Consider the following 459349-nt stretch of genomic DNA (forward strand, 5'->3'; position numbering starts at 1 on the left):
GATGTTCTTCCACTTCCCCTGAGCCTGTTGTGAGACGACTGCTTTTTTGTAGACCACCTCTATCTCCAGGCAGAGTGTCGGCCTCCTGGAATTTCTAGAAGAGCACAGGATCCACGAACCCTTGCAAAGGCACGTGCTCTGTGAGGCGATTATTGCATTTGAATAAAGAAAGCCCCCAGGGATAGATCAGTGATTTAAAAAGAAATGATTTTCTCCCGCGCAAGTTTCTTGCATGGGATGGGAGGGTCGACAAAAAAGCAAAGCTGCACGACAAAGTCCACAGCTCAGCCCTCTTCTGGTCTTCCAGGGCACTAGGCGGTCATAGATGTTAATTAGGAGAATGACAGCTTCACATTTCCTAAAATGAGGAAGTGTTAGAAGGCAGGGTGACTGAGGGATTCAACGGCTTATGTTGTGTCGTCTTACTACAGAGGTGCGATACCCTGGTGCCATTTAATGCCCTTGGGGGCATGTCACAGACAGAAAACCTTGCTGCATGAGCCCAGGGATGCCAATTCTTGTGTTCTTGTGCTATAAAATATTAATGATCAAGAGATTATGAGGCATTCATTAGACGCTAAATGTCATTACTGCATGATTTAATGGGACTTATTAATTAGTGCCCTACATCAATTGGTATTAATGGGATTTATATACTTCCTCTGGAATGATGTCTGTGAAGGTGGCATGAGAATCTTGCTGGGATTTATTTCCATAGCTGTTTGTGCTGGGCAGCTTCAGAGCATATGTTTCCGATGAAGACGGTGTACCTCTTCTGAGCTGTGTAGTTCACAGATAGGTCGCTTAAGCAAACCTTTCCGCACATCGGACCCCCGTGCCCATATCTGCTGACCTGACAATGTGAATTATGGCCTGGGTTTTCTCACAGCTTCAGCACAATCTATGGGGAGCTCTGGTCTAATTAAGGAAGACAAAGAATTATAATTTTAGTGTTTCTCTCACCTATAAGCTTTTCCTTAACAGGAAACGCTAAGCTCATCAAAGGAGTCTTATCTGGATTTACACAAAAATGATGAGCCTTAGAAGCTTTCTTTTATTTATACTCTATAATGTGTGTAAAATCCTCGATCTTTATGGATACACAAGAGAGAAATACCTCTAACTGTGAGCCTACAGTTGACATCTGAAATTCACTCAAATTGTCACGTGTCCTTTTATTTAAAAAAAAAAAAAATGCCTCTTGAGAGAAACCTTGCAAGCCCCAAGGGTGATCAGACCTTAGCAAGCCCTCACCCCTTTTTCATGCACAGACATCCTGCAAGAAATAAATATTATGCCACGTTTCAGGGTCACCTGATTATCTTCACACAAGAACCCTGTCCCCAACTGAAGTGGACAGAAGGAAACCTCTTTTTCAGGCACTTTTGTTTAACTTAAAAGAACCTAATGTTCTGCTTTATTTTCCTAGCCGGAACTCTTTGATCATACCCTCCTTAGAAAATAGCATTATTTCTGAAGTTCATTTATGCCTATGGTCAAAACCAGTCTCAGCATATAATCCAAAGGTTACTCTATGATGGATTACCCTTGATAGTATTTCGTAAAAAAATGTCACACATTACAAATATGGGCCAGCAGCATGTAATGAGAGCCCTGCCTCTGCCGATGCAGCATTAACAGCATCAGCAGGGATGTGACATATGATGTATACACAGTCTTTGCTACGGCAACTGCACATCGCACCGTCCATGTTCTTAAAAATTCTCCTTTGGATATTTCTGACAATGAAGTATCACCCATTAACCCCCACTCTGTTAGGGGCATGGAGGTACAAAGATGAGTGAACAGTTCCCCTCTTCAAGATGCTCCCAGGCCAGTGGTAAGAGAATCACATAATCAGTCCCATGTGCTCTAGCAGAAATAAGAACAAAGTGTTGCGGGAACACGGACAATGAAAAAATGCCTGGGGAGTCAGGCAGGCTACTTAGAGAGAGAGTAACTTCTGAGTTAGTTCCAAAGGATGCGTTAAACTTTACCAAGAGGATTAGATCAGAGATATTGGCATTAGAGTCAGAATATACCTCTTTGATTTACAGATCTACTTCACAAGCTTGGAGGCTTTGATATTTGGGGCCACCGTAAAATAAGAAGTGTTTTCCACATTTTTAAATCTTGAAGCCAACATGTTCTAATGCCGGACGCCAAGCTAAATGCTTGCAGATGACTAGAAGCAGAAGTGTAAGCCAGAATACGGTCAGTGTGTGAGGGCATTTAGCCTGGCAGAGAGTCAAGGAGATAGGAGATCAGATATCCAACCAGAACATGGTGGCACGTCTCAGCTTTGGCCATGTTATGACCTCAACATTTTCAAACTTAACTGGTTTCTCATCTGCTTTAAATTTCGTCTTTGCCATCGCAAGGTCTGATATCCCCTCTGCATCCCTCAGGGAGCCACAACGTCCTAAAATGACGGGGGTAGAGCCAGGGAACTGCCATGTGGGTGTCTCACTGCATTATTGAATTCTACATGTGCAAAAGCAAATTCCTATTTTCCTGTGGTCTGGCTGCCCCTCCCCACTTCTCCTTCTTTGGCGTTGACAGGTCATTCAAGTCCTCAAACTCAGTATTGGAGAATTATCTATCACGTTCACAAAAATCACAGGGATTTTTCCTTTGAAACATCTTTTATAGCCAGTCCTTCCTCTACATTTCTGCCACTTGCCATCACTACGTCTTTATCCCCTCACATCTGGATTATTGTCACAGCCTCCCTTTGGGCCCCAATGGTTTCACGAGCAGCACTGCCTGAAGTTATCCTGGATACTGTTGCCAAATGCCTCTTTCTCAAATAAGACTTTGATTATGTCATCCTTCGGCTTCCAACTCTCCTTTCCAGGTTCGAGAGCATTATCCACTATATTAGGGTCCTTCTTTATTCCCATAACATTTACACATCCCGACTGGTGTGTTGGCCATGTTTAAATATTTAGAAAACAAAATGCTTTTGTCTTCTGCAAACACACTTATCATAATATCTAGGTGCTTTGTGACATTCATCGTATTTCTCTTCACAACCAGGAAGTTCTTAAATAAATACTTCCCTACAAAATGTCCGTGTGTGTGTGCACAAACACAGATCTCCACTTATCACAGAGCCATGGCAATGATTTTTTGACATACCTATGCTAAGCTACCCATGCTAACCACGAACATTCTAAAAGGCTTTCACCCTTTTACCCCAATGTTGAGACCAAAAGCAACATCGTTCTTCATTTCAAACATTTGGATTCCACAGAATTTAGACTGTGAAGTTTAACCAAACCACCCCCTGGCTTAATAAAGAATGGGATTTTTTTGCTTTTTTTTTTTTTTTTTTTTTTTTGGTAATATCAGACTTTTTTTTTAGCATTTCACATAAGGATCTAGTCAATGATGTTATTGATATGCAATATGTCGTTTCTGCAAATAACTGAGGTATCTTGTGTTAAAGTCATTATCCCGAACTGTTTCCCTAAAACAATTTTAATTTCATTCAATAGCATATATTGAGGACGTCTAGGTCCGACTGGATTATGCAGAGATGAAAAAACCGGGGCCTGTGCCCTCAAGGGAGTTTAAGTCCGTGGAGGAGGAAGATTAAAATGCAGGAGGCTACAAGGAAGGATCGTCTGGGATGAGCGCCATCACAGAGGTTCACAGAGGAAAATCTAGTACCGAGAGATTAATTTCCGTTGGGAAGAATATAGGTAAAGCCAAGTGGAATAGACGCGATCTCAGTTAGGCCTCGGAGGGAAAGGCATATTTTCTGTATGTGTGTCATCTCAGCCCAGGGCAAAGCCAAAAGGAAATTTTAAAAGTGGTGCCTACCACAGTGCTCTTCTGCACCCCACGCAGGTGGTAAGTCACGCTGGGAGTGCCATTTTGTCACTAACTCAAACCCTGGAACCATAAAATACCACAAAACCCCCGAAATAGACGGTGCCTGATAAGTTTCTCATTTCAGTGACACACCACAGAATGTCACCAATTTTTTTCACATTCCTGGATTAAGCTGTTTCCTTTTTGGAGCCTTTAAACACATATGGTGGGAAAAACACACACACACACACATTCAAAGAAATCCAGAGCCATGTTAAATCCCACTCAGAGTGTGATGTTTCAGCAGATGGTAGCTTATTAATTGCCATACGTAACTGTATTTCCTGCCTTGTCTGTGTATGTGGATACTGGGTTTTGAAGCTGGGGTCTAATGCAGCTCACTGAGGCCACGTTTGACCACCAGTGTAGAATTGGATATAGTTGAGGTACTCAGCCTCTCCAGTTCACGGCAGCCGGGGACGCTGTCCACGTGAACAAAAGAGCTAGTGTTTCCAGGTGACTCCCTTTCTCTTACCTTTGAACCTCCTCCCTCCACTGTGTCTGCTCTGAGGCACCCGGATCTGGGAACCGCACAGAGGCAGTGGAGTCAGACCACCTGTAAATTCCAGACCTGCCGCTTCCTGCCTGCTAACCCTTAACCAGTTAGCTGACGTCTCCAAATCACCTAAGTTTCAACAAAAAGGGCTATCAACACCTACCCCACGGGATTCACAATTCATGATTACCGCATGTTAAATATGTTACCCCCCCACCCTCGCCCCCACTACCTTCTCCTCTCTACTCCATATAAACAGGCTTCAGAAAATCCATAACCTAATTGTCTTAAACTCACCTCATTTATATATCATAAACACAAATGGCTAAATAAGTTATTAATGATGTGCTGTCTTTCACATTATTTATATTATTTTTGTAGGAGAGGCAATCTTCTATTCTCATTTTTTCATGTAACGTTTCTTGAGCACCTGTGGGCCAGGGAGAGAACATTCCAGGTAGCGGGAACAGCCCGTGCAAAGGTCCTGAGGCACGAAAGAGCTTTGTACCACTGAGGAACTGAAAAGAGACCACTATAGCCAGAGAGCAAGAAGTAAGGCTGTGAGTGGGTATGAGATTCAGTTGCAGGCCTAGCCAAGGGCCAGATCAGATGTGGTCTTGAAGGCCATGCTATGGAGTTTGGAGTTTAGTCAAATGAAAGCCTTTGAAGAGTTTTAAGCAGGGGTGGAGCATGAGTTGATTTGTGTTTTAAATGTCACTCAGAAGACTATGGGAAAAGTGAACTGGGGCTGAGGATGGCAGGTACGAAAGCAGGGGAAACCAGTCTGGAGTCTGTTGCGATAGTCCAGACAAGGGTTAGTAGTGGTTTAGACTAAAGAGACAACAACAGACACAGAGAAGTGGGTAGAGGTTGAAGTCACAGAATTACTGGGAGTCCAGATGAGGGAAAGGAGAAATCAAGGCCCAGTCACCCATTTCTGGTCTGTTCGAACTGTGGTATCATGTGTGGGATGTCAGGATACTTGGGGGGAGAAGTAAAAATTCTGTTTTGGATTTGTTAGGCTGACGATGCCATTTAGAAATCTCAGTTGGATATATGAGCCTGAGAGGCAGGCAAGCAGTCTGGAATGAAGATTTAGATTTGTAGAGATGTCAGCATATAGGTGTGGTATGAATGTTGATATTTAAATTCTCGGGATGAGATAAGATTGCTTAGGGGGAAATGTAGCTAGAAGAATTGAGAGGTTCACATCAAGGCCTCCTCGTAAACACTCAAGCACACCAAGATAATGCATGCCCCCCCCGCTCCCAGCCAAGGCAGGGGGGTCCAGTGATATGTCCTGATGATACATAGAGAGACAATACAGAGTCTGGGATGTGGAGTCCAAGACTTGGGTTCAAATTCTAGCGTGATTTTGTTGTGGGGAAGAGGGACTTACATAGCCTCTCCACCCCTCTGTTCCCTCATGTGAGCAATGGGGATCCAAGTAGTAATATTCTTCTTAGGGTTGCTATAAGAATCAAATCCAAATCAAAGCAAATCCAGGTAAGTGATCATAAAGCACTTAGCAACATAGTGAATGTAAAGGCTGACCTATAATAAGTGGTCCGGATATAAACGGCAGCTGTTGTCACTGTTATTTATCGTCTGCAACAATAACATTTAGTGGCTGTTCACATTTGCAAGCCATGATCCTAGGTACAGTGCAGAACGTCACTCTCCTAGGGACTGTGCCCTAATGAAAAGCATGGAGGCCTACCATAAGGCCCCCAAAATATGAATCGTCTATAGTATTGGTGGAATGAAAGGCACTCAAAAGTATGAGAAACCATTATGCTCTTCCAATAGGTTCTTCTGTTATGAGCCCATAAAAGAGGTTTAATGCTATTTTGTGAATAGCCAAAATAAGCTGCCAGACGACGATAAGGTATCTCCATTCCTCAAGGTCTTTAAATGGACTAGAGAGAAAGGCCTCTATGACACTGCCCATAGCTACTGCATTTTATGGGTACAAATCATGTTCGGAGAAGACAGAGAATGCCTACATCTTGCCCTCCCCATGGGGAATCCACGAGAAGGCAAGGAGACGCTAAACCAGCTGTGGGTAGCATCTGGATGAGAGAAGTAAAACAGACAGACTCCTTGTAAGGACGGGGAGAAGAGAGTAAAGACTCAAAGAGGACCCAAGACTCAGCCAAGATCAGCTGCTACAAGTTAGAAGAAAGCTCTCCACAGATGATGAGAAAATCCACACTTTGCCCACATGAGCCAGGTCAACCTTCCCGATTCACACTCTCAAGACCAGGAGACTAAGATTGAGTCCTACGTCCCTGGAAAGGGTGAATTCAACCGAGGTCTGCAGGCATGTGTCTCCACCTCAGAGAGATCACCGTCCTGAACAACTTGGTTTTTTTACCTTCAGTTCTTGATTTGGATAAACCTCTTGAAACATTGAGTCCAGGGAATCATTAACCAGTACGTGAACAGCCATCATGAATGAGAGACTCCAAAGAGTACACAACAATGTATTGTATTCTCTGCAGCTGTCACCATGCCAGGATTTTATCAGGCACCGTGGAGTGTAATCATCTGATGTGCACAGTGCTTGGAGAACCATCCTGTTCTTTTGGAAGGAGTAACCAGTTTGGCAGGACTTGGCACACACCTCCCCACAGCCGCACCTGAGCCCCTGTAATGAATGGGTGCCACGTGGCATTGAGGGTCACTCAAGTGGAGCCGCAAATGGAAGCTGGAGGACAAATTACCATCTCACCTCCGGCTATTGGTATGGAGAGGTAGGACCTTGTCAGGGTCAGATTTATGAGGCCGATTAAAAAAGAGAGAGAAGAAATGCACCAATGGCCAAAAAGGAATCCAAGTAGGTGGCTTTGATGTATGAGTTCCATCTGCCTAATTTATTTGGTGTCTGCAATCTGTATGTGATCAAGAGCCTTGGACTATGTGAGTGGCAAGTCAGGGAGGGGGCTGGCGGTAGGGGGGATGTCTCTTAGTGTTTTCCAGCCAGGTGACCATGTGCCCTTATGAATCCCGTGCCGAAACAAAAGCACAACAGAAAGGGATTCTCTCCTAAGAATTCAAGTATTTAGCTAAAAGAAATCCCTGAAGTTTTAAACATTGAAGCTTAATCTCAATGTCAAGGGGTTGTTTTCTGGATATTTAGGGAAATTCTTTAATTTCTCAATTTCCTTTACTACCTGGCCTTTGTGGTTCTGAATTTTGTGGGGATAGTTTGTATTAGTTACTTTTTCCACTCTCACTCAGCACTTTCCCCTTTTTCCATTCCACATCAGCCTCTGTTGCCAAGAAGCTTTGGTTCTTTGTGTCAATAAAATGAAAACTTAAAATGGCTCTCACAGCCGTATTGTTAACTGGATTTATAGAGCACCTTTTAAATGTTATATTTGGTAACAATGACAGCAAATTAGATATGGAATCCTGAAAGGGGGAGATCAACCCAGAATATAGCCAGCATCGAAACTAAGGCTGTCTAAGTTTCCTGGATATTAAAAGGAAGTTTGGAGAAGAGGAACTACAGAAATTGTTCTCAAGACAAAGGAAAAAGAGGGGACAATAGCAAATAGTACACAATCAAAAAATATTACCTATGTACTACTGTTCTCTAAATCTATAGGTAAAAACTGTATAAAATAAGCAATATACTAAGCAGTAGGCACAGCTCAGTGGGTTGGAACAATGATTCCCAAGCCTCGGTCAGTGTGGGTTTGGGTATTTAAAGACCTGCACTTGATCTTAGCCAAAAGGCTGAGAAGCGATTGGGTGTTTAAAGATCTGAATGGCTCGTGCTTAGGAGAATGGCCATTTCCACAGTTCCCTGATCTTGCCTACTACTTTTTATCTATTATCACGGAGTTCCATAAAGACCTGTAGAATAACAGTAGGTAGCTAACATTTGTTGATCACATACTATTTGCTAAATACTTTCTAAGCACTTCATATGTTTTTCTTTATTATTTAATCCTTGTAGCAATTAGTAGTAGTCATATTGTTAAAATTATTATCCCTATTTTACAAATGAGGAAACGGAAGCACAGAGAGAGTACATAATTTCTCCGAGGTCATTCTCTTAGTAAGTCGCAGAGCCAGGATTAAAGCCTGCATGCTGTGACTCCAAGGCCTGCACTCTTAACCGCTATCTGTATGGTTAATAGAGAGATGACAGTGTTTTAGAACAGGTGGTAACTGTAGAGGGGCAAGAAGTGGGGTGATTCTAGAAAGATACTAAAAGTCGAGCTAACGAGATTTGCTGATACGTGTAATGTGTGGTGAGAGAAAGAAAGGGACCAGGTGGAGCTATCATCAACAGACATGGGAAAGACTATGGCAAGTGCAGGCTGGAGCAGGGACAATATCAGGAGCCCAGCTTGGAGTGCACTAAGTTTGAGATGCCTATTAGATATCTAAGTGGAGATGCCCAGTGAGAAATTAAAAATACACATCTAGGGTTCAGGGGAGGAGTTCAGGCTAAAGCTATAAGTTTGGGAGCCGACAGGATCTATATACTGATGGAACTTTAAACCATGAGACTGGATGATGTCGCCCAGGGAGGGAGTGTTGATAGAAAAGAGAAGGAGGGGCACCCGGGTGGCTAAGTCAATTAAGTTTTCGACTGTCGATTTCTACTCAGGTCACAATCTCACAGTTGGTGAGGTTGAGCCCCACATGGGGCTCTGCACTGACAGTGTTAAGCCTGCTTGGGATTCTCTCTCTCCCTCTCTCTCTCTCTGCCCCTCCCATGTCCTCTCTCTCTCTCTCTCAAAATAAATTTTAAAAAGAGAGAGAGAGAGAAGAGGGCCAAGGCTTGAGACAGGGTAAACTGCTACAGGTTGAGTTCTAGGAGAAGAGTAGGGGCCAGCAAAGGAGATTGAGGGGAGTAGCCAGAGAGCCAGGAGAGTGTGGAGTCCTGGAAGCCATGTGAAGAAAGTTTCAAATAGGGGATCAAGGACTCAAAGTCATCAAGGACTCAAAGCTTCTGATTGGTCAAGCAAAATGAGAAAAAGAGAATTGAGCATTGGATTTAGTGGAGGCCTTTGGTGACCTCAATAGGAACATTTTCGGCAGTTGGGGCACCTGGGTGGCTCAGTGGATTGAGCATCCAACTTTTGATTTCGGCTCAGGTCACGATCTTGAGGTTCATGAAATCGAGCTCCACATCGAGCTCTGTGCTGAGCATGGAGCCTGCTTAAGATTCTCTCTCTCACTCACTCTCTCTCTCTCAAGATAAATAAACATTTGCTTTAAAAAAGAGCATTTTTAGCAGAGTGTTGGGGATATAAGCTTGACTGGAATGCATTCAAGAGAGAATGGAGAGGGAGAGGTTGGGGCAGTGGATATAGATCACTTTTCCAAGGAATTTTGCCATGAAGTGAAGGAGCAAAAGTGGATACTAGGAGAGGCAGAAGTGGGTTTAGGAGAGGGTTTGTTTGTTGTACTGAAGATGAGAAGATAACAAGATGTTTGCATGCTAATGGGAATGACCCAGGAGGGATGGAGAAACTGATACAGAAAAGAGAAGCAGAATGGCTGGATCAAAGTCAGTGGATGGGCAAGGGGAGATGAGTGGAGAGGTTGTGTTAGGTAGATGCATGCAGAGTTCATCCCTAGGAGCAGTGGAAGGAATTGAGGACATGATGGCAGTTGCAGGAAGATAGGGGGGTGGAGATTGGTCCTTATGGAAGTTCTCTGCTGATCTATAATATGCTCGGAAAATGTTAATGTGTTCAGAGGAAGGAGAAATCTTATAAATAGAGATGGCCAAAGAAGTACTGATGAGGAAATTGGGACTTGAGCTTTGAAAGATCTATGGGAGTAAATTGGTGGAGAGGAGGAGAATACTTCAGGGATGGAAAACCACATGCACCCAGATATAGTAACAAACAAGCTATGTTTCTGGGACAGCGAGCATCCTGATCCTGTGAGAATGGAAGGTTTGTGATGAAGAATTCAGGATAAATTTGGAAATACTGATTAGATTCAGACTGTAGAGGGTTTAAACAACGCTAAGATCTTAGGCAATGAAGAAAAGAAGAATTGATGAAAGAAGGGAGATTAGGAATTAACTCTAGCAGTGGTGGTGAAGTACGTGGTGGGAAGGACTTCAGATCACCGAGGTCTGTGTGATGGGAGTCATGATGGCGGCATTAGCCTCAAAGGAAGAGATGCCAGAAACATTAGGAGTGAAGATGGCGAATATGTCAAACAAAGGGGGAAAAAAAAGAGACACAAATGCTAGAGATTCAAGCCAAAATCACTAGGACAATGATGGATCTGTTGACTAAAACAAATAAAGAATATTTACATAAGCAAGTAGGTAAATAAATCAGGAGGGAGAATAGATTTGGAGGCTTAAGCTCTGGCCATTTGCATTTGAGAGGACAGAAGGATATCTGTATGGAAATGTCCACCAGCTATCTAGACAGTACATTGAGCAGATATCCAACTTAGAGGCGACGATGTTGCAGCAGGGGTCGTGTCTGGAGGCCAGGGAGAGATGGGGGGCAGGGAACCAGGGTCTGGCAGCTGTGGGTGAATCAGGCGAGCTACACAAGCCAGTGGTAGGGAGTTTCAAGAAGGGCCTGATCAGTGGGATCGAGAATTGCAGGAACATCCAGTAGTCAGTAGAAGGGAGAGAAAAGGCCTCAGTGACATGATTCCCAGGGCCTTCGGCAGGTTGGTGTCAATGGAGAGGATAAAGCAGGAAAAAAACTTCCGGGTTCTGAGGGGTGAATAGAAGTTAGAGGGGGAAAAAGTAACAAATGTTGAGTAATTTCTGGAGAACTTAGGCAGTCAAAGGAGGGAGAGGAATCATTCTGTAACTAGAGGTCAGAAAGATTCAAGTTTTTGAAGGCAGAGAAAGCTCTTGTACGTTTAAAGAAAAGACATGGAGAGGAGAGAACAAATTTATCCCTAAAATGGCAATTAAAGTAATAAAAATGAATAAAGAAAAAGTATGATATCATTGGGGTGCCTGGTGGCTCAGTCCATTAAGCGTCCAACTTCGGCTCAGGTCATGATCTCATGGCTCACGAGTTCGAGCCCCACATTGGACTCTGCTGACAGCTCAGAGCCTGGAGCCTGATTCGGATTCTGTGTCTCCGTCCTTCTCTGTCCCTCCCTCACTTGTGTTCTATCTCTCTCTCAAAAATAAACATTAAAAAAAGTATATCATTAGTATTATTATTGCTTGCCTATAATTTCATTTGTCACAAACTGAATTGATGTCAAATAGGGATTTTTTATTTATTTTAAAAATTTTTTTAAATATTTATTTTTGAGAGAGAGACAGAGTAGGAGTGGGGGAGAGGCTGAGAGAGAGGGAGACAGAATCTGGAGCAGGCTTCAGGCTCTGAGTTGTCCGCACAGGGCCAACGCAGGGCTTGAACCCAAGGACAGCAAGATCATGATCTGAGCTGAAGTCAGACACTTAACTGACTAAGCCACACAGGCACCCTGGGATTTTGTTTTTGTTTTTTTTTTTTTAATCTATGGATATCCCATTAGACCTGAGGATGACAAAAAAAAGTAGGTCTAAAGGTCTTCCTTTCTCTATCTCAGTGAGGATATAAACTTCGTGGTTGTGTTAGGATAGGATAACTCTTCTCCCCACTCTTGAACCTATGAATATGTTACCTCACATGGCAAATGGGACTTTGCAGATGTGATTAAAGATCTTGGAATGGGGAGATTATCCTGGATTATCTAAGGGAGTCCAATCTAATCACATGCATTCTTTTTTATTTTTTTAATGTTTGTTTATTTTTGAAAGAGACAGAGACAGAATGCGAGTGGGTTAGGGGCAGAGAGAGAGGAAGACACAGAATCCGAAGCAGGCTCCAGGCTCTGAGCCGTCAGCACAGAGCCCAACGCAGGGCTCGAACTCACAAGCTGTGAGATTGTGACCTGAGCTGAAGTCAGACACTCAACTGACTAAGCTACCCAGGAGCCCCTAATCACATGCATTCTTAAAACCAAAGAACCTTTCTTGGCTATAGTCAGAGAGAGATGTACAATGGGAGTAGGGTGAGAGAAATGTATTGTTGCTGGCTTTGAAGACAGAGGAAGTCGGCCACAAGCCAAAGAATGCAGGAAGCCTCTGGATGCTAAAAAAGGCAAGGAAATAGATTCTCCCCTAGAGCTCTTCGAAATACGCCCCTGCCAATGCCTTGGCTTTAGCCTGGCAAGACTAATTCTGAATATCTGCACTACAGAACTGTAAGATAACAAATTGTCTTGTTTTAAGTCCTTAAGGTGGTGACAATCTTTTATACCAACAACTGGAAACAGACAGGTAGCCTACAATTCCCCACTACTTCCCATCCTCCTTTACCCTTCTCCCTCTTTGATCATGCTTCCAAGGGTCTACTGAATTCCAAAAGAGATGACAATTAAAATTCCTAACAGCTGGAGATTGAATGTCTGAGCCAATCCTCTTGAGCCCAGGCGGCCATGTTTCTCAGGCATTTATTTTGGCTGAGCACTCCTTCCCTCGCCCAAAGTGCTGCTCCAGCCGCCATCCAGGAATAGGAGAGGCTGACAGTAATGGTAGGCAACAGAGAAACCCAAGTGCAAACATGTGTTTGTTACAGTCACAGGAAAGATGCATCCAGTGAGTTCTTCAGATTTATGTAGAACCATGAACTGTTTTCTGTCTCAAACAGCCAGGAAGATTTTTTTTTCCTTTCAGCTTCCCGTTGAACTCCATCATAATGAATTTCCACCTGGTGTTTAACAGAATGAAGAATGTATAACTATTGCCCCCATTACTGAAACCCAAGTTATCAAGGCCATAGCAGTTGCCTTTGGACTCTAAATATTAAGTCTGAAAAAAGACCCAAGGTTTTTGAGAGTTACTTACAAGGCAGGTATAAACTGAGTGAGCAGTATTGATCCAGAGGAAAAATTTACTGTACAGCAAGAAGGAAAGACATCAAGGTTAACCAGTAGAAATAAAAGGTGCTAAGTTAATAAACCCAGGGGAGTGTGGATAGATGGTGAATATTTTATGGAAAAACAGCCAAAAAAAAAAAAAAAATAGGAAGGAGTTTCATATGGTGACAGATATTAACTACATTTATTGTGGTGAACATTTCCTAATGTTTGTAATTGTCGAATTGCTATGTCGTACACGTGAAATAAAATTTTGTATGTCAACTATACTTCAATAAAAAAATAAAATTTTTTTTTAAAAGCTATCATAAAAAAAGAAAATAGGAAGGAGAAACGGAAGAATGTTTATATTCTTAACACTATAGAAGTTGAAAGGTGTTGGGGCGCCTGGGTGGCTCAGTCAGTTAAGCGTCCGACTTTGGTTCAGGTCACGATCTCACAGTCTGTGAGTTCGAACCCCGCGTCGGGCTCTGGGCTGATGCCTCAGAGCCTGGAGGCTGCTTCCGATTCTGTGTCTCCCTCTCTCTCTGCCCCTCCCCCATTCATGCTCTGTCTCTCTCTGTCTCAAAAATAAATAAAAACGTTAAAAAAAAATTTTTTTTAAATAAAAAAAAGAAGTTGAAAGGTGTCAAGAAAACAATTGGGGTTTAGTTATAGAGCACAGAGGGTTCCACTGAGCTGAATTACACCTGCTCCTGTCTCTGTTGTCCTAGCACTGGGTTTTTTGGGGGGTTTTTTTTGCCTTGTCAATGATGTTGCAATAAGAAAAAATTACATTAGTTAGTTATTAGAAGTTGGACTACCTGTCTAATTAGCATCATTTGGGAAGGAGATCTGAGTAGGGGCTTGGAGGAACGGTGGTGGTGTAGCCATAAATGAGGTCATGAAAGAAAGAAACTGGTTATGTCTACAGGAGGCAGTCATACCTTTCCAACAGAGAGAGCTCCTGGCCCTTGTTGCTTCTCTGGCTGAACCAACAAGTGGATGTAGGTATTTAAAAAAAAAAAAAAGGTGTTTGTATATAAACATTGTCTTGCCAGCCCCACATGGAAGAAAATCTCCAACACATAGGCCGAAAGCCAATTTGACCCCCTCGTGCTGTGACTTACCCCATCTCACTAGCATTCAAGAGGGTGTGCCGGCCCAAGAGGGTAGGTGTCGAAGAGAATAGAGTCGGTGGCACTAATCATTCAGTGTAAAAACAAAACCAAAGTTCTATAATGTATGTGAGCTAGTTTTTGATGTAGACTTGCTTAAGGGCACCACAAGTTACAGCAAACAAATCCCTTGATCCTGATAATGTCTTTACATAAGTCATTCCTACAAAAAAACAAAACAAAACAAAACAAAACAAAAATGAAAGATGTGTGCTTTTGGTACATTTTTCAGGGATCTTTTCTCTAACTAGTCAAGGGAAGTGGCAGGTGTTCGGGCTAAAGGGGCAATACTGTGATAAATATTTTGCAATTTTAAGATCCATTTTTGTTAAAATTCCACAGTACTTCTATTAAGGGTTATATTTTATCTTCCTGCACCTTGATAAAAGGTAGATAGTGAAAGGCGTGTGTATATATCAACTTGCATGCACCCTCACACTTTTATAAATATATACTACCTCTCAACTTGACAAGTGAGTTAATATACGTGTGTGTGTGTGTATAAGGGAGTAGGGGGGTGGGATGGGAGTGGCTAGAAAATTCCACCACTAAGAACCCACTGCCACCTGGTGATTGTATAGTGCAATTGCAGGAAAAGTGAGAAAAAAAAAAAAAAAAAAAAGCTATCTCCCGTGATAAAGTAATCTAGTGGTCTTGGAAAAAAAAAAACAAACACATACGAATAAACCTCTCCCTCCAAATAACTAAATAAATAAACAAATTCCTAACGCAAAACTCCGTGATCCTCAATAAAAGAGTAATACGTTAGCACACATTAGACAGAGTTACAGGTTACAGATCCAATTTTTTTTTTTTAATTTTTTTTTTAACGTTTATTTATTTTTGAGAGAGAGAGAGACAGAGCATGAACGGGGGAGGGTCAGAGAGAGAGGGAGACACAGAACCTGAAACAGGCTCCAGGCTCTGCGCGGTCAGCACAGAGCCCGACGCGGGGCTCGAACTCACGGACAGCGAGATCATGGCCTGAGCTGAAGTCGGCCGCCCAACCGACTGAGCCATCCAGGTGCCCCTTACAGATCCAATTTTACCAGCACTCCTGTTTGCCAATTCTTTGCTTCCTTTTGAGGCCAACTTAATTCATATCAGTCTATATTAAACATGTCTTTTTATTCCGATGCTTTGACATCTGGGGCTTTGTTGAGCATGAAGAGACTGCTCCTCCCAAGGCTAAGCAGTTCCTAGAGAAACTGAAAACTTCACCCACCTTCCTTCCATAGGCAGACCAACCAATCCAGAGCCAGACCTAAGCCACCTCTTTCACTGTGCTTTACTGGGCACATAGGGGGCTGAGCCCCTGGTTGCCTGCCCTAATCACCACAGAGCCAGGTGCCAGACAACTAGAGACAGCCCCTCCACCCCAGAACTCACCGGAATTCATTCCAACTAGCCAATCCTAAGTCTCTTTCTCCTGCTCACCTGTTTCTTCAGGTGGAAACTATAATAAAAGCTCTGTTTCCCCCTCATTCCCTCTGCCTCCTGACTGATGCTGGTGCTTCCCCGCATACCCCCACCCCCCCCATGGCATGGCCTAGCCCTTCCCCTTGGGAACCGTCAATAACAAATTATCTTTTTAACGGTGGTCATGTCTTGATCTACTGGCCTCACCATACCAATAAAAACAAAATCTACATCTTAAAATACAGCCCTATGAAAAACACAAACAAGCAAGCAAAAAAACCAAGAAACCAAAAACAAACAAACCCCAAGCCTTAATGTGTGTAGGCTCATGAAAACTGTGTTAATTAGCAACACATTACGATTCACGTGCTTGAGAGACAGAACGGATAAGACCAAGGTGATAGTTCAGCCATAAGAAAAGTCAGTTCTTTTGCTCTGACCTAAATTTGCCAAATATCCACGCTGCAAATTCAGTTACTTAACAAATATTTATTTAGACCTGCCATGTATCAACTAGATCTGTATGAAACCATCCCTCTATTCTAATTCAAGGGGAATCCTTACATAAGCAGCTGAAATGGCCAAGACCGGGATAGAAGAACAGGTCTATCAGGTGGGCCATGACCACCTGAGTCAGTACAGATGTACAGTGTTTAGGAGCATCTTTATGTCCCATCTGGGAAGGAGGGGCACAGCAGGGATGATGAGACCGTATTGCCTTGGGTTCCTTCCAACTAATTTGCAATAATTAGCCCTTTAAATCTCTTCATAAATATACAGCTTTTTACTTCCACTTAAATATGTTAATAGAAAGTATGTCTGTCATGTCTTCACGACATAAGTATTTTTGAACATATGCATGGAGTTGTCCTAAAGTTCATTGGGGGGTGGGGGGTAAAAGCATTTACTTGGTTTCACTTAAGTCATCGTGTACGTTTATACTTAGAAAGCTTTCCCAACCTGGCTTAGTAGTCGAGGAACCTGAGACCTAGAAAAATAGTGATTTATCTGGAACTAATGGCTAACTAGGGATAAGGATCCCTGTCGGATACCTACTGCAATTCTGCTCAAACTAGTTGGGTGATTTAGAGCACATCAACTCACTTTCCTATTCCTCAATTACTCCTTCTGAAAATATGGATAATAGTATCCCTTCACAGCTTTGTTGTATTATTCAAGATGTGCAAAGTGCTTTGTAAACTGTAAAATAGGAAATGAAAGACGTATATTATTAATAGGATTATTAAACTGACAGAATAAAAGGACCAGATCAATAGACGGCTTAGACTTCTACTTCTACCTTCTCTCAGAAGACAGAACCCATATTCTAGAAAGACACTGGGATGAAATGCGTCGACCAGTAGCCTGGAGCTACTGTAGAACCTCTGTTCGTAATTATGGATTTATTCTTTTTGGGCTACTGTGTAATCCCAGGATTACTTTGGGAGTCTTGACTGAAAAGCTTTTAAATTATTTAATCTCCTTTTGCAAATATGTATTTAGTTACAGAAGTAATACATGTTAATTGCCAACTTTCCAGTAACGCAGAAATGCAGAAAGCTAAAGTGATCACCGCCCCCCCTTACCTTCCCCAGCTCCAATCCCCAAAGACAGCACTGTTATACACGTACAGTTGTTAAAACACAGAAATGGGATCAAATCATATAGATAGGTTATATATATGTATATATGCCATTTGGTATGTTTTCATCAGCAATCTATGGATTATGGACATACAGAATGACTAAAATCAAAAACACAAGAAAAAACAAGTGTCAGGAGAGATGTGAAGAAAAAGGAATCCTCATGCGCTGTTGCTGGGAATGCAAACTGGTGCAGCCAGCATGGAAGACAGGATGGAGGTTCCTCAAAAAATTAAAAATAGAACTATCATATGATCCAGTAATCGTATTACTGGGTATTTACCCAAAGAAAACAAAAACACTAATTCAGGGGATATATGCACCCCTATGGTTACTGTAGCAATATTTACAGTAGCCAAATTATGGAAACAGCCCAAGTGTCCATTTGATAGATGAATGGATAAAAAATAGGTGATACACACACACACACGCACACGCACGTGCACACACACATAGGAATATTACTCAGCTATAAAAAAGAATAAAATCTTGCCATTTGCGACAACATGGATGGATATAGAGGATATAATGCTAAGTGAAATAAGTCAGAAAAAGACAAATACCATATGATGTCACTCCTGGATGGAGTTTAAGAAACAAAACAAATGAACAAAGGGAAAAAAAGTCGACAAACTAAGAAACAGACTCTAAACTACAGAGAACAAACAGATGGTTACCAGAGGGGAGCGGGGTGGGGGGATGGGTAAAATAGGGGATGGGGATTAAAAATACGTATCTTGATGAGCACTGAATAATTCGTGGAAATGTTGAATCACTTTATTGTTCACCTGAAACTAACGTAACGCTGAATGTTAACTACACTGGAATTAAAATAAAATAAAATAAAATTTTAAAAATACATGATGGACATCTATTTCCGTACAAGGCTGCCTGGCTGCTTTCACAGCTGCATAATACTCCACTGCATGACTGTATCATAATTTAAGGCTCCCTCCCGTTTACGTTGTTTCCAATTTGTCAGGCCTATACATGATTCCATGATTAGCTTCACGGTGTAGGTATTTGTGGACATTTGTTTGAGTAGTCCTGTAGAATTGATCCTGCAAGTCAAAGGGTAGACCCTTTGGGAAGGCTCAGAGGACCCAGACTTCTATGTTTTCACTGTAAGTAACTGTCCTGACTTTCATCATTTTTTCCCACCAACTCCTCCTCCAGGCTGACTATTGTGCACAAGCCCAAGGCTGAGGCAGTCTAGATGATGCAGCACTAGAATAGAGTCCGTTGCATAAGAGAGGTTATCTGGCGCGCTCTGCAGAGTGACTCAGCCCTCACATCATGTGCCTCTCTCCCTGTCAAACTCGCGTTCCTGCCGACTCAAGGCATCTGTGTGTATAATGAAACTTTTGACAACACCAGCCTAGGGTTGCTTTAAATATACCAAGGAGGTCATGTCACAGTGAGTGAGCATTCATAAATAACTTCCTAATGAATAAAAACCAGAGGACGCCGAAACTCCCATTCTGCAAGAAGGTCAGACTCGCTCTCCATTTGGAGACGGAATATGGATCTCTCATCAGCCAGGAGAGGCCCTGGCACGCCCAAGGCAGGCCTACAACCCAGAGGCTGCTTACAACCCAGCCTCTCTCAGCTCCCACAGTCCCAGCCTGTGCATCTGAACTCCATCTTCTGGGAAAATGCTGGAACAAACCCCAACTTTCGGAGTTATCTTCAGCTTCGAGACAATATTTTCAGGAGTCCAATTGTATTTACTGAACATTCGTGGACGAATTCCTAATGCATCCAATTTTCTAGACCAACTGTAATTCACCTGTTACATTTGGACTTGTGGCTATGCTACAGTTTTCCTAAATTGAAACGTTTCTTATGTTCAAAGTTCTCCCTGGTGTTCAAAAGCAAAATTGGTTTCCTATAAAAGCTTGGCATCACTATCATTAATTAACAGAAAGCAGAATGCCTCTGTGTGTTTACCTCCACAAAGTGTATCCATGCAATGCATTTCTTTCCCAGAGGCATAGTTTATTCCTATAGACCCCAAATTAAGAATGTATTAAAAAAAATAAATGCATGTCTTTCACCAGCAGGGAAGTTTTAAGAAGTAGACTAATATATTTCATGAAAGGACATCAGACACAGGGGTGCGAAAATTAAATAGAACCTCTCACTATGAGAAAGCATATTATGTTAAATCGCCCACTTTATCCAAGGCTACTTTTCTGTGGCTTGATCCAATTTGCCCAACAATATACAGGCTCATCATCCAGCCAATCAGTAGTTGTTCATTGGCCAACTTTCTGTCTGATCCAACTCGTTAGTGATGCGGGGCAGAGGGGTGTGTGTGTCTGTGTGTGTGTGTGTGTGTGTGTGTGTGTGTGCATACCCACTCATGCGTGCGTGATTTTATTACTAGTTACAGCAACAGACTCTCAAGAACTTTAGAGCTTAAAGTTAGAATTCTTTGAAAGACTGGTGCTGGAAAGTAGGACCACAACAAAGGTTCTCTGGGTGGTTTCTCTTCAGTTGGCATAAGTTGAGTCATCAAGCATCTAAATCCATGAGCCATATTGAAGTATTAGTCACATTTCTATATGCATGAGATGATTTAACGTCATAATGACTTCTGGGTACAGCCCTGAAGTCTGGAGCCACGCTTTATATTTTTGCCCCCATGATTTTATAACTAGGTTAGGGATGTTGGGTAAGAGTGATCAACACTAGACTTTTGATAAACACTTGCTGACGTTAATTAGAGATGATCTCTTCCCTCTACTATTTATGTTCTGTGATTGAGAACATAAAATATTTGAATTCAAAAATCCCACTCAGAGTCTTTCAGGCTTGTCACTCAGAGAAGCAGGAGGCACGGTGGGACTCATAGTCGAAGGAAATGGCCTTGTTGGCAGCTCTCTTTTCTTTTCCCCTTCTGCTGAAACCAGAGCCTCAGCCAAACAACAATGCCATGTGTCCTGGGAGCGCTGAGTAACATCAATTCTATTAAACCGAAAATGGGACAGAGCCCAGACTTAGGCAGGCAGGAGGCTTGCTGGGGCCTTGGCAGCAAAGGGCAGGAAGGAATGGGCATCGTGAAGCAAAGTAGAAGCCAGGCCAGCTGCAAACTTGATGCTTCTGAGTCCAGTCTGACAGGTGCACGCTGCGTGGCAGGTAGAGGGGCCACAGGGCCTGCGAGATCCACTCTTCCTCCCACCCACCCACCCCTTGCTGGGGCCCGGCCTGCCCTCGGTGCTCACCAGCCATGCATTTCAGCTCCATTTCTACCTGGGCACTCTGTCCATCTGGTTTTTTGTACAGTAACCCGCCCCTTCACCTCCGGGCTTATGACATTTCTTCTTCCTCCTCATGTGAACGTGTTTAACTGCTTTTCTAGAACCATGAGCATCATGGCCCCCCAAGCCTATCTTTAGGACTTAACTCCTGTAAGTGCCCCCACAGGCAACAGAGCATTTAGCCCAGCATTCCCAGATTACACTTTGCCCTTGGCTCTGGGCTTAGAAAGAATCAGACTCAGGCCTGAGGCACAACGGTCAAAGGAGACTGTGAAGTCAGCCCTGGTTCAGAGTTTGGGGATACACGGAGCTTCGGCCCAAAGGGAAGAACCCACCAGCGAGAGATTCTCAGGGCAGAATGAGCTGTGATCGCAGGCTGGAGGTGGCTGGCGGGTACTGTGTGATAAGGAAGAACTCTGGGCCAACCGCGAGTCCAGTATTTGTGGCCATATGACTGGACACCAAGGCCTGAGAATGTGAAACAATTCCATGAACTAATTCCAAAGGTGAGGCCCCCTGCCAGAGTTGATTGTGGAACTGAGGTGGACATGAGATTAGAATTAGGAGCTTTTTTTTTTTTAATGTGTATTTATTTTTGAGAGAGAGAGACAGAGCACGAGCAAGAGAGGGGAAGACAGAGAGGGAGACATAGAACCTGAAGCAGGTTCCAGGCTCTGAGCTGTCAATACAGAGCCCGGCGCAGGGCTCGAACTCGTAAACCATGAGATCGTGACCTGAGCTGAAGTTGGACTCTTAACCAACTGAGCCACCCAGGCGCCCTGGAATGGGGGCCATTTTAAAGCCAGCTTTAAGGAGTTAGGGAAGATGAAGCCAGAAGAAAAAAGACGGCCACAAGAAGTAAGTGATACGGCTACTTCTTGGAGGAGACAGACTTTTAAAAAATGACCATTTCTAGTATCAGAAACACACAGAGAAAGATCTCTTATTTCCACTAACAAGAATTATGTTTGAGAGAACTTTTAGGAAAGAAAAAAAAAAAGAAAGGTGGTATAGGTAGCATTTTAAGTTTTCCAAACTAAACAGAAAATAGTTACGACGAGCGGCTATAAATGTACTCACAATCCAAGAGCACCTACTTCCAGTGGGCCTGCACCTTGCGGAAGGAAAAAGAATAAACTTCCACTTTACAACTCACCAGTTCCAAGTTGGATGACAACTTTCTCAAAAGAGGAGGTAACTCAATGGCAAGATTCAGGCTAGGAGAGGCCTGCTGGTTGCAAGGTAACATCTGAACTCACACACCCAGCTCAAAAGGTATCCTCCCAAAAGCGTACGTCTGTGATTTAATTCTCCTCGCTGGGTAATCTGATTTGCCGCTATAAGTCAATGCAATAATCACGGTAGCGGATACTTAAATCTTTGCTTCAAACCTGGATAATTGCCCAGAAGTGAAATGCATCCAAGGATCCGATATTCTGACATTTAATAAAAGTTTGAATTATATTTTGCAGTCTGCTGTGATTTAATTTTCTTGAGTTCAATATTTAATAAAACAATAGAAAATTATTACAAATATCTTGTGCTATTCCAAACCTACTGGATATGAACCCGGTTCTGGATTGAGACTGAAAGAGATGAAATCCCGACTTTGCCACGCACTGGTTGTTTGACCAGCAAATTACTCACCCTAGCGGTCCTTCGGTTTTTCTCACCAGCAAAGCAGGAATTATCATAAAATCTACTTACCGTGTCTGTTGTGAGGGTTAATGAATTATTACACACAAAGAGCTTCCAGCGCTGCGGGGCACATAGTGAGCACTCCGTGTAAGTTAACCAAGTTTAGTACGTTTTAAAGTGGAACAAGTCTCCTCACCCTTCTGATTTGTTTGCTTGCTCCTTTGTTTCAAATAACTATACAAACATCTGCACGTTCTCCCAGTTTATTTCAAATATTCTTCCAAATAAACTGTTTTTAGGAAGAGAAGAGTTGGAGGCGCCTGGGTGGCTCAGCCGCTTAAGTGTCCGACTTCGACTTCGGTTCAGGTCAAGATCTCGCGGGTTGGTGGGTTCAAGGAGCCCCTGGTCCGTCTCTCCCCGCTGTCAGCACAGAGCCCCCGCTTCAGATCCTCTGTCCTCCTCACTCTCTGCCCCTCCCCCGCTTGCGCTGTCTCTCTGTGTCTCCCCAAAATAAACATTTAAAAAATAATTAAAAAAAAAAAAAAAAAGAGTCGGACTGATTGCAGACTTCAGCCTGGGGAATCTGAGATTGATTGTGTGGCCTGGGGATGTAAGTAGCAACTGCCTTTGAACCGAACAAGATCACAGAGGAATCTGACTTTAGGGCAACCTTAAACAGTGGTGCAGGGCTCCTGGGGGGCTCAGTGGGTTGAGCATCCAACTTCGGCTCAGGTCATGATCTCACAGTTCTTGAGTTCGAGTCCCACGTCTGACTCTGTGCTGACAGCTCAGAGCCTGGAGCCTGCTTCGGATTCTGTGTTTCCCTCGCTCTCTGCCCCTCCCCCACTTACGCTCTGTCTCCGTCTCTCTCAAAAATAAATAAACATTAAAAAAATATTTTTTTTAAAAAGTGGCGTGGCCTCCGAATTCCAAATCCAAGAGAATTTTCACAAAGCTCAAGGAAAGAAACACACAGTGAACAAGGTAACACGCCTTGAATTTCTGGTGGGTTGCTTAAATGAATGAGATTACAAATGAACCATAGACTTGACCCTGAGCAAATAATGCATCCTTTCTTCATGCACGTTGGCCCTGTATTAGAGCAAAGTACTTGTGAAAATAGTGCTAGCTAGGGCAAGCATTTTGCTTCATTTTTCTATAAAATCTTGTTGAGGGCTTTTGTTTTTCCTTCAGCATCTCTGATTGTTTAGGTAGAATAAGGTATAAAGGGTAATAAGAACACACAATAATCATATATTCCATTTATGGAGAGTCTAAATGTGCCAATCTCTATGCTAAGAACAGTATATTTAATCTTATAAGAAGTCTGGGCTATTGCTATTACTATCGTACTAGTTTTACAGATGGCGAAATGGAGAACAGATAAGTTAAGTAGGTTTTTCAAGATCACACAGCTAAAAAAAAAAAACAGCTGGCACAGCCCTAAAATCCAGCTTTATCTGATTCCTTTTAACCAGTGCCCTGCCTTAAACTCTCTTAAAACTACAAGATATCTTAAGACTACAAAAAATACAAAAAAAAAAAAAAAAAAGACTACAAAATATTTATACAAAAATAAACTCTCTTAAAACTACAAAAGGATCTTGCATATTTTACAGCAAGGAAACTGAGACCAGAGGTGTGAAGTGCCTGGCCAAATACCACCTGGTTCCTCAAAGGCAGAGCCTGGGACTTGAACTTAGGATTCCTGACAATTCAAAATGCTTTCTCCTGTACCTAATCACTTCCTTTTTAACAAAAGCGGTCCTATTCCAACTTCGGTAAACCTCTGTCGATCCCTTCACCGAATGCGAAAAAGAATTTCCCTTCCAGAAATGACTTAACGCTTGATCAGTTCTTTTATAATCCAAAAAAAAACGTACCACAAAATAAATCCCACAGGTTAGTAGTCTAAGCACTCATTTTGTTGTTGTTTCTCCTGCCTTGAGAATTGCCACTCAGGGCGTGCAGCCTGTCACTGGCTCCATTCCAGGGACCCAGGCCGATGACGGAAATAAAAGGGAAGAAAAGACAAAGTCCAAACCTATTTGCACAATCGGATCTAGCATTCACCGGATGATTGCAAAGTAATAGATGTGAGTGGCAACAGTTACCTGATGAGGTCTAGCATCTTAACTCAGATGCCCATTGTGTCCAATCCATTTGTTAAAGTGCCCATACTATTCTGACCACGTGATGATTAAGGCATTGTTCACCAAACCAGGCATTAGGACTGATGTTGAAAAAAAAAAAAAAAGCCATATATGCAGAATGCAAATGTGATCACAGCAAGAAAAATACTCTTTTTAGTTTACAAGGAGATGCTACTCCAGCATATGTGCAGGCCGATTTGCTCTATTAATGCTATAGCGGGGACAGGCCACATGCTCACTCCCCTGTTAGAATCTAGGGGTGTCTTCCCAAGAGAGGGAGGGAAGAGGATCCAGTTTAGGGAGACAGGGGAAAGGGCAATGGACACAGGATCTGTGTAGTCTCTGGAATCACCAATGGAGTCTGCAACAGAAGCATCCCTGTTAAAATTGTCCTTTTCACTTAGTCTATGTGGCAAAATGTGGGTAACTGTTGAATCTGGGAGACTGTTAAAGGGGTCTCTTATTCTATTCGGTTTTTGTGAATTTGAAAACTTCACAACAAAACATCTTTTTTTTTTTTTTAATCTTTATTTTTGAGAGAGAGAGAGAGAGAGAGGGAGGGAGGGGCAGAGAGAGAGACACAGAATCCAAAGCAGACTCCAGGCTCCAAGCTGTCAACACAGAGCCTGACACGGGACTCGAACCAACAGACCACAAGATCATGACCTGAGCCAAAGTCGGACGCTCAACCGACTGAGCCACCAAGGCGCCCCAGAACATCTTTTTTTTTTTTTCTTAACGTGATCCTTTCCTGGGGAAGAAGCCTCGCAGAGCCTTGTCTCAGTGAAGATGCCCCTCCAAGAAGTAGGGAATAACAGAGGGCACTGACTTGAACTCAGAAGCCCACTTGGGTTCAAGCCCACTTGAACCTCTAGCAGTCCAGCTACCTCTCTGGCCACACAGCCTTCCCAGACTCACAGTCTACTTTATATTCTCCTCTCCCTTTGCTCCCGACATACGCCTGATAGCCCTTGTCATCTTGTATTTCCTTTGTTTTCTTCCCCACTCCCCCGAGAAAATGAAAACTCCTTGAGAGAAGCGGTCACAAGCTTTCTGACATTGGAGCACCAACACCTAGCACGTCTGCTTGTAACCAGCGCTCAATAAATACTTGTTCGGTCGAGGAAGAAAGCAACTGACATTGATTAAGTATATATTTATTAGCACCACCCACCTCATCCTGTTGTAAAGATTACGTGAGTTCACTTAGCACAGTGGCTGGTGTGTAGTAAGCCTTGTATTTAATGGTAGCTGCTTTAATAATTATCCTTATCACTACCATCACCTTTATTTCCCATCTATCATCTGCTGTCTAATAGTCACCTGAAAGGTAATGCTCAGAGAGTTCCCAATCACACCGTTACTAAGTAGCAGAATTCGAACCTAAGACCATTTGTCTCCAAAATGCTCGCTCTTAGCAGGCTCTGCATTATTCCGATTTATTTCTCAGGTCACTGACAACTCTAACATAAATCAGTCTGTAGATGGGCCTAGTAGGAGCCAAAGGATCTCTGTTGTGGATTGTTATCCTCGCCGATAGGATGTCAGATTCGAGAGGCAGGACACCTGGCACCTTCCATGGCTGAAAGGAAGAGCCATCAAACTGTTCCAGGCTGCTTAAACTCAATTTAATCCCTGACTGAACAGAAAGAAACAAATCGCAGTCACTACAGTTCATGGGGTGTATTTCGCCTAAGTCAGCAGTTTTCTCCCCAAATATGCATTAGTGTTAGTTTACTGTGCATATACCCTTTTTCTTTACACTTAGTTTACTCATGACTATATTAAATCACGTGGGTGCGGTTAGCCCAGCAGCCTCAGTTTGGATTAAATGTTAAGAGAACACCGGACGAAAACAATTTCCTTGTCCTTCATGTGCATTTGGATCTTCCTTTTCCTAAGGAGCTGTGAAAGGCAGCTGTCACGTTGAGACGTTGAGACAAAGTGTGAGGGCAGCCGGGCTGGGCAAGGCGTGCACTAAAGGATGATCAAGCCATCAGCTCTGCCTCTTGCTCTAAATTGGTAACCTCAGACAAGCCATTGTCTGTCTTTGTGCTTCTGGTTGCCCAGCCATAAATGAGAGATAACGCGCAAATGCAGGGAGATTGCGAACCCGTATTTATTTGCAAAGCACCCTGAAAACCAACATAAGAATTCATAAACGGGAATTTATGACACATGCAAATCACGCATCATGTTAACCCCACGTGAAGAAGGTATCGAGAAACCGTAGCTTATCTGAGTTTCACTCTGGTGTGCCTTCCCAGCCCTCAGCTGAAGAGCCAGTGCCAGGGGGCCATCAGAATGCACCCTCAGGGTCTTTTTGGTTCCTAGAGATCCGCTGTGTCCTCCTCGCCGTGTGTTTTTCCTGTGAACTCCGCCAGGGATCTAGGCTTGGACTTCCAGGACCAGCCCTCGGAAACTCCTTTTCTAAATCTATTTCCCAGATCATCAGATAAAATTGCAACTGCATCAGACAACCCAGACTAAGCCCACACTTGCAGCTTCTCAGGACCTTAGAGTAAAATTCCAAATAACCTCCCTGGCAAAGGAAAAGAAGCCCTTAAAAAAACCAAAATGAATCACTGATGCGGCAATAGAAGGTTAAAGGTAGGAGTGCATCAGATCCTAAGAGGTTTGCCAACACCTCCAACTTTCAGCGTCTTCCCCTCCTTCCAGGTGTTTGCGGATTCCTTCAAAGAAGGGCAGCACGGGGGCGCCTGGGTGGCTCGGTTGGTTAAGCATCTGACTTCAGCTCAGGCTATGATCTCATGGTTCATGGATTCGTGGGTTCGAGCCCCGCAGCGCTCTGCGCTGACCGTGTGGAGCCTGCCAGAGATTCTCTTCCTCTCCCTGCCCTTCCCTTGCTTGCTCTCTCTCTCTCTCAAAATAAATAAATAAACTTAAAAAAAAAAAGAAGAAGAAGAATAGCATGAAGGGTCTTAAAGAGATCCTGAGAAATCAGATATTTCCCTCTACAACAGCAAGTCCTCCAGGGAGAATATAAAGAGCTCCCCTCCCACAAGCTCCACACACAAAATAATAAATAGGAAAATAGCGAGGGAAACAGGAAATAGCAAAATCAAATAAGACTAAATGTTCAGAAAGCAAAAGAGAATTTTCAGTTGGTTTAACAACTCGCTGACTCCCTAGGTGAGTCTAGAAATTGTAATCATAATGGAACACTGAGACAACTTCCCAAAGGCGTCCCTAAGCCATTTCATCATGAACAAAAGGGAAGGATAGGTCAAGATGCCCAGGAGAGATATGCACCCAGCCCTAAGAGTTAGGGAACCACTGCCAGATCCCTGCTGAGGAAAAATTTGTCTTACCCTTGTGTCCCGGGCAAGGGCTAGACATAACTAGTTGTGCCAGAAGTTGACTAGTTGAATGAACACCCAATTAACTCTATGGAGCACATGGAGTTATCTTCAAATGACCCCTTCATGTTTCTAAGCTTCAGTTCAAGAATCCTAACCAGATATTGTTTACAGCAATGAAAATCTGAATGTGACAGATCGTAAATGCCCCCTGACATTCACGCTGGTGGACAGATCAGCCTGAATTGGAAATACAGGCACATTCACCATCACGAGGAGAAAAGGTCAAACACCAGATACAAATGACCATATCCAGTCCTCATATTCCCTTGTTGGTCTCTATAACTGGTAGCCAGTCTGCCCCTCCTCACCTCCCCTGCATTGCCATTCCCCACCCTTTTCCCTAAAAATAACACTCCTATTCCCTTGTTTTGCAATCATCTGGTTAAAGTAATTTGTATTAAATTGTGAGCCTTAATCCTTCCAGAAGAATTTGCATTTTTAAAGTAGAAGACCCAGGGGCGCCTGGGTGGCTCAGTCCGTTGAGTGTCCGACTTTGGCTCAGGTCATGATCTCGAGGTCCGTGGGTTCGAGCCCCGCGTCGGGCTCTGTGCTGACCGCTCAGAGCCTGGAGCCTGTTTCAGATTCTGTGTCTCCCTCTCTCTGCCCCTCCCCTGTTCATGCTCTGTCTCTCTCTGTCTCAAAAATAAATAAACATTAAAATTTAAAAATAAATAAATAAAAAATAAAGTAGAAGACCCATTAACGCCAACTGATCCTCAATGTAAAAGCTTTAGTTAAGTGTAGGTGATTTTAAAATATATATATTAGAACATCTTGGTCCTCGGGTACAAGTTATTGAAGGCAAATCAAGCTTCTTCAAGCCAAAAGGGACTCTGTGTTTCATTCTCCTCTCTCCTATAGACCACTTCAACTGCTTCTTTATCCACATGGCAGAATAAAGTTGTCCCATGTTCTTGAGATTCTATGTTACACTTCTAGAGAGATACTGCCCATCCCTAAAAACCATTTGTAATGTGTGGAGAGAAAATCTGACTGGCACTGCCTGGCTCCCTTCATGGCCAGGGATGTGGGGATGACATAGGTCAAACATGAATACTCAGGTCCTACGTGTGGGTAGTGAGACGTGTTAGTTAATACCTTACTGTCCGGACGGGCATCCTAAAAACTGTCTCCTACAAGAGGTTTGCCTTCAGGCCCTTTAAATCAGTTTCCCAAACTTCCCTGATGGTGGAATCATCGGATCCTCACCTGAAGAGTCTGAATCAATGGGTCTCAGATGGGGCCAGCCGTTGGCTATTTTTAGCAAACGCATCAGGTTATTTTTGTCATGAGGGAAGCTCGGGAAACTCTTGCTGACTCAAACCACAGAGGCTACTGCCTATGCAGAGGGACATCCCTGAGCTGTGCACCCAGCTCCACCATCCCACAAAGTCATTGTCAAAATGTCTTGGCCTATGATTCTCAGTGAGCTTACTCTCCCCTTAATCTGGTGTCTTGGGAATCTTCTATCCTGAATCATTTCACAGTCTCTGGCAGTAATTGCTAAGAAAACTCGAAATTACCCGGACTTCAACTTTAATAAGAGATAGGGGTCCATTTTTCAATGCTGGCTGTAAAGCAAGGATTTAGGAAATAGAAACAGTCGGCTTCCCATACAGATTCCTCAACCCTTCTTTAGAGATCAGGGTGGTAAGAAAAACTTTCTTCCTTCGCTAACTTCAACTGCCGTGAGAGTGGATGAACTTGACATGTCTGACATTCTCCCTTCGCTTCAATGCCACCCGTACAACTCACCTGGGTAGTCTGGTCTCAGCCACTTCATCACATAGCTTGGACGATCAATTTTCCTCTCCTAGAACATCCCCATAAAGGGTTTATGGGACAGTGATGTATAGCAAACTACAGGCTTGGCTTTACATATTGTTTTAAGATTCAAATAATATTATCCTAAGGGAGAAAATGTGATGCTGGTTTATCTTTAGGTAGGGGTAATCAAATAAAAAAAAGTCCCTAGTTGCAGCTAGAGTAAGGATCGAGCAGACAGCTAATGACAAGCGCTGACATCTCTTTCCTGTGTACAGTACAGGAAATTTTAAAAAGAAGTGTGTTGCAAAATAAATACAAAAGGCCAATGAATATATGAAAAACTACTCTTCCTCAGGAAGGACACAAATTAAAAGAGCAACGACCTTAGTCTTTGCCTATCAAATTGGCAAAGATAAAAAAGAATAATCCCAGGGTTTATTGGCCTGGGTGGTTAAGTTGGTTGAACATCCCTGACTCTTGATTTTGGCTCAGGCCATGATCTCATCGTTCATGGGATCGAGCCCCATATGGAGCTCTGCACTGACAGTGTGGAGCAGACTTGAGATTCTCTCTCTCTCTCTCTCTCTCTCTCTCTCTCTCTCTCTCTATCTCAGAATAAATAAATAAACTTAAAAAAAAAGAAAACAAGGATAATCCTCAGTTCTGGTGAGGGTGTGGGTAGGTGTACTACCTTGCTGGTGGCAGGATGAACTTGTGCAGTTTTCCCAGAAGGTAATTTGCGTATGTACTTTTAAAGCCTTTAAAAAGCGTATGTTAACCTAGCAATTTCGTTTTTAAAGAATTTATCCTAGGGGCGCCTGGGTAGCTCAGTCGGTGAAGCATCCGACTTCAGCCCAGGTCATGATCTCACGGTTCGTGAGTTCGAGCCCCGAATTCTCTTACTGGGAACCTAGAAAGAAGAGACACGAAGACCTTGCTGCCATGACTGCTGACTTGTGAACTGAAGGGTACTATCAAATCAGGGCTCCAGTGGCCATCTTCATTCACCTGTAAATGGGGGAGGAAGCAGAGAAGACTTGTCTGCAGAGAGGAAAGGAATAAAACAGGGAAACAAGGATTATGGGTTGGAGCCCCACTTTGGCTCTTTGCTGACAGTGCAGAGCCTGTTTGCTTGGGATTTTCTCTCTCTGCCCCTCCCCCACTCTCAAAATAAGCAAATAAACTTTTAAAAAGTTTTTAAAGAAGAATAAACCTCTAAATTTAACATATTATTTCTGAAAGATGGAATTTCAGATCAGTTTTTTTGGTCTCAGTTTTGTTTTTTTGTTTTTTGTTTTTTGTTTTTGTTTTTATTGTAGCCTATGAAAGCAAGCCCTCCAGCCAGGGTTACCTTATTAACTGAGCGACTATTGAAAGTCATTCTATTGTCTAGATTCTGGGGGTATTTCAAGCAGGAAATTCCAGGCTTTCTGAAAAGGATAAAGAAAACTCATGGGGGCAAGATCAACAGAACTCCATATCTGCCCAGCTTGTAGATAGATGGCTCGAAACCTAAGTAAGAAAGACAAGGGGGTGACTGAGTGTCTAAGTCAGTTGAGTGTCCAACTCTTGATTTTGGCTTAGGTCATGATCCCAGGGTCGTGGGATCAAGCCCTGAGTCGGGCTCTGCACTGATCGTGGAGACTACTTACGATTCTCTCTCTTCCTCTGCCGCCCCCCCCACTCATGCTCTCTCTCTCTCTCATTCTCTCTCAAAATTTAAATAAGTAAATAAATAAATAAATAAATAAAAAGACAAAACAATAACCTGCACTTATAAAGCCAACAAGTAGCAGCCTAGATGTGGATTCAGGTTGCACTATATAGTGTGAGGGGGGGGTTAGGCAAATTGCTTCCTGGTTCTGTATCTCAGTTTCTCTATCTGTAAAATGGGATTAATTCCTATTCTACTGTCCATCAGGCTGTTGAAAGATTAAAATAAGTGAGCCATGTAAAGTTCTCCATATGGTGCCTAGAACATAGAATGAGCACTTGTAGCTCCCAGAGGCCTCTTGAAGGCAAGAGGATTTCTCCCCTGCCAAGAGCTAGAATCTGCCCCTGGGCCGGTGCTTCTCAGACTTCAGTGTGCCTTTGAATCCCGCCCCCACCCCCACCAGATGTTGCCAAAAGGTCACTTCCATTCAGTAGGTCTGGGGTGAGACCCGAGAATTTCCATTTCTAGCTAGTCCCACTAAACCAGTGCAACTGGTCTGCCAGGCTGCCTCGAAGAAAACCTAACACATAAAAGCTCTTCATACCTGTTACCAATATGCAAAAGAATCATCAAGTAACTGGGAAGCTTTAAGAGTGGAGCCTTTTGGTTACTTAGATGTTCTAGTTGAATTGGGGTTAATCAGTACCACGTTTTCAGTTTCAGCTCCTGGAGCAGCCGTTTCTAAAATATATTATTAGTTCACTTTTTGGCTTTGGTAAGTACAGGACATAATTTCATCTTCCTTTGATGATTTGTGAGGCACTCAGGCTTTTGCAGCGCCTCGGGTCATTATTCAGAGCATTCATTTTCATTGCCTGGCTCCAAAGCCACAGGACGGAATTACAGGATAAGAAATTGGACTGAATTTGTTCAGACTCAGAGCATCGGCTGAACTCTGTCGAAGGGTTTTACATGTTTCTCCTAACTCTGGAACAAGTATCTTGCCGTAAACTGAGATGCCATAAACTTCTCTTGCATAAATCAGGACGCTATTCTGGGGAAGTGAAGGGCCCAATTGTGCTCTGCATAGTTGAGTTATACACAATGCTACATGATAATCCCATGCCAGGGATGTAGCCAGGGCCTCCGTCATATATAGGCTGCCCTGACCTTCTGTGGAGAGTGCTAAAGGGAACTTCCACTGCCATATTGCCTCACCACTAAGCCAAATGCTTCCTTCCTCCCCAGTCTTATCTTAACAAAGAATTAGGGCAGCTCCCAAGCCACTTCTCAAATAAACTCAGGGCTGCTGCTCCTAAACATTTAGAAAACTTGTGTTTTTCTTTTCCCTTGTGGTGGTTTTACAGGGGGTTTCTGCTCCTTGGGTGGTATTTCTCAAGCTGTTTCAAACACAGCATTGGTTAGAGACCACACGAACCACGTCTCGTCTCGCCCAGCTACTTTTCTCTATTCAGTTCTGTCTATTCCCTTCCTTCTCCTTATTCCCCTCCTTCCTTTCTTCTTGGACTGTTTCTCCTCCCTCCCAGCTGTTCTTACTGAGGCAGGACCCGTGGTGGTCACACTCACCAAGAAGGCCACGTCTTATTTCCAGGGCCACTCTGGCATCCCCTTTGTTTCCAACTCTTGTCCTCTGAGCTTTCTCTGTTAACACCAGTTCCATTCTTGTAGGAACGCTTCTGACATATTTAAGTCAGGCACCATTTCTTCTGAATGTTTCTCTGATTTGGAACCTTTCTGAATGTCTCCCTAGTCTCAGCACACATGACAAATGCTCCTCTTGGAGCCGGAGACATCATGTCTGATCCTTCCATTCTGGCCATCAGTAGACATGAACGTGAAGGTTTGCTTGGACAGCTGTGCAGCACGGCCCAGGCCAATCCAAAATAAACCCAAATCTAACCCCAGAAGCTTTGAAGAATGATGTAGATTACTTGTATCCAATAGAAATATAATGTGAGCCACTTATGTAACTTTAAGTTTTCAAGTAGCTACGTGTTTTTTAAAAAAATAAATAAAAAGAAACAGGTAAAATTGATTTTGATAATTCACTTTAATCCAATATGTTAAGAATACTATCATTTCAACAATTTTCGTTGTAAAAAGTTATCAATGACACAGATATTTTACATTCTCTTTTTCATATAATTTTTCAAAATCCCAGGCACATTTCAATTTGGACCAGCCACGCTTGAATGGCTCCGTATCCGCACCTGGCTCGTGGCTCCCTGGAGCCTCTACGCTGGAAAGAACAGACTGTAGATATTTAGTGATTTCATAAGGGAGCAAGGGGAGAGGTTTTTCCCCAGCGTATCACAAAGGCTACGTCCTTAAAACCTTTTCTAGACCATTCTCTCCACCAAAGGCAACTGCTGACAATCTCTCTCCCCATGTACCCCCATCCCCTCTTTTCTTCTTTTTCCCTCCTCCTTCATAACTTGCCATCCCGGCCCTAGGGCCCTGACACTGAAAACTCTCCTGTGACCACTTTTTAGTATCACTAATTTAGTAGTGAATAAAACCGACTATTTTGTTCGCTTATTCTTCAGGGTTCACAGTTGAGCCGGCGCCAGCTCGCCAGTGGCCCAGGTTTCTCGTGGGGGCCACGCCTGGGTGAGCACTGGAGCACCCCAAAGGGGAGCAAATGAGCCACTCTTCCATGCGTGGGGACTTTACCAAGGCAGCCGGGTCTGCCTGCGGTGAAAATGCTCTGGCCACCCCGCCCACTTTTCAGAGCCTTCCTCAGGACGGAGGCCAGCCCTGCGGCCCTGACAGAGGGTGAACGCGAGAGAAAGGATTCTGCTCCTTGGCAAACACCGGTCCCTCCCTACAACGCCCGAGAGCCTCGGGAGAGGGTAGGGGAACACGGATGCAAAGCAACCCTCCCTGGACCCCACTTTTATTATATTCAGCTGCAAGGGCTACGGAATTCATCGTGATCTGTTTATACAGCTTTTCTGTCGACACCAATTAGATCTACTCTCTGCTTCTCTAAGACTCACATGGGCCATCCCCCAAAGACACGCGGGTTGAGTTACAGCTTCCGGTGGTGAGAATGGAATTGTTCGTGTTCAGTTCTCTCCCTCCACTAAGATTCCTTGTGAAACTCAGAGTTTTAAATCATGACGTTTGCTCCTATGATTAGATGCTCTTATCTGTGGAAAATAGACACACACAATAACATCTAGGTAAGCAGTCTTGACCTTCTTAAGACATGTTGGATCCCACTGAATGACCCCTCAGTATCACTACATCCACACGAAAGATAGGATTGGACCCTGCGAGACCTATCCCCCAAATGACCCAAATTTTCACAGGAATCAGAATTCACTCAGACTCCTCAAGGTCATTCAGATCAAGAGAGGCCTAAAGCTAGTCTATTGGAACCCAATAGTTCTTTTAAACCAATGCAGTTCTGGCAGAAATGGGTCATCCAGGGAGAGAGTGGATTTGAACTACATTCACATCACCATCTTTCACCTCATGTCCATCACTCATAGAAACCTTGGGCATCAGAGAAACCTGACTACTCTTGATACACCCTTTGTATCTAAACATTAAAAATACCTAAGAAATATCGATTGTTCTTTTCATTTTTCCCCAGCTGAATCAAGTCATTCTAACATTGAATGGTTTTTTAATATCTTTGACACAGTCCTCCTCCTATGCTTGCCAATAATATAATGCATTAGTTGGCTGGTGAATTTTCTCATTTCTTTTCTCAACTCAGCAGCCAGAACTGCTTCTCCCTAGTTGGCAGAAGTTGAGGATGCCCACTTTTGCTGACTTTTGTGCCTGTTCATTGCCGGAAATCCATAATATTTAAGATTTTTAAAAATTTCTCATCTTTTGCAGGGAGGCTATCAGCTGTGGCCAGAAAGCCAACATTTCCTGAATTTACTCTATGCTTAAAAGGTACCCTAACACAGGTCTCTACTTGCCTGCAATCCTCAAGAAACATTTGCCAGGTTAGACAAGTTATGCAAGAATTCTGTATACAATCCAATCACCTGGAAGATGTTTTGTTGCTGTTGATAAGTATAGGAGCATGTCCTTCTGTGTGTGGTGTAGAGCTAATTCATTTATGATACTTCTCTCTGTTGATCTGGATGAATGACAATTTCTGAAAAGCTTAAGACCGTTGCGGGACAGCAGAAAAGGTGTCAATGAACTGGACTCTGCCACTAGCTAATTGTGCTCTTGGAAAGTCACTTAATCTCCATGAACCACATTTATCTTTGTCTATTAAAATAGGCGATTAGATTAGATCAGTGGCATATGTAAGTGATGAATCACTGGATTGTACTCCTGAAGCCAAGACCACACTCTATGTCAACTAACTTGCGAATGAATAAATAAATAAATACGATTAGATCAGTGGTTCCCAAAGGGCAAGTCTCACTTTGGAAGCCTCCGCATCCCTGGGCTCTCCAAATCCTTGTGTGCACCTAGAATGCTATAGCTGAAACAAATGACACGTTACGCTCATATAGATATAGTTAGTTGTTTCAAATATATGTAATTACTGTCCTGATTAATAAAGGTTAAATTCATGCAAATGACTGTTGAATTCATAGGGGCATATTGTCATTGTGCACCTTCTGACCCATGCATGATACAATACCTATTGTATCCTGGCTGCTAGATGCATGGATGCTACGTAACATGTAAGTCCTACTGAATGAGAAACCAAGATACGTTGAGGTCAAAAAGGGATGCTCGCACTTGAAAAGGCTTGAGAAATCTGTAAGGTTTCTTGCAGCAATAGAATTCTATGGCTTAACATTTCCATTTTGACAGGGGGTTATTCCATGCTGTAACTCAAAGACCAGTAAGGGAAATAACTGAGCACGGGGCAGACTTCAAGGAACCGTCAACTCTCACCATGCAGGCCAGACCTCCCCTGGTCACACTGCACTCTAATTAACTGCAAAAGCTCTTGCAGAAGAGAGGAAAATTCCAGATGGGGGCTATTACTGTCTTGGAAGATTTCTTAAGACTTTTTTTTTTCCTCCTCTTTTCCATTTAACTATCAACTCACTTCTGGCTCTATGTATCTGGAAGAGTCCATCTATATTAACTGTAGCAGCCAAACATAAAGCAAGTATGTTTAATTATAGCCAAAGTATTTTAACTTGAAACCAAGAAGTCTTTTCAAAATAGGCATATGCAAATATTAAGCAAATTATACCCAAACCACAAACCGCTTCTTCTGGGAACCATCTAATTATTTTTTTTTCACCTTAATATAAGCCTTAGGATAATCCTGATAGTGAGAATTATTCCAAGGATGTAGGACCACATAGTCACTTATGTAAGAAGCCAAGTTGAATGATTATAAAAATAAAAGGATATAAAACCTTTTTAAAATGTTAATTCCAATATAGTTAACATACAGTGTTATAGTAGTTTCAGGTACACAATAGAGTAATTCAGCAATTCTGTACATTATTCAGTGCTCATCACAAGTGTACTTTTAATCCCCTTCTCCTGTTTCACCCATCCCCATGCACCACCCCTCTGGTAACCATTAGTTTATGCTCTATGGTTAGGAGTCCGGTTTTTGGTTTGTCTCTTTTTTTCTTCATTTGTTTTGTTTCTTAAATTCTACATGTGAGTGAAATCATATGGTATTTGTGTTTCTCTGACTGACTTATTTCACTTAGCATTAAATTCTCTAGATCCATCGATGTTGCATATGGAAAGATTACATTCTTTTTATGGCTGAGTAATATTATATATAATATATAGTAGTAGGAACATTTTAACAATGTTGGTTCTTCCAATCCATGAGCATGGATTATCTTTCCTTTTGTTTTGTCTTCAATTTCTTTCATCAGAGTTTTACAGTTTTCAGAGTATAGGTCTTCACCTCCTTGGTGAATTTTATTCCTAGGTATTTCTTCTTTTTGATACAATTATAAATGGGATTGTTTTCTTAATTTCTCCTTTCTGCTCCTTCGTTATTAGCATATAGAAATGCAACAGATTTCTGTATATGGATTTTATATCGTATGACCTTACTGAATTCATTTATCACTTCTAGTAGTTTTTTTTTTTTTTTTTGGTGGAGTCTTTAGGGTTTTTTCTGTATATTGTGTCATGTCATCTGCAGATGGTGAAAGTTTTACCTCTTCCTTACCCATCTGGATGCCTTTTATTTCTTTTTCTTGTCTGATTGCTGTGGCTAGGACTTCCAGTACGTTAAATAAAAGTGATAAGAATGGACATGCTTGCCTTGTTCCTGATTTTAGGGGAAAGCTCTCAGGTTTTCACTATTGAGTATGATGTTAGCTGTGGGTTTTTCATCTACAGACTTTATTATGTTAAAGTATATTCCCTTTAAACCTACCTCACGGAGGATTTTTATCACGGATGGGTGTTGAATTTTGTCAATGCTTTTTCTGCGTCTATTGAAATGATCATATGGTTTTTATCCTTTCTCTTGTTGATGTGATGTATCACACTGATTAATTTGAACATGGAACCACCCCTAGAAAAACTCCCACTTGATCAATGGTGAATGATTTTCTGATGTATTGTTGGATTTGGTTTGCTAATATTTTGTTGAGGATTTTTGCATCTGTGCTCATCAGAGATGTTGGCCTGTAGTTCCTTTTTTTTTTTTTTTTTTTTTTTTTTGGCATGTCTTTATCTGGTTTTGGTATCAGGGTAATGCTAGCCCCATAAATTGAATTTGGAAGTTTTCCTTCATCTTCTATTTTTTTTTTAGTATAGTTTGAGAAAAATAGGCATTAACTCTTCTTTAAATGTTTGGTAGAATTCACCTGTGAAGTCATCTGGTCCTGGACTTTTGGTTTTGGGAATTTTTGATTACTGATTCAATTTCATTGCTCATAATTGGTCTATTTAAATTTTCTATTTCTTCCTGTTTCAGTTTTGGGAGGATATGAATATCTCTTAAAGAGATAAGAAAGGGACAACTTACTTATTATGAGTTCCTTGAAGGGTGGACTATCTTATTTATCTTTGCATCTCTGAATACTAGCATTTGTTTATGGTCATTGTTATAGATAAATATAAATGAGGAATTTCCTGAATATAAAAAAGAAAGCAATAGAATTGAAAGAGGATCTTGATGGCCCCGTGACTAAAGAGGATAGAATTCGAAATTATCAATCACAGTCTGTGAAGTTAATATGAATGATACAGAATTGAAGTTTATTTATGTGAATATGTTTTTGAAGAGCTTAGGAAAAAAAACAGGAAATAAGCCAGAACTACCAGAACATATCAGTGTAAGTGATAGGTAATAATTTTTCCGCTATCTTAACAAAAGGACTTCCTGGGGATTGGCGTATCAGATTAAATGTGGAGTTTGCAAACTATCATGACAATATGATGTGACTAAAAATGTCAGAGGAATGACTTACAGGGACTATTTCTCCAATCCAAAGATGCCAGAGAGTAGTAGGAAGTAAAACTCTTAGCAAAAGAAGGAAGCAAAATGATTAAAAAGAGAGGTGCTTTCCTGAGATCAAGATGCTCAGAAAATACATGAGGTGCCTGGGTGGCTCAGTGGGTTGAGTGTCTGACTCTTGATTTCAGCTTAGGTCATGTTCCCAGGGTTGTGGGATTAAGCCCTGCAACGGTCTCTGAGCTGAGCAAGGAACCCGCTTAAGATTTTCTCTCTCTCTCCCTCTGCCCCTCTCCCCCACTCATACTCTTTCACTCTCTCTAAAAAATAAAAATTAAAAAGTTTTTTAAAACCATCTTAAAAAATGATGCTCAGGAAATACAGAGTTTAGGCAAAAACAAAACAGCTGACTTAGCATGTTTCAAAAGAGAGACAGCCTTGGTGAGCTTGTGACATGTGACTAAGCAGTTAGCATGACCACAAAGAGAAACTTCAACCAAAGAAAGAATTATCTACAGGAATAATAAAAGTGGGCATCAACATTTTGTTTTTTTAAGTAAACCCAGTCCTAGGCACTTTACTTTCTCATCTAATTCCATTTTCTCAATTCTGCCAGGTACGTATGTGCAACATGATACCACTCCAAAGATGAGGTTGGAGAAGTTTGCCCCAACTGGCCCAACCAGAAAATGGCAGGGCCAGGATTCAAAGACAGGACTCTTTGACCTGATCAATGTTCAACATTACATGGCTTCCATTAGGGATCCTAATGGAAACCAAAGGAGCGAGGGATTTAAGGAACAAGAGGAGAAGTGCCCTTGACTGTCAAAAGTTTGGTGTTGACTTCTACTAAATCCATGAGAAAAGCCTAGCCGCATGTAGAAGGAAGGTGAAATGGTCCACCCCATGAAACAGAGTCTGAGCATCATTTTAAAAAGGAAGAGAAAGAAGGAATTAGTAGCAGAGGCCATGACATTGCAAGACACTGTTGACAAGATTTTTGCACAAAATCTGCTGCAATGGCTGACAGAAACAGCCAAAAGCGTGATATATACAACCTGGCGATCTGCCCTGGAGAGGCAGGAAAGAGCTGACAGTTTGGGTGAACTTAAGAGAAGTCACAAAGAGGGAGTGCAAAAGAAAGTTAATAGATTTTGAGCAGGGAAAAGGCTTTGTGCTCAGACAACACAAATCATATACACACAAACTAGACAATAACACAAAGCAGTGTGGAGCATGGGAAATATTACTTGTGATATAGACTATAAGAAATATAGGAAATCAGATCTTGGTGCTAGAGACCGTGTGTGTATTTTACCATAATTTTTTAAAAGATAGTTCTAAACCCAAATTTGAAAAGTATTTTTAATTAGAATTCAGTTGAGCGAACAAAAACCAGTGAGGTTTCATTGAGTAATAATAGAGGAAGGACTGGACCAAAAGTCTAGAGATTTAATATAATATTTTTAAACAAATACATTGACATTTCTAAAACGTAATTTCCTCGCTGGTAAACAGGCTATAATAATAATAGGAGGCTCAGAGGATCTTTGTGAACATTAAACGCAATGATGTTTGTGAAAATTGCCAGTACTATTCGGTCTTCTTCCTCCTCATTATTATTATTCCTGCCCCAGTCCTACTTAGCACTGTGACCTTAAACAACAGTAAAATGAGAGTGGAGGTGGTGAGTTAGGCTAGATTATCCCTTTAAACTCTCCCATTCTCTGCTTATATGAATCATTACTTTCTCTTCAAAATCATGTAAGTGTATTTTGTAATAGATAAGCAATTACAATGTGTAAGAACACAGCATCCCCATACCCAGTGGATAGGAAGAGAAATTAACAAGAGAGGCAAAACTGCTCATCTAATCTCATACATTTTTTTCATAATATATTTTATTTAACCAGTATATCCAAAATGTTACCATTCTACCATGTAATGAATATAAAAATGAGTAAGGATATGCTTGCATTTCTTTTTTTATTGAAGTACCCTTGACACACGATGTTACATTGGTTTCGGGTGTACAATATAGTTGTGCATAGCTACCGTCTGTTACCATACAAGCTATTACAATATGGTTGCCCATATTCCCTGTGCCTTTACCCTCATGACGTATTCACTCCCTAACTGGAAGCCTGTACCCCCCAATCCCCTTCACCCATTTTGCCCATTCCTCTACCTCCCTCCCCTCTAACATTCTCTGTATTTTCAGGTCTGTTTCTGCATTTTATTTGTTTGCTTCTTTATTCATTTGTTTTCTGCCCATATAATTTCAAAAGTGCCTCCACCTAGCGGTTTTCCAACTAATATATAACTGAAATCGCACTCACTGCCAAGAGAGACAACCCAGTGTCACATTTCATGTCCTGGATCTCTGGGTGATGCACACATCTCTGACATCCAGCTATGGGTCCTCTTGATCCAACAACCCACAGTTTAAATGATCACTTTAGGGGTGCCTGGGGGGCTCAGTCGGTTAAGCATCCGACTTCGGCTCAGGTCATGATCTCACGGTTCGTGGGTTCAAGCCCCGCATCTGGCTCTGTGCTGACAGCTCAGAGCCTGGAGCCTGCTTCGGATTCTGTGTCTCCCTCTCTCTCTGCCCCTCCCCCGCTTGTGCTCTGTCTCCCTCTGTCTCAAAAATAGACATTAAAAAAAAATTTAAATGACCACTGTAATGATCCCCTATACCTCCTTGACATAGTAGAGGAAAGAAAACAGCATATCTTCAATTAAAGGTCCTTTCGGAAAGACCAGCATGGCATGTGCCATACCCTGTAGAATAACTTACATCTTGACGGTGGAACCAATCTGACCACGCAGGCTTTGCCCTGTAGACAGATCACCCAAGTTCATTCTTCTCCAAGGTATGCCTGCAATGAATGCAGAACAAAAATTCTTCTGGACGTCCTGCCCCTTAGCATCTCTTTTTTGTGGGGTGTTCTCACAAGGACCTGGGGATTGCCTTAGAAACCTAACCATCTCAAGCACATTGGAGTTGTCATTCCTCTGGCAATTCAATACATTTTTGTTAACTTTGTTTTTATGTTTATTTATTTTCGAGAGGGGGGAGCGGCAGAGAGAGAGGGAGACAGAGAATATGAAGTAGGCGGTGCAGAACCCAATAGGGGGCTCGAACTCACGAACCCATGAGACCCTAGCTGAAGTGACACTTAACTGACTAAACCACTCAGATGCCCCAATTCAATTCTTTTTAAACCCCGGTCTTCTACTGATTTGAGCCCACTTCTGTAAGTGAAAACCAGAAATCTTGTCTTATCCTGTCCTTGATTACAGACCAGACTCTTTTGCATATCTGTCCCTTAGCAGCAGGTCTTAGCTCCCAGCTAAATGACTCCTCAGCTAAATGATGGCTCATCAGTGCTGTGCCCAAGCTGAGGCCATTGGTCGACTGTTTACCAGAGAGTGAATTATTACTTCACCACCAGCAAATGCTCAGCAGGATAGTTTGGAAGAAAGCCTTAAAGGATCAGGCTTCCAGATTTCTCAAATTCCTCCTGAGTCCCCTCCCACCTCCCCACTTCAGCCAACACTAACTTCCGCTTGGGGCAGGGTTATTGGCTTCTGTAGTTCCACGAGGCACGTGATTATCTGACCCACAGCAGTCTTAGATTACCACTCACAGCCAAACAGGGGAAGGGCATCTCTTAACAAAGTTACAAAGTATTTCCTTCCTGCTTTCAAAGGGATCAATTTACGTTGAAACTTTTTCTTTTCATGAAAGATGTGCAAGAAGCAGGCAGCCTTCTAAAATTTTGACAGCCCTTGGGGCGCCTGGGTGGCTCAATCGGTTGAGCGTCCAACTTCGGCTCAGGTCATGGTCTCTCGGTCTGTGAGTTCGAGCCCCACGTCGGGTGGAGCCTGGAGCCTGCTTCGGATTCTGTGTCTCCCTCTCTCTCTGTCCCTCCCCTGCTCATGCTCTGTCTCTCTCTGTCAAAAATAAACATTAAAAAATTTTTTTAATAAAAGTAAAATTTTGATCACTCTTCTAAAGTTCCAGTGTCAGCAGTTATGTGGTCTGAGTCCTAAGAAACAACAGGTGACCCTTCAGCCATATATTTCAGAAGAGCATAACAAAGATTGTCAAGTTTCCTGCTCTTGATAGGAGGGGCAGGCGGGGGTCCTCTGTGTCCTGTGCCACACTTAGACTCATCCAAATCCTCATAATAGAGTCTGTCCCTACCAATGGCTTATTCCTAATATCAATTCTATACCTTTTTTTTTTTTTTTTTTTTTTTTTTGGTTATATAGGACAGAAAACCAATTCAAACCATCTTAAGAAAAACAAAGGAAATTTATTGGTTTGTGTGGCTGGAAAGCCCAAGAGTAAAACTTCAAGCACAACTAGATCAAAGATTTCAAACAATTCACCTGGACCCTTCTCCGTTTCTCCTTCTCTTCCCACCAGCTCAGTCTGTCTCTCTCTGTCTCTCAGACCTGCTTGTTTGTGTTTTGTTTGCTTGTTTCATTTTATTCATGGTGGCTTCAGTCTGTCTTACTATAGATGGACTGTTCACATGACAGGAAAGATGGCCACTGGCATCCCAACCCTACATCCATATAGGTCATAGTCCATACATGTAATTTAATTCAAGCGTCCTGATTGGACGCCTATTTGGATTATATATCCACCCAGTCCAATCATTGTGGACAGGTTATCACAACCAACCACGTCTAGGGATGTACTCACTCTGAAGCGATAATTGCACCAAAAATACATGGGTTGGGGGTATAAACGTTCCTCAATCAAAAAACAAAAACAAAAACATGACACTGAGCAGAAAAGCAAAATAGATGTTCCATCATTCTGACATACTTGTCTTCTATGCTTGAGGGCATTCCCAATATTCATGGGATGATAAAATACACTACCCAGCTATCTTTTTTGAAAAATGTACTTGAAGAATTCTAGCTGACCAAAATTAAGATATAAGAAAGATGTCCAAATACTAAAAAAAATACTGGCATAGTTCTTTTCCTCAGTTTTGAAGGAAACGGTTTTGACCCTAGGCTTGGGAGTCAAGTTTTGTTTGTGTTTTCAGATAGATCTTGCCATCATCCATCATCCTAGGGTGATTCTTCGTCCCATTTTTTTTTTTCAACTATGCTTTTCCTAGGTGCCTTTCCCAATTCCTAGAAATCTGATTCTCAAGTCACATCCTTCATCATGCATTTCAGGGGGCATTTCTTAATTGGATTTGACCAGCTGATACGTAGCTAGTGGGGTGGCTAAAATCCAAAAATACCAACAACACCAAATGCTGACAAGTATGTGAAGCAACAGAAACCCTCCATTCGTTGCTGGTGAGAACGCAAAATGGTAGGGCCACATTCAGAGACAGTTTGGCCGTTACTTCCTAGGTTAAACAGAGTGTCACCATACAATCCAGCATTCATACTTCTAGGTGTTTACCCAAATGAGTGAAAACTTCTGTTTATAGCAGTTTTACTCACAATTGCCCAAACTTGGAAGTACTCAAGATGTTCTTCAACAGGTGAACGGATAAACAAATTGTGGTACACCCTTTCAATGGAATATTATATGGCAATAGAAAGAAATGAGCTATATTTCTGATTCTCTAACACAACCTTCTGAAACAGCCACACACAGAGAAGTACAAGTCATTGACACCTTGACCAGGATAACCCAGTGAGCTCCCTATTTCCTGCTATAACATGAAATTCAGGACAACTCTAGCATCCCAAGGACTACCCAGATTCAGGCCTGACCAGAACAAGCGTGGAGGACCCAACACTTAGAGCTACTTTCAGGAAGATAAAATGGATTTTAGGATAATTTTTTTAAAAAAAGAAAACCCTGGGGGCGCCTGGGTGGCTCAGTCGGTTGAGCGTCCGACTTCGGCTCAGGTCATGATCTCACGGTTTGTGGGTTCGAGCCCCATGTCGGGCTCTGTGCTGTCGGCTCGGAGCCTGGAGCCTGTTTTAATTCTGTGTCTCCCTCTCTCTCTGCCCCTTCCCCGCTCATGATCTGTCTCTCTCTGTCTCTCAAAAATGAATAAGTGTTTAAAAAAATTTTAAAAAAAGAAAGAAAACCCTGAAATTTAGAGATTCTGAGAAAAGAGTCACCTTTAGGTAATATGCCCAAGTTACAGGGAATCCTGGGAGAGGGCCAAAATTAGCCTTGTTCAAGGGAACTCCTGATCAAGAATCAGGCAAGATGTATAGAGTATCCTGGGGTGCCTGGGTGGCTTAGTTGGCTAAGCCTCTGACATCGGCTCAGGTCACAATCTCGCAGTTTGTGAGTTTGAGCCCCATGTCGGGCTCTGTGCTGACAGCTCAGACCCTGGAGCCTGCTTTAGATTCTGTGTGTCCCTTTCTCTCCGCCCCTCCCCTGCTCATGCTCTCTCTCTCTCTCTCTCTCAAAAATAAATAAATGTAAAAAACTTTTTTTAAAAAGATGTATAGACTATCCCACAAGCACCACCAAAAATACTGGGCTTGTCTCAATATAGCTACAGCTTCTCAGAAATACTGTTAGTTAAATATTTCATTTCTCTCCAGCCTGGTATCTTTCTTTTAGTTATCCTTTAGCTACCCTTTGTTATTGATTTATTCCTTGATTGGGCTGTGCTTAAAGTTTGCGGTCTGTAGATTACCAATTCTTGAAATTTACTGAGACTTGTTCTATAGTCCAGTACATGGACAGTTTTTGTAAATGTTGTGTGACATGCAGGAATCTATATGTTTCATGAAATAAAACTTCTTAATGGTCTATGAAGCTATGAAAAGACACAGAAGAACCATAAATGCCTACTGCTCAGTAAAAGAAACCTGCCTGAAAAGGCTACGTATTGTATGATTCCAACTATATGACATTCTGGAAAATGCGAATCTATAGAGACAGTAAAAAGATCAGTGGTTGCCAGCAGTTTGGGGTAGGGAGAGGGAGGACGAATGGATTGAGCACAGGGACTTTTGGGACAATGAAACTCCTCTGTATGCTACTGTAAATGTGGATACATGACCTTGTGCATTTGTCAAAACCCCTAGAATGTACAAACACAAAGAGTGAATCCTAATTTAAACTCTGGGCTTCAGGTAATAGTAATGTAACAACGTTGATTCATCAATTATAACAAATATAGCATATCAGTGTAAGGTGTTAATAGGGGAAACTGAGGCAGGTGTATGGGAATTCTCTGCACTTTTTATTCACTATTTTTGTAAACCTAAAACTATTCTAAAAAATAAAGTCTAGTAATTAAAAAAAAAAAACATATTTGGCTGAAGCATCTCGTGGTGTCAGAAATAAGGAAGTGCTCAAAAACAAAATGTGGTTACATCAAAGGACACAGGAGGGATGCCCGGGTGGCTCAGTCAGTTAAGAGTCCCACTGTGGATTTCGGCTCAGGTAATGATCTCATGGTTTGTGAGTTTGGCCGGATGTCAGGCTCCACGCTGACAGCATGGAACCTGCTTGGGATTCTCTCTCTTCCTCTCTCTCTGCCCTTCTGACCCCTCTCAAAATACATAAATAAACTAAAATAAAATAAAGGACACAGGAGCCAATCTAAAGGAGCTCCCAGTAGCCAAAGCTAGATCAACTTACAACACAAAATAAATGATGATAGTGTAAAGTTATAATCTAAAAAATAAAATAAATATTCACAAGTCCATATTGATGTGTATAAGTAAGTAAAGAGAAAGGATAACTTTTCCTTATACAAGAATTCCAATTTAGAAATATATAAGGAATCAGGGTCATAGAAAATCACCATTAGAACACTATAGTAATGGGGCACTTGGGTGGCTCAGTCAGTTAAGCATCCAACCTCGGTTTAGGTGAGTTCTCATGGATTGTGAGTTCGAACCTCGCGTCGGGCTCTGTGCTGACAGCTCAGAGCCTGGAACCTGCTTCAGACTCTGTGTCTCCTTCTCTCTCTGCTCCTCTCCTGTTAGCACTCTGTCTCTCTCTGTCTCTCTCTCTCTCAATAAATAAACATTAAAAAAAAAAGAACAATACAGTAATAACTGCTACCAGCTAGATCTTCCAATGAATACTCAAATTAGTGGGTGAAAGTTTGAAGAGATACAGGATATTTATATAATCTCAAAATATTGTCCACAAACTATTTACTAACTATGATGGGAAAATAGTAACTGTACAGTAGAGAAACCTGGAAGATACACCGTAACCCAGTGATCAAGGTTAACATCACTAGTAATGAAATATATTGACTCATTTACCCACCAATGTGGTATACTGAGAAGGGTATATAATCCCGATAAGATCCTTTCCAAATTGCATAGTCACAATCTAATCATGAGAAAACGTGAGGAAATCCCAAACAGAGGGGCATTCTATAACTGTCTGATCAGACTCTTCAAAAGTATCAAAGTCCGGGAAAGGCTGAGGCACTGTCCCACATTAAAGAAGAATAATGCAACGAGATTGTGGCCGGTTCCTGGGACAGGAAAGAGACGTAGCGGGAAAACCGATGAAATCTGTATACAGTCTGCAGTTTAGTTAATAGCACAGTATTAACGTCAGTTTCTTCATTTTGATCATCGTATCGTGGTGATGTAAGATGTGAGCATTAGGAAAAGTTGGGCAAAAGGTATACGGAAAGTCTCTGTACTATTTTCGTAATTCTTCTGTAAGCCTAGGCTTCTCTCAAAACAAAAAGTTAGGGGCACCTGCCTGGCTGGGTCGGTGAACCCTGCAACTCTTGATCTTGGGGTTGTGAGTTCAAGCCCCACGTTGGGTGTAGAGATTCCTTAAGAATAAACTCTTTGTCGGCACTGGGTGGCTCAGTCGGTTAAGCATCTGACTCTTGGTTTTGGCTCAGGTAGTGATCTCACAGTTTGTGGGTTTGAGCCCCGCATCTTCTGTGCTGACAGCGCAGAGCCTGCTTGGGATTCTCTCTCCCCCTCTCTCTCTCTGCCCCTCCCCTGCTCATGCTCTCTCTCTCTCTCTCTCTCTCAATATAAATAAATAAACTTAAAAAAATTAATTCAAAAATAAAATCGTTGTTAAAAACAAAAAAACTATACAGAATACAAAGTTAGAAACAATAGCTGTTGTTTCTTCTGTGCTGGTTTTAGTTCCCAGTGTCTAACTTGTTCATGGGGCTGGGAAGACCTACTAACTAAAACTTTCCTCCAACACAGAGTCATGTGGAGCACCAGTTAGGTTCATTGGCGAGAAATCTGAAGAATTTCTATATTTTAAACATTTATACTAAATGGCCCTAATGTTTTGCACGTCACCTTCCATCTGGCCCATATGTTTGTCATGAGGACGAAATGTGTCATTAAGTATAAAGTACCTATAAAGTGCCTGGCCCTTAAGTAGGCACCAAAACAAAGATAGCTCTTGTGATGGTTGCTATTTACATAATCTCATATTATATCACTTGGTTTTAGAACTTCAGGTGACATATATTTGTCTTTATACTTTTCTGTACTTTTCAGATTGGCTGTGATACTGCTATTATAGAAACAATGGGCTTCTAGAAAAGAGTCATACCCTGTGTTTGTAATTTTTGTAAAAAAAAAAAAACAAAACATTGCGCGTACAGTCATATCACTTCCTTCCCTTACTACCTCTTCATTGCCCTCAGGAAAAGGTCCTGAGTCCTTAACACACACACACAACAAAAAGACTTCCAGAACCTGTCCCTTCTTCCCTCTTCAGTCTCATTTCTCATTCACAACCTCACAATCCAGCCATAATTGATTTCTCTCAGTTACTGAAAAATGCCACTTTCTGTCTCCGCCAAGCCTTTCTATTATGTCTCTTTCTTGGAACACTTTTCTCCACCTTACAGCACAGGTTTACACCTCCTTATCCCTCAGCTGTCACTTGTTTGTGCATTCATTCATTGATTCCATTCATTCCACAGAATTTTATTAAGCTTCTACTTTATGCCAGGACTCTGGGGAAGAACAGTGAACAAACTAGTTCCCTCTATCATCAAGATCCTGGTGGAAAGCAGACAACACGCTCACACTGGGTAATCTGAGAGGAGTTTAATAATAGGGACGAATCAAGGAGGTGTGGGCAGGGTGTAGAGGAACTACAGGGATGGTCACAGGGGACACCACTGAGCCCACTGGGCAAAGGGAAGAAGTGGTTTGGAGCCTGGAGAGAGAGCTTGTGGAGAGGCCACCTGGCAGGACTTGTGACTTTCAGTCAAGGCCAACAGCTATCCTGATGTGACCCAGAGGAATAAAATTTCCCAGCTCATTCCCCCCTTGTCCCAATCTCCTGTCGGGGCTCCACATTAGCAAAACCCACCCTGAAGCCAGAAGCAAGCACTATTGATGCAGACTGTAAAAGCCAGTCTGCTGGGTCAGTGGGTAGGACAGAGAAGGCCGAGCATGGGTCTAAAGGAGCTAATGGAAAACATTCAGCACAAACCTTGCTCTTTATTCTAGTGGAGGGAGACAAACAGTATAATAATGGCTAACATTCAGCAAAACCAGAATAAGTGCCAGGCACATCCTAAGCACACATAACTCACTTTCTCCTCACAACAACTAATGGATTCAAATTAACAGGTGAGGAAACTGAGGCACAAAGAGGAACTGAAGGCATCAAAGCTCTGTCTTCTTGGTCAGTTACTTTTTTTTTTTTTTTCCTTTTCTGCTGGAGACCACCCCGGGAGCTAGAGCCATCAACCATCATAATTTCCCAGGACTGTCGGTTTTCCCAGGATGTGGCATATTCAGTACTAAAACCAGGACAGTCCCAGGCAACCGAGATAGTTGGTCACCCTAACCGTGGCTTTTTTCAAGCCTGTAAGAAATCCATGTTCACTTCCAGGCTCCTACCTGCTTCCTTCATGTACACAGCAATCAAACATTCTTGACAGATGGACAGATCAATCCTTATACAATTCAAGAGGAGAAAAGAAATGTACCTAAGAGAACTTACTTGAAAAAAAAAGACAAAGTCACATCTAAACTCTAAATAAACCATGCAATGTTTTTGGAAACTACAAAGCAATATTTGGGGAAGATGGAAAAAAGAGGGAAAAATGAATATTATGGATAAAAGACAGAAGGTTTTTTTTTTTTTGAGTAGTAAAATAAAGCACCAAGACTAATGGTCGTAGGGATAAACTGAAATACAGTTGCCAACACATGTGTAAAAAAAAAATAATAATAAAATGTCAAAAGCACTGGATCAAAAAAGAAAACACATTATAGAAAGAGAAAAGGAAGAAATAGAGGAGGGGAAAATAATATTAGCATATTCTGTTACACAAAATTAATATGCAATTATAAGCATTTAAGTATTCATGCTATGTAAATGCCTTTTGCAAATGAGATTATAGATTTGCTTGCAAACAGTAAGCATGCTAAATAAACGTAAGGTGCTATTATTTAAACAACAACAAAAACAACGAATGGATGATATTGGCAGCCGTCCCTACAGAAGCCTCAAGCCTCCAGGAAGATACTGTCTATAAAGAAATTTACACTGCTCACAGCATCCCCACAGCTAGACAGGGGTTAGCAAATGAGAAATAAATATTCCTCTCTGAGTTCTCCCATGAATTGAAGTTGACTGGCTGGCTGGACAGTAGCATGGTGGGTTTCAGGATGGATGTTAAGGGGACAGAATCCTTGGGCTTACGACTGCTGGACAAAAATCTCTCTGTGGGACCAGGACAAATTCAACCGGGCCTTAGCCCAAGTAAATGGCCCTCCAGCTGCGGTACTTGTAACTGTGAACACATCTGCTGTCCACTCAAGTGCCCTCCTCCCCTTCATCCACAGAGCTGATGAAGCAGAGGGACCGCAGGGGAAACTGAAGTCACTGTGTGTTTAGATCCGTTCTGTAGGACACGGCAAAATCCGAACTGGATTGTGACCTGCTGATAATATTTCACAACGAACTAAGTGATCATTGATTAAAAATAGCTTTGAACGTGTATCGCACATCTATTTCAGGCCTCGTTTTATTTGGAATGCGGATAGCGCTGGAAGCCAGAGCGACATGAGCAGCAGCTGGAAATCTACTCAGACATTCTAGCCAATTCACGTCAAGCCCAGTTGGCAAAATTAATGCCATTCTGCGTTCTCAGGGAAGGAGAGATGGTTAATTATGCCCCACTGCCCAGTGGTTCCTATTATGGACACATCTGGACTGAAAGGCTCATTTGAAATCCCCAATTTCACTGCTTCCCGGAGTCTAAACCGAGTTTAAAAATTGATTTGTGAGGATGAGAGTGTAGCGCATACAAACTGCCTTGCCCACAGACTCCAGGTAGGCTCTAATGAAAGTCTGTCCTGGTTTCAAAGGCTCTTTTATGCCTTGGGTACTCATATTTCCATCGGTGTTTCCTACCAGTTCCTAAAATGCAGTATTTGGACAGGTTTCTCAGTGAATAATAAATAAAACACACACGCCCATCTCCGCACCTCCGGGCTAAGGAGTCTAGTTTCCACGGCGCCCTCAACCGCTGCAGGCTGTGATGTTTTCATCTCTCTGATAGGAAGGCGGGCTGGGACCTTGTCTGTTTCGAACAGAAAGCCTTCTAAGGAATGTCTCTGCCCTGCATCCAGGGACACAGCGGTTTGTTCCAAGGAAAACTTCCCTCTAAATGATTGCCGGCTCCTGTGTTTGTAGCAGGAATGGTTGAATGGAAATGGCACTGTTGGAGGTGCCATCTTTGAGAAGAGAATCAAAACAGATCCTCGGTCAAACCCAGGGTGGCTATTCAAATCCTACAGGGCTTCAAGTTTAGCAAACCGGTCACTTCCTGTTGCACTTAGATCTCAAATAACACAGGTCCCTTTGCTCCGTTCCAACCTCCCGTGAGACCAGCGGTGTTCACAGAGCAGAGAGCAGCATCAGGCCAGGCAGCAGCCCCAAGGGGGAGACGTACCTTGGTGAGTCGGGTGTCCCTACAGGAGGTGGTATCAGAAACTCTGGGAAGCTGTGTTCCCTTCCCCCCACCCTCCCTCGAGCTGCCTGATGACTACAGTTCATTTTGAATCTGTTCCTTTACAACAAACCTTTCAAGGCTTCACCCTCAGTAAACGGTAAAAGCTCTTAGGAGGGGGCAGCCACAGGCCTTCTCAGTCACTTACACCTGATGGTGGCTGAGTTTCCAGACTCCTCCTGACAGCAGGGATTCTGACAGAGGAAGAAAAGTTAGACTGGAGAGGGTGAGCACGACTGCCCCCCTAAAGGAAAGCAGCATGAGTACGGATATTGGGAGGAGGCTCCTCTGGAGACCCTACTGATATGTTTGCCAGGAACTAACGGTGCTCAGTCTGTCCTAATTCGCATAAACAACTTGGTTGATGGATCAGCTTAATAGAAATCAGCCTTTCATAAGAATGAGGAAAATCCATCAGCTGAAGGACTTGAAAATTATACAGAGCAATATATAAGCTTAATTTCAAAACCATTTCCGAGCTGCCCGGCTGCCTAACAACGTGCCAGTGAATGCAGGGGACGGAGCTGTTCCACTCCTGGGAAGCATTTAAACAGCATCTGCATTTGTTCCTGACAACGGAGCCACAGAGGCCACGTTTGCCTTAGGCGGGTGTTGGAAACGGATCAAGTGGGAGGTCCGCTGCATTCTAAGGTTCTGACGGTGTACTCAATTATCTCATGGAGACGCAGGATTCCGACCAAGGACGCTGAGGTCAGTGTGACATCACAACAGCCAAAACAGAAACACGGGTGCCGGAGACTCGTAGGTGTAGGAGATCAGGCTACAGCTCCTCTGTGCCTCTTTGAACTGCGTGGGGACGAAAGAGGGGACTGCAAACTTATCAGGCTGGCCTAGACACGGAAGTATTTCAGAGGCAGGGTCGCTGTGAAGGACCCCTGACTCACAGCCTCACCCTGAGCTTCTCAAAGGCCATAGGATAGGAGGTGGTAACTAGAGGGCGGGCCTCTTGTGTTTCTCTACCATGAAACCAGTAGTGCTGAGACTATGAATGGTTCTTCCAGCCGGAACTAAAGAACCAAGTCAGGGAAGGGGATGATAGCATGGAGTCGAATTTGGAAGCTAGGTGGCATCCAGATTTGCTCAACACTAAGGTTAAGGGTGGAGCCTGGATTCGGAATCTAATGCAACAGCAAGTGCTTGGGAGGCAAACAGATTTGCATTTAAATTCCACTTCTCCCAGGAGATTTTTGGCAATTGCCTTACACTTTCCAAGCCTCAGTTTTCTCATGGGTAAAATGGAGCTGATGATGCTTCCTTTAAGGAACTGTATGAGAGTTAAATTAGATAGAGTACGGGGGAAAAAAGACAAAAGGAAAAGCTGGGCTCAGAGCGGGCATCCTGATTTCTAATTGTCCTGCTTCCTACTCCCTTTGCACCGCAGTCCTCCCCCCTGGCTGCAGAATTGAATCACCGGGGGAATTTTTTAAACCATTCCTATGCCTGAGCCTCCCCTGCCCCAGAGATTCTGATGTAACCAATTCAGGATGAGACATAGTCATCGAAATTTTCAAATATTTAAAAAATCTCCCCAGGAGACTCTAATAAGTTCCCAAGATTGGAACCCCTGCCCAAGTATATCAGAATAAGTATCATCTTTGGATTCAAAATTTTCTATTATGGTTTGGGCAAATATTTTACTTCTCTGAGGCTTAATTTATTTAGTATTTTAAGAAGGGGAGTAATATTCCAATTTTATAGAATTCCTTTGAATATATAGTGAGATATATTTCATAAAGCTCCCAAAAGAAGTAACTGACAATTAATAGATGCTCAATAAATACTCATTTCTCTCCCTTTCATTTCTTTTTTTCCCCAAAGTTTGTTTATTTATTTTGAGAGGGGAGAGGGGCAGAGAGAGGGAGAGAGAGAGTCCTAAGCAGTCTCCACGCTATCAGCACAGAGCCTGATGTAGGGCTCTATCCCACGACTGTGAGATCATGACCTGAGCCAAAACCAAGAGTTGGACGCTTAACCGACTCAGCCACCCAGGCGCCCCTCTCCCTTTCTTTTCTTGTCATTAATCAAGGAACACATGTGTTAAAATATAAAATATGAATAAATAAATAAGGCCAATAGACATGACATAGTACCAGTCAGACAGTTTTGAAATTAATTACTAACTCCGTTAGGCAAGAGTATCTTACGTATCTTCTGCTACGTAAGGTTAAATCCTAAGATAGGGCTGGCAAAAATGGCATTCATTAATCCCGTTCCTCCCTTCCATGTTCATGGCAGACATCACTAATCAATCATAGCACTCTTTCCCACTGACCCCTAAAGAGGCATCAAATTCCTTTACCATACAGCCTATACTAACAATTAATCAGAGCTGCCATTTGTATTGAAAGACATTTGCCTTCCCTGTCTTAGGTCATGAGCTGCCTCAAGCCTGCAAATGAAGCATACTGCAGAGAAAATTAAGTGGGCTTCCGGGTAAGTGGAGAGAGTGTGGAGTGGAGAGAAATAAAGGCAGACCCTGAGAGTGCCCAGCTCTGTGCCCCCCGATCTGTACTAAGCTAAAACTCTATGCTTTCTGGCGAGTGCAAGGAATGCAGTGGGGAAACAAGTAAACGCCAAGCTAGAAATGAAAGAACCAGCGTCTGCACGGTGCCTAGTGCACTCAAGGTGCACTTCCCTCCCACGATTTCCCGAAAGGGCTAGCAGAGTGTTTTCCAAAGCCAGCTTATTTCTCTGACTCGGAAATTGTGAAACTAACTATTGCAGTGTTTCTCCCCTAAGGTGATAGGCAAGGGCTCTGACGAGAAGGCGCCCATGAAGCTCAAGTCAGCGGGGGAAAGCCCGACATCGCTGCCTGAAAGCTTGTCACAGCTGAGACCTCGCACACGCCAAGGACACGTGCGGACGGCTGGGATCCTCCTCTGCTGTGCCCACCCAAGGACAGCCAGCTCTTCTGCAGAGGCTTCTGCTGCTATTCCCTGTGGCTGATTAACCCCTTCCTAGGCCACAAGCACGTTCACTCATCACGGCACGGCCTCAGCCCCTGCTGGGCAACACTGTGTGACCACTTGGACCTGATTCCACAGCAGGCACGGGGGGTAATTCTGATAGCCTGGTATAAAATCTCTCCTTTGGGACCTTAAATAAGACAGTAACTTACTACACTCAATCTCTCCCTTCTATCACAAGTGCTTCCCTTTGTGAAAATTCAGGACCAGGCGCTGGGAAATAGAACCACAGCACACGGCACAGAAGGTGGATTTTGTTCGTTTTCTTTTTTTTTTTTTTTTTTTCTTTTGCCTCCAAAACGTTCACCAGGCTCCTTTCCCTTCCACCCCCAGCATGGAGAAGTCAGCATAACGACTGAAGTCACAGGGCAGTGACAGCATTTGGGAAGCCACACAGAGGCGTGGACAGGGAGCCCCAAGCCCAAGGATCCAGGGCAGGGAGGGGTGAGGCGCCAGGCAGGAAGGGTGTGGGATGTGGAGCTGAGCAGGAGAAAGACAGCTGGTGTGGTTGGGAGATTGAGCAAATAGGTAAATACACTGAGGATTATACGAGCCAAAATTCTCATTGCCAGAGAAGATATTTATAAACTGAAACAGGAAGTTTAGAAAGAACCCTGAGGTGTTGGACTGGAGCTGAGGTATCAGTATGAACTTATGTTTTTATTAGTGGGTGTCTGTGTGTGTGTGTGTGTGTGTGTGTGTGTGTGTGTGTGTAAATATACACAGACAGACAGATAAATACAGAAATAGTCACAGATGAAAATGTGTACACACGTGTATACCCATATACACATATAATGTACAGTATACATTTCCCATCTCTGTCCACTGAGTGAGTGAGCCTAAAAGCAATGTACCCCACTACCAATTAACACACTGAGTGCCTACATGTCGGTTCCTAAATGTCTTTTATTTTTTAAGCCAGTTTTAGTAATTTGTTTACTTATTGATATTTTTGTGGGGGATTTTTTCAGGTTTATTTATTTTTGTCTAGAGAGAGCAGGGGGAGGGGCAGAGAGAGAGGAAGACAGAGGATCCAAAGCAGGCTCTGTGCTGTCTCGTGAATCGAGAGACCATGACCTGAGCTGAAGTCAGATGCTTAACTGACTGAGCCACCCAGGCGCCCCTTTATTTTATTTTTAAGTCAGCTCTGCACCCAATGTGAGGCTTGAACTCACACCCCTGAGATCAGAGTTGCATACTCCACCAACTGAGCCAGTCAGGTGCCCCTAAATGTCCTTTATTAAAAGAAACTAGAGGACAGACTGGGTAGCTCAGTCGGTTGAGTGTCCAACTCTTGATTTGGGCTCAGGTCATGATCCCAGAGTCATGGGATCGAGTCCCTCTTTGAACTCCAGAGTGAGCATGATGTCTATTTGAGATTCTCTCTCTCCTCTCTCCCTCTGCCCCTCCCCACCCTCTCTCTCTCTCCAAAATTTTAAAAGAAGAAGAAACTAGATGTCCTTGGGAAAATGGTGGATTCCAGGGCTGCAACAGAAAAAGTACAAGTTGAACCTGAAACATCATTTATGCCAGAAAATAAGGAAATGCTCATGAACGATGGGGAGATGTCAAAAGGATACAGGAGCCAGCGTGATAGGGTCAAATCTGGGGCAAATAAATGCTCAAACAAGAATAGTAATAATGGATTACAACCCACTGAATAAAATTGGAATCCATGTGTGCATATTCATATACACAATGAATGAATGAGGGAAAAGGAAAGCGTTCTAGTAGAATGCCAACGAATAAACATGGAAGAAATGATGGAACTAGACATTTCACCATCTGGCAACCTTCATAAATGTGGTCGATTCAGTCAATGGATGCTAAGGCCAGTAGTTAGAAGTTTAATAAGGAATAGAAGATCGATTAATCTCGGAATATGTTCCCATAAGACACTAATCAATTATAAAAGCCAAAATGTTGAATTTAGGGGGAAGAGACTCAACAGACAATATGACCAAGTAATCAAGGTGAGTGGTGGGAAGAGGTGACAACATGTGCCTCCTGGTGAACCAGGAAGAACAAGCATTATTTCTGTAGAATTACTTCCCAGATAGATATAGATATAGATATAGATATAGATATAGATATAGATAGATCTCCTCTGACCAAGTAATTACATTCCTAGGTATTTTCCCAAGAGAAATGAAAGTATGTCCACACAAATACTTGTACAAGAATGTTTAGAGAAGCTTTCATCATAATAGCAATAAATCAGAAAGATCCCAGGTGTCAATTAGTAGGAAAATAGACTGTCCTGTACTTATACAATGTAATACTACTGAATAGTAAGAAGGAACAAACTATTAACACAAGGAGTAGCATAGATGAATCTCAAAAACACTATGCTGAGTGAAAGAAGCATGACACAACAGACATAGTGTATCATTCCATTTATATGAAGTCCTAGAACAGGTATCAACGGTGGAAAAAAAAAAAATCAGAGCAGTCGTTGGGTAGGGGGGATTGATACAGAGGTGGAGAAGTGCCCCAGGCAAGAGGCATGAGGGAACTCTCAGGTATGATAAAGTGTTCTCTGGATAGAGGTTTGAATTAAGCAAATGTTGGTATTCACTAAAACGTATCCAACGGTACACTTAAGATTTGTGCATTTTTGTGTACCAATTTTACCTCAAAAGGAAAGAAAAAGCACTATAAACAAATATTTAACTATAGCTATTGATATGCATACTGAAGTATTTAGGGGAACATAAGTTGACTGATGTCAGTGACTTACTTTGAAATGCGTCCCCCAGATGAGGTGGATCACTGGATGCATAGAAAGACAAACAGACACACGATAAAGCAAAGGTAGTAAAATGTTAACTATGCAATCTGGCTCAATGCTCCCTATAAATTTATGTTATCTTTTCTGTATATTTTAAAATTCCCACAGTAAAATGCTGAAAATACATATTTTTTAATTTTTTAATGTTTATTTATTTATTTTGAGAGACAGAGAGGGAGATAGAGAGAGAGAGAGACAGCGCAAGTAGGGGAGGGGCAGAGAGTTTAACGGACTGAGCCACCCAGGTGCCCATGAAAAAGTATTTTTTTAAAAACTTGCTGTGTGGGGCGCCTGGGTGACTCAGTTGGTTAAGCATCTGGCATAGGCTCAGGTTATGAATGATCTCGTGGTTTCTGAGTTCGAGCCTTGCATCGGACTCACAGCTGTCAATGCAGAGCCCACTTCGGATCCTCTGTCCCCCCCACCCCACCCCCCGTCCCTCCCTCTCTCATGCTCTCTCTCTCTCTCTCTCGCTCTCAAAAATAAACATTTTTTAAAAAAACTTGCTGTGGACTAAAAGAAGAGGAATGGTGTCACGATGGTGAAACAGCATGATGCAAAGATTTGGATGAGCTGAAAAGCCTGGGCAAGTTGCGTCGGCGCAGGTCTCCCTAGCGTGTGTGCTAAAAGAAACGAGATACAGGAACACCTGTGGGTCAGTTCTTCCCATCATCCCTTGCGTCGCCATCACTCAGAATGCCTACCTATTTGACCACTGACTGATAGCATACTCTAAAACACCAAATCGACCTGATCATTTTTATTTTGTCTCTCTCTGAACGTGTTACCAGTTAACTACATCGCATGAAAACAGCTTGTTTGATGTAAGTGAATGTCCTTTCGTTTCTGTTCTGGATCAGTAGTTATCTCCCAGGGAGTGTGCATCCCAATGGAATGTATTTCTTTTCGTTGCTAGTGTATTATACTGGCAATGCATAATATATCACACTTAATATTCTGCTACATGTTTTGTGCCTATTATATCCCTGGACAGCTTTCCATGTCAATGCATATAAATCACATCATCTGCAAAATGGAAACATGATAGTTGTGAAGAGTAATTTAGTTAATACTTATAAATATTCTAGAACAATGTCTGGCACAGAGTAATTGTTTAGTGAATGTTAACTATTGTTACTCCATTGTACAGGCGTTCCATAATTTGTATAACTTATTGATGGGCATGTAGGTTGCTGCCGATTTTTCCCTATTACAGATAATATGGAATTGAACAATCTTGCACATGTATCTTGATACATATAAATATCACTAGGATAAATTCCTAGAATTGGAACTACTACATCACAGAAAATGTATTGTGTGCCAGTCGTATATCTAGTGCTCTCAGCCAAAGCCCATCCTCCCATCCTCTGCTTTATGACCCTGGTGTGGGACTCTTTCCCAGACTGCCTTGCCGGCTGACCTCGTTTTGGTCTCTTCCAGGAAGATATTGCCTAATCAGGGGCGCCTGGGTGTCTCAGTTGGTTAGCCATCTGACTTTGGCTCAGGTCACGATCTCACGGTTCGTGGGTTCAAGCCCCGCGTCAGACTCTGTGCTGACAGCTCAGAGCCCGGGGCCTGTTTCAGATTCTGTCTCTGTCTCCCCTGCTCATTCTCTCTCTCTCTCTCTCTCGAAAATAAACGTTAAAAAAATTTTTTTTTAAACGTTGCCTAATCAACCTCCAAAATGGTTGCATCAATTTAAGTTCCCACCAATGGCATATAAAAGGGCATCTTTCTGTACTTGTAAAGTGGTGGTGGTGGTGGTGTTTAATACAACTGTAATGCCCTAATCCAGACCTTCTGAGGGAGAATCTAGAGGGGTGGGGCCCGGGTATCTATGTTTTCTAAGAGCATCGCAAGTGATCTGCACAGCCAGCTATGAACATTGTTCTAGATCTTTGATTCCCAAAGTGTGCTCCCTAGATCACACCTGGGAGCTTGTTAGAAATGCAGAATTTCAGAAGCTGCATTTTAACAAGCTCCCCGCGGAATCCGCATGCACATTAAAGTTTAAGAAGCGCTGCTCTATAAAGGATGCTGTCAGATGAACAGCAACACATCCAGGTTTTGTGGGACCTAAAGCTCATATAATTTGGGAAACCTTTTTTACCAAAAGTGAATGCAAAATTACAAATGAAAATTGAGTCCAAACTGAATATTCATTTACAATGAAGGACTAAGTCACAATAAAATACTATAAGCTGAAAATATCACCAACATCACAGAATCCAGGGGGAAAAATGACAAAACATGTATACTATTGAACTGATAACACCCATCTATAATATTTTTCTAAATTTTTAGCCATCTTATTATATGATTAACAATTTGTTCTATAATTTTTCTATCTATAGAGAGACGGAAAAGGTAATCCGGTCTCCGAGAAATGTTTTTCTTAATATTGATAATTTAGAAAAAGTTTTTTTTTTTCAACTTCCAACTTGTTACATACAATGTCATGTCAAATCTTTAGAGTTTTGTCAAATCTGGGATAAGCTGTCTCCAGTGTCTTTCAGCTGTGAGCTAAAAGAGTCATGGTATTTCATGTTTCTTGTGCAGTCACTAATTTTAAATACCCTTTGTAGCAATGACACTCTATTAACCTTTCTGTAGCCCACGTCTTTGTGTGAGCCATTACTTCCATCCTTCTGCTTATTTCTTTTTTTTTTTAATTTTTTAAATGTTTGTTTATTTTTGAGACAGAGAGAGAGAGAGACAGAGTGAGAGAGGGGAGGGGCAGAGAAAGAGGGAGACACAGAATCGGAAGCAGGCTCCAGGCTCCGAGCTGTCAGCACAGAGCCCAACGCGGGGCTCGAACTCACAGACTGTGAGATCATGACCTGAGCTGAGGTTGGACGCTTAACCGACTGAGCCACCCAGGTGCTCTTTTCTTCTGCTTTTCTATGTCTTGCCCTAGAATGTGCCAATTCACATAAATTTCCTTCTTCTGTTATCATTTTGTGTATATTTTCTTTGCCATCATGCTCCTGAGTGTCTTTATGCTTTCGACCACCAAAATTTTTAGCTCCTGTTGTGACCAAATAAGAGAGTTTTCCATATTTTGAAGTTTCTGCTGGTCTTCTTCCTTTTCCGGGAGGATACATCCCTCCTTTCGTGTTTGGATTTTAGCATAACCAACCATTCCAAAAACTGATACAAAATGAATGTGAAACTAAGGCATCCGCCGGAGTGCATCAAATACATTTTTAGATTGTGTCTACAATATATTGAGCCACGTAATAGGATAACCAAATTACTCTTCTAACTACATCAGTTGCCCTGCTGATGAATATAGGAGTTCTGTCACCAGGCCCTCTGGTTCTTTGGGGCTTTTTTGATGCACTGTATCAATATTACATGCTATTTCTGAAACCCGCAGAATTCATCTAGACAAGATGAGTCAGTTATGCTAAGACTTATTTTGAGATGCGTAAAACCTGCAACATCACAGACTTACTATTTGCAGTACTAGTATTATGGTTTTTGTTCCTACAAACACAGGCTTTCTGGTAAATTCTATTTTCAGCACTTGTAATTTAAAAGAAAAGAGAAAACAGTATGTTTATAATGGCATATACTGTACTACTGAGTATATTCTTGATGAAAGAATATTTCCTTTTTTTTTTTTTTTAAGGCATCATTGAGAACGGACTCCTCTATTTACTTTTACACGTGTGATGATTGAAAGAATTTTCAACAGACCAGCTTCTGCCTCTGCATATTTCAAGCCTCATTTCACCCCCACTCCCCACAGGCTTCCAGTGCTAAGGGTCGTAGGATCAAGTTCATTTTATGACACCAGGTATGGCTTTGCCTCTTCATGCCACAGTGGTGACTAAACCAGCACAGTAGGTGGTAGAAATGTTCCTGGAGGCCACACCGACAGAACAGCAAGCTACAGTGTAACTATCTCCAGAAGTAACTATAGCCTGCATAAAGACATATCATTAAACTCAAAATCAACATATGCCCGACTCAGCTTCCCTTTATCTGGATGCCAGAAATGCCTGGCCAACACCTGGGGAATTGTAATGAAGGTGGGGAGTAGTAAGAGGCAGCTGTCTTAACCAATTTCTGTCAAAATATCTTACTTTTGAAACTTTATAAAAATATATAGCCATGTCAAGGACTCTGATGGGGCCCCTCCCAGGGCTTTGGAAGGAGCTCCGCAAGCAAAGAGCCCTGAAGCTGAAGCTCCATTAAGTTCATGGTCAATCTGTCCCTGCAGAGGAGCACATAAGATCAAAATGACAGAACACAGAAATATCTTCACAGATCACGAGTAAGAGCCCCCTTGTCATGAAGACTGAGAAGCCGAGGGCCTCCGAGGTTGCGTCACCTCCCCAAGACCACACATCTGGTTAGTAACAGGGCTGAGACAAGAACCTGGACTCCAAGTCCAGTGCTCTTTCTCCAGAGTGCATCTAGCTTTGTGGGGTTGCCCCTGAAGATCTTCAGACTTTGAGAGCTAAATTTATGCTCCATGTGTATTGAAGGAAGTCAGGTGTTAGAAGAGGTGTCGCACCAGATTTCGTATAGGCAAAGTACCAAATAAATGCCCCTGACCCTGTGATCAGTCTTAGAGCCTCTCACAAAGTTGCCAGTAGAGATGTTTTGCGCGTCTATTGGATCTCACGGGACAAAGGAAAAAAAAATCCCTTTGATAAGTCATAGTCACAATACACATGTCGATGAGATGTGATTTGATAACCAAAATAGGCATTCTCTACCCCAAAGAAAGAAGGATTACTGAATGCTGACCCTAATGCTGGTGTTAGTCTATTACAAGTGTTTCATGCTGTGGCTCCATTCTGATTTGTGCCTTGAGATAAAGATTTAATATCCCTCATTTAAATTACAGTATCTATTGGGTTTTTATGGGCTGCGGTATGTTCCTATACTAACATTTCAATGCAGTCATTTCCACCCTGAAGATTTATTTGGTCTGACTCTTCACACACATCACACAATGAAAACAACTTAAACATCAGCTCGGTGGGCCATATTCTTTTGTCCTTATGCATGCAACAATTATTTATTGAATGTCCCCCCCTCGGCGACAGGCACTGTAATAGAGGAAATAGGAGAGGCATGTGACATTGAAGAAGGGATACAAAGATGAATGGTACAAGATGTTTGTCCTATACCTGACGAGCGTCTCCCACCTGGCAGCCCAATGGTTACAAGGCAATATGGCAGGGTCTGAGAACACAGAGGAAGGGAACAGATATTCGGCCAGGGAGAGGGAGATTCAAGAAGGCTTTGGAGAGCTGACACTTGAGTTCATTCTCAAGAGACAATGTTTTCCAAAGAGAGAAGAGGCAGGGTTTTCGAAGTAGACAGGCCAACAATGTGCAAAGGTTTGGAGATGTGGGGGAGAATGTTCAGGAGACCACCAGCAGTGTATCTGGGTGCCTGGGAGCAGGGAGGGGACAGCTGGAGAAAAGCTGAAATCCGAAGAGTGTCATGTCAGTCCGGGAAGGCTTTGTGTACCATGCTAAGGAGTTTGGATTCGCTTCTGGAGAAAAGAGTAAGACTCAGGCCGCGTAGTGACATAATCAGATCTGTGTTTAGGAAAACCAAGTATAGGAGGCCTGCAGTCACAATGCTGTGCGGCAAAGATCCAGGCAGGATGTGAGAGCCTGAGTTATAAAAACGCCAATGATCGAAGAACAACCTCCACTGGGAAAGGATCTCAAGAAGTACCTTCTGATAGGGGCGCCTGGGTGGCTCATTTGGTTAAGCATCCAACTTTGGCTCAGGTCATGATATCACAGTTTGTAGGTTCGAGCCCCGTGTTGGGCTCTATGCTGACAGCTCAGAGCCTGGAGCCTCCTTCAGATTCTGTGCCTCCCTCTCTCTCTGTCCCTCCCCCACTCGTGCTGTCTCTGTCTCTCAAAAATAAATAAACGTTAAAGAGTACCTTCTGATAACTGTCTCAGGTAAATGTCTGGAACTAGAAACATCAGGGCTGAGTAACCCTCCCCACCTTCTTTCATGCCGCAAGCCATTATTCACAACATGAAGCTCTCGGATCATTTCCATAAATAAATAAGACATGTACCAGGATGACCTATATCTGATCCCTTCCTCCTACCCCCGCCTAGTGATGTCACATGCCATCCACTTCGCTTTTTCTTTTTTATCATCAATGAGGCTGAGTCTAAGGGGGCCAAGAAGTCTGAATCTTACAGACAACAACGATGTAAGAGGCTTGGGACCCAAAGCCCTTCCCTTAGGCCAAAGAGGAAAATACAGACACACACTGGCCCAGTTAGAAGGAAAGTGTCAGCTTAGGCCACCATGCACCCAATAATAGCCCAAAGGCAGAGTTCACTGGTAAAAGCTAGATGGGAGGACAACAGGTTAAACTTTAGGACAAATGGGGCCACTGCTTCCTTCCCAAATCTATACCTTGGGGCCTGAGCCCTTGGCATGCCTGTGATGAATACACCCTCAGAACTGACTGTAAGTTCGCTCTCTCAGCCTTCGGAAGGGATGAGGTCTGCGATGCGTAGCAGGAAAGAGTTTCCTGCTCCTTCCCTTGTGCAAGAGAGGAGGGAAAGAGAGCCCTCAGCTCTGGAGTCCAGTGAAAGCCTGAGTGGAAGCCAAAGATCTTGCCTATGTCACTTAGTCCTCGTCAGTCAGTGGCCAGAGAGGTCCCAGCAAGAGGATGGAGAAAGGCAGAAACAAGCCCCTTCATGGTGAGAGGGTCAGACCTGTTTGGTGGAAGGCAGTTTGCCAAAACACAGAATTCCCAGTTAAATTCGGATTGCAGGTAAACAACGAATCAGCTCGTAGTATAAGAACATCCCAAATATTGCGTGGGGACACGGACTAGAAAGATGTGCTAGGGGAAGCTGGGCATCCTATACCTTTATGTGATAAATCTGACAACCCCAGTGGGAGGCTCTTCCTTTCTGGCCTGGGCGTTCATATCCTCCCCCTCCCCCACCCCGTCTGAATTCGAAGCTCAGAGTTCTAGACACGGAGAACTTTACCATCACGCAGTCCGGCAGCTTAAGTTTCTTCAGGATGAGGGCAAGGAGGCGCAGAGAACCGCGGTAACTGGCCAGAGTCATGCTGCTGATTAATGGCAGACCGGGGAGTAAAATACATCTGTAGATCCTACCGCCATGTTCTTTCTCTTTGGCCACCCTAAGTCCCCTTTGCCCCTTTGTCCTTTGGCTCACCAGCTCCTGAATGAGATGAAAATTCTCTCAGGGCAGAGGGAATTATTTTTTAATACCTTCTCCCAACGCCTCACACAAAGCTTTATGAGCCCATCACACAATGCTTTATGAGCTGGGAGCGCCATCGATATTGTGGAGTGGCAGGCCATGTGGCTAAATTACCTGGATCACCGCCACTCTCCCCACTCCACTCACACCTTCTGCTTTCTGCGCCTATGAAGCCGTCTCGAGGGTTGCTGGGACGTTGGCCCAGCCTCGAGGCAGGTGTGAAAACGGTCCTAGCCCTCTGGAGAGGCAGTGAAGTATTACTTTCTGGATAAGACACAGCCTTTGGGAAAAATCTTCTCTACTGAGGTGAGGGGTTCGGGGAAAACACAGCTGAGACCTGCTGGCTTTTGTGAAAGGCAGTCTTATTTTAATCGGGAACTTCCTCTTCCTCCGCAGCAAACCTTTGACCAGAGCTGCCGGCAAAGAACCAGCTGGACTTTTAGGGTTTCTTTCTCTCCTTTCCCTCGCCTCCCTCTTGTGGACAAGCAGGCACGCAGTTGGTACAATGGACGTGAGGAGGTGAGGAGTCTGGAAACAGCCGCACAGACCGGTGGATGTCTCTTGTTGGACCAGCCCTTGACAGCCTTGCCGAGTGGGGTGATCTTCGCTGCCCTCCGTTGCTTCTCACAAATCACACCATGTTGCCGGCCTCCCTCCCCGCCCCACCCCCCAACCTCCCTCTCTCCCGGCCTCCATCTCCATGTTCCTGACTTCCTTCCCCCACAACCCAATGAAGACGTAGGCTTGTTGGAAACCCATGCCCAGAGCGAGCAAGTCCTTATTATTCCAGGAAACAAGTTGCCTCTCCACACAATCTTTCTTTCTCTTAAGGCTTTATTTTTAAGTAATCTCTGGGGCGCCTGGGTGGCTCAGTCGGTTAAGCGTCCGACTTCGGCTCAGGTCATGATCTCGCGGTCCGTGAGTTTGAGCCCTGCGTCGGGCTCTGTGCTGACAGCTCAGAGCCTGGAGCCCGTTTCAGATTCTGTGTCTCCCTCTCTCTCTGCCTCTCCCCCGTTCATGCTCTGTCTCTCTCTGTCTCAAAAATAAATAAACATTAAAAAAAATTTTTTTTTTAAATTTAAGTTATCTCTGCACCCAACATGGTGTTTGAACTCACAACCCTGAGATCAAGAGTCACATGTGCTACCAACTGAGCCAGCCAGGCTCCCCAATCACAGTCTTCAGCAGGATGCTGAGATGCTTCACGAGGATAATAATAACATTTATTTAGTGCTTCACGAGTACGAGCTTCTTTTACTAAACACTTGGCACACATTGTCTCATTTACATTCATAATCTTCGCAGCAAACCAGTGAGGCACATATTGTGTTTGTATCCATTTTACAGATGAGGAAACTGAGGTTAGGAAACGCTAACTAATGCACGGAAGCTGGCAGAACTGGGACTCAGACGCAGAAAATCTGACACCAGGCTCCAGAAAGCCCTGCCCGGTCGGATTTGCCGCAGTAATGGAAATGTTCTACATCGTCCGGTATATGGGAGGCACCAGCCACAAGTAGCTACTGAGCACTCGAAATACGATTACGGCAACTAAATTTTAAATTTTATTTAATTTCAACTTAAACAGTCGCAGATGACTAGCACCTGGCTCCTTCATTGAACAGCACAGCTTAGAATATAACCCCTCAGCCATTCCGGTTACTCATTTTCCCCTTCCCTACTACGCACATACTGACATGGTACCCCGGGTGGGTGAGGGAGATCTTTGGTTCACAGCATTGCCTTGGCCCTCACTCCACAGAGTAGACTCCGAACAGAATGCTGATAATCGCCTTATGTCCTCTTTGACACAATAAGGCAAGGAGAAGCGAATTGATGATGTAAGAGACGGGGGCTTTTCTCCCTGTGCTACCGGTGACAAGTGGCTGAATTTCTCTAGGCCTTGGCTTCTGCCTCTTTACGAGGACAGAGCTGTACTCCATGATCTCCAAGATGGCTTCCAGTTTGGACATTCTGCAGTTGGAAAGCACTTCACGGAACCCCTCTCTGGCTCTCAGGGTGGCACATTTTAAAACAAGAGCCCCAGGTGATGAGTCTGGCACCAACAGTGATTACCTAGAGGAACAGTCAGCAAGCATGCTTGATTGTGCACATCCAACACCCCGTAATATATGGGGTTCTTTTTTTAGAACCCTAATCAGAGATTCCATTTGCATAATTAACATCTTTAGGAATAATTACAAATGACACATCTGTTCACTATCACTCCCTCCTCGGCAAACTATGTGTTCTAAACACAGTTTCTTTAGCTCTGTAAACACTTGGTGCCTGTTTTTTGCTTTTTGCATTAGTCGCTTTCCACCTTGGTGAGAACCCTGCATGCCTTATCCCTGCGTGGTTCCATCCCTTCTGCCAGCGCTGCTCAAACCAGAGCGGGACCTGCTGGCAATACCTACCCATTTTGACTGGCCGCAGAGCATGAGTTGCTCATCTCGGCTCCCTGGACAAAGGCTTCAGAGGAGTCATGAAACTTTAGGAAATTCTGGGGGGGTAGGGGGGGTAATACAGTTATGTGTGTACATTCTGGGGAGAGGGCTCATGGCTTCCAGCAGAATTTCAATGGGTGTCCATGATCCAAACAGTAGTTAAGAATCACATACTATTTGATTCCATACGTATGAAAGCCCAGAAGCAGGAAAGTAGATTAGCTGTTTCTTAAGGTAGAGATAGAAGAGGGGGACAGAAGAATGGTGGGGGTGGGGGGAGGTAATAACTGAAGGATATGAGGTTTCATCCTGAGGTGATAAAAGCATTTGAAAATTGACTATGGTGGTTACACTTATCTCTGAATATGCTAAAAACCACTGGATTGCATACTTTAAGTGGGTATGCATTATACCATAATGTACGGCATGTGAATTTCGTCTCACTAAAGCCGTTTCTGAAAAAATAGCTAAGAATTCCTGCCTAGAGAAAGGGGCCATAGACTACGTGTGCCCCTAGTGAGACTGGGCCCTCTCTGTTCCCAGAAAGCCTTGGGTGGTACCAAGCACAGTTCTTTTTTGGAAGTAAGGCCAGTTTTACGTGGGGCCTCCCATGGGATATGATTTAATGGTTTCAGAAAGGCCCTCTAGGCCAACGCTTCTCAAACCTTAATGAGCATACGTGTTAATTGATGATCTTGTTAAAATGCAGATTCTGATTCAGTGGTTTTGGGGTGAGCCCAGGATTCTCCCGGCGTCCCAGTGAACACACTACAAGTAATGAGGCGCTAGACCAAAACCACGTGAGCATCTGTTCACCTCTCCCTATCATCATGCCATCTAACTACTTACGACAATACTTAATTTCCTGAGAGATATATAGCCCTGGGTACGTTTTATGCCCGACGAGGACTAGCTCCCCAACTAATTTATCTGTTGCCTTGCTCCAGTGAACTAAGCTGAACAACTTCGAATCCTCAAGGGACCGCTTTATCCTTCTCCTTTCAAGACAAAGCCAGGTACAGGCCCCGTCAGCTCATTAGTTTTATTTCCCCTCAGCCCCATACTGGCCCAATTTAGCCCTTCAGAATGAGGTTGTCGCCCCCAAAAGGCATACCTAGCTCAAATAGAACTTGGACAAAAGAAGTTATTCCATCTTTGTGTCCTAAATGTGCACTTCCTTTCACTCATCCCACTAAATGTTTTGTTTCCCCAGGACTGGATAAAGAAGCATGGGACCCCGAAGCTTATTTTGAACCAAAGGGGTATTCGTAGGAAGGGAGAAGGCTGTGGGCGGTCAATCTGAAGCAGGTTTCCTCAGGGAAAAACAAGGACCCCTTCACTAATCTTATTCAAGTAGACCAATATCAGACATGCTATCGCAAGGACTGAGCGATGTAGTAAATGGAAAACTATGGCCACACTATTGTGCAACAACTCTCCTCAAGGGGTGGGGTCTGTTTCTCTGCCTTGAATCTGGCCTGGCGGTGTGACCTGTTTTCACCAATCGAATGTTGAGCCCAGCCCTCAAGAAGCCTTGCAGCCTCCTCCCTCTTGAAACGCTGCCGTGAGAACACCATGTAAGGAACCCAGTCCAGCCACTAGGAGGAGAGGCCACGTGGAGAAGAATGAGGCACTGCAGCCAACAACCAGGACCATTTGCCAGAACGCAAAGGAGGCCATCTTGGACCCCGCCCTCCCCGTTCAGTACAGCCACGTAAGTGAGTCCCACATAAGGGAGGTGAAAACAGCAGAGGAACCACTCAGCCACCCTAGAATTGTGGGAAATAAGAAATCATTGTTGTTTTCAGTCGCTACATTTTCAGATGGTTTGGTATGCAACAGTAGATAACTAAAATAGGTGGGATGCTGGAACAGATCATCTAGAGACCCTTCAAACGCGATTCCGTGTTTTAAGTAATGGTGGGGGAAGGGGAGGGAGTTGATTAAGCTCCCATCAAGCTTTTCCTTCTGTGTAGTTACAGCTCTGTTCTCCATTCACAAGTCTGGTTACTGCACGTGCTTGTGTTGCTGATCTGCCACATGAGAAAAACAATGAATGCTCCCCACCCCAAAAGGCCTCTTCACATGTTTAGTGACACTAAACCTACATAACTAATACAAAACTGATACCACGGCATGTCTTGCTCGAACTGCAGGAAGGATGTATGAACTATGCTCAAAGGTACTATAGTCCTGTCCTATGTCCCCACTGCCATGAAGGGCTATGCCTGCGGGCTTTGGGGTTTAAACTGGGCAAACACGGGATTTAGGGTGCCGACCTGGGGTGCCTCGGAGAAGAGATGGGAAAGCAAGGTGACAATGGCAAGGATGGGGTAGTCTTCTCTGCACCCTGACTTCAAACCCGTTGCAAAGGACTAATTTTGAATTTCAAAAAAAAAAAAAGGGAATGATGCCAGAGCTGAAGGAAGAACTTGAGGAAATCTAGGCACACACGTGCTGCTTTAGAGCCCAGGAGACAGAGCTGGGGACGGGGTCTCTCTGCCCTTCTTCACCCGCCTCAACTCCAACATGCATACAAAGCAGCTTTGGCCTTCCTCAGAGGGAAGACTACGGATGTGCTTACTAGGGCCCCATTCTTACCGAGAGCCCAGTCACCCACTACAAAAGATAAGGGCCCCTGAAAAGGAGTTGACACACAAACTGAGCTGCCAAGATATGCCAACACTTTGGGGACCTCCTTGAGATATGTAGGGGAGCCTCTGGGGAGAAGGAGAGGAGGTTCAGCGGGTGAGGCTCCACCTGCAGCATCAAAGGGAATGTGTCCAAACATGCACACACAGGCTGGTTTACCCAGTGAAATTAAGATCTTTTTCAGTTTCTCTTCCTGATCTGTCAGAGATTCCCATGACCTGCACCAGATGTTCTGATATCATCCAGGTGCTTTGTACATCCTTCCTTTTTCAGGAGCTGCTTTCCTACAGGTGTTTTAGGTCAGGTGCAAAACGAACGTAACTTCCCAAGCTGGGTATACATTTCCACTAAGTTTGAAGGTAAAGTTATGGAACGCGAGTTTGGAGCTCAGAGGGGTCACTTAGGACTTCTCTTCCAGCTACTTGCCTATTATCTATTTATGGCAGAAATATATACAGATGGCATGTATAGCTATAGAGAGAATATAGGAAAATGCTAATTCAGGCACTATTTTACCTCAAGTAGGAAACAGATGGCAGTATATTCTTATTTCAAGAAGGGAAATACAACCATATATATCATGGACCAGGTTATGGAGAGTAAACCCAACTGGCCTGATTCACCTAGTTTTTTGTTACATCTTGTCATATTGGTTTCCTACGGCTTATTCCTTTTTAGTCTAACCATTAGGAGAAAGCCATATAAACGATTTTCAAGGGCCCAGTTCACGAATTTGATAATAGTCAATGATACTGAAGGAAGGCTTACCTTATAACCCCACAGTTCCATTCTTGGTTATATATTCAGAAGAGAAAATCTCACACCTGGGTCTGAGAAGACCTCAACAGGAATATGTATCCTAGCACGGTTTGTAGTAGGGAAAAGCCTGTTCATCAATAGGGGAGAGTGAAATAATTTGGAAAGCGATACAATGCCGTGGCTAAGATAATTGAACTAAATGTATTGGTATCAGTATGCATAAATTGCAATATAATGTCAAATGTAAAAAAGTGTTAAAAGGATACTTATAGAAAAACCACAAGAGTTAATATTAAAAGCCCAACCCCAAAGAGGATGACATATTCTTCTGTATATATATCTACATAGTTTTAATGAATAATTTTTAATTATTTAATTTTAATGAACAAGAAAGACAAATTCATTTATTGTGATACAAGTTCTCTCTGGAAAGAAAGAGAAAGGAATGACACAGCAGAGTGAAAATATGGAGATGTGGCTATGCTGCAACCTTTTATTTCTAAGAAAGGAAGAAGGAAGAAGGGAAGGAGGGTAACCAACACTAGGACGGCAAAATGGCAAATCTCAGTAGTTAGTACATGAATATCGGTTATAGTTTTTTTCACAGTTTCCTTGTATATTTAAACTATTTCCTTTTTTAAAATTTAAAGATGACCAACAGCTTACCAGCAAAGGGACTTCACCCCTTCCACTGTGGTGCCTATTCTAAAGGAACTTCCTGGGTTTGCTAACGACCGAGGTACAAGAAAGTACATCCTTGGATTAAACACCGCTGCTCATCTCTTCTCTCCTCATACAAACTGTTTATCCTCACTGTTATATACATGCATCACCTTTGGTTTCTGCCCAATGACACTAGCCCCAGGAGACAGGATAAGAGGGTGGAAACACACAACCAAACCCTTGTAAGACACGAAGAAACACTCTGTTAGAGCCCACTTTGGAATGCCCTGTGTTTCTGTCACCTCGGGCATTCTGATTCATTCTGAGCATCTCCTCCAGATACAAGTCATTTAGCCGGGCGACAGGAGGAACAATTACTGCTGGCTTAAAAGATTGGTTGATTTCTCCGGCGTCTATTTGCCTGCAGTTCTGGCTCTCTGACAAATCAAGTCAGATCAATTTGTACCCTAAAGAGTAAATGGGAGGATGTGATTATTTTCTGGTTCAATAGAAAAGCATTTCATTTCAAAGGGCTGCTGCATAGCATTTCTTTTGAGATCCAGTAGGAAGAGGTCAAGTCCGTAGAGAGTAAATGACAGATTCTCAGGAGGGCAGCTGGGCTCTGCTTCTCGCCTAAGCTTTGGGAACAGAGGCAGGACGTGGAGGTGAACAGAAAGTGTTCTCCTCTGAGAGGCAAGACTCTGGATATCCCACTGCCCTAGTCAGTTTGGGCTACCGTAACAAAACACTGTAGACGGAGTGGCTTATCAACAGCAGAAACTTATTTTCTCACAGTTCTGGAGGCTGGGAGTCAAAGATCAGGGTGCCCACATGGCCAGGTCCTGAGAAGGACACTCTTCTGGGTTTCAGATGGCTAACTTCTTATTGTATGGCAGAAAAGAGAGCTAGCTAGCATTCTGGGCTCTTCTTATAAGGCCACTAATCCCATTCCTGAGGGCTCCACCCTTGTGACCTAATCACCCCCAAAGACACTCCCCCCTTCAGATACCATCACACTGGGATTAGGGTTTCAACACAAAAATTTTGGAGGAACACAGATCATCACACTCATGTTTAAGGAATGTGTACTTTGCCTCCTCAAAAGGAGTGGGTTTTTAAGAGTTTAAAAAAAAAAAAAAAAACAGCCTAAGGTTCAAGAGGATGAAATCTAATTCTACTGTAGCCAAACCAAGACCTAGAAAATTACCCCTCAAACAGAACCAAAAAAGCAGAAATAAACTTCTGAAGAATAAGAGGTAAACACAGGTGAGAAAATACTCGAACCAGTTTGGTCCTGGGCACTTTGATGCCCTTTACTTGCCTGCTCAGAGATTTGTTCACTGGGACGCAGTGTTGGGGGGAGAAGCCAAGTGAGAAAAGCCTTGGTTGGTTCTGTTTTCCTGTGGCCGTGGGCTTCCCCATGCCCTCTGCCTTCTCAGATGTTGTCTGACACTTGAACTCAGTCTTCAGGGTCAGATTCAACCCCCTCCACTCCTGCACATTTTCCACTGCCTCACCCCACAGACGGCATAGCTGACATGTAAGCGTTGGAATAATGTCTCGGAAACATGTGGGCTTTGGGGGCAGGCCACTTGGGTTCAGTTCTCAGCTCTGTGGTTTAGGAGTCGTGAAACCTTGACGAACGACGTCAGCTTCGATTCCCTCATCTGTAACACATGAGCAGTAACAGCACCGTCCTCACAGGGTTGTTATTAAAGGACACAGTGGGTATAAAGCTCTTAACACAGTCCCTGCTATAGATGAAACACTCTACAGATGTTCATTATGATTACTGCTGTTATTATCTACTGCCCTGGATGTGTGATGCTGTTTGGTTTCCTGTGAAAGGCTTAGAGATTTTTAAATCCAAATTCTAGTGAGAATAGATCTATTACATGAGCATCAGGTCTATCAATGCTAGTGGGCCTCTGTCCTTAAGGGTGAGCTATAGGCTTCCTCTGAGTCACTCCCATCTGTCATGTAATTGTCAACTTTCTTATGCTGATCTCCATGGCAGTCAGATATTTACCCTGGCTCCCCATCTCCACAACCCTCTACATGACGTCAATTTATTCATGAGCACCTGTAGTGTAGCAATGTACACGAAGTCAGAAGGCAAGAGTTCTGGCTCTTTCCATGGCAATAACCAGTTGTGTGCGGGAGAGACTGATTTATCCCTTCTGCTTTTTGGTTTCCTCATCTATAAAGTGTGGGCCGTCTTTCACGTTCTAGTCACCCCACCAGGTTATGGAAAACTGAAAAAACTAACGTGAAAGGTATGTTGACTTCTGAAGAGCGAGGGTGAAATGTAAGAGACCGTTGCTGGCTGGTTGTCTTTATTCTGCCATCTCCAAGTCCTTGCATGCAGGAACCCAACAGAGTCTAACATGGGAACACCTCTACAGAATGCAGGAAAGCCCATCTACGTAAATTCTGCTTCAACAGGCCTCATGTCGTACAAAGCATATTGTAACAACTAGGGGCTTCGTACGTATTGTTGATAATGGCGGGTGCCTGAATAAAATGTAAAACTTTTCAATGTAAACTATAATGTCTGTCTGTAAACTGGTCATCGCTGCCACATACTACATAAACTTAGCAACTTAAAAGCCTCCCATCCTAAAACTAGAAACTGACCAAGCACAGTTTCTGCTAGGTGTATAGTATTTGAATCTGATCTAAAATTTTTTTCATAATGGAATGCTAAGGAACAAATACATTTTTGATCTGCTTCTTTTCATTTTAAAAATACGGTTGTAGGGGCACCTGGGTGGCCCAGTCGGTTAAGGGTCCGGTCGTTTAAGTCGATTTCAGCTCAGGTCACGATTTCAAGGTCCACGAGTTTGAGCCCCATGTTGGGCTCTGTGCTGACAGCATGGAGTCTGCTTGGGATTCTTTCTCTCCCCCTCTCCTGCCCCTCCCCTGTACATGCTCGCTCACTCACTCTCTCAAAATAAATAAATACACTTAAAAAACACAATTGTGAAGTATTAACCGACTTCGTGTTTTCTGACTACATGTTGAAAGTCACTAGAACTGTAGCCAAACCCATTAAAACTGTTGTTTGCAACAGAAAATGGCTATGAACATTTTCTCTGGGTTTCTGTTAGGACTGAGCTAACACCCATTGCTATTGTTATCTGCTGCATGGTCCCAACAGAAATGATGCTCACAAGGTAAATTGCAAACAGTTTATTTGCAACAAGCGTTCCCTGTTGCTAAAGACTTTTGAGCACCCTGCTTCATATCCTTGAGCAATTTGGAAATGATTAATCGCCACTCCTGCTCAAAGAATGCAAATATAGGCAACTAGGGAAAACACATTTATTGATATTAATGGGATTTATTTCAGATTTTTTTAAGTGTGCGGTCCCCATAGTTATGGCAAGACCAGAACTCTCGGGCCCTTTGTTCCGAGGAAATTACTATGCCCTTATCTTCATGCCTTTGCTCATACTGTTCCCTCAGCCTGGATGCCCCCGTTCCTCCACTATTTCTGTATCTGTCAACATCCTTTCACACACCACTTAGTTGGTGGTGCCTCCTTCACACCGCAGCCCCAGGCCAACTCCTATTCCTCTAAGCTGCCGGAACCGGGCACCTCTATCTCCTCACTGATTATTTTGCTTTGCTTTTTAACCCCTTGTCTCACGCAGAATATTATGTTTCTCGAAGGACTGGGAACCACATCATTCAGATTTTTACTCTCTCTCTCTCAATACACATGCATATACGGCACCTGCGTGACGCTTTACACATAGTAAACACACAATAAATATCAACTGACAGCCTCATAACAACCATAATGTACTCATCCAAGAAGCATCTATTACACACCTCCCATGTGCAACGTTATGCCACACTCTGCAATTGGAAGGGGATAGCACGGATAAACAAGACACAGCCTGATGGAGGAGACACCCATGCCAAAAAAAATTACAGCACACTGTGATAAACGCTCAGATCAAAATGTACAAAGTCATATGGGTGCACAAGGAAGGGAGAGACGAACTCTATCTGGGGAGGTCCAGACAGGCTTCACGGAAGAGGCAGGCTTTGGTCTTCAACTAAAAGCATGAGAAGAATTCACCTGGTAGGAGGGGTGTGTGGTAGGTTTGGAAGGCATTAAAGGAAAAGGGAATCATTTGTGAAAAAATCACAGCAGTGTGGAAAGAATGACAGGGGACTAGGATTGGAGCCTGGGCACACAGGAGTAGGGGCAGAGGGAGGGGCCGGAGAGAGGTGGAGCCAGATTGCAGAATGTCTTCTGCGCCTGCCTAGGGAGTTCACCTTGTCGCAGCAGGCCAGCAGGAGGGAGACCTGTCCCGGGTTTTGCAGCAGGAGAGGAAATGGGCCAGAGCTGGGTTTTCGAATAATCCTGCCCGTGGCTGGCAGTGCAATTGGCCATAGCTTTTGGCCCTTGCTGTCCTTTCCTGCCCCCAGCCCTGGTGCTTCACGACTCACTGGGGGAATTTAGAACAGATGACGGTGAGTTCCCAGGAACTGTTAATTCCCTTTAATGGAATTTTTTCAGTCCAAAGCAGTCACATTCTCAGAATATAAATTTACTTCTGCATACCTTCACGTAGACAATCACAGTAAAATAAATGTTGTTAATTCGTGTTGGTCTTAAGACTAACAGCGTTTAATCCCCACCCCACCCCCTCCAACGATATTTCCTTTATGAGGAGTCAGAAAGGAAGGGAATGGGGCGAGTGAAATGTATGAAGAAAGCAATCACAGTAGTTTAATTAAGTGAAAGTCTACCAGCTGCTGTGAATGTGACCCCACAGACTTACTTTGTTTGTATTTCAAATCATCCCTTCCAAAGAAAGGGAAGAAGCTTGTCGGGTAAGAATCTTCCTCCACTCCTCCGCCACCCCACCCCCCAATATGCACATTTTTAGGCAAGCCTGCTCTAAATGGAATCATTTTTCACACCCACAGTAGGAGACAGTGGGAGCAGTTGACAGTGACCCTCTGAGCCTGCAACTACCCTAAAGCCTCCAAAAATAGGGAAGGAGGAGAGGGACATGGGGGATGCTCTAATTCTCAGTTGGTACCACCACACCTTTTTGAGTCTTAAAGAGCAGGGAGCGGCCCTCCTATGAGCTAACAACACTAAATTTCTCAAATACCACGCTCTGTCTTGGGGAGCCATAACCTTTAGCAGCCCAGAATGCAAAGATCTCGTTCCAAATGGCCACTGTTTTGTTTTCCCAGTCCTTTGAGGAGAAACAATTAGCCTGTTCATTTCAACTGTTGACTCATCCCTAGCCAGTGAGAGCAACAGTTCAAGTTTGGGCTGGGAACCGGGTACTTCTCAGGTTCTGACCTTTGATCCACAACTTTCTGGGTGATTTGGGGTATTTACTTACCCTCTCTAGGCCTTGAGCCCCTCCTCTGTAAAGGACAGTAAAGAAAGCATCTAACTTAACAAGTTGTGAGGATGAAATAAAATAATGGATGTGTCTGGCACAGAATAAGGACCTTGTAAATGTTAGCATCATCAGCAAGTGTCAACAAAACCTTATTATCTATTGCCTCGTATCTAAGAATACGAATCAGTGTGAACTCCTTTAGAAATAGAATTATAGAATCTGGGTTGTCAAAAAGTCAAAGAACACCAAATCAAACATTTCTTTTTTTTTTTTAAGTTTACTTACTTATTTTGAGAGAGACAGAGCTAGTGGGGCAAGGGTGGAGGGAAAGACAGAGAATCCCAAGCAGGCTCTGCACGGCCAGCACAGAGCCTGATGTGGGGCTCGAACCCACGAAACTGTGAGATCATGACCTGAGCCAAAACCAAGAGTCAGATGTTTAACCGACTGAGCCACCCAGGTGCCTCACCAAATCCAACATTTCTACTCTTCAAAGTGAAGTTCAGCGATCTACCCTTGAGCCCTGCCTCTTTTACAGTCAAACTGGGACCAGTGCTCCTCCTCAGTTCTAGTGAACTGCCTTCCCCCCATGTCGTGCTTTCCTGTGTAAGAATCTGAAACCTCTCAGCTTCACTGAGTGCCTGAGGAGCTGATGGTCAGGTATATACCCAGTTCCTAGGCAGTGTTCTGCTTACAGTTAGGGTCACCATCTGGCCGAGTTTTCCCAAAACTGAGGGGCCTTACGTTCTAAAACCTGGACAGTCCCAGGTAAACTAGGCAGTTGGTCAACTTTCTTAATACAGACCCTCAGTATTTATTGATGAGTGAAAGAATGTCTTCTGAGAACCAGTCAGGCTGTCCATGTGAAGGTGGCTGGCTTAGGATAAGTGAGACACAGGTTCGCTCAGGTGGCTCACTCAGTTGAGTGTCTAACACTTGATTTCAGCTCAGGTCATGATCCCATGGTCGTGAGACTGATACCCATGTCAGACTCCATGTTCAACATGGAGCCTGCTTAAGGTTCTCTCTCTCTCTGTCTCTCTCTCTCTCTCTTCCTCTCTTTCTCTCTCCCTCTGCCCCTCTCCCCACTCATGCTCTCATAAAATAAAATAAAATAAAATAAAATAAAATAAAATAAAATAAAATAAAAAGGAAAGGAGACACATGAAGAAGGGAGAAAGGAAGGGTCCGCCCCCTTTGGTCAACAATGGAAGTCTGTTTTTCTAGAGAACTGTATCTTCTTGGTTCAAAGGACAGTGTCTCAAAATGGATCCTTAGTAAGAAAAGAAAAACCGAAAAGTAAAGATGAACCATGATGAATTGTATTTCAAGGAAAAAAAGCAAAAGGTTAGCCAATAAAAGCCACAATCAGGGTGCAGGCTGGCCGGGTTCATTTTCCCTCAGGGCCCCATTCTAGCCGAGAACCGAGAACGAGGCTAGAGCCCCCTCAGACGCGCAGAGGCACAACTGTCCTGTTCTGGGGCAAAGAGACAGATGTGCCCTGTGTCTACACCTCTGAGGGCTGCATGGAATCAGAGACCCTTCCTCCAACCACGAAGAAGTAACACCAGATGAGAGAGAGAGATGGAAGGGCGGAAGAGAAAATACAGCCACTGGCCAGCTACTTTCAGAATAATATAAGGATTTTTCTGTGAGCCACGGGCAGACCAGAAAGACAGTCAGGAAGTACAAAGCAATATTTCAGGGCCCAAGAATTTGCTGTGCATAAATAGCCACCACGGTCTCTCTGAAACAAAATGGTATTTCCCCGAAATCTAGGGCTGCACTAAACTGGTAAAATAAGTGCCTTCCTGCCATAACTTCTGTTACAATTGCCTTTTGGCAACATGGTCTTTGCTCAGTCAGTGGGTTAAACCTTGAAACATGCAGAAGATATGTCTTCCCTTTTTAATACTACTAGGCCAATGGACACACTCAACCTGATGGTGCAAGGTAACAAACATGCCTGCTGGTCATTTTTAATTCGTTTTTGGAAAGTTCCCGCTTCAGCCAGATGCTCTTTCAGGTGATCTTGGGTAAATCACAGCCCTTCTCTGGACCTGATCCTTCTCCTGGACTTGGCAAAATAAAGAGCTCACTTCTGTTCTTCCGTTCTCTGCTATGACAACCTAATAACGCAAATATCTTGCCTATCCTCCCAACACAGCATTAAGGCTCTGGCCAGTCTTAGACTGTACTTGGAACTGGTCATCGGAAACGGATCCAGAGCAAGATGAATGGGCCAGGTGTCTTAAGCCCCTAGAAACTGGGTTTAGGAGCCCAGCAGACAGATTCGCCCAAATTAACGAGACCAACCCTACAGACACCAGACATGTATCAAGGGGCAGAGAGGTTGCGACCCACCTGGTTCTCATCCAATAGCTCTGCTTGTTTCTGTTGCCAATTCATGCATAAGTTATTCTTGCAGCTGGACCGAGATCACTGAACCTGAAAGCATAAGGTCCACATGTCCCATGATGAAACCTGACAGCAAGTCTGGGATCTCCTTCCTCCACAGGGCTGTGGATATAGATATCTTCAGCATAAAATCAACTGGCTATGAATATACCATTGTTCGTTCTCACCGCCATCAATCGCATACTTTCTCATATCTTCCCATGGTGCTTCTCCTGCTACCTACGTATGGTAAGCAGGGTAAAGTGTAGAAGGCAGAATTTAACAGTAGATGGAATTTTCCTGAGAGACCCCTCCATGCCATGATTTGGGCCATGCCAATTACCTCCCACTGCTCCATAGTCAACAGGATACCACAACCCGAGCTTTCCAGCTACAATTGCCAGTTCGGTGCTATTATGCTCCAGATCTTTATGGAACCATGTTCTTTCTTTGGAGTTACCTCCCTCTCTCCTCTTTTTTCAGGGCCTTTATTGCCAACAAGCTAATGAATCTTAGTTAATTTAGGCGCTAGAAAGGGATTCTGGCAACTTTTCACTTTATGTCCTTCACTTTTGTAAGACAAACCAGTTATATAATAGTGGAACCAATGTCTCATCCAAAATGGTCTCATAAAAATGGCAGAGGTTAACCGTGGGGCACCTTGTGGCCCACAACTGAGCGCTAAGCGTCCAACTCTTGATTCCAGCTCAGGTCATGATCTCAGGGTTCATGAGATCGAGCCCCGCATCGGGCTCTGAGCTAACAGGGTGGAGCCTGCTTGGGATTCTCTCTCTCTCTCCCTCTCTGTCTGCCCCTCCCCTGCTCTTGCACACTCTCTCTCAAAATAAATAAATAAACGAAATAAAATAAACGTAGCAGGGCTGAGATTCCAAGTGGTCTGACTCTAGGTCCAGTTCTCCCACTATTGTGAATGGATGTGGCTGCACTCAGAGATCATTTTAATAGCGCATTGCTTCACCTGCCTTTATCCTGAGGGTCTCTCTACTGCAACAATTCTGAACAAGGATCATCATTCATATCTGCTTGTGTATACTTCTCTAGATCATATCCCAGGATTCAATAGGCCTGAGGACTTCTGAGGACAGGACATTTCCAGCCAATTGAGCAGAACATTTCCCAGACTGTCAAATGAAGTAAGATATCAGGACAATTTGAATAAATAATCATGGACAAATAATTGCTGGCTCCCTGAGCCAGGATGGCAGAACAGGATCCCGCTGCTTTCTCCCCAGCTCCTCAAGGCATTCTGTTAGCCCACAGAGTCCCAACAGCCAGATGCCAGGCTGATAATGTTGAGAATGCCGCCCTTTGTTTTAGTTGGAAAGAAGTTTGGCAGCTTGGCAAGAGCAGTGGCATGAAGGAGAAAGCAGAATCTGGCTTAAGAGGGTTTGGGGAAATTTATCAGTAAGAAAGACACCAGCTTATGTCTTGGAACAAGTTGTTTTGATTTTCATTTCCCTTCAGTATACAAAGTACTAATGAATTACTTCTTAGGAGAAGTAAAAGACCACTGGAGAGAGTGACAAGGAAACCATTCTGTAACTGTTTCTTTTGTCCTTTTCCATCCCCACTTCTGACTTTCTTCGTCTTCTCTCCTCCAATCCTGGATTGAAATAAATAGCAGCAGATAACGAAGTAGCTAGCCCAAGCTAAGCTTGCACACTGCATGAACTCATGCCCAGAGAACCAGAAAGAGAGGGAGGAAGAGAGAGTTTTCATTCAGAGTCCCGCCATGTATACTAAAAAATGAACACTGGGCTTGTTGATAGAGATGTAACAAATTACCAATCATCTCTTAGGCACCTGAAAATTCCAATATCCCTTAAGGGGAAAAGAGGAAAAGGGAAAAAGGTGTCAGGCAAGTGCTAGGAGTTACAGCAGGTTCCCACCGAAATGTGGAGAAGCAGAAATCTGTCTTAGAGCCGCAAACTCCCATTCTGTCCTTCTTTATCCCTAGGGTGCTCTCAACTGCACCTGCTTCTCAAACACCTGGATTAAGTTCTCTCTCTCTCTCTCCAAACTCCATTCAACAACCCACTCATTCTTCAAACCAAGATCCGAACGACTAACAGCAACTTAAAGAACTGTTCCTTTCACACGCATTTATACTTAACCTCCACCAAAATCTTAAGCAAAAGGATTGCATTCTGTCGTGCATATCAGCCATTTGTACCTGACTGTGTCATTTGCTATATTACATAAAAAGTAGGTAGCATATATTGTGACAGTCAGTTTTATGTGTCATTTTGCCTGGGTCACCGGGTGCCCAGCTATTCAGTTGAACATTATTTCTTGGTGTGTACGTGAAGGTGCTTCTGGGTGAGATTAGTGTTTGAATAGGGAGACTGAGGAAAGCAGACTGCCCTCCCCATTGTGGGTGGGCCACTTGAAGTTCTGAGTAGAATAAAAGGCTAAGAAAGAATTCTTTCTCTCTGCCTGCTTTTCTTTGAGCTGGGACGTTGGTCTTCTGCCTTTAAGCTCAGATTGGAAATATCTCACTGGCTCTCCTGGGCCTCTAGCTTGCCAACCACAGACTTGGGACCTCTCAGCCTCCACAGTCACATGAGCCAATTCTTTAGAGTAAATTTTTCTGGAGAACCCAAACTACCACACGTATGTATTCACTATAAAGTACTAGAAAACAACGTGAGCTTGTGGACCTACGACCCAACCCAAAAAGTGCATTGTTGTTGCTCTCCCCTTTCTCTATCCCACCCCCACTCCTTACCAGATGGCCAAAAATATTTAGAACACTTTTTTTTTGACATTTCGATAGATCCCTACTCTATAGATCTTGCCTTCTCAACAATAAATTAAAAATTACTAAATAAAAGACTGTATTTCCCAGTGCTCCTTGTGCTGGGGTGCCTAGGGTGATTGAGATTCCACCAATCAGATGCACTCATATTAGACTGATTCAGAACTAAAGTTTATACGGAAGGAGGCAGGGCATATTCATATTTTTAGCATGAACTAGAACCAGCACTGTGGCGGCTTCCTGAGCATAGCATATGCTCCAGCTCCCTTGGAAGGTTATTTTGGAATGTGGAAGTGCACACTGGGGTTATTCCTGGAAGATTACCTAGACTCTGTTTCTTTAACCTTTCTAATGATTCTTTAAGCTCTTCATCCCTTAACAAATTCCTTTCTGCTTAAAGTAACCAGAGTAAATTCATTGACTGCACCCAAGGAACTCTGACCAATACAAAAGTTGAACTGTAAGTGATTGCAAACAGTAGACTTCAAGGACAGGAAGCTTAGCCAACCTGACCTAGTTGGGTTTGAAGGATTTGGGGACTATTAAATGACAGGACACTAGTAATCCATGATATGGGAGATAGTAAGACAGCAACTTAAATGATTCCCTTTTAGGGGCGCCTGGGTAGCTCAGTCGATTAAGCATCTGACTTCTGGTCAGAGCATGATCTCACAGTTTATGGGGTTTGCGCCCCACGTTGGGCTCTGTGTGGACAGCTCAGAGCCTGGAGCCTGGTTCAGATTCTGTGTCTCCCTCTCTCTCTCTCAAAAATAAACATCTTTTTAATGATTACCTTTTGTCATTTGGCATAAAGTGTCTACTGAAGCCAATTTTGATTGCTTCCCCACAAACACCATTACGTGGTGCTAAGGAATAAAGGAAGCATGGGTTGGGATGGCTGCCTCCATTAGCATCAGTGAGCTTCTAAAAAGAATGACAGACTTTAAAGAATTTAAATTTTCAGACCAAGGTATTGTTAGAGAAACGGGGAGCTTCTAGTACTCCTCTAAAACAATTTTTTTTATCTCATAGTCCCAGGGCTGGCATGGCCAAAAAGCAAACTGCAGAGTCAGATCTGGCCAGCTAGTTAATTTCAGTGTAGGTCGAACCATATCCTCATTATCTTATATGAAAGTCAGGGCATTATTTGGGAAAGAGGGAGCCACAAAAATTGGAATGAGGGCATTTGGGAGGATCTAGATGATTCTGAGTACTCTCAAACCTCATTGCATCTCTCTTACTAAAAAGAAGCAGTCCCTCCCCCCTCTAGCTGAAGATGCCAGTGTGGTCCTGCCTGAAGACCTTATAATAGCCTCATCTGGGGAAGTTATCTTATACAGGAATTCTGGCTCTCCTCATGCCCTCTACCTGTGCCCTTTCATTCCCACCAGACTTATAACTAGCTCCAGATCAAGCATGCCCATAGGGGCCAATTTAAAAAGTCAAACATGGATGGAAAGGTTCACATGCCAAAAGAATTGCAAGATTTTCTAAAACTAATACTGACAAAAATCTGGAGAATATATTGGGTATTCCACCAGAAACACAATTTTATGGGCCAAATTATTGGCATGAATACACTAAACCAGAAATTCTGGATTCATTCTTCTTAGCTTGAGACAATTGTTAACTTGGTGAGTTGATTGAAACCTGGATTCTACTATGGCCTATTGCCGAAGGAAGTTGAAATATAAGAGTCCAGAGATTCGGAGAGATAAGAATGTTAGAAAGGATTTATAGCATACAACATCTAACATACACCCAAACTAAGCCTAGAGAACACTCCCTTTTCTAGGGCATTGAGGAAAACATTAATGAAGAGAGAATCAGAACCTTCAAGAGTGCTTTGTTGAATTTCTTCTGTACTCTGGGGTCGACGGTAGGAGATGTTGCTGTTGAAAATAGTTCCCTGATTTCAGCAGGGTTGATGGATGCCCAGAAGGGCAGACACTACACAGTAGGATTGAACTACCAGGCACAGAGTGGATGTGGTTATTATAACAGCAGAATGAGGGGCGCCTGGCTGGCTCAGTTGGTGGAGCATGGAACTTTTGATCTTGGGATCATGAGTTTGAGCCCCATATTAGACATAGAGCTTACTTTTAAAAAATAGAATGATTTGACTTGCAGGGATATTTTGATGATGGTGTTTCTAAAACTGAACTAGATGGTCAACCTCTGAAGGATATACTTGAGCTGTATACCTGAAAAACAATTCTAAGCTTGGTGAACCAGACTTAGGTAATCGTAGTATCTGACTTAAATCATCACTAGAGAATCATGAGCTATCTTCCAATATCCAGACTCTCAATTCAGTAAATGAAAAGGAAAAACTTTGAGTGAGGATATCGTAAGAACCTACAAAAATCTTCCTCTACCCCTTCAAATTACCTGCATACATTTACCAAGGTAATTGTGTACTAGAGAAAGGGAAATACCTATACCTTTCCCAAATTACTGGACATGGCTTTGAATGTGTGCAAAATCCCAGTGACTCAGAATATCACCGTTTCTCTACACACACACACACACACACACACACACACTCAGAGAACAGTCTTATCTATGGGGATCCAGTGATAAATGGAGTTTGAGTCCAAGTCCACTGCATGGTGGGCACAAAGTTTCTGTCAATCCAACCCCTGATTATTTGCCCCAGTTCTTGAATTACAGTATGAATGGATAATTTCAGTAAATAGTAGAATCCTCAAATTGGCTTCCTGACCTAAAGTAAGCAGTAGTGGGACTGCCGCTCCTAACAAAATAGTAAACCAAAGGCATGGCTCTATTTTTAAGAGAATTCTGGAAATGAGTATCGTCATCAGAGAAAATTGAAGGAGTGGTGATTTCTATTATGTCCCCAGATTGAACTCACCTGCTTAACATGTGCACCAAACAAATGGATCTTAGAGCATGTTAGTGAGTTATCAAAATCTTAGTAACTTTTGTTGCTGTCCCTCTTCCTATGTCTGTTCTGGAGCAAATAAAATGGACACCATTCTGACCATCTAATATGCACTTATTATGTCTACAAATGCTTTTTTCCCTCTATCCTAATAAGCCAAAGATACCAGAAGCAGTTTGCTTTCACCGGGCAGGGACAGCACATCACATCCGGCCTCTGAGTTACATCAATTCTCTACATATCTTTTACATGTGAAAAAAAGAAACTTCTATCTTATGTAAGTATTACTATTTCAGGTGTCCTGCATTAACGGCTAAACAAAATTCCCAACAGAAATATGGATCATGTCAAAATATATACCGCTGTCAGTGGGTGTGGAAAGAAGGATTGGGGGATATTTTGGGCCTTTCCTATTTAATAAATCAGAATTTAGACTCAAATTATTTATCTCAAAGGCTATTAAAAAGACTCTCTTAATTGTAACAATCCATCTGCTCTGGTTCACATGCTGTCAAGTTAATAGATAAATCAAACATGTAAGCTGTTTTGAAAAAATCCATCAAAGTGGTGGTTGGGCTGAATTGACCAGTTGTTCCAAGGGAATTACAAGTCAATTCTAATCAACAGCCCCAAATGGATTCAGTCTGTGAGACTCAAGTGCCTTTGATTAACAAAATAGCCTACTTCCCATCACGCAATAGCAGTTTTTTCAGTTTGTTTTTGTTGTTATTGTTTTTATGTAGACCTAGCCGCAGATCTATCCCTTTTCTTTTGGTTCTGGAACCAATACAGAATTTGCTAGTTTGACTGAAAGCTTAAGTTCTCTAGACCTTAGTAGTGAGAGAATAATAACACTACATTCCCCATAAATTTCATCAATAGAGGAGTTATGAAGATGGATGAGGCCATATTGGGCCAATTTCCTGTTTTATGTAAATCTAAGACATAGTCAGAGTCACACAGGATTAGAACCATAGGCACTGTGTTTTAGATTCCCAGAAGAAAGTCACTTTATCAACATAAACTTGGCACAATTTCGAAACACAACAACATCCATCTTATCAGCCCATTGGCTGGCTGTAGTAAGTTGTGGTGTTCTCCTTATTATTTTATGACCAGAGCCACAGAAAGATTAATGTTACAAGTTAAAGCAAACAGTGTGGTATTTATAGCTTACTCTGGTGGTGAATATTAAAGTTCCTTCCTAGGTCCATCTTCCTGAGGACCACAGGAGAAGGTCACACATGTGCTGTGGAGACAGTCCGTGCACTTTCCCTAATGTTTAGTCCACCAAATTAATGTCCATGTTCAAAGGCAGGAAAGAAAAGGAAAAACTGCCATCTGTCATTAGGAGCCAGGGTGTAGAGTGATGAATCAATTTAGAGAAAATACTGTTTATGAATAAGAAAGAAGATCTGTACTCAGCTCTGGGTCAGAAACAAGCATTGATTTTACAGATGAGAAAGTGGCAATGAAATATCCCTTCCAAAGGGATCTGCTTGTTTCTAGTTTTTCAAAATATCACCTTCATCAAGGAGTCTTATTGAGAATGTCAGGTACACACCAGAGGCTACAAGAGGAACCAAAGCCCTTGAGAAGCTCTATTTCTGTGGCATCAGGGAAAAAGGGAGTGAATCCTAGGTGATGCTATAACCTGAGTATCATGGGACTCTTTTTTCAGTGCTGGCAGCATAATGAACACCTGGACCCCAGATTTTCCATAAAGAGTAGAATATGGCATCCCAAAATATGCCACTTGACATATTGATTATTTTGAGCTAAAGGCAATTGAGAAGAAGTAGATACAAGAAAAGTTCTCTATCCTTCCCCTGTTTGCCTAAAAGTAGGACATAAATTTATAAAGATGTCCCCCCCTTTCCTCTCTTCCAGAAAAGATAGAATTCAATCATTGGAGCCACCTCTAGACTCTTCTCAGCCTGGAGAAGAATCCACATAAACTTTACCAACTAGCCTTTGTCTTCCATTAGTTCCCCTATATATTCACCTTTCCACAATTTGCCCCCCTAGAAACTCAAAGTCCCTTCCCTTTGTCTTGTCACTTCTCTAAAAATGTATTGTTCTTTTGTTAAGATACTATAAAAGCCCAAGTTCTAACCACCTCTTTGAGTTATTCATCTCTGAGTGCTCCCATGTATATGCACAATGCACATGTTAGCAAACTTCTATTTGTTTTTCTCTTGTTAATCTGTCTTTTGTCAGTCTAATTTGCAGAGCTCCAATTAGTGAATATAGGAGAGTAGAGGGAAAGAGTTTTGTTCCTCTCCTATGCCTGGATTAGGTCACCAAGAAGTCGGCTGTGATGCATATCTGAACACTCACCATGAATCAAAAACTTGACTATAATGGAAGATACACATGGGGTAAAACAAGAAGTCCTCAATGAATTCACAATCCACTAGAATAGACAAACATGCAAGCTAGCCATTAACATATGAGAGTTTCCAGTCTTCACCTATCCACCCTCCTACATAGAAAACTCTTTCTCCGCCCACTGGCTTCTTCCTGGCCCTTGGAGAAGTAGGCAACTTTCCCAGATAGTTCCAGGATCTGGGGGATGCTGTCTTGGAAAATGAAAAGATAAAGGCCTAAGTAGGAGGTCTGCTTATAAAAGAGACTAGGCAGATGTACCAATAAGTACAGTAAAAAACCTTGGTTTGTGAGCATAATTGTTTCCAGAAACATACTTGTAATCCAAAGCACTTGTATATCGAAGTGAATTTCCCCATAAGAAATAATGAAAACTCAGATGATTTGCTCCACAACCCAAAAATATTCATATAAAAATGATTATAATACTGTAATATAATACAAAATAAAAAGGAAAATACAAAATATAAAGAAAAATAAATTAACCTACACTTACCTTTGAAAACCTTCATGGCTGGTGTGAGGGAGACAAGAAAGAGGAGGGTTATTGTGTAGGACGACTTCCACTATCACTGACAGAATCATTGCTATCCATTGGTTCAATGGAATCTTTTTCTTTCCATGCAACTTTAACAAGGAACCTATATAATGACATTTGCTTTTGCCTCCTTTTGAAGATTTCACAGAAATATAATATTGCATCATCATTAAACAGATTCATTGCTCACACTGCTACAGTCTTATTCAGGTGGTGCTTTTCTACAAATTTTGCAGTGTTTCCCACATTTTACACATCTCCCTAATCTCATTTGACGTGAGGGATTCCTCTGCTTTTTTCTCCTCCTCCTCTACAGACGAGATGCAGACATAGACTTCTTATAAAATCTTGCAGTTTCGGCCACTCGCATACCTCATTTGTACTTCTCGATTTTCTTAACTCCCACCATAATCATCTCCTTCTTACCGCCTTTCTTTTCAACCTTTTTCTGCCTGGGGGCCATTGTATATGCTCACACGGATGTTGACTATAGTACAGTATTAATAAACTCTTGTCATATACAGAATTTAATGTATCTGGGAATAAGGTAGCAGAGGAAAGGGTCTATATCTACAGGCAGCCTGACCTAGAATGAAGCAAAGCATTCCCAAGCTTACTCTTGGATGGAACAGCAAAGGACTGTCCATAGATGCTTTGAAGTGACAAAAAATACACTAGTGCCAGGTGTTGTCATCTTCCAACATTGATTTTACAGATGCCAAACATCACGGCCTGAGACTGAGTATCTGAGTATGGGAGGTGATCACCCACAGATCCACAGTGAGGGAGAGAGACAGAGAGAGGGAGATGGAGAAGATAACCATTGGCTCAGTTGTGATCATGTGACATTTGGCGTCACATACTACTCGTATTGCAAGACATCGCTCATTTATCAAGGTAAAATTTAGTAGAAATGCTTGCTCGTCTTGCAGAACACTTGCAGAACAAGTTACCTACAATCCAAGGTTTTACTTTGGAGGGACAGAGAAGAGTGGGAGAGAGGAAAGAGAATGAGATGGAAGAGAAAGGAGTATGAGAGATCCCAGAGCACTTTGAAACTGTAGTGAACTGGAGAGGAAAGATAAAAGGTTTCAATAAATGCTGTTGGGTGTTCTGGTCTTGATTCTTTTTTAGTATTGTTTGGTGACTATAAGGTAAGATTAGGCTTCCTTTTCATTACTTTGGGCCACTTGGGCTGTTTCTTCATATTCTGTGTTCTTGTAGAGATCAGACCACATGGGACCTCAGGAGCAGGACTCAACTTCCCTCTGAATTTAAACCCCCTATATCTGAGCCCAGAGGACACTTTTCACCAAAGTTGCCAACGAACAATAGTGTAAAGAACAGACGTTAAACAGGTTCAAGCCATAATGGCTATTTGTAGAAAACTGGAAAGCCAAATAAACATTGAGAACACAAGACCATAGGTAAGGCTACAAAATATAGGCAAATGCATAGTGAGGGAGGCCAGCCAGGGAACCACCCTGGGGAGCAGAGCACCTTCTCAAACCATAACCAAACAAGAGTACATTAAAATGCAGTGGGTGATGGGCATTGAGGAGGGCACCTGTTGGGATGAACACTGGGTGTTGTATGGAAACCAATTTGATAATAAATTTCATATTAATAAAATAATAAAATAAAATAAAATTAATTAAATTAAATTAAATTAAATTAAATTAAATTAAAATGCAGATTCTAAACCAAAGCAGGAGGCATCACAATCCCAGACTTCAAGCTATACTACAAAGCTGTAATCATCAAGACAGTATGGTACTGGCACAAGAACAGACACTCAGATCAATGGAACAGAATAGAGAACCCAGAAATGGACCCACAAACATATGGCCACCTAATCTTTAACAAAGCAGGAAAGAATATCCAATGGAATAAAGACAGTCTCTTCAGCAAGTGGTGCTGGGAAAACTGGACAGAGACATGCAGAAGAATGACCCTGGACCACTTTCTTACACCAGACACAAAAATAAACTCAAAATGGATGAAAGACCTCAATGTAAGACAGGAAGCCATCAAAATCCTTGAGGAGAAAGCAGGCAAAAAACTCTTTGATCTTGGCCGCAGCAACTTCTTACTCAACATGTCTCCAGAGGCAAGGGAAACAAAAGCAAAAATGAACTACTGGGACCCCATTAAAATAAAAAGCTTCTGCACAGCGAAGGAAACAATCAGCAAAACTGAAAGGCAACTGACAGAATGGGGAAGATATTTGCAAATGACATATCAGATAACGGGTTAGTATCCAAAATCTATAAAGAACTTATCAAACTCAACACCCAAAGAACAACCCAGTGAAGAAATGGGCAAAAGACATGAATAGACACTTCTCCAAAGAAGACGTCCAGATGGCCAACTCACACATGAAAAAATGCTCAACATCACTCATCATCAGGGAAATACAAAGCAAAACCACAATGAGATACCACCTTACACCTGTCAGAATGGCTAACATTAACAACTCAGGCAACAACAGATGTTGGCGAGGATGTGGAGAAAGAGGATCTCTTTTGCATTGTTGGTGGGAATGCAAGCTGGTGCAGCCACTCTGGAAAACAGTATAGAGGTTCCTCAAAAAACTAAAAATAGAACTACCCTATGACCCAGCAATTGCACTACTAGGAATTTATCCACGGGATACAGGTATGCTGTTTCAAAGGGACACATGCACCCCCATGTTTATAGCAGCACTATCAACAATAGCCAAAGTATGGAAAGAGCCCAAATGTCCATCGATGGATGAATGGATGAAGATGTGGTGTATATATATATATATATATATATATATATATATATATATATACACACACAATAGAGTATTCCTCGGCAATCAAAAAGAAGGAAATCTTGCCATTTGCAACTACGTGGATGGAACTAGAGGGTATTATGCTAAGTGAAATTAGTCAGAGAAAGACAAAAATCATATGACTTCACTCATATGAGGACTTTAAGAGACAAAACAGATGAACCTAAGGGAAGGGAAACAAAAATAATATAAAAACAGGGAGTGGGACAAAACAAATAGACTCATAAATATGGAGAACAAACTGAGGATTACTGGAGGGGTTGTGGGAGGGAGGATGGGCTAAATGGGTAAGGGGCACTAAGGAATCTACTCCTGAAATCACTGTTGCACTATATGCTAACTAATTTGGATGTAAATTAAAAAAAATAAAACAAGTTAATAAATAAAATAAAATGCAGATTCTGCACTTCACACCATTTAGGGTGGCTACAAAGAAATAATGAAAGAAAAAGGGATAAGAGAGGGAAGGAAAGAAGGAAGGAAGGAAGGAAGGAAGGAAGGAAGGAAGGAAGGAAGGAAGGGAGGGAGGGTTGGCAAAGATAGAGGTTGGGACCCTTGTGCACTATTGGTAGGACTATAAAATGGTGCAAACTCCATGGAAAATAGTATGGCAGGTCATTCCACTTCTGGATATACTGAAAAGAAATGAAAGCAGTCTCAATGAGGTATTTGTACACCCATGTTCATAGCAGCACTATTCCCAATAGCCAAGAGGGGGTAGCAACCCAAGTGATGCCCACCAACAGATGAGTGGATAAACAAGCTGTGGTATAGACATACAATGGAATGTTATTCAGCCTTAAATTTAATTTCTTTTCAGGGTGCCTGGGTGGCTCTGTTGGTTAAGCGTCTGACTTGAGCTCAGGTCGTGATCTCACAGTTCGTAGATTCGAGCCCCATGTCGGGATCTGTGCTGATGGCTCAGAGCCTGGAGCCTGTTTCAGATTGTCCCTCTCTCTCTGCCCCTCTGCCTCTTACTCTCTCTCTCTCTCTCTCTCTCTCTCTCAAAAAATGAATAACATTAAGAAAAAATTTTTTAATTTAATTTCTTCTCTTTCTCTCTCTCTTGTTTTTGTTTTAGAGAGAGCACATGTGAGCTGGGGAGAGGGCCAGAGGGATAAAGACAGAGAGAGAGAGACAGAGAGAGAGAATCTCAAACAGGCTCCCCACTCAGTGCAGAGCCCAACACGGGGCTCAATCCCTGGGATCATGATCTGAACTGAAATCAAGAGTCAGATGTTTAATAAATTGAGCCACACAGGCACCCCTATTCAGCCTTAAAAAGGAAGGAATTTCTGACACATGCTACAACATGAATGAACCTTGAGGACATTAGGCTAAGTAAAATAAGCCAGTTACAAAAATACAAATACTGTATGATTCCACTTATATAAGGTACCTGGAATTCATGGAGAGGAAAAGTCGACTAGTGGTTACCAGGACCTGGGTGGCGAAGGGAAGCTGCCATTTAATGGGGGTAGAGTTCAGCTTTGCAAAATGAAAAGAGTTCTGTAAATAAGTTCCACAACAATCTGAATGTACTTAACACTACTGAGCTGTACACATAAAAATGGTTAAGATGGTAAGTTTTATGTTAAGTCTATTTTATAATAAAGAAAAATTTTTTAATACAAACTCTGCTTCGGTCGATCTGGAGTGGGGCTAGAGATTATCCATTTCTGGGGGATCTTTTTTAAAATCCCAAAGCCTAGGTTGTACCCCGGACCTATTCAAACACAACCTCAGGCGGTGTAACCCAGGCCCAAGTGGGTTTAAATCTCCCCAGTTGATTCCAGTGTGCCATCATGTTTGAGAAGCCCTGTTCTTGGGATTCTCCCAAGTTGAATCCAACTGGCTCTATTCTAATAAAGAACAGACTGGACAGCCCAGAACAGAGGTTCTCAATCCAGACTGCACTTTAGAATCATGTGAGGAACATTTAAACACACTTGCACTTTGGCTCCAATGTTTTCCACCTTCCAAGAAATTCTAACTTAATTGGTCAGGAGAAAGGCTCAGGCCTGGGCTGTTTTTGAAGCTTCTCGGGTGATTCTAATTGAAAGCTCTTAGCGGAGATGTTACCCACTGACCCTGGCCTTCTGTTCACCCTGCCTCTCTGCTCTCCTTCAGAGCCTGCCTGCTCGGATACCACCCCTTGCCTGCCCTGTGTGAGTCCCAGCGTCCCACGCTCTGATGTCGGGTTGATTATCCATGTATTAAAGGGTGGCTGATGATGAAGGAAGCACAGTAGCAATTGATCAAGTGTATCTGGCAGGCACTGAATGCTGTCAGAAATCGCGGAACCACTCCTTCTGTGCCAATTAGCTTCACGCCCAGAAAACTCTGATCTGTGGCCACAAGCCATACAGTTGACTTTAAGCCTCACAGATGCATATCATTCGTTACAAAAGAAGTCAGGAAAAGGGTGGTTGATTCATACAACCTTTCCCACTATGGGGGTGGGGCGGGCAGGGTATTTGGGGAATATGGGTGTGATGGTTAATTTCATGTGTCAGCTTAACTGGTCCACAGGGCGTCCAGATATGTGTTTAATTATTTTTGAGTGTGTATGAGAATGTTTCCAGATGAGATTAACATTTGAATAGGTAGACTGAGTAAAGCAGATTGCCTTCCTCAGAGTGGGTGGGCCTCATCCAATCCACTGAAGGCCTGAATAAATTAAAATGCAAAATAAGAACAAATTTTCTCTCCCTGCCTGGCCATCTTTGAGCGGAAACACTGATCTTCATCTGCCTTCAGACTCGAACTTGGACTGGAAATTGTACCTCACCTTTCCTGCTTCTCAAGGCCTTCAGGCTTGACTTGGAACTCTAACTCAGCCCTCCTGGTCTGGATTTCTCTCTCAGCCCCCGTAATTGTGTAAGCCAACTTACATATGAATGTATATATGCATATATGTATGTATATGTGTATATTATATATGTACATATACATATTTGTGTATGTACACTTATGTATATGTGTATATATGCTATATATAAATATATTTAAATAGGGGAGCCTGGGTGGCTCAGTCAGTTGAACGTCTGACTTCGGTTCAGGTCATGATCTCACGGTTTGTGAGTTCAAGCCCCGCGTCGGACTCTGTGCTGACAGCTCAGAGCCTGGAGCCTGCTTCGGATTCTGTGTCTCCCTCTCTCTCTGCCCCTCCCCTGCTTGTGCCATGTCTCTCAAAAATAAATAAATGTAAAAAAAAAAAAAAAAGATTCTCTCTCTCTCTCTCTGTCCCCCCGCTCCCTGCCCTGCTCACACACACTCTCTCTCTCTAAAATAAAAAAAAAATTTAATTTAATTTTTTTAAATTTTTAAATATATTTAAATTCTCCTCCACATACACATTCTATTGGTTCTCTGGAGAATCCTGACCAATACAAGGTACCCTAGTAGTATTTCATGCATTCATTTTATCATTTAAAAATACATATTTATTGAGAACCTACTATATGCTGGGCACAGTTCAAGGTACTTGAAAAAAAACAGCATGAACTCTCCTAGCTGTGGATGACACCCTTTCCCAGATTAGTATCAAAATCCAAAGACTTGTATTTTATACACAGTATAAGATACAGATTCTGTGCAGACAAGTATCAGTGCTTATTAGCAGAGCTTTGGCAGTCAGGCGACATGTTAAGTCCCTGCCTGTCATCTCTAATGTTAGACCCAGAGTTTTAGGCAACCTCAGGGACACAGTGTCAGGCAGGGCTAAGGAGAAAACATACTTTATAAACACTGATTGCTTCTTGCTACACCTCGCTAATGTAATCTGCGTTGCAGATTAGAATTAGCATAATATTACAGGTAATGCCAGTAAAAATGGTCTGAGCTGCAGTGCTGTTTGTGGCTTTGGTTTTGTTCTTCAGGAAATTGCTGTAGGAAGGGCAGAGCGAGACCTTGTATTTTCTTGCCAGAGTTATAAGGGAGAACAATTTCTTTGCCCTTTCCTTTTTCAAATAATAAATCATGAGTAATAGGCTACATCACCACATCGTGTCTGACTGCTCCCGGCCAAAGAACATTTAACAAAATTCTGTTGAGTCACAGGGTTTGTGGGTTTGGTTTTTTTTTTTTTTTTTTTTTTTTTTTTCAGTTCCCTTTGACCTTTCAGATCAAAGCTGTGACTAACAGCGATGTCTGGGCCAATTACTTTTATGGTGTGCTATTTGTAAAGACCCTAAGCCATGGACTTTCTAGAAATAGGTGCTCATGCACACCTACACATAAGTACAGCTCTTCTGAGTGCTAGTTTTCTGCTGATTACATGTCGGCCTCCCTCATCTCCCATATTGTACTATAAATCTCCTGTGGGCAGAGGCCTTGCCGGTTCGATAGGATACATTTCATGCCTGCTGAGTTGGTGGAGTTCTTGTGGCTTTTTTGATTATTGTTCACTCACTTCCTTTAATACTGAGAAGGACAGACTATAGGAGAGACACTAGCCACTGATGCTCCAGGCAGCCTCGGACGCACAGGGGTCAATGGCGTTTTCTGGGTCCGGGCAGGATTTCAAGGGTAGGAGAGATGCTTCACATCTCCAGCCTTCAGCTTGGTCTCAATCTCTGGGCTCTGGATATGACTCATTCTCTCAGACTCCCACCTGCTGGGAGACATCCCACACTTTGTTGTCAGCTTGAACATTCTAGACTAAGTCTCCATTTCAGTTCTCTGGAAACCCCTTACCACCAGACGTCAGACCTGAAAAAAAATTGTTTCCTGACTAGGATATTCATTTTCATGTCCACTCAAGAGTAAAATGGGACCCTCGGCCAAAAGACTTAATTAAACTTTTCATTTTTTCCGATGGTAGAATCAAAAGATAAAGCTGTGGTTTTGATTTTCCACCAGGGAGAAGCAAGAATAGGGAGATCACTATGCCACAGGCCCACTCTGACCCTTGGAAAACCATTTCTCCCGATGAGGCAGATTGGTGTTGGCCACAAATAACCCCTATTAGCCCAATTTTCACTTTTTCCTGATTTTAGACATTTCCATCATTGCCATTGCACCTCTCCAGGTTAATTATAGAGAAAGGTGATGAATTTGTTTTAAGTGCTTAACTCAAGGATGGTGAAAATTTTAAACTTGCGAGTACTCGAGATTAGGATGCATGAATTGTATGCAAGAGAGCTTTATTTTGTTCAACTGATATTTTTATGTTCTCCCCAATTGGCATATCTTCATTCTTTTTCTCTGACTATAAAAATAATATTTTCTCACTATAAAAAAGTTCGGGCAGTAGAGGAATGAATACGTGAAGAAGTAAAAATTATCTACAATCTCATTATCCAATAACTTCTGTGAATCTTCTTAAATTGAGATATAATTCACACAACATAATATTCATTCTTTAAAGTGAACAATTAAGAGTTTTTTAGTATATTCACAGGTATATTCACAGGCGCAGCCATCACCATTACCTAGTTCCAGAACTTTCTCCTCATGTCAGAGAAACCCCCATACCTATTAGCAGTCACTTCCCTCCTCTGTCCCCTCATCCTCTGCAACCATTAAACTACTTTCTATCACTATAGATTTCTCAACTCTAGACATTTCATTTTAATGGAATCATACAACATGTAGTCTGTGGTAACCAGAGCCTTTCGCCTTAGCGTGATGCTTTCAAGATTCATCCACAATGTAGCATGTATCAGAACTTCATTCTTTTTTATGCCTGAATAGCATTCTACTGTATGGATATACTACTACTTTTTTTTCCCAACCCATTTGTCATTTGTTGATGAATATTTCGATTATTTCCACTTTGGGGCTATTATGAATAATGCTGCTATGGACATTCATGTACAAGATTTTGTATAAACGTTATGTTTTCAACTCTTCTGGCCTAAGAGTATTTCAGTGAATAACATTTCAGACCTTTTTCTATGTGTATCTACATGTACAGATAAATATATGGTGAAACATTGTATTACTGTTCCCAACTGTTTTTTCCCCTTTCCTGGAGGAGAAACAGTTCCTGTAGGCAATCAATCAGTTGCCAAATGGCTTGCGGTACCTTCTGTGGTAAGAATATATCTATCCCCACCTCATCACCGTGCCCAATATGTTGCTTGCCTTGGCCAATGCCTATGAGTGGTTGTAACGTACACCATCACCAGGCAGAAGTTTTAGAGCCATTGTGTGCCCGTGAGCTATCTTCTCTTCTTCTTTCCCTCCACCATGAGCAGGAGATTCAAAATAAACCACACCCAGTCTTATTCTGGATCCCAGAATAAGAAGAGACAGGAGCTGAAATGCAGCTTACTGTAGCCATTAACATATATATGGAAGAGGAATAAATTATTGTTGTAAGCCACTGAGATTTGGTGGGGACGGGGGGGGGGGCATCGTTTCTGTAACAAAGCTGACAAATGCATAAGTAAATCATTTGCCATCTACTTTTCCCACCTAACGAAATAGCGTGGACGTCTTTTACAGATGTAAACGTCTAACAATGATGTTACCAAAACCGAGGTCCAAACAGATTAAGTGACTGGTTTCAGGTGACAAAATGAGGAAGAGAGACAAAAGCCAATTTTATATCCGGTTCTGATTGGCAACCCAGTTTTCTAATGAAAGTGAGGGAGAGGGTAATCTTGGACACTTTGGGGAGGTTACAGGAGGTTTATAAAGATCCTCATGAAACTGCCTTTTTGTTGGGCTGAAAATTCCAAACTCGCTCATGCTGTACTAATGAGTTCATACCAATTAGAAAATTGTAAGAAGCTGACATGTGTGTGTTGTGCTTCTTGCAAAAAGTTTTTTGAAGTAGGAGAGTATATTATAAGAGTTAATCCTTCTTTTTTATCATTGCAGCCTTCGGGTCTGGGCTAGATTGCTACTGACAAGTAGTTCTCTGCTTTCAATTCATTCCACTGCCTCACCAAACAGCCACTCCATTTTGCAAGATTTAACACAACTGCCTGCCTTTGCCCCAGAGACTGGATGCTTAGCCTGCAAGGGGCCATGGATGGAAGGAAATCTTGGCCAGCATCTGCCCACACTCCGTCTGGTTTGAAGCAGTATTTTCATCTTTTTTTTTTTTTCTGTCTTAAACTCATAAATAAACAACAGTTTTGCATAACTTATTTTCAGAAAGAAAGGGTTTTGGTAAATCATCACTAATGTTTAATAATAGCTGACCCCTTACAAATCACGAGGGTTGGGGCACTCGGTTTTCACTATTGATTTCGCTTGGAAATGCTAAAAAGCCACTGGCGGGCTTGAGAAACCTAAACCCGGCAGGCCAATATGGGTAGAGTGTTCCTTCCTTACATTATACCAAGTAGGCGAAACCCCAATCAACAGTAACTGATTTCCATGCTGTAATATAAGAGTTAAGAACAGCAGAAGAAAAAGTAAGAAGTTTCTTCTGTCAATTTCTTGTTTCTCAGTAAATTTTACACAGATACATGTCAATTGTGAACCTTTTTTTACCAAATCGATTTTCTACTTGTTATGGCACAGGCCTTTAGAGATCATCTTACAAGCAAGAAAATAATAATATCCTCAGAAAGAAAAATAATATCCTCAGAATGTAAAGGCTATTTCCCAAGTCATTAAGCAGGTGGTAATGCTGGGGTAGAACCCTCATGTCCTGACTCCCTATCCAGTAGACTTCTTACTCCATGACACTACCTTAGCAAGAGGAAATGTCTAAGACCTGTCCAAGATGGGAATAAGATGCCCCACAGAATCTTCTAGAAAGCTGAGCTACCCATGCAAAGTGCCCTCTCAGTAGCCAGAGCCCCTGCCAAAGACTAGGAACAAAGATATAACTAAAGTGATAGCTGGAGGCAGACACAGGCCTTTATCCGGTGGCAGAATTATAACCAAGAATGTTTCTATAATCCTCACATTGCCCACACCACCTCCAGGGGGACAAGGCAGGACTAGTCAGGGACAGCAACCTCAAGAGCAATAGAACAAGGAACACTGTGAGGGGACAGTTGTTAAGACACTATGGATGTATTAACCCCTGAGCCCAGCAAGATCTGGGCTTAGTCTATGAAAGGGACGAGCAGTTGTGGTCCCTCTGGCTCCCATTAGGTTAACATTCTTCTCATCCAGCCAGTAGCCTTCAGTACCTGGATCTGAAGGGAGAGAAACATTCTCTGGCCAGAATCACCAGGGTGTCCACATTTTGCCATGACCCAGGTGTCCTCTGGAACTGGGAGAAAGGTCAGAGGAAGCAAGATTCTGACAAAAGGGGGCAGAAGGGAAACTAAACTCAGCGGGTGACCCTGAAATACAACTACTGACTCTGATCCAAGATCAAGCTTCCAAGAGGGAATTAGAAATGCCCTTCGTGGGAAGCTTACACAGGACTTAGTCTATTTGTTTTTAAGCCACCAGGTTATTCTTAGGCACAGTGTTTCATAAGGTCCCCAAGATAAGCCAGTGTTGGAAGGCTAAAAAGCTGAGACACCCAGGCTCGGTAATTGGACTTGTGGAAAAAATTAGGTCATCCATTGTTCTAAGGCCTCAGAGAGCCAACAATCTAAATGGTTTTGCTTTCTGAGCTTTAGACAATTGCTGGGGGAATGTGGTGGGAGAAGGAAGCTCAAACTATAAAACAATGTGGAAAACAGACATGGTGTGAATAATCATGACAGAAAGACCTTTTTTTCTATAAGTAGAAAGACTTGTGCATCAGTAGAATTTTTGGTAGAGACCTCTACATAGATTATTCTTGGCATTTTAAATTTCTTTCCCTTTCCTCCTTTCTCTCAACTCCCCCAAATAGCCTCTGCTCACTGAGAAAACAAATTCAAAATGCCAAATAAATCTTCACTCTGACTATAAAACTCCAATGTGCAGGCATTCTGTCACTGCTTGTTATTAAGTAATTTCTGCTTCCAAAATGTAATTTTTTTCCCCTTTTCCTTTCAAACTTCCCCCACCTTCCGTGCTCCCCATCAGCTGTTTTTGAGAACTTACCTGTTAGGCAGGTCAAGGAGAGTTTTATCTGCATATTCCACTGGAATGCAGAAAGTGAGGTTAAGTGGCAACATCAAGGACACAGAACCAGCTAGGAGCAGAGCAAGAGCCCGGAGGCCCTACCACCCAGGGTTCTGCATGCCTCATTATTACACTGCCTCTCCAAAATCCTTGCTGAGACTGGAGTCCCTCCAGCTTTTATTGTCACCATTAAAAATATTAATGGCCCAAGAATCCAGAAGCCCAACTAGAATTTTCTTGAAATACCTTACCATGGTTGAGGCACACTCAGTGTGAAGCATCATTAAACCACGCTGCCCACGGACCAAGCGAGACAAAAACGCAACAGAAACCTACTTGTGAAACTACAGGTATACTCAAGGGCACCCTCATTACAGTCACTCCTCTATTAACAAGGGGAACGAATTCCCATAGCGCTTTGGTGTCAGCATCGCCATTACCAGAGGCAGAAATTATCCCTGAGATGTTAAGATATATTTAAGTGCTCGCTTTTCTTCCCAGGAGGGCACTGGTGAATGAATCACTCCTCTACCTCACCGCCCCCTTGCCTCCTATGCTTTGCAACTGTTTCTTCCATATTTGTGATGGGACCCCACTGGGGACCACCAAGGACTGGATTCAGAAGAATCCTTCTGCTCCCAGGAAGCCAAGCTCCTTGGGCTCCAAGTGTGACCTTGCCCTGGGGAAGCTCAGAACCTAGAGGCACCTCCCATAGCCACTGTCAGCGATTGGTCTTCCTGACCGTGACCCTGCCCTGAATGGATCAGAGCTGCTGCCTGAACTTTACTAGCCAAGGCAAAGTGGGATGCGTTCCTCTGGCCACTGAGGCTTACGAGTAAGATATCTGTCAATATAGCAACACTACACCCAATTTAGAGCACAAATCTGGTGCTCCAAATCAACATTAGGGCTGTTCACGATGAGAAACTGGGGGCTGTCATTTTAAATTCTAATTTTAACTATTCATACTGAAAAATATTTGATACATAAGCAAAAAGTCCTTAAAGGTCAATCCTGGATGGCATTAACCTGAATCTGTCTGATAACAGCCCGCAAAAGAAGGACACCTGCTTTCTAATCTCATTTCCATCCATAACTAGTCTTGTGACCAAGTCACAGGGCCTCTCTCAGCTGTGTGAGTTCCTTATCTGGGGAAAGGCAATGCTTCCCACTTGACCTGAAAGTACTTCACCAGTGACATTAAGCAACACGAGAAAAGACACATGGTGAAATGGAAAGTTCTGTGTTCGGGAGGGAGACCACTGTTACTTCTTTGTTCACTTGTGCTAACGTCACGCCGTATGAAAACTGGAGGCCTCTGTCAGCTGCAGCCAATGTCGTTGGCCAGATTTTAATCACCCCAGTGTAGTCCAGTGGCTGTCCATTATAAGCATTGTCTGAAGCTTTGGTGTATCTCTTCTGTTTTTAATAACAACGATATATTTGTATACCTCTTCATGGCGCGCGCCCGCACGCGTGTGCCTGCGCACTCACATTCTCATCTAAATCTTTCAATGACACAGGAACCAGTTTTCAAGGAATTTCTAAAAACGTATTTCCCGCTAAGGGCATCTCTTTTCTCAGACCTTCTCTCCAGCATCTACCTAAAATCAAAGGCTGTCAGGCAGCCTGCAGAGTCACCTAGACTTTTATTTAACCCTGTCTCGTGATGGTATGGGGTGGAAACAAACAGGAATTGCCAAGATGGCAGCTGGTTGGTTGGAAAGCAGCCTGGGCTCGGAGCAGAGGCCTCCATCACTCCGCCTAAAAAGTGGCCATGGCCTCTGTATATAAACCAAACAACAACAGCAACTACAAAGCGAAAAGCATACAGACTCTCGGCGAGTCATTTGCAGTGGAAAAAGAGAGAAAGGGACAGACGGATGAAAGAGATTTAAAAAGAGACCTGAAGTCCTATCGACACATAATGCCCATGAGAAGGACACTTTACCTCTGTGGTATTCTTTCCCCAAACCCATAACTTCAGTCTGACAATGAGAAAACACCAAATACATCCCAACTGAGAGACTGTCTACAAAATACCTGATCAATATGAAGGTCATGAGAAACAAGACTGAGAAGCTGTCACAAATTGAAGGAGTCTGAGGAAACGTGATGAGAAGTATTGTAGTGTCCTGGATTGGATCCTGCAACAGGAAAGGGGCATTAGGAGGAAAATTGGTGAAACCGGAATAAAGCCCATGGGTTACTTACTGGTAACAGATCATATTAATCTCTTTGCTTTGACAAATACACTGTAATTATGTCAGATGCGAACACTAGTGGAAACTGGGTGAAGGGCGCACAAGAACTCTGTCTACTGTGTTTGCAACTTTTCAGTAAATCTGCAATTATTCCAAAATAAACCATTTATCTTCAAAAAGAGAGAAAGAGAAACTTAACCAACATTCTCAAACGAGACTTACTTGAATCTTGACCAAACTATTTAAAAAATTCGTGTATGAGGCAACTAGAAATTTAAGCACAGGCTATTTGATTATACGAAGAAATTGTTAATTACTTTGAGGAATGCTAATGGCACCGTGGTTATGTATTTTTTAAAGGAGTCTTCGTTTTTTTGGAGAGACAAACTAAAATATTTATAGATGAAGTATATGATGATATAATGTCCTGCTTCAAAAATAATACAGGAAGGGGAAGCTGAAGTGTTGAAAATGGGTGATGGGTCTATTTTACCTTCCTTGGATGTGTTTAAAATTCTCTAGAATTTAAAAAATTCATTTTAAAAAATCCAAAGAGATTGGAGCTGGAATTACCGTGGCTGCTGGCACCAGACTTGCCCTCCAATGGATCCTCGTTAAAGGATTTAAAGTGGACTCATTCCAATTACAGGGCCTCGAAAGAAAAAAAAAAATAAAAATAAAAATAAATTTAAAAATCCAAAGAGGAAAAGCCATAATCCCTCACATTTTGATCACATAGCATTATCTCTGCTGCTGTATTGGCCACAATATTTCCGTTCAACATCCTATTGTCCCCAAACCCACAGGCCCAGCTTCTGGGTCAAAGTCCCCTCTGGATCTGTCCATTCACACGGGCTTCTGGAACTTGCTCAAGGATGCTGGAACATCATCATCCAGCTGGGAAACCAACCCCAGGAACCTGAATAGGTTTTCCATACTCTGGGGGCGACGCAAACCACCGAGCCCAGGAGTGAGGAGGAAACAGGGTGTTTATCATGAGTCTCCTTCAGCCAGCTATAGGAGCAGGGAGGTCCCTCCTCTCTCTTAGTGATGATTTTGACATTTTAGTTCTTTTCAACCTCAAAGCAAATTGGATCTGAACGCAGATGAGCAGGAAGAGAAGTGACGACAAGTCAACGCATAATTTTAAAGCAGAGCTTTTTTTCTTCCCCAGTGCAGAAGTCTTATTAAAGAAACAGCAGGATGCTGACAGGAAAACTGTTTGTAAGTAGAAATAACACTTATTATAACAAGTCAGAACAGCAGGCAGATAGGTTTGTTTGTTTGTTAATTATATCTGGTTTTATTTTCTAATAAGTGCCTTAAGAAAAGGGGGAATCATTTTGACAGCTGTTTGAAATCAACTTTTAAATCCTCTTGGAAGGATGATGCAGAACAGGGGCAATTGGATTCTATGAAGCAAGAGGAGGTCTCCTCCACCCCCTTTTGTGGATCAGATCTGTGAAGCTTAATGATTTATAATCCTGAGAACAAGTATCTAAATTCCTGCTTTCACTGACAGGTGTATCAATAGATACAGAAAGGTTTTTGCTCACCTATAAGGAAGGTACTGATCAAGATAGACATGGAATGTATATGTAATTTGCCCACTTATCAAAAGTAATCTATAGGTCTTCTCCATGGATGACATTCCCAGAGAAAATGCCTTTAGAGGAAAGTGTTAACTTTATCCAGATTAAACTTTAACTAAATGCCTACACACCGCAAATCAGAAAAGAGTGATAATTTTTAAAATGAGGCTTCAAATGAGAAAGGGAAACAAAACTATTTGGGGAGCAGAGTTGGGAGTGAATTAACCGGCAATAGTGTTTTTAAGTTGCCCTTGGGGTAAATTAAGCCATCTGCTTTTTTGCTAGAAATGAGTGATTACTAAAGGAGGCAGCAGAGGTCACATCTTGGCATTTTTATCCAGAGTTAAGGTTTCACATTATACATTCACACTCTATTTTTTTAAGACCCTTTATCGTGTAGCTGTAAATACTTGCAAAATCAATCGAGGGTACCCCAGAGATCAGATGTATGCAGACAGAGAGGTCTGAATCATTTAAACTACAGCAAAAACTACATGTGATCGACAAAATACAATAATTAAGGGGAAAAGCAGATTTGACTAGATAATCCAAAGCATCATCTCACTTCCAGAGGGATTCTCCTCCCTCCTTTTCCCTTGGCACTTCTCTTCCCCCAGACCACCTTCAAAACTCTGCTTCAAGAGATGCCTCCTACAGGAAGCCCTCCCTGGTTAACTGACCTGATCCTTTCATTCGGTCCATCGCTACAAGAAACATGTCTGTATTTTGCAGTTAGTCCTTATTAGCTTGTTTTATATCATTATTAAAGTGCTCCTCTGCCTTTGTGTCTTTATTTTATCTACCTGCTTCTGGAGAAGTTCTGTAAGTACCCCACTGTGTCTTCCATTTTCTCGGTATTTCCCCAGGGTGCTTACTGTTTGCAAAGAGGACTCAGGAACATTGCCTCTGGACTATGTAGAGCCAGCACCAACTTTACAACTTTGGCTTGGGCTTTGAATCCCTTCCAAAAGTTTTTGGGGCCAAGGGGGAGGGAACGTGAGATTATATAAATAACTTTAATTAGATTCTTTTAAAACCTCTATAAACATGTTTTTTCTTTATCTGTCGTGTAGGGATACTGTGAAGTTCCCTTCCCTTCCCTTCCTCCCGCCCTTTAAAAAAACAACTGGCTATTCATGGGGCACGTGGGTGGCTCAGTCAGTTAAACGTCTGACTTTGGCCCAGGTCATGATCTCATGATTCATGAGCTCCAACCCCACATTAGACTCTCTGCTGTCAGCGCAAAGCCCACTCCAGATCCTCTGTTCCCCGCGCTCTCTGCCCCTCCCCCACTCCCATGCACACTTTCTCTCTCTCTCTCTCTCTCTCTCTTTCTCTCTCTCTCAAAAATAAACACTAAAATGGGGCGCCTGGGTGGCTCAGTCGGTTGAGCGACCGACTTCGGCTCAGGTCATGATCTCACGGTTTGTGAGTTCGAGCCCCGCGTCCGGCTCTGTGCTGACAGCTCAAAGCCTAGAGCCTACTTCCGATTCTGTGTCTCCCTCTGTCTCTGCCCCTCCCCTGCTCATGCTCTGTCTCTCTCTGTCTCAGAATTAAATAAACATTAAAAAAAATAAAATAAAATAATAAACATTAAAAAATAAAATAAAAATAAACTTAAAAAAATAGCTGGCTATTCTTGTTTTCATTGGATCAAGGGTTTCTTCAGGCTTGCCTAAATTTTGCTAATAAACTTAAAGGCTGGTCAGTGGCCTGGATGCAAGCTGGGTCAGCACAGATTTGGAGGTCAGGGTTAGCGGGGCCTCCTCAGAAGGACTGGCTTGGCCATATCTTGAATTTAATGCAATGACTATGGCTCAGCGGAATTTGACACAAGAAAGGGGTCCGAATTCCTTTGGCCACTGACTGTAGAGTCCCTCTGGAGAGAAAGAAGGAAATAGAATTCTTTATCAAATTCTCAAGGCCACGGAATTCTGGCAAACATTCCCATGTTTAATTCAAGATGGGAATGAAATAAAGTAGGGCAGGAGATTGGGAATTGGTTTCCTAGGGATTGAAGTAACGATATTTTCTATTTGAAAAATTCTCAAAATTGAATTTTTTGGTTTTTTTGCCCTCTCTTTATTAGCATCCAGCATACTCAGGAGCCCCTCCTGAGGTTGCTTTAGCAAAGACATCTAGGCTTGCCCTTAGAATTGAGGCTATGTTGGGATTTGGGAAGGGAGGAGAATTCAGTGTGAAGAAACACATCCTTCCAGGCACTGAGCCAAGGAGAGCAATCCAGTTTGCAAAGTGTCCCTTCTTTGCTCTCACTTCACCGACATCTCACACATCTTCTCAGAGTTTTCAAGAAAACCGGTGGAAGAGGTCATGCCGACAACGAGGAGAAGCTATATGAAAATAAGCTTGGGTGTGGAGGTAGGAAAGAAATCAGGCTAAGAGCTGAACCGCTAAAGAAAAGTGGCAAAAGCTGGGGTGCCTGGGTGGCTCAGTCAGTTGAGCTTTGGACTCTAGCTTTCAGCTCAGGTCATGATCCCAGGGTCGTGGGATTGAGCCCCAAGCGGGGTTTTGCGACGAGCGTGAGGCCTGCTTAAGGTCCTCTGTCTCTCCCTCTGCCCCTCTCCCCACCCCTTCTCTAAAATAAAAAAAAAAAAGTGGCAAAAGCAGACCTACCTGTTCACAGCACCGGTGATGTCCCCCAGCTGCCGCTTCGCAGTGACATCGGGTAGCAGGGGAAGTGGGGAACAGGAAGCCGAGCAGAGAGAGAAGTTACCAAACATCCAGTGACAGGGTTCCAGCCACTTTGCCAGCACTGAGAAGCTGGGACCTGGCGGCTGCTGAGCCTTTCTAGACCTCGGTTCCCTCATCTGGAAAGAAGTGAGGGCTGCTTCATAGGCACAGGCGTGCACTCGGTCTAATGCTCTGCTGTGACCTTCTTGAGATTCCTGAAATTCGCCACATTTTTATTCTGCACGAGGCCCCACAAAAAATATCACTGGTCCTGAAGGTACAGGTGGGGTATTAGTGGTTCTGGTTAAATTAATTGATTCATTTATTTTATTTTGCTTTATGTTGTCTGTAAATTATCCTATGAAATCAGTGATAAGAGAAGGAAACTAAAAAAAGCATACACTTTAATTTTTTTTTTAATGTTTACTTATTTCTGAGAGACAGAAAGATACAGAGCGTGAGCAGGGGAGGGGCAGAGAGAGAGAGAAAGACACAGAATCTGAAGAGGCTCCAGGCTCTGAGCTGTCAGCACAGAGCCCGTCGCGGGGCTCGAACTCACAAGCGGTGAGATCATGACCTGAGCCAAAGTCGACACTTAACCGACTGAGCCAGCCAGGCGCCCCAAAAAAGCACACACTTTAAAGTAAATAAGCTGTATTGGGGCGCCTGGGTGGCTCAGTAGGTTAGGCATCCAACTTTGGCTCAGGTCATGATGTCATGGTTGGTGACTTCAGGCCCCACGTCGGGCTCTCTGCTGTCAGCACAGAGTCTGGAGCCTGCTTCTGATCCTGTCTCCCTCTCTCTCTGCTCCCCCCACTCTCAAAAATGGGTGCATCTGGGTGGCTCAGTTGCATCCAACTTTGGCTCAGGTCATGATCGCATGGTTCATGGGTTCAAGCCCTGCATCAGGCTCTGTGCGGACAGCTCAGAGCCTGGAGCCTGCTTCAGATTCTATGTCTCTCTCTCTGCCCCACCATCAAAAAATAAATAAATAAACATTTAAAAAACAATAAATAAAAATATGTAAGTAAATATGCTGTATTGGCAAATGATGTGGTCTTAATCAATTGGCTGCTCCAATTAACTGATAAGATTAGCTTAACTCCTCCATATAGATTAATTGTCATAGCAATAAGATACTGAGTTACAAAGTAAACACTAGAGTTTATACCAAAAGTATTTGAATCTTCTCTTTCATGGCCAGGGGATGCTCATTCTAAACCATAATCGTCATTGAACAATACAGTATAGAAAATTTGTGGTCGTTTTAGTTTCTGGTTATAAAGTTAAGGGTTAGAATTAAGGTTAAGCATTGGGATTAGGGTTAAAACATGATACCTGACCTGGAGACATTAATTTTTTTTACATTTATTTATTTTTTAAGAGATAGAGTACAAGTTGGGGAGGGGCAGAGAGAGAGGGAGACACAGAATCCGAAGCAGGCTCCAGGCTCTGAGCTGTCAGCACAGAGCCCAATGCAGGGCTCAAACTCACAAACCGTGAGATGGTGACCTGAGCCGAAGTCTGATGCTTAACCGACTGAGCCACCCAGGTGCCCCTGACCTGGAGAAATATTAAACACAGAATCTAGACAGACTATTCATGTATGCAAATAATACACACACACACACACACACACACACACACACACATACACACAAGAACAAAAGAAGGAATCTTGGTTAAGAGCCAATGAGCCTCAAATTACAGAATATTGCAGGAGTTCAGGGGATGGGAATCACAGGAAGCAGGAAGCCAGTCCAAACCATCATGGTCCCCTTGGTGGCAATGGGGTGGACCCCATTGTATCACTTGGTGTGGGGTTCTATAAGTCTGGGAGTCACCATGATTCAGTGAATACACATTTGCTGGGAGGCTCTGGCTAGTTTTATGGAGATACAGAAGCGACCAAGTTAAGGTTCTGGCCTCCACATAGCTCCAACCCAAGCGAGTAATGAACACAGAAATATGACCAAGGCCTCACCAGTGAGTCATCAACCCCGCCCCCCTACCAGCTGAGTGACAAGAGGATTCGCAGAGAAGATGAGTCAATAGAATTCTCTTTGAATTATTGATTGAGACACTGAGGTGAAAAATGAGAAAAATATCAATCAGGGAAATCAAAAGAAGCAGTCTTCCATCAGTAAGCATGCCTCAGAGAAGGTAGTTAAGGGTGGAGACTCTAGTTTTATGCATTAGCTGACTGACTGTCCCAAGATTTTCCAAATCCTATTTGCTCAGGGCAACAGTCCCAAAAATAATGTTAGGCTTCTTTTCTAAAAATAAATAAATATGCAGTGTAGCTTTGCCTTGCTTTAAGCAACCCTGGTTTTTTAAATCCAAACAGATAAATCACTGAAGAATTCTTGACTTTATAAAATGTCTCACCACAAGATGGCCTTAAAAAGTAAACTCCCATAGCAGCACAATTTAGGTGGAATTTGACTTGCAAAAAAAGAATTTATATGCAACATTGAAGAAGCGCATCTGCTACATAAAATCAGGTAGCCTTACAGTTGATCCAAAGTCATAAATAACATAAGAAGTAGTCATTCTTCACCAACATTATTCAATTGAGAAATCTGGAAGAGCAATCTAAACAATCTTCCTGTCAGTGGCTATATTATTAGACCGCAGCTTTCCAGTTTCCTGTATGTTGACAGGAGGCCGATCTGCTGAAGTAGAAAGGATAAGACGATGCATACCCACAGGATCATTTCTTCAGCCCCATTGAATATTACTCAGGGCCAGTTTGTCTACTCAGAGCTACTTCATCTGCAGTGAAAAGTCTCAACAATGACTCTCCAGGCAAGTTCTAGAATGGAGTATTTAGATGATGATTTGTGAGCGTTTAGAAATTAAGAAGTGATCACTCAGAGTCAGCCTGGATTCACTAAAGAAAACATGATAAATGACATCTTTTTCTTTTAGAGCTACGTACCATACCAGGAAAGTTGAGAAATGCCGTAGATGAAACTCACCTGAATTTTAGCAATGTGTTCCATTAAGCTGTGAAATTGTCATAGACACGGTGGGGAAAAAAAAGTGCATTCAATTATAATGCAATTTATAGGGATTTGCATTTTCTTGACCAAGGATACTAAATGGTTGATGAATAGACTCATGTGAACCTGGTGGGGGAAGACCCTAAAATGTATCACAGGGCTGTCTCCTGCTCAGCATTTTATAAATATCTGGAATAAAAATTTAGAAAGCCCTGTCATCAAGCTCACATACTATACCAAACTGGAAGGCTAACATATTAGATAGCAGAATCTGGATTCGAAAAGTTTTAGTAAGGCAGAAGAAAAATCAAAACAAGCAATATAGTTTATAAGGGATAAATGTAAAATTCTACTTCTAGGATATAAGACAAAAGACAAAATCTGGCTTAAAGGAAGGACATACGATGGATGAACCAGGCATTTCAATTGGACACAGGTTTCATACAGGCTCTTAATGAATCATGGATGTTAAAAATAACAACAAAAAGTTAATAGATTCTTAGTAGTTAACATTTATTTTTCTCCCTGGTTATCAAGGGTTCTTTTTTTAATGTTTGTTTATTTTTGAGAGAGAGCACATGTGCATGCACACGCCGTGTGCACGCACACACACACACACACACACACACACACGCTCAAGAGAGGGGGAGGGGCAGAGAGAGAGGGAAACAGAGGATCCGAAGTGGGCTCTGAGGTGACAGCAGAGACCCCTATGTGGGGCTCAAACTCATGAGCCATGAGATCATGACCTGAGCCAAAGTCAGACCCTTAACTGAGTGAGCCACTCAGGCACCCCAGTTATCAAGGATTCTTTTTTTCTTTATGCTATTTGAATTTTCCAAATTTTCTACAATGAGCATATGTTATTTTTATGAACAGAAAAAACTACTCCTGGTATTTGAAAATATTGAAATGACTGTCTATGGAAGTTGGAGCAGACTATTCTGTACAGTTTTAGAGGCTGAACTTAGGAAAAAAATGTGAAGTTGCAGAAGACAACTTTAGGCCAAGTATTCAGCTCACAGGGGAGTGAGTGCTTATCCCTGAAAATGTCCGTGTAAATGTTGGATCAACTACAGAGGTAACATAGCATAGCACAATGGTTAAAAGTTCTGGCTCTGAAAAACCGCATGGGCTAGAATCTTGACTGTAACGTTTGCCACTCATGACTCTGACTAAGCCTTCTACTGCTTCTCTATCTACATAAGATGCGTGACAGTAACTGTACTTAAAGTGTACTTACCTATATGGTTGTTAGGAACTAACTGCATTCATCCATATAAATGTTCTTAAGGCAGTAACTGACCTATGTTCCATAAACATTAGCTATTATTATCTGTCATGAGTCATATGGAAGGGATTTCTGCTTTGCTTAAGAAATGAGATTACGTGATTACTAAGGGTTCCCTCCAAGTTCGCGATCTGATTGTTCTAGGTGGAATATCACCTTTCCTCAGATGGTACTCTCATTATCGAAGCCTGAAATGAACAGGATCCTAATAACAACAAAAGTATTTCAGGAGAGCTAAATATACCAAAAAGGAGGAAGTGTTCAAAGGTTATACAGAACCTCATAGATTTCATTACCAGCAACAGAAAGTAAGTTCAGCAGCCCTGGATGTATAAACCAAATCCATGAATTGAAGCCCCAATGCCTAGACAAGGGATAGGGCATGGATGAAACAGCCAGAAGAGGGAGCCAAAGAAATTAAAGAAAACTGTCTGGGTTCATTCATTCATTCATTCATTCACTCATACATTCATTTGTTCACTCATTTAACAAATGCATCTGCCAAGAACCTACTATGTATCACTGGGCACCCTGCTGGGTCTGTGCACAGAAAACCAGGCACATTCGTTACCTTAATGGAACCTACAGTCAGCGAGAAGTATATTTTAACTAAACAGTCATATCTATAAATATAAAATTATCGCTGTGATCAGCGTATGAGGGGGAAATACCCAGGGCCAAATGGTAGAAATCTGCCCTGGTCATAGAAGTCAGGGAAGACAGCCCTGAGGAAGCCATGACTGAGCTGAGATTTGAAGAAAGGATGGAAGTTACAAGGTAAGGAGGGGGAAGAGCACCGTGGGCAAAGAGCAATTGGTGACAGGCAGCAAACCAAGTAAAAGGAACTGAGGTGAGGCCAGAGTGGCCAGAATGCAAAAACCATGGCAGAGCATGGTTTGAGATAAAGCTGGATAGGTGCCTGGCCTTGTGGTCATGTTAAGGAATACTGTACCCTCAAATAATGGGAAGGTATTCAAGTAAACATTTTTAGGTGAGCTGGTGGTAAGATGTGAAGATCAGATGAAGAAATCACTCTGGATATACTGTAGGAGGTGGAGATCAAAATGCCTGCAGGTATGCCAACAAGGAGGCATTTACAGTAATCCGGGTAAGGGATGATGGTAGCTGAGACTAGGACAGTGGGAATGGAAGTAGGGAGAAGAACATGGATTCACGACAGGTTTAGGAAGCAAAACTGAATGTGAAGGGTAGGGCAGAGGGAAGGGGCATGGTGACTCCAAGTTCTGGCCTGCTTCACCCTTCAGGGAAACAGGGGGCACTGATGAGATTGGAAAGAAAGATCAAGAATTTGGTTTTGGATGAGTTACATTTTGGATGCCTGGTAGATTTCCAAGTGGAGATGTTGAGTAGGATGTTGGACATGTAAGTCTAGAGCGCAGAGGAGCGATCTAGGCTGGGGAAACATTTGTGCCATGAATAAAATATAGACTAAGAAAAGAAACATGTCTAGGATTGAATCTTGGGTATTTTAATATTTATTGACCTGGGAAGAATAGATAAGGCTGCAAAAGAGAGAGTAAATGAGCTGTCAGAGAAGATAGAGAAAACAAGAAGAATCTTCTGTCAGTGAAGCCAAGAAAAGACCGTTTCAAGGAGCAGGGCTGGTCAACAGTGTAGACTACTTCTGAGACATCAAGGAAGATGAATGACCTTAGCACAAGATGTTGGGTTGGGTTGATGGAGCAGGAGCCAACCTGAGAGTGACCTGAGGATTGAATGGGAAGTGAGCAGACTCAGCAAGTAGAGTATTCTTTCCAGAAGTCTCTGGGAAGGAGAAAAGAAAATGTGAGAGTCTGAAGAGAGTGTAGGGTTGAAATAAGGTTGTCTCCACTCATCCCACTCCACTCCCAAAGGGCGTCTTAAGCATGCTTCCAAGCTGACGAGAAGAATCCAGGGAAGAAGAAGACACTGAAAATGAAAACATAATGAGAAAGCATGCAGCAGAGTAGAAGGGATAAAGGCCTGAAAAGGATAGATGGCCAGGGACTTGCCTGTGGGCCAGGGAGATGAGTCAAGGAGAAGTGCCTGGTGGTGAAGGGGTCACAAATGTCAAGAATTCTATCACTGGTATGACAATGCTGGTAGGAAGGGAAGCACTTGGGGTCAAAGCTGCATGTTGCTCCCTGGTTTAGGGAGCAAAAGAGTTATGAGAAATCGGTGAGATGCTATCAACGAAATCCTATCTCATCTATCTCAGAGATCGGGTCCTCACCCAAAATTGAAATAGAGCAGCCCCTGTGGGCAGGAGTCCTCAGGAATCTCTTCTGAGTTGAAATCCAGACCAATCATTTTTTTTTTTTTTTTTTTTTAAATTTTTTTTTTCAACGTTTTTTATTTATTTTTGGGACAGAGAGAGACAGAGCATGAACGGGGGAGGGGCAGAGAGAGAGGGAGACACAGAATCTGAAACAGGCTCCAGGCTCCGAGCCATTAGCCCAGAGCCTGACGCGGGGCTCGAACTCACGGACCGCGAGATCGTGACCTGGCTGAAGTCGGACGCTTAACCGACTGCGCCACCCAGGCGCCCCAGACCAATCATTTTTTGAGGAAATGATGATCAGGTACGTGCCCTCCTTCAAGTCACAGAATTATTTCCCAGAACCACAATGTGTTGCAAATAAGGACACCGAGCTGCGTCCCTAGCTATGGCTCATCACATCCGGGATGGAAGAATTTAGAGTTTGCCTGGGTTTGACTTTCCAGTGTTTTCTATAGTACAGAATACCTGCATGGCATGATGCCATCGTCTGAGACACAGTGTCTTCTGACACCCACCGCCAGGCCTCACAAAGTCACAGCAGGGAAGGAAACGCACTTAGTCTGCAACACCTGCTGGGTGCCAGGCTCTGTGTCCTTTGCCTTCGCAGACCACTATCTCATTTAATCCTCATAACACTCTCTGACGTCTGGACCTGAGCTCCTACCTAAGATAAGAGAAATCTGCTTTGCTCTTTGCGGACAGCTCCAGGCCAGTTCTCTGACCTCCCTCTTGGCCTTCACGTTTGACCCCAGGCTAACTGGGCCTGCCAGGCCCTCAATGAGGTAGGTGTTTGGGTTTATGATATCACATTTCCCTGAGCATTTCCATACCTCTCCCAGCCAACCCAACTGCTGGGAAAGGTTTGTATTTTTATCTTCTCAACTTTCCTTTTTTCCAAGTTGCGTTCCAGACAAATATTTGTGGTCATTGCCCATTAAAACCAAAGTACACAAATGTCATGTGCTGGAAGAAGGAAAAAAAAAAAAAAAAAAAAAAGCAGGATTTTCTGAGTACTTACCAGGGATCTAATACGTTATTCTTTCTTAAGACAGCAACCTCAAGCCCAACGTCCACTGCCAAAACCCTTCTCATCTATCAGTTGACAGAACTAGAGAAGACCACTGAGCGGGGCTCTCCAAGAAATAGGAGGTAAGTCCCTTCCCGTCTCCATTTCTCAGCTGTATATTCAGTGTGTCTCTGCCACTAGGCACCCTGAGGATTAAGTTTCCTTGTCATTTGTCACCCTCCCGTAATGCAATACCTCCTATGAGAACATCTCATTATTCAGCTTTTATGTTCTGGATTTCTACTGTATCTTGTTTGGTTTTTTTTTTTTTCTTTTTCGTATCTTATTTTTCCCGGCTTTATAACCAGGTGATATCAAACGCCTAAGTAGAATGCTGAAAATCGATCACCAGACTCATAAAAGCAGTCCCTAAACAATTTGTTCCTGAGAAACAGCAGCTCCAAACCCAAAGGATCTACTCCTTCACGGGGCAAGTAAACACGACGTGTCTATAACCCCAGAGTGCCCTGAGGATTGCCGAAGTCGGTCAGAGATTCAGAAGCCTGCTCCTCTCCCTGCTGAGAATTCCTACTCCCTCGCTTCTCCAACCTTTGTCCTCCGGCCCCACGTCCCCTCCGCCACTCCTCCACGTAAAAGTGGGGGAGGCTTTCTTTCCACAAGTTAGCACAGGCCGGTCTCCAACTGAGTTCAGTGATGAATCAGCAAACAGGAATTTATTGTCTATCAGCTACACGAGAGACTAGATTAACCGTCCTTTCATTACGTATATTCTGCATAGCTTGTTAAGAATGAGGAGCATAACACTTTGAAAAACCATACTGTAGAAATGCTGAGTAATAATGGTAACTAATAATAACCCACCAGCCTAGGTGGAAAGCGGGTTTTACTAAAGTGGATAAAATTACCTGAGGCGGACAATGCATCTACTGAATAAAGTGAGTCAGCATCCACACGCTTGTGCTATTTGTAAAAGTGATATTCTTTATTCAGCTTTTAAGTGACACCTGGCACTCAAAGCCACTCTGTTTCTCAAACACAAGGCCCTTGAAAGCTTTTCCTTTTTAATAGACTGAGGCATTGTCTTATTCGCTGGACTAATTTCAAGTTATGGGCTCTTTTCCCAAACGAGATGAGGTAGGAAGAAAAATGTTGATGTGAATGTATTGTGTCTTCATGCCCTCATTCATTCATTCCTCCGGTGAGTACGTATGGCATGCCTGCTATGCTTAAGGCGTTATGCCAGGTACTGAGACGCCAGGGTGAATAAGATGCAGCCATGATCATGAGGCGCTCACAGTTCAGCAGGCACCTACACAAATTACAGCAATAGAGTGTTACAGGTGCCATGACAGAAATCTGTAACGTCATTACAGTAGCGACCCCAAAGCCATTACAATGGCTCTACCCATGGAAGATCATAGAAGACTTCACAGAGGAGACGAAGAGGGGTGGCTGAGCCAAAAAATGCATAGCCCTGCAAATACTCATCCACGCTCCATGCCTTCTGTCATCTCCATTCTATACATTCTGTCATTAAGTGACTAATCATTCCAGACACAAAAGAATTTATTTCTGGCAATAATGCTAGACACATTTAGGAGCTGTGGCGTTGGCTCAGTCAATATGCGTGAGATGTTTTCAATTATAGTCTGCGGTCTCTATATTCTTCTACAGAACAATCCACAATTACTGTTTAACTTCTAGTTCTCAGCTGGCTCATCTACAAACACAAGAAAGCAATGATCTCAACCCATTCTGGAAATATTTTTCTAGCTCAGTAGCTGCTAAAGTTGCATACCCTAGAGTTGTGACTTCACCATTTAAAATACAATGTGGTGAAATTTGAATAAGCTCTGTAGTTTAGTTAATAGCTTGGTACCAACATTAGTATCTTCATTTTGATGAAGACTGTACTATGTTTTCATAGATGTTACAATTGGGGAACTTGGGTGAGAGAATATACGGGAAATCTCTGTATCAGTTTTGCAAATTTCCAGTAAACTTAAAATTAGTTCAAAATAAAAAATAAACAAATATATGTGTATAAATATGTATGCATGTATGTATATATTTACATTTTTATGTGATCAGTGCTAGTCTAAGTGTGTTTTACAAACACTTTATTATCAATCAGATAAACTAAATATGGAAACTAAAAGCAGGTATTTAGAAACTTGTATAGCAATTTAACATTTCCACAGTATTTAAACATATGATCATTTTCCTAGATATTTATTTTTATTGCATTTTTAAGTATCAATCTGTATTAGTCAGCATTCTCCGTTCTCCAGAGAAATAGAACCAAAAGGATGTGTGTGTGTGTGTGTTTGTGTGTGTGTGTGTGTTTTGTGTGTATGTCTAGAGAGAGAGAGAGCACGAGTGAGGGAGGAGCCAAGAAAGAGGGAGAGAGAGAGAATCCCCCACTAAGAGCACAGACCCCAATGCGGGGCTCAATGTGGGGCTCAAGATGGGTGGGGCCCAAAGCGGGCCGTGGGGCTCAATGCCAGGCTCAAACACTCGAGCCAAGAGCTCATGACCTGAGCTGAAACCAAGAGTTGAATTCTGGGTAGCTGACTGAGCCACCTAGATGCCCCGTGCAACAATTTCTTCCTGCTCAGGGAAATTCTGTCTTTGCTCTAGTAAGACCTTCAATTCATGGGGTAAGGCCCACCCATGTTATAGAGGTATTCTGCTTTACTCAAAGTCCACTGATTTGAATGCTCATGTCGTCGGGAAAAAAACACCTTCACAGAAACATCCAGAATAATGTTTGTCCAAATATCTGGGCACTGTGGCCCAGCCAAGTGAACACAAAAATTAACCATCACATAATCCATGACAGATTGGAAATTTAAAAAAAAAAAAAAAAAGCCTTCCACTGAAGACAGCTTGAGAAGCATGGTATACAATAACTTTAATAGTCTACCAAATAGCTGCATTAATAAAAAACATTCTGACTAAAAATACTTCATTTTATGTAGGAACAGGGGGAAATACTGGGAGTAGTGTCCTGGCTGAGATGGGAAGAGGAGAATAGAATGACTTCTTTATTCTCACCTGTGAACCTAAACCGTTACAATTCACCTTACCCCTTGATACACTTTGTATTGCTGTCATCCAGAGGTTCCCAAACTGTCTCCATTCATAACATCTTACAGTCTCAATAATTTTTTTACAGTGTCCCTAGCCCAAAAGAAGTACAATACAGAATTATTATTTATTCAGGGGTTCCTGGGTGGCTCAGTCAGTTAAGCATCAGGCTCAGGTCATGATCTCAAGGTTCATAGGTCCTAGCTCCACATCAGGGTAGGTGCTGACAGTGCGGAGCCTGCTTGGGATTCTCTCTCCCTCTCTCTCTCTGCCTCCCCTGCCCCCAAATAAATAAATATAAAAAATCATATATATATTTATGTATATCATTATTATTTAAACAACAAAGTTGTTGTTACCTAACTAATGGATAAATTATATATATATGTATATATATACATATATATGTATATTATGTATACATTGCATATGTATATATACATATATAATATAATTTTATATAATATTATATAATATAATATATAACATATATAATATATAATATAATATATATTGTATATGTATATATGTATATTATGTATATATTATACATAATATACATATATTATATACATATATACATAATATATACATGTGCTCTCTTGCTCTCTCTCTCTCAAAAATAAACATTTTTTTTTAAGTTGTGTGTTCCTTTTTCTGTTTTTTGTCATTGATGAAGGCTGGACATGACTGGAAGGCCCCCAACGGCTAGGCATCCCAAATATGTGCCTCAGAGAGCACAGCAAAATCTTTGCCCTGCTTATGCATTAATACAAGAGTAGTTTTTAACTATGTTACTTTTTTTTTGATGTTTATCTACTTTTCAGAGAGACAGAGTGCGAGTGGGGGAGGAGCAGTGACAGAAGGAGACGCAGAATCCGAACATGTACATAAATTATATATATATATACACACATATACATATATTATATATACATATATAATACATAATATACATATATTATATACATATATACATAATATACATATATTATATATATAATTTATCCATTAGTTAGGTCCCAACAATTTTGTTGTTTAAATAATGATATACATAAATTTTATATATATATATATATATACACATATATTTTATGCTACTCCTAACCACGGTTACTTATAAAAAGAAGTATATGTCAACTGGACCCTGAAAGGCTTCTTAAACCTCAGAACCTAAACAGGCACCAGCACCTTCACCTGCTTTTCCACACTGATTTTCACTCGGTACTTGCATTTTATAACAACTGCTGAAAACCCAATTCTCAGACACAAGATGTCTTTGAAAGGAATAGAGCACAATCTGCTGTTGAAACTGTGAACTGTCTTGGCCTCTTAGTTCATGTGGTGTCCTACGTATCACCATGTCCCCTGGACATCTAACATATGCCACCATGCCCCTGTGAGTTTGCTGTGGTGTCCTGGGCACCTGGCACGTAGTTTGGGACTTGTGGCTCTGTTCTTTCTCCATTTTTTTTTTAATTTTTTTAATGTCTATTTATTTTTGAGACAGAGAGAGACAGAGCATGAATGGGGGAGGGTCAGAGAGAGGGAGACACAGAATCCGAAACAGGCTCCAGGCTCCAAGCTGTCAGCACAGAGCCCGACGCGGGGCTCGAACTCACGGACTGCGAGATCGTGACCTGAGCCGAAGTCGGCCGCTCAACTGACTGAGCCACCCAGGCGCCCCTCTTTCTCCATTTTTGAATCTGTCCTCTCATTTGCAAAATAAAAGCATCTACCTTAAGTGTCTAGCGACTACCTCTGTTAAACCTGGGATGAAGCACACGCTACCATTTACTGCCACATTATGACTCTGACCTTCCACTGCTGCCCTCAAGAAGTTGTATATTCATGGGGCCCCTGGGTGGCTCAGTCGGTTAGGCATCCGTCTTTGATTCAGATCATGATCTCATGGTTCGTGACAGCGCAGAGCCTGCTTCAGATCCTCTGTCTCCCTCTCTCTCTGCCCCTTCCCAGCTCTCATGTGCTCTCTCTCTCTCTCTCTCAAAAATAAATAAACTTTTTTTTTTTTTAAGTTGTGAGTTCCTTTCTCTGTTTTTTGTCATTGATGAAGGCTGGACATGACTGGAAGGCCCCCAAAGGCTAGGCATCCCAAATATGTGCCTCAGAGAGCACAGCAAAATCTTTGCCTTGCTTATGCATTAATACAAAAGTAGTTTTTAACTATGTTACTTTTTTTTGATGTTTATCTACTCTTCAGAGAGACAGAGTGCGAGTGGGGGAGGAGCAGTGACAGAAGGAGACGCAGAATCCAAAGCAGGCTCCAAGCTCTGAGCTGTCGGCACAGAGCCAGATACAGGGTTCAAGCAAGATCATGACCTGAGCCGAAGTCAGACGTTTAACCGACTGAGCCACCCAGGCGTCCCGATAACTATGTTACTTTTTAACAGATGATTCTATCAAGACTGAAAGCAGTACAAAAAGTTACAGATTTGATACCTTTCTCACTAATTTTTAACCATTCTCAATCACATCTTAATCTAATCCTGATTTTTCTATTCAGTTATATATATTTCACTGACCCCAAATTCCTCTAATTATACTGAAAAGCCCCTTGGATCATATAAGTAGCTCTGGCAGCAGTACTTTGGGGCTTAAGTGTGGCTCGAAATCAAACACCTTTTTTCCCCCTCTGGGTCAACACCATCTCTTCATCATTAGGGTCATTGTCATCATCATAATATAAACTATTTAACCCGTTTGGCTGCAGTTGGAAAGATCACCTCCCTCTGTCTCCCATCTCTAGTGTTTCCCTGCCTCCCTGCTCATAAGGCAGAGTCAAGGGGAGAGAGAGAGACCCATACATCTCTTACCTTCCCTTGTTGTTGGTTGTCGGGATGATTGTCTCTTCTCTCTCTCTCTCTCTCTCTGTCTCTCTCTCTCTCAAGATCTCCTAGGTTCTTTTATCTACTGTTTACTACCAGCTACATACAGTTGGTACAGCCAGCCTCTGATTTTAAGCTACTGTCTTGTAATGGAGACTATATTCCCTCACTAGGGCTAAATCCAAGCTTATCTGAACATACTTTTTAAAAGCTCTTTCATTATAAATGGCACACAATTTTGAATAGTGGCACAGGGTGGTTTCACACCCCAGGACAGGTCTGCGATGCCAGAACACAGGAGAGCAGTATCCAGCTAGATGTTCAACGTCCCCCTTCCTTCTTGCTGGAGCTTTTTTTATAAACCAGGTGTCAACAAATATATTGGATTCTTTACACTTTAATCTGTGTCCCATTTTGAAAGGGTTGAGAGAGTTGGGCACACGACTCCTTCAACCACGGCTACTTTCTGATTACCCTGGGGGGGGGGGGGAGGGGGCGGGTGTTAGCAGGATACCTGTTTGGTGGCATCCCAGAAGCCACCGTGCTGTGTTTGGCCTCCACCTGGCCTGCAGTGGGCAGGCTGATGAATGGTGCTCAGTAAAAATTAAAAGCCTTGGAAAAGTACAGGCCCCCGGGCCAGAACAAAGCAGCTGAATGATGGTTCCTACTGGGAGCAGAGGTGGGAGCTTTTTCTTGCCCTGCTCCTGGGGAAAAAAGTGAAGTCAAAACTTCTTTGCAACAGTGACTCATCATCATCAGAGGGCCTTCCTGCTTTTGCAAAGCCGACTTCATGAGTGGTCAATGAAGGAGCTCTCAGAGTGAGAGCCGATAGAGGAAGAAACAGAGAAAAACTACTACCGAATCCCTCCACCTTACCCACATTGTGAAACAGGAGGGAATTTTCAAGAAGCAATGAGAGAGACCAGCCCACCCGCCAGTTCTCCCTCAGACACGTTTTCTTCCTTCCTGACTCATCAGATTTCTTCGGGAAAGCCTGGCGAGAAGGGATTAGGAAGCAAGCAAGGGAGCCAGCCTTTTCTGGCAGCATGGGACATCTCGATTTCAGATTGTGCAGGCCTTCAAGAACAGATTCGGTGAGCTCGCGTTCCAGGCTGGAGGCCAGCAGCACGAAGCACGTCAGATGGTCGGCGCCTCCAGCAAGAGACCCAAGGACTTTCCCGAAGCTGCACCTCTTGGGAAGTTTGGAGATGTCAGAACAGGTTTGCCTCCTCGAAACGTGCAAATGTCACCAGCCGGGAGTGGCAGATGCCAAGAGGCGCCTGAAAACAGATCTCCATCTGGTATTGGGTTAGGCTTCCTGGTACACAGATTAGAATAGTTTGAAACAAAGTGACGGAAGCACGGGTTTGGCTTTTCACATATTGTCATGGGCTCTGGGTCATTTCCTGCCCTGGGAATTTATTTCCTTTGCAGGTTCAACAAAACCTACTGAATGGCACGAAAGAGGTTGGGATTTTTCTTTGCCTCAGGCCCCGTGAAGGAGCAGCTCCGCATCTGTGAACTTGCATCTATCTCTGCAGGGGCTTCAACTTCCCAGGCTCCCCTCTACGCTCACGCGGAGCCCGGGAGGAGCGAGGCTTTGGGAATAGAACAATAAATTAGGAAAGGGAGCCATCTCCAGTTGAGTCAGATGAATCCTCTAGTTCCTAGAAAACCAGAAGGACTGGGAAGGATGAAATGATGCTTCCTGGAGGGGACCGCTTTACCACCAGGACTCCGTGCAGGGATGCCGGCCCCCCCTGGAAGGAAGGAGGCTGAAATCACATCCACATGGCCCCACCCCAACCTCCTGGAGGCAGCCAGCGGGCCAGATAGGTACTGTCTACAGTGACATTTGCTACACAACTGACGACCTGCCTTTTGTTTTAGTTTACTAAAGTTCGTTTTCCACCTTGCGCCCAAAAAAGACTGAAGATTGCAACAACTGCCTTCCCCGCAGCATTTTTATGCGCGTTTGGGGACTTTTGAAGCTGATAGGAATACTTCTTGCAAAATCTCTCTGCAGCCCCCAGGATGCCCTGACGACCCACTGCCATTCTGCAGTGCAGAGACACCCTCCCCACACACACACACACCCGCCAAGGCCAAGGTGAACCCTCTAACTCCAAGGGCTACAAACTTAAAGCAGGGGCCGCTGCCACTGCTGTTCCTCTGAGGCTGAAAAGGTCTGTCTCTTTGGGAGAGTGATCCATGGTCACGAGTTCCTACTGCAGGGCCCGCTCATGCTGTCCTCGTTGTTGGGAGGAAGACTGTGAAGTGTGGTTCGCATGCCCAGAGCCCATCTCCCTCTAGACTGAGAGATCAGAGTTCACAGCCTTAGAGAAATGGGTAATTTTTGCTGCAACCCTCAACCTAGACAAAGCCAATCTGGCAATGCCAAGGAGTGGCAGCTGGTGATCCCTCTATCCTGGTGCCCCCAATCCCCAGAAACAAAAACCAAAAACTCCCTGCCCTCCCCAGTGCCTTGCACAGAAATGATTCCAACAGCATTTAGGAAGTTCCAGGGGAAGAAAGGAAGCGCCTAGGGACACAGTGGGCTCTGAAGATAAGCAGAGTCAGAAACACCTGTAGGGTATGATTTTTGAAGCAACAATATGTCCGCCCAAGGGCCCCAACTTTCCCTACAAAAGAGCCCTCTGGAAGATTCAAGCATTCTATTTCCCCCTTAGAAGTGTCACCCGGGACTGGTAACTTTGTAAGCCATTGCCTTTCAACTTTAGAGAATCTGGGTACGCAGGTCTGGCAGGAGTCCAGGAATCTGTTTTTTTTATCAAGCCCGCCTTCTGATGCTGGTACGGGTGATCTGTGGCCCACACTTTGGAACACTATGCTGGAAAGAATTGGGAGTCATTGTCACATTAGCATGGGCGAACCGGTAATATGGGAGAGCATAGCACTGGGATTCCAGGCTGGGCTTTGGCATTCTGTGTGGCCATGGGCAGGAGCATTTAATACTCCAAGACTGAAGGCCTCTGGACCAGTTGGTGACCTCTAAAAATTCAGTTGGGGACTGGTTTCTTCATCATGGCCCACAAGTCTGCAACGTGTAAGGACTGGTCCAAAGGCTCACAGAGTCTAGGCCTTCTCGCCAGCATGGCCTAAATACTCAGCGAAGTTCTGTGGTGCAGAAAGCCCCGGGGGCCAAGGAAGACCCTCTTGCCCTGAGGCTACTGTCCTCATATCTGAAGTCTATGGGGCGGCAGAGGGGTAGCACACAAATACTTCCTTCTTTGCTCTCAGCTATTTCCAAATAGAGAACAATGAAAGGGGGAAGGTTAAATTAATTTCATGCTTTGTATGTGTAGGAGCACTGACGACACTGACTGGTCTTTAGCCCTCTGTCTTCTTCTGCCCACACAATGACCGCCCTCCAGGCTACGTGTTCCAGGCCCTGTGGAAGTTGATGTATTAATGTATGCCCTGACCGGAGTGTGGGAAGGCTTGTTCTTATCTTTCTTGAAGTTGTGCACAGAAGGCCCCACTTTCGGTAACTGGTGGAGATGCCTGGCGCACGGAAGGTCTCACTTTAGATAACTACCCTGTGATCTCACCACCATGCCCCTCACTCCATAAGGGCCAGACTGAGCGGAGAATGGCTAGCTGTGCAGTGCCCTGGATGGTCTGTCCGTCCTCCCACCTACCCGCCTGATCTCCCCTGTCAGTAAATCACCCTAGCTAACACTCTGTGTAAACGGTATGAAGTGGCTTGCTTCATCTTTTGGGTCTTAAAGTGACTTCTCGGACTGGAGAATAGATTACTGACTCGCCTTCACCTTCTAACAATATCCATTATCTTTTAAATTTTCAAATAACCCTAGGGACTCCTGGGTGACTCAGTTGGTTAAGCATCCGACTTCGGCTCAAGTCATGATCTCACAGGTTCGTGAGTTCGAGCCCTGCGATGGGTTCTGTGCTGACAGCTCGGAGCCTGGAGCCTGCTTCCGATTCTGCGTCTCCCTCTCTCTCATACTCTGTCTCTCCTCAAAAATAAACAAAACATTAAAAAAATTTTAAAAATTCTCTCATCTTCAGAATGGAACTAATAATACTAGGGTTATTTGAGAATTTTTTTGTATTTTTTTAAATGTTTATTTATTTTTGAGAGAGAGAGAGAGAGAGAGAGAGTGCAAGTGGGGGGAGGGGCAGAGAGAGAGGGAGACACAGAATCCCAAGCAGGCTCCAGGCTCTGAGCTGTCAGCACAGAGCCCAACGCAGGGCTCAAACGCATGAACCGTGAGATCATGACCTGAGCTGAAGTCAGTCGTTTAACCGACTGAGCGAACCAGGCACCCTGAAGATGAGAAAATTAAAGATTAAAGAGGTTGAATAACTTTCCTAAATTCCCAAGATCACATGGCTATTGAATGCTTGGGGTGACGTTTGAATTCATGTCTGTCAACGTGTGGTTCCATGTTCTTTCCACAAAACCACCCACAGCTAAAAGTTATGCCGTGGCCATTCTGAAGGCATAGATGCTTTAAGACCCTCAAAATACCCTTCCCTCTCCCTGACCTTTATTCATCCCTGTTATCTACTCTATTTCAGAATCTCACTTTATCTTTGATCTTTATTCCATCCCTATTGGACCTCCAAACAATCCCTCAGCCTTGCTCATTTGTTAGCCCCACAACTCCTTTACCCTCAAGGGTGAAATATCACACCACCACCTTTCCTGGGCCCAGGAGTACTTTCAGGTCCACACATACTCCAGTCACTGACTTTAAGACCAGTGGGTCCTCGAGAACGCATGATATCCCCAGAGGTTTCCATGGATTTAGGATCCTCACATGCTTGAAAGGCATTTGTGTACTTACCGACTCAAGACCCCTCTTTTCGCCCCGCCCCGCCCCATCTCGTCTTGACTCAGGGCAGAGATGCAGGAAACCTGGGTCAGCCAGCGCCCTTCTATGAAATAAATGGTGCCCCCTGAAACTTCAGCTTCCTAGTAATAGCGATTATTCTGGGATGCTGGGCACCCCCTAGTGGGAGGAATGGAGAGAAGCCAGACTGTTTGGATGCTGTTCTCAGTCATCCATCCACCCCCAGCTTCCTGCCCCTCAGTCACCTTCTCCTTCCAGCCCTTCTGGCAGTTCTCAGAATGATTCATTCTTCCCACAGTGATTGGGCCTTTTGCCCCATAAAGCCCTCTCTGTCTTTACAGACATACTGAACTAAAAATTAAGCAGAAGGCAACTCGGGCAGCAGAGCAGGGAAAACTTCCTACTGCGAGAGCTCCTGAAACCCTGAAATTCCTTATAAGGCAAACTGATCAAGACCCAACTGCACTGGGCAGAACAATAGAGAATATCTTGGAAAGATATTTTTGGAAGTGAGGAGGATAGGCTGCTTTCCAGATTTCAAGGTCTATGTTAATGCCCACATATGACCCCCTCAGATTTCAGACTGGTATCAATTCCCTGTGCTATATCTTACCCCTTCTAAGGTCGAGAGAACACCCAGCATTTACCTATTTTGGAATAAACCAATGAATCCCTGTCCCAGCAGAGGGCTAGACTATCCGAGGACGGGGCACTGCATACCACTGTGGGACTTTCCAAACATTCGTCACTATCACTTACTGTTTAAAGACTGGGGCCATACCCCCCCATGACAGGGGATGAGCCCTATTACATTGGAATTAACAAGCCATTTCTGGATACCTACGATATACAAGGCTCAGGCAGGCTGACCATAAGTTCAGCCTATGCATTTTTTTAGATCTGCCACGGCTAGTTTAGCCCCTTATCTAAGAAAGGGCCTTAATAAAAGACAGAGAGAGCTAACATATTTGAGTTCATGTCCTAAGAATTCCTCTGGTCAGATACACAGTCCATATTAGTTAGATTCCTGATCATTTGCTCAGTGGGAAGAGGTTAGGCAATTTCGTCTTGTGGCCCAGTGCCTGTCCCTAAGGGACATTACAATTATATAGCAACCCACCTCCATATGTGCTTGGTTGCTATAGTCTGATTTGTTCCTGGATCTGAGCCATCAACTCATTAGTACCCATTCAAATTGACCTTCTCTGATAAGTTCCCTGAAAATTTGTTCATAATGCTAGCAATTCCAGGGCAGGATTTTCACGACTATGGCTCCTGCCTTCTCTGGAGCCTCATCCATTGGACAGTCTTAGTCTTACAACTGCTTTCATTGTCAATCCCTTTCATCTTTTCGGAGACATCTGATGATGTTCATCTCTCTGACAACCAAGAACTTTGGAAGACTCTTGCCCTCAGGCACTTCGACATTTTTGTGTCGAGATTGGCAGCCTTTCAAACTCACCAGAGGCCTCGCAGAATGAAACTCTGTGGAGGTTCAGAGAACAAATTAAACACAAGTTCGTTGGCCTTCTGAGAGAAAGAAGAGAGGTCAAGGATGCTCCAGCATGGTCAGCTTCACAGGCCAACAGCAGAAGCTGTTATGATGCTTTCCTGCATAACTGGGGCTTGATTAAAGGCATTCTTTAGTCTGGAGACCTTTGGCCTCATTCTGAATGGAACACTCAAAGGGCCGAGTAGCATTCTCAGCTGGCAGGAAGGACACACTGACCACTGGGCCCCTGCCTTTCCCAACCTGGGGTACACAAAAGCTGTGGTGAGTTAGCTGAGCCACCTGGAATGCTTCTGTCCGTGTAAGTTGTTCTACAGAATGTAAGCTGGCCTTGACTTTGTAAGAAAGGGTAGCGATATGTTTATGTGCTCAGAAGAGAAAACATAAAGAGAGAATGAGGATCAAAAGGAATAAACCTAAAGGGTGGCTGCTTTGCAGGGCTAGAAAAAAAATCCCAAGAAGGGGCCCCAGCCCTGACAGAGATAAAGGGGACTTCCACTGCCTCTGTCTCTATTTTTAGAAGAAATAAAAGCCAAATCCTAAATCTAAAGATCAAGGTGCATTTACGTGGGGAGAGGACTAAACAAACTATAGCATCCCAAACAGATAGAAGACTGCAAAAATGAACTCTTGTAATCTACTCGTAGCCATGTTTCTTTCCTAAAGTCACCATTGATTAAATACCAAAGAGAGGGTTATAAAAAATTCCATTTCATGCAGATTAAGAGGCATCGATCGGGGCTGTCTCTAGCAAGCTGGATTCCTAGCACTGGATGCTTTCCAAGAAAAAGCGAAAGGCGAGCAACCAGAGCAGATATGGGAAATTTAGGTGTGTGTTTGTCAGGAAAGTTGGGTTCAGCTGGCCCAGAGATGCAAAGCAGAGATCGATGGCTCTACAGCTTGAGAGATGCCAGAGGGGATGGGGGCCCTGGATCAGGCCTTCGGAGAACCAACGCCGAGCCCCCAAAGCAGGGTTTGTGGGAGGACAGGTTAAAGCTGCCTGCCAGTACCTCCATCAAGGTAGCTATGCATTATCTGCTAATGTCCCTGAGGGAAGGGAGTTAGGTGCCAGCTGGAGATCTTGCAGGAAAGACAGGGATACAGCTCTTGGGTGATGTCCAAGGAAGCCAGGTGAAGGCTTGAACTGTAGCCAGGGAGTCAGGGTGTGTAACACCTGAGGAGGCTGGGTAGGAGTCACCAAGACTCAGGCAGGGGAGACTGGGGTGTGGTGTGTCCATGAAGGGTAGGCGTGAGCATTCCAGAGCCTAGATAATGTTCATGGAAGAAGCTTCAGTAAACATAGAATACACGTCACTCTGGCCTTCTGTCCTAAAACTGTTTCTGCAGCTGAGCTCAACATAAGGAAGTTCTCAATAAAGTCAAAGCTAAGAGATAGCCATAGATTGGATGAGATGGCCAAATCCATAGCCTAGAGCCGAGGACACAATACAAGCCCTTTTGACTTGAATTAGACGTTTCTGAATCATAGTAACTGAAGTTAAAGACAGCACAACAGGCTATCAACTTAGTTTTCCTTCTGTCACTTCTGGGAAGGCTTTAAAACCACTCTACGGTGTCCTTTCCACCCTTTATTTCCTTCTTACCCTTTCTCCCAGTTATTTCCAGCGGCATGCTGGACCCAGTTTCTACCATCTTCTGACTCCAGTTTCCGTTAACGTCATGGCAGCTTACAGTCAGCCATGATGGAACCATTTGTACTATGGAAATTGGCAAACTCTATAAATTAGAGCTTTCTATTTACTTCTGGAGAGCAAGTCGTTAAACATTTACGAGTGCACTATGCCTGTAACTGAGAGTTTTTACACAGGAGACGGGGCAGTGAACTGAGCGTAGGAAGTTTGGACAGGGGAGCGCCAGGATTGGCGAAGCCCAGAGTGTCTAGGAGGAAGTGGTACATGGTCAAGACTGGCTTTGCCTCCCGCACAGATACACTCACCCAACCCTAACACAAGCCATCAATTCAATAGTTAAGAGTTGTTCAGTAACAACCTGCTCTTGTGTTTACAATGACGTGTAGACTTTGTTTTCTATTGATTTGGGGGGTGGTTTTTATCTTCCCACTTGAACATTTTTTGAGGTGTGTGGTGCAAAATATAATAACACAGGTATAGAATGTTTTTCCTAGTATGAATTTAAAGTGTTTCACATAGATTCAATCCACTTTTCCTCTTCCAACTCCCGCTCCACAGACACATACTAGCACGGGCTCCCCTTCCCCTACATGTGCTTATCATTGACCTTCAGATTCAACATCTTAACTCTTAGAAAGATATCTCTGAGATGGATAATTATTACTCCCTCTAGAGGAGAATTCGCTAACTTTAATGGACATGCAGATCACCTGGGGAATCTTGTTAAATGCAGATTTGCATTCGGTAGGGCTGGCTGGGGCCTGAGAGTTGCCATTTCTAACAGGTTCCAGGTGATACTGATGCTGCTGGCCAGCGGATCACTCTCAAGGCAGGGCTCTACACTGACATGTTATTCCATTCCGCCTCCCACAACTACCTCTCCCTTCTATCTCTTCTGCTTTAAAAAGTCCCGTGTATATCTCTTGAAGGAACAGATTGGACCAGCACTGGAAGCATAACCAAACAACCAAATCGATATGCCAGGTACGGTTAAATTCTTTCCAGAATTTGAACTACAATGCTATCCCGGCCTGGGTTTCCCGTTAGAGCACAGCCAGAGATAGAAGTTTGCATGTAGCAATTTATTTGGGAATCCCAGAGAACGAGAATGCAGGATATGGGAAGTAAAAGAGGGGAGGAAGAAAAACCGATATGAGGATGTGCTATTGAATGAACCATGGCAAAGGGCCACAGGTGTTCCATCCGGTGGGACCTGTTAATGGGCCTTCTGATATGCCTCTCGGTACTGTCTCCATTTATCCAGACTGTCCTTATGAAAGTACTGATTAAATGCTTTATTTTCCAGTTTCCAAATGATGGTTCCCCAGCACCCACTAAAAGTCACCAATAAATTTTATTTTAGTTATGCGTATGAGCTCATATATATTTAAATATATTTAATATACTTCAACCCATTGCATTTATTATTCCAAGTGGTGCTCAAAATTATCCCACCGTTCTTTAATGGAAGTTTATTTGTGTTGACTCCTGAGTCTTTTTGGTACAACCCCAGTGGTCTTGGATAGCTTCCTTCTTTTCTGGTATAAAGCTGTTCCAGAGTGGCTCTATCCAATGAAACTTTCTGTAATGATGGAAATGTTCTATATCTGCACTAAAGGACAATGTAGCTATTAGCCACATGTAGCTATTAACTACTTTAAATGTAGCTAATACAACCAAGAAACTGAATTTTAAATTTTATTAATTTCATTTTAAATAGCCACATGTGGCTGATTGCCATTGGACAACACCATTCTAGAGTTTAACCATCTGAGTAACAATTGAAGGAAGTTACGTACCGAGAAGCAGAAGGATTTGTCTGTGATGGAATTCTATCTTTATCATTGGAATATTGCAGGGACTCAATGCATCTGAATAATCTAGGGAACCTTTGCAAAATACTGATTTCTGAGCCCCACCCCCACATATTCTGATTCATTATACATGGGGTGGAGCTCAGGGAATCTGTTGTTTTATTATTGTTACTTTAATATTACCATGTGATTCTGATGAGAAGCTAGGTTCAGAAACCACTATACTAAATTGCCAGGATGTGATATTTATATTATGGCTATGGTTCATTGCAAATCATTCCCATGAGTCAACTATACATCTTTAACTCCTTCTGGTCAGTTTTAGAACTTCTCAGAGCAGGGGTGCCTGGCTGGCCTGGTCAGTTGAGCATCCGACTTTGGCTCAGGTCATGATCTCATAATTTGTGAGTTTGGGCCCCTCATTGGGTTCTCTGCTGTCAGCCCAGAACCTGTTTCGGATTCTCTGTCTTCTCTTTCTCTGCTCCTCCCCCCCTGGCACACACGTGTGTGCTCGTTCTCTCTCTCTCTCTCTCAAAAATAAATAAATAAATAAATAAACTTAAAAAAAAAAAAAAAAAGAAGAAGAGAAGAGAAAAAAGAACTCCTCGGAGGACCATACCGCTCAGCTAGTTACGTAATCAAGAGCTACGGTTTCTCACAACGACTTGCCTCTCTCTGACTTCAACATAGTCTTCTGGCCTTAGTCTTCCAGCCATAACATAAATACCATAGACTTAGTGACTTATAAACAAAGGAAATCTATGTCTCACAGTTCTAGAGGCTGGGAAGTCCAAGATCAAGGCACCAGCACTCAGTGTCAGGTAAGAGTCTGCTTCATATAATGGCTTTCTTTTCACTAAGGTTTTTTGTTTATTTGTTTGTTTTTTCGTTTTTGAAAATGTTTTTTTCAATTGAGGTAAAATTCACATAACATAAAACTAAACCTTTTTACAACAAACACTTCAGTGGCATTTTGAGACCCCATTTTATAAGAGCACTGAAGAACCCCCACTCTTTGACAATGGGCCACAAGCCAACCTGCCCAACTTTGCCCCAGAGAGAGGCATGGTCTTTATGATAATGGAAAGCAAACATACCTTCCTTCTGCTCCACACGGAGACACTATCTCTATCTGCCAAGGCTGTTTAATATGAAAACATAGTCCCCAACAAAAGGCTGCCAATGTCTTTGCTTAAAAACATGCAGAAACATGAGAGGCCCATGGAGATTCGTCTTCCCATAGTGTGCACCCCAGGACACTATTCTTGGTCCATCCACGATAAACCCCCAGAACATAAACCAAGACTATAGTACTGATACAGAAACTTTTCTCTCCTAATTATGATGACTTTGGACTTGGCTGTGTCCCCCAGCAGGAGGTAATAATGCATAGTTGTTAGAGGAGAGGTCTCTAAAGTCAGACTATCTGGGTTCACATCTCAGCTGTGCCAGTTACTAATGTGAATGAGAAATTTAATTAGCCTCTCTGAGCCTCAATTTCCTCATCTATAAAACAGGAATACAATAATATCTACTCCAAGGTTATTATAAAGATTACATGGAAAGTGTTTAACACAAGTTACATAGCAAGTCCTCGGTAAACACTGGCCATTGCTATTACCACGCTTTTATTATTAATATATTCTCATGACTTTGCCTACCATAGTGGACCTACTTGCTCATACAGAACCCCAACACACACTGGCTTCTTTGGGTTTAGTTGAAATTCCCAAACCTGGCCTACAACCTCCCACTGCAACCTAAGAGCCAGTTTGACACCCTACTGGGTTTGCTCTCTTCCTCCAGTGTAAGCCTGTAAGCCGAATCTAGCCGACGACCTATTTTTTTAAATAAAGTTTTTTTTTGTAACACCACCACATTCACTCATTTACATATTTTCTATTTTTTTTTTGTTTTTTTTAATGTTTATTTATTTTTGAGACAGAGAGAGAGAGAGAGAGAGAGACAGCATGAGTGGGGGAGGGGCAGAGAGAGAGAGGGAGACACAGAATCTGCAGCAGGCTCCAGGCTCTGAGCTGTCAGCACAGAGCCCGATGCAGGGCTCGAATTCAGAACTCACAAATGGTGAGATCATGATCTGAGCCGAAGTCAGACTGAGCCACCCAGGCACTCCTCATTTACGTATTGTTTATGGCCGCTTTGGTGCTACAACACCAGAGAGTAAGCCTAAAATCTTTACTGTTTGGGCCTTTGAAGAAAAAGTTTGCAATCCCTCCTCCATTCTAGTCAGACTGTATCCCAATCCCATGCAACGATCTTGTGATGGGTTATTGATTACCAAGGGGACCAGGTAAGAGTGGAAATGAATCACTGTCATTTCTTTTCACTAGAAAAACAATTCCAAAGTGCTGTTAGCAGAGCAGGCATCAATGTACCCTTTTAAGAGCAGTGCTTTATGTTGTCCTCTGAATTGGACTATTTACACAGCCCATCACTTGGCTAACGTCATTCGACAAGCAAAACATTAATAAACTTTCTTTGTGTAAGACTATTGGCCTGAAAACAGAAGACTATTTCTAAAGGAAACTTCCCTTTATTAAAAGCCTTTTGTCAAAGAGTACTCTAAAAATAAATTAGCCTTTCAAATAAGAGTAAATATAGATAGAATTTATCACTTTCATTTTCTCCACAAATATCTTTGACATGTTAATAACCACCAAATGAAGATAGACATTAGATGAATATTTATGATGGCCGTGGCTGATGAATATGATTCATGAACTGTGCATTTAGTACTGGATTTCAGAACAGAGTCATGAGATATGTTTAGTCATTATAACTGAATACACATTGAATGACCACTTTATATTAGGCCCTCAACAGTGAGAATGCCCATACCCACACAGTAGTTTCAACTTCTTTCATGAAATCACATTTCAGGGCAGAGAGACAGCAAGTTATTGGAGAAACCCAGCTCTGACCAAATAACACAGATGCTTTTATTATGATCACAGGTCAGGCTTCAACATCCTTTTGAAAACAACCCAGACCCAAAATTGCAAAGGGAATGAGAGGGGAGAGAGTATTTGGCAATTAGAGGTATTTCTGTCATCGTTGTAAAGACAGTACAGGTGTTTTTTTGTCATTTTAAAGAAAAACTCCCTGTATCCTTCCACCTGATACAGCTGTTTTTGTTGTTACGTATTCGCGTGTAGACTTCATCCAAATTCATACACCTGTTCACCTACAGCTGACAGTCCATGAGAGTCCATTTGTAATGGGAACAATTTTTTCAATGTGCACAAAAGATCACCCATGGAGGAGGAATCAATGGAATTGTATGGTAGGGCCACGAGTACCGCCCAAACCTGACTGTGTTGGCCTCATTGAGAAGGTTTGTTCAAATACTAACCTTCTGGGCCCACCAGGCCGAACATGATTTAATTAGCCTGAGGTAGGGGGCAGGGTTGGGTATTATTTGAAAGTTCTTCAGATTCTGCAAATTCTAAAACGCAGCCAGGTTGGGAGCCATTGCTCTAGCTGGATGCCTTAATTTTACAGGTCGAATAATGAGGCAGAGAAATGCACTTGAAGCCTGCAGCTCTTGCCTCAGCCACAGGTTTCCCCGGGGCCCCTGAAATCACAGCCAATAAACAGCAGGTCTGAAACCCTTCTGTGGGATGGAAAGTTCTCGGAGCTTTTCTTGGTTGGGCTGGTGCGGGTATATTCCAGGGTTCTGAGAATGAGGATTTAGCCCTATCAAGGCACAGAATGCAACTTTCTTGAAATATTCAAGATCTACCTCTCTGTAAATAGGGGATGTGCCATCATCCCTCAGTTGGAGCTATACCTTTGGCCTAGTCAGTATTTATTGTCCCGATGTCTGGGATTGTGTCACCTCAGCCATCCAGTCCCCACTCTCATAGTCAACAAGATGGCCACCGTTAGTTAGAATTCCCCTGAGAGTGGGCTCCAAAGCTGAAGACTTGACATGCTCCCTCTTCTCTCTTTTCCACGGGGTTGCAGTTCAAAATGTTGTTGTGCTGTCTCTCCCTTTGGGAATTTCCTCTGGAGCTGGAGATTAATTATTATGCAAATATTAAATACGTTGAAAGTTGGAGAAGGGAAGGGAATTTTTTAAAGCAATTTTGTTTTTGGGCACCTGGGTGGCTCAGGCAGGTAAGTGTCCCGACCTCGGCTCAGGTCATGATCTCACGGTTTGTGGGTTCGAGCCCTGCGTCGGGCTCTTTGCTGACAGCTCAGAGCATGGAGCCTGCTTCGGATTCTGCCTCTCTCTCTCTCAGCCCCTCCCCTGCTCACACTCTGTCTCTCTCTCTCTCTCTCTCAAAAATAGATGAACGTTCAAAGAAATTTTTTTAAAGGCAGTTTTTTTATTATAGTTTAAATGAGAGATAACGAATAGCTGTTGCGTTTGACCTGCATTCGAATTCTACAGTGCGGTGTGTGTGATATATATATATAATAGTTAAATCTTCTTTAAGATGTATATGTACCTTTGCCAAAACCTCTGGGTTCCCATAAATATCCAAATATATCGACCATCACCCAGCCCGTTTGCCCTCCCTCCCAGACATAAAGGCAGTTCTGGGAAAAGACAGATTAAAACATTTCTCCCTCGGAATGTTAGTTTGAGACGTTATTTAGATTTTTTAAATAGCCTACATGCCTAGGGTGATCTGAAAGGAAATGCTGCAGAGTGTAATGTTGCTTAATAAATAGGAGAAGTCATGCTCACTCAGGCACAGCCCGAAGGGAAAAACAAAGTCCTCACTCTTGTCCTGAAGGTCAAAATGTCTTTGACTCCTCTTGTCATAGTCTCTTCCTTGTGTCCTCGTGGGTTTCCAAACAATAAACTGCTAGTTAATAATATTTTATATTAAACTTTCCATGCTCAAATCATGGTGGGGTTTCTGCCTACTGTTCTGACCCATACGGATACCAGGCCCTTTCTACACATGGAGCTCCCCAAGAGCAAAGGACAGTCAGTGCTCCAGGGCTGAGATGGGGTGACACAAGCAAGGCAGGCAGGTGCATGGAATGGCAGGGTTATTCAAGTGCAGGGTGGGCCCCTGAGGGTGGTACCTCCTTGAATGTCGTGCCCTAGGTCCTTGGTGTGCCTCACCCTAGTCCAGACCTTGCTGCGCTATTTTCTTTCTTAGCGTTCCATCTAGCACATTCCAGAGAATTTCTATATTAAAGCCCTAACCCCCAATGTAGTGGTAATTGGAGGTGGGGACTTTGGGAGATATATAATTAGGCTTAGATAATTAGGTTTAGAGGGTAGTGCTCTTATGATATAATTAGTGCCCTTATTAAGAAGAGGAAGGCAGAGTGAGAGCTCTCGCTCCCCCTTACATTCACCCAGGAAACACCATGTGAGCACGCAGGAAGGCCAGGAAGGGGACCGCACCAGGAACTGAATCTGCTGGCACCTTGATCTCGGACTTGCCAGCCTCCGGAACTGAGAAATAAATGTCCGTTGTTTAAGCTACCTGATGATGCTATTTTGCTATGAAAGTCAGAGCTAAGACAGTGTCCAATTAGCATTTAATGAATGGCTGAATTACCTTCCTTGCCTCAGAACCGTTTCTCTGACGCAGGTTCAGCAAACAGTTGAGTCTATAAGCAGTATGGCGTGGTCTTCGAAAGCCACACTTTAAAGGTTCAGCCTTAGCCCTACGATGACCCTGGTCTAGTTACTCCCAATGCCTCAGTTTCTGTAGCTGTAAAATAGGTGAAATGGTAATACCTACTCCATAGGAGTGTGGAAAGGATTAAATACGACTATGCATGCAAAGGACTTAGCTCAGTGCCCTCAAACATTAGTTGTACTGTTAATAGTAAGCTCCATTCACTTCCCATTACATTAACCTCCAAATTCCCCCTAGTCTGAGTCACAAAATGATGAACTAAAGCCAAAAACCATATGTGAGTAATTAGTCCTTCAGAGGGGGTCCAAAGTCTCAAAGTTGAACTCGCTTCTCTCTGTCCCAAGAGCCAAACAAAAGCCAAAGTAAACAAGGTTTAGGAAGGAATGTAAAAAGACAGCAATGGCATCGATCTCCTTTCCCATCAGAGAAGATTAGATTAGAATAAATATCCAATCCATTCTTTTTTGTTCCCATTTCAAAAAGTTAGACCTTTATTCAAAATCAGTTCATTGGGAATGTGTAGCACCCCCCCCCTTCCATGTTCCAGGAATTATGCCAGTTAGTAAAGATTTAAAAATCAGATATCCTCTTTGCTCTCAAGCAGCTGAAGGTCTTGAGGTACAGAGATAAGCATGTAAACAAAGCAAAGGTTATTTCGAGTGATGGTTAGTTCAGCCGAGGTGGAGTCCACAGGCTCTGCAGGAGGGGATGGGCAGGGACCCGGCAAGGTCAGAGAATCCCTCCCACAGGAGAAAAAGGTACACTCCGTAATCCATATTGCCACCGCACTGAGGAAGTTGAACGGGAAGCATGGAAGCTAATTCCCAGGTGGAAATCCTCTCACCGTGGCCCAACTGCGAAGGTTTAACATCAGGTTTGCACCATTCCTTGGCATTTAACAGTCGGCTCTCCCAAGCTGGTGTGAACCAACTTCAGAGCATCCCCGTGGAGGTGCTCTAAACCACGAGCAAAATTACTCTCAAACTGTATTGAGCACAATTGAATTTCACCTTGATAATCCTGGAGTGTACTTCATGGTGGTGTAGTTCCTGAGAGCCAACACGGGGAACATTAATTGCTCTTGTGCTGTGTATGTGCAGAGAGTTCATCAACAGCATAGCGGTAGATAGCTTACAAGACTAAAGGGCTGAGAAGGAAAAGGCAGAACAAAACATCTTCTTGCTGGTTGGCGGTTGTATGGTTTTATTCCTTAAGGAGCTCTGGAAGGAACCCGGTAGAGACCATCACCTTCCCTAGGTGAATTGATTATGGTATAAATAGTAACAACAGCGACAGAAGTCATCATCATTTTCTTCCAAAGGAATAAGGCTTTACAATTCTCAAGGTGAATTGGGCTTTTGCCTCGAGGAAAACAGAATAGAGGCTTCATCTCCAGAAACAAATGTACAAAATTCAGTCTTTCTCTTCGGCCCCACGCTACCGTCTTCTGAATAGCATTCCAGTTGTATGTATCTGGGGCTTGGGAAATGTTCCTAGTTCTTGGGAAGGAAGTGAACTAAAACATCTGACATCTCTGGCAAGAGTCACAGTTTCACACAAAAACTTTCTTGCAATAACTTCACATATTGCTTCCCCTGGTAGCATCGCTGTCTCTAGGGGAAGCTTGGGTCTAAAATGACAACTCTGTTTAATGAAAGTGAGAGCTGAATGCTAACTCCAACAGGCTTTATTTCTCAAGAAGTCTTCATCTTAAAATCACTCGTTAGGGATGACGTTATGACAGAGATAAGTTGCTCCAGATTTTTTTCTTTTTGTTGTTAGAGCATAGAAGCAGGTTTAAATGTCTTGCATGAAAAAAAATAAGCAAATACGGCCACTGCTCTTCAAGTCAACAGTGTTTCCTGTAGATAAAATATGACAGGGTATTTGCTGTTTACATGGAATTGGAAGCGGGGGGCGGGGGGTGGTCACTGTAAAGAATGTTGGCAGGGGCGCCCGGTCGGCTCAGGCAGTTAAGCGTCCGACTTTGGCTCAGGTCATGATCTCAGGGTTCATGTGTTCAAGCCCCTCATCGGGCTCCGTGCTGACAGCTCAGAGCCTGGAGCCTGCTTTGGATTCTGCGTCTCTCTCTCTCGCCCTCTCTCTGCCCCTCCGCCACTTGTGCTCTGTCTCTCTGTGTCTCAAAAACAAATAAACATTAGAAATTTTTTTAAAGAGAGTGTTGGCAGAGATGGGTGGCTGTAAGATTTCTTCCTGAATGAGGCTGGTGATGGAAATCGATGCTTTCAAATTTTATAATGTGCTATATATGGTAAATATACATATGCCCTAAGTAAATACACACAAGACAGTATTTGCTACCCTTCCAGTAGAGAAAAGCAAAACCACTGCAACATTCAGGGATGAGGTTGCTACCTGTGGGTATGGGACCTGCCATTTATGGACCCACGTGTACAAGGGCCAGGATCTGCCCCACAGGCTAATGCTGGACCTCAAGGTGTGCCCTACATATAAAAGATTTTCAGGACATATCCGTTGACCGTCACACTGATGAGCTGGTGTTAAAAGGTTTGACAAACACCTACCGCAGGCAACATGGTCATTACCTGTAGGAAGGGGAGGATCAGAGCTAGGAGAGTGAAATTCTAAGTTTCCGAAGCTTCAGTCACATCAGTGGCACTGAAGAGTGACAGAGGTGGCTGTTCAAATCCTCTAACCATCCCCTAGACTTTGTGATAGAAGAATGAATAATTTGCTATGAGCTTGAAATAGCAAAACCAATACTCATTCCTAATTTTGCTACCGTATTGACTAATTACTTGCCTATTTATGATTGGCTACTTACCTACACCTTGTGGAGAATTTTAAGAAAACGTTTGTGGTGTACATCTTCACGAACCCAAAAGTTACTTTCTTCCCTCTATTGAAAGGCTCTGAGAGGGATGCCTGGGTGGCTCCGTCGGTTAAGCATCCAACTTCAGCTCATGTCATGATCTCACGGCTCGTGAGCCTGGAGCCTGCTTTGGATTCTGGCATCTCTCACTCTCTCTGTCCCTCCCCCGCTCACAATGTGTGTGTGTGTGTGTGTGTGTGTGTGTGTGTGTGTGTGTGTGTGTCTCAATAAATATATGGGGCATCTGGGCAGCTCAGTTGGTTAAGCATCCGACTTCAGCTCCGGTCTTGATCTTGCAGTCGGTGAGTTCAAGCCCCGTGTCGGGCTCAGTGCTGACAGGAGCGTGCTTCGGATTCTGTGTCTCCCTCTCCCTCTGCCCCTCCCCTGCTCATGCTCTGTCTCTCTTGCTCTCAAACATAAATAAAACGTTAAAAAAATTCTTTTAGAATACATAAACATTAGACTATTTTTTTAAAAAGTCTATGAGAACACAAATGTCTGCCTGTAACAATTTTAACTGACACTTTCCCACAAATGAGTGTGTTTAAGAACCTCTAAAAAGATTCTAATAATCAGATGTCAGATATATGAGGTAGGAGGAGGAAGAAAGAGACAGAATGGAGAAGTAACAATCCACAAACAATCTCTAATGCAATCTCTTAAATTAGAACATTTAATTTCAGCTGCTGCTCCAAGAATTCCACAGCATGTTCTTGCTCGTGGATACAATCAGGGACAAAAAATGAGATGGTCAAGAGATAGCCACAAAAAGAGACTAGGAGAAACAATGATTTGATAAGATCCCCAAGCCAAAGGAGCAATCCCTGACTAGCGAGAGGGACGTGGTATGGGCTTTGGATTAAAATATAGACCGATGTTGGAATCCCGGTTGTCCGTGTATAAGCTGTGTAATAACGTTGGGCAATTCACCTAATTCCTCTGAGCCTTTATTTCTTCATTTCTTAAGTGAGATAATTACACCTAATTCATAAGATTTTTGAAAAGATTTACAATAGAAGCTCAATTTTAATTATCATCCACAGGCAGTAAAGTCTGCTGTGTGATTCTCTTTGAGGTTGTGAGTGAGCGGATGTAGCTTTCTCTAGCCGATCTGTGCCAGGAGACAGGAAGGGTCGGAGGTGTGCGAAGCCTCGTGCCTCCTGTGCTTCCTTGCACACTTTTGTCACCCCTGGTGGAGTCTCCTGGGTGTGGTTAAGCCTTCACGGAGGTGGTTTGCACGGTTGGCGTTCCCATCTGGATGGAGGAAGCCCCGCAATGCTTGCCCCACCTGTCCGCAGGTCACCCAGAAGGCATTCATCACACGGCAGCCAGAGGCTCTGAGGCTGACACCATAGGATGTTTTGCGTCCTCTCTCTACCTTGTACTGACAGGCAGAACAGCGCCTTGGTAAGCAGCACGGGTTGTGACAGCAAACTGACCTGTTTTCAAAAGCTGCCTCTGCCACGGGCCACCTCCAAGCCTCAATTTCCTAAACGGTAAATGATGATCAGAATAGCCTTTCTTTCTTTCTTTCTTTCTTTCTTTCTTTCTTTCTTTCTTTCTTTCTTTGTATTTTGAGAGAGAGAGAGAGAGAGAGAGAGAGAGAGAGAGAGAGCAAGCAGGGGAGGGACAGAGAGAGAGAGGGAGAGAGAGAGAGAGAGAGAGAGAGAGAGAGAGAGAGAATCCCAAGCAGGCTCTGCACTGTCAGCACAGAGCCCCACGCGGGGCTCGAACCCACGAACTGTGACATCATGACCTGAGCCGAAGTCGGACGCTTGACCGACTGAGCCACACAGGCGCCCCGATCAGGGCCATTATGAGAATGAATGGCCAACACATATTGAGTCTATTGAGTGCTGCCTCCATACCACTCTAAAGGCTTTGTGTAATTTAAGTCATTTCTCCCTTCATCTCTGTAAAGTATTGTTACAGTCGTAGAAACTGAAGCACAGTTTCCATTGCTTGCCCCGGGACCCGCAGCCATATTAGTCTGGCTCTGTGTCCATGTGGCTAGCTACTATGCAACCTGGCCTAAGAAGAGGAAGTGAAATCAGGCACAAACATTTCCTGGCACAGTGTCTGACTCTTAGAAAATGGTCCATACATGATAGTTAGTGTTAGTTCGATAGTTACTGTTCATCGGAGACTTTGTGAACTCCTGTTTGGGTCCCACCTGAACCTCTGCTGTGTCTGCTTCCAGCATTTGTACTCTGACTTCTCAACAGATAAAGTCACAGGGCAGATGTGGGAGCCATCCCGGCTGAATTCTCCCAAGACATTGGAGATTTCAGTGGACAGTCGGGCAGATGGGCCAACAGGACTGGCAGTGATCGTCATTCATCCCCTGGGTAATTTGGCACCTAATCTCACCAAACTATTGAGAAATCTGTTTTATTGGCAAATTACTTCAGAACTCGTGAATCTTGGCAAAAATGTGGCCATCATTTAGGTTAATAAATTTTTCCGTGTGATAATTTCCTATGTGAGTTATAAATTTGGTTATACAATTTGCAAGGAAATTCTTTTATGTTAATGGTGTGTGGGAGCCGGAGGGGAATGAGGACAAAGGTAAAGTTAGTGGGGTGGTTAACAGTATAATTCTGCAGGGGAACCTGGGTGGCTCAGTCAGTTAAGCCTCCCACTTCAGCTCAGGGCATGATCTCGTGGTTCGTGGGTTCAAGCCCCACATGAGGCTCTGTGCTGACAGCTCAGATTCTGATTCTGTGTCTCCCTCTGTCTCTTCCCCTCCCCCACTCGCACTCTGTCTCTGTCTCTCTCAAAAATAAAATAAACTTTAAAATGGGGCGCCTGGGTGACTCAGTCAGTTAAGCATCTGACTTCGGCTCAGTTCATGATCTCCTGGTCCATGAGTTCTACCCTCCCACGTCGGGCTCTGTGCTGACAGCTCAGAGCCTGGAGCCTGCTTCCGATTCTGTGTCTCCCTCTCTCTCTTCCCCTCCCCCGCTCAAGCTCTGTCTCTCTCTCAAAATGAATAAACGTTTAAAAAAATTTTTAATTTTTTTATTAAAAACAAACAAATCAGTGTAATTCTGCAAATATCTCAAGTAGGTTAAAAGAGAAAACCAGATGACAAATAAAGGAGCTATTAAGGAAAATGCAATTGTATTCCTACTGGACACATATTTATCACCACTGAACTCATGTCTTACAGCTTTTCTGAAAAAGAAACTATCAAAGTGACCATAAAGTGATTCTACTTTGCATCAACTGTTTTACAGAGGAAAGAACAAATGTTCTTGGGCACTACCACCAGATGGGCTGGGATTTTAATATCAGTCTTCATGCTTACCAACTGTGCAAACTTGGGCAAGTGACTTAACCAATCTGAGCAGAAATTTCTTCTTATCTAAAATTTATCCAACAAATTTGCTGTAAGGTCGAAAGCATGTAAAATTTTTGTCACCTAGGAGATGCTCAATAAATGGTAATTAATGTTCAGTTTTTCTCTTTTTTTTTTTTTAATGTTTATTTATTTTTGAGGGGAGGGGGAAGGACAGAGAGAGAGGGGGACAGAGGATCCAGAGAGGGCTCTGCACTGACGACTCCCAGGCGAGGCTCGAACTCACAAACCGTGAGGTCATGACCTGAGTTGAAGTTGGCCGCTCAACCAACGGAGCTACGTAGGTGCCCCTGTTTGGTTTTTCTTTGAATAAATTCCTATGACCTAAGTGAGGGAGTTTATTCAAGGCATTTATCTAGATGTTTATTAGAGGGATTTTTAATCCAAATTATACGCATCAAATTGTTTACTTGAGTGGAAAAATTCTGGAATGAAGAATTGACTTTCTAACGACTAGACAAAGCTGAGTAAATTATCTAATCAGTTCAAGAACAAAAGCAATGCCGGGGGCTCAGAGGCTGGCCTTCCCTTCTGCCCATTGGTTCAGTTTATTGCTGCAAGCTTCTAATTTGTTTCAGCGATGGAGACATGGCCATTCCATCTCCCCTTTTGCCCTGGAACTAGGACTATATATTTTTTAATACATTATTTTTACTTTTTTAAAAATGTTTTTTTTTAATTTTTTTAACGTTTTATTTATTTTTGAGACAGAGAGAGACAGAGCATGAACAGGGGAGGGGCAGAGAGAGAGGGAGACACAGAATCGTAAGCAGGCTCCAGGCTCCGAGCCATCAGCCCAGAGCCCGACGCAGGGCTCGAACTCACGGACCGCGAGATCGTGACCTGAGCTGAAGTCAGACACTTAACCGACTGAGCCACCCAGGCGCCCCTAAAAAATGTTTTGAAGTAAACTGTACCTCCAACATGGGCCTCAAACTCACGACCCCAAGATCGAGAGTCACATCCTCCACCACCTGTGCCAGCCAGGCACCCCAGAACTGTATTCTGAAATAGGGACAACGGGATTTAGAAAATTCCTTTTGCACAAATATAACTCGTTTACAGCTAGTTATTGAAATATCCAGTGACAGCATAATAAAAATATGAGACCTTCGGTTAATGGAATGTTCTGGTTTACTATTCCCTGTGAATGTGGTTGCACACATTTGGAAACTGCTCTCTTTCATGTATTTAAAATAGCATCTAATAGTAAGGCAGTAATTTATTAAGAAGTAACTTGCTGATCCGAAAGTGCTGACGTGATTTCAAAATGTATTTAAGATGAATCCAGCTCAATGAGGCTTATACATATAGTTTGGGGAAATAAGGAGCTTATTATGGGATTGTCATAGCCACCTCAAAATGGCAAATGAAGATAAATTCCAGAAATCAGGACTGCATGTTGTAATCAAGGAGGAACCTTCCCACAGACTGAAGCAAACTTGGGAAGCAAGTGAATGGGAGATTAAACAGTGAAGTCTCAGTAAGATTACTTGTTCCCCTGTGATTAAAGCCTGACAGTCTCCATGAGTCAAAATGTAAACACATCCTAGTTCTGGTGGCCCTCGCTGGTTGAGCGTTTGGCAAAGCACAGCTGCCTCAAATTTACCATTGAAAAGGTGTTTTGGGGGAATGAAACTAACTACCGTCTTCTTTCGTGCATGTGATTTATTATCCATCATAAGCGTTTTCTATGATGGGAGTAAGCATTTGTCTCATATTCTGGTGACTTTTCTACAATTTGAAAAATTGAAAAATATATTTGAGAAATATATTTATAATTTATAAGCCCCTTATTGTTTTCATACCTAATTCACAAAATATTCAAGAATTTCCCATTATGTGCTTAATTGTAAGGTCTGAATTTTTAGATGCCTTCCTTTTTCTGAGCTGGAAGCTTTACTGTGCACTACTCCAAACATATAGACGGACAAACAAATACATACCAAGAAGCACACGGTATAAATGAGAGGAATCTAAGTATGAAATCAGCTAATAATAGTAAAGCTAATGTTTATTCTGTTACCTACTGTTTGACAAACACTGTGCTAAGCATTTTAGAAGAACTATTTCTGTTGTTTTTTTTTTTAAGTTATCTATTTTGAGAGAGAAAGAGAGGGTACAAGTGCGGGAGGGCCAGAGAGAGAGAGGGAGAGAGAGAATCCCAAGCAGACTCCCCAGTGACGGCACAAAGCCTGATGCAGGGCTCAAACTCACGAACTGTGAGATCACGACCTGAGGCAAAACCCAGAGTCAGACCTTAACCAACTGACCACCCAGGTGTCCGAGAAGAGCTGTTTCTTTTCATGTTTTTTTCTTTTTTTTTTTTTTGTTAATGTTTATTTATTTTTGAGAGAGAGAGACAGAGCACGAGCTGGGTAGGAGCAGAGGGAGAGGGAGACACAGAATTGGAAGCAGGCTCCAGGCTCTGAGCTGTCAGCACAGAGCCCGACGCGGGGCTTGAACTCACAAACCGTAAGATCATGACCTGAGCCGAAGCCGGACACTCAACCGACTGAGCCACCCAGGCGCACCTCTTTTCATTTTTTTAAAAATTTTTATTTATCTTGAGGGAGAGAAAGAGAGGCAGAGTGTGAGCAGGGGAGGGGCAGAGAGAGAGGGAGACAGAATCCAAAGCGGGCTCCAGGCTCTGAGCTGTCAGCACAGAGCCCGACACGGGACTCGAACTCACGAACCGCGAGATCATGACCTGAACCGAAGTCAGACGCTCAACCAACTGAGCCACCCAGGCTCCCCAAGAACTGTTTCTTTTGATCAGCAATCCTTACAAGATAAAAATCCCAGTGTTCCAGATTATAAGAATAAAGGGTTTTGAAAATCTTAATTGTCGATAAGGAATTAAATCCCTAAATGAAACTAGGGAACTATTATACAGGTGATTTCTTGGCAATTTGAAAAATTAAAGTTTTCCTAAAATTAGCTGTATACTGAAACCTACTCATCATACACTGCAAGTGTCTCCAGTCGAATTTTAAGTGATTTCTCTGCTTTGTTAGCCATTTTTATCAGAATTTATATGAAACTTCCAGTTGAATCTCCAACTGAAACCAAAAAGATAAAACCTTTTCCATATTGTAAGTCAACAAGATCTTGGAACTTTTGTTCATTCCTGGGACTGTGTTAACTACCTACTGTGCACCACACCTTGAGGACACAAATAAAGTCATGAATTCCGCCCTCAAACAACACCCAGCCTAGTAAGACAGATATGTAAACAAACCACAGCAAACGTAACGTGCAGCACATTGTACAATAGAGGCAGGTAGAATGGAGACCCAAAGAGGAAGTAGTCAATTTTCACAGAAAAGAAAGAACCAAAAAAGGAAAATTCTAAGAAAGTTCATGAAAGCAGTGACACAAAAGGTAGTGTCTTAGGGGCGTCTGGCAGCCTCAGTGGATGGAGCACGCAACTCTTGATCTCCAGGTTGTGAGTTCGAGCCCCACATTGGGTGTAGAGGTTACTTAAAAAAAGAAAAGAAAAAAGGCAGCGTCTTAAATGTAGATGAAAATCTGTGGTTTTTGGTGGTTGTTCCATTTACTCATATACTCAGTCTACTTTTTTTGTCAAAAGATGAATTACTTTTAAAAAAAAAAAGCATAGGATTCCGTATCTCAGTCACCTACCATTCCATACTGCTTTCTTTCCCATTCCCTACATTCTGTTTCCCGCAGCACTTATCTTAACTTCATTTTGTTCTTTTAAGTAACTAATCAGATTGTTTTCCTATCAAATGAAAATTCATCTCTATACTTATGACCCAACTACGACTCCATACAATTCTCACAAGGAGACAGGTACAAGTATGTTTATTCCTGCATTGTTCATCAGAGAAAAATAATGGAAACAATCTAAAGATGTGTCAGTAACAGAGTGGATAAAATGTGCCCCTTTTATACAATGGAATACCATATAACAGTGAACTACAACATGTGTATTAATACGTGTCAAGTGAAAACTTGAGAAGTATAAAATATGTCATTTAATAAATATGGAAAAGAGGCCAAAAACCATTATTGTTTATGGATACATATAGAGTGTAAGTATTAAAAAAAAAAAAAAGCACACAAAAATTAAAACTCAAAATTCAGGGATGCCTGGCTGGCTCAGTCAGTAGAGCATGAGACTTAGATTTCAGGGTCATGAGTTCAGGTCCCATGTTGGACATGGAATCTACTTAAAAACAAAACAAAACCAAAAACACCACCTCACACTTCGGGATACGTGTTAACTCTGGATGGCAGGAGAAGAATGGGACAGTTTGGTTACAAGGACTTTAACTACATGTGTAAGATTTTACTTTGGAGGGGTGAAAGAGAGGAAGAGAAGAATAAAGGAGGGAGAGAGAGAATGAGGAAGAGAGCGAGATCCAGAGCAAATATGGCAAAATTTTGTTACATGATTGAACTGGGTAGTAGATACATGATTTGTTGTTATATTATTCTCCATACTTTTTTGCATGTTTGAAATATTCTATAATAAAATAAACAATTGCTGGGGCGCCTGGGTGGCTCAGTTGGTTGAGCATCCAACTCTTGATTTCTCCTCAGTTTTGATCACAGGATTGTGGAATCGAACCCGCATCAGCATCCACACTGAGCGTGCAGGCTACTCAAGATATTCTCTCTCTCTCTCTCTCTCTCTCTCTCTGTCCCCCTCCCCCTCCCCCCAAAAATATTGCTAATCTTTATAATATTAGTCCACAGTGTTACTAACCAAATCTAATAAATAGTGAAACAAAAATTTTAAAGTAAAAAATTAGCAAACATGCACATATAATTTTTTAATTTTAATAAATTTATTTGCTTCTATGGGCGATAATATTTACTTGTAACTTTCCCACATCCCTTCCAGAGCATTCTTTACTTTTTTAATGTTTTTATTTATTTTTGAGAGAAAGAGCACAACCAGGAGAGAGGCAGAGAGAGAGGGAGAAACAGAATCCTGAGCTGTCAGCACCGAGCCTGATGTGGGGCTCGACCCCACGAACCAGTGAGATCATGACCTGAGCCAAAATCAAGAGTCAGACGCTTAACCGACTGAGCCACCCAGGCACCCCTCTTCCTTTTCTTTCTTAAGTCGTCTCGGGACTTTTAAGGAAGAGGTTCAGAGTTTAGCAGGCCTCCAAATGAAATAGCATAATATTGGGGCGCCTGGGTGGCTCAGTCAGTTAAGCGTCTGACTTCAGCTCAGGTCATGATCTCGCGGTTTGTGAGTTCGAGCCCCGCGTCGGGCTCTGTGCTGACAGCTCTGAGCGTGGAGCCTGCTTCGGATTCTGTGTCTCCGTCTCTCAATGCCCGTCCCCCACATGTGCTCTGTCTCTCTCTATCAAAAATAAATAAAATGTAAAAAAATATATATATTTTTTAAAAGAAAAAGCATACTATTAATTCACTTGTTAATAACCAAATTATTAGTTCCGAGGCAAAATTAAAACCTCAGTTTGAATAGACCAAATTCGTAGCTGGGTCTCTGCCATCAAAGTAGGATAAAGATTTGGGGCGCCTAGGTGGCTTAGTCAGTTAAGCGACTGACTTCAGCTCAGGTCATGATCTCACAGTTTGTGAGTTCAAGCCCCGTGTTGGGCTCTGTGCTGACAGCTCAGAGCCTGGGCTTGCTTCGGATTCTGTGTCTCTCTCTCTCTCTCTCTCTCTCTCTCTCTCTCTCTCTCTCTCTCTCTTTCTCTCTCTCAAAAATAAATAAACATTAAAAAAAAATAGGATAAAGATTTGAAGAGAGGCCATATTCAGGGAAAAAACCCAGAGCTGGGGGGAGGGAGACCTAACTCCTAGGGCTAATTCTGCTACCAACTACATACAACTAGTAGGGTGATTTTAGAGTGTTCACCTAACCTCTCCCTAAACCTTCGTGTCATTGTTTGTAAAGTGAAATATTCAATCTGATGACTCTACCGTCCTTTTCAGATCTAAAAGTCTGTAATTTGGTATCCTAAATCATAGCAAGACATGAGCCCTTAGAGTTAACCACAGGCAATAAAAAATTCTCATTAGCGATTTCCACAAGGCTGATAAGTAAGGTAGAAGTATGTCTCTAGACCTGAGCTTAAACAGATCATTCCTTCCTCCCCAAAAGAGAGATGGAAGGTATATGCGCTGTGGAAATTAACACGAGCTCTTTGGCATCTGCAAGAGATCATGGAAAACTACCATAAAGCCAGAGAGTGGAAAGCTCAGATGCAGCCACTCCATAAATCTTTCGGGAGCTGTTGTGTTTCGGGCATGTTTACACACTAAAGGATACAGTCCCAGCCCTCAAGAAGCTCAAAGTTTTTGTAGGGAAGACAGAAAAAGAATTAGACGCTAAATATTGTAACACAGGCACGTACAATGTGTTACAAACTCAGATAAAGCACTTAATCCTGACTAGGGAAATCAAGGAAGACTTCCTAAAGGAGACCAGGTTTAAACTCAATTCTAAAGGATAAATAGGAATTAGTTGAAGGAAGAAGCAAGTAGGAACCCCATATGAGAAGGCAGAGCAGCGATATGAGAACATGGTTATTTCAGTAAAGAGCACGTACCATGGTACGGCTATAACTTAGAGAAGAGAGATATGGCAGGAGATGACAGTGGCCATTTAGGCAAAGGTTAGATCATGAAAGGCATTGAATGTCAACCAAAGGAGTTTAGATTTTTAACAGTAATGAGGAACCACATTAAGCCAAGGACAGAGATAAGATACAATGCGAATTTCAGCTAAATCTTCCTGAAAGCTCTGTGGATGATAGACTGTAGGTGTGAGAGACAAGTCAGGGGGGACCAGTTGTAAGACACCAGTATAGTAATCCAGGTGACAACTGAGGAGGGCCTGGGGGGTGACAAATGTTCTTGTTCTCGAAAAGGTAGAAAAGGACAGATTCTGGAAACTGTAGATCGGTCAACCGTATTTTCGTCTCTAGAAAACTCCAAAAGTCACCTACAAGGTCACTGGGGAGCCCTGGAAGATATGTTGATCACTAGGAGCCACTGTCGGTTCACCCAAAGAGGCATCCAGGCCAGCCCTCTCCTTTGTGATGGGTCTGCCAGATTAAGAGATCAGAGGATGGTTCGGTAGCCAGTGTGCCTTGACTTCTCCATACCAATACTACCCTACACTTTGTTTCTGGCCTTGCCCCTTACCACAATAACCTGGATAAAGGTTTCTCTGGAAGACCTGTTGAGACTTCAGTGAGACTTACGCAACTCAGAGATGGGTCTTTATATCCAAAAAAAAGGCCAAACAGAAAGTACTGGGCCTTGCCTAAAACTACTTCCCAATTTCAGAGGCTGTGGCAGCCAATCCCCTGTGAGCCTTGATGTGTCAAGGATTCAACACAATACTCCAGATGAGAACTGACCAGGCTGTCAAAGCCAATTAATTTTGTTTCATATCGGTTATTCTCAGTGTTAATCCTTATGTCAATTTGACTCGTTCCCAATGGATGGTTATGGGTCTCCAAGATCTTGCCAGCCTCTCTTCCATCCCCACCTTTGGGCTCTTTGCACGGCTGGTTCTTGCCTAATGCCCTCTCCCCATGCCTCCCTTCTCTGATTTTAGGCCTCAGCTGGAAGACCTTCTCTGGCTTCCCTACCTAAGGGTCGGGTACTCCTCAGTTTCATCATCTCTGGCCCTTGTTTTCCTTCAGGACATTCATTACAGCCTGCACTGATTTGTTTGTCCACCTTCTTGTCTGGTTTCGTTTGGTTTTGTCTTGTCAGTCTCCCCATAGGAATTAGAATTCCCTGAGGGCAGCGACCAGGTCTGTCTTATTCATCGTTGTATGTACCATGGTGTCTGGAACATAGTAGGCTGTCGATTAATAATGAATGAATGAATGAATGAATGAATGAATCTCTGTTTTCCTTGATCCAGACTTGGCTCATTTATAAGACTCCAGTTGGCTTCAGCCTCTCCACTTTGCTTTCTGCCCTGACCAGCCACCAACCTTCTCATCCACACAGTATCTTCTGTCACCCTTCACCCCTCCCCAGCTCAGCCCTTCCAGCCTGAGCTCTCCCCTCAGGCTACGCAATGAACAATGTGTCTTGAAGCTGTTTCTTTGCTGCCTCAGTGGTCAGCTGGAGCTGTTAACCTCAGCTGATCCTTGCAAAAACACAAAAAACAAAGAACAGCCAAAACCACAGCTGCCTTGGGATGCTACAGCCAACCCTTGAGTACTGACTCTAATTATCAAATTTACATCATGCACATAGTTGGCAGTGTGGCTAATTAAATGGTGAATCAGTATCATGATGATCTGGAACAATCACATCTTTGGTCAGTCACATCACTGGCACACTATTTTCAAGGTGGGCTCCACATTTTAAGGGGGGGGGGGGGGAAATGTTGAAAACTTAAAGCATGTCCAGAAGAAGGCAATGAGTTTGTAAACTGTTGGAACAGGAATGGGGCTTACCACGGCCAGGACTCGGCAGCCAGACTGGGTTTGAATCCAGGCTCTACTACTTACTATGTGATATTTATAAATTAATTAACTTGGTGCCTTTGGTTTTCCCAACTGTGAAATGGGGCTAATGACAGTGCCCATCTCATAGGGCGTAGTGAGGGTTCGGTGAGTGGACACACACAGAGCACGTAAAATACTGTCAGGCACATATTAAGTGCTCTATCAGTGTCTGATGTTATATGAAGAATGGTTAAGAAACCTGTTTCTGGTTGAATGCTGTGAAAAGGCAAGACCATTAAAAAGGACTTTTGATTTGGGCCCAGGTCATGATCTCACAGTTCGTGAGTTTGAACCCCCTGCCTGGGCTTCTGCACTAACAGGACAGAGCCTGCTCAGGATTCTCTTCCTCCCTCTCTTCTCTCTCTCTCTCTCTCTCTCTGCCCCTTCCCCATTCGTGCTCTTGCTCTCTCTCAAAACAAACAAACGTTAAAAAAAAAAGGAAAACAGTTTCTTCTTACTGATGAGATGAAAAAAATATGCTGTCATATACATTTTTTTTTTAATATCATTTTCTGTGCATTTGGTTTCCTAACCAGAGTATAAGATACTATATGTCAGGGGCCATATCTTTTTCTTTTAGATTCCCAAACAGAACCTAATATACTGCACTGCACACAGCAGGTGCTCGATAAATGCACTGAATTTCAGGAGTTGCTGATCTCACCAGACGTAAATCGATTTGACAATAATCAGATGATTAATACCATTAATATGAAGTAAATCTATGGCATTAGAAGACCGGAATCTGCCACAATCTTCCGCTTCCTGGGTTAACCAGGTATTTACACAGAAGGCAGCAATGGGAATTGTTAGGAAAACATGTAAACAGATAAGGATTAAAATCCCGGTTGTGTCTCTAATTTGCTCTGTGAGTCCTGCCCTTAAGTTGCTTAGCATTTATTCGGGCTTCAATTCCCTCATCTGAAATGAAGGTGGAACACAGTAGTTATGAAAGCAAATAAGAATTATGAGGAAAGGCATCAAAGACATGACTGGGCAGAGATCCATTTCTGTCAAATCTCCCGGCGGAGAGATCCCTGGTTCCACCTTGGCAGGGTCACCACTTCCCATGTTGTCCCATGTCCCTGCTTCAGTGAGGTGGTCAGTGAGGCCTGACTGAATACTAGGAAAGGATTCTAAATCCATCAAGGTTCACAAATTACCCTCCATTAGGACTCCTAACCAGCATTGTAATATAGACAGAATCACACAGAACTTTTGGGGAGTGGGCAAATACCAGCTTTAGGATGTGAAGGGATTGGGGTGAGGGAGCAAGATTTGGCATTAGGTGGTGTAGGTACCCATCCGTGTAGGGTATCCAAGCTGCAAAGATCCCTCTCTGCCAGGTGAGGGAATGGGGGTGGGTAGTAGGGAAAAGAAGGGAATCAATATTGCCTTGCTTCACTACACCCTACAGACACCCAGACAAGACGGCCCTGTGTCTCAGTCCATTCGAACTGCTGTAACAGGGTACCATAGACTGGGTGATTATAAACAACAGGAATTTCTTTCTCACAGCTCTGGAAGTTGGGACATCCAAGATCAAGGCACTAGTAGATTTGGTGTCTCGTGAGAGCCCACTTCTGGTTCACAGATGGCAGTTTTCTGGCTGTGTTCTCACATGGGGGAAGGGACAAGAGAACTCTCTGGGGTCCCTTTTATGAGAGCACTAATTCCAGTCAGGATGGCTCCACTTTCATGACCTAATTACCTCCCAAAGGCCCTACTTCCAAATACTATCACATTGGGAGTTACGTTTCAACGGATGAATTTGGGGGACACAAACATTCCGTCTATTGTACCATTCTTAAAAGAGTAAAAGAGGTTCATTTTCTTCGAAGACTCCTCATCACTAAACCAAGGGTCGAGAACAATAATAAATACACTACTTGCTGTTCTAAGACTGCATTGTGAGTTAATCTTGGTTCAAAGAAAATGAGACAGGCTGATGTTTCAATGCCAGAATGATAGCAAAAAAAAAAAAAAAAAAAAAAAATCTGATGCCAAATATGGAAGTTTATTATATCCACAGTGGGGTAGAAAGCAAAGAATTAACAGGAACAAAAGTAACACATATGCCCCCAAATCTTCAGTTATCTCATGATGAGTCACTTGCTGAGAACAGTGGCTCTAGAGGGCTACACCATATTTTGAAACTGTGCTAAGTAACAGAGTAAAGAGGAAGAAAAAGGATATAGAATCTTATCAAGAAGGAAATGAGCCAAGCAAAAGCAAAAGCATCTCTAGAATACCTGTGAACTAAATCTATTTAGAAACCTCAGAGCCCCTTAACCCTTTGGGGAGGAGAACCATTATTAATGTAGGCCCTTCATGGTTTATCTTTCATAGTTGTGAAAATTGGCCAAGTTCAGTCAGAACTACAAGACTGTGCTGTTGGTTTGTTGTTTTTTTTTTTTAATTATATTATTGGAACATCAGCTTGTTGAAAAAAACAACACATTTCAATAGAACAATACAGATCACATGAAATCAAATACAACATTTATAAGTGGATTGATTACTGGGGCAACTGAGTGGCTTAGTTGGTTAAGCAGCGGACTTTGGCTCAGGGCATGATCTCGCGGTTCATGAGTTCAACCCTGTATCAGGTTCTGCACTGACAGCTCAGAGCCTGGAGCCTGCTTCGGATTCTGTGTCTCCTTCTCTCTCTGCCCTTCCCCCACTCACACTCTGTCTCTCTCTCTCAAAAATAAATTAAAAAAAAAAAAAACATTAAAAAAATTTTTAGAAGTGGATTGATTTCTGATGCAAGCATTGCCTGCCCCGAGTGGACATGATTACCTGCCCCAGGAATAATATTCAGATAATGAAAGTTGAGCCCAAAGATATAACTTTCTTTATTGGTAGGTGGTTCTTGAGGTGGCTTAGGGAAATAAAATTGAACAAATTTTCTACCTACAGCATATTGGATTCTCGTTACCATGTAATTCTTAGTTTCCTAATTTACTGCTTGATTGTTAAGCAGTAACAAACTTCATTTTGTTTTGAAACTTTTGAAACTTCATTTCAAAAACAATACCAGCTTCTGTAACAAAATTCTATGCATTCTCTCATGTTACAATTGTAGAAATTTCTTCACTCTTGAATTCCACTAATTTCCATTAATAATCATTAGATTAGTAGATTAAACTTTGTTAAGACCTTCTTTCACTGAAATGTTTATTAACCTAATTCTGCCATTCTCACTAGGGGGCTGTTAACTCAAAAATATTTGTTCTTTTGTGTTTGTATTTCTGTTTATTCTTTTCCCCTCTAAAGTTAATCACTGGGGACTTTATTTTTCCTGCTGTAAAATGAGTGCCTGCATCACATAAGCCTAATATTAAGAAAACACATCTCAGCACCTATAATAAAAGTGACCTAATTGCAGAAAGAGACAATGAACTAGTTAAAAAGGGTTTCTTTCTTTCTTTTGACGTATAAGCTATACAATAGTTACTAAAAAGTACAATTCAGTCACATTTCTTCACTGAAGATCAAGTCTATTGGAGTGTTGGTATTACTGAAACCAAAGCACTTACTATTTAGTAACATCAAATTCTCTGATGAGTAAGCTTCTGTTGAATGTTTACATTTTTTAAACAAGAACAGTGTTTCAGATTTCTTATGTACCTATTTATATTCATCATGTGAAACTGGAAACCATATGTATTACATTACATTATAATGAATCATTGCCACTAGGCCAACAGGAAGGAACAAAAAAAAAAAAAAGCCAAGGAACAATGCAATTTTTTCAGAGTTAACTGAATGCTAGACATTTTTCAATATAGCACCACTTTCTTTCTATGGAATAGACAAGAATGCCAACATGTATAGGTATGTGTATACTATATACGTATAATAGAATGCCAACATTTATAGGTATATGTATACTATATATGTATAATATATAGCATATAATTATATACACACAGGCATTCATATGTAGATGTACACATAGGAATAAACACATATGATCAAATCCCGAAGCAAATACATTGTTCTCATTTCTCTCAGTAAAAAAACAAAAACAAAAACAAAAAACAAAAAACAAACAAAAAAATATGTATCTTAAAGTTGAATTTAAAAACCATTATAGGGGCGCCTGGGTGGCTCAGTCGGTTAAGCGTCCGGCTTCGGCTCAGGTCACGATCTCACAGTCCGTGAGTTCGAACCCCGTGTTGGGCTCTGTGCTGACAGCTCAAAGCCTGGGACCTGCTTCAGATTCTGTGTCTCCCTCTCTCTCTGCCCCTCCCCTGCTCATGTTCTGCCTCTCTCTGTCCCAAAAATAAATAAAAACATTTTAAAAAATTTAAAAAAAAACCATTATAAAAATCATCTTTACACACTATATCTAATCTACATCTAATATGTGGTTCTTTGAATGTCTATTTCCGCATGTAGTGTGATTTTTCTTACAAAAGTTAAATTTTCTTCCAAGTTTAACACCTCACAAAGGTGATCACATATATTTCCTACGTAAAATTTCTTTTCCTGAGAGAAAGCTTCTCAGAACGAACGACAAACTAAGAAGCAATAAACAAATTGATTTAAAAATCAACAACCCTTAAAATGAGCTCTTAAAAATGAGACTCTTTTTAATCTTGGTAAATTACCGCGTTGTAACTGATCCTTTTGCATAGTGCTTATTAATGCAGAAGTGTGTGACAGAGTAATCATTTTCAGTCCTGCAAGTTATTTGCAATAAGATTAGATTCTGTTTTCATTTCTATGTTGATTTTTTTTTCCAGTTAAACATTTTCCTTATCCTTATCTCCACATCTCCTCTAATTCTGGTAGCATCTGTAGATTCCTAACACTTGGCATGTGCTACTTCAGGCAAACATAGCCCATGTACAATCTATATAAAGGAAGGGACCTCTCAACCTCCCTCCCTGTCTTACGTGATTTCAAAAACAAACTCAGGGTTCAGTGGTATGCATTTATGGCCACTAACATTTTTTTTTAATTTTCAGAGAAATCAAGTTTTGAGTTGATTATACTTAAGCTACAGAATTACGGAGTTTTAGTCAACAGCCCTTCGTTTTACCTCAGAGATTAAGTGACTTGCTCAACATCACATAGCTTAGCAAACAGAAGGCTTGCACCAGATTTCAAGTCCCTTTCCCAGGTGGGTAATCCCCAGTGTGTGTGCTGTAAGATAAATACAAATAACGTGTTGGGATCTTTATTGAAGAGAAAATGAGAATCAGCACTCTAAAATACCATTCAGTTCCATAGGATCCCAGGCTATTCTAGCCCTGTTCTAAACAAATAGAAATTCATAGATTTTATAAGTAAAGCCAAATTTTCAAATAAGGGGATAAAGCAAATGCAGCAGCATAGGAAATATGTGTGCTAAAAAAAGAATGTGCCTCTTCTTATCTCAGCAATACTTCATATACATTTTCTTAACTTGAGAAGTCAAGCTAAATTTGATTAAGCACATTTTTACATATCACATGAGCCCACCACTAGTAGAGAAGAGAGTGGAAACCGAAAGAAATGCCACAGATTTCATGGTGTGATTCAGTTTCTTTCCAAATGACACTTCCTTTGAAAAGGCATATATTTGGAATTTGCCTTTTGGAAAATGCTTCTTTTCAATTTTCAAATATAATTCTGGTGTAATTAATCTAATCTGCATTTCAAAGCTTCTTGAGCTGAACTTTCTCCCAAGCACGTGATCTCTGTTTATGGACCAGAATAAAGAACAGTGTATTGAACACAGTCCAGAACGGTCAACATGGTGATAGCCATGACAGAGCTTCCGTACGTCATCAAAGGCATAGTCTTTCCAAGACGCCTTATCAGACACCTGTTTATCCTTGTTCTGTCCACGTTCAAGTGCCCAACAGACATTTTGCTGCTGCTACAACTCCTGCAAGGTAAACAGAACAGGTGCCCAGAGAAAGCATCAGATGAGAAAACAGATGAGATAGAAAATAAAGTCATACCCCTTTACGGAAGGTGGGCCTGAGGATGAGGTCTACTTAAAACACTTATATCCGAGGCAGCTATACGAGGAACAAACAGCTAATTGCTAACTTAAGAAATATTAAATTCTGGACTTTATGAATCAAAAGCGAAGTGTTTATCTTGACTTGACACTGGACAAGGGGAAGAAGAAAAATGTGGAGCCATTGGCCAGTGGTCTTGGTTCTCCACATACTCATTTGTTTCAGAAATCAATAAAGTTGCCGTGTTTACAGGAAATGCATCAGAGATTAAAATAGCAGAAGAAAATGGAGCTGCTGTTTGAGGAGGAACCAATCTGATGCAGAAGATTTTGCGTGATGAAATTCAATCAGGCTTTTATGTAGCTGTGCTGGAAATAATGCCCAAGCTCAATCCATTAAAGAAGAAACTGGGGGGCGGAGGGGAGGAGAAAAGACTTACAAAGCTTACTTGGAATTCCATTGCCTGTGACGTCCCAAAAGTTCTTGAATTATTTAAATCTGGACACGAAATTAAGGTAGATGAAGAAAGGGAGAAGTTTTTGAGACCAAAATAGCTACACTAGATGTCAAGTGACCAGATAGCTGCTGATCTACAAGTAGTTGTTCTGTTACCAGTGTAGGCACTGGACCGCTGAATCAGGGACCCTTTGTGGCATGTGCTTTCCCTGAAGTTTGTTACTAAGGAATGAGCCATTGTTGCCAAAAGTAGCAGGAGCCCAAAAAAGCAACAATGAAACTGCCTAGAAGTGTTGCACTGTGAAATTTTCAGTCAGTGGATTAAGAAGCAACAGAAAAACTTATAAAACTATTAATTTAGTGTCTTGTTATTTCTTTTCTTTCTTCCTTTCTTTTTTTCTTTTCTTTACTTTTCTTTTTCTTTTCTTTTTTCTTTCTTTTTTTTTTTTTTTTTTTTTTTTTTTTTTTGAGAGAGAGACAGAGAGAATGCACCCAAGCAGGGGAGGGTCAGAGGGAGAGGAAGAGAGAAAATCTTAAGCAGGCTCCATGCCCAGCACAGAGTCCAATGAGGGACTTGATCTCACGATGGTGAGATCATGACCTGAGCCAAAATCAAGAGTCAGACCCTTTACTGACTGAGCCACCCAGGTGCCCTGTTGTCTTGTTATTTCTTGATCAGCATGTTTAAAAAATGAATTTTAAGGCTGGAAAATCTTGTAACACTTTCAAAAGTAAGAAAATAAAATGTTTTCTGTGTCTGAAAAAAAAAAAAAAGAAACAGTGTCTTAAATTGCTAGGTAAGTTTTTGTTCTTTTCTTCAAATATTTACATGAATTATTTGAGCTTTGTATGGATGGAATTTTGAAATATTCAAATTCCTTGAAATATTTTATTATTTAAGGTTCATATTTATTAAATCCTGTAGCATGTACTTTTCTGTGGAAGTGAGGGTTCAGTTCAGTTATCATTTCTTCAGTACAGACAGTATACAGAGCAGAGTCTGGGTGATGGAGGAAGTGTAAAGTAAGCCAGTCTTCAGAGATATTACCCATCAAGGGGAATACAAAGCGATAAAATGCTTGTAAACCACAAGTTATAGAGGTCCTAAAAAGAGATACCTGCCAGCAGTGGCTAGACAAAAAGCTTCAGAGAGAAGCTGGCACTCCAGATGGGCCCTGAAGAGCCAACAAGGGTATCACGCGTGGGGTGGGGGGCAGTGAAATGAGGGGCTGAGGGGTCAACTTGACTCTTGCTCTCTTGTTTATTCATGAAGCCCCTTTTTTAAGATAGGATAGGATAGGATAGGATAACCCATGCAGTCATCTTCCCAGCATGGTGCCAGCTCCTTTGGCATCAACCTTGATTCACCCTCCCCACTGGGAAAACACATCTTGACTATCCCAGGCACCTGTTTCCAAGGGCTTACCTGCACCCCTTCGCCCACAGTGACTCCCCTGTTCAGCAATTCTGCAGGTCCCAAGCAGCCCTAAAGAAGCAGAGGAGAGCAGGCATCACAACTCCATCAGAACTCCCAACAGATACCCATCCCCCCGCCCCCCTAATCTCTTGAGTCCTGCTTGATGAGAAGACACCATTCAAACTAGAAATCTGGCTATACATGTGGCCCTGTGGCCCCATCCTCACTTCCAATGCTTCCTGACACCCCAAATGATAGTCCTTAACTCGGGGTAAAAAGCTTTTCTGTCCAGCTCTAGATCTCCCCTGTCCCTGGCTCACAGTGACTCTTTGTAGACCCTGCCGCACACACACATACACACACTCACAGGCACCTGTTGCTTCACTTGTATTTTGCTTGCGTTTCCCCCTCTATGTGAAACACAAGCCTCTCTTCCCTGGGTTGCCACAGTAATTCCTAGCCATACGTGAGTCTCAGCTTGAATGAATTCTTTTCTTTTGATAGCTTCTTGCTCTCTCTAATATAACATTTTAGCTTTTCTAAACTGAAGCCATTACTCAGATCAGCACAATACATCCATCTTGAATTTTTGTCCATTCAATAGAGGATTGTTCCTCCTTTGGGGTAGGAGAGGGAATGAAGCTACGAATATTTATGTTAAGTCTTTTTTTGGTGGGGGCATCTAAAATGACAAATTTTGACACAAACTCATCAAAACATTGCCACATTTAACTCTCCTACTTCATTAGGAAACCACTGAAATTACCTAAAAGAGGAATGATAAGGGATCACAGCAGATGCATGAACAGGGCAATGGCAAAAAAGAGAAAATTCAAGGAAAGAGGATCAATAGAATGTGTAATTACCTGTCTCTGGAGAAAATAGGAGGAATCAAGGGAATGAATTTGAGCCTTAGAAACTAAGAGAAAGATAGTATCTATGATGGAATTTGGAAGGTTCAAAGGGGAAGAAATTTCTTTTTAATTTTAGAATTTTTTTATTGAAGTGTAATAACATACAATGTTATATTAGTTTCAGGTATACAACATACTGATTCAATAATTATATATATTACTCAGTGCTCATCATGATAAGTGCAGTCACCATCTATCATATTGTTGCCGATATTCCCTATGCTATACCTTTCATCTCCATGACTTATTTATCCCATAACTGGAAGCTTGTACCTCTTAATCCAAAAAAGGGAAGGAAATCTGATGGGACAGCAGGACATTAAGTGAACGTACAACCTGCAAATTTATAGCTATAGAACCTAGGGGGAAAGGAGTGCCTGGGTGGCTCAGAGAGTGAAGCATCTGACTCTTGACTTCGGCTCAGGTCATGATCTCCTGGTTCATGAGCTCGAGCCCCACATCAGGCTCTGTGCTGACAGTGAGGAGCCTGCTTGGGATCCTGTCTCCTCTCTCTTGTGCTACCTTTCTCTCTCAAAAATAAATAAACTTAAAAAAAAAAAAAAAGGACCTGGGTTGGGGGGGACATCCTAGTGTGAAGAAGGTAGGGAATCATTTTAGAGATTACTGAAGACACAAGAATGTATAAAAAAAAGAGAGAGGGTAAAACCAGTGCAAAGGCTGTAGCCTAGTGGGACATCTACAGTCACAAAATGAGAGGAGGAAGTGAAAGTAGTTTAAAAATTAAAAAAAAAAAAAGAAAGGAAGCGTCAGAAGAGGTAGTGAACCAGGACAGTGGAGTATGGAATTAGCCAAAAGGAGAAAGGGATAAAGGACAAGCTGTCAACATTGTTGGATGCTGCTGAGGAGTGAAGGAAAATGAGGACTGAAGAAAAAAAAAAAAAGCTGTTCCATTTGGTGATCGGGAAATGACATTGGCGACTTCAGAGAGCACAGTTTCCGAAAGCAAAGCAGGAGGGGAAGCTAGATCACGGACAGTCGAGAACAAAATGGGAGTGGACTTAAAGCCATGACGGTGCTTGGAGGGACCACTCCAGTCCAGAATGATAGTGATAACAGATGGAATATCAAATGGGAGAGATGTTGGGCATGTTCACACTTCAAAACACCTCTGCAGCCCAGAAACGGAACAGAAACGATATGGTGAGTGGCCTAAAGCTATAACCTGCTGGATTCTGCCAAAAGCCAACAGAGGCATTCAGGGCCTGGTCTCATATGGTGCATTAGGGGCTAAACATCTCCATGTGAGGCAGAAGATTCACCTGAAATCAAGGGCTGGGATCAAGAGTCAGGAGCTGCCTAGGGCTACGGGCTTGTACAAACCTACATACCTAGGGAGGGTGGAAAAAGCAGACACAGTCTCATAGCCAGAATCTGATCCCGGGGAAGAGATTGGATGTACAATACTTTATAATAAAAAGACAAGATCTGGCCTGGGAGTCCCAGAAACCACAAAGCTACCAAGTAGGGAAGGTTGAGTTCTGAGGGACAGAGAAAGGAAGGAAAGGGAGCAGGGAAGGAAGGATGATGGAAGGAAGTGCTGAGAAAGAGAGCCCAAAATAGAAGCAACAGCGCTGAGAAGAGTTCACTCCAGACCAAAAAAAAAAAAAAAAAAAAGGATGGGAAGGTTATAAGACAAAGAAAAGAAATTGGAAGTTTATATAGTCAAATACTGAAAATATTGAAAGAGGTTTAAATACGCCTGTGTGTTTTGTCTGCCCAGCATCGATTTCCTTTTTTCCTAGTCACAGCATTCCAATTTTCCTTGGATAACCTGACTCACTCCCTGTCTACATGCATATTCTAACCCCCTAACTAAAATGATTGGTTCAGAGATGAGCAGGTGAGCAAGCCAATGAATTAGAATCAGTCCTAAAAATGTTTGTGGATAGCAACACTAGAATAGAAGTCCCCTGCCTCTGGGTATTGCTGAGAGAATAGGAGTCTGGCACTGCCGGCAGACTTTTTGTCATCGCACAGGGAGCTCCTGCCTAGAAATGGAGCCAAGACGGAGAGAAATACGTTAGAGAGACGGAAAAGGCAAGACCAAGACCTAATGGCAGCATCTGATGCCCTGGATCCAGCCATAGGGGCTTCTTATCAGTTTAGTGAGCCCACACGTTTCCTTTTTTGATTAAGTTGGTTTGAATTTGTTTCTGTTATTCTTACCTAAAAGACAGCTGACAAAACAAAAATGAAGAGGCACAGGTGTTTCTCTTTGAAGATAACATGAGCAGCTACCTAGAAAATCTAAGAAAATCAACCGAAAAGCTATCAAAAACTAATGATGCAAGGTCAAATGCAAAAAAAAAAAAAAATAGTTAACAAACTGATCGTTTTAAAAATAAGAAGTGTGATAAGAAAAAAAACAGATTCCATTTACAATAGCAACAAAATTAGGAAATAGTCACCAATAGCACCGTACCTTGTAGATATGTTCAAGAACTACAAGAAAAAGATTAAAACTAGACAAAGACCTGAATAGGAGGATTTAATGTTGTCAAGATAACACTTGTCTCCAAATTACTCATAAATTCCATGCATTTCTAGTCGAACAAGAACTGATCAGTAGCTCAATGGAAAAGAATAGACAGCCCCGAGACAAGCTCAGGTACATGAGAAGTTAGTATTGTGATAAGGAAAAGAACGGACTCCTCAATAAAGGATATTGAAACAATTGCCTATTTAGAAAAAACTTACTTTTTTTTTTTTTTGAGAGAGAGAGAGAGAGAGAGAAAGAGAGTGTGTACACACAGGCCCACACGAAAGCAGGGGTGGAGCAGAGGGAAAGGGAGAGAGAGAATTTCAAGCTCTGTGTCCAGTGTGGAGCCCAATGGGAAGCTCGATCTCACCACCATGACATGAGCTGAAATCAAGAATCGGAAGCTTAACCAACTGAGTCACTCAGGCACCCCTTAAGTTACTTTTTTACCTCATGTGATTTTTTAAAAAATAAATTCTAGGTGGATTTAGGTAGGGAAACAAAAACATTATCAAACTATTAAAGGAAAATATATAGAAGACCGTGTTTAGGACCTTTGGGGGTAGGAAAGGTCTCCTGAAACAATATGCAAAATGCAAAAGCTGTAAAAAGAGAAGGATTGAAAAGATAAATAAAATTTATTTTATTAACCCTTTAAATTTGTTGAACAAAAACTGTAAATGATATTAAAATTCCAGTTGTAGACAGGTGAGCACACTGTAACATATATAGCAAAGGACTTAAAAGTTCTTTGTTATATGTCCTCAAGAAAAAGATAAAACAAAATAGGAAAATGGACAAAATATATGAAAGGCAATTTACAAAAGAGGAAACATAAATGGCAAACATTTGAAAAGTTGCTCAGTCTCATCAGTTTGGGGGGGGGGAATGCTAATAAAAACACGGGGATATCATTTTTCACACATTTGACCGACAATACATAACAAAGATTGGGTTAGCAAGCCTTCTGGAAAAGAGGTGCTCTCTTCTGTCATTGCTGGGAATGTAAACTGGTCAAGCCTTTTTGGAGAACAGATTGGGCCATGGTCCGTCCAACTTTAGATGCACCTATCTTTTGACTCAGCAATCTCACACTTTGGTATCCACCCTACAGAAATACTCGTGTATGTGCAAAAGGAAAGCATGTTGTTCACTGAAGTATTAAAAACTTAGAGCAGAAAAAAAAAAAAAAAAAAAAACTTAGAGCAGGTTGAGCACTGGGTGTTGTATGGAAACGAATTTGACAGATTTCATATTTTTAAAAATACAATAAATAAAAAATAAAAATAAAAACTTAGGGCAGGGGCGCCTGAGTGGCTCAGTTGGTTAAGCATCCAACTTTGGCTCAGACCATGATCTCCCAGGTTCGAGCCTCCCATCAGGCTCCAAGAGCCTGCTTGGGATTCTTTCTCTCCCCTTCTCTCTCCCCCTCCCCTGCTCGAACTCTCACTCTCTCTCTCAAAATAAATAAATGAACTCAAAAGAGAAAAAAAAATTAAAGCAACCTAAATGATCATCAAGAGAGAGACTGTTAAATAAATAGTGAAGCATCTGAGTCGTGTAAGAATATGCAGTGCTTAAAAAAGAATTAGAACACCTAGACACAGAAAAATCTCCAAGAGACAAGGCTCAATTAAAAAAAAAAAAAAAAAAAAGCAAATTGAGGAACAATCCATACTATGTCCACACTTCATGATATGCAAAACTTCCTCTCCCTCTCTCTCTAAATCTCTCTAAATACACACCTATGTACATAAATAAATATACAGGTAAATCCTGTGGTTATGTAAATCTCTGAAAAGATACATTCCAAACTGAGATCGGTGTTTGCCCCATGCAGGAACCTGAAATGGAGGTGGGGAGGAAGGGTAGGAAGAAAAATGTTTTATTTATCCGTGGTGTGCTTTTCTTTTTTTAAGATTCCTTATAACTTTATGAATGCGGGTCTTCACTCTGTTTAGGAAAAGACCTTCCTCCTTTCGAAAGTCCTGCTCCTTGTGGGCATCTGGGCCCCTGCGCTGCATTCCAGACTAGCTGCATTCCTGGTGAGGCAGTGAGTCAGCCCAGTGTGCCCCAGGCTAGGCCGGGGAACAGCAGTTCTGTGCTTCAGTCCTGGGTCAACAGTCACAAAGACGGACCATGGGTAAATCAGTTTCAGTTCCTTTCTGGTTTTTGGAGCAGACATCACAGAATGGAGCGAGAATGAGGGTCAAACGAATTGCCACTCCATAGGCCACTTCCCCCACCCCCACCCCCACCCCCACCCCCTGCCCTGCCCTGCCCTGCCCTGCCCTCGGTGCCTCTGGTAACCAGCCAAACCCATCCGGCAGCGGGGAGCTGGAGATTTTAGGGGAATTGCTTGTGGAATTTGGGCACCGCTCACAGCAAAAGGGCAGGCTGGGGATACCATTGCTGGAAATTTTTTAGTGCAGTCAAGTGTTCCTTGTCCATCTGGCATCCTACATGGCTTTTCCTGCACTCTTTGTGGATAATTGTAGGGTAGACAAAATGGCCCTTCACCCCAGCGATGAAACTCTGGAGAGATGATCCATAGACCACAGAGATACACTGAAGTAGGCGGGGGAGCCAGAGTCCCATGAACAACCTCTAAAGGGAATGCTGTGAATAAAATCCTGACTTACCAGTCAGTGGCGTCCTAAAAGGAGAGGAAGTCGGCACGTATAAAACAGCTGTGTAAATTATAAAGCTTCCAGGGTACAACTAACCTCATCATGTTACTTCCTAAACACTGGATTCCCTCCTCCTTTCTCCTCTTATACCCCAAAATAATCTAAAACAATCATCAAACTGGGGGAAAGGCAAACCATTTTGGGAAGGAAAAAATAGCAGCTGCTCTAGATATCTTTTTCAGAGTCTGGCTAAGATCGTTTAAGTTATTTCTCATTCTCTTTTCTCCTTGGCTGCCTTGACAGCCCTTCAGGATTTCAGCTGGCTCCAAGCACAGCTCAATAAAGATTATTCCGGAGAAGTTTCATATTCCTAAGATTCCTTACATTTCTTTCTTTAATTTAGGAAATGAGGTTGAAAAGGCTGAAAAACAGCCCAGATTGCCCCATTTCCTATGCAAGTTTCTTGCAAAGCAAGCTGTGCCTCCCTTTCCAAGAAGAACAGAGAGAGGCAGTTCTGATTGGAAGGTGGGCGGTGGGTCCTCTGGAGCAGCGGTAGGACTATTTGTCTTTTGAAAAGGCCCCAGCGGGCCCAAAAGCTGTCTGAAAACTTTTTGTAAAGGAAGGGAAGGGGGGGCGGGGGTGGGAGGAAACTTTTGTGTGCTCAGCCACTGGAAAAGCCAGTAACTGCTCTGTGGATTTCATTCATTCACCAAACGAATGTCTACTTTGCACCTGTGTGGTGCCAGGCTCTGTTCTAGATGCTGAGGGTAGATGGGTGAAGACGACCGACCAAGTGTCTGATCCCTGCAGGGAGTTTCTGTGCAGGAGGCGGGGGCTCCACTGAGAGGGCTGGAGGAAGCCCCGGCCCTGGCTGTTTCCTCTCAGTTGGGTGCTTTCCTTCCCTCCTTCGGGCTCTTGAGTCCCTTCCTCCTCCTGCGTCCTTGGTTTATTATACCCTTCACCTTTCCCCTTTATAATCACATGTGCCGTTTGTAAACATCAAAGGAAAATAAGCAGGACTGGGGAGCTGATGAAAATGAGGCCTATGACTCAGAGGAGGATGTTGTTCTATTTTTCGTTTATACAACTCTCTTCTCAGAAGAAAGCAGGAGACTTTTCGTTATGAGAATAGTCTGTCTCTCTGTTTTAGAGATTCCTCACCTCTGCTCTCATTGTCAAAGTCTCCTTTCAACCATCCACAGCGGTGTTGACCTCCAACTCACCTGGGCCCTCAGAGGAGCCTGGCAATCACTTCTTGTTTTCTCATGCAGCTTTGTTGTTTTTCGTCCTTCATTTAGTCTATTTCAAAAAAAGAAAAAAGTCTCCATACACCTCGGCTTTCCCTGACCACATCCCATCCCAACTTCCATGCCCACCCAGTTAGCCTCAACCAATGACAGTGCTCATACTTTAGAGAGAAAATACAAACCATCAGCAAATCATCTCACCTACATAGACTGATTGTTTCACCCACTAGATTCATATGCTGAAACCTAATCCCTAATGGGATGCTATTCAGAGGTGGGGCCTTTGGGAGGTGAATGGGTCATGACTCCAGCCATCATGACTGGGATCAGCACCCTTATAACAGAACCCCCCCTCCCAACAGTTCTCTTGTCCTTCCCCCAACATGAGGACACAGTGGGAAAATGACCAGGAAGCAGGCCCTCAGGAGACACTGAATGTGCCATGCCTTGATCTTAGATTTCCCAGCTTCCAGAACTATGAGAAATAAATTTCTGAGGGTGCCTGGGTGGCTCAGTCGGTTAAGCGTCTGACTCTTGATTTAAGCTCAGGTCATGATCTCATGGTTTGTGAGACAGAGCCCCATGTCGGGCTGTGTGCTGACAGTGCAGAGTCTGCTTGGGATTCTCTCTCACTCTGCCCCTCTCTGGCTCTCACGCGCTCAAGTCTCTCTCTCTCTCTCTCTCTCTCTCTCTCTCTCTCTCTCTCAAAATAAATAAATAAACTTTAAAAAGAAAAAAAGAAAAAAAGAGGAGCGCCTGGTTGCCTCAGTTAGTTAAGCATCAGGCTTTGGCTCATGATCTCAACATTTGGTTATGATCTCAACGTTCATGAGTTTGAACCCTACATTGGGCTCTGTAGTAATAGTTCAAAGCCTGGAACCTGCTTCAGATTCTGTGTCTCCTCCTCTCTCTGCTCCTCCCCCACTCACACTCTTTCTCTCTCTCTCTCAAAAATAAATAAAACATTTAAAACATTTTTAATAAAAATTAAAAAAGAAAGTTCTTTATTTATAATCCAGCCGGTCTATCCTGTTATAGCAATTTGCCCCTGCACACTCTGTGCCCCTTGCACAGAGAAAGGGTGCCCTCTTAATTAAGGTGAGCCCCTGCACCACAGCTTTGTATCTACCCCATTTCGTCTTCTCAGGGAGAGCACTCCATCAGTTACCTACTTCTTTACCCACCCCCCTCCATTTCTTCCCCTCTGCTGGATCTTTCCTTCTGTATAACACAAAACCCTGGCCTTTTCTCATAAGAACTTCCGGCTAAAAGCTGGTCCAGAAACATCCAAGGACAGATAATAAAAAAATGGGGGGAACCAAGATGAAGGCTCTCATAAATACCATTAACTGACTATTAGACTGTTTGGAATTACCCTTTATGTCTCTCACCTTCTACTCATACTCTACTTTCTGAGATGTTTTATCAGCTATCTAATCTTTCCAGTGGACTTTCACTTTTGCCAAACATACTTTTCATTCCCAGGATTTCCACGTATTTCTGAACCTTCTTGTTATAGCATCCTTGCTCCTATCTTAGGTAGGTGATATCTTCTCAAATCTCTGAAAATACTAATTAGAGGTTGTTGGCTTTTTTTAAAAAAATAAATATCTTTCAGGGCGCCTGGGTGGCTAAGTTGGTTAAGCATCCGACTTCAGCACAGCTCATGATCTCATGGTTCATGGGTTCGAGCCCCGTGTCGGGCTCTGCGCTGACAGCTCAGAGCCTGGAGCCTGCTTCAGATTCTGTGTCTCCCTCTCTCTCTGCCCCTCCCCACTTGTGCTCTGTCTGTCTCTCAAAGGCGAATAAATGTTAAAAAAAAAAAAATTAAAGAAATATATTTCTGTTCCCTAAATTATTTCTCTGTGGGATCCTTGTCATTAGGCATAAGCTGCTGAGTACACCCATTTATATTGCTACTTCCAGTCGCATTCCTGAACTCCAGATTTATATCTTTAATTGCCTACTGAACAACTCTACTCGGACATCCTAAAGACACCTCAAAGTGAGCTCATACTTTCCTCCAAACTTGTCGTTGTCTTTCGTCTAGGAGTAATTCTTGACTGATCCTATTTTTACTCACCTGTTTCTCCTACATTAATTCCGAAAGGTTCTGTCTCCTTCATGTCACTCAGCATTGTCCTGATGTTTCCTACTTTGCTGAAGAAACAGAGGTGGTACAACAGTTGGCACATCTCCATGCATTTAACTGCTCCATCTCAGGGAAGGTGGAGTGACGCGTGATTTGTACATCGGGAAGGACAACCTGGGCGTGTTAGTTCTGAGCCACCCTTTATTCTCTGGGCTGTTAACCCCAAGGACACACATTCTTTTCTTTTTTTTTTTTTTTTTTAAGTTTCTTTTTTCTTCTTTTTAGTAATCTCTACACCCAACATGGGCCTTGAACTCACGACCCTGAGATTAAGAGTCCCATGCTCTTCTGACTGAGCCAGCCAGACATCCCTATGTCTAATAGTCATCTAATAGTCATTATTATTATCTATAATGTCTAATAGACATTCTAATAGTCATCCAGGTGCAGCATTCCCCAGAGGATGTCACAGTTTGGGTTCCTTGGAAAGCAGATGCTGAGATAGATATTCATGTATAGGAGGTTTATTAGCAGTGTTCTCAGGATCAATACTTGTGGAGGGAAGTGAAGAGAAAGGAAGGGAAGGGAAGGGAAGGGAAGGGAAGGGAAGGGAAGGGAAGGGAAAGGAAGGGGAAGGGGAAGGGGAAGGGGAAGGGGAAGGGGAAGGGGAAGGGGAAGGGGAAGGGGAAGGGGAAGAGGAAGGGAGGGGAGGGAAGAGGAGGGGAGGGAGGGAAGATTGGACAAAGGGAGAAGTTGAGCTGAGATTCAGTCTCTATAAAGGCTTTAGATGACCTTGGGGTGGGAGGGTTCCAAAGCTGAGATGACCTTTCAAAGTTGTCTCAAATTGGGGCTGGAGAGCCAAGACTTTATATTCCACTCTGATCTGTCATTGGATGCCAGCTACCCCAAGAAGGAACATGATTTGGGGCTAGTGGTTCTCTTTGGCCAAAGCCATCCCTAAAGAGGGCTGCTAGATGAGGGTTCTAGCAGCCCTCCCAGCAGCCAGGGGAATAAATCCTTTATTTCCGAAGAGGCGTCCAGGTGGCCTTATCTCAGAGAAGCCTGCCCTATTCCAAGGGTTTATTAGCATCTCATTTGGCTCTCACATTCAGCTAAAACTTCCACCATAGTTGTTTTTTTTTTTTCAGCCAAAAATAGCATGTTTTGGAGTCTATCCACCCATGTTTGTTTTATTACTTAATTTTCTCAGAAACCTAGACTGGGACAAGGGATGCTAATTAAATCTCAGATATTTCTCAGTATCCTTCCCACTGCTCCCCAGGATCAAGCCATCTTCACCTTTGTCCTGGACTACAGCCGTTTCCCATCTGGCCATCGATTCTACCTCCATTATCCGTATCCATCCATTCTACCTCCCCAAAGGGACATTCCAAAAACACAAATGTGATTATCTCACTCCCATGTGTAAAACCCTTTCCTCGGGTGCCTGGCTGACTCAGTCAGTAGAGCATACAACACTTGATGAAGCCGTGAGTTCCAACTCGTCATGAGTTCGAGCCCCATGTTGGGCGTAGAGATTATTTTAAACAACAAACAAAAAACAACCCTTTCCTGCTTTCCCCTTAGCCTCGGGGATAGGGTCTAACCTTAAGAGGGCTGAGAAGGCCAACAAGATTTTATTTGAGCTCCCTGGTCTGGTCTGATTCTGTTAACACTCCCTTATCCTTCAGCTCTGTCCTTGATGCCCCAACAAGAGAAAAGTACTTGCAGTCTCCATCAGCACCCCAATGGTTTTCTTGGCTGTGCTTTTTAAATATTTCCTTCCTTCCTTCCTTCTCCAATCTCACTCACATGAATGTGAGCATCTTGGGGGCTGGGGCACTTCTATGTTCTTACACTAGGCACTCAATAAATATCAAGTGAATGCATGAATGTTTCTAGAAAGGATTTATATGCTTACTTATTAGCAGCGGCCACTAAACCTGGGAAAATGTTTAACCTTACTGTGAAAAAGGCACTCTGAAACAAGGAGATACAACTTTTCACACAGAAATTGGCAGAGTTGCTAACAATAATACTTAAGGCCACGAAGGGTATGGCAAAATGGGCACTCTGATACAACGCAAGCATCAGACCAACATTTTGGCAATATGCAACAAGTCTTAAGGTACTTAAATCACGTGCTGTAATAATTGCACACCTATGGATCTATCCTATCTGATCAGAGATAGAAGTAAAATTTATATACAAAGGTATTCACCATAACATGTTTTCTCTTGTACTCTCACACTGTTCATACGTTCCATAATGGGCGTGTTTTAGTTTAAAAACCAGCAAAATGTTAGTAAAATGCTGATAGGGTTAGAGTTCGCATCACAGCTAACGGGAGCCAGCCTCTGGGACAGCCCCATGCTTGTTGCTTCCTGGAAATGGCAGCAGATTGTTCCCTCGCACATTGTCCCAGAGTTGATCTGGGCGGCCAATAAAATATGACAGAAAAAATGACACACGCATTTAAGATTAGGTTATAAAAGACTCTACAACGACCATGTTAGTCTCTTTTTCTTACTCTCAGATCAGACGCTTTTGGGGAAAGCCGACTGTCCTGTCATGAGGGCACTCTATGGAGAGACCTACAAGGCAAGACATTGAGGCCTCTTGGTAAAACCACACAAGTAAGCTTGGAAGCAAATCCTCTGGCCTAAGTCAAGCCTTCAGATGACTGAAGCCCTAATGACATCTTTTTGTTTTAAGTTGCTTTTCATTTCTTTATTTAGAGAGAGAGAGAAATAGAGAGCAAGCGGAGGAGGGGCAGAGAGCAAGGGAGACAGAAAACCAGGCAGGCTCTGAGCTGTCAGCGCAGAAACCCTCGAGAACCATGAGATTATGACCTGAGCCAAAATCAAGAGTCAGACGCTTGACCAACGGAGCCACCCAGACACTCCATCCCCACTGACATTTTGACTGCAACCCTGAGTCTCCCAGTTAAGCTCCTCCTAGATTCTTGATCTAGAAACACTATGAGCTAACAAACATTTATTGTCTTAAGCTGCTACATTTTGTATAGGATGATCAGCTGTCCAAGATTTACTAGGACTGAGTTTCCTGGGATAAGGGATTGTCAGTGCTAAAACCAGGGAAGCCCGGGGAAAATTGAGATAGGTGGTTAAACTAGTGGTTTTCCCACATAGCTTTAGTGAGATATAATTCACATACCTTAACATGTGCCCACTGAGATTTCAGTGGTTTAGTATATTCAGAGTTGTGCAACCATTTCCACAATCTAATTTTAGAACACGACTAAAAAAAAAAGGGAAATCCTGTTCTCTTTAGCTATCATCCCCAGTCCTCCCAGCCCTAGGCAACCATTAATCTTTTGAGGGCAATTTGATACACAATAGATAATAAACACAAGGTTATGGGTAGCGGGATAAAGGATGCTTGCTTTTCCATTACTCTTTTACTGTATACGCTTTTAAATTGCGCGAATTTTTCCAATAGGCATATTTTCATTTACTCTAAGAAGGTAGTAATATTCTGATTTATTGAAAAGGTGATGAAGATTTCACGGAACTGTTGTTTTCTCCACCCAGCATCTGTCAGCTCCCTGTTCTTCTGGTAACAACACTACCCTTCTTCCTTAGGAAAGTGCCTTTCCCCAACCCCAGGTTGTCCTGATGCGATTGCCACAAGACAAGGTGGATACTTGACTCAGGCTAGGACGATCAGATTTTTCTCTCCCAATAATTTGAACCTCGAGTAGAGGCACACAGGGACAGAAGGCATTTAAAACAAGTCATGGTGGGGGCGCCTGGGTGGCTCCGTCGGTTAAGCGGCCGACTTCGGCTCAGGTCATGATCTCGTGGTCCGTGAGTTCGAGCCCAGCGTCGGGCTCTGTGCTGACAGCTCAGAGCCTGGAGCCTGCTTCAGATTCTGTGTCTCCCTCTCTCTGACCCTCCCCTGTTCATGCTCTGTCTCTCCCTGTCTCAAAAATAAATAAACGTTAAAAAAAAAAAAATTAAAAAAAAAAAGAAAAACAAGTCATGGTGGGGAGTGGGGGCAGAATACCAGAGAGCTGGTTAGGGAATGTTGTTTCTAAGATCTCTGTAAACTTCCTGGCTCTTCTTTCCTCTAGGACATTCAGTTATTCCTTTGATTCTTTAAGTTACTCCTCTACGGCTTCATAAATCTCTTCTTTTATTTAAGTTCATTTCTATTGCTCGCCACAAAAGAACTCTAACTGATCCAAATAATAATAAAGAATATTCATGGAGGGGAACCCCCTTCTACCTGCTAGGTGGGGTGCTGTCTCATTTGTGAATCTTTTAATAAAGCCAATTAGATCTTCAAAAAAAGAGAGAGAGAGAGAGAGGGACAGAGACAGAGACAGAATAGTTATAGGGAATGGAGGGAAGTTTACCCCCTCAAACCCTCAAAAAAAATCCATAAATCTATCACTCCAACACAAGTCTTACTTTTTTCATCTTACCTATTGGTTCACTTCTACATAGTTAGAATCACGGTATACATATCACCTCACATTTCAATTTTTCTACCTAACATTATACTTGCAAATTTTTTTAGCGTTTCTATAAGGAACTCTATACATCATTTTTAATGTGTGTTATTTTCTTGTACTGGTATATCATAATTTATTAAATCTTGATCCAGGGGTTGGATTTGGGGTTGATTTTAGTGTTTTGTCAGCAGACATCATGTTCAAAATGAACATTTTCACGGCAAGATTTGTGCTTCTGTTGAGTCATTTCTTTTCTTCGGATAAATTTCCAAAATTGAAAAATAGATCTGCTATGGGTCTCATCCTTGTTCCTTTCATGCATCTGATGTGTTGCTTTGTAAAGTGAAAGGTGCTTTTGTACCACAAGTAATTTTCTGTTTTGTGTGTTTGGATTTCCATTTATAGGATATTCTTAGATTGGGCAAATTCAAACAAATAGAATTTACTTGGTTATAAATCGTGTTCTGTGTTCTGACTGTTCTACAAGTATTCATGTGAGTATGACTTTTTACATAAACCTTTTATTGAATATATCATAAATAAATAAAATGGCACAAATCAGAAGGGTAAGATCTCAATGACTTTTTACAAAGTAAACACTCCCTTGTGACCAGTATGAAGATCAAGGAGACCTCTAGCACTCTAGAAATCCCTTTATGCGCCCACTCAACTACAACTTCCTGTCAGATATCCACAATCCTCAGGGCACCTGGGCGGCTCAGTCAGTTAAGCATCTGATTTTGGCTCAGGTCATGATCTCACGGTTCCTGGGTTTGAGCCCTGCAGCAGGATCTGTGTTGACAGCTCAGAGCCTGGAGACTGCTTCGGATTCTGTGTCCCTGCCCCGCTCACTTGCTTGCTCTCTCTCTCTCTCTCTCTCTCTCTCTCCCCCCCTCTCTCAAAAATAAACAAACATTACGGGGCGCCTGGGTGGCTCAGTCGGTTAAGCGGCCGACTTCGGCTCAGGTCATGATCTCGCGGTCCGTGAGTTCAAGCCCCGCATCAGGCTCTGTGCTGACCGCTCAGAGCCTGGAGCCCGTTTCAGATTCTGTGTCTCCCTCTCTCTGACCCTCCCCCATTCATGCTCTGTCTCTCTCTGTCTCAAAAATAAATAAACGTTAAAAAAAAAATTTAAAAAAAAAAGAAAAAAAATAAACATTAAACAAAAATTAAAAAAAGAAAAAAAGATAGTCCTGACTTCTATCACAGTAACCTAATCTCTTCTGTTTTGGAACCTTAAATAAATGCACACTTTTGTGTGCTGTTTCTTTCACTTGACATGTTTAAAAACTTCATCCATGTGTAGCAGCAGTCTGTCCATTCTCATTCTGCATAGCATTACATTGCACAGAGATACATAATCTATGTAGCTATTCTACTATTGATGGGCATTTTGTTTTTTCCAAATTTTGGCCACTACTGGTTTGTAGGTTACTCCCATATTCAGTTTTCTTAGAAATTGCCAAACAGTTTCCCAAAGTGATATACCAATTTACATCCTCACCAGCAGCATAGAAGGGAGTTCCAGTGGCTCCCATCTTCTGATTTTAACCTGTGCTTTTGCTGTGTTTATTGGGCACTTGGGGATTCTCTTTTTGGAAGTACCTGTTCAAGTCTTTGACCCAGTTTTGAAATTCTAACTAATAAATATATAAGGAATGATTAGGTTGGAAAATCATCATTTTGTAAGCAGAGTAATGATTAATTCAGGAAAGAATCATCAAAAGATGTTAAAAGTTAGTGGGTGAGGGATGCCTGGGTGGCTCAGTCGGTTAAGCATCTGGGTCTTGGTTTTGGTTCACGTCATGATCTCAGGTTTTATGAATTTGAGCCTTGCGTTGGGCTCTGTGCTGGCAATGTGGAGCCTGCTTGGAATTCTCTCTCTCTCTCCCTCTCTGCCTCTTTCCCCCCACCAAAAAAATAAACTTTAAAAAAAAGTTAGTGGGTGAAATTTAATGAAAAACAAGATATTTACATAGTCTCAAAATATCTCCACATAAAATACCTTTAGTTACATAGAGGAAACTCTAATTTTATAAGAGAGGAATGTGACATACATCACCTTAACTCGGCAATAAAGTTAACACTACCAGTAATGGGACAAACCAAAGCCATGGGCATCCTGATGTAATACGCTGTCGCAGGTATAATATTATGTCTTTGGTATTCCTGCCAAAAATGCATTATCTGAACCAATTCATGAGGAAACATTAATTGAATCCAGTAGAGGTACATTCTGCATAATAACAAGCTTGTACACTTCAAAACATCAGGATCATAAAATAAAAAGTAAAGATAATGAATATTTTGGATTTTTTTTTTTAATTTTTTTTTTCAACGTTTTTTATTTTTGGGACAGAGAGAGACAGAGCATGAACGGGGGAGGGGCAGAGAGAGAGGGAGACACAGAATCGGAAACAGGCTCCAGGCTCCGAGCCATCAGCCCAGAGCCTGACGCGGGGCTCAAACTCACGGACCGCGAGATCGTGACCTGGCTGAAGTCGGACGCTCAACTGACTGCGCCACCCAGGCGCCCCTGAATATTTTGGATTTTAAAAGATTAAAGTGATATGACAACTCGTGTAATGTGTGATCCTGGATCGGACCCTGGACCAGAAAAAAATACTTTTTTTTTTTAATTACAAAAAGTTGTATTAGGAAAACTGGTGAGATTTAGTAAGTTCTATAGGTTACATTAAACTATATATCCTTGTTTTAGTAATTTTACTGTGATTATATGCATAGAATGTCCTTAAAATTATATACTGAAGCATTTTAGTGATAAAGAGATATCATGTCTTACTCGTAAATGGTTCAGAAAAGTAAATAGATTTTAAATAGACAAAGTGACATTAAAAAGACAAATGTGTGGGGCGCTTAGGTGGCTCAGTCGGTTAAGCGCCCGACTTCGGCTCAGATCATGATCTCATGGTCCGTGAATTCGAGCCCCGCCTAAGGCTCTGTGCTGACAGCTCAGAGCCTGGAGCCTGCTTCGGATTCTGTATCTCCCTCTCTCTCTGACACTCCCCTGCTCATGCTCTGTCACTATCTGTCTCAAAAATAAATAAACATTAAAAAATTAAAAAAAAAAAAAAGACAAATGTGATAAAATGGAAATAATTACAGAATCTTGCTGAGGGTGATACAGGAGTTTTTCCTCTTTCTTTACAACTTTTCTAGAAGTCTGAAACTCTTTCAAAATAAAAGACTACCAAAAAAAGAGGAAATCCCTAGTTTGCTAAGAGTTTTAAATCATGAATAGATGTTGAATTTTATCAAAACTTTTTCTGTATCTACAAGGATGAATATATAAATTTTCTTTTATATTATTAATTGGGTACATAATAAGATGTTAATGTTAAACCAACTTTGAATGCTTGAAAAAAACACATTTTATGTATAATATATTATTGGGTTTGTTTTGCTGATATTTAATTTAGAAGTTTTTCATCTTTGATAAGAGAGAGAATGGTCTATAATTTTCCTTTCCTGTAATGACCTTCTCAGGTTTGGGGATCAACACTTTATTGGCCTCATAAAATAAGTTATCATTTCTTTTTTTCTGTTCTCTAAAAAAGTTTACATATGATTGATGTTACTTCTTCCTTAAATATTGGGAAAATATAGTGGTGAAGACGTCAAATTCTGGAGATTTATCGTGTGAAGATTAAAAAAGAATGTTTGTTTATTTTTGAGAGAGACAGAGCATGAGAGGGAGAGGTGCAGGAAGAGAGGGAGACACAGAACCTGGAGCAGGCTCCAGGCTCCCAGCTGTCAGCACAGAGCCCAGGCAGGGCCTGAAATCATGGACCACGAGATCATGATCAAGTGCTCAAGTCAGAGCTTAATGGACTGAGCCACCGAGGTGCCCCTATTGTGTGAAGATTTTTAGTCACTATTTAGTTTCTTTGGTCGATAGGACTATTCATGTTTTCTACTTCTTTGGTGTCACTTATTGTATTGGGTTGTCCTAGAAATTTCCCATTTCATCTAATTTTTCAAATTTATTGACATTAGGTTTTCTAAAATATTTTTAATTCAACTTGTAATGTCTGTATGATTTATGGTGATGTCCCCATTTCCAAGCCTGATAAAGGTAATATGTACCCTTTTTGTTCTTGTTTCTGTTTTCTATGTGTGATCTGTCTTGCTAGATTTACCAGTTCTATTATTTTTTTCAGTGACTCTTCTCTACATTTTTCATTAATTTTTTTCTCTTCACTTTACCGTTACTTTTTTTTGTTTTATTAATTAAAAAAATCTTTTTTAATGTTTATTTATTTTTGAGAGAGACATAGAGCACGAGCAGGGGAGGGGCAGAGAGAGAGGGAGACACAGAATCCAAAGCAGATTCCAGGTGCTGAGCTGTCAGCACCAGAGCCTGACGTGGGGCTCAAACGCACGAACCGCGAGATCATGACCTGAGCTGAAGTTGGACGCTTACCGACTGAGCCACCCAGGTGCCCCTATTTTATTAATTTTTTAAGTTTATTTGTTTATTTTGAGAGAGATAGAGAGAGTGTGAGTGGGGGAGCAGCAGAGAGACAGGGGGGATCTCAAGCAGACTCTGCACTGTCAGTGCCGAGCCTGACAGGGCTCAGACTCACAAAACTGTGAGATCATGACCTGAGCTGAAACTAAGAGATGGATGCTCAACTGACTGAGCCACCGAGGTGCCCCTATCATTACCTTTTTCATACTTTCTTCAGGTTTCATTGTTTTTTTTTTCCTAAGTTCTTGAGATGGATACTTAGGTAATTCTTGTTTAAAGTCATACATTTCAGCCTTTAAGATTATAAATTTCCCCCTGAACACAGTTTTAGCTGCATCTTAAAATTTGTATGTGTCATGTTTTTATTGAGTTCAAAATATTTTTTCATTTCCACTGTTATTTTTTCTTTTACTAATGGATTATTTAGAAGTAGTATATTGCCTAATTTCTATGTGTTTGGGAATTTTGTCATTTTTATTTTTTTATTTTTTTTTAATTTTTTTTTTAATGTTTATTTATTTTTGAGACAGAGAGAGACAGAGCATGAACAGGGGAGGGGCAGAGAGAGAGGGAGACACAGAATCTGAAGCAGGCTCCAGGCTCTGAGCTGTCAGCACAGAGCCCGTCGCGGGGCTCGAACTCACGGACCGTGAGATCATGACCTGAGCCGAAGTCGGACACTTAACCCACCGAGCCTCCCAGGCGCCCCAATTTTGTCGTTTTTAAAAAATTGTTGACTGCTAACTTAATCCCCCTCTGCTCAGAGAACATACTCTGCATGATTTCTTTTGAAATATGGTGAGGGGCTTGCTTCATGGCCCAAGAATTGTCACTTTTAGTAACTATTCAATGCTCACGTGAAACAAAAGTAAATTCTGCAGTTGTTGCCTAAAATATTCCATATGCGTCAACTGGGTCAATTTTGTTAGTCATATTTAAATGTTGTGTACCCTCACTAATTTTTTCTCATTCTTTCCAACACTGAGAGATGTATTAAAGGCTCCTATCATGATTATAGATTCGTCTATTATTCCATGCAGTTTCAGCAATTCTTTTGCTGTATATATTTTGTAGTGTGTTGTCGGTTGTGTACAAAATTAGAATTGTTATATCTTCCTGATAGGTTAATATTATTATCGTGAAATATCACACTTTATTTCTAATAATGCTTCTTTCCCTAGAGTCTACTGTAGATATTATTGTATAGCTGTACCAGCTTACTTTGGGTTAGTGTTTGCATAAAATGTCTTTGTTTCACCTTTAATTTTTTTGTGGTAATTATTTTACTTATTTGTTTATTTTTCTCTGTCTGGGATTTTACTAGATTACTTTTTCCCCCCAACATACCTGTTTTGGAAGATGGAGACAAAAAGGTACAAACTCACACGAAGTAAACAAGATAATATAATCAGTTCTACAAAGTGTATTTTAGAAAAGAAGTAGCACTAGGAACCAACCGAAATAAGTCAGGGAGCCCCAGCAGGGACTGTAAGAGAACTTGGGAAGATATACTTATGCCCACCATACTGACCCTGTCCCTGACCTCTCCCTGTGAGCAGACCAGAGCCCAGCACCCTCCATCCCCCTTACAGATGGACGCTGCTCCAAACTGGGACTATGACCTTGGAAATCTAATGGCAGCAGCTGGTCTGAAGGGGCATAGCACACCCTCTGGTACTTCTGTGGTATAATTTTAGATTGTAACTTTTATATCTTTTGTAAACAGCATATATATACTTATCATAATATTATATTATTAAATATTTATATTTAAAACCAGTTTGGAAATCTCTGCTTTTTAATGGAATATTATACCATTTATATTTAGGGTAATTAAGGATATATTTGGATTCATAGCTAACACCTTACTATTTTGTTTTCTATTTATCCTATTTGTTACTTGGTCCTTCTTCTTTCTTGCCTTCCTTTGATTTAATTGACTACTTATAAAAATTATTATGCCGTCTTTCTTCTATTTATACATTATGTTGTTTATACATAATTTTACTATTCTGTTAACAGTAACCCTAGAGTTTATAATATGTACCCTTGTTGTTTCAGTTTAGCATAAATTAATACTTTTACTGCATTTGGGGCAATATATCCTTGCTGGCATCCTCGTCAGAGGTGTCTACTATCCTGATATGCTATCTAGGAGTAGACGTAGGTCCTTACCATTTATGGAAACCGACCCCTGTCTGATTCTCTATCCTTTGGGATTCAACAGATCCAAATTCTCCTGAAGTGAAGCCACTCCCCTTTTCTTAGAACCCCCTTCCCCTGCCAGAGAGTTATGTTTTCTGCCTCCCTGAGGCTTTAGAAAATCACCATCTTAACCCTCCCTCTAGAGAAGAGAAGGGAAAAATACTTCTCTTTTTACTATGATAAACTTATAGATAAGAAAACAAGATACAATTTATTAATCTACTATCCTCTCATACCTACTAATACGTTGGGTTGTAAATCTAACCATAATCACAATATTTTCATGGGGAAATTAATTCTAAGTTACAAACACTTATCCTTTAGGGAAATTTTAGGACCCAATCTACTCTCTCTCTCTCTCTCTCTCTCTCTCTCTCTCTCTCTCTGTGTGTATATATATATATATGTATATATAGGAAAAATTGCAGAGACCAATGATAAAGCTCCTCATTACTATAGGAAAATTCTGGTCACTTTACTTCAGGGTTTTGCTTCAACACTAACATTTTAAAAATGAGTGAAAATGAGGGAATATATGATCTTTTACCAAATTGCATGATATTTTCGTGCCCTTAGTTATGTTCATTAGGACACAAATGACATAGAGATAGAGGAGGGTAATAAGAGATATAAGTCCCTGAGGCACACTGTAGAGTTAAATAATGCAGTCATAAATACAGATGGAGGTAAGTTTTAATTTAGAGAACTGTGTTTTGAGTGTTATAGTACTTAGGCCAAAGAACCACGAGATAGTGGCCTGGTTTCATACAATATTACAAAAGTTTCCTTGGGAAACTGTTCAGGCACAAAAGTGGCAGTAGTTTTGACCTAGCAGCTACTGCAAAGCTAAAAGTAACCATACTGATTCTTAAATTGATCTCATTCTTCAATACCCAACTTTCGGTTCTGAGGAGAAATAAATACCAGAATGAAGGCAGATTGATAACAATGTATATCTGTGTGTGGCTATGTAGCATATTATAAGAGGAAATGTTTTTCCAAAATAATTTGTAAGTTTGGCCTAGGATCAGCTGAAAACTGGAAATGATATATGAAACAAGTCCATAGTCATAAAATAAAATTTTAAAATCTGCTTTTACTCATAAGAGATTTTCCACACTTAATCATTCAAGAACTGATTATCCAGAATGTGTAATATACAAACCCGCTATTTCTTTTTTTCCCTTCTGCTGCCTGAGTTTTGGTCATTTCACAGCTCATTACTACTCTCTCTCTGGGAAAATAAAAGCAAATGTAGCTCCAACTAGTATTTTCAACTTTCTAGATAAAGGCTTTGTAGCAAGAGTAATAATTATTGGTTTATACACCACTTTTCTTTTAATAAATGTCTGGTTAGACTCTGCTGGGCACTGGGGAAGGATTTTAAAAGTTCAAGACATTATCTCTGCTCTTAAGGTTCTTACAATATAATTGGAGAAACAAGGTTTGTGTACAATAAAGCCAAATATTACTGCAATGCAATATATATTTAAACAACATGAAAGAATTCTGGTCATACAAACATAGTATACAAGAGAACTTTATTTTTTTTTCCTACCCCTTCTCAGTACCTAAAATGTGGCTTCAACATACTGAGAACAAAAGTCATTTTGATAAAATCATCATAGAATACAAGAGAACTTTATAGACTTATTGTGGTTTAGAAAAGGGAGAGCATAGTATGGACTGACAAGATTGTCATAGAAATTCTCAATAAGGTAGTGAGACTTGAATTAAATATCAAAGTATGGATGGAATTTTAACATGGAAAAAGGAAAAAAAAAAGAAATTTCTGCACAAAGAAAAAAATCCTGTAATTCCACCATTAAAAGAACATTTATATTTTTAAATGAAATATTTCAAGTATATATGATATAGAAAATAATATTACAAACTCATCTTTCCCACCAGTTTTTGTCAAACATTTACTTTTTGCCATATTTTTTTCCAATCCACTTTGGGGGAAATACAGATTTGGCTAAAGGCTTCTGTGTACTCTATCATTATCCTTCTTTTTCAGCAGAGGTAACAACTATCCTAAATTTGGAGTTACTATCACTAAGAGTATTTTAAAATGTTTATCACTGGGGCTCCTGGGTGGCTCGGTCAGTTAAGCGTCCGACTTCGGCTCAGGTAATGATCTCACAGTCCGTGAGTTCGAGCCCCGCGTCGGGCTCTGTGCTGACAGCTCAGAGCCTGGAACCTGTTTCGGATTCTGTGTCTCCCTCTCTCTCTGCTCCTCCCCTGTTCATGCTCTGTCTCTCTCTGTCTCAAAAAAATAAATAAACGTTAAAAAAATTAAAAAAAAAAAAGTCTCTAAAATGTTTATCACACATGGAAATATGTACTATTGTTCCATGGGTCTAAAGTTAATGTAAATGGTAGCAAGCCTTATGGGTCTCCTGCCACTTTTTTGTTTTCACTAGATATTCTATTTTTTGAGATTGATGGATATTATAGCTCCAGTTCTAGTTCATTTATTTTAACTATGATATGGTATTTCACTGTGTGGTCATACAACAATTTACTTAACCATTCTCAGGATGATGAACATTTAGATTGTCTCCAATTATTTTCCTGTTATACATGATGCTTCAATGAATATTCATTTACATGACTCCTTATGCGTTGATGGGAGTGTTTCTTGCAAATATACAGAGAGAAATGGAATTGCTGGATTGTAAGATAAGGGCATCTTTCGTTTTAATAGATGTTGCTAGATTGCCTTCTAATGTAATTGTACCAATTTATTTTCCACTCAGTAGTATGTAAGAGTTCCCATATATTCCTTATTTTTGCAATTTTGATGATTACATCACAGGCATGGAACTGCCAGAGTACCCTAGAGTCAATTCTTCCTGTAAATGGGCTGTCTGTGTCGATGATGCTCAGAGTTGGATCTCCTTATGAACCAGCCTGGCCCAGGCTTACAGGAGATATGAGTCTTCTTAGAACTGGGGAAGAGTCAAGAAAGAATGGTATGGTGGCTGAGGATTGCATGCACATTTTAATCATTGTTGTGCCCCCACGATGTAGCACAACCTGAATCTCAGTAAGCAAGGCTCAGTAGGTATTCAATTGAGTGGAACTAATCATTAAGCCTGATCTCTTTCTGGTTTTCACTTCTCGAAGCTTCAATTTCCCCATCTGTAAATTACAGATGATGATAATTTAAGGGATCACCCAAAGATAAAAGAAGATATAAAAGTGAAAACATTTTTAAACTCTAAAAAGCAATGCAAATTAAGTTAGAAAAGGTTTGAAAGCTGTTTCTGTGTCATGACTTCTTAGTATGATCAGTTAACATTTTAGCAGTTCAAAACCATTGCCAAATTTCTCATTGGCATTCTTCTTGGAACTCTAGTAAGTCCTGGGGTCCCATATGCCTAGACTTTGCTCAGTATCACATATAAAGATACACGGCAATTTTTAAAAGGTATTCCAACTTTATTTACAGATCTCAAAGAACATCAGAGAACCCATTTATGGTTACAGAGACACACGTGGGTTCCATTCTATTCTCTCTCTATATAAATCCCCAAACTCTTTCTCTAGGACCTAGTTGATTGGGCTTTTGGCTACCTCCCTTCTCCCTTTCTTCCAACACTTTTGAAGGTTGACTTAACTCCTTTCTAGCTAAATTATTCCCCTTCTCTTCTCATTTCCCCACTCAGGTCTACATTCTTTTTACCTTAGATTACACATCACAAATATAGCAAGCTAGGGCAAGCTAGAAAACACTGCCTGGGAGAAGAATAGATATTCATATCTCAATAAATCATCCCAGAGCATAAGGTCTTGTTATGGAAGCCAGTAACATTATTTTCACTTTGAATGTTTCAAAAACAAGATTTGTAAACACTTTCTGCTTCTTTTAAGTGGTCCTTTCTTGAATGAAAGAAAGAAAGAAAGATTGCTCACCACTGCTCTATACTCTCAAACTTTCAGAGATCTTTCAGAGATCAAACTTTCAGAGATCTCATGATTGATTCTACCGTCTTTACTTATAAGACTCACATTTACACATCACGATCTAATTCCCTCTTGCACTTCCTAAATCTGTCACTGTCCTTGTAATGTCTCCTCCTTAATGCCCTTTCATCCCCTCAAACTCAACATACTTAAAAGTGAACTCACATTCGTTCCAAATTTAGCTTCCCCTCAGGACCTCCATATTTCCATTGTTGGCATTTTAAGAAATTATGTTTATTGCCCAGGTGTAGTATTATCAGAAGAAGAACAAAATGGGGCCAGAGAGACTAATTAAGAGACTTGCACCACATAACAGAAACAGACTGCATTCAGATTTGCAGACGTGGTGTTTTGGGTTTATTTGGAATGACCTGAGACTTAGGTGAGAGGTAAACCCTAAATACCAGGATCAGCAACTTAAGAGTATTATACTTTTCAGCATTAAAATTCATGTAAACATTTTCAGATATTGATGCCCAGTTAACAGTTTCGAGGTTGAGATAGAGAAAGACTGCCTATACGTGGTGCCACATTTATGCTTGTAAAAGGCTATTCACAAATTTCACAGAGGGGTCAGCTATTTGTAAATAAAATACAGAGCATCAGGGAAATTTTCATGAGTTTCCTTCCTTTTGTTATTCCGTCAACACAGGTTTAAACCATTCTGATGGTATCAGATGCTTAGCTGGGGAAGTTCATAACTGAGTCTTGATTTAAACATATATACATATTTTATTTTTTTATTTTAGAGACAGAGAGAGTGGGGAAGATGGGCAGAACGAAAGAGAGAGAGAATCTCAGGCAGACTCCATGCTCAGTGCAGAGCCTGACACGGGGCTTGAACTCGTGAACCATGAGATCACTGTGACCTGAGCCAAAGTCAAGAGTCAGATGCTTAACCGACTGAGCCACCCATGCACTCCTAAACATATATATTTTTAAAAGTATCTTTAAGTAACCAAGATGATCAGATTCCAGGCAGGAAGTTTAGCTCCCATACCAAGAAGAAATATGCCTTGATCCATCCAGATGGGCTTTGCTATGAGCTCAGACCCAGCAAATGGATCCATGTCCTAGGCAGAGATCTGGGTCAGTTTGAGAAATGGGTTATCTTCACATCACCTTGAACTGTGAGCAGGGGTAGGAATAATGGAAAACTCCTGGCACTTTATTCGAATTATTTAACTTAGCTTTTATTGCTATTTTTTTGGTGTGTTTTGATCAAGAAAACCTCCATACCAGGTTTAAACCAAATTAGTGAATTTTTTTTTCCCAAAGAGATGAACTTTCTAGATTTATAAGCAGATAGCTTTACCACAGGTTTTGTTGGGAGTGGGGGTTGGAGTCCTCCTAAGAGTAAGAATTACTAGAATAAAGTTTCCTTCTTCTTCTTCTTCTTCTTCTTCTTCTTCTTCTTCTTCTTCTTCTTCTTCAGCTTATTTCTTTTTAGAAAGAGAGAGAGCGTAAGGGAGGGGCAGAGAAAGAGAGAGAGAGAGAGAATCCCAAGCAGGCTCCTCACTTCAGCACAGAGAGCCCTACACGAGGCTTGAACTCACGAACCGTGAGATCATGACTTGAGCCAAAACCAAGAGTCAAGAGTCAGACGCTTAGCCAACTGAGCCACCCAGGTGCCCCTAGAATAAAGCTTGTTTAAAAAAATGCCAGCATGATAATGCTCTGGGCAATAACCTACTCTGGAAAAAGTGTATATCACCACATTTGTTCTGGACCAACTCGATCTGGCCCCATAGTGGCCTCACTCTATATTTGGGAACTAAGGGTCAGGGCAATGCCCTTTAACTGGGAGTATCTAAGGGGAACTGTAGGCTAGATATTATGTAAAAAGGAACCAGGAAACACTATGCTGTAATCTACCATGGGATAAAAGGTTAATATAATCAGGAGTTTCATCAATAAGATTATCTTAGCATCTCTTAGTCTCTTACCCAGCCTGTATCCCACCTGTACTTTCTTGCAGTCCCTTGATACTTTGTTATCTATTTTTCACACAGCCTGTACCCCTCAAGGATTGGTTGAGTTAAAAAGATATTAACTACAGTGCTGGCCAAACAGCACCCCCTCAAACTCCTGGCTTCTCAAGAAGATAGGAAGTTCTTTTCTATCCAAACAAGGCTCTAGGATCTTGTCTAATTTGTTTGTCTTTTCAAGACCTCACCTGGTGGCAATATTGGGTAGAGGTATTCTGTGCCTTGTTTTGTTGTTGGTGTTGTTATATGTGCTTGGTGATGAGAAAATGGTATCTGGTCTGATGAACTCTTGGCAAGACAGGAAATTTATAGTAGGATGCACAAGACCAGGTTTCCTGTCCCCAGAATTTTATGGCAATGAGGTTTCAAGAACTCTTCTGATGATATGATTAAGAGGGGAGCAAATGTGGATTTTGGAGATTTTTAAAATCAGGACCCAAGGGCCAGGTTGGACTTGAGGATTATATAATCTGAATGGCATCCCTTGGTGTGGAGCAGTACAGCGGCCCTGAGTTTGTCGTGGCTATAAAAAAACAAACAAACAAACAAAAAAAAACTGAATCAAAGTATAGGCTAAAATATAGTGTTCAGATAACAGGTAGTTATAATCTTCCTATCGTCAACATTGATCAGACTGCCTGTGGAATACTGAACTCACCTCCTGGTGCCAGAATTTACAAAGATATTCACAGGGCACCTGAGGGGCTCAGTCAGTTGAGCGTCTGACTCTTGGTTTTAGCTCAGGTCATGATCCCAGGGTTATGGGATCAGGCTCCCTGTGGGACTCTGTACTGAGCATGGAGCCTGCTTGGGATTCTCTCTCTCCCTCCCTCTCTCTCTCTCTCTGCCCCTCCCCAGATGGTGCTCATGTGCACGTGCGCTCTCTGAAAATAAATACACATTTAAAAAACACTTACTTAAAAAATAAAGTGAAAAAAAAAGATATTAACACATTAAATGTGTCCATAATGAGGGTGTCTGGATGCGATGTATGAAGACTATAATGTATGACCAAATTGAAGGGGATCTGGGAGAATAACACTAAGAGGAGACACAATAGCAGAACAGGGACTATGAACTTCAATAGTTAGACTGACACTGACCTCCATAGTGACAGATCTGATGACACTTTTCTGTCTCCCTCCTTGTCAGTCTCTTTCTGGCATTTATCACAAGCTTGATCACTCTCTTAAAATTCCCTCCTTCGCTTCATTGATATCAATTGTACTAGTTCAGCAGATGGTAAAATTGAATTAGAAGTGTAAGATGCACCTGTGAAGGATAAAGAGGGAAGGGAGCAGGAGTAGGAGGGAAGACTCTCAGACTGCAATGCATGGCTTCATACCTGTGAAAGGAGAGAAAGAAGGAAGAAGGACTAGGTAGGAAGAGCCTCAGTCTGCAGGGACGCTCTGTAACTGGCTCAGTAGGCTCACGGGGGCCCCGGAGCAAAGCTGCCCACTAGAGGAAATTCCATGGGCGTGAATGGCCGGCTGTGCTCAGTCATTTGTTGGGAGCCTCTGGGGAGACTGAGACCTCTGCATGAGTTCTGTGATGGATCCCAAAGGCATGGTAGCTGGAGGCTGTCAGCGATTCACACTCCTACAGCAGGTGCTTCCTTGAAGGGCTCCTAAGTGGTACACACCTATGGCTACCATACCATTCCATTTCCACATAATGGATTCGACCTTCCTAGCCTCCTTTGCTAGATCCTCTGCCTTTGCTCACAGTCTAAATGTTGGGGTTTTCTAGGAACCTGTTTTCTGCCTACCTATTCTACTTATTTTCCCTATGAGAATTCATCTCAACCCACAATTTCAAAGACATCACCCAATGTTGATGCTGAGTCCATATGTTCATTCAGACCATCATTCTCTCCCACCTGGACTGCTATAATGGTCTCCTATTCTCCCAGCTCATCCCCAGTCTTGCCACCTGCCTTCAATTCATTCGCCACCTGCAGCTGGTGGACTATTTCTAAGGAGCAAATTAGACCATGTTACTCCAGTGCTGAAAACCCACCAACAGCTCCCTTTTGTTCTCAGGAAGAAATGTGAATTATTCAACACAACTTACATGCTCCTTAATGGACTGGTCCCTGCTTACCTTCTAGCCTCGTTTGTCATTCTCCTTAAAGGGAACTACTTTAGTTTCTTCAAATGTAATCTCTCTACCCTTGGTATGGAGTATACCTTCTTGCCTGGCTAATTCTCTACTTGTCTTTTAAGTCTCAGTCTGAGGGTCCTTCCTCTGTGAAGACTTCCATAACCTGCAAAGACTAGATTCGGTGCCCTCCTATGTGATCCCAGAAACTGTGTGATAAAGGGCAGGTGAAATCTTGGTTGTGAATCTACAGAGGGCAGTGAAACACCACTTGGGTGCTAAGTATTGGAAATCGGAGGGACAATATTTTACATACCAGAACTTCTCTCAGGAAATATACTATATGAGATAGAAAGGAATACTACAGTAACAGTTTGATGTGGGTGACAGTTCTCCCAAGGACATGATAGGCAAACATTCTCAATCCAGTCACCACCACCCCTGCCCCATCCTCCATCCCAGCCCAACCCTAGACATTCAGAAATATGTGTGGCTATTTTTGTTGTTGATGCCAGTGTGGCTGGGAGCAGTATTAAAATAGAGGACAGTCCCACACAAGGAAGAATTGTCCTACCCAAAATGCTAATAAAACCTCCATTGAGAAACACTGTACTGAGACATATGCAAATCTGGGAGCAGAACTGAATTGCTCAGAACATCAGAGTGGGAGTTGAAAGTTGACACCTAAGGACTTCCATCTCCACCTACTCCCCATGCAGAGCTCTACCTTACCTGTAAATAAATGTAGAGTATACCATTTAAAAATACACTTGTTTTTGAGAGAGAGTGAGAGACAGCATGCACACGAGAGAGCAGGGGAGGGGCAGAGGGAGACAGAGAATCCCAAGAAGGCTCTGTGCTGACAGCAGAAAGCCTGATGTGGGGCTCAACTCTTGAACTACAAGATCATGACCTGAGCCAGAGTCAGAGGCTTAACTGACTGAGCCACCCAGGTGTCCCTGTTCAAAGAAAATTTTTTAAACATATATTGGCTTGAAAAAGAGCCAAATTATTAGCCCAAGGAGCACCTAATAAATATCTCCTTCTAACTCTGCTTCCCTGCACCCTAGTACTTATCGCATTGTAAAGGAATTATCTGAGAATTTGTAGCCTCAACTTGAATTCAGGCCTTATTTCACATTCAGAATCTAACGTAGTGTTTGGCGTGTAATAGATAATATATATTTCTAAACTATGACTCTTAAAATTTAAAAATTAGCCCTGACACCTTTTCTAAGTTTCAACTCTATGTTTTTTTTTTATGTTTATATATTTTGAGAGAGAGAGAGAGTGAGAGCGAGCAGGGGAGGGGCAGAGAGAGGGGGAGAGAGAGAATCCCAAGTAGGCTCCATGCTGTCAGAGCAGAGCCCGATGCAGGAGCCCCACCTCACAAACTGTGAGATCATGACCTGAGGTGAAATCAACAGTTAGAACCTTAACCAACTGAGCCACCTAGGCACCCCTCAACTCTATTTTTTGTCACTAATTTTACATTTACAGTTGAGCATCTCAATCTTACCAGGTAAGAGACAGAATCATTTACTTCGACCTAACGTTAAAACCCTCCCCCAAGTAACCCTCATACCTCTGTTATGGCAAATGCTATCACCCTCTTGGGACATTCTTAGTTGTTTAAGCCTATTTGTCACCCATTGTCTACCTGTTTCCTCACCCCACGGACCTTTAAGTCCACAGTCCAATGATCTTTATGTTCTTTGTCTTCTGTCTTCAGCATCCCTGGCCTCAATTCAGGTTCTCTTGTATATGTTATTGCATTTGTTTTCCTAAATAATATCTCCATTCCTATCCCCGTGACTTGTCACCCTTTAAAGCATTCTAAAATGGGGTGAGGGGAGTGGGAGGTTGGGTTAAATAGGTGATGGGTCTGAGTGCACTTGTAATGAGCATCAAGTAATGTATGGAATCGTTGAATCACTATATTGTACACCTGAAACTAATATAACATTGTAAACAATAACAAAGTTACACTTATACCAAAAAAAATTTTAATTCTAAAATATATTCAAAATAGTAGCAATTAATACTCTGTGGGCTCACTGTGGTAAGGCACTGCTGACTTTTATTTCTTTTTGACTCCATAACAGCCCCATTTTGAAATAACCTCCTCAAGGTCATTCAGTGAAGGGACAAAGCTAGGAATCCAGGTAGCCTGACTCAGAGCTCTGCTAGGCTAGGCTGCATGACATCCTGGAATTCTCTGTCATTGTGTTACATATGTCTCCATCTGATTCTCCTCCTCTGGTGGATGGCCTGGTTGTCGTCTTTTTGAGCCAAGGCCTGCTTTGTGTTCCTTTCCCAGAGCTGTTGGTCTACTGAAATGTGAGTGGTGATTATGAGGTCAGTAAGCCAAGGAAGTGGATCTGATGGATAGTTCAGACAAGAAGTCTTCAGGGTAAAACTGAGAGCTGGTACAGAGACCAAAGAATCCCTAAGCCACACACCCATGAAGGATGGGCTAAGAGAAGGGTGGTCTGAATACACTGTCCATTTTAGCCTTTACCTGCTCCCTACTGTGCGATGCTCACATGGGTGAGTGCTTTAAGGGGCTTAGGGCTAAGTGGCCAGCCTGGAGTGTACGACCTCCCCTTTATTTCTTTGGCTAACTCCAACACATTTTTCAGGATTTACCTTTAGCATCCTTCCTGTATCTTCCTGCCTGCATTCCTGCCCCTCTTCTGTGCTTCTCAGTTATGTGAGACTGCCTGAGGGCAGGCACTGTGGCTTTTCTTCTCTGTATTCTGTACCACTAGAATTTAATAATCATTGATGCTAAATGCATGACAGGGAGGCAGATTTGGGCTTAGCATAAGATAATTTTTTAAAATTTGTTTTTGGGAGACAGAGAGAGTGGGAGTGGGGGAGGGGCAGAGAGAGGGAGACAGGATCTGAAGCAGGCTCTGCGCTGACAGTGGAGAGCTGAACGCGGGACTCAAATTTACAAACCAAACCGTGAGATCATGACCCGAGCCAAAGTCAGACACTTAACCGACTGAGCCCCCCCAGGTGCCCCAAGAGAAGTTTTAAAAGGTATACTGTAAAGCAGAGTACAGATTAGTGACTGAGAGCCTTCATGTCTTACCCTGTTCAAATTTCAGCTTTCTATTACCTTGAGCCAGCTTAATCTGTCTGTACCTCAAAAAATGATATTATGTCATTAAGTTGTTGTTGAGAATTAAATGAGATAATACATGGAAAATACTTGGCTCAGTTCCTGGCACCTCATAGGCACTAGGTAATGCTAGATATTACTATTGTTTTTATTATTGTTACTTTGCTCATGCACTGTCTCATAACAAGGCAGGTTGCTTTTGGAAGCAGCGAGTTTCCTTTTGTTGAAGGTATTCAGGTAGCAGTAAAGACAGGATAGATGCTGTAGAAGCAGTTCTTAAATTGAAAAGATTAGATGACTTCTAAGGATGCTTTTAATCACAGAAAAGGGAAGCTATTTCTCAGATTCAAAGAAAGTGTGATCATTAGTGTTACTTCTAGCAAAGTTGAGGAGCATTGGAATAGGAAAAACAAAGACATCGGATTTGGCATCTGCATGTATCTATATTACAAAGAACAAAATATTTTATTCATTGTGAGCCGTTAATTGCAAAAGCCCTTTTATTTATGCTGTAACCCATATGGCAAATCAGGCCCTTACACGAAAATCAATCCCTTTTCAAAAGGACTAGCTAGCTCGGCCCTGCCAAAATGGAACAAACAAAACCTTAAAGACTGTTTCAGTCCTACTGAAATGTCTTTTCCCTTTGAAAGAAGTCTATTAGTGATGCAAATGCAAAGTTATCTGCACAGATGATAATCCTAGCGAACAAAACAGTGAAACCATTATGAGGTTCTCTTGCTGAGAATTTGGCTCCCCCGCCCCTGTTAAAAAGGCAGAGAAAGCGAGTAGAGCTGATTCCTATTTGGGATAGTTTATTAGGTCTGCTTATCTGAATCCTGGACTAATTATTCTTATGTTTGGCTTAAAGGGGCCAAACAATTCTCCAAATGTGGACAAGCTGAAGAAAGGCCTGCAGTCTGGGTCCCTAGCAAGTGCCTTAAACAGGCAAAAGCAGGAATGGAGTAACATTTATATTCGGGAGTTCAATTTTCAAGATACCAGAGCCTTAAGGTAAGATCTAGCTAGAAGAAATCCAATGATAAGCACTCATGTGGGAGTAATTTAAGTGATGTGCACATGTCACTCATGCTTTAATTAAAACAAAACTATTTGTACGGGTGAAGAGACGGTCATTTTCCAACACCTTCTCTTCAATAGTTACTCAGAGTAAACAACTTCTTTGAGAACTTAATATGCAATCTTCCTGTGGGCAAAAGGATTGAAATGAGAAAAATGAGGCAGTTAACTGTAACTGGCTTGACTATTATTTGATTACACTTATTTTATCCTTAAGAGGTTTGAGAAGACCTAGTTTTTCAGGAGTCATCAGGCATTAGGGAGCACTAGTGGTTAGAAGGTGTGGTGCCTATGGATATTAGGAAGGCATTTCTGAAGCAAAGTAGTATTGTCAAAGTGGCCCTCACCTACTTGGTTAAAGCTTTTGGACATGCCTAGTGGACGGTTTATTGAGAACAGAAAATTAACTCTCCATGTCCACACGCTTTCTTGAACAGGTATTAACAGGTGGAGCCGGTGTCCACAAGACTGGATGCGATGCTCACCATCTGGGTCTCACTCTGGGTGGGGCTTTGGGTAGGTACACTAAAGAGCTTCCGGATCAATCATGTGTTTACATTTCAGGCGCAGGATGGGTCTTGTTCACACCCCACCCTCCACCACCTTTCCTTCGCAAGGTTGCTCACAGCTTGCACTGTCCCCGCCCCGGGTCTTTGATAATCCAGGCGTCTCTGGTGAAGAAGGTCAACCACTGTTTTAATTCTGGGCTCTGCCAGCTTCCCACGCTCTCCACTCGGGCTGGTGAGCAGCCGCTCAGCGTGTTTTTCCCCCAGAGCTTCCCACGCCCTACCCACTCCACACGCCTCCTGGCTGCCTTCCAGGCCTGCCCTCTTTTGCAGCCAGGCAGGCCAGCTCCAGTGTCGGATATCTAATCTAGCAAGGTTCACTTTTCTCAGGGGCTTTCCTCAGGGCCACCCTTTCCCCGCAATCTCAGAAGGTCTCTGGTACTCGGCTGTGTCTTCTGCGTGCAAGTGCTTCTACAAATAAACTGGGGCTCCTGGCTGTCTTGCAAATTAAAACTTTACTACCTGCTTAAGGTTGGGACGTGATACAGCGACATCAAACTTTGCTGTTCAGGGAATCAGAAGCGAAAAGGAGCTACTTTTTTTCCGTCCCACTCCCCGCGGCCCCTGGGACAGGCACACCTTCCCCGCAAGGCTCGGCCGCAGTTGGGCGCAGGTCGGCAGCGCAAGAGTCCTGCTCCGGACGAGGGTCCGGTGCGGCCGGGCCGCCCGCCCACGCCCGGCAGGCGCGCGGAGCAGGAGCGCGCACGGGGCCGCACGCGCGCGGGGCCGACGAGCGCTCCCTCCGGGATCGCGGCTGCGCAGTCGGGCCGGAGCCGGGAAAAGGGGGAGGAGGGTGGAGGAGCCGGAGTAAGGGGAGGGGGAGGAGCGGCGAAGGCGGAAGCCATGTTGGAGTTGCACCCCGAGCGAGGGGCTGCGAGCGTTCTCCTCTCCTTGTGGGTGTGACCCGGGTTCGGCTGGCGGCGGACTGCGGGGGCGGGGACGGTTAGCTGGGTCGTCGTCCGCGGCGGCGGCGGCGTGAGAGGAGCGGCGGCGGCCGCAGCGTGGAGCCGGGCGATTGTGACCGCCGGGGGAGCAGGGGGCCGGCCGCGGCTCCCACTCTCCGTGTGGCCCCCTGAGCGCCCCCCCTCCCCTGCCCGGGAGGGAGGCGGGGGGCACCCGGGGCCCGCCATGAACCCCGGGTTCGATTTGTCCCGCCGGAACCCGCAGGAGGACTTCGAGCTGATTCAGCGCATCGGCAGCGGCACCTACGGCGACGTCTACAAGGTAAAGGCGAGGGGCCGCGCGCCGCCGAGGCCGCGGGGTCGGGACCCGTCGCGGGGAGGGCGGGGGGCGCCGCCGCTGCCCCCTGGGCACCCGCGTCCGCGCTGTCCCTCCGCGGGAGGCGCGGGCGCCCCGGGAGCAGTGGGGGAGGCGGAGGAGGAGCGGGCGCCCGGGGGGCTCTGCTGCCTTGGAGCGAACAAAGGGCCAAACGAGTCACCCCGAGACCTCCGAGCCCTTACCTGAACCCTCCCCTGGACGCGCAGTGCCCGGCTAAGGCTGGACGCGAGCGGGCCGCTCTGCTCGTTACAGCGCGGAGAGGGTCTGGCTGTTTGCTGCATTGGCAGGGTCAGAGCGACGAACCAGACGGCGGGGGTTTGGCGTATGTCAAACCGGTGTCCATCAGACGGACCCGGGACTGCCCGCCGTGGGTCGGGCACTGCTGCCCACCGGGCGGGCGGTAGTTTGGAGCCTGGGCAGCCTCCGCCCACAGCCCCCCAACCTCTGGCCTCTTAGCATCCGCATACCAGTTTTCTTTTAATCTTCCAAGTATTGACTTGGGTCAGTAAAACAGATCTAGTTAGTATAATTTTTTTTCCTGTTTTGGAGAAAAAAAGCAACTTTGTTTTCTCCAAATTGAATTGGACTGTGGTGCCTTATTAAACTTGTTTTTGTCAGTGACATAGAAGATTCAGATTCTTTTTTTTTTTTTTTTTTTTAACGAATACTCAGCAAGGGTATTGGTTTGACTGGGTTAGAATTCAAAGTCCATTAGTCGTCCAGCTTTCCTGTTGTAAAGGTACCCCTTGTAATGTGGGAGATAAATCACCCTTCCGTGGCCAGCTCAACTCTTGGCCTCATAGAGACTGCCAAGATGGGGATAGCGCCAAATGTGGCAGCAGTCTTGATTTATTTGTGTATCTTCTTACTGGTGACTGACTGAAGTACAACTCCTGTTTCACATAACATCAGAGGATGCACAGAGAAACTTAATTTAACTTTGGAAAGTTTTGTCTTAACTTTATTTTGCCCACGGATGGCAACTCACAGGACAGCCAGGATTCTGCATTCGTCTCCTTTTGTGGATGATTTGCTTTCCGTCATCACCAGTCTCATCAGTTTTTCTCATGAGATAATACAGGCGTTTTGTGCACACCTGTTATCTATACGGTACTGGGCATCTAAGCACTTGGGTTGTAGCAGAAAAAGATAGACATGTTCCTAAATCTTACTGGGAGTTTATCTATTTTGGGGAGGGGGCAAGAAGACCATTAAACAACCACTTAGATAATTATTTTATTGCAGTTTTATTTTGTGCTGCCCAGGAGAAAAGAAGATTAGGATTAGGGTGATGAGAGCACAGTAACAGGAGGACCTGATCTCTGGGGAGTCAGAGGCAATGGGGAGAGAAGATTATGCCAGATAGAGGCACATAATCTGCAAAGGCTCTGAGGCCCCAAGGAACAGGGGGAAGATTTGAAAGGCCTGAATGGCCTGAGAAGCCAGAGAAGGAGGGTGGCCCTAGATCATACAGGCCCCTTAGGTCTTATGAAGCGGTCAGATTTTTCTGTAGGACAATGGGGAGCCATGGTAGGGTTTTCCGTGGAAGAGTAAAATTAGATTTGTACTTTTAAAAGATCTGCCTTACTGCAGCGGAGATCGGAGGGGAAAGAACAGTTAGGCAGCCATTGCCACAGTCCAGGTAAGAATGACCATTGGCTGTGTTTTGGAATTGGTGTGATTATGAAAGTTGAAGTGAATGGATCCAAGTAGATTAGAGCTATTTAGGGGAATCTAGTTATATTCAATTGAAAAGGTGACTAAAACTTTACTAGTGTGTAAGTCTTAGGTGGCAGTGTGTACAGTAAGTTCTTTTCAAGAATAATTGGCCATGTATTTACTATATTTAGAAAAAACAGCTGGTAGTTAAGCCACATGATTAAAAAGAAAAAAAAATTAAGGCCTATAATTTCCTAAGGACTTCTAAGTGCAATACAGGTATAAGATGATTACTCGTCATCTGTTTAAAGTAATGATAATGAGAACTAACATTTGTGGAGTGCTTATTCTTTGCTAGGTACCGCTGTAAGGTTTTTCCGTGTATTAATTTACTTACTGCTTACAGCAACCCTATGAAATCGGTGCTGTTATTAACTCCATTTTGCATTTGAGGAAACTGAGGCACAGGGAAGTTGCGGTAACTTGCCAGGGTGGGTAAGTGGCAAAGCACAATTCGAACCTTATCCTTTAGAGACTGCATTCTTAACAATAGCAGTACTGCCTCTATAAAGATAGGATATGAGCAGGTAATGTCTTACTGAATTTTCCAGTGGAGAAATCAGGGCACACCTTTTAGTTCAGCATACGTGTTGTAGCCATACTGTGTTAGAGTGGATCTTGAAGCAGTAGTCGGAATCCCTAACTCCTACTGTGCAGCCAGGCCTCTTTGTTTTTGTAGAGTCTGCCAAGTGGACACCAGATAATAGATGCTTGATCCCTGCGCCAGACTTTTCCAATACCAGGGGCCCAAAGCAGAAAACTCCATGTGGTTTTTGGCATCGTACGCCCTGCTTGCTAAATCACCCAAAGCTTAAGCTGTTTGTATTTTTGTCTGTAATCACGTCCACATATAAAGATAAAAGATTTTTTTTTGTATTTGTTTGGCTGTTTTAGATTTTTCTTAATTGTACAAACTGTGTTGATTAGAGAGGAGTACATAAGAGGGTTTGTTTTCAAAAGCCAGTGTGTATAATGTGCTCCTTAATTTGTCAGTTTAGGTGCTAAAAATGGAATAATCAGATTAAATAAGTTAGAGACTTAATTGTTTATAGTCATTCTTGGAAGGTGGGTGCTTCAAGGGATTTTTATTTTCAAACTGTATCCTAATGTGATAACATGCTTGTTTAAGGTGGCATGGTTTAGTTAAAAAGCACTGAAGTAGAATGTGGAAGACCTGGAATTTATTAGTTGTGCAGCCTTGTAAAATCATTTAGCCTCTCAGCTGTTTTGTTGTGAAGGTGTTATTACCATCATATGCCTGTTTATGGTGTTAGATAAATGACTTGAGTTTTACCCAACAAGTTTTCATTTTTTCTAGGCCAAAAAATACAAGTATACATTCTCTCTGCACTACCTTAAAGTACGTGAAAATAGAGTTTAAAAAAAAAAAGTCATACTTTTAAATGTCCTGTAACTGTATGGACTTTATCTGTGAGATGAAGTATTTGTAGCATCAGTTACCTAGGGACCTAGGAGTTGACAACTAGAGAGCTCAATGACTGGGCCTCAGGAGGTCCTCTGACATTAATAGGTTTAATGTATGTATATGTATATATATATATGTGTGTATATATATATGTACATATATATATGGGTGTTCTTTTGGAGAGATGGCTTATAGTGTTCATTACATTTAGAAAAAAGAAAAGAATGAACAATCTATAGGTTTGTCATTTCAGAGAGTTCCCTTGGAGAAATTAGGTAGTTTACCAGATCACATTATCAGTGTTTATCAACATTAATAGGATTTTCACATGCGTTGTACTATTTTTTCTCAGGTAGCTTTTTCAGTTCGTCATATTCCTACACCATGTCTTGTTGTTTTTCTACATTTATTGCTAGAGAGAAGCAGAAGATACTAAAGCTGGAGATAGGGTAAGGCAAGGATGTTTGAAGGACCAGTCTTACTGTGTCTGTAAGGAAGTGTCTCATCTAGTCTCATGGCTTAAGCTTGATCCTGTGAATGACTCCCAAATGTGTTTCCGGTTCGTGCTTTCTCCTGAGCTCTAGCCCACTGTCTCCACCTGACCTCTTTCTTTACAGAGCACATCTGCCTCCAGATGGGCCTTTCCTTATATTCCACTTCTGTCAAAAGCAGCCCCAGTGTTGGCAGTTTGCTAAGGCTTGGGGCCTTGGAATCATCTTTTATTCCGGACAGGACTTTGTAGGCATTTCCCAAAATGTGTCTGGGATGCTCCAGAGAAAGCACTACTATCAGTATACCGAAGACTGAGACATCATGTGGTAAAGAAACCTGTTAAATGTTGCTTAACCCAGCAAACTCCAAACTTGCTTGACTGTGGGATTCTTTTTCTCTGTAATCCATATTGCTTGTCCTTAGAATCAGTGTCCTGTAGAGAACATGCTTTGGAAATGTTGATATTGATTTTATCTGTGTGTGTTTGGAAGCCATTCCCTGTGAAGCAGAGGCTGCACTGTTGCTAAGCATCGAAGTAGCACTCACATGGTAGTCTGGGTAAACAGACGGAGTCTCTATGAAAGCTGATAGGAGCAAAACGGAAGATTGGGCAGTGAAATCAGAAAATTCATTTGTTCAAGCATTTAGTGAATTGTGTTGGCTTATTTGTAGCTCTGTATCTTTCAAGGTGTTCTGATTAATATCCTCAAACACTATTTCTTTCATTATACTCCATGTTTATAAGATTGGAAAACTCAGTTCTGAAACCTAATTTCTTTTGAGGAACATGAATACCTTAAGCGTGGAGAAAAGAATAGCTGAAGGAAAATAAAGCCTGATTGTCTAAGGCTATGCTTATTTTTTACTTAAATGGAGGACAAAGTCTAGGGGGACCTGAGGTCCTAAACTTCAGAAAGGTCGTTTGAGTATTTAAGGTAAAATTAAGGTAGAATTTTCCAGCATCAGTAGTTACTTGAGATGGCAAGTGACAGTGGGACAGATTGTGGGATCATTTTTCTTGAGAGCTTTAAAAACAACAACAACAAAACCCAGGTTATCTGACTTTGATATGGATCTGACTCCCTAAAGGAGGTGCTTACCTCCAAGGTTTAATATGTATACATATTTACTTGTGACAGAACATTTAATACATTATTTTGTATTGAGAGTGAATAGTTGGTAGTTCTCTTTTGAGAGTACACTGAACAACCATCCTACATTGAATAGCAATACTGTGAAAGGAAATGTGTTAGGGACTGTGAGCGGAGTAGCAAAAATGACAAGATTTGGCCCTTGGTATTTATAGGGACGTAGAATGTGGACCTACTTTTAGCTATCATAGTTTTGAGTTCAAAACCTTTTTGATTTCTTCTTTTCTATTATATTAAATCTCTTACTGGCTGAGAGATTGTCTAGACACCATAATCTGGACAGATGACTTCTCTGTAGCTTAGTAAAGTGGTTTAAGAGCTGGGTTCTGTCTGGAGTCAGAATGCCTGGTTTCACCACCCTTAGCCAATTACTTAATCCTTTTTTCTCTGCCTCAGTTTACTCAGCTGTAAAGTAGTGATGCTTAGAAAAGGGCCTTGTACTCTGTGCCTCTAATCATTAATTGCTTCCAGTATTATTTATTACATATTTCTTTTGCTACTGGCCTAACCTACCCTGCTTCTCCTGCTCCTGCCTCAGGGTTTTTGCACTTGCTGTTCTGGGCCTGAATTCTGCCCTCCCCCGATAGCTATATGGTTTGCTTCTTTGTTTCCCTTGGGTTTCAGCTCACATGTCACCTTTTAATGTGTCTGTTCCTTACCACCTTATAGGAAACAACACCCCATTCTGTTTTTTTTAATGTTTTATTTATTTTTGATAGAGTGTGAGCAGGGGAGGGGCAGAGATAGAGGGACAGAGGATCTGAAGCGAGGTCCGTCCCAGTAGCAGCAAGCCCGGTGCAAGGCTCAAACTCATGGACAGCGCCATCATGACCTGAGCCTAAGTCCCACGCTCAACTGACTGAGCCACCCAGGCACCCCACCCTACTCTTAATTTTCTGTCTTTAATAGAGATGCATCCAGATTTTGTAGGGCCTGAAGTTTATATAGTTTGGGGGGGGCCCTCATTAAGTAAATAAATAAAAATAAAAAATTTGGTATAAAAGTGAATATTTAGAATGAGAAAAGATGTCCCAACAAAATGTTGTAACCTTAGAGTCAGGTCCTTTTTTGAGATCTCTGTAGGCATTTACTCAGAAGTGGTCTCATAAAATGCTCCCTGTTAGCATCCTGTTACTGGTCACCGTCTATGTTCTGCATGTCCCAGTAATTCTCAGCCCTCACAGAGGCGAGTGAGGAAGCCTGAACTTGAAGTTCTGTTAGCTTTATAGAAAATTCGCCCTCTGCTCTCTTCCTAATTTTCGTTTTTATTATGACGTTTGTCACCTTCTATTTAGTTGTGTATTTCCTTTCTCTTCCTACTATAGTGTAAATCCAGGAAGCTGGTGGTTTTGTTTTGTTCACTACTGTGCCCTAGTGTGTGACACATATTAGACTCTCAGTACATATTTGTGGAATGAATGAATGAACTGACAAAGGGAACAAACTATATGCTATGTGAGTTTAGAGAAAGGAGATCATTGTTTCTGGTTGGGAGAAATCACAGCAGGTTTTACAGAGAAGGTAGCATTGGGCTGGATTTAAAGTTCTGGCAGTAGTGGGTACAGAATGAATTACGCATTGTGGATTATTATTAGGCCTAAACTAAATCAGTAGGCTTAATGTGAGTATCTTTTGCATGTTAAGTGGTGGTCATACCTATTATGTGCATATGAAGATACTCTGTCATTTTAAACTAAAGTCTTTTAGTGACTAGTGAGTATATGGAGCTGTTATGTATTGGTTTTATTTTGTTTTTTAATAGAATTAAACTGGGCTTTTAGGAAAGGATTTTGTTTACCAGTACCAAAAGGCCTTAGATTCAAGAGATGAAAACATGCTATTTTCTGCTTTAGCTTTGTCAGTCTTTTTTTTTTCCTGGAGGATGGATGCCACGTTTCAGAGTTCCAGGCTGCCTTGACCTGAGATTGTGGGTTTGGATTTCTAGTGTGACAATGCATTGCTTATCTTAGTCCTTAAACTCTGTAGGAGAATTTTAGATTTGACTGTGAATTTTAGTTATGTTTAAATAAGACTTTTATTTTGTTTGAAGTTTTGTTAGAAGTTTGAGATGGTCATCTACCTTCTGCTCAAAAAATCTTCTCTACATTGCCTGTGGACGAAAGCACATCTTTTTAAGCCTAACATTAAAGGCACTGTCCTTTTTGCCCTCTGGCCCCTAAGAATGAGTTAAGTTTAGGTAGCTGGGAGGGGGCAGGGAGAGAGAAGAGGCTGGCAGAGAAGGGAATGGGGCGTTGGTATTCCCAGGTGTATGTAAACTATAGGGGTAAAGGCTTGGGGACTAGAAGAGAGGATTAACTAACTTGGAAGGCTTGTGTTGGGAGCATGGAGAAATAAGATTTGCTAGATAAGGGAGGGCCAATTTTAAACTTCTTGGAAGCTAGATAAGGTTATTTAGGTATGAAGTGGTAGCTGTAAAGGTTTCTGTACAAGGAGTAATGTTGAAAGTGCTCAAGATTATTCTGGCAATCATGAAGAAAATGGATCAGAGAGGAAAGATGGAAATATCTGCTAAATAGAATCTGTGATTCTTGAACTTTTTAGTTTCAGAACCCCTTTATGCTTTTAAAAGTTATTGAGAACCCCAAGCTTGTTTGTTGTATCTATTGCTATTGACTATCTTAGCAGTTAGACATAACCGAGTTTTAAAAAATGCCAATTTATTAAAAAGAATAAACTTATTACATGTCACATAAGTGATATTTTTATGAAAAATAACCATATTTCCAAACAAAAATTTAGTGAGGAGAGTGACATTGTTGTACATTTTCCAAGTCTCTTTAATATTTGTTAAATAGAAGACAGATTCTCAATTCTTCGTTTATTCTATTGGGATATTTTGTTTTGTTGACATATATAAAAAAATCTGATCTCTCATGTATTTGGAAAAGGAGAATATTTTAATAGCCTTTTCAGATAATTGTGGGTATTTTCCTCTGATTCTTTTCCACAACTTGACAGTTCGTACCTTCTTAAAAGTTAGTTATCATGTGGAATCCAAGACCATATCAATGAAGCTTTCTTACTCTTATGTTAAAAGTCTCTTCTTGGACTTAAGTGGATCTTTTTTTTTTTTTTTTTTTTTTAACATCGTGCATTGGTCATTTAGAAAATAGAGATTATTAACTGAGTTATCCTGATCTTACCAAAGTTTCCATATTTCATTACACAAGGTCAAAAATCATCATTCCTCTTGATGGAAAAGCTTTTTTTTTTTTTTTGAAGTTTATTTATTGAGAAAAGGGAGAGAGGGGCAGAGAGAGAGAATCTCAAGCAGGCTCCGCATCAGCACAGAGCCCGATGTGGGGCTTGAACCCACAAACCGTGAGATCGTGACTTGAGCCAAAGTGAAGAGTCGGAGACTCACCTGGCTGAGCCACCCAGGCGCCCCATTGGCAGAAAAGTTTTGAGGTACTGATGGTAGATAGAAGTTTTCCAAGATTCATATTTCTCTCTGAAAGTACTAAATGTATCACTTGCAATAAATACTGTTGGTTTTTTTCACTGAAGTGACATTCATTAGTTCATTTTCAATAAAATTTCAAATACTTAAGCATGAATGACCAGTTAGTCAGTTCTTTTAAATAAAAAATGGTGTTCTGTAGAAAAAGTGGCTAGTTCAGTTTGCAACTCAAAATCACACATGCTGTTCTTTGAGACAACCATTGTACTTTGGTATGCAGTGGAAGTGTTTTGTGGATATCATCAAATAGAATATTAAAATGTCTTGTATTAAGGGCTAAGAATTAATAAAATCAATAATTATGCTTCAATAAAGGCATTCTTAAGTGAAACTGGTATTTTGTTGTTGTTGTTTTGTTTTGTTTTGCTTTTCCTTTTGAGTGCGTGGCAGTGAAAAATACGGTGACTGGTAGTACATTGTGGGACCACTGCTTTGATTTGTGCCAAGGCACCAGCAGTTTTATCACCATTGCTTTTGCTTTTTTAGTGCAAATGTCAACATGGTAAAAGGAGGCAAATAACATTTTCATATTATGAAAATCATTTTGTCCCTTCAAACCCTCAAGATAGGGACTCTCAGGGATCCACAGAATTGTGCTAGAATATTATATGGAATAAGCTAGGGGTGAGGTACGTAGTGATGGAACAGACAAGGTGAGAAGAATGGCAAGGAAGGAACTGATGAGAAGCATCATGAAGAAACATTTGATGGGGCTTTGTGAAGAAATATGAAGATGGAGAAAGACGATTTAAAGAGGACATCAAAAACTTTTTTTTTTTTTAATTTTAAGGAGGCTCCATGCCATGGTGGGGCTCGGACTCATGACCCTGAGATCTGGAGTTGCATGCTCTACTGATTGCACCCCAGGACTTCAAAATTTTAAGCTTGAGGAGCACATAAAATAGTTGTTCGAGCCAATGAGTAGTGGGAGAATGATGTCCGTTACAAAGACAGTAAAGGTGAGAGGGAGGAGCTCGGATGGAAGTAGGGATCTTTTACTAGAAAATAGGTATCTGTGAGATTCGTCATCATCGTCGTCGTCGTCGTTGTTGTTTGCTGTAGTTTCTCTGAAGAAACACTAATAGTGACTTTTCCTTTTTCTGTGGAGTGTAACAGTTCTTTGGCAGTGTCTTTAAGACTAATGAAAATTGGCCAGGGTCAGTACCTTTCTCCCAGCACTTAACTGAGGGATTACTGGAGGACCTGCAAAGATATGTCTTCCTGTTGAACTGTGCTACACATTTGAATGGTAACTAAGGTAGGAATTAGTGGAACAGTAGAATATGGACTAGATATTTTTATTGTGCCATACATTTTAAAAATTTTGTTTTATTCTTACAGCATATACATTATGTATACATCCACATCGTTAATAATTTTAAAATGATCTAACTCCCAAGAGATAAGAGATACTCTTAGTATTTTGATATATTTTCTTCTGTTTTTTTAATAAGCAAATATTTTACAAAGCTTTTATGCTGTTATGTATTTCTAAGGTAGAATTAGTCTACTTACAGGGAAATGATTCGATCTTAGTGTTCAGTTAGGAGAGTCTTAACAGGGGCGCCTGGGTGGCTCAGTCGGTTAAGTGTCCAACTTCAGCTCAAGTCATGATCTCACAGTCCGTGAGCTCGAGCCCTGCGTCGGGCTCTGTGCTGACAGCTCAGAGCCTGGAGCCTGCTTCAGATTCTGTGTCTCCCTCTCTCTCTGCCCCTTCCCTGCTCATGCTTTGTCTCTCTCTGTCTCAAAAAAATAAAAAACATTAAAAAAAATTTTTTTAGAAGAGTTTTAACATACAGAAAACTACATAACCCACACCCTTATTAAGAAAGAACATTTCCTTAACCTCAGAAAATTCCCTCATGCCCCTTCCCAGTCTCACATCCCCCTCTCCCATGGCAATCACTATTCTGATTTCTGTCAGTGTAAAAGCTTTTTTAGAACTTCATGGAAATGAATCACAAGTGAGTTACCTTAGCACCTTTGACGATAAATATATGGGGATATTCTGGCTTCTGTTGTGTTCTGTTGAGCTGTATGGCTGTACTTGTACCAGTGCATCACAGTCTTGCTTACTATTGTTTTATGGATAGTCTTGGATTCAGGTAGTGAGTCCTCCAACTTTGTTCTGTTGCTGTTTTTTTTCCAAAACTGTTGGCATCTATTTTAAGTCCTTTGTTTTTTCCATGTGAATTTTAGAATTGCTTTTCAAATGATATAAAAGAGCCTGCTGAGATTTTGTTTGGGAATAATTATAAACTCACAGGAAGTTACAAAAAGAGTACAAAGGGGTCTTGTGTACCCAACACCTAGCCTCTCCCAGTAGTGACATCTTTATATGACTACAGTGCATTATCAAAACCTGGAGCTCGATTGGCACAGTGTGATTTAACTAGACCTTGGATTTCACTGCTTTTTGCATGCTCTCATTTTTACGTGTCTTTGTGCATAATTTTGTGACATTTGATCATGTAGATGGTCCGCTGGGATTTTACTGGGATTTTACTGGGATTTGGTAGGATCTGCAGCTCAGTTTGTGGACATTTGAGATCTTAATAGCATTGAGTCTTCTCATCTATGAATATGTCATTTCCCTCTATTTATTAGATCTTTGTCTTGTCAGTGTTTTACCTTTCTTTTCTTTTTTAACTTCTAAATTTTATCCCTAGTCTTTTCTCCTAACATTGTAGTAAAAGATAACTATTAACGTAATATTTCTTCAAGGTGGTGCAGTAATCGAATGTTCAGTTTTTATTAAAATCTTCACTGTATTAGTAATGTCTGACTTCCTTTCACTTGACCTTGTACATTTTAGCTCTGAGCATGTGGACTCCTTTTAAAATTGGCAAAAGTGAAAAGAAAATGGGAAATGACTATTTAAAATCTGTTCACTTGAGCTTTCTTATCTGAAGATTAAAACAAAGTCTTTAAAAATCTGAGATATTTTTATATATGAGATATGGGTTTATGTGTGCATATTTTGTAGATTTCATATTTTTTGAATTTATTAAAGAAAAATAACTTAAAGTTTGCTTCATCCTTAAGTGAATAATCAACAACAATGTGCCAGATTGTTTAGGAGATCCTAAAAAATTTCTTTCAGATTTTGAGGAGCTTATGCTCAGATTGAGGAAACAAAATATGCCTAAGTGGAACATCTAAGGAACATTCCTAAGGCAGCAATTTAACAATTAAAAAAGCAACGATGTGTCATAAATTCTACAGAAATTCAATTTAAGGGTAAGATGACCTGGGGTTAATCGGTAAAGACTTCCTGGAAGAGCGTATCTTGACTTGGGACTGGAAGAAATACTGGGTTTGCATTTGTAGAGAACATTGGGGAAGCCGTATGAGTAAATATGGATAAAAATACTGCTGTGCAGTCAAAGTGGGCAGAGAGCCATTTTGACTAAAGTAAGGGTCCATATTGGGAAATGTGATAGATAATGTTTCAGATACCCAAGATACAGACAAATGAATGCCAACTTAAGGATATGAACTCATTTGATTTATAGTATAAAACTTTCCAAATTCATTAGAGCCAGTCTTGTCTTTCTAGCCTGTTTAGTTCACTATTTCGATGGTATTAATTGAATTTTCCTTTATTCCTCCCCCCCTCCCAATTGAGCTCAAAGTTATACATTTCATTTTTATACTTTTGGTGATTACCTTAAAATTTCAACAGGCATAATCAGGTTAATGAATATCTCTGTTCTCTTTCTGGTCCGTACATGGACTTTAGAATGCTTAATTCAATTACTGCCTTTTTGTATTGTTTCTTGTTTGGGTTCTGCATTGTTTTACATCTTCCTGATTAGTATTTATTAACATTATTTTATACAGACAGTTCTCTTTTACATTTACCTATACGTGTTCAGTTTCATTGTTCACCATTGTTTCTTGGCATTGTACTCGTGTTCTGGGTTCAGTGTTCTTCCTGGTGACCACTCTTTGGTAGGGTTCTTTCTCTTTCTCTCTCTCTCTCTCTCTCTCTCTCTCTCTGTCTGTCTGTCTCTTTATTTCTCTCTTTGTCTCTTTCTCTTTCAAGTGAGGGACTGTGTAAGGTGAACTCAGAGTTTTTTTTCCCTCCTTCAAAAATGTCATTATTGTATCCTTACTTTTAAATCTTAAGTTAGCATGGCATAGAACTTTGTCTCAGAACTTTGAAGATATTCTGTTGTCTTCTGGTTACCTGTTGCTGTTAAGTCTGTTGTCAAAAAATAAAATGATAAAAAAAAGTTTATTGTCAATTTAATTCTTGTTTCTTGTAGCTAATCTATTCTTTCTGATTGACTTTTAAGATTTTTCTTTTTTTTTTTTTCTTTTTACTCTGGTCCTGTAGTTTTCACATTGATGTTTTTTAGATGTAGATTTGAATACAAATATTTGTTGTTTTTCTATAAGGAGTAGCATATTTCTTCAGTCCTGGAAAATTCTGAGCTGGTATATCTTTGACTGTTATTTCTTCCCCATCTCTCTGTTGTTTCCCTTTAGAGCTCCTATCGTATGTTGTATCCTTTTATTTCACTGTGTCCCATAAAGTCATGATTTTTCCAGCTCTTTATTCTGTGTCTTCTGTTATGGTTCATGTGTGTAGTATCTTTGTGTCTGTGTATAATCTGTTGCTTTTTAAAAATCCTTTTTTTGGGTACCTGGATAGCTCAGTTGGTTAAGCAGCTGACTCTTGATTTGGGCTCAGGTCATAATCTCATGGTTTGTGAGTTGGAGCTCTGAGTTGGGCTCCATACTGTCACCACCTAGCCTGCTTGGGATTCCCTCCCTCCCTCTCTCTCCCTTTCCTTCCCTCTCCCCCCTCTTCCCCCACATGTGCTCGCTCTCAAATAAAGAAAAATCCTTCTTTTGGGTGGAAATAATTTGAACTCATAGGAAAATAGCAAGAATAATATGAAGAACTCTTTTATACTCTTACCCCATATTCAACAGTGATTAACACTGCCACATTTGCTTTTTCACATTTTCTCTTACTATCTATACATATTATTTAAAAAAATTTTTTTTAATCCTTATTTATTTTTGAGAGAGAGAGACAGAGTGGAAGTGGGGAAGGGGCAGACAGAGAGGGAGACACAGAATCTGAAGCAGGCTCCAGCCTCTGAGCTGTCAGCTTGGGGCTCGAACTCACGGACTGCGAAATCATGACTTGAGCCGAAGTAGGACACTTAACCGACTGAGCCACCCAGGTGCCACTATACCTGTTTTTTTTTTTTATCTGAACCATTTGAGGGTAGGTTGCAGACATCATGTTCCTTTACTTGTAAACATTTAATAGATATTTCTCAAAGTAAATATATTCACTTAAAACAGTTATCAAAATCAGAAAATTTTAATATTAGTACAATACAGTTGTTATCTGATTTCCAGACCTTGTATTCAGGTTTCTACTGATGGCCCTAATGGTATCCATAATATCATTTTCTTCCTAGTCCAGAAACCAGTCCAGGATCATATTTCGCTTTTCGTTTCCAAGACACTTCATTCTTTTTTAACCTAGAATAGTTTTTTAGTCTTTCTTTGCCTTTCTAGACACTGACATTTTTTAGGAGTATACATCATTTATTTTGCCAGATTTCCATTTTGGGCAGAAATGTATATAAATGATGTGTCCTCTGTGAATAATATCAGGAGGCATGTGATGCTGACTTGTTTCATTATTAATATTTTGATCACATGGTTAACATGGAGCTGCCAGATTTCTTCAGTATGAAGTTATTTTTTTCTTTTGTAATTAATAAATTGTGGGGAGATATTTTAAGACTGTATAGTATCTCTTTCCTTACCTAACTTGCAGCCATCAGTTTTAACATCCATTGGTGAATCTTACTTGAGTTATTACTATGTGGCTGCAGAAGAATGCTTTTCTAACTCCATTAACTTCTTCTGCATTTGTTAGTTGACATTCTGTTGTGATGAAGAGCTTTTACTTCTCTATTCATTTTTGGACTTAATGGATTTTTTTACTTTATTCATTGGGTTCTAATTGATCATAATCATTTATTTTGATGTTCAAACTACTTCAGATTTGGTCAGTTGGATTCTTAGTTCAGGCTGCCAAAACAAAATATCATAGACTGGGTGGCTTAAACAACAAAAAATTTATTTTCTCACCATTCTGGAGACTTGAAGTCTAAGATCATGATGTGCCAGCACAGTTGGTTTCTGGTGAGCGCTCTGTTCCTAGCTTCTAGATGGCCACCTTCTCACTGTGCTCACAAGGCAGAGACGGAGGGGGTATCTCTGGACACTAATCTCATCATGAGGGGCCCAAACCTCATGACTCATCTAAACCTAATTATTTCCCAACACCATCGCTTTGGGGGTTAGGACTTCAACATACAGTTTGGTATGTGTGGTGTGGGCACAGTTCAGTCCAGAGCAGATTCCATTGCTTTTTAAATTATAATAGTTATATTTCTAGAAGCTCTGTTTTATTACTTTTCAAGTCTGTGTATTCTTTGTACATAGTTTTTGTTCTTAGATTTTTGATTCCTTTTTCTAACTGATTATTTTTACATATGTAACATTCTCTTTCAAGTTACCATTCTGTCTTTTCAAATTTTGAGAATTTGTAGTCTTGCTGTTTGTTGTTGTATTTGCTGACTCACTCATGGTAGATTTTTATTTTAATTCTGAATTCATCAAGTTTTTTCTGTAAGAATATTTTTGTGGCTCAAATTGTGGGGGTGTCTTTCCAAAACAGTTCTGCTTTTGCTTCTTCCAGGAACCTCAGGAGTCTCTTTGGTCTGGGACTGATATTTATGTTAATTTCCCTGTTTGAAATTCCTCACACCTTATGGATAATGCAAATTTGAACCCCAAACCCAAATGAGCAGCTGGGCTCTTGGTTTTGAATTCTTAAGGGACTTTTTTCTTTCTCCCTGTTCAAAGCCCAAGCAGAGACAGGCTGTTGTTATCCTCCTCCTATGCTTGTGGGTTCCTTTTTTTTGTTTTTTGTTTGTTTTGTTTTGTTTTGTTTTGTTTTGTTTTTCTTTTCACTTTACTGAGGTTGCAGTCCTTGCCAGGTCCTAGTTTTATCCAGAGGTCTCTGTCCCAATGTATTGTTTTGAGTTAATCCCAAGATCTGTTCACCTGTCCTCAAGTAATTTTATTTTATTTATTTATTTAAAAATTTTTATTTATTTTTGAGAGAGCACAGACAGGGGAGGGTCAGAGAGAGAGGGAAACAGAATTCGAAGCAGGCTCTGTGCTGTCCCGTCAGTGCAGAGCCTGACTCAGAACTCGAACTCCAGAAACTCCTAGATCAGGACCTGAGCCATAGTCGGACACTTAAATGACTGAGCCACCCAGGCCCTCCTGTCCTCAAATAATTTAAAAACCCAAACATCTAGTTTGTAGAGGCCAATTTCTCCCCTTCTGCATCCCTTCTATTTTTTATCCTTATCCCACTGTTGTTGGAAGCCTCAACTCTGGTTTTCTATTTCCCTTCATTTATGGTACCCAGGATTTTACTTGTATTTTTTGTGGACCCCATTAGTTTTAGGTTTACAGAAAAATTGAGCAAAGAGTACAGAGTTCCTATACACCCCTATTAATGTCTTGTATTAGTGTGATACATTTGTTAAAATTAACAAAACAGTATTGATCCATTATTATTATTTTTTTTGCTGCTTTTTTTTGTTTGAGCATGAGCTGGGGAGGGGCAAAGAGAGAGAGGGAGACAGGAACTGAAGCCAGCTCCATCCTGACAGCAGAGAGCCAGATGTGGGGCTTGGACTCAAAAGCTGTGAGATCATGACCTGACTTCTCACAAGCTGCGAGATCATGACCTGAGCTGAAGTCGTATGCTTAGCCAACTGAACCACCCAGGAGCCCCTGATCCATTATTATTAGCTAAAGGCCATTACATTAATGAACTTCAGTTAAGTTTACATTAGGGCTCACTCTTGGTGTTGTACATTCTATGGGTTTGGACAAATGTATTAGGACAAATGTGTTAGATCTGTATCCATCAAGGTATCATACAGAGTATTTTCACTGCTCAGAAAATAATCTGAGTCTGCTTCTCTGTTCTCCCTAACCCCCTCTCCTACCTCTGGCAACCACTGATCTTTTTACTGTCTCCATAGTTTTGCCTTTTCCAGAATGTCATATAATTGGAATCATAGGTATGCTGATTTTTCACACTGCCTTCTTTCACTTAGCAATATGCATTGTTTCCTTCGTGTCTTTTTGTGGCTTGATATATCTCATTTGTTTTTTTATCACTGAATAATATCCCAATGTATGATCGTACCACAGTTTATATATCCTTTCACCTATTGATTGACATCTTGGTTCCTTTAAAGTTTTGGCAGTTATGAATAAAGCTGCTATAAACACATGTGCAGGTTTATGTGTGGACGTAAGTTTTCAACTCATTTGGGTAAATACCAAGGTGTGCAATTGCTGGGTTGTGTGGTAAGACTGTTTAGCTTTGTAAGAAACTGTCTATCGTCCAGAGTGTCTGCACCATTTTGCATTCCCAGAAACAGCAAATCATGATCCTGTTGTCGTACATCTTTGCTAGCATTTGATGTTGTAAGCATTTTGAATTTTGGCTATTCTAATAGGCGTGTAGTAGTATCATTGTTGTTTTATTTTTTATTTTATTTTATTTTTAAAAAATGTTTTTATTTATTTTTGAGAGAGGGAGACAGAGTACAAGCAGGGGAAGGGGAGAGAGAGAGAGAGAGAGAGAGAGAGAGAGAGAGAGAGAGAGAGAGAAACACAGAATCTGAAGCAGGCTCCAGGCTCTGAGCAGTCAGCACAGAGCCTGACATGGGGCTCAAACTCACGGACCGTGAAATCATGACCTGAGCCGAAGTCAGACACTTAACTGACTGCGCCACGCAGGCACCCATCATTGTTTTAATTTTCAGTTCGCTAGTGACCTTTGATGTTGAGCATCTTTTCATATGCTTATTTTCAATCTGTATACCTTATTTGATGAGATGTCTGTTCGGATCTTTTGTCCTTTTAAAAATTGGATTGGTTGTTTTATTGTTGAGTTTTAAGAGTTCTTTGTGTATTTTGGATACAGGTCCTTTATGAGCTATGTGTTTTGCCAATATTTTCTCCCAGTGTGTGGCTTGTCTTTTCATTTTCTTTACAGTGTCTTGAGCAGAGCAGAAGTTTTTATTGTAGCAAAATCCAGCCTATAAAAAAAAATTTTTTTTTGGCTGATCATGCCTTTGGTGTTGTATCAAAAATCTCATTTCCAAATCCAAACCAAGGTCACTTAGATTTTCAGTTATCTTCTAGAACTTTTATAGTTTTGCATTTTATGTATAGGTCTTGATCCATTTGAGTTAAATTTGGGACAAGTGTTAAGCTCTGTGTCTAGATTCTCTTTCTGTCTGTCTTTTTTTTGCATGTGGCTGTCCAGTTGATTCATTACCATTAGTTGAAAAGACCATCCTTTTTCCATTGAATTGCCTTTGCTCCTTAGTCAAAGATCACCTGACTATATTTGTATGAATTTGTTTTTGGATTCTTGTTTTAGAGCTTTCTAACAAAGTAGCACTGACTGGGTAGCCTAACTGACAGAAATTTATTTTCTCATAGTTCTGGAGGCTAGCAGTCTGAGATTAAGGTGTTGGCAGGATTAGTTTCTTAAGACGACTGTCTCCTTGGCTTATAAATGGCTGTCTTCTCCTAGTGTCTTTACATGGTCTTCCCTCTAACTGTCAGTATTCAAACACAGGTAGTTTGAGATTATTAAAAAGTGGTAATTTTTTGGTAATTTACCAAAGGAGTCATATATAGCAGAGAACTAGGGGAGGTAAGTACTGGTAGACCAGTGAATCTAGTTAGGAGGATATACTTGATGTCCATAGAGTCATTTTCTTGAGTGGTTGGAATGCAAAGAATCTAATTGCAAGTGATTCAGAAGGTAAGAGGGGATGGTGACATCTTCTGTAGTTTGTTGTTGAGAAGTTTCATTCCGTTAGCTTACTTCTGGTACCATATTATTCTTAGCCTTTTAGTGTGTTCATCAGGAGTGTTTGTTGAGCATCTGTGCTGGGTTTTGGCTGATGTGGAGGATGTGATCCCTCTTCTCAGAGAGGTGGCAGACTAGATATAGGGATAGGACCAGGTAATTTAATTACAGCATTAAATAGTATGTATTATTTTGTGGTTACGTATTGAATTATGTGATTCTTGGTAAAAACTGAGAAATGAGACAGTGCTTCAGTCTACTGCCAAATAGGAAAGACTTTTTGGAAGAGATAATAGAGTGAAAGGTGGGCCATGAAGTGTGGTTTAGATTTAGGTGGATGAGGTGGAATGGTATTATAGTGGAGATGGATATTGCAGAATAAAAACCTGATGGGGGAGGAATAAGCAAGAAGGGGTCATGCAGGAAACTGGTCAAACATGCCTCAATCTGTATTGGAGAATACTAGGAAGTACTGGATATTGATAACAATAATTATAATAGCAAATAGCATTCATGGAGTACTTGCTATGTACCAGGTGTGGTTTTATGTAAGCACTTTACAGGTATTCTCATTTTAATCCTCATGGCATTATGAGGTAGGCATTGTTGTTATTTCCATTTTATAGATGTGGAGACTGAGGCACAAAAAGAAAGGTCAAGAACAGACCCAGAGTCATACATCCAGTACGTGGTAAAACAAGGATTTGAATTCAGGCAGTCTTTACTCCAGAACCTATGCTTTGTAGTCAGTTACTATGTTCTGCTATAGAGAGTAGTTGAGACCAAAATATGTCTTGAGAAACTATCTCACAAATGAAATATGATAGAAATAAGGGAACCACTGAAGATGTTTGAGACAAAGTGTAGATAATGAGCTACTTGATTGCAGGGACCACTTAGTCCCATGGAGGATTGGTGGGTGTGATGTAGGGTGGACATGAATCCTCAATCTGATATTTCAGATTATCTAGAATATCTTGTTCCAATCCAAGAGTGAATGGTAATGATGTGACTCAGATTAACAATAGGGGAAGTTTTGGACATAGATGGCCTAGAAGAAGTTGAGCGAAGAGAGATGTGGAATTAGGTTTTGGGCAAATTGAGATAATATATTTAACTAGAAAGGTGTTGTCCCATTCCCCTCCCCTCTCCCCCTGAAGTGGTAGACTAGCAGATTTAAAGGGACCCTAGGGAGGTACAGTTAAGGAAAGAGCACACATGAGAACAAGAATTCTTCAATAATCAGAGGCTAGATAAGGGACATCTTTTGTGCTTAGTTTTCAAAGGAAGAAAAGCTCTCATCTAACTTCCTCTTCACTTTTAATATCCAAGGAATTCAAGATTCATGGTTTCAAGCTTTCCTTTGAGGCATAACATTTAAGTGAATGAATGAAATATATGACATACAAGACCTGTAAGTAGACGTTTGTGGAAGTTATAGTCTTTAGGAAAAGGTTTGCTATTATAAGTTACTGAATATTTTTTTAGTTGAAACAGGTAAGAATAATGCAGTAAATAGAGATAAAGATCACCTACTATTTTTGTTATCAGAGTATTCTTTCAACACGTTGCTCATCCTTAAAATCCATTTTTGGATTTCTATTATCCTTCCAGTGCCTCAGGAATAGATAACTTATCTCTCACTGTCCCCATGTACTCCTCTCTCTCCATGTCCTTCTTAGTAGGTGACAAAGTTGACGGAAATGAGAAGGCATTGAAGGTACTGAGAGATAAACCAGATGGACAGTATCATTATTAAAACTTGTTCATCTTTTTCTTTCTGTTCCTTGCTCACCCCATGCTCCACTACCCTTTCTCCCTTCAATAAAAACTCAAACCCCAAACCTTCAAAGAGCATCAAGTAGAGACTATAAAGCCTTTTGCAGAAACAGACCAACAGACACAGTTAGGTTGTTTTTTTGAATGTCATTCAGTTTGAACAGTAATGTCAGTCATTGTCATTTTTATTTCAGTCATTGTGTTGACATTTTTCTTATGGGGGGGGGGGGTCTCCTGTTTCTGGTTAGTGCTGTGAGGTTGATTTGCCAACACAACTGGAGCAAGTTGATTTGCTAACACACTGGAGTAAGATGTTTTGATTTGGAATGTTGAGATTTTTTTTTTTTTTCCTTCAGTAAACTGTGGTTATGTGAGGTTTGACAAACTTTTTTTTCCCCAGAAACCAAAATTGAAGGTTTCCGTTAATTACTGGGCAAAGTTGCTATTTTTACTGTAGGTTTAAATTGTTTGTGCTGAGATGTCTTTAGCTGTTTCTATCATGTTATATAATGCAATATTTGAATTAAAATTTAAAGAATATTTCTGTAACAACTTTCATAGGAAGTGATCATATAAAAAGTGTGAAATTTAATTAGGCTATGTTTTATAAGAGTTTAAGACAAAGTATTTTAAAAATATGACTTAACTTATCTTGGTGGTCCGGAAAAGTCTGGAAACTAACCTTATGGGATCTAATTTTTTTAGCAACATTGTTAGAAACTATTTACCAGATATGATCAGCTCTTTTGGGAGACAAATACTTTTTTGTTTATCAGCCAAGATTTAAACTCACCTTTTTAAACTTGTAACATTAAAAAAAATTGAATTGTTTAATTCTTTAGTTGAGATTTTAAAAAACAAACTTTATTTTAGAATAATTTTAGATTTATAAAAAAAAAAATCACAAAGATAGTGATAGAGAGTTTTTGTGTCCCCTAGAGAGTTTCTGTGTACCCCTTCCCCAGTTTTTCCCCTTTTGTTAATGTCTTATTTCACCATGGTATATTTGTCACAACTAAGGAACCAACACTGGTACATCACTATTAACCAAACTCCACAGTTCATTTGGATTTGACTAGTCCCTAATGTTCCTTTTCTGTCCCAGGATCCCTGCAGGATAGCACATTACATTAACTCATCATGTCTCTTTAAGCAGAATTTTCTGGTCTCTGACAGTTTCAGACTCATTTTTGTTTTGATGACCTTAACAGTTTTGGGGAGTGCTGATCAGGTATTTTGCAGTGTGTTTCTCAGTTTAGATTTGTCTGGTGTTTTTCTCCTGGTTAGACTGGATTACGAATTTTAGAGAGGATAAAATATCCATGCTATTAACATGACTTATCACTAGTGATGTTAACCTTTATCACCTGGTGGTGGTAATGTTTTCTAGGTTTCTGCATTATCAAGTTATTTTTTCCTACCTTTCCATGTTGTGCTCTCTGAAATCACCAAACTCAGCCTCACACTTACAGGGTTAAGCTTCATCTTTTTTTTTTTTTTTTTTTTCCAATGTTTTATTTTTGAGAGAGCAAGAGCAAGAGTGAGAGTGGAGGAGGGGCAGAGTGAACCGGGCAGAGAGAGACGGAGACACAGAATCCAAAGCAGGCTCCAGGCTCTAGGCTCTGAGCTGTCAACACAGAGCTCGATGTGGGGCTCGAACTCATGAACCATGAGATCATGAGCCGCAGTTGGATGCTTAACTGACTGAGCCACCCAGGTGCCCCTCATCTTTTTGAGGGAGGGAGTAGTTATATAAATTAACTGGAATTCCTCTGTATGGAGATCTGTGTTTTTGCCCTTCAGTTATTTTATATCTGATAGATTTATTTTATACTTTGGGATATAATCCAGTAGTCAGATTGTTCAGATTGTTTCAGTTTAGCCATTGCGAGCTCTTTCAGGTTGCTTCTTGTGTCCCTTTGACAGTATCTATTGCTTTGTTTTTGATACTTGTTTACTTTCTGGTAATATAAGATGTTTCAGGCTCCTCATGTATATTCCGTTTCTCTAAGGATCCCTGGTTCCTTTTTTTTGGAAATAGTATAAGAAAGCAAGATATAGGCTCTGGGTATATTTATTGTTACTGCTATGTTATTACTTCTAGGCCCTCTTTAGTGGATAGAGCAAGGAAATCACTACTAACTAAATTACTGTGTTACTGGACCAAATATATATTTAAATACAACTAACCCATATAAATATGTATGTATTTATTATTATATATATATTATATATATATAATTATTTCTGTATCTAACCGTATCTATTTTAGGCTGAACATGCGTTCATACTGCTGTCTCAAAATCTAATCCACTACCCCATGGTTCATTCTAGTCTTGCCCTACTGCTGATCTGTAGCCTTCTTCTCCAGTAGTGAGATACCTGGCTCCCACCATCCACTGTCCATTCATGTATTTGTTCAGTGTCAGTATATCTGTATAGCTTTTTAGGAATTGTCACAACTCTGTAGGTTTTCAAACCAGACTGTTCTCATACATTTTTTTTAAGTTGCTTGTTTACTGTTTGAAATAATAATAATACACCATGTGCTAACTGTTGTTTTATGAACTTTTATATGTAATAACCAAATTTAGTCTTACTCCATTGGTATAATGTAGGAACTATAATCGTCCCTCTTTTACATATGAGAATAGAGGGGCACAAAGAGCTGTAGTCCAAGAGTTTCCAGCTTATGAATGGCAGAGCAACAGTTGAACCCAGGCAGTGTGCCGGTGAAGTCCATGCATTTGGCTACACTGCCAGGAGTAGGTGTGTGGACATGGAGCTATACATCTGTCACGTTGGCTTCTAGTTTTTAAAGAAGTATTATCTTTTGCCAAGGAAGGAGGGTCAGAAGTGATTTAGTGATACCAGAAAAATCCCCAAGGTGTCCCCCTGTACACGGGAGGGGACAGATGTTAGAAAAGAGTACATTTCCTTAAAAAGCAACCATGGCGAAAAGGATCTTAGGAGATAAGTTTGTTTTCTTCTGGTCAGCTGGGGAGATTGTACTTGCGAAGAAAGTAGCTGATGCTTTTAAAAATGTTCTGGAATTAACAGCTTTTCCCCCCTCTAAACCACCCCACCACAATTGCCAAAAGATTATTTTTTCCTTCTGGTAGAAGCATGTGGTTCTCACCCTCTTCACATATGTCTCTTGCACAGAGGGGAGAGGAGTGGGTCAGAATTGCAGTTAGCAAAGGCGTTCAGCTGGCTGCTAATCAAGAACGAAATCAGTTGAAGGGATTTCTTTATTAACATGCCAGAAACATCTAATCTCTTCTGTTTCAGCAGAGCCTGTTTAGCATTTGGTTTCATTGGTCAGTTTATATAGAAAAGCTTAGTTATTCTGGAGCATTGCTTTCAAACACTGCTGTCCCCTACTCCTCAACATCTGACTTAAATTTTAACAGCTTTGAGATATAATTCACATACAATGCACCCATTTAAAGTACAATTCAATAAGTTGTATAACCAGTCTGATTTATATGTGAGTCTTAAACTCAGAGACAAGATAGTGATAGATGGAATTTATTCTTCCAAATGTTGACTTATAGTTCTGTTTTTATATTAACTGCTGTTAATGGAAACCAAAGGTGACTGTTACTGCCTAACATTATTACCTTGTAAAGAGTGGGGAGACATTAAAACCATTAGAAACTCTCAGAATGTGGTTTAGTTCTCATGGAAATAATGCACACAATTGCCTTGTTTTCACCGTAATTCTATTTTCCCTTCTCCTTCTGTCTCTTTTTCTCCCACTCAGTTTTAAGGGCATTTAGTCCTATAAACCTGTTTCAATGGAGTCATAATTGACTGGATCGTATTATTACTCGTCTACCAATAAGTGCAACGGGAAAAGGTCTTTTTTATGTGTGCTGAGAAGTTCCATTTCTTTAGTGTGGAGCATGTTAAATTTCTCCTGTTGCTTAAGCAAATCAGATCAGTTAGTGTGGAAAATCTAACGTTAATCATTAATTCTGATGCTTGTTCAGTTGGGCCACATGATTCTTAAATGACAGCCACACTTTTGGAACTGTTTGAGAACCATAACTTTTAAAAAGCACCACACTTCCTAGGAGGGGTTTGGACTTCACAAGTGCAGACTGTCATTTGACAGAAAAGAAAATGTGGTCGTGAACATAACCAATCAGGGGCCATTGTACTTGGCTTATGGGATTGCGTATAGCCTCTTGAACTTCTTAGTTCTTCCAAAAATTGTTGGTGATGGTAGTTATGATTCTCTGTGAATTTGGGCCTTAATTTCGGGTAAATGAATTACCATTATTTTTTAATGAATTACCACTTACATAACATTTGGCTTCAGATATGTTGTGATTGTGTTGCTATTCTCACAAGTACCAGTATAATACAATCATACCACTGATTCTGTACCCAGTCCAGTCCATCCTCTGTGTTCATTTGGTCCCCATCTTCAGGATGTGAGAATAATGGTGGACATCAAAGGTTGGTTCTGCTCCTGTTTCTGGCTCCCTTGTTACTTAGGTAATTGACTCTGGTTCAGTTACTTAAGCACTCAGGGCTATAGTTTTCTCATCTCTTGCTAAGTCCGCTTTAATTTCTGTTGAACTTGGTAACTCCTGTTGTTTTCTTCGTGTTGTCCAAGGAATTTAGCCTGCTGCTGTATGCGCTTTTTACTGCCACTGTGTGGTCTTTGATGACTTTCTTTATAGCCTAGGTAAAACTGTATGTCGAGATGCAGTTTCTACTTCTCCTAAGGGGAAAAAACCCACATATAATCGTTTGTTGGGTCTCTTTGCTGGTGACTTCAGGGAGGTGGACAGAAATTACTTATATGTAATAGACAATGAGAAGGTGGAAAAAAATCTTTAAAATTATTGAAATGGCATTTTGGTATCTGCCAAGTAGATACGACTTGGTCAGATGGCCAAATAGGAATTTATCGTCTTGACCTAGATTGCCACATTTGAGTTTAAGCTCTGCTGGTTTGTGACCTTTGAGCACCTAATTTAACTTCTCTCTACCTCAGTTTCATTTGTAAGGGGGAAATGTTAATAGTACTTACTTTAGAAGGTTATTGTGAGGTTTAAATAATAAAGCATTTAAATCTTTGTACAGTACCCTGTACATACTAAGTACTTCGTAACTGTTAATGTATTTGTTCCTGTTCCCTCCCCCCCAAGCTCTCCACCCAATGTGGGGCTTGAACTTTGACCCTGAGATCAAGAGTTGCATGCTCTACCGACTAAGCCAGTCAGGTGCCCCTATTTGTTTCTGTTCTTTATTACCTAAGTTTGAGCTTATATTCATTCATTTATTTTTATTTGATATCAGCCCATCTCAATCATATTCTCTCTACCATATCATCCAGATTTTTGTTTTCACTCCTGTATAGCACTAGTCAGTCTGATATTTTCTTGTTTTTGTGTCCACCAACTGGAATGTAAGCTCTGTGGGATCATGGACTTGTCTGTACCATTCAGTGTTATAACTCCAGCATCTAGCATAGTGCCTGCAATGCAATAGGAGCTCAGTATATATTTTGGAGGAACATTAATTGCTGCATTTAGTTGTTCAGTGTATATATCCAAGAAAAGATGGCATTGACTTTGCAGCTAGGCATGGTGGACATTTTGGTTTTCTCAAGAGCTATTTTGTGGTCTTTTTTCCAGGTCTCTGACCTTCTGGCTATCAGTGGATTTTGCCTCTGGAAGTATGTTCTCTGACTTGATTCTTCTTATTTTATTTGGTACATGAGTGCAATTTTCCGGAGTTTGTTTTCTGGAACATTAGATGCTTAAAATGATCCTTAATTAAAAGATTAAAGGATTCTGTGATCAAATGAGTTTGGGAAATGGTACTGTTCCCTTCTTCCACTTGAGATTCACATTATATATTGGTATAGTGAAGAGTCTCAGAAGTCCTGCAGTAGATACACTTTTTAACCTTGATCAGTTATTTTTCTAAATTAGTTGATCATGAACCTAAACAAATTTATTTATTTATTTGTTCTTTTACCTAATGACTATAATATCCCAGTTCCACAGAACACACTTTGGGAAATGCAAGGCTAGCCTACTGCCAAAAACCTGGTTTACCTTCACTCAGTTCCTTTCCATGTAAAATTATGTCAGGAAAATTAAAATTAAACTTAAATATAGTGATAGTACTTTGAGAACTCTCTAGAGTGCCATAAGGCACTACTTGTCAAGAATTTCAACCTATTCCTATTAGCCACCATGTAACTGTAGCAGCAGGTATCTTTGGAATCTGAAGGCACCACATTTCCCTTTCTGCAGACCTCACATTTTTCAGTGCTAATAATCCCAGTTGTTCTTACCCTTAGAATTGTTTTTTTCAACTCTGGAAGACTTCTGTGCTCATATATAGAACTGAGGTACTTGGCGTACCCCAAACTGGATGAATGATGAAGCTCTTGCTACATCAAAGTTCACTAGTTGTACTTTCTCCCAAGTTTCACCTGGCCTTCCAGGGGAATGGACTTGCGGAATTCTAACATTGTAGTTTTACCACATAGCAAAGACATAAACCATAAGCTAACAGTAGCATTGTGTTCATATACCTCGTACCATACCTGGCATGTGATTGACTACTAGTAAGTATTTAATAACCAAGCAAGACACTGAAATCATGCACCATTCTCCTTGTTTTCACATAGTGAACTGGAGTCACTGTCTAGAGAGGGAATGCAATTTGGTATATTCAGTTTGGATTATGCACTACGACTTTGTGGTATGATTTTTAAGTAGGAAAAATGTAGGCAAAACATCTGCATTTATGCCAGAAGTAAGGGAGTCAACTGGCTGTTTCTTTGTACTCTGCTTTTAAATTAGATCCTAAATAACAGCTTTAACTAAACATAGAGGTCAAGAAGACTTGCTTGTTGCATGTAGATGTCCATTTTCTAGTACTTTCAGGAAATCCACTCTCAATTTAAGGCATAAAATTATAGAGTATATCTTGCTTTAAAAAATTACTGTTTAATTATTGTCTTGTATTTAAGAGGACATTGTATTGGGTTCTGTCCATTTATTTACAACTTTAAGTAAAACAGTATAATGACATCAAGTTTTTTATTCTTTTAAATACATTTAATTATTTCTAAAATGTTTACTTAATGCCTGTGTAGATTATATGATATGGATATATTTCATTTGAATGAATAAATAGAAAAACAGTGCTAGACTATTAGTATCAATAGCTACGATATATATGTTCCTTTAACATCATTATACCACATAGCCTTTATGTATTTCAAATGGCTGTTTCCTATGTTTTGGTTTAATTGCTACAGTAAGAAAGTTTCACTTTTGAGAAGCTAGAAAGCTTTTCCGATGTTAGAAAACTTTTTATATTTTGTATTATTAACAGTACTGATTATGATCTTCAACCAGAGACCTTTTAGAAAATAATCCTTTAAATACCATTTTCATTATAATTAAATTAATGTTTGTCTCTTGAAGGCAAATTCTGTTTTTATTCATATACTTGTGTGTTTGTTCCCAAATCATGTAATAAGATTCTTGACTGTTATAGTTTAATGACTATAATGTTAATAGAATTTGTTATTGTAATGTATGGACACAGAACCAAAATTTAATGTATTTAATTTAGATATAAAGCTTTAAATAAATTCTAATTTTTTTCAGTATTACCAATTGCTTTGTTGTGGTTATATTACTCCAAGTTATTAAAATGGGTCCAAGCTGTTGCATGAATATAGGGAACTCAGAATTCTTGATTCTGGGTATTTGTGGTAGATCCTGCCAATCCGTCTAGGATTCTTCTGCCTCTTCTACTTAAATAATGCAGTGCCCTGTTCCTGAACTAGAAATCAGCCTTCTTGTTAAAAGACAGATTCCTAGGCCCTCTTCCACTCTTCTAAATTACTGTTCTGCCATCCAGACTGACATGTAATTGGAACCAAAGAGAGATTAGCCAGAGTTACTTCTCTAGCTGGAGAGAATCAGAAAAACCTAAAGAATGTTAGACATAAACCTATGCAGCATTTTGTGTCTCAGGCGCACGGAGAGAAGATTTTCAAAGTACTTTTATCAGTAGAAGTGTTTTTCTGCCATTTTTAGTGCATTGTTGGAATTAGCACTGGAAACTATCTGCTTACACGCTATTGAGCCTCTTAATGCTATTCCTTCCCTGAACCACACTGTCTGTATCTTAGTGCCTGTGAATTAGAGGCTTGTCTTTACATTTGTTATAGTAGTAGGTAAATAGGCATTTACGTAGACTCTAACATAACTACCAATTCCATTTAGACTCTGGATAATTAGTCTGTGTCCATAGTGTTAAATTACTGTCGTCTTTAGTTTTTATCTCTGAGTTTATCTCAATATCTACTTTTTCTTCTGATTTCTGCTCTTCACACTAAATTTTTCTGGGTAAGTTCAGAAAAGTGTTTATACTGGCTAAGTGTTCATACTGAAACATTGAATCCAGTTTCAAGCGGATCTTTATTGAGTCTTAGCAGTATTACGCATCTTTGACTCCTTTTCATATTTACATCCAGCACCTATTTTCAGACCAAATTCATTTACCTAAGACTCTGCATTGGTTTTTAAAGATTAAACAGAAATTCAATAAATTGTTCATGTATGGAGGGAGCACTTACTATGCATAAGCACTACTCTACTATGTCTTGGGCATAAAAATATGAACAAGACATTCTGGGAGCTCACAGTCTTAACAGGGAAGACAGACATACAAATAAGCATAATAACAGTGTGATTTTATTTTAGAAGTATATTTTAAGTTCTGTGATGTGGTACGAATACAGATTCTGCCAGAGAATGCCAAGAAAAGTTACAGTGTGGGGAAAAAATGACCTTGAAGTTTTCTTTTTCTTTTTAAAAAATGCTTTATGGATGGGGCGCCTGGGTGGCTTAGTTGATTAAGCCTTCGACTTCAGCTCAGGTCATGATCTCACAGTTCGTGAGTTCGAGCCCCGCGTCGGGCTCTGTGCTGACAGCTCAGAGCCTGGAGCCTGCTTCCACTTCTGTGTCTCTCTCTCTCTCTCTCTCTCTCTCTGCCCCTCCCCCGCTCACGCTCTGTCTCTCTTTCAAAAATAAATAAACATTAAACAAATTTTAAAAATGCTTTATGGAGGTGTAATTGATATACAGTAAACTGTACATATTTAAATTGTATGATTAAAATTTTTACATATGTATATACCTGTGAAGCCATCACCTTTATCAAAATAATAAATATGCATAATCCTCAAAAGCTTCTTTGTGCCCCGCATATAATTGCCTTTTTTGTCCTTAACTAGTCCCCAGACAACCACTGGTTTGCTTTCTGTCTGTTTAGGTTAGTTTGCATTTTCTAGAATTTTATATACATGGAATCATACAGTAGGTACTCTTTTGTCTGGCTTCTTTTATTAAATTATTGTGAGATTCATCCTTGTATCAGTAGTTTATTATTTTTTATTGTTGAGTATTGTTCCATTGTAGGGGTATAACATAGTTTGTTTATTCATTCATGACTCTTATTCGTGCTATTTTTGTTGTATTAAGAAATAATTTACCAAACTCAAGGTCACTATGGTTTTCCCCAAATACACTTTTAAATAGTTTTTCCAGCATTGTTGATGTATAGTTTATAAACCATGAAAATTATCCAGGACTGTATTATTACAGTCTGATGTATATAATTGTGTTTCTTAAAAAACAAGAAAGAACCAAAAAATTAAAAGATTAAGCATTCACCTGGAAGAATCAGAAAAAGGACAGAGCAAACTCCTAGGCACTAGAAAAAATGTAAATAAAAAGGAGGGCAGGAATTAAATAGGAAGGAAAAAATTTTTTAAGTTTTTTAAAAAAATGCTTATTTTTGAGAGAGAGAGAGAGAGAGAGAGAGCGAGCGAGCATGAGCAGGGGAGGGGCAGAGAGAAAGGGAGACAAGAATCTGAAGCAGGCTTCAGGCTCTGAGCTGTCAGCATGGAGCCCAGTGCAAGGCTTGAATTCATGAACTGTGACATCATGCTCTGAGCCGAAGTCACATGCTCAACTGACTGAGCCACCCAGCCGCCCCCGGAAGAAAAAGTTTTTTAAAAGTTGATCAAGGAAACCTAAAGCTGTATATTAAAAAAAAAAAAAAAAAAAAAAAAAAAAATATATATATATATATATATATATATGTGTGTGTGTGTGTGTGTGTGTGTGTGTATAAGAAAGATAAGTTTCTAACAAGATCACATAAGAAAAGAGAAGGCGTAGTTTTTATTTATTATTAGGAATAAAGAGAGGGCATACCTACCAATATAGCAAATATTTAAATATTCATAAGGGAATATTATGAGCAGTATATGTCAATAAAACTGAAAGCTTAGATGCAGGGATTGTAAAGTCAAGACAGGGTCTAGGCTGGAGACTGTTGTCAGCATTGCAGAGAAGAGAGGATAGTGGCCAGAACTCCAGGGCACTAGGAGTGGAAACGGAAATAAAGGATGTTCACAGAATTTATACTACTGTGAATGGAGAGGTGGGGAGTGGCAGGGAAGGTTTAAAGCATTCAGTTATAGGATTTGGGCTTGGATGGTGTTGTGTGGTGGCATTACACCTGAGGAATAGCAGGGTTTGGGGGAAAGAAGGTTGAATTTGAGGTATATTGGGGGACAAGTGGAATTATCTCGTTGGTTATGTGGATCTTGAACTTAGAGAAGACTGGCTAAAGTGTCTGCTCATTTTGCCACAGGATTGGGTTCTTGTTTTTAAATTCACCTGCTTGTTTTTCTTTTTGTGAGCATGCCTTTAAACGTTCCCAGAAATATAAAATACCTTTTTTAAAAAAATCAGATTAAACCTTCCCCCATATAAATATTATTTACCCAGCTAGATCTCAGATATGAGAACAAAGAGCCTACTTAGAGAGCAGTCTGTTATAATAAACACTAAAACGTATGCTTGTAACAGGAGCCCTTAACTTTTTGGCACAGTTTTTATATAAGTATTCAGATTTCTCTGAGTGATGTGGCTACGACTTAGACTGTGATTCTCCAGAAGGCACGGTCAGGCATATCTGACCCTGCTCCTAGGCAGCTGGGGCAGCCTTTACTAGAATATAGCTCTTTTGTCTTAGCATTCATTTAACTAGTGAAGTTCCTAAAATAGTTTTTAAATTAGTCACTTTCACTTATGTTAGTGAGATGCTAAATGTAGACTTTATTTTCTCCTTATGGTCCTAGCAAAACTTTCCGTCACCCAAAGAGGGAAGCAAGATGGTTCTTGTGTCCTTTTTTGTTCTATTAGAAGAGAATGTGACAGGTACTGGAAGTGGCCTTTCCTTTTATGCTTTCATTTCTTGACTGGATCTAAGGCTGCTGTTTACCAGTTTTAGCATAATCCCAGCCTGACCTGCACTGAGCTGGCTGTTACTAAAACCTTTACATTGCTAGAAGTATTTACTGCCTGTTGCCAAGTCCTGCTGACTTCTATTGACATATAAAGTGCAACTATAAATTTGAACCATGTGAATTGCATGCTTTTTTGCTACACAGTACAACATGTTTTCAAAGTGTAATACATTCTCTAGTTTTAATAGATTTGTTTGAAATTTGGTATGAACATAGACAAGTATGATTACATTTGTGATGTTGATGTTTCACACAGTGATCAATGTTGTAATTTTAATTATTCTTTTAAGTATCACTTGGGAGAGGCTTATAGCATGGTCAGATAAATTTTTTTGACCAAATATCAACCAAGTCAACAATTCCTTTTCATCTTTTTATTTCAAATTTAATTGTTTTAAATTTAACTTATTTTTTGAATAGGGAATGTATTTATTTACATGGTTCAAAAATCAAAATGCTGTTTTTAAAAAGTATACCCTGAGGAGTCTTGGACCTGCCCATCCTCATCCACTCCTTCTCCCCAGCCCATTACATGTCATTATTTAAAAAAACCCTTTTTTTAAATGTTTATTTATTTTTGAAAGAGAGAATGCGAGTGGGGTGAGGGGCAGAGAGAGGAGAGGCAGAATCCGAAGCAGGTTCCAGGCTCTGAGCTGTCAGCACAGAGTCTGGTGTGGGGCTCGAACTCATGAGCTGTGAGATCATGACCTGAGCTGAAGTCGGATGCTTAACTGACTGAGCTACCCAAGTGCCCTACATGTCATTATTTTTACTAATTTCTGGTTATTCCTCCAGATTTTATTTATGCAAATGGTTCAAATATGTATTTTTATTTCCTCCTCCTTTTACTCAAAAGGTAACATGCTATTATTCTTCACCTTGTATTCTTTTTCAGTTTTATACCTTGGAGCTCAGTACATAAAGATCTTCCTTTTTTTTTTTTTTTTTTTTAAATGTGTAATATTCAGTTGTGTATGTATGTCATAGTTTATTCAAACCATTACCTGTTGCCAGTTACTTGAATGTGTTCAATCTTAGGCTATTACATTTTCATGGTCAATAATCTTGTTTATGTGTTTTTTTAAGTTTGTGGTGTCTTGTTTATTGGGTCCTAGAAATGTTTGCTAGGTAAAAGAGTAAATACATTTGTAATTTTGAAAGATATTTTTGTATTCCCTTCATATAAAGGTTGTACATTTTCCACTAGCAGTGTACAAGGGTCCCTGGAGCATCCGGTTCCCTAAAGAGTGGTTGGACTTACATCAGATTTTGCCAATCTGATAAGAAACACTGTCTCAGTGTGGTTTCTGGTTTGCATTTGTTTTCATGAGTTAGGTAAAGCATCTTATCTGTATATTTAAGGGCTGTTTGTATTTCTTTTTCTCAGGTACTTTGTCTACTTTTCTAGGACTTCTCTGTTTATAGAAATTCTTTATATGGGTCTTTCTAGACTTTCTATTTTGTTCTTTTGGTCTCTGTATTCTTTTGCCACTTGTACTGTTTCAACTTTTGAGGCTTTATAGTAAGTTTTAATATCTGTTAGAGCTGTTTTCTCACTGCTTCCCCCCCCCCCCCACCAGAGTTTTCATGGTAATTATTGCTTATTTTTCATTAAGATCTTTAAAGTTAGCCTGTTCTGGAGGAAAAACAAGTTGGCCTTTTTTGGGATTTGTGTAAATTATAAATTAATTACCTGAAGAGTTGACACATTTGTTATGTTTACTCCATGTCTCCAAGAATATGATTCTTCCTTTTTCTTCATTCACTTCTACTTTCTTTTTAAGGTTTTGTGTTTTTTAAGTTTATTTATTTATTTTGAGAGAGAGAGAACAGGGGAGGGGCAGAGAGAGGGAGAGACAGAATCCTAAACAGGCTCTATGCTGTCAGTGCAGAGTCCAGTGTGGGGCTTGAACTCGCAAGTGAGATCACTACCTGAGTTGAGATCAAGAGTAGTGTGCTCAGGGCCGCCTGGGTGGCTCAGTCAGTTAAGCGTCTGACTTCGGTTCAGGTCATGAGCTCGCGGTTTGAGAGTTTGAGCCCCGCATCAGGCTCCGTGCGGACAGCTCAGAGCCTGCAGCAGTGTTTCAGCTTCTGTCTGTCTGTCTCTCTCTCTCTCTCTCTGCCCCTCTCCCACTCATACCCTGTCTCTCTCTCTCTCAAAAATAAATAAACATTAAAATAAATTAAAAAAAAAAAAAGTAGTGTGCTCAACCGACTGAGCCACCCAGTCGCCCCCTAAAGGTTTCTTCATAAGCTTGCACATTTCTGGCCAAGCGCAAATATGTAAATATTTTAATGTTTTGTTGCTGGTGGAAATGAGGCCTTTCTGCTGCACGTCAAGAATGCTGTGTAGTTGTTGTATATTATATGAACAATCAGAGTAATTGACCTTTAAGTTTCCTTTCAGCTGTTTGGATATTAAGTGTAATGCATAGTTACTACTCTCAAGGAGCTTGCAGTGTGCCTCAGTATTTGCAAAGACAAGGTAGAATGTGGGGGAAAAGATTCTTCCATCTTTTGCCAAATAATCAATAATGAATATGCAGATAAAATAATATCTAATTTGTAGAATATATGTAGATCTCCATGACTGTTAAAGTTCTGTGCATGTCAATATTTCATCAGTGACTCAATTTGGCCCAAACAGTACAAAATAAAAAGTAATACCTTTTTTATATAACTTGGAAGGAAAAAAAAAAAAAAAGGAAATGAGGCCTTTTCTCCCTTTAAATCTTCTATTGTTTTTTGCATTTATACATATTGGCTATTGATTTTCATACATTCATTTTATAGCCTACCATTTTATTAGATTCTCTTAGATTTGTGCTCAGAATTTTTAATGCTGTTTTCAAGTACATTGGAAAGAGGTGCCAGGTATTATATAGCTTTTTTGGAAGGGTTGCTAAATTCTTGGTTGAGAGACCTTATTTATTACCGATACATTTTTCCTGGTGTAGATATGTAGGATGATGAACCCTAGCAAGTTGAAAAAGAATCAATTCTTTGATTTAAAATTTCAGGGTTTTTACTTGGTGGGTGTGTTAAGGGTGATATGAAATCCATTTATTGGTATGTGATGCAATTTAGTTAAGTCAAATAACCCAGTTAGTACATGTGTTTTTGAATAATTTAGTAACATGTTTTTATCTTGTAGAAGTTTCATTGAGTGTAATCAAGTTTTTATTTTTCTCCTATTTTTTAACATTTTTAAATTTATTTTTGAGAGAGAGAGAGAGAAAGGTGGGGGGAAGGGGCAGGGAGAGTGAGAGCTGGAGACACAGAATCGGAAGCAGGTTCCAGTCTCCATGCTGTCAGCACAGAGCCTGACATGGGGCTTGAACTCATTAACCATGAGATCATGACCTGAGCTGAAATCGGACACTTAACCAACTGAGCCACTCAAGCGCCCCTTATTCTTTTCTTTATACAAATAGTAAGTATAGGAAATCTACAAGAAATCACCAATTTGTATATTGTAGCTGACCAAGACTTTGCATCAGTATAGGCTCTACTTGAAGAGTTTTCTAATCTTTCATATTTTAGAAATAAAGATCTGCTTCCCTCAGAAAGTGAGAGGGTTTGAGCCTTGAGTGGCTCAGTTGGTTAAGCATCTGACTCTTGATTTTGGCTCAGGTCATGGTTTGTGGGTTTGAGACCCACATCGGGCTCTGTGCAGGGAGCCTGCTTGGGATTCTCTCTCCCTCCCTCTCTCCTGCTTGCACACACACTCTCTCTCTCAAAATGAATAAATAAACATTAAAAAAAAAAAAAGAGTGGTTTCTCATAAGCTGTGAAGAGAGGGAACTGTTTTGGGATAGTTATTTTTGTTGAAATTGTTTTATGAAAAGTGCTTTACTGTGATCTTTTAAAAATTTTGGGACTTGAAGCTAAAGCATGTTTTCTTGAGCAGAAAAATATTCCCACAGTTCAGAAGCATAAACTGAATTGTCTTATTTTACCCAGATGGACTCTGGAGTATTAGGCTGTTAGCATAAAATTACTTGCATTTCCCTTCCTTGCTTTTCTGAGATATATATATATATAGATAGATAGATAGATAGATATATATATATATCTATCTATATATATATATTCTACACAGGAAACACAGTATCTGTCATCTGAACTTTTTAAATGGGCTCTAGTCTTACAGATACTAAACTTTTTAGGTTTTAAATAAAGCATATATATCAGAAATACTTTGAAGAGTAATTGAGATCTCAGTTGTTTTTTTCCTTGGTCTCTCCCTTTTTCAAGATAAATGAGAAGGAATTATTTGATAAAGTGTTTTACTTTGTTCTGTAGCGTGCTTGGGTTTCTGATTCTTTGTATGATGAATGTGAGAAAAGTAAGAGAATTGAAAATTGGAGTAAGTGTAGAATGCCACAATAGATTTTAGTAATAAGAGTCTTAAGTCACAGTAGTAAATAATAATAGACAAATGGGATAAGGATAATATGAATGTCCTTAGCGGTAATTAGGAAATTATGTTCATCCTAAAAAAACAAAACCAGTAAACTGTTAAAGTCAAATTTGATGGCATTTAATAGTGAGAAAGGACACTGATAGCGTAGTCTTGCAAAATTGAATTATGTAATGTCTCTTTTGTATAAAAGAATAGTTTCAGAGGTATTACGTTTTCCTTTTTAGATATAGTTAATGAAAATCTGATGATTGTATGTATTGATTGACAAAGTGAGCAGAAGCCAGTATTGTCAGGTAATAGAAAAAATTACTTGCCTTATTAAATCCACTATGAGTTAAAAGTGCGTGTGTGTGTGTGTGTGTGTGTGTGTGTGTGTGTGTCGGTTGTTTGGTTAAATCTGCTTTTTATATACTTGTTTTAGATTTGTCAACAGCAGGCCATCAGGTTTCTACTCTTAATCTCCGTGGTATTTTCCACACATCGAAAGCCCCTTACAGATGAGTTTATTGCACATTATGATATTAGTGCTTCATTATGAGTTGATGTTATTTCTTGAATGGAAACAATGGCATCTATCCTTTTTTTTTTTAACTAAATATTAGAGTCGTAGAAAGTTGTTTAATTTCATGAGTGTCTGAACTACTAGTATTTGCTCTTAATGCTAACTAAGGTGATAGTTTCTAATTGCTATCACAGGTGGAATCATACCTTGGTTATTTTTGCTTCAGATTTTTAAGAATTAGGAAATAAAAATCTTTCATATTTCTATGTGTTTATGCTTCAAAGGCACAAAATCTTCTTGGTCAAAAAGCCTGTATCATACATGTAATGTCAGATCACAATTGATTATCAGAAAATCCTTCCCTGACTTCCTCTTACCTAAAGATCTCCTAATTATTCTTACAAGCACAGTATTAAGTTTCCAACCCCATTGTAAATGTTTTTCTTCTACATCAGACCATCTTCCCTCAAGAGCTCATTATGAAGAACATCTTGCACAGCGCCTGGCACTCAGTGTTTGTTAAATGAAGCAATTGGTGACTTTGCAAGTATTCTCTAATGTTTTCCTCAAAAATGAAATCTAGGCACAAGTGAAGTTCACAATTAAATCTTTAATTTTGTATTTGTAGCAATTGAAAGTGTATATGGTGTTTGCATAATGAATATTCATTGTCAAAGAATTGTCTTTGAATAACATTCCTGATTATGAGTAACTTGGTTATTAAGAGCATAGCTTTTTGGAATCAAGACAGTCTGGATTTAAATTTGTTAATTTCTCAGAGAGCCAGTTATGTGTTCTATAAAATAGATTTAATAATAATGCCTGCCTCATAGGATCATTGTGGAGTAAATGAGCTTTACACATAAAGCTTCTGGCACAATGCCTGGCACATAGTAAGTGCTTGGTAAGAGGCAGTTCTTTTCTGTTCATTGCTAGTGTGGTAGCATCATCAGCATTATCAGTTTCTGAGCAAGTACCATGGTTCATATGTTGAACCAAGGACAAAACATTTCTAGTTAGGAAAGCTGTACAATTATGTCAAGTTAATATTCTGCTGTGTTAGAGTGCTAAAAACATATTGTTGGCTATGAGTTAATATTTTATTAAAGATAACTAGAACACATTTTAGGAACAAAAAAATCACCTTGTTCAAGCACTATTAACTTGTTCTGGGTAATTAACAACTATAATTTTTTTGAAGGTTATAGGATATTTGTAATTGGCAAAGATTGATTCTACTTTTTGAGGCTTTAGGATATTAACATACATAAAAGAGATTGCTATCCCAACAAATAAGAGTCCAGGATCAGATGGCTTCCCAGGGGAATTGTACCAGACATTTAAAGTAGAGATAATACCTATCCTTCTCAGGCTATTACAAAAAAATAGAGAAGGAAAACTTCCAGACTCGTTCTATGAAGCCAGCATTACTTTGATTCCCAAACCAGACAGAGACCCAGTAAAAAAAAAGAGAACTACAGGCTAATATCCCTGATGAATATGGATGCAAAAATTCTCAATAAGATACTAGCAAATTGAATTCAACAGCATATAAAAAGAATTACACACCATGGTCAAGTGGGATTCATTCCTGGGCTGCAGGGCTGGTTCAATATTCGCAAATCAATCAATGTGATACATCACATTAATAAAAGAAAAGATAAGAACCATGTGATCCTGTCAATCGATGCAGAAAAAGCATTTGACAAAATTCAGCATCCTTTCTTAATAAAAGCCTTCAAGAAAGTTGGGATAGAAGGAACATACTTAAACATCATAAAAGCCATTTATGAAAAGCCCACAGCTAATATCATACTCAGTGGGGAAAAACTGAGAGCTTTCTCCCTGAGATCAGGAACATGACAGGGATGTCCACTCTCACTGCTGTGTTTAACACAGTGTTGGAAGTTCTAGCATCAGCAGTCAGACAACAAAAGGAAATCAAAGGCATCAAAATTGGCAAAGATGAAGTCACGCTTTCACTCTTTGCAGATGACATGGTATTATACATGGAAAATCCGATAGACTCCACCAAAAGTCTGCTAGAACTGATACATGAATTCGGCAAAGTCGCAAGATACAAATCAATGTACAGAAATCAGTTGCATTCTTATATGCTAATAATGAAGCAACAGAAAGACAAATAAAGAAACCGATCCCATTCACAGTTGCACGAAGAAGCATAAAATACCTAGGAATAAACCTAACCAAAGATGTAAAAGATCTGTATGCTGAAAACTATAGAAAGCTCATGAAGGAAATTGAAGAAGATACAAAGAAATGGAAAAACATTCCGTGCTCATGGATTGGAAGAATAAATATTGTCAAAATGTCAATACTACCCAAAACTACCTACACATTCAATGCAATCCCAATCAAAATTGCACCAGCATTCTTCTTGAAGCTAGAACAAGCAATCCTAAAATTCATATGGAACCACAAAAGTTCCCGAATAGCCAAAGTAATTTTGAAGAAGACCAAAGCAGAAGGCATCACAATCCCAGACTTTAGCCTCTACTACAAAGCTGTAGTCATCAAGACAGCATGGTATTGGCACAAAAACAGACACATAGACCAATGGTAGAATAGAAACCCCAGAACCAGACCCACAAAAGTATGGCCAACTAATCTTTGACAAAGCAGGAAAGAATATCCAGAGACAGTCTCTTTAACAAATGGTGCTGGGAGAACTGGACAGCAACATGCAGAAGGATGAAACTAGACCACTTTCTTACACCATTCACAAAAACAAACTCAAAATGGATAAAGGACCTGAATGTGAGACAGGAAACCATCAAAACCCTGGAGGAGAAAGCAGGAGGAAACATCTCTGACCTCAGCCGCAGCAATTTCTTACTTGACACATCCCCAAAGGCAAGGGAATTAAAAGCAAAAATGAACTATTGGGACCTCATGAAGATAAAAAGCTTCTGCACAGCAAAGGAAACAACCAACAAAACTAAAAGGCAACCAACGGAATGGAAAAAGATATTTGCAAATAACATATCGCACAAAGGGCTAGTATCCAAAATCTATAAAGAGCTCACCAAACTCCACACCCGAAAAACAAATAATCCCGTGAAGAAATGGGCAGAAAACATGAATAGACACTTCTCTAAAGAAGACATCCAGATGGCCAACAGGCACATGAAAAGATGCTCAACGTCGCTCCTCATCAGGGAAATACAAATCAAAACCACACTCAGATATCACCTCACGCCAGTCAGAGTGGCCAAAATGAACAAATCAGGAGACTATAGATGCTGGAGAGGATGTGGAGAAATGGGAACCCTCTTGCACTGTTGGTGGGAATGCAAACTGGTACAGCCGCTCTGGAAAACAGTGTGGAGGTTCCTCCAAAAATTAAAAGTTGACCTACCCTATGACCCAGGAATAGCACTGCTAGGAATTTACTCAAGGGATACAGGAGTACTGATGCATAGGGGCACTTGTACCCCAATGTTTATAGCAGCACTGTCAACAATAGCCAAATTATGGAAAGAGCCTAAATGTCCATCAACAGATGAATGGATAAAGAAATTGTGGTTTATATACACAATGGAGTGCTATGTGGCAATGAGAAAGAATGAAATATGGCCTTTTGTAGCAACGTGGATGGAACTGGAGAGAGTTATGCTAAGTGAAATAAGTCATACAGAGAAAAAAGATACCATATGTTTTCACTCTTACGTGGATCCTGAGAAACTTTACAGAAGACCATGGGGGAGGGGAAGGGAAAAAATGGTAGAGAGGGAGAGAACCAAACCATAAAAGATTCTTAAAAACTGAGAACAAACTGAGGGTTGATGGGGGGTGGGAGGGAGGGGAGGGTGGGTGATGGGTATTGAGGAGGGCACCTTTTGGGATGAGCACTGGGTGTTGTATGGAAACCAGTTTGACAATAAATTTCATATTAAAAAAAAGAATGTATGTAGATGAAAAATTGCCTTTATATTCTACCTTACTCTAATAAACTTAGTTTATTGAAAAAAAAGAGAGAGAGATTGCTAGTTTTCATCTGCTCCACACTAGGAATTGCTGCTGGAGTGGAAATTGGCAAGAATGACTGAAAGAAACTGGTATCGGTGTTGCAAAACTGTTGAAGAGGTAGATCATGACCTGAAATGAGGGCTCTGAGAAAGTAACATAATCCTCTGTCAATGTCATGAACTGTTTGCCTTACAATATTTAAACTTTAAATATGCTTACTTTGAAATGCCAGGATTCCTAACTGGGAAATACATATGGTTTAGTAAAGTTGCATTCCTCGTATAAATCTATGCCTTTCAATAAGAAATCTTAGGGACATTCTCTTTTTTTCATGGAAAACCATAAAACTGAAATCTTTGTGCTTTTCTTTGGCTCTGTGCATGGTATAGTGATACTGCTTAAAGCCTTCAGAGATTGAGAATCTGCCAACACTGAATAATTTAGCCTAAATCGTAGATGAATCACATCCTCAGTTTCTTGTGTGCAGTTTTTATCTTGTATGTGGATTGTTGTGGTGCTTTTAAAAGTTATTAGCACAACTTTTTAACACTTCACCTTTTCGGTTTCTAATGCATGACTTTTTAAAAAATCAAAACACTAAAATAGGGGTGTGTGGGTAGCTCATTTGGTTAAGTGGCGGGCTCTTCGTTTCAGCTCAGGTCATGATCTCTGAGAGAGAGAGAGATCCCCACGTTGGGCTCCATCTCACGGTCCTGAGATAGAGCCCCTCATAGGGCTCCACTCCCTCCCCCCACCCCGTGGAGCCTGCTGAAGATTCTTTCTCTCCCTCTCCCCTCTTTGCACCATGTGCTTGTGTTGTCTCCATCGCTCTCCCTCACTCTCAGAACAAAACAAAAAACAAAAAACACCAAAATAAGTGAGAGTCCCTTCCTTCTACCTCTCCCTTTGTTACCTACATCTAGCCACTGGTTCCTTGTATATATATGTTTCTAGAGCTTTTCTATACATGTGTGAATTCTGTGTGCAGAATTCTGTGTGTGCACTATATACTCATACATGTAGTTTATATCATTATGCGCCTTGCTCTTCTAATTCAGTACCGTGTTATGGAAATCATGTCCATACATAAGGCTCTACTTCCTATGGCATTTCATAGTATGAATTTACCATAATTTTATTTGATCATTTCCTAGTAATCAGCATTTAGGTTGTTTTTACATTTTATAAATATTGCTGCAGCGAATACATACACATATTTGTACATTTTTAGAATATTTTTGGAATAGATCGTTAGGGGTGAAATTACTAGATCAAAGGATATGTGTTTTAAAATGGTGACAGTAAAAAATTATTTCTTTAAAAATTATTCTCCCAATACCCTCCTCTAAATATGTGGGGATGTCCATTTTACTCCTGTTTTTTCCTTTCATTCATGTCATTTATTCAAGTCATTAATTTATTTGAATTTTGCCAAACTGATATGCCAAAATATGCATTTTATTATTTTAACTTACATTCTTTGATTTTAACTGGGCTTAATAATTTAAAAATATTTATTATTTATATTTCTTCTACAGATTGCTATTTTGTATCATCTTTCATCCATTTTCTACCTACTTATTTTGCCATGTAGAATCCTTAATTGTATCTGGTGAGATATGTTGCTTCTTTTTCTGTGATTTCCTTCATGTTAGTTTTGAGAGGACCTCTCTCCATGATTATCAAAATGCACTATCTTTTTTCTAGTATTTCAGTAATTGTGCTTTTTATATTTAAGTCTTACAACACCTGAATTTATTTTTGTGTATAGCATGAGATAAAGGAGTCTGATTCCCCCCCCACCTGAATAAACAGTTGTTCTAAAAGGGTCTTTTCACCGCTGATTTGAATTGCTATCTTTATCATATTCTAAATTTGGACTCTTTTGTTCCATTGATTTATTGGTCTATTCATGTGCCAGAAACACACTTCTCTAATTATTGTGTCTTTTTCATATGTGTTTTGGTACTTGATAACAGCAATATCCTCTTCATTAATCTTTGAAAAATTTTCCTTGGTTAATCACACGTTTTCACTTCCAGATGTATTTTTAAATGTTCTTTGTAGGGGCGCCTGGGTGGCTCAGTCGGTTAAGCGTCCGACTTCGGCTCAGGTCACGATCTCACGGTCGGTGAGTTCGAGCCCCGCGTCGGGCTCTGGGCTGACAGCTCAGAGCCTGGAGCCTGTTTCAGATTCTGTGTCTCCCTCTCTCTCTGACCCTCCCCCATTCATGCTCTGTCTCTCTCTGTCTCAAAAATAAATGAACGTTAAAAAAATAATAAAAAATAAATAAATAAATGTTCTTTGCATGTTTTCTAGAGAAAATTTGCTAATGTGCAGTGGGATGGCATGCCCTTTGCTCTTTTAGGCTGTGAACAGATGACTTAGTAGTCTCAGATACTCCGTGCTCTTATAGCAACGCCTTGACCGTATACTGCCCTTTGACTTCCTGTGATTGTCATCCCTGGCTGTCACTGCCTCTTACCTTTTCTCTTTGCTACTCTGTTCTCTTTTAGCATCTTACCAACACAAGAAGCCTCTGATTTCTTTGCCTCTGTTCTTCGGCACTTGTGTAGAGCTTCTAACCTTTTGTTGCTCACACTGGCCAATCAGAATGTAAGCGATAGTAGTACATCAGGTTATGACCTTAGGGTTTCCTCACTCTTAGCCCTTTCATTGTTGGGGGCTGCTTAGAGTGTGCTTTACAAATGCCAAATAAACTTTTTTTTTTTTTTTGAGTCATGCTTTTGGAGCTGTTTCATTGCTCAGATTTACAAGAGGTCTGTTCTCATAACTGAGATATTATTGGATAATTATTATGATAGTGTGTTTGTGTCATGCACAGTTTGAGGTGACATACTTACTTGCTTTACTACCTTTGCTCTAACCTTTCAGCTAAGTCCTTAAATGTTGTAGCAGGATATATACCATGTCAACATGATCAGACCGAGTTTGGAGTTAAACGGTATGATTAACTGTACCAGTCTCTACTGTTGGATAACAGCTTCATGAAAATTTGTATTTGTAAAACAGATAATTTTAAAAGATGGGTTTTTATGTTATATAATAATTATTTGGTTTGCATAAACGTCATCTTAACTAGACATGTAACTATGAAGCTTCTTGATTTTAATGGCTTTTTTAATGGAATTACTATTTTTTTTCTGAATATACCTAATAGAGTTCATTTTAAGCAGATTCATGTAGATGTCTCAGTATTTTCCCGGGTTATCCAAATCTTGAGAATCACTTCACTGAGTTAAGACAGTGGAAAACAAAAGTACAAAAATCTCACACTGTGTCTTTGGTCTTAGGTACACATTGAAATTGTTCAATTTTTTAAATAAGATTTTTTTCTGATTATGAAAATATTTGCTTATCTGATCATACTTAGCAAACAGAACATTGTAACAAAGAGAATAAACATTACCTGCCCTGCTGCAAATATAAAATGAAATTTCATGCATTTATATGGAGGCTTGATTAATAATGGAATAATAGTTGATAGTGGGCACTTATATTTACCTATTTTGTTCTAAGCGCTTTATAAGTACTGACTAATTTAAGTTTCACAGCTACCTCATTTACATAGTTTACATCATTTATTATCTTCATTTTACAGATGAGGAAACTGGCACATGGAGGTTGAAGAACTTGCTTATGGTCATATAGGCTAATAAATGCATTATGTGTGTATTCATAATAAATGATGGAGATCAGACTTAAACTCCTAGAACATGTATATAACCACTGTCTTTATTGCCTTTGTATGTATTAGTGTTTGCATGCATATATGTATCATCTTGCCTACGTGTCTGTTTATTTTAATAGAATAAGGGTTTCTAAAAGGATTATTGTAGTTTGGCCCTAGGATAAATAAAAAATAAAAGTGAAAATGTTCACTTTTCTAATTTTAAAAAATAGATTTTTTAAAAGACTGGTGTTATGAATTCATAGGTATTTGTTCCATATTGTGAGTTTCTTATTCTGGGAGAATAGAGAGTCATTACCTCAGCAGTTTAATGGATTTACATTTCATCTGACTCACAGGAAAGTCTTTTTCCAGGTGAGATTGACTTTGGGAGGAGGTTATAATACTGACCAAGGGCAGTAGGAGCTCATTGTCCAGTTTCTTTACTTCAGCCCTTAAAGACCTGTGTGGGCTTATAATGGCAAACCACAAGCTATCCTGTCAAAATGTGGTACCTGAAAATAATATTCAGCAGCACCAGGGAGATCAGTTCCAGTTATTGTTGGTGATCTGGATATGTAGCCACTGCTGTGCCTGTTTTTGGCCTCGTGACCACATTTACCGTTGTCTTGTTCTGTGAACTGGTCTTCTGTTTTCCATAATCTGCTCTTAAGTTCTTTTTCCTGTCCATCTGGCTAAGGTGTTTCATAACTTACTTGAGGATATGCGGTCTTGATACTTTGCAGCCTGACTGAAGTCAGGTCCGGCTTTATTGGAGAGGAATGGCCCAGCTCCATTGTGGCTTTTCATGTGAAGACTGTTCTAGACAACTCTGGATTGGAAGTGCAACAGAGACCATAGCTGTTTATTCCTGAAAATAATTGCTTAAGTAAACATAGTGTGGTTCTTGTTAATTTTGGCTCTGGACACCACAAACTGGAAAATGTGGGATGAAATAGAATTTTAACCATTTTTGTCCATTCGCATTAAATTATTTCAGCTTCATTGATCATCATTTCAGGCCTGCTGTAATGCAATATGGCCTTAGAGGTTGTCCTACCTTCCACTGGCTCCTCCTGCACTTTATCCTCCGAGATTATGGTAATGTTACAGAAGTAAAAGCCCAGCAGTAACAGAAGCAAATGAGATGCATTTGAAGGGTTTTAGGAACACAGAAGAAATGTGGAAATTATGGTATTCATATTGGGGATTCTCCTGTAATAATAGGTGACTTTTTACTGAAAGGAAGAATAATGGTAGAATAATTTTATATAGTATGTCTCTTAATATCGCTAGGAGTGCTTTATGAAAGTAGCATTCATTGATTTGATGAAGTTAAGTTTGTCTCTCTTCGGAATATATTTATGTTTGTATCATTAAAAAAGCATATGTATGTCCTCATATCACTGGGTTTGGTGTTGTATAAGTTCTTTATATTTTGGATACTAACCCTTTATCGGATATGTCATTTGCAAATATCTTCTCTCTTTCACTAGGTTGTCTTTTAGTTTCAGTGGTTGTTTCTTTCACTGTGCAGAAGCTTTTTGTTTTGATGTAGTCCCAATAGTTTATTTTTGCTTTTGTTTCCCTTGCCTCAGGAGACATATCTAGAAAAATGTTGCTATAGCCAATGTCAGAGAAATTACTGCCTGTGCTCTCTTCTGTCTAGCATTTCTGTGGTTTCAGGTGCTACATATAAGTCTTTAATCAGTTTTGAGTTTATTTTTGTGTGTGGTGTAAGAAAGTCATCCAGTTTCATTCTTTTGCATATAGCTGTCCAGTTTTCCCAACACCATTTGTTGAAGAGACTGTCTTCTTCCCATAGCATATTCTTGCCTCCTTTGTCAAAGATCAATTGACCATGTAATTGTGGATTTACTTCTGGGCTCTCTATTCTGTTCCACTGATCTGTGTGTCTGTTTTTGTGTCAAGGTCCTATTGTTTTGATTGCTTTGTAGCATATCTTGAAATCTGAGATTGTGATACCTCTACTCCTGTTCAAGAGTGCTTTGGCTATTCAGGATCTTTTGTGGTTCCATAGAAATTTTAGGATTGTTTTAGTTCTGTGAAATAAGCTGTTGTATTTTAACAGGGACTGTATTAAATCTGTAGATTGCTTTGGGTAGTATGGACATTTTAACAATATTCTTCCAGTCCAAGAGCACGGGATATCTTTCCATTTGTTTGTGGTCATCTTCAGTTTCTTTCATCACTGTTTTATAGTTTATAGAACACAGGTCATTCACCTCCTAGTTTTTTCCTAGTCACTTTAATATTTTTGATGCAATTGTAAATGGGACTGTTTTCTTATTTCTCTTTCTGCTACTTCATTATTGGTGTATAGAAGTTCAGTAGATTTCTGTACAGTGATTTTGTATCTTGTGGCCTTACTGAATTCATTTATCAGTTCTAGTAGTTTTTTGGTGGGGCCTTTAGGGTTTTCTATATATTGCATCATGTCATCTGCAAATAGTGTTTTACTTTTTCCTTATCAGTCTGGGTGCCTTTTATTTCTTTTTCTTGTCTGATTACTATGGCTGTAACTTCCAGTACTATGTTGAATAAAAGTGTGGAGAATGCACATCCTTGTCTGTTCCTAATCTTGAGGGAAAAGCTCTCAAATTTTGACCATTGAGTGTGATATTAGCTGTGGGTTTTTCATATATCCTTTATTATGTTGAAGTATGTTCCCTCCAAACCCACTTTGTTGAGGGTTTTTGTCATGGATGGATGTTGTACTTTGTCAAATGCTTTTTCTGCATCTTATTGAAATGATCATATGGTTTTTATTTCTCTTGTTGATGTGATGTATCACGTTGATTGAACCACCCTTGCATCCCAGGAATAAATCCCACTTGATCTTGGTGAATGTTGGATTTTGTTTTTAAAAATATCGTTGGATTTGGTTTGCTAATATTTTGTTGAGGATTTTTATATCTGTGTTCATCAGAAATATTGGCCTGTAGTTCTCTTGTGGTTTGTAGTGTCCTTATCTGGTTTTGGTATCAGGGTAGCATTGGCCTTGTGGAATGAATTTGGAAGCTTTCCTTCCTCTTCTGTTTTTTGTTTTTTGTGTTTTTTTGGGGGAATAGTTTGAGAAGAACAGGTATTAACTCCTCTTCTTAAATGTTCAGTAGACTTCACTTGTGATGTCATCTGGTCCTGGACTTTTTGGGAATTTTTTGATTACTGTTCATTGCTGGTAATCAGTCTGTTCAAATTTTCTGTTTCTTCCTGATTCAGTTTTGAGAGGTTATATGTTTCTAGAAATTTATCCATTTCTTCTAGGTTGTCCAGTTTGTTGACATATAATTTTTCATAATATTCTCTCTAATCCTCTGTATTTCTGTGGTGTTGGTGGTTATTTCTCCTTTCTTTTCTTTCTCTTCTTTTTAAAAATCTTTTTGTTTTGCAAGAGGCGAAGAGGGGGAGTGGGGCTGAGGGGGAGAGAGAGAGAAAATCCTGAGCAGGCTCCACGCTCAGCACGGAGCCCCATGTGGGGCTCGATTTCATGACCCTGGGATCACGACCTGAGCCGAAATCAAGAGTTGGATGCTCACCTGACTGAGCCACCTAGGTGCCCCCTCCTTTCTTTTCTGTTTCTGTTTGTTTGTGCGTGCTCTCTCTCCTCCCCCTCACTGTGTGTGTGTGTGTGAGAGAGAGAGAGAGAGAGAGAGAGAGAGAGAGAGAGAGAAAGAGTGTGTGTGTCTGGGTAAGCGGTTTATTTTGTTGCTCTTTTCAAGGAACTAGCTCCTGATTTCATTGATTTTTTTTTTTTTTTAGTTTCTATTTCATTTATTTCTGCTCTTTATTGTTTCTTTTTTCTTTTTTCTTTTTTTTTTTTTTTTTTTTTACCATTTTTGGCTTTTGTTTTTTCTTGTTTTTCTAGTTCCTTTAGGTGTAAGGTTAGGTTGTTTATTTGAGATTTTTTTCTTCTTGAGGTAGGCTTATATTGTTATAAACTTCCCCTCTTAGTACAGCTTTTGCTGCATCCCAAAGATTTTGGACCATTGTGTTTTCATTTTTATTTGCCTTCATGTATTTTTTGATTGCCTCTTTGATTTCTTGGTTGACTCATTGTTGAGTAGCATGTTATTTAACTTCCATATATTTGTGTTCTTCCCAGAATTTTGTTGTTGTTGTTGATTTCTACTTTCATAGTGTTGTAGTCAGAAAAGATGCATGCATGGATGGTGCCCTTGGGTGGCTCAGTCAGTTAAGCATTAGCTTCTTGATTACAGCTCAGGTCATGATCTCAAGGTTTGTGGATTTGAGCCCCACATTGAGCTCTGCACTGACAGCATAGCATGGAGCCTGCTTGGGATACTCATTCATTCTCTCTCCCTCTCTCTCTCTCTCTCTCAAAAATAAATAAACATTTAAAAAAATGAAAAAAATGTATGGTATGACTTCAGTCTTTTTGAATTTGCTGAGATTTGTTTTGTGGGCTAATATGTGATCTCTTCTGGAGAATGTTCCATTTGCACTTGAAAAGAATATGTATCCTGCTGTTTTAGGATGGAATGTTCTGAATATATCTATTAGATACATCTGGTCCAGTGTATCATTCAAAGCCACTGTTTCCATGTTGATAATCTGCTTGGATGCTCTGTCCATTGATGTCGGTGGGGTGTGAAAGTCCCCAATCATTATTGTATTACTATTGATTACTTCCTTTATGTTCACTGTTAGCTCCTTTATGTATTTGGGTGCTCTCATGTTGGGTACATAAGAATTTACAATTGTTATATTTTCCTGTTGGATTGTTCCATTTGTGATTATATAGTGTCCTTTTTTGTCCCTTGTTACAGTCTTTTAGTCTTTTTTGTCCGATGTGTAAGTACTGCTGGTCTGGCTTTCTTATCACTTCCATTTGCATACTAAATGCTTTTTCCATCCCTTCACTTTTGTTGTGTGTGTGTCTTTAGGTCTGAAATGAGTCTCTCCTGGGCAGCACAAACATAGGTCTTGCTTTTTTATCCATTCCATCACCCTGTGTCTTTTGATTGGAGCATTTAGTCTGTTTGCATTCAAGGTAATTATTTATAGGTATGTACATATTGCCATTTTGTTACTTGTTTTATGGTTGTTTTTGTAGTTCTTCTCAGTTCCTTTCTTGGAAAAGTGGGTCTTAATCTTTGGGTTATGGACACTTTGAGATACCTGATGGAAGCTATAGAATTTCTTTCCAGAAAGATGCATTAACATATTATCAGTTTGCATTCAGTGTCAGAGGCATCTTGGGTTCCCTGAACCTATCCTTGGGTCCCAGGTTAAGAACCCATGATTTAGTAAAGGACAATTAGCTTTGTATATCTCTGTAACCTTTGAAAGCATCACTTTATGACAGTTTATAGGTAATTGACAATACTGAGTTAACAGAAAATGCTAAGTTTTGTACCACACACTTAATAAATATATAGTATTTCTTTGAATTGAAAAAAAAAAATGTACATTTTTCCACCTAACGTAGCATCCCATTACCTGGAAAAGTCAGTCTTCATTCCTCAGGAATACTAGTTTATGAGGTGTTAACGCTGTATTTCCATAAAATAAACTATACTCAGCATTTTAATCATTAATGTTCTGGACCCTTTTTGTGCTAGTGAGATTATGAGCATCTCTTTCCCACTCTGTGTTCAGAGATTTCAAACTGGTAGCCATGGTGGGAGTGTTTACAATGTAAAATACCACCAATCAAGGCTTGCTCTCTCCTTTTCCCCCAAACTGATTTTTTAAACATTTACCAGCATGCAACTGATATTAATTACTCATTCGGCAAACATCTTTTGAGTTCCTGTTCGAGACACTGTCCTAGGTGCCAGAGGATACAGCAGGGAATAAAAAACATTTACTTAAGTGAACATCATTTTCTAAATCTTAAATTTGCTAATGAAAATGGGGAAGAATTGGGAGTTCCTTTTAATCAAATCATGGTGAGAGAGTGGAGTCAAAAGCAAATGGATTTCCTTACTGTAAACTCTTCAGACTTTTTTTTTTTTTATGTTTATTTTTGAGAGAGAAAAAGAGACAGAGCATGAGCAGGGAAGGGGCAGAGAGAGAGGGAGACACAGAATCTGAAGGAGGCTCCAGGCTCTGAGCTGTCAGCACAGAGGCTGATGTGGAGCTCGAATTCACAAACCGTGAGATCATGACCTGAGCTGAAGTTGGCCTCTTAACCGACTGAGCCACCCAGGTGTCCCTTTTCAGACTCGTTTAATGTACTATTGTACATTGTTAATCTCTAGGAAGAGAATATATAGTATTATTTTCAGTGCAAGAAACTCTTTCCCCCCACCCCCCTCCAGAATATATTTAATATCTTTCAGAAATACTATTCTGCTGTCCTGTGGCAGTCGCATCCTAGATGTTAGGAATTAGTGAATGAAGGGCATTTACTCAAAGAGTGTAGGTCAGAGTGTGGCCGGGGCTTCTGAAGACAGGCCTTCCCACCATCTGCTTTATAGGTGGTTCATTTATGGTTTGTGGATTGAATTGTTTATTGATGGTGTCCTGAGTCATTCTGTTGTAATTTCATTTCCAGTAATTAAAGAACATTTTATTTTACGTAGTGGAAAAGCATTGTTCTACTTCTATTGTTGTTAAATTTAGAAAAATTCTTTTCTTCTTGATCTGCAGTTTCTGATTTGGGGACTCCTAATGGTATGTGCAGGTGAATGGCCACCACCTACCCCCTGCTGCTGGATTTCTCCTCAGCAGTGGGCAGTGCTTGCTCTGGAACCTCTGCCTGTACCGGGAGTCTCTGAAACCCTCTTCACCTGCCGCGTCCCCTTCATTAAGCTGTAGTGTTTCTCAGAGTGTGGTTGTTGGATTGTATCACAGTTGCTCGGGGGTTATTAAAACTGTAAGTTCCTGGGTCTCGTCACAGACCTGTTGATTCAGAATCTGTTATAGGGGGAGCCCAAGAATTTGTGACTTGAAGCACATTTATAGGTGATTTTTATTGTTTAATTTCCATGTCGAATTATTTAAATTCCATTTTTGGTAGTTGTATATGTTATTTCATACTGTTATAGGGCTATTGACATTTTGGCTAAGACTTCCACTCTGTGGCACTTTATAGGCACAGCAGGACCTTTAAAATCCTTGGCTCCTACCTACCAAGTGCGTTGTCATCCCCAGAATGCCTTCACACATTCCCAAACACTTCCTTTCTAACACAGGGGGCTAGTGTCCTCCCTAATTAAGCAGCACTGCTGTATACTTCTTCTACTATTCGAGAAGTTACTCTTATTAATACATGTATCTAATTGAAGACCTCACATTACTCGCTAACTCTACACACCTCCTAAATAATACACATTCCCGAGAGCCCTTTAATATCAATCACACCTTTCCATTTACATGCCATTTGTTCAGTGTTTGAGTTCTATCTTTTTAAAAATGGCATAAATTAGACATTATTATTACTGCTCTCTACAGTCATCAATGTTTGTTTATATCAACCCAAGATTGCCAAATTACTTTATTTTTGCACCTTTTGGCATTTAGACTGTCTTGAAACTTTTTTTAAAATCTTGAACTATACCTTTAGAAGGATATACTCCATGCCTTTTGGTGGTAAACTCAGTTTTTATCAAAAAATGTATGGGTTTTTTTTTGTCCTATTTCTTGAATGATGTTTTTACCTAGGAATGCAGTTCTAAATGACTTAATTACTCTAACCAGAGTATTATTCCGACCTTTATTATTTTTCTGAGAAGTCTAATTGTTGTTCCTTTATAGGAACCTTTCTCTGTCTGATTTTAAAGATCACCTCCTTGCCTTTGGCGGTTTGCAGTTTCATCTGATGTGTCTGGATGTGGATTTCTTTTTTATCCTTCTTGGGACTTTTAGTGTCTCCTGAATATGGCATCCTCTCTTTATTCTGGAAAAATTTCAGCCAATGTCCCTTGAAGTATTGCTGCTTCTCCATTTTTTTCCTGTTCTTTCCTTCTGAAATTTTAATCAAATGTAAGTTAATCTCTCTTTCTTGAGATGAGATTTAATGAGACGGGATGGTTTTAAGATGTCTCTTAATCTCTTTCATGTCTTTTATTTCTTTGGCTTTCTTTCCTGATTCAGGTCAGTCATTTTGTTTACTGATTCTTTCTCTGTGTCTACTCCAATTAGGTTTTTAATTTCAAGGATTATATATATTTTCCCCAGAAATTCTATTAGGTGTTTTTTGTTGTTGTTTTTTTTTTTTTCCTGTCTGCCTAGTCATTTTTGTTAGCCTCTTATTTCTGGCCTATATATTCAATATTTTATTTCTGTACATTTTTATTTTATTTTTTGAGAGTGGGAGAGGGGAGGGGCAGAGAAAGATAGGGGATCCGAAGCCAGCTCTGTGCTGACAGCGGTTAGCCCAATGCAGGGCTTGAACTCACAAACCATGAGATCATGACCTGAGCCCAAGTCAACCACTCAACCAACTGAGCCACCCAGGTGCCCCAATTTCTGTAAACTTTTAAGGCATACCTAATTGTAATTTTATATTATATATCTGTAAATTCCAAAATTTTAATTTCTTGCAGGTTTAATTCTGTTTTTTATAGCTTTTGCTGCTGTGGTAGTTTGTTTCCTTTTGGTTTGATAATTTTGTTAATTTCCTATTTGGATAATAGTCATATTTAGGAATCTCCTGGGATGTGGGTTGAAGGTATGTTTGACTTCATGCAGAGAATTTGCTTCTCTTTCTGACAGGTGCCTTGCATTACCACCAACCTAGAAACAGCTGAAATTCATTTATTGGCTTGAGGCCCTGGTCCTTGTAAGAAGTGTAAATTTATACTTAACTGAGAACAGGCTTGTAATAATTGTCACTGGACCCCATTCCAGTGAAGTCCTGATTCATATGGTTGTGTTTTTATTTGCTCTCTTCGTCAGTGGCCAGACATGCCCAGCCCCCATACCTACTCATTCACTGAAGGGTGTGGCCTTTCACGGGTATTGCTGGTTTTAAGTAGTGGTCTCAATTCCACCTTTCATCACATCTAATAAGAATCAAAATTCAAGTCTCTATATTTGTTTTTTTTTAATTTTTTTTAATGTTTATTTATTTTTGAGAGAGACAGAGACAGAGTGCGAGTGGGGAAAGGGCAGAGAGAGAGGGAGACACAGAATCCGAAGCAGGTTCCAGGCTCTGAGCTGTCAGCACAGAGCCCGACTCGGGGCTTGAACTCACAAGCTGTGAGATCATGACCTGAGCTGAAGTCAGTGGCTCAACTGACTGAGCCACCCAGGCGCCCCTCAAGTCTCTATATTTGAAGTTTGAGCTAAGATCATGGTTTTAGCTCTTGCGCACCACTCTATTTTCATTAAATAAACACATTCAACAGATATTTTTGATTAATTACTATTTTCTCTTTGTTTTTGCTGTCTGTGGATTTCTTGTGAGTTTAGCAGTGCATTTAAAAGAGTATTTGGGGGCGCCTGGGTGGCACAGTCGGTTAAGCGTCCCGACTTCAGCCAGGTCACGATCTCGCGGTCCATGAGTTCGAGCCCCGTGTCAGGCTCTGGGCTGATGGCTCGGAGCCTGGAGCCTGTTTCCGATTCTGTGTCTCCCTCTCTCTCTGCCCCTCCCCCGTTCATGCTCTGTCTCTCTCTGTCCCAAAAATAAATAAAAAAACGTTGAAAAAAAATTTAAAAGAGTATTTGTTGTGGGGCGCTTGGGTAGCTCAGCTGGTGAAGTGTCTGACTCTTGATTTCAGCTCAGGTTATGAACTCATGGTTCCTGAGCTTGAGCCCCATCTTGGGCTCTGAGCTGAGCCTGGAGCCTACTTGGGATTCTCTCTCTCCTTCTCTCTCTACCCTTTCCCCCTGCGCTCTCAAAATAAAGACTTTACTTGTTGCATCTTATTTGCTTTATCTAGGTATTTGTAATATGAGGGATTCTCATATCTCAGCTAATGCTGAGCAAAAAATCCAAAAGCAAAAACCTCAGGTAATTTCTATTTACACTGGGGTTTGAGCACCACTGGGCCAGAGATGCTGCTGCTGTTGCTTCTATAATGGGAAGTTGGAATTTGGTTATCTGCACCCTTATGTTTTCCCAAACTCAATGCCACTGTTAAGTTTTAACCGTATTAGTAGTTAAATTGACATTTGTAGTCTGCCATTGAAAAACGTTACTGATACAGAATAAGCCCACTTTGAATTCTGAATTAAACTTTGAAGTATAATTTATTATGTTGCCTTTTATCATGCACAGATTATTTTCCACTACATGCAGTCATTTGCTAAGTGCATTTTTTTTTAAATGTTTATTTTTGAGAGACTGGGAGAGAGCACAAGTGGGGCAGGGGCAGAGAAAGAGGGAGACAGAAGATTGCAAAAGGGGGCTGCGCTGACAGCAGACAGCCAGAGGTAGGGCTTGAACTCCTGGACCATGAGATCATGACCTGAGCTCATGACCTAAGCTGAAGTCGAACACTTAACCAACTAAGCCCTCCAGGCGCCCCTGCTAAGTGCATTTTTCACAAAAAGTTAGCATGATAGTCTCAATCTGGTTTTTTTTTTTTTTTTTAATTAGCACCATATAGTCCCAGAAATTTAGATCTTTAAACATCTGGTTTTAAAGGGGCACCTGGGTAGCTCAGTCAGTTGAGCGTCTGACTCTTGATTTCAGCTCGGGTCGTGATCCCAGGGTTGTGGGATTGAGCCCCATGTGTGGCTCCATGTTAAGTGTGGAGCCTGCTTGAGATTCTCTCCTGCTCCTTTCCCATTCATGCTCTGTCACTAAAATAAAACAAAAAATTTTTTTAAAAATCTGGTTTTAAGAAATAAAGAGCGATGTAAGGTGATTCTGGAAAATAGAGGCTATTGTAAAGATAACGTGTGATATGAAACTGGAAAGCTGTCAGGAACTCAAGGCAGCTTTGGAGATCTGTTCCTTTCTCATGGTCTCTTATAATTTTTTTCTGCGCATTTGTTCTATTCTCTGTTCTTTATTAACTGTCTCCTCATAGTATCTTTTCTACTTCTTCAAATCTTTACTTTGCCAAAGGTCTTGCTTGCTAAGACCCTGGCATAATTTTATGGCATAGTTTTCACACTGGGTTACATTGTGTAGTGGTACCGTTTCTCAGGATTTCCAAGTTCACACTTTTTAGACCTGTGATGTCTAATATAGTTGTCACTAGCTACACATGGCTATTAAAATGAAAATAATGTGTTGGATCTGTATGCTGTTAACTGTAAAACACTGATGAAAGATACCAGAGAAAACCTAAACAGAGATTGGTGTTCATGGATTGGAAGACTACATAGTAAAGATACCAGTTCTCTCCAAATTGATTTATAGATTTAATGCAATTCCAAATAATCCCAGCAGGATTAAAAAATATATATACAGACAGGTCGATTCTAAAATGTATAGGGAAAGGCAAAAGACCTTGAATAGCTGTAGCAACTTTGAAAAAGAGTAATCACATAATAATTAATTTTTAAGACTTTTTGTAAAGCTACAGGAATCAAGACTGCGTGTAGTATTAGTAAGGGATAGACACAAGATCAGTGGATCTATATAGAATCCAGAAATATACCCACACAGGTATAGCCAACTGATTTTGACAGAGGTGAAAGGCAGTTCAATGCAGGAAGGATAGTCGTTTCAACAAACAGAACAGTTGGACATATTCCTGCAAAAACAAAAAACCTCGACCTAAGTGTCCCACCCTTAAATAAAAATTAAAGTAAAATGTATCAAATCTAAATGTGAAACTTTTTTAGAAGAAAGCATAGGAGAAAATTGGGATTGAGCAAAAAGATTTTTTTGGACATGACACCAAAGCACAATCCATGAAAAAAAATCCATGAAAAAAAAAAATAGGATAAATTAGACTTTATAAAAAATATAAACTTTTACTCTCTGTATTAGTTTACTAGGGCTGCCATAACAAAGTACCACAGATTGGGAGGCTCAAACAATTGAAATTTTATTTTCTCGCAGTTGTGGAGACTGGAAATTCAAGATCAAGGTGTTGGTAGAGTTGGCTTCTCCTCAGTCTCTCCATGGATTTCAGGTGGCCACCTTCTTGCTGTTTCTCACATGGTCTTTTCACTGTGCGTGCACATCTCTGGATCCCTTCCTGTTCTTGTAAGAACGCTAGCCCTACTGGATTAGAGCCACCCGTATGGCTTCATTTAACCTGAATTACCTCTTTAAAAGGGCTGTCTCCAAATACAGTTACATTCTAAGGTATTGGGGGTTAGGACTAAAACATACGAATTTTAGGAATGAATGCACACAATTCAGCCATAACACTCTGCAAATGATGCTATTAAGAGAATGAAAAGAACTTGTATCTGGAATGTGTAAAGAACTCTCAAAACTCAACAATACGAAAATAAACATCCCAATTAAAACATAGGAAAAAGATTAGAACACACTTCACCAAAGGATGGCAAGTGAGCACATGAATAGATATTCAACATCATTAGCCATTAGGGAAGTGCAAACTGAAACCACCACGACATGCCATTACACACTTGTTAGAATGGCCAAAATTAAAAGTACAATACCAGTTACTGGCAAGAATGTAGAACAACTGGGGCACTCATAAATTGCTGCTGGAAATGGACAATGGTATGGCTACTTTAGAAAGAGTTTGATAGTTTTTTACAAAGTTAAACATATACCTATCATATGACCCAGTTTCACTCCTGGGTATTTTTGTAACCTGTACTCAAATTTCTAGGAAGCTTGATTCATAGTCACCAAAAACTAAAACTAGCTAGTATGTCCTTTCACTGGTGGTGGATGAATGGTGGTAATATCCATACAATACAAAACCACTAAAAAATGAGAAGGAATGAACTAACAGTACATGCAGCCACTTGGTGAAAGAAGACAGTTTCAAAAAGTGACATGATGATGGGCGCCCGGGTGGTTCAGTCGGTTAAGTGTCTGACTTTGGCTCATGGTTTGTGAGTTTGAGGCCTGCGTCGGGTTCTGTGCTGGCAGCTCAGAGCCTGGAGCCTGCTTCAGATTCTGTGTCTCCCTCTCTCTCTGCCCCTCCCCTGCCCATGCTCTGCATATCTCTCAAAAATAAATAAACATTAAAACTTTTTTTAAAAAGTTACATAATGAATGTTTAAATTTATATGAAATTCTTGAAAAGACAGAACTGTAGTGGCAAAGATCCAGTCAGTGGTTGCCAAGGGTTGGGGGAGGCAAGAATATAACTTCCAAGGGAGTTTTTGCAGTAATGGAACTTTTTTGCTTCTGGCTGGTGATGATGGTTATACAAGTCTATACATGTGTTGAAACTACTAGAACTATGTTTTTTAAAGTTGATTTTTTCCAGTTATAAGCTAAATAAATCCTGGGGATGTAATCTACAGCATGTACTACAGTGATCACAGTTCTGTATTGTATATTTGGAAGATGGTGAGAGAATCGTTCTTAAAAGGTCTCATCACAAGAAAAAAGAACTTTTAAGTGTGTGTGGTGGTAGATGTTAACTAAATTTATTGTGGTAACCAGTTTGCGGTATGTACATATATCAAGTTATGTTGTACACCTGAAACTAATACATTTTAAATGTAGTAATGCCTCAGAAAATTAAAACTCCCAAATATAAATATTTTACTGCATGCACAAATATATAAAATTCAGTTTTTCAGTGGTACTAGACATATTTTAGTTGATCGATAACTACATGTGGCAGTCTATTTATTGCACGATGCAGATACAGAACATTTCCATCAATGCAGAAAGTCCTGTTGGACAACGCTGTTGTAGAGTGAGAGTCAGCCAGTTTTTCCTGTAAACAACCCAATAGTAGGTCTTTCAGGTACTTCATATGGTCTCCTTCTCAACTACTCAACTCTACCATTGTATTGTGAAAGCAGCCATGGACGGTACTTAAATGCACATGGCTGTGTTCTAGAAAAACTTTATAAAAATGGACCTGTTTCAAATCAAGAAACAGACTCTTAACTACAGAGAACAAATAGGTGGTTACCAGAGGTGAGGTGAATGGAGGGGATGGGTGAAATAGGTGAAGGGGATTAAGAGTACACTTCATCATAATGAGCACTGAGTAATGTACAGAACTGCTGAATCACCGTATTGTGCACCTGAAACTAATAGAACACTGGAATTAAAAAAACAAAACGGATATGTTTGCTGACCCCTATGTTAGAGAATCTGGCCTATATCCTTTCTTCATGTCAGCTCAGGGTTTACTGGTGGAGTGACCTTGTGTTTTACCATTCAAATTAAATAAAAATTTAAGTATCATTTTGAGAATGAAAGTGGGCACTATTAAGAATTCTGTTAGGACTTAGGCATAAACTAGGAGTGTCCTAAGCAAACCAGGGACTGAGATCACTCTGGCTATCAGTCTTCTAGTGTATTTAGTTGCCCTTGTGGTAGGCTCACACTCGTTCAAGTAACTGGAAAAGCAGTCAAAACTATTCCTTCAGCAGGGACTGTGGGTTAGCCATCTCCCTCTGTAAGGGAGTATTTATATGGGAGGTACCCTGAGGCTTGGCCCTCCATTTACACTCAAAATAGCCCGTGTTTTCTGTCCCAGTGCCCTTGCTCATGCTTTTCTTTCTATGCCCTCTTTCCCATCCCTCTTCTGTGTTTGTTGTTATCCAGCCCATCTTGCAAACCTCTGATTAAATGGTAATCTCCTTCATAAAGCCATCCCTGTAACACCCCTTTCAGACTTAGAAGTTGGTATTTATTTTATGAAACTCATGGCACAGTGCCTTATACCATGTCTCCAGACCTGGTGGGACGTCAGAAGCACCTCAGTAGCTTTGAGTACAGATTTATGGTTCCTCTCTTAAATCTGTTGATTGAAAACCGCTGGTGGTGTTTTGTTGTTGTTGTTGTTGTAGCTAGTTTAGTATATGGAATCTGTTAATTTAGACTTAAATTGTTCGATGTAAACATTGACCTTTGTAAGGAACGTTAGAAATAGCCTTTTTTCACTTTCTTGTTTTTATTTTTTTTTAATTTTTTTTTTAACGTTTATTTATTTTTGAGACAGAGAGAGACAGAGCATGAACGGGGGAGGGTCAGAGAGAGAGGGAGACACAGAATCTGAAACAGGCTCCAGGCTCTGAGTGGTCAGCACAGAGCCTGACGCGGGGCTCGAACTTACAGACTGCGAGATCATGACCTGAGCCGAAGTCGGACGCTCAACCGACTGAGCCACCCAGGCGCCCCATTCACTTTCTTGTTTTTAAATTGCGGGAACAGAATGGGGAAGAAGACACAGGGAAATCACTTGCTCAGATCCCATTGCTAGTTACTGGCAGGACTAAACTTCACATATCTTCACTCCTATTTCTGAGCCTTTCTTCTTCATATTCATGTCAGACAAACCTTTCTAAGGTATAAGCTTTGAATACCTGGAAGTGCTTGGTCATAGTCGATGGTCAGATTATTTTATTGGTAGTGATGGTCTCTAACTCACTTTATATAGTATGTAGCATACTTTTTGCTTCTTAACGATTGCTTCTGGATTATGTTGTTTACTCCCACTCTCACACTCAAGGGATATTTTTCTGATAGTTGGAGATGGTGCAGTAGTCAGCGTGAAATTATCTCAGAAAAATCCTTTCCCAAATTCCATCATGAATGGCCTCTAAAAGGCTGACTGAACCAAGCTGACTTCTGGGATACCTTTGAATCATAACAGTTTGCAAAATCCCCTCTAAACTGAGACCAGTTCTAGATCTGTAGGACTTCCTAACCAGGCCCACTCCCATTTGAGAAAGGTTACCCAGGATCTTTGGGAGTATGTGTGTTTGGGATGTCCAAGCCAGAATAGAGATAGGGAAAAAGGCATGGGGGAAGTGATGATGACCTAAGCTGAGCATTAAAGGATTATCTAGGAGTTAGGCCCAGGAAGGAGTTGGGGCAAGCATTCGTCTCGGCAGTATGTTCCAAAGGGCAAACGTGTGGATAGCATTGGGGAATGGCAAGTTGTTTAGTTTGGCTGCAACACAAAAGTGCAAATTAGGAAGTGACGGGGGCAATATAGTAGAGAGTTTTATAATTAAAATGCTATATTTCTCAACTAGATATACGCACGCAAAAGAATGAAATTGGAGTTCTCCTGGACACCATGCCAAACTTCACTCACAATGGATCATAGATCTAAATGGAAGAGCTAAAATTCTAAGATGCTTAGAAGAAAAGATAAGAAAAAAATTTTTGGGACCTTGGGCTAGACATTAGTTTTTTAGCTATAACACCAAAAGCACAAGCAACAAAAAATAAATTTAAAAACTTGATCAAAACTAAAACCTTTTGTGCTTCAAAGAACACCATCAAGAAAATCAAGACAATCCACAGGTTGGGATTAAATATTTGCAAATCATGTAACTGATAAGAGACTTACATCACAACCTATAAAGAATTCTAGGTCAGTAATAAAAAGACAACACAAAAATGGGCAAAAGTTGAATATGACATTTCTCCAAAGAAAATATTCAGGTGGCCAGTGAGCATAAAAAGATGCTCAACATCATTAGTCATTAGTGAACTGCAACTCGGACCACAATGAGATACTACTTCACACCCACTAGGACAGCTGAAATAAAAACCGTAACAACAAATGTTGGCAAGGATGTGGAGATATGGAACCCTTGTGTATTGCTGGTGACAATATAAAATGGTGCTGCCACTTTGGAGAAACGTTTGACAGTCCTTCAAAAAGCTAAACATAGAGTTGCCATGTGATTCGGCACTTCCCCTCCTAGGTCTGTCTGTACCCAAGAGAATTAGAAACAAAAATGTGTACGCTAACATTCATAGAAGCATTATTCATAATAGCCCCAAAGTGGAAACAGCCTAAATATCCTTCAGCTGACAAATCGATAAATAAATTGTGGTACTTCCATACAGTGGAGTATATTCAGTAACGAAAGGAATCATGCACTGATATACCATACATCATGAGTGAACCGGAAAATGTTATGCTCAGTGAAAGAAGCCAGTCACAAAGGACCACATTTTGTATAATCCTATTTTTATGAACTATCCAGAGTAGTCAACTCCATAGAGGTAGAAAGTAGACCAGTAGCTGTCAGGAACTGGGAGGAGGAGGAATAGGGAGTGACTGCTAATTGATTGGTGTAGGGTTTCTTTTTGGGGTGATGAGAAGTTCCAAAGTTAGAAAGCAATGATGGTTATGAAACTGTGAATGTACTTAAAACCACTGAATTGTATGCACTGAAAGGGTAAACTTTATGGTATGTGAATTATATCTCAATAAAAGCTGTTATGAAAAGTGTTGTAATTAGTGAAAAATTTAAATTCTCTTGACAAGGAATTTGAGATTTGTCTTTATAAAAAGGGTTCCTTCCTTCCTTCCTTCCTTCTTTCCTTCCTTCCTTCCTTCCTTCCCTCCTTCCTTCCCTTCCTTCCCTTCCTTCCCTTCCCTCCCTTCCTTCCTTCCCTTCCCTCCCTTCCTTCCCTTCCCTCCCTTCCTTCCCTTCCCTCCCTTCCTTCCCTTCCCTCCCTTCCTTCCCTTCCTTCCCTTCCTTTCCTTCCTTTCCTTCCTTTCCTTCCTTTCCTTCCTTTCCTTCCTTTCGCACAGGAGCTGGGTAGAAGCAAAGAGAATCCCAAGTGCAGAGCCCTGTGCAGGGCTAGATCTCACCAACCACGAGATCATGACCTCAGCCCAAAGCAAGAGTCAGATGCTTAACTGACTGAGCCACCTAGGTACCCCTTGAATTTTGTCTTTAAAGCAATGGTGTGTATTCCTGAAGAGTTTTCCATTCAAGAACAACATGATCTGAATATCACTTTCAAAATAAGTGAAGAATGGTGGGCAAGCCAGTGATGTGGCAGACAACTCCTAGGTCTAGATGCTAAGAATATTTATCCTCAGTTTTCTGCCCTGAGCAAGTCTGAAATTTTCACATTATTGATACTGAATTAAACAATTTTTGACTTTAGGGGTGCCTGAATGGCTCATTCAGTTGAACGTCTGACTCATGATTTGGCTCAGGCCATGATCCCATGGTTTGTGGGTTTCAGCCCTGCATCAGGCTCTGTGCTGACAGTGCAGAACCTGCTTGGAATTTTCTCTCTCCCTCTCTCTCTGCCCCTTCCCCATTTGTACTTTCTCTCTCTCTCTCAATATAAGTAAGTAAAACTTAAAAAAAATTTTTTTTAACTTTGTACATGGCAATATTTTATAATATTTACCTTGTTCTCATTTTCTTCCTAATAAATTGCTCTGGGTGATTGCAAAAAGATTAGTAGTTGCAGAGTATAAGAGATACTATTACTTTTTATATTTAACTCCGTATATAATCTTGACCATTGTAAATTTAGAGACAGCAAAACATGATTTAGCTAGAAGACCAAGAATTTTTTTTTTTTTTTTTTTTTTTTTTGAGAGAGAGAGCAAGCGAGCGAGCGCAGGAGCTCGAATGCAAGCAGGGGAGGGACAGGGAGAGAGAGAGAATCTTATGCTGGCTCCATGCAGGGTGTGGAGCTCGATCCACATGGGGCTCAATCTCAGGACCCTGAGATCAAAGAATCTGACACTTGCTTAATCAACTGAGCTTACCCAGGAACCCCAAACCAAGATTCTTGATGAATCATAATGCTTTAAAGACTTTTTGTTAATAAATGTCTGTCTGCTGCATTTTGATGCAGAAAAGCTCAGAAATTCAACTTGTCTGGGTTTTTTGTTGTAATTTTTCTTTTTGTGAATTACCTTAGTTCTGTCAAATAAAGTTACATACTGGAAAATATTTCAGAAGGTAAAAAAAAAGTAGTAATCATTAGGTGTCTTCTGTTTTTTTGTTCATTCTAAAGAATCATAATTTTAAGGACTCGTTTGTTATCCTTAAAATTCTGGAACGATTTAAATTTTGAAAAATTATATCTGAAGTCACGCCTGTAGTAAACATTGACTTCAGTCTGATAAGTGCTACTGATAGTTTGCTGTCCCAGTTTCTCTGTTAAATATGTGCTGGTGTTAACTATTAGTAAATCTGTTTTTAGAAGAGAGTTATACATTGTGTACAGTAGCCATTTTGGACACTCTCTGTAACTTGTGTTGTCAGTAGACATTGTGCCCTCTTGTGGTCAATTAGGAACAAAATTTCAGCTATAAAAAATCATCCTGGCTTTCTGTGAGTTCATATTCTCTCTGCTCTTCTGTAATGGAATCACCCATACTCTGATTTTCTTTCTTTCTTTCTTCCTTCCTTTCTTTCTTTTCTTTTCTTTCTTTCTTTTTTTAAATGTTTATTTATTTTTGAGATAGAGAGAGAGAGACAGAGACAGAGCATGAATGAGGGAGGGGCAGAGAGAGAGGAAGACCACAGAATCCAAAGCAGGCTCCAGGCTCAGAGCGAGCCCAGTGTGGGGCTCAAACTCATGAACCGTGAGATCATGACCTGAGCTGAAGTCGAACGCTTAACCAGTTGAGCCACCCATGCGCCCCTGAACTTCTTTGGGTGAACAGAAAATAAAACCATGGCAGGATTTTTAAATGGAGAATTGAGAAGTGGGGAGAGTAGCATCTTGTCTTAGTTTATTTGGAGAAGTGCTAGAAAAGATGGGGGTTAGAGGACAGAGTGTCTAGGGGGAGCCTGACAGGGCAGGTTCATGAAGTGTGAGGAGAAAAAGCAAGTAGTTGTGATAATGTTTGAGAAGATTTATGAGTCCTGTTTCTGTGATATACCTGAATATTGTACAGGTACACTTTGCTGGCCCTTCACAAAATGCTCCCAGAATGGTGTTCTGATTTTATTTCTGTTTCAGTGTGTGTGTGTGTGTGTGTGTGTGTGTGTGTGTGTGTGTGTGTGTGTGTATCTTCTCATTCAAGAGAAGGGAATGAGCACTTATCTAGCACTATATTGAAATGTCTATCTCATTTAACAGAAACTAAGTTTAGTTTGAAGTAACTGTTCAAATCTGTTTTGTACTGCTTAGAAGTTGGCCATGGTAAGTGTTCATTGGTTATGGGAATTTTTTCAGAAGGAATGAATTTTCCCTACAAATTTCAGTTAAAATTTTTTCTTAATTTATATGGGGAGATCTCTCTTTTATAAAAATATTTAAGTAATCTCTTCAGTCTTCGTGGGGCTCAGATTCATAACGCTAAGATCAAGAGTCACATGCCCTTCCAATTCAGCCAGCCAGGCACCCCAGTTGGGAGAGATCTTTTTAATATCTTTGAGTTAAAAGGTTAAATTTTATATTTCAGCAATGGCCGTGCCCCATATCTACCTTCCTAGATTATCATCTGACCTTTTTAATGCCCCAGTATTCTTAGAAGGGTTCTATTGTTAATGCTGCTATCATTGCTTGTAGATGATTCACTGATCTTCACCAATCCATTAATAAGAAAGTGTTGTGGGGCGCTTTGCTGGCTCAGTTGGCAGAGTGTGTGATTCTTGATCTTTGAGGTTGTGAGCTCAAGGCCCACATTGGGTGTATAGATTAGTTAAAAATAAATAAAATTAAAAAAAAAATATGAGCGTGTTGCAGTTCAGCTCACAGGACTGTATCTTTCTGTGATCAGTGAATTGTGTGTATTGATCTTCATTGGCTGATATGAAAGTTAAGTTTCAGTGAGCAGTTTTATGTAACAGTTGTAACAGTTGCAAGTATTTTGAAAGTTCTGATCAAATTATAAAACATTTTAAGTTGACAAAGAATTACTGCCATTTGCATATAAATTGAAAAGACAGCTTCAGCTTATTACATAATTACAGTTGTAAATACCAGCAATTTAATGTTATTGATTGATCTCTTAAATAATTTTTATTTTTAATATATGGCTCATGAAGTATATTTGATTTGTACTGAACTGCACTGAATTGATTGTACCATCAGCTGTGTTTAAACAGATGCGCAGGGGGGGCTGTTTTTATATTTATATTATTATATACTTATAAATTATTAGCTTTTCATATTCTCAGATTTTTAAGATTAAAAGTTTAAGGCTAGTTAATCAATTCAAAAATTTTAAATGGACTTAGAATGAATGGCAATAAAGTGTAATGCTTAAAAGTTCAGACTCTGAAATCAGTCTTCTTGGATTAGAATCATTACTGTTGCTTACTAGCAATATGGCCTCGGCAAGTTCTTTAACTTGTCTGTGCTTCAGTTTTGTCATCTGCAAAGTGGATATAATATTAGTACCTACCTCATAAGATTGTTGTGAGGATAAATGAATTAAGAAAAAATACTTAGGACAGTGCCTGGCACATCCTGAAGTCTCTGTATGTGTTAATTATTATTATCACTGTTATTAAATTTACACTTGAATTAATGTTGGCATTCATTGTAAAGAATATATTGTTTGCTCTGTAAATATAAACCCCTTTTACAGTTCTTGCATTAAAAATTATTTCTGTATAACTGAAAATAAACAGTAAACTAAAATGACATTTATAAAGTTTTTCATCAAAACTTTTTTTTTACAGTTATTTTTTCTTCTCTTTTAGGCACGGAATGTTAACACTGGTGAATTGGCAGCAATTAAAGTAATAAAACTGGAACCAGGTAAACTGAAATTTGATGTTTCTTATTGCTGTAAGCCACTGCATATCTTTAAGGCTGATTTTAATGATGTTTGGTCAGCATTTTCTGATTTTTCCTAACATCTTCTGGGAAATAGAACTGGGGTCTACTCTTTCCTCCTCCTCTTTGAGTTCTGTAGACACCTGACTCAGTTCTTCTTGAAAAAATAACTCATAATGGGGGGAGGAGGAGAACTCCTGAAGAGACTGTTCCTTCTAACTCAGTTGAGCCAACTTGTCACCAGTCTCTAGTGCTGTTTTTCTAGGTTAGCACTGTCCTGTACTGAGAGGGCACTGTGATGCCAGGGGGAAAACACTGAACTGAGATTGGAGTGCCTGTAGTCCAGTTCTTTCTGTCCCACACTCTTGCTGTGTGAACTTGGGCAGGTAGCTTCTCTGGGTCTCCTCTGTTTTCTCAGTAGACCTAACCCTCCCATTTTATGAGTCATTAACATTGTAATACTAGGTTACCTTCCAACTTGAGCAGCTTATTGTAGAGCCCCTAGATGACTCTGCTTTTTTTTTTCTGCTTCAGCTATATTTTCTCTCTGAAATCCCCTACCCTTTACAAAACCCATGTCGTTCTGAGCTAACTACATACCCTTGTTTATCCTCTCTTAAAAGTCCTTTTTCGGGGCGCCTGGGTGGTTCAGTTGGTTGTGCGTCTGACTTTGGCTCACGTCATGATCTCGCGGTTCGTGCTCTGGTGCTGACGGCTCAGAGCCTGGAGCCTGTTTCAGATTCTGTGTCCCCGTCTCTCTGCCCCACCCCTGCTTGTGCTTTGTCTCTCTCTGTCTTTCAAAAATGAATAAACATTCATTAAAAAAAATTTTTTTTAAATCCTTCCTCTTTTTTTCTCTTTTCTATCATAAACAAGTAGTTGTGCTAAGTGTCTAGACTGAGTTCCACGGTGATGGTACTGCCTTTCTGATGGCTTCCTTCACAACAAATTGATAATACATGAATTTGGTAAAAACAAGTTTTATTCCTGGTGTGAGCAGAAATCCATTTGGTAGTTTTTTTGTTTCTGTTTTTGTTGTTTTAAGGAGGGCACTTTTTTTTGAAAAGTCCAGATAGTAAAGTATTTTAGGCTTTGTGGACCATATGTGGTCTCTGCATACAGTTACCCCTCTTTCCTCCCTCTCTGTCTCCTTTCTCCCCCTAAAATGTAAAAACCATTCTTAGCCATTCTTAGCAAACCAGGCCACCTGCAGCTGTAGTTTTCCTGCCCTTGATTTAGATCATCAGTAGACTTTTTAGAAGTGCCATTAAGATGAAATTTAAGGATGTGTTGATGGACTGTGATCAAACCACACTTAAATATAATGAATGAAAAAATACTTTCTCAGTTACACATATTTACAGATTTTGTATAGTCTAATTAATACTCTAACATACAAGATAGTTTTTTCTTTGAATCTCCTCTGTTTTTAGGGGATATTTAAAGTTGGTGAAATCTGAGGTTAAAAAAAAAAAAAGTGAAGATTTGGCATTTGAAGCAGGGTCTTCATTTGTAATCAGTAAGGAGTGGCTCTGTTATTTGATGAAATCGTCTCTAATTAGAAGCAGTTTGTACATACATCATTCCTTCCAATCAGTTTAGTGTCTCCTGTTTCAGGTCTTCCTGCCTCTGCTCTAAGAGCACTTAACCATGTCTGTATTGTCATTCTAGAAATGCCTTTCTTTGTTCCAAGGCTTTTGGTCAAGTTTGTGTCCATAGCACTAAACTTAGTGTCTGGTACACGGTACCTGTTCAGTACCTCTTAAAACTTCCTTTAAAAAATTAGGAACTTGAAAAATCTTTCTGTTCATCAAGTCCTTTGTTTTCTGATTAATGCAATGTTTCTGTTGTTACGATGTGAATCTTAAACTGTCATGCATATGTTGATCATTGTTTTAAAAGTAGAAAATACAATTAAATAAAAAGAAGAAAAATCATTCATGTTCTATCCAGAGATAACAGGGTTATTATCATTTATATGTTACTACATATACCCTTTAGTTTACTTAACATTGGATTCCCTACCTAGATCTTCATAGAAGCCACCTGACTTTGAATACTTTAATTTCACATATCACTTGTTGGTGAGCTTGAAATATATGGCCCGGTGTTTAAAAACACAGGTCTAAAGCCAGGCTACTTTGATTGTAGTCCTGGCTTTACCACATTGCTTAAGCTTTCTGGTTCTGTTTCTTGATCTCTAAAATGGAACTAATAACAGTAGCTTCCTCTTAAGGTTGTTGTAGGGATTAAATGAGCTAATATATCTAAAGCACTTAAAACAGTGTCTGGAACAAAGTACCGTAGTACCTTCTATAGTAGGTAGCTGTTATTACTACTAACAGTACTCCAGTTCTCGAGATATGACTAACCATATTCCATCTATACCCACCACCCTCCTTCTCCCATTTGTAATTTTGAATGAGACCCCAAATATCAAATCATTAATATTTCAGCATGTACGGCTAAAGGATAAGAAGTCAAAGTATAACCACAAACAGGAACCCTTACAAGAACGTAAAATGGTGCATCTACTTTGGAAAAACAGTTTGGCGTTTTTCTTAAAAAGTTAAACATTAATTTGCCAAATGACCCAGCAGTTCTTCTCTTGTGCATCTGCCTGCACGGCTTTCACATACAAGTTCATAATAGCATTATTCACAGTAGCCTGAAGTTGGAAAGAACTGCCCATCAGCTGGTAAATGAAGAGACTAAATATGTCTATAAAGTGAAATATTATTCAGCAATAAAAACAAACTGCTGATGGATGCAATGACATAAATGAACCTAAAAACTAAGTGGAAGGACCCAGACACGAGAGACCACACAGTGTATGATTCCTCCTATGTGAAATGTTCAGAAGAGGCAAATCTGTAGTCAGAAAGTGGATTAGTGGGCTGGTGTGTGTGTGTGTGTGTGTGTGTGTGGACTAACAGTTAATGGACATGAAGAATCTTATTGGGGTAATACTCTAAACTGGTTTACAGTAATGGTTGTACACCTTGGTAGATTACTAAAAAAACTATTAAATTGTACTCTTGATATGGATGAATTACATGATTTTAAAATATGCCTCAGTAAAGTGATCAAAATATATAACCACAATACCATTGCTGTCTTTCAACAACTTTAATAAGTTTCCTAATAACAAATAAGTCCCACGTACTGCAATTAGTTGATATGTCTCAAATTTCTTTTATATTTGTATATTCCTTCTTTATCTCTCCTTTTTAAAAAAAAAAATCTCTTCTTTTTCCTTGCAATTTTTGTTGAAAAAAAACTAGGTTGTTTGTCATGTAGAATTATTCCCTCAGTCTGGATTTTGCTGATTGCCTCCTTGTGGTGTCATTTAATATGTTCTTCTGCGAATTGGTAGTTAGCCTGAGAGGATTGATGAGATTCAGGCTAGATTTGGAATGTGGTGGAGGGAGACAACTTCATGGTGGCATGTTTACATTTTTCTAAATTAAAATTCTGATGGACTGTCTATGATTTTTGGAAAAACAAAAACCAAATCTGAAATACTTAAGTGTATGTAATGAAGAATTACATCCAAAGTTTGTTATTTTGTTCCTTTTTTTTTTTTTTTTTTTTTTTTTTTTTTTTTAGCAGCTGATATCCAGTTTGAATCTGACACTAAATGAAGACCTATTCAGACATGTGGACAAAATTATTTGCTTAAATGTGAAGTTAGTCTGTTTATGTCACTGGGACTTACAGTCTTATTCATGTGGCTTTAATTTATATTTGGTTTCCTTAGTCATCCTTTGATTAACCAAAGCCTGTAACATTTTTTTAAACTTTTCGTTTGAATTCCAGTTAGTTAACATAGAGTGTAATGAAAGTAAAAAAAAAAAAAATACAATTAAACAAAAAATAAGAAACTAAGCATCATTCATCATTCTACCAAGTGTGTGAACCCTGTCAACAAATACAGTTAAATAAAAAGAAGAAACTAAGCGTCGTTCGTCATTCTTCTAGGTGTATGAACACTGTCAACTTCTGATGATTCTCTGGATTTTCTTGTATGTTTATATACAAACACCCATACATAAACATATAGGAACCACACAGACATAACACATACATAAACATATAGGAACCACACAGTTATGTAGACCACAAAGGGCTGGTGGAAGTTCAAAGATTGGCAAGAGTACACGACCGAGATTGGCTTAATTTGCTTGCCTGCCACTGAACCAGTGAACAGGCACCACAGAGGACAAGTAAGATAAGGATGCACATGAGTGGACATGGCTCACCGGGGCGTCCCCAGGTCCTCGCAGAGGGTGGGCTACACTGGTGGTCTGTGCAGTGAGTAATTTGTCAGCCACAAAACCTAGTTTGCCATCATGTATGCTTTCAGGCTTGGAGAGTGACATCATCTGTAGTCAGCAAGTGGTGCAGCTGCTGTTAGAAAAGGCAATTATTTGTTGTGACACTGTTCTGTGCTTTTGTGTTCCATTTCTTGCAGTGTCCTCGGACCTGTAGCAGGCCTGGCCATCGCCTGCCTTACATGTAAACACATGTACATGTATATGAGTACACGTTATTCATATAAAGGACTTATTTTGTGTATTTGCTTTTCGTTTGAAAAGCATTTCATGAATATTTTTCCGTGTTAACATTTTTATGCCAGTGGTTTTTTAGCTGGCTGCATAGTAGTTGGTTATATAAATCACATTTATTTACTCAGTCCTTAATGATTGTAACATGTAAGTTTTCACGGTTAGAAACAGCACTACTGTGTACCTGCGAGGATATCTTTTGTTTTTATACGTGATGGTTTTGTCATGATGAATTCATAGCTGGTCAGAAGATGTGTCCATTTTTAAGAGTTAGGATATATACTAGGAAGGTTGTGCCTGAAATTTCCTGTTTTTTCCCCCTATACTTTTGCCCGCAAAGGGTATCATTAAAATAAAATCTTTACTATTGGGCAGAAATTGATACCTGTTAATTAATTGGCATTTCTTTGTCTTCTGGCAATTGGATTTTTTTTTGTGAAGAACTTGTTCATGTCAGTTATTTAACAGAAATGTATTCAGTGTCTACTATGTGCCAGTCTGTGGTCTCACTGTCCGGCAAATAGTGGTAAATAAGGCAGACTCTTACCCTTGAAAAGCTTATATTTTAGTTCAAAGAGACAGTAAACATGTGGTGAAACATGTAAACAAATACTTTATGAACTAAAGTAAGGTAATGTTGAAAATCGTGTGGTCATGGGAGGCCTCTCAGAGCAGATGACATTTGGGTTGAGACTTGAATGATGAGAAGATGACAGTCCTGTGACAGGCGTGGGGAAGAGCATTCCAGGTAGCCAAGATCAGGTGCAGAGACAAGAAAGAGTGCAGCGCGGTTGAGGACAGAGAGAAGGCCCATATGGCTGGATCATTGTGAGCCAGCGGGCGTATGAAACGAAATGAGGTTGCAAAGCTAAATTACAGGTGGCCTTGGGGACTGTAGTCAAGAGATTAGGTTTTATTTGAAGTGTGCTAGAAAAACTTTTAAAGAATTTTTGACATCTGAGCAATGAGGTGGTACTATAAGTACTGTTAGTGAAATGGAGAAGACCTAAAGGGTGGATGGAATCAGTAATCCTGTATGTTTTATTAGTAATTCTGTATTTGTTATGTGTGTTTTAGACATCTGTTAGATGACCAGTTGCACATGTTAAATAGGCAGTTTGACATATGCATTTGAAGCTGTGGGAGAAGTTAGGTTAGAGATACAAATTTAAGGGTCCTTGGCATATAGGTGGTAGTTGAAGCTGTGGTAGTGGATGAGGTGCCATAGGAAGAAAGTAGAGAGAAGAGAAGGCTGTCTGGCTGAGGTTATAACCCTGGATGACTGCAATATTAGAGGCCTGCCAGACGGAAAGAACCCAGCTAAGAGAACTTGAGAACAGCTGACAACTGAGGAGAAATACCTGCTGGGTGTTTTGTCCTGGGAGCTCAAGGAAGAAAGTCTCTCAGGAAGGAGGGAGATGAAACTGTTGGATGATGCTGAGAGATGTGGAGTAAGATCAGGATGGAGACTTGAACATTGGTTTTGGAGACTTGGACAATTGGTGGGCTGCTCGAGCAAGTTAAGGGGAGAATGAGAGGAAAGGAAATGAAGGTAGCAGGAAGGATCCGCCTCTCAAGGCCTTTTGCTGAAAGGGTAGCAGAGAAATGGGGCATTAGCTAAAGCGGGACCTGGGGTTATGGAGGGTTTGTCTAGAATAGATAATGGTAAGTTATGTTTTGTGCCATTGAGAATAAACCAGTAGAGAAGAAGAAATTGATGTTGCGGGAGATAATGCAGATAACGCCAGGAATGAAGTATGAGAAAATGAAAAGAGGTAGGATCCAAGGTATAAATCTGAGAGCAAGGAGAAATGATTCATTTTAATAGATAAGGCAGAGGACAAGTATATGCATGTTCGGTGGTGGGGTTGATAGTGGGAAGCTTACCTGATTGGGCCCATTTTCCTTTTGGAACTATAGGGCATGGTTATCAGCCCAGAGTGAGAGTTGGAGGGTGTACTGGAGATGTAGTGCTGGAGGTAAAATACGTGAAATAGTCTCAGGGACTGGAAAATGATACATAGAGTAGGATGGTCTGGCATTGATCAGTGACCCATTGAAATATGAAGCTGTAAATTTGAGTGTACTCTGTAGATATTGCTATGGTACAGGGGAAAGGAAAGCTGAGGTGTATCATTGTAATTTTGCTGGCAAGTTTAATGGAGGGAGAGAGGTCTGTCTCAGGAGTTAAGGGTGATTGTAAAGGAGTGGTTATATTGCTTGTTCATGGAGTCTGGGCAGAGAAGGACAGGAAAGTGGTATGGATAGTAAAAAATGATAAGCTCAATGAGAACAATCCTTGAGATTGGAAAATTGTTGGAATGGGAGAACTTTAGTCAGTCATATGGAAAGATTGGATGACCTGGATGGGATACTTGAAATAGAGGCTTTAAAGGTGGTACATTGGAGGGGCACCTAGGTGGCTCAGTCGGTTAAGCGTCCGACTCTTGGTTTTGGCTCGCACGATCTCTTGGTTTTGGGAGTTGGAGCCCTGCGTTGGACTCTGCACTGGTAGCACAGGGCCTGCTTGGGATTCTCGCTCTTTCTCCACCCCACCCCCTTTGTACTGTCTGTCTCTGTCTCTCTGAAATAAATAAATAAAAAAAATAAAGGTGGTGCATTGGAGCACTTGGGTGGCTCCGTCGGTTAAGCATCTGACTCTTGGTTTCAGCTCACGATTGGTGGATTCGAGCCCCACATCAGACTCTGCTGATGGGGGAGAGCCTGCCTGGGATATATTCATTCTCTCTCTCTCTCTCTCTCTCTGTGTGTGTGTGTGTGTGTGTGTGTGTGTCTTATCTCTTCCTCTGCCTCTTTCTCTTTCTCTCTGTCTCTCCATAATCAACATTAAAAAAAAAAAAACATCTAATTTAAAAAAAATAACTAAAGGTGGTACGTTTATGAAGGATGATGAGATGCCCATGTGAATAGGGTGGGGCTGAAATAGAGATTGTTATAGCTGAGCAGGTCATGCATCCAAGAGGCCTGGGTGTTTTGATGATCATTTATGAGGATGTTGAGGTCACGGAACATGAGTGAAGTAGTGATGAGCCAGGTGCCACAGTGTCAGTGTGTGAGGGAGAATGGCTAAGAATTCCAGAAATGCAGCTACAAGGAGTAGGAGGTGATACCCTGTGACAGCAGCCGCTTCAGGAGAGGCTGGGCTTTGAAGGAGAAAAGGGGAAGGGGTATTTGGAAGCAACAGCGAGGACAGAGGATATCCACCCCACTTCTAGGTCCTGCAGGACGTGAGCAAATTTCTACACCCTGAGAGGACTAAAGAGGAAGCAGCATCCTAGGGGAAAGCCAGCTTTCAGTTAGAATGTGAAGGTGAAGGGAGCCTGAAGAAGGGCTGGAGGATGAAGAGGAGGTCCTGATGACCTGTGAGATCAAAGGATGCCCATTTTTCTATGGAGATACCTGTCTTTTATTGATTGATTTTTTTTTTTTTTTAATAGAGAACACTTCTGGTGTGTCTGGGTGGCTGAGTTGGTTAAGCGTCCAACTTTAGCTCAGGTCATGATCTCACGGCTCTTGAGTTCGAGCCCCACATCGGGCTCCGTGGCTCTGTGCTGCCGGCTCGGAGCCTGGAGTCTGCTTCAGATTGTCTGCCTCTCCCTCTCCTTCCCTTCCCCTGTTTGTACTCTGTCTCTCTCAAATATACGTAAACATTTTGTAAAAATTAAAAAAAAAAAGAACACTTTAAAAAAATGTTTATTTATTTTGAGAGACAGAGGGAGGGAGAGAGAGTATCTAAAGCAGGTTCCGCGCTGTCAGTGTGGAGTCAGACTCAGGGCTTGAACCCACAAACTGTGAGATCATGACCTGAGCTGAGGTCAAGAGTTTGATGCCTAACTGACTGAGCCACTCAGGCGCCCTTATTTATTGATTTTTTTTAAAAGGTCTTTTTCTATGACAGATTTTAATCCTTTGGTAAATTGCAATTTTTTTTCTAGTATGCCTTTAAAATTTTGATGACTTTTGGATACAGGTAAGTTTTTAATTCATATGTAGCTAAAGCTATCACTATTTTTCTTTATGCTCTGAAGGTCTTGCTCATTCCCCTTGTTTATTTTTATGTGTGTGCATGTTTTATATTCACTTGACTATTACTGTACTTTTTTCAATATTTAAATCTTTATCCATGTGGAATTATTGTGGTGTATCACCTGAAGTAAAGATCGAACTTGATTTTTTTTTCTTGCATAATTAAGTTAAGCATCTTAGTCCTTCGGTATAATTGGGTCTTTTCTGGGCTTTCTGTTTTAATTTAAGGAATTGCCTATTTTGTTGCTAATGCCACACTGAAACTAGATTTTATTTTATTTATTTAAAAAAAATTTTTAATGTTTCTTTTTGACAGAGAGAGAGAGAGAGAGAGAGAGAGACAGAGACAGAACATGAGTGGGGGAGGGGCAGAGAGAGAGGGAGACACAGAATCCAAAGCAGGCTCCAGGCTCTGAGCTGTCAGCACAGAGCCCAATGCAGGGCTCGAACTCACGGACTGCGAGATCATGACCTGAGCCTAAGTCAGACGCTCAACCAACTGAGCCCCCCCAGGTGCCCTCTGAAACTAGATTTTAAAATAATACTTGTTCTTGAGGCAGATTGATTCAAACAATATTTTTATAGGATTGATAGTGGTATATGTTTGGACAGAGATAAATAATGTATTCAGTGACAGTGGAAAATAACAATATAGGTAAATTTTCTAAAATCCTCCTTTAAATTGCAAAAATTATTTTGACTGTTGTTTGTAAGTATTTCTCAAATGCACTTATCTCAAATAGCATGCTGAGAGCAGTGTACTCACCATGATGTAACTGATAGTTATAAGTTATATCCTCAACACCTCATGACAGAGAAATGTTGCCTCCCAGAGAAAGGCTCTCAGCGGCATTTTTTCCTATCGTTTGGTGTCACTTCTTGCTTGTTTTTATCAATAAACATTTACTGACATGCATTAAGATAAATGAAAAGACACAGTTCTTGATTTTGAAGTGTCAGCCCCTTATATCTGCCCCCTTTATCTGCTGTTTCTTTTGCATTGTTGGCCGGGAGATTGGACAGTTAGATTTGTTAAAATGACATTTACTGAAAAAGTAAATAATGCTATGAGTTTATCAGAAGAACTTTCCTTTGAGCTTTGAGTCCTCTCTGTTGCCTGATCAAGTTAACTTTTTGTCCATGCCTGGTTCTCATTTATGTTCTGAAAAGTTAATTACTAAATAAGTTCTTAGTTTTGAAGTCTAATTGTTATTTTGGAAGAGTTTCTGTGATGGGTAGCAAGAATCAAAGAGTGGTATGATGGTGAAGGAATAATGGTTTAGAATGTAAACTTTGGACCCAGAGTCCTTTGGTTGTAATTGAGGCTCCATCACAGTAAGCGCCATGACCTTAGCAAATTACGTAACCTGTTTTTATACCCTCCTGCAAAGTGGGTATAGCAGTAGTTCCTATTCATAGGGTTGTTGTGAAAATTAAGTATTTTAATACATTTAAAGCATTTAAAATAGCTAATATTTTTATTAATAGAGACTTAAAATTTTTAAAGTATAATTTCATGTATTGTGAAATTGAAATTAATAAAATTAAGTAAGCTATTATGTTTTCTTTCATTCTAGGAAACAAATGCAATAACTGATTTCTTAAACTGTCTGTTGACTTAATACTATCCCTTATTATTCTCCTCTGTCCCAACACACACACACACACACACACACACACACACCTTAAACACAGTAGAGCTCCTTAGAGACATTTATGCACTTTGAGTTAGATTTTTCTTTGTGATAATCTGGGGGCTGTGGAATAAGGCAAGCTTGGGAAATTATTTCCTTAAGCTTAATTTCTTTACAGTGACTACTCAAATGCAATCAAACCAAGTTCTAGAATTGCCTTTTTTGAACTTAAATATTCTGTCCAGAGTAGGCTATAAAATCCTTGGTGAAGGTGGCTTTTTTTTAAATTATAACCTTGAGACTTTGTATAGTTCTAGGCACATAAATGCTCAGTAGGTATGTTATTGAATGAGTACTAGTGATCAGCTATTTTTTTAAAAATTTTTTTTTGTTTATTTATTTTTGAGACAGAGAGAGACAGAGCATGAACGGGGGAGGGGCAGAGAGAGAGGGAGACACAGAATCGGAAGCAGGCTGCAGGCTCTGGGCCATCAGCCCAGAGCCCGACACGGGGCTCGAACTCACGGACCGCGAGATCGTGACCTGAGCCGAAGTCGGACGCTTAACCGACTGAGCCACCCAGGTACCCCAGTGATCAGCTATTTAAGTGTCAGACACTGATACTGTCAGATACTAGAAAGGCTAGAATTTCCAGAATGATGATTTTTTTTAATGCAAAAACATTTTTTGATGTAAAAAAAAAAAAAAAAAAAAAAAAAAAACCACGCTTATGAGGTCAGTTGCTAAGGTTCTTATACTTTGCTGAAAAAGTAACTTTATAGCCTTTTGTAGGCTACCCATCCTAACTTCTGGAGAAAATGGAGAAAGGCTTTTATTATTTGCAAGATAAAATCAAGTCAGTCTCATGATAAAATTATTTTTAAAAATTTTAATTTCAGTATAGCTAGCATACATATATATACCAATATATAGTGATATATTAGTTTCAGGTGCACAATGTAGTGATTCAACAATTCTCTGTGTTGCTCTGTGCTCATCGTGATAAGTGTACTCTTAATCCCCTTCACCTGTTTCCCCCATCGCCCACGCTTATCTTCCCTCTGGTAACCATCAGTTTGTTTTCTATAAGTAAGAGTTGGTTTTTTAGTTTGTCTCTTTTTTTTTTTTTCCGTTTTTTGTTTCAGATCGATCCTTTAATATGTACATGTTTAGTATTAAAATTAAGTCTATGTCATCTATGTAAGTGGCATTGATAGGCTCTGAAATGCTGGTGGGGAAAGTACAGCTATCATATTAGGTTTGTTTTCTGTTTTTTATGTCAGAGGAGGTATAGGGGAGATTTTGGCAACATAATTCAAGTACACCCAGAAATGTAGGAAATGATGATATGCAGAACTTGGTTTAACAGGAATTCACTTTCTTATTAGTGTTTTTCCAGATGGTGGAATTTTTCTTCTGAAATTCACATACCCACATAACAATAACAATAATGGTGATAAAAGTCACAGCGACCACTTTTTGAACATTTGCTGACGGCTGCATGCCAGACTCTATACTAAACTCTTCATATGCATTGTCTGCATCCTCAGAGTAACACCTTGCAGTAGGTATGGTATTATCATCCCCATCTCACAGATGTAGAATAGAGGCACAGAAAGATTAATTTGCCTTAGGGCTTTGTAACAGTGAAGCAAATTCAAATCCAGGTTTGTGTTTTTTCTAGAGCCTGTGCTATTGTGTATATTGCCTTACAGATACTTCATGGAATGTTGAGAATAATTCCTGGTTCTCCAGCAATGTTCTTTGAAAGTTTTGCCTCTTTATTGAACCCGTGTTCATTTATTTTTAATTTTTAACTAAAAATTTTTATGTGTTTTATTTAAGGTAATTGCAGAGGATAGAAAAAATTATAAGAACAGTACAAAGAATTTTGGGATTTCACCCAGATTTCTCAATACTCAATTTATTATTTTTGCTATATCCTTTCCTACATTAAAAGATAGACTCTTCCCCTGAATACTTCAGTGTGTATTTCCTTTAACGATGAAATGGCATTGTCTTACATAAGAGTACAGTGATCAAAATCAGGAAATTAAGACTGATAGCGATGCCTATTATTTAAACCCCAGACCTTACTCAGATTTTGTCAGTTGCCCCAATAATACCCTTTTAAGGCAAAAGAAAATCCAAGATGATGTGTTGCATTCAGTTCCAGGTCTCTTGAGTTGCCTTTAATCTGAAAGAGTTCTTGAGCCTTTGTTTTGGATTCTAGGTATAGTTACTGCTACTGAAGTATCCTTGTTACTAGGCTGCCTTAAGGGATGGAGTTGGGAAATAGAGGTCCCATGGATGTGCACACATGAATATCGGTTTACCCACACCTCCCCCTCCCTTCTACCCATATGATTGTCTAAAACCAATACCAGTCTAACACCACACAGTTCACTTTCTCCTGTTCATGTTTGTAACTCTCTTCTCCAATAGAGAAACCTAGTTTCCATTATCCACAGTATATTCATTCCTTTGCTTAATCCTTGAACACAGAAGTAATTTCAAGATTGTTAATCCATATCTCTTTGAGAAATCAACTACTAACTAGAAGTCACTGTTCAGAGTTCTGTTTATCTTTAGAACATACACTGTTCTCATGTTTGGTTCCCTACCACCCTTACCCTTTCATAGTGTTTATGCTATTCATTTGAAGTCTGTGTGGTGTATTAATTTCCTAGGGCAGCCATAACAAAATATCACAAACTAGATGGCTTAAAGCAACAGAAATTTATTCTCTCACAGTTCTGGGAGGCCAGACATTGAAAATTAAGGTATCAGTGGAGTTGAATCTATCTGAAAGCTCTGGAGAGAATATGTTCCATCCTTCTCCTTCAGTTTCTGGTGATGGCCAGCAATCTTTGGAGTGCCTTGGGTTGTAGAAGGCTTGAATCTCTGCCTTTGTCATCACATACTGTGCTCCCTGTGTCCAAATTTTTCCTTCATATGAGGACACCAGTCATAGAGATCTCCCTAAAGGCCTCATCTTGACTTGATTACTGCAAAGACCGTATTTCCAAGTAGGGTCACATTTACAAGTACTAGAGGTTAATTAAGACTTCACCATATTTTGGGGGGAGAGGGGACACAATTCAACCCATAATATATAGCCAGTTCATTTGTTTCTGTTTGTATTCATTTGGGGGATGCCTGCCTCATCTTTGATTTTATTTCTTTTCTTTTAGAGTGTTTTTAGAACATATGAAACTTTAACATGATTCTAAAAGGCAGAACTATACAAAAAGGAATATTTAGGAAGTATTATATTTCTGTCCTTTTTACCCTATCCCTGCTCACCCCCTATTGATAACCACTGTCTTTGGTCTCAGGTTTATCCTTTCCATGTTTTTTTGTTGTGCTGTTTTGTTTGTTTGGTTGGTTTTGTTTTTTACCCAACGGGACAGGTATATGAATATTTTCTTGTTTTATTTTTTTATTTCACAAAGGGTAGCATACTATAGATATCTCTTTGAATTTTGTTCTTTTCACTTAGCAACATGTCTGGGAAATCACTCCAAAATAGCCCATTATACACACACACACACACACACACACACACACACACACACACCCCCAAAGTTAATTCAGTCACTGTCACTGTCCCATGTGTGAGCATTTAGGTTCCAGTGTGTTGCATTTACAAATAATGCTGCTTGAAAAATTTATGTCATCCATATTGAAAAATGCTACAAGGAGGCCTCGGAAACATGCCAAAATGAAGGAAGCCAGACATAATAGGTCTCTTGATGTGTGGTTCCATTTATATGAAATATACAGACTAAGTAAATCCTTAGAGACAGAAAGCAGATTTGTGGTTGCTGGGGAAGAGGGAGGAAATGGGAAGTGACTGCTTAAGTGTATAGGGTCTCCTTTAGGGGTGATAAAAATGTTTTAGAATTAGAGGTGATGGTGGCACAGCATTGTGAATGTACTAAATGCCACTGAATTGTACACTTTGTTATACGGATTTCACCTCAAAAGTATGTATTATCCATAAGTTAAAATAGCTACTTATTTTTTCTCATGGGTCTTGGTGCTTTGACATTTCAGCCCTTGAAATGTGCAGTGCATCTTTAAATGCCGAGGTTCATCATGTTAATGATGGTGTGCATAACATATATACATTGTCTGCTCGCACATTTTTTTTGGTTGCTTTATCAGAATTTAGAGTAATTTTCTTTACCTCTTCTGTCTCTCATTTTGCAGAGCTTTTGGGTTATGTTTTGTTTTTCTCATACACTGGAGAGAGTTGAAGTCTAATGATGCTAGAGCTTAAAGTATCTGTGGGGAATTGGGAGCATGGTCAGGGATGGGAGTGGGTCGTAAAGGATGGAAGCTAGAAAGATATTAAGGCCAGATTGTATACCATGACACTTTCTATGCTATGCCAAAATGTCTGGAGCTGTGGGTCATAGAAGGTTATTAGGGAGAAGACTAATATTTATCCTGTGTTTTAAATATAACTGGCAGTAATATGACAAATGTACTGAAATGTAAGTTAATACTGGAAATAGGGAGACCAGTTAAGAGTTATATTGGGAAGTGTATTAGGGCTCAGGTTAACTGCCATACAAAGAAACTCCAAAATGACCTGAGTAAGATAGACATTTATTTCTCTCTCATGTAACAGTTCTGAAGTGAGCCCAGACTGGTGCATTAGTCCTGTTACATGAGCTTCTTGAGGGATGCCTGTTCCTTCCATTTTATGCCATCACCCAGTAGAACACACATTCATCTGCTGTGTGAAGCAGGGTCATTGGTGTGTCCATCTTTTTCTTGTAGGAACCGAGAGACAAGTATTTTAAGGCAAGCAACTTGTAACTAATGAGTCTGGAAGTCGCACACCAGCTCTGCTTATTGTCCATTCCTGGAAACTTGCTTACATGGTCACACAGATTCATGAGAGGCTAAGAAATGTGTTCTTTAACCTGACAGCTATATGTCCAAGAAGGAAAGAATGGCTATTAGAGGTAAAAATAGTAGTCTACCCCAGGAGGCAATTTGGCTGTTATTATGAGGATTTGAACCAAGGTAGTTACAGTAGGGCTGGATTGGAGAGGTATTTAGGAAGTAGAATGAAGAGAGAACGTATTTCCATTGATTTGAGACATGTTGATTATGAGGTGTTTAGAGATTGTTTTTGTAGATATGTATAGTTGTCAGTATGATCTACAGGTCTGGGGCTCAGGAGAGAGGTCTTGGCTGGATGCCTGGATCTGAAAATCATTGGTGTTAGGTAGTAGCTGTAGTCAGAGAGTTTCAAAAAGAAAGAAGGCATTGCTAATATTAAATGCTGCTTCAGAATTGATAAGAGGCCTTGGATTTGGATCTTAGAATGACACGGACCTTTGCAAGAGTAATCTTAGCAGAGTCCTGGAATGAAAAATAGATTGGGTTGAGGAATGCATGAAAGTCACGAAAAGGAAACAAACCTGAGACTACTCTTTGAAGAACTTTGGCTGTGCAAAGCAATAAGGGGACTGGTTTAACAAGAGAAAAGAAGGTTAAGAGAGAGTTTTTACATTGAAGTAAGTTTGAGCATATTTGTAGACTGAAAGGAAAGGGGTGGTGATAGAATAAAGGTATCAAAGAGAATATAATAAATGATGAAGCAACGTTCTGGGAGGGCTTGGAAGAAACAGGATCAGGAGGTACCTCTTTTGAAAAGGAAGAGAGTACCTCTTTTGGGATCATATCTTTATAAAGGGCCAAGAGTGGGCACAAATATAGATTAGCTTTAAGGTTGAGTAGAAGGTAGTAAAACAAGATCTCTACTACAGGGCCTCCATTTTCTCAGATGGAGGAAGCTTTGTCCTTAGCTGAGAGTGAAGTAGAGGTGGATAAGTAGGATATCTGAAAAATAATGGAAATGACTTTTTGTTGTTGTTTAGGAGCCACTGTAGGAAATAGAAGGAGAAACTGACTAGTTACCAGTGATGGGACTGTTGGACGGTGTTATGTGCCTAACTGAAGTTTAGAAATAAACCATTTTTTAATTGTTTCCATTAACACAGCTGTGTTACTATTCAAGAACTATCATTAGAACATTGCCTGAAAACATTATGCCATCAGTTTTCATGGATTAAAAGTTTCTCTTTTCTCTAGAAATTAGAATTATGGGAAAATTAGTGTTAAGAGAACTAGACAAGGGTAGTACTCCGATGTAGGTAAACTTGTCTCTTTCAAAAACTGTTCATTAGTGAAATTCCTGTCCCTGTAATGTTAATTATGCATCCATGATACCTGTCCTCCAAAGTCTCCGAGGATAACAAGCATATATTCATAATTTATCTTCAGCCTTACTCACAAAGTAGGTTAAAAAAAAAACACCAGTAATACTAAGATAAATGTTTAATTAAAGTTAGAAATAGTACTTTTATAGAAAAGAGAAAAACAATACTGAGATATGTCACTCCATAATCTCATCCTTTTGCGTAAAGTCTTCTTGATTCCAGATGTGTAATGCAAACCAGTGATTCCTGGTATTTAACATGAAATGCTGCTACCACAAATGTAATATTTATTGTACTTCTATATGATGCCAGTATGGAAGAAAGTTCAGTTTCCTTTTAAGACTCTTGCTTCTACTAAAGCCTATGTTTTCTTGATATGTTAAAAAGGGACATTGTAGTCCCAGAGGTCTTCACTATAAAATACAGCCATTCGAACAGATGTGAGATGGTATCATCTTGTGGTTTTGATTTGCATTTCTCTAAAGATTAATGATATTGAACACCTTTTCATGCACCTGTTGGCTACTTGTATGTATCTTCTTTGGAAAAAAATGTTTGTTCAGTATTTCTGCCAATTTTTAAATCACATTTTTTTTTCCTGTTAACTTGTGTGAGTTCTTTATATGTTTTTTGATATTAACTCCTCATTGGACATGATTGGCAGATATTTTCTCCCCATTCCACAGGTTGCCTTTTTATTTTGTTGATGGTTTTCTTTGTTGTGCAGAAAGAAGCTTTTTAGTTTTTTATCATAAAAAAGACAAGAGATGAGTGTTGGTGAGGATGAGGAGAAAAGGGAACCCTTGTGCGCTGTTGGTGGGACTATAAATTGGTGCAGCCACTACGGAAAACAGTATAGAGGTTCCTCAAAAAATTAAAAATAGAAACTCTATACAATCCAGCAGTCCAGCTTCTGGTATATATCCCAAGGATATGAAAACAGGATATTGAAGAGTATCCACACTCCCGTGTTTACTGTAGCATTATTTATAATAGCTAAATTTGGAAACAACCTACATGTCTGTTAGCGATGAATGGACAAAGAAGGTGTAGTGTGTACGTACACAATGGAATGTTACTCTGCCACCAGAGAAGGAAATGCTGCCATTTACAGCAACCTGGATGGACCTTGAGGGCATTATACTAAGAAGTAAGTTACAGAAGGCACATACTGCCTGGTATCACTTCGGTGTGGAATCCTAAAAAACAAAAGTAAAAAAAGGTCAACCTCCTAGAAACAGAGTAGAAGAGTGGGTGCCTGTGTCTAGGGGATAGGGAAATAGTGTATAATAAAAAGGAAACAAAATTAATTCAGAAGGTAAGTTCTGTATATTGTTATGAAAAAGAGAAGACAATACTTGGCTTAACAACAAAGCCCCAAAATATATGAGGCAAAGCTAACAACTGGAGAGAGAAATGGTTTAAACAATAATAGTTGGAAACTTTAATACCCCACTTCTATTTATTCATTTTTGTTTTATTTTTATTTTTTGAGAGAGAGCGAGCAGGGGAGGGGCAGAGGGAGATAGAATCTTAAGCAGTCTCCATACTCAGCAAGGAGCCCTACGCTGGGCTCGATGTCAGGACTGACCGTGAGATGGCCTGAGCTGAAATCGGGAGTTGAATGCTTAGTCGAATGAGCCACCCCAGATACCCCAGTATGCCACTTTTAATAATTAATGGTAAAAGTAGGTAGAAAATAAACAAGGAAATAGAAATACTATAAACCAATTAGACCTGATATACATCTGTAGAACACCTCACCCAACAGTAGCAGAGCACATATTCTTCGCAAGCATACATAGAACATTCTCCAGGGTAAACCATATGCTAGGCTATAAAACATGCCCGAATTAATTTAAAAGAATTAAAGTCATACAAAGTATGTTCTTCGAGAATAGTATTAAGTTAGAAATCAGTGACACAAAGAAATTTTGGAAATTCACAAATATGTGGAAAGTGCACAACACTCTTTTAGTTAACTAAAGACTCAAAGAGGAAACCACAAGGGTAATTAGGACGTACTTTAAGAGGAATAAAAATGAAAGTACAGCATATAAAAACGTATGTACAGGTGTGCTGTTTCAAAGGGGCACATGCATCCCGATGTTTACAGCAGTGCTATCGACAATAGCCAAAGTATGGAAAGAGCCCACATATCCATTGATGGATAAATGGATAAAGAAGATGTGGCATATATATATATACAATGGTGTATTGTTCGGCAATCAAAAAGAATGAAATCTTGCCGTTTGCAACTATGTGGATGGAACTAGACGGTATTTGCTAAGTGAAATTAGTCAGAGAAAGACAAATATCATATGATTTCACTCATGTGAGGACTTTAAGAGACAAAACAGATGAACATAAGGGAAGGGAAGCAAAAATAATATAAAAACAGGGAGGGGGACAAAACTTAGGAGACTCTTAAATATAGAGAACAAGCTGAGGGCTGAGGAGGGATTGTGGGAGGGGGGAGGGGCTAAATGGGTAAGGGGCATTAAGGAATCTACTCCTGAAATCATTGTTGCACCATATGCTAACTAACTTGGATGTAAATTAAAAAATAAATTAATTAAAAAAAAAACTTATGGAATGTAGCTAAAGCGGTGCTTAGAGGGGAGTTTATGACTGTCAATGCCTGTATTAAAAAAGAAAGTTTCAAGTTTGCTGACAGCTCAGAGCCTGGAGCCTGCTCTGGATTCTGTGTCTCCCTCTCTCTGCCCCCCACCCCCTCTCAAAAATAAACATTAAAAATTAAAAAAAAAAAATTAAGCCAAAAAAAGAGGAAGAAATTAAAGACCAGATTAAACCAAAGGCAAACATAAGGAAAGAAAATATAAGGATTGGAGATAAATAAATACAGTATAGAACAGTAGAGAACATTGGTGTAACTGAAAATGGGTTCTTTGAAAAGATCAACAAAATTGACAAATCTTTAGTTAAACCAAAGAAAAAAGTGAAAAAAGGGAAGACTAAAATTACTAAACTCAGGAATAAAAGAGGGGAACTTACTACCGATCTTACAGAAATAAAAAGGATTATGAAAATACCATGGACAGCTGAATGCCAACAAATTAGGTACATAGGTGAAATGAACAAATTTCTAAAATTACACATCATCAAAACTGACTCAAGAAGAGATAGAAAATTTGAATAGACCCATAACAAATAGCAGTTGAATTAGTAATCAAAAAACTTTTCACTGAGAAAAATCCAGGAACAGATGGTTTCACTGGTGAATTCTACCAAATGTTTAAATAAGAGCACCAATCCTTCACAACAACCCTCCCCACAAAAAAAGGAAGGAACGCTTCCCTCCTCATTCCATGAGGTCGATATTACCCTGATATCAAAACCAAACAGATTTTACAAGTTAACTACGGATCAGTCTTAATGTAGATGGAAAAAATCTTCAGCAAAATCATACATGCAACAATGTGTAAAAAAGATCGTAGGGGTACCTGGGTGGCTCAGTTGGTTAAGCCTCCGACTTCAGCTCAGGTTATGATCTCACATTTCTTGAGTTCAAGCCCTGCATGGGGCTCTGTGCTTACAGCTTGGAGCCTGCTTAAGGTTCAGTGTGTGTGTCTCTCTCTCTCTGCCCCTCCCCCACTCACACTCTGTGACTCTCTCTAAAAATATAAACATTAAAAAATATTTGGAAAAAAAAAAAAAAAGATTGTACACCATGACCAAGTGGGATTTATCCCAGGAATGCAAAATTGGTTGAATATCTGAAAACGTAATACACCATATTATTAGAATAAGAACAAAAATCATCTCAACAATGCCAAAAAGGCAATTGACAAAATCCAGAACCTTTTCATGATGAAAAAAAGAAACTGAACAAGGTAAGAATAGAAAGGAATTTCCTCAACCTGATAAAGTGCATATATACAACACCCACAGTTAGCAACCATACTTTGTCTTTGATGAAAGGCAAAGATGTCTTTCCTGTAATATCAAGGACAAGACAAGGAAGTACATTTTCACCATAACTATATATACATCATTGTAGATCTTCCTAGGACAGTTAAACAAGAAAAAGAAATACGAGGCATCCATATTGGAAACAAAGAAGTAAAATTATCTGTATTTCCAGGTGATATGATCTTGTATCTAGAAAATCCTAAGGAATCAATCCACTAATATACCATTAAAACTGAAAACAGATTCAGTAAGTTTGCATGGTACAAGATCAATATGCAAAATTTTATTTCTATACACAAGCAGTTACATTCTGAACATGAAAGTGAGAAAATCTAGTTACAATAGCATCAAATTAAGATTAAATACTTAGAAACTAAGGTTAAAATATTTATGTATAAGTTTAACAAAAGAAATGGAAGACTTGTGCATTGAAAACTATAAAACATTGGACAAAGAAGATCTAAATAAGTGGAAGGACATTCCATATTTATAGATGGAAGACTTAATATTGTTGAGGTGGCATTACTCCTGAAGTTGATATACAGAGTCAACACAACTTCTGTTGAAATCCCAACTTGCTTTTTGGCAGAAATTGACAAGCTGACCCTAAAATTCATATGGAAATGCAAGGGGCCCAGAATTGCTAAAATAGTCTTGAAAAAAAGAACAAAGTTGAAGGGCTTGCACTGCTCCATTTTAGAAGTTATTACAAAGATGCAGTAATCAAGACAGTGTAGTATTGACATAAGGATCGACATGTAGATCAGTGCAGTAGAGTTAAGCATCCAGAATTTAATCCTTGTATTTATGATCATGATTTTTGAGAATGTTGCCAAGACAAGTCAGTGGGGAAAAGAATAGTTTTTTAGATAAGTGATGCTAAAAATGAATTTGGGACTCCAACCTCACACCATACAGAGATTAACGCAAAATGGATCACATAACTAAATGTGAGAGTTAAAACTATAAAACTTTTAGAAGAAAACCTAGGAATAAATTTTTGCAACCTTAGGTTAGGCAGTGCTTTCTTAGATATGACACCAAAAGTGATAAAAGAAGAACTATATAAATTAGATTTATATCAAAATTAAGAACTTTTGTTCTGGAAAATGACCATTAATTTAACAAAGTGAAAAGACAGTGTGTGCAGAATGAGAGAAAATGTTTGTAAATTAAAGGGACTGGATCTAGAATATATAAAGAGCTCTTTCAACTCAATTAAAAAAAAGAGATAACCCAATTTAAAAACAGGCAAAGTAGGGGCACCTGGATGGCTCAGTTGGTCAAGCATCCGACTTTAGCTCAGATCATGATTTCATGGTTCATGAGTTCGAGCCCTGTGTTGGACTCTGTGCAGATAGCATGGAGCCTGGAGCCTGCTTCGAGTTCTGTGTCTCCCTCTCTCTCTGCCCCTCCCCTGCTTATGCTCGTTCTCTCTCTCAAAATTAATAAATGTTAAAAAAAATTTTTTTAAAACAGGCAAAGGATTCAAGTAGACACTTCCTCAAAAAAGGATTTACAAAGGGCCAGTAGGCATGTGCTCAAAGGATGCTCAACAGCATTAGCTATTATGAAAATGCAAAATTTGAGATACCACTTTATACCCATAAGGATGGCTGTAATAAAAAAAGTAACAGTGTTGGTAAGATCATGGAGTAATTGAAACTCTCATACATTGCTGGTGGTAATGTAAAATGGTGCAGCCACTTTGGAAAATAGTTTGGCAGCTCCCCAAAATTGTTAGACAATGAGTTACATATGTTCTAGTTTTTCCACTACTAGGTATGTACATAAAATAAATAACAACCTACATTTACACACGAACCTGTACATGAATATTCAGAGCAGCATTATTCATAATGGCGAAAAAATAGAAACAACCTAAATATCTATCAACTGATGAATGGATAAATAAAATGTGGTGTATCCACAATGGAAAAAAAGGGAATGAAGTATTGATACATGTACAGTATGGATGAATGTTGAAAACTTTATGCAATGGAAAGAAATTAGTCACAAAGGACCACAAATGGTATGATTCCATTTATATGAAATGTCTATCATGGCAAATTTGTATAAGCAGATTAGTTTCCTAGGGCTGGGGGAGGAATGATGGGAATGGGGAGTGACTGCCAATGAGATTGAAAAGGTTCTAACATCGATTGTGATGGTGGTCATACAGTCCTGGAAGTATATTAAAAACCATTGAATTTTACACTTCATTTGGGTGAATTATATCTCATTAAAACTGTTGCAAAAATAGTACTCGTAGTATTAATAATTACTAGAACATAATGCTTATTGCTGTATTAATACTTCAATTTAGAAACAGCTAAAAATAGAATCTTGGGCTCTTACTGATTACAGGTATGTAACTAATTATACTAGTTAGACTGCTAAGGCAGCTAGTTTGTTCACTTAGCAAAGAGAAAAGGTGGCAACAAGGAAAAGGTTGAAGAAAATGCAAGAGTAAGAAAGATTAAAGATGATATTTGGAATTGAGAAAGAAGTCTCCTTAAGGAGTGATAAGATATCTGCGAAAAGAAGGTGTGGTATGAGTTGGGAACAAAAATAGAGTGGGGGAAGAAAAGTAATTAACAGTGCTGTCCCTTGGAAACCTTCTTAGTCTAAAGTAGCCTAAGCCCCTTAACCAACAACTTGCAAGGAAGCAGGAGGAAGGGGACAGAGGAGGAAGGCTCAGGAGGAAGGGTTGATGTTGAGGTTCTTTAGTTTATGTGGTCAGAACTTGTGAAGTTGTGAAATTTTGGTTAGCCTTTGTTTTTTGTTTCATTTTTTGTATGCAGTTGTACTTACTGTACTTTTCCAAAACCATCAGCTGTAAGTTGATGACCAGTTTATCTCATCTTGCATGAGATTTTTTCCACTTTTAGTACTGAAAGTGCCATGTTCCAGGGAGTCCTTAAGAGTCCTTCAGTCCTTGGTCACCCTAGTTGTAAGATGTGCTGCTGATTTATAATAGCTTTTTTGCTATGTGTGTGTGTGTGTGTGTGTGTGTGTGTGTGTGTGTGTGTAGATGATGAGGGAGAAAGATGCATTAAATGTATATATTACCGGTAAAATTCAGTTTGGAAAAAAAATGAATTATAGAACCAAGAATTAGGGAAATGCCACAAAATATTTGTTGACTCTTACATTGTTAAGACCCTTTATAGTTAGGCACTAAAGTTATCAGCACCAAGACATGGGCCTTGTTCTAAAGGAACTGTCTATAATGATAGCAATTCTTTGAGATGATATCTTTTCCTCAGCAACAAGGGTGTGTGTTGTTTTTTCTTTCTTTTTTTTTTTTTTTTAATTTTAGAGAGAGCGTGCTAGCACGGGAGAGGGGCAGTGTGGGGGGAAGAAAGAGAATCTCAAGCAGGCTCTACACTCAGTGCAGAGCCCGATATGGGGCTCAATTCCATGACCCGAGCCAAACTCAAGGGTCAGATGTTCAACCGACTGAGCCACCCAGGCACCTGAAGCGTCTATTTTTAGTAGAAAAAAGTTGAAAGAACTGTTGGTAAGAATGTGGTGGTCCTGAAGTCTTCACAAGACTATAATTTCTGTGAAGGCAAACTTCATATTCATTTTCTTTAACATAAGATTCCCAGTGTCTGGTAAGTTGCCTGGCACCTATTAAAGACTCAGTAAATATTTATTGGATAAATCAAATTAATGAGGAAGATTAGGAGACTGGACAGAAGATACTTTAGAGATTTCTTAGAGATAGGTCGGTTTAAACCAGGATTCTTTTTTGGTTTTTTGCTAGTAAATAGCTAATGTTTACAGACTTTGTGCCAGGCTCCGTCCGAATGCTTTGGTTGTTGACTCATTTAATCATTGTATTATTATCCCTGTTTTTTATAGATAAGGAAACAGATGGCACTGAAAGTTTAAAATGCTTGCCTGAATAGAGTGGATCTTGGATTTGCACCCTGGCAGTGGGACCCAGAATCTGCCCTCTCCCTGCTCTCAGGAGTTGGCAGTGGTGTGGAAACTGTAGTATCAAGTTCAGCTGGATGTTTACTTAACCTAGAGCTAGTACATGAAAGCCTTTGTTGGTAGAGCCACCACTTACCCAGCTAAGTGATTTCTCTGCACTTTAAAGGAATAGTGAACTTCACTGGGTAAGATATAAATGTTTCTTCAAAACCTGTAAATTTGCCCAAACTGGGCATCTTTTGTGGAGAAATTAATGAATAATATACAAAAAAAAAAAGAGATAAACCAGTGGGTGGGAGGGAGGAAACGGTGGGTGATGGGCATTGAGGAGGGCACCTGTTGGGATGAGCACTGGGTGTTGTATGGAAACCAATTTGACAATAAATTTCATATTAAAAAAAAAGATAAACTAGCAAGTAAACTCTGCCTTCTAATTTTTTTTTTAATTTTTTTTTTTTTTAAGTTTATTTAGTTTTGAGACAGAGAGAGACAGAGCATGAACGGGGAAGGGGCAGAGAGAGAGGGAGACACAGAATCGGAAGCAGGCTCCAGGCTCTGAGCCATCAGCCCAGAGCCTGACGCGGGGCTCGAACTCACGGACCGCGAGATCGTGACCTGAGCCGAAGTCGGACGCTCAACCGACTGAGCCACCCAGGCGCCCCAACTCTGCCTTCTAAAGAGCATAATGTAAACAGTTTAATTAGCAAGTTTTTCATGCTCTGACACAAAATGGAGACGGGAATGTCAAGTAACTAATGGAGAAAGTAAAAATTTGCCTGGCTGTTTGTCAGGCTGGAATTACACACAGAAAGCCTTACACAATGTTTCTCCCAAGAATAATGCAGTTGGAAAGTGTTGTAATAAGCCCTCTGAGTGACGATGGCTTGCTTATATACCAAGAAACTTTGTTCTTGAAAATCATAGACTGTCAGAAACTTGGCTGTGTGTAATTATATCTGTAAGAGTAAAATATCACCCTCTTGTCTGGAGAATCTTAAGTCATTTTGATATGAGAAGCAATCTTTACCTACAGCTGAGTTACACAGCTTCAGATAAGGGGTTTCTGGATACAACATCCACACAGTTGTTAAGGAAAGAGGACATTGGGTTCTCTTTGCAGTCCAGTCCTGAAGTAGACCCATTTTACATACCGCTCTGCTTTGCTCTAAGCCTGTCACAGCACTGCTTAGTTTAAATTTCACCTAAACTCCACTCCTCCCCAAATCTCATAACTGTTACCTTTCCTCTGTTTTGTGAGATGGCTCAGGATTCCTCTGCTGTGCAGTCTTCCTCATTGCAATGCATCAGTACACCTGACTTCATCAGGCTCCAGGTTTGTTCCTGTGGTCTTTAACCTGATCGGACTAGCACACTGCTGACTCTTGGAGACTGATTTGAAAAGAAAACTAAGATTGGATCAAGATGAGAGCTCATTGCAGAGCTTGCTAGTAGAATAGAAATCACCTTGCAGTTCTTATAAGGTGTCATTGTGGGTCTCTTGAGTCTTTTTTTTTTTTTTCCTTTGTGTGTTTTAAAGTCATTGTTAGGAGCCATAAGGAACTTTTTAGGTCTTCTTTCTCAATGGTTATCAGATGTTTCACAGCTTTCAAAATTTTTGTCATAAAGAATAGGTGGTGACGGGGAAGCACTATTTGAACAATTGCTTAAGCCTGACCCTTATATTTCCTGTTGTGAAAAAGTAGGCACCGCATTTATAATTCCCCCAAACTCACACTTTTTATTTGTGGATCTGATTCCTCTGATTCTTGGCCCACTGTTTAGTTTTTCACACTAAAATATAGGATTTAATTACAGTTCCTCATAATTACTCATTTGTGGTATTGCTTGCAGCACCACGATTCTACTAGTTTTTAAAGTAGAACGTAAATGCAGAGAATACTGATTAATTAGGTAGCAACTCATGGGAGAAGCTCATTTCTTCTACATGGGGAAATTCATTCCTTTTCCAACATAATGAAAAGTATAGAGGTTGGTGTGCAGGGTAATTTGCAGTAAGAAAAATAGGGTATTATGTTTTGTTTTCATTGAGAGCAACCTTTATTAAATTGTAGAGCAAAATTCTGAAAGTGCGAAAAGTACCGGAAAGACCTCACTCTACTATTTCTTCATGGTTCTCCAAAGTTGTATTTTAAAAGTTTTCTTTCCTGTCTGCTTTTGACATTAGTTTTTTTCTGTCCTGAGAGGTAGGAGAGGTGCTTTCTCCTCTTTATTTTCATCATAGAGTAGAAGACACCAGGGAAATGATTTATCTGGCTCCTTTTCTGTGTCCCTGGAGTGCGTAGTAGTAGATCCCTTACCACCTGTTGTTTATTCAGTGTTGCACTGTGCTTATTGCCATCGCAAAGAGAGTCTTTGTTACATCATTTATGATAATTTTCAAAGATTAATCATGGGTTGCTTAACCATTCTTTAATATATTAGAGGCATGTTATGGGCTTGAGGCTGACTATACTAGACAGATTCTGTATTTAACAATTGAAGGGTCATAATGCTCAAAATTAAAACACAAATAACAAAGGACTTTTTGTTTAATATAGCTGCCATTTCTTCCTCATTTCCAATCCTGTGTGTCTGTTCAGTGGATTTAGCTGCATGAATATTTAGCACTCAATTTAGTTAGGATAGAAGATACACGGGCGCCTGGGTGGCGCAGTCGGTTAAGCGTCCGACTTCAGCCAGGTCACGATCTCGCGGTCCGTGAGTTCGAGCCCCGCGTCAGGCTCTGGGCTGATGGCTCGGAGCCTGGAGCCTGTTTCCGATTCTGTGTCTCCCTCTCTCTCTGCCCCTCCCCCGTTCATGCTCTGTCTCTCTCTGTCCCAAAAATAAATAAAAAACGTTGAAAAAAAAAAAATTAAAAAAAAAAAAAAAAAAAAAAGAAGATACAAAGACAGGGTTCCTGCCTTCATAGAGCTTGTTACCCAATGTGAAAATGAACTAGAGAGTGTTTTTGTAGCAACCTAACTACAGGGATTGAGTCAGGTATGTGTGTATTTGAATTGTGCTGACAGTAAGGAATGGGCGGACTGTGACTAGAAACACTTAATCGATTCCCACGTCAATGAATAGCTGGCTTTGACTAGTCGTTTACTCTGTGAAATACTCTAGATGGGGCGTATCTAGGCAAGATGCTCTGTGAAAGGACACAAATAGGACATATATCCTGATTCATTTGATGGGTTCCATAGAGGTTGTAAGGTTCATTTCACTTGGTATAATTAGGAAAGGAACAGTTCAGCCGAGCCTCCAAGGCTGGCTAGGATTTTGCTAGCTATAGGAGAATAGGGGTATTTCATATGAGGATACTGTGAAAGCAGAGATGGTATTGACATACCCGGCCTGCTCTGTTTGGGTATAGTGGGAAACAAGGTGTAGAAAGCAGATTGATGATAGTTTATGGAGAACGGTAAATAGTAGCTGAAAGATTTAGACTTTACCCTGCAGACTGTGAGATTTTTTTTTTTTACAGGTTAGTAGCACAGTGTACATAGGACAGAGTGAGAAGAGAGATCCTGGGAGTAAGAAGACCTGTTATTCTTACAACATCCACAGTTGAGTAGCATGGAAGGCAGGGATGACCGCATGAGATTTTAGGGCGGAAGGAGGAACAGGACTGAAACATGACTGATAGGCTACTATGGAAAAGGAAAGAGGTACAGTGTATGTCCAAATTGAGGTTATGGGGAGAATAGTTTTGCTGTACTGTTTTTATTTTGGGAACTGATATTTTCTTAAGTTTTTTTCAGCTGTGACTTATGCCTACATAGCCTCCGGATCAGGAGGCATAGAAAATTGTATTTTAAACCAAGCCTTGTGAGAGAGAACCAGAACACTAGAGAGCTCGAAGTTTTAGAACTATCCCTAGACAGTAAAGTGTGGTTCTTGTTGTAAGCATGGTAAAGATAGAAAAATTATTGCCCATTATATTCTTTGCTTGGTTTAAAATCTGTACCATGATTTGTGTGTCCTTTTTGTTCTTACTCTAGCTTTCAAGCCTGCTACAAACCTACTTTACATAAAGAAATTCTAGGTATGCCGCTGTAATTTTTAATAAAGTAGTAGGGATATAATCCAGAGGACTGGTACTGGGAATTCACTACTGAGTTATGGGTACCTCCTTTATTTTGAATCTTCCATTAGAGCTACGTTGATAAACTGGGCTCTCAAAAGAAGAGCTGGATCCAGGTAAGAGAAAAGGAGACCTAGAAGGTTAGTTAGGAATTTCTGGTTAAGTCAGTCTAACCTCACTACCTGGAGACCATCCGTTCACATTGGGGAATGTTTTCTCAAATACTTATTTAAAATGAAATGAGTAGAATTTCGTTCTTTGGGTGTGAAAAAATTTTTTACTCTTTTTATGTATACAGTGCAGATACACACACACATATAGAATATCTGTGGCATTAAAATTTCATCGGGAAAGGCCATTAGGAAAACAAGATGGAGAAACGCTGTATTAGGAGTTTTTGTTTTTGTTTTCTTTCCCCTAGGAGTGGGAATCCTGTTTTCTTTAAACCAAATATACCTAATCATGGAATGATGATGGAAACTGTTCTGGTACACCAGTCAGGATATTTTAATCTTCCACTGTTTAGTTTCAGCAAGGAAATTTCTTGATCCTATTGAACTCAAGTTCAGAGTTGATTTGTAACCATTTATGCAAATGTAAGTGATACTTACTTTAAACATTGTTAATCAGAAACACTTATTAAAAGATGGCCAAACAAAAAATAAACTATAAGTTATTTTCATTAGATCATCTATTTGAAGAGTCATTTTCTTATTTGCAGTCCTTAAAAATACCAATACTGCTATCATCATTCATTTTTTCATTTATATTGGAATATCTAGAAATCCTTGGAACTATTAGATACTTCCTTTATATTTCTGTGTGGTTTTAATTTGTAATTTGAGTATTCTCCCCAAAACTAAGAATTGGGTACTAGTTCTGTGGTTTGCAAAAAATATTTTACAATTTTATATTGTAATTACTTAAAGTCATTTTCTTATCTCTTTAAAATTAGCCATTAGATTTCATGGTAGTTTAGGATAGTAATTGGATTTCAGTATTTCCTGGTACCCTGATGGTTTGGGACAGTAGTTGACAGCTTGTTTAAGAGAATAACAGTTCTGGGAAGAGAGCCATAGATTACTGAAATACTATTAATTCCATTTATTATTTCTGTAATATGAAATGGAGTTTTATAAATTATGTATTTTGAATGGTACCATAAATCAAATTAAAAGGCATCTCAAAACAGGAACCCTCTTGCACTGTTGGTGGGAATGCAAATTGGTGCAGCCGCTCTGGAAAGCAGTGTGGAGGTTCCTCAGAAAATTAAAAATAGACCTACCCTATGACCCAGCAATAGCACTGCTAGGAATTTATCCAAGGGATACAGGAGTACGATGCATAGGGGCACTTGTACCCCAATGTTTATAGCAGCACTCTCAACAATAGCCAAATTATGGAAAGAGCCTAAATGTCCATCAACTGATGAATGGATAAAGAAATTGTGGTTTATATACACAATGGAATACTACGTGGCAATGAGAAAAAATGAAATATGGCCTTTTGTAGCAACGTGGATGGAACTGGAGAGTGTGATGCTAAGTGAAATAAGCCATACAGAGAAAGACAGATACCATATGGTTTCACTCTTATGTGGATCCTGAGAAACGTAACAGAAACCCATGGGGGAGGGGAAGGAAAAAAAAAAAAAAAAGAGGTTAGAGTGGGAGAGAGCCAAAGCATAAGAGACTGTTAAAAACTGAGAACAGACTGAGGGTTGATGGGGGGTGGGAGGGAGGGCAGGGTGGGTGATGGGTATTGAAGAGGGCACCTTTTGGGATGAGCACTGGGTGTTGTATGGAAACTAATTTGACAGTAAATTTCATATATTAAAAAATAAAAAAATAATAAAAAAATAATAAAAAATTTCTTTATCAAAAAAAAAAGGCATCTCAAAACTGGTTATAAAATACATGTAGCATGGATGGACATTGCCATTTCTCTGTTTAACAATTCTTTTTTAATGTTTGTTTACATTTAAGAGAGAGAGAGAGAGAGAGAGAGAAAGAGCGCAAGCAGGGGAGGGGCAGAGAAAGAGGGAGACACAGAATCCGAATCCAGGCTCTGAGCCATCAGCACAGAGCCCAGTGCGAGGCTCGAATTCACTAACCATGAGATCATGACCTGAGCTTAAGTCGGATGCTTAACCAACTAAGCCACCCAGGCACCTCTCTCTGTGTTTAAAATAGAATGGAAGCAGGAATGTTTATGAGTGAAGTACCCATAAGATGGACATGGGAAATCGTACTTCTTTCCCATAATCTAAGTTTAAATTTTCTTTCTGGCCGTAGAACATTGTGTGTGCATGTGTGTGCATGCGTGTGGTTAAAAAATACCAAACCAAACAAAAAAACCACAGATTTAGCTTCTTAACAAATTTTTAAGTGTATATACAGCATTAACTATAAGCACAATCTTGTACAGCAGATCTCTAGAACGTTTTCATCTTGCATGATTAAAACTCTATACCTGTTGGGGTGCCTGGACACCTCAGTTGGTGGAGTGTCTTACTCTTGATTTTGGCTCGGGTCGTGATCCCAGAGTTGTGCAATCGAGCCCCATATTGGGCTCCATGCTGAGCGTGGAGTCTGCTTAAAATTCTCTTTCTCTCTCCCTCTCCTCTACCCTACTCATGCTCACTCTCTCTAAGAAAAATAAATACAAATAAATAAATAAATACCCAGAAGTTGTATTGCTGGATCATATGGTAGCTCTGTTTGTTCCTTTTGTGAGGAACCTGTTTCCTGTTTTCCGTAGCAGCTGCATCATTTTACATTCCTATCAACAGTTTACAAGTGTTCAGATTTCTCTACATTCTCACCAACCTTTCTTTCCTTTTCTTTTTCCTTTTCTATTCTCCCTCCCTTTCTTTTCTCTTTTTCTTTTTTTCTTTTTATTTCTTTCTGTTTCTCTTTCCTTCTCTTTCTCGCTTTCTCTTTCTCTCTTTCGATAATGGCCATCCCAACAGCTGTGAGTTGATATCTCATTGTGGCTTTGATTTGCATTTCCTTGATGCTTAATGGTGTTGAGCATTTTTCATGTATCTGTGGGCCATTTGTACATATTTTTTAGAGAAATATCTATTCAAGTCCTTTGCCCATTTTTTAATCAGGGTGTTTTGGTTTTTTGGAATGTTTTGCTTTTCAGTTATGGGAGTTCCATATGTATTATGGATATTAACCCCTTATCAGATACCTGGCTTACAAATATTTTCTCCCATTCTGTAGTTTGCATTTTCACTCTGTTGATTGTTTTCTTTGCTGTGCGAGAAGTTTTTTAGTTTGATGTAGTCCCACTTGTCTATTTTTGCCTTTGTTGCTTGTTCTTTTTGTGTCATATCCAAGAAATCGTTGCCAAGACCAGTGTTATGAAGTTTTCCTCCAATGTTTTCTTGTAGAAGTTTTACATTTTCAGGTCTTGAGTTTAAGTCTTTAATCCATTTTGAGTTGCTTTTTGTGTATGGTGTAAGATAAGGGTCCAATTTCATTTTTCTGCATGTGGATATCCAGTTTTTCCAGCACCATTTATTGGAGAGATTATTCTATCCCCATTCAGTAGTCGTCATGCCCTTGTTGAAAATCAGTTGACCATACATGTGTGGGTTTATTTCTGGGCTGTCTGTTCTGTTCCATTGGTCTATATGTTTGTGTTTATGCCACTACTGCCCTATTTTAATTACTATAGCTTTGTAGCATGTTTGAAATCAAGAAATGTGAGGTCTCCAGCTTGGTTCTTTTTTCTCATGATTGTTTTGGATATTCAGGATCCTTTGTGGTTGTTTCATATGACTTTTAGGGTTGTGTTTTTCTATTTTGCAAAACTAAACAAAACAAAAGCCACTGGATTTCTATAAGGATTGCGTTGAATCTGTAGATCACTTTGGCTAGTATGGACACTTTAACAATATAAAGTCTTCCAGTCTATAATATGGACTTTATTTATGTCTTTAGTTTTTAGTATACAAGCCTTCCACCTCATTGGTTAGGTTTATTTCCAACTATTTTATTCTTTTTGATGAGATTGTAATTGAGGTTTTTCTTGATTTTCTTTTTGGATTATTTATTGCTCCAGTATGTAGACACAACTAATTTTTGTATGTTAATTTTATATTCTGCAATGTTGCTGAATTTTTTAATGCTTATAGTTGTCTGTTTTTTGGAGTCTTTAGGGTTTTTTACTTATAAGATCATGTCATCTGCAAACAGAGATAGTTTTACTTGTTCCTTTCCAATTTGGATGCTTTTTATTTCTTTTCCTTATCACTCTGGCAGAAGACATTTAACATGATCCAGGGTAGACAAAGAATCAAAAAAAGGTGAGAATTCTTCTGGACATATCCATTCTTAAATAAGAGCTACTTATTTTAAAGTAATACCAATTACAAAATGGTTCTCCCATGTTTTTCTTTTCTGATGAATATAATTTTAAATTTTTTTATGTTCAGAAAAAGATTTGGTTGGTATTTTGGTTGGTGTATTACATTAATTCAGGGATTAATTCAAGAGACAGTTGCCATCTTTACTATAATAAAGTCTTCTCTTCAAAAGTGAAGTGTCTTTCCATTCTTTAAAAATGTTTATTTATTTTGAGGCCGGTAGGGGGGGGCAGATAGAGAATCCAAAGCAGGCTCCAGGCTGGCAACGCTGAGCCTGACACAGGGCTTGAACCCATGAACCGCGAGATCATGGCCTGCGCCAAAATCAGGAGTCAGACGCTTAATTGACCGAGCCACCCAGGCACCCCATCTTTCCATTTGTTTAGATCTTTTATCTCCCAAAATACTTTATTTATGGCCTACACATTTTGATGCTTATCCTTAGATATATAATTTGATTTGATGTATTCTAATTTGTTAATTTAAGCATTTTAAAAAATTGTTTCTGGTTGTTTTTTCAGTTGATTTTTATTTGCTTGCTTTCTGGGAACATATCATATATACTAATAATGATAATTTTGTATTTTTACTATTTATCCACCTATTTTTTTCTGTTGTGGATTTCAGTTTCTTAGTACTTCTAGAATAATTCATTGAATCATTCATATTCAGTGCCCCTATTATGTGTTAGGAGACACAGTGACTAAGTAGACATATAGTATGTTAGATATGGCAAGTGCTACAGAGAAAACTAAGGGCAGTAATGTACTGTAAGAGCAGTTGTAGAGTTGTGATTGTGGGTTGCTATTTTGTATAGGGGTATCAGAGAAGGTCTCACCTTGAAGGCAACAGATGAGTAGAGCCTTGAAAGAAGTGAGGAAGCAAGCCGTCTGGGTTAAGAGAGCACTTTAGGTAGTCTGAATAGAAGGTGTAAAGGCTGAGAGTCAGGAGCTCATTTATGCTATTCAGGGAAAAAAGCAAGGGAGACAGTGTGGCTGAAGCCGAGTGAAGGGGGAGAATAGTAGGAGAAATAATGTAAAATTACAAATAACAAATCATACTGGGAGATAATAGTAACGAACATTTGTGAAGCCTCGTTCTAAGCATTGAAGTATTCTTTCATCTAATCCTTCCAATAAGAGAATTAGAGGGAGACACTGTTATCTCCATTTTATGAGGAACCTGAATTCAGAAAAAGAATATGAATGAATTTGCCCAAGATCATACAGCCAGAAAGCTGTGAAATCAGGTTTCATAAATCAGTATTTTGATTCCAAAGTACATGTCCCTAATTATGACACTGTGCTAAACATGGTGAGTCCAGTAGCAAAGTATAGATTTGATGTTATAGAAATAAAGGAATTACTTAAGGTTTGAGTTTAAACTATTATAGTTATTATAGTACAGATTTCACGTCCCCTGGAAGTTTCTTAAAGTCAAGGAAAGTATTGCTCATTTCTGGAACTCTACCTATAGTTTCTAAGCACATTCTCACTTGTATCATATTTGCTGCTCAGTGTATGGTGGTTGTTGAATGTATTCTCAAGAAACACCATCTAAAGAGAATAACTGGGGGCACCTGGGTGGCTCAGTCAGTTGAGCATCTGTTGATTTGGGCTTAGGTCATGATCACAGGGTCATGGGGTTGAGCCCTACCTACATCGGGCTCCAGACTGAGCATGGAGCCTGCTTAAGATTCTCTCCCTCTCTCTCTCTGCCCCTCTCCCCCTTAAAAAAAAAAAAAAAAACAAAACTACTCATCTTTATCCAACTGTAAAGTGTTAGGTATTTTTACAAACGAGATATCTAGATCTAGATCTAGATCTAGATATAGATATAGATATAGATATGTATAAATATATATATCTATATATATAAAGACATATATCTATATCTATGTCTATATATATATATAAGATATAGATATAGATATAAGATATATATATCTATATAAGATATATATATATAATTTCACAAATGTATATATGTACGTGTATGTATGTATATATATACATATATGTGCGTATATGTACATATACACACACACACAAACACCTCATTACAGAGTTCTACACTAGAAGGTAAATCGTATCTATAACAAGTTGAGAAAACTTGTTTTTGAAATCTTAAAAAAATGATAATTAAAAGTATTTTAAATTCTAACTTGCTGTGTTAAATGTTGATAATGCAGAGAATTATTTTATTATAATGACACTTGTCAAGACATTTCTGGAAAACCATCACAACTTATTAGGATTGTGAAGATGTCAAACACTTGGAAGAAAGACATAAAGATGACTGAAGGAAAATAAGAAAACAAAGAAACAAAATAGGATACAGGAAACAAAGTAAGAACACCAAGGGAAATTGAGGATGCCTTGTAAACTTGTGTTTACTTCACAGGGGGCAGAACTAGGGAAATAGAATACACAGTTTACAGATAGACTAAGACTTGGTTCTTTGAAAACACGAACATACTTGTCTCTTGGTTCACTTCCCAATGCAAGATAATCCTTAAATTTTCCTGGTTTGATTTTCAGATAAACTGTGCTTCCGTTTAGTGTGAAGGGACATGTCAACTGCCTTCATATAACGACTTGGATGGAATTAGATCCATAAGCTGTTACACAGACCAAATGACATTGCTACCTCTTAACCAATAGTTCCATTTTTTCCATGTTTTATTTTTTTGCATTTATTTATTTTATTTTATTTTATTTTATTTTATTTATTTTTAATATAACTTATTGTCAAATTGGTTTCCATACAATACCCACTGCTCATCCCAGCAGGTGCCCTCCTCAATGCCCATCACCCACTTTCCTCTTTCCCTCACCCCCCATCAACCCTCAAATGGATAAAGAAGATGTGGTTTATATATACAATGGAATACTACTTGGCAATGAGAAAGAATGAAATCTGGCCATTTGTAGCAATGTGGATGGAACTGGAGAGTATTATGCTAAGTGAAATAGTTCCATTTTGACAGTTTCACAATATTTATCTGAACAACAATATTTGTATAATTATATTACTGAATTCTTATTACAGTTTTACAAAAAAGTAAGTAGTTTATTAATTCAAAATGCTTGTGTTAATGTACTTTATAAAACATACACAGTTGACACTAGTGAAAATAACGAGGCATACCAAAAAAGCAGTTAGTTGGATATTTGACTTAAGTACTATTTTGTCAAAGAAAAAGTAAAGAATTTTATGAAATTTTGGAAATACAGTGATTGTTAGTTTGTATCTAAAAGGCAAGGAGGTATTAGGGATTCTGTATTTTCTTGTAGTTTTCAGGGAAAGACCCACCTCCATGGCATTGAAGTCTCCTTGTTTGTTCTCACACATCTGACTAAATATAGCTGTTTACAGGAAAGCATTGTATACCAAATAGAAATGTCTATAATCTGGTTCATTGTTATCTGTCATTGTATCTGTTCTTTATTAAATGGAAGAACTGAGTCTTTTTTTGTTAAAAAAAAAAAAAGTTTGTTAAAACTCTAAAACATTTGTGAAGCACCTACTACAGTTTGGACAACGTTTTTCATAAATGGATGGTAATAATTCTATCAGCTTAGAATAATGTTGACTACTGTAATAACTAAACTAGAACATATGAATGGCTTAACATAATCAAGTTTATGTAATAGTTCAGTGCAGATGTTCAAGTTGTTGGATGACTTTCTTCCTTTTAGTGACTCAGGGACCCAGACTTCTTGCAATTCCTGGGGCCTCACAGTGTCATGTAGTTTGCTGATAGGGAAATAAATCGTGCAACAAGGACACATTACTTTTGCTCAGTTTCCATTGGCAAGAACTAGTCCTTAGGCGCATCAGTGTTCACTGTGAAGGAAGTGTCATCTTTGACTAGATGATTGTCTCTCACCAGTAACTTCTACACTGCGGAAGGAGTACACAGATTGAGAATGGCTAGCCAGCTCTGCCACAGTAATAATGTTGATAGTAATAATGTGTTAATTTCCTGTGGCTGCTGTAACAACTTACTACCAAATTGACGGCTTGAAAAGCACACCTTAAAGCACACCTTTTTCTCTTAGAGTTCTGGAATTCTGAAATCCAGAGTGTGTTTCACTGGGTCAAGAGCCAAGTGTCAACAGGGCTGCACTCTCTCTGGAGACCTTAAGGGAGAATCTCTTTGCTTGCCTTTTCCAGCTTCTAGAGCCATATTCCTTGCACTCCTTAATTCTTGGCCTCTTCCTTCATCTTCAAACCATAGCAACTTGCTTCTTGGCCTTCTTATAGTCAAGTCTCCCTCTTCTTCCCTCTTACAAGGACACTTGTGATTCCATTTAGATGATCCAGAGAATTCAGGGTAATTTCCCCATCTCAAGATCCTTAATTTCATCACACTTGTAAAAACCCTTTTGCCGTATACGGTCATATTGACAAGTTTTAGGGATTAGAACCCTTCTAGGGCCATTATTCAGCCTCCTGCAAATAGTTAACATTTATTGAACACACTGTGCGTCATGTTTATGTAGAGAAATTTTCATGTCTTAGTTTCTGTTTTTCTGCCTGTTTATTCATGATCCGGTCTACTTACAGGTTTGCCTGTTTTTCTGTTATGGTTTTCTTTTCTTTTCTTTCCTTTTTTTTTCTTTTCTTTTCTTTTCTTTTCTTTTCTTTTCTTTTCTTTTCTTTTCTTTTCTTTTCTTCTCCCTTCTCCCTTCTCCCTTCTCCCTTCTCCCTTCTCCCTTCTCCCTTCTCCCTTCTCCCTTCTCCCTTCTCCCTTCTCCCTTTTCCCTTTTCCCTTTTCCTTGTCTTTTCTTTCTCTGCCATTTTTTGGAAAATATATTCCTTACTTCAGTGTCTAAAAATTTTACATAAAATCCTAGACTCTCAGAATTGGAAAGAATCTGTAGAAATTGTCTGGTATAACCATCCCAGTCTACAGTATCCAATTAAGTGTGCTAGGATTTGGGATGGGGGTGCCTGTTAATTTATTATTTGAAATATAGTTCTCTGGAGCTTTGATGAAAGCGCTTTAAATCTACTGTAAGGCTTCTTTGGATTACTGCTGCATTAAACTCTGTTTTCTTTTTTTTCCTACCCAAATCACCCTTTTTCAGTTACCTTTAAAAATCGAATTGTGCATTTTTTTTTACTCCCCCCCCCCCAAAATGTTGAATTTAACTCAGCCATTCTCCTAAGCACATAGAAATGACTTGATAAGAAAAAAGGAAGCATTTTGGGTTAACACCAGTTTCTGGGAAAGAGGGTAGTTGAAGACTTAAAGCCATTCACAGGTTTTTGTAAAATACGAGAGTAGCAAATAAGCAATTAATTATATAAAACATGGTAATAACTGGTTGAAATTAAACCAAAAGCAGCATTCTTGATTTAGTGTCAGCTTGTAGAGGAATTATGTGGTATTACAGATTCATTCAGGCAACAGTTCTATTGATCACATATTAGTTGCTATGGATACAAAGATGACTAAGACATAATCTTGTTCCAGAGGATGTGATATTCTAGTGAGAACGTAGACATGCACTGATGCAGTGTCATAAGGGCTATGATATGTGCAAAGATCACCATAGAAGATGTGATACAGTTGTGAGTAACAGAAACCACAACTCAGGGTAGCTTAAACAATACAAACAGGGAATTTATTGATCACGTGCAGGTATATCTGAAGCTTACAGAGTCAGATGAGGCTAGCTGCGGTGGCTCAGGCAAGCCTTCTTCCTTCCCCTGTTTTCCTGTTTCTCCTCAATGCTTTCTACAGATCAACTTTATTCTAAAGCTATCTCCCTTTGAGGTTGTAGAATGACTACCACCAGAACAACAGCTGTTATCCTCTGACCATCAAACTAGATCAACTTTGATCTCGTGTAAGCCCTTCACTGCTTTGGGGAAATGCGTAATTGAGAGGCAGGTGAAAAAGCAAAATTTAGAACTTTCAAAGTATTTAATATGTGCCCGAAATTTGGTATTAGTTTTATTTGGCTTTATTATTTCTAATTAGATTTTTAATTTATTGTTGCAAATTGGATTTTTCTTAATATGATGAATATCAGGAATTCTTGATGGGGAATAAAGTCAGAAGAGAATCCTAGTTCAGTGATTTTCTTCTGAAAATTTGGAAGCATAAAAGTTTTCTGTTCTCCCTTTGGAGATCTTTGATTTTGTATTTACTTCATTGCAGAAATTAAGAATCTGACATACTGCCTTTTGTCTTTTATTTCTTCCCTTGTAACTGGGACAGTAGAGTGGGTTTTGACATTGGGTTCAAATGGTTCATGGCTAGGCTACTTCAAGTCTCAATTAGGTTTACAGTAGGAAACTGCCAAGGCAAGAAATGTCAGGGCTTGCCATAATGACCTCATACTTACAGTTTGAGCTGTAATTTAGGGAATCTGTTTCTTACTTTGCCACTAATATACATTGAAAATGAGGCTGTTCATAGTATATAAAGCTTTTAAAAACTCAAAGTAGTGCAAAGCTACTTTCATGTAGATGTAAGGACTACCATTTGTTCCTTCTACCTGGTCCCTGGTTCACCACATTTGCATTCACTGCAGTTCTCTTTCTGTCACAAGTGTTCATTCAGGAGCCATACCATGCAACACTGCTATAGGATTGCCAGATCTTATTTTGGAGAATTTGGGCAAGAAGGGAGTAGAAGGAGATTATTTGCTAATAGTCTGACCAGGCTAAATACAATTCCATTCTGCATCCGAATATGGCTGGAACAAGGCAGTTGAATATAGGAGAAGCCTGTGTATGTGGGCCATCTGGTAACCCAGTGCTGCTAGAGGGTGGCTCTCTCAGCCAAGAGCCTGTGGAGGTATATTTGACACTCTTGGTGCATAAGGGTTCCTGCCCTAACTTAAAAAGAACTACTTCCTTGTGCTATCATTATAGTAAATGTTATTTGGTAATAAAGGAAAAAAGCTGTGTATGTTTTCTAGTGAATTATATGATGATTATGTCCAGTGTGTAATAGTAATAATAACAAATGTTTATATAGCACTTACTCTGTACCAGGCACCATTCTAAGCATTTTACGCAAATTAGCCCATTTAATTTTTCCAACAGTCTTAGGACAAATTATTACTATTTTTATCCCCATTTTGCAGAGGAAGAAATTGGCACAGGTCAAGTAACTTGCTCAAATTAACACAGCTTAGTAAGGGACAGAGTTAGTATTTGAATCTAGATAGTCTGGGACCTGAGTTCACACTTTTAATCACTGTACTTTTTGTTAACTAAAGACTGAAAGTGTAATTAAATATAACATCAGTAACATTATTATGTTTTGAAACAAATTGACATTTTGAAACTTACCTACTAAATATTCGACATGCTTGTTTTTTATTCTAGGAGAAGATTTTGCAGTTGTACAGCAAGAAATTATTATGATGAAAGACTGTAAACACCCAAATATTGTTGCTTATTTTGGAAGCTATCTCAGGTACATTTTTGTTTCCCATCACCTAATACATTTAACAAAATAAAGTTAGCTCTAATAGCATGCTTTGTAGTTTTCTTCATGCTTTGAAGATAGGATATTTTTGTGTGAATGAAATTTTTATTTCTGACCTGTTTATGTTCATTCTGTAATCAATATCATAGTCTGATTTGTCTCTTGTACTCTTGGGAATTCTGGATGTGGTTTCAGTGAAGAAACTTGCAAGTAAAAATGAACTTTTATGGTTAATCTTTGCGTGGTAGACCAGAGATCTAAATATGCCATTCTGTTGCCCCTTACTCACAGACTTGGGTATATTTAGAAAGTCAGGAGCATCTCTAACTGCTAGGTTTTTATTAGAAACTTTTTCTTTCTTTTATGCTTCTAGCTCAGGGTATTGCATCATCCCTTCCCTTCATTTTGTCCAAAGGACTAGGAACTATAATTATTTCACTAACTTCTTATTTTCCCAGGTTGTAAAGTAAACTTACACTGTGAATTGCAGTCTCTTGCTTTGGTCTGGCAGGACCACGCTGGGTTCCCCAGGTCATAGTCCATAGGGGTTGACCTCAAGGTCAAATACTGTTTTTCCATTTACTTCTCTGTGCAGTTGTGAGCTGAACTCTGTGACTGACTTGTTTTTAAGGTTCCTTCCAAAAGGAGGATTGACGAATGTTCTCTTCCTTATGTATTAAAAAACCCTTAATGTTTTATTCTGGTGGATGTACTGTGGGATATATAAGGAAGTAGCTTATCCCAGCTTCCATTGTCATATGACCCAGGTATTAAAAAAAACACTTCTCTCTTGATGTAGGCACAGCATATGGAAAAGACAGGGCAGTTCTGCCCCCTCTTTCCAGCTTGCGAAAAGCCAACCAAACCAGCTCTTCTTGATTCTAACCACTCTTGAACAGTTTTGATTGCCCCATCTTCATTAAGGTTGAAGAGTAGGTTTAGTGGAGACGTTAGTTTATGTAGGGACAGATACTACGACCAGGTCAATGACTATTATATATTTTGAATGAGTTCTATAACAGCCAATTTAAAACCACTTTAATGGTAAGTGGTTCAAATAATACCTAACACAATTTCTGGTTCAGTTTTTATTTTATGGACAGACCCAACACAGACAATTACTGTATCAGGTCAAAGAAACAATCTCTTAAAACTCAGTTAAGTTTGTGATAAAAATAATTGATTGCTGCTAATACGTTAAAATCATCACTTCAGGACAATTCGTTTTATTACTGTTGTTGCTCCTAACAAAATGACCTACTTATACTCAATTGGGAGAAGCATCACAAAATACTTTTCCCCCCAAGGGCAAACAGGTCTTTGGTCTAAGAGTTTTTCTCAAACATGGTCTGAGTCGTCAGGAACTATGGGACCATTCAAAGGCTAACCTATTATTCTGGGATAGCCCCATCCATTTATATGGCACCTTGGTCTTTCTGCCATCAAGACAATAGCATCTTTGGTGGTTAAGAGTTCTGGAGTGAGATCGTTTGGATTGGTTGAGTCCTGACTCCATCATTTATTAACTGTGTGCCTCACAGCAAATTACTTAACTACTCTGAGCCTCCATTTCCTCATCTATAAAATAGGAATAATAATAATAGATACAAGATGTGATAGCTACAAGGATAATGAGTAAACACATGTAGTGTTTCCAACAGTGATTAAAATAAAATAAATGCTCCATAAACATTAACTCCTATTAACTACTACTATTGCTGCTGTTACTATTACTATTTCTTAACTATTTTTAAGTGTTATCATGTTAGTGCCTCATTTGATCTTTTCAGCAACACTGTTACCAGTATTTCTCTATGGTAGATACTATTTCCATTTTACAAATAAGATGCTTGAGAGAGTTCAACATCAAGTAATTAGTTTACAGTCCAATTTCAAGTTATTGACAGTAAGGTTCTACGTTCTTTCTGTAATATTGTGTTCATAGATCACATGACTTTTGACTTAGCCCTTTTGCCTCCTTGCCAAAAGAGCTGACCAAATAAACTTCCACCCCCACTCCCTCAGGTCCCTCCCATTGCCCCCCAAAAATCCTAACACTAAACTGGACATTTGACTGTGTTACTTAGGCAAGAGTCTTCCCACACAGGTTAGGCAGCAAAACATTTGTTCTTGTTACCCCCAAAAGGTGAATTACTTACGAGTTTGTATCCGGTTTTGTTTATAAATCTTGGCTTTGGCTTGCAGCAAAATAGTGCAACTCTTTAGTAACATGTCCATTAACCTTCACTTTTAGACGTACAGGAGAGAGCCAGTTAGATTATGCTTAACAAAAATTGTATTTACTTTAAAATTTTAGGAAATGTGTATTCTGACTATATGTTGAATATCTTTTCTTTTTTAATTTTATTTATTTATTTCGAGAGAGAGTGTGGGGGGTGGGGGTGGTCAGAGAGAGAGAATCCCAAGTAGGGTCCATGCTGTCCGTGCAGAGACCCAGGGCTCTATCTCCGGAACAGTGAGATAATGGCCTGAGCCCAAATCAAGAGTTGGACGCTTAACTGACTGAGCCACCCAGGCTCATGTTTTGTGTATAGCTAGATGAAATTTTTAAAGGGGTTCTTTGCATCCAAATATAAGAATACAAAGAGCAAACTTGCCCCAAAACCAAAGTAAAACAGACAACATTAGAGTCGTTTTTTTCAGTAGAGCTACCTGTGTTAGTAGAGTTGTATGATCTAATATAAGAAACTCTGGTTTAAGTAGATGATTTTATTCTGTAGCTGGCATAGCTGATGAAAGTGATAGAAAAGCAAATGTAGTATAACATAGAACAGCAATTAATCTTCTCTTTCTCTGCCTCTTTTTTTCTATAGAGATTTTTCCCTTCTTCCCTAATTAAAGTCCAGACTCAGTCAAATTTGGAGTGTGAAATACTAATGATTAGACTTGCAGGATGTTAGAGCTGGAAGGGACTAAGAGATCTTGTCACTAGTCCCACTCTTTTTACTGATGAGGAAGTGGGGTGCTGGATCAGTGACTTCGTTAGGTCACCAACTACTCATTGTTGGTGGTGGACTTAAACCAGATACCAGGTATGTACAGGTACCTGGTTGGCTATCTTTTTGGTATTCTATAGTACTCAGCCTAGGAAGGCCAGATTTAGTCTTAAAGGGAACATGGTTTCTTGGATTTCTTCTCATTATTGAATGATTTTACAAAAGGCAGGGAGCTTATTTTTTAAAACTTGATACAAACCCCCTAAAATGCGTACTGTTCTTAGCAACTTTCTTCCTTGTATTTTATTGCCATTATAGCCTATTACAACAAATTTAGACCAAAATAATGAGGAAATTGAGCTAATGTGTTTTACCATTAGTAAATTTCCCCTTCAGGGAATCAGCCTTATCCTATGAATTTACTGAATAGATGACCAGCATGTAATTAAGTTCAGAAGCCTGTTTTGTAACAGGGTAGCCATCCTCATTTCCTGAAGAAATACAGAAACGGAGCTGCTAAAAAACAGAGTATCTTATGTTATTCTTAATAGGACATTCTCTGTTCCTCTCTTCAATATCATTAAAAGTCTATGTTTATTAAGTACTTAAGTACATATACTGTACAATGAGAACTGGATGGACAAAACTTCTCTCTGAAGTTTAAAAAAGTAAATAGTCCTGATTTGGTGTAGATTTTTATTTGTATATTTGTGTGTGTTCCTAAAACAACAGAGTTAAGTAATCATGGACCTATTCTTTAATCCTAGTAGAGCTTAACTATTGCTTCTTTTAAGTAAATAATGACTCTTTAGGTTCCTTCTAAGCATTCCTAGCCCAGCATATCCTTTCATAATATATTTAAAAAATTGAGATACTTCTCTCCAGTTTAAACTCTTAAAGTTGAGGTTGAAAAACAGCAAATGCTCCTCAAAAAATAAGCCAATAGTTGGGGCGCCTGGGTGGCGCAGTCGGTTAAGCGTCCGACTTCAGCTCAGGTCACGATCTCGCGGTCCGTGAGTTCGAGCCCCGCGTCAGGCTCTGGGCTGATGGCTCGGAGCCTGGAGCCTGTTTCCGATTCTGTGTCTCCCTCTCTCTCTGCCCCTCCCCCGTTCATGCTCTGTCTCTCTCTGTCCCAAAAATAAATAAAAAACGTTGAAAAAAAAATTAAAAAAAAAAATAAGCCAATAGATTAGATCCATACAGTAAAAAATACTAATTTGGATCAGAGATTTTAAACCTTTGAAATCAAGAATACTAGTTTCAATGAGCATAATTTATCACATAATAATAACATATTTGTAAATCACCACCATTAACAAAGTGTTTTTACATTTCTTTGGATGTATAGAGTGCTGTATTGGGTTCTAGATATGTAAAGACAGATAAAACATAATCCTTGCCTTTAAGGAGTTTATAATCTAATAGAAGAAATACTCATGAGCAAATAATTGCAACATAGTATGCTAGGTACAATAATAATTTCCACATAAGACGCAAAGTGTAAAGACGGTAGAAAATCTGATTTTGTCAGAGTAAGGGAATCAGAGAAAGCTGTGTGAATGATATGATTCCTAAATGTTGGGTGTTAAAGTGTTAGTAGGCATTTACTGTAGCATCTAATGTGTGGAGAAAATTATAACTTCTGGCAAAGGAAGTGCATGCGTGAAAATACCATGAACTACTCAGGAGGCAACTAATAGTTTCATACTAGAGCTTAAAGGGTAAGTGTGTAGTTGCAGTAGGTAAGGCCATGGAGATTTGGCAAACAAAGGCATCTTTTATCCCTTAATTAGGACCTGTAGGTATTGAGCATACTTGTTAAAGGTTTGAACACAGAGTACAGAGTAGTGTATGTGTGGCGGATGGACCTGGTGTGTGGGGGATTGAGACAGTGAGGATGTTCATTTTATTACAGTGTGAATGTCGTAACCCAGGAAGGAGATGTTTGTCCCTTGAGTTATATCGAAACTGGAAGAAATTTTTTTCTAGAGCTAGAGGTGTGACTGGGGAGGGAACTTAATAACTGGAAATGCTTTTTTGAATGTTCACACTATGGAAATAAAGATTATCGTTAAGTTCATTTTAATTTGTACCTAGCTACCCTCTTTTTTAAAAAAAGGAAACTTTTAATTTTGGAATGTATTAGATTTACATAAAAGTTGCAAAGATAGTACGAAGAGTTCTGTCAGTATTCCCTATTGCTAACATCTTACATAATCATGGTACATTCTTCAAAACTAAGAAATCAACATTGGTACCATACTATTAGCCAAACTAAGGTACTTGCTATTAATTTCACCAGTTTTCCACTAATGTTCCTATTTTGTTTTTAGTTTTCTAGTTATACTGATACAAACATTTGTTTCCTTCAAGTGCAACCAGATTAGTAGTAACAGCAGTTACTTCACATGCTGGCTAGGGTAGTTAGCAATGTCCTGGCCTCTACTAGATGCCAGTAACACCTTCCCAGTTAGGACAACCCGAAATGTCTTTGATAAGCCAAATATGCCTTTGGGGACAAAATCACCCCCATTGAGAACCACTGCTTTAGGAAGAAAATTTGGTGGAACTCTCTTATGAGATGCCTCCTTATACCAGAATTGCTAGGGTGTTTTCTAGGAACATTAGTTCTGAGGGATGCTAGTACATGATTTGAAAACAAGGGGTCTATGGAAAAAATAATTTGGGGAAGTAGTGAACTAAACAAAATTAAAGAAGTTTTCTTTCTTTTTCCTCTTCCCTCTCTCCTCTGCTTTTTTTAAAATCCCATTCTTCCTCCTACCCTTTTTCCACTTCCTAACTTCCTCCATCCCCATTCTTCCTTTCTTCCGTCTCTTCCTTCTCCTCTCTCCACCTGTTCCTCCTTCCCTTCTCCCAGCTACCCCTGCCTCACTGCATGATTTCTTAGAGCCTTTAACATATCCGTGGCATTGTTAATTTCCAAGAGAAGACTATAGTATGTGACATTCCTAAAACTGGTTTCACTGCACATTGATTTTTTTTTTATGGGAAGCATACTTCACATAGGATTGCTGTCTGCTCACCCATTCTTTGGAAATTAGTAGGTTGAACTGGGGTTGTTAGGTATAACTATAGAGAAATAGGTCAGCTTGTATCCCCGAATGCAAAACTACCCCTCATTGTTAAAGGGGAAGTAGATAGATGAATTACCTATAACTTTTTGGAATGCAATAAATTTTGTCTGTTTCAAAATGCACCAAAATATTTTAAATTCAGTTCACATTAAATAAAGTTATCCTATATTAAACAACTAGCAGTTTATTAAACTTTTTATTTTTCACATTGAAAGTTATGATTAGGAGTTGAATTATTTTGCTGAATATACTGGAGTAGTTACTGGGAAATGTTTTGTTCAGCAGGATAACCCACAGTTAAGTACAGGGATCAGCCGACTGCAGTATCGGGGCATGGCCAGCTGTCCCATCCCAGGGAGAATGATTTGGTATGCCAGTTTCTAGCAGACATTCTAGAGCTGTGGATTCTTGGTGATCTTGCTCACATTTTCTTTTGCTTTTTCAATTATGTTATATTTGGGCAAAATATATAAATCCACAAAGTTTAATCAGTTTTAAGTCAGTGATGTGTTACAAAGTGTGGGAAGATTGGGGTGCCTTGGGTGGCTAGTCATTTAAGCACCCATCTTCGGCTCAGGTCATGATCTGGCAGTTTGTGAGTTCAAGCCCTGCTTTGGGCTCTGTGCTGACAGCTCAGAGCCTGGAGCCTGCTTCAGATTCTGGGTCTCTCTCTCTCTCTCTCTCTCTCTCTCTCTCCCTTCCCAGCTCCCGTTCTGTACCTCACTTCCCTTTCCCTCTCCCTCTCTCTCTCTCAAAAATAAAGATTAAAAAAAATTTTTTTTAAAGTATGTTTTAGAAATTGTAAGATTTTTAGCTCAGTGAAATAATTATTAGAATGTTAATTCCTATATATATGCTCTAGTAAACATTGAACTAGAAGATTAAAATTTCCCTCCCTTTACTTATTTTTCTATTCCTTACAGAAAGAAAACTTTACAGAATAAGAGAAAAGAATTACAAGAAAATTTATAGTGATACCTTGAGTATTTACCTTGGTGGTTAATTGTTTCAATTCAGATATCTAGGGACAAAGATTTTAGTATCTATTGGCCTGCATGAAATGGGCCAAGTGAGTCAGGTTCTTTCCTATTAGGCAGATGGCTTGGTAAATGACCAAAAAAGTAGATGCAGATTTGTCTTCGCAAGAGGGGCATTCATGGAACAGATGGAAGTACTTTTTCTAAAAGATTCTGAATATTCAACCTTTCTGATAATACCAGACTTAACTAAATATATTTTAGACATCTTGTAAAGTATATATATAGTATATATAGTTTTTAAATCATTATTTATTTTCCTTTGTAAGTTTGGAAAGTAATTTTACGTAGAATGACTAGAAAATTTGTTTTAAGCAGGATTGGGAAGGGGGATAGACCAGCGTCAAATAGAGGATGGTGTAATACTGAAATATGTAAGAAAGTGGAGAACTAATTTCTTTTGTCCCTTTTCTCTACCGAGGAGAATTGTTTTCCAATTGGAGAGGGTAGGAAAATCATTATGAAGAAGGGATTGAAGCAGGAGTTAGATGAGGAGATAATTGTAGAGCAACTAGATACTTTAAATGAATCTGAGCTTTGAGACTTATATAAAAATCATATCTAATTACAGTGAAAAGTTATCAGATGGGATTGTTATCCACTATCAGTGAGTGTCTTTTGACAGATAGAAGAGGTACCAAAAGATTAGTGGTCAGCAATGACCAATTTGCAAAGGAAAGGAAAAGGAAATTTCTGGAAAATTGTTAACCTTGTTGTCCATCATCAGCCCCAGCAAACCTCTAGAATAAATTATTAATCAGATAATTAGTAAACATTCATAAGAAAGAAGTGGTGATTACCGTGACTTTAGTAAGAAGTCATCAGTCCCATCTCTCTCTCTTTTTTAAATGTTTATTTTGAGAGAGAGTATGAGCAGGGGAGGGGCAGAGAGGGAGGACAGAGGATCTGAAGCAGGTTCCAAGCTGACAGCACAGAGCGCAATGTGGGGCTCAGACTCACAAACCATGAGATCACGACCTGAGCTGAAGTCTGATGCTTAACCAACTGAGCCACCCAGGTGCCCCTCTTTTTTTTCCCCCCTTAAAAAAGAAAATGCCAATTTTATGTGTTTATAGCGTCACTGAGTTCCAGGAGCAACTTAAGGTGACTTACAAAAATAGACTACAAGATGAATTATAACAAAAGGAATAGGAAATTGCTTACATTTATTGGGCTTATATTCTAGGCCCTTTTCTAAGCAGTTTACATGTTACTTTATTCTGAGCAGACCCAGAACAACCATTCACCCAGTTTTTCTAAGATATGTCAGAACCCCTGCTACTTGTCCTGTAAATGCTTGTGTCAAGTATTTTACATGAAAGATTCATTTAGGACAGATGTGAAAATATTTTAGAGCAGTGGTTCCCAAACATTTTGCTATTAGAACCCCTTTTATTTTACACTCTGAAAACTTACTGAGTACCACAAAGAGCTTTTGTTTATGTGAGATTTAACAAATAAGGACAAAGTCCTATGCATAGTTTTAATGAACCAGATAAACAAATGTGAAGCTGGAGAATCATCTGACTCCTTTTTAACATGAAAAAGATCCAGAGGCTTTAGTTAACTTCAAACTGAAAATCAGAGGTTTTAGAGCAGTTGCTAAGAACCTGAAGATAGCCTTTAGCCCAGTTAATAGAAATATAAGTGTTCAAATAAAGGAGATAATTGTTGATTCTCAAGGGTAATTAGACTTCTCCCTGTGTAGCAATCACCAGCCATAAATGCCTTCATCCTTTTGGATAAGACATCCATCTGCCAGCCCCGGGCATGTGTTCTGAGAATTAGTAAAACCAGACCACTGGGCAGCTAGCTCATACTTTACCATCCACTGTCATGCCTCAGTTTCATTGGTCTGTGGACCACCTGTGAATTTTAGATACTAGAGTGACTTCAGATTTCTTCTTCCGGTCCTCACTATGTCAGCTTTGCCTCTAAAATCATGGTATTTTTTTCACTGTGTACTGATGTTCATGCTCGGATCCTTGTGTTCCCTGTTACATGCTGCATGGTGCATCGTACTCAACCAAGTCCACTCTCCTTTGTAGGTCTGGTTAATTTCTCACCACCACCATGTGTGATCTATGATAACAACTCCACTTTTTTAATGTTTATTTATTTTAGAGACAGAGAGACAGAGCACGGGTGGGGTCAGGGCAGAGAGAGAGGGGGAGACAGAATCTGAAACAGGCTCCAGGCTCTGAGCTGTCAGCACAGAGCCCAACACAGGGCTGAAACCTACGAACCATGAGATTGTGACCTGAGCTGAAGTCAGACACTCAACCAGCTGAGCCACCCAGGCGCCCCGGCAACTCCACTTTTTATGCAACACTTAGAATAGTACTTGATTCTGGATGCTACATTTTAAAAGACACTGACAAAGTAGAGACCATCCAGATGAAGGTAACTGAACTGAGGAGTTTATAAACCAAGCATTGTTTTAGTGTCACCCCACCTATTCTAGCTTCCTTTCCTGCCATTGTCTCTTCAGGTAGTCTGCGTTTGATTCACATTAAATTACCCATAGTCTTTCTTTCAAATTTTCATTCTCTGAGCAGGCCCCTTCCCTGTCTCTCGGTGATGAATTCCTACTTTAACTTCAAGACACAACAAATGATATCTCCTCCCTAAAATTTCCCTTGACTTTCCTAGATATTCTTACCTCTGGGTTCTCACAGAATGTTATTCATGCCTGGATTGTGTACTTAATCAAATTACAGTCTAATCCAGGGATCAGCACACCTTTTCTGCAAAGAACCATATGGTAGATATTTTAGGCTTTGTCTGTTTCTCTGTCACAGCTACTCAATTACGCTGCTTTAGTACAAAAGTAGCCATAAGTGAGTGTCATTGTGTTTCAATCAAACTTTATGTGGACACTAAAATTTGAACTTTGTATAATTGTCATGTGTCAAGAAAAATTCTTCTTTTGATTTTTGCCCCCAACCATTAAAAAATATAAAAACCGAAGCAGTAAAGAGTATCCAATGGAAAAAAGACAGTCTCTTCAGCAAATGGTACTCAAAGAACTGGACAGCGACATGCCGAAGAATAAAACTAGACCACTTTCTTACCCGTAACACAAAAATTAATTCAAAATGGATGAAAGACCTAAATGTGAGACAAGAAACCATCAAAATCCTACAGGAGAAAACAGGCAGCAACCTCTTTGACTTCGGCCATAGCAACTTCTTACTTGACATGTCTCCAGAGGCAAGGGAAATAAAAGCAAAAATGAACTATTGGGACCTCATCAAGATAAAAAGCTTCTGCACAGCATAGAAAACAGCCAACAAAACTAAAAGGCAACCAACAGAATGGGAGAAGATATTTGCAAATGACATATCCTATAAAGGGTTAGTATCCAAAATCTATAAAGAACTTAGCAAACTCAACACCCAAAAAACCAAATAATCCAATGAGGAAATGGGCAAAATTCAGGAATTGACACTTTTCCAAAGAGGACATCCAGGCGGCTAACAGATACATGAAAAGATGCTCAACATCACTCATCAGCAGGGAAATACAAATCAAAATCACAATGAGATACCACCTCACAGTTGTCAGAATGGCTAACATTAACAACTCAGGCAACATCAGATGTTGGCGAGGATGAGGAGAAAGGGAAACCCTTTTGCACTGTTGGTGGAAATGCAAACTGGTGCAGCCATTCTGGAAAACAGTGTGGAGGTTCCTCAAAAAATTAAAAGTAGAACTACCCTACGACCCAGCATTGCACCAATAGATATTTATCCAAAGGCTACAAAAATGCCTATTTGAAGGAGCACATGCACCCCAATGTTTATGGCAGTGCTGTCAACAGTAGCCAAAGTATGGAAAGAGGCCAAATGTCCATTGGCTGATGAATGGATAAAGAAGATGTGTGTGTGTACACGCACGCACACACACACACACACACACACACACACAGGAATATTGGCCATCAAAAATGAAATCTTGCCATTTGCAACAGCATGGATGGAAGTAGAGTGTATTATGCTAAGCGAAATAAGTCATGGGAAGACAAATACATGATTTCACTCATGTGGAATTTGAGAAACTTAACAGATGAACATAGGGGAAGGGGAGGAAAAATAAGATAAAAACGGAGAGGGAGGCAAACCATAGGAGACTCTTAAATACAGAGAACAAACTGAGGGTTGCTGGAGGAGAGGTGGGTGGGGGATGGGTTAAATGGGTGATGGGCATTAAGGAGGGCATATGTTGGGATGAGTACTGGGTGTCTGTCATATGTAAGAGATGAATCACTGGTTTCTACTCCTGAAGCTAAGACTGTGCTGTATGTTAACTAACTTGAATTTAAATTAAAACACGCACATATATATACACACATATATTCATATACATACATATAGATGTGTGTGTATACACATAAACCATTCTTAGTTCCTGGGCTGTACAAATCAGACAGTAGGCTAGATTCGGCCCACTGGCCAGAGTTGCTGACTCTTGATCTAATCAATTTGTTTATTTTTTTCAGTCACTCTTGTATTCATTCATTTATGAAATACTCATTTGCTGGCTCTTCTAAGCACTGTGAATGCAGTGGGGAGAGAGACAGACATGTTAAAGTAGAATCTTCTGTGTTCAACTGAGCTTGCTGGGTTCAGAGACTTTCTATTCCATCTCTGCCCCCTGAGAATAGTATATTTCCTGGTACATTTTGAGATGAAGTTGTGAATGATTGAACAAGGAATAAGCTATTAAATCTTTGCTAATTATTTCTCTTGTGACTGTGATTATGATATCTTAATTGAGTGTGAGAGGGAAATGCTATGTAAAGACAGGTAAGTGATAAATTTTAACAGATTGTTTTGGAAAGACCTTTGTTTACTAGATGTGATGGTAAAATTTGCATTTTGTCTGTTTTGTTGATGATAGCACTATTAATGTGATATGCTTTGAGATGTATTGCCATTCTGTGATGAATCTTCTACATAGTTTTTGGTCTGAACATTTTAATTAACATTTAACTTCTATAATACTGTCTTGGGGTAGGTAGGTAAACTGGGAGGGGGAGGGAAAGTTTTTAACTAGAGGGAATTTCGTTTGGATGTGTCTGACATTTTTATATCCTACAAATGGTCTATTTTAAGGGTTAAAACCTTGGATTGAGTTATAACAACACATTACATTAATTCTTTTACTCACAGAGATTAACTAGCTTTTTTTCTTAGCACGTTGAATTTATGTGGTTTTTCAAGGTTATAGCATACAACCTTAAAATACTTGTTACCTCAATCATTTTCATCATGAAAATGTGATACATGTTTATATTCTCTTTATAGGCGAGATAAACTTTGGATATGCATGGAGTTTTGTGGAGGTGGTTCTTTACAGGATATTTATCATGGTAAGACAAAAGTTATGTTTTATAGAGATTAAGTAGAGTTTCTTAAAATATAGTTATTATATTAAAGCATTAATGTTTTCAGGAGAGAAAACTAATGTTTTATTAGTATTTAGATATGTAAAAGAATGTAAGATATATATGGATGAAAGGAGCATTTGCTTTATAAGTTACAAAATTATATGCAGTTGAATTCGTTGCTATTTCTAAAGAAGACATATTATATATAGTTTCAGGGGGCCTGGGTGGTTCAGTTGGTTAAGTATCCGACTCTGGATTTCGGCTCAGGCCATGATCTCATAGTTCGTGGGATCGAGCCCTGCATGGGGCTCTGCACTGACAGTGTGGAGCCTGCTTGGAATGCTCTCTCTCCCTCGCTCAGCCACTCCCCTGCTCATGCTATCTCTCTCTCTCTCGCTCTCTCTCTCAAAATAAATAAACAAAATTTCAAACTCAAGCTTGTAAAAAAACATAAAAAAGGCCTTGATGGTTAACGCTAAGCCAAAAGAATATCTAGTTAATACACGCGTGGTATTAATACAAAGATCATTGATTTGCTCTTGTGTATTCAAGAAGCATCAATTAAATTGTTTACTTTTTAAAAATACTAGATTCTGGGGTATTAAAAATTATTAAAACTTTTTGGGGTGCCTTCGTGGCTCGGTTGGTTAAGCGTCCGACTTCAGCTCAGGTCATGATCTCACTGTTGGTGAGTTCGAGCCCCATGTCAGGCTTTGTGCTAACAGCTCAGAGCCTGGAGCCTCCTTTGGATTCTGTGTCTCCCTCTCTCTCTCTGCACCTCCCGCATTCACATTCTGTCTCTGTCTCTCAGAAATAAATAAACATTAATAAAAATGTTTAAAAATTATTAAAACTTTTTTATTGAGATTTCAGTGGAGTATGTAAGAAAGACTTGTAAAGTAAAATAACAGCGTTTACTGTCTTTTCTTTCTCTCCCTGTCCTGTTCTGTTTCTGTTAATGGGTTATTGTCACAAGCTGCAGAGTTTATTCTTTTACTAGAGATGTGCTTTTTAAAGATTAATGTAAAGTAATGTCTTAATAAGTCAGATGCCAATTTTATGAGAAAATATTTTGGAAAAGGTTTGCATTTTTCTTTATATGGGATTTTGGCTCAGATTTTCCCGTTAGGGCCTCTTAAGTAATTTTGAAGGCTGATTGTAATAAAACAGATGTTAAAAGACTATTTGGGTAGGAATTTTACTGTCTCCATCTCACTTCACTTTACTGTATCTTCTTGGTATAGATTTTACTTTTACCATAAAGATTGACGTAATAGTATTTTAAAGTACTGCTAACTACAGTTGGAATAGGAAAAAGGAAATGATAGATTTTCTGGAATTGTTTTTGAAGGCTTAATGAGGAAAATGGGTTTTCAATTGATGCATAAACTTTGGGTAGAAAGAAGAGGTGCAAGTACATTCTAAGAGGTGAAACAGCAGTACGGCGATGTGAAGGTGTGACAGGTAACATCACTCTTATTGGTGTGGGGGGTGTATTTGGGGGATGGGGTCAGATACGGAAAGACTTGAAAGCCAGATGGAAGAACATGAGAACATTTCTGCTTTATGAAAAGTTCTTTCTTTTCTGAGTATATTTTGTATTAAGTACAACTGTTCTTTATATGTGAGAAACTTTATTATTAATGACATTTTGATTTCAAAGATTCAGTGAAAAGTGAGATGTATGTGGCATTATTTTGCATTGTAGAACACACAGTATTTCTGGAAGCTTGTGATTTCTTCCGAAGTCACAAAGCTATTTCCCTTTTTGTTGTCTTAATTTGGACTAATTTGTCTATTTTTTCTCATACTTACTCATTTAATTTCCTTCATCCTAAAGTTCTGTACTAGGTCTTCTAGTGGTTGAACTCTCAGTGTTTGACCCTCACCCTTCACTTGTCGTGTAAGAGGCATAGACAGATATTTGCTGTCAGCATTGTCTTCTAGCTTATAAAAGCTAGAAAAACTATAAAGTTTTTCTATAGTATCTTCTTCTGTCACTATACATTGATCTTTTTCAGGCAACCTTTTTCTAATTGGTTTTAAGATTTTTTTTCTCTTAATTTATGGTGTTTTTAGTATCTAAATATGGATTTACATTTCCTTTTTTTGCATAGGTCTTAAAGTGCTTACCTCAGAGGATTTCACTTATTCATCAAGCCTGGACAATTATCAGTAATTCTCTCTTCAAAAGTCTTTTCTACCTCAGTCTCTCTGATCTCTCCTTTAAAATTTCAATTAGATATACATTAAATCTTCTCTGTGTCTCTTAAACTCAGCCTTGTATTTTGCACTGTTTAATCCTTCAGTAGAGCACTGAGGATACTCATAACCCTCCTGTAGTATATGGATTTTACAGCTGTGATTAGTACATGCATAAGGTTTTAATTTTTGGTGACTGTATTTTTCATTTCTAGAAATTACTTCGTTCTATTTCAAGTCTCCTTCATTTACAAAAATTTTTTAACGTTTTATTTATTTTTGAGAGACAGAATATGAGCAGGGGAGGGGCAGAGAGGAAGGGAGACACGGAATCTAAAGCAGGCTCCAGGCTCTGAGCTGTCAGCACAGAGCCCGACACCGGGCTCGAACTTGGGAACCGTGAGATCATGACCTGAGCTGAAGTTAGACGCTCAACCTACTGAGCCGGCCGGGCGCCCCTCCCTTCATTTTATATTTGTGTCTTATTCTCTTGTAATTTTTCATTCATTCTTTTATGACCTTAGTTTTAAGCGTCCCTTTCTTAAGCCTTTCTCAAATTGTCAAGTAGTTCCACCAGATAATATGTATGCATGGTCTTAGGCATCTGTTTCTGCTTTCTTCAGGAAGAAGTAAGAGGACCAGTTTAGTTACGGAAATAGTTTTGTCGTGATTGTTGTCATTTCCATTTCAGCCAAACGTTGGAAGTAACAAAGTAATATGGATTTGTTAATATTGATTCATTTAAACTGATCAGCAACTGGGTCAATGGGAGAAATGATCATTTGCAATGCCCTGAGTATTCTCAAATGTACATGCGAGGGATTTACATGGTTATACAAAGAACCCCAGACCCTGTCTCTCTGTTCACTCTTGACTGCACCCTGACTTCTACCAAATGACCTCCTCGTGGAGATGTGTGTACTCCTCTTTGAGTAGTCTGCAGCGCTCTCTGCTTACACGGCCACATAAGACATAAACCTGTATTTCTCTTTCTCTTCTCTCCTCTCTCTTTTATCACATTGTCCTTCTGTGGGAGTAGTGTAATAACTTGGGTTACCTTATCTAGTAAAAGAGAAAGTTCTTCTTTTCTAATAACCCTAATGCTTGTGGGGTTTTGCTTTTTTTATAGGTATCTACAAACCATATTTTGATCTGTCTTGCAAAATTTGTAAAGAACTTGCCCTTTTTTGGGTAAAGCCTGCTTTTTTCCCTCTTTTATTTTGGCTTTCTAAAGTATCATTAAACCAATTTTTATATTTTGTTTTACGGCTCTTAATTCCATCACTCTATATGACTTTTTAAATTTAAATCTTAAAAGAGAGAACTGTATTAGTTGTCTATTGCTGTATAACAAATGATCCCCAAATTTGGCAGCTTAAAACAGCAAATATTGTGTCACAGTTTCTGAGGGTCAGGAATTCAAGAATGGCTTAATTGGGCGAGTCCAGCTCAGATTCTCTCATAAAGCTGCAGCGTTGCTGTTAGCTGGGACTGCAGTTATCCAGGCTTGACCAGGGCTGGAGAATTTACTGTCAAGTGGTTTCACTTAATGTGGTTGTTGACAGAAAGCTTCAGTTCCTTGATGGCTGTTGGCAGGTCTCAATTTTTTGCTCTGTGGATCTAGCCATGGGACAGCTTGAGTGTCTTCACAATATGGTGGCTGGCTACCCCCCTCCCCACCCCACCCCCGCCCCAGAGCAAGTGATTCCAGAGAGCAAGAGGAGGCCACACAGCCTTTTATGATGGAGTGGCAGAAGTCATATGCTGGCCCTTCTGCCATATTTTGTTCTTCAGAAGCAAGTCGTTTCTGTCCAGCCCATACTCAGGAAGGGAACTAAGTTCCAACTCTTGAGGGGGAAATATCAAAGAATTCTTGGACATATTTTAAACCACCACAGGTGTGTGTGGGGGGATACATTTTGAATTTACATTTTTTCATGAGTTTTTTCCTCTCCATTTGTTTACTTTTTCTTTGAAGAACTAACATTAGAACCTTTTATTGTTCCAGCATAATGCATTTTCTCCTCTATTTATTGAGCATTTTCATTTCTGTTTAATATTGTTAACAATTTTCCACAGTTTTTCATGTCAGTTATGGCGAATTGCTTTCTCATTTATTTAATAATTTTGAGTTCTGAGATCATCGTCAGTGGGAATTATACGTGGCTTTTGAGAGTGTATCCTTCCACAGTGGGTTTTTTCCTGTGACCCCAAGACGTCAGTGTATCCAGTGTATCTGAACCCTGAACGTGAATAACCAAGAAGCCTATGGTGACAGCATCAGGAGAAGATATTTTCCCCTATCCAGATCCCAGGCCATGGCACAAAATCCTGAGTCTTCTCCTTGTGCTTGGCTACCCTTTTAAAATGAGGATGTAGTCCTTCGAGGGTTCTGGTTATGTGGGGATATTTGTTTTAACTCTGCCTCTACAGACCTATGGCCTTTTCTTCTGTGTTCCTGTAGGGGATAAAATCAACGCCCCAGCTTACCAAGATTGGCCTTTCCCTTAGAGACGGCTAGAATATTTCACATTTTTACCATTCTGATTTTCATTTCCTCTTTGTTTTTGGTTCCTGGGAAAGTCTCTTACTGTTAACAAACTTAGCTAGGCATTTAAAAGATTATTTAAAATACTCTTTTCTGTCATTTGTAGGTGTTATTTTCAGGGTATTCAGATTGTTTGCCATACTGTGGAAACAAATCTAAAGGATGCCCATCTTACTGAATGAGAGTAGGCTTACAAACCATTAGAATTAGTTATATGGATGGCTTGTCTTCAGACACTCAGACCCAGACTTGTCCTCAATGGAAACTTTTTGTGTGTGTGTGTTTATCCATTCATTTTGAGAGAGAAAGAGAGCACAAGAGGGAGAAGGGCAGTAAGGGAGAGAGAGAATCCTAAGCAGGCTTTGCACTATCAGCACAGAGGCCAACACAGGGGCTTGACCTCACAAACTGTGAGATCATGACCTGAGCCAAATCAAGAGTCATATGCTTAACCCAGGCGCTCCAGTAGAATCTAAGTGAAATACATTTCTCTCTTCCACAATTGTGAAATACCACAAGTACTCCAAAGTAAACATTTTTACAAAGTTGTTAAGTTTGGGTAAATATGGGATTACGATCTAGAAAAAGATTCCACCACTGGAATTTAGTTCCATTCTTAGAATAGTCTCTCCCATCTAATGTATTTCTTTATTCTAAAGTGATTTAGTAGTGAAAAAGAGAAAACTACTTAAATGTCTTCAGTAGTGGATAGATGCACACAGAGAAATATTATTTAAATAATATGATTTAAGTTACATGTATTGATATGGAAAGGTGTCTGTGGTAAGTGAAAAGGGCAGGTTTCAGAATTGTATATGTAACATGATTCCGTTCATAATCTTGTGTGAGATGCATAACATACATTATTTAAAATGTCTCTTTATAAGATTGTCTGGTAGACCTTAGGCCAAACTATTGATATTGAGTAATTATTGAGTATTATTGAGTAATAGTTTGGGTAAGGAAGAGACCTTTACTTTCCAAACTTGTCTATTGATTGCATCTTTATGAACATACATTATGTTTATATATATGTTTATGATCATATATTAATGTGCTGTCAGCATAGATAGGGACTCTCTGTCTCCCTCTCTCTCCGCTTCTTCCCAGCTTATGTGTGCACACTCTCCTCTCTCAAGATAAATAAACATTAAAAAAGAAACTAGCTAAACCTCTAGGCCATGATTTATTTCTTTTAACATTTAAGAGGTAATATTGATCAGCAAGGTACAAACATGAAAATATAATTAATTTCAGAGAGTATTTCAGTCTTTTATTCATTCCACAACATTTGTTTGCAGCTTTCCCCTGCCAGGCACCGTTCTGAACACTGGAGATACAACACTGAAGAAACCAGGTTTAAAAAATGTTGCCCTGATGGAGCTTATGTTTTAGTACAGTTTTTTAGGTGTATTAAGGCTACTGCTTAGTGGAACTTGTAAAAACTTTGCCATTTACTGAAAAACATGCTTTGACTAATTTCATTAATATAAATTTTCTTCTCTTATAGTAACAGGACCTCTGTCAGAACTGCAAATTGCATATGTTAGCAGAGAAACACTACAGGTAAATCCAGTGCTGATTTAACATTTTTTATTAGACTGTTTAATTATTGTGCATTGTCTGTTAAGTAAAGTAAGGATTGAACATCTAATTTGGTAAATTCTTGTATATTAACACATTTTAATTGTCTAGTAGACTCAAATTTTATTTGCAGATAAGCACTATAAAGCCTCAGTGTGACAATATGACCTCCTCAAATTTAAGTGCTGTGAATTTGTTGTTTCGTATTTTTATACTTCTCTTAATACCAAAGAAAGGCTTAAAAACTAAGCACTCTTATGGGAATTGAAGCTCATTTTAATACTAATTGCATTTATGCTTTTTAAAAGTTATTTCAAACTATTTGCAGAGTTTAGTGGAAAGTATTGTCTTAAGAAAATTAGTGTTTCCAACAGAACTTTGCCTTTTTCATTTTCTTGATTCTTCTTTTAGGCTATTTCAGTAAAATAAATTAATGATTACTGCTAGATTATCTGTGATGAGTAAATAAAAAACAGAAACTGCTACTCAGTTGATCACTTTAAATCCCAAAGTATTCTCTGTAATAAATAAAGTCTTGTTAATTTTCTGTTTTTTTTTTTTTTTTTCTTTTTCTTTCTTGAAACTCCAGGGATTATACTATCTTCACAGTAAAGGAAAAATGCACAGAGATATAAAGGTATACATCATAAGTTTAACCTAATGGCCCTCTCTTCATTTTTTAAATACTCGGACCAAACTGTTGAGCAAAATTGTCTTAGTCTATCTGATGAATTTCTTACCTGAAATATGTTACTGTAATAAAATTAAGTGATACTTTTAAGAATTTTATTACTTTTTTAAAGTAGCTTTATTGAGATACAATTCACTTTGTTGAGATGTGATTCACTTGCCACAAAATTCACCTGTTTAAAGCATACATTTATGGATTAGTGTTATAATAACCCATATTAGCTTATCTCTAGTTATTTATTTGTAAATTGCAAATTAAGTCCTTAGCTTCCATCAAGTTAGGGTTTTTACAACATTTCATACTTTGAGTATTTTAGAAAACTTTGGTAGTCTTAAGGAACTATCATTAATAATGTTTCAAAATGGATAAATTCAATTGTAACATCTTCTGATGATCTGATTTAACTGGCAGAGGAGAGCAGGTGCACTGGGTGTGCTGGGGTCAGCTCCGCGGTAAACCAGGGTGCTTGGGCAGGGCTTCCTGAGGTTCTTTCTAAAGATACTGCCATCTCCCCAACTTAGTTCTTTTCTTTCATTTATTTTTCTTTTACCTTCTTCCTCATTCGTCTTTTCTCCTATTTCTCTCCCCCTTTTATTTTCTGAGGTTTTCTCTGGCATAAAGTTTCTTAATATTTTTTTTCTTAATCATGTTGTTCTTTGAGTCTCTAATGAAAGCCATGGACTCTCTTTTCAGAAAATGTCCTCATGCATATGCCTTCATATTTTGCATGAAATTTCAGTGAACTCTCAGATCATCTGCTGAGATCCTTTACTTTAAGTGTTTTTCATAAGCCATTTAAGACCTAAGCAAAGAGCTTTGGAGTTTATAGGGAGAAGTATAACATGAGTGCATTAAAAGCACTGTGTCATCAGCACATAGATGATCTGGAAAGACTGATAAATTTGTGTCAGAAATGGAGGTTGGACTGCCTTCCAAGCAGAAGAAACAATGTAAGCAAAAATGAAGACGTCAGAAAGTGTGGGGTCATTTTAGGGAATATAAAAGCTGTGCCATATTATCAAAGAGAAGAGAACATATGATGGGGATAGCCGGATGGTTTTGTGCTCGATTCCAGGAGGAATTGTGTGCTGAACTTCAGAGTTTGAGCCCAGCTGGGGAGAGTGTGACCATCACCACTATTTCTACCCTGGTCTAAGCCATCGGTCTGTTAATACCTGCACTTCTGCAGCAGCCTTCTAACCAGTCTCCCTGTTCCTGTTCTTGTGTGTTTCTGCAGTCCCTTCTCCACCTTGCAACCAGAGTGATCTTTTTAAATCAGAGCTTGTCACTCTTCTGCTTATAAACCACCATCCCGTTATTCAGTATAACATCCAGATGTTTGTTTTTGTTTGTTTGGTTTTTTTGTTTGTTTGTTTTTTACCATTGCCTGTAAGGTGTTACATGATCTGGCCCCAGCTTTTCTCTCTGACTTCTTCTCATACTCCTCTCCATTTTACTCATTTTTGTTCCAGCCACACTGAGCTTGCTGTTTTTGGAGTATGTTGACTCATTCTGGCACCAAGACTTTGTATTTGCTGTGCCCTCTTCCTGGCATGTTTTTCTCCCAGATTTTGGCATGCCTCTGCACCCTCACTTCATCTAGATCTCTGCTCAGACATCACTGCCTTAGAAAGGCCTTCTCTTCCTGCTTTACTTGGCTTTAGAGTACTTCCCTCTTCCTGGCTTTGAATCATTTGTTGGTTCGTTCATTCATTCATTCATTCATTCATGTGTGCATGTATTTTTAGATTTTCTTTCTCTCCTATTCACTGTAAACTTCATGAAAGATGGAGCTTATTCTCATTACTATAACCCTGGAACATAAAATAGTACCTGATTGCTCAAGGAGAGAGAGATGGAAGGATGGAAGGAAGAGGGGAGCATCAGAGGCCATAGATGCACGTAATATGATATAAACTGTAATTTCGGAAAATTAGTCTGGAGCTGCGCAAAGACCAAACTGAGGACCGTGGCAGACATCTAGATTGCTGGGGCTTAGATCAAATTAAAATCCCTGCTGTAGTCCCTTCTCCCTTCTTTTTCTTGTTTCTCCCATCATTCCCAGTAATATCAGGGGGTACAGTCTTCTTTATGGCTTCCTCTTTTTTGGGTGGGGCCGGTTTCCAAACGGTTTTCCTGTTAGCCTATAATTACATGATTGTTGGCACCTTGGACTAAAGATTTAGCCTGCTTACTTTTGCTTGCTCATTTAAAAGTTACAGAAAAGGCAAAAAATAAAATTTAGAAAGTCTCTATACCTTTGGGCTTATTGAAGATGTAGTGGTTTTATCGTCTTTTTTGGAGCTCAGATCAGGAAGTAGGGGTGGCCAAAATGCTACTAACATTGAAATGGGAAAAACTGAGTTTTTTTTCCCTTTCTGTGTGGGGGAAAAACCCAGTTCTTTCCGACTGTATGCTTCTTTCCTGAGGCTTCTTTACTACTCACACAGAACACTTCATTCTGACCCTGGTGGTTACCAAATGTCTGCAGGTTTTTCCCCAGTGTGATACCAGCTGGGTGTCCTACAATTTAACTCAATTCTGACACTGTCTACTTGGAGAGAGCATCAGATCCCACAGATAAGGGCTCAGCCCCATGAGACTGTCCCTTCCCCCAACACACACACACACACACACCAGATACTGGTTCAAGCCCAGTTTATCAGCTGTGCTTCTGAGCAAATGACTGTATAGATTGGAGGTTCCAAAGACCCCCTCCTTGAGTTCAGTTAATTTGTTAGTGTGGCTCTCAGAACTCAGGGAATTATTTATGTTTACCAGCTTATTAAAGGATATGATAAAGGATACAGATGAACATCCAGATGGGAGAGGTGTGTAGGGCCAGGTGTGTGGGAAGGGGCAGGGAGCTTCCATGCATTCTCCAGACACACCCCTCTCCCAGTGCCTCTATGTGTAATTCAACCCGAAAACTCTCCAAACCCCATACCATTGAGATTTTATGGAGGCTTCCTCATGTAGGCGTGATCAGTCATTAACTCCATTTTTGGCTCTTCTCCCTTCTCAAGAGAATGGGGGGCAGGGCTGAAAATTCTGAAGTTCTAGTCATGGCTTGGTCTTTCCAGTGATCAGCCCTCATCCAGGAGCCATCCAGGAGCCTACCCAGAGTTGCTCCATTAGAACAGAAGACACTACTCTGTGACCCCTGAAATTACAAAGGTTTCAGGAGCACTGCATCAAGAACCAGGGTCTGCGAGCATATACTAGAACAAAAGATGCTCCTAGGGCTCTTGTCACTTAGGAAATTACAGGGCTTTCAGGAGAACTGGGCTAGGAACCGGGGGTAGAAACCAGTGTATTATTGTTATCTCACAGTCATGCAGCCAGGTGACATTTTAATCCGGTGGGCCTGTGGCTAGTTGTTTATATTCTGGGTGGTCCTCAACTGTGGGCAAACACATTAAGATAGACAGCCTCATGAGTAAGCAGCAAGGTTCAGTCTTATGCACCAGCAGTGGTTCAACTGATGATGAACTCCTAGAACAGGAAGTAACACATTTAAGATGTAATACAGAAATTGAAAATGCCAGTATTAGGTCATGTTTTAGGGCAGTCACAATGTTTGATCAGTAAGAATATAACAGATGAAAACTAATACATCATTTTCATAATAACATTCATATTGTGTTAATAGCAGCGTTTTGCAAGGTAGAACATTTTATAAGAATAGTCAGATTGTCTTAAAAGACCCTAAGTTTTCCTGCAAATATAATAATTTGACACTTTAATTGGGCATACTTTAAATTTTAAGTATTTCTAGGTCTAAGGCTGCCACTTGTGATCATTTTATGTACGTATATTTGATCAATTATATGTGCTGTCTGATAAAAAGTTTCTTACTTTAACTAAAATGTTCTTGCTTTGAAGGGAGCTAACATTCTGTTAACGGATAATGGTCATGTAAAATTGGGTAAGTAAATTAAAATTTTGTCATTTGAGCAAATTTATTCCAGAACATAGGAAGTTTTATTTGCCTCTGAAAGATTAGTTTTTCCCTCAGCATCTGTGTATTTTTAGGTGGAAATCTGTTTGTGGGCATATGTAACCTGTTTCTGTTCCCTTTTCTCCTACATGGGGATAGAGTCCGCCCTTCACATATGACAGATTTGTTGTAAAGATATGGCAGAACAGTAATTCTTCAGGAATTCTTTCACCTGTAACCTGAGGAATGTGACTTTTAGTAAGAAATTTGTACACAATTGCCTTGTAACCAAAAAACAGGGTAAACAAACAAAAGCCAAAAAATCAATAACACCAAAAATCCTACATCCTTTACGTTAGCATTTAAAACTAAATATAGTCGGGGTGCCTAGGTGGCTCAGTTGGTTAAGAGTCAGACTCTTGATTCAGCTCGGGTCATGATCCCAGCAGTCGTGGGACCCAGCCCCACATCGAGCTCTGTACTGACAGCGCGGAGCCTGCTTGGGATTCTCTGTCTCCCTCTCCCTCTGCCCCTTCCCCACTTGTTCTCTCTCTCTCTCTCTCTCAAAAAAACAAAAAAAAAACAAAAAAAAAACCCCAATATTACTAATATAAGGATGTAATTTAGATGCTGGATGTTGCTTTATTTCAAACTGTATCTTTTATAACTTTTGGTTATGACTAAAATAGAGTTCCAAACCTAAATAATAACTTAATTTGAAAGTTTGAGACTGGGAACATGCATAGTATAGTAGTTTTTATAAACAGAATCACAGATGTTAGGTATTAAATGAAGAGTTTAATAAATAGGAAAGTTATTTCGGATTATATATTACTATAAGACAAATCAGAATTCAAAAAACATTTATTTTATAAAAGCATGAATAAAACTATTTTGAATTATAGCCTACAGTAGGACTGATCAGATATAAAAGTATCTGATAATTAACTTACATAATAAAATTTTGCTGAGCTACCTCTAAAGATGAAAAAAGCATTTATCTAACTATTGATGTCTTAGTGAACAGTTTCTATCAGCAGTTTAATATTTTGTGTTAATATTATGTGCCTTACTGACAGAAATCCTATATATAAAACGTTGGTTGATAAGGATTTAGAAATGACCATTAAAAAACTAGAAAATATTTAGACCTCAACATACTTAAAGAATAGCAACAAGTCCTGCATAAAAACAAATTTCCTAGTGATTGGTGTTGGGATTAGAAGGTATTGCTAAGGTAAGATTTTGGGGAACATTCTGTTTGGGTGTCTTTTCAGGCTAGGCAGATTTGCCAGTAGATTCTTGGTTTGTTTGATGTCAGTCATCATGAGTATGGCAGGAAGTGAATGGAATATATGACTATGTAAGATCCCTTCCAGTGATACTCCTTGAATTTCAGGTCCTGAGAATTTGAAATTATAATATTATTAAGTCTGGCGGGTTAAATTTTCTCAGCTCTCTCTTTCTCATCAAAATCATTGACTTTTGTTTTCATCTGATTCATGCAGGGATATATGAGAATCTATTTGGCTGTAATACACCCTGACTACTTAGTGATATTTTAGTGCTAACCCATAAAAGTTAAAAAAGTTTAATGTGATGTTTAAGAATATCTCGTTTCTGTGAAATTAGTTTAATGAAAATAATTGTTAAACGTTTCTTCTCATGTTACTGTAAATATTTTACCTTCCCTCAGTTTTCTTCCCTAAATGTTTCTTCTTTTTTTAATAGCTGATTTTGGAGTATCTGCACAGATTACAGCTACAATTGCCAAACGGAAATCTTTCATTGGTACACCATATTGGTAATTGTATTTTAATTGATAATTTAACATTTTGTTTTTCTGTCATTATTGAATACAGCATTTATTGAAAACATACACTGGTCAAAAATTTTAAGACTAAAACAGATTAAGAAGATCATCAAGAGCTTAAGCAGTGTAGGCGGGTACACTTGTGGATACACAGCCAAAGAATATTTTACCATGTTCATTAAGTGGAAGAAGCTCTAAAAAGATTGATAATGGCTTTTGGGAACCTTGCTATAAAGGAACTCTCACTTGCTCTGTAGGGTCCAGCATGGTTTTTATACATATTTAGTAAATGTTTGTTGATGATTACTGATCTCCAACTGCAGCTTCAGAGATTAAAAACTCTAATGTTATTACCCACAAGAGAGTGAAACTGTCTTCAGAACGTGGGAAATTGTGAATTAGGCAAAGTAAATTTTTGGAACACACTCTGTCTTCATCTCTCTCTCTATATATATATATCATGTCTTTCCCACATGAACTCTAGGGATGTAGAACAGAATGGAATGTCTTGTCCAGAGTGACTAAGGTTGGCAGTTCCTCAGTTAATCAGAAACATCTGTTGAATGGCAAATCTCAAAATTAACACAGATGTACGTTAAACCTTTTAATTTCAGGCTTAGGAGTGTCTTTTTCTTTTTTACTTTCTTTTCTTTCTCTTTGTTTCTTTTCTTTTTCTTCCTTCTTTTCCTTTTTCCTTTTTCCTTTCCTGCCATAAGACCAAGGCCTTTTCTTTGAGTGGCTCTCTAATTAGAGTTACATCTTAATAATGTAAACTATACCCATAATACATCAACTACATTTTCCAGGTTGTGTTTCTCTAAAGCGCAATCTTTAGTTCTAAAGAACTTGGACATACAAAGCATGTGCCTTTTTTTTTTTAAGTCAGGTCTATGAGGTATAGATTTAGCCTTACTAGGTGTGCAAGTCTCCCAGTGTTGAGAGACTTGTATGCTTTGGTGGTGAGAAATAGCACTATACTCAATATAAAAGATAGGTTTCCAACACCCAAGGAAGTGTTCTTTTGCCCCCTTTAGTAAATTCTGTCCCTTCATCCCTAGCCTCTGGCAGCACTCAATCTGATTTCTGCCTTTTCCCTGAATGTCCTACAAATGGAATTATGCATTCTGTAGCCTTCGTAGTCTTTTAGAGTTGTCATATTCTCAACATAATTTTCTAGGTTTTTTGGTTTTGTCTTTAGAAACTTGGCTTTAACAAGCTTTTTTGTAAGCATTCACTTTAATTTTCATAACTTACCTTTTTAACCTGCTAACAAATCAGTTTTTTTATAACATTTAATTAAATTGCATATTTATAATATATAATAACGTATATAATATAATGAATAAAGAGGTTCAAAGATGAACTCAGTTGACTGTATAAGCATACAGCCTAGCTGGCAGGAGTAGAAGCACTAGCTGGGGTCTTTCACTTGTGTATTTATAGAGGAGTGGAGAACGTCTCCTCGCACGGCAAGTGGGGCATATCAGCTTTATGCATTTTCCTTCTCTGCTAGTGCACTTGTACCAGTAAGCTGGAAGATTCCAACCATCAGTAAAGTAATAACTGACATACTTTAAAATTCACTTTTCTTATGACAGTTCGAATATTTTTAAGAAATACTTTAATATTAGAAAGATTTTAAGAGGAAGCATTTTGAAAGTCAGAAGGGTGTGTGTGTGTGTGTGTGTGTGTGTGTGTGTGTGTGTGTATTTTTAACTTCACCACTTTACTTGACTTCCCTAAAATCATAATAGGACAAGTGTGTATTTGTAAAGTTACTTATTAAAATCATTCTTTTGATATGTAAGAGTTGGTTATTTCCAAAACCGTTGTTTAGAATTTAAAAACTTTTATATTTGAAAATATAATTTAAATCAGTCAAATAAAAATTTATAGAGCTACAATTGGGATAAGACTATATAGGAAAGTTAAAACTAAATTTGGGTAATTTTCCTCTAAATAAATACAGTTTTAAAAAGCAGACACTCATTTTTATAACTTCCACCTTTAAAATAAAGCTGAAAAACTGCCAGTTAAATTTATAGTAAGTATGAGCTAAATACTAAATGAAGATTATTAATGCCCCAGTAAGTAGTTTTGGTCATATGAAAACAGAGGCCAGATTGCAGTTCACTGGTACAAACGGGTAAGAGCTAAAAATTATAGATCATTTATTGCAAGATGTTATTTCTCTGTAAAATTCTACATTGTACAGAGAAAAGAGATTAAGGTGTGGACAAATTTGGGTTATGTTGCTGTACTATAAATGTCAAGTTTTATAAACCTTTATAAGTATAGCAAAGTAACCAAGGAATCACCAGTAGGGTCTTGGGATGGAGGGTCTTTTAAGGGATCAAGATCTCGACAGAGATCTTTAAAATACTGCATACTTATTTTTCAGATATCAAGGCCTAAATAGGCCTCAGCTTAGAAAGGGATAGTTGCAAGTGCCTCTGGTGGGAAGATGGAAGAAAATACAGTAAACACAAGTTTTGCAGTTTTTTTTTTCCCTGCAATATTTCCTTCAGGATGGCTCCAGAAGTCGCAGCTGTTGAGAGGAAAGGGGGTTACAACCAGCTGTGTGACCTCTGGGCTGTGGGAATCACTGCCATAGAACTTGCGGAGCTTCAGCCGCCTATGTTCGACTTGCACCCAATGAGGTCAGTGTGTCATAATTGAAGAGTTCTGTGCTTAAATTAAGGGTGATCCTCTCACCTCCAGTACTTATTACATCATAAATACTAGTCTGAGTCTTGCTCTATCTTAGTAATTGTAATAGAATTATTTAATAGTAATAGAATTATTTATATTATGTATTAAAATATAAAAGCTTAAAATGCTGTGTAACAATTTGTTGTTGATTTTTCAGAGCATTATTTCTAATGACAAAAAGTAATTTTCAGCCTCCTAAACTAAAAGATAAAATGAAATGGTAAGTATTTTTGTGTTATTTACTTTATAATCATGACCAAAAAAAGAATTAAAATTTAAAAGTCTTAATTTTCAAAATTTCTTAGGTCAAATAGTTTTCATCATTTCGTAAAAATGGCACTCACCAAAAATCCAAAGAAAAGACCTACTGCTGAGAAGTTACTACAGGTATTATTGTTCCCTGAAATATCTTTTTCTCAAAAGGTAAAATGTCATCCAATCATATTTCTAATGAGTGTTCTGTTCTGTATTATTTTTATAGCACCCTTTTGTCACACAACCTTTGACACGGTCTTTGGCAATCGAACTGTTAGATAAAGTGAATAATCCAGATCATTCCACCTACCATGATTTTGATGATGATGATCCTGAGGTAGGAACTGTTTTTACCAAGTATACTTATAACATATATGTACGTATGTGTGTGCGTCTCAGAAGCAATATTTTACGGTTCTGGGTCTGGTTTAAATAATAAACTCGTGAGGGAATAATGAACTCTTTGAATTGGTCTCTCCTAGGGAAGTCATGTGTTGGATTTTTCTTACTGGCTTCGTGTGGGTGACTGTTTTCTGAAAATGGCAAAGGCACAATCATCTAATCCACTTGGTGAAATTACTGTAGTTATTTCAGAGTAGTCATTTTGGATGAAGTTACCAAATAAATTGTCCACTTTAAAAGAGAGAGTGCAGACAGGAAGTACCTAAGTCAGATGTTAGAATACATTCAAAATTTCTGTTCAGTTTTCCTCTTAAAAACAATCCTGCTACAGTGCCTCATGAATTATTAGTGGTTAGTAGAAAGTATAGGATTGATTTTGTTGGTGACTAAAACCTTAATTATCCACTATGGGAATGTTTTAAAATGAGCCAGTGTTGGGGTGCCTGGGTGGCTCAGTCGGTTAAGCATCCGACTTCAGCTCAGGTCATGATCTCGCGATCCGTGAGTTCGAGCCCCACGTCAGGCTCTGTGCTGACAGCTCAGAGCCTGGATCCTGTTTCAGATTCTGTGTCTCCCTCCCTCTCTGATCCTCCCCCATTCATGCTCTGTCTCTCTCTGTCTCAAAAATAAAATAAACGTTAAAAAAATTTTTTTTAAATGAGCCAGTGTAGTTGTTAGAGAATAAAATAACTAATATGATAGAAGGATTGATATCAAAGGAAGCTTCTTTTCTGTTGGCATACTTAACATTCCTAGCCCAGCTAATAATTGTGACACCTAAGAGAAACTTGGTAAATGTGACATGGCAGAATTTTGTTATTGGATATATAACTTGAGATGGATACCCTTGACCCTGATGACTGGCTTTATGGAAGATACTTAAAATGGTGTAAATTTCTTGATACTGAGGGAACGATAGCTCTCAGTGGTTGGAAGGATGGTTGTGTATTGTGTTAAGTCAGAACCTTTCTGTCAATTCACCATTGTTCTAGCTTGCCATCATTATACAGCTGTAATTAAAAAAGCTATGTGTCCTTTTGTTCAAAGTCTGGAAAGGAGTTTGGAAACATAAAACTTAAGGAACGTAAAGTGTTACTATTGATCTTATAATTATAGTAGGGAAAACTTGTTTTATTGTTATGCTTAAGTCTTCAATTTGCATGGTAATGTGGGACTATAAAAATGACCCTGGTAGCCAAGACACCCTGCAAAGTGATCTTAATAATCAGTGGGAAAGTGACAGTTGTTCTGTGACTTTGACAATTTTTTGTAAGAACATTAAAAATTCTCTTACTGTCAGTTTTAAATGTATAAGGAAGTGAAAAAAGTAATTAAGACTAATATTTACTTACTGCACTGTTATTTAAAATATTAGAACCAGTGAGAGTTAACGTGTTTTGTTTTTTTACAAAAAAACTTGCATAGATTGATTCTCTCTACTTACTGAGTAGATTGCACAGTGCTTGCCTCCTTGTCATAATTCTGTGACACGGAGCAGGTGTCTTTTTTGTGCCTTGGTGAACTGTCCTACTCCCTTTCTAAGTTCGGGTCAGTTTCCAACATTCTTTTCCTTTGTACTTCCAATGCATGAAATATCTCCGTATTCGTATTCCCGTGATGTGAAATTTTTTGTGGATGCCACTTCTTCGGGAGCATCTTCCTCTTTTTTATCAGAACCGCTTTCTTCCTTTATACCAGTAAGTTCACCTTCACCGAGTTCTCTGGCTGTGCGTCTATGGGCTCGTGAGCGGCAGCCGGGTCCACGCTCTTACCGTCATCTGTTTCTTCCTAGAACTCCACTTACATGTTACGTTCAAATTTTATTTCCAGCATGATCCAGACTTCACACTCTTTATTTCTTTACAGCACTTTCATCTTTGTTGGCTAATTCCCTCTTTCAGCTACCAGTTTTTGTTAAAATGTCACATGAGTGTATCCTCACTGGGAGACCAGAGGGAACACAACTACCCACTCTGCCGTCTGTGCACGAGCTGACAGGTGCTCAGTGAGCAGTCACAGACATGGGAAGAAGCGATGTGATTTGTCACTGAATGTGACGTGCATCTGTTTGTCACGTGGTGATTTGTGGCCTGAATAGAGAGCTTGCAGGGAAGTTTGTACATTATACAGTTACAATTCATGTACTGAATGTTAATAAGATATTAATATACCAAATATTATACGATTGTAGAGTATCTATACAATTAATACACTGCTGACCGATATTTGAACCATGTTATGGGGGACTGGTGTCATTTAACTAATTCATGGTGACTGAAATTCGTGCATCCTGAGACTGCAAGGCAAGGACTGCCTGTGTCTTCTCAGTGCACTGAATGCCACCTCGTTGTCTCTTCGCACGTCCTGTACACTCGTCACACTGAATTACGAAGTCCTTTTGAAAATGTACTTAAACAGGAGAAATAATAAGCCAAATACAGAAGCAGTCTGTGGAATGAAGATGCTTCTGAAGTTTTCTCATGTAGTGGAGAAAGAAATTCATCTTTCTTGTGAAGTCTGTGTTGTTCGTATTATAATTGTAGGTTGTGGGGGGAGAACTTTTCTTCTCATCATGTTTAAGATAAAACTTTTCCCAGAGAAATTCATAATCTTACTACTTGCAAAGTGATCTTGCAAAGTGATGGTGTAGAAATTGCTAAGGGCTGCGTTCCCACTCATAATTTGAGTGACATGTATCTAACTTGCATTTCAGGATTTGCTGTGATACTGTGCATGTTGTGTGAAGGCTGAATACTCTTGAAAACATTGAGCACATCTGCTAATTCTACAGTGTCTAAAATGTATTATCTATCCTACACTGTTGGAAGGAAGTTTGACTTTTTTATTTTGGATTCCCATGTAGTTTTTTAGAAAGGTGCTGCACATTATACTTAATATAGTTTTCTTCGACATGTTAACCCATTTACTCTGTTCAGCATTCTGAGATTTAATAATTTTATAGTTATACCGTTTAAGCTGGGAAAGTAAAACTGTTCTCCTAGGCAGTCACAGGTTTTATTCATGTTCACTGGTAATAGCAGTCTGTGTGACTAGCCTGACGGGATACCTGTTTTTGCTTGCTTGTTTGTTTTTGCTCCTATATATTGTTATCAGAAGTACGGCGTTTGTTCTTTTCCGGCTCTGCGTCTAATTAGCTGAGTGCCCGAATTTTGAGTCTCCGTGTTCTCATCTATAAAATGAAGAATAGTACTTGGTTCACAAGTGTAGTTTGAGGACAGAATGAGCTGAGGTGTACGAAAGCACTTTGTAAAACTGCAAACCACTGTGGACACGTAAAGTTTAAATACTTCAGTTTTGAAATGGCTTTTGCTGCTGTTTGACTACTATCAGTATTTCAGTGTTTGGGGTCTTTTAGATTCATAAGGTTTTATTTCCTGAGACGCCCCAATATGAGAATAGTTGACTTGGGTCCTGTTCTTGATCTGCCTTTTGAATCTGCTAATTTGAACTTAAATGTTAATGAATTACATTTTTCACGAAGATATATCTACGAGTGTGTCTCCTTCAAAGGTAATAACTTCAAGGGAAGCGTTTCACACACAGAAAAAAAAACCTATTTGGTACGTGAAATAGATGCTGGCATCACCTCTTAAGGTGAGACCTTCAAGTGTATGGGCGGAAGCTGCAGAAGCTTCTCAGATAAGGCCCCTCGTACTCCAAATGGTTGGAGGGATGTCTGTGATTGAATGTTTCTCTCTGGAAGTGGCAATACACAGAGCTTTTAATACAGTAAAAGGAAAGAAAATAGAGTGCTGTTCCTACAAGAAGAAACATGAAGGGGGAAAAAATTATGCTCACTAAAGTAAGAGGACCATAAATCTTTAATGCCTTTAGCATCGTTTCATTTTATTCACCCCATTCTTTTTGATAGAAGAACTTGAGGCAGATTTTTTTTTAAATCACAGTATCCTCTTCTGCAACAGGGAAAGCTGCAGCTTTTGAACAGTTGTTGAATTATTGAAATACTCAGTTTTGGATATTTGTTTCTATTTATTTCAGAGAACGTTTATTGGGAACCTGCTGTGGATAAAATATAGCCATAATCTTAGAAGCTCCCAGTTGCTGGTTGCCTCCTTTGTAAAAAATAACCACAGAATCATTATATTTTGTCCCGTGTTTGCATAAAATGGGGTATTTCTTTCACATTTGGGTAATTTTGTGGACCAGACTGTGACTTGATTATCAAATGCCACATTATCATTGATTTTGGTCTTTTCCTAGCCTCTTGTTGCTGTACCACATAGAATTCACTCAACAAGTAGAAATGTAAGAGAAGAAAAAACCCGCTCGGAGATAAACTGTAAGTATATACTTTACACAGTTCATAATTTAACAATGAGAAATAAGATTTCAGGTTGTAATTTAGTTAACAATTACTTTTGTTTCATTTTTTTCCAAATAGTCTTTCTTAGTAAATCTTTTTAAAGGTAGAGTTTAATTAAGGCAGTAAAAATTTTTTACTTACTTTATTCCTGGGGAATTTTCTGTGGCAAGAGAGGGGATGTATTCATGTTGTTATTGTTTGGGAGGAGGAATAAAATCCCTCAACCAGGCAGGACAGAAGTAATTGAGGCACTGCTTCTTAAACCAATAGGTGTGTACAACTAACCTCGAGAGCTTGTTGAAGTGGTTTCTGATTCAGTGGATCTGCTGTGGGAGTGAGGTTCTTTACTTCTCACAAGCTCCCAGGTTATGGAGATGCTTATGGTTCCAGGACCACACTTTGAGTAGCAAGGAGAGCTAGAGATCTGCAAACTGGCTTAGCGTCTGAGTGTCCTGAGCACCTTTAAAACTAGGTTCCAAGCCCCACTTTTCCACAGATTCTGATTCACTAGGTCTTGGGTCAGCCCAGGAATCTGTCTTTTAAAAACAGCCCTCTGGGTAATTCTTATGTACACGAGCGAGTTATGGGCCCACCGAGACAGACCTTTCATTCACAGGGAATCTGGTGCTGTCAGCTCATCAGTGATGAACTCTGCCAGCAGGAATCTGCAATAATAGTGCCTGAACTTCGTTTTTCTTTTTGGAAGCATTAATTCTCTATGACTTAGAATACTAATTTAGTGCAATCGGGCACTGTGATAACAGTTTTCTGTGAATTAAAGATTTATCCTGAAGGACCTAAAATCCAAAATGGCTTTAGTGAAATTATGTGGTAACTTAAAGATAACTACTGAAAAGAAGCTGTTCCCAATTTTTGGCTAGATTAGTAATGCTAATTATAATAATACATTTCATACTTCAAGATGAATCCACCTCTTTGTCTGAAAAGCTAATAAATAAGTAGTGGCAGACACCATTTAGTAGGAAAAAAACAAAAGAAATGCAGAGATGAAGAGATTTGCCTGTGGGATGGAGGGAGACTCCAGGTTAACAGCAAGCCCTGGATCCCTCAGCCTCCAGCCCAGTGGTCTTTCACAAACACTGCTCCGTTTCAGAAACCGCCTCATCACACTTGTGTGGCTTTTACACTGCAAGTCCTTTGTAAACTTCCTTTGAAACTTTGGCTGGACCATACACTGTATATTAAGTTCTTAGAAAAGCTTTGTGCTGGTGCTACTTGGAAGTACTCTTAAAAAGGAGGAAACTCTTGGGGCGCCTGGGTGGCTCAGTCGGTTAAGCGTCCGACTTCGGCTCAGGTCACTATCTCACAGTCTGTGAGTTCGAGCCCCGCGTCGGGCTCTGTGCTGACAGCTCAGAGCCTGGAGCCTGTTTCAGATTCTGTGTCTCCCTCTCTCTCTGCCCCTCCCCTATTCATGCTCTGTCTCTCTCTGTCTCAAAAATAAATAAACGTTAAAAAAAAAAAAAGGAGGAAACTCTTGAAAGAAAGTACCGTGCATTGTACAAAAAGCCCAGGACTGGGATTTGGTACTCTGTTTGCCAGCAATTGCCTGTGTGACCTTTAGGCTCCATCTGAAGCCAGATGGTTTAAACTTGCTGATTTCCCTCCAAAAGTATTTTTCTGAAAATGACAACCTTAGTATATGAGCAAAATTTCCTTTTTTTTTTTTTTTAATTAAAAAAAATACTTAACAAGATGTCTTTGTCCTTTCTTTGATAATACGGATGGTGAGATCAGAGATGTCTTTGTAGTTCATTTAGAAAACTTTATATATTCAGTACTGTTGAAAATCTCATTTAAGGTACTTTTATCTTGTTATCCAGTTCTTTTAAAAAATTACATTATCAGACTCTATATTGCAAAGTGCAGTTCTTACTGAATCATTCTTTACAAATTTATATTTGTGACTCTCAGCTTGTAACTGCATATGCATGTGTATGCTGTTTAAAACTAGATGCCTATACCCCAGTTTTTCTGAGATTCTCATGTGCCCTCCTTTTGGTGGGAGCAGGTCCCTTCTCCCCCATTTGCCAGTAAAAGAGGTGTCATATCCCTCATTGAGGTAGCAACAGAATTAAAACCACCACTTTGTTAATTTGTGAGTTTGCTATTTGAGGCTTTTAAATCTTTCACAGTGTTCTAATATCTGCTTTCTTAGAATGTTTTATGACTTTATGTGAGATATGATAGAATATAGAATAGTTAATGCTGTTGTCTATAAAGACAAGCTTTGGAAAAATTATTCTAAAAATTGTATACAGTTGTTCCTCCTGATAATGTTTTATGTTTACATTTACATGGTGTCTCTCCATGCAGCGAAGGTTTTCTCTTTATGAAACCAGATGGTGTTTAAGCAACATATATACGAAAACTGACTCCTGTGCAGAAAGGGTGTTATTCTTTCCCTTTTAGGAATCCTCTCTGCCTTCATATCATTAAATACAATAAGCAAAGACTCGCTTTAGGAAATAATTCCAGGACTCTTCCTGTCTGCCTTAATAGGGTTAGTTTTGATCCATAATTGCTAGTGTAGGGTCTGCAAGTGGGAATGTTGGAGTGGAGCTGTCTCAAGCTAAAAGGGAGTTTTCATCTGGATATTAAAATAGAAATTTACAGTGTCTGGCTTGACATATGTTCAAGGAGATGGTAGAGGAAACAGATCAAGACCAATCGACAGCTAGTTACAGATAAGTAGGATTTTCTCACATTATGAAGAACGTCATAAATAGCACTGCAGCCTAGGATGGTTGACCAATAATTATTTGAACAGTAGCTGGAAGATTCTGTGGCAGAAGCTTGACATCACTTGAGGGAGTTTGAAGAGAACAGGCATGAAGAATAAATCTCCAGAGGGACTGTGCTGCGCCGTTCCCCCCCCCCCCCCCACCCCTTCTAGCAATGCATTCCCACAGACTACAGAGTAGTACTTTGCCCACAGAGGACAGGAGTATAGGAGCCCTGCTACAGTTAAGATTTTGTCCTTGTTAGGAAAGTTAGTCTAAGACAACATCTCTGCTCCCCAGCACTCAGTGATTATACAGATTATATATATACACAGAATATACAGATTATTCTGGCGGGGGGAAGCAGGTATGTTCACATGTGACAGTAACACAAGACAGATAGATGCACACACTGTCCTCGTGTAAATTTATTACACAGATTTAACTTTGCTGTTTGATGACAAATACAGGTGAGAGCTGTTCAATAGGCCTGTATCAAGGTAAGGTAGGCAGATATTAAAATATTTTAATACCTTACCTAAGAGTTATTTTATGATCTTTGATGTGTGATCATGTGTGGACAGGGGTGAGGAACCCATTACTGAAGAACCTACTCATCTCTAGGGGCCAGAATTTGATATCTGGTCCATAACAGCTGTAAACTATGTACATACTTATACAACTGGAGGTCTTACAGGGCTGTGTTTCCCAGCCTTTTTCACTTATCCCTTCTATTGATAAATATTCAAATCTCATGGTTTCTTTTAACTGGTATTAACATTCACAATAAATCATACGTACTAAGCTAAAATAAAAACAATTATAAAAATGATTATACTTTAAAATTTCACTCATTTCCTGACCTTGATTGAGAATGACTGTTTTGGCTGAAGCTCTTACTAGTTGAACTGTGATATATTTTTGATTGTGTTTCTTCTTTTTAATGTTTTGTTTGTGCCTCTGCTTTTATTTCAGTGGTTTTGAATGCTTTACCCTGGTGATAAAAGCAGATAATGATAGTGAGATATGGAAATTAGAGGTAAAGATAATGAAACATTCAGTATATTGTAATAGCAAGGAAGAAGGTGAAAGTAGCACAGTTTATATATGCTCTAGGTAGTTTATACCTGAGCTACAGTGATGTACTATTTATTGTTGTATAATAAATTTCCCCAAAATTGAGTAGCTTAAAATAATGAACATTTATTCTCATACATATTCTGAGGCTCAGGAATCGAGGACAACTTTGCTGGGTGGTTCTGGCTCACATCTGTTATGAAGTTATATCAGCTGGGGCTAAAGTCATTTGAAGGCTTGGCTGGGCTGGAGGATATGCTTCTGTGGTTGCGTAACTATTAACTGAGGCTTCAGTTACTTGCCACTTGACTCTCCTTAGGGCTGTTCACAACATGACTTCAGAGCAAGTAGTCCAAAAGAGAGCCCAAGATAGAAGCCTTACCTTGGAAGTGATACACCATCACTCTGCCATATTCATTTGATCACAAAGACCAACGCTGGTGATGTGGGAAGGGACTACACAAATTGATGAACACTAGGAGGCAGGAATCATTAGAGGCCAACTTGAAGGCTGGCTTCCAAAAGTAGTCTGCCTCAGTTGCTGTCTGCCCACCTAAATCCTGAGTTAGATGCTCTCTAGTGAATGCTGGGTCACAGTGAAGTAGGTTAGATCCTGACTGTAACATACACAGAATCCTGCTAATCATTTTTTAATTTAATTTAATTTTATTTTTTACTATGGAAGAGGCCTAGGACTAACAGATTTAGCTTTAAATAGCCTACCTAGACTTTCTTGGACTTTTTCCAGCCAACAGATTCTTAATTTAAAACATTGGGTTTTGATCCCTAAATGGTACATGGTAAAATTAAATGTATTGCCATAGAGTAACTTCTAAAATTATTACGTCTTTAAGAATACAGAAAGAGATCATGGCTTTACTTCTTTTCTTCTTTAGTTGGCCAAGTAAAATTTGATCCACCCTTAAGGAAGGAGACAGAACCACATCATGAACTTGTAAGTAGTGTAGTCTTGGAATGTTAACACTAAAAATAAATATTTTAATTAGTCTTTGTGATATTGGTAATGACTAAAAAGTCTAGTTCTTGATATTTTCAAAAGCATTTGGGGAAATAAAAAGGTAAGTAATTCTAAAATTACAAAAAATAAATCTGTGTTGCTGAGATCGAATATTCTTAATGTTAGGAGAAATGTACTAGTTTTACCATTCTCCTGTTAAATGTTTTTAATGCTGACCTGTTAATTTTTTTTTTTATTTTTGTTTTCCAGTTTTCGAGGGGCTTTTTGTGTACGCATTTGTTAGGATAAATGCCACCATTTTAAATTAAAATGTTGGACCAATAAAAACATCTCACTGAATTTATGGGCAGCCTTTTAAGAGTGTAAGCCAGTTTTCTAAACATGAGGGTAGAGTCAAATCTATTGGGACTAAAACTCAGGAGAGACCAGGCATACATAATAGATCAAGTCTGTCATTCGTTTAAGGCTTGCTAACTCTATGAATGTTCTTTTCATTACTGTTTTTTGTTAATTTTTTATAAACACCTTCCTAGATATGTGATAATATATTTTTAGATTCAGTCTTAGAAACAACATGTTTTGCAAATATTTGAGATGTTACTATCCTATGGAAGAATTTAAAAAATGAGACTTAAAAAACAAAATCAATCCTAATGAAATTAGTTTCCTAGAGCTCCAGATTATATGTTTTTTTTTTTCTGTTCAATACTGAGAAGAAAGTAACTATTAATAAGTAGTAAGGATTGAAATGGAAACTTTCTTAAACTTAATGCTTTTGTGAACCCACTTGACTAAAGGTATACAAAGTGGAGTTATTCTAATTCAGTATACCAGCATGGAGGAAAGGAATGTTAAAAATTCTTAAAATGATTATAACATTTAAACCTAACATTTATGTAGAGGATGTAGAAGGTTAAGAACAAAAGTAGTAATGATGTTTATAAATGCTAATAGTTACTTTGTTAAGGCAGTTTGAGTTTGTTTCCTGTTTCTCTTTTGAAGTTGGCATTGCATGTATTTAAATTATATACTAGTTTAATAAAACTGTATTACAAAGCAAAGTTGTTGCAATATTGCTATTTTACAAGCTTCTTAAGATTATTTGACTTGGCATTTGCCTTAATAAAATTATTAGCAGGACTAATCTCATTTGTGACAGTTTCCCTTTGTGAATTTGTGGCTTTTAGTTTAAGTGTAAATAACTTGGGTTTCTTGGTCTCTGCTAAACAGCCCGACAGTGATGGTTTTTTGGACAGTTCAGAAGAAATATACTACACTGCAAGATCTAATCTGGTATTTCTCATCTTCTGATTTTCTTTGTCAGCATTGTTTAGTCTTAATTGTTTTTGATTTTTTTGATCAAATATTTTGTTCAATTTTAATGAACCAGTTTAAACATCATTTTATAAGTTCCTGCCATTTAGCAAGGTTCTATATATTGATTATAGCATTTTTTTCCAAAACAAGTCAGATGTATCTACTCAAGTGTATTATAATGTAATAAAAACTAAAATCTATTTTCCTTTTTTATGGAAAGTATTTAATTTTCTCACTCAAATGGGTTTTTTTAGAAATTACATTTCCCTATAAAAATGTCATTTTAATAATGTGACTTATTTTAGTGAACTAGAAACCATCCATATATGTATTACATATCCGTTCATATATATACAACTGTTTTTATATATTGCATATATAACATATATGGAAATAGTTTCAAAAAATAACTTACCCCTAGTTAACAATGAAATCTGTCTCAGATGAAATTTTAACTTTTTAGCATTAGGTAATATCTCATTTTCTCAGGCCAAAATTTGGATTTTAAAGCCTCTCTGAAGTTATAAGTATTAAGGCTGTTTTACCATTAGGTAAGAAAAGAGGGAAACTAACCCTGGTAAATATTAAATAAATAGTAACTTTAATAGTTGCTATTGAATAGTTTTTTTCTACTTCAGTAGGTAGCCGGGACCCGAAGTTGCCTCCATATTTATCCTTAGATTCTATTTTTCTGCCTTTTCATTGGAATTTTCTTTCTTTTTCCTTTCTCTCTGCCTTAATAACGTACTTCTTTCAATTCTGGTTAGTTTAAATGATTCTTTATATAAATTCTTTAATCTATACCGTATAACATTTGTAGAACATAAAATGTTGAGCATAATTTCTCTTTTGAGGAAGTTGCTGTCTTAATGGGCAGAAATTACTTGGACATACAAACTTTCAGCTGTGCAACAAAATACACAGTGGATTGCCAGCAGGTGTTGACTGTTGAGGAGAGGCTGATATTTATGTAATAAGTGTATGGAAATCAGAGGAGAAAAGCTTTGGGGTTAATGTGGCTTATCTGGCTTCAGGAAGGGACTAAAACTGATTTCACTGTAGTGTAGGAACCCTTATAGAGTCTTCAGGAAGTGAATGGACAGATGCCTCCAATGTTTCATGGGAATTGATGTGGGAACAGTCATCGGCACAGATGCCAGTTTTGAGAGATGGCAGATAAAGAGCTGAAATTATGAAATTGGCATACTACTCCTTGAATCATGGTATTGGCTCAGAAGAGGAGGATTGAAGTCATCAAAGAAGAAGTGATAGATGAAACCATGATTGCATTTGTTCCCTAGTTAGGTCCCAAGAAGGAAGGAGTGCAGAAAACTGGTTACCACGGTGGGTGATGCCTGTGTTTTGCAGTTAAAGGTAGAACCAACATGGGGGAGAAAGAAGCAGTTGGAAAGCTGGAAGAGTCAATATCAATACTTGGACTGTCACGAAAGAAAGAAGGATGCATCCGATGGTCCAGAGAGGACCAGAAAGTGTCAGGATTGAGAGTTAACTGTCCACAGGGGCAAGTGAGATGAAATGTCTGAAGAAAACTCTATCAGCGGCTTCTGGATTGAAGATTTTTTTCAGAATTACACATACATAGGCTAGAGTGACAATTAGTGAAATTTGTTGTGGAAATAAAAGATCACAAAATAAGCTTAAACTGACCATCATTAATATTCTCTAGAAAAGACAACAGCAACAAACCCAGAAACATGGTCTTTAAAATTACAGTTATTCTCTTCTGTTCTCTGGGTTTCTAGAACTAGCCTAGTAACATGAATAAATTATGGCTCTGTTCCCTAGAACTGTCCTACCCCCAAATAATCAGGAGTTTCTGACAGAGGGAGCAGCTGACAGGCTGTCTTGTGACAGAGGGCTTTAGGGACAGTTAACTAATTACATAGTTCTGGCAGAAAAGGATGAACAAAATATTTGTCAGACCCTACAATTTATAAAATCAAACTTTAAAAGTTCACCTCTGATGATGGTAAAAACTAACATTCATCTACAAGTTTTTATACACCAGGCATTCTAAATGCTTCAAATGTATTAAAATCTTTGTATTAGAAATGAGGGAACTTAAGGTGCAAAGAAGCTGAAATTGGTCTTACTCCTCAGCTAAATAATAGCCCACCAGGGGTTTGATCAAGGCAGCTGGTTCAGGAAATGAAACCTAAACCACTGCCTGTTGCATCTACCCCAAATACTGAGCTCACGCTCATGGTCTCTCTTTTTAATCATGTATATATGTTCCATGGTTATAATTATTTTTGAAAAGAATGTACCTGTTTTACTGTTTGTTTTTAATGTTTGTTTATTTTGAGAGAGAGCGCGTGTGTGCGCGTGCACCAGCGGGGAAGGGGCAGAGAGAGGGAGAGAGAGAATCCCAAGCCAGGCTCTGTACTGACAGCAGTACTGATGCGGGGCTTGATCTCATGAACTGTGAGATCATGACCTGAGCCGAAATCAAGAGTTGGGTGCCACCCAGGTGCCCCCATAGTTATTGTTACTTTTTCTTTAATTTTTTTTTTTTTTTTTTTTTTAGAGAGCATGTGCATGTGCACAAGCAGGGAGGGGCAGAGGGAGAGAGGGAGAATCCTGAGCAGGGCCTCAATCTTGGCAACCCTGGGATCATGACCTGAACCAAAATCAAGAGTTGGATGCTCAACTGCCTGAGCCACCCAGGTGCACCATTATTCTTTTATTGTGGTAAAATATACATAACATAAAATTTACCATTGTGAGATTTTTTAAGTGTGCAGTTCAGTGGCATTAGGTTCACTCATATTGTGCAACTATCACCGCTATCCATCTGCAGAACTTTTTCGTCTTTCCACACTGCAACTCCTTACCTATTAAACAGTAACTCCCATTCCCCCTTCCTTGCAGCGCCTGGCAACCACCATTCTATTTTTTGACTCTTTGAAGTACCTCAGAGATGTGGAATCATACAATAGTTGTCCTTTTTTGACTGGCTCACTTCACTTAGCATAATGTCACAATGTGTTTAAGATTCATTCATGTTGCTGCATGGGTCAGAATTCCCTTTTTAAGGTCGAATAATATTCCTGTGTGTGTGTGTGTGTGTGTGTGTGTGTGTGTGTGTGTGTATGTACACGTGTGTACCACATTTTGTTTGTTCATTCATCTATCAATGGGACAGTTGCATTGCTTCCACCTTTGGACTATTGTCAGTAACGTTGCTGTGAACATGGTGTACAAACATCTTTCAAGTTTCTACTTGAAGTTCTTTGGGGCATAGAACATGAAAGGGAATTGCTACATCATATAGTAATTCTACATTTAATTTTTGAGGGAAATGCCGTACCATTTTCCATAGCAGCTGTGTCATTTTACATTCCCCCCAGCAGTTCACATGGGCTTCCAATTTTTCACATTCTCTTCAATGCTTCTTATTTTCTGTGTGTGTGTGTGTGTGTGTGTGTGTGTGTGTGTGTGTGTGTGTGTGTGAGATAATAGCCATCCCAATGGGTGTGAAGTGTCCATAGCCGTTTCAATCCCCTGATTTCATCAGTCCTGAAACTTTGGCACTGTCAGCAAGATTTCCAGCTGTTCCAAATACTTGTTGCTGGCCACTAGAAAGAAACCTGTTGCACACAAAATGTCTGGCCATCATCTTAGCACCAAGATGGCAGCTCTAAATCTTTTGGGACCCAGATTTACCCTTTTAAAGACTTGTTGCTTAAAAGTCCCATATCATCAGTGATTTCAGTGCTAAATGTATTCATTTTATGATTTTAGAAATGAATTGAGAATATTACATCTCAGTTTTCGTTATTACATTACAATGATTTCTTAAAAATTAGAACAGAGCTTGATTTCTAGGATTGTTAGTAATAAAGATCTGCAAATTTTGAGAAGACGCTTAAATTTAAAAACTTCACCATAATGCAGTAATTAAATAGTAAGAGTTTTGCTTCTAGAAGAAAGCATAGGCAGTAATCTCTTTTGTTGCCTTAGCAACATTTTTCTAGGTATGTCTTCTAAGGCAAGGGAAACAAAAGCATAAATAAATTATTGGGACAATACCAAAATAAGCTTTTGAACAGCAAAGGAAACCATCAGCAAAATGAAAAGGTAACCTATTGAATGAGAGAAGGTATTTGCAAATGATATATCCAGTAAGAGGTTAATATCCAAAATATCTTGAAAAAACTTACACTACTCAACACCAAAAATACAACCCAGTTAAAAAATGAGCAGAGGACCTGAATAGACATTTTGGCCAACAAACCGATGAAAAGATGGCCAACAGCACTAATCATCAAGCAAATGCAAGTCAAAACCACAATGAGTTATCACCTTACACCTGTCAGAATGGCTAAAATCAAAAAGTCAAGAAATAATAAGTGTTGGCAAGGATATGGATAAAAAAGGAACCCTTATGCACTGTTAGTGGGAATGCAAATTAGTGTAGCCACTATGGAAAACAGTGTGGAGGTTTCTAAAAAAATGAAAAAATAGAGATACCATATTATCCAGTAATCACATTACTGGGTATTTACCCAAAGAAAATGAAAACACTAATTCAAAAAGATACACGCCCACCCCTCTGTTTATTGCAGCATTATTTATAGTAGCCAGGATGTTGAAACTTAAGTGTAGATAAATGAATGGATGAAGATGTGGTATATATATACAATGGAATATTAATTACTCAGCAATAACAAAAAATAAGATCTTTCCATTTGCAACAACATGGATGGACCTAGAAGGTATGCTAAGTGAAATAAGTCAGAGAAAGACAAATACCCTATGATTTCACTTATATGTGGAATCTAAAAAACAAAAAGCAAATGAACAGATAAGCCAAAACAAACAATCAAACAAAAAACCCAGGAGCAGGCCCATAAATAAAGAGAACAAGCTGGTAGTTGCCAGAGGGGAGGGGAGAGGAGATGGGCAGAATGGATGAAGAGGAGTGGGAGGTACAGGCTTCCAGTTACCGAATGAATTAGTCACAGGGATAAAAGGTACAACATAAGGAATATAGTCTGTGGTATTGTAAGAATGTGGTCTGATGATAGATGGTAGTGTGGTGAGCACAGCACAATGAATAGAGAGGTCTAGATCACTATTTGTATGCCTACAACTAATGTAATAGGTGTCGATTGTACTTTAGTTTAAAAAAAAAAAAAACTTTTTATCTTTAGGAGGTCCCAGTAGTTCGTTTTTGCTTTTGTTTCCCTTGTCTCCAGAGGCATATCTCTAGTAAGGAGTTGCAGCGGCTGAGGTCAAAGAAGTTGCTCCCTGTTTTCTCCCGTAGTATTTTGATGGTTTCCTGGCTTACATTTAGGTCTTTCATCCATTTTGAATTTATTTCTGTGTATGGTGTAAGAAAGTGGCCCAGTCTTATTCTTCTGCTGTCCAGTTTTCCCAGCACCATTTACTGAAGAGACTGTCTTTTTACCATTGGATATTCTTTCCTGCTTTGTCGAAGATTAGTTGGCCATACATTTGTGGGTCCATTTCTGGGATCTCTATTCTGTTCCATTGATCTTTGTATCTGTTTTTTGCACCAGTACCATACTGTCTTGATGATTGCAGCTTTGTAATGCAGTTTAAAGTCTGGAATAATCGTGATGCCTCCAGCTTTGGTTTTCTTTTTCAACATTAATTCAGCTATTTGGGGTCTTTTCTGATTCCATACAAATTTTGGAATTGTTCTAGCTCTGCAAAGGATGCTAGTGTTATTTTGATAGGGATTGCATTCAATGTGTAGATTGCTTTGGGTAGTATCAACATTTTAACAATATTTGTTCTTCCAGTCCATGAGCATGGAATGTTTATCCATTTATTTGTGTCTTCTTCAGTTTCTTTGATAAGCTCTCTGTAGTTCTCAGCATACAGATCTTTTCTCTCTGATCAGGTTTCTTCCTAGGTATCTTACAGTTATTGGTGCAGTTATAAATGGGGTCAATTCCTTGATTTCTCTTTCTGCTCCTTCATAATTGGTGTATAGAAATGCAACCGATTTTTTTTAAGTTTATTTTTAGAGAGGGAGAGAGAGTGTAAGCAGGAGAAAGAGAGAGAGAAAGAGAATCCAAGCAGGCTCAGCACTGTCAGCACAGAGCCGGACGTGGGGCTTGATACCACGAACTGTGAGATCATGACCTGAGCTGAAATCAAGAGTCAGAGGCTTAATTGACTGAGCCACCCAGGCACCCCACTGCAACCAATTTCTGTATGTTGATTTTATATCCTGTGACTTTGCTAAATTCATGTATCCATTCTAGCAATTTTTTGGTGGAGTCTTTCATGTTTTCCACAGAGTATCATATCATCTGCGAAGAGTGAAAGTCTGACTTCTTCCTTGCCAATTTGTATGTGTTTTATTTCTTTTTGTTGTCTGATTGCTGAGGCTAGGACTTCCAGGTGAGAGTGGACATCCCTGTCATGTTCCTGAACTTAGGAAAGCTCTTAATTTTTCCCCATTGAGGATGATATTAACTGTGGGTCTTTCATATATGGCTTTTATGATGCTGAGGTATGTTTCTTCTGTCTCTAATGTCTTTTTTTTTTAATGTTTGTTTGTTTGTTTGTTTGTTTTTGATAGAGAGAGAATCAGAGGCAGGCTCTAGACTCTGAGCTGTCAGCACAGAGTCCAGCGCGGCACTTGAACTCACAATGAGATCATGACGTGAGCCAAAGTCAGACGTTTTACCAACTGAGCCACCAGGCACCCCTGTCCTTAATTTCTTGAGGGTTTTAATCAAGAAAGGATGCTGTATTTTGTTAAATGTTTTTTCTGCATCTGTTGAGAGGGTCATAATGGTTCTTCCCTTTCTTTTATTAATGTGGTATATCGTGATTGATTGGCAAATATTGAACCAGCCCAGTACCCAGGAATAAATCCCACTTGATCAAGGTGAATAATTCTTTTAATGTACTGTTGAATTCGATTTGCTAGTATCTTGTTGAGAATTTTTGCATCTAGGTTTATCAGAAAGATTGACCTGTAATTCTCCTTTTTAGTGAGGTCTTTGGTTTTGGAATCAAGGTAATGCTGGCTTCATAGGGCGAGTTTGGAATGGGAAAAGATATTTGCAAATGACATATTGGATAAAGGGTTAGTTTCCACAATCTATAAAGAATTTATCAATCTCAACACCCAAAAAAACAATGAATAATAATTCATAATAAACCAGATATACCAATAATAAACCAAAAAATAATAATCCAATGAAGAAATGGGCAGAAGACATGCATTGACGCTTTTCCAAATAAGACATCCAGATGACACAGACATCCAGCAGACACATGCAAAGGTGCTCAACGTCACTCATCATCAGGGAACTACAAATCAAAACTACAATAAGATACCACCTCACACCTGTCAGAATGGCTAAAATTAACTCAGGTAACATCAGATGTTGGTGATGATAAGGAGAAAGGGGAACCCCTTTGCTCTGTTGGTGGGAATGCAAACTGGTGTGTCCACTCTGGAAAACAGTGTGGTGGTTCCTCAGAAAATTAAAAATAGAACTACTCTACGACCCAGCAATTGCACTACTAGGTATTTATCCAAAGGCTGCAAAAATGCTGAAGGAGCACATGCACCCCAATGTTTATAGCAGCACTATCAACAATAGCCAATTAGGGAAATAGCCCAAATGTCCATCAGCTGACAAATGGATAAAGAAGATGTGATATATACATATATGTACAATGGAATACTATCCTGTGATAAAAAAGAATGAAATCGTAACCATTTTCAACAACATGGATGGAACTAGGGTGTATTATGCTAAGCGAAATAAGTCAGTCAGAGAAAGACAAATACCATATGATTTCACTCATATGTGGAATTTAAGAAACAAAACAGATGAACATAGGAAAAGAGAAGGAAAAATAAGATAAAAACAGAGAGGAAGGCAAACCATAAAAGACTTTTAAATACAGAGAACAAACTAAAGTTTGCTGGAGGGAAGGTGGATGGGGGATGGACTAATGGCTGAAGGACCTTAAGGAGGGCACTGTTGAGATAAGGGTATTATATGTAAGTGATGAATCCCTAAATTCTACTCCTGAAACCAATACTACATACAGGTTAAATAACTTGAGTTTAAATTTCAAAAAAAGAATAATACAGTAGATACATATTTACCAATGTGGAAAAAAATAAAAATTAAAAAAAAGAAATGTAAACATATCCTTAATCATTTTTATATTTATTTCATGGAGGAATGATAATACTTAGGATATGTTGGTGAAAAAATATATATTATTAAAGAAATAGTAAGAGTTTTGCCCATAACCATAAAAATGGGTTTATCTAACGTACTGTCTTTAGATTAAAAAATTATACACCTGTTTAATTGATGCCAATTTTTTCTAATTTGCCCAGTTTTTCTGGGTATTTTAGCCTATACAATAATGAAAAATATATTTAAAGTTAATTATATGGAAAACATGTTAATTGGTGTGGAGGAACATAAGTAGTAACATAATCTTTGCTCTGAAGAAAGTTATGGTATACTTGAAAAAGTAAGAATAAAAAATTTAAATTATAATTTAAAACATGTCAGAAAGGGGTGCCTAGGTGGCTCACTCAGTTAAGTGTCCAGCTTGGACTCAGCTCAGGTCTCGATCCCAGTCATGAATTCAAGCCCCGCATTGGGCTCCATGCTGGGCGTGGAGCTTACTTTAAAAAAAAACAAATATGTCAGAAAGGTATACCCAGTTGATCATTATTAGTAAATAACAAAAGTACTTTAAGAAACCCCTGAATTATGGACTTAAAGCCATATTACAAAGCTGTATGGTACTGGCACAAAGACAGACACTCAGATCAATGGAACAGAATAGAGAACCCAGAAATGGACCCACAAACGTATGGCCATCTAATCTGTGACAAAGCAGAAAAGAATATCCAACGGAATAAAGACAGTGTCTTCAGCAAGTGGTGCTGGGAAAACTGGATGCGACATGCAGAAAAATGAACCTGGACCACCAGACACAGAAATAAACTCAAAATGGATGAAAGACCTCAATGTAAAACAGGAAACCATCAAAATCCTCGAGGAGAAAGCAGGTAAAAACCTCTTTGATCTTGCCCGCAGCAACGTCTTACTCAACACTTCTCCGGAGGCGAGGGAAACCAAGGCAAAAATGAACTACTGGGGCCTCATCAAAATAAAAAGCTTCTGCACAACGAAGGAAACAATAGCCAAACTAAAAGGGAACCGACAGAATGGGAGAAGATATTTGCAAATGATATAGTAGAGAAAGGGTTAGTATCCAAAATCTATAAAGAACTTATCAAACTCAACACCCAAAAAACAAATAATCCAGTGAAGAAATGGGCGAAAGAGATGAATAGATACCTCTCCAAAGAAGACATCCAGATGGCCAACCAACACATGAAAAACGCAACATCCCTCATCAGGGAAGTACAAATCAAAACCTGACGAGGTACCACCTCACACCTGTCAGAATGGCTAACATTAACAACTTAGGCAACAACAGATGTTGGCGAGGATGCGGAGAAAGAGGATCTCTTTTGCACTGTTGGCGGGAATGCAAGCTGGTGCAGCCACTCTGGAAAACAGTACGGAGGTTCCTCAAAAAATTGAAAATAGAACTACCCTACAACCCAGCAATTGCACTACTAGGTATTTATCCACGGGATACGGGTGTGCTGTTTCAAAGGGGTACATGCACCCCAATGTTTATAGCAGCACTATCAACAATAGCCAAAGTATGGAAAGAACCCAAATGTCCATTGATGGATGAATAGATAAAGAAGATGTAGTATATGTATACAATGGAGTATTACTCAGCAATCAAAAAGAATGAAATCTTGCCATTCGCAAGTATGTGGATGGAAATAGAGGGTATTATGCTAAGCGAAATTAGAGAAAGACCAATATCATATGACTTCACTCATATGAGGACTTTAAGATACAAAACAGATGAACCTAAGGGAAGCAAAAAGAATATAAAAACAGGGAGGGGGACAAAACATAAGAGACTCTTAAATATGGAGAACAAACAGAGGGTTGCTAGCGGGGTTGTGGGAGGGGGGATGGGCTAAATGGGAAAGGGGCATTAAGGAATCTACTCCTGAAATCATTGTTGCACTATATGCTAATTAACTTGGATGTAAACTTAAAAAATAAATAAAAAATAAATAGATAAAAGTTAAAAATAAAACCCTGAATTAGGTCAAAATTAAATAAAGTCTAAAAATTATTCTGGAAGAGAAACAGTAAATGTCAACTTCTGTTTATTTTAAATTTGTTAAACTATTACTATTAAATTTATATGATGTAGCTACTTTTCTTACCTAATATATATGAAGACAGTTTCTTAGGAGAACTCATTTATTTTGCACAACGATAGGACATTTTCTACATTGGCAAACCTACCCTGCTTGATCTTCATGTCCGAGTTCATCATGTAAGAGTCATGAATACTGTTCAGCATTTATCTGTTAGTGTTCTGACCTCACTTGCTTCTCTTTTTAAGAAAGTCTTTTTTGATTTGTCCAAGATTCAATCCCTTTTTACTTATGTAAATTGCTGTATTAAAAGGTATCTTAAAATGACCTTATCTAAATCATAATTTTCTCATTTTCTGATGAGGAAAGAAATTCTCTTGAGCTGTTCCCTTTTTTGTTGATTAAAATATATTGCTAACATATTTTTTCTTTTATATTTTTGTAGCCAGCTCTATCAGTTCTGTTAACTTCCTGCTATTTTCTCATCACATGTAGGCTTTGCAGCCTCACACAGGGTTTACAAAAAAGAAAACAATAAAAAGATTTTCTTGAACATGTATTTTCCCTTTCCCGTGTTCCATGTTCTATCCTTTATCTTTTTCAGTGCTTTCTGGCTCTATCCTGCGCTTAGAAATACTTCCCCATTCATTAAAACTGAAGTTAGGATTTTCTGACCCAAAAAAATATTTTCATTGGGCTAGAGTAACCATCTTCAATTTTTGTTTGAGCTGTTCAGATCAAATCTATATAAGGCTATTGCATGTTTTCAGCCCATGTTGTTACTTGTTTGACTTTACTGTGTAGCTAAACATTGTCCTTCATTAATAACTTGATGCCTCATTTGTTACTAATTCCCTTATGTTTCTCTTGGCATGTTCAAATGTGTTCTTATTTAGCTTATAAAAGATTGCTATGTTTTACTGTCATCTAGGGTTATCTTGAGTGCTTTTCCAAGCATAATTTTGGTAGCATTTTTCTATTACAGAATAGCTTCCAAGTACTTTTTGATAAATGTTTTAAATCAGTCTTTCTTAGAATGTTCTAAAGATATATAAATGGCTACTAACTTTGCCCAACTTTTACTTTTTTTCCTTTCCTTTTTATTCTCATTTTTCTTGAATGATTTACTGCCTGAATCCCTGCCATATAATAGGTGGTTGGTAAATAATAGTTGAATTACCTGAGATTCAGTACTTACTAGAGGACTTAGTGTAATTCTTTTACCTGATTGGATTCCTAGCACATTGTTTTTGTTCCATGGTTGCTAAAAACATAACTTGATTTATAGAGAAGGAATTAATAAAGAATAAGCCCCTTTTTATTTTGGCTTTCCTGGTAGTGTTTGACACATGGCACATTTAATCATCACACTTGGATATATCTACAACTTCTCCCTGGCCTGAATGTTATTTTGCTTATGAACCTATGTACAATTTTCTATTAAAATACTACATTTGTTATTTTAGACTCTTATCTTCCTAAATACCTTGCTAATCTCAATGGATTTTTTTAAATCATTGTCATCAACCCGGCAATTGTCATGTACCATAAACTGTTCCTACAACAGCCACATATGTGTTTATATAACAGAAGCTATTGCCATTCTGCACAAATGTAGAACACTTTTAGAAGCCATCATTTGATTAGGGCCTTAAGAGATTATGTTGGCTAAAGAGATTGCTGGTGTGGTAGAGGAGGGACGTTACCTGGAGCTGAAGAAAAAAACTTGAAGTTAGGAGTGTATTCATTGAGATTAGTACTTCTCTGTACTGAATTCCAAAGATTAAAGGTTCCTGTACAAAGTCATGACCACTTCAGTTGTACAGCATAATAATTGTGTAGCAGTCTTACGGTAACAGTGATACCATCCTATTAATATCATTATGAATTAAATAGAACAGGTACCCTTTTGCACTAGAATTTCACGTGATACCAGTGTGGTGATGGTTGACTAATCTTACTGTTTTTGATGTATTCTCTCTTCTGTCACTAGTAAGAACATTTATTATGCATGAAAGAACGCAAATATTGAAGAAGACAAGATTTGAATCTTGTCTAAACCAGGATTTTTATTTTGACAGGTCTTGGAGTACTTAAATGTTAAAGTGCTTTTTACTTAAATGTAATGTATCGTTTAGAGTTCTTATGTTCCTAGGCTTAGTATTTTTGTGATCTAGAATTTGTGTATCTTAATGAGGCTGGAGTGTTAGTTATCTGCTTGCAGGAAAATGAACTACTGGCATTGGAACAAGAATTTGTTTTAAGGGCCTGGTTAGTGTGTGGTAGGTGCTATTCTAGACTTTGGGCCTGTAGGGAAGAAAGATGGACGTAACAATTTTCCTGTTTTGAGGAGCTCACAGACTGGTTTCTGTTTTTATAAACTGGTTAATAAATTAATTAAAAGGCAGTTTAAGTGCTAGAGGAGAACTATGTATTCAGTGCCATGAAGACATGGGAAAGGTTGCACCTTCCTTCCTGTACAGTCTTGGAAGCCTCCTCCAAGGAGGTGTCTTTTGCATTAAGTCCTGACTGTGCATCTGGCGATACCTTGTGTATTAGAAAACACTTTATTCTATATTCTGATGAAAATAAAACTCATTTTAAATGTTAAATATTCCCCCTTTATTGTTAAAATCATGCTTGAAATACAGTGACTTAAGGGGAGAAAGGAAGCTTTACTTTGTACTTTCCATAGTTGTTGGAAAACAGTTTTTTCCTCAAGAAGGCATTTGAGTTGAGCATTTATGTTGTTACCCCTTTAAATTTCAATTCTTAAGCCTACAACCCGTAGCATTCAGTGGAAACGTTTAGTTAAGGGACTGCCTTAGTAATACTCCTTTGAAGTTTCACTACTTAGCTCTTTAAAAAATTATTCAAAGCCCTTTAAGTGTAATTTGCAACCTTGCCCATGTTCATCTATACAATTTACTTAAAAAGAGCACCTATTCTATATGTTTAAAAATTATTACCTGCCTAAAGCAACAATAGAAATATGTGAATGTGTATAAATACATAATTATTGCAGATCTTCTATACAAAGTCAAGATTTTTGTTGCTTGTTCTCTTCTGTAATTTTTTTCCTTCATTATATCTTTGCTATTAAATACCTTATTTGAGCATTTTTCTTTCTAAAAACTGGGTTTTTTTGCAAATTTTAGCTAAGAAAGCAATAACCATAAATGAAACTTACATATATTATTCAAACAAGTTCCCAGAAAAATACTGAACTTAAATAATAAAATACGTAAACCACAACTACAAACTTCTGACATCTTTTATTGTTGGAAGTCCTACCATACCTTTTTTTTAAAGAACATATAGCAATACAGATTTATTTGCAGTCTGGGGTTTCTCTTTTAAAATATATATATTTGTGTATTATGATTTGTGATATACTACTATTTTGCTAAATACATCATTTTGTACTACTAGGATCTACAACTAGAATATGGACAAGGACACCAAGGTAGTTACTTTTTGGGTGCAAACAAGTAAGTAAAGTTCTTTTTAAATTAAATTTATATTCAAGAATAATTAAGTTGCTTTATATTTTAATTTATTTATTACATATATCTTGTGCATTTTATTATATATTTAATATAGAAAAATATGTTAATATTTCCAGAAGTAAATTGTATTAGTCTGGTAGATAGGTTTTTATAATACGCTTTCAACTTTTCTTCATTGCTACCTTGCTAATCATTTAGTCAGTAATTGTCATAATGGAGACATTATGTTTTTTATACCAAGCTACTTTGTAGACCTTACTTGTTAGAGAAAACGAAGTACATTCCAACTGAAGACGATACATGTTTCAGAATTTTTTTATTTTATTTTTAAGGTTGACCTCTTTATTCCTTATAAAACTTGCTTTGGTACATATCCCAGTGTGTTGGCTCTGAAAATAGCTGAAAATATTTACAGTGTTTAGAACTCTTTATCCTAACTTTTTAGTTTAGAGCTTTTCAAAAAGGAGATAGTAGTTAAAATGCATCTGCTGTCTTCAGAATTATCAATTCATGCAAGAAGTAAATAGAACAATTATTCACGGCCTCTTCTGTACACCAGGCACTGTCTAGGTGGTACAGCACTGTGGTGAAAAGGCAGCTTACAAGGAGTAACAATTTAAGTTGTTCATAGTCCTCAGCAGAGTAAGGGGACAGGACTCTGCTGTTCTTTGTAGATTCTCATTTTCTGAGTTCATGGAGAAATTACCATTATAAAACCTAATATGTAAGGAAATACTATTTAAATTGTCAACATCTCTCAGCAATGTAGATACTGTTTTAACAATCAGAACATCTTAAAATTGCAACATATAATTTCACTTATACATTAGAGAGTTGAAAAATATGTATACATCCATAGTTTAAGCAGTTGAGGAACGATGACTGAAGACAGTAGTTCAGATTTAAAGATAATGCAAAATCGTGTCTCCTTTTTTTAGACTAAATGTTTAATTTAAATACCCTATCTTTTCTCAACACAGAGAAGAGACTTTGAATGACCGCCTAGAGAAATGCATTAGTTTGGATTTAAGCTGAATTTCAATTAAATACGATGAATTTGTTTTTAATTAACCTGATTTAAGTTTCCTAAAATGGGAAAAAGGCATACAGTTTCCCTGATAGAAAAATGAGATTTTATCTAAATAGTAACTGTGTGCTATTTATAATCTCTCCTGATTCATTAATGGACAGCAAAGGAAGGTGTGTCTCATAGTGGTTAGCAAATAAAAATTCTGAAGTGCTTTTTTTATTATTTTGTCTTAATATAAGGTCACTAGTTTTAAGGACCTTGTTAGCAAATTTTGGTGTATTTTAAGAGACAGTGGATGATTTGGAGAAAAATTCCATTTACACTTTTTTGGTTCATTTTAAATATATTTTTAAATTATATACTAGCAAAAATGCAAAAAAGAAATATGGCCCATCACTAAATGCTTTTCCAGATTCCTTAGCTCCCATTGTCTAATATCTGATTCTTAGACATTTTCATAGTATATAGTTACTTTGGCTAGGTAAAATGTTAATAATTTGCCCAACCTTCATTTTTTGATTAATTGGATCCCTGCTTAAGGAACTGTATTCTATATAACGAATCACTGGCAAGGTAGGTTGGCCAAAAATTTGACCTTTGGCTGTGTTTCGTGTACAGGTATATACATACATGTGACATGAGCATGGATGTAGCACTTCTCTTACTGTACTGATATGTCTGCTTTATTCTTGTGACCAGGCAGTGTTTTAAAACTCACAGGATTTCCTGCTTTCTCCATAGGTGATCAGGCAGACAGATTTCCATTTATGGGTTTCTACCTATTCCAGACCATACAAGAACTAAGATAGGGTGTAGGTGTTTTTGTTTTTGTTTTTTTAATAGAATATGTATTTTGACTTAACTGAGTTTTCTTTTCTCTTGAATGCTGTTGTTGGGGTCAACTTTTCTGATTATTTAAAACCAACAAAATACTATTTTTAAAAGAAAACTAAATTATTTCTGATTGTTTTTAATGTAGAGCAAAGATTCTAGAGATAACTTAAATTCTCTTCTAAAGACTTAAATAATGGTGAAAAAAGTAACTTGAATTACACAGTTCCTAGCACAGTTGAGTGTAGTAGTAGTGAATGCCATATCTGGAGTCAGAACTGTCTCTTCCTGTAAGCTATGTGACTTTGAGAAATTTACCTCAATTTTCTCTAGTAAAATGGGGATTATAATAGTCCCTGCCTTGTAGGGTGCTAAGGGTGAAATGTAATAATCATTGCAAAGCATTTTTAGGACAGTTACGGTTTTTTGTGTGTGTTTTTTTTTTTTTTTAATTTTTTTTTTTTCAACGTTTTTTATTTATTTTTGGGACAGAGACAGACAGAGCATGAACGGGGGAGGGGCAGAGAGAGGGAGACACAGAATCGGAAACAGGCTCCAGGCTCTGAGCCATCAGCCCAGAGCCCGACTCGGGGCTCGAGCTCACGGACCGCGAGATCGTGACCTGGCTGAAGTCGGACGCCTAACCGACTGCGCCACCCAGGCGCCCCTAGGACAGTTACGGTTTAATAAATACTTATTAATTGCCCTTATTTGTGTAGTATTTACTCAGTAAGTAATTTATTATAAAAGCAAGTGAATGTGAGTGAATAAAACTGCTCTTTGGTTTTCAAGAAATAGGAGATTTTTTGTTTTGTCTTCAGATATACTCAGGACAGTACTTAAAGATTGTTTTTAGCTACTTAGACAATTTCAGAAGATTTCAGAAACCAGCATGTGAATTTCTTAGCTAATTTTAATATGCTAAATATTTTGGCTGTGGGTTTTTCTTTCTCTTTTTTTTTCACTTCCCTGTGTCAGTTTCTTCACTTTCATCAGTTAAATTTGTGATTGCATATTGTTCCCCATTTTTAACATTTTCATCCAGATTTCCTAATGTTTTTAGATTGACTTAGTAACTCAGTATCTGTGGGCATCATTTTTGTTTTACTTCGTTCATTACTTTCTAAAACTTCCATAACAGAAGAATCCACATGGACCAGTGAATAGTGGTTTATTGTATAGCACCCAATCTTGGTGATTAAATCAGTGTTACTTTTCCCCAGGGCTCACAAGATACAGTATTTACCATAAATGCACCTCTTAGCAAATTTAGCCATGTTTCACTTTCTCTTTTATAAAGCCTGAGAAGCAAATCATATATCCTACTTTTCATTAACACTTCATGAATTCTGTAAGTTTATTAACAAAATACCTGTTAACACATAGTAGGAGATATACTAGTAAATGAATTGAAAATATACGTGAGTCCCTAACAATAACGCATAGCTGCTTTTCCATGTTCTCTTATTCAGCCTTTCTCTCTTATTCTTGGAGAACATAGTACTCCTGGGAACATTCTTTTTTAAAAAGTGGAATGCCCTGTAAATCCGATTAAATATGGTAATTGAAAAATAAAGTACATTTTTACTTCTTAATTGTTTTCAAATCTGAATATTCTCTATTGGAAAAAGAGGTGCACCCCCCCCCAAATACTGGCATGTGCTTAAGAAAAAAAGTTTTTTCCTATCTTCTAAAATGATATAAAAGCCCACTATACAGTTCAGAGATACTATATTTAACTTGGTAACACAGTTTAAAGCAGTGCTTCCTAAATTTTTGGTCTCAGGATCCCTTTACACTCTTAAAAATTACTGAGGACTCCAGAGCTTTTGTTTATGTGTGTTATAACTGTCAATATTTACGGTATTGGAAATTTAAACTGAGAACTTTTCAAAATATTTATTTACTTAAAATAGTAATATACTCATTACATGTTATCATAAATAACACTTTGTGTGTGTGTGTGTGTGTGTGTGTGTGTGTGTGTGTGTGTGTGTGTGTTTAAAAAATTCCTCATGGGGGCCCCTGAGTGGTTCAGCTGGTTGAGTGTCTGACTTCAGCTCAGGTCATGATTTTGCAGTTTGTGAGTTCGAGCCCCACGTCGGGTTTGCTGCTGTCAGGCTGTCAGCGCAGAGCCCGCTTCCGATCTTCTGCCCCCCTCTCTCTGTCCCTACCCCACTTGAGCTGTCTACAAAAATAAATGTTTTTTAAAAATTTCTCATCATTAAGGACCAATTTAAATGCCACCTCAAACCTAACACCGTGTAATTCCTCTCATGAGATTTAGAAGCAGCAAACAATTGCATTAATAGATTTTATATATGTCCATGTAATTCAACAAGCTTTATTGAGGCCCACTAATAACATTTTTTATGAAAAACAGCTATCTTTCTGAAACAAAATAATAGTAAGGAACTGGGCATTGTTTTATTTTTTTTGCAAATCTCTTTAATATCTGGCTTATTAGAAGACAGCTGAATTCTCATATCTGCTACTAATCTGTTGTGTTATCATGTATCTTATAACCTCTGGAAAACTCCAGAGTTTCATTCCCGATGAAAAAATTAAGAGTGAAAAAGGTAAATGCTTTTTTGTATTATATGTATTATGAAACTAGTTTTATTCTTGCAGACCCCCTACAGGAGGCCAAGGGACCTCTGGGATCCCTAGACCACACTTTAGAATTGCTAGTTTAAAGAAATGTTGCGTAGCCCATCATAATAAAGAAAATGTGAATTGAGTACTTACTGTATTTTAAATTAATATTCCAAGCATTTTACCCATATTCATTGTATCTTTCGATAAATGCTTTGATGTAGGTACTGTTATAATTCCTGTTTTACAGATATGGAAACTGAAGCAATGGGAAATCAAAGTACTTATTGAAGGCCACACAGCTTACAATGGCAGAGGCGGGACTCAGATGCAGGCTGTCTTTGCTTTACAGGCTGGCATCACTTACGATCCTGCCCGTAGTCAGAAGCTCCGAGCCATCTCCCTAGAACTAGCCCTTGAAGAGCTTTGTGAATGAGATCATACATTTGACTGAAGTACCTCAATTTTTTTTATCTGCAAAGTAGGATTTGCGATTAGTTTATGGCCTTCCCATGTCATTTACCACTCGAGTTAGAGCTCTGTCATTTTTTAATACTTAGGTTGTTAGTAAGCTGGCCTAATTAAAATATTTGAAGACTAAAATGTATTCTGTTGCTCATACCAGCTAACTTTACCTTTCAATTTCTCTGGTTTTATGTTTTGACAATTCTAAGGGGAGTTTTTTCCAATATATATCAGTGGGAAAAATGATCAGAAGGTATTGCCTTGCCTTTTGAGGAGACTAGATTTTCCGTTGGCTCACTTCTACCTCAGTAATCTGTTAGTAACCATATTTCTCCCTATCCCGTTGGCTTTAAGAAGGCTGCTGAGTTTTTATGCTTGAAGAGTGCAACATAGGAGGTTCGCTGCATGGACTTGCAGCGAAAAGGAAGGGAACTCAGGAATGCCGTGAGTTCTCTCTCACATTCCTGAATAGCAAAGTTTCATAACTCGCTCCTAATGATAAAATCCTCGCACCTGGTCTGATACAGGCTTAGTCTCCCAAAAGTGTAAATGTGTTTGCCAGTACACCACTGGAGAACAGATATCTCAGGTAAGTGAGTGTCTTCTGTGAAAGCAAAGTGCTACTACATTCATGTATTCACATCACATGCATGCATGCTTTTGCAGAGAGATCCAACATGTTGAGTTTCATTTTGTAGGATTGCCTGAGAGCATGATTTTTTTTTAAAGTGTGTCACCTTCCTTATTTTAAGAAAAAGAAAATATAATTTTAGGTGTCAGGTAAAATGTTCCAGGTAGAATTTGAATCCTGGAAACCCCTGACTGTGACCCTGCAATTATGGTTTTGTCAGTCCTATTGTGACATTTCATGGTGGGTTGTCCTCTGTTTGAACTGGTATTTTTCAATAAACATTAGGATTTATTTTGTTCATTTCAAATACATGTATGAAGACATTAGCAGCAGAAAATACGGATATATTATTAAGTATAACTTGATGTTCTATGGCATAGAGATCATTGTAGCTGATGTTACAAAATAGTAAAAAGTAATTTAAAAATTTACGGTTAAGGTTCAAATGATGAAAATATGTACTTGGTATTCCTTTCCTTATTTATTCACATTGGTTTTTGGTTTTTGTTTTTTGTTTTTCTTTTAAGGAGTCTTCTGAAGTCTGTTGAAGAAGAATTACATCAGCGGTAATTTTGATTTTTAATTAAGCTTAAAATACTTTATGTCACAGAGAGTAGAGTCTGTTTGCCCCCTTCTCTGTCATGTAGCCTCACATTTTGTTGTTTAATTCTGAATCCTGTAAAGCTGCAGAAATAAAATGCTGTCTTGCAGTAGCCCTTCCTACACTTTATAAAATTTCTTCTTAAGCCATTTTGGTAAAGTCCATTTAGTAACAGTGGAATTATCCTTTGTCCTTAGAGGGCACGTGGCACATTTAGAAGATGATGAAGGGGATGATGATGAATCCAAGCAGTAAGTTCTTTCTCTGTTTTTGATGAAAGATGTCATTTGATGTGATTTCATAGGTTTGACAGCTTTATATTGAGAGTATTATGGGTTATATCACAGTTTATTTCTCTGTTCTAGTTGTGTTACCTCAGGCAGCATTAACAAAATACCATGGAGAGGTCGTCTAAACAGCAAGTTGTCTCACAGTTCTGGAGGCTGGGAGGTTCAGGCTCCAGCTGCTGGCCAGTTTGGTTCCTGGCAAGAGTTCTCTTTGGGCCTGCAGATGGTTGTCTTTTCACCATGTTCTCACATGGGCTATCATCAGCGCATGCATGCATGCACACAGAGAGAAACCTCTCTCCCCTTTTCGTAGAAGGCCTCTAATCCTATCCAACTAGGACCTCACTCTTACGACCTCATTCAACCTTCCACTAAACATTAGAATATGAACACAATTCAGCCAAGTTGTCTACCTCTCTGACAAGGATCACTTTTCCTCCCATTTCCAATAATGTGCTCATCATTTCCATTGCAGACCTCCACCATTTCCACTGGAGAATGGCCTTTAATGTGTACATTCTACCAGTATTCTCTTGGTAGTTATTGATGCATTCTCTAAGAAGAGGGAAACTTTCTCTTCAGCTCTCTCTCTCAGCAAAATCATTGTTAGCGTCCATATTTCTAGCATGTACCTCAGAACTCTTCCAGCCTCTACCTGTTAATTGATTCCAAAACGGGGGTGCCTGGTTGGCTCAGTCGGTTGAACGTCCAACTCTTGATCTCAGCTCAGGTCATGATCTCACCGTTCATAGATGGAGCCCTGCGTTGAGCTCTGCACTGACCACGTGGAGACTGCTTGGGATTCTCTCTCTCCCTCTCTCTCTGCTCCTCCTCCATGCACTGTCTGTCTCTCTCTCTCTCTCTCTCTCTCTCTCAAATAAACTTTAAAGAAAAAAATCTTAAAAAATAAAAGCAGATCTTCCACATTTGGGGTATTTGTTGTAGCAGTACTCCACTCCTTGTTACCAAGCTGTGTCTTAGCTTAGGCTGCCATTACAAAATACCACAGACCGAGTAACTTGAATAACAGAAATTTGTCACAGCTCTATTCTCTTCCTGTTGAGGGCCCTCTTACCTGGCTTGTAGACTACTGCCTTCTTTCTGTGTCCTCAGATGGCCTTTTCTTGGTGTGTACAAAGAGAGTGAGGAGAGATCTCTCTTCCTCTTCTTACAAGGTTCTGTTGGATCAGATATATGGGAATATTTTCACTTACATAAGCATTGAGGCTTAGTTTTCTTAGATTCTCTTTTTTTCTTTAAATTTTTTTTTTTAACGTTTATTTATTTTTGAGACAGAGAGAGACAGAGCATGAACGGGGGAGGGTCACAGAGAGAGGGAGACACAGAATCTGAAACAGGCTCCAGGCTCTGAGCTGTCAGCACAGAGCCCGACGCGGGGCTCGAACCCACTGACCGCGAGATCGTGACCTAAGCCGAAGTCGGACGCTTAACCGACCAAGCCACCCAGGCGCCCCTCTCTTTTTTTTCTTTAAAGAAAAGTGCAGTTTCATGGTAGAGTGACAGGTACCTGACTAGCAGTTGGAGGCATAAAGGCATAGGTTTTCTTTTCTGTCTCAGTACTCTTTGACCTTGAATCAGGTCACTTCTCTGGACCTGTTTCCTCATCTGAGAGTTTATGCTCCATCTTTTAAGTTTTTGTACATCGAAAACTCCCAATTCTGAGTTATAATGAATCTTAGCTTCAATCAGATAAATTCTGCCTAAAATTTTGTGGAGAATGTATGTAGCTTTTGATGAGCTTCATCAGAGATGTTTCATCTCTAACAGTAATAAAAATGAAGCTTACATTGTGATATATTTTTATACTATATCATTTTGCTGTTTTTCCCTAACTAGTTGTTGCTAGTGTTTTCATAATAATTACCATTCAATTGATATAAACTAGAATTGTAGTTATCTTTTCCTATTTTAATTTGAAACCAAGAAAGCATGTCTACTTAATTACTTCTGAATAAAACTTCATTCAGCATAACATGAACATTGTGCAGAACGTTTTGGAAAACACTCATAATCTCAGGAAAGGGAACTTGTTTCTGTAAATTTTCTTCCATATCTTTGAAAAATTAATTATACTTTAGTAGTCATTCAATTCTGATCCTAAACTTTTACGTTTTTATAGTTCAACCATGAAAGCAAAAGTTCCACCTCCTTTGCCACCAAAGGTAAGCAGGTTTGTTTTTCAGTTTGAATTATGTGTGGGTGTGGGTGTGTGCGGTTGGTCTGTCACATCAGTACTATATTAATAGTTACTCCGTAGCTTATTTTCACTTGAGAGCCACAAGAAAACATGAAATTACCAGCCATGATACTGATGATTGTGATTAATTTTGGCTGCTTTTTTAAATTATCCAACTTGTCATTTAGTATTTATTCTAAATAATAAAGTTCTAGAAATTTATACATGAAAATGATTAAATTAATGGGTTAGTATTCATTCACCTGGCTTAGAAATCTCACATTTTTTGGGGCGCCTCGGTGGCGCAGTCGGTTAAGCGTCCGACTTCAGCCAGGTCACGATCTCGCGGTCCGTGAGTTCGAGCCCCGCGTCAGGCTCTGGGCTGATGGCTCGGAGCCTGGAGCCTGTTTCCGATTCTGTGTCTCCCTCTCTCTCTGCCCCTCCCCCGTTCATGCTCTGTCTCTCTCTGTCCCAAAAATAAATTAAAAAAAAAAAAAAAGGTTAAAAAAAAATTAAAAAAAAAAAAGAAATCTCACATTTTTTGTAAGATTTTTTTCCTTCAGAAGCTATGATCTACTAGTAAATGATTTCCTAAGAATGGGTAATGGGTAGTGATTTATTATCATAGATATTAAATTATCAGAAGGTACTTTTAGGGGCGCCTGGGTGGCTCTGTCGGTTAAGCGGCCTACTTCAGCTCAGGTCATGATCTCGCGGTCCGTGAGTTCGAGCCCCGCGTCGGGCTCTGTGCTGACGGCTCAGAGCCTGGAGCCTGTTTCGGATTCTGTGTCTCCCTCTCTCTGACCCTCCCTCGTTCATGCTCTGTCTCCCTCTGTCTCAAAAATAAATAAACGTTAAAAAAAATTAAAAAAAAAAAAAGAAGGTACTTTTACATTAAAAAAACAATCAGAATAATTTTCAAAAATTTTTGGCAACTGTTTTGTCAGAAACATTGTAAAATGCTAAAATTCTCATTGATGGGTTTTTTTTTAAAGGCACAATGAGTTAATATAGGTAATACTAATATAAATTTATTTTATGAGTTTATATGCACAGCAAGTTTTAATTATAAAATGAACTGTTTATAAAATGAGCTGTTACAAGGTTTGAAATCAGGGTTTATAAATGACAGTTGGAGTCTGGCCCGTCTTGGCATCTAATGTTTTACTATATTTTCATTTAGGTTTATTCAACTATCGTTTCATTTTATACTTTAAAAAAATTATGAACGCTTTGAAATCCGGGTTTATAATGTTTATTTTTGAGGGAGAGAGACAGAGTGAGAACAGGGGAGGAGCATAGAGGTAGGGAGACAGAATCAGAAGCAGGCTCCAGGCTCCAAGCTGTCAGCACAGAGTCCGACGTGGGGCTCGAACTCATGAACCACAAGACCATGACCTGAGCCAAAGACACTTAACCGACTGAGCCACCCAGGCGTCCCGAAATCAGGGTTTATAAACGAGAATTGGAGTCTGACCAGTCTTGGCGTCTAATGTATTACTGTATTTTGTTTCATTTTATACTTAAAAAAAATTATGTTTCCCACAGGTAAATAATACTGTATTTGCTTGTTTTGTTTTACATTAGAATTTCAAAAACATAAGTGTGAACAATCTTTCTAGTAAGGGACACATTAAGAATTTACAAATTCTCCAAACCTTCAGCTGACTGGGGCTTTTTCCATTGTCTGCACAGAAAGTTTCTTAGCCATTCCATATTGCGGTGTTAATCTTTTCCAGTATGATAGAATTTTAATTGGTATCTTCTCCTGCCCCAGTCTGAAAGGTTAGGCTTTAACATAAAAGACCCTGAGTCATCTAAAAAAATTTTTTAATGTTTTGTTTATTTTTGAGAGAGACAGAGACAAAGCATGAGAGGGGGAGGGGCAGAGAGAGAGAGGGAGACACAGAATCTGAAACAGACTCCAGGCTCGGAGCTGTCAGCACAGAGCCCGATGTGGGGCTCGAAATCACGGACTGCGAGATCATGACCTGAGCTGAGGTCGTACGTGCAACCGACTGTACATTGAGTCATCTGAAAGAGACAGTTAGTCTTATAAAGAACTGTAATTTGATTAGTCTGAATGTTTAAAATAGAGACTCATTTAAATTGGAGAACAGAAAGAGCAGAATATTTTTATTTAGCAAGTCTAGATAGGAAGGCTTGCGAAGGAATTAATAGAAAAGGACCTTTTTTCTGAGAAAACATGTTACTGTACATTTTTAGGATATATATTAAGATAATATGAATCAGATAGTTGAATAACCTTAAAGCTCAGCTAGTAAACACAGAATAGTATTTACTTCAGGAAAGATGTTTAATATTTTTCTTTTTTGAATGAAACAAGTAATTTCATGTTTAATCATTGATCTCCTTTTCTGTATTATTTCAGCCTAAGTCCATATTCATACCACAGGAAACTCATTCTACTGAGGATGATAATCAAGGAACTATCAAGAGATGTCCTATGTCAGAGAGCCCAGCAAAACCATCCCAAGTTCCACCCAGACCACCACCTCCCAGATTACCTCCACAAAAGCCAGTTGCTTTAGGTAATGGGTGAAGGGAGGGTGAAATAAGTACGTTACCAGGTTTTTGTGCTGTGTGAAGAAAATGGAGGGTGTCTTTTCTTTTAAGAGTATCTGAAATTCCTTTGGGGGCGGGGGGGAAGGAAGGCAGTGACTGTAGAGATGGCTTCTGCTTTTTTGCCACATAGTTTGAAGTGTTCATATATGACAGGATTACTGTGACCCATTCTGGTATTAAAATGTCCTTGTTTCTCATTTCATATCTAGCCTTCTTTCTTGGGGAATTGTAAAGGCTCAGTTCATCAGTTACCTTAGTGTGGCAATAGAAGAAACTGAACGAACAAGGACAATGTGTTTTGGTTGTAGGCTACTTGTGTTTTAGAAAAAGAAAAGAGGGTTTTTCATCTAACTCCTTTCTTTTATTTCATATTATCATTTTTAGAAAAATGATTGTCACTTTTGCTAGTTATTTGTCTCCAAATTAATACTAGAAGATGCTGTTTTAGTACCGTATTGTATATTATGCAAAAGAAACAATTAAAAAGCAACTAAAATTTCCTGGATATTGTTAATTGCCCGTTCCTGAAAGTAGTTATATATTCAGTATTTCTTTGTTTTTCGCATAAATATATGTGCTTAGATTTAACCTGATTTTAAATTTGTCTCTATGAGGGGCACCTGGGTGGCTCAGTTGGTTGAGCATCCAACTTCATCTCAGGTCATGATCTCACGGTTCATGGGTTCAAGTCCCGCATCAGGCTCTGTGCTGACAGCTCAAGAGCTTGGAGTCTGTTTCAGAATCTGTGTCTCCTTCTCTCTCTGCCCCTTCTGCACTCGTCCTTTGTCTCTCAGAAATAAATTAAAAATGTTAAAAAAAAATGTTTAAAAAAAGAGATAGAAGTAGAACATAGGTATCAGACTTTTTTTTCTTTAGTACTGTTTCTGATCGGATGAAGGCAGAAACCATCTGAGAAATCGTATTTTTCTTTCCTACTTGATAATTTTCTAAGTGAAAGTTTTCATGAAAATTAATCCTTTTTAAATATATTTAAACATCTTATTGAAGGAAATGGAATGAGCTCCTTCCAGTTAAATGGTGAACGAGATGGTTCATTATATCAACAACAGAATGAACATAGAGGCACAAACCCTTCAAGGAAAGAAAAGAAAGATGTACCAGTAGGTATTTATATTTATAATATACTTACTATATAATATATAATAATACTTAATAATATAATTGTATTTTCTTTTTCATTGTTAAGTTAGTTTTGTTGTTATAATTAAACTATAGGGATTGTATATTTTGCAATTAGTATGTTGTTTTTTTAATGTATTAATTATAATAGATTGCTTAAATCTTAAAAAAAAAGTAACTGCTGTGGCAAACTTGAATGATGACTTTCTGCTATTCAAATTATGTAGGCCTTTTTTTTTTTTTTTTTTTAAATAATAGTGTATTTTAAATGTGACCTTTAGCATACAGGTAACTATTATTATTCTCATTGATGAGATTCTTAAAAGTTCCTAACAGTCTCAAAAAGTTATGGAAAGAAGGACATGGACAGATAAGGAAAGCTAGGACTTTTACTTAGGACGAGTTTTTAACTATAGATTACATAATTCGTGGTATTACTACTGTTACTCAAAGAAAATAACAAGGAGGAAAAATGAAAATTATTTTCCAGTAGATATAAAATATCATTTTAGGAAAGATGAAATTAGCCTCAGCAGCTATTCTTGTTACAAATGTTGGATAAAATACTGTGACATAGCTATTAAAACATAAATAGTATTTATCAGGATATTAAAATTTTTTAACATTTGTAAAAAATTTGCTCATGATCGTCAGAAGACATTTGTATTTCATCATAGAACTTAAAAATCCTTAAAATACCCAATTCAGCAGATGACCATGAGATCATAAGATGAGAGTATTTTTTAAGTTTTTGTGTATGTTGGGGCACTTGAGTGTCTAGGTTGGTGGAGCTTGATTTCTGCTGAGGTCATGATCCCAGCCAGGGTCATGGGATCAAGCCCAACATGGACTCCCCACTGAGTGTGGAGCTTGCTTGAGATTTTCCTTCTCTCTCCCTCCCTCCCTCCCTCCCTCCTTCCCTCCTTTCCTCCCTCCCTACCTTCCTTCCTACCTTTCTTCCTTTCTCCCTCTCTCCCCCCACCCACACATGAATGCACACACTCTCTCTCAAATAATAAAAAAAAAAAAAAAATCAAAGTTTTTGTGTTTACTAATATTTGCTTTTATATAGTACAGTTAAAGTACTTATGTGCATATAGCTGTGGTTTTATGCAGGAAGCACATTGTTAGAGGCTTTTGTACTATAATCTGTTTTTTTAAGATTTCATGACATAATATGACATACCCTTTTTATGTTTAGTTAAAGCATTTAAAAATCTAGGATTATCCATCGTAAGTTGTGAAATTTAGGTAGGATGTTGTTAACAAAAGCATCAAATGCCCTTTAGGAATGGGTTTTTATGATGTCTCTTCAACTGAACAGGGCCTTTTTGTGTTCACTGGTTTAAATTTTAGCAGCACTGTTAAGGTAGTACAGAAATACAGCTTCATGACTCTACGATGCAGCATGAGAACTTTTGAGAGATGTATACATTTTTTTATGTGTGCATTTGTAATTCTTTCTCTTACCTTATTTCATTAGGATAAGGAACTACTGTACTGTAGTAGTAAAACTAACAGTCTCAGTGATTATGAAATATGTCGGCAACTGTATAATAGGATAAACAGTATCCATATGTTGAAACGTGATTACAGTTTCTGCAGCTTGAAATTGTTTATAGCCAATTCTGTCAGTACTCAATGTAAATCTGACAGTTTCAACATTCAGAGCTTGCTAACTTAAAATGTTTTGCGGGGCATCTGGGTGGCTCAGTTAAGTGTCTGACTCTTTGGCTCAGGTCATGATCTCAGTTTGTGGGATTGAGCTGACAGGCGAAGCCTGCTTGGGATTCTTTCCCCACCCCCTCTGCCCCTTCCCTACTCATGCACACGCTTTCATGCGCGCTCTCTCTCCCTCTCTCTCCCAAAATAAATAAATACACTTTTCAAAAATGTTTTGCTCATATAGATGATCTAAGGTAACTTAAGGACATAAATATAAAACCAAGCACGTAAGTTAGTTGCAAAATGAAAAAAAAAAATTATCACAAATTGGTGGCAGCAATAGGCTATACATCCTCATACACATATCTACAAAGTAAAATTTCAAATAGTTTTAATTTCAGAAGTGTCTAATAGTTACAGAAGTAGTGTTACACAGCATATTTTATTTGTATCAGGTATATGAAATCAATTAATAGATTTTGATTTTTGTCACAGTTAAATAATTTTGACGTAGAGTGACAAAAATTAGGAAGTCATTCCTTAAAATGTTATTAACATTAACCCCCAAAGAAATGTAGACTTTCATAAAACTTATATTTAAAGTATAATCCCTCTGAAAGGGTGGGAGGCAAATCATATATCCAGGCATGTGGCCCCTTGGAAAAATATCTGGTATTCTTGAGCTTTTTTTTTTTTTTTAAATTTAGAGAGAGCACACGCAAGTTAGGGAGAGGGACAATGGGAGAGAGAGACAGAATCTCAGGCACACTCCACACTCAGTGTGGAGCCCAATGTGGGGCTCGATCCCACGACCCTGGGGTCATGACCTGAGCCAAAATCAAGAGTTGAGCGCTCAACTGACTTAGCCACCCAGGTGCCCCTCTTGAGCATATTTTTACTCTCCTTATAATTATCAATATACTCTGACCAGTGATTGATGTATTTGAATCCCTCAAAATGTAAAACTTCAACTCACATTATAAACAAGGTTAAGATAATCTACAGACTAGGATAAAACATTTGTAACATATTTAATAGATAAAGTATTCAAATCTGGAATCTATAAAGAACACCAACAAATAGATAAGAAAAAAGATAACTCAGTAAAAAAAAAAATGAGAAAAGACAATTCATAGAAGAGAAAGTACAGATAGCCAATAAACTCTTTTTAAAATATTCTCAATGTTCCTAGCAATCAGAGGCATGCTTATTAAGGAGAAAACATTTTTTACTGATGAGTTTGATAACATTAAGTGTCTGTGAGACCAAAGGAACCAGGGCTCATCCACACTGCTGGTGGGTATAATGTGAAATGGGCACTCAGAAAGACAGTTTGGTGGTCAGTATCCACTGCAGTGTAAGAGGTACAGACTTTATATTCCAGTAGTTTCTCTTATCACAGCATCCCCCCAAAAAATAATTCATACATTGCATAGTAAGGTAAATGCAAGAGTGATCATTTCTGCATTGTTGTTATAGTAGAAAACGGAAAATAACTTAAATACCCAATAATAACTAGGAAATAGCTAAATAAAGTTTGTTATATTCGTACTGTGCTGCAGTTAGATGAACCAAATCTATGTGTACTGATACGAAGATCTAAGACCCGTTAAGGCAAAAGACAGGTTGATAAAAGAGTGCATTAACTATGTTCTAAAGCACACACCAAAACAGTGTTTTCTATGGGGACACATATAAAAGCATATACAAGGTGGTATGGAAAGATACACAAATACATGAGTACATATAGTTGCCTAGGAAGAGGTTTGGAAGGGGCACCCTAAATCAGCTTTTTTGGAGAGGGGGCAGGTACCAGGGGTAAATGGACTGTGGAAGGATTATAGGGGACTTTAGCCTTAGCTGTATTGTGCCCTTTTACAAAGAGAGCGTACATGTGTATTTTATTTCAATAATTATGTTTGAAATACAGTATTAATATGCCAAACAACAACAAAAGAAGTATATTCATGCATGTATTCTTTTTTCTAGAAGCCTATTAGTAACGGTCTACCCCCAACACCTAAAGTGCATGTAAGTATAAATATCAAATAAGTTGTTTTCAGGCTAAATACAATGACCAATAATTGCTTGACTGTGTACCTTTGGTTAGATTTTTTAGCTTTTTGAAAGAATCTCCATTTAGTATTGAAAAAATCTATAAGATTGCTAATTTAAATATAGATTGTTACATTTTAAAGCTCCTTTATTCCAGAATTTGTTACTATCTTCTATGCAGACATTTTTGAAGAAATGTAGAAAAGGCACATGGATATAATAGGAAGTACAGAATCTAAATAGGACACATTTTTTTCTAGCATTTTCAATGATCAAAAACAGTTTAGAACTAGAAGGAGCATTAAAAGACCATCTGACCCAAACTAGTTTGCCCACGAGTAAAACTGAGACCCCAAAATATTCACAAGATCACAGAACTACCCCCCAGCTCCAACCAGAGCTGGAATAGACATCAGATACAGCCCTGTGTTACAGTCTGTTGTGGTTTTGTTGTTTGATTTTTTTCATTAGACCATGCTGTTTTAGGATTAAAATTATATTAGTTCAGTGTAATTGTGTCAGTATAGGGAGAACTATATTTTTGCTGCTGCAACTCTTTAATCTGAAACATAGTGTGACACTAATTTAGGTGTCCACAGAGTTTCTAGTTTGTAACCTGCCAACTCTACTTTTTAGCCTTTTAGTTTCTTATTTCTTAATTTTTAGCCTTTTTTCTCGACTTTTTAAATTAATATGAAGATCTAAATATTTATGCCTTATCTTATAAAAGTTTTGAGAGTGAAGGGCTCCCAGGTCTGGCAGAGACATTCGGGTTGTCCTGTTTGGATACAGTAGAAAACTCTCCGGTCAGATGTACAGCTGATGGGGAGGAGCCTCTAACTGGAAAGGCAGGTGGGACTGACTGTACAGACTGGCTTACACTCGGAGTTGGTTTGATTGTTCGGCACCGCATTGTGTCATTTGGATTTTTAGGGGTTAGGCCACACCTCCACATGTGAATTTTAGCAGCTGTCTTAAAGCATAATCACCAGAATGAGTTAAATGATACACTTTCTGCCCTACACCAAAAAACATGTTTATAGGTCTTCTGCGAGGTTGTTGTTATTTGGTGCTAAAATCTTAAAGATATTGTTTGGTAGGTTTCTGTGAGCAGAAGGAAATCTTAGGATTTATTATTTTGATTCTTTTTTATGTTGATATTTCTAATCCATTATCATCAGCTACAGGGGTGTGTGTTCTGTCTCTGGGTATTGTCTCCATATTTGTGAAGAAAACACTCCAACTATATGATGCACAGTGCTCTTCTTTTCATCAAATATTTGTGTTCTTTCCCCCCAAGTTGTTGCTAATAAAAGTGATTAAATGAGTAAGCTTTCTTGTATTTATTTATTCTAACATGAACAATAATTTGAAAATTAACATTTTATTCTTTCAAGATTAAAAAAAAAGTTCAAATGAATGATACTGTGTTTCCTTATAAGGTATTTATTATATGAAAGACTTGTAAATGGGTTTAATAAATATTAACATAAAAAAATAAAGATTTTTATTGAATCCATCCAGAGAAAATAATCACATTGCTCAGTTTTTCTTAAAAAATGGGTCTTTATGTTTTAAAGTACATATATGAATTTGAAACCAGCCATACCTCTTTCATGTTGAAGTATTAAATTCAATGATTAATAACATTGTATTATTAAGATTATTTAACATTTTTCACTAATAACATTTCAATGATTCAATAAATAAGAAAATTTTCACCTTTGTAGCAGTTATAATTTCCTTCTTAGCAGGGAATATCGTATTACTTGGTTATTCTTTGTTTTTCCAGATGGGTGCATGTTTTTCAAAGGTTTTTAATGGATGTCCCTTGAAAATTCACTGTGCAACATCATGGATAAACCCAGATACAAGAGGTAGTACTATATGTTATTTGTTGTTGTTGTTGTTTTTTAATGTTTATTTTTGAGAGAGAGACAGCATGAGTGGGGAAGGGGCATAGAGAGGAGGACACAGAATCTGAAGCAGACTCCCGGCTCTAAGCTGTCAGCACAGAGCCCGACATGGGGCTCAAACTCATGGACTGTGAGACCATGACTTGAGCCGAAGTCGGACATTTTACCAACTGAGCCACCCAGGCAGCCCCTTTCTAGTTGTTTTTTAAAGTGAGCTCATGGAAGTATTCAGTTTTCTTCCTGCTCTGAATGTCTTTCTGAAAAATATTTTGTTATAATTCAAAAAAAATTTTAGGCTATGTTTCTCTAGCTTATTAGCAGTGCTTGAGGTGACCCATGACACTAAAATTTCACTGTGTTGTCCCCATGTTAATATAGCAAAACCATGTACTCTATGCCACCCTAATATTCTCCACAAAAGTTTTTTCCACTGCTGCACACTCACTGTCTTTGTGTTTTAGACACAACTGTTGTTAAGGAGTTTAGCTACCCAGGGTCCAGGGTGTGGTGACCACGTTAGAGGATCTCTCCACCTTAAAGGAGATCATAATAAGAATTGTTGCCATTAGTCACTGACTAAAGACTATCTGCATTCTCCCACTATATATCTGTGTATAAGGTATGCATAAGCGCGCGCGCGCGCACACACACACACACACACATCTTCTTACTAAATCTTTTAGAAATCCAAGGTGGGAACTTTTATTTCACAGGTAGGGAAAGTGACATGCAGAAAGGTTCATCACCGGTCGGTAGGAGGGCTGCAGTTCAAACCTGGTTAGGTTGTGTTCTTGGACCACAAAGCTTATGTCTTCAATCTGCCATTACTAATCCTAAATATTGGGCAGTATAACAATGCTCTTGGCCTTCTAAGTTCTTAGCATGCTTCAGTTTAGTCTGGAGAACTTCCTGACCTGTTGTTTTATATTGTCAAAAGCAGATCAGACAGGACCATAGCTAAACTAACATCTTCTAGAAGATACTGAGTACCTTAGCCAGGTATCTAAGTTTTAGTTTTTGAGTTGGCCGTGAGTTGACCACACGGAGCCTGACGTGGGGCTTGAACTCAAGAACCGCGAGACCATGACCTGAGCTGAAGCTGGTTGATTAACCAACTGAGCCACCCAGGCTTCTCTTAAAAGAATTGTAGAAAATGAGCTATGGATTCTCTGCCAGTCCTCAGCACCCTCTGATGAGTGAGGAACCCTAGCATTCCCGTCTTCAAAACCTCTTTTACATAAAAGTTTTCCTCAGTGCTTTGAGGCTGGTATTTATATATAACTCAGTTCATTAAGGCAGAGTTTTTAGCCACTTAATTTGTATTAGAATATATTTAATGCTTAGAGGTGCCTGGGTGGCTCAGTTGGGTAAGTCTCTGACTTCGTCTCAGGTCATGGTCTCGCGGTTCATGAGTTTGAGCCCCGCATCAGGCTCTGTGCTGATAGCTCAGAGCCTGGAGCCTGCTTCGGATTCTGTGTCTCCCTCTCTCTCTGCCCCCCTCACTTGCTCTCTCTCTCTCTCTCTCTCTAAAAAATAAACATTAAAATATATATATATATATATATATGTATGTATCTATAGCTTGTCAATCACAGTAATTCCTTTTTCAGGTTATAGTACATATGTACATAATTTTAAACTATATAAATCCATTTTGAAAATATTTTTTTTTATCAAAACCGGTGAATTACTTTTGTCATTTCAGATCAGTACTTGATATTTGGTGCTGAAGAAGGAATTTATACTTTGAATCTTAATGAACTTCATGAAACATCGATGGAACAGGTACATTATTTTGTATTTTCCTTTTTTAAAGTCGTACGCACACACTAGGTGAGAAATAAGTTTCAGTTCTGTGATTTTCTGCCTCTTTATTTTTTTATCCATAAAAGCTTCATCAAGTATGTTGTGTTTATCTGGTACTGAGGACGTATTGGCAGGACTAGTCCTTACCCTTCAAGGACCTCACGGGTGTAATAGAGGCGTGGCAGTAGCTGTAGCACTCAGGTTAGGTGTCACGCTAGGAGTGAGCACACGCCACTAGCACCTCCTGTGGGGAAGTGAGAAGAGACCGTAAATGGCAATGAGCGGATGAGCGGAACGTTCCCGGACAGAGAGAGGGTAAATGTAAGTGTGAAGGTGTGAAGTGGTGCAGCGGAGTGGCCAGGGTGGGGAACCCTGAGCAGACAGTCTGACTCGAGTGTAGAATGAGTGCAGAATGGTAACAGGAAGTGGGGGGGGGGGGGGGAGGCAGCTGCCAAACCCCAGAGCTTTGTTCGTGAACTGATCCGTGTAGAACGGTTTGCAGCATGGTGGCAGATGACGCTAGAGATTTTGGTCAAAGGGCAAGGAAATGTTGAGTTGGGGCAGAAAGGAAAAAGTGTGTTTGGAATTGCGTGGGGATGTTTCTTTATTGTCACAGTGACTGGGGGAAGCTTTGGATGTTTAGTACCCAGAGGCCAGCAATGCTAAACAACCTACAGAAATGATCATGATGACATCAGTAGCTAATGCCTGTATAAAGCTTACTATGCACCAGATACTGTTTTTAAATGCTTTACATAGAGTAACTAATCTTCACAACTCTCAGAGATAGATACCATTATGAGTTGCATGTCAGATGAGAAATCCGAGGCACAGAAAGGATTAGTAACTTTTCAGAGATCTTACAGTGCTTAAGTGGATGAACTGGGATATGAACCCAGGCCAGATGGCTCCAGAGTTCATGTGCTTAACTACTTGACCACACTGCCTCTCCCACTTGTATTCCTCCCATAGAGAAACACTAGATCTAGGGAAACAAGAAAGACCTAGAATTGGCAAATTGAATGACCAGTTCAACACGGACATATAATAGAAGCATTTTACTTACTATCTTTTATAAACTTTGCACTTTTTTTTTTTATCAGCTATTCCCCCGAAGGTGTACATGGTTATATGTGATGAACAATTGCTTACTGTCAATATCTGGTAAGTCTTTTAGTTTTTATTTTTATTTTTTTAAGTTTATTTATTTTGAGAGAGAGAGCAAGCGAGCTGGGGAGGGGAAGAGAGAGAGAGAGAATCTGAAGCAAGCTCTGTGCTTTTAGTGCAGAGCCCGACGTGGGGTTCAGACTCACAAATGCTGAGATCGTGACCTGAGCCGAAACCAAGAGTCAGACCCTTAACCAACTGAGCCACCAGGAGCCCCTAGTTTTTTGATACCTAACACTTGTTCCTATTTATGTTATTAGCTTTTATATCGTGTTTATTTATTTATTATATTTTTTTTTACAGGTAAAGCTTCTCAGCTTTATTCCCATAATTTACCAGGGCTTTTTGATTATGCAAGACAGATGCAAAAGTTACCTGTTGCTATTCCAGCACACAAACTCCCTGACCGAATACTGCCAAGGTAACTGTGCACTTATGTCTCATCCTTAGAGATTACATGTTAATTAATTCTAAATAATAGTTACACTGCAGAAATTGAAAAAGCACTTAGTTTGCGTTAGTAGAAATCATGTGTAATGAAAAACTTGTGAGAGGTAATAGATTTTCACAAGAACTGAGAGGCACCTCTAGAAGTTTAAAACTAATTACTGTTTAGTATTTCATACAACATTAAAACTGATTTTTCTCTATAATTTGCTAGTAATTTTTCTTCCTATCCAGTGCTCTGGACATATTTGTGTTAATTTGAATAACATGAATTTGTCTCAAACCACAGTTTCTAAACTTAGAAAGTCAAAATGATTTATTAAACCAAGGTTTTTACATTAGGAGATAATTACTTAGGAATTGAGGGGTTTTGCTTTTCTGCTTTCAGGGATTTTTCATTATGTTCTCTCCTCCTTTGCTTATTATATTGTACTTCATTTATTGACCGAAAGGTCTTCTGAGTCTGCTATAAATTTTATGTTACAGAAACATTATACTCTAGCCATTCTTCCTTTACCATATCAGTTGTAAAGCAACTAATGTACACCGTTAGCTCTCAAGTACCTTGAAAAGCTGTTCTCAGTGCTGAGTTTACAGCTAAAATGTGCCCCTTTGTGCAAAAGACTTTTTCAAAATTAATCTTTTTGATGAAAATCATTTAAAAGTTATACTGCATGCTTTTCTGTCTTAAAATAGATTACATTGAGTTTAATTGGACCTTTTCATGATGACTCAGAGTTGCACCTATGAACTTGACTTATTATACTTCTACTGTAATGTCTACAGTTGGGGTTAAGGGCAAGAACTACCCCAAGAATGGGGCCAGGGGGCTTCTTCACATAGAGTTTATCTGCCCCTCTTTTCCTCTCAGCTGCCACTTGGTGCTATTGATTTTCTGTCTTCTTACAGCACATCTCCTCTAGCCTTCTGACTTGATAATCCTAAATTCTCTGGGCATGGAAACTGGCCCCAAGCTTTAAAATATACAAGAGCGCGCGCCCCCCCCCCCCCCCCCCCGGAATGTAAAGCACATAAACTTTAATACATTCACTTTTTTATATCATTTTGTCAGAATAGAGACCTTTGTAGTTTATTTATAGCTGTGTTCAATTCTTCAAATTTTACTGAATATACAAGATGTGCGGAAAGTTTCCTAGTATGTAGCTAAAACAAAATTGAATAACGTGTTACCTCTTCCTTTAAGGAATTTCCATAGAGGAAGATGTTACCTCTAAGAGTGCTTTACCTCGAGGCTTTTATTTCATGTAATTTTGTTATAGTCAGTCTTTAGTGTTGGTAGCACTCACCAATGTGTCCTTCCCACTTTCTTCAATTTTGTTATCGTAAAATCTACTTTTTTTTTTTAATGTTTATTTATTTTTGAGAGAGAGACAGAGTGGGAGCAGGGAGGGATAGAGAGAGGGAGACACAGAATCCAAAGCAGGCTTCAGGCTCTGAACTGTCAGCACAGAGCCCGACGTGGGGCTCAAACTCACGAACCATGAGATCATGACCTGAGCCGAAGTCAGATGCTTAACAGACTGAGCCACCCAGGCGCCCCTAGAATCTACTCTTAATTCTCTCATTTACTGGCAAGAAATCTGAAAACCTTTTTTGCACAATAAAATTTTATGTTCTTCTGCCGTAAAGTGAGCACAAATTAAACTTCCTTTGGGAAGTTTATAATGTTCTGTGGTTCTCATTATAAATATAGGTACTCATTGTATTGTATGGTAAAGCTTCAGTTAAGCATAATTTTTAGAATCCAGGTAGACTTCAATTTAAATCCTACATTGTTCACTCACTAGGTTCAGGACCTAGAATAAATTGTACAATTTCTCAGGGTATTCATCTGTAAAATGGAACCAGTATACCTATCTTGCAGATTGTTTTAAAAATTATAAATTATGTATGAAAAGTATCCACCATGGTTTCTGGCACATATTAGGCTCTTAAGAAATAGTCGTGTTATCATTATTGTTAGTCATGGCAAATTGAATTGTGTCTGTAATGTACCCTAAAATATCTTACATTAAGTACATTGAGAATGTTGGTTCACAGGATTCTAGTTAATTGGGTGCTGTAAATAAGTTTTTTTGCCTTGTAAAATCATAACTAAAATTAAGGTAAGTCTATATGTAGATCACTGTAGAAAATTATGAGTTTTTATAACATTTCAGTGTGCTGCTCAGAGCTCAGTTTTGAACCATTTCATTATCGTTAACTTCTAAGCTATACTTAGTAGTTGATTTTGTCTTGACGGTGTAGCATTCTTTATAATCTTTCAAAACCTTGCAGTCAATCAATCCTCCTGGGTTTGACAGATTTAGTAACTTAACCTCTAAGTTAACGTTGGGGGCCAAAGGACAAGTTCACAAGTGTGGACGAGGAACATTAAGTTGGTTGCAGTGGAAATCTATCAAAAGCTTGATTGAGATTTTTTTTAACTGTACTTTGCACTTTGGTTCAAGCAGTTTACTTAATTTAAGGATATGTGGAATTTTTGTTTTATTTTAAACTGTATGAAATTCCAATGCCTATGAAAGGGGTATTTTTGTAATTATTAATGTAATTTATGAATTGGAATGTAAAATTCTCCCCAGTATGAACTTAGTCAAGAGGAACAATAGGGGCTTTAACCCAAAATTTGAATCAAGATATTCTAGATTGTCACTTTAGTCATTTAGTCCCTCAGTATCTGACTAATTTCTGTGTCACTGTTTAGGTACCATAGTATCAACAAAATTCTAATTCACATGGATAAAGTACTTACAAATGATAACAGATTTTAACAACTTACCTTGCAAACTCAGAATACTCTTTAAAGTGATCCAGAATCATAAAAGAGAAGTAGATTTGTTTTCAAAATTGAATCACTATGAATGTTGCAGTTAGGCTAAGACACTAGAGTAGAGTTCTTCCTGAATTGCTAACTGTGTGATCTTGAGGAAATTACTAAATCTAACCCTCAGATTTCTTTCTTCTTTTTTCTTTTCTTTTCTCTTCTTTTCTTTTCTTTTCTTTTCTTTTCTTTTTTTTCTCTTCTCTTCTCTTCTCTTCTCTTCTCTTCTTTTCTTTTTTAGAGAGACAGAACACACAAGCGGTGGGTGGGGAGGCGGGAGAAAATCTTCTAAGTGGGCTCCGTGCTGAGCACACCCCCTAACCTTCAGATTTCTATACTGTGACCTATCTCACGGCATTATCAGAGGGACTGACAGAACATGTGAAATTCATGGTAAACAATAAGATCTCGGTAAATGTTAGCAATAGTTACTATAGATTTTTATAAATACCGGCATATAAAACATATTAAAAGCTAAAATTACAATACCTCAGCATTATATGACTGATTATTACTCAGCTGCCAGTTGTACAGTGATAGGAACATACATCAAGATTATTCTGAGCTTGGGGTTCCTGGGTGGTTCAGTTGGTTAAGCATCCAAATTGATTTCTGCTCCGGTCATGATCTCACGGTTTGTGAGATTGAGCCCCACATCAGGCTCCGTGCTAACAACGCAGAGGCTCCTTGGGATTCTCTCTCTCCCTCTTCGTCTGCCCTTCTCTCTCAAAACAAGTAAAAATAAACATTTAAAAAAAAATAAGATTATTCTGAGCTTGTTTGGAATGGCATTGCGCATCACATACATGCTCTACAGTTCTGTTACCAGCAAAGGGCAACTCTGTTTTGTTTTTTTAAAAAGATGTGCAGAGCAATGACCTCTAATATGTGGCGTGTTTACACATGTAAAAGAAGTTTGTGTGTACAGAAATGGAGAAGTATAATTTGAGGCTAGCAAAACCTGGTACGTTAGCAGTCTGTTATATTAATTTTCATTATAAAGCCATTTGAGTTCATGGGTACTTTTTTTAATTGTAGTTTAAAAAACAAATGGATTTTTACATATTAAGTTTGAATCACCTGTTTGCAGAACCCGTAAAGGACCTTAACAGAAAATCTATATCTCACTCTTCCTGAGCAGAGAAATAAAAATGTCTTTAAAAAGTTCTTATAAATTGTTTTAGTGATAAGACAATGTTTTACATAGCTTAAATTTATTATATGTGCTAAAAAATATCTTTCCCCCAGTTTATGGCATATCTTTTTACTTTTTTAGTGTTATCTTTTGGTAAACCAAAGTTGTTAATATATTCAAATTCATTCAACAAATTGCCACCTGTAGTTTGAAGTGGTAGGGATCCCTAAGTAAAAAAAGTATCAGTTACGTTTATTAATATTGGGGTGCCTGGGTGGCTCAGTTGGTTATGTGTCCGACTTCAGCTCAGGTCATGATCTCGTGATTAGTGAACTCAAGCCCTGCATTGGGCTGCTTCAGGTGAAGCTGCCGTCACCACAGACCCAGCTTTGGATCCTCTGTCCCCCTCTCTCTCTGTCCTTCCCCGGCTCACACTCTTTCTCTCTCAATAAATAAACATTAAAAACAGAAGTTTATTAATATTTTCCTGTATAGTTTGTTTCTTTTTGTATTTTTTAAGGAAATCCCATGGTTCTATTCTTCTAAATCTAAATATTCTATAGTCTTGTTTTTCATACTTTAATAAATCTTTAATCTATTTGGAATTGATTGGAAGAGGGATGAGAAACAGATCAAATATATTATTTTTAATAGATTACCTATTATGTCAGCACCAGTTTTTATTCTCCATTAATCTGTAATGATACCATTATCATATACTAACTTTACCTACATGTATTATATATTCATTTTCATTTACATTTAGGAAATTTGCTGTATCAGCAAAAATCCCTGAAACCAAGTGGTGTCAGAAATGTTGTGTTGGTAAGTAAACTGTTCCATAGCACATAGCTCTCCTGCTTTGCGGAGCGAATGAGAAAACACTGTGAGGCTTATTTTTAAATCTAGTATGAAACAGTACTTCTCCAGGGTATTCTGCCAGTGATAGTTTATTTTTACCCCTTGAGTAAAACAAATGTCTTGGCCATCCAGTCTCCGTGTAGACTAACCCTATAATATAGTACCTTGTACATAACAGTTGTTTTGCAAATTATTTATTGACTGGATAAATGGAGAAAGTAGGATGACTTTATTATGGCACTTTATCACACCCTGTTCTCCAAGGGGCCTGTTACTTGTCATTCACATGCTGCTTGGTAATGGCTTATGAGACTGCATTTATTCATTCAGCATATATTTTCATGCCTTTAATGTGTGAAACCTTATGCCTGTGGTGTGAAGGTTCTAGTCTCTGTTCACACACACGACCCCGAATCCCTCCCCACCCCCATAACAACCAGCTGTTTTATTTGCACCAAGCAAAACCAAAAAAATCTTTTCCCTTAAAATCTCTTCCCTTCAGAAACTCTGAGGCTTTGTTTTATTATTTGTAAACCTGTATTTTGAGATTTCATTAACATCTTCATGCTGTTGGCAACCAAAGCATTACTACCTCTGAACATTACTACCAAAAGCATCCTTAATCACCTGTCCTGAAGTGTGCTGTAGCCTATCAGTTTGGCAACTTCCCCCCAAATCTTCTTAGGACCCTTCCTTTAGGGTCCTGCTGCCTCACCTAATCTCCCTGCTCCCATGAGATGCAAAATCTTTCTTCCCACCCCAGACCCCAAAACAACCACCGGTTTCGTTTGTGCATTAGACAGAAATCCTGCAAGTGATGAAGGAGTTTCCTGCTGTTACCTGAAAGTTTTTTCACCCTGTAGTCTAATTAAGAAATTGACCTAGCAGCCAGCTTTTGTTTGTTCTCAGAGCTTGCGACTACTATCATAAGGATTTTGTATCATAAGAGGACTTACATACACTTTTTTGCCTTGACAGTGCGAAATCCTTACACAGGCCATAAGTACCTATGTGGGGCGCTTCAGACTAGCATTGTTCTATTAGAATGGGTTGAACCAATGCAGAAATTTATGTTAATTAAGGTAAGCACGAAAAGCAATCTAAGTCATTCTTAGTATAAAAGCTTATAAATGAAATCAATTTTCCTGTTCCTGATTTTTTCCTTAAAAAAACCCAACAACATGTTTTCCCATTAATTCTCAAGTTAATGTCATGATTTTGGATTATGTGGCAGGGTGGTGAAAGTCTGCGTGTGTGTGTTAATCTCCTGCCTGGGTATTACATCTCCACTTCCAGTGTCAGTCACGAAAAATAGTGAGACCTGAGAGTCCCCTGTCGGGCCACATCTTGTGCACTTTCTCCGTCAGATCGTAAGGAAATGAGTTGGCCTGATACAAGTTTCAGAAGAGACTAGAGGGATGGTTCAGGGAAGTGACAGTAGGAGCTGGAAACAGGGTCTCACATACACAGTCGGATATCCAGAACCGGAGGTGTTGAAAAGCAGTGAAATGCTGTTCCAGTGTACCCTCTGGTTGACCGGCTCCATCACAGCAGGAGAATTACCTGCAGGTTGGCGTTTGGCCCAAGAGGACAAGGGGTAACCATGCTGAGAAGGAAGTTCTTGATCTGAGTTACATGCCTGCCTGCTGATTTTCATTTGCCCAGGCTTTCCCATGAATGGTTTTTTGGTGACTGAGTTTCTCTAGAATCTGTAATCAATGAACATTCTTTAAAATATCTAATACTACTCAGCAATAACTTTAAATTGGAGGAAAAACTAACTCAAAATGTGTGAAGTACAGGTTCACTCACACCAAGGGACTGCCAAAGGAATTTTTTAAAGATGTTTCCTTTGCTATTTTATGTAAATTAAGTAGTCTTAGTTTTTGAGCATTTGAGATCTCCGTAGAAACTGGGGTCAGGAGGGGCGCCTGGGTGGCTCAGTCGGTTAAGCATCCGACTTCGGCTCAGGTCATGATCTCACTGTTCGCAAGTTCAGGCCCCACGTTGACCTCTATGCTGACATCTCAGACCCTGGAGCCTGCTTCGGATTCTGTGTCTCCCTCTGTCTTTCTGCCCAACCTTGCTCACATGCTCACTGTTTCTCTCACTCTCTCTCTCAAAAATAAACATTAAAAAATTTGAAAAAAAAGGAAATTGGGATCAGAATATAATTGGAGTGGATTCTTCGTAAATTTTATAATACAGCATAATAAAAGCTTCCTTTTATTTAAATTTTATAAGTGACTGAGGAATCTATTTTTAATTTCGTATCACTATTTGTTAACCTCAAAATTAACTAGGGCTAAAGAAATGAAAAAATAGTTTCAAGAATTTTGGATCCATTGAGGTGGTATTGCCACAAATCACTGAAACAAAAATTCTTTAAACCAGAAGATGCAGGGGAAAAATAAATAGCCTTAAGAACTGTCTAAAGCAGAGCTTCTGAATCAGCCCATTTATGGCAAAAATTGCTATGTCCTCAGCTCCTCTTTTTTCTTGCCCATTTCACAAAAATACACCTTATCATAAATGGAGGAGTAAAGTGTACATGGTTTGATTTTTCAGCAGCCCTCCCCTTCCCTGCCCCTTCCTTTCCCCTTTTAGGTCTATTTTAGGTACATCTTCCCTATTCCTTTCATTCTTAACCTCTGGTAGAATGAAAAATAGTTTCATCATATCAGTGTTCATATCATCAGTTAATAATCTGATTAAACCATAGGATGAATGAATTTTTTGTGTAATTTGATATGTTATACCACTTACCCTAATACACAACAAAGACTCTTCTCTGTTAAAGGAATTTTAGGTATGAAGAGCATGCAGGAGAGAATGTATAAGACATGGGAAGCTTAAAAATTACCCGTCCACATTTTCTCTCTTCCAAGTGGATAGTCCCAAGGAGCCTGGCCCTGGCTAATGAGGCCTGTTGCCAGAGTTCAAAGATACTAGACTTACAGTATAGTCTCCCTCAAGACTTCACGCCCTTCCCACTTTCCCCTTAAACTCCCTGAGCTCTCTGTAGGCTCTTACTCTCCTCCCTGAATCTTAACCCAGCTCTCCTTCCCCTGCCTCTCTGCTCCAAGACCCTGTGGATATTTTGTTTCTGTATTTGACATTGTTGTGGTTAGTATTTATGATGTTGCTTTTCTACACTCTTACAAGCTGTGCTCAAAAACACTTTTATCCTTTATCCTCCTCTTCATGACATTTTTGACAGTTTTTGATTTATTAGACTACATTTTCATCATAAAAGTTGTAAGTTAAAGACCTTCCCAGCAAACAATTACGTACTTACTACCAACCAGGCACAGTGCTGTTTAAGGAGACAGAAATGAGTAAGATATGGCCACTGCCCTCAAGGACCATCACCAACAGCAACTGGATGTAAAGCTTTTAGACGGGAGTCCTCTTCTGTTAATGACTTAACACGTGATTATTAGAAACTAAATAGAAATATTCAGAATCTCTTGGTTTTCTTATTTGCTGACACACACACACACACACACACACACACACACACACAAAGAAGCACTATTTTTTACTGTACTGCCCTTAACACATTTCAAAGAGAATTATTTTAAATGTTTTACCTTATTAAAAATATGACAGATTTAGGGGCGTCTGGGTGGCTCAGTCAGTTAAGCATCCGACTTCGGCTCAGGTCATGATCTCGCAGTCTGTGAGTTTGAGCCCCGTGTTGGGCTCTGTGCTGACAGCTCAGAACCTGGAACCTGTTTCGGATTCTGTGTCTCCCTCTCTCTCTGACCCTCCCCCGTTCATGCTGTCTCTCCCTGTCTCAAAAATAATAAATAAACGTTAAAAATATATATATATATGACAGATTTTATCCAAAGCCTCTCCCCAGGTAAGGGGAAAGCTTCTAAAGAGAAGGGTTTGGGGAGTGTTGATGAAGAAGTGTCTGTACCCATGGGATGGAGGCAGTCTGGCAGTCACAGGGAAGGAAGGAATACGGGAACAACAGTTGCACATAGAGCTTCACCTTCTAGCCACAAGGACCACATTGTGTTTTCTAACACGTGTGTGTGTGTATTTTCTGACACTTTTAAGAATAATAGTTATGGTGGACCTGTTTCACCTGTTTTTCTCCAGAGTTTATTTTCTTCAGAATTTACATGTTGCCAGATTAAAAAATAAATCAAATTCAGTAGCTTTGTTAAATACTACCAATACTAACCTTGGGGGAAATTAAATGAAATTACAGCCCATTCATGAGAACAACAAAATCTAAAACATACTAAGAGTAGACTTACTACCATATGGATAAGACCCATATTTTTTGAAAAACAACCTTTTCTGTTGTGAGGAATATCATCTGCACCTCTGAACTCCCCATGGCACCCCATCCACTAGGAGTCAGCTCCCTTATTTTCCATTTTCACTGTATAAACGTACACCCCTAAGCCCCTAAAATTAGAATTAATTTTACCTGATTCTTCCCCAATATGTAAGTGGAGTCATAAAGTATGTATTCGTTTGTGTCTGGCTTTGGTGCAGCATCAGATTTGTGTAGTTGTTGGATATGGTTCTAGTTTGTTCATTTTCATTGCTCTGTGACTTCCCATTGTGCGAATAGGCCGTAACTTTATCTAGCTATTGTTGATGGGTATTTGAGTTACTTCCAGTTTTTTGTTATTTGAACAATATTGCTGTGAACATGTTTGCATCATGTCTCCTGTGCCTGTGTGTGCTCGTATTCTCTAGAAAGGATAAGAGTATTGCAGGGCCCTGACACTCACAGATAATGTAGTCAGCCAGCATGGCCTGCTTATGCTCCCATCACTTGGTGAGCACTCGTCTGCTCCTCCTGTTAATACTTGTTACTGTCACTTGTTTCATTTTAGTCAGGGGGATATGGATCTTATCTCGTGGTTTAATTTCCTGATTACTGAGGATGTTAATGTTCTCCATCTATTTTCCCAAACTTACAAAATACGAATTTATTTAGTCTCTTGGTTGCAATGTAAGAATACTTTTGAAATTATGTAAAAGTAAAATTGGTTGCATCATAAGTGAGTTAATGAATAGCATCACCTGCGCCAAGAAGCTAAATTTCTCTTATTTATGGGGTTTTTTTTACTGTCCACACTTATAAGAGGAGTGTTTCTTGCTAATTAGCATTTCTGTGCTCTCATCCATGTTTGCTCAGTTGGATAAGAAAGCAGGGAAATATAACTGAAGCAGCATCCAATGGGGAGACAGGAGACTTTGCAACAAAGTCTGGGGGACCCTGGGCCAGTCCCCAGATTTCTGGATCTCAGTTACCACCTAGGTTGGACAGGTGATTTATAAGTTCCCTTCTAGCCCTAATGTCTTAAAATTGTGTGATTTTTAACTTAACAACATTTTACAGTGTTAAACCTCAAATCAAATACTTTATAATTTGTGTTTTTCTACATACCCAGAGTTTCTGTGACAAGAAGCAGTCCTAATAGTAGAGAGTTATTTTCCATGTGTTTGTAGAAGTAAAAATTCTTAGTGCTCTCGTGACACTATTTGGCTTCCGTTTTCCTTTGTTTAATGTCCTTTTGTTTCTGTGTCTAGCACATAGATTTTCCTATACCTTGTCCGCTTCGAGTGTTCGAAATGCTGGTAGTTCCCGAACAGGAGTACCCTCTCGTCTGTGTTGGCGTCAGCAGAGGGAGAGACTTCAACCAGGTGGTTCGATTTGAAACCGTCAACCCAAATTCTACCTCTTCGTGGTTTACAGAGTCAGGTTTGTGACTTTTACTGAGTTATTAAGGCCAATACATATCAGTGGTTCCCAAACATGAGTATGGATCAGAATCCCCCGGAGGCCTGCTGGCCCCCACTGCCAGAGTTCATCTGGTGGATCTGGAGCAAGGCCTGAGAAGTTGCTCTTCTGTGTGCTCCCGGCCGATGCCGGTGACGCTGACACAGGCACCGCCCTGTCAACTGCACATACACAGGCCTCAGGCTGAGGAAAGGTGATCTAAATAAAAGCAAAAACTGCACTGAGTCTATTTTCCATCATATTCTGGTAATTGAGACACAGGTACTATGCAGTCACTTTAATGAATTTTTTAATGATTCATAACTAAGATATAAATATAGCTAAACAAAAATATTTGAGGGTGCTTGAAAATCATTCTTTTGTACAATTTGTTTTCTTAAATTTTGATCTGCGTTGCCCAGTGGCGTAGCAGATCCTTTCTTCATACTAGTATCTTGGGAAATATTATTTCCAATTAATTATCTTTTTACAGAAATTTGATTATAGTTTGAAACCTCCAATCTTGTTGGTGTAGTCAGTACATATCAGTAAAACTTGTGTTTCGTGGTAAATAAATCTGATTCAACTTTTTACACTTTAAAAAAAGTGACCTGAATGGTCTTTTTTTTCCTGATTTTTAAAGCACTGTGTTTATTATGGAGCTCCTTTTGCTTTTTTTCCCCTTTAAAAATAACACTGCACAATGTTTTGCTGTAAAATAGACAGTGGCCATTTAAGAAGGCAATTTCATTATTTTTTTAATGTTTTATTTATTTTTGAGAGAGAGAGAGAGAGCGCGCGCATGAGTGGGGGAGGGGAGGAGAGGGGAGGAGGAGGAGGCAGAGAGAGGAGACAGAGTCTGAAGCAGGCTCCAGGCTCTGAGCCGTCAGCACAGAGCCAGACGTGGGGCTCGAACTCATGAACCATGAGATCATGACCTGAGCCGAAGTCAGATGCTTAACCAGCTGAGGCACCCAGGCACCCCAAGAAGGCAATTTTTAAAGGTCTTGCAGAGGCCTTTTGTCAGGGTCTTTGGGTTCTTAGGGAAATATTAAGAAGACAATTGGCCGATAAATATTGAATAGTCAGGAGTTTGTTGGAAGCCTAAAAGAGTGTTCACAAAAGGAAAAAACTTAGAGTTGTGGGTCTTTGACACTGAAAAAAAATCATCGCAAACACATTCACAAAAACCTAGAGACAATTACATGACTTCCTGAAGCCCAGGAAACTTGAGACAGCTTTCCTTTAAGGACACATTGTTGAAGGAAAACATGGCTGGCCCTTGACAACGTGATGTGGCTTCCTTGGCTCCCTAGAATTCTCTGTTCTGCATTCTCTCTTAGACACCTATCTACCCTTTCAGACAGCGGGTGCACTCCTGCTTTCCTGAACTCTTCCTCCCTGCTTAATAGGAAGGCATTATTGGGTGATTGATATTTTATTGTTAGTGGATTTCAGTTAATACCTTATTTCTCCCAAGCATTTTAATTTTAAATCCTTTTCTACTAATTGTTGAATGAAGGGCCTGATTTCTGCACAGAAGAATTTTGTACAGCTGTGTGGGTACCTTCATTCTAAGGAGCTTCTGATTTCATTCTCTTACTGTAATGAAATCACTTTATTAGGAGTTGGATTTTTTTGTTTTTTGGAAGTTTTTTTTGTGAATTAACATTAGATTTCCTTTTTTCTTTTTTAATATAATTTATTGTCAAATTGGCGAACATACAGTGTGTAATGTGTGCTCTTGGTCTCTGGGGTAGATTCCCGTGGTTCATCGCTTACCTTTAACACCCAGTGCTCATCCCAACAATAGAAACTAAGTATGATAACTACAGTTCATCTCTGGTTTTGAGATGCTAAGGTAAAAATTGAATGAGAGAAAGTATGGTTAGAGTTTTGCATCATATGAAATTCTGAGTCATTTGTTTCCTAAACTGCGTTGCACTGTACAGCCCACCTGGGAAGTTTTAAAACTCCTGATACCTCAAGTCACATACGCCGCCAATTAAATAAGAATATCTAGACGTGGCAGCTAGGCATCAGTATTTTGTAAAGATCTCCGGGTGATTCTAGTGTTTGGTAACTAATTGATACAAGCAGTTGGTAAAACCTTATTTTCCTGACTTTCTCTCTGGTATGCTAGCCTGGCTTCCTGAACTGAAGTCGATTGTATAGATGTGTTCAGATTGTTAATTTTCACCCACGTATGTAAGAGCTACAAAGATCTGATTTCCAGGAGGCCTGTTCCGTGTCCTTTCAGCTCTGGTTGGTTACAGACGTACCAGGTCTAAAATACATTTGAAGGTCTAACGGCAGGCCTTGGATGTCCTAAGACTAATACTGTAGGAAGTAGAAAACAGTAACTGTAGGTCATCAGACCCACTCTCAAGGACACGTAAGGCCAGAAACAAAGGCCTGTAGATCAGCAGTTTCAGTTTTGATGTTCGTACAAAGTTTGGGGTAGCCTACTTTTCACTTCATGGAAAATCATTTAAACATTCTCTGTTTGGGGGTGCCTGGTTAGCGTCCAACTCTTGATTTCGGCTCAGGTCAGGATCTCGCAGTTCTTGGGTTTGGACCCCACATTGGTCTCTGCGCTGATGTCATGGAGCCTGCTTGGGATTCTTGTCTCTCCTTCTCTCTACCCCTCCTCCACTTGTGCTTTCTATATAGATACAGATACAGATCTATATCATATATATGTGTGTGTGTGTGTGTGTGTGTGTGTGTGTGTGTGTATATGTATATATATGTATATATTTATTGATTGATAAATAAATATAATATTTTTTTCAAAAGCATTCTTGGGGCGCCCACATGGCTCAGTCAGTTGAGCGTCCAACTTCGGCTCAGGTCATAATCTTGCAATTCGTGAGTTCACACCCTGCGCCGGGCTCTGTGCTGACAGCTCAGAACCTGGAGCCTGCTTCAGATTCTGTGTCTCCCTCTCTCTGCCCCTCACCCGTGCGCATACGCGCGCTCTCTCTCTCTCTCTCTCTCAAAAGTAAACAAACATTAAAAAACAATTACAAAAAAATTCCCAGTTTATAAGAACTTTAATAAATCTTAATAAAAAAAATGATTCCTGTTTGCATTTTGATAATATTTCATACTTCTCAAAATACTTCAGTATTTCTTTTAACTCATTTGTACTTGAAGTAGTTTGTTTGTCCTTCTGATTCATTCACTCAGTAAATAATTATTGCATGTGGTGCTGGACACTGCCATGTGATATACAAAGCAGTCCCTGGCCTTCTGAGCTTAAAAGCAGAAATCAGTCATAACTATAATATAGAGGATTAGACTCCTGATTTCACATATGAGTGAAAATAATGACATCACCAGCAGTAATGACAATAGTTAGCGTTCCAGTGAGCCCTGACTTCCTTCAGCACTTGCATCAGAGTTTAGACCCAAGCAGCCTGGCTCAGTCAGTACATATGTATAGCTAAAAATTTAAGTCTGTTTCAGATTCAGTGATGTTCAGAATTCTTGTTTTTAGGTCTCTGTGCTTTCAAAATTACTTTTTTTATGTCAGTTTATTGAGTTTGTTTGTGTTACAGATAGCCCACAGACAAGTGTTACTCACGTAACCCAATTGGAGAGAGATACCATTCTCGTATGCTTGGATTGTAAGTTTTTATTTATGAACATCTTATTTTAACACCTTCCTTTTATCTTAGTTTCTGAGTGACTCTCCCCCTCCCCATCTCTAGGTTGTATAAAAATAGTAAATCTCCAAGGAAGATTAAAATCTAGCAGAAAATTATCATCTGAGCTCACCTTTGATTTCCAGATTGAATCAATAGGTAAGTGCAAGTTTTGTATTTCTGGTTTGATTGCAGTAAGAGCTGCTTAAAATATCTTACCTGATAATTATCTGAGATTATAGAAATATATTACTAAGAATACATTTTTTACAATACAGGGTATAATGAATATGAAGTCAACATCAGTCTTCACTTTCATACATTCTCTAAAATAGTTTAATAACTGACATCTAGAAATAATGTTGTCCTCCTTACAGATTTGACATTTCAAAAGAAATAAATACCATTTTTCATAAAACAGGAATTTCCATTTCCTCCAAACTCCTGTGGAGTTTCCCTATAAGTACTTTAAAATTTAGTACTTAGTGTACTCTGTTGTACTTCTGCTGTTTTATCTGCTGACCAGAGCAAAATGTGAAAATGGCAAGAAGGAGATTCCATTATCTCATTCTCACATTTTGCTGGACTACGGTGTTTTCTGAAAAAGGATTTCTCATATATTCAGTATTCTAAAATTACTACATTCCAGGGGCATGTGGGTGACTTAGTCAGTTCTCTGACTCTTGATTTTGGCTCAGGTCATGATTTCATGATCATGAGATCCAGCCCTGTGTTGGGCTCTGCACTGGGCATGGAGTCTGCTTGGGATTCTCTTCTTCCCTCTCTCTCTGCTCTTTTCTCTCTGTTTCTCTTTCTGTCTCTCTCTCTGCTCTTCTCTGTTTCTCTTATTTATTATTATTAAATAATAAATTTATTTATTAAATTAAATAAATAAGTAAATATTAAAATGATTACATTCCAGAAAAATGAGGTAAAAATGATCACAGATGGTGCTGGGAATATGAATGAGAGCTAATTCAGTATTTAACTAGGCACAATTTTTTTGCTCTTCATTATCAATGGAAGATATTTGCACATATGTAAAGAGGGTAGGGCCAAGGACAGATAGTTCATTTGTTTTATTCCTGGTTCTACTTTTACTGTCTCCTCTAAGTAGAATGCCCTTCTTCCAGCAAGCAAATGCTGATAATAAAATGAGAGAAATCTCTTCACGATTTTAAAATGGAATCTGTGCGGGACGCCTGGGTGGCTCAGTCGGTTAAGCGTCTGACTTTGGCTCAGGTCATGATCTCACGGTTTGTGGGTTCAAGCCCCACATCAGGCTCTGTGCTGACAGCTCAGAGCCTGGAACCTGCTTGTGATTCTGTGTCTCCCTCTCTCCTGTGTCTGCCCCTCCCCTGCTCCTGCTCTGTCTCTCTCTGTCTCTCAAAAATAAAAAAAGTTAAAAAAATTGTTTTAATATATATAAATAAAAATCAAATGGAATCTGTGCTTAAAAACTCATAGCCAAAGCCAAAGAATAAGATAAATAAAGAACAGAAACTCAAAGCAATATGTAGGCCTGCTGTGCTCCTTCTGATAAAGAAGACTAAAAGTATCCTGTAGGAAGTGGGAACCAGAGCCTGGCTCCTTGCTTGAGGTGCCTAGTAATCAAGAGTCTCCCCACATAAAGCCTGACATCCTTATAGGAGACTGTTATCCACCCTTAAAAAGAGATAATCCCTATCCTGTACAGACTATTTCAGATTACTGACAAAGAAGGAATGCTGAACAAATCAGTGTTTAACACTGATACTAAAATCAAGCAAGGTTAGTATAGAAAACAAAAGAATCCATTCTCATGAAAGCAGAATTTGAACAAATCTGAAACAAAATAGTAAATAGAACTCCACACCATCAAGTATAATAGAGTTTATTTCAGGAAAGTAAAGATGGTTCAGCATCAGAAAACTTGTTTATGTAATATATAATATAGCACATTAAATATTAAAAGCAAAAAGTCACATAACTTTCAGTAGATGCACAAAAAAAGCATTGAGTAAAATCCAGATCATTCATGATTTAAGAAAAAACTTCTCAGCAACTTAGCAATAAAAGGAAATGTTCTTCATCTAGGAAAGCCTATTAAAAATATTCATGTTTGGGGCTCCTGGGTGGTTAGGTTGGTTGGGCATCCGACCCTTGATTTTGGCTCAGGTCATGATCTCATGGTTCATGGGATCGAGCTCCAAGTCTTGCTCTGTGCTGACAGTGTGGAGCCTTCTTGGGATCCTTCTTGGGATTCTCTCTCTCCCCTTCTGCTTCTCCCTCATGCACATGTGCATACTCTCTCAAGTAAATAAACTTTTAAAAAATATACTTAAAAAATAATAAAAAAATATTCATGTTTCATGGTCAGATTCTGCCATTAAAGTCGAGAACAAGATAAGAATATGTGCTATCATCACATTTGACATTGTCTTACTAGACAAGGAAACTATGAGGATTAGAAAAAAGTAAAAGATCCTTTTTTGCTGATGATATGATTATATGGACTGTATAGCTCTCTGAGTAAACTGCTGGAATTAGTAAGAGAATTCAGAGTTGCTAGATATGACTCACACCAATAAATAGCTTTTTGATATGCCAGTAATTAGGAAATTAATAGAAAAAAAGATCTCACTGACGATGGCAATAAGATAAGAAATTTGGAAATACATGTAATCAAAATATGTTTAAGACCATTATTTAGGAAATTCCAAGTTACTGTTTGAAAGCATAAAAGATTTGAACGAATGAAGAACTATACCGTGTCTGTGAATATGAGAAAGGTGTCAGTTCTTTATAAGTTAAACCACAAATTTGGTTCGTTTAAATAAAAATCCTGGGGCGCCTGGGTGGCTCAGTTGGCTAAGCATCTGACTTTGGCTCAGGTCATGATCTCGCGGTCCCTGAGTTCAAGCCCTGCGTCTGGCTCTGTGCTGACAGCTTGGAGCCTGGAGCCTGCTTCGGATTCTGTGTCTCCCTCTCTCTCTGCTCCTCCCCTGGTTACTCTGTGTCTCTCTCTCAGAAATAAATAGACATTAAAAAACATTTTTTTTTAAATCCCAATAAAGTGATTTGTGCCATATGATAAGCTGATCTAAAAATTCATGTGACACACAAAAATAAATTCAAAATGGATGAAAGACCTAAATGTGAGACCGGAAACCATCAAAATCCTACAGGAGAAAACAGGCAGCAACCTCTTTGACCTCAGCCACAGCAACTTCCTACTTGACATGTCTCTGAAGGCAAAAGTGAACTATTGCAACCTCATCAAGATAAAGAGCTTCTGCACAGCAAAGGAAACAATCAACAAAACTAAAAGGCAACCAACGGAATGGGAGAAGGTATTTGCAAATGACCTATCAGATAAAGGATTAGTATAAAAAATCTATAAAGAACTTACCAAACTCAGCACCCGAAAAACAATCCAGATGTGAAGAAATAGGCAGAAGACATGAATTGACACTTTTCCAAAGAAGACATCCATTTGGCAAACAGACATATGAAAAGATGCTCAATATCACTCATCATCAGGGAAATATAAATCAAAACCACAATGAGATACCACCTCACACCGGTCTGAGTGACTAAAACTAACAACTCAGGAAACATCAGGTGTTGGCGAGGATATGGAGAAAGGGGAACCCTCTTGCTGTGTTGATGGGAATGCAAACTGGTGTATCCACTCTGGAAAACAGTGTGGAGGTTCCTCCAAAAATTAAAAATAGAACTGCCCTACGGCCCAGCAATTGGACTACTAGGAATTTATCCAAAGGATACAGGAGAGCTGATTCAAAGGGACGTGTGCACCCCAGTGTTTGTAACAGTGCTATCAACAATAGCCAAATTAAGGAAAGAGCCCAGATGTGCTTCAACTGATGAATAGATTAAGAAGATGTGGGGTGTGTATGTGTGTGTATGTATATATGTGTATACATACATGTATGTATACATACACACATACATACATACACAATGAAATACTAAGCGATGGAAAAGAATGAAATCTTGGCATTTGCAACAATGTGGATGGAACTAGAGGGTATTATGCTAACCAAACTAAGTCAGTAAGAGAAAGATCTCATGATTTCACTCATATGTGGAATTTGAGAAACATAACAGATGATCATAGGGGAAGGAAAGATATAACTAGAAAGGGAGGCCAACCATAAGAGACTCTTAAATACAAAGAACAAACTGATGGTTGATGGGCATTAAGGAGGGTGCTTGTTGGGATGAACACTGGATGTTGTATGTAAGTGATGAATCACTGGAATCTATTCCTAAAGCTAAGACTATGCTGTATGTTAATTAACTTAAGAATAAATTTATTAAAAAAAAAAAAGGAAAAAAAATAAAAATTCATGTGAAAGAGTCAAAGGCCAAGAACAGTAAAATAAATTTGGATGAATACTTGCCCTACTCAGTATTGGAACTTTTATAAAGCTATAGTGATTAAGACAGTGTGGGATCAGACGGATAAAAAAGTAGAAGAGTGGCACCAGAAGAGAAGGCTCAGAAGTGGACCTACATGTAAATGGAAATTTATAGCATAAATATGTCAATGGAAAATGGTGGACTGTTCAGCAAATGATGGTGATGCAATTGCTTATCTGTAGGAAATAAAATTAGATGTCTTCCTCACTGAATACACACAAAAATATGTATTAAATATGTAAATATTAAAAGCAAAACTAAAATTTTTAAAAAGTATGCCTGTGTCCCATTAATTCTGTTTCTAGAATTAGAAAAATTTGCACACGTATTAAAGAAGAGGTACAGAATGTTTATTACAGATCAAAAACCTAGAAACAGTTCAAATGTTCACCATACCCCACGTATGAAAGTCGGAAACAGTTGATACAAAGTTTGATATTGTGTAGTAATAGTAAAAACATGCATGAGAATGACAAGCATCAAATTTATAATAGCGGATATGTCAGGGGGAAAGGAAGGCCTGGAATGGACGGGGCCAGCTGCTCGGGCTGTACTCAGGTGCTGGCTGAATTTGGTTGTATTTTAAACGAAAGGCATATAATGGCAAAATGTCAGGATTTGAGAGTTGAGTGGTAGATACATATGTTTCTGTGCTCTTCTCATGTTTTTCGGTATGTTTGAAATATTTTATAATGTTGTCATTTTCTCAAAACAAAAAGTTTCTGTAACAAAACAATATTTTCAATGAATCTTCTTTTTTCTTGCCAAAAGATGACTCAGTTCTGTCTGGTATATGTATATTTTTAATTTCAGTAGTAAAGATGCCATGTAAACATGGAATAGCTGACATTAGTTCTTAATGGAAGTACTGCTGTGCAAGATAGAGGGACAGAATGATGCTTATCGGTTGAACTTTTGTACTATTAACAGTAACTGAGCTGTTCTTGCCTGCTAGTTTGCCTACAAGACAGTGTGCTAGCTTTCTGGAAACATGGAATGCAAGGTAGAAGTTTTAGATCTAATGAGGTAAGTAGTCTTTTCAAAATTATGTCCATTAAATAGGCATGAAACTATCAGATTCTACTTCAAACAATTTTCTTTAACTTTGCCAAGTTCCTAATGGATGCGAGGAACACTTGATATGCTCGCTGTTGATGTTCAGTGTATTCAGTCTGGTGACGAGGTTCATAGCGTCTGCTCTGCAGCCACCTCTCTTTCTGCATTCACCCAAACGACTTCAGTGCGCATTTTGTGTGCAACCACATACTCACTTGTATATTCGGGACAAGAATTTCCTAATACTGCTAAAAGTGATTTCCTCGCAGCTCTCCAACTCTCCCAGCCCATCCCTTGGAACAAGAGTGCAGATGCTGGCTCTCCCCGTCTTGAGGCACCATTTCTACTTTGGATTTCAGAAATGATGACCAGAGCAGGCTTATAAGTCAAGGATCCCACATTCCTCTCCAGCCACCTTGCCTCCTATTTCTCTTACCCTCCTTCAGTTGGCATTTATAAGACTCTTTGCCCCTTTTTCTTCCTACCTAAATTTAACTCCAGGAACAATTTAACTCCCAAGTCTTGTGAGTCAGTTCAGCTCACCATTTCCACCAGAGAGTGCTGGGGTTACAGACATTGTACTTGGCCCCGGGAATATTACAGGCAAGTGAAACCAGAAACTCTCCCAGTACCCCCAAATCAGTCTTAGCAGTATAACTTTCACTTGAACATTAGAGGGAAACGAAAACCTTCGGCTCCTCAAGCAAGAAAGCTCGTTTATGCCCCAGACTGTCATTCTGAGCTCAGAGCATTTCTGCTAACCAAGTGGGCAGCGTAGTAGAGCGACCGTCAGCATGCGTTCCAGAGTTGCGACGCCAGGTTCGTTTCTCCGCCCTGCAGTTTAGTACATGTAGCCGTGACATGTCACTTAGCTCCTTTTCATTTTCAAATGGGAGATAACAATCGTACTTATTACTTCATGGGATGATTAAGGGAAAGGAAGCATGCGATGTGATTGGCATAATGCCTGATTTACAGTACGTATTCGATAAAAATCCAAGGAGCGCCTGGCTGGCTCTGTCGGTACAGCATTCGGCTTTTGATCTTAGGACTGTAAATTTGAGCCCCACGTTGAGTTGTAGAAGTTACTTAAAAATAAAATCTTAGAGAAAATACAGTTCGGGCTAATATGTTCCTAGCAGTAATTCCCACAAGAGGGTTCACTTCTCAGGAAGATGTTTTAAAATCATCTGTGGAAATTGAACAGGGAATTAAGAACAGTCAACAACTAGTAAACACTAGGCAGAGAAAGAAAGGCACCATAGGCAGGATACAAGAGAACAGTTTTTACAAAAAGACAAGGTTGCCCCCAAAATCACCTGAGGGGCTTCTTCAAAGTGCGCCGGTAGCCCTTACTGAGTACTGCTTGTCCAAAAACATGTCGAAGATCAGTCATGAGCACGATTACTGAAGTGAGCATGTTGTATCCTTCAGGTGTGCTGGGTTCCAAAAGAGTTGAGAATCCCTGATGTTTCCAGAATAACTAATTGTAGAGGTACTAATGCAATGGGGAGAAGTTACTGCCATTATAATTTGGAATGTTTCGCATTCAATAAGCAAAAGGAGTGGGTCTTTCTTCTGTAGACATATCTTTAACTCTCCAGCTGGTAATCGGTCACACTGAAGACTTCCTGAAGGCTGTATGCCATCAGAAAACACTATTTCAAGAGACTGGGGGGGGGGGGGGGGGGCGGTGGATATGGGAAAGAAAAATCCTCTGTTGAGCACTCCCATAGCTAGGCATTATACCCACTGATACTTTTAAGAATACTGCACAAGACTACCGCAGAGTAGATATTTTCTCTCCTGTTTTGCAGAAGACAAAACCATTTTCAACAAAATTACGTACCTTGCCCAGTGTCATAGCTAGTAAGTGGGATTCAAATTCCAGTCTTGAGTTTGTCCCATCATGCCACACTGCAGCCTTTTAAAAGTAAAAGGGCCCGATCAAAGTGGCTTGCTGCTGCAGTGGCCTTGCTGTTAGCATTAACCTAACTGACAAAAGGTTTTTGTTAAATAAATGGACTGGGTGCTTGCTTTTAAAGTTTTCCCTTGAGGTCTAGAATTTTGTTTTGTTTTGTTATGTTTTTATTTAACTTCCGGTTAGCTAACATACAGTGTAATAATAGTTTCGGGAATAGAATTTAGCAGTTCATCACTTACATGTAACACCCAGTACTCATCGTAACAAGTGCGCTCCTTAGTATCCACCACCAATTTAGCTCCTCCCGCCTGCCCACCTCCCCTCCAGCAACCTCAAGTTCTGTAATTTAATAAGTAAATGGTTTTCCTATTCTCCTATTTTAGGATTAGTTTGAAATTAGCCATGTTTTTCCTAGGCTAACAAATTGACGTATCTCTGTGCTGACTTAACAAGTTAACAGTCATATAGGGATCTGTTTTCATCTTAGGAATTATGTTTCTTTTCAATAGAGTTATAAATTAAATGCCCATATAAAATTGTGTGCCTTTAACTTTGGAAATTAAATTTATATTTTAATTGAACAGGTAACACAAGAAATTTCAGATAACACAAGAATTTTTAGGCTGCTTGGATCCGACAGGTATGGAAAGGGGTTGTACTAAAAACATAGTACTAAATGTGTTTTATAAAATCCAGCATGAAACTGATTTCATTTTCAAGGGAATTGAAATTTCTACAGTAATATATTGAACATTGTATTTTTCACACCAAAGAATCCACAAGTCAGGAAGTTATAAAGCCTTTGAGAATGTACCTGCTGTTCCAAGTAACAGGAATATATAGATCTGTCAGTACTAATTTTGCATTACGGTGCTGTCCAAAGTGTGGCTTACAGCACAAGAAAGAAGAAATACCATATGCTGACAAATAAAACTTTTTGGTTTTAGCGCCAGATAGAATTTTTAGGTTCTATTCTGATATATTTCCTGTTTCTTGAATGACAGATTGTTTTATACTTTATGAGAATTAAGTTCCCCCAAATTATTCCAAACACAGGTTTACCCACCCCCTGCTCCCTGACTCTTAAAACAGCACTGGCTTAGAGGTGGGAGTTGGTGGGCAGCAAAATTACTTACCGGAGCTGGAATTGGTTCTTTAACTATAATGATTTGCAAATGATGGTCTGCCCACAAATCAAATAAACAGTATTTTATAGAGGCATAAAATGAAGAAGTAATGGAAACTGTTTCTGCTGACATTAGTTTTCAAGAATAACTTTGTTCTGCTACATGTTTTTTTGTTTATTACTTTTAGGGTCGTGGTTTTGGAAAGTAGGCCAACTGATAACCCCACAGCAAATAGCAATTTATACATCCTGGCGGGTCATGAAAACAGTTACTGAGAAATGTTGTGCTTTGACAGTTAACGCCAGAAAAGAAGGACACTACCGCGGCAACATTAACGAATGCTTGAAGCTGTACAAAGGCTGCAGTGACCTGGCTTCAGTTACTTGTAATTTATTGTGGCATGAGACAAGATGGGGGAAATTTCTGTTTTAAGTGGTATGGATATATTTAGCATATTGAACCACACAAGTGCTTAATTCATTGTTAATGTAATCTTTGTACATATAGGCAGTATTTTTCTGTGAAACTTCATATTGCTGAAGACATACACTAAGAATTTATGTAGATAATGTACTTTTATGAGATGTACAAGTGAGTGTCTTATCTGTACAGATGTAAATGTTGATGAAAAATGCAATTGGGGTTAATATTTTAAGAATTCTTTAGTATATTCTTGGGTGTGGCTATATTACAAAACGGGATGCTGGCAATGAAACAGTACATTTAACACTATTGTATTTTTATTATATGTAATTTAGTAATATGAATATAAATCTTGTAACTTCCAAATTGTAATGGAGGCTATAATCATTTTATAATCTTGTTTTTAATTTTAATGCAAGTACACTGGTGTTTATATTTGCACAGAGTATTGATACGTGATGTATTAAGTCACAAAAGTAAGCTGTGACAATGTCAATATGCATTTGGCCCCACAACATCTTTTTTAAATGTCTTTGGATTGTTTTCTATGTGAAACAAACCAATTAACCACCTGTTGTAGTAACTGGTCTTTTTATATTTAAGCAGAATCCTGTAAGATTGTTTGTGCTTAAAAATATACCTTTGAAAAAATTTTGAATCACAGAATAGCGGTACCTATAATAGTGACGCTGCAATTGTTGTCAGAATTACAGTGTGCACAAAGAATAAATCAGCGTTATTAGAGTCCACACTAAACATTTCATATAGTCACGTTGAAGAACTATAACATTCCATCGAGTGGAGTGGTTCAAATTTCTAGTGGGATTTTTACTTTGGTTGGCCTTATTTTATGCTCATTTTCCTATTTCTTTTGACTTAGAGTATTAATACATGGCCAAAATAATTTAGTTACTACCTCATATAAACAATATAATGGTTACTACACATCACAGGAACTTAGCTTTGGTTTAAAGTCATTTTTGATTGCTTTTTTCCAATGGAATATGTATATACCAAGTTTTAGCAAAAATGCACACTCTGGCTCTTTTTTGGTATATGTACTTTATATTTTAATGTGGGTATATACACTAGGAACAAACTAAATTGTGATTTATGGTCTTCACTTATTTTAATTGATAATGCTTTTAAATATGTTTTTGATTGTACATAGTGTAAAATAAACATGTTTTTTAACACACGGTTGTACAGTAGCTTGTTATCTGGCTTAATCTATATAGAGTAAGACTAAACTATATTAAGGAGAAAAAAACGTTTACTTATTCTGCATACCCATTCTGGTCCCTCAGATCATATTTTTATTTGATCTGTCATCTCAGTTTCATAAAGGGGCATCATCTATAGAATCTTCAACTTTCTGATGAGGAAGATCAAAACATCCATAGTCTTAGGAAGCAGGTGTCGGCAAACATTCCTCATCCCAATCCTGCTCACCATCTGCTTTTTGTAAATAAGGTTTTATTGGAACACCACACCACATACTCATTTATGTGTTGTCTGTGGCTGGATTTGCTGTACAGTGACCGAGGTGAGTGGTTCCGAGAAAGCTGTATGGCTTACAGAGCCTTAAATATTTACCAACTGGCCCTTTATAGAAAATGTTGCCGACTCCTGGGTTACAGAAAGGAAGGGGACAGTGTTGGGGAATGCAGTTCTGGAGGTTAAGGAAGGGGACACTTGGGTGGGAAGAACTGGATTGTGTGTCATGAGGCGCCATTTCTACTCTTGTTAGTTTCACTACCCTTCTCTGTGACTTTAGGGAATTTACTTGACTCTAGAACAGTTTCCTTATTTAAAAACATGACTCTAAGTCATATAGGTATAACATTATCATCAGTTTGTTGAAAAACAGAGACTCATGGAATTGATTTTCAAGAAATCAAGAGCTGTTCTTGGCATTTATTGACAAGGCTGTCGATCCTTTTTCTGGGCCAGTTTTTTCTAGTTTCCAAGTCCTATATGTTACATAAAGGGTCACATCTCAAAAAAGATTCAGCCATCCTATTTAATTGTCAAACAGAATTCTTCCCAGAAATGCAACTGGTTTGTAGGTCACTCATGGGCTTTTTAAAAATGTGGACCCCTGGAATCACTCCCTGGGGATGAGGCCCAGTGACATACTATTTTTATAAAGTTGTACAGATTATTCTGATGTGCAGCCCCTGTGTGGGAAACACTGGTTGACTTGAATTTAAATCAGTTTTCTGAGGGTGGTCCAAGGATCACATGCCTCAGAATAATCTGATGACCCTTAAAAATGCAACTTTGTAGCTCTACCTGGTAAGTTTTGACTAAGGATCTTTATTCACTCAAAAGGAAAAGAGCCACTCACCTGAATGTTGGAAACAATCTATTTCATCTTCATTAAACAATCTATCTCGTGAGCTAGTTTCTTAGACATTAGTGTTGAGATGAGATTGGTTGTTTCTGGGCCCATTGCCATCATTCAGCTTGCAAGTGCGCCACTGATTTCAGAAGAGATCAGGAAATAAAGAACAAATAGCGGTTTTCACCATTGTTAGAAAGAGATGAAAATGTGTGCTATAGAAAATACTAGGTAAGCACTAAGAGTCTGACTTGAGGGAATATGGTAAGTGCCCAGGGCTGTGTGCCAGGTGGCTATCCTACATGCTTTATATAGATTCTCCCACTAGAGCACCACAACAGCCCAGTGAGTAGGTATTGTTAATGCTCTTTCACAAATGAAGGAACAGGCACATACAGCTTAAACAACTTGCCTAAGAATAAAGCTGGTAAGTGATAGAGCTAGGATTTAAACCCAGGCCACTTAGTTCAGAGTGCATACTCTTTAAGTACCACACTAAAGTATGTATTCCACAGAATACAAGCAATATATATATCCACTGCCCTCTAAAATATAAGCATTTTCCCCCCAGGAAATTAGATTTATTTTCACCAGGAGTTGAATTCCAAATTCTGATTCTCACTGTGTCTTGCAACAAGAGAAATTAACTTTCTGTCTTAATTTATTTTTGCTTTGTCAGAAAGCATTTTCTTTATTCAAAGTGTTTCGTATTAGAATAAGAGGATTTGCATAAAATTACAACTAAAGCTTAAGTAAGTGTAGTCAAAGCTCATTGCAAAGACGTATGTGTGTGTGTGTGTGTGTGTGTGTGAGAGAGAGAGAGAGAGAGAGAGAGAGAGACTCCATTATTTAACCAACTTCTATTGATAATTTTCAGTGTATCCAGACACTTCACTGGCACTGGAGAAAAGATGGAAAAGGCGGCATTTCCAGTATTCAAGGAGCCCATTTGGTTGAAAAGCGATAAAGAAAGGTACAAAAGGCTGCACCGAATTCTGCTTTGGGAGAAGGAAAGCCTTTATGCAGAAAGTTCTATATAATCCAGGTGGTTGATGGAGGAATAGTTTATGAAGTGCAGGAGAAAAGGGTAGCAAGCTGTAGGCTAGATCTTGAATGCAGATGCAAGGAACAGTGGTGATACATGCAGCTGAGTTTAAGGTGCCTGGAGCACAGCAACAGGGCATGAAGCTAGAAAACAGGTTGGGCCTGACTGTAGAGGGCTTCCGCACGAGAAAGGAGCTCTAGTAGTCTATAGTTTCAGGAACTTCGTAGATGGAACACATGACCATGGAAACAGGCCGCTGGGTTTTCGCGTAGTGATCACCTGTGTCCTTACTGAGAAAATTTTCTACAGCATGATGAAGGCAGAAATGGGTAGATGTGAGTTTAGGTAGATTTGAGGGTATGCTTGGTCTTGAAGGAGAAAGGAGATAAACATTTCTGGCTTTGTTTTCTAAGCAACTGAAGGCAATGGAAAACTGAAGATGAGAAAAAGGGAGTAGAGCGACCTGAAGGAAGAAGGGGAAGTATGGCCACCCCAATCCGGCATGATGGGGAGCATTGTATTGATGCTGAACAAAGTATGTATGTGCTCATTAACATAGCATTTTTAAGTTCCTGTTTGGAAACAAGAAGAGTAAGCTTTGGCAAAAATGATACTGTCCAGCGTTCATCACATTATTTGCCTGACTTGCTTCCTCACTGGCTGGCAAATTGGTCTCTCTCTGAATCAGCTCCACATACTACTACCCTGCTCGCTGAATTATGAAAACGGCAGCAACGTGTACCATAGCTAATAGCTGCCTGTCACGGATAAGCCTCCAGAAGTTTGCTGAAAAGCTATTTGGACAATAAAAGCAGGACTGGAAAGTCCTGACTAATAACAGAGGATCTGACAAACTGAAAGTCTCTGCCCAGGCAAGGAAACAGCCTCATTTCAACGTTTACATGCGCTTAATTTTAGTGCTCTTGAGGACTCGGAGAGGAACAGGACTTCGTACAATCAAGTGTTACTGGACAAGTAGCTTAAATATTTCCTGAGCGCCTTCTTCGGGGCCCTTTCGGGGTTCCAGAGAAGAAGCTTCTCCTGTGTCTGCACTACGACGTTGCGGCCCTGCCAGACGTTGCCCACCGACACAAGGCGGCGGGGCCACGGCTTCCCCTGCAGCAGGTGCGGCGGCGGGGGCGGGGAGACCTCTCCGGAAGTCGCCCTGCCCGCGCGCCCTGAGCGTCCGGTTGCCCGGGAGACGCCGCGGCCGTCCGCTCCGCCGTCGCCGTGCGGGTGGCTGCCTGCGCACAGCGACCCCCGCCGGGTTGGGGCCGCTCGGGGCTGCGCGAGATTACGTCGCCACCGTCCGGGTCCGCGCCGTAAGTGGAGGCGCTAGCGGTGGGTCGGGGGCCTGCGGGCTGGCGCGAGGGGCTGATGGCGAGAGAAGTGGGGTCTGCTCGCACGCTGCCAGAGAAGGGAGAGTTCCCGAGGGCAGGGGAGCGGGCTGCCCTCCCCTCTGGGAGCCTCCGGAGGGACGGGGAGGGTGGGGGCGAGGGGCTAGAGGTGACAGGGTGCTCCCGCCAGCCTCACGCCCCACCCGCTGCGGCTCCCTAGGAGCTAGAGGGAGATGCGGTCCTGGAGTGGCGAGCGGCGGCGGGAAGGTGGCAGAGAGGCGGCGGGGGCGCACCCGCGCTTTGGGAGACCCTTGTGTGGCCGAGAGGCTGAACTGCCATTGAAGGGTCGAGACCTCTTCAGAGGCCTGGAAATAAAGAGGACTATGCCAAGCTTCCAGATATGCGTATAGATGAAATGTGGTGGTTGTTGTTTTTTTTTTTAAACAAAATTAGTTTCTTGGGTTATATAAATTATATGGTCTTCTGGTTTCCTGGGGAGTGCTTTCAATTCATCTGTGCCATCACCAAGACAAGCTTATTAACAGGTGTGTGTACGTACTTTCGAGGTTCTGTAATTCAGGGTTATGTTCATAAGATAGATGCAGATGGGTCTTGCATCTGACTTTCCGGGTCAGTTTTATAAAGACGAATACTGCAAGTTTGGTTGCACTGGAAACACTACTAACAACATAGCACATGGTGAGTTGAAGTCTGCAGAATCCAGCTGGTCTGGCCTGGTCTTGAAAAGGTCTCCTTTCCCCCTAATTCCTAACGCCACCATTTACACCAGTTTCTTATAAACGTCAGGAAATGTGTCAGTATTTTTTCACCCCATTACTCTCCTGTTTCTTAATTTTGTTTTTCTTCCCCCTGCGCATTCCATAGGCTTGCTTGAGCCCTCAGGACCTGCTTTGTGATACAACCATGGAAAACAATCTGCCTCCCAGTGTTTTCTCTGTTTCTGTGTGCATTTCCTTAAGACTAAGGAAATTAAAAAGAAAACTTTCAAAGAATTTAATGATCCACTCAAGTATCGTATCCATCTTTCTGAATTTACCAGTGGGCCTAAGTGTATATCTGTTTTTACCTTTATACACAGAACTTCATGAATTTAACAGATGTTTGGTAAATTGTGAAGTCAGGAGACCCCATAGCCAAGATAGATAGATAGATAGATAGATACACATATATATACATATATATATATATATATATGTATATATATATATAGAAGGTCACTAAGGACAGTGAAAAATATTTTCAACCAATTTCATCTATTCCCTGGCAATAGCTATATCACTGCCTAATCTTGATTTCCTGCCCAAATACTGTATTAACAACCAAAACGTGATTATTTCCTTTGCTTAAAAGACCGTGATTTCACATAATTAGCAGAAAGGTTAGAGAATAAAATTACGGAAGGACTTCAATAGGTTTAGTACCTGCCATGTGCCAGCCGATGGGCTAAGGATGCAAGTCGGATGTAATGAATAATGCGTAAAAAAGGAGTGGGGAAGTCATGAACACAGTGTGTGTGCAGAGAAAGATTGGGGTTGGGGAAGGCTAAGAGAAAGGACATTTGAATTGAATTGCAAAAGATGAGGATTTCAGGATCAGACCTTCCCAGCAGTGGCATAAGCAGAGACAGATCTGAAAATGTCTGGGGAAGAATCTGAGGAGCATTGTGGGAAAGGTCCATTGGGACCAGAGTGTAAAGGACTGTAAATATCATACTGTAATCTGAAGTTTATTCTGTGGCATTAGAGGCCATAGGACATTTCTGAGGAAAGGCAACATCTGAGGATATTGATGTTTGAGAAAGATGTCTTTGGTGTAATGGAAGTTGATATGCAGGAGAAAAGTGAGTTAAGACACTTCAGTCCCACCATATATAGGTTTTTTAAATAGCTGCATTTTGATATAATAATTTCAAACTTGAAAGAATAGTACAATGAACTCCCATACATCTATGTGATTCATTAATTATGCTCCATTTGTCTTATCATTTCCTTCCTGTCTCTCCATGTATAAATACATGTATATTAATTTTTCTGTCTGTACCTTTTGAGAGTAAGCTACAGACATCATGCCCCTTTACCCTTACGTATAGTTCAGGTATATTTCCCAAGAACTAGGCCATTTTCTTACATAACCACAGTACGGATTACATAAATCAGGAAATTCAGTACCTATTCCACAGTCAATATTTAATTTTTTGTTTTTACATTTATTTATTTTTTTTTTATTTTTTTTTAAACGTTTATTTATTTTTGAGACAGAGAGAGACAGAGCATGAACGGGGGAGGGTCAGAGAGAGGGAGACACAGAATCCGAAACAGGCTCCAGGCTCTGAGCTGTCAGCACAGAGCCCGACGCGGGGCTTGAACTCACGGACTGCGAGATCATGACTTGAGCCGAAGTCGGCCGCTCAACCGACTGAGCCACCCAGGTGCCCCTTACATTTATTTATTTTTGAGAGACGGAGAGAGACAGAGCACAGAGGAGGAGGGGCAAAGAGAGAAAGAGACACAGAATCTGAAGCGGGCTCCAGGCTCTGAGCTGTCAGCACAGAGCCCAATGCAGGGCTCGAACTCACAGACTGTGAGATCACGACCTGAGCCGAAGTCGGACACCTAACCAACTGTGCCACTCAGGCGGCACCACAGCCGATATTTAGATTTCATCAATTAGCCCAAGTATAATTCTTTATAGTTATCCCATTCAAAAATTCAATTTAGCATCACACATTGCATTTCCTTTTCAATCTTTTTAGTCTCCTTCATTCTGGAACAGTTCTTTGACCTTTGCCTTTTATGACCTTAACATTTTTTTAAGAACATGGGCCAGTTGTTTGTAGGATGCCAAAGTAAATTTGTCTACTGTTTCCTCGTGATCCGATTCAGGCTTTGCATTTTGGGCAGCGGTACCACTGAGGAGATGCTGGGTCCTTCTCAAGGGTACATTTGCCTTTTCTAGAAATTTCATGTAAATGGAATCATATAATATGTGTGTGGGTGGGGAGTTGTCTGGCCTCTTTCACATAGCATATGTTTTCAGTTTTATTTTTTTATGCTCATCACACTATAGTATGAATCAATACTTTCCTTTTAATGCTGAACAAGTATATCATTGCATGGATTTTCATTCATTAGTTGATGGGCATTTAGATTGTTTTTAATGGGAGCTCTTATGAATAATGATACTATAAACACTTGCATACATGTCTTTGTATAGACCTATTTTTATTTTTCCTGGATAGATACCAAAGAGTGGAAGTGCTGTTTCTGTTTAACTTTTATTTTAAATTTGTGTTTAACTTTTAAGATATTACCAAACTGTTTTCCAATGGGACTGCGCCATTTAGCCTTCCTACCATTAATGTGTGAGAGTTCCAGTTTCTATGCATCCTTATCAATCCTGGATATTGTCACTCTTTGTCTTTTACTCCTTCTGGTGGGTACATAGTGGTATCTCATTGTGGTTTTAATTTACATTTCCTAATGACTAATAGCATCCTTTCATTTGCTTATTAGACATTCATATATCTTCTCTGGTGAAATATCTATTCAAATCTTTTGTTCATTTCTGGGGTGACTGGCTGGCTCAGTTGGTAGAGCATACAACTCTTGATCTTGGGATCATGAGTTCAAGCCTCATGTTGGGGGTAGAGTTGACTTAAAATCTTTTGTCCATTTTTAACTTGGGTTATCTGGCTGCCTGATGAGTTGTAAGAATGCTTTATGTATTGTGGATACAGATCCTTTTCTTTTTTTTTTAATATTTATTTTATTTTTGAGAGAGAGAGAGACAGAGTGTGAGCAGGCGAGGGGTAGAGACAGAGGGAGACACAGACTCTGAAGCAGGCTCCAAGCTCCAAGCTGTCAGCACAGAGCCCAACTCAGGACTCTAACTCACAAACCGTGAGATCATGACCTGAGCTGAAGTCGGACACTTGACCGACTGAGCAAACCCAGGCGCCCCATGGATACAAATCCTTTATCTAATGTTTTCTTTAGGCTCTGTCTTGTTTTTTCATTTTCTTACTGGGTCAGTTTTTTTGAAGAGCAAAAGATTTTAATTTTGATGAATTCCATTTTATCAATTTTTTTCTTTTATGTATCATGCTTCTGGTGTCGGATCTTAGAAATCTGTGCCTAACTTAAGGTCACAAAGATTTTTCTCTTAATTTTTGCTAGAAGTTGTACAGTTGTAGCTCTTACATTTTGATCTGTGATGCATTTTGAGTTAGTTCTGGTATATTGTGTGAGGTACTTAAGTTTTTTTGTTTTTGTTTTTATTTTATTACATATGTACACCAACTGTCCTAGTATCATTTGTTGAAATGATTGAAATGATTGAAAACAATCTTCTTTTTTCATTGAATTGCCATCGCATCTTTGTGAAAAGCAATTGACTGTAAATAAAAGGGTCATTTCGTGACAGTCCATTCTGTTTCACTGATACATATGTCTGTCTTTATGCCAGTACCATATTCTTTTCATTTACTCTAATTTTATGGTAAAATTTGAAGTCAGGTATTGTAAGTCTTCCAGTTTCTTTTTATTCCAGTTGCTTTGGCTGTTCTGGGTACTGTGAGTTTCCATACCAATCTTAGGTTCATTTTGTCAATTTCTATCCCCCAAAAAGAGTCTGTTGGGAATCCATTTTTGTTGTTTTTGTTGACTTGTTCTCCCCCACCCCCTCCCCCCACCGCCCTTGAGTATCAGAAACACTTTCCTTTTGCTTAACATCCCTCATAATGTTTTAATTGGAAACTGGGCATTTCAGATAATACATCAATGCTGGATTCAAGTTTTCTCCACTAAGGATTTTTTTGTGGGTTGGTTTTTGTGTTTGCAACCTGCCTGTATTCTAGAATCTACCTCCTTCCAAACGTGTGACTGTTGATGTCTGTGTTCAGTTTTTTAATTATTTTAGCCTGGCTTTCTAGGACTCACCACTGTCTGCATAGTTTGGTGGTCACCAATAATTTGAGCAGCAGTGGTACTTAAGCACCTCTAGGCATAGTCCTTCATCCTCTTCCAGTGGACCAGTGTGTGGGTTGGGCACTGCATTCAGAGTTCAGTCAGCCCTCAAATCTGCCTCAGGACCCTACTGGGTCTTCCCTCTGTATGCCTCAGAGTTTCCCAGTTAGCCAGAGATATGTGGAAAGCCAAACTACCCCTTCTGGGGCTCTTCCATGATCTTCCCATAAATTTTTGGCTGGTCTGCAGCTCACTCCACCTGGAAGTACATCCTTAGGCTTACAAAGCTGTGGGGCTTTCCCCTGCTGGTTTCCTACTGAATTTTACTGACAGTCCTGTCACGGGTTTTCAGCCTGTCATGGGTGTGAGCCATATCAAGCACATTTTCCCTTGGAGTAAGGCTTCTGGTTCATGGCCAGTTCACAGTAGTTGTGGCGGTGCCCCTGCTGAGCTGGGGGGATGAGGGTAGAGGAGGAATGGCAGCAGGTCCAGGCAGAAGCCACAGACCCCCATTGTTCTCAAGTGGAATTCTAACTGATCGTGAATAAGTACTTCTCAATTTGTTTTTTACCTTTGGTTGATTTCCAGAGCCCCCACATTGTTATGGGTTGGTTCGGGCTTTCATTTTACTTTTTTGACAATTTTCCCTGGCCTTGTGTTTTCGGAAGAGAATTTACCAACCTCTTTAACCCACAGTAGTCAAAGTCTGACCCCTGGTGCTTTTTTGTGGGATTTTTAAAAAATAAACTTTCTTTATTTCTTATGCAGAAACCACTTTTTTTTTTTTTTAATTTTAATGTTTATTTTATTTTTGAGAGAGAGAGAGAGAGAGAGAAAGAAAGCATGAGCAGGGGAGGGGCAGAGAGAGAGGGAGACACAGAATCCGAAGCAGGCTCCAGGCTCTGAGCTGTCAGCACAGAGTCCGACGCGGGGCTTGAACCCACAGACTGGGAGATCATGACAGATGCTTAACCAACAGACACTTAACTGACTGAGCCACCCAGGTGCCCCAGAAGCCACTTTAAATTCTCAATCTTTAATCAGGTAAATTTTCGTAAATGGTATTTTTCTAGAAAATTATCCATTTCATCTAAGTTTTTAAATACATTTTTATAGATGCCTGCATGGGGCGCCTGAGTGGCTCAGTTGGTTGAGTGTCTGACTTCAGTTCAGGTCATGATCTCACGGTTCGTGAGTTCCAGCCCCATGTGGGGCTCTGTGCTGACAGCTCAGAGCCAGGAGCCTGCTTTGGATTCTGTGTCTTCCTCTCTCTCTGCCCTAACCACCCTCCCTTTCTCTCTCCAAAATAAACACTTAAAAATAAATAAATACATAAATAAATAAAAATATAGATGCCTGCAAAGTAGACTCATGATTTTGAAAAAAAAAAAAATTGTTCTGTTTTATTACCTCTTGTTATTTCTTATTTTGTATATTCATTCTTTCTCCCTTTTTTCTTGAATAAGGTAGTTACAGGTTTGTTTAATTTTTTTAAGGAACTAGGATTTGGGTTTATTAATTAGATCTATTATTTCTGTATTCTCTATTAATTTCTGCTTCAATGTTATTGTTTCTCGTGCTTTATTTTGGTTTATTTTGTAGTTCTTTTTTAGATTATTGCATTTATTTATTATTTTTACTCTTTTATCTTTTCTTCTATATTGTTTTGATCCCTGGATTTTTTCTCTCAATTTCTATATGTCAGGGTGTCTCAATCATGGCATTATGAACTTTTCAGATAGACCATTCTTCTTGTGGGGCTCTGTCCTGGGATACATATTTAGCAGCATTCCTGGCCTCTACACACTCATAACAATCAAAAATGTCTCCAGACATTGAAAAATTCCTCTGAGGAGCAAAATGATCCCCAGTTGAGAACCCCTGCTTTAAATGTATCTCATTGATTTCGATATGTAGTGTTTTCATTATTTTTTTTTTAGTTCCATTATTTCAGTTTGCATTTCCCCCTCTTCCCAATAGGTGTTTAACTGAAGGCTTTTTTAGTTTCTAGGTAGAAGGTCTTTTTTTTATTATATATATATATTTTTTTAATTGGATTAATTTCTAGTTTGATTGTGATCAGAATGTTTTTATAATATTTCTAGTTTTTTACACTTTCTGATGTGTGCTTGAGAAGAAGGTAGATTTTAGATTATCAGAGTATATAATTCAATGTATCTGTCTCCTAAAGATCTACCTTATTGGTTATATTGTTTAGGTATTCTGCATAGTTACATGCTTTTTTGTTTTGTTTTGTTTTTTGTTTTTTGTTTTCCATTGGCCTTGCCTTTTCCTCAAACTGGTGTGTTTAAGTGTCATGATTAATGTGTTTGTATACATGTCTCCTTACATGTCCTAAATAAAGTTTCTGCTTTATAACAGTAATTGCTATGTTATTTGAGGGCTGTTATATCTTCATCGTGAATCGTGGCTTTTAGCATTAAAAACTTCCCCCCCTTCTGTCGTATTTAATGCTTCCTGTAGCTTTAATTCTATTTTGTCATAAATCTCCTTTCTTTATATTTCCATTTGTCCTGAATACCTCTGTTTGTCTTTTTATTTTTAACCTTTCTGAATCACTTTGTCTTAGATGTGTCTCTTGCATATAGCTTATAGTTGAATCTAGCTTTGTGAGCCAAATTGAAATCTTTTTCATTTAATCAATGATTTAAGCCCACACATATTTATTGATATTGATAGTCTTTACCCTGTCATATTGTTTTATATTACAATTTTTACACGTATAATGTTAACCCTGTGTTCTTTCTCATGTATTGTGTTTGATTTTTATTTCTTAGACTTCTTTGGGTATTTTTTTAGTGCTCTCAGTCCATTTTCTTATTTAACTTTTTATTCTCTGGTTTGTCTGTTTTTTTTTTTTTTCAAGTTTATTTATTTATTTTGAGAGAGAGAGAGAACACGCACGTGTAGGAGGGGCAGAGAGAGAGAGAATTCCAAGCAGGCCCCACACTGTCAGCATGGAGCCCAATGCAGGGCTCAAACTCACAAACCGTGAGGTCATGACCTGAGCCAAAATCAAGAGTTGGAGCTTAATCAACTGAGCCACCAAGGTGCCCCTGGTTTGCCTCTTTTTAATGGTGTATTTTACTCCCATCTATTTAGTTATCAATTTATTCTGCTTTCTTTGTTCCCTTTCCATTTTTTAAACAGATCTTTAATTGCATTACCTTCTACATTGTCAGCACTTCTAACTTTTATATATTATTCTTCCACCCTTGTCCCCATCTTTGCTCTAGTCATCAATTAAATATATTAAATGCTCACTATAAATCTCTTCTTGAAGTTTTCCCAATCACCTCTTGGCCGGGTGAAAGTTTCCTCTTGTAGATTCTTTAAGAGGGTTCATGAATATAATATTCCTGGAGGTCTTGCATATTTTAAACTGTTTATGTATGATTTTGCTACTTGAAGGACGGCTTGGTTGAGTGTAAAATCCTTGGCCTTCACTTTCTTCTCTTGAATCTCTTGAAAAGGCTGCTGTTGCACTGTGTCCTCTAGACAAGGTTGGTGTCACTCTGTTTCTCTTATGGCTGCAGGCTATGAGAGTATTTGTTTTGATAGTTTTATTCAAATATGTCCGAGTTGATTGTTCTGATTTAGTTTTGCCAACTACCTGACGGGCCTTTTCTTTATTTTGACTTTGACTTTATTTTGCTGCCAGAAAAATTTCACGGATTATACTTTCAACTATTCGTTCTGTTCCACCATTTTGTTTTCTTCTTCGGAGACTCTAATTACATGTGTTGGGTCTTCTTTGCCTGTCTTCCATTTCAACCACTTTCTCTCTAAACTCTCTTACTTTTTCTTTTCTCATTTTTAATCTCTTAATTGTTGTTCTGTCTTTTTAAAATGTCCCTTATTAAGTTTTCATTGGAATCTATTCTTTCATTGGTGTCTTGTTTTTTAGCCTTTATTTCTGAGATGATTTTGTCTTTTTCTTGTATTTTTTTTCCCTGAGTTCAATCAACTATCTTTTTTTTTCTTATTTATTTATGTTTTTGTTCACTTCTGGTCTTATTTGAATTTCTGATTCCAAGTGCTTTTCATATATCCAGATGAATGTTAGAAGATATTTAAATCGGTTTGGAGTGTTGTGTTAGTTTTCTTCTGCTTCACTGTTAGGTTTTTTGGACATGATTTTCATCAGCTGAAATGTTCCATTCTCATTTCTATTTTCTTCCAATAATAGGTTTGTGTGGAGACCGCTTTCGTCTATTTGATTCCCTGGGCAAGGTTTGGCTTGTGATAGTTGACAGCAGTCCTAGGTCAAGAGAGTCCGCTCTGTCAATGTACCAAAGTGCAGTTTCTTTAATGAGTAGCACTTTTTTTTTTAATTAGGGGCAGAGAGATTTGCATGTCCTTCAGTTTTGGGGTTCTCTTTTGTCGTGCAGGGGCACAAATTTACCCTCTTGCTTCTTTTACTCTTCACTCTCCAGTCTCTGACAGAGATTGGATAAGCCTCTCCCTTCCCTCTTGCCCTTCTCTTCCCCAATAGTGTCACACTGACTGATGCCTTCTCGACATCCGTAACTTTTAAGTCCTTTCCCTGTGGTGACTGCTCTGATCCACTGAGACACTCTCAGTATTTTTGCACTTGTGATGTATTTTCTCTTTGGGTGGGGGGAAGGGGGGATGATTTTAAGTCTATCCCAGGCCCTTCATTTCCTCTCCTGTCTCCTTTACAGTTTTTCCAGATCCCACATTTCTGTATTCGTTCTCTGCAAAGGCTTCTAGTGGGATCCTAGGAAATATCTCTTCCAGAATTTGGAGTGTACTTTTCTACTTAAGTTTTTAAATTCCTCTTTCCTATTATGTTGGAAGCATTTCATTTATGTGCATTTTCTTATTAAGTTTATTTTTATTTAAGAGAGAGATAGAGAGCAAGCCACATGTGGGGCCCAAACTCCCGAACTGTGTGATCATGACCTAAGCCAAAATCAAGAGATTTAGATGCTTAACCAACGGAGCCACTCAGGCGCCCCAATGTTTATGTGGTTTTATTGTTCTGGTTGATTTCTACAGCTTTGTGAAAGACACGTGACAAGATTAGAGTTAGACAGCCATCACTATCCTTGGCTGTCTCAAAGTTCCCCACCATATCCATCTTCACAAACCGTTTAGGTAGAATGTGGAGCAGGTATGTGAACTTTGGGTAGAGGTAGAGGTAGAGGATAAGAAAGAAGGCATTTGGCTTAGAACAAACTGACTTTGAAACGATTCTATTTGTGTAGAGATAGTCATCAAACAGATAGTTGGGCTGTACCTCAGATAAGAGATAGAAATTACTGCTTCTTAAAACTCTGGTAGAGTCCTAGTAGGCTGGAATTAAAGCCATAAATCCCTTTGAGGAATTTCTGTCGTGGTCTAACTCCTGCCTGCATGCTCAGACCCATCTTCCATGAACATATAAGCCCTTTAGAAAGCAGCTACCATTGAGAGGTTAACAGGTAAAGTACTATTTTTCTGGTGTTTTATTTTATCATATTCAAAAGTTTGGTTGATGTGTCTGAGAAATCTAAATATTAGTCTGAGAACTCAATCATTATTAAGCCAGTTAGGGAAAAAAAAAAAGAAAATCATAGATCAATAGATCAAAATATCTATCTAGAGGGAAATAGGAACATAATACATAGACGAACATCATGAGTAAGCTTTCTGGCATATTCATAGTTTCTTCCAGTAACCATAGGGCTTATCGAGTAGGTTAAGTTCATAAATCCACAAAGATCTATACTGATAACTTTCTAAAGCAAATTCCTAGTTTCTACTGTTTTATCACCTGTAACTAGGCTAAAGAACAAATCTATGCATGTTTATATATAAACAGATTTAAGATAATAATACCTATATAAAAATACAGTATAACTGATAGAGATTTCAGAACATAATCTGTGATGAATTTTCCATGTGTTATTTAAGAGTGTATGCTTCATTTTCATTTTCCATGTGTTATTTAAGAGTGTATGCTTCAGTTTTCTCCCTGTAATAAGAAAGAATAGAATCTACAAAAAAAAAAAAAAAAAAAAAAAAATGAGGCATTGTAAAATGGTTTAGTAATAGTCATTTACCAAGGTAAACACTCCCCCAGTTGTGTCTTTCTATGGTGACGGGTGAGAGTAGATGATTTCTTTCTCCATTGAGACAATCTGTGGGTGGAAAAGATGTTAGTGAAGTAAAAAAGAAAAAGAAAGAGGATACTCATTTGAACATGAGAAATCTGAAAAGGGATCACCTCTTTTACTTGACATTTTATGAATACTAAGACCTGGATAAAATGGTTCTCCAAGCTGTGCATTCTTTTGAATTAACTGAGAGGCAGTATAGCCTAGTGATTGAAATTGTGATCTCTGGAGCTTGACTCCCTGGGTTCTAATTCCATACTAGCTTCACCTTGCCTTGGTTTTCTCGTCCATATAATTGGATGAAAATCGCACTTACTTCATAGAATGGTTGTGCAAATTATATGTGATTTTCCTAGGACAATGTTATTTAAGGGCTAGCTCTTATTATCACTATTAGATTATATTAAGATTCTGCTGGATAAAGTGGGGTGGGATTTTTGAGACTTACTTGAATTTTTATATTTTTAATTCCTACACTGATTTCTTAAATTATGGTGGCCTTATTTGTTACTTACCATGTGATCCAGTCACCACAAAATTCACACATGGGTGATGCAGGACCAACAAATTAAATATTTCCATGGACATCATTATGGATATGAAAGCATTCGTGAAAAATTAGAGAAATCTGTCCTCTTTTTTGTGCTTTTTCTTTTCTTTGGGAGCTAAGAATTTAAGGATATGTTCCTTCATACATATAAGAGCCAAGAGCTGGAAAGATTTTGTTACTGTTTTTAATGGCTGCTTTATTTGACAGTCCATATCTGCTCTTTCCTCTGTCCACCAGGTGGAAGTGTAGCACTTTGTACCTTGTCTGGTTCTCAGTTCTTCCTAAACCCCCTTGTCAAATGGGTGAGGAGAGAAAAGAGAAACAATGTAATCAAGAGTATAAAAATGTTCCTTCAGTTGGATTTTACAGCATCATATTTTAATCATTTACTTGAGGATAATGAAAATAGACTAGATAAGGTTCCTTTCCACGAATTCCTTAATTCAACTGAAGTAAATACAGACCCACTATAAGAAATATATGAGATCTTGGGGCACCTGGGCGGCTCAGTCAGTTAAGTGTCCGACTTCAGGTCATGATGTCACAGTTCATGGGTTCGAGTCCTGAATTGGGCTGTGTGCTGTCTGCCAGTGCAGAGCCTGCTTGGGATCCTCTGTCTCCATCTCTGTTTGGCCCCTCCCCACATCTTCTCTCTCTCTCTCTCTCTCTCTCTCTCTCTCTCTCTCTCTCTCTCTCAAAAATAAATAAATGTTAAAAAAAATTTTTTAATAAAAAAGAAATATATGAAATCTTTGCAGTAGCTCAAAGGACCACATAAAGACTGAACTAAACTGCCAAAATAATGTTCACATCTTTCTAAGTGTATTTAAAATTAATCGATGGAAATAAATCTCTGGCATCCTGAGTAAATTGGTTTTATGTAAAAGATTGTGAGAACATTGACCTTGATGACTTGATCAAGCTGAGTCGTCTTATTTTCCAGGTGCAACATTGTGCTGCAAGGCAATCAATACAGTACCTTAAGTCACTTCAACCATAATGGAAAAGTATGAAAAATTAGCTAAGATTGGAGAGGGGTCCTATGGGGTTGTATTCAAATGCAGAAACAAAACCTCCGGACAAGTGGTAGCTATTAAAAAATTTGTGGAATCTGAAGATGATCCTGTTGTTAAGAAAATAGCACTAAGAGAAATACGTATGTTGAAGGTAGGTTAACTTTCTCTATATATCTATAACCTCATGGTATTGGATGAAATATGTATGCCCAAATTACAATTTGAATGCATCTTAAAGTGGTGTTGTTTTTCTGATTGGGCTTAAATTTCTTGGCATCAGCAACTGTGGAAAATGAGTTGATTATCACTTTGGACTTTGGCAGCTCTGATCCTGAAGTACTTTCCATTCTGGTTGGTAAATATCTACTGTCCTGAGTCCCTTCATCCCAGTGTTCACCCTCCCCCACCCCCGCCTTTCTCCGCTCATCCCCCACCCAATCCTCCTCCCCACAAACAGGCAACTAGAAGACCATCTCCCGGCACAGGATCCCCCAGGACGGGACTGTGGCATCCATAGGGGTTGGTCCTTCCTGTGTTCCACTGGTTCTTAGACCTATTGAGTATCTCCCCCAGCTATGTATACACATTTTCCACAAATAATTTGTTAGTTAGTTGTTGTTGTTGTTGTTGTTGTTGTTGTTGTTGTTGTTTAAGTAAGCACTATCCCCAATGTGGGGCTTGAACTAGGACCTGGAGGTCAAGTCACATGCTCTACCAACTGAGCCAGCCAGGTGCCCCTAAAGTTGTTTTTACTCTGATAGGATTTGACACGTAAGATTCATAAGTCTTCAATGGAAATGTTTTCCTGTCCTAGAAATGTTACGGTTTTAGAACCAGAAAAGAACCTAGCGACACTTCTCATCCAGCACCTTATCTTATCAGGGAGGAAACTGAGGCACAGGGCAGCACCTCCCAAACATTAATGTGCATTGGAATCCCCAGGGGACTTTGCTAAAATGCACGTATTGAGTTGAAGGTGTGTGGTTAGCCTGAGATGCAGCATTTCCAGCAAACTCCTTGGGGGCACAGAAGGTTTGGAGACCAACTTGGAATAACAGAAATGTGATTTATATCCTCAAGAACACACAGCCGATCTTCACTTTTGACATGTGTCATCTTTTTTTTAGGATAACCCCAGAAGTCAGTTTTTAAAGGGAGATAATAATGATCATATTATCTGTACTTTCCAAGTATTATTTTCAGCAGGATTCCTAAAACTAATAATAGTTTAATATATAATTTCATATACACCGACTGAGTTTTCAAGTACATCCATCATAAAAACCGGTTCACTGTTACCTCGCAGCCAGCAGAGGGCGCTGGTCAGCAGACAACTTATCACAGAGCTAAGCTACAGGGTGTGTCTGACCTGGCTGTGGGTTGTTTTCTAATGAAAGTAATGCTTTTTTATCCCCCACCTCCCACCTACCCACGACTGCAAGTAAGGTTAATGCTCGTAGTACCTCCTGGGTCACAGTGCCCCAATTTGACTTGAAGGTAAAAAGTAGCCAGATTCCACCTCAGCTTGGTCTCTGGTGACGGTTCCCATAACGTACCCCTTTTCTGCTTTTGGTACGTTATACCCATGCATGCCCTGAACAGTTTCCTTCCATGATAAACTTCCCTTCCCTTCCTCCTATCTTCCTGTTATTTAAATGTGATTTGATTTTTGTCCTCCTTATCACCTGTGTTACTGATACAAGTCACTGTTTTCCTGGGCTAAGTTAATTTAATTTGCAAAGGGGATATGTATTGCTCATCTACCCCAAACCGGGTTTGACCAGGTTAGCATCTGTGAATCCCTTAGCCTCCTGGTAGAGACACTGTTTCATTTCCATCCTGTGGTTTTCAGTGTAGCACAAAGCAGCTAGCTTACCTGTGTGACCTGTTTCCTCCCGTTTGCCTCTCCGCTGTCTTAGGCAACGGCAAGTTGATTTTGTGCTCTGGACATATTTTTAATATGTAATGGAGTCCTTTTTCCCAAACTGTTGAACAGCAGACACGTAGTTGCAGACTCATTTTTTTTTTTTTCCTTCAAGTCATGCTTACAGGTACTAAAGTAGAGGAGGCTATCGCTACTGGGCCTGCAAAGTATTTATGCAGCTCCTACTGTATACACAATACTGTGTTCCCTCTATATATCTTTCTGAGTAAGTGGTAGAGGGTTTGGAAAGTGAGGTATCTGTATACTGGAAAACAATAGGGAAGACGAGTTATATGTAAATAGGAGTGATCAGATGTCCTGATTCATAGCTTTTGTCCCAGAATCCGGTCTGGTTAGCACCCTCTTTCAAAAGCACCCTAGGGTGTGAGGGCGATCTGTCACCGCCTGGACTGCCAAAGGTGGTTTGGCTGATCCGGCTGGCTAGGCTGTTTTCCTCTTCCTCCCTCACCACTCCATGTGCATCTTGGAGCTTGGAGTTGCATGCTTGGCCGAAGAGGACGACCTTCCCTGATACAGGAGGACCGCTCTTCCGTCAAGGCCTAGGAGTAGCTGCGTTCCCCTGCTACAACCCCCAAACGAGCTCTCAAAAGCCTCCTGGTTTGTGCGCTAACTTACACGGTGGCCCTAGCTGTAGGCAGGATGACCGTATCTGCCTATGTGCCTGGGACAGTCTTGGCTTATGCTTGTTACCCTGATTGGATGATAAGTTATATAGTTAACTCTATGATGGATTATCTTCAGTAGAATTTTCCCTCTGGTTCATAGCATTAAACAGGTGCCTTGTGAAATCCTTCAGCTTGAGACGGAATTTAGCACATAAGACATCTAAGCATAAGAGAGAACAATAGAATCAAAGAACAGAGATGAAAACATGATAAATAAATTAAAAACACACTGTGGGGACTCGTAGAATAGGCAGCTTAATCAGAGTTGAACGTTGGGATCTGGTATTTCTGAAAAACAACACGCAAATCCAGACTGGGTTTAAACCCATGACAATATGCAAACTTAGTGGGGATTAATAATTTTTAGAGCCTTTTACTCAGTAATTCCATTTCTTCAATTTTTTATTCAGGTTATTTTATGACCTGGATGTTTAGAATTTTCACAAACTACAGAAAGTGTTTGTGGAATCAGTGCCTGTATTTTAAGTTGTGCCCTTTATTTGCTATCTCCAGAGAGATTCAAGCAGTTTAATTACCATCTATATACAGGTACATTAAATAAACCCTTAAAGAATTTATTTTAAAGAAGAAAAACATCTTCTTTTTCAACCTCAAGTTTCTATGATTCTTACCAAGAGTAGTTCCTCTTGTGAGTAACCATCATAAAATTATCCACAAGAGATGCACGGGGCATGGTAAGCAAGGCCTTCTATTGTTCAAATTGTAAGGGATCTGGGGAGAAAGTACTATAAGAAATAAAATCACCAGACTTTGTATTTCAATTCCTTTGCAGCAATTAAAGCACCCAAACCTTGTGAACCTCATTGAGGTGTTCAGGAGAAAAAGGAAAATGCATTTAGTTTTTGAATACTGTGATCACACACTTTTAAATGAGCTGGAAAGAAACCCCAAAGGGTAAGTGACACAGAAACTGAGGCTCTTGTGGCCATTTGGTTTCATTATATGTGGGATTAACTGTGGCAAATTTCAAATATGAAACATAGTCCTCTTTCTACCAAGATGTGTCTGCTGGCTACCCCTTTCCCATCTGAGTTAGGATGTGCTCAGAGGAACACGAATATTAGCCTAGAATAAAAATATTTAGGAAGACAAATCTACTACAAATATAAATCACAACACGTTTTGAGGCTAACTTCCCTACAGGCATACCTCGGAGATATTGCAGGTTTGGTTCTAAATCATTGCAATAAAGCCAACATTGCAATAAAGTGAGTCAAATGAATTTTTTGGCTTCCCAGTGCATACAGAAGTTATGTTTACACTACATTGTAGACTATTAAGTGCTCAATAGCATCATGTCTAAAAAAGCAATGTACATACCTTCATTTAAAAATATTTTATTGCTGAAAAATGCTAACCATCATCTGAACATTTAGCAAGTTATAACCACTGGTCCCAGATCACCATAACATACAATAATAATGAAACAGTTTGAAATATTAGGAGAATTACCAAACACAGAGACACAAAGTGAGCAAATGCTCTTGGAAAAATGGCGCCAGTGGACTGCCTCCACAGGGGATTTCCACAAACCTGCAATTTGTGAAAAAACACAATGTCTGTGAAGTACAATAAAGCAAAGCATAATAAAGCAGGGCAATAAAAGGAGGTATGCCTGTCTTGGATTGTCTGAATTCAAGGAATGAACCATGGTTCAATATTAGGATTCCACTGAAATTAGAATCCATATAATTCACTAGAAGGTTAAAGGAGAAAAAATACATGTGGTTGATAATATTTGAAAAGGCAGTTGATAAATTCAACATCCTTTCCTGATTCTTAAAAAAAAAAAAAAAAAACCTTAGCAAAGTAGGGTTAAATGCTTTCCTAGTGCATATGCATGCACACACACGCCCCTCTTCAGATCAACAGCTAGTTTTATACTCAGCACTAAAGGAACCACCATTCAAGTGAGAAATGAGGAAGTCAGTTGTCACTACCATAAGGCAACACTGTTCTGAGAGCTCTAGCCAATGTAATGTAATAAGAAAGACAAATAGAATATGTAACTTTGGAAACAAGATCGAACTGTCTTTATATGGATGATAGTATTCTACAAAATCTAAGATAATTGCCTAAAGGATCGTTATAACCAGTGGAATTCAGTATCATGAGTATAGCACCCCAAATTCCACACATAAAAATTAACCGCTTTTGTATCAATGAGCACTTTAGGAAAGCTAGTGGAGAAGGATCTTATTCAAATATCAGTAACAAAAAAGTTTAGAAATAAAGATAAAAAGAATTGTTCAGACTCTACATAGGAAAGACAACTACAAAATTTAAGTGAGGTACATAAATGATTTTATTTAAATGAACATGTATTTCTGGGTAGAAATATTCATTATTATAAAGATATTGCTTCCCTAATTTATTTATTTATTGCACAAAATCTAATCAGAATGCCAATGGGATTTTTTTTTAACTTGAAAAGCAAGTTCTCTAAATCAAGAAATTTTTTAAAAAGAAAAAAGGGGACTTAAACTGCCAAATATTAAATTATATCAGCTTTAGAGATTCCTTTTGACAAAATGTACCATAAACAAAACTAAAAAAGAAGTGGCAAATTAGGTAATTATTTGCCAGATGAAGAATTAATATCATTTCACTTGCAGATTTTGCAAATCAAATGTTTTAAAAGATTAGTGCCCCATTTGAAAATATATTCATTCAAAAAAACTTGAGTAAAATACTACTGTTTTTCCAGCTAGGTGCTAAGGATATAGCAGCAAACAGAACACATTAAAAAAGTTCCCTGGGGGTGCCTGGGTGGCTCAGTCGGTTGAGCGTCCGACTTCGGCTCAGGTCATGATCTCATGGTTAGTGAGTTCAAGCCCCGCCTCGGGCTCTATGCTGACAGCTTAGAGCCTGGAGCCTGCTTCGGATTCTGTGTCTCCCTCTCTCTCTGCTCCTCCCATTAACACTCCACCTCTCTCTCAAAAATAAATAAAGATAGATAAATAAATAAATAAATAAATAAATAAATAAATAAATAAAAGTTTATTTATTTTTGAGACAGACAGAATGTGAGTGGGGGAAGGGCAGAGAAAGGGGGGGTTCACAGATTTTGAAGCAGGCTCCAGGCTCTGTGCTGACAGGGCTCGAACTCATGAACTGTGAGATCATGACCTGAGCCAAAGTTGGCCGCTTAACCTACTGAGCCACTCAGGCACCCCTAAATGGTTTTCATCTCTTAACCAAGAAAGGACATTTAGAAAAATTTGTAGTAAGAAAATAATCAGATAGGTGCAAAAAGTTACACATAAGAATGTTCAACACATCATTATTTACTACAACAACAACAAACTGGGACTGACCTAATTTTCCATTAGTAAAGCTTTGGTTAAATGCACTTTGCTATATCCATACAATGGAACACTATGCATCCAACCCATTAATAAGGAAGTTGGATAGTTCATGTTCTGGGGAAAATGTTCATGAAATGTTATGTGAAAAAAAAGAGATTATAAAGCATAATTTTCAGTGTAATTGAAAATTTATTTTGAATTGTCCCTATATCCTAGTGAATGCACATATTTTCCTCTGAAAATAAAAATTAATTAAAAAACACAGTTTAAATGAGGAATTAATTCATAGTTCAACTTTATTGTGAACAAAATAGGGTTTTGTATTGGCTTAGACAACAGATTGTTCAGCCATCCTATAAGTTAATTTATAAATTACATTTTCAGAAAACTTAGAAATATAATTTTTTTAATGTTTATTTATTTTTGAGAGAGCGAGAGACAGAGCATGAGTGGGGGAGGGGCAGAGAGAGGGAGACACAGAATCTGAGCAGGCTCCAGGCTCTGAGCTGTCAGCACAGAGCCCGACATGGGGCTCGAACTCACAGACCATGAGATCATGACCTGAGCCAAAGTTGGACACTTAACTGACTGAGCCACCCAGGTACCCTCATTTTATTTTTTAGAGAGACAGAGTGCAAGCAGGGGAGGGGCAGAGAGAGGGGGGGGACACAGAATCCAAAGCAGGCTCCAGGCTCTGAGCTGTCAGCACAGAGCCTGATACAGCCTTGAACTCACTAACCACGAGATCATGACTTGAGCCGAAGTCGGACGCTTAACCAACTGAGCCACCCAGGTGCCCCTTTGAAACTTAGAAATATAATTGTTCAAGGCCCTGAAAATAAAACGTACAGTACATACTACACGTGTACCTGTTTAACTGAACTAAACATCTTTCTCTTCCCTCTATGATGCATAAGCTTTCCTGCTGGTAGGACTTAGCTGATGCTCTTCCTTTAATCTAGAATATTCTAAACTTTTCCACTTTCCCTATCTCTATCATAATCTTTACAATGAGAAATCCTACCCCCCACTCCCTTCTTAAAACCTACTTAGAGAACAGCCAGGAGAGTGTAAAACCAGTGACTAGCAAACAGAGGTAAACAACCAGGCCACATACATACCAACCCTCTTTGAGCCATTGTTTATTAGGGTAAATTCGCAGTTTGGGGAAGTCACGGTGTGCAGCCATGAGACAATCGACGTGGTGGATGTGTGGGATGGGCTGTGGGATGGTGAGATGATCATCCAGAGACCCGAGGACTAAGTTACCTCATGAAGAAGAGCTGATTTAACACTAAGATGGTGAAAATACTGCTTCCTCTGCCAGATGGAACCTCTGGTGTCCTCTACTTTGTGGGGAGCACAAAAAGCATTTGTTAGATAATAGCGGCATAGCGAGTACTGAGTACGGCGACAGTGTCGGATTTGTTCGGGTAAAGAAACCACACGGATGTACAGCAACTGAAATTGGCATCATCTGGTTAAACTTAAAACGATCTAGTCCCATTCTGTGTTCTACAGTAAGTACAATGGGTAAGTTAATGGTGATGTGATAGACATTGCCTTCCCGCCAGAGAAAGGATTTTCTCTCCCATTGCACCACGTATAATGGAATAATCCTGCCTTCAGGAAGCTTAAAATCTAATGAGGAACCAGAGATACAAAAGAAAAATTACAAATGATTATAATGTTATAAAACTACTAATGGGTTTATAAAACTATGGCTGTCCACTCCACTTCTGGCTGACAATAGCATATTATGTACATCTGTAAACCAGGGCTTCAATTTCTTTCTTTTTTTTTTTCAATTTTAGCTTTATTGAGTTGTAGTTGACACATAAAAGGTTTGAATTTCTTTCTCTTTCTCAGTTAACTGTTCACAGAAAATTTCCCGTGAGACCGGGTGTGGTCTGGTGGAGAGATAGCAGTGAATCATGAGTACTGAGAAATACATTAGTGAGGGTTGCACAAGCGTCATGTCCCAGATTATGAAGTGGGGAGATCCTTTCTCTGAAATGGCTTCCTGATTTCAGCGGGGATGGTGGGATCGCTGGATGACAGAAACCAAGTAGTAGTGCTTCGTTTCCAGAATTGCTGTAATAGGCAACAGAGCCATAGTGATGATCAAAATGTTTTAATTAATCATAGGTTCTCTCAAACCAAAATAGATGGGCAGATCACTAAAGTCCCGTTTGTTCTATAAAAACTGGGGACTAGAAGCTTGACTTGAGTCACCACGGTAGCCAATTCATAGAGCCAGGGCCTTGTGAACCAAGGGAAGACGGCTGTCCTTGAAGCATAGCCCTACAATGACATCACACATATGTATTTAATTCTTCCCCTCAGCCTGCCCTAAAGTAGTCTGCCGCCATTTACAGGACAGTTGTGCACTGGGAAAAGAGAAATACCCTATCTTTTGGGAATTACTGAGCAATGCTCTGAGGTAAAACCAGTCCCCAGTGACTTTGAAAGCCACTGTGGTTCATCAGTTTTGGGGGGATGGGGAGCATTAAGCATTAGGTCTGGTAGTAAATGAAATCTTGACTCAAATGCATCTCATGATCATCCTACCACATCCACAAATCCATCCTTGGGATTATTTCCCCATTTCCTAACTGGGCACCTGAAATAGATACACTAACAGATGGAAGAAGAGCCAGTTGACTCTGACCCAAGGAATGAAAACTCTTGTGGTAGGAAGAACCTAGTGGAAGTGTCTGGTAGGCTGCTTCTTTACCAAAATAGAAAACTGAAAGCCATACTACGTATTCGAGGAAGAGCATAAATTGGTGCTACCATTTTATGCTACCATACATACATGGTATGCTACCATACACTTTGAGGAGACACAGTTGGGAGGTAGATAAGCATGTTGCATGTGCAGAATCCTCTCCAACACTCCTATCTCCTCAGATCTTTGGATCTCCTCCTCCTCATTTTCCTAATGAATTTCTGGCAGTCAACTTCAATTGCCATAGACAACCATTTCGTCTAGGTTTCAATCAACCAATTTAGCAATCAACTAGACCCACTCCTAGCTGCTCCAGATAGTCTGTTGAAACTAGAATCTCTAGTAAGTTTGCCCATAGTGTTATAATCAGCCCAGTCTAAAATTATGATTCTTCCTGTCTGGTCCTACATCAGTGAAATCCATTTTTACATGCATTCACCACTGTAAATTAGCAACATCTTATAGTTCTTTTTTTGCTGCACAAATCCTTTTCCTCTGTTTGACTTTGTAATAGGCCCCCTGGGACATGCTGAAATCTGACTTTGAGAGGTGATGGGGGGAGGAGCCTTGAGAAGAAGCATCCCCAGGCCATGCACCTGCCTCAAGTGAGAACACTGGAGGCTTCTTGTCAAGGCAAAATCAGCCTCATCATACAAGTCTGGGCACTGCTTTGCATGACACGGGATGTTCGGTGGGAAATTGGGGTGCTCTTAGTAATACGAATACTTCCGAGAGTCACATTTCAATTCTTGAGGCTTAGATAGCTCTTTCTCAGTTAATTAACCGAGAAACTAATTAAACTCACACAGGTCAAATCTATGTTGTCACTTAGTACCCTGTAGGATTATTCTCAGTGTCTGATTTTTCAGTCATTTCGCGGTATTCCTATGGGTCCACAAAGTGAGCCTTATAGACATAAGTAAAAAGGGGTTCTTTTAGGGCAAGCATTGAAACTCTGGCTTCTTGACTGTGCCTTGAACCAAGATATAAAAGCCCTAAACGTGACCTCTTTAAAAATTTCTCATGAAGTTAGAAAGAGCCAGCACACCCCACTCTTCTTTGATTATTTACGTTTCCCATATTATTCTATCACATTCAGTCCACCAAAGCCCTGCCTTGAGAAGGCACTTTTTCCAGATGACCACAGATGATGATTTAACAATTATCTCATCACTAGGTGCCCATCTACCATCTATTCCAGTCACTAATGGTAATTAAGTTCTCCTGCCTTCAGACCTAATTAAATCAGATAGCCAATCCCCAATTCCCAATCCTTTTTGCCCACATCTACTTCTGGTATTGAATTCTGAGCAGGTCAGGATTCAACAACATAATTCACTCCAGCTAGTTTAAGCAAAAAGGGATTTATTACGAAGTGTTAGTTTATAAAATTTCTGAGAGTGCCAGAGAACAAGCTTAGTTTAAGTACCTAATGGATACCAGGTACCTTTCTAGGCCCCGGAGCTTCAATAAGGGACAAGACAAAGTCCTTGAATTGAAAGAAAGCACAAGGAGTCAGGGAATGCCTAGGGAAAGGAGGAGAATGGACCATAAACACAAAGATCTGGGGGTCGCAAGCCTAGGCATGTTCAGGGAATGGCAGGAACCGATGGGGCTGGGGCAGAGTACCTGTGGGAATGTGGGAGGAGACAGAAGGGGAGGAGGACAGTGTGAAGGGGCTGGTAGACCAGAGTAATTAGGTTGGCTTTCATTCTAGGATAGCAAGGGTTTACCGAGAAGGACTCCTTTCATCTCGGGTCCTGACAATGAAATCAGGTTTTCCCATATTAAGTTATATAACAAATTAAAACAAAGATGCTGCGTTCTGATGTGAGCATCAGGATTCCCCTGAGTGACCGAGAGAGAGAGAGAGAAGTCCCCTGAGCAATCCAGCCTGAATTCCCTGATGGCGCCACCCTTATTACAGTCTTGAGCTAGGATGTCTAGTTTTTGCTCTGAGGCCTTCATTATTCCTTGCAATATCCGTTTCTGCACTCCCCCAGAGGATGACATTTAAACACTGAGTGTCAGTTGACTTCTTCAGAAGGTTTTATTTCCCTTCAGAACACTTTGAGAAATGCTGCCTGTGGCTGAATAATGTTGCAACTCTCTATCTTTCTGGAATGAGCACTGTGTGAATCTGTATTCTCTTTGATAACTATCTTCTCTTTGTAGGGTCAGTGGTATTTGTTTGTAGTTGGTATTTTGTATATATGTTGTGTTGCCTGTGATGGAACCTGCCTTCTTGGAATCTGAGCTGACTATTCTGTTTAGGGCCATGCCATGACACTTGATGTGAGATGCCATGAAACAAACACTCCTCTTCCACAGTGAGAGCTCGGGACTTCCCTATGGCATTAGTTCATGCCTGATTCCATGTTATCGACACTAGAACCCTGGGTCCTGCCAGTCCCCACCTTGTTTCCCGATCCCAGGACTTGAGCCCCTGTGCCAGCCGTCCTTTGATCCCACCTGGCATTCCATTTCTGCATGAATCGGGTCCGGTGTTACTCTTGCTGGTCCCTCACAAGGACTGAAATCCACCTCCCTTCCCTCCACCACCACCACTGTAATCAGAATCACCAGATCTCACCAGCATTATTAAATTTGCCACCTAATTAACCTTCCTGTATCTGCTTTGCCCCCAGAAATCCATTCTCCATATTATGCCACTTGCCTTCTTGAGTCCTTTCAATGACTTTCCTTTAGATTCACAGTAAAATCCAAACTACCTACCCAGATCTATAATCCCTCCGTGACTTGGCCTCTGCCAGCCTCACCTTTTTCACTCATGCTTTGGCCACACTGGCCTCCTTATTGCTTTTCCCACACTCCCCATTCTTTCTTACCTCAGGGCCTGTTGCTAGTCTTTTGAGGCTCTTCTTGTCTTTGTATAGCGTCTGAGTCCCATCTACTGGCCTCACCTGATCTCAGACCCACATTTCCTGAACCTATGGAGATACTAAAACCCAGACTCTTAGGGCATAGACTTCTTAATAAACTTGCAGGGCACTGTTCCATTTTTACACATGAGGAACACTGAAGGCACATATAACTGGCCCAAGGTTATAAAACTTGGAAGCAGGGATTTGAACCGTGCCTCATAGTGCTCAAAAATGGCTCTACTATTCTATTACAAAAACGTTTAAGCGATGTCTCCAGCTTGGCTCTGGGCAAAGAGGGGAAAAAGATCAAGTTATATCAGAATTCAGTGTGGGAAACAGAAATGGCTCTAGATACTTCCAGTGGAAAGGGATTTAATACTGAGAATTAGGGGCTTTCACAATATTAATAATACTTAATAATTAGAAGAGCTGGAGTTAAAGGGCTGCCGTCAGCCTGTGAATATCAAGAACAGGCCGCCATAATTGTGACCTGAGATCAGAAAACTGCCCTGAGAAAAATACCTCCACACACTTGCTGCTTCTCCATATATGCCCCAGCTCCACACGGTGGTGTCTTGTGTGGACCAGCGACACCTGCAGGATGAGTTTAGTTTGTAAAAAGTGATCTAGGGGCGCCTGGGTGGCTCAGTCAGTTAAGCGTCTGGCTCTTGATTTCTGTTCAGGTCACGATCTCACCATTGGTGAGTTCGAGACCCACATGGGGCTCCTCACTGACAGGTGGATCCCACTTGGGATTCTTCCCCTCTCTCTGCCCCTCCCCCACATGCACTCTCTCTGTCTCTCAAAATAAATAGAAACTTCTAAAAAATTGATCTAAACATAGGATTTACATTTCCAAATATGATAAAATATTAAAGCTGAATGACTAGGTGTGTTTGGGATATTCGATAATCCTAAATTTTTTAATTAAAAAATTTTACAGTAGGCATTTAGCAAAAGACATCTTGTGTTTCAGATTTTTGAAACTATGCAACCAGCAACCCCCATCTCCATGAATAGGGTTGAAAAACAAACAACACCCGGATAAAAATATTTGCGGCACATATGCTGACTCCAGTGTATGTTGAGCCTTCATAAATCAACTTAAAAAAACTTTTTAAAGTTTTTATTTATTTTTGAGAGACAGAGAAAGACAGAGCATGCGTGGGGGAGGAGCAAAGAGAGAGGGAGACATGGAACCCGAAGCAGGATCCAGGTTCAGAGCTGTCAGCACAAAACCCGTTGCAGGGCTCAAACCCATGAACCATGAGATCATGACCTGAGCTAAAGTCGGACGCTTAACTGACTGAGCCACCCAGGCGTCCCTTCATGAATCAATTTTAAAAAGAGTAAACAGACCAGTCAAAAAAGACATAAAGGCCATGAACAGGAAGAACACAAAGGAAGAAATGTAATGTCCAATAATCATGTGAAAATTAAAAGTCACTAGTAATTAGTAAAATGGAAATGAAAACCAAAATGAGCTTCTTATTTTAACCACGGATTGGCAAACATAACATTGGCAAAACTGGCTGTTGGCAAGACAATGAGGGGACAGGGGCTTCGACGCGCAGATGTTTGGTGGGAGCGTTAATGGGTCTAACCTTTCTTAGAGAAGGTAGTTTGGAAGCATGTAACTGAAAGCGTCTTCAGAGGGACACTGATGTGAGCAATGGCAAAATGTCAGCAGAAAGTTACGGGGAATGTAATTGCTATCATTTACAGAGATGGCTACACGAAATAGACTCGTCCCAGATGGAGTGGAGGTTACCCAGATCCCCATTTCCGCAATGGAAAATACCTTCCAGTATTTCCAGGGCTCTGCAGGGACAAGAAGCATCCAGCCTTCCATCCTCCTGGGGGCTGTGTTCTCCCTGGCTTCCCCTGGCTGGGGACCTGCCTGCTTACCGGGTGTACGAAACTTACAAAACAACTGTAGCACGTGTGCGAGTGTGTTTACCACCAAACCCTCGGAAGTCAGTCTTCCAGTTTGCCCTTCCTCCTACAGGTCCTACCTGCAGAGTCAAAATGTAACTTGTGCCTACCGTTAGCCTTAGAAATCCCACCTCTAGAATTTACCTTAAAAAGATGATTACAGATGTTCATTGACATGTTGTTTCTAGGCATAAAATTGGGCCAACCTAATTGCTCACCAGTGGGAACTAAGTAAGTAAACTATGACACATCCGTATAATGAGACCATGAAATAGGTGTAAACGTATTAGTATTTGTGCCGCTATGTATTAAAATGTTTCTGAAAGAGGTGGGGGGAGTTGCAGAAGATGAAATGTATGACTAGCCAGGTGTGAGAGAGATTTCATCACGGATATGCTTTTATACTCTTTAAATGTTGAGCCATACGAACACATATATTTAAAATTAAAGTTAAAAAGTAAATGCAGGGACGCCTGGGTGGCTCAGTCCGTTAAACGTCCAACTTCAGCTCAGGTCGTGATCTCGCGGTTCGCAAGTTGGAGCCCTGCGTCAGGCTCTGTGCTGACAGCTCAGAGCCCGCTTCGGATTCTGTGTCTCCCTCTCTCTCTGCCCCTCCCCTGCCCTTTCCCTCTCAAAAATAAAAATAAAAAATGAAAAATAAAAACAAAAAAATGAAAAGTAAATGCAGAGAGAGACAGAGAGAGGGAGAGGAACAAAGATGCCTGAAGAAACACAGATGCCTGTGCATTCCAGCAATTATTTTGGGGTAGCAAGTTTTGAGTCAACACTTTGTATTCTTTTGCTTGTCTGTAGTGTTTGGATTTTTGTGATAAGCATGTATCATTTTTGCAGATCTAAAGTTTTTAAATTACAAAAGAAAATTGTATATCTATAATGAAAATATAGTAAAGGAGTTTTCATTAACACATTAAGAAAATGTATTTCCAACACACCCTTTGCACCCTGTTTGTTGGCCATGACAAGCCCTATGCATTCCATTTCTGTTCCCAGCTCTTGGCCCTGACGCTTCAGCTTTGGAGTTTTCAATTCCTTTTTAATTTTCTTTCCCCGCCAGAGTTGCTGATGGAATGATCAAAAGTATATTATGGCAAACACTTCAAGCTCTTAATTTCTGTCACAAACATAACGTAAGTAACATTTTCTAATATATTTGTCAATTTATTCTTTTCTTCTCAATAGCTCAACGATCTATTTAAAGAGCCAAAGACGGAGGGAAAGGAAAAAAGCTACAGAATGTGGGAAAAGCAAGTCATGGCTTTTTTTCCCAATTTCTGTAAGAACCAGATTACTAATTCCTTATGAATTAAAAATTTGTATAAACTTGCTGTTCCTTTTGCTATCCTGCTGATGATTCCTGTGGTCATATTTAAATTGAAATAAGTTTGCAGGATGTGTAACTCCCCATGGCACTTGATTTGATTTTGTTTTTGTTTTGTTTTTTTAATTTTTTTTAACGCTTATCTATTTCTGAGAGACAGAGTGTGAGCGGGGGAGGGGCAGAGAGAGAAGGAGACACAGAATCCGAAGCAGGCTCCAGGCTCTGAGCCGTCAGCACAGAACCCAAAATGGGACTCGAACCCACAAACCGTGAGATCATGACCTGAGCCGAAGTCAGTCGCTTAATCGACTGAGCCACCCAGGCGCCCCAGTTTGATTTTGTTCTTATGTTTCTTGAGTCTTTTATTCTCTAACACTCCCCTTTCCTCTATCCTTTTTCTAAAATGTTTTCATTATTAGTTTTTTACACCCATAGTTTTCAAACTTGAGCATGTATCAACCCCCTTGGAGGTCTTATGAAGACAGTTTGATGGTGACTTTTGAAATCTATTATTTCTTCTGCATTTATGAATTCAAATTCTATGGAGAACAACCTACCCTCATGGACTCTGGCTACTGTAAAATACCGTCAGAAAAAAGATGTGATTATTTCCTTTACTTGTCAGTGCTCATAGTGATAAGTTGTTATGTTAACAACCTCCAAGAGTGAATCATGAAGGGTTTGGGGTGGAATGCAGGCATCATTTCAAATTTATGGGTTTTAGGGGCGCCTGGGTGGCTCAGTCGGTTAAGCATCCAACTTCGGCTTAGGTCATGATCTCGCCATCCGTGAGTTCGCGAAGGCCCCATCTCGGGCTCTGTGCCGACAGCTCAGAGTCTGGAGCCTGTTTCAGATTCTGTGTCTCCCTCTCTCTCTGCCCCTCCCATGCTCACACTCTGTCTCTCTCTGTCTCTGAAAAAATGAAGAAACCTTAAAAAAAAGTTTTTTAAAAACAAATTTATGGATTTTATATATTGATGTGTTTCAATCCTTTGCTTTCATCATTCTCTCTGATGTTCAAATTGTCCCATCTTGGGCCAGTGGGAGCTTCTTTAAGTTGGCTTCTGGGGACTCTTGCTATAATGATAGTTTTTAAAAAATAACTCTAGACCTTTTGAGTTGGTGCCTAGACAGAGGCAGTGCCTGCTCAAAGGTACAGACTACCTTATGGTCAATTTAATGCCAGCAGAATGTCTATCATTGTCTAGGATCGCTGGAAAAGAATGCAAAATCATGGAAATGGATTTCAATACTTAGTGGAAGCTTCCTTTAGTTGTAAGGAAGTTAATGAAGAGTTCATTAGGATCAATCAGAAGCTTATATTTTGTATTAATAAAGTATAGAGAGGTGTGCCTGGGTGGCTCAGTCGGTTAAACGTCCAACTTCGACTCGGGTCATGATCTCACAGTCCGTGAGTTTGAGCCCCGCATCGGACTCTGTGGTGACAGCTCAGAGCCTGGAGCCTGCTTTGGATTCTGTGTCTCCCTCTCTCTCTGCGCCTCCCACTCTCGCACTCTCACACTCTGTCTCTCTCTGTTTCAAAATAAATAAAAACATTAAAAAAAATTTTTTTAAGTATAGAGAGATAGTATTCACAAAATACATAAGCCTGTTCTTCACGATGCAAACTGTGCTTTTAAATACTTACTAAAGATGATGCTGAATCAAAACCACATCTCTGTTGCTTCCCACCATGATATCAGAGGTATTACAGTTTACCTAAGATTCCTATAGGAGTCTTATGGGTAATTAAAATGACTTTTAAAAAATTCTATTTACCATAAGTGTTTGTACCCCATCCTTATATAATCAGGCACTTACCTGTGTACTAGGTTATAAGCCTGAATGCAGTATCTGGACTGATTTATCTCTGTATCTCTTTAATACCTAGCCTGGGTCTTTTTATATAAAAGGTTCTCACTCAATAAATATTTATTGAATAACTGGATGAATGAATGAATTAATCAGACAGTCAGCCAGTCAGTCAATCAACTTACCTACATGATTGTGACTTACTATTTCACAAACCCAAACATTATTATAACTCAATGCAACTGCCATCATTTCTCTGCTTGGAACAACATGTTCTATATCTTAAGCTTTAAAACTTCCAATCAATTATCTTTGACCTTTATTTTTTTTATGTTTATTTACTTATCTTGAGAGAGAGAGAGAGAGAGAGAGAGAGCACAAGTGGGGAGGGGCAGAGAGAGAGGGACAGAGAGACTCCCAAACAGGCTCAACACTGTCAGCACGGAGCCCGATGCACAGCTTCGGGAGATCATGACCTGAGCTGAAATCAGGAGTCAGTGCTTAACCGAGTGAAGCCACCCAGGCACCCCAATCTATGACCTCTATTAAAAATTGATATTTTTTTCAGACAAACTTCCCTCCTCCAACATAGGAATTACTTTTGAACTCTGTTTATCTCATTTTTTTTATGCACTGGTAAGCCTTTGTGTATCTTTTTATTTTATCACTGAAATGCATGCAAAGGAAACGAGTTAGGTCATATATAAGACCATGACTACCTTATTATCCCCAGAGTGGTGATCCTAACCCAGACAAGGAAGGTTAAAGTTATAAGGGATTGAGGCCTTGTTACTCAATGTGTGCTTCACAGAGATCCCCCGGGAGCTCTTTAGGAATGCAGAACATCAGGCCCACCCTAGATCTACTGAATCAGAATCTGCATTTTAACAAGATCTCCAGGAGATTCATGTGCACATTAAATTTTGAGAAGCACCGGACTCGAGAAAATACCTACTCATTTTGTTCTTTCTTACCCTTTAATATTGCCAGGATAAGTTATCTAAGTGACCCATTGAGCATCATTATGAACGCATGGATTTTTATATACTTGATATAATAGACAAAAAGAACTTCATCTCAAAACGACAAAACTACAGTGACTTTCAAAGACGTGTGTCTTTGGGGCTGCAACATCCATCATCATCTTGTTAATGTTAACGTTCTCATTGTCAAGAAGGAGGTCCCTTTCCTCACTGCTGTATCAGTATCCATCTCTAAAGCTCAAAGAGAACAATCTTCTCAAATAATAGTAAACTTTTTGAGAGAGAGAGGGAGAGAGAGAGAGAGAGAGAGAGAGAGAATCCCAAGCAGGCTGCACACTCATCTCAACCATGAGATCAGAACCCGAGCCCAAATCAAGAGTTGGACGCTCCACAGACTGAGCCACCCATGTGCCCCACAAACTATTATTTAGGGGCATCTGGCTGGCTCAGCCAGTGGAGCATGTAACTCTTGGATCTCAGGTCATGAGTTCAAGCCCCACATTGGGTATAGAGATTACTTAAAAAACAAAATCTTTAAAAAAAAAGAATAGAAAACCATTATTCGATCAGGTTGTATAAGAAGCAATTTGTAGAAGTTTCTGGAGATGATTCTTAACATTGGGGGTCATGGATACCTCTTCTTGTTGGCTTGTGAGCCAGTAAAAAAGAGATTATACATTAGCCACAATGACCCAACTTGAGCAACATTTTCTAAAAGCCGTATATGCAACCCAAGTTGCTGAAAGGACCTGCTTCTGTCACACTGACAGGCAGGTTTCTTGCTCTTTGGTGGAAAGTAACCTGATTGCAAGAGGCCTGCAGAGTTTGCACTGAGTGTGGCTTTGCAGCAGGGAAGCGGATGCTGTCTACCTAAGCATCTCCCCTTCTCCGTGCTGGACTTCTTACTGTTCCGGGGATTTTTACTTTTTTCTTCTTCAACATCCTATTCCTCTTAATAGTAGTCTCTCTTACCTGCACCTACACCAATAATTTTTCTATTTCTTTGGGACACATCAGTGCTTCGTTTTTGCCTTTGTATTTTTTGGTTGGAAAATAAATTGCTAAAAATTTCACATGGATTTGCATTACATCCAAAAATCGTATTTAAATAGGCCAAAAGTCAAATGTCAGTGTGAGCCCATTTGCTTGGTAATGCCACACATAGTCCAGAAGTTTTAGAATATGATACAAACTCTTTTAAGGGACATAACCTGTTCCTAGTAAATCACCAACTATTGTGAGTATGACTCAGCGTTAATTCAAGTTTCATAAATGTGTTGCTTAAAAGGTCAGACGTCAAAACTGTGTTGGTTTATATTACAACAATGTATTTTTTTAATTAATATGCAAGGCCTTAGGACTTTAAAGAGACCTAGAAATTTCTCCTGTTAGTCATAAATTATGAGACAATTGATAATAATTGAGACCAAATAGGAACCAGCTTCTACTACCACTGCCATTTTTGTGACCTAAAATGAATTTAGGACTCAGCTTTTTCTCTTCCCAGATAGCTATCATAGAAGCAAAGAAAAATTATTGCAAAATTGCTATTTTGGCAGGAATATATACAGGGACTGACAGCACAGCAGAGAAGTGAGGCAAAAGGAGTGGATGATTGTGACGCTTAATCTAGAGACCCTGTCAGTGGCCATCTGCAGTCACAAGGTTGTTGCGGGAATGAATTCGTGGGCAAGTGCTCTGAAAAGGACAGAGCTCTGTATGAGGGCTGAGCTGTAGAAGAAGAGGGACATCATTTCTAGCTGTTTGCTTGTTCGGGAAGGAGGCACAGAAAGATAAAGTTCTGAAGAATAGGGCCCGAGTTGTGTTCTGGGCGAGAGGGTCTCCATTACATGGAACAACCATTTCTGGAACAGTGATGAGTGAGGCTCACTCAGCCTGCCTTCATCCTTACCCCAGCTTGGCCCTCGCACATCCAGCGAGGGGCACCTGCCCCATCCAAGGCCATTACAGTGAGGCAGCCAATTGTACGGTCTCCGCCTCTAGAGGGATAGCGGGAGCCTGTCGGAGGTGACAGCGCCTCACGGTGGTGTCCCGCTCTCCCAGCGGGAACCTGGACAGTGCTGGGTGGGCATCTCTCAGGAGAGCTGCTGATCCTTCCAGGTTAGCTTGTGCTGAGGAAGAATAAGTGGTTCTCATCCCCTGATGCCGAAGGCTTTAGTGTCTCTCCAGAAGTAGGTGACCATACATCTCAGCTTTCCCAGGACAGTTGTGGTTTGTTTCTGTTGTCCTGGCATACTTACTAACAGAGCCCCTTTCACACGTCCCGATTCAGGCAACAAATAATATGGTCACTCTAATTACAAGCCAATTTTTAAGCGAGTTTGTTGTTGTTGTTGTTGTTGTTGTTGTTGTTGTTATCATTCAGATCTTTTCCCAGTGTCTCAAATCTGCAATACTTATTCAACCTAGATTGTGATTCTTGGCTGGCAGGAGTTATTAGAGCTACACGGAGTCTAATCTCATCTAGGGCTTCACCTCTTCTGGTTTAAGTAGAGTGCAGTAAAAAGTGGCAAAAATACTTGTGTGACACCACCTTCTCCAAGAAAAAAAAAAGTTTTCATATCTAACAATTATGATGTCAATTTCTTCACTTATATAGCAGCATTTTGACTTTTTTCTTTTGTTACGGTAAGATTTACAGGTGGAAATTTGCCCACTAACGTTCTTTTAGGAAAATGAAGGAAAAGCGTATTTGTTTGAATCTCATAGGCTGTGTTTATCATTTAAACTAATAGTTAATGTTTATGCTTTGTCGTTTTGATGGCTCAGAGAAATGATCCAGTGTTATCTTACAGTGTATTCACAGAGATGTAAAACCTGAAAATATTCTAATAACTAAGCAAGGAATAATCAAGATCTGTGACTTTGGGTTTGCACGAATTCTCAGTAAGTAGCATTTTTTTTTTAAGTTTATTTATTTTGAGAGGCAGGGGTGGGGGAGAGAGAGAGAGAGAAAGAGAGAGAATCCCCAAGAGGATCTGTGCTGTCAGCACAGAGCCCGATGCAGGGCCCAAACTCACAAACTGTGAGTTCATGACCTGAGCCCAAATCAAGAGTCAGAGGCTTAACTGACTGAACCATCCGGGTGCCCCATAAGTAGCAATTTTTTATGGACTCATCCAATGCAGAGGATTATGAAATGATATAAGATCTTACTTTAGATACTGAATGTATGCTAAATGTGATGTTGTTATTATTCAGAGAGGAAGAGTTCACTTTTACCTTCTAGCCAGGACATGGGTTTGCACCTCAACTGTGCTCCACTCCACTAGAATTTATTGGATGTCACATGTATGTGCTTTGCCTTGTAGAGAAGAGGAAAAGAATTATAAGATGTATTTCTGCTCTTCATGCACTTATAATTGAAGTAAAAGAACCAAAAGAATAATACAAAATGATTCGCAAAGAGGTACCAAAGTGAGGGTCCAGATCCTTCCCTGGAGAAGGTTCCCTGTGTGCTAGAGAGGTCGGGAAAAACTATGTAGTTGGTAAGACTAGGAGAGTAAATGGAAAATTAAGGAGAGGATTCAGAGACAGTGCTAAGAAAAGGGAAGTCATCCCAGTCGTGGGGATGGGGGTAACCAAAGGGAAAGGGGAATAGACCATTATTTCTCCCTGAATCTAGAACTGCACCGCAGGCAAAACCTGTATTTGCAACAACTCATTGGAAGGCAGGTGTGTCCATAATCGGGATCCTGATAGGACCAGACACAAGGGGCTTCACAATGCACTAGGAAGTTGTTTTCAACCTGAAGTTGCACTACAGAAATCCTCATTCCCACCTGCCTCTCTGTGGGGGATGATGTAGAGGCTCACTAGCTGAGGGACCCCCGGGAGTTGAACTTACTGACCGAGTGCACAGTGGAACTATTTACTCAATCAGTGCCTCACCGCATCAACGGTTAGGAGTGCTGTGGCCTCCGAGTTACTGAAGCTTACCTGAATGCCTGACCTGCTCTCGGGAGTAGTTCATGTGTCACAAGAATGTGACCCACCTGATCTGATTGACGCATTTGCAGTTCCAGGAGATGCCTACACTGATTACGTCGCTACCAGATGGTACCGAGCTCCTGAACTTCTTGTGGGAGACACGCAGTATGGCTCTTCAGTAGACATATGGGCTACCGGTTGCGTTTTTGCAGAGCTTCTGACAGGCCAGCCACTGTGGCCCGGAAGATCAGATGTGGACCAGCTGTATCTGATCATCAGAACACTGGGTAGGAGTTGCATTTTATGGCTTACAGAGTTGCTAAATTGTTATAGCAATGGTACATTCCTGTAATGCGCTGCAAGAGCTTTCTTGCTCCTCCAAAGTGCTGCTCAGGATGCTTGTTCTGGGTTGTAGCCAAAGCCCAACCATTTTCTCAATGTGGAGCCATAACTCCTCGCACTGAGGAGTTTTCAGATTCCTTTCCAAGTCAAGCCAATTAGCCATGGAATAAACCACACACTTACTTTCCACATCAGGCTAAGATAGGGGATATGAGTCATCCGCATAGAGCTTACTCTAAGAGAGGTTTGATCAAATGTGATTTCTGCCCACTGTAAAAGAGGAGTCTTCCCCCTTTACTGTGGAGCAGGGGTCAGCAGACTTTTCTATAAAGGGCCTGATGGTAAATATTTTAGGTTTTGTAGGCTCTACAGTCTCTGTTGCAACTCCTTGACTCTGCTCCTTTGTATATAGCACTTAAGAATTTATGGATCACTGGGGCGCCTGGGTGGCTCAGTCAGTTAAGCATCTGACTCTTGATTTCAGCACAGGTCATGATCTCTCAGTTCATTAGATCGAGACCCTCATTGGGCTCTGTGCTGACAGCACGGAGCCTGCTTGGGATTCTCTCTCTCTCTCTGCCCCTCCCCCATTCTCTCCCTCTCAAAATAAATAAATAAACATTAAAAAACAAGAATTTATGAATTACTTTCAAACACATCATCTTTACCAGTCTTAAGAACAACCCATGCTGGGGCGCCTGGGTGGCTCAGTCGGTTAAGCGGCCGACTTTGGCTCAGGTCATGATCTCGCGGTCCGTGAGTTCAAGCCCCGCGTCGGACTCTGTGCTGACCGCTCAGAGCCTGGAGCCTGTTTCAGATTCTGTGTCTCCCTCTCTCTGACCCTCCCCCGTTCATGCTCTGTCTCTCTCTGTCTCAAAAATAAATGTTAAAAAAAAATTTTTTTTAAAAAGAACAACCCATGAAGGACATTGTAACATTGTTTAATCTTGCCTATGTTACACATGCGGAAACTGAGGCTCGGGAGCTTCCGTGATTGGCATACAACAGTTAAGTGCACAATAGGAATGCGACTCAAGCGGCCTCTTTCACAAGCTTCCACGCGTGTCAGCATCCGTGGCAGGTGGAAGAGGACATCAGCCAGAAGTGGGGCTGTGGCTTTTCACACCAACAGCATGGATGCAAGGAAAGCGGTACATGCACACACAAGATGGGCATTTCCGTGTTCCCTTGCCGCAGGCTCTCCTGGCAGTCTGGCTGCTGGGCGATGGGACCACTGCTGTTTGGTCTGATGCACGTCCCTGTTTGGTTCCAACACAGGGAAGAGAATTCTACAGCTGGAGAATTCTACAGCATGAAAACTGTGGGGGAGACTGTCACCACAGGCCACACCTTAGGTGTGTATATACCTTAGGTATATATTGTCTGACTGATTTCCTGAAAGGCGTGTGGAAATTTACCTGATGCAATCATTAGACAGACTTGAGTTCGAATCCTGGGTCTTTTAATGACCATGTGACTTTAGACAGGTTATTAAACTTCTTTTTTGTAAGTTTATTTATTTATTTTGAGAGAGAGAGAGAGAGCATGCACCCAAGTGGGAGAGGGGCAGAGAGAGAGAGGGTAAGAGAGAATCCCAAGCAGGCTCCATGCTGTCAACAAAGAGCCCCACGTGGAGCTCGATCCCACAAACTGTGAGATCATTACCTGAGCCGAAACCAAGAGTCAGACGCTTCACCGACTGAGCCACCCAGGTGCCCCGGGGTTACTAAACTTCTGAGCCTCGTTTTCCTCACTGGTGCAGTGGAGGTGAAAAATAGCAACCACTGTAGATTGCTATGAGATCACGTGTGTAGAGCCCTCAGCATGGGTTTCCTACCTCCTCTCTTGGTGGGAGATGAAGGGCAAAGAGAGGTGCACGGAGAACTGACCTCCCCTGAGAAGGCAGGATTTTGTAGCAGTTCAGACCTCCCCAACCTGAAAGGAACGATCAGGCTCAGCATTTCTGGTACATCTGGACCTCAGAAGTTAACCATTTAAACACTTTTATTTTTATTAAATTTATCATGAGTTACATGGTTTGTATTTTACAGGAAAACTAATCCCAAGACATCAATCTATCTTCAAAAGTAACCAGTTTTTCCATGGCATCAGTATTCCTGAACCGGGAGACATGGTAAACTTGCTCAATTTTGGATATTTTATTATTTGTGTTGCAGCCTTCTCTAAAGGGGGATTTTTAAAAATATGTATACTTTTGGCTCCTGTTTTCCTTCTAGAACACACGGACACAGATCAAAGAAGTTCTGTAAAGCTACACATATTAACCAAGAGAATGCTTTAAAAGCCTACTTGCCCTAAGTTAAACTCACAGTTAAATCTGAAGTGAAAGTATATTTAATTCCTTACATAAACACCTTGATCCTTTTTTTTAATGTTTATTTATTTTTGACACAGAGAAAGAGAGAGACAGGACGTGAGTGGAGGAGGAGTAGAGAGAAAGAGAGGGAGACACAGAACCCGAAGCAGGCTCCAGGCTCTGAGCTGCCAGCACAGAGCCCGATGTGGGGCTCAAACTCACGGACTGCGAGGTCATGACCCGAGCTGAAGTCGGACGCTTAACCGACTGAGCCACCCAGGCGCCCCATCACCTTGATCCTTTTAGTCAAAACACTTAGTACCTTTCTCTTAAACAGTACTTACCTACCGTTAGGTACTTACTGTCATCTTCTTTATTTTGAAAACACGCAGCCTCTATTTTTTCAGCTTGTAAAACAAAGCCCAAATCAATAAAAGCCATTTCTCCATAGCAGATATTTGCACATGGAAAGTCCTTCTACAAAGTGATCCTCATTGTGTCCAAATCAAAACTCCGAACCGCATTGATCACTGCTAGGCTCTTGCTGTGGTCTCTGCCTTTCTTTGGGAATGTGTCAATGACTTGACCCTCTTATTCTCTATAGACATTGATTTCCTACCTGTGTTACCTAAGTGTGGCCTATGGTTTTTAAAGCTCCATGTGGTTTAAATTCTGCCCATAGGATGAAAGGGCAAGAGGTGTGTGCCCACATTCAGGCTGTGTTGGTACAAGAGGGGTGCAGGGGTGGGGTGATCTGGAAAGCCACTTCATGATTTATGGCACATGTGAACAATCTGAGGTTTGAATGGTCCCAACTCTCTCTCTAGCCACCCTTCCATTTTAGATTTGGTATTTCATATAATACTTGGAGATATAGATATAGATACAGATATAGATATAGATATAGATATAGATATAGATATAGATATAGATATAGTTATAGATATAGACGCATACATACATACTAGATTTCTTTTTTATATTTGTTAAAGCTTTTAAGAAATACAGCAAAAGGTTAAAATTGAATTAACAAGGCTAGAGGTTGAATTACAGAGGAATATTTATATAATGTATTTAATTTTAAAGAATGAAATACACATTCACAAGTACACGCTGCCTTGTTAAAGGGCACTATTACCGTTTATCTTTGAAGCTTACCCTTCCCCAGGTGCTCCTCCCTCAATCCCATCCTCTTCCCTCCCTACTATCCTGAATTTTGTGTTTAGCATTCTGTTGCTTTTTTTTTTTAAGTTTTTAAAAATGTGCTTAAAATTTATTTTTAAATTTTTTTTATTTTTTAAACATCTAAAAAAATGTTTAAAATTTATTTTTTTAATAAATATAAAAAAGTTTTTATTTTGAGGGAGAGATGGAGGGAGTGTGCTCACAAGTGAGGGAGGGACAAAGAGAGAGGAGAGGGAGAGAATCCCAAGCAGGATCCATGCGTGGAGTCTGAGGCAGGGCTCTATCTCACCACCAGGAGATCATGACCTGAGCCAAAATCAAGAATCAGACACTTAACCAACTGAGCCACCCAGGGTCCCTCATTCTGTCGCTCTCTGTAGTTCTCACACATGTAACTCAACATATTTGCATTAATGCACAAAGGGTCCCTGTAACAGATCTGGCACAGATCAGATATTAAAGTACTGTTGTAGAAAAAATAAAATAAAACAAAATACTGTTGTAGGATTTCAGGGACATTTGAAGGTCACGTTTATAAAGCATCAATTGCAAGACATTGTGAAATTAAGAAAATAATTCCAACTTTTGCTTTTTAAACCTTTACACTACAGTGCAAAATTATATAAAAACAGGACTTTTTAAAAATCCTTAAAAGGAACCATCTAACCTATGGGGGAAAGTCTTTTACCAAAGTGTTCTTATTGCTAATGTTTTCAAAACTAAATATAACTTTGTTGTTGTGTAACATTGAAATTCTTTATTTTGTTTTCTAGGAAACTCTTGAAGAAAAGTTTTCAGAAGCTCATCCCATGTCTTTGAATTTCATGAAGGTACTTAAGAATCAAGTATAACCATTATTGACTGTTAATTGTAATAATTGAAGCTGGTAATTCTGGGAGGGGTTGATGGTAGGGCAAATAATGCCAAGGTAGGATGTAGTCATTGAAAATAATAAGGAACTGTAAAATAATTACAGTTAAAGGAACATCAGTAGTTGAAGCTGTAATCTTTCTAACATGTCCATTAAAACTAGTTGAAGACAAAAGAGTATAATTAGTGTTTGCTGTGATGAACACCATTACTGCTTTTGCATTTATTAGGAAATTTACTGTTAAGTCAGTATATTCAGACTATAGAAATTTATGAGGATGAATGTACTCCTTAAATTTGAAGGTCTAGAATTGTACTGTCCAAGATAGTAGTCACCAGCTACATATTACTATTGAGCACTTGTAATATGGCTAATTAGAATGAAGATGTACTAGATTTCTATGAAAATAACTCTAAAATAATATTAAATATTTCAATAAGAATCTTTAGGATATTAATTACATGTTGAACTGATAATGTTTTGGATACACTGGGTTAAATACAATTTAAGATCATTTAAAAAAATTAGTAGACCAGGAAAACACAGAAGACATGCAGACACCAGAAATAGCCCCTAGACTATGCCCACAAGAAATAGTCAAAGGATGAATTCTAATAAAAAGCAGAAGAAATTCTCCTATTACGAGTCTGCCATTCATGCTTGACCAAAGGATCCAATGCTAGAAGGTGTGACTCTTACATCCACCATGGATTCTAAAAGCTCTTAGTGGGATACAGATGGAGATATCAGTAAGGATATCTATCTTTAACAACCAATTAAATTCTATCTATAGCCGTGGCTTCAATACTATTCATCAGAATGACTACTCATCAGAATGAGCTTTTTAAAAATATACATTCCAGTATCTAACCTCAGATTTACCAAAGTAGAATCTCTATGAATAGGGCCTTGGAATTGGTATCTTTAAACATCCCCGTAGGTGATTATGATTTACAGCCTAGCTTGGAAATCATCTGATCTAGAAGGTAGAACCATCTGAATGACCTAGCGTCCATTTTGTAGACTAGCCATTGTGCTAGTGTTGGTCGCTGCCAAGGTGCTATCCAGGGTGCTGGATGCCTCTGGTCTGAGTCCTCCTGAGAGCCTGACGCCTCAGACTTGCCTTTACCACTGCTTCACTGGCCCTCAGCTGCCTTCTGTCTGCCTCACTGCTCTGACCTGCCTTAACTCAGCACTCCGCAGGCCCTGCCCTAGAAGTCCAGTTCCCCAACCTTGTTCTGGACAGGTTGTTCTGACCCACCTGCAATTTAACAAAACCTCCTGCAGGGAGGGTGTCTGTCAAGCATTGTAAACCCAACCCATTCTGAGGTGCAGGCCAAGCCTTGTTCTGGTTACTCCTCTAACTAACCAGAGAGAAAACTTAAGTTGCCCTGCAACTCCAGGGCAGAAAAACTCGCAAGGTATAGGACAGATCCCTGTCCTCAGCTCCAAAGGTGAAGTACTCTGTTGCCCTGCCCAAGATTCTGGATGAAGCTGGTTTTGTCACTGAGCCATTTGATTTATACCTGTAATGTCTGACCTGAGATCCAAGGATTCTCTAAGTGCATCAAGGATTGTGCTGTTCTGTGGGTCACACCCTATCTCCTAGACACCTGCCCCAGGTTAGATGAAGGAAGGCTTTCTTTCACTAATTGCAATTGAGACATCTTTAACAACAAATAAATACCAGCTGCCATAACAAGTCATTATCCCATGGAACGAGGCCATCATCTATGCAGGCGGCTGCTCAGATGGATGAAGTGCCACCCATGACTGTGCCAAAGTCAGTGGTGGCCTGCAATGGCCAATCTATGGCAGAGTTCTTGTGTTCTCTTCATTATGAGACACAATAGACACTGGATTATTTATTTCCCGGTTGCTTTCATAGGCATAACATCCTGTCACTCTATCAGTTTAATCTGGTCAAAGAAGTCTGTCGACTCTCGGAAATATTTTTAAGGGTTTTCTGTGAAATTTGAAGTTTCGAGAAAAGGATCCTGACATGTACTTTGCAGTTCCAATTTCTCGTCCCTCATCTTTAAAACCTTTCCCAGGTTGGGAACACTCTGATCAGGGAACACCTCTGAGAATTCATCAGCCTCTTGGTACGTAGAAAGTCATTAACCCAGGCAGTCAACAACTCAGAAGCCTCAACTCCACCCAGTTCATCGCACGGCTCCTAAAACTAACAAAACAGGACATCATTCTAGCCCAGGCCCCATGGAACAGCTCAGCATTAACAGCCTCATCTTAGAATCTAAAAATATTCTTTATTAAAAAAATTTTTTTTACATTTATTTATTTTTGAGAGACAGAGAGAGACAGAGCACAAGTGGGAGAGGGGCAGAGAGAGAAGGAGACATGGAATCCAAAGCAGGCTCCAGGCTCTGAACTGTCAGTACAGAGCCCGACACGGGGCTCAAACCCACAAACCGTGAGATCATGACCTGAGCTGAAGTCGAACGCTCAGCTGACTGAGCCACCCAGGCGCCCCTCTAAAAATATTCTTTATAGTAAAAACCCGTAGGTATTTAGTAGACTAGATTTCAACAGATTGAAAGCCCACTAAAGAAAATGAATGAATTCAACGCATGATTGGAAGTAAAACTGGTAAGACTCAGTTATGATTCAGATCTGGGGAGTAAATAGAGTAGAGGGCAGAGAATGTAAGCTATGTGTACCAGTTTCCTAGGACTGTTGTAGCCAAGTACCACAAACTGGGTGGCCGCAAGCAGCAGAAATTTATTCTTACTCTTCTGGAGACTAGAAGTCTCAAACCAAGATGTTAACAGGGCCATGCTCTTTCTGAAACTTTCAGGGTGGATCGTTCCTGGCCTTTACCGGCTTCATAAAGGGCCATGCTCTTTCTGAAACTTTCAGGGTGGATGTTCCAGACATTCTTGAGCTTGTGACAGCAGAACTCCAGTCTTGGCCCCTGTCTTCTGGTGCTCTCTCTATGTCTGTCTTTGCGCTGTCTTGCCTCTTACAAGAACACAATTCCGTTGGAGTAGGGCCCACCCTATTCCATTATGGCCTCATCTTAACTATTTACATTTGCAAAGACCCTATTTCCAAATAAGGGCACACAGTGAGACACTGGGGGGTTAGGACTTCAACACAGTTTGGGGGAACACAGTTCAACCTGTAGCAGTGCCCCTGAGATAAATCAGAAATGTTAAGTAGGCCATTGCATATGTGGGTCTGGAGTTCAAAGGAGAGGTCTGGACCAGAACTATACACATGGAAGTCTCTGGTAAACCTTAATAATTGAAACCATTTAAAATCAGCTAGAAACAGGTAAGGAGACAGGGGAGCATTAAGGAATCCCCTCCACCCATTGCAGAGTAGAAGGTAAGTCAACACAGGTTGGTTTGAACAGTGGTGGTCATGAGGTAGGAGGAAGGAAAGGGAGGCATCAGAGAAGCCAAAGGGAGTTTCAAGGAGGAGGATATGGTCAGTAGTGTCTAACACCATGGAGATGAGAACACAAGCTACCTATTGGACTTAAGGATATACAAGTGTAGATAGAGATCATAGATGTGGATAACAAGAGCCACTTAAGTGGAATGGTGGAGGCAAATGCCAGAATGAAGTGATAAAGAAATAGAGACTCCCACAGTTTACATTCAAAGTTGTCCTTCTGTGCTGGTTATAGTCCTGACAGCGTTAGGGTTTGAGGAGACAGACTCCCAGTAGTAGCTAGACTTAATTATGGCATGGATCATTAACTTGGGGGTGGGATGGGGGGAGGGGGTCTGCTTGGAGCAAGTAGTGACCCCTGCAAGTAGGGACAGGAGAATCTAATTATGCCAAGCAGGGTTGTTTCTTAAAACCAGGTCCAAGGCGGCTCTGAAGGGCAATTGAGACTGTAGGGGTAGTGGCATTTGCAGGGATCTCAGAGACCTGAGGTCAGCGGGGTTAGGAAGGAACAGACACCACAGAGCAGCCCAAGCTGGGGTAGCCTCAGTCAATGCAATTATGCCTCAAAACTAAGCCCGTTGGATTGATAGATTTTACTTCTCTAGTACGGTCACAAGGCAAGAAATTTCAGGTCTCCTGTGCCTTGGTGATCTGAGGCTGCTCTAGTTCTTTATAGATCATAATCTGTCTTTCTTCATGGGAAAAGTCCCATTCTCTGAGTACTCAAGTAGTATCACGGCTTTTTGAAGAAAATCTTTGTGTCAGGATTCTACCAACCCCACGGCTGCCAGAGTCCTCCCCACTCTTGAAGGCAAAGCGAGAGGCTTCTAGTAGCCTCTCGTATAAAGGGTGATGGTGCTACATTTTCCTTTTTGCCTCTAGTTATTCCTATATGAATATATATACCAATTATCCAGATTTTAGGTTTGTTTCGTTACTAAGACTAATACTTCAGCTGTCCCCCTAAACCAATGGCTCTCAAACTTGAGCAGGTATCAGGGCTTCTCAAATGCAGATGGTTAGACCCCACCCCCAGTGCTTTTGATTCAGGAGGAACTACATTTACAAGTTCCCACGTAACACTGATGCTGCTGGTCCCGGGATCATACTCGGAATCACACATGAAGTGTCTCACAAACTATTTGCTTTGACGAGTGATGAAGAGCTGTCATTGGTAGAAACACCTGATCTACCTGTCACCCCCTTCCAGAGACCCCAGATGTTCATTTCTACCCTCAAAAGACTTTGGAATGACAAAAGAAAAGCAATTCTAGTTATTAACAAGTTTCGAGTACTTGATGGTACACAAACTTGAAGATTTTGTAAACTCCTATTTGCTCTTAACAAGTTATTCAGTTTGGGGGCACAGTAAGAAAATAGCAACAAAATTCTAATACCTTTTTTCTTTTCTTCCAAAGGAGTGTCTGAAGATGAATCCTGATGACAGATTAACCTGTGCCCAACTCCTGGAGAGCCCCTACTTTGATTCTTTTCGAGAGGACCAAATTAAAAGAAAAGCACGCAATGAAGGAAGGAACAGAAGACGTCAGCAGGTACCTCTGTTCAAAAGTTAAAATGCTATAAAAATGATTCTTTTTTTCCTTTCTATCTTTCAAAGTGAGACCAGGTGGACACCAAGACCTTTGTTTGCACTGGTTTAGTTGTATTTGTTTATCTTAGTACATTTCAGTGATTGGCATAATAAAACCATAAAACTACGAAAACACCCAGATCATTGCAGAATCTTATTCCAAATACACTTGAATCAACTTTTAGCTACACTGATTAGATAGCTCACCTATTGGATAGCTCACCTGCCAGATCGTGTACCCGAAATACAACAACTTCGTACAATAAAACCCAGATTACAGCAGGACTGAATGTCAACATCGCAGAGGAATCTGGAACGTTCTGTAGCCTCCAGACACACCGTAGGGGAAACTTGACTCTTCCTGTCTTTTTACCAATGGCAGGCAGCAAAGTCCGCCTTCCCTAGGCTTTTCCTCAAAATCAAGGACAGCTCTGGCAGATACTAAGAGAAGAAATGCAAACACCTGGGAACCAAATTTTACCCCAAAATGTGCCGACATTGTAAGATAACACGAGGAACGTGGCAGTGACTCTGCAGCTTATTAGGGGGCTACCTTTTACCTGGTTCCAGAAAAACCTTGAAGCTAAAACATAAACCCCACGGAAGTAAGTTTGTTTTGGTTTGGGGTTTACTTTACATCTTGTGTCCCCAGCACCTAAAACAATGTCTGACCCACACATAGTACTTGGTAAACATTATCCAAAATAAACAGATAAGTAAATAGATGAACACTGCTCATTCATAAGTGAGGATGTAATTCTCAATTGATCAGACCGACAATCATCCCATTCTGTGTTTACTTAATCTTCCACCTTTGACCTACTTATTGGTCATTGATCTTCTCCTTAGCATGTCTACCGTAAAGGGAGAAAGCAGGTTTTGTTGTTTTCAGCCTTTGGCTCATGCAAATTGAAGTTTGTTGAGAGAGAAAAACCAAGCCAATCAGTAAGATGACATGTTAAGATGATTTCCCAATTTTTACCACACAGACCGTTTTACCTTTTACTGTTTAAGTTATGTGTTTGCAAGTCAAGCCCAGCACACTTTACTTAACCAAAAGAGTAGGGTTTGCTCAACTACGTCTGAGGCGGCAGTCTGAAATACAGGGTGAACTGTGTGTAAAAACACTGTCGCCTTACAAACAGCTCACCAGATTCCCCACACTTAACCCGGGAGGGTGAACAGCAACACCGCTCCATCCCGCCCCTGGGTTCCTGATTCAAGTTCTACCAGCCTCGAGCAGGTAGGGATGCTGGCCTCCTAAGTCCCCAGGTCATAGTGTTTTCCATTCCTTATTACCCTGTAGCCTGGCTGATACAGCTCAGGGACTTTATTTCTACAAAAAGAGAAGAAGCACGAAGAACAGCACATACAGAGGTTACTTCACGTTCTCTGTGTTTAGTCAACTGCATCCTGTCCCCTTTATGAGAAAGCCTTTCTAGGGCACCCACTATTAAGACCAAGCCTAAACATCTTCCACCAGCAGGTAAAGTCTCTGGAGGGCAAGGCCAAGAGAAAGACAGGGATGTCTTCCTTTCTTTTGTCCTTTTTTTTTTTTTAATTTTTTTTTTAACGTTTATTTATTTTTGAGACAGAGAGAGACAGAGCATGAACGGGGGAAGGGCAGAGAGAGAGAGGGAGACACAGAATCGGAAGCAGGCTCCAGGCTCTGAGCTGTCAGCCCAGAGCCCGACGCGGGGTTCGAACCCACCGACCGCGAGATCGTGACCTGAGCTGAAGTCGGACGCCCAACCGACTGAGCCACCCAGGCGCCCCTGTCCTTTTTTTTTTTAATGTTTATTTATTTATTTTGAGAGAGAGACAGAGAGCATGAACAGAGGAGGGACACAGAGAGGCACAGAATCCGAAGCAGGCTCCAGGCTCCCAGCGGTCTGCACAGAGCCCGACTGGGGGCTCGAACTCACAAACTGTGAGATCGTGACCTGAGCCAAAGTCGGAGGCTTAACCGACTGAGCCACAGAGGTGCCCCAACAGGAATGTCTTTCAAGTTCCGGTTTTCTTTCTGATATGCACCTCTTGCCTAAACATTTTACCATATCAGAAAATAAACTAAAAATTCAAGAAAATCTTTTCATTCAGTGTGGTTTCATTTTGTGAGTTCAAATTCCTATCTGGATATCATCTAGATCTCTGATGAGTGACCAGCAATTTCCTTAAAGACTAAATTTTGTTTAAAATGTATAGTATGGGGCACCTGGGTGGCTCAGTTGGTTAAGCGTCTGACTTCAGCTCGGGTCATGATATCGCTGTTCGTGAGTTCGAGCCCCACATCAGGCTCCGTGCTGACAGCTCAGAGCCTGGAGCCTGCTTTGGATTCTGGGTCTCCTTCTTTCTCTGCCCCTCCCCTGCTCACTCTCTGTCTCTGTCTTTGTCTCTGTCTCTCTCTGTCTCTCTCTCTCAAAAAATAAATAAACATTAGAAATTGTTTAAATGTATAGGAAAGAGGTTTTAAATCTTTACTGTTTTGCCAGTATCCTAAAATTAAAATTTTGAGATAGGTAGAATGTAGACTCTTGCAATTATTGTCTAACAGCTGGTGGGCATCTAGCTTTTAAACACTGCCTGGATACTCAAAAATGAACATCCTGAAATAAATCAACTACCTCCATGAGAATCGTAGAGTAAGTAATGGAACCTAATTTCCAAGTATCAGAATATCACAATTCTTGGAAAGGTAACCCTGTTTGGTTTTAAAATTGATGTCTTTTGACATCTTTGTACCGTGTGTATTCTTTTCGTTTTACCATCTTTAAATCAAACTGTACAAATAGGAATTCTTTTCAATTTACTTTCTTATTTTTGTCTTGTTCTGCTATTAGAATCAACTGTTGCCTCTCATACCAGGAAGCCACATCTCCCCCACACCTGATGGAAGAAAACAAGTCCTCCAGTTAAAATTTGATCATCTTCCAAACATTTAGGAAAATGTTCTTTCAAGTGGAAAGTAATTTAATATGTACACATTTCCGTGCAAGAGAGATAGGAATTCTTAGTGTTTCAAATGCAAATGAGCCATATGAAAATTAAGATGCCTTCTAGAATTGTTTTGCTCTGATCATTACTGATTCCTCTGCCCGTGCTTTTTACATGCCAACTTTATCTTCTAGAACATTTTCTTTAAATGTTATGGAGTCTGAAACTGCACATATGGAGGAGACATTTTCAATTTCATCAGAGCAGCCCCTCCTGAGGCAATTTATGTTGAGAATTTGTGGGCTTGTACTTTGATTCTTGAAAGAGATTTACATATATCGTTTTGGTTTACCTGACCACATAATGTCTTAGAGCATTATCCAAATAGCTTGCCTAGCTGTTGTTTGTGCAGGGAATGATATCATGTTTCTTTCTTTTTTTTTTTTCTTTCAATTTCAAAAACTAACTTTAATGAGGTATGTTTTACATATAATAAACGTACTTATTTTAAGTGCAGAACTTTCCCTGGATTTCAGCAAATGTATACACATGCACGGCCTGACCAAAGGAAGATATAAAACATGGTCATCAAGCTTAAAATGTTCTCCACAGCCTTTTGTAGTAAATCTTCCCAAGATCACTGGCCCCAGACAGCCATGGATCTGCTTTTTCTGTCACTAGTGATTAGTTTTTCCTATTTGGGGATTTGAAATCAAGGGAATCATAGAACCTATATTCTTTTGCACCTGACAACTTGTGCTCAGCATGATGCTTCTGAGAAAGGAATGACATTATGTTTCTGCATTTAATCACTCTTGTTGTAACCAGGACTTTTGAGTAATGCTGGATTTTATATTGGTGCAGAAAGGGAGCCTGAAGTGTCGTGTAGTTTATCCCTTGTTTCCAGGGCAGATTCCAGAGCTACAAGGAATTATCATGCTCATCACATAATGCTGTCCTTTGGTACATTATGGTTTCTTACTCTTTTCTCCTGGCTCAGTCATCTCAGTACCTAGACCTATCCGGTGAGTGTGTTTCCTAAATAGTTCACTGTCGATACTTTTCCAAACATTTGCATCCAAAGCCTCTGTGAATTTGTGCAGCCCTAAACTTGTGTAGCATGCCAGATCAGGTTTGTAAATGCTTCCGACAGCAGAAAGATTATCTTTTCAGTTAACTTCATTTTGTGTCTGCTACCAAAAAAGAGAAGCAAACAAGATACCTCACTAGGCAAGCCCAATTTACACTGGGATATTTTCCCAAGTGAACTGGACAGATATTCCTACATACATACATATATAAATGTATACACATATATATATATATATATATATACTTATATATATATATACATATATAAATGTATACACACATATATATACTTATATATATATACATATATATGTACATGTATGTATACACACATAACACATATATATTTATAAGTTTTGAAACATCATGGTAGATGCCTTTTATCCTAGACGTCTAAGAACAATGCCGTCTGTGTAACGGACTTTTAGTTTGCTTACAAGGAACTCATGTAAAATAATAGCATGGGGTTGTCTATCACTGTCTGGCATAAAGGCACAAAATAGTCAATAAATTATTAAGGTTATTAGCTCTTTTCTGCTCCTGGGTCTGGAATGCTGACCTGAACGTTGTCAAATTGTGCAAATACACATGATTCCAGAAATGCCTTGTGTCAGGAACCAAAATATCGAGCATAAATTGTTTTTAGGAAAACACACTAACATCTGATGTTCATCCTCTAAAAGTTTATTGCATTTATAAACATGGCTATGTAAACTTCTAGAGAAGCCTGTTGCGTTACTTGGGAGCATCTCTTTACTTGGGAATTATGGCATCTCAACAATGGTTTCTTGCTCACCGGAAGAACATTTTAAGTGGACTTATTTGGCCATTGAACATGCTTAGTGTGAATATAAGCTGCTACGGTCTTCTTATTGTCATCTTATCATTAAGAAGGCGCCTCTTCACATTTGTAAGTTTCTTGCATTTTTAATTAGATGATGATACCACAGGCACAAGGAATTTGAGAAATAAAAGATAGAAGGCATCTTCGATGAAAGATTTCTTTTTTATTTTCATAGTGTTTTTATCATGTAAGCCTTCTTACTGCCAAGCCACTCATGCTGCTCCAGCTCTCCTAAATATCTAGATTCTATCTCTCTCTCTCTCTCTCTCTCTCTCTCTCTCTCTCTCTCTCTCTCTCACACACACACACACACACACACACACAGAGAAGTTCAGAATACACACAACTCCAATACCCATTTTGCTTATAATCATGCTTCAGACAACAGTGGAGAGTTTGGTAAGGGTTGATAGGGTGACTGCTTTTCTTATTTTTGCTTACATTTAACAATTAACAAAACTGGCATTTCTCTCTCTCAGTTTTTTTCCTTAGACAAATCCATCATCTAGAGATCACTGGGGAGGGGACAGGAGAGGAGAGGAGGAAGCACCCAATGCTTGGGAAAATGTTCTTTCACTACCAGGGAAAACACTCTTCTGACGACTTTTGCACCCCGCACTTTCCCTGGGCGTCCCGGGGCCACGTAGCCCTATCGCCGGCTCAGTCACGCAGGCACACGGACCTCAACCTGCAAGTCTTTCTGTCTCAAGGCCGGTTTCTCAGCCCTTGCATTTCTCAGCCACACGTAAGACAGTGGCACCTGAGGGTCTCGTGCCCAAATTAACTAGTGGGTTTTGTACAACTTAATCAGGCTCTTCACAGAGGCCCACACAACTCTGTAACCAGGTGTTTTCTTTCCATCCATGTCCAGTTTCTGGCTTACCTGCCGCTTCTGTCACCGCGGCACTGGTCAGGCTTTTTAATTTATGGATATAGCTCTTTCCTGGTGCCATCCAGGTACCGCAGGGTCGTGGTGAGTGATGCCACCCGAGTACTCTCCTTTCCTCCACCTCGGCATGACCCGTTCACACCCCAGGTTTCCTCCACTTTGTACCTGAGAATCTCCAAGCAGCCAAGCAGCTCTTTTGTATTGTGTTTTGTTTTGTTTTGTTTTTTGTTTTGTTTTGTTTTGCCTTGTTCCGTTTTGTTTGAAGAGCTCTTTACAGAGAACTAAAAATGCAGACTGTACTCCTTTGTGCTCTTGCTTCTTCTTCAGGGAAGAAAGAAATACACCATAGAAAAGGACACCTCATAGACCTTTATCAGCCCTGTAAGCTACCTTTGGTCTCCATTTCAGTCCTGGTGATATCTGAATGCACTTGTTCCAACTTGCCCCAACCACAAAGCCCTTTTTTTGGGGGGGAGGGGAAGGGTCACTTTTTGAAGATTATTTTAACTAGACTGAAATTATTAAAAAGTTGTATTTGAGGGACGCCTGGGTGGGTAAGTTGATTAAGCGTCTGACTTCAGCTCAGGTCATGATCTCCCAGTTCATGGGTTTGAGCCCCGCGTTGGGCTCTGTGCTGACAGCTCTGAGCCTGGAGCCTGCTTTGGATTCTGTGTCTCCGTCTCTATCTGCCCCTCCCCTGCTCATTCTCTGTCTCTGTCTCTGTCTCTCAAAAATAAATAAACATTAAAAAAAATTTTTTTAAGTTGTATTTGAGAGGCTTTTGAATGCTTTGGATTAGGGAGATAATTGAGTAAGGAGTAAAAACAAAGCTCTAGGGTAGGAAAGAAAGAAGTGGGCAGGAATAGATGTTCCCTCTTTTAAGTGAGCCATATTACTCTTCTTCATTGATCTTGCAGATCTCCCAGACTATAAGACTAAGAAAATTTATAAGTTATTTTGAAAGAATTCTCAATTCTGAAGATGTTTTTATGGTTCTTCAGCTGCCTTGCCATAGGAATACTGTTTTTAAAAAAAGATGGCACTTTCTTTTCTTTTCTTTTAAAAAATTTTTTTTAATATTTATTTTTGAGAGAGAGACAGAGCATGAGTGGGGGGAGAGCAGAGAGAGAGGGAGACACAGAATCTGAAGCAGGCTCCAGGCTCCGAGCTGTCAGCACAGAGCTCAACGCGGGGCTCAAACCCACCAACCGTGAGATCGTGACCTGAGCCAAAGTTGGATGCTTAACCAGCTGAGCCACCCAGGCACCCCAAGATGGCACTTTCTTAATCATTTGTCACCACTAATGATTTCCAATCCTGGGTTTGGAACAGCTTGAATGGCACAGAATTCTGAAAAAACAACCAAAGAAAACAACAGCAGCAACAACAACAATAACAAAAACCTAGCTTTTTTGGTTAATTAAAACATACTACCAGAAGAAGAATGATCCTAAAATTCCACAAACCTTAAAATCTTGAGAACATTAGGAAGTCAGTATAAGGTATTAGCTGAATCGCAGATTCAGAGTTGTAATGCATATATATGCATTATATACAAATATACAGACTTGTGATGCATATGGTTATACAGATTTGTGATGCACATAACCAAGACAGAAGGACAAAATGCCACTCACATGACAAGGTAATGTGCTGGGTTTGTGTGTGTTCATTTTCCATTAAAACCATGAATTCAGCAACTTCATTCTTGTTTTAGTAAAAGACAGTCTTTAAGAGTGGTAGGTTTAATGACTAATATATCATTTGGTCTGGGAGTTAGGACACCAGGTTCTTGGCCTGGCTTGCAAATCTCTGTGTAGCTTCTTCACAACATGTGACTTTTCTGTGCCTTCATTTTCTCATTTGTAAATAAGGGAAGAGATAAACTAGCTGATTTCTAGGGCTCCTGTGATTTTCAATAGTACATGATGTTTCTGTCCTGGACATCTCTCCCACTAGAAGAGGCTTTGTAGAGATTGTTCCCATTAATAATACTGAGATAAAATTTGGGGTTTTTAAAAAATATTTGTTTTTGGAGGGGAGAGTGCAATGGAGGAGGGGTAAAGAGAGGGGGACAGGATCTGAAGCGGGCTCTGTGCTGACAGGCTGACAGCAGAGATCCCGATGTGGGGCTTGAACCCACGAACTGTGAGATCATGACCTGAGCCAAAGTCAGATGCCCAACTGACTGAGCCACCCAGGTGCCCCTAAATTTGGGGTTTTTTGATCTAACCAGGAGCTAAGAGATCTCTCCCTGTTTCTCCCTCTCTCCTTCCCCCTCTCTCATCTCTCCCTCGCTTGCTTGCTTTCACACTCACACAAACACACACCCGCCACCACTCCCTGCTAGTTCTGCCGAGTCAATAGTAGTTTGCAGACAATCATCTAACAGAGGTTACATCTTATAAACTGAAGTGGGCTTTAAAGCTAATTATCGCTAAATTTTAGTTAATGTAAATAAAACAGGTGTGCTTTGAAAACACAGAGTAATATGTAATCATTCTTTGTTTTTATTTTTTTATTTTTTTTTTCATTCTTTGATGTTTTCATCTAACTCCAGTTGGCTTGAATATGACACCTATGCTATGAAATAGCATCTTAATTTAAGATGCTATTAATTAATTAATTAAGATGCTTAATTAAGATGCTATTAATTAATATCTTAATTTAAGATACCCATTAAGGCAAAGAACTCTTAGGGCATTTCTAACTTCAGCAAAACTTTTAGTAACTTTCAGTAGGTGAAAACTTAAAGGAATTCTGCAAATATATATAAATTATAACCATGTTGTATTTGAGCAGCACAGACTCAGGTTCGGGCTACTTTATATTTAACCTGCAATTTACTCAAGCTGAAAATCGGTTACTACCCTACTTAACAGGAGTATAAACACCTTGCATTTATAAAGTTAAAATTTGTCTTTCTGTTGTGAACACTAGTCACTGACCATATCTGTCAATATTGTCACCTTGAAGATGTTGTGTCTACTTATGATTTTAGAACATATTAGTACGGAAGCAGATCTATTTCAAATCGCATGAAATTGTAGCCATATATTCATTAGCATGTGATAATTTGCATAATGACAACTTATGCTACCAGAAGCAATTCACTACAAACTTTTAGTTGTAGCATGTTAAATATACATAATACTTTTAAAATTTAGCTTAAGTTACTTACAGAACCTAAATACGGGCTTAAATACTTTGGTGACCTTATATTTGTATATATAACTTAACCTGAATATGTTCTCTAGCTTATTTTAATAAAAGTTAGAAATATTCCTGTCTCCTTACTTCCATTCAACTCTTCTGTTAGTCTGTTGCCTAATACTTTGTATTTAAGTGAGAAAAAGTCACATTCACATAGAAAGTTCAGAACTCGTTTAATTTCCTCTCCGTTGGAATATCTGAACAGTTGATGGAGTAACTATTCCTTTTTGTGCCTTGGGTTGGGAATTTTCACAAAATGAAAAAACTAACAAAATCTCTTCCAGTCCAACCCGATCGACGATTATCCCTGAGAACATTTCCTTTGAGGCTGTAAGATTCTTTTTCTTGCGATTCATCAAAATATTTCTCTGACCCTTCCCAGCACTTAAGCTACAAAATATGAAATTTTCTCACAACTTCAATTCCAGGTCCTAACAATGGTTTCTGTTGTAGGCTTAAAAAGGTGAAAAGTCTCAAGACCAAACTTAGACCAATGATCAAAAGACAGAAAGACAATTAGTACCATAATGAATGAGGTCATTACTTAAAGATGCTTCCATTTCTTTTATTTTCTTTTGAACTAGCCTTTCTGCTTTCATGATTTTTAATAGCGCTTATGTTGAAAGAGAATAGTGGATTCTTTCCAAGGCTGACTGCAACGATTTCTCCCATTCCATAGGCCTTTTGCAATGACACTTTGCCATTCCTTTTATCAAGAGGTGAAGGCTCCCTCTCCCACCCCACCTTGTGACCAGTGACTTCCTTAGACTAATAGAATGCAACAGATGTCCCTCTATGCCATTTTGGGGCCTAGGTCTTGAAAAGCCTGTCAACCTCTGCTTTGTCTCTCTGGGGAAGCGAGCCACCACGCTGTGAAGAAGCTTAGGCTAGGCCTCCAGATGATAAGATACCGTGTGAAGAGAAAGAGGTCACTGGAGGAGCACCAAGGGGCCAGTCATGGGAGTAAAGCCTTCCTGGACCTTGTAACTCAGAGCAGCCACCAGCTGACTGTGGCCAAGCTAAGTGTCAAGTAGAACAGGAAAACTGCCCAGCTGAGACCAATCCACCTCCAAAATTATGAGAAACAGTCAATTGTTTTAAGCCACTGTGTTTGGGGATGATTTGTTATGTAGCAATAGATAACTGAAACAGAGTATGTTTTTAAACTGAGTGCCATTAAAGTTGAGAAGCATGTTCTCAAATAATGTGCACACTTAAAGTAAGGCATGGGATCTGAAGTTATTTAGCCTAGAACTATAAATACACTCTTGGGAATCTGAAAATCATTCTTCCCTACTACCCACTGGCCCTCTCTCTTTGGATCCTATTTATTTTAGTCAAGGCTGTTATGCTTCCAAAGAGGACATCATCTTCTCATAAAACACATGTCACCACCCTATGCAGGAAATCTAAAAAACCGTAATGAAGAAATGATCCAGACATTGGATTTTACCAAACACATGCATACGATGTCAGTAGAAATTTACCCGATCTCTTTACGGCGGCCGAAGAGGAAACTTCCTTCTTTTTGCAAGAAAAATATTCACGTCTGTGTTAGATAACTGGATAGATGCCAGACTATTAGCGTCCTACCTCTTGCCCAAAATAAGAGTCAGTCAGTTTGGGTCCTACTGGGTGTTTTTAACCAGTCTCCTCACTGAGCCTCCCATTCAGCAGATATCAGCCACTGAACATCTTCTGGGCTGTTGAGGAAAAGCCTTATCCAATTGCATGAAAAGAGCTTCTCCTCATTAAAAAAAGTCTCTAGCACCTTTGAGTATTCAGGACGGCTGGTACCGTTGTGTTTCCACAATTTCCCCCTTTCTCTCTGAACCAGACAGACATCCTACCAGAGGTTGTATTTTGGCTTTGCCACTTGCAAGATCATGACTTTTGATCATCAGTGTCTTCAGCTCCACAGTGAGAATAATAACACTTCACCTGAAATGAGAATCTTAACACCTGAGGTGGTTAAAAGTATTACATGAAACAGTGATGTCAATGTGCTCTGTAATTGAAAGAGCTATATAATTAATTACTTTACTTTTTTTATGGTTTTTTTTTTTGAGAGAGAGAGAGAGGGAGGCAGAGCATGAGTGGGGGAGGGGTGGGGAGAGAGAGAGACACAGAATCTGAAGCAGGCTGTGCCAACAGCTCAGAGCCTGACACACTTGAACCCACGAACTGCGAGATCGTGACCTGAGCCGAAGTTGGACACCTAATCGACTGGACTACCCAGGTGCTCCTATTGATTATTACTTTTATTACCTTCTAGAACTTTGGGAATATATTAACTTCTACATTAATATGTGGTCCTTTGAAAGAAACCCATAGAATTCTTCTGGTTTGACTATTTATTTATTTATTTATTTATTCATTTATTTATTTATTTATTTATAATGGAAGTATAGTTGACATAAATACTGTATTAGTCTCGGGTGTACAACATAGTGATTCAACATTCATATACAGTTCAAAATGCTCATCACAGGAAGTATATGACCAGCTGTCACCATACAAAGTCATTATAATATTATTGACCATATTCCCCATGTTGTACTTTCCATCCCCATGACTTATTTCTTTTGTAGCTGGAAATTGGTGCCTCCTAATCCCCTTCACCTATTGTGCCCATCTGTCACCATGCTCCCCTCTGGCATTGATCTAGAATATTTTTTTAATACAGTGGTTGCCTCATTTCCTCCCCAAAAGGTGTGAGACCTCATCATCCTCAACTGCTTCTATCTTGCATGTGCTGGCTTTTGCATTTCCAACGTGAAAAGGCTCTTATCTTCTGGCGGACAGAAATGTCAAGTTTTTCTTTTTACATCGATTGAATTTATTGACATTATTTGAAATGTTTGCTTATTGTCTAGCAAACACTATCAAGCTGTCAGGTACTGGGCAGACACAGAAGAAAACAAGCTTTCAAGGGAATATGTAGCCACCAAGAAGAAACAGCCTGATGGGATTAACCACAAGTTAAGACCTCACCAGAAAACTTTGTGAAGACACCAATATCCGCATCATGAGATAATCTGACCATAACTCCAAGAGACTTCCTGAGGGGCCAGAATCATCAGAGACAGAAGAATTGGCTAGGGAGGCACAACTAAATTTTTATGAAAAACCACTTTAGGTATGGGGAGTACACAAAACAATTGTAATATTGTGTTTGTCCAGGATGATTAGTTACTGGCAACTCAACTAGAGAAAAAAAGCAAGAGATCCATGCTAGACACAAGTCTTAATGTGTGTGCTTTGGCGACTGAAACCTTATGAACAATTTATATTTGCAAGGCAGTGAAGATGTTCTGTGAGTGAGAAGAGGAGTCGGTCTTCATCTTTGAGAAATGCTGGCAGTGAGGGAAAAACAAGGAAAGGGGAGGAACCATCAGAAGTGCACCTAGGGGAAGAACTGGCATTTGTCACTCATCCCTGCCACAGCCCCCGCCGTGAGATCCCCACCGTTCCTCCCTTCCTTTTTCTTAATCATCCTCCTTTCTAGCCACGCATCTACTTTTCTCCGATTGGAAACCCTATCCTATGTCATGAGTTTCTTCCTTCAGCAAATACCCATCACCTCACTTTCTGCTCTGACAGAAAAGCATAGAAATTGCTCCATTATCCAATGTCCTTCCTCATGGATTTGCTAATCTTCCCCTTCTACTACCTGCCACTTTCAGGTCTGAGAAAATCATGTTGTATTTGATCTTACCTAATATAAGAACCCCAGCACTACCTTATATAAACTAAATTTGAAAATAATCTTAGATTGAATTCAAATAAATCTCTAAAATATGTTTTATTTTCTATTTATTTATTTATTTATTTATTTATTTATTTATTTATTTATTTTGACAGAGAGAGAAAGCACAAGCGGGGGGGGGGGGGAGGGCAGAGAGAGAGGGAAAGAGAGAGGATCCCAAGCAGGCTCTGCACTTAGTGCAGAGCCGATGCGGGGCTCAAACCCGCGAACTGCAAGATCATAACCTGAGCCAAAATCAAGAGTCAGTCGCTTAACCAACTGAGCCACCCAGGCGCCCCTCTTTTAGAGGACTCAGTTGATAGACCATGTGGCTCTTGATCTAGGGTTTATGAGCTCAAGCCCCATGTTGGGTGTAGAGCTTACTTAATTAAAAAAAAAAAAGAGTATATTAGATATTGACATCTCTTTAGATGCCATACTCTCTGTTCTTCCTTTAATGGGATCACATTTGGGGAAAAAAAATCTCTCACCAAAATTGATTCCATCAAACATTTCCTCTAAATCACAGGTTCTTAGCCATGAGTCAGCTTCAAGGGATCCATTGGAAGTCCCCTCTTCCATTTCCAAATCCAAATTCTATAATGTAACTCAGGGCTACTGTTGCCTCATACTCCAGAAAGCTCTTCCAGGCTAACACCTAGATAGCTCACAGTACTTCCAACACAGGACATACGACCTCGACATTGGACCTCTTCCCTCTTGCCCTGGTACTTCCCAGTTTGCCTTTCCGGGCATCTTGAGCTCTTAGACTCGAAATAGCAAGACCATGACTATTCTGCCCAGAGGTGGAATGGTCTAGAAGAGATAAAAATCTCTTCCTCATTCTGTTTTAAATATTTAACATTTAGAAATCCATCTGAGTTCAGAGTATTCCCACTGAGAAGATTAGGGAGATAAAGTACCAGTTAGGATTTTCATGTGAATTTGTTTAGAGGACTAGCTTTTCCAGGAGCTATTTGTCATCAGTAGGCTGAGAAAATGGAAGCGTGGGCTGCGGTGGGTGGGGCTGCTAAGTGGCTGGAGGGCAACATGAGGTCACTAGGTCTCTCTTTAGGGATCGGGAGTGGAGGGCACCACAAGGGGTGAGAAATGGAGATGAAATATGCCTACAGCAAACTGTGAGGCTCAAAAGTTTACTACTACCACCCACAGCCATCATTTCTTACAAAGTTCATCAGAGCAGTGCAGGGAAAGGGAGATACCTTGGCAGGGTTCTAGAGCCAACTGTGCTGTTGACTGCACTGTGCTGAGCCAATGTTCTCTTTTGTCTCTGGCCCCTCGGTCTGTAATTAGGAGTAGTCAAGCTCAATGTTTTTAAGGATCCCTCTGGCTAAGATATCTTGTGAAATGATATAGACAAACAACCAGCACTTATCTCTTGTCCTGTGCCTGTGTCCTCTTCCACCCTCCTTTTCTCGGGTCTGTCACAGATGGAATAGAGAGGTGAGGACAGACAAGGAGCTTAGCTAGAGAGCATGCTCAGTCTGCCTCCCAGGGCAGGGACTAGTCCTGTGTCCTTCCACTGTCCTGATCTACTCTAAGATCTCTTTTCTCCAACCTGTCTGATGCAGAGAGCTAGCTCCATGGTGGCAGGGCAAAATCCTGAGGGTGCAGTTGTTTTGCAAGAGCCCAGCTTCCAATTTTTAAGCAAACCAGAAATATATAAGAGGTATTAGAGGGTTTCCATTATTCAACACCGGGCTTGGTATTGGTTTTGTTATGGCTGTTGTTTTGCTTTGCCTTTGTAAGCACTTTAAACTCCTTGTTGCCACAGATTATGGCATACCATAAATAGATAAGCTGGATGCCACTCTCAAGAGGAAGAATATCATTTTTGCCCAATAAGTGCACAACCTGCCCTTTGATCATTTTTGCCCAATAAGTGCACAACCTGCCCTTTGATCAATAACATCGACAAAGAAGAATACATACGGCTGAAAGAATAGCTATTAAGCACAAGTGAAATTGAAACTTCAGTTTTCAAACCGCACAATTCCTAAAGATTAAAGTAAATCCTTGGCCAAGATCCCAAGAAGACTCTATCTGGAGACATTGCCAGGAGATTTTCCAGCGTTCTCAATATGTAAAATCCTAAAACATTATTTACAGTATTTTCATTTTATCTCAACTTGTTAACCATCAGACCCTATCTTGCACAAATTTGCCAAGTGTTTTTGGTTTGATTTTTTTCGTATTCAGAATTCCTTTATTTTGTAAAGATTTTTAAGTATAATCTGCCCCCCAATGTGACCCCAAGATCGAGAGTCACATGTGCTACTGGCTGAGCCAGCCAGGCACCCCTTAATTTTCAGAGTTTCTGAACTCCCAAGGGAGCAATAATGACCAATACAGTTGAATATTTTAGGAAATTTGACAGGATCAAAGCTAGAGAGAAGCATTAAATAATAATAGAAATCTCAAGCCTTATGTAGTAAAAAGGAAAGAAATATTTTAAATCAATATTCTAAATATAAAACGGCTATCATGTTGAAATAAAAGTCATTGACACATTATGGAGGCAAATTATGG

General features: G+C 39.9%; 2 protein-coding genes, 2 long non-coding RNA genes, 1 other non-coding gene and 1 pseudogene across 8 annotated transcripts; 4 read left to right on the forward strand and 2 right to left on the reverse strand.

Moving 5' to 3' along the window:
• The first annotated feature begins 52438 nt into the window (after positions 1–52438).
• LOC122215110 lies at positions 52439–54900 on the forward strand. The gene is made up of 3 exons (XR_006200243.1): positions 52439–52625; positions 54073–54135; positions 54442–54900. It is a non-coding gene; the product is annotated as an uncharacterized LOC122215110 (long non-coding RNA).
• An 84947-nt stretch (positions 54901–139847) lies between these two features.
• LOC122215261 lies at positions 139848–156173 on the forward strand (annotated as a pseudogene).
• Positions 156174–179545: 23372 nt separating this feature from the next.
• Positions 179546–179617, reverse strand: LOC122216739. Its single transcript, XR_006201082.1, has one exon. It is a non-coding gene; the product is annotated as a small nucleolar RNA SNORD59 (small nucleolar RNA).
• A 12234-nt stretch (positions 179618–191851) lies between these two features.
• Positions 191852–396554, forward strand: MAP4K3 (mitogen-activated protein kinase kinase kinase kinase 3). Of its 4 annotated transcripts, XM_042933181.1 has the most exons (35): positions 191853–192046; positions 257534–257591; positions 297797–297887; positions 310298–310362; positions 316641–316696; positions 317304–317351; positions 321291–321333; positions 323077–323149; positions 325687–325818; positions 326028–326090; positions 326176–326257; positions 326352–326462; positions 330770–330848; positions 335587–335645; positions 336900–336962; positions 350665–350723; positions 356821–356859; positions 357092–357145; positions 359322–359364; positions 361771–361930; positions 362973–363085; positions 366759–366800; positions 368617–368701; positions 370446–370525; positions 371650–371710; positions 372017–372134; positions 376904–376962; positions 377977–378080; positions 382564–382735; positions 386317–386385; positions 386470–386562; positions 391784–391854; positions 394393–394448; positions 395123–395139; positions 395231–396554. In XM_042933181.1, the coding sequence occupies exons 1-35, from the start codon at positions 191951–191953 to the stop codon at positions 395365–395367; spliced, it is 2751 nt and encodes a 916-aa protein (XP_042789115.1). In that variant the 5' UTR covers positions 191853–191950; the 3' UTR covers positions 395368–396554. The 4 variants fall into 4 exon arrangements, 3 of the variants coding, with proteins under 3 accessions (XP_042789115.1, XP_042789116.1, XP_042789117.1); XR_006200872.1 differs by lacking the exon at positions 395231–396554 and having other exon boundaries at positions 191852–192046; positions 391759–391854; XM_042933182.1 differs by having other exon boundaries at positions 191854–192046; positions 395123–395318.
• Positions 391621–399782, reverse strand: LOC122216392. Its single transcript, XR_006200873.1, has 4 exons — positions 399703–399782; positions 397709–397841; positions 393204–393555; positions 391621–393074 (listed from the first exon to the last, which is right to left on the reverse strand). It is a non-coding gene; the product is annotated as an uncharacterized LOC122216392 (long non-coding RNA).
• Positions 399783–399982: 200 nt separating this feature from the next.
• On the forward strand, positions 399983–448234 carry CDKL4 (cyclin dependent kinase like 4). The gene is made up of 10 exons (XM_042933184.1): positions 399983–400069; positions 412706–412929; positions 416182–416303; positions 427344–427416; positions 433219–433309; positions 434443–434640; positions 436747–436829; positions 438971–439027; positions 443907–444041; positions 446920–448234. The coding sequence occupies exons 2-10, from the start codon at positions 412762–412764 to the stop codon at positions 447019–447021; spliced, it is 1029 nt and encodes a 342-aa protein (XP_042789118.1). The 5' UTR covers positions 399983–400069; positions 412706–412761; the 3' UTR covers positions 447022–448234.
• Positions 448235–459349: the final 11115 nt, after the last annotated feature.

Source organism: Panthera leo, chromosome A3 (assembly GCF_018350215.1).
Source record: "Panthera leo isolate Ple1 chromosome A3, P.leo_Ple1_pat1.1, whole genome shotgun sequence".
NCBI classification, from domain to species: Eukaryota; Metazoa; Chordata; class Mammalia; order Carnivora; family Felidae; genus Panthera; species Panthera leo.

Coding starts and splice junctions, on each gene's coding strand:
- CDKL4 (XM_042933184.1), top strand. CDS start 412,762: ATGGAAAAGTATGAAAAATTAGCTAAGATTGGAGAGGGGTCCTATGGG. Junction 427,417..433,218: donor ATTTCTGTCACAAACATAAC/GTAAGTAACATT, acceptor GTTATCTTACAG/TGTATTCACAGAGATGTAAA. Junction 433,310..434,442: donor TGGGTTTGCACGAATTCTCA/GTAAGTAGCATT, acceptor ACGCATTTGCAG/TTCCAGGAGATGCCTACACT.
- MAP4K3 (XM_042933181.1), top strand. CDS start 191,951: ATGAACCCCGGGTTCGATTTGTCCCGCCGGAACCCGCAGGAGGACTTC. Junction 316,697..317,303: donor TTAGCAGAGAAACACTACAG/GTAAATCCAGTG, acceptor TTGAAACTCCAG/GGATTATACTATCTTCACAG. Junction 378,081..382,563: donor AGAAATTTATGTTAATTAAG/GTAAGCACGAAA, acceptor TTCTGTGTCTAG/CACATAGATTTTCCTATACC.